Source organism: Periophthalmus magnuspinnatus, chromosome 1 (genome assembly GCF_009829125.3).
Source record: "Periophthalmus magnuspinnatus isolate fPerMag1 chromosome 1, fPerMag1.2.pri, whole genome shotgun sequence".
Lineage (NCBI taxonomy): Eukaryota > Metazoa > Chordata > Actinopteri > Gobiiformes > Gobiidae > Periophthalmus > Periophthalmus magnuspinnatus.
The window spans coordinates 25,701,082-26,275,026 of NC_047126.1; the positions used below are offsets into that span (position 1 = coordinate 25,701,082).

Genomic DNA, 573,945 nt, shown 5'->3' on the forward strand with positions numbered 1-573,945 from the left:
CTGTGAGGGTAACGGGTGAATGACACAATCTGCATATTGTTACTTCATGAATAGTATTATGGGCACCTTGGTGACATTTGTTCCCAGCTACAAATTCTAAAAGATCAGTGTCTGTGGTTACATGCACACTCAAAATCAAATTAAGATCAGATTTTATATAAGATTAAGATTATTTAAAGGAAATGTAAAAAGTAAAATCATCACATTTCTTTAAGATCATTGTCCCTCTGCGTACTGGTGGCAGGTTACATGTCATTCAGGGAAACTTAAAGGTCGAGGAATCAGACTCTAATCAGATTTTGTTGTGCATGTGAAAAAGGCCAATTGTTCAGTCGGTCTTCTCTGATACCATAATGGCACATAGGGAAATCAAACCATTAGCCTTCTGGTTATCAGGAAAAATCACTGTAAAACATAAAGTCCGTAAAACAAAAGGCACAGAGACAAAAAGAAAACAGGACAACGGTTATGGTCTCTGACGAGGAGCCGAGCGCGCACGAGATGGTCCAACAACTCTGAGGTGACGTCAGTGTGCCAATCTCAAACTGGAAATCGAAAACATAACAAAATAACTACACAACGACATGAAAGAAATTGTCATGGCATCACGAAAAAGCAAGAAGCTCTCACACAAGCTCCTATCGTTCATTGTATCTGAACATTGGGACGAGAGAAAAAAGAGACCACTTAGAGAAATTCTGACAAAATAACATTCAGATACATCAGGTGAAGGACACAGATATGGAGGGATTTGTAATGCGTCTTATAACTGAAACATTGAGGATTCCAGTTAAACTGATTGTGATGGCTGCACACCGTTCCCTGGGCAAAATCACCAGTGGCGACGCATCTCCTCACTTCCTTCAGTGGGACACATGGTAAAAAAAAAAAGTTGGACATAGAAGGATGTCAGACTTGGAGAAACACAGATCCACTTTGATCAAGGCTGTTCTGCAAAAGTCCAGCAGGAATGGACACTCTATGCACCACTAAGACGTCAGCTACATGACAAAAATATTAGATCCCACATCCTCAAGTCAGCAAAGTGTTCATGTGTTACCACCCAGCTTGTCCAGGGTCAGGGAAGTATCAAAAACAAATGGAAAAATTGTCAAATAAATAAGTAATTTAATGAACAGGAATGTAAAAGGTAAACTAAAGAAAAGGGATCAGAAATATTCAAACAAAAGGTAACATGCAAGGTTTAAACAAAATAATAACAAAGGTCAAGTTTAACTAAGAAACAAATGACACAATTTTGACAAACAGAGTCAGTAGTGACATAGTCAGTGTCTCGGAATCACAGAGTCACAGCAGTGACAGAAAACGAGAGATGCATTTATATAACTACAACTGAGTGTCTCAAACAGAACCACTTCCACATTAGTGACATGACAAACACATACAAAATGGCGCACTGGCCACACAGCAGCCCTGACCAGATGTGCTGTATCTCCTTAAATGGGGGAGGCAGCTGCAGGTGAGCCCCAGGATTGGTCAAGTGGAAAATGGCCCTCCAATCTGCAGTGAGGGCTCACACAGCCAGGATTACATGTGAGAAGGAGAGATTGAAACACACACACAAAACATAAGACTGATACTATAAAATGTAAAGAACATAAGGCTCGGGACTGTAACACATGGATGATCTCACAGCTACAGTTAAGGCACCTCAGGAGGCTATAGAGCAACTGAAGAAGCCCCTCTATCACCTGTAAAGAAAAGAGCATCAAAACCATCTCCCTTCACTCTGGAACACAAGTGGATTTTACCTTTTATGTTTATCTAGCGTCCTTGGACAAAAGTCAATGCCAGGTTTACCTCTGTTATTATTTACACAGCTTGCATTTATTTATACATGGGGATAACCTTGACTCCTGTATAATAACTTACAGGCTGTGGAACTTATTTTGATATTCCCTTTCGGAGTGATATATCGTATATAAAAATAAAAATAAAAACTTACTGGGTATTTTTTCCATGATTTTTTTCACAATATTCCGACCTAAAGATACGGCACCAGTCCTCAGGAATACAGGAGTCTGCCACCACTGGAAGTTTTAACAACAAATTTATTTAAAAACCTGGGCTTAAAATGATGTCATCGTTCTTATGTTTATTCTCTTTTATGTGAAAAAAGCGGAACGATACAAACTGTGCTGCACTTAATCAACTAAAACTAAAACAATGAATGTGAGTGTAATAACAAACAATGTGAATGGGCTGAATAAAGTAATTTTTAAAAAGTACTAAAACAAATTAATCTATTAAGAGACGAGATTGTGTTTCTCCAACAAGGCTATTCATCATCCAAAGACCATGAAAAACTTGAAAAACTTTTTAAATCGCAAATGTTCTACTCATCTTTTCATTCATCAAGAAGAGGAGTCATAAAAATGATTTCCCATTCAGAGGAGAACAGAGGACAGAAGATACAGAGGGAGATTTGTCCTAGTTATTGGACAAATTGAGGGAAATTATATAACACGAATTTATATATACAATCCATCTGAAGAGGGTACAAATGTTATTGAAAAAAGTAATTTATTTAACGATCGAACAAACCAAAGGTGTACTTGTCTCGGGAGGTGACTTTAAGTTTACTTCGGGAGTCGATTTTTTTTTATTCATCAGTAATTTAAACAGTAATCCTCAGAATGATGCTATTGTGATGCTATTTTGACATGATTTATGGGGAGCGTTTCATTTATCTGAAAAAAATTACACTTTTTTTTTTTCTTCTGTGATGGAAAACTACTCGAGACTGGATTACTTTTTATATTTTCAAAAGATATAACAAAATTCGACCGTTGCAGAAAGAACTAAGCCTGAGTAAGAAGAAAAGAGCTGGCATTTGTAGGTTTAATAATTCTCTACTCTTGAACTAAAAATAAGAGCAGTAGTAAAAGATTATACAGAGCTAAATAATACTGACAAAGTAAATCCTGTGATGCTTTGGGAAATGGAAAAACACAAAGAGAACAAGAGAGGCAAAAAGTTCATAACGAGATTGAACAAAGATCCTAAAAATGTCTCTTGAAAGAAAAATCTTGAAGAAGCTAAAAGAAAAATGAATGTAATTTTAAATCTTGCAGTACGAAATATGAGGCTTCACGGTGGTGTTTGTTATTGCGAGAAGCTACTTGGACTTATTCCACTGGAGGAACACGGTGCAGCGTTCTGGCGTAAGGAAACACAACAAATTACTTCTTGTTGTTTTATTTGCTGAACACAAAGGCTACTGTAGGCTGTAACCCACGTCAAAAACAAGAACAGAACAACAGCGGCGTCGACTCAGCAGAGACAGTCGCCAAAGTCACAAAACAGAACCTTTTACAGCAACTTGTCGGCATAGCAACCACAGTGTCACATACAATAATAGTCTGTATAAAGAAGTGGAGTAAGTGAGTGCGACGTCTGCCATAGCGTTCAGCTCCAGTCAAATTAAGCTCATTGAGGCTAACAGTTATAGAGATGAACTTGGATCGAAGTTTCATATTTGTAATTGCGCAAGTATCATAGCAACCAAAGAGCCAATCCGGAGTGAGGCTGTTGAAGGTAATGCGTGTTAACCCACTCTAATCATGGAGAGCAGGGTAAAAAGCGGGGTAAAGTGACCAAAATGATGAGGCTCACTGCAGCAGTTACAGAGAGACAATTTTTCAACGTGAAGTGAATTGGAGCCAGAGTCGATGGAGCCGAAAACGGGCCCATGATCACTTCCTATTTTGAACACACATATAATCGTTTATCTCATTGTTTCTTACAGGTTAGCTTGCATGTGTAGTGAAGTCAGGGCCGGTCCAGACTATAAGCAGACTAAACGGACTATAAGCAGACTATAAGCAGACTAAACAGACTATAAGCAGACTAAACGGACTATAAGCAGACTATAAGCAGACTAAATGGACTATAAGCAGACTAAATGGACTATAAGCAGACTATAAGCAAACTAAATGGACTATAAGCAGACTATAAGCAGACTAAACGGACTATAAGCAGACTATAAGCAGACTAAACGGACTATAAGCAGACTAAACAGACTATAAGCAGACTAAACGGACTATAAGCAGACTAAACGGACTATAAGCAGACTAAACAGACTATAAGCAGACTAAACGGACTATAAGCAGACTAAACGGACTATAAGCAGACTAAACGGACTATAAGCAGACTATAAGCAGACTAAACGGACTATAAGCAGACTATAAGCAAACTAAATGGACTATAAGCAGACTATAAGCAGACTAAACGGACTATAAGCAGACTATAAGCAGACTAAACGGACTATAAGCAGACTAAACAGACTATAAGCAGACTAAACGGACTATAAGCAGACTAAACGGACTATAAGCAGACTAAACAGACTATAAGCAGACTAAACGGACTATAAGCAGACTAAACGGACTATAAGCAGACTAAACGGACTATAAGCAGACTATAAGCAGACTAAACGGACTATAAGCAGACTAAGCCATTACATTTGTTTTATGTCTATATTAGCAAACTATCTACATTTGTTTTTGACCTGGGCAGAGGTGAGGGCAGCTATGTATTTACACTGATGCAAGAACCCTTTATAATGTAAATTTAAGCCCACTGTTGCCCACTGAAACACACTAAAATCCACCAGAAGCTTGTCTAGAACTCTTTGCCCCCCTTATATGTTTCTCTACTCTTCTTGTGACTATGGTAGTTGTGACATTCTGGATGTTTTCAGTCTGATGTTGGTCATATAAATACAAGGTGATGAGAGCAGAATCATAATGTTGCCAAATGTGAATCACCAGTAGCTGAGCCAGGATGCGTCTGCTGCCGGGGACCCCAGAGACAAATTCAGCTTAGGGCCCTCTGAAAGCTAGGGCCGGCCCTGAGTGAGGTGGACGTTGCAGGCCATATTTATGATAGCCTTTATAAATGAACACTAGTTAATACATTTAGTGTCTGTCCATCAGTCAACAAACCTGTGCGTTCCTTGAGTATAGCGCAGGATTATATTTGCCCCTGGGTTCAGCTAGACCTGGGGTGGTGTTGTTCTGGTCTGGAAATAGCTGCATTTGCCGCAGTTGTACCGAGTTGAGCGCCAGAGATGATAGTAGAGAGCAGAGACTCACAGTGGTGGGGCGCCAGGTGCACTTTTTACACTGCACCATTCATGAGTCTATATTGTGGGTGAAGCTCAGCAGTGACTTAAAAACGCCATGTACAAGGTCACAAGCCTCGTGACCTTCATCCACTCCACCTCCACCCCACAGCATCGTTAGCTCTGTCGGTGTTCAGACACACATACACTCAGTGATCAGAGTTCTGCTGTGCACACAGACTCGTTGATCCATAATGATGCCCGCTGGCTTAGTAAAGGAAAAGTTTTGGATTGCTTCTGAGAATTCTTCAATGAGGTAATCTCTTTCCTTCACACAAGCAAACATAAATGAGCTGCTCACATCTTGGAGCGCATGGAAGATTGTCCGGCAAGTCCAGAACGATATCTCTGTCATTTATATTACTCACTTCCTCAGCACCATGTACTGCCAACTGTGTGTTCAGTCGTATGGTTTTAGGCCTTTAGTCTTCCAAATGAGATTCTGCCATTTACAAGTACTTGGTGAATCATGACTGATCTAAGCAGGGCTGGAAAAGGATCTCGGAGGTGCTGGGCTAACAGCTTTAGATGAATGCCCCCTAATTTTTTGGTGTTTGGATGTGGTTTCTAGTTCCAGTTGTATCTTGACAGACAAATAAAAGTTTATTCTATTCTACCCCTGGTTGGGAAACACTGCTCTGGTCTGGTAGCCAAGTTGAAGTGAAACATGACATTCCACTGATACAATGCCAAAAATACCTCTAATGTTCTAAGGAGACTCTCTCTGCAGCAGTAGTACTTCGTGTCCTTGAACCCAGGCTTTGTCCCAGTGGAGAGTAGTCCCCTGTGCCCCTCTCCCCTGCCCTTCCCTCCCATGTGCCCCTCTCCTCTTCTCTGCAGCAGGGTCTGGGATAATGTGTTTTCTATTTGAACGTGTTTCCGTGAAGCGCTCCTGGGTCTCAGGAGTTTGGGATCGATTTGGGATTGGCCTCCTGCCCTTATCACTGCCACACATTACATTGACAAATTCCTGCAATAAGGTCCTCACTACTACTCAGCAGTGATGCACACAGAGCATTTACAGGGCTGTTGCTTTAACCTCAACAAATGGTCCGTTTGATAACCAAGTTTTCCCAGTTCTTTGCATATGCTACTGCTGAAGTATGCAAAAACCCAGTGTGTGTTGTGTGATTTTGGCCTCTGGAGTCTCTCGCTTCATCTCTTCTCCACACACTCAAAAAATCTTGTAACATGATTTCTTTTCTATAATTGGCTGAGTCACTCTGCTCAGCTTTCTGTCGTGTGTGCACAAAGAAAACGATGCAATTCCATAGGCTTTGACATTCAAACAGAGGCAAAAGATAAGACTTAAGTCACAGGGCTGTGTGAAGAAGTGTCTCTGACGTGAACACTGCATCAGGACATCATCACCAGTACTGAAAGGACTTGATTTTGTTACTTACTATTTTGTTCAGTAGAAACAATTTTTTCTTAGCTATTTTTATTTCTATATTTTTGTTTGGTCAAATTTTGAATGTGTTAAAAATAAACTCTCATCCTTTTCAGCAGGTCTCAAACAATAATAAAAAAAATACTTACTTTTCAGTCCTGTTTAAAAATGTAGTGGAATAGAAAGTACAGGTACCTAAAAATTAAGTACAGTACAGTACTTTACTACTTGTAGATGTATCTTTATTTTATCGATTGAACCAGGAAAGATAAACATAGTCTAATGTTAAACAGACATCACTTAATAAGGCGTGCAGAACACTCCAAAACTATATAAAACTACAGACCGGAGGCTCGACACTGTGCCCCAGGGCTCTGGACTACAGTGCTGTGCTATGCTATAGTGCTGTGCTATAGTGCTGTCTTGTAGTGCTGTGCTGTGGTATAGTGCTGTCCTGTAGAGCTGTGCTGTGTTATAGTGCTGTCCTGTATTTCTGTACTATAGTGCTGTGCTGTAGTGCTGTTTTGTAGTGCTGTGCTGTATTTCTGTGCTGTAGTGCTGTGCTGTAGTGCTGTGCTGTAGTGCTGTGCTGTAGTGCTGTGCTGTAGTGCTGTACCATCCCCTGCAAAGTTTTGGCTGGAGCAAAGACGTAGCATTGTTGGGATAACAAAATGTTATTGATTTTAATCATAAAAAGTTCAGATAGTTCTCTATAAATGAGGAACATTTCTATCACGAGTCCAACATAATTGTAGACTAACTTGTTTTTTTGTTTGAATTTTTGACTATAGGACGACTGTGATGCAAAAGACTCTTCACTGACTTCATTTCAGTGAGTCCACAATAATCCAACCCAGGTCAGTGTATCCTGTGTAATAGTAGTATGGTTGAAGACTGTATTTGTAGGCCACTGTGTACTGATCAGTGTATAATATTATTATAAGTAACATTAACTAAAAAGAAATGTCATTATATTATCTTTTCAAATGCCCACAAGTGTGTACCAAACGTGAACCAACACCATTGTTTCTGTAATGTATTTGAATGGTACAAGGTATTGATAATGTGACTGTGCTTATCAAAATGATGTTCTGTTTCAGATTACAAAACTGAAGAGGAACTTGTCTGAAAACATTCCTGTGCTTCCTGTACCCACGGTCTGCACTCACTGGATCATCAGCAGATCTTCTCGGCCGCTCCAGCTCTGGTCCAGGCCAAACGGACGTTGTGATAGTGATAATAGAGGCTCCGCTGACCGCCACTGGGCACCACACAAATGAGGGAAAAGCCATAATCCAAAGCAATTGCCCGCTCTGGTTCTAGCAGACTCCTGCTGTGGTCTGTGCCATGTTGGATAGTTTGACAGCTGTTAATCACAGGTCCAGAGCCTGCCCCACACACACTCAAAGCCCTGCTCCCTCAGTCCTCATTTGCTCCCACTTTGTTGCAGTTTTTTTTATTTGGTTGTGGGTGGAATAAGCTCTGACACAGGTGTTTATTTTGCCTTTAACTGAACAGACAGGAACAGTTTGTAGTTCGTGTAGTCCATTACATGGTGGTTACCAAATGGTTTTATGCAAATGTAGCATCCATTCATTGCACCTGCCGCACGGCCAAATGCCCCACAGCAACCCCCCGGCTGATGTGATGATGCGGCAGTAGCGCCGTTGGTAGTAGCTTAGTTAGTAGAGTGCTCGTAATCTCATCCGTAGGTTGGCAGTTCAAATCCCACTCCCACAGATGAATACTGTCGTGTCCTTTGACAAGACACAAAACCCACCTCACCCCCAGTGTCAGTGTGCACTGATGTATGAGTGGTCCCTTGATGTAAAGTGCTTTGAGCCTTGAAGGTGTATAGCACTATATAAAAATGTCACCATTTACCATGTATGAGGAAGTATATTTAGAGAATACAGTCTCACGTACAGGGGAACTCAATGAGACACACAAAACATACAATTTATGATGATGATCTTTTATGATTTGCTAAAAAGCTCATGTCAGTTCAGCAGAATATATGACCTTTTTAAAGCGTCTATAAACTGAGTCGCTGTCCCAGCTCATTCCTCCTCAACACATTCCTCAAATCCAGATTCTTTTGAGTCTTTAAAGCTCCTTCAGTCGTCTGCACGCAATACACTCATATTAGCAGTGGCCACTGCTGAGAATTCTCATAGAAACTAACCACATCAGCCGTAATTAACAAACTTTATCAGAGTTTCAGAGATTGTGGATTATTGTTGCGCAACGGGATGTACACATTATCAAGTGCAGAAGAAAGCCTGAGCCTTTTACCGGATTTACAAAGCTGACGGTAGAAGTGGATTTCTGCAACGGCTAAACGGTCTAGCAGCTAATCAAGTCATACATTAAATATGATATGAATATATTTTTATATCACTACAATGACAATGTTTCCAAAACAGTATGTTTGTGTATTGTCATTAGCATTATAGTCTGTTTAGTCTGACAGAGAGAGTAATTTAAAAGAGAAAAAACCCACAATACCTTTTGCTAAACCCTGTTAATTTGCTAAACATTAATTAACTGCTTAGAAATGCAGATCGTAGAAAATAAAATCAGAATCTTACGTTAAATCAGTGTTTTTTTGTTTTGTTTATTACATTGACAGGAGTGATTTAGCTCCTAATGGGCTACAACATCTGCTCATTAGTTAGAGCACCTTATGTTTTCTGTTTCATCTATTTCAAATTATTTAAACTGTCACTATCAGTATTCTCCTCTGCCAATATGGCGTCCCTGTCACATTTAGAAGAGCTCTATAAGCACTTTTTTGAGGCCAACTAAAATGGGCCAACATTCTGCGTCCAAAAGAGACTATTACCGTCAGCCGACAGGCCGAGGTGGGTGTAGTAGCTAAACATTTTACTCAAGTAAGTGTTACTTCAAACTAATATTACAAAGTACAACATAGTGCTCCAAGAAATTACCAAGTAAGTAAAAAAAATTGGGAAAAGTGCTACTCAAGTAAGAGTAACTATGGACATCTGATTAATAATTTGAAGTTACAGTAATTGGAAGAACAAAACATTAAATTATGCACACAATCTGATATTATCAAAGGACAGACACAAAAAGAGACAAACTAAATCATATCTGAAGGAGCGGTACAACAAAATGTTCAAATCATTTCATTTTGTCAACATAAAGCTTTTGTGACTTGTAGAATTACAGTGGGAAAAGGAACTACAACTTTTACTCAATTAAGAGTACTGTTACTTCAGTAAAAATAGTACTCAAGAAGGAAAAAAGGTAAAAGTATGCCTCTAGAAAAGAACAGTTTTTTTGAAAAAGTTATTCAAGTACATGTAACTGAGTAAATGTAAGTGAGTACTACCCACCTCTGCTGACAAGACATAAATCTAAAACATGCACAGGAGGCCAATCCCTGCGCAACAGTCTAAAAAAATCTGTAATTTCAGATAGAGGGCAGGGAAAAGTCATTTTTTGAAAGAAACACAGTTATTGAACATTATTCTTGGTCGGAGATTTGGGTCCAAAATTTGTCATATTAATTTTGTGGCAAGAAAATATTTCCAACAACAACCAGGCCTTTGCGATGGATTAATCCCACCACTGCACTTGGAGTAAAAATCCATTGTCCTAAATTCATTTCTGCTGACAAAGAAGACCTTGAACTTTGCCAGTTTTTATGTTTCATGTTGATAGACCCAGTAATTACAGAGATTAACTGTGTAGAGTGCATTACCTAAGCATACCCTGCATGTTTATATGGTCCACTGAATATGTATGGAGAGTGCCTGGGCTGCGCATTCAGCAAAACTCAGGGTATTATCATGGAAATGAAGCAGCCATTAGCACCCACTCTGCCTGATGGACCCACACCCGTCCTGGACAAGCAATACAAGCAGAACACACACAGAGTCATTTTATGACTCAGAGAGTGTCAATATTTTCCATTCAGAGGGTTTGAATACGAACATTGACTCAGTTGCATTTATTTTATGAATAAATACTTGTACTTATGTACTTACTTACTTGTTTTGAAGTAACAGTACTTACATTTGGGCCACCATTTTGGCTATTCATCCAACTAAGTGAATAAACGGTATTAAACAGTAATAAACGGTAACGGCATTTTTCTGCAAACTAGGTCAATTTGCAACTTTCTGGTCAAAGCGGACACTGCCAATTTCAGGTATTTGGTGGCATCATACAAAACTGCCCTGATGTTTCTGATGACAAACACCTGGCTGCAGGGGCGGAGTTTGAAGTGTGGACACCTGTTAGACCAATCACACTGTTTCTCATATGTGGCATAAAAAGATACTACAATCTGAACCTGGGTTGCCAGAGCCTTAACCTGCAGACAGAGGACAAGTACAAGTTTTTCTCATTGTCAGTATATGGACAGGCCTCATGTGAAAGCTCAGAACCTCCAGTATTCACTCACTGAGCTGTAGAGGCTGCAGGTGCTGGGATTTAGGGAGTGACATTTCAGATCAGAGTGATTTTTTTTTTTGTTTCTTTCTAAGAAACTTTTGTCATAGAAACTATAGCAACCAAACGTGGCTATAGGTATCCTGCTCTGGTTGAATAATTGAGAAGCAAATGATAACATCAACAACTTAAGAATTGTTATCAGTAAAAGCTGTACTTAATTTATCACGTTTACCATGTATTTCAAGACACACTTAGGCCATAGAACACTTTAAATACAAAATGTACATATCCTTTTGGCCACAATCTAAAACATGGCACTATGGTCTGTGTGTCCATTTTGAACTAAACCTAAAAGAAATATGCTAAATCTAGTAACTAGCAGAGATTTTCCCAGCTTCAGTGAGCCCAAGACCAAAGCATGTTTGTAGTCTGGTGGAGCAGGCTGCTGCAGCGGTTTTATCTCATGTTCTTTGAGGAAGTAGAAGATGGAGCTACAGGCGGCCATAGAGCTAATGGACAAACACAGTGATGAAATTCAGTTCAGAGGAGAATGTGACAGTGACATAAAGGAGAGAGGTATATGAATATGAGCTACCAGGACACACCACTGAGGAGCACTGACTACAGCTTAGATTCTATTATCAAGGCCTTTGTGTACTATGGAAATCATTCAAACGCAACAAAGCCTCACCTTTTACATGTTGAATGCACAGTCAAACTTTCAGTATCAACAGAGGAGACTAGCAAACGGTTCTACAATCACAAGTGAGACTCAGTTTGACAGTGAATTCAACTGCATATGAGGACACATGCCAGTTCTCACATTTATAATGTAAAGCCTCATGTGAAAGCTCAGAGCCTCCTGCTGCACCAGCACTGATTCATGATTGGGTGCAGGTGCTGGGGTTTAGGTAGTGATGATTCAGATCAGAGAGAGACATTTTAGATTAAACAAGCTGGAGTTCAGCACTGAAACTGGCAACTCAAATTGGGTAATTGTCTTGAGACCCAAAACACCAAATTATACAGCTTCCCTATCATGTCCAATGTTTATGTAATTAGAATAAATCAGCATTAGAATAGTGGGGGAAAAACGTGCCAAGCAACAGGTGAAAACAAAGTGTAATCACAAAATGTAACTATCCATACTAGACCAATCACCCTCTCCTTATACCTCTAGAGCAGTGGTTCTTAACCTTGTTGGAGGTACTGAACCCCACCAGTTCCATATGCACATTCACCGAACCCTTCTGTATTGAAACATTTTTTATTTTTTTTTTCAAATTCAAGACATATGTTTGTTTTACTGGTGCACAAAATGAACTGTGCATTAACATCACTGTGTTCAAAGAATAAAACCAATACAATGCATGAACTCACAACAAATTACATACATACCTTTTAACAAAGACATGACCTTTTTTAATACCACCACACTGAAATGATTTTAATTTTTAACCTTATGTATTCCAATAATTAACTTATTGTATTTATGCTATTTATACTTTTTAACATTTTAACACACACCCATCACCTAATTTCCATCAGGCTAGAAAAATAATGAATATTTACTGCAAATCAGTGACTTCTGCTGTTGCTTTTGAGAAACCAGTTCAGAAATGCAGGGCTTCACCTTGGCAAGTGCCACTCTCATGTCATTTTCACAGCAAAGTCTGTTCCTTTTCTTTGTTTTTATGTCGTTTTATGTTTTTATGCTGTTCGAACGGGTCGGGCGGATACTTCGATAGGCACAGCAAAGGGTGCATTTGTCGAATTGGGACATGGCTGACGTCTGGAGACGCTCGCAGTCCGCAAATCATGAGTCTGGTGCGTGTCTTGACCTTCGCCGAACCCCTGAGACTGACTCACCAAACCCCTAGGGTTCGATCTAACCCATGTTAAGAACCACTGCTCTAGACCACGCCCCTCCTCTTTCACGCTCATTTTTTTGTTCTCAGATGCGGTCTCATTTAGCAGCTCTATTTGAAATATCGTTGTGGCATTTCAGAGGTTAGTTTAGTCCCATTTAATTGTGGGGCAGTGCAGCTCCATATACGGTCACACCATGAATGTGGGTCATTTATGCACATGGCCTCATTATAAGGCAAAGGGAGGAGCGAGTGTTTAGCAGTGAAGAAATAAAAAATGAGAAATTATATATGGTGACAGTGAAAGAGCTCGTCACTATTTACCCAGCCCATGCTGAAATAGACGCTGTCTTTGGGGCTGGACATTGAGGGAAACATTTTCTGACTTCCTTTCCCATAAAGGAAATTGGTTAAATTAAACAGCTATCACTAACCTCCTAAGCTTAGTTCATTATCAGTGTCATGATCCTGGTCTGTCCTGCCTCGCTTGTTGTCCTTTTCCCCCCTCCCTCACGTGTCTGAGTCTGGAGCTGGGCAGAGATCTTGGCTCCTCCTGGGCACTCCTGGAAGCAATCACCATCAGCTGCACCTGCGGTGGATAAGAGGAGCCAGGACCCGACACTCGGCGCCAGATTGTCCGCGTGTTCAATTGAATATACCCTACTCGGCTTTGTTCATGTTTTTTCTCTGCTTTTTACGTGCTTACCGGATTACCTTTTGCTCCTCACCAGATCCCGCTCCTTGGACCAGCTCAGCACTCCCGCCTTCGACCCTGCTTCCCTGTCCCGGTACCATACTCCTCGTCTCAGACTCTGCTCCTCACGTTTTCCCCCGGACCACGGCTACTCCCCGCTCTCGACACACCATCCGACCTACCGTCATTGTCAACCCTCACCTTGTAAATAAACACTGTTGAAACTTGAGTTCTGTATTTTTGGTCCCTGGTGCCTAACGTTACGACAATCAGGTTCTAAGCCACATATTTTGAAGGCAACTATGGATCGTGGAGAAGCTGGTGGAGGAAAGTCAATGTGAGAGGCGACTGCATCATTTCTCCACACAGAGCCATAGGGCTGCAGTCAATCACAACCAGGACACCAAGGAACCTAAACCTATACTTTTTTGTTTGTTTGTTTTACGAGCTCGGGTAATAGTATGCCACAGGATTTCATCTCTGCTGTTTGCAGATGATGTTGTCCTGATGGCTTCATCGAGCCAGGACCTCCAGCAGACACTGGGGCGGTTTGCAGCCGAGTGTGAAGAGGCTGGGATGAGAATCAGCTCCTCCAAATCCGAGGTCATGGTTCTCGACCAGAAAAAGGTGGTTTGCTCTCTCCGGGTGGGTGGTGAGTCTCTGCCCCAAGTGGAGGAGTTCAAGTATCTCGGGGTCTTGTTCACAAGTGAGGGAAGGATGGAGCGTGAGATTGACAGGCGGATCGGTGCAGCGTCTGCAGTGATGCAGTCACTGTATCGGATTTTTGTGGTGAAGAAGCAAAAGGCAAAGCTCTCGATTTACCGGTCAATCTACTTTCCCACCCTCCTCTGTGGCCATGAGCTTTGGGTAATGACCAAAAGGACAAGATCACGGATACAACACACATAGCTGCTAAAATCATAGGACTCCCCACACCCAGTCTCACAGATTTAAATAATCGGGCTATTGGACGCTTTGCATAACACAGGACTCCACTCACCCCCTCCAGGACCATCTAATCCCTCTGCCCTCAGGACAGAGGTACAGGGCGATAAGGTGCAGGAGGGCACGGTTCGACAGAAGCCTGATCCCAGCAGCCATCGCTTTAATGTATCTTTATTTATACAGGGAGAGCCTGTGAGAACACTGACACTCTCCTTTTCATGGGCGCCCTGTTCAAATACAGAAAAATACAAACAATAAACAAACCAAAACAAGTCTGTTTAAAACACTACAAACAGATGCAGGTGTGAGTATAAACTTTTGTCACAAGATTATTAAACTGCTTCTGTAGCATCAGTGTATCCAGCTTTGGATGTCCTTAAATACATTCTATTTTTTGTTAGAGAAATAACCAAAAGTGTTTTTCTTCTGGTGCAGCCAGTTTTTAGTATTAGTGTATTAAACCTTCCCATATCAATGTTCATCAAGTGAGAGATGCATGCAGTCTATCAAGTCGTCCATTATACAGTGCTGTTCTCTTCTAATAGATAATTTTCAATGATGTGCAGTGATGGGTTTTAAATTCATCACCGGTTATGAAACGAAGGACTGAGTGAAAGAGAATTTAAGAGTATTGTATTTAAAGACTTCAAAGTAGAGGCTGAAATCTGCATGTAGATTATATCTACATAATCCAGAACAGAAAGAAAGGAACAGGAACAATTTCTTTTCTGTAATACAATACTTGTTTGTGGAAAAGACCTGTATCTGGCAGTCAAGCCACAGAGAAAGGAGAGGAGCTATCTCACAGACACACGTGGAGATGATTACAGCAGCAGTAAGAAAAAAGTAGCAGTTTTTCTTCTTTTCAATAATGTTGTTTTCACACATGTTAGTGTGCTCTGTGGACTCACTCCAGTGCACACTAGATTTAGTTCTGTTTACTTCACTTTGGGGTGAATGATGCACGGTGTATGTGAACAAGTCCGACCCAAAACATGCACTATAAGCCAACTGAGAGGCCATGAGCTGATCGACAAACTTATTTCTATGGCAACATGCTTCAAATGGACAGAGCCTCTATAAATGTGCATGTACTCGCTCACTTCCTGCTGATGTTAAACAGGCCCCCACAGTCTCTGTATTTAAGACCAGGCTTAAAACCTTCCTCTTCGGTATAGCGTATGACCAGGTTACTTAGTGAGGGAGTTAGGGACATTAAAACTTGGGATAAGACAAGCTGCAGTAGGAGATACCTAGCTGGGGGAAGTATGGCAACCTGAGCACTATCCTCTACTTTGTCCTATTTTCTCATTGGCAATGCTATTCACATGTTGTCCCCTGTCCCACTCCCCCTGTGGAGTGTATCTCTTTCAGATGCCCCGATGACAGCTGGACCCTCTCCTCCTCCCCGCCTGGCCCTCCTCCTTGCCTGGCTCTCCTCCTCCTTGCCTGGCTCTCCTCCTCCTCGCCTGGCCGATTTTTCTTGTTTTGTCTGATTTTCCTGTTGTGTCTGATTTTCCTGTTGTTTTGTTTTTGTGTCTTGGCGGCACGGTGGCTGAGTGGCAACACTCATGTCTCACAGCAAGAAGGTTTGGTTCGATCCCCGGGTCACCAGGCCTTTCTGTGTGGAGTTTTTCATGTTTCTCCCCGTGTCTGGATGGGTTTCCTCCGGGTACTCCGGTTTCCCCCATCAACCAAAACATGAACGCCCTTCGAGACAACTGTTGTTGTGATTTTGGGCGTTACAAAAATAAATGAATTGAACTTCCCTGGTGCTGTATGTGAGCATGGAGGTCTTTTCTTTCAAGCATTCTCTGAGAGGCTGTTTAACGTGAACCAGAATGTGTTTCTCTGCCTCCCCCTGGAGGCTGCTGTGATGCTACAGGGCACAGAGGCGGGACACTTTTGTCCTGATGGTCATTCCTCCCCTCAAACTGACCTGACACTGTAGCTGATGAGCTCCTTTTTTTCAAGCCCAGGTCCTCTACTAGAAAAACTAGGAACACTTGCAGAACATAGCCTCTTTTATCTTCCTAGTACTGCACTTTTCTGGACTGAGATGTATGATGTTTTTCCTGGGATCTGCTGTAGCCACTCCTCCAGTTTGGGGGTCATTGCCCCGAGTGCTCCGATGACCACGGGCACCACTGATGTCTTCACCTTCCAGGCCTTCTCCAGCTCTTCTTTGAGCTCCTGGTAGTTTCTCATTCTCCTTTTTCCTGGTGTTTCCTACGCACCAGAACCAAACATGTTCATGCAGTCAAACTTGTTTATTCTGGTGACGCATGAGAAACAGAGGAAATAACTGAGCATCTGTCATTTACAAAGTAAATCACATTTCACCTCAGATTTGTTTAGTTTAGTGCCTCACTCACTGTTTTTCTTTCGTAAGCAGTCCCTGACTGGCTAAACCCTGTCACTCACACTGTTCTGACTCAGGACCAGTGACCAGCCTCACATCTTTGTAAAGTAAGTGTGCATAAGAAAACTTCACTCTCTGAACACTGTGAAAGGCGCTCATCAACGCACTGCGGCAAAAATTGGAATGTTCGGAATACAAAAGGTAATAATAATAAAATGAACTAGTTCTGTTTTTCACATTTTTAAGACGGTAACAATCCAGTACAGCACCTTTAAGTTTTGCAGTGTTTTAGGTAAAGGCTGTACTTGCACAGTTTATATCAAACTCTACTAACTCTGTGGGGCCTTGGGGACATATTGTTATCCCCATAAATCGCCTGCTGTCTTGTCTTTGCAGCAGCAGTTTTCTCCTCGCTGCTTTCCATTCCTGCAATAACAATCCATTTTATTTATAAGCATCTTTCAGAACACCCAAGGACACTGTACAGAACATGTTAAAAACATAAAACAGGAGAATAAAAAGTCAATACAGTGAATGGTGATTGGTTATGTGGTGTTGAATCGTCTGAACAAGGAAGTTTGGAGTCTGGATTTGAAAAGAGGAAGGGAATCGATGTTGAGCGGATGAATGCTCTGTCCCCCTGTGATGAAGAGATGAGCGGAGGGCTCAAAGAGCTGGAGAGAGGAGGAGGAAGAGAGAGGGGACACAGAGCTGGAGAGAGGAAGAGGAGAAGTAGAGAGAGGGGAAGAAAATAGGGAAAGGAGGAGTAGAGAGAGAGGAGGAGGAGGCTAGGGGAAGGTGGAGCAGAGAGAGGGAGGAGGAGGAGAGGGGTCAAAGAGCTGGAGAGAGGAGGAGGAGAGAGAGAGGGGAAGAGAAGAGGGAAAGAAGGAGAAGAGAGAGAGGAGGAGGAGAGGGGGCAAAGAGCTGGAGAGAGGAGGAGAGAGGGGAAGAGAAGAGGGAAAGAAGGAGCAGAGAGAGAGGAGGAGGAGAGGGGACAGAGAGCTGGAGAGAGGAGGAGGAGGAGGAGGAGAGAGGGGAAGAGAAGAGGGAAAGAAGGAGCAGAGAGAGGGGGATGAGAGGGGTCAAACAGCTGGAGAGAGGAAGAGAAGGAGGAGAGAGGGGAAGAGAAGAGGGAAAGAAGGAGCAGAGAGAGGGAGGAGGAGGAGAGGGGACAGAGAGCTGGAGAAAGGAGGAGGAGGAGTGAGAGGGGAAGGAGGAGAGAGAGAGAGAGGAGGAGGGACAGAGAGCTGGAGAGAGAAGGAGGAGGAGAGAGGCGAGGAGGAGGAGAGGGGAGCTGGAGAGAGGGGAAGAGAAGAGGGGAAGGAGGAGTGGGGACAGAAAGCTGGAGAGAGGAAGAGGAGGAGAGGGGAAGAAGGAGCAGGGAGAGAGAGAGGGAGGAAAAGGAGAGGGGACAGAGAGCAGGAGAGAGAAAGAGGAGACAGAGGGGAGGAGGAGGAGGAGAGGGAACAAAGTGCTGGGGAGAGCTTGAGAGGGAAGGAGGAGTAGAGAGAGAGAGGAGGAGGAGAGGGGACAAAGCGCTAGGAGAGAGGGGGAGACCTGGAAAGAAGAGAGGGGGAGGAGGAGAAGGAGAGAGACGGAGGAGCGAAGAGAAAGAGAGGGAGAGTGGATATGTGGAGCCTGATTATAAATACCTTTGAATACCTTTGTTTTATGGGAAGTCAATGAAGTAGTTAGGGGGACGTGGTGAACGGGTGACCTGATTATGATCTGAAAAGAAAGTTGGAATGACCCAGAGCGCCATTATTCCGAGAAATGAAACCGGCACGTGCACGGGCGAGACCTGGCCAGCCTCTTTTGATCAGCGCCAACCCAGTCCCGCTATTCTACTGGGCACTGAGTCTCCCAAATAAACGAGTGACCCAATATTTGATCTGATTCAAAACTCGTACTCACAATTACCCCAACGCCAGACACTTTGGGGATCCAATTAGCGATGTGATGGCCATGACCAAATTGCTTCTTTTGAACAGCTCCTTAACGTGGCCGTTTTAAGTCACATCTCATTTTTGAAAAGAGACTAATCTTTTCTTTTTTTTTTTCTATTTTTACCGAAATTTACTCTGAAGGAACCCAAGAAACAGCCGAGGAGAAGCGGAGCAGACGGCACGTGTGAGTGTTTTCGCTCTCACTCACTTTGTAATCCACAGATGGAGGCTCGGGCGTTCTCTGAGGAAGGGGAGAAAGAGGTGCAGTCTGTACTTTGGTTGTAAGAATTTTAATGAATCAAGTTTTTTTTCAAGTCAACGTGTCTGCATGTCTGTAGAACAAAGAATGCACACCTTGTCGTTTAGGAGATCAACACAAACGCCTGATAGTGATAATGGATCCCCTTCGGTACTCAAAAAAAAAACCTACAGTCCTATTTACCGTGCCATCGGACCTCACATAAGACACACAACCACTTCACTGCACTATTCCAGGGACTGTATAAGCTCAGTTGTGCTCATGCAGTGACTCATGTCCTTTTCAAACTGAACCATCTGTCCTCACCTGAGACACGCAACACACGCTTCACTCCTGTATTTCTGCGAACATATAACATGTAACTGTTGCGCAAGCCGTAGCCGTGACGCATGTGCTTTTCAAAATCCTAGTAAAAGCCCACTCTTGAAATGTACCAGGACAAACAAGATGTGCACAGAAGTCTAAGCCACGTGCTGAGGAACACCGGGGGGCATGAGGAAGAAATAATAACTATGGAAAATCACTATATGGGGTAAAGTCAGGTTCAAAAGAAAAGTTGTATTTTTGCATTTGAATTATTACATTGAAATTCGATGTCGAAGGCCTGATGCTGCATCGATCCGACGCTCCATCCTTCCCGTATACTCTCCCCCGTACCCCCCATACTGCTACTCTCGGGACGTGATTGAAGTCGATGTGAGAACTCATTTCCTCTGAAATGAATGGATCCAAAAACATTTGGATCCCACACAAGAGACGAAAGTCCCATCACTATTTGCAGTTAGAAATGTCTTTTTATACACTTGTAAATACCATGCAGTAGTCTTAGTAATATTCCAAGACAAAATAAAGACGCCATATAATGTTCTACACTTTTTATTATTATTATTATTATTATTATTGAGCAGAGTCAGTGAAGGCATCGTCCCACTGCCCCATGTCTGGATAAATCTGTTAACTCGTTACTAATTGTTGCAATAGTTGCTAAATGCTGTTAAAGCACTTGGCATTGAAAACAACTTATTTGTTACACACAACTCCTGTACACATTCTCTTTGTGTTTTTTTGTCGCAGTAATAATTTTCCAACATCTGTGGCCAAGAAATGCATAAAAACTAACTCACACTGCCTGAAAAATACAGGGGCGCTGCCTTGGGTCATTTTGCGACAGTGCAGCTGCTCTAGTGGCCTCTAGAGCAGTGGTTCTTAACCTTGTTGGAGGTACTGAACCCCACCAGTTCCATATGCACGTTCACTGAACCCTTCTGTATTGAAAAATAAATTTATTTTTTTTTCAAATTCAAGACATATGTTTGTTTTACTGGTGCACAAAATGAACTGTGCATTAACATCACTGTGTTCAAAGAATAAAACCAATACAATGCATGAACTCACAACAAATTACATACATACCTTTTCACAAAGACATGACCTTTTTAATACCACCACACTGAAATGATTTTAATTTTTTACCTTATGTATTCCAATAATTAACTTATTGTATTTATGCTATTTATACTTTTTAACATTTTAACACACAGCCACCACCTAATTTCCATCAGGCTAGAATAATAATGAATATTTACTGCAAATCAGTGACTTCTGCTGTTGCCTTTTGAGAGACCAGTTCACCTTGGCAAGTGCCACTCTCATGTCATTTTCACAGCAAAGTCTGTTCCTTTACTTCGTTTTTATGTCGTTTTATGTTTTTATCGGATACTTCGATAGTCACAGCTAAGGGTGCATTTGTTAAATTGGGACATGGCCGACGTCTGGAGACGCTCGCAGTCCACAAATCATATGAGTCTGGTGCGTGTCTTGACCTCCGCCGAACCCCTGAGACTGACTCACCGAACCCCTAGGGTTCGATCGAACCCAGGTTACGAACCACTGCTCTAGAGGAAACTTTTTTACGACTAAACTGTGTGTATAGTGTTTTGTGTACTGTTCCTACTACTTTTTTTGTGTAATTTTAGCACAAACGAGGTACATTTGCAGCTTTCTGGTCAAAAACGGGTGTGTCCTGGCTTCAGTAAGGGTCATTTTTACTGCAATTTTCTCTTTTTACGTCCTCCAAGTACCACTTTAGCAGACACACTCAACCAAAAAAGTTACATAGTGCATCTTTAATTCATATCGCTTGAGTTAATGTGTTATTTTTTACACTTTATAGGCCCCGTAGGGAAATCTGCCCTCTGCATTTGACCCATCCTTCAATGCCACTGGGACACCTCATTTTACTAAATATTCAGTTCTGTGGTGAAAAGGTCAGAACTATTCAGAGGAGACGACGACATGCAAAGTTCATCCCCCGGCGGCCATGTTGATTTAGTCCATTGAGTTTGAATTTGGATTGATTTGAGTGATATTTTCATTCAGGCTCCAGGGCCCAATCACAGCCCTGGGGTTAAAGCCACACTCACCCACACTGAGCCAGGACTCACAGCTCTGAGACGCAAGGGGAAAAGAAAAGAGAGGAGGAGGGGGAGGGAGAAAGGAAGAGAGTGAGGAGAGGAGAGAGGGAATGGGAGACAGAATGGGAGAGGAGAGAAAGATTGAAGGAGAAAAGAGAGAGGGAGTGGGGAGAGGAAGCGAGAGGAGAGAGGGAATGGGGAGAGGAAGAGAGAGGAGAGGAGAGGAGAGAGGGAATGGGGAGAGGAAGAGAGAGGAGAGGAGAGAGGGAGTGGGAGACAGAAAGAGAGAGGACAGAAAGAGGGAGGGAGAAAAAAGAAGAGGAGGGAGAGGCAGGAGAGGGAGCGGGAGAGAGGAAGCGAGAGGAGAGGAGAGAGGGAGCGGGGAGAGGAAGAGAGAGGAGAGACAGAGGGAGGGAGAAAAGAGAAGAGGAGGGAGAGGAAAGAGAGGGAGTGGGAGAGAGGAATAGAGAGGAGAGTAAGAGAGAGGAGAGGGAGCTGGGAGAGGAGAAGAGGAGAGAGGGAGTGGGAGACAAAAAGAGAGGAGAGAAAGAGGGAGGGAGAAAAGAGAAGAGGAGGGAGAGGCGAGAGAGGGAGTGGGAGAGACGAAGCAAGAGGAGCGGAAAGGGAGCGGGGAGAGGAGAAGAGGAGAGAGGGAGTGGGAGACAAAAAGAGAGGAGAGAAAGAGGGAGGGAGAAAAGAGAAGAGGAGGGAGAAGCGAGAGACGGAGAGAGGGAGCGGGAGAGAGGAAGAGAGAGGAGAGAGGGAGCGGGGAGAGGAAGAGAGAGGAGAGAGGGAGACAGAAAGAGAGGAGAGAAAGAGGGAGGGAGAAAAGAGAAGAGGAGGGAGAGGCAAGAGAGGGAGTGGGAGAGAGGAAGAGAGAGGAGAGGAAGAGAGAGGAGAGAGGGAGTGGGAGACAGAAAGAGAGGAGAGGAAGAGGAGGGAGAGAGGAAGAGAGAGGGAGAAAAGAGAATAAGAGAGAGGGAGCAGGAGAGACGGAGAAGAGAGAGAGAGGGAGTGGGAAAAAAGAGAAGAGGAGGGGGAGGCGAGAGAAAGTGTGAGAAAGGAAGGGACAGGAGAAAGAAAGAGTGTGAGAAAAGAGAAGAGGGAGAAACGAGACAGAATGGGAGGAAAGAGAAGAGGAGGGAGAGGCGAGAGAGGGAGTGGGAGAGAGGAAGAGGGAGGGAGAGGCGCGAGAGGGAGTGGGAGAGAGGAAGAGAGAGGAGACAGAGAGGGAGTGAGAGAAAAGAGAAGAGAGGCAGAGTCGAGAGAGGGAGTTGGAGAGAGGAGAGAGAGAGTGGGAGAAAAGAGAAGAGGAGGGAGAGGCAAGAGGGAATGGGACAGAGAGAGAGAGAGAGGAAAGAGGGAGAGTGGGAGAAAAGAAGAGGAAGGAGAGGCGAGAGCGAAAGAGAGAGGAGAGAGGGAGTGAGAAAAGAGTAGAGAGAGGCAAGACGGGGAGTGGGAGAGAGGATAGAGAGAGAGAGAAAAAAAGAAGAGGAGGGATTCAGGGGATTTCGAAGGAGGTAAGAGGATAGAAGGAGAGCCAGGAGAGGAGGGAAGGAAAAAGAGAATGGGACAGGGTGTGTAGAGAGGGAGGGGATAGAGGCAAGTGAAAGGTAGGAGAGAGAGGAGGGAGAGAGGAGATAGGGAATGAGAGCGAGAGACAAGGCAGGAAGCAGAGAGGAGAGAAGGAGTGGGTGAAGGAGAAAAGGAAAGAGGAGAAGAAAAGGAGAAGAAAATGGAGAGGGAGAGAGAGATAGGAGGGAGAGAACAGGGAGGGGAGAGTTAGATGAGCAACAGGACAAAAGAGAGGGGTAGAGTGAAAGAAGGAAATGATTTGATTGGGAAAAAAAAGAGATAGGTAGCGAGACAAAGAAAAGAGAAGGAGAGGAAGAAAAGGGCAGAGAGAGAGGGGAGAGAAAGTGTTTGAGAGTTCAGTCTCCAACAGTGAAACAACTAACCTGGGGGCACACACAGTTAGTGCTGCTCTGTCACTACACTCCATCTGTGTAAAATAAAGAGAAAAAAGTGGTACGTCGTACGCTTTTTATGACTTCAAACTTAACTGATCTATTCACAAGTTTAGTCATCCCATTTAGGACAGCGTTTTATTTTAACAGCAGCTCATTTTAAGTGGACCTTTTAAATCTTTTAAACATGTTTTAGTTCTTTCCCTTCCTATTTACCCTCTCAACGTTGTATTTAGAGTGATTCATACACGTTTGAATCATTTTTAATCTCCTGTGTTCAAGACGTCATTGCTCCAATTGACCCCCGTTTTCACCACCACTGGTACCTGCCCACTGTTCTGTTTTTACTACTTTTATTCTCTTAATCCATGTCCGCAGAGCCAGTCTCCATGTCCAGAGATCCGGTCATTGAGGCCCTCGCCTTCAGCTGCCGCACAGATCTCTCTGCACCGGCTCCTTATGGATCCTCTCGTGGGTGGTCCGTGTAAGGACGGCCCCATGCTGCTTCTTTGGGCTGAGCCCGGCCCTGGTGACGCCGGTCTGGGCCCCGTAGTGAACCTTCCTCTTGCATTCATCATAAGGGGCTTCTGAACTGCTTTTAGTCCAACCCATCCTCCTGGACTTGTTTGCCATGGGTGACCCTACCAGGGGCATGAAGCCCCCGACAGCATAGCTCCCAGGATCATTCGGGCACTCAAACCCCTCCACCATGTTATGGTAGCGGTTCAGGGAGGGGAGGAGCAGGGCTGTATCAGTTGTGGTAAAGAACTGAAAGAACTGTGGTAAGGAACTGAAAGACGAGAACTGAGCAAATTTACATATGTATTGATCTATGGGACCAAGGAGACGCCACACAAAAGCAACTGTGCAAAACTAGACCACAGAGACACATCAGCCTGGTACATCAAGGCTCATTTTAAATCAAGTAAAGTCAAATTTATTAGTAAAGCAAATTTTAAAACAGATCACAGATGCCCAAAGTCCTGTACAAATGCAAGATAAAGTGCAATCTTATGAAACAAAACATGCAAAAAGACGATAAAAACAATACAAATACAATGCAACACAAGAGTCCCACTCAGCTCGTGTTAAAAGTCAGTGAAAATAAATGAGTTTTCAACAAAGATTTGAAGATATCTAAAGACTGGGTTTGTTCTAATATCCAGAGGAGGATTGTTCCAGAGTCTGGGACCAGCTACAGCTAAAGCTCGGGCCCCTCTAGTCCTCAGCCGGGACCTTGGAACATCCAAAATAATCTGGTCTGCTGACCTTAACGTTCTACTGGGAACATGGACAGACAGAATCTTAGAGAGAGAAAGAGAAGGAGAGGCCAACAAAAAGAGACATTTAAAAACCATCATCGGAATCTTAAAGTCAATCCTGAAGCTGAAGCTGACAGGGAGCCAGTGAATACAGTTAATGTTCTTCTCGTGTAGTCTGTGTGCAGAATTATCGTGTAAGGATTAGTAAGTAAGGTGGTATCTGGTTGTGGTGGTCAAGGTGCAATGATGTCAGTGTAATCCCTCAGTGGTCCAGGTAGGATCTGTAGAAAAGATTGACAGATTTGATTATTAAGCAACGATGAGAAGATATGAAGAGCCCTGGTGAAAACAATAATGCAAAAAAATATGCAGTGTAGGTAGTGGAATATTTTTGGATAGAAGATAACAGAGCTTAAAAAAAGGCAACACAAAAGACAAAAATATCCCCACAGGCAGCGGAAATAAATGCTAGACTGATTGCTGCAACTGGGGACTGGGGTCACATGACAGATTACTTCCGAGCAACAAAATGAATATTTACAACAATAAAAACAGTGAAGTGTAACGTTTAACACTAAAAGTCCAAAGTGCAAAGTGCTACACAATTAAAAACAGTGTGCATTTTATTTCATTTAAGTTGCTAAAGGATAAAAAATTGACTGCTAGAGTTAAGAACCTTTGTGTGGAGTGGTACCTCATTATACCAAACATGCTCTGTGCTTGTGTGTGTGCTCGTAAAAGTAAAAAGTGTTTACACTCAACTCAAGTGGACAGATTTCTTACAGGTTCTTGGCAGAGCTGCATCAAATGAATTAACTCAAAAAGGGGCTGAAGGAGAGTGACATCTGGCAACTCCTCATCTTTCGGCCAGACACTTCTTCAGCTCTTAGCCTTTTTTTATCAACTATGAACCAGGGAGTAACGTCGGTGTGCTGGTCATATGCTAGTTGTTGTTAACAGTGGTTTAGTGACGTGATGTTCGGGAGCGAGGCGAGTTTTTTTGAACAGTTTCTTAACGTGAATGGTTGGATCCGGATCTCATTTTTTAAAGAGTTTCTAATTTGTCTGCGTTTTTATCACTAAGTCGACAGAAGAATCAGCACAGAAGCAGAGCAGGTGACAGGAGTGAGAGCTTTGTGCACAAAAACAGATTTTAAAGGATTATTATTATTGTTGTAGTGCAAAGTTTTATTTGGATTATGCATAATTTGAAAGGGTAAACACTTCCACTCTCAGTTTGAAGCATTTAAAACAGATCTGAGCCTTGATCGTTTCTCTTTGTGATTAGTTTGTTGTTAAAATGAGTGCTCACATTGGCTTCTGTCATAGAAATAAATAATAAAAGAGACAGTGTTTTGAACGACTCCTGGAATACAAAAGAATCAGATCTGATTAAAAAGTCCCATCACTAGTGGCATAATGGCAAAAATCTGATACCAGTCTGTTCAAAATAGACTGTTAATTAATTGCCCTTTTTGTTCAACCAGCAAAAATGTACTTTTGTAAAATGTAACATTGAAATCCACTGTTCCAGTCAATGTGGATGTAAATGCACACTGATGTAACACAACACACCTTTACACCAATGAACATATCTGAATCCATTTCTCTTTTTTTTTGCACTCTCAAACCACTTGCAGCACTACTAAAATTGTAGATTGTTTGTGGGGACTTGTTTGCTTGTTCTTCTCTTGACATGGAGGAGCAGCGGCTCTTCTCCGAGCTCCTCCCGTGTGACTGAGCTCCTCACTCTATCTCTGAGGGTGCGCCCGGCCACCCTGCGGAGGAAACCCATTCGGCCGCTTGTATCTGTGATCTTGTCCTTTTGGTCATTACCCAGAGCTCATGACCATAGGTGAGGACAGGAACGCAGATTGACCGGTAAATCGAGAGCTTCGCCTTTCGACTACAGAGACCACATCACTGCAGAAGCTGCACCGATTCGCCTGTCAATCTCACGCTCCATCCTTCCCTCACTCAGATACTTGAACTCCTCCACTTGAGGCAGAGACTATTCACCCACCCGGAGAGGGCAAACCACCTTTTTCCTGTCGAGAACAATGGCCTCTTATTTGGAGGAGCTGATTCTCATCGCAGCCAGTGCCTGCTGCAGGTCCTGGCTCGAAGCCATCATCAACATCAAGTATTTGTTTTGCATATTCCCAATCATTACTGAAGTCAAACGGCTTCAAAAGCACACCTCATAGCTTGTTTGCAATCTGTTGAGAGTGGATTGAAAGTTGTGTCTTGATTTCAAATTGTGCTACAAATGTGTTTGTTTTTTTCTGACTGGACACGGGCAGCAGACATGACATATGGCACGATAGTTTTGGTTAGACTAATAAAACTTTATGGCTCCCCTTTCTTTTGTTAAATAAATGATTTTGTTAAATTGTTAAATTAATTTTGTTGTCTGCAGATGCATTGGTTTTCTAATTCTTAGGCAAATCTGAAACATATTTGAGTGTTGTCAACACTATGTCCACACCATTTGATTCTGATGGCTGCAGAGGGTCAGTGTAGATATGAAACCCACCAAGGCAAGGCCCCCACCAAGGCAAGGCACCCGACAGCTGAGCAGTGAGTGGGCTCTCCAGTTATGGTACTTAGCCCCCAGTCTGTCTGTCTCAGTGAGGGCTGCATTTTCATCTCACTTAATGTCGGGGAAGTCTTTGAGTGGAGGAGTGAGCTCAATCCACTTTATTTATTTACAAGTGTTTACAAATGTAATCCAAATACCAAATGATTCATATTACCCACAGATTTGGAATGTAGTGTTGCATCTGTCCAACTGGCTTGTGCCATGCTTTACTCAGTCGTCAGGGGGTGATTGTCACATCCCTCATGGAATACACTGAGGCCTGCCTGGAGACGTGGCAGGAAAACATAATGGAGGCACAAGAGATGAAATCACATCAACAAAGGCATTGAAAAACATCCATATCCACATAATAGCAATCAATCAAAAATGAATATAAAAGACTATTTATGCCCAAGGGACAATTAAAAATAGAGTATCAAATATTTGATCCATTTTTATGCCTCAGATTGTCAACACATGGAAAAGTATTTCCAGAACAGTCAGCTAACACTGCCTCCAGTATTTACAGTATTTGTCTCAAAAAAAAAAAAAAAAAAAAAGATCCTCGGCAGACCACAGGTATTACATATTCATCTACAATGACAACATTTATTGTATTCACTTGACATTTGTGGCAGTTGGGCTGGTTGATATCACCGTATAGAGTAAAAATAGTGACATCATAATCCAGAGACATGTTGGGACAGGATTCTCCAAGGAGCAATGTATCTTGCCCTGGTCTCACTTTATCACACTTTGCTCTCCTGTCAGTCTGTCTCTGGGGCAGGTGAATTGGCATTACACTGCTGACACTCAACAGTATCTCTAAAGGTTATTTTGTAATGGCACCTGAAAATCCAAAATGTAGTTCCCTAAAAAGAGGTGTTTGGGATCCTGGGACCCAACAGGTCTGGGTTGGACCAAAACATTATGTACTTTAGGCTCTAGTACAGTTTGAACTGTAGTAGTGTGACGTCATAAGTGAATAACCACGTGTGATTACAGGCTGATTCCACATCATGCATCTTCGCTCTGCTGTGCCACACACTGTGTAGTAATTGGGCACCTGTTGTAGTGAATGATGCTGTTCCACATCCACAGATGTGCTGCACGGGGCTGTGCTCTACCACTCTTCTGTCCTCTGACAAAATTACAGACCAAGTCTACTTTCTTCTGCGCCAGTGTCCTGCCAGATCAATCTCCACAGTTCAGAACGCTCCAAACAGGAAGGAGAACGTGAACTACATCCAGACTTATAAAGTAAATACTCTCTGCACAAACTTTATTTTTCATCAGGTTACTTCTAATAGATGTTTTTACAGTTGTTGCCCTGAGAGATGGGTTCAGTGACTGTTAAGTTAAGTTAAGACTGGTTGAGTTTATGTCACTGAAACACAGTGATGTGAAAACTTTATTTGCCTCATTCATGCAACAGTTTAATGCCTAATGACCCTCGTAGTGGAAAAAACTGTGATATGAGCGAGTTATTTTGGTCTTAAATGGGGAGTTTTATTTCCCAAACTTGGGGGTTCTGTGCACGAGGTCCTTAGGGCCTCACAACCCTGTGCGGTGCAGCCGTGAGGAGATGAAATGTACCCAGTGAGCGAGGGGATGTGCCCTCTGATGGAGACGATACAGTGGTGTGGCACAGGGGAGTGGAGCTGCATGAAGTGGAATCAGCCCGTTAGCTTTCACAGGTCTCCCTACACAATGAATAAACAAGAAGGTTGCACACACAGGTTAGCACTTGAGCATTAACCGACTATATTTCCCATAGCACACAAAGGCAGCATCAGCAACTTCTGTAGCCACAGTGGCCCTGGGGCAGACTGACGGGAGCAAGGCTGCCAATCTGCGCGCATTAGCCCCATGCCACACCACCGACACTCACACACACCACCTTCAACCTAGACAATGTGGGTGAAATGCCTTAGTGTCTGTCACTAGCGCCCCACTGTGGCACCTGATAGTCATAGCTGTCTCCCATCCAAGTACTCACTACGTCCCTGCTTAGTATCTGCAAACTGACAGGATCAATTACAAGTACATGTAACTACTAAACTGTGTATGAACTTTAAATAGTAATATCTACCTTTTCTAGTCATTTTGGTCCCCCACCCCCTTCCACTCTCAGCTTTAGTCCCCCAGGTACATCCCAGTTGAGCAGCTCTATTTGAAATGTGATTGTGGTTGGAGTTTAGGTGTTTAGTCCCACTTTAAGTTATGTAAAAATGTACTTAATATAGCTGTTTAGCGCCTGTGGTTGATTGCGTGCTGTCGTGATGCCAGTGTAGACCGGGAGGCCAGTGTCAGGGAGCTTTGTCCTTGTGATGTCCCCAGCTCAGAGCAGTGACAGGCAGCTGCAGGGCCGGTCACACAGAGCCCGGAGCACGGTTATTACACTGCTCCTAACCTGTGAGCAATTAGCAAACATGTCATTTAGGATTTTTTTTTTTATAGACACAGCAATGGAGTGTTTACTTGTACGATCATAGTGTAGTATTATTAATATTTGTTGCTATCAAATCGACATCGCAGTTTGAATAGGAATATGCCTGGCAAGTACAGAATGACATCGCTGTATTTTTATATGGATATCAGTCTGGTCACTATGCCCCACAGCGAGTCTCGAGCCAGAATCAAACACAATCATGCAATCATGTTTTTGTCAGTAACACAAGTGAAACGAAGGAGCTCATCAGCCTCCTGTCCTTTACAAACAAAATTATTCTCTCACCTCAGATTAACAGTTGGATTCTGCAGAAATGTGCAATGATTTTCAGTCCCTTATGCTATTTTTCCCCCTTTGTTTTATCCTCATAAGCAGCTATTTTTGTTTTAATGCAGGTGGCGATGCGTGTCCCTGATTGGCTAATCCACCTGTCAATCACGTCCATCTGAACTTAGAAGAGATTCACCAGTAGCCAGACTCATATCTTCATAAAGTACTGGGCAACCGTGTGGCTGTTTCTCAATTTTTAATATGTAGACTCCATACTGGTGTACTCCCGGGTATATATTTGTGGATGCTTTTAATACAGAAAGTGCTCCATTGTGTTTTTAAACTTCATACACTTTCACTAGAATAATAACAATGGTTGCGTCATTCAAAAAAACCAAATAAAAAACCCAATATCGATGTAAAAATACATTTGTAGCTTAATCAGTGTATGGATTGATTAGGTGCAAGCCCAGTTCTTCTACACTCGATAATGTTTAACTCTGATAAAGTTTGCTAATTACGGCCAACACGTTTGCTTTCTATGGGAATTCTCTGCCGCTTTGCTGACAGTATAGGGTTTGGAGGTGCATACCAGGACTGCATGATGGCAACTGCAGAAGCTCTGTTGGTAAAAGGATGTTGTAATTGAAATGGGGCAGGGGTCTGGAAGGAAATATCAAGGCTAAAATGAATAATACAGGTCCGTCAATAGTCCTGGACATGTTTAAAATGTTAAAATGAATCTGACTGAAAATTCACAATTACGTAGTTTCCATTTTCCCAGACTGCTGCTGCTGCACTATAAAAATGATCAAATTCAAGACACCTTCATCTTCTCCGCTGAAACGTGCAGAGCCTTGTCCACAGCCTCATACTAAATGTGAGCGGTACTCCCCGGCGCAGTGCAGTTAGCGACTGACAATCATGCAGTGCCTCGGGCCATCCCTGCAGCCCAAGGCCTCACGGTTGCTCTGAGACAGTTGATTAAAACTACTCCAACAGAGCAGTGCTGCAGAGAACACAAGGGGAAGTGTTCGGAACAAGTTTGATAAATGGTATTCCTACATTTACAGTCTATAGGGGTTTGTCTGGGATGCAGAATGCACTCTCCTTCAATACTTCACGAAGACGTGAGTCTGGTCATTGGTGATGGTGATTGTCCCCAATGGCTGCTTACGAGGATGAAAGAAAGGAAAAAAATATCCTATGGGACTGAAAAAACATTGCCGATTTCTGCAGAATCAGTGAGTGAAGGACTAGACTCTGTTAAGTGTGTTCAAAATAATAGATGTGGCCCGTTTTACATGCATCATGAAGAAAATTAAAATAAAAATCTAACTGGATGATCATGTTTGGTTCTGGCTTGAGGCGCGATGGAAGGAGTGGAGACCAGATTGATAACCCTCTGTATAAAATTACAGAGAAATATCATTCTGGATTCACCAGGCAGCTGCCATCTTATTGTCTTCATGAAGATGTTATTTTTTTGCAGGTGTGGTGGTTAGCACTTCGGCTAGTTGGCCAATTGTGTTTTTACAGAGGTAATTTAGGGACAGTCACTTACCTGCATTTAAGAATACTCATGCTGTAATAAACAACGTACATTGTCATAGCTCATGTTGCTTCTTCCTTTAGTCCGTGTTATCTGCAGGTTTTAGAGTCCTGGTTTTGTAGTCCTGTATTCTACTTGGGTTAGTGGAGAATAATCCTTCTTCTCGGCTATCGCACATATTCCACAGTATGATATTTAATTTATCCCCGTCAAGACAAGCGGACGGTGCCAACAGACAAAGTTACAGATCCACAGGTGACGTGCCCCCCACCATAAAATTTATACAGTCCACTGTAAAGTCAAACTGTGTGAAACTGAAACTAGGAGAGCTTTAGCTTTAATAATGCAACAAATTCAATAGAGATACGATTAATGCCGTGCTGTGTAATATTTTAGAAGAGGAATAGGATCTCCAGTGAGACACAGGTGGATGACGCTACCATTTTCAGTTTCGCTCAGTTTAAATGCAGAAAAGTTACATAGTGTGTCGTTAATTTATGACCTCAGTGACCTTGTTAGAGTTGATGGCAGGATTTTTTTTAGCAATGAAAGAGTCAGTTCTATCAATCTTCACTTACCATATGCCCTTAGTCTGTTTAAGTGTCTCCTGATCTGTGGTACACACCTGTCCTCACTAAGTGCTGCATGTGTCCATTCATAAAAGAGGAAAGACTCAGGAGGAGGGGTATACTATTTCATCCTGAGTAGTACTGAAGGTGCATACAACAGGTTTTCATGTTTTTCTAATCACGTCTTGGTGGGATAGTACCTGATTAATATTTTCTGGCACTTTAAAAGGTAAATGCTCACATATATGACTTCCTTACCTTTAAAGCACTCAAAGCACTTTCCATCAACAAACAGTGAGTGAATCTGACTGTTCTTCCAACTTTGCAACTGACCTACTGTCGCCCTATGTCCCACACTACAGCATTAAACTACGGACACAAGCAGGCGACGCCACCAAGCTAAATTACAGGTCAGATCTGTGAAGAGGCAACCATTCACAGTAAGAATACATGTTTTGAAATAGGATTTTTTTCAGCGATAAAAACACCCAAAAAGAAAATAATGCTAGACTGATGTATTTCATAGCATACTGTGGAATATTCAAGGCAAAAGAGTGACATCTCCATGGATTGCAGACCATGACAGACCCTACATCTGAAAGGTTACATAGTGCACCTTTAATTTGACTTATAAATCATTCAGTACAATCCAACAGCATGGCAACAGGGCTTGGTTTGTCTCTGCATGCTTGAGTGGAAAGATGAGAAATGGGGTTTAGGTGGTTCCTCTTTAATGTCTGTTTAATAATGTGTTTTAACTGTCAGTAGAGGGCGCTATTGCTGCTATGAATGGACACGGTAAGAAGTGAACTGTCATGAGTCATGTGTTTTACTTCTGTGTGGTATTAACTGCTAACACATAACCACATTACCTAAGTACTATATCCTACATCCTGCTAATGAAGCTACTGCACATCGCATCAGGTTTGTCAAGTTGTAGTATACAGTTTTGTATATTTATGTAAAATTGTCATGTGGGAGCATGGGAGACATAGATTCGTGGGTGGAGCATTGCACAGAATCTAACAGCTAACGGGAGTGATGGTTAAATTACTCAAAAATGACATCTAAAACCACTTCAGGCATGTTTTTGATGCGGGAACGACATTATAACATGGTAGAACGCTCAAACAATCGATTTTCTGTACTACCACCTCTTTAATTAATCATGAGTGGAACAAACACATCGATTTATTACAACAAATGGATCATATTTAACTCAATGGAATATCTTTGCCTTGTTTTCTTCAGTTACCTTAATATTATATGATGGTTTATTTATTTAGCCTTTACTTCATTTGAATAAGCTAAGGTTTGTTATGCATGATTTTTGTTCTACGGATTTGCACTTAACTTAATCGTAGAATAGTAGAAATAATTCAGCTTTTTGTTAAATGTACATACCGCGCGCTGCCATCACACCATTCACGCTGATGAAGGCTGAACGCTGGTGTTTCAATAGTCTCAGTCAGAAATTAGAAGCCATTTATGCAGACAAGAGCAGAGCATTTTTACAGCGCTCCAAGGCTTTTTCAATGAATCAGTGATTTTAGTATTCAGATTAAACTAACTCTTAAATATGCTGTCCATTTTACATTCAGTTTGTAATTCTTGGAACACGGAAGTTGATGTTTGGTTCTTCAATCACCTTTACTAAAATGTGAGATATCCAACGCAGACACAGTGAGAACATGCAAAAACACACATAAAGGCCTCACACTGTAATCAGACCTGGGACCTTCTTGCTGTGAGGCTAACCACTCTGTCACTGTGCCATCAATAATAGAAACTGAGCATCTCTCCAATCTCCATCCTGCTTTCCAAGTGTTAATACTCGACTTTTAACCAACCAGAGCACATCCTGTTCACAGAGTTCCCCTTGATCCCCCCTGGGAGGCAGTATAATGTGCCTCGAGCCAAAACAAATAGTTATTTTCTTCTTCTTTTTTTTATCCTTCCACGATGAAGCTGCTAAACACAAATATGACCCATTCTTAAAGAGGCGCTGTTACATTTCTATGGAGGTATTCCCTGCTGACACATAACAATTTAATGAAATGTTAAATGTATTTCTGTTTTGTTTTTGACGATCTGTATTCCGCCAATGAAACTACTGCACATCGCATCAAGTTTGTGAAGTTGTAGTGTGCAGTTTTATATCATGCTCAGTGCAATATGAATCAGTGCAATATAGAGGTAAGTGCAATACATTGGGATAGTTAAATGTCTGTACTAACATGATACTGCAATCCACCTCTTGTCTAACTTTACATAGTCTGTGTAATTTGTCTTTATTTATACAGGGGAGTCTGTATAAATACATTTCATGCCACCAACACTGGTAGATGAAATTGGATCAGAAATCAGGCATCGCTTTCCCGACTTCAGCACCATGTCTATAAGCAATCTGCAGTCACTTTCCACCACCTCGGACTGTTGTAGTTTAATGTCATTGGAGCCGACGTGCACAACACAGTGGATATGTCCGCACGATTAGACAGTGTTTCTGTGAGTATGGTGTTCATGTGTGATACCTGAGCTCCAAGGACAGGACTCAGGTTCACCCCGTGGGATGGCTACATAGTGCGTCATAGACAAACCCGATGAGGAACCGGGGACAGGTCTTATCCAGTGAAGAACGCCGCTCCCTTACCTGATTGATGATTTTGTTGTCGTAATGCTGTGGGGGGCCGCTGTGATGTCTCATGAGGATCTAAGAGCAGCTGGCGTCTCCTCATGACTTGGTAAAAACGGGAACTTATCCAGGTCAAGAATATTAAATCTATTTGACAGCTCCAATGGCTGCTTCTTATTAGGACTTGCATAATTATGTGAGCACTTTCTTTTTCTTTTTTGTTCACTATTCGTAACAAGAGACCAGCTGTGTGAGGGAGTAGAAGATGGACCTTTTAGTTTAGCTGGACCACGACAACCCCATATATCATGCTGAACACAGGCAGAGGTGGGCTGACTGCATCCCACACCAGCAGGAGCAGAATTTACACTGGGAACAGCTACGGTCGCATCTAGTTCATTCATCATGGCGATGGAGATGGACTTGGATTTTCCTTCTGTCACTTAAAAAGCTCCCAGAACTTTCAAAACACACAAAAAGGAGCCCACTGTGTTGAGATGACTTGAGACACACACACAGCAGATCGACACACTCCACCCGTCACCAGCTGGTAGGTGTTACGGGTTAAAATGTTCAAATCTGGGCATCCAGTGGTTAAAAACAATAATCTAGATAAAAACAGTTAAGAACGGCAATGGTCTTTGTTGGATTTTAAAAGTACAGAAATAATAAACTTTTGGGAGGTCGATCTTGCTAGACTCCGATAGTGTGTGTTTAGGTTTTATTTTTTGTAACACCAACCTGCCAGGGACCTGCACATGGAAGTGACCCCAAGGCTAGAGTCCTGCATATTTACATTTATCAAACCAACAACCGTAAGAAGGGTTCAAATAGGACCCAGGAGAGATGCCAAGATAACTCAAACACACATGGATGACATCTAAAACCTCTCCAGGCATGTTTTTGATGAGGGGACAACGTTATAACATGGTAGAAAAAGCCGTCTTGGTTCTTTTTTTATTGATTTGTTCATTAAATTGTGTCTTCTATGTGTTTGATGATTGAATGCAGAGCTGTGGAGTTACAAATGAATTGCCTTTGGGGAGAAATACATTTTGAATCTGTTGTGTGTGCATCTGTTATACATTCTGAAAAATTAATCAACATTTACAAAAAAGGGAAAGCAGAGATGTTTTTTCATATCTCTGCAAATTCATATGCAATATTCTTGACTTGAATAAGTAATAAATACAGAAATGGTTAATTAGCAAGATTAAAAAATAGATTTACATTTACATTACATTATTTAGTTACATTTATACTGTCTTACATTTACATCTGGCCCTTTGACAGCAACCATTTTGCTGATGTGGCCCTCTGTCAAAATGAATCTGACACCCCTGCTGTGCCTGATTTAAATGTATTCTTGTCCAGTTAAATGCTTTTTACATCCTGCGGTTTATGGTAAAAGCTGCTGAAAAAAAATAATCTAACCTTTTGACAGAGCATTTTCTCAGGTAAGAACTAATACAGGAGCTACTGATTGGGTCACCTTTTTTAGTCCAATCAGGCAGATTGTTACTAAGGATTATAAGGTATTTTCTAGCAGCGCAGCACTACATCAAACTGGTGTCTTGATTTACTAATGCTAGAGTAATAACACACGCACGCCAGCGAGGTGCAGACTATGGAATGTGTGGGGACTCATGAAAGACACTGTGCAGACCAGGAGCTCACGAGGACGCAGTGCAGATCAGAAGAAGGACCCTCCTCATACTCACACACACATGCACATGCACACACACACATGCACACACACATGCACACACACCCCTGCACACACACATGCACACACACATACACACACACCCCTGCACACACACATGCACACACACATGCACACACACATGCACACACACCCCTGCACACACACATGCACACACACACGCACACACACCCCCACACACACCCCTGCACACACACATGCACACACACATGCACACACACACATGCACACACACATGCACATGCACACACATACACTGGGAGACACTATAAAAACTGTCAGCAGGCACATCTCAAGACTCGCTTCCAATCCTTTTCGAAGAGTCTGTTGCTTCATTGTTCACTTTACCTGTGGAACTCATTAAACCTTCAGACTTTATGTTTCAGTCTCTTGGTCTTTGACACTTACACCAGAAACAAACATTCTTACAGGATCATGGGAAACCAACTGCCTGACACTATCCCAGACACTTGATTATTTGTCTTGGTGCATGTCCAAGAGTCACAAATAAGAAAATAGTAGCAGAGATTGTAGAACTATAACCTGGAATTCACACCAGGAGCTGTGGTGACACACAACATGGGCCTATTTTTAAAAGTGTTAATTTACACCAGAGGCAACAGAGCTGCTCCTGCAACACTGGCCTCTGTATATTCTCACGGTTAAACACCAAACTGTTTAATATTGTTCCATATTCATTGTTATTTGGATGAATAACATTTAAAAACTACACAAAAGGTGAGGAGAGGGACAATGCTTTGCATAGCGATAACGCGTTGTGGCTGCGGTGCTCGCATTAATTAGGCAATTTACCTTTTTAAGTTCAGCAATGTGCCTTTTCCTTTCATAAACTGTCCTTGTAAAGTTGTTGTCTGACTTCGTAAAGTGTGTTATCTTTATCCTCCAGGACTATAAAGTTTTTGTAGTTCATCATGACTTCCCCGATTCCCTGAGCTCCTGGATGTGTTACGACCACGGCTCCAGAAAACGAGAATAAAACTTGAGTAATAAAACAACAGCAACCGCTCACTTCTCTAGTCTGTGGTTTAATGACAAATATTAATTGCTTATTTTAACAGCTTTGGTACATCTCTGATACACCAAAAACACACATTTACTTGAAAAGGGGAATACAACTTGAATAATAAAACAAGAGTGTCTCAAGTCAGTGGTTTAATGACCCAAGACACGACCGGAGCGCCCCCTGCTGTCTATTTGACCGGATATGCTTAACCAAAACAAAATCTTTTCACAATACCAGAAGATATGTAATAATAATAATCATGGATTAACAAAATGGAATGACTTTTGAAAATAAACCCTCTTATGAATTCCTATTTTAACCATTAGCAGTATTGTATAATAAATGTATACTTAAATTGTAGTACCATTTTTATAACCATTATACCAGCAACATATTTTAGAGAACTTATTTTGAAAGGGCACTGGAAGAGTGTTTTGACACCTCATGTTTATTTGTCTTTCCCTTGCTAAAAAGCCTGGAGTTGCTCCAGTGACAGTGAAAAATCAGAGCTCCAGCCTCACCAGAGTGACACATGGTGTAATTATGCCCATTGGACCCACATATGACATTGCTGATATAAACAGTCCAAATGGTTAATAATTAAAGCTGTTACTTTGGTGTAAATTGGGGGTGAATAAACATCTGCCTGACCCCACCCCAGACAGTTGTTTCTGTGTCATGGTGCAATATCACAGAGGCAGAAAGGACTAGGTAGGCGAGGCTAAAAGTTCAAACTAAAACATGTTTCTGACTCATGGTTGGACTTCTATTTCTTTTCATTTTACAACGACAATCCTGACCAATGTAATTACCACACACTGAGACTACATGCAGATTATGTAACACTAGAGCTCTGTGAGGCGTTTGCAGACTGTGGGAGAAACTGTTGCTCCTGGTCTATTCTGTTGGGCCACATACAGCACTTCTGAGGCTGTGTGTTCTCCACATACAGAGACAGGACAGGACAGCCGAGTGCATCAGAAGAGAGAGCAGTATTGATTTTACTTTGTGTTTTGACATTTATTACACAGTCTCTGATAGTGCAGAGACAAAAAAAAAATAATCGTATTTGTACTCTTTGATCCAGAATCCTGTAAAATCATTATTGACAGACCACATGAAGCCTTCCTTGTCCCCTGCAGACCTGTGTCTGAAAGACAGGATAACAGTATGTTTAAAGTAAATGTCTGTATATATATATATATATATATATATATATATATATATATATATATATATATATATATATATATATATATATATATATATATATATATATATATATATATATATATATATATATATGTTTACATATGTTTATATATACGTTTCTTCATTGTTTTGGTCTGCTGTGTTTAAGTGAAAGTAAAAACTACTGGAGCGTATGTATTAAAACGTAGGACGGACCTATACAATGATCTATGGGGGTGCCTTATTGACCTCTGACCTTTCAAATGTGCTAAGTAGGTCAAACTTCAGACCAGAAATCAAAGTACTAAAGTAATGATCATAACGGTTATTACTGTATAGACAATATAAACTGATAACAATTAATTATAATGAAAACTACTTTAACAGAAGCTTATAATGGAAGTAGAATGCATAAATAACATCAGACCTGGAGCTTCACTTTCAGATAGTATCAGTGATGACTCTACGGTGGAGAGGGGGCAGATGTGACTATCAGAGAACCATAGGAAAGATGCAAATTGATCATTTATTCTTTTTTTTCCCTCATCATTGTTATTTTTATTTTATTCTTTAATTAATTAATTTATTTATTCTATATTTATTTATTTTATTTTATTTTTTTTCATACTCTGTGTGGTTGGTGTTTTGTTTGCTGTTCAACTTCTGTGCCCGTACTATTGTTTTATTATTTTTTTTGTTTATATGTGTACATGTATATATGGGGATGTATGTGTGTATATATACTTTTTGTTTGTTTGTTTTTTTTCTGTTCCTGTGCTTACCCGGGGTGAGGGGTGGGAGGGCTGTACATTTTTAAAATGCAATAAAAAATATGAATAATAAAAATAAATAAAAAATAAAAATACCGGAGCTTCATTGTGTTTAATTTGTGCTGTATGTCTGAAAATCTGATGTTCAACGTAAATGAGATGTTGCTTATATATTTCTGACAGAAGTGTGGTTGTATGTATGACCCATTTTTTATCAGTAGTATAGTTTTAGTGCTAATGCCAAAGTTTTAGACACCCCTGAACGCTGCTGGAGCACATCAGATTATGCAAAATTGACCCTCTTTGTGGTTAGCAAGGACGTCATCGATGCCCCCACACAGCAATTCTCCATAAATATACAAAAACATGGTACAAACACATGCACAGCTTAACAAACCTGATGCAATATGCAGTAGTTTCCTTTTTCAAAACAATAAAAAGTACCAAAGGTGATCTAAATATGTAATGTTTTACCAGTTAATATCCCACAGAAGTAAAATACCCCCTCTTTTTCAAAAATTGGATAAATTGGATAAAAATGAACAAGACTTGGGCTCTTTTAACTTCCTCACTGATGCTTGTAATTTTCTTTGTAATGTCTGATGTGATGTCTGTTGTATGTGGCATAATGTCAACTAATTGTGTCTAATGTTTAAAGAGAGGGTATTTTACTTGTGCGCTGAATGAATAGACCAGACACCAGCAGCTCCAAAAAATAATGTAGGTCTTTTTATTTCCCGACTGTCCCCAGCAAGAGAACAGCATTCATTTTGGTTTGATTTGGCTTTCACAAAAACTTTCAAAAGCCCATAAATAAATGTCAGGAATCTAAGTATTCAACCTATTTCACGATTCACAGCCTTTTCCGGTCTCTTTGTAATAATCAAAAGTTTCTCTTTCGAAAAAAAATAGTAATAAGAAAAGATAAAAGGACTAAAGACAACAGTAGTGGGCTTATCCTATGACAAAACAGAGAATAAACACTATTTACTTTACATCCAAATTGCAAACGTACAATAAAAATGGAATTACATTTTTTAAAAGTGAACATCAACTCACTTCAAAATAGCGGATAGACTGCCCAGAGCAACCCAGCACACGGAAGGACCCTGGACAGCGCTATCTCCCCTCTGAAACAACCACAAATGTACAAAATTAAATAAATAAACATTACATTTTCAACAATTACACACTCAAGCCGTCATGTAGCTCAGTCTGGGCTAGGCAGAAAATTGCAACCACTTATTGTTAAAAGTTTTATATTTGAACTGTATATATATTTTAACTGTAACACATGACATATTTAGATCACTATGTTACCTTTTATTGTTTTGAAAATGCTATATTCACCACAAACATATTATTAACCTCCTGAGACCCGAGCCTGAACACAGCAACATTTTTTCTGAATGTAAAAAAAACAAAATCAGAAACAATTGTGCCTCATGGAACAACATGTCTGATTTGAAGCGCTGCAAACAGGCGCAGGAAGATATATGCCTTTAAATAAATAAATAAATAAATAAATAAATAAATAAATAAATAAATAATAATAATAATAATAATAATAATAATAATAATAATAATAATAATAATAATAATAATAATAATAATAATAATAATAATAATAATAATAATAATAATAATAATAATAATAATAATAATAATAATTTGCATTGTGGCCTAGACAACCCAAAATGTATTGTCCACAGAAGAGGACGCCAGGTCTCAGGAGGTTAAGTTCACTTTCAGGCTTGACGCTCTGTCCTCCATTTGCTCTCTGTGTTAAGTCACTCCCCCTTCATAGCGCTATCACAACACAGTCAAGAAACAACTGCACATTGCATCAGGTTTGTCATGTTGCTGTGCACAGTTGTGTATCATGTTTTTGTACATTTATGGAGAGTTGTCATGTGGGTGCATGGGGGACATAGGCTTGGGGGCGGAGCTTTGCACAGAAACTTACAGCTGATCAGTGGCGTGCGGTCAGGGCTGTCGAGGCATGCAGTACTTGTCCAATCAAAGAATCACCGTGGGTCAAAGGTATAATTAAATAGTCAAAATACATCCAAGTAATCCTGCTTTCCTTTCAAGTCTGCCTGTTTGAAGCATGGACGTGCGTTTCTGTACATCTTATTACATACAGACAGAATACAGACAGACATTTAATCAAACCGTGAGCTAGTCAGGGCTCGTTTGTGTGAATTGGAGGATCCAGGCGGAGCAGCAGAGTGACAGCAGCTGGAGAGGAGCCTATCTGTTACTGAAGCGACACGTGCGTGGAGGAAAAGGTGGCTGCTCTGAACCTACTTTGCGGCTGCGTTTAAGGTGACATTTGTGGCACATGAGGCCTTATTATAGCCTCCTGTGTGAGAAGTCACCAGCCTTGTTAGTATCTCTTCACGTAATTAAACGCATCACACATCTGTAAAGCTGTCACATGTCACTCATACGGTTTCTAGATGCATAACAATACCTGAAGTAGTGAACAATTGTGTATAGTGTAACAGTAGACCTCCTGCAGTTGTTGTGACGCCTTCCCAGCATGCACCTCCGAACCCGGCGCTAGCAGTGGCCGTGACTAAGGATTTCTCACAGGAACTAGCAGCGTCGGCCATAATTAACAGATTTCATCAAAGTTTCAAAGATTGTGGACTAGTGTAGCGTCCCGGGATGCACATAATATCAAGTTTAGAGGAAATCCTGAGTCTTTTTACTGAAGATCCAGACTGGTGGTAAATGCTTTTTGCTAAACGCTGTTAATTTGCTAAACATTAATGCTGCTTAGAATGTCAAATGTAGAAAATCAAATCAGAAACTAAAGTTAAATCGGTGTTTTTTGTGTGTGTTTAGACATAGACATGAGCGATTCAGCTGCTAATGGGCTACAACATCTGCTCATGAGTTAGAGCACCCGTATTTTCCATTTAATCAATTTCCCATCATTTAAACGTTTTAGTACATGGCTTTATAATATAGTATACCTTTCACAAGCATCTCCGTGGACCCTTTTTAATGATACAAGAAGGTAAAGAGGAAACCAGATGTCCAGATATTGCAGAGTTAAGGCAAAATCTACGCAATTTATACTCGTTAAAATAACACCCGTGCCAGGTAAGGGTCACTGATGTTTAATCTGATTAGTTTAAAGATAAATCATTCTCTACAGTTTAATTTAAAGACCAAAAAAGCGGACTTGTGCCATTGACTACTGCTCATTCATCACTGTTAATAAGCCGTCCCTGTCGAATGCAGTCACGTGGGTGCAGGAGGTTAGAATTAGTTAGCTATGGTCCTAGCTCCAGCATAATTTTGTTCTTTGACCTGCTGCAGACTATGACAGGAGTGGTCTCACAGGTTATGGGCAAAGATGATTTGAATTTGACTGGCACACGTCTTTGTGAATTCTTTGTGCGTGTAAACAGTGAGTCACAACATGATGTGCTGTTCCTTGACTTTTTTCTCCACAACAATTCTTTCAGGACCTCCAGATGGATAGACATTGGTCATTCTGTGTCGTTTCAGTGGATCACAGAAGACGTGGAACTGCCCCCTGCTGAGCCTCACATGACTCTTCACTGCTGTAAAGGTTTACTGTTCAAAGGAGTAAAACGTTATACAGCAAAAAGATGCTTCATTTAGAAAAAGTCGGTTCTTAAAGGCGTTGTACCTGATGTTTACTGTCTTAAAACCGTAGAAAACAGCTGGTTCATTTCCCCCAAATTGCCGCCAATGGGCCTGATTTACAACTTTTAGAGACCAGAGCAGAGTTTTGATGTGATGGTAAAGCTAATAACAACTAGCATGCTAAAGCTGAACGATATGATTTATGATTAAAAAGCACACAGCTAACTTATTTTGACCTCAAGAGCTGATTATACATTATATCTGTACTGGGGCAAGACACATATACATGGGAAACGATCCGGTATAGGGCCCTTAACTATATTTTGGAGTTTAAGTATGTAAGGTTTTATGTTGAGATTTCCTGTTGCGTATCTGTGGTTATTGACATGGATTCTGAACACTGTAATGCTTCAGTTTTCCGAGCAGAATTCCAAAGTCAGTGGAATCAAAGCTGCTGAAACATGAAGGAAGTTACCAATTCCACACTTGCTTTTATCAAAAGTGTTTGCAGGTGTTTCCCAGTTGCAAGGATCCTCAGTTTATGAAGCACTTCAGAGGAATCCACATCATCAGAGCTCCGCCGAGGTGTGTTCCAGTTCACCCAAAGCCCTCATCTTCCGCGCTTTGGCTAATTTACCAAAGATGCACGTGTGGATCCTTGGCTACCTCGGAGTGCTGCAAATTGTCCACAATGCACTGCAACTTTTATGATTTACGAATTTTAATAACAAATATAAATTCATTCTGCGAAATATTTAGTTTGTACCTGACATCTAAACCAAGAAAATCAAGTTAACAGGGACACTGCAGACTACACACACATTTATCTCTGATACAGACCCGAGGATCACACACAGTTGAACGGAACTTTTCTCTCTTTAAATACGATGTTTCTGAGTCTATGTGTTGAGGAAATAGTTATTGTGCACCGAAAACAATAGCTGCATGAACAAAAACGAGGCAATAAAAAGCGCTTATTAAAGCTGAGGGTCATTTTTCGAATAAAATAATGTCAATGGATAAATTCTCATAGAAATCACAATGTTCTGAACCTCTGGAGCGTGTTCTGACAGAATGACCCCCGCACTGGGACAGGACACTTGAGCATTCAACCATAAGAATCAGTGCATTTTCAGATCTACCAAAAGACATGTTCCACTTTCTATATATTTTAGATTTTGTACCAACAGTCACTATGTATATCAGTATGCACGTCTGACAATAGTATTGGTTTGGATTGTTAATGTTGAGAAATCAGATTGTTATAGCTGCAAGTTTCACTATATTAAAAACATAGAGCAGCTGTAGTGCGCCCTCGAGTGGCTTTAACGTACACTACACCGAAAAGTTAGTCTGGCCTCAAAACTGATTTTTCCACATAATTTTTGAATAATGAGGGCTGAAATCAGTGGTAACAATAGTTTTCTGCTACTTATGTTTTGTTTTGTTAGTTTAAATTCACTATTACCGATATAAGCGTTTATTTTGTTGTCTTAACTGGGTTTGACCAGCTGCTTGCTTTGATAATTTGGAGCAGTAAATTAGTGTGAGTGACTTATCCTTTTTCCTGTCTTTGTTGTTTACTGCATTAAAATGACCAAATAATGACACTCAAGTCTGTTTTCTGTGTCCGTCTTGGGATCACATCCACATCCTGTTGTGTAAGTCGCTCTTGACAAGCTTTTATGCAACTTCTGTGGTTTCTGTGATAACCTCTACTCATGATTATGGATGCACCGAGCCGATACTGATATCATGTACAGGCTGATTCTGAAAAATATGCAGGATCAATTATGGGCCTCCAAATATCAGTTCAGCCGATATCCTGTTTGGACATATACATTGATGTGATAAGATTATTTGGCTCAGAAAGTCTCATAATGTTTGAACTTTTATTTAAACAAGTTGTTTCTTGGTAAACAACATGGATCATGAATAACTGGATCAGTGTTTTCTTGTTTTATTTTTGTTTAATGGAAATAAATGCTGTTTTCAGTCTCTGCTCTGGTATCTGTTAATATCAGACATTAGCAGATAATTGTACCTTTAGTATGGCAGAACTGACGCCCCCTGTGCTGCATGGCTCCGTTCTAATTCTGTTTAAATGATGCAGGAGTGCGTTGCTATGTCAGAGCGCGCACACGGTCAAATGCAGGGTGTGTGTGAACTATTCTGGGAGTTTACTTAAAACTTATTTGGCTGTGTCTGCTAACGTGTGCATTCTGTCCCTTTGGTAACTGCTCAACATTCCGCCATAGACATAAATGCAGTACACCGTCAGAGTGATATCACTGCAAAGTAGCGATCGATCACCAGCCTGTATGTATCTATTAGAGTTCAGTTTAAATATGTTGACGTGTATTATGTAAAACACAGTAACGGCCAAGATAAAGGCAGACATCCATCTCAAACTATTATTCAGACACTAGTAAGAATGTTCGTTTAAAGTAGAGTAGCTGCACTGTTTTCTGTCCTGTACGGGGTTGGCCTCATCCTTTTGTTGTGTTTGGCCGGCTCATCAGGTCCACCTTTCTGTTGTTACTTTGTTTTGGGCACGGGAGGTGGTTTGGGCCATTTTAAAGTAAATTAAAATGAACTTAAAATAACCGATTTAACTTTTTGTAACCCGTTTCACTCCTGTGTCCTCTTTAATATGTTCGATCCACCCGGGTTGTAACAATAGATATCGCTGACAAAGAAAGTTGTGTATTTCTAATAAATTCTTTGTATCTCTCGAATCAGCAGACAGAGAGACAGACTTCCCCTTGGCTTATAATATAATGAGCAGAGTTTAGTATAGATTGTAGACTTATGTACTTGGATACGCGTAGCCGAGCCTAGTTTGTACACCGCAATGAAGTATATAAACTTTAGTGTGAGATGGTGTCGCGTACCGAGAGATCACATCAATATGATTCCATCCGACGACTGTGAGGTTGTGAGCTGGTGTGTGAGCAGATGGACAGATTCCACAGGTCAGCATCAGCAACAGGTCTGTACATGAAGGTATCCACAGACCACGTACGCTCAAAAATCGACAGTGTTTTGGAGACAATGAAATACCTGTGGGCTGACCCAGAGGAAAATTGTATGACATCTAGTTCCTTCGAGACCTTGGTTACGGCTCACGACGCGGAGAATGTGCCACTATTTATCTTAAAGAACACATATTATGCTAAATTGGGCATATTTTCAATTTTAAATCATGTATTTCCAAAGCAAAGGTCAAAAGCATGTTTAAATGCCAATAAGAATGCAAACAATGCTATATTTGTTCTTTAAAATTCTAGGCTTTTTACTGTTTTTGAAAGAAATCTCCAAACTTATGATCCACAAATGGTGAACCTTGTCAGACATTGGCTCCACAAACTGGTCATAATAATCTTATGTTTTAAAGTTCTTTTAACTGACAGCAATCATGTCTTTGGGTTTAATAATGGAACTTCTTAATGTTTTTATGAAGAAGAAAAAAAAAATAATAATAATTTACTTTTGTTTATTTATACTGACAGAGAAGATGCTGAATTTTGTCCCTTTTTACAGTGTGGGTCGGAGGAGTGTCCGTGTGAGACCACCTGTCAAAATAAAATCTAAATTACACCAGAAGGCAGTGTAGGACATGTAAAACTCCATTTTATCAACAGCAGAGACAGTGAAGGACAAAGAATGCACTGTGTTAGTCCAATATGATCTGTACCAAATAAATAAATGTATTAATTTGTTTAGTGGGATTTAGATTTTAATAAAATCACATACAAAAGGTGAGAACATAACCTAATAAATGGTTAGGATTAGCATATTAACTAAATATAACTTAACTATTTCTTTTTCTCCATCTAGTGCAGTACACCCAGTTCCATTAGAGTTCAGTTTCAATAGGTTGACGTAGATTATGTAAAACACGGTAACGGCCAAGATAGACACAGGCATCCATCTCAAATATTATTCAAACACTTAACCATGAATAAAGTTATCTGCTCTGTAGTTAAGTGTAAGAGAAACGTTTGCATGTGAGGTGTATATCTATAGACTATAGACTTGCACTAAATATACTGATAATGAAATACAGTTTGCAGAGAGAGAGGGAGGGAGAGAAAAGGAGGGAGAGACATGGGGCGAGGTTTGTAGATAAGGGTCCTCCCGGCTTAGAGAAGTTTGTGTCTATGTCAAATGAAAAGACACAGAGGAGGAAAGAGAAATAAAAGAATAAATGGACCAAGGTTGATCGAATGATAGCAAAAAGAGGGAGGGAGAGACAGAGAGGACGAGAAAAGGGGAGTGGGCTGGATGGAGGATTAAGAGTGTAAATGAGATTAGCAAGGGCAATGATGGAATGATCAGAGAGGAAGAGAGGGCAGAATTCTATAGTGAAATGTGCTGTTAACTGTCAGATTGCAGATTTGTTGACCTGGTTTATGGTTAATATCTCTCTACTTTTTTCCCAATAGCTCAACATTTGTGCAGCATACGTTTGGATATTTCTTTCCAAAACTGTGACTCTCCCATAGATTATAGGATTACAGGATTATTCAGTTTGTCGTGAGAATGCTTAACCATCAAACAGCAGTTCACAAACTTTTTTACACTCAAGTACTTAACAAAAGTCTCATTCATTCTCAGTCAGAGTGCCTCCACATGTATCTTATTATTATGAGAATAACATTCATTTATTATTATTTAGTTATTTCCATCTCTTGTCCCAAGGGCTGGGGTCACAAAAGGACCAAAATAAAAACTGCACACTACACTCATTTGTGGGAGCCAAGTTTAATATTGAGAGATTTAATATTTGATTTATATAAATAGGCTACATTCATTTTAGTGCATTAATGTTGATTTTATAAAATATCTTAGAATTGTTATTATTGAAGCTTTACGTAAATATATTATGTCACTTTAAGTAATACACAGTCAAATGGATTTCTTACCTGTGTGTTATTTATATTGAGAATGGCTTGGCTTTCATTACTTCTGTAAAAGGAATTTAGCAAAACTGTGAATACAAATTTTGTTAACTCATTTTACATCGTCCAGTGGAAGTTATTTTTTCTCTTCAATAAAAATACACGAGTGACACCAAAGGACCAGGCCTCAACCCACACACCATTATTGCACATTACACTCATTGCACAGTTCCCATTATTGCACATTACACTCATTGCACAGTTCCCATTATTGCACATTACAAAATATTGCACATTCCACTCTTCTCTTTTAAAGTTCATTTAAAGATGATTATATATGTTTTTATTTGCTTGTATTTTAATCTCTTTCTTATTCTGTAAAGCACAATTACTTCGTATATGAACTGTGTTATACAAATAAACTTGCCTTTCCTATTTTTGTGCTTTTCTTTCTTTCTTTTTGCACAAACTGCCACTTAACTGATGTAACACTTTGATAAATCATCACCACAGGCGCTACCCCACCAAACCAAGTCAGAATTAGAAAAACATGATTTCATATGCACTTTGCGTTTAAGAAAATGTTAATTCAAATTAGATCAGTTTAGAGTCGTTTTTCATTGTTAGTTCATGGAAATCCCGTCGTTTCCTTATCACGCACCAGTCCCGCACCCGACAGAGTGAATATAAGCAGCTGCAGAGATGCTCCTTCACTCCCTCCGTCTAAAGATGGCTGCTCTGTGGTGGAGCGTTGTGGTTGTGATCCTGATGGCACAAAACACCAGAGCTGTCAACAAGTTAAAACTGTTTCAACTCTTAGAGAAGGTCTGGGAGAAGTGAGTATACTTTTGTTTTTTGTATTGACTCTATGTAGTTATTCCTTGAAGGGCTAATGATCTCAGTTAAAACAAAAAAAATCATAGGGAGCCAAAATGTTATGTTGATTATTAATGGTGTTCAAAAGGGACGAAATGACTCAAGTAACAGTAAAGGAGTATTTGGCAAAAGTACTACTAAGAGTAACTATAATGGACTTTTCAGAACTTTGAACCGTGTTATAGTTCTTCACCCTCACCATTTACTCATAAAAGTTGTGTTTGGAGTCATTTGTGCATGTTTTATTCTTGCACAAATGAAGCCATTACTCCAAAATAAACATAAAAAAGACAGATTACAGTTTTCAAATACACACAGGGACAAAGACCTTCATTTTTGGAGACATGTCCTGCGGCTGGACGAAACTAAAATAATGAGCATTGTCCCGTTTGGAGGAAAAAGGAAAGAAGCTTGCAAACCTGAGAACACCATCCCAACTGTGGAATACGGGGGTGGCTGCATTATGTTGAGGGCTTGTTTTGCTGCAGGAGGGACTGGTGCACTTCACAAAATAGATGGAATCATGAGGAAAGAACATTTTGACTCAAGACATCAGCCAGGAAGTTAAAGCTTTGGCGCATATGGGTCTTCCAAATGGACAATGACCTGAAGCATACTGCCAAACTGGTTACAAAGTGGCTTAAGGATAACAAAGTCAATGTGTTGGAGTGGCCATCACAAAGCCCTGATCTCAGTCCTATTAAAAATGTATGGGCAGATAAAAAATCCTTCTGTCATTATTCTGGCATTTAACAAATAGAAATAATTAAGGTAACAGCATTTTTACATGTCTGACAGTGAGGGAAAAAAAAGCACTTGTGAATTTTTATATAGTGTATACAAACTTCTGGTTTCAACTGTACCTCCTCAAAAACAGACCTGGAGTTGTGTTTTGTTTCATTCACATGTTTGAGTAATCTTTTATTATTAGTCCCACTACAGCTCAAATGCTCTGTTCTACCTTGTGATGTCATGAAGAAGTAGTTTTCAAATTAACAGTTAACTTTTACTTTTAGTTCAGTGGAGATTGATTTTTCCAGGTCTGAAATCATCCAAATGATTCTAGTGAAGGTGTATGGACTTATATAGAGGTGTACGGGGCACTTCCTGTATCACCACATGACATCACAAGGTGGAGCAGACTGTTTTCTGTTTGAGAGAGAGAGAACTGAGCCTAAATATGCAGGGTTTGTGTGTTAAACATAATTTAGATTAGAAAATAGTGTAATATGGTCCTTTTAAAGCCTGATCCCAAATAATATGATGGTGAATAACTGATTTTATGCTCTTGTCTATTTGCAGGTACCAACCTCCTGATTCTAAAAGGCAAGTACCTCCCTATTTAATCTGAGAGTATAAGTAAAATATTATTCAAACATCACAGCAGGCCTACTGACTGAATCATTGTTGTCCTGTTTTATTAAAGATTATGTGGTGGAGTTACAGATAGGGTTTGTGTGTTAAACATAATTTAGATTAGAAAATAGTGTAATATGGTCCTTTTAAAGCCTGATCCCAAATAATATGATGGTGAATAACTGATTTTATGCTCTTGTCTATTTGCAGTTACCAACCTCCTGATTCTAAAAGGCAAGTACCTCCCTATTTAATCTGAGAGTATAAGTAAAATATTATTCAAACATCACAGCAGGCCTACTGACTAAATCATTGTTGTCCTGTTTTATTAAAGATTATGTGGTGGACAGTGAGTTACAGATAGGGTTTGTGTGTTAAATAAAAGTTACAACATTATAAGACAGAACAGAAAATAGTGAAATATATGCCCTGTCCCTAAATACAAGGTAGACAAATCAAATACAGCTTTTACTGATAACAATAGTAATAATGATTTATTGTTAATTACAAAAACATTGCAGATGATGTGTGTTCTACATGTATATCGATGGCAAAATGTTTAGCAGTTACCATGACGACACAATGCTCACATTAGCAAAAACAGACACAAGTTTTAATATATTCTGAAAACTCAAGAAAAAATACAAAATGGATTTAAACAACACATTTTCATGGTCCTGTTTAGGAGTTTGATTTTCAACAAAAAGGTGGTTTCTACCTGTTGGCTAATGCTAGCTAGCTTGTGACTGTAGTTTCATGTGAGAGGGACTTGTTTGACAGCACAAATCATCAGTTCTTTCTAGTCAGATTGGGTTTAAATAAAGCTCAGGTTAAGTCTAACAAAACCTCAGACAGAGCAGAGCCTGCGGATAGCGTCAAACCCACAGGGAATGTTGATGACATCAGCTGCAAAGTATCAATAATCTAATTTATTTATTAAATATGTATCACACATGCTCCATAAACAGAAAGTCGCTCTTTTATTCTCATTCCTGTGAAAACATTGATTTTTTTTTTCATATTTTTGTTCCAGTGGTCATCCTGTCATGTACAGTGTGGCCATAAGAGTGCCATTTGATAAACCAACAAAAGAATTTAAGATCGAAGATGTATTCAAGGTGGACCAGCCCAGCGCAGTGAAAGCTGCTTTTAAAGCATGTAAAGTTTACACTGGCACTCGTGTGGTGGCAGCAAGAACACTGAACTATGATAATGCTGTTGTGAACTGTGCAAATGAGGAGGTTCCAGATTACATAAAAACAGCTTGTCCGACAGCATCGACATGGAAAGATTTGAAAGACTGCGAAGATAAGACCATACTGAGAAAAACAGAGCACAGTGAATATCGTCTTTTTAAACACTTTGACTCAGTCTTTGGTGAGGCAGCCAGAGATCCAAACAAAAACGATTTTATGCTGTTTTTCTGTCCCAAAACCCCTTGTGTTCAATACTGTATGAGCGAGGACAGTCCTTATAGCATCCTCACAGATCTAGAAAAACTTAAGGCTTGGGAGCCTTTTTATGGCTATGCGTTTAGATATTTGTATAACGATCCTAGTAAAGGCCATGACACAACCTCACTGGAGGACGAGGTCCGGGACTCAATTATAAAACTTGGTGAGAAACTGGAATTAGACAAAATTTACCGCTGTGTTACTCAAAGTTGCATAGGCTGCTCTTCAGGTACAGCTGAATATGGAATTACACCCAAATGCCTGAAAGAAAATGTAAATGGGTGAAAGCATTTTGCTAACATATAAATGATACATTTTCATTGTGAAAATACATGTCTCTGAAGTAATAAAGGCATATACACAGAGAGAGTGGATATATGATACAGAGAGAGAGAGAGAGAGAGTGGATATATGATACAGAGAGAGAGAGAGAGAGAGAGTGGATATATGATACAGAGAGAGAGAGAGAGAGTGGATATATGATACAGAGAGAGAGAGAGAGTGGATATATGATACAGAGAGAGAGAGAGAGAGAGTGGATATATGATACAGAGAGAGAGAGAGAGAGAGTGGATATATGATACAGAGAGAGAGAGAGAGAGTGGATATATGATACAGAGAGAGAGAGAGTGGATATATGATACAGAGAGAGAGAGAGAGAGAGTGGATATATGATACAGAGAGAGAGAGAGAGAGTGGATATATGATACAGAGAGAGAGAGAGAGAGAGTGGATATATGATACAGAGAGAGAGAGAGAGAGTGGATATATGATACAGAGAGAGAGAGAGAGAGAGAGTGGATATATGATACAGAGAGAGAGAGAGAGAGTGGATATATGATACACAGAGAGAGAGAGAGAGAGAGAGAGTGGATATATGATACAGAGAGAGAGAGAGAGAGTGGATATATGATACAGAGAGAGAGAGAGAGTGGATATATGATACAGAGAGAGAGAGAGAGTGGATATATGATACAGAGAGAGAGAGAGAGAGAGAGAGAGGATATATGATACAGAGAGAGAGAGAGAGAGAGAGAGAGAGAGAGTGGATATATGATACAGAGAGAGAGAGAGAGAGAGAGAGTGGATATATGATACAGAGAGAGAGAGAGTGGATATATGATACAGAGAGAGAGAGAGAGAGAGAGAGGATATATGATACAGAGAGAGAGAGAGAGAGTGGATATATGATACACACAGAGAGAGAGAGAGTGGATATATGATACAGAGAGAGAGAGAGAGAGAGTGGATATATGATACAGAGAGAGAGAGAGAGAGAGTGGATATATGATACAGAGAGAGAGAGAGAGAGAGTGGATATATGATACAGAGAGAGAGAGAGAGTGGATATATGATACAGAGAGAGAGAGAGAGAGAGTGGATATATGATACAGAGAGAGAGAGAGAGAGAGAGTGGATATATGATACAGAGAGAGAGAGAGAGAGTGGATATATGATACAGAGAGAGAGAGAGTGGATATATGATACAGAGAGAGAGAGAGAGAGAGTGGATATATGATACAGAGAGAGAGAGAGAGAGAGTGGATATATGATACAGAGAGAGAGAGAGAGAGAGTGGATATATGATACAGAGAGAGAGAGAGAGAGTGGATATATGATACAGAGAGAGAGAGAGAGAGAGAGTGGATATATGATACAGAGAGAGAGAGAGAGAGTGGATATATGATACACAGAGAGAGAGAGAGAGAGAGAGAGTGGATATATGATACAGAGAGAGAGAGAGAGAGTGGATATATGATACAGAGAGAGAGAGAGAGAGTGGATATATGATACAGAGAGAGACAGAGAGTGGATATATGATACAGAGAGAGAGAGAGAGAGAGAGAGAGAGGATATATGATACAGAGAGAGAGAGAGAGAGAGAGAGAGAGAGAGTGGATATATGATACAGAGAGAGAGAGAGAGAGAGAGAGAGTGGATATATGATACAGAGAGAGAGAGAGTGGATATATGATACAGAGAGAGAGAGAGAGAGAGAGAGGATATATGATACAGAGAGAGAGAGAGAGAGTGGATATATGATACACACAGAGAGAGAGAGAGTGGATATATGATACAGAGAGAGAGAGAGAGAGAGAGAGTGGATATATGATACAGAGAGAGAGAGAGTGGATATATGATACAGAGAGAGAGAGGATATATGATACAGAGAGAGAGAGAGAGTGGATATATGATACAGAGAGAGAGAGAGTGGATATATGATACAGAGAGAGAGAGAGGATATATGATACAGAGAGAGAGAGAGGATATATGATACAGAGAGAGAGAGAGAGAGTGGATATATGATACAGAGAGAGAGACAGAGTGGATATATGATACAGAGAGAGAGAGAGAGAGTGGATATATGATACAGAGAGAGAGAGAGAGAGAGAGAGAGAGAGAGAGAGAGAGTGGATATATGATACAGAGAGAGAGACAGTGGATATATGATACAGAGAGAGAGAGAGAGTGGATATATGATACAGAGAGAGAGAGAGAGAGAGAGTGGATATATGATACAGAGAGAGAGAGAGAGAGAGAGAGTGGATATATGATACAGAGAGAGAGAGACAGTGGATATATGATACAGAGAGAGAGAGAGAGTGGATATATGATACAGAGAGAGAGAGAGAGTGGATATACGATACAGAGAGAGAGAGAGAGAGAGAGAGAGTGGATATATGATACAGAGAGAGAGACAGTGGATATATGATACAGAGAGAGAGAGTGGATATATGATACAGAGAGAGAGAGAGAGAGAGAGAGAGAGTGGATATATGATACAGAGAGAGAGAGAGTGGATATATGATACAGAGAGAGAGAGAGTGGATATATGATACAGAGAGAGAGAGAGAGAGAGAGAGAGAGTGGATATATGATACAGAGAGAGAGAGAGTGGATATATAATACAGAGAGAGAGAGAGAGAGAGAGAGAGAGAGAGAGGATATATGATACAGAGAGAGAGAGAGAGAGTGGATATATGATACAGAGAGAGAGAGAGAGAGAGAGAGAGAGAGAGAGGATATATGATACAGAGAGAGAGAGAGAGAGAGAGGATATATGATACAGAGAGAGAGAGAGAGTGGATATATGATACAGAGAGAGAGAGAGTGGATATATGATACAGAGAGAGAGAGAGGATATATGATACAGAGAGAGAGAGAGAGAGAGTGGATATATGATACAGAGAGAGAGACAGAGTGGATATATGATACAGAGAGAGAGAGAGAGAGTGGATATATGATACAGAGAGAGAGAGAGAGAGAGAGAGAGAGAGTGGATATATGATACAGAGAGAGAGACAGTGGATATATGATACAGAGAGAGAGAGAGAGTGGATATATGATACAGAGAGAGAGAGAGAGAGAGAGAGTGGATATATGATACAGAGAGAGAGAGAGAGAGAGAGTGGATATATGATACAGAGAGAGAGACAGTGGATATATGATACAGAGAGAGAGAGAGAGTGGATATATGATACAGAGAGAGAGACAGTGGATATATGATACAGAGAGAGAGAGAGAGAGAGTGGATATATGATACAGAGAGAGAGAGAGAGAGAGAGGATATATGATACAGAGAGAGAGAGAGAGAGAGAGGATATATGATACAGAGAGAGAGAGAGAGTGGATATATGATACATATATATATATATATATATATATATATATATATACATATACATATATATGTATGTTCATCTGACTCTCTCCTCTGCATCCTACGCTCCATTTGACCCTCTGCTCTCTTCGATTTTTTATGAATAATTTTCTGTAAAAAACAATGGTTTCACATATTCTGATATTACATCTCATTTAATACAATCTGTTTTGGTTGCAGTTGAATTAATGAATGATCTTGTGGCGTGAGCTCTTGTCCTCTCCTTAATATTCAACTCACTTTGGAGCATAGGTCGTACAGAGCGACACCAGGTATGTGTTGGTGAAGGAGAACAGCTCCTTCAGGGGAACGAAGGTGGCATTGTAACTGAACACAGTTCTTTACTGAGCTGAAAACAGGACAAAACATTACAATTAGCTAATGATACACAAGTGACGACGAGGTTATTTACATAATGTTAGAGTTTTACAAAGTGACCGATTGGGAGCCAGTCTAGTCTGCACATTATTAGGCTCCGTAGCTGGATTACAGTATTAATTAGGTAGTTACACCTGAATTATTCTTAACAAATTGTTAATTATGAATTAAGTTGCCTATTTGTTCATGTTTTATTAAAATGGGGGTGAAAATTGTTTGTTTTTGTTTTTGTTTTTAGCTTTCCACCAAAACATCCATGCATGTTTCCTCATAACCTTGTAACATCAGCACATTGTAGAGTCCCTCCAGTTTAAACTGGACAGGTCAGAGCTCTGTGGTGAAATGTGCTGTTTAACTGTCACATTGCAGATTTGTGCTGACCTGGTTTAAGATGAATATCTCTGTAATTAATTGATCCAGCCACATGAAACAAAAACAGGGACAACATTCAGCATCTTCTCTGTCAGTATAAATAAACAAAAGTTAATTATTTTTTTTCATAAAAGCTTCAAAATTATTCAACCCCAAAGACATGATTGACTTTGACTTTAAAACATAAGATTATTATGACCAGTTTGTGGAGCCAATGTCTGACAAGGTTCACCATTTGTGGATCATAAGTTTGGAGATTTCTTTCAAAAACAGTAAAAAGCCTAGAATTTTAAAGAAAATATAGCATTGTTTGCATTCTTATTGGCATTTAAACATGCTTTTGACCTTTGCTTTGGAAATACATGATTTAAAAATGAAGATATGCCCAATTTAGCATAATATGTGTTCTTTAAGATTTTCACAAATTGACCAAAACATTAACTGACTAAACTATGCCCCTAAAACTGGTATAAAGTGCAAAAGAAATAGCAAATGAATAAATAAATGAATAAATAAATAAACACAGTGTTCTGTGAGATTTGCTGCCTTCATGGTAAAAGATTTGCATTGTAGAGAAAAAAATTGTGTAAACTATTACATCCTTTTGAGCGTTTGTGTCAAAGTGAGCGATAATGAGTGAGCGCATGTGAAAAATAAAATCACCTGTCAAAATAAAATCAAACATGCACCACCAGGAGGCAGTGTGGGACAAGTAAAACTCCATTTTATCAACAGCAGAGACAGTGAAGGATGAAGAATGCACTGCAAGGAATGATTACCTACCTATGCATTTATTTTACATGTTTATATTTTAATAAAATCACATACAAAGGGTGAGAAACTAAATAGTAAAATATTGTAAAGTTGTATTAATTGGATAACCCTAATTAACTAAATATAACTGAAAAATAACTTTTTTTTTCCGTTAGGTAATTTCCGTAAACCCTTGGCTCCCCTCGGTTCTCCTCGGCTTTTTTCGGCCCTTCTCAACTCGACTCTGTTCTCTTCGGCTCTTTTCGGCTCTTCTCAGCTCTACTCGGTTCTCCTCGGCTCCCCTCGGCGCCCCTTGGCTCTCTTCGGGTATCTTCGACTATCCTCGGCTCTATTCGGTTCACTCGGCGCTCCTCGTTTCTTCTCGGCTGTCCTCGGTTCTCCTCCGTGGCTCGCAGTGCATGATGGGCCATGTACCGGTGGAGCTCTCCACTGCGGCCAATCGACTGATTTCCTCCCGGGTTTCACCGACATTCCTGGGATGTTGAGGACGGGAAAACACGGCTGCTGTACTCCAGAAAACAGGTCCGACCCCCGTTAATGCAAATCTGCTCTAAATGTTTGACCCACCGCGTAAAACATAACCAGCTAGCATTAGCATTTAGCCAGCATACGTGAAACCGCTTAGGATTTTAGCTTAGCATTAGCACTACGAATAAACATTGAATTTTAGAGATTGGCATGGGGGTTTATGGCTTAATCGTTTACAGTTTATGACTTCCAATCTTGTTTCCTTCATTTTTACTTTAGGTCATGTAATTTGGCCGTAAAAGGCGCTTAATAACTTATAGTTTTATTATGTTGTTTACTAGCGTCAAACTGTCTTTTCTCAGAATGACAGGAATTGCAATACATCGCAACGCCATTCAAATAACATAAGCAAACGAGTTTTTATCTTAAAACGCACTGGACGGGTTCGGCCAGTATAAACCTGTATTTGAACCGCAAACCAAGCTCCAATCCTGTGCATTTTACCGAAGAAAGTCTAGCATTAACTTGATATTCAGTGACAACAATGGAATGAACAAATGCCAAAGGAATGTGGTTTGTCAGTAGGAGAAATATAAAACATTTTTAAAGGAAGAATTTTTTGTTTTTGTTTTGTTTTTTGACTTTTTGATTCCTCATAAAGAATAAATAAAGTGTATAGTAGAGCTGTAGATTTTTTTGTTTTGTTTGAAACCCATGGGGGTCTATACCAAGATGAAACAAACAATTTCTTCATGATTTGAAGGACTTTGTGAGCACTGTATTTCCCAAAATTCCTTTGCTGAGTTTGCGTCAGTTATGATAGTCATTAGTTTGATTATATTCATTCTTTAGCTCACCAGAAACAGTTAAAAATGTTATGTCAGTTGAAACCTTAGTTTGTCATTTATTTAAGTTAAATAGACTTCACAAGGAAAGTTTCAAAACGTTTATTTTTAGAAAAACACTCATCTGTAATTAACAAAACACATTAAATATTACACTCAAATCAGTTCGCCTTGATGTTTCTCTGTACTCATCTGTTTGATTGAGCTATTTAGCAGTTAAATATGTTAACATAAATGTTGGACTTATATTTAACTTAAAATACACATATTTAAAGAATAATAAAATGGATAACGCATTACATGTAGTTTGTCCATGTAGGTGTTGCTGTAGTAAGTGACAAATATTTGTGTGGTTGCATAGTAGGATCTGGGCAATCGGTATCAGCTCATCTATATCGGCCCAACCCTACTTTTACTAACAAAAGATCGGCTGTGACCCTTTTATTTACAAATTCCTGAGCTCATCATGCCAACTGAATCTAAATCTCAAAAAAACAGACATTGGGGCTGTGCAATTAATCCATATGTTTTACGTCCAGACCAGTCTGCACCACACTTTGATTATTCACATTAGGGCTTTAGTCATTTATTCGTTTAATCAGTCGATGATGTCTTAGTCGACCAAAATTGTATTAGTCAACTAATCAGTTTATTTTGAATATAAGGATTTAGCGACTTGGGTTCTTTTTAAAGACAGTGCAGTAGGAGATGTATTTACCTTGTTGACATGTTTTGGCTGCTAGCTGTAAGCCGTCTGAACTGTCACCGGTGCTGGTAGTGACGTGTCGTATATCAGTTGTTGTGGTCAGCTCGACGGACCTGGTAGGTTGCTCAGACTGACCACGCCTCCTGTCGCGCAGCGGTCGCTGGAGGAGGCTGTCCCGGGTGTGTGAAAGGAGGAACGCTTCGTCATCACTGTTCATGCTGTCCATGTCCCCTTTTCTGATTTCAATCACTTCTCCGATCCAGCGCTTGTTGTTTTCTGATCCAGTGACCTGTGGCCCGTCCCAATCTATAATGTGGTTTTCTTTTGCAGTGATCTGATATGGCAAATTTTAGAGTTTCCTGCTCTGCCTTGTCTTTTTGAGTTCTTGTGAGACTTGTCCTTCTCACAGTCCTTTTGGTGTTCTTTTTTTTATGTAATGCCGGTTCTGTTTCCCCTCTGTGCAGTGCTTATGTTGTAGTTTTTCATGGAACTCTGGATGGGTTCTGTTATTTCTGTAATTGAAATTGGCACAATAAGCCTTCTTTAAACTTAAACAACTAGACTTACTTAGTTTTTAGAAGCTGACATTTTGCTACCGTCTGAGACGTTTTGGTGACATCACCAAAAAAGACTCGGGGCAGTCCCCTGTGTCTGCTTTTGGCCAGTCTCAAAATTTCATACATGAGCTCCTTCACCCATCCTTTCACTATATGCTTAAATTACACTTTAAAATGTGAAGTACCCATGCTAAGGTGTCCAAAATGTAGTTTGCAAAGCCTAAATGTTTCGGGTTTGATTTTAAAATCCACTGTCACAGCTGTTTCCTTCATTGTTCTAAACCTTTGTCTTCCCCCTTTTGTGCACAGCTAGCCTGAGGGCCCCGTGCCCAGGCCATGGCCTCCAGTCGCAGCTCTCCTTCAGGGCCTCGGCGCGGTGCAGGAATTTTCCACAAAGAGCGGGACGATCCGCGGCTCAGGGTCCGCTCTCTGCCTGATGTCTGCCCCAAGGAGCCCACAGGTATGATCTGTGTCTGCTTCATGGTGCCCACTGGTACAAGGTGGAGCTCATCTGGCACTACAAGACCCTCTCCAGCCGTTTTACTTTGCCAGTGAGAATGTATGATGCAATGAGGTCAGAGAGGCTGTTGCTGCCACAATTTAACCTGAGCATGATGAAAATAGTGTTTTAATCAGGATGCTACATGAATAGAGACATTATACTATTAATTGTAGAAATAGCACCTAGGTAATCCTCTGGTTAAGGTAGTCCTGACCAAGCTTGGCTCAAGATCTGGAGATAGGTTGTTTACTGCTCCTTATGAGGTGTCCCACCGATTGGATCTCTTGTAATAAGGTGTAATAAGGTAACTGTGTTTTGAGGAAATAAATTACATTTTCTGTCCCTACACTGTTATTGGTTAATATCAGGTATCAGCAGATTCTTAAAGCCAAAGTATCAATATCTGAACTGAAAATGCTGGATTGGTGCATATCTAGTCCCTAGAAAAGGCACTTCACTCACCTTGTCTAATATGAATGTGGTGTGTGTAAATAATTGGTTGTGGTCAGAGGACACCTGAAAAATGTGCATATGTGTGTATTCCTGATGGTAGTAATGATGGATTTGCTCCTTTTTCCCAGGTCAGGGTCGTGGCCTGTGTGGCGGTCCGTCTGTGGTAGCGGAGCATGAACCCTGGACAGTTTACAGTTCTAAGGTCAATCTCCCTGCTGCTCTGAACGACCCTCGACTCGCCAAACGAGAGTCTGACTTCTTCACTAAAACATGGGGCCTGGACTTCACTGAGACCGAGGTGGCTCAGTGCAGCCACCTGCCTTCCATCACCAGAGATGATTTCAGCCACTACCTGCAGGAGACCGCACAGGTAAATGAACTCTTTATAACCACACCTGACTTCTGCTTCATGTGTAAACTAGGGTTGTCAGAAATATTGAAAATCAGATACTAATCGATAGTAAACCTAGTATTGAAACTAGATACTCATTTTATCCAGTTTGTGATTTATTTTTATTTTTAATCTATACTTGTTAAGAGTTGACCTTTCCTGAATAGCTCTAACTTGAGTTTTCACTCGTGTAAGACCACATGGAAAAATAAAAAAATACTATTATTTAGTAATAAAAATGACAGTATTGTCTAAAAAGAGTTTTTAATATACTCATTCGGTTATCACAATCGATATTGAATCTATTATGCAGTATCAAAATCGAGTCAAAATTTTTGTATCATGACAACACTAGTCTAAACAAGTCTCCAACATATTTCTTCTTGGTAGGTCTGTGATGGTCCTTTACTGAAAAGATTATGCACATTTACAATTAATCTGTCTCCTCTCATATTTGTTGATTGTGCTTGTGATTCCCCAATTTGAAGGGTTAGATATTTTTTTAGAAGTTTTGGAAGTTTTCACGTCCAGATGTTGGTCACCTTCTACAGTAACAAACTACATTCAATACATTCAGTTTTACTCTGGATGGCCATCTGACTTCATTGTTTGGAGATTATAATGACTATATTTTAAGAATATTGTGGGGAATGACAGTGCAGTGAAAAATTATGTCTAAATTCTAGAGTTTCTAGACTACTAAAATGTTCACATGTAAAAATGTAAAAAGACTGGGGACTAAAGAAGTTTAAACCAATGCCACCGCTAAATTTGAGAAATTCAGTCTCTAGTCAAGCTATCAATATATGAAAAAGATTATGAACAGGAGAACAGTAAGAACATTGTTGATAGTAAATTGTGAGTCTGTATAGACAAAAGCTATACAGCTTAGAAGAACCCTTTGCTTTGTTTGTTATGATTGTGGGATGGGGACAATGCCTTTGAGGAGATCTGAGCTCTCTGTGTTATTTTTAGAGGGAGCGCATTCACGAACGCTGCAAGGCGATCTGCCCCAACAAAGACGTGGACTCGGTCTCCAGTGTCAACATCAACCACGGTATAACACGATGAATTATTAAAACGTTTAATGTCTTGCAGGGAGCATTTTTATTTCTGGTAAATTTAGAACCAGAAGCTGCTTCAGCTTCCAAACCTCAGGGCAGTGCTTTGTTTGTGAACCGTACTGAACCCTGGTTTCAGTACGGCACCAGTGCCAAGTATTGTACTCGAGACGTCATTGCTCTGATGTACCCCATTTTCACCGCCACCGGTACACGCCCACTTTAGTCTGTAGTTACTTCCTTCTAAAATTTAATTTTCTTAATCAGTGATTTGTGTGATTTGTTCAGCAGCATTGTGTAATCATTTTGGTACAAATAAAGAAAAAAACCTGCAGCTTGCTGGTGTGAATTGCAGCTATCCATCGGAAGTAGCGACAGCTGCACAGCTCTGTTTGGTGCTCAATGGGAGCTGACATTGCCATAAACCTGTTTTTTTATGTGGAAGTTAGTGGACTTGTTTCATTTATTAGGTAATTTTAGATGAATATTGCAATTTTAAATGTTCAAATTATAACTTAATGATCCACACATTGATTATAACTACTGTATATAGCAGACAAAAGCACAATGTGTCTTCTTTAAAGAATTATAGTAACCATTTCCACTGTTTTCCTTTTAGATAAAACTAGATCTGAGCTCGAACAAGTCCCAAAGGTAATGCAGTTTTTTAATTCTCTTTTTTTAATCAGAGGACATTTGTTGACATTATTTGTTATGTTTGGTATATATTCTTTGTTATAGATCTTCATGAAGCCTGATTTTGCCCTGGAGGACCCCAGCACATTTAACGCAGTTCTGCCCTGGTCTCATTTTAACAACGCTGGAGGAAAAAGTAGCAGAGATGTGGCTTCTTCAAAACTACTGCAGGAAAAAGTCAGTCCAATCACCAATGAGATTTAATTCAACTGTGTAAACCTGGCTGTGTTCATGTTCTAGTACCGGTATTTGATGATGCTATAATCTCATAGGAGGATGGAGGGCAGGGGCCCATGTAACTGCCTTGTGCATAAATTGTGGGGAGTGAGGAGTGTATTGATGACATAGATTGAGGTTTTGCTTTTTAGGACTTGGCTCTCCTTTCATTCCACATTTCAGTGCTAGTACAGCCAGTTTTTAGAGATAGACAATCATGAGATCTTGTATTAAAAGCTCCTGTATCCAAGTTCAACAAACAAGTGAGATATTCAGGCAGTCCATCAAGTAATCCCTTATAAATAAATACTTTTTATACAGTGTTTTATACACTCTCCTGACAGCTAGGGATGGCCAAACTACTTTTTCATAAAGTGTACTTGGATGAGTTTCATCATCTGTTGTAAAACTAAGGAATGAAAGAATGTATCTAAAGGTTTCAAAGTAGAGGCTGAGGTCTGTATGCATATTATATCTTCAAGCAACCTTTCTTTCTGCTCTAGATTATGAACAGTTCATTTTCTGTAAATGGAATACAAGATTCCTTTCTATAATAAAATCATTTTTTAAAAGGATAAGTTGTTGTCAAGCTAAAACCGAAGATATTTACAGGTGGTGAATGTACCATTTAGCGTACAAAGATTTGCAGCTTGCATATCACTTGAATTTTTTTTTTAGAAAAAATTGCATTGAATGATTAAGATTTTTGGATTTTATTAAAATTTTGTGCAGTTTTAAAATTGCCTGATCAGCAGAGGGAGCACTTGCATACAAAACGCTATCATCTGCATATAAATTTATGAGGCTTTTTTAAAAATTGCAAACAATAAAATAAAAAAATATATAGAGTAAAAATAGCGGGCCCAAAACTGAACCTTGAGGCACTCCTTTGCTTGAAGTAAAAACTGTTATTTAAACCCACTGGCTACTACTGGATTCTGTTTGAAAGATAAGCTATAATAGATTCCAAAATCAATTATGTGTAGCATTGTCAAACGCTTCAAGAGGATTTTATGATGTACTGAATCAAAAGCTTTAGTTAAATAAGTGCTACAGTGCTACACAATCTTTTTTGTCATCAAGGGCTGTGATTTAAAATAGTTTTGGTTCCATTGACAGTACTATGCTGATTAATTTGAAGACTTCAAAATGGAGCATTTATTTAGCTAAATTGCAACTAACTTTGCTAAAACCTTTCCAAGACAAGTCAATTTAAATATTGTCTGGAAATTATTTACATTCTTAGTAGTCCCGCCTATATGTAAAGGCAAAACATGTGTCGTTTTCCATAATTCTGGTATAACTGCCATTTGAATTGACAAATTAAAAATATGTAATAGAGGTTGAATTCAAAATGAGGCAGTTAGTAACAGAAATTTTGGATCAAGGACATCAGCTTGTTAAAGAACTTCATGTCACTGAAACTGAGAGGTGAAATTGGACCAGACCTTGTGTGTTGTTTTCCCGACTTTAGCACCGTGTCTATAAGCGATTTTGAAGTCACTTTCCAACTCCTCGTGCTGTTGTAGTATAATGTCATTGGAGCTATCACAGTGGATATGTCCGCACGATAGGACAGTGTGTCTGTGAGCAAGGTGTTGTGTGATACGTGAGCTGCAGGATGGCACATGATTTCACAGATGGCTACATAGCTTACCACAAACAAACAGATGAGGAGTTGGAGGCAGGTCTTATTCAGTGAAGGACACCAGTCCCTTACCAACTGAGGCCAAGTTGATGGATGATTAATCACTTGCTGTGAGGGAGACTTTTTGGCTCTTTTCCATGTTTCGTAGTACCTTTTATTAATTACTCAGATTTTGTTATCGTACTACAGTGGGTACTTCTGTGATGGTCATGGACATGGCAGATTTTCCCACATTCACCACAGAGTAAAGGAGCTGCTCACAAGGCTCTGGTTTGAGTCAGTAAGGAGATGCAGTTCTCTCGTTCTGTCATCCTCAATTCCAAGAGTAGACAGCTGTCACAGTGCGTCAAGCCGGCGGATAACGCCATACTGTAAAGGAAGTTAAATTCCACCAGTAATAAAATCAGCTCTAGGCATTGTTTTATGAACTTTAAACAGATGTGATCACATCTGTTTTAAACTCCGAAAAGGAACCCAGTGTGTTGAAATGACTTGAGATCAACTCAGGATCAGCACATTCCATACTCCGCCAGGGTGTATATGTTTGACATATAATGCAGAAATCCTTGCTTAAGATTGCAGTAGCATCATAAGCCTTGTTTCCATTGGTTTGCTTTATTATTAGTCTGTCAACATCTCCAAAGTGCAAAATGCTCTGTTCTACCTTGTGATATCGTATAGTTGTAGTTTTCAAGTTAACAGCTCCCTTTAACTTTTTGTTCAGTTGAGTTTGGCAATTCCAGGGCTGAAATTATTCAAATGATTCTAGTGAAGGTGTTTGGAGTTTAAAAACGAATTGGGGCACTTCCTGAATTACCACATGACATCATAAGGTAGAATAGAGTGATTTCTGTTTGAGAAAAGAACTCAGCCTAAATATTTAGGGTTTATGTGTGAAACTTGTGAATGAAACAAAAACAACCCCAGGTATGTTTTTGATGAGGAAATGACATTTTAACATGGATCAGAAAATGGCATAATATGGGCCCGTTAAAGTAATGTCTCCTTTTTTACCCCCTCAGCTGAGCCACTACCTGGATGTGGTGGAGGTGAGCATTGCGCGTCAGATCTCCCTCCGCTCCGATGCCTTTTTTCACGCCATGTCGTCTCAACACGAGCTGCAGGACCGGCTCCAGAACACACAGAGAGCCGTGTCCGTCCTGAGGCAGCGTACAGCAGACATCGACCGCGTCATGTGCCGGGGCCCACTGAGCGCTCTCCGATCTGCGCTCACACGGAACAACTGTGTCAAACTGCACAACAAACTCAAGCTGATGGCCGCAGTGCATCAGACCCAGCCCACTGTGCAGTTACTCCTGTCCACCTCTGAGTTTGTGGGGGCGCTAGAGCTCATCGCTACGACCAAAGAGGTGCTACAACAGGAGCTGCAGGGAATACACAGCTTCAGGTGAGCGGCAGTTATGATTGAAATGATTTTATTTTGTATAAAACAGTGTTGTCACGATACTAAAATTTCAAACTCGATTTCCGTACCAAGGAGCGTTTAGTCTATGTGGTCTTATATTGGTTCTGATACAGCTCAAGATCATTCTAAAGCTATTCAGGAAAAGTTCATCTTTGTCCTGCGAATGTGACTTTCTTTTAGTATTGATGCCTGCTCAAATGAATATCTAGTTTCAACACTAGTTTTAGTTTCATTTAGTATCTGATTTAATGTATTGTTTATAGTCTTTTTGATTAAAAATACAGTCCATAGACATTGTTCATCACTATTTAGCATGTTTGAATGTGGCTGTTTCAGACACCTGGGCTCTCAGCTGTGTGAGCTGGAGAAGCTCATTGACAAAATGATGGTGGAGGATTTCAGTATTTACGCTCGTAGTGATCTGAATCGAAACCTGAGGGATGAGCCACAGGTCCTTGAGAAGGTAACACACCAATGTAGTTTAAACGCATCTGAGCAGATTTGCATTGATAGGTAAATGTGCTTAAAGCTGGGGTAACTGATCTTTTCTAGTTGATTTAGTTTTTCCCTCAGTGTATTAATAACAAATAAATCAGTAATAATGCATTGTTAGCGCTTGTAAAGGCACCCAAACACCTTACATTGCCTTATTCTGCCACACCATACCCAGTGGTGGTAAACTACTACTACTACTACTACTACTAGACACAGCAGTCCAGGGGACGACGGAAGCAAGGCTGCCAATCTGTGCCATCAACACTCTCACACCACATTCATACTAGGCAAGGTGAGTGAAGTGTCTTGCCTAAGAACATAATGACAGAACCAAGCGAGAATCGATCCTGCGACCTTCAGGTTGGTGGGCTACTGCTCTAACCACTGAGGCACTGTCGCTCTTACTGCGTCTACACATGTATAACACATTTGATCAATCTCAACCAAGAAACTGGTAGGTTGTTGTATGTTCTGTTTTGGCTGGCTGGTTGTAGAAGGGATGTATTGTTCTTGTTATTGCCCCTCCAGGTCTGTTCCCATTGTATAGACACTTTAGGTTGCAGTCTACCCTGCCTTGCTTTGTTTTCTGACAGAGCAGAAAATGCACAAAAACATCATACTAGCAATGTGCCAAAGGGTTCGTGAGAGCTAGGAACGTGTTGGAGTTGTTGTTAATAGTTTAAATACTTCCTCCATTTAAGGTCTGAAAATCAGGAACTCCAGCTTTAAATATATATTAAGAGTTGCAAAACTGACAAAATGTAATGTGTTTTTTTTTCCCCTGAAATATTTATGATGCACATTGTTTGAATAGGTTGAAATAATAAATATTATACTCATCACAGGTTAAGACCTCAAATGCTGCCTCAGAGAAGGTGAAAGACCATTACAATTACAATATTTTTCAATGGCGGGAAATTGAAAATCATATTGGGTTTTTTTATTTTATTTTATTGTTCAATAATTGAAATATTTTGATGCCTGATGATAAATTAAGTAAATAATTTAATTAATTTAAAGGGCCCATATTACGCTTTTGTCTGATCCCTGTTGTATGTTATTTCCTCATCACAAACACATCTGGAGTTGTGTTTTGTTTCATTGACATGATTAACACAAACCCTGCATATTTAGGCTGAGTTCTTCTCTGAAACAGAAAACACCTTGTGATGTCATGTGGTAATACAGGAAGTGCTCCAGTATGTTTTTAAACTTCATACACTTTCACTAGAATAATTTAGATTATTTCAGACCTGGAAATGCTAATTTCTTCTGAACAAAAGGTAAAATGTAACTGTTAACTTAAACTACCACTACATGACATCACAAGGTGGAACAGCATTTTGAGGTTTGGAGATGTAGACAATAAACATTACTCAAAGATGTGAATGAAACAAAACACAACACCAGATATGTTTGTGTTGAGGAAACATTATAATCAAAGCAAAAATAGTGCAATGTCGGACCTTTGAGCTGTCTGTCTAGCTAATCTGTTTGATCCAATCACTACTTTGAAGTGAACAGTTATTATTTGGTATATATTTATTATTTTTTGTGTTTTGCTTTCAGGAGCGTCTGGAATCGCTGGTCTTTGGGTTGCTGCGTCAGAGGAAGCTGGACTTTCTGGACATTTACAATGAAGAGATGATTTCAGCAGCAAAAGCCATCGTCAACCAGGTAACTGCATTTTAGTAATCTCAAAAAGTACAATTCTAAGTTCTAAGTACAATTTCTATATGAACTTCAGTGCTTGCACCAAAGTATATGCCAAATCGGGTAACAGCACCCTCTATGTATGTCACATCTGCTGCCCATGTGCAGCAAAGAAGTAAAATTATATACTTATTCAAAATCTGGCCTACTTTCTAGGCTTTTCATTCTGATTAACATATATATATAATAACTATGTTTTAGTGAAAAAGTATTCTAACCAGTCATGTGCACTTTAATGTTCTTTACAGTGTGTGGCTGACTGTGTTTTACAAATAGAAGAAATTGACACTGAAGTTGTTACCAAGTAAGTCTTTTTCTCTATTGATACCTTACAGTGACATCTGTTGAACTTTGTGCTACATATATGTCTATGGTGTGATGTTCAGCAGTTTCCATGGTGACAAAATGCACACATTAGCAAACACTGTCAAAAATGTTTGATGATGATGATGAAAAAATCCAAAATAGATATAAACAACTCATTTTCAGGAGCCTGTGCTCCATACATTACCTTTTATTGTTTATAAAACTAACATGATGATATGTTATGTGTTAGCAGTTAATACCCCATTGAAAATACCTTTAAAAATAGTCACCCGCTGCTTTGAACCCTGGTTTGCATTTCTTGACCCTGACAGCTCTGAAGTGAAATTTCATTTTCATGAAGTGAGACTTCATAATGAAGTTAATTGAGAGAAGCTCAAGGGTTTGCAGCACTGTTGACAAAGCAAAGGGTGAATACTTTGAAGGATTTTAATATAAAATATAAATAAAATATAAACATTTTTAATAATAATAAAAAGGGCTTCTATTTATAATGCACTTTACCTTTGTGCTAGTTTGAGCTATTTAGTTGACTTATCTCACTTTTTTTCTTAAATAAAGAAAGAAAACTTGTGATCAAACATTTCACTGGTTGTGTAATTGATGAGTATAATTTCTCTCAGGCTGGCCGATCAGATGCGAGTGATGATGTTTCCTCAGTGGTTCGATTTGTTGAAGAACGTCTTTGAGTGTTTCCTTCTATTTCTACAAAGGATCAAGGTGAGTTCAGACACGCAGGATAGAGTGCAGGATCTAATAGTTTAGCACTCTCCAAGAAGGTCCGGTGTGGAATTTGCCTGTTTTATGATCTGTGGTGGTGGTTTGCCATATCCACTTAAACGTAGCAGGTAGTGTCGTTACGATACTAAAATTTCTAACTATTTTGATACTCAATATTTAATACTCATCACCATGTTATCGGAATCGGTATTAATTAAAATTACAGTTATTTAAACAATACAATATCAACATTAAATTGTAGTACTTTCTTTTATATTACCATGTGTCCTTATATCTGTAATCTCAGTCGTCCAGGTAGGTAACATAGTGGTCATAGTCTTATATTTGTTCTGATACAGCTCGAGATCAAGCTAAAGCTACAGTTTTACATCACTGGACAATTCTTGGAGCATTTTTCTAGTATTTTAATGTTCCACAGTGCGGTGGCGGATGTTCTCGCTTTGCCTTGAATATGACTTTAAACTTAGTTGGTAATGCCTCCAGCCCGACTTACAGAGAGGTGACCCAGACACTGTAAGAATGCCTTTTTTTTCAAGGTCATTTTGAGTGATTAAAATTAAACACCCATAGTGAAATAAATATGAGATGGATACATTTAATGCCATACTGTAGATCATTTCTGGTAAAGCAATTACATCTCAGTGGAGATGAGCATAAAAGTTACATGGTGGACATTTAAAAATCAAGCAAATGTATTTAGACTTTAAACTGGCACAATGAACACTAGCTCTGGACCAAATGTTTTCCTTCTTTAAAAATTATTTCTTTTTCTCCTTTAGTCGACTCTGAGCGTGATCCGCAAAGTGGTCCTGGAGGCGTTGGATTCTCATCAGAAGCACCAGGCTCTGGAAGTCACTGTGTCCAACCCCAGTGAAGTTTCCCAAAATGCTTTGCAGCTCCAGGGCGTGGCGGAGCTGGCCTACCTCACACATGAAGGCCTGTTTATCAGTGACGCTCTGAATGAGGCAAAACATACAGAGCAGAGCGCTGCACAGGAGAGAGAGAGCAGGCAGCAGGATGCAGCGCAGACTGCAGGGGGCGCTAACAACCTGTGAGTACTTTATTGAGCTTGTACCAACAATACTATCTCCACTAATATGTCCACTAATGCCAGGAAATCAGTACAGTGTGTATGCATGTGTAAAGCATGTGAATTTGTATTAATATTTATTGTAAATTACTTTTAAATTAAACCTTCTTATCTCAAGGGAGATGTTATAGCTTTGACTGGAATGTTCTATTGGTCCATCAGGTCAAGTTGCAGGTCAGATCTGTGGAGAGCCGAGCCAGCTCACAGCAAGAATGCATGTTATTTTTAAAAATAAAAACACCTGTAATGAAAATGTATGTTAGATATGCAACAAGTTTAATGCCATAAAGTAGAATATTCTATGAAAAGAAATGACTGCAGGGAGACAGACCGGTGGAGCACCCTCCACTAGAAAAGTGACATTGTGCATCTTTAAGATGATGATAAAAGCATTATTGATACTTTGCGACTGATGTCATCAATATTCTCTTGGAGTGTGAAGATAACTGAGGGCACTACTGTGTCTGAAGCTCTGTTACTCAAGTTAGACTTAGAGCATCATTTTAACACAATATAACCACACAAAACTGACTTAAATGAAACTATATATCACAAGATAACTAACATTAGCCAACAGTCACTCTGATCTTTTTTGTTAAAATTCAACCTCCTAAACAGGACCATGCACGCTCGTATTGATCATGGGCTTCTGAAAATGTGTTGTTTAAATCTATTTTGTATTTTGAGTTTTCATACTATTTTTGTGGCAGTGTTTGCTGATGTGTGCATTGTGTCACCATAACTGCTAAACATTCCCCCATAGACATACAGGTAGAACAACCCCAGCGTGATGGCACTGCAGCGTATAAATTCTATGTATTCCTTTGTGCAGATCTGCTGAGAACATGATGCCATCTGAGCTGGAGTTAAACAGAGTCCTGAACAACCTGCAGGAGGCGCTGTTTTCTGCATCTGACGTCAGCCATGACCGCTGCGTCAAACTGCTCACCGCCAGGGCCAAGGTCTGCAAACTTAAGTCAAAATTAAGTGATTTTAACTGATGGAAGAGGAGCATTCATCTCTCTATGTGTAGGCCTGTCACGATAATTACTAAACAGAGTTATTGTTCAATATATGCGACCAGTCAAAACTTTCTTCTTTATTTCCCTGATTATTTAAATTTTAGATTGTCACTGAAGGCATCAAAACTATGAAGGGCACATGTGGAGTGTCGTAAACATAAAAATAAATAAAAATAACTTAAAACTGGATTTAAATTTTAGATTTTTAAAAATGGGCACCCTTCACTTTGGGCACTGCTTTGCACTTTTGGCATTTTTTGACCCTGATGGGACAGAGCTTAGAAGTGAAAATCATTTCAGGAGACTTCATCAAGAAGCTCATTGGGAGAAGGCCAAGGGTTTGCATCGCTTTCAACAAAGGAAAGGGTGGATACTCTGAGGATTTGAATCTAAAATATATAAAAAAATATATTATATAGTTATTTAGCTGTTTTTCTTTACTCCAGAATTCCATATATCTTACATCTTACATTTGATGTCCTCTGTACGTATAAAATATAGAAAGTAGGAAACATAAAGGAAAAAAAAAACACGAACAAAGCGGTGTATCCAAACTTTTGACTGGTAGTGTATGTTAGATGGAACAAGAATTTTTGTCCAATACTTATGGTGGAGACTTTTGCTAATGCGGAACTTTTTGTTATCTTTCTATTCTATGATAAGATTTGAGCTGTAGAGGGTTGAATAAATAACTTCTATGACTCATTCTAGATTAGACTCACTGCCAAAGTGTTTCATTCTGCTATTTATTTTAGTTTTTTAACCATATTATACATATAGAATAGCATTGGGGGGATAATAATTAACATTGCTTATCACCTACATTTTCCTCAGCAATATATTGTACTTCAAAATGTGTTATCATGACTGGCCTGTGTGTGATGTCTTGTGAAATCACTCTTCTTCTCTTCTCTCTCCTCAGGACGGTTCACTGGAGCGTCTCTCCTCTGCAGAGTTTGTGTGTCTGTCTCGGGCCGTGGAGCAGTTTGTCAGAGACACAGAGGAGCTGAGCGGCAGGCGCAGTGTCAGCCTGAGGGGGGCGCTGCAGACCCAGGCCAACCGCTTCGTCCATCGCTTCCATGAAGAGCGCAAAACCAAACTTGGGTAAGTGTAACAGGGTTGAAAGGGCCTGTTTCTGATTTTATGTGTTCTTGTCACGATAAATGCTCTTTCCATCAGACATTGTATAGTAAGAGCTGCTAAATAAGGACATCTATTTATTTTTTTGGATCAAAACTAATACAGAAGCTACTGACGCCTTTTATTGTCCAATCAGGCACATTGTTACTAAAAATCATGGGAAATAACTGTCTGACACTATCCCGGAAGCTTCTCTAATAGTAGTAGAGATTGGAGAACTATAAGAAGACAACTCTCCCAGACAGTTGTTTTTGTGTCATTGTTTATAATCTACCTACTTGTCTCCATGGAGTTTTTATTACTTTGCCTGATATATACCACAGTACAGCATTAAACTTGTCTAATTCTGCGGAGACGAGCCAGTAAAGTTACAGGTTACATCTGCAGAGAGGCGACTCTGCTCACAGTAAGAATACCTGTAATTTAATGTTGTTAGCAATTAACTGTAATTGATTAAATGCAAAATGTAAGTTTAATGCCATACTGTGGAACATTCTAAGCAAAGCAGAATCCTCTTCATGGGGAAAAGCTTGCAGCGTTTATTGCTGTGATACTTAATGTTTTCTGTTTGTGCTCAGTTTGCTGCTGGACAACGAGCGGTGGAAACAGGCTGAAGTTCCGGCTGAATTTCAGGATCTGGTGAACTCCATCGGAGACGGACGCATCTCTCTCCCAGAGCGGAAACTCTCAGGTCAGACACTCTCTGCAGCAGGGGTGGCCACTGAGGCTCTTTGCCTCAGTATTTTGACTTGTGGCCACCTGCTTTCTCTTTCTCCCTTGCTCTTTTTCCCCCTCTCTCTCTGTGCCTGTCTGTCTCTCTGCCCCTCTCTCTGTCTCTCTCTTTCCCTGTCTCTTTGTCCCTCTCTCTGTCCCGCTCTCTCTCTGTATGTCCCTATGTCCCTATGTCCCTATGTCTCTCTCTCTCTCTCTCTCTCTCTCTCTCTCTCTCTCTCTCTGTCCCTCCATCTCTCTTTCTCTGTTACTCCCCCCCCTCTGCTGTTCCTCTCTATTTCTCTCTATCTCTCTCTGTCCCTCTCTATCTCTCTCTGTCCCGCTTTCTCTCTGTCCCTCTTTCTCTGTCTCTCTCTGTCCTTCTCTCTCTCTGTCTCTCTCTGTTCCTCTCTCTCTCTCTCTGTCCTTCTCTCTCTCTGTCTCACTCTCTTTGTCTCACTCTTCCTCTCTCTCTCTGTCCCTCTTTCTCTGTCCCTCTCTCTCTCTGTCCTGCTCTCTCTCTCTCTCCAGACCCACCCTTCTGTTGTATGTAACAAAACTATGTGAACTACTTATTAAGGTGACCAAATTATTATTATTTTTTAGGAATTAAAATCATTCAAATCAAACCCTAACAGGTGTCTTTTCTGGACAGGTCCAGATGACAAGAAACCCACTGAGTTCCTCCTGGTGAATGGACAGAAGTATGCTGTGGTTGGGTATGTCACTTACACTGGTTTGTTTGACAGTAATGGCACAGACAACACTTTATAATATTTACACTTAATATTTACAGAAACTCAATTCATGAGTAACAAATGGTTTATTAAGAATGATCCAGACCCTAACTAGTGTTGTCACAATACTAAAATGTCAAACTCTAACACCAATTCTGATACCACGATGATAATAAAAAGCCCATTATTTACACAATATGTGATTTTCAACATGAAGACAGTACTTTTATATCACCATAAGGCCTTATATCTGTGTAATATCAGCTTAACATCGTTCTAAAGCTATTCAAGCTTGTGAATGTGACATTTTTTAGGATCAACACTTGCTCAAATCTGGTTTTAGTACCGATTAGTATCTCATTTTCAGTACTTTAGTGCAGAGTGAGGAGGCTACAGACTCTACGGTTGTGTGTTTCAGGACTGTTCTGCTGCTGATCCGGATGTTCCTGGAGTACTGTCAGTGTGTGAACGACATCCCGTCCATCTCCACAGACATGCTCACCAGACTGTCCGACCTGCTCAAGGTCTGACCCTGCTCCTCTGTTCAGCACTGTGTTCAGTCTGGACCTAATCAACTCTAACTCCTCTCTTTATGTTTATCACGTACTCAAAATCTGATTATTGATACTTTGCAGCTGATGTCATCAACATTCCCTGTGGGTGTGATGCTAACTAGAGGCTCTGCTCTGTATGAGGTTCTGTTAGACTTTAATCTGAGCTTCACTTAAACACAATCTGACCAAAAAGAACTGACTTAGCTGTAACTACAACAGGTGAGCTGAATTGTGGTGTCAATAAAGTCCCTATCAAATAATATTTCAATCTCAAGCTAGCTTGAATTAGCCAACTGTTTTTCAGTTAGTCACTCTCACCATTTTGTTGAAAATCAAACACCTAAAAAGGACCATGAACGCTCATATTGATTACAGGCTGATAATGTGCTCTTTAAAACCATTTTCCATTTTTTCTTTAATGTTCAGATGATCTTTAAACTTTTGGCTGGGTTTTCCAATCTGTGCATTGTGTCTCCATGGTAACTGCTGAACATTTCCCCAGAGACACATGTAGAACACCCCCAGTGTGATGTCACTGCAAAGTATCAATTATCAGATTTTTGGACTTATAAGATTATTAATCAAAATAAATGTAAACAGCAAAATTATCTGATTTCTTTCTGATCATAGTCCCACTGATTATTCACACCAGATTGTGTAGTTTAAATGTCATTTAAATAATCTTAAATGTCCAGAAATCAGATTATAATCAGATTTTGGTGAGTGTGAACATCGATACTGTGTTTTGATTTGAATTGATGATTGTTCAGTTCATGATAGATGGAGCTTTTTTTTTTTTTTTAATTTGTGGATAATGTTGATTTAGGGTTATGGTGTCAGTGGGGTACATTTGCTTAAAGTGCATATGACAATTCACTAAAACATAGGGCAGATTTTCAAACAAATCTTAAATATAAGTTAGTTGCTATGTGCTTTGTAATTTTGGTGAAGTTTATCATTTTACTTTCTGGTTAGACGGGGCTGCAGATAGGAGATATGTAGAGGTATGTTACCTAGCAACCAAAATGTACCAAAACTTGTCTAAATGACTAGTTATGATTAGACAGATTATAATAAATGATAAAACCTTTGTTGAATGACGGTTCAAACGGTCTAATGCCTAATGCCGTAAACCTCATGTACTGTTAAGTAATAATTTCAACATACTTTGAATATATTAATCTGTCAAATGCACTTCAGATATGATTGTTTATCATCTATATCTTTTCTTCTTTAAAATGTGTTATAGTGACTCTCTCCTCTCTCTCCTGTCTCTGTATGTGCAGCACTTCAACTCTCGCAGCTGCCAGCTGGTCCTGGGAGCCGGGGCTTTGCAGGTCGTGGGCCTCAAAACCATCACTACAAAAAACCTAGGTCTGAAAACCTCTTATTTGAACAAAACCTACTGATTTAAAAGACAGAGATTTAGTTATGAGACTTAGATGCCTGACCATAATATCGTGATCAGGGCTGTGTATTGCCAAGTCCCTCACAATACAATACATATCCCAATACTCAGATCTTGATACATAGGATACATGTCCCAATGAATGGACACCAATTAAAACAGGTGTCCGTTTACTAAAATTATGTTTTGATCATGTAGATTAACAAAACACAGAGGAATGTTATGTCCACAATGACCTTAATGTCAAAATACAATTGTCCTTTGAAAAAGTCACCTCAGGAGATTCAGCCTTAACGCAGTAGTGAGCAGTGTATAACCTGGCATTGTATATAGAATTACCATTGTTTAAAAGTATCATGATACTTTCTGTATTGGTATGTGTATTGCCAAGAAGCCCGTACTGATATACTGATATACTGATACACTGATATACTGATATACTGATACACTGATATACTGATATACTGATATACTGATATACTGATATACTGATATACTGATATAATGATGTACTGATGTACTGATATACTGATATACTGATATACTGATATACTGATATACTGATATACTGATATACTGATGTACTGATGTACTGATGTACTGATGTACTGATGTACTGATGTACTGATATACTGATATACTGATGTACTGATGTACTGATATACTGATATACTGATATACTGATATAATGATATACTGATATACTGATATACTGATATACTGATATACTGATACACTGATACACTGATATACTGATATACTGATATACTGATATACTGATATACTGATATAATGATGTACTGATGTACTGATATACTGATATACTGATATACTGATGTACTGATGTACTGATGTACTGATGTACTGATGTACTGATGTACTGATGTACTGATGTACTGATGTACTGATGTACTGATGTACTGATGTACTGATATAATGATGTACTGATATACTGATATACTGATATACTGATATAATGATATACTGATATACTGATATACTGATATACTGATATGATATACTGATATAATGATATGATATACTGATATACTGATATACTGATATGATATACTGATATAATGATATGATATACTGATATACTGATATACTGATATACTGATATACTGATATACTGAGTGGAGCCCTAGTCACAAAACAGTTGAATACATGATTCATCTGAGTAAATAGTTCTAACTTGCGTCCCTTTTTGCTGTAGCGTTGGCGTCTCGGTGTCTGCAGCTGGTGGTACACTACATTCCTCTGATCAGAGCTCATTTCGAGACAAAACTTCAGCCCAAACAGTTCAGTGTCCTGCGCCACTTCGACCACATCACTAAGGTACTGCTCGTAATACTGCTAACTACTACTACTGCAGTCTGTCATACTATCAAGGCACTGCTCCCTACTGGAGTGGGACTCTAAAAGTTCTACCTACTGACTGCAAATATATATTTCTTTTCTGGCTTTTATAGCTAAACTAATAACACAATATCTACTACTGAAGACTGTCAAACCACCAAGTTAGTTGTGTTTTGTTTCACTCACACATGTTTGAGTAACACACTGTTATTGGTCTGTCTCCAAAAATCTCAAACCTCAAAATGCTCAGTTTCCCCTTGTGGTGGAACGGTGTGGTAGTTTTAAAGTTAAGGTATATTTATCCTCAACAACTTCTAGTTATTGTAGTGTGATTTTTTTAAAAGCAATTAAACTGTTTAACTCTACAACAATCAGTTATGTTCAGTATCTCTTCTGGTGCACCAAGGAGTGAAGAAGTCTGAAGCTACATCTATTGTTTTAGCATCTTTTAAAAGCTTTGCAATTCCAGCACTGCCAATCATACAAATGATCAGAGTGAAGGTGTATGGAGTTTTAAACCACAGTAGAGCACCACTCAATGACAACACAAGGTCTGTTTTCAAGAACAGAGAACTCAGCCTAAATTTGCCAGGTTTGTGTGTTAAATATGTGTGAATAAATCAAAACACAACTCCAGGTGTTTTTTTTTATCAGGAAGCATTATAACATAGATCAGAAATGTGCATAATGTAGAACATTAAATGTATTCCCCTGTTTTTCTCTTCAGGACTACAACGACCACATCGCTGAGATTTCTGCCAAACTCGTGGCCATCATGGACAGCCTGTTTGAGAAGGTTTTATCAAAGGTAAGGCAGGACCAGAAGGGGCAATAGAGAGCAGCTTCATGCTCTGACAGTCTGTTTTAATTTTGATAAGTATCTGATTTTCGATACTTTTGACAAACCCTAGTAAACAATTAGTGTTGATACCTGCTCAAATGAGAATCTAGTTTTTCTAAATTCAGTCACAGGAGATAAATGAACCTTTCCTGAAGAGATAAAAAAATGATCTTGAGCTGTATCTTTCACAAGTATAAGACACATAGACTAGTATACACCCATGGACCACTATGAACCTACTGGACGACTGAGGGATCACACAGATATAAGGCCACATGGTAATATAAAAGAAAGCACTACCATTTAATGTTGAAAATCTTTATGTTGAGTCAATTCCTTAGTATCGAAATCAAGTTTGAAATATTAGTATCGTGACAACACTACTGTTCAGTTGTCTGTTCAACTGCCTGTGTCCAGTATGAAGTGAAGGCCCCGATGCCCTCCGCCTGCTTCAGAAATGTGTGCAAACAAATGGCCAAGATGCATGAAGCCATCTCTGACCTTCTGCCAGAGGAGCAGACTCAGGTGGGAGCTAAACTGAGTTACACTTGTAATGTTTCTAACTGTATAAGCATACTCCATAAGTCACCTTATATTGGACTATTAAAATGAAAGAAATACCTTGTTGTGATTACTGGTGGAGTAGAAAAATAACTAAACATTTCCCACTAGTACACTCTCCCAAAAGTACACACGATAAATAAAAAAATAATAATGTGCCGTCTGTCGTTTATTAAACATTACGTTGATCTAGTGATTATATTATAATTATCATAGGGATGGGTTTAGTTAGTGCTGCAAGTTCACCATTCGGCCGCACCTGTTTACCAAATGTCTCTCCCCATTTAACACTAAATCTTGACAAGAATACACCTAACAGAATAGCCAATTTAATAAATGTTTATTTAAGAAATAAATAATAAAAGCACAAAATAACACTGAGGTGTCTAGTAATGCCTAATGTCAGGGATGTGGGTGTGTGTGTGTGTGTGTGTGTGTGTGTGTGTGTGTGTGTGTGTGTGTGTGTGTGTGTGTGTGTGTGTGTGTGTGTGTGTGTGTGTGTGTGTGTGTGTGCGCGATGCTGTTGGGTACAAGCTTAAAATGAAGAAATAAAGGGATGTTACTTTGACCCTTGAGCGCCATGAGCAGCCCAGTCTCTGAACATAGTTGTGGTGGTAACATGAGGTATTATTTTATCATCTTTATTTAGTTTTTGATTTCCCTGTTACAGATGCTGTTTCTGAGGATTAACGCAAGTTTTAAAATGCACTTGAAGCGTCAGCTGTCTCGACTCGGAGTCATCAACGACGGAGGACCTCAGCACGGGTAAAAGGACCTTAAGTAAACAGGTTGTAGTGGCGTTCTGCTAGGACTGCACCATTTATTGCAATGGAATTAAAATCACTCATTTGCATTGGTGCGATCATAAAATTGCAAAGACTGCAATTATTTTCCATAATAGAATGTCCTGTGCAAAGAACAAAATATCCTGTTTTATTGAAAAATCTTGTTGTACCTGTAGTTTAGACATCTACTTGTTCTGAAATGCATGGGATTCTTGTGTTTATCAGTTCATATCAGTCTTTTCTTAGATGTGAATGCCAGTGGAATTACAATCCCCTTTGTTTTTGTGTTTAAACTGTCAGAAAAATGCCTTCCTTGTGCATAATTTTGGATAGAATATTTGACGTTGATGACATGCGTAGAGGAAGTCTATTTAGAACTCCCTGTGGATTTTTGTATCTTTCTTTGCAACTTTTTTCTAACAAATTTGATAAATATTTGCCACAGGTTTGATCCCACCAAAACAAATCATAATTAGAAAAACTTTAAAACCTGCACTTTAAGAGGCCTATTCACTTACTGTGTATTCGTGTTATAATGTTTCCTCATCAAAAACCTACCCAGAGTTGTGTTTTGTTTCATTCACACATTTAACACACAAACCCTGCGTATTTAGGTCAAGTTCTTCTCTTAAACTGAAAACATTCTGTTTCATCTTGTGATGTCATGTGGTAATACAGGAAGTGCTCCGCTGCATTTTTTAAACTCGGTGCACTTTCACTAGTACTATTTGGATATTTTCAGTCATGGCATTTCCAATCTTCACTAAACAAAAGGTAAAACATAACCGTTAAACTACTGCTTCATGACTTCACAAAATGTAGACAGACTAATAATAAAGGGTTACTCCAACATGTGTGAATGAAACAAAACACGACTCCAGGTCTGTTTTTGATGAGGTAACATCATTATAACATGGCTTAAAGTTCACAAGTCAATATAACAAAATATAGGACCTTTAATGTTGTTCTTTAACTATTATTTGTCTGTCCCACATCAGGTTGGTGGTGGTGGACGTTGCGTTTTACACTGAAAACATCCAGGTTCTAAAAAGCCTAGAGCGACTTGACCTCAACATGGCTGAAATCTGGGAGCAGAAAAGGTGATGGCAGAGAAAGCTGTAAAGAGGGACGGGAACAGAAAGACTAAATTAAACGACAAACCAACGGGTGAAATGTGGCACCAGCGAGCCACTCAACGCTGCTAGATGTCCACTACGGCAAGCAAAAGGGACCAAAACTCAATGAAGAAATGCGTGTGGCTCCACCTTAAAAAACTCTCCACAAACAGCCTTCTCTCCTCACTGTGTGCAATCAACAGTACGTTATTTAAGGCGGTGCTGTGAAGATTATGTGCAAAAAATAGTAATGGTTATAATTTATTTTTCTCAAAAGTTGTCTTGCTTCAGGGTCGAGGCGCACAGGAATCAAACTATGGATGATAGCTAAAAACACTGTTTGGTTTTTAACGCCAAGATGATTTTTTTACTCTTTACATAAACCTGTGAGTAATGACATGGACAGACTGGGCTGAAATTAAAGATTTATGGGTAAAATGTTGAAATAAAACAAGACTGGAAATGTTCTGTTGTTACCAAAGTGGCGTCCTGTGTGGTCTTTGTTGATAGAGGGTGAATTAGTTTTTACATGTAATTAAAGAGCTTTACAGAATAAGAAAGACATTAAAATCACACAAATCAAAACATAAATAAACACAAATAATCATCATGACCATTAAAACAGAAGAGTGCAGCATAAAAACCTTTCAGTCATATGCACAGCTAAACAGAACTGTTTTGAGTCTGGATTCAAACATTGTCAATGTAGAGGCCTTGACAGTTTACCTTTGTTTTTTGCAATGTTTTTAGGTGGTAAAAAGCTGCAGATGTTATTGATTTGATGTGGCTGTTAAAGTTCGAGTCTGAGTCCATTATTAACCCTAGATTTCTAGCCTGATTTGAAGGTTTTTGAGAGAGAGACTGGAGGTGCCTGCTGACACTTTCTCTATGTTTCTGTGGGCCAAAGATGATGACTTCAGTCTTGTCTGAGTTTATCTGGAGAAAGTTGTTTTGCATCCACACACTGATCTGTTGATGCAGTGACAGAGTGAATCCACTGGTCCGTATTCACCTGCTGCAGTGAGACATAGATCTGAGTGTCATCTGCAGAGTTGTGGTAAGACACATTATTGCTGCGTATTAACTGGCCTAACGGCAGCATGTAGAGATTGAACAGCAGGGGTCCCAAGATTGACCCCTGGGGCACCCCACAGGTCAGGGACATTTTATCTGATATACATTCCAATTTCAACAAAGTACATCTAGATAGGACTTGAACCAGTTTAGTGCCGTACCAGAGATGCCCACCCAGTCCTCTAGTCTCTGTAAGAGGGTCCCATGATCCACAGTGTCAAAAGCAGCACTCAGGTCTAACAGGATCAAGACTGAGACTTTGCCTGCATCAGTGTTCAGGCGGATGTCATTTGTCACCTTGATAAGAGCAGTCTCAGTGCTGTGGTGGGGTCTAAAACCTGATTGGAAAACATCAAAGGAGTTGTTCATTTGGAGAAAGTTAATAAGCTGTTGGTAAACAACTTTTTCAAGGACTTTGCTTAAAAATGTCAGATTGGTTGATAATTGTTCAATATTGTGGCATCAAGACTGCTCTTCTTTAGGAGAGGCTTGATAATCGCAGTTTTCAAAGCTCTTGGGAATGTTCCAGATTGAAGTGACATGTTAACAATAGCAAACACAGACTTTATAAATCTAGTGGGTAACACATCGAGGCAGCATGTAGATGAACTCAGACTGGTGATGATCTCTTGGACAGTTTTGTCAGTTACAGGTGCAAAGTGAGTCTGCTCTAAGTGTCGAGGTGGCTGCAGGGGTGTATTACAGGGTGTTTCTCAATTCCCAGGATCTTTCCTCCAAAGAGCCCTTTGTAGCTCCTCCAGTCACCTCCTGTAAAGCAGCCAAATGTCCTACTCACATCACCTGGAGCACATGTGGAACAGGCTCCAGAGGGAGCGACTGTGCCATGTCATGTGACAAGATCAAGCGCAATAAAACATAGGGTTTTAATAAACATCAATGCTTCTACAAATAAAAAGTATTCAGTATTCTTTATGTGTCAACATTCATTAGAACAGGTGAATAATAAAGGCTAAGGGAATAAGCTGTCAGGTCTTCAGATGGTCATTTGATCCCCTTTTTTCTTTCTTAAAAAGATTTTGCTCAAATTGTTTCAATTGTCCTGATTTGATTTACTGTAATTCGATCTAATAGTTTTATCTGGAGCAAAGTAGGGTCCAACCAGAAACTTTGCTTTTTTTTGTTTGTTCCTTATTTATCAAAGAAGAGACAATTGCCTTTTAAAACTGTATGTTTAACCACAAACTGTATCAAATATATAAATAATGTAGTAATAATCTCCATAACAGGATTACCAGTGTGTATATGTCACTCACATCCCACATACACTTTCTGTTCCGGTTATAACCATAGATTCATGCTTATAACTTTGCACACTGAGCAGTTTTTAAAGTTTAAACTTTTGGGATTTTGTCCAACTAAGAAGTGCAGCTAGTGCAGTTCAAAGGTCGAGAGTTAAGGACTAGTGGATTGTGTGATTGTGAGAGTGAGTCTTGGGGGAACCAGGTGGACACACAACATGAAAGGCTCTGCTGAGGCTGCACCAAGGACAGAGGAGGAACACGACCTGATGACCATTTCTGTTGAGTTGCACTTTGAGCTTTTCTATTGTTGTATTTTACAGCTCAGTTTGTTTAAAATGTGCCCTTGGGGACAAATAGTTATTGTGATTGTTAGATTTAAATGACTGCAGCCTCCGTTTTAAAGTGAGAGGTGTTATCAAAAAAGAGGAAATTGTAAACATGTTTGTTTTCAATCAGCTGAAGGACCCAGAAGTGAAATCACACTTCATTTGGCTGAAATCCAGTTGGTTTAAACCTAAAAGGACAGAATTCTGGAGGTTCTGAGCTTTCACATGGGGCATGGCCTGTCGATACTGAGAATCTATCTTCAGGCTAAGGAACTGCCAACCCAGGTTCAGTTGTGATTGTAGTTTCTTTTCAAACTGTAAGAGCGCAGGCTACAGTCTAATGAAAATATTACATACAGTTCCTTTAAATGTACAAAAGAAAAACTAATGACAGTTCACAGGTTGGATTTGCCACAGTGTTTTATTGACAAAACAATGGCTCACAGCAGCAGCTCAGGCCTCCTCAGTAATGCATAGTTTTACAGATTTTTACCAACAGGAAACATTCAGGTTCTTTTGGTCTGAAAATAACATGAATCTAATGAGACCACTTCACAATGTACAAACATTGTACAAATAGAATACAATCCCTTCTGCGCCGAATGGGAGGATTTCATAAAATAAAATCAGTCATGTATTTATATATTATTCTACAATTAAATACTTTTCATATTTTGTATGAGTTTAACAGTCCCCTATTCTTTTAATCTTTCTCCATGGAGACAAGCAGGTGAGACCAACAGACCAAGTTGCAGGTCAGATCTGTGGAGAGGCAAGTAACGCAATTCTGGCAGAGTATTATAATTCTGACAATGGGGTGAATTGTTTATTCTGAAAACCACAGATCCACAGACATAAGCATGAACAGGACACAGTTTGACCTTTTACACAGACTGTAACAGCAGTTGCATATTGAATAGTTGAAATGTCATTGTTTGACTGGTTGGAAGTTCACAGTTTGTAGTGATTTCCCAGAATGCCTCAGTGGTCCAGGATCCTGAGGTTTCCAGACACAATCTTGTTTTCCAGCATAGCTCCAGCGGGAATATCGATCCGATCGCCGTGATTCGCAATAATAATCACCGTCCCCTGGAAAAATACAAAAATGAAAATCAGGACAATTACACAATCACAAAGATTTGAACAGCCTTTAAAGACGGAGTATTTTACTTCTATGGGGTATTAACTGTTTCAATAAAGTTTTAATTATACACAATATACATAAGATATTCAATGTACTGTAATGCCCATGAGTTTATGGGGATGTTCAACTGTCAGTTACAAGGCACCGCTGTCAATCAAAGTAAAGCTAAGCTAAACTAATGTTAGCGGGCACGACGTATGGGAAGAAGCACCTTCATATCACTGACAGCTCATGTCATGAAAATGTTTGAGAGACTTGTTCTGGCTCCGCCCCTGGTGGCCCCTGCCTTGGACGCTCCCTGGACCCTTTACCATTGGCAGTTCTATATTAGTGTGGATGATGCCGTCATATCTTCTGTGGCTTGTTCACTCTCACCTGGACAGTGTTAAGGGCTGTGTGAGGATATTGTTCTTCAATTTCTCCAGTGTCTTTAACACAGTTCTCTTTCTCTGTTCAGGATGGGTGTCAGCTCCTCTATTGTCTCTGCATTACTGACCACTTGTCAGGCAGGCCTCAGTATGTGCCACTTGAGGGCTCCCTGTCTGATACTGTGGTCAGTAAAGTAGGAGCTCTCCAGGGTACAGTCCTCTCTCCTTTCTTGTTCACTTTGTACACGTCTGATTTCCAGTACAGCTCCAAATCCTGCCACCTGCAGAAGTTCTCTGATGACTCTGTGGTGGTTAGGTGTATCACAGATGGACAGGAGCTGGACTGGAGGACACTGACTGCAAATTTTGTGAAGTTTTCCCAGGCAAAAAATCTGCTCCTGAATGTTGACAAGACTAAGGAATGGTGATAGACTTCAGGAGGAAGAGGACAAAATAAAAATCCAGGATCATGTAGAGCGGGTTAATACGAACATTTTAATACCAGAATGATGAGCCCGACAGCAGCCGTTACAGAAACAAGGGCAACATTTTGTCAATAGAAAGTGAACTGGAATAAGAGTCAATGCCGCTTTTGGACACACCCTCTGATTCGATGTTTCTTTTCTTTACGTTTACTACTTTATAAATTTTAAATACATGTAGGAGTTGTGTTTTGTTTACTACATTTCATACGTGTCAGTTGTTGTGATACTTCAATGAGAATCTACAATGTAAATAATAATTGAAATAAAGAATAAACATATGTGACAAAGTGCGTCTAAACCTTTGGCTGGTTGTGTATATAGGCCTTTGTAGTGTATACAGCGTTCTCCAAAACTGTTGTGATAGGATCCGTTTTTCCATACATCTCCCATCTTGATCATGTGACGCCAGGTGATTCTTGTTTCTTTACCTTGAGTGACACGTTTTTCCCGAAGGTGACGTCTCCGGACACAGTGAGGTGATCCAGCTCCAACATGTCGGGGATGTTGTCAAACCTCTTCAGATACTCCTGAACCTGCAAAGAAACCAAATAATTAAACCTCTGCTCCTCTGACCCTCTCCTCTGCTCCATCTGACCCTTGCTCTGCTGTTTATTTCACACATTAGTTATGATTTGGCAACTATGAGTATAAGACAACAACGGTATTTAGTTTGTTTATTTTGTTGTGCTAAATATGTATCATAGTTGTACATTATACATCAACCCAAGTCAGAATTAGACATAAAAATCTGTTCCCCCCTCTTGATCCATCTGCATAAAACCCTGTAGTTTATTTATACAAACATGTTTTGAAATGTGATTCTTGTATTAGTTTGTCATGTCAGATTTCAGTCTTTTTGTCAATTCTAATGGACGTGTTTAAAATGTGATTTTTGAACAGAATCCTAGCAATTTGATATTTTTTCCCAAATTATCCAGCCCCAACCGCTATTACCATAGATATCATACTTTAAAATAAGGGTGTCACAAGTATCAAATCAGATACTAATCAATACTAAAACTAGTATTGAAACTAAATACTCATTTGAGCAGGTATTGATACTAAAAAAGTCACATTCACAGGACAGAAATGAACCTTTACTGAATAGATTTAGAATAATCTTGAGCTGCATCAGAACAAATATTGGACCACTATTGAACCCACCTGGACGACTGAGGGACTACACACATGTACACAGAGTGTTTTTTAATCATTATCGTAGTATCAGTATCGGTACTGAGTATCAAGTCTATTCCTTAGTATCAAACCCCATTTTGAAACGTTAGTATCGTGGCAACAGTACATTAAAATGTTTCTTATGTGACAGGGCTTAGATGTCTTCAGTGTTGTACCTTGGTGAAGGAGCTGCCCAGTTTCACGTGTGGCGTGGTTTTGAACTCTCTCCTCTGACTCATGGTGAGCGAGCCCGCCTCCAGACTGTACAGGTTAGACATGACGAGGAGGAGGTCAGAGGTCGTCTTCACTGGGAGGAAGCGGCTCCGCGGGACATTCACTCCCAGCGCGTTTTTAAAGCTCTTTATGGCCGCGCCCACCGCAGTCTCCAGTTGGATCACGTTCAGGCCGCCGTCCAGAGTCTACGGACGAGGGGAAGGGAGGGGAATCATCTCCAAGTGAAGATTTTAAAAGCAACAAACTGATATAAGTGTGACAGGAGCCAAACCAAAGTCTAGTCACGTTTTCATTTTAGAAAATGTTTTTGATAAATTGAACACTTTTCTGACACATGGGGACTGATATAATGATGGAAGACTCAGGTTTTAAAGTCCGACTGCGTAACTTTTTATCAAAAAAAAAAATCGTATGTTATTTTTCTTATTTGTCCTTGTCCTGCTTGTTTCCATGGAAATGTTTTTCTTTTCGCTATAATATTCCACAGTATGGCATAAAACATATCCATCTCCATGGAGATGGATCCACTTTCCATTTCCATGGAATCATGCAGATAATGTGCCACCTCCAGGAAGTTACGCAGTGCAAGTCTAAGCTTGGACTAACAAAGACTAAACCAGATCTAAAACAGGACTAAGCCTTCTTAAATATGAAACTGGCCTTTTGCACTTGTGTTGATACTGGGGATGGACATCTACCGGTGTAAACCCGGTGTAAACCCAGTCTAAACCCAGTCTAAACCCGGTGTAAACCCGGTGTAAACCCGGTGTAAACCCGGTGTAAACCCGGTCTAAACCCGGTCTAAACCGTACCTTGGGGTTGACTATGATCTCCAGGTCCAGAGCATTGGCCTCGTACACTCTCTTTATGGCTGGGAGGGAGATCCAGAGGTTATTAGTGTTGAAGATCTTAAACTTGGTCACAGATTTGAACTCATCGACGTGAGCCTTTGGGACCTGAGCGATCTCCAAAAGACGTAAACGCTCCTCATATTCGATCAGTGTCCCGCCCTGGGAGATACAGGAGCATTTTTTAATGGTCTATTGAATGAAATCATTTATTACAATTCATGGCTACATTCAGGAGGCTGATAATTAGCAGTAATCATCAAGGTAGTGCATCTGGGACATATTAGACATATTATGCTTTTGTGGTCTTTTTGTGGTCATTTTTGTAATTCTGTAATTTTGAGGTAATTTTCAATCAGAAATCAGTCTGGGTTGCCAGGACTAGATTGTAATAAACCCAAAGGCGCCTTCTACTCTACACATTTCACATTTCATAAAAGTAATAAATGTGTTTTTGGACTGAAAATCACAGTGTTATGGACATTAGTTAGCCCATAGCTGGTTAGCCGTTGTCGTGTATTTAAACTCTCAATTTTTGCATTTTTCCTAATTGTCTGTGGGAAAGATTAACAGGAAATTTAATTCTGAAACCACAGCAGGCTTCATCGTAGGCAGGACTGTTGAGCTCCTATACACATCGCAGATATTAGCCATCTACTAAATATACTTTTTAACAAAGGGCCTATATTATGCCATTTTCTGATCTATGTTATAATGTTGTTTCCTCATCAAAAACATCTGAAGTTGTGGAATTCTTCTCTTAAACATAAAAAACGGTTCCAACTTGTGCTCCACTGTGTTTTTAAACTCCAAACACCTTCACTAGAATCATTTGGATCAGTTCAGCCCTGGAATTGCTAAGCTCTACTGACCTAAAGGCAAAAGGTAACCATTAAAGTGAAAGCTACCCCTAAATGACATTATAAGGGATGTTTATGTTTAGGTAACAACATTACAGCTCACAAGAGTCTTTTTTTTGTAATATGGGACCTTTAAGACAGTAGTCCCTGGTACCTTGACGTCGGCTCTGGTCTTGTCCGTGACTTCCATGATGAACTCGCAGCGTTTGTCCTGGGGTTGGCTCATCAGGTGCTGCAGAATGTACAGATCCACGGTGGCTCCTAAATTATCGATGTTGGACACAAAGATGTACTCCTTTCCCTCGGACAGGAGTTTGTCCAGGAGACCGGAGTTTGAGAAGCTAGCGTAGATATCACCATGACCCGGAGGATACCAAGCCTCACTGTCCCCATCAGGGCCCATGCTCTTAGCGATCGGCAGCAGGGACTCTTTATTGATGCGTGGATATCTGCAGAGAAGAAGACATGGAGGATCGAACAAGACAGTAACGACAAAGAAAAAATAATAATAATTTAGATTTTTTTTTTTTTTTTTAAAGAGGAATATTAAGCTAAATCAACTTTTTGGAGTTTTCTAACGTGTCTGAAGAGCCTTTAGATGTCATCCATGCATGTTTGAGTGTTTTAGTGATGTCTTTCGGGCCCTATTCGAACCCTCCTTAAGGTTAGCTGTGAGATTCTGTGCAATGCTCAAACACACAAGCCTTTTTAAACTTGCAATATAGACCTAAAATGACATAATAAAAGAAACATGTTACAACTTATACGTTAGAAAACAGCAGTGATGTCAAGCCCAATGGGGCCCGACATCACTGTGAACGTCGGCCCCTCCAATGAATAGCTGCACATCAGACTAGAGAACAGCAGAAAATCACTGTGTATCACCAATTAAAAAACTAAAATCGGAGAAGGAAATAAGTACGTCAAAGAGGGCTTGTACCGGTGGCAGTGAAAACAAGGACGTCTTGAAAACAGGATTACTCAGAGATTACTCAAACCTGCATGAATCACTCAAAATACAATACAGAGGGTGAACATGAACTGACCGGCTCTGGTTGAATGTGTGGATCTTGACTCGGTGGTGAGAATACTTCTGCAGGATTTTCTTTGTGTCTTCGTCAGTGTTGAAGGAGTTCATGAGCACCAGAGGCACGTCTGCGTTGTACGTCTTATTCAAGTGCTGAAAACAGACAGTGTGTCATACAAGAACTGAACCAGGTCTGAACCAGGTCTGAACCAGGACTGAACCTGGACTGAACCTGGACTGAACCTGGACTAAACCTGGACTAAACCTGGACTAAACCTGGACTAAACCAGCACTAAACCAGCACTAAACCAGCACTAAACCAGCACTAAACTAGGACTAAACCAGGACCGAACCAGGACTAAACCAGGACCGAACCAGGACTAAACCAGGACTAAACCAGGACCAAACCAGGCCTAAACCAGATGTAAACCAGAACCGAACCAGGACTAAACCAGATGTAAACCAGAACTGAGCCAGGACTAAACCAGGACTAAACTAGGACTAAACCAGATGTAAACCAGAACCGAACCAAGACTAAACCTGGACTAAACCTGGACTAAACCAGGCCTAAACCAGATGTAAACCAGAACCGAACCAGGACTAAAACAGGACTAAACCAGGACCAACCTAGGACCAACCCAGTACCAAGCCAGGTCTAAATCAGGTCTAAACCAGATGTATACCAGGACCAACCCAGGACCAACCCATGACCAACCCAGGACCAACCCATGACCAACCCAGGACCAACCCAGGACCAACCCAGGACCAACCCATGACCAACCCAGGACCAACCCAGGACCAACCCAGGTCTAAATCAGGTCTAAACCAGATGTATACCAGGACCAACCCATGACCAACCCATGACCAACCCAGGACCAACCCAGGACCAACCCAGGACCAACCCAGGACCAACCCAGGACCAACCCAGGACCAACCCAGGACCAACCCAGGACCAACTCAGGTCTAAATCAGGTCAAAACCAGATGTAAACCAGTACGGAACTAGGACGGAACCAGGGCCAAACCAGGACTTACCTCTATCTGCTGCACAGTTAGGTCCAGAAAGGTGTTCTCGCTGCGCACACTGATTAGGCTCTTGGGGCCCTTACAGCCCATGCTGGTGCCCAGACCTCCGTTCAGCTTCACCACCACCAGCTTGTTCAGAGCGGCTGCGATGTCTCCAGGGAGGCCCTTAGCACGGATACGCTCGTACGGCTGTATCTACAGAGAGAGGAGAGCGACACAGGAGATCAGAGGAGAACAACATAAATAATACATGCTCCTTACTTAAAGAGGGGGTATTTTACTTCAATGAGGTACTAACACACGGAGATCACCATGTTATCTTTTATTGTTTTGAAAATGCTATACCAAAAAACGTGTTACGCTTTTGACTTCAGCAACATTTTGGAACTAGACAAGATTTTTAGTAAATGCATAAATATAATGACGTTAACCGTGTTCTAGTGAAATGAGGAGTGTAAAATGTCATGGGAACTTTAAGTAAGTAAGTGACATTCATATCAGGGGGTGGCGTGGTTTTAAACAGAGACCCGTGATTGAAAGAGGATCCCGGGTCAAACAGGAAACGCCATGTGACATTTCTGTGACACAAACTGAGCCAGAAATAAACTGCACTGAAGGTCAGGCTAAAAGTAACATACCGAATATTCAGGCACAGGACACAGAGAGATGAGAGAGAGGAGGACAGAGGGGAGGAGGGAGGGGAGGAGGGAGGGGAGGACAGAGGGGGAGGAGGGAGGGGAGGAGGGAGGGGAGGACAGAGGGGGAGGAGGGAGAGGGGAGGACAGAGGGGGAGGAGGGAGAGGGGAGGACAGAGGGGGAGGAGGGAGAGGGGAGGAAGAGAAGAGAGAGAGGAAGAGAAGAGAGGGGGGAAGAGGAGATGAGGGGGGGGCAAAGCAAGGGAGGGAGAGGAGAAAGGGGGGAAGAGGAGAGAGAGGGGGAGAGGGGAAGAGGAGAGAGAGGAGAAAGAGGGGGAAGAGGAGAAGGAGAAAGAGGGGCAAAAGGAGAAAGATGGGCAAGAGGAGAGAGACAGGGAGAGGGGAAGAGGAGAAATGGTAAATGGTCACATTTTTCTCTAGCGCTTTTCCACCTTCAAGGCACTCAAAGCGCTTTACAACAAGGAACCACTCACCCATTCACACACACATTCACACACACATCATACACCAGTGTACGCAGACACTGAGGGCGAGGTGGGTTAAGTGTCTTGCCCAAGGACACAACGACAGCATTCATCTGTGTGAGCTAGAATCGCAACGCCAACCTATGGATCAGTGGACAAACACTGAGCTACCGTCGCAAGGAGCGGGCAAGAGGAGAGGAGAAAGAGGGAGAGGAAAGAGAGGGGGGAAGAGGAGATAAAGGGGGAGAGAAAAGAGGACAGGGGGAGGGAGGGAGAAGGGAGAGGAGAGAGAGAGAAAGGGGGACAGATGGGGAGGAAAGTTAATACTCATAATACTACTTTGACAGTTTCTCTGTACTTCTGCTACCACTATATTTAGCTACAACCTGGAGGGTTAGGTGGTTAGGTAAAAAGTAATCTCTCCAACGCTAACTTTCCAATGACAATTCAAACAATATTCAAAAATATACTCCTGGTTTAGATATGGTGGTACTCGGAAGTATTAGGTGGCACTTGTGTGAAAACAGATCTAGCTTGTACAAGAACTGAGAGATATGGAGCTAAACATCGAAATGTGCTTTCCATATAATACTGTACTTCTGTGCACAATTTAGTTTTGTCACAATGTAAAAATTTTAAACACAATTTTGCTACTAAGGAATTGACTCAACACTGATTACGATGCCACAATTAAGATAAAATTGTTTTGTTTTTTTTGCAATAATAGAATGTCATTTTCAACACAAAATAATAGTACTTTCTTATATTTCTTATATTTGTTCTTAAATAACTTTAGTGTCATTTTGAGCCGTATCAGAAGACATTGGTCTGCTATACAGTTATAATCTGTGACACTAGTGGATCATGATATTATAATTTGGACATTTAAAATCACAATATTCATCTAAAATGACTTAATAAAAGAAACAAGTCACCTGACATCCACGTTAGGAAACTGCGGAGCCCAATGGGAACTGTCGTCACCGTAAACGTCATATCAATAAAACGCCACTTGCTCTTGGCCCCTACTACAATAGCTGCATCACACTAGTGGGTAGAGGATTTTTTTTTTTTAATTTGTACCAAAACAACTGTGTGATGCTGCTGAATCTGATGTGTAGAGAACAGAGTAAGTACAGAGCAGTGAGTGTGTACTGGAGGCAAAACAGTGTCTTGAAAATCTTGATTAAAGACTGACTCCAAATACAGCTTCAGGTGAGGAAATATTGAACAAGTATAACATGGTTAAAAGCTCTGAAAAGTCCATTTGGCAGAATTGGTTTGCTTTAAGGAAGGCTCAGATTTTGTCCAGTTAATGTGACTTTTTTTATAGAATGAGTATCTAAGGCGTTCTCACCGAGTCCTCTGGAGGTCGGCTGATCTTGGCCCAGTCGATCGCCGGACCTTTGACCTGAAGGAACCGGTGGAACAACTTCTTAAAGCCATCAAAGTCCTTCCTTGAAATCTGCAAATAAAAAATAAAAAAAACTACATTCAGTGAGGAGGTTGTGGGTTAGACTCCTGATCTCTGAGTGGAGTGTGCATGTTCTCCCTGTGAAGCTATGGCAGAGTGGTTATCCTGTCACTAAAGAGGTTGTGGGTTAGACTTCTGATCTCTCAAAACACTTGCTTGAAAGATAAAGTGTTTCAAAATGGCTCAACTTTGGCAATACCTTTTTTTTTTTAAATCCAGATAACCAGTAGTCCATGTTACTTTCCCCAAGTTCATTCACCTGTTGCATAACTGCTCAAACACTGATAGAACAAAGAGCAGAGACCACAAATATTAAACCAGCCAGGGAAGAAAAGGCTTTTTTATGTTAAAATAATTAGAATTTATACAGCATATTGGCAGTTTTCAGATTCTAGCATGCAATGATGTGATACTCTCAGATGAGGGCAAGTTTTTTATAGGTCACATCGCACTTTCCAATAAAATATCCAAAAGGTAAACACACAAATGTTGAACCTGATCATTTATATAGTGATTACAATCTATACTATGCTACTTTACAACAGAAATCTGCATTTTAACACATTAGTTTTAGCTTCCCTCATCTGTATTAAATATGACTGGTCTATAGAATACTGTGCAACTTATGGGTTTCAACTTCCTGCTACTTGCATCATTTTGAGGACTATATATTTTGTCTTAAACGTAGCCTGTGTGATAGTTATTAATGTTCATACCTTGATTTACAGGCAAAATAGCTAAATCAAAAAAGAGCAGGTTAATATGAATATTTTAAGAGCAAAATGACAGGCCTGACAGCAGCAGTTACAAAGAGAGGGACGAGCACTTTTCAACAGAAGTCAAGTGCAACCAGAGCTCAAAGGAACCACTTTGCGCTCCTGCTCGTTTCCTATTTGAACCACAACAGTTAGCGCATTAGCTGTGATCGTTTATGTGTAGTCTAGTTTTTCATCACTCTGTTGTATGTCTTTTATCCATTCATATGCATTTCAATTAACTAACCACTAGCTTGACATCAGTGTAAATACATTTTATATCAAGCAAAAAAAAAAAAAAAAAAAAAAAAAAAAAGTGTACTACTAAAGTATGTCACCTGCTTGAGATGTTATAGCCAAAGCTGGAATGCCACCTCTCCATAGATCTGACCTATAACTTTGCTAATGCTTGTCTAGATTTTGTTTGGTTTAGTTAAGGGTTTAGATAAGATGAGGGTTAAGGTTAGGGTTTACGTTAAGGTTAACCCCAACCCTGATAACTTTTGTCCCTCCGGACCCGAACTCTAAACCCCCCTGATCCCTCTCTGACCGCTCCGTGACCTCTGACCTCCTGTTCTTTGAGGTCAGCGCTGGATAACAGTGTCTCCAACTCGCGGTGCATCGACTCCTCATGCTGCTGCCGAAGCTTCTCCTGAAACTCAGTCATGGCTCCGCGCGTCAAATCTGAAAGAAAAATTTATGAATACAAAATCAATATCGAATCATGTTTGAAGTAGGGTCGTCAAAGGTATCAAAAAACAGATACTACTCGATCAGAAACTAGTATCGAAAAAACTAGATACTCATTTGAACGGGACAGAAATGAACCTTTGCTTAGAATGATCTTGAGCTGTATCAGAACAAGTATAAGACACATGGACTAGTATTACACAGATCACACAGATTTAAGGCCACAGGTTCAAAATAAACCAAAAATATACAAAGTAAAAGTTACAGTTTATGACCACAAAATTTATATTATCGTTGGAATAATATAAAAACAAAACAGACAGATATCAAATTATTAACTGGAGAGATTAAATAGGGAGAAAACAGGTTATGTTATCTGAGGCCAGCAGAGGGCGCACTGACAGCTTAAATTGGGCTCAAAATAGTCATTAAGGTAAAAAATGGAAATCTGTGTAGTAAAGGACAAGTCAGTCTAAGAAAACAGGATATGACCTTTAAATATACAGCACCAACAGACAAAGACAGACACAGAATATGTGATACAGTTATACACAATAGGTTTAAGTTACAATTTGTAGAACAAAAATATGAAAAAAATTTATTATGAGGTAGTTATTCACCCTTTTGTCTGTGCCAACACTGATTGCAGCAATAGTGGTGGTAAAATGTTAAGAGTAGTAGCAGTAGTAGTAGTAGCAGCAATAGTTGTTGTAAGAAGTGGTAGCAGTAAGTAGTGATAGTAATAAGTAGTAAAAGTAGTTGTGTAGTTTATCAAATTTAATTATTACTTTTAATTATTACAATTTCCAACATATCAAACAAGTAGTAGTAATAATAATAATAGTGTAAAGGTAGTGGTAGTAGTGGCAATAAGTAATAGTAGTATTAGTGGTAGTAAGCACTAGTAGTAATTTTAATTTACTACTATTACTAATACCACTACTATTACGTATTTTCAATCAAACCTTTGCAATAAAGATATAGAATAAAGGCCCTAATATGAAAGACAGCTATGAAGCCCAACACTATTTATGATTATTTTATTATTAAAGTCATGTCTGTGTAATCCCTCACTCGTTCAGGTCTGATCTATAGCAAAAGACAAAATATAAATTTGTCAACGTTCACTCCTACAACGATTTGTCCAGTTAAGTGATTTAAATTTCATCTTTTGCTCTAAATCGTGAATACGGTTGTTATAAATGAGTTTAAATCCTGTCCTTACCTGCCACCGTGAGAGACATTGTGAATGTTTGAGGTTTGTAGTTCTATGTGTCTTGTGTCTCTGAGCTCCAGCACCAGAAGGACAGAGCCGCTCCAAAAGTGAAAAAGACAAAGCCTCTGCCCACAGTGTCCAACCAATGGGATCGGACCGGGGAGGGGCCAGAACAATAACATACACAGTCTATATATGAGCCCTGCAACCCTGTGATCAGAGGGCAAACACTCAACCAACTGAGTCACTGAGAAAGAAACCAACGGGACCGGACCAGAGAGGGGCCAGAACAAATATAAGCCTTGCAACCCTGTGATTAGACGGCAAATACTTAACTTACTAAGCTACAATGTCCAACCAAACCGAGGAGGGGGCAGAACAATATATATGAGCCCTGCAACCCTGTGATCGGAGGGCAAATACTCAACCCATTAAGTCACTGAACAAACCAAAGGGACCAGACGAGGGAGGCGCCATAACAACAACAACACAATAAACGACAGTCGCTCAGTTGCTAGAGTGTTCAACCGATCCAAAGTTTGGGGTTTCGAATCTCGCTTTCGACATCATTTCAGTTCCCGCAGGTGAACACTGTCATTGTGTCCTTGGGCAACACACTTAGCCCCCCTCGCCCCCAGTGTCTGTGCACACTGGTGTATATATGTGTATGTGTGTGTGTGATTGGATGGTGATTCCTTGATATATAGTGCTTTTCCACCTTCAAGGAACTCAAACCGCTTTACAAAAATGCGACCATTTACCATTCACCGTAGATCCCAGCCCTGCAACCCTATGGTCAGAGGGCAAACTACCAACCAAGTGTCCAAACAATGGGACCTGACTAGGGAGGGGCCATAACAATAAGATATACCGTGAGTAAAGCGTGCATTTTTTTTATTATCTTCATGGTATCAGAATTAGTATGGAGTCTATTTCTTAGTATCGATATAAAGTTTGACGTTTTAGCACCGTGACAACACTACTAGTGATACAAACAGCTCTGTCTTGGCGAGTCGGGCAATCACATACAAGTTTAGCACATGTATAAAGTTCCACTACATGTGTTTGAGTGTGAGATCATTAAAGGTCATCACCGCTAGTAGAGAGGGAATATAATCTGTGAATGAACAAGATATGACTTGACAAAGAGGACAAAATGTGTCAATCTTTATCTGGGATCATGAGAACAAAAAAGAGAGATTACTGCAAAAAGTCATTTATAGATGCCCAAATATGAAAGATTTAACATCGCATCTCCTCCTTAGATTGGAATGCCACAGAACAGTTCCCAAAAGGACTGAATTTGACTGAAAATTTGGGTCCTGGGGGCTCATTTATAAAGGAGTGCGTCAAAATGTAGAAGAAAGATTTCGTACAGACAAAATGCAAATGTATGTGAAAAAATACTGGGATTTAGAAAACCCTCCGTATGCTCTCCTTGGCGCGCTTTCCTATCAAAGTATCATAGGACAATGCAAAGTGATTTCTGAATGAGATTTACCTAAACATGAGCCGACGACGGGGTTTGATTGACACCTGGGGCAAAGAGTTTGGGGCTCAGGGGGAGACACTACAGCAGACGGTCCGGGGGCATGGAAAAAAAGTGTTCTTTATTTCTCTAAAACAACATTAACACACCAACTTAAACTTTGTCAATGTTTAAATGACAGGATAAATGCTTAATTGAAATGACTGATGTTTTGGAGCATCTATAAGACCATGATACTGTTTAATTCTCAAGTCTTCTTTAAATTATTTTCATATGCAATGCTTCAGAAACTGAGCCGTCATGAGAAATCACAGATGCAGAATATATTGTGAAACTCTCTTCTATGTGAGGCATGTCAATTGGGAAACACATTTATGAGCAATCCCTAAAAGGCAGCCTATTCCAAGCACTGGTAATACAACTAGAGGTAGTAGTACTCAATTACATGTACTCAGTGACATTTACCTGAGTACTTCTCAAGTTTTGGATACTCTTCCCAATGTGTTGTCCTTCTTATTATGTTCACTTCAAATTATAAATCAGATGTTACTTTCTTTGTGTATTGGTGTGATTTTAATGTCTTTCTTATTCTGTAAAGCACTTTGAATTACTTTGTGTACAAATTGTGCTATACAAATAAACTTGCCTTGCCTTCTTTTCTATTCCCATGTGTCCTTATATCTGTGTAATCCCTCATTGGTCCAGTAGGTCCCACAGTAGTCCATATGTGTATAACAGTCTATGTGTCTTATACTTGTTCTGATGCAGCTCAAAATCACAAAACAATATTCAGGAAAGGTTCATTTCTGTCCTGTGAATGTGCCTAGGATTGCCATAATACACATTTTAGGAATAACATACTATAAATGTCCACGTGTATGTCTAAAATGTCCTGTTTCTTGTTTGGAGTTTAGAAGTAGAACATTTATCAACTACTATCAATTTAATCCCAGCCATTTTGGATTATCTAACACTATCAGGAAAAGGTTCATCTTATTGTATATTCTATTTTGATCATTCGTTGTAGATTATATTTGCAGTATAACGCTTCATTTTAATGTATTTTGTCATTCTACAGGAGAAAAGTGCAGATCCACCTGTTGTTTTGGTCATGAGTGCAGCATGTGTGATGGGGTGGAGCGCGTACTGACCGGTCAAAAGGTCCGAATCTGGCCCAAAATCGGCGCTGACAGCTCGGGTAGCTCACACCGCCGGGCCCCGGGAGGTTCCGCGGCTTCCCCCAGGCAGGACTTTCGATCCCGGAGCTCACGGGGCTTAAATACCCGCTCACGGACGCGCTCGTCTCATCTTTCCCGTGTTAGCTTCACGGTTAGCCGCCTAGCATGCACGTAAGGCTCCTCAAGGCGATGACGTAAGACGCAAGACGCAAGAAATACATACAAGTTTTATTTTTACCCTTTGTAAAAATAAAAATAAAATAGAACTACAAAGGGACTCTACAATAGGCCGTTTGTGTGCAGTATTGTAGTATAATAAATTGACTGAATTTATTGCACACTCATTATTATTGAGACTTGTTCAGTTATTGTGGGGCAAAGTGGGTGGCAGAACATCCTAAACAGGCAAGACAGTAACAATAAAACCTGCTTGTTATTGTCTTGCCTGGACTATTCCCCAATATGGCATTAAATGTATCTATTTTGCATTTATTCATTTACATAAACCTATGTGTTTTTTTTATTGATGGAAAATACATTGAAAGCAAATGCAAATCTGTATCTGGGCCTGGTGCTGCAAACTGCTTGTCTCCATGGTGATAAATGCCACTGTCAAACATCCTCTGTAAAGCTGCATGGAGATCTGCAGGTGGCGGACTCTTCCTTACTTCAAAATAATATTACTCAGGTAGAAGTACAAAGTAGTGGTCCAAGAAATTACTCAAGTAAGAGTAAAAAAAAAAAAATAAATAAAAAAAAAAAAAAAAAAAAAAAAAAAAAAAAAAAAAAAATAATAATAATAATAATAATAATAATAATAATAATAATAATAATAATAATAATTTTGGGAAAAGTACTAGCCAAATCAAGTAAGAGTAAATTACCAACATAAAACATTAAAAAGTTGGTTTGAAGTGAAGTCGTTTTCCCAAATCCTTTTTTTTTTTTTTACTTGAGTTTTACTTGAGTAATTTCTTGGACTACTACTTCTACTTGAGTAATATTATTTTGAAGTACTTGAGTACAACTTTTGGCTACTGTACCACCTCTGCCAAAGAGTCTTTTTTGTGGAGGATAAAAAGAGGCTGAGGTGTGAGAGTGAGCAGCAGGGGGCAGTGCAGGATTGTCAGTTATTCATCTGTTTTGTAACCTGTTAGAGTCCCTTTATTTCCTTTCCTGTTATGATTATTTCCAAGATATTGATTTTTTTTTTCTCCTTTAGATCTAAATTTCATTCACTTTACATTCATTTTATTAATAATATAGAAACTTTTAAAACTTTTATCACTGAGATTATCTTAAATCAAAATTGTGTTTTTATTTTTCAATCAATACATTATGTAATATACAATAGGATTCAAAAGAAAACTAGTGTCAAAATTAGAAACTCATTTGAGCAGGTATCGATACTAAAAACGTCACATTTACAGGACAGAAATGAACCTTTTCTGAATAGATTTAGAATGATCACAAGACACATAGACTAGTATACACCCATGGACCACTATGAACCTACTGGACAAATGAGGGATTACACAGATATAAGGCCACATGGGAATATAAAAGAAAAGACAATACTATAGAAGTTATGCAAATGATATCACAACCTTTGGAACTTTATTAATGAGTGACAAGTGTATATGAGCGTCAAAGGTGCGTACTGACATTTTCTCCTGTAAAAGCTCAAAACGCTAAATCTAAAAGGTGAAAGAGCTGCTGCAGTTTAGTAACAAATAGAAAAGTCTACAATTCTGCTAAATATTTAGTTTGTCCCTGACATCTAAAACAAGAAAATCAAGTAAACAGTAGATAAGCTTTAAACAGGTAAACAACAGGGACACTGCAGAGACACATTTATCACTGACACAGACGTTTGAGATCAGACACAGGTGACTCAAACGATTTATTTTTAAAGGGCCCATATTATGCTATTTTCTGATCTAGGTTATAATGGTGTTTCCTCATCAAAAACAGGAGGAAATAATTATTGTGGAGCGAAAACAACTACTCCACTGGACAAAAATTAGGCGAAAAAGCAACACAAGTAACACATTTTGTCTCAGTGCCAGTGTTGAAAATCAATGTCTAAATAAAAACTGTTTATTATCATCACGGTATCAGAATCAGTATTGAGTATCGAGTCTACCCCTTAGTATCGAAATCGAGTTTGAAATTTCAGCATCGTGACATCACTGCCTCCAGAAAGTTACACACTCTAGCTTTTGTCACATTTTTCTTCCTGCTTTTGACGAATGCCTCCTCAAAGCTCTGCACATCCATCACACACGCTCAGACACGACGCACGCTCCATCACTCTACATAAAGAGGTTATATTTTCCCATTTACCTCGAACGCACCACACTGTTTACACGCCAGCGCACTTCCTGCTCCACACATCACCCCATCCAGCGCTAATGGATTATGGGTAAAGAGCCAGGGCATGTGGGAGGCATGTATCAAATATGAGTGGTTGTCCTGTCTCCTCCTCTCTGTAAGGAGGTTGTGGGTTAGACTCCTGATCTCTCTGAGTGGAGTGTGCGTGTTCTCCCTGTGTCACTGTGGCAGAGTGGTTATCCTGCCTCCGAAATAAATAAATAAATAAACTTTAACTGATCAAAACACTCAACACGGTGCATTATGTAACCGTACCATTGCGTGGGATCAGACATTGTGTAGATTCCATGAAGCTGTTGGGACTGGGAACGGGCTGGAGGAAGTGTCTGGGGTGATGGAAGTCTGGGAGTCCCTGCTTAGACTTCTGCCTCCGAAAAAGTGGAAAAAAAATGGATGGATGGATGGATGGATGAAGTTGATATTGCTTCGCCAAGAATGTTCCACAGTTTGGCATTAAATATTTTCATCTCCTTGAGGACAAGCAGGTCACGTTACAGGTCAGGTCTGTGGAGAGGTGATCCAGCTCCCAGTAAGAATGCTTTAAAGGAATTTCGGAGCAATAACACACTTTAAATAAACATTAGTAGATATAATGTTAAAGCAGTAAACAGGTAGCTAACTCCTCAGCAACAAGAAAAGTTACCTAGTGGACCTTTAAAGCGCCTATATTACACTATGGTCTGATCTATGTCTTTAACACACAAACCCTGCATATTTAGGCTTTGTTTTGTTCGCTCTGTTCCACCTTGTGATGTCATGTGGTGATACAGGAAGTGCTCCACTGTGTTTTTAAACTCCACACAACTTCACTAGAATCATTTGGATAATTTCAGTCCTAGAATTGCTGATCTCTACTGAACTGTAACATAAAAGGAGCTGTTAACATGGAAACTACCACCTCATGACATCACAAGGTGGAACAGAGCATTTTGAGCTGTGGAGATGTAGACAGACTAATAATAAAAGGTTACTCAAACATGTGTGAATGAAACAAAACACAACTCCAGGTGTGTTTTTTAAAGAGGTAACTACATTCTAACATGGCTTAAGCTCACAAGAATCCATTTTGTGTAATATAGGGCTGTTAATATTCCCAATTCCACTTAAACTCATACATCATATTATATACATTATTGATTGCACTGTACACGTGTTGCTTATTGCGTTGCCCGTGTCCTGGTTTTTGCTCAAATGTGGGACAAATTAACCCGAATCTTGAAAATGATGAAGAGGAGGAGTAATTAAGAACGGCGGCTCAGGTTTGACATATGGACGCATTTGTAAAGTGGGTTAGAAATGTGCTGAGTACAAGAAATACAAGACTTATTTTAACAGTGCAATGAATCAATATACAGTATCATGTAAAGTGTACAGTGGAAAACATGTATACTTGAGTGTAGACCTGGTTTAGACTTGATTTAGTCCTGGTTCAGTCCTGGTTTAGTTCTGGTTTAGTCCTGGTTTAGTCCTGGTTTAGTCCTGGTTTAGTCCTGGTTTAGTCCTGGTTTAGTCCTGGTTTAGTCCTGGTTTAGTCCTTGTTCAGTCCTAGTTCAGTCCCCATTTACCCCTGGTTTAGTCCTGGTTCAACTGTGGTTTATTCCTGGTTAGTTCTGGTTTAATCCTGGTTTAGTCCTGGTTTATTTCTCATTTAGACCTTCTTCAGTCCTGGTTTAGTCCTGACGTCTACGATCACAACTGAACCTGTGTTGCCAGAGCCTTAACCTGCAGATAGAGGACACATCCAAGTTTTTATCATCCTCAGTTTATGGACAGGCCTCATGTGAAGCTCAGAACCTCCAGAATTCACTCACTGAGCTGCAGAGGCTGCACTAGCACTGATTAATGATTGGCTGCAAGTGCTAGGGTTTAGGGAGTGACAATTCAAACACAAGAAAGTTTCAATTGCAGTGTTGAAACTGGCAGCCCAAATGAGAGCCTAATGGGATTCTATCTAAATCTGACATTTCCTTTAAGATCAAGTGTAGTCTTTTTTTGTTTGCATAATTTGTCCTGAATGTTTAAATAAGTCCTGGTTTAGTTTTAATGTAGACCCGGTTTTGTATTTATTCAACACAACGTACAGCTGTGAAAGTCATTATTATGTAAATTAAGCCAGTCCATTGTACACAGACCTGACCTTTGAACCCAATTCTGCTCCTCCAATCACAGAGCTGCAGATTTATGCATTTGGCCTTTACAATAACTACTCTATCAGACCAAACAGGACTAAACCAGGACTAAACCAGGACTAAACCAGGTCTCAACCAGGACTAAACCAGGATTAAATCAGAACAAAACCAGGACTAAACTAAGAGTAAACCAGGACTAAACCAGAATCAAACCAAACTATATTAAACCAGGACTAGACAAAACCAGAATGAAACCAAAACCTAATCCGGGACCCAAACCCCCTGAACACCTTGGAGATGATGGTGGACTTTTTTTAACCTTCATTTAACCAGGACAGTTCCCTTGACTAACAACACTGCATCGTTTAGTTTTCATATTTTTCAGACATCATTTCTTCATATTATTGTAGCACTTCTTTTTGGCAGCTTCTCAAGAAGAGTTACTCAGCAAAGATAACCTTCTTTTTATCCAAGATAAAGTAGTCGGCTAAAGACATTCTTGGTGTCCTGCCGATCAAATGGTCGACTACAAAGAGGACATGGCAAAAGCTTTCAAAACTATTACGTACCTCTGTGTATCTGATCCAAACTGCACTCACAAAGACTACACCTGCACGGGAATTCATGGGAAAAACTACTATTTATGCAGAAAAAGAACTAGAAAACAAAGTATTTATATAAACTTGTGAATCATGTTTAATCTGCTTAGTCTCATCTTGTTGTCGTAGTCTAGTCCTGGTTTAGTCCTGGTCTCATCCTGGTTTATTCCTGCTCTAGCACTGGTCTAGTCCTGGTTGTGTCTTTGTTTAGTCCTGATTTTTACTGGTTTAGTCCTGGCCAAGTCCTGGTTCAGTCCTGCTTTAGCCCTGGTCTAGTCATGGTGCAGTACTCCTGGTCTATAGTCCTGGTTTATTCCTGGTTTAGTCCTGATCTAGTCCTGGTCTAGTCCTGGTTTATTCCTGGTTTAATCCTGGTTTAGTCCTGGTTTAGACGTAGTTGAATCCTAGTTTAGTGCTCACTCTTTTCTCCTTTCCGCTGTTGTCCCATATAAATCCTTGCACTCTAAAGTCTGGGTCGACTAAGACGTTATCGACTGATTAATCAACTAAACGATTAAAGAATTGCAAAAAGAACTTGAAGGAATCACTTGTGCCCATATCCACTTCCTATCTGGAACGTGGCAGATAGCGCGTTAGCTATGTCCATTTATATATAATAACACAATCAACGTGTTTGTGGGCGGAGCATTGCACATAATCTCACAGTTAAACCGTAAAGAGGGTTCAAATAGGGCCCAGGAGAGATCGCTCAAACACTCAAACGTGCATGGATGACATTTAAAAACCCTTTACTGAAGAGTCTTCAGGCAGGTTTTTGCTGAGGGTACAACGTCATAACATGGTACAAAGCTAAATACCCCCTCTTTAAATGAGCTTTGGTTGAGTTATGAGCCAAACTCTATATTAGGAGCGATCATCACACAGTTTACACTCACACCTCCTCTGGACTCACTCATCTCTCATAAATAACAGCTTTATCAATTCAAACTGAAACAGATTACACTGGGGTCCAAATGCCAGAGTGTATTTCATTTACAGTGTGTGTCCTGTGCTGTGGGTGAGAGGGAGCAGTGTCATTAGACCTTCTATATTCTATTAGTCTGTTTACGACGTCTTCATTATTCACATGCAATTAAAGACCATCCTGTAATATAAGAAGTGATCAGCATTTTGACCTCAACAGTCTCTCCTGAAGGGCTCTCTCAGAATCCCCTCCTTTTCTGCTCCTCTGACTCTGCTCCTGTCTACTCCTCTGTCTCTGCTCCTCTGTCTCTGCTCCTCTGACTGTGCTCCTGTCTGCTCCTCTGACTCTGCTCCTCTGGCTCTGCTCCTCTGATTCTGCTCCTCTGACTCTGCTCCTCTGGCTCTGCTCCTCTGACTCTGCTCCTCTGACTCTGTTCCTCTGACTCTGCTCCTCTGGCTCTGCTCCTCCTGTCTGCTCCTCCTGTCTGCTCCTGTCTGTTCCTAATGAGGATGTCTTGTAGCTGAGACATCAGAGAGGCAGATGAAAGAGGACAGAGACAGGAGCTGGAATAAATCAGATGATCCAAATCAAATGAATTTCAAGCTCAAGTATTTGCCTGAGAAAAAACTGTGGACCTACTTCTGCCATTGGTATTTACTCTCACACACTTGACTATTTCGAGACAACTTTCTTTTAACGGGTCACGCAAAAAAAGTTAAGGAATGTACAGGTCTTGAATATTCATGATGCTATGTGCAGTAGTGTCCTTGGCGGAGCATCAACAATGAAAGAGTTTTTGGTGAATAACAATTAACTGTAACATAGTGATCTGAATATTATTTAGATCACCATGGCTACCACCATCCCCCTTTAAAGAACATGTTCATGATGTTTAGCAGTGTTTCAGTCAGGGTAAGATGTAGAGAAATGAAATATCATATTTTCAGATCTAAGTGTTCAGTCTGCTCACTCAAATTCAGCCATAGACCCTTTCAGTCCTGGTTTAGCCCTGGTTTTGTCCTGTCTAGTCCTGGTTTAGTCCTGGTCTAGTCCTGGCTTAGTTCTGATTTAGTCCTGTTTTAGTCCTGGTTTAGTACTCGTTTACTTCTGATTTACTACTGCTTTAGTCCTGGTCTAGTTTTGGTTTAATTTTGGTTTACTCCTGGTCCAGTCCTGATTTAGTCTTGTCTTGTCCTGGTCCAGTGCTGGTCCAGTCGTGGTTTAGTCCTGGTCTAGTCCAAGCCTAGTCTTAGTCTTGTTCTAGTCCTGTCCTTGTTTAGTTCTGGTCTAATCTTGGTTTAGTCCTGGTCCAGTCCTTGTTCAGACCTGGTTTAGTCCTGGTCTAGTCCTGGTCCAGTCCTTATTTAGACCTGGTTTAGTCCTGGTCTAGTCCTGGTCCAGTCCTTGTTTAGACCTGGTCTAGTCCTGGTCCAGTCCTTGTTTAGACCTGGTTTAGTCCTGGTCTAGTCCTTGTTTAGACCTGGTTTAGTCCTGGTCTAGTCCTTGTTTAGACCTGGTCCAGTCCTTGTTTAGACCTGGTTTAGTCCTGGTCTAGTCCTTGTTTAGACCTGGTCCAGTCCTTGTTTAGACCTGGTTTAGTCCTGGTCTAGTCCTTGTTTAGACCTGGTCCAGTCCTTGTTTAGACCTGGTTTAGTCCTGGTCTAGTCCTGGTCCAGTCCTTGTTTAGTCCTGGTCTAGTCCTGGTCCAGTCCTTGTTTAGTCCTGGTCCAGTCCTTGTTTAGACCTGGTTTAGTCCTGGTCTAGTCCTGGTCCAGTCCTTGTTTAGTCCTGGTCTAGTCCTGGTCTAGTCCTTGTTTAGACCTGGTCCAGTCCTTGTTTAGACCTGGTTTAGTCCTGGTCTAGTCCTGGTCCAGTCCTTGTTTAGTCCTGGTCTAGTCCTGGTCCAGTCCTTGTTTAGTCCTGGTCCAGTCCTTGTTTAGACCTGGTTTAGTCCTGGTCTAGTCCTGGTCCAGTCCTTGTTTAGTCCTGGTCTAGTCCTGGTCCAGTCCTTGTTTAGTCCTGGTCCAGTCCTTGTTTAGACCTGGTTTAGTCCTGGTCTAGTCCTGGTCCAGTCCTTGTTTAGTCCTGGTCTAGTCCTGGTCTAGTCCTTGTTTAGACCTGGTCCAGTCCTTGTTTAGACCTGGTTTAGTCCTGGTCTAGTCCTGGTCCAGTCCTTGTTTAGTCCTGGTCTAGTCCTGGTCCAGTCCTTGTTTAGTCCTGGTCCAGTCCTTGTTTAGACCTGGTTTAGTCCTTGTTTAGACCTGGTTTAGTCCTGGTCTAGTCCTGGTCCAGTCCTTGTTTAGTCCTGGTCTAGTCCTGGTCCAGTCCTTGTTTAGTCCTGGTCCAGTCCTTGTTTAGACCTGGTTTAGTCCTTGTTTAGACCTGGTCCAGTCCTTGTTTAGTCCTGGTCCAGTCCTTGTTTAGTCCTGGTCCAGTCCTTGTTTAGACCTGGTTTAGTCCTTGTTTAGACCTGGTTTAGTCCTGGTCTAGTCCTGGTCCAGTCCTTGTTTAGTCCTGGTCTAGTCCTGGTCCAGTCCTTGTTTAGTCCTGGTCCAGTCCTTGTTTAGACCTGGTTTAGTCCTTGTTTAGACCTGGTCCAGTCCTTGTTTAGTCCTGGTCCAGTCCTTGTTTAGACCTGGTCCAGTCCTTGTTTAGTCCTGGTCCAGTCCTTGTTTAGACCTGGTTTACTCCAGCCCTCCATTGCCTCATATCTCTCTTCTGCAGCTCTGCGGATGCTCAAATTAAAATAATAAAATGAAATAAGCACCAGAGGCGTTTGTTGAAAATGTGACTTTTATATGACACAGAGATGACATTTGGAACAGAAATCGGTCCCATGCTTCTGACCCCTCTGTGACCTTTAACCCCGTTTCATAACTCCATAAATATAGTCTGCTCTGTGCACACAGCCTGTACGAGGCGTGTACTTTACATAGGATGCATATCTCAAATGCACTGGAAGAGATCATGGTTTTCAATTGGAGAAAAGGAGGTCATTGTTTTAAATGGGGAGTGGGTTATAATACAGCAATGAGCCACAACAATACGACCACACACACTGCAGATATAAAGCCTCATAAAATTACTCAAGCGGGCCGCGATGGACTAGTGCGACCGAGATGTTTGTCAATGCACGAGTGAACACTTTGCAAGCTCTACTAAGAACTTAAATGTACAGTTTTATTTGCAATCAGATAATTAAATAATAATGTCACTCACAAACATAAGATTCAGTGCAATTCGCTTCAGTCCAAGATGTAGAGACACTGCTGTGGTTCTTTTTAAAACGTAAATGTTACTGTTTGTGTTGACATGAGTCTGGACTAAAGATGAATTGAGTAACTTGAAGATTAACTGCCGGAGAATAACGTCTGATTTATAATTTGAAGTTGATGTAATTTGACTGACAAAATATTAAATAATCATATCTGCAGGAGCGGTGCAAGAAACACAAATGTTCAAATCAGTTCATATTGTCGACATAAAGGTTTTGTCACTTGTAGAGTTACTCACAGAGAGAAGAGGATTTAAGAGTACTGTTACTTCAATAAAAATATTACTCAAGTAGGAGTAAAATTATGCGGCTAGAAAAGTACTCTGAAAAGTACAATTTCTTTAAAAAGTTACTCAAGTAAATGTCACTGAGTAAATGTACGTCCCACCTCTGCACTAAACATATAGATTTAATGTGACTTGTTAGAATATATTCTATAATGCTGTAATAGAAATTTAACCTTAAAGCCACACTTCAGAACATTCTCCACAGAGATAGATACGTTTTATGCCATACTGTGGAACATTATAGCTAAAGGAACAACATTTCCACGGAAAGAAGCTTTAGTCTATTGGTCTATTGGGTTAAACAGTTACATCCTGTGGCTTTAATAACGATCTGTCAGTCATTAATCAAGATTCTATATCAAAATGTCTTTACTGGTTAAATCTGGTTAAAATTTTATCAATAAATTTAATTGTAAGTACAGGTAATAATAAAAAAAAAAACGCTACGGTAAAATACATTTATAATAACTCTTATAATGCATAGATCAAACTTATACCACCATTATGAATATTCTGAATTTTAAAAAGAAATCTCAAAATTACAATATTTTTTAAAGAATAAAAAATCACTGTCACTGTCTAATTCCATGATCATATTTCAAGCTTAATCTATTAAAAGAAAGTTTGTTTAAGATCATTCAGGCTGATGTTTTTAATAAAAAAAAAGGAAAACAAAACATACCAATACAAATAAAAAGTCCCATATTACACAAAGTTAACTCTTGTGAACTTTAAGACATTTTAGAATCTTGTTACTCCATAAAAAACACACCTGGAGTTGTGTTTTGTTCATTGTGTTAAAGCAAATCCGGGTATGTTTTTGATGGGGTAACATGGGGGAATCAAAAAAATGATGTACCATGGGCCGTTTAATGTGAGTCTTAAAATTGTTAAAAACTTCTACCTTTATAAATGGCACAGGGCTGTTTTGCAGTGTGGTCGTAATGTTATGGCTGATCAGTGCAACATTTTAGGGAACAAATGTCATGCAGATTTCTCACTTTTTTTGGGAAACATTTGGAATTTCAATTTTCTATTTCAGACAATCCAGTGCAGTAAGTAAATACTGGTCATAATACATAAAATAAATAATCCTTTATGAATGTGCTACACTTCAGCAGACCTGAGTCAAATAAATGCACAAAAACATATGAGATCATTTGGCATTTTTACATAAGAGGTCTCCAGCATTACAAGTCCTATTGTATCTCATGCATTCTTCAGGGGTTTTGAAGAACTGTGCGTTTAAAGACGGGGTATTTTACTTCTGTGGAGCATTAACTGCTACCACATAACATATTTAGGTCAGAATGTATTAACATGTTTTATAAGTTTCACTTTCATTTTTGACACTGTGTCCTTCTTCCATTTGCTCCCCAGTCACTCCCCCTTCACTGTATCTACTGCACATCCATCAGGTTTGTCCCGCTGTTGTCCACAGTGTTGTCCACAGTGTTGTCCACAGTGTTGTATCATGTTTTTGTATCTATGGAGAAGTGTCGTGTGGGAGCGTGGGTGATGTAGACTTGTGGGCGGAGCATTGCACAGAATCTTACAGCCAACTGTAAGGAAGGTTCAAATAGGGAGAGAGCACTAAAATACTCAGGAATGTTTTGGATGAGAGAACATTATAACATGGTAGAAAGCTAAAAAAAAAAAAAAAAAAAAAAAAAAAGAAAAAAAGAAATTGCACAATACCCCGTCTTTAAACACTTGTGAGTGACACAAAATACTGCAGTTGTTGTTTTTATGAAGAACCGACATTGTAACATGGGTAAAAGCTGAAACAGGGTTGGATTTACCACTAACTTGGAAATACTTACACTATTGTGCTTAGTTTTGTAAATCCCCCCAAAAATAAACTTATATTTTTGCTTTATTATGATCTGAACTTGTAGATTTTTACAGACTAAATACAAAACCCTGCGAATTTTAAATCTTGTACTGAGACCAGAACGGACGATTCTGCCAGTCAAAGTCAAGTTGTATTTTTAGTTAAATATTGGTTATAGTCCCTGTTATAATGTTGTTATCTCATCAAAAACACACCTGGAGTTGTGTTTTGTTTCATTCACACATGTTTGACTAACACTTTATTATTAGTCTGTTACATCTCCAAAGCTCAAAATGCTCTGTTCCACCTTTTTACCTTTTGTTCGATAGATATTGGCAATTCCAGGGCTGAAATCATCCAAATGACTCTACTAAAGATGTATGAAGCACTTCCTGTATCACCACATGACATCACAAGGTGGAACAGAGTGTTTTCTGTTTGAGAGAAGAACTTTAACATGTAGGATTTGTGTGTTAAACATGTGTGAATGAAACAAAACACAACCCTGGGTATGTTTTTGATGAGGAAACATAATATAGATCAAAAAATAGTGTATTATGGCCCCTTTAAAGGTAAACCAGGGAACTTTTCTGGTAGAGGGTGCACCATTTACTTTCCTCCAAGCGTTATTACTTTGGAATATGAATTGTTCCACAGTACAGCATTAAACCTGTCTGCATGGTGACAAGCAGATGAAGCCACCAGACCAAGTTACAGGTTAGTTCTGTGGAGAGGCATCCCATGGTCTCAGGAAAAATGTAAGGTACTTTAGAGCAATAGAAATACTTACAATTGAATATGTGTATGATGAATTTTATGCCATCCTCTGGAACATTCTAGGCAGCAATACCCCCCAGCAGGAAAGTTACACAATGCACCTTTATGTGTGACCTTTACAAACAACTCTTATAGCTTTAGCATACTCATAATCTATAGTTATTTAAGGTTTTAAAAATGTCACTCATTTCCATAGACTGTATAAAGAAAAGGACCCACAGTGTTCGGCTCCAGTCAAATGAAGCTCATCGAGGCTAGCAGTTATAGCGGCTAATCTGGAGTTCAGTTCCATGTTTGGAATTCCGAGTGCCATGGCAACCAAAGAGCCAATCAGGAGCGAGGCTGTTGAAGGTAACTGCTGGTTTGGAAGGGAACGAACACTTAGCAACCCTGTCAATCAAAAACGTTGCTAACGCTACCAAGCACAACCTCGGGTAAAAAAGGCAACTGATTGGTCTGTTATTAATGCTCATATCTTGATTTACGGACAAAATAGTGAAATAAAAACCCCAGGATCATGTAGAGCGAGTTACAATGAACATTTGAAGACCAAAATAACGAGCCTGACAGCAGCAGTTACAGAGAAAGGGGCAAAGTTTTTTCTATAGAAAGTGAACTGGAGCCAGAGCCGACAAAGCCATTAACGTGTCCATGCAACGAGGCGGCTAGCGGGTTAGCTATGTCCATTTATAAATACAGTCTATGCTCACTTCATATATATTCATTATTACGATCTATTTAAAAGTCTAAAACATTTTTCCATTACCTGAAACACTAAACATCTGGAGCATTAGTGCACAATCCTCTAGCACTACTCTACAAAGGTCATTTCACAAACACATGCGAACGCCAGAGAAACCTATCACATTTCATTATCGACATTTCTTTACATTTTAAATATTTGGCCCAGGTCTGCGTTCTTTTTAGCCCTTTTCATGGGATTTTCCGAAGCCAAAAGACATTTTCAACTCCTCAGTTAAAAAAAAAATCCCACTTTTTCTCAGCAGCAGTCACCATTTTCAATACAAATGCCCTTAAGCGATCCTATTACCTGCTTATCCATACAAACGGCTATACAGGTCCCATATTATGCCATGCTCTGATTTTGTGAAATAGTTTTGAGGCTTTAATAGTGGCATTTTGTAACTTAAAATAAATAAAATGCAAATGAACTGCGGTTTCTGGGCAGTGGAGTATTTTAAATGAGGCAAAAACTATAGCTGCTAACATGATAGTCGTAGCATTATAGGTTAAATTGTTCTTAGATGTTTTGCAGTAGACGCTAGCTAATATAGGACCGTTACCATATTTAACATAGTATATCTTTTGCATGGTCAAAATTCCTCAAAATGGCGCCAACCCTGAACATAGTGTTAATGAAACAAAACATAACTAAATTTTTGTATTTTTGAACATTATAACACGGCTAAAAGCTAAAATAGTTCCTTTTTTTAGCATAATATGGGACCTTTAACATAAAACAGAAGAGGAGATTGTTGGATGCTACCTGGGAATATTACAAAATAAATTCCGACATCTGTACAAAGTTTAAGTGGTTTATCGACAACACATTTTTGCACAAAAGTTGAGGGCACAAAAGGTCTTGTGAGCCCTAATCGTTTTCAGTCTTGTGTTTGTGTGCAGTCCCTGTAAAAGGTTGAAGAAGTGGAGTCCAGGAATGCCCGTTGTTTAGCATTTCACCTCGCTAATCGTGCCAAATTTGTTGCAAAAAACATCCAAAGACAAGACGCGACAAATCTAAAACAGCCAGATCTGAGTACGGAGGCCCGTAGCATTGACGCTAGTTTGCAGTTTGTAACATCCCCGTGTTGTAGCAAAAAGGAAAAACTAGCCTAGCCTCAGTTAGCGTTTCATCTCTTCTTTCTGGAGTTAGAATCTGTGATTTCGCAACTATCGTCCTGCTCCTCTGGTTGTCTCTGGGACCACAGGTTTGTTAACAGAGCGTCTTTGGCCCGGGCCTTGTCCAGTGAGCCTGTGCTGTTGCATTTCTTGATGAGCGGGGGCGCTATGGAGCAAGGAGTGAGCAGAGAGGAGAGGGACAGACTGTTGGGAGCATCAGGTGAAAGGTCGCTTTTGGTGACCTGTGACCTCTCTTCTTCTGACGGCTCCACCGAGTCCTGCTGGCCTCCACCGCTGCTCTGGCTGCGCTGGTGACCCCTGGTGGCCTGATGAGAGACGGAATAAAAACAGTTGATAAAGAAGACACCTGTTTTGTGTCTGCTATATAGTTATGATCTATGACACCCGTAAATCATTATCTTATAATTTAGACATTTTAAATCACATTGATCTAAAACAAACCAATAAAAGAAACAAGTTAGCTGACTTCCACAAAAACGGTGGTGCCCACTGAGAGATGACGTCGCTGCATCACAACAAAGAGTTGTGGACTTGTTGGCACTTCCAGTGGAATTTTTTTTCATTTGTATCAAACTAACAATGCAACGCTGCTGAATCCTGCTGAAGAAGTAAGTACAGAGCAGTGGGCGTTTACCTGTGGCTTTGAGATCGGGGTGGATTGGAGCATGATAGGTCCACTTTACTATCAAGAATATACAGTGTTTTGTACAGACTTTTTTAAGTGTGTAAGTGTCACTGATCAGGGCAGTGATAAGAAGGAGGCATTCAGCAAACTGTAAGAGCCAGAAATCAATCATCCTGCGATTCACAAACTCATGAGAATCCATTTTTAGTCTATTTTAGCAGAAACACTGACTATTTAGTTTGTGACAAACGTGCAGAGGGAAGCAATTTGTGCATTAGTGGAGAGAAAGATGTCGGTGCTTTTCTCTCAATTGAATTTAACTCAAGTTTCATCTCTTGACTTCTGCTGTTGTAGCATTTTGACCAATCAAATTCAAATATTCATCTGGACGTTCTTCCATTTCCCAGATTGATAAATGTGTAACACTCAATTTAGAGTGCTGCACATATCAATCTGGCATTAGCCAGTTTGGAGAATCAGTCTCTCACACTAAGTGTCTAGGATGTGCAGCTGCATCCATTCACTGGGTTCACAGCAGCCCTACGGCCATTTTACCAATATAATTATTTCAGCTCATTCAGCCAAACAGCTCCATATTAGAGCCTGTCAACATGTGATGTACCTGTAGTGTGGTGCGTCTCTTCAGCAGAGGGGGGCCCTGGTGCTCCCTCATGCCCAAACTCGGGTGCTGGTCCTGGGGCAGGTCTATGGGAGGTGTGGGGTCTGAACCGCCCATGTCCAGAGACGACGCAGTCTGACACGGACAATGGACAAACAAGAGATTGATTTATCAGGCTTTACAAGTAAAATTCAACCAGGTCCAATCAATGAATAAAACACAGAAACAATTTATGTCTGTGTAATCCCTCACTTCAGGTATGATCCTTAGCAAACAAAAAATTCAAATGTGTCAACTGTTTTAAAGTGAAGATGTTTCGCCACTGATCAAGCTGCTGCTTCACTTCTGGTCAGATTGCTGAGGTGAGGAGCTAACTACACTGAAACTAACATGCCTATTAGTTTATTGTTTCTGTTTTTAGCTAGGTCTATTGAACTTAGAGCTGGGTGATATGGGGAAAAAATAATCAGTTCGATTTTTGATTTAATGTTATTGAAAACAGACAGGTTGACTTCAGGCATAAAAAGCAGGGTGTCAGGATCACTACAGTTTTTATTTCATGTTGATAGGACCAGTAATTCCGTTAAGTTTGGAAAGAGTTTGTGAGCCTAAAAATCACGTGTTACAGCAATCAGCAGAAACACGTGCGATGTCCGTGCATTAAATTAGGTCCTAAGTTAAGATAAGTAAGTCGTTTATTTTCCACAGCTTGGATTATAATGATGAGAAGCACCGGAGGAGAAAGATGAGAAAAGGTGAGGAGCTGGATCAGAGAGATGGAGGGGGAGGACACGTGAGGAGACATAAAGAGACGCGCTGTGACCCTGATTCAGAGCTTTCACCTAAACGAGAGAGCGATGAGTCCTCTTCAGCACCACACACTCTTACTACCACAGAAACCTTTTCATCGAGATCGACCAAAGTTTAAATCGCCATCTAACTGTCTTTTGTGTTTTGGCACAGCCCTGATTGAACTACAGCAGGAGTAAACTGTCCCTGATCATATTTAGTATAATGGTTTAGGCCCCTAATGGCGGACTTCATAACCACACGGAGTTATAAATGAGAGATAAATGGTTTTGTGACAATTTAGAAACAAATTACAGTCTTGTACTGGTAAAAGAAATCATCTGTCACAGGCACATTTCGCAAACAAATCTATCAGTCACTCTTTATGTTTAATGTTTGTAGGCAATACATTCTGTCACTGAAGTACATTTTAAAGGTGCACTATGGAGGTTTTCTGGTGTGTGTGTGTGGGCGGGGGTCCATCACCTGCTTGTCTCCATGGAGATGTTATTGCTTTCAGTCAGACATTAAGATTTCTTCAAAGACAATCAATGCAGGAACCTCCACCTTCACTAGAAAAGTTACATAGTGCATCCTTAAATGTGTCTATTTTCAGCTTAGCGTTGTGTCATTTGAGCAGGTATTGATACTCAAAAAGACACATTCACAGGACAGAAATGAACCTTTCCTGAATAGCTTTGTATCGAAATCGAGTTTGAAACTTCAGTATCGTGACTCTGTTCCAGCATCACGTCTTGCAGGTTTGAAAGAATCAGATTGAGATACAGTGAAGACATTGCACTGACACATTTCACCTGAAAACTGCACTTTACAAAATGATAAACAAAGTCTGAAAATAAAAGGACCAAACAGGACGATCTGCGTTGAGGAGGAGGTGGAGGAGGAGGAGGAGGAGGAGGAGGAGGAGGCTACAGTGGCTGTGCAGTTCTGAGCTAATTATCCAGAGCAGGATCAGAGAAGCAGCCAGCCGAACAAGAAACAAAAGACAGGTAGAGAATACAGTCTCCATGGAAACGCATAGTGAAAATAAAGCAGGATCCTCTCAAAGTGACGGCAAAGACTTTATTAGAGCTGTATAAATATTAGCTGAGAGGGAAGGACAGCGGAGGAGGGAGATACACAGGGAAATCAACTTAGTTACCCTAATAATATACGACAATGGCTATATAAGACACTTTTCAACAGCTGCATTATCTAGGATTTTCACACTTCCTGTTGAGATTCTTGGTATTTCAGTTTATTGTGTCTCTGGGTTAAGCGTGCACTTGACCCATCCTCTAGTGTCTCTGGGTTAAACCAGGAGCAGTGGGCAAACATCTTCACATCTTGAGCTAGTCTTGATCAGGACTATTTTAGTTGGAGGATTTGACCTATGATCCATGTTTGGGGTTGATGGGGAAATTGAAGTGTCTGGAGGAAACCCACCCAGACACAGGCAGAACATGCAAACTCCACATAGAAAAGCCAGGAGACGACCCATTTTTTTATACATGTAACATTCAAAAAAACAAAGTCAATATATTTTCACACAATCTGCTACGGTTGTCAAAAGTACCAAAAATCACATACTAATCGATACTAAAACTAGTATTGAAACTAGATACTCATTTAAGCAGGTATCAATACTAAAAAAGTCACATCAATGGAACAAAAAATGAACCTCAGTAACTTTAGAGTGATTATGAGCTGTATCAGAAGTGTAGGACCACATATTGTATTTTCTGGACTATAAGTGGCTCTGGAGTATAAGTCACACAAGCCAAACATGCATAATAATGAACAAAATACATAAATATATATATAAGTCGCATGTTTTAGGGAAATTTATGTTACAAAATACGAGAGCAAGACCAATCATTTTATCTTTAAAAGCAAGTTATATTAATAATAAAACAGAGAACAACAGGCTGAATGTCAGTACAGCACGCTAATGTAACACATTTATATTTATTCAGCCACATGAAGCACAGACAGAACTGAACATGTCTGGTATGTTAACGTAAGATATTAACAGTTAATCAGAAAAACTAAAGCCTAAAAAAACAAGCTCACAAGTTTACTGTGGATCTTACTCCAAATCACTAAGTCCATTGAATTCTTCATCCTCTGTGTCACTTCTGAACAACTCCACCAACTCCAGAGGAAGATGAAGCACTGCTTGTCGTGGCTTCATCAGACTCAGTAGAATGGGATTTTCTTTTAGGGGCAGTGCGCGGTTGTCAGTTTGACAATAACAAAGATGTGAAATTAAATATTTTAATAATTTCACATATAAGTTGCATCTGTGTATAAGTCCCACCCCGGGCAAACTATGAAAAAAGTGTGAATTATAATCCGGAAAATACGGTAGTATCCGCCCATGAACCACTATGTATCCTACCTGGACGACTGAGGGATCACACAGATATAAGTCCACATGGGAATATAAAAGAAAGATCTGAAGCTACCTGTTGAAAATCACATTTTGTTGTCTAAAGAAGAGTTTTCTTTTTTTCTCTTATCATTGTGGTATGGGAATTGGTATTGAATATTGAGTATATTTAGTTTAGATATTTTACTAACATGACAACACTAATTACCTGTGATCCTAATGTTCTGTCGTTAGCCCCTGGAGACCGGAGCGAGGCCCAGGACGCTGGAGAGTGTGGCCCACAGAGAGCTCTGGATCCTGGGCTGAGGGAGGAGCGAGGGCTGGGGCCAGAGCCTGGAGCTGAGGCCGGGTGGAAGAAGTCTGCAGGGAGAGAGAAGAGACCCCCCGAAGAACCACTGCAGATGACTTTAGGATCTGAGAGAGGGAGGTGGAGGGGACAGAGGGAAGAGGAGAGGAGGAGATGAAGGAGTACGGGGTGAGGAGGAGGAGAGGGAGGAAGGGAGAGAAAGAGAGGGAGAGGAGGGAGGGAAAGAGAGAGAGGTTGGATGGTGTAGAGAGGAATAGGAAAAAGGGAGGGACAGGGGAAAAAAATGCCATTTTGTTGAAAAATCACCAAGATCACGCCCAACCTTCTGTTTAAAATCTAATTGATGATCTTTTATTGCTCATGGGTTTTGTTTGATCCAATATGGCCGACTTCCTGTGGGGCGGGGCTATAATATGGTTTTGTCCTGACATGATCTATTTTTGATCTCTTTCTTTTCCTCTCTCCCCCCTCCTTCTCATCTCTCTCTCCCTTTCCATCCTCTCTTCCTGTCTCTCTCACACCCCCTCTCTTCCTCTCCTCCTTCTCCCCCCCCCCTCTCTCCATCTGACAGTGATCACATTAGGTTTGTTCCTGTCTTTTCTAATGAACTCTTTTAATTGCTTCAAACTCGCTGGAGCTTCGGACGCGTCACTCGTCCTTGTGTCAAAGTCGATCAAACCGAAGCTCTGATGAAGTCAATGGTAACGTCAATGTCACATTAAGTCAAATTTTAAACCAGATGCTCCGCAGACAGAGGAGGTCACAGGGATAATATGCAGCAGAGCCACAGGGAGCCACATGCATATCATAGAGGAGCTTAAGCTGCAGAGCAAGTAATGATCACAATTATGTAAACACCTGTGGTTCATTGATCCATGTTTAAAGGTCCTATATTACACAGAACTGACTCTTGTGAGCTATGAGCCATGTTATAATGCTGTTACCTTCTCAAAAACATACATAAGTAACAATTTATTATTCGTCTGTTTACATCTCCAAAGCTCAAAATGCTCTGTTCCACCTTGTGATGTCATGAAGTGGTAGTTTTCAAGTTAACAGCTACTTCTTACTTAATACGTGATTAAGATATGGCATTTTATGGGCCCCTAATTTATAAATGAGCCTTTGTTAATTTGATTTGACTTTGTTGATTAGATGCTGGGATGAGTCTCTCGAGCACACGCCACTGGTATTATAACATAGATCAGAAAACAGCACAATGTGGGCCCTTTAAATTTATTATTCTTTTATTTGATACATGCATAAGTTCTGATTGATTTTGATTGACTGATAAAACAAATTGTGCGTATGTCTTAATTGAGGATAATAAAGACAGTTTACCTCTGCATGTTTCTGGACTCTGGTCAGGACATCTGCCCCTCTCAGAGCCCTCCAAGACCCCCCTCTGGACCCGGGTCTGGACCAAGTCTCTGGTCTGGTCTCTGGTCTGGTCTCTGGTCTGGTCTCTGGTCTGGATTCTGGTCTGGTCTCTGGTCTGGATCAGGACTCCCTCGTCGGAGCTGCCAGAGTTAGACCGTAGACCACAGAACACCCTCTGCACTGGACGCTCCTCTGAACTCTGTGAATCGCTGCTGCCTCTCTGTCATAAACAAACAAAACATTATATTAAAGAGGGAGCATTTTATTATATGGGGTATCAACTGCTAACACATAACATATTTAGATCACCATATTACCTTTTATTGTTTTGAAAATGTTTAATAAGTTTATCTTTCGTTTTCCCTCTCTTTGCTCCCCATGCTAAGTCGCTCCCCATTCAGAGTAACATCACAACTAAACCTGTGTGCATCCCACTAATGAACATCGCATCAGGTTTGTCAAGTTGTTGCGTACAGTTTTGTATCACACTTTTATATATTTTTGGAGAATTGTTGTGTGGGATCATGGGTTATGTAGACTCGGGGGCGGAGCCTTGTACAACCTCGTACTGCTAACCATAAGGAGGGTTCCCAAGCCCAGGGGAGATCAGGAAATCAACCTCTTCAAGCATGTTTTGATGACAGAACGTTATAACATGGAAGAAAGATAAAAAAAAGACCTTTTTTAACTGCACTATATAAGTTTTCTGGTGGAGGGCCTGTCACCTGCTAGTTTCCATGGAGACAAGTACGTGACAGCACCAGGTTAAGTTACACGCCAAATCTCTGGAGAGGTGACACTGACTCGCAGTAAGAATGTGTGTTTTTCAAGAGCATTTACACATTTAGGTTTGATGAACATGTTTAAAGCCAAAACAGACAATTACATCTCAGGGAAGACAAGCAGGTGTCTGACCCCCCGCCCGAAATGTTACACAGTGCACTTTAATGTAAAAATGTTTTCAGTATATGAGAGAGTGGAGTATCCATAAACTGTACTCAACAAACTAAATTCCTCAAGTAGCCAGAGGTGGGCGGTACTAGTAGGTACATTTACTTGAGTACTTTTCTAGTAGCATATATTTACTCCTACTTCAGAAATACTTTTACTGAAGTTATTGTACTCTTACTTGAGTAAAACTTGTGAGTAAGTCTACAAGTGATTTGTGCTGTCAAACAAGTCTCTCTCAAACAGTTCTTCACTCTCACCACAAACACCTAAACAGGCCCATGACCACACGCTCCTCAAAATGTGTTTAAATACATTTTTGTTCAGTTTATAGACAATCTTAAAAACTTATCCTACAACTTATTTGACAATGCTTTGCTAATGTGTCTCCATGATAGAGCCATATGAGAGGAAAAGGACAATAGTACGTTCATGTAGAGCTGATGTGGCTGGATAAATATAACAGCAGATTGGACATCGCCACTAATACATTTCTACAGGGTAAAACAGCTGTGGATTTTTCTTCATGAAAATACAACTTGACACAGGAATATCGGCTCCTCCTGGAAACTTGATTAGGCAAAAAAAAAATCTAAAATAGTAAAAAAATCAAATCAAATTCAGTTCATTTTAAGTGTTGTACACATATGTTTTTGCAGTGTTGTTTTGTACTAAATAAATGAGTGAGCAGGTCCCAGATGGAGCTGAGGGAGTGCGTTTCCCCGAGCGCCTGTGGAGGAGGCAGGTGTTGTAATCAGCCTTAAGCGTGTAAACAGTGATTAATACAGATTAGCAGAGATGGAGGAGGAGGCGGAGGAGTCAGACTTTTAATGGGCCTAATATGTATAATAAGATCTGGAAGATGAACGGCAGCATCAGGTTGTTTTCAATGGCCTGGGCTCATTGACACAAAGTATAAAACAAAAAAAAAAATCTTTTTGCATTACTTTCTGAATAAGGGCTAGCTCCTCCCACCTGCATGTTGACAAAAACATGCACCACGTGATCACTTCTGACCAATCAGAGCGAAGCTAGGGTGTGTTAGGCTCAAAGCTAACTTTTAGGCGGTTTGAGAATTTGAGTTTATGTTGTGAAAATACAAGAAAAAATCTGTTCAAAATCTGCCCTTTATGAAAGAACAGGGCAGTTTGAAATCCCCAAAAATGCATTGTGCTCTATGGATGAATTAGGCCCAAGCTCCGGGGGGTTGCAGTACCTGGAGCAGCTACTAGTCGATCTCAAACGGGGACAGAGGGGGACTGTCCAGGTCTTATTATAGATCCATGGCCTAATGCCACACTATTAGACTAATGTCATGCATTTGTGCAGCTGCAGCACTGTCACAGGAGGTGGAGAAATTCTCATTTAAACAGGGAGCAATGTGCAAAAGTGACTTTTTGGAGCTTTCTATGTTATAATGTTCCCTCAACAAAAGTATGTCTGAAGAGGTTTTAGATGTCATCTGTGCATGTTTGTGTAATCTACAGATCTCTCTCAGGTCCTATTCAAACTCTACTTACAGTTAGCAGTACAATCCCATCCAAACCTCAGCCCGCAAACCTCGATATTTTTACATAAAATACTGACAGCCAGATTGACCAGAAGCCAAAAAATGGGAAAATCATTTCTAGGTTAAAACTGCATTTGACCCATCCTTTAGAGTCTCTGGGTTAAGCCTACATTTGACTCTGGCCTAAACCCGTCAAGAGCAGTGGGACCCATATCCAGATCTTGTTGTTGGGGGAGACCAGACTGCCCGGAGGAAACCCGCACAGACACAGGGAGAACATGCAAACTCCACATTAAACCTTTTGTAAAGTTCTTGCTGTGAGGTAAGTTGTACAACAAAATATGTGTATCTGCAGTACCTTGTTGTGCCTGTGGTGGAGCTGCAGGCTGGTGTTGTCGTCCAGGCTGAGGTCGTCGGGTAGAGCAGGAGAAGAAGACTTGTCTGAGAGCTGTTCCGACGTTAGCGACGCCTGCTCCACTTCAGCTAACCGGATCTGATCACAAATACACACACACACACACACACACACAATGCAGCTGGATCACACGAAGTACGCGACCAGTTTTTCTTTATGTTTACTACTTTCTACATTTCAAGTACATACAGAAGCCATCAAATATATGAAGCAAGATGTATGAAATTATGTAATAAAAAAATGTTCAATAACTCTTTGCTTTATCGACAGCTTTGCAAACCCTTGGCCTTCTCTCAGTGAGCTTCATGATGAAGTCTCCTGAAATGGTTTTCACTTCACATCTGTGCCATGTCAGGGTCAAGAAATGACAAAAGTGCAAAGCAGTGATCAAAGTAAAGGGTGGCTATTTTTTAAATGTTGTAGGAGTAAAGATGTTTCGCTGCTTAATGGAGCTTTCACACCTATTCCTGTTCATGGAAACATTAAATCCTTCCGTCAAGAGGAATGAGGGCCTTAAACATCATCGATACCCCACAATAACTCCATCCTCAGACCCAAAGCAAACAAAGGAAAGGAAGAAAACAATAGGGTTATCCAGGATGCTAATAGGTGTGAAAGCACCATTAAGAGCTGAATGAATATGCTATGACTCAGGCAGAGTCCACACTTAGTGTAGCTCAATAGACCTACAAACCTCAATAGGCCTACAAACAGAAACTGTAAACAAACGCTGTTTCCAGTTTCAGTGTAGTTAGCTCCTCCCTTCAGTTAGATATAAGGCAGTGTCCACCAGCAATCTGACCAGACCTGAAGAAGTGGCTTGAATTAGCAGCAAAATGTCTTCTCTCCTACTGCTTTTTTTTTCCCAGGTGACAGATTTAACTTTGGCTTTTACTATAGTTAACAGCTCCTTTTACCTTTAGGTCAATAGAGGGAATTCCATAGCTGAAATGATCCAAATGATTGTCATGAAGGTGTATGGAGTTTAAAAATGCAGTGCAGCACTTCGTGTATTACCACATGACATCACAAGATGGAGTGTTGTGTGTCTGAGTCTCGCCCTCTCCTCTGTTGCCTATTGACCCGGTGCCCTGTGTTATTTTTAGCGCTGCTCAGAGATTGTCTAAGGAGACGTGAGTCCCACTTGTCTCTCACCTCGGGGGGGTGGCCTCTGGAGTCTGCGCTCACAGGGGCAGAGCTGTAGCTGTGGAACACGGAGCCCGAGAGGTTGTCAATCAGATCGCCCTCCAAAGAGTCCTTTATGAGCAGAGACACGCTGTCCAACCACTGGCTCTCCTGAAGACACAGCAGAGTCAGGCAGGACTTAAAGGATTTTAGGCCTGTCATAATAATACAGTTTGAAGTGCCATATATTGCTGAAGTAAATATAGACAATAAACGTACAAAACTGTTAAAAATATGAACTCCTATGAGCTCTTTCCTCTTTTTTTTTTAGTTTTTCCTTTATATTCTCCTCTTATTAAATTTATTTATTTCTTTTATTCATTTTTTTCTTATCATTTTAGCATGTTCGTCCAATGCGTGGGAGGGGCGTTGGCATTATCATTGTGTTATCAAAGTTAGAAAAAATAAATAAATAAATAACAATAAATAACAAAATACAACACTTAGTTAATTTGTGTCTATAATTAAATATTTAGTTAATTAGTACAGAAAGAACCAAAATGTACCCATGAAAAATATCTGTATCAAACAATGAGTCGAGTGTTGTGACCACTCTACAGGTTTTCATGTTTTTTCTAATTCTGACTTGGTTTGGTGGGAAAGTATCAGAGCGAAATAAGTTAAATAGCAGTTTTAGAAAATTTTGGAAAAAAAGTACAAAAATACAGGAAGAAGAAGGGCTGAGTTCTTACAAAGAGTCTCTCCAAACTCTGTGTAAAAACTTCCATCTTCCATCCAAACTGAGACAATTTATGCACAAGGAAGGCATTTTACAGCAGACGGATTAAATATAAATTCAGCTAAATAAAGGTGTTGTGAGCATTAGCATCTGGGTTTGCTTTAAACACAATACTGTACGAGATCTTTTTATGTTTGACCATAAATACCAGTGACAGTTGTGAAGAACAGTGAAGATGCCGAAGCATGTCACAAGATAAATACATGTCCTAACGTATAAAAGAGACGTTTTTGGATTAGAAAGGAGTTGTCATCTATTTTTATTTATCTATTTATAACTACTGTGCGATTAAGACACGTTTTGGTCCTTGTTTACATTGTGGTTGCTAGGTAACAGTTGCGGATTTACCTCTACGTCTTTTAGTGAAATGAGCCAAACCTGCAAAAAACTGTCATACGCACTTTTATTAAACATGATCAAGTCAGGAATAAAAAGACGTTGAAGATGTTCATATTTCCAGGTAAAATGTACAGATTGTTTTGGCATTTTATTTCTATATAAATGTGTCCTTTGGTTTTCCATTAAAAACTGCATTTCTCATGTGGTTTCCCTTCTTTCTTTCCAGGTTTTCCAGAGCGCGCACGAACGTTAAAAGCTCCTTAAGTGCAATTAATCATATTTAAGTTGAGATTCATTCATTTTTATGGGTCAGTGACCAGCTTGGTGGAGAGGTCAGCAGCTAATCCTCTGCCATTAAAAGAAAGAAATCTGTTAAAGACTATTTTTTGTTCAATGGCACTGATTAATATGCTCGTATTAACCTGCTCCACATGATCCTGATGTTTTTTTCACTATTTTGTTCAAATCAAGACATGAGAATTAATTACAGACCAATAAGCTGCTTTGTTTCCCTGGGATCACTTCCACTAGCATTAGCAACAGGTTTGATTGACAGCGTTGCTAAGCGGCTGCTCCCTGTCAAACCAGCGGTGCGGGAGGCAAGGGGCGTTACTTTGAACTTCCTGGCTCATGATTGGTTATTTGGTTGCTCTGATACTCGCGGTTGTAATTCCACATAAAGAACTCGACTCCAAATTCACTATAACCGACTCGACTGGCTTCATTTGGCTGGAGCAAAACGCTATGGGTGACGTCACACTCCTTCAGTCCCTTTCCTTATACAGTTTATGACAGAACTCCACCCACATGTGTTTACTATGAAGGTTTAATATTTTAAAATTCAATAATGCATTTACGACCTTTAATCCTACTTGTGTTTACAACTGCATGCCTAGAATATGTTTGTCCCTTTATGTAAATCACATAAAGCTCTATAACCCTGTGTTAAAGCGATAAAGGAGCTGTTTTGAGCGTGTATGTTTGTGGCAAAGTCGTCAGATGTTTCTGCTGATGCTTCCTTCTTTTTGTTCTCTGTGGAGCTCAGGTCTTCAGGGCAGTGGAGCTCTGAAAAGGCTCCACAGTATACACCAGTGTCTGCGTTCATGTGGGTGGTTGCATCAGCAAAAATGTGTTTCTTTGGTGAAAAAAAAATTAAAAATGAATTCACATTTTAATGACAACAGGCCTGCATGTGATTAGGTATTTTTCTTCTGTGCTAACACATAACATATTTAGATCACCATGTTTCCTTTTATTGTTTGAAAATGCTGTATTTACTGAAAACAACATATTAACATGTTTCATAAGTTTGACTTTCATTTTTGACGCTCTGAGTCCCTCCTCCCCTTGCTCCCCACACTCCTCTTTATCACATCAGCACTCCAAATACTAATTGAAATATTTACATATACTCATTATTCCTACAGACAGCAGCGTATTATTGGCTACAGCCCTGACTCTCTTTAAGTCACTTCTTAAGGTTAAACTTAAAAAGTCCCAGAATGCTCCACTCCCTCACACATACAGGGGAGCGGTTCCTGCCCCCTGCTGCTTTGACAGAGAAGCACTTCTGTCCAAACAGTCTCCTCTGCTCGTCCTGACTCCTGCTTCTTCACACGATCTCACAAAAACGTTTCAAGGTGTGAGGTAAATCTACAGTAGACTACGACTGGCTAACAGGATGCCATCCTCAAAGTTTAACATTTTATATTTCTTTATAATATCACAATAATGATGTGAATGTGTTTTTTGTAATATTGTGAGTACTTGTTTGTACAAGGATTGAGGAGGTTGCGTTGCAGCGTGTGTTGTCAGTGACCATGTTGTAATGCAATACGTAAAATGAATATTATTGAATGCATAAAAATCTTGGTGACATCTGTACTCTTTTGGTGACAAATACATTTAAACTGAGACAGATTCAATTTCACAGTTTTAATCATTTTGGATATGTGCTTTTTAAATGACTCTGTTCTGTTTAACGCTTAAATATTTAACCAAATCCAGACTGCACTACTTTTTCTCCCTTGACAACAATTTTAGCGGCAGAAGGAAGATTATTTGGACAGTGGACAGCTGCAGGTGGACGTCACTGACATGTTAAACACTTCTGTGTTTACAAAGGGGTGTCTGTGTGTCAATGCTAATGCTAACTTCTATTAAAACATTTAATGTTTTAATAGACGTTGTAGTAAAGATGACCTGATTATTTCAGGTGTAAATTATATATATATATATATATATATATATATATATATATATATATATATATATATATATATATATATATATATATATATATATATATATATATATATATATATAAAATATTTATTTTATTTATTTATTTAGGCTCGAAAATTAGCATTAGCATTAGCATCGACACACACAGATGTAGGTGCATGTGTGTGTAGAGTCATGAGCACAGGCCTGTCCACATTTTGAATTCTGCACCTCGCATAAGAACATGTTTGAACTGCCTGTGCACAAAGTGGAAAATACAAACCATAAGAAATGAAACACTGTCTGAAACACACATTTGAAATGAGGATTAGTGAGTGCGGAGAGCGAGACAAAAGAGACAAAGCCCTTGTACCGCGATGGTGGAGGGTCTGCCACCCACATGACTCTACACCCACTACTACTGGGGTGTCAAAAGTATATAAGTAAGTAATATAAGTTACTAAGACCAGATACTAATCCATAGTAAAACTAGTATTGAAACTAAAACGTCACATTCACAGGACAGAAATGAACCTTTCCTGAACAGCTTTAGTATTGTGACAACACTAACTACTACAAATCATTTCTTTAAACTTTACAGACAAAGTCCAGTTTTGCACCTAATTAGTGATTTGCAGTAAAGCTACTTAAACCTCACATGTCTGAAAAGTGCTGAGCTAAACACAACGATCCAATTATCCTGAAAAAGTTAAACTGCTCATACACACACATCTGCTTTTGGTCACGTTTCTATAGTGTCCTACGAGAACCACCCTGCCACCAATTATACAACTAAAGGTTATTCCCACCGCTTCATTACGACACCAAGAGCACACCTCCCCACACCAAATGTACCCTCAAACTATTCTTTATTCAACTTCAACTTTGGTCATTTTCACTATTCAAGGATCAATTATTCTCATTATAAATATAAATACATGAAGGGAGGGCATCTGACACATGGGGATATAGGAGGATGGGCGGGCATCTGACACAGGACAGAGATATAGGAGGGTGGGAGGGCATCTGACACACAGGGTTATAGGAGGGTGGGAGGGCATCTGACACACAGGGTTATAGGAGGGTGGCAGGGCATCTGACACATGGGGATACAGGAGGATGGGAGGACATGACCCGATTATTTCAGGTGTAAATTATTCCAGTCTGTGGCGTTCGATATTTCAATATTTATTTAAGCTCTAAAATTAGCATTAGCATTAGCATGGACACACAAAGACGTCCCTATGTGGGCACTCGTGTGTGCAGAGTTGGGAGCACCGGCCTGTCCACATTTTGAATTCTGCTACTGCACCTCGCATAAGAACATGTTTGAACTGCCTGTGCACAAAGTGGAAAATCCAAACCATAACGTGGGAAGAAATTAAACACTGTCTGAAACACACATCTGAAATGAGGATTAGTGAGTGCGGAGAGCCAGAAAAGAGAGACAAAGCCCTTGTCCCGCGATGGTGGAGGGTCTGCCACCCACATGACTCTGCACCACTACTACTGGGGTGTCAAAAGTATCGAAAATGGGAGGGCGTCTGACACACAGGGATAGGAAGTTGTAACGTCATCTGATTTTACAGCATGAATACAATCTTTGCCAACCGATTTTACACATGCATTAAAACAAGACCGAGCACCATTTGAAGTTTCTGGTTTCTTCCAACTTTCCCTCTGTTTCTTGGAAAAAGCAAACTGAGCAGAACTGCACTTTTAGTTTCGTAGCCTCCAGTTAGGAAGGGAATATAAAGCGTGGTTTCCTAATTGGAGAAAGGAGCCGATGAAAAATACGGGAATCATGTTTGAAGAATGAAAGTTTGAAACGACAGCAGTGAGTGGCAGTCAAGTTTTGTGAGGCTTTGAACAGTTATGTTTCAGTTAAAATGTAAAAGTAATAGCATTGTCAAAAGTATCCAAAGTCAGATACTCACTGATACTAAACATAGACTGTATAAAGAAGTGGACTGAGCGAGTGCGACGTCACCCGTAGCGTTCAGCTCCAGTTAAATGAAGCTCGTCGAGGCTAGAGCGGTTATAGAAGCCAATTTGGAGCTGACTTCCATATTTGCTTCTGATTTGTCTGTTATTACGGTTCATATCTCGACAGACACGGACACAAGAGCAAAATAAAAATACCAGGGTTAGGTAGAGCGGGTTAATACGAACATTTTAAGACCAAAATGATGAGCCTGACAGCAGCAGTCATAGGGAGAGGGCTGACGGTTTTTCAATACAAAGTGAATTGGAGCTGATGGAGCCGGAAGCACACGCATGCTCACTTCCTGTTTGGAACATGGCGGGGTTAGTCGGGTTAGCTATGTCCAGAGATATACAGTCTATGATACTACACAGAATATTGCATGATAATCTCCCAAACTAAAGAGTAAAGTCATATTTTCGGCTATAGTATATTTATTTAATCATATGAAATCTCAAATGTTGTACTCGTAGAAACAACATTTGAGATTTGGACCATCCCACCATCGAAAAGTCAGCTTTAAAGTGAGTGTGAGTGAGTGTTTCTACTTAAGATGGTGGGATAAAGCAAACAAGCAAAAATAATACTCGTTGTACATATAACTAAAGCAGTTTGTGAAAAAAGTTGAAAAGTATCTTGAAAATTACAGGCATTTTATTTAAGTATATTAAATAGAACAATCTTAACTGTATTTTGGTGTTTTGGACATGGGTTTTATGCATTATTTCATTGCTATTGGGCTTCAAACAGTACCTTTGCTTTACCATCTCATGTTTTGAACTTAATAATAGATTTACAGACAACAGATGGCATGTTGTCTGGACTTTCTCTATTGTAGGACAAATAAAATCGACCTGATCTCATGCTCCTACAGGTGCACTCCCCGTGCTGGGATCTGGGGTTATGTTGTCATCTCCTGGCAGCAGTGAGAATTACCATTGAAAAAAAAATATTGCTAGGGTTAGGGGTTTTTTTTATGTTTACTTCTTTCTACATTTTCAATACATACAGAAGACATCAAATATATTAAGTAAATCCTCATAGTATTCACTTTGTTGACAGCGCTGCAAACCCCTGGCCTTCTCTCAATGAGCTTCTTGATGAAGTCTCTTGAAATGGTGTGTGTGTTTGTGTGTGTGTGAAACTGTGTCATATCAGGGTCAAGAAATGACAAAAGTGCAAAGCAGGGATCAAAGTAAAATAAAGACGAAACATAAATGAAAAAGTGTGTCCAAACTTTTGACTGGTTGTGTGTGTTTTTGAAAAGGGAAGAGCGCTAGAACATGGCCAAAAGCTTACTTGCTCCTCATTCAGTACGATATGAGTTTGCTGGGGTCTGGTGCTTCCAAGTGGTAGACCCCTGCCGTTTCAGTGGCATGTGTGGATGTTCTGTGTTTAAAATACCAGGATCAGTCTGATGTTCAGTGTTTAAAATACCAGGATCAGTCTGACAGTGACAGGAGCAGAATAGACTCAAGATGGCCGCCCACGCACCTCCCGTTTCCCCCCTGGCTCCACGCGGAACTACTGAGGAGCCAACCACATTCACACATAAGAGCAGACACAAGCATCTCACAGACTGCTGCCATTAAAGAGACTACTGCTGAACTGTCTTTGTTGAGCTTTGAACCACGTTACACTGAAGTACATGCAGTACCTGTTTCACCCTGCCTCACCCCCAAGAGTGGGCAACTATTTATTTCCGAGGGCCATATTAGAGGCAAGGTCGGATCAGTGGGATCATCAGTGCAGCACATTATGTTATGCAAGTATAGGCTAATGTAATCTACTACATTCTGGTTGCCATGGTTGTGGGTGGATGCTCTTACGGGTCACTGGCTGACACACTGACCACTTTTTAAACTGTAAAAAATATAGGTTACATTTCTAACTTACTACTACTACTACTACTACTACTACTACTACTACTACTACTACTACTACTACTAATAATAATAATTAATAGTATAATAATAATAATGAAAGCCGCAAACTGCAGTGATTGCACTTGCCACCATGCACATGTCCCTCCCATCCACCCTCCATGGACTTGACCTTTGAATCACAAATGCCCCTGAATTAGGGCCCTCTCCTGAATCATGACAGCTCCTGAATCTTGACCGCCTTTGGATGTGACATTGAACCATAGTAACATACGTAATCATACGGTGCTAGCTTTGTCTCATCTCCAATATTACAGACAACTCACTTTTTTAACAAGCCAAAACGTCAAAATGCAGTTCATTTGTTCATCGTATTAAATGTACTGACAGAGAGGACATTCTCTGACAATGTGACATTAGGTCTAAACACAGGTCACCCGCTTTAGGCTAACGGCCTCATGTGAATGAGCAGCTCTTGTACAAGTTACTATAGATCAGTGTCAGATTGAGCCGATACACGGAGCGAACGAGGGGAAGGCTGAACTCTGATGTAAAGTCAGGGAGCAAGTGTGTGGGAGGGAATCCGTCAGACTTAGCGTTGTAGCATTGTAAACAGCCTTGTGTGAATGAGCAGCTTCTGCACCAATCCAGATCTGTTCCAAACAGTAGCAGAGTCAGACTGACCAGATACAGGGCGCAGGCGACAGAAGGGGAGGGCTACTCTGGAGCAGGGAGTGAGCGCATGGGAGGACATCCGGGCGGCATGGCTACAGTGGCAGGTGCTGCTGTGACTTGAGTCAGAATGAATGAACATTCTGGTGTGACACATGTATAAAAACAAGCTTGGATAAATAAAATGACCTTTTATATGGTTTACGATTGAGTAAGAGCTTCACTGGCATTTTATTTTGGCATTTCTGAATACTTATACTCTCATACTGTGTGTGCTCCAGTAAAGTTTTGACCCTGTGTCAAAATCTGATTTACAAATTACAAACTGTGCACTTTTCTAGCAGGGAATCTGATCTGAAGTTTAATGCCATACAGTGAAACATTCCTTTAATTTTGCATCTGAATAACCAAGTAAAATACATTTCATTGTGTAAAAAAGAGTTGACGAAAATATCCCATAATGTTCCAGTTCCTAATCATACGCATTGTTCTGCCGTGACAGTGAATACTTCCATCTTCTCTCATTCTCACCCACTGGCCCCCTCCCTCCTCCTCTCTGTATCTCTCCCATTGTTTTTCCATCATTTGTTGGTTTCTTTCCTTTGGCCCGAGTAAAGCCTTTCTAAAAATACCCTGATTTGCCATTATTCTTCGAGCGCGTGATTGGGACCGGCGCGTTGGAGAAGCGTCCCCCGCGCTGCTATATTTTTAGCTCCTCTGATATCTCTGTGCATATGGTGGATCGCACACAAGTCGTGACCCTGCAGAGGAAGTAAAGAAGTGTACATTATCCAGACATATGGTTGGTCTAATAATGGTTTGTAATAATTAGTAACATAATGGAAGTTGACTGTTATTGCCATTGACTGTTACTGCAGTGGAAAAACAAACAAAAAAACACAATGTATCCTCATATTGCTATGCACCTGACAGAGAGTCTTAAGTTAAAAGCGCGCTAAGATACATGTCTAACAGGTCAGGTCGAAGGTACACCACCTGCTTGGCTCCATGGAGATCATTTCTTTGCCTTGAATGTTCCACAGTATGGTATTAACCTCCAACATCTCCCACTCCAGTAGTTTTAAAGTGAGACTAAACACCTATACTCTCAAAATGCGCAGGTAGCCACACTTGAAACTTCACTTATGCAGCCAGGTGTTTGTAATCAGAAACACCTGGCTGTAATCAGGACAGTCTTAAGTGATGTCACATAGTACTTGAAATTGCAGAGCCCACTGAAGGCTGCGCAAACTTAGATTTCTGACAGATAGCAGATGCAAAGTTACCTAGTTTTCTCTAACTTACAGACAGATAAAGCTATTCAAACATCATATACACAGTTAAGTAGCAAAAACAGTGGATTTATTGTTTAGCTCTACTTTGACAAGCTTCTCAAAATAGTCCTACTTTGTCCATTATCTATTAGCTTTTCTCTTCACTTAAAGAAGATTTATTGTGCTTGTGTCTGCTATATATTTATCTATGACGCCCGTGGATCATTATGTTATAATTTGCACATTTTAAATCACAATATTAATCTAAAACAACTTAGTAAAAGAAACAAAGTCGCTCATAGCAACGCTGCATACTGTTGGCTCTTCATGTTATAGAGTGGTAGTGTTTTATTTTTCATTTGTACTAACGTGACTCTGCGGTGCTCACAGACTAACAAAATACAATTGGAGAAGGAAGTTAGTACAGAACAATGGGCATGTACCAGTGGCGGTGAAATCAAGAGTTAATTGTCAAAATGGCGTCTTGAAAATAAGCGATTAAAGAAGTCGTCCAGGTAGGTTCAATTGTGATCCATGGACGTATACTGTGATCTGATACAGCACAAGACCATTCTAAAGCTGTTCAGGAAAGGTTCATTTCTGTCCTGTGGGTGTTACTTTTTTAGTATCGGTACTTGCTCAAATTAATATCCAGGTTCAATAGTTTTAGTATCAATAACATCTGATTTTTGATACTTTTGACAACCCTAACGCTACACAACCTGAGGAATCTAAATCTAAGCTCTGTGTGGTAAAGTCACCGTAGCTGTACCCATTAGCTGAGGCTAGTGCTACATGCTAGCTTGAAAATGAAAAGGAAATAAGGGTTACTTTTAGTCACATGCAAGTAGTTTCATTAGTGATGTCACTCTGAAGGTGGGGTGATTTAGCACAGAGAGCAAACAGAGGGGTTTAATACATCTTTTTCAGCAAATATAGCATTTTTAAAACAATAAAAGGATAACATGGTGATCTAAATATGTTATGTGTTAGCAGTTAATACCCCATGGATGTAATACCCCTCTTCAAATGTACAGTATCACACAGTTAGCATTAGCATAGCCTTACCTGTGCAGGTGAGTACAGTCGACAGCGATGGTGGTGATGCGTGACTCCTTCATGTCCTCCTCCTGCGTCCCTTATCACAGCTCCCCCCGGTGGTCCCACAGTCGCAGCTACAGGCACTGCTCCGGTGGCTCCGCCCAGCCCCCCCAAAGGCCCGCCCACGACCGCCCCTCCCGCTGCGGCTGTGGCCCCGGCGATCGCCCCGATATTTCCCATCATGCAACAGAGCCCCCCCTGTGCCAGCTCCAGTTCGATCTCGGCGTCCATCTCTGCGTCCTCCTGCGCCTCTTTGTTCGAGTCGTCCAGATGTTTCATGAGAACCGCCACCACCACGTTTATCAGGACAAACTGCGCCGTGAGCACGAACGACACGAAGTACAGAGGAGAGATGAACTGTAGACCTGCGTGGCACCCGTAGTCTGAGCCCGGGCCGTCAAGCGGGCACTCCCTCAAGGTGTCCTGGAGGAGAGGAGGAGGAGAGGAGGAGGAAGAGTGGAGGAGGACAGGAGGAGGAGAGGAAGAGAGGAGAGGAAGAGAGGAGGAGGGCAGGAGGAGGAGAGGAAGAGAGGAGGAGAGGAGAAGGAGAGGAGAAGAGGAGGAGGAAGAGAGGAGGAGGAGAGGAGAAGGAGAGGACAGGGAGAGGACAAGGAGAGGGGAAGAGGAGGAGAAGGAGAGGAGGAGAAGGAGAGGAGGAGAAGGGGAGGAGAGTAAAAAGGAAGGGGGAGGAGAGGAGGGGGAGAGGAGGAGGAGGGGGGAGATGAAGGGAAGGAAGAGGATTGGATACAGGTGGGACAAGTGTGAAATCAATATCAATCATTCAGTGTTCTTGGTCAGTGTTGTTTTTTTTTCCTCTTTAAAAACATTTCCTACAGACTGTAGAGGTGTATTGAGAAACACTTAATTCCATTTGAGTCAAAAATAGCTTCTTGATGAAAAGTTATCCAATTATTTATTGGTATTTGGTATAATATAACTCCTAAACTCAACATTGGATGTTGTAGTTGTTTAACAGTGGGGTATAGAGCAGACTATCGTTGATATTAAGTTGATCCAAATGGCCTCATCAGATGAATGTGTCAAATAGCAGCTCTGCAGCGCTCAGCCATACAAATATAAGTGATCCGAGTGCTTCTTCCCCAATTCCAAGCACTTTTCCTGTCACAGTGGACTGTGTAGGTCGTGCCGAGGTCGGGCGCTCGCCCCGCTCCAGAGAGTGAGTGGAGCCGCTCTGAGACCTCTTGTTTAAGGTGTGATTGTTGGGGTCACACTGGCTTAAGCGCATGGTTCTCAGAGCAAATGCTCTTTTATGTCGACCTAACTAGTGGCAGAGTGAAAACAAACTTAGCGAGCATTACCTCGGATAACAACTGTGTCTAGTTTTTGCTGTTAAAATAATCACTGGGTATAAACCTGACTGTGTTAATTGAAGGTCATATTTTCTCTGTGTTCTTCCATTTTGGTTTAAATGAACCTAAGGCAACAAGTGTATTCTTTGTCATAGGCAATGTCAGCCAATCACAGCCATCACACCTGAGTTATTTGTCTCCTGTATCTGTTTAAGCACTTCATACAAGTCATACCTTCTTGATCACGTTTCAATATTCTTTTCAACATTCTTGGACAATGTAGATGTTTCTCTCCTTTAAGACATTTTCCTGACAAAGTGCGCTGCATAAATAATAATGAAAGTTGTGTCAAAATTGCTTCTTAACAGATGTTGTTGACACAGCTTTACCTCTGAAAAATAAGCTGATTGGTTTGTTGACGCTAAAATGAAACAGGTGGCACTCTTGGTCACATATTAGCCCATCAGCAATTCTTGGATATTTATACAGATTTGCTGTGTTTGCTTTATAGTTGTTTAAGAGTGAGTGATGGAGCAACTCCATTAAAATGCAGGGTTTGTTTACCCAGTGGAGGAGTAAACCTTCCGTTAGTGGGTGTTCCCTTGGATGCAGACTGTATAATTGTTTGCTGAGTAATGAAAACGTTAAAATGTTAAAATAAGCGTAGGTGCTATCCTAACTGAGGAACACTAAACTGAAACTCAGACTGCACTAACACTGGGTCTGATCTGCTGAACCTACCTGTTGAGACTTTTGTTTGAGCTTTTCTATTATTATTGTATTTTACTGTTCATGAGGTTAAATTGCCCCTCAGGGATGAATAAAGTGATTTTGATTGATTGTCCTTCCTGGTGTAAACAGCCTTTGACATTATACATACCTTCATTATGCCGTTCCAGTTGTCTCCTGTAGAAACCTGGAACAGAGTGAGGAAGGCCATGCCGAAGTTCTCAAAGGTGGCGTGTCGACTCATGCCCTCGCACGGGTAGTCTGCGTTACACACTGCACAACACAACAACACAGTATGTATATATGTATGCATATGTGTGTGTACATATATCTATAGATCAATAGATCGATCGATAGATAAACTGTGGGTATATATATATATTAAATATAGACACACACATCCATTTGTTTGTGTGTTAATAAATTTGAAGTTGTTACCGAGCTCTCCAAACAGCTCGACTCCCAGAGCGGCGTAGATGAAGAACAGAAGCATGAAGAGCAGGCCCAGATTCCCCACCTGAAAACAACACAATAACACAATAACACTCTCAGTATACAGGGAGTATACACCTGTGAGCAGGTCAGGGCTGTGGATACATACAGGACACCTGTTGCATTATGGGCAGATAAGCTGCTTTATCAGGATTGTAAGTATTGATCAGGTATATTGAAATGTATACATGTATTACCCTGGCTCTCACCAGGTTCATATGTGTAACTATCTGAACTGAGTTCTACACTTCACACTGAGATCATATCCACTGATCGGATCGTTCAAATACTTCACGCCGACGGTGGAAGTGTCACAACAGCAGAACAAGTCGAAAAAAACAAAAGACAAACTTGAGTTAAATCCAGCTGAGAGAAAAGCACAGACATATTTCCCTCCACAAATGCACAGAGAGCTTCAGATGGAGCCTAAATAGATGGAACTCACAAAATCTCGACAATATAAGAATAACTCTTTTAAAGGTGTGCTGTGTAACTTTTCTGGTGCAGGGTTTGTCATCATATCCATGTTGCTCTTATTCACTTACAGGCAGGTGTTTTTAATGCCCCAAAATCTCTTGCAGTCCTACTTTTAGCATGGTTGCTTCTCCACAGATCTGACCTGTAACTTGACCAGGTGGTACCAGTTTGTCTCCACACAGGTGGATACGTTTAAAGAAACTGTATGTACGATTTAGATTTTATACTCCATAAGCACAAACTAACTGCGTCCCCAGATATGAGCTAAACATGTTCAAACAAACCTAGCTTTTTCTGGAGGTTCTGAGTTTTCACATGAGACAAAGCCTGTCCTTATTCTGACAAAAAACATGTGCGTCTCTATCTGCAGGTTAAGGCTCAGGTTTAGTTGTGACTGTAGCACCTTTGTGCAGTGGGGGCTACATACAGTTCCTTTAATGCCATACTATCTCGATGGTGGTGAACCTTCGCCAAGAAAAGTTACACATTGCATTGTGAATTAAATGAGAAAATGAACAGAACATTTGAATCAAAGTTGGAGTAGTACTGTCTCTAATCAGTAAGTATTTATCTGTCAAATGCCACACTCATGTCTCAGAGCTGCAGTGCATCACATGTGGACTGTTCTTTGTATGCACACGGCTCTGACTCACGGTTCCTCTGTGAATCAGATTTAGTTTGGTGTAAATTTCACTCGATTATGAAACCTGAGGCTGTGGCACCGCAAAGGTCACTCATCTGAAAATTGCCACGGTAACAGACAACAGAATGTGCCCAGTGCGAGTGAGCGATTTAGACACACAACAGGGAAAATCAGAAAGTCCACTTCTAATGAGGCTATTTATGAGTACGGTTGAATGTAACGATGGAGCAGCAGCCACTATTCCGTGTCCTACAAAACGAAAAACCATGTATAACGTAACTTCAATAAAAAATACCACTCAAGCAGGAGTAAAACTATGTTGTTATACAAGTTTTAGTTTTTAAAAGTTGCTCAAATAAATGTAATTGAGTAAATGTGACTGAGTACTACCCAACTCTGATTTCAGATTACAGATACGGATGAGGGTAGATAAAATGAATATGGTTAAATGCACAATGTTTTTTTTTTTAAACAGTGAGTTCACTAATAGAAATGATCGGGTTCAACATTTGTGCATTTGCGTTTTGGATATTTTATAACAAAGTACAGTGTAAACAATAGGGAAATCTGGCTCTTGCCCCCATCTGGGAGTATGACATAATTACATTTATCAAGGTGCATTTTTCTGCTGTGTTTACCTAACCACACAAAATCAATAGGTGGCCAAAGTAGAGGTAGTACTTTCAGACTTCACAATGCAATATCTCAAGACAACACTCAAATATTCAACCTGATTAAGACTCTAAGGACAAGGTTCAGTTCATGGACTTCAGCTTCCTGTTACTGTTGAGTCTTTGAGGACTTTTTTTTACCATTCAAAAGATCATATTTTTGTGTGTGAACGGTCACAATTTTTCATCATTCTGAAATCCATGGATAGCGATGGATGGATGGATTTAAATATTCTCAGATAGTAGAATGCAATTTCAATACAAATGGGTAAAAATAATTGCGCCGTCGCTATAATAAAATGTTACATGTTATGAATGGTCAAAGTGCTCAAAATGGGGCCTAAAAACAGGAAACAGAAAACCAAATCATCATAATAGTACGGTGTCATAAGGGCACAGGGACCAAACAAATGGCTTTAAGAAGAGCAGTTTGCAGAGCAGCCTCTTCTCCTGCATCACTGAGTATCTAGAGCCCCGCTCAGACCAACGCCTCGCCCGGACTGCCCCCGGCCCAGCTGCTGTCGGAGCGCTTTAGTTGTGGTGCTCTCTGTGCTGTGGTGTCACCGCCTCTGAAGCTGCAGTGCCAGACAAAGTGTTCACGCCATAACTATTCATTTCTTATGGGAAAACTCTGAGGTCGGCTCCCAGCACCAGTGCGGTGCAGGGCGTGAGGTCGGAACACGAATATGTGGAAACATATGATGTCACACTAGGGAGAGTTTGAGCCAAAAGTTTGATTAAGTTTACACCAGAGCCACATTTTTCTGAAACTTTAAACATTCTTTCAAGAAAATAAAGGTGTTTTTTTTAATCCAGATGTCTGTGTAATCCCTCAGCTGTCCAGGTATGATCCATAATAAAAGAAAAACTCAGTTCTGTTAACTGGACAAAACCCTAACATTTTGTCCAGTTAACAGAACTGAAATTTTCTTGTACTGTGTTTTTTTAATAATATAATATATTAATATATTTTCAATTGTCAAACTATAATCTCTATGTTCTTTATAAGTTTTAGAGTTTTGGCCCTGTGTACAACATGGTTGCTAGGTAACAGGTATGAAATTCCTTCATGTGGTGTCATGATTTCCAACCAGGAAGTACAATTTGAAGCAAAAACAAAAAAAAGGCCAAACATGGAAAAATAATTAAAAAACAAACAAACTAAATTAAATAAAACAAAACAAAACATTTGTTTTTGTAAAATCTAAAATATAATGACCTCAAGTGTGTTTTATTAAAATAAGTATTCCCACCCTCCTACGTAATACTTGCAGCCACCAGTCAGAAGCTGCACAGCAGAGTCTGGGGGCACAGACAGACAGAGCAGTGCCACAAGTTAGCTTCACCCCCCAGGAAATTTTGATGACATCAGCTGCAAAGTGTCAATGGTTGCATTCAAATATAAATGGTTTATTTCATTCATGCAGTTTTAGTAATTCCTCATATGAAGTCTGTCTGCCTCTCCAGAGCTTTAACACAGTCCACAGTCGTTTTAAAAGCCTGAATAATACGTAAAATCTAGAACCTGCAAATGAACATGACTTTAGCAAAGAGCAGGTCCCTGAGCAGCAGAGACCCTCTTCTGTCTGATCCTCCACACTGGGATTTCCCTCTTCTCTTTTGGCTCTTTAAACTTTAGAACAGATTCAAACGGAGCAGAAGTTTGTGAACATTTGTGGAGCAGAAGAGCTGGAAGAGACAATTTATCTCTCTGTAAATGTTAACGAAGCTTAAATGTGCACTATTCTCGCATAGGGCCTGGCATCTGCTTGTTGCCATGGTGATGTTATAACTATGACATGAATGTTGCACAGCATGGCATTAAACTTGTCTCGGAGTCAGACCTGTGAAGAGGCGAGCACTCGTCAGTATAAGAATCCATATTTTACAAGGTATTTTTGAACAATGAAAAGCTATACCTACTACTACTATTACTACTACTACTGCTGCTGCTACTACTACTACAGCTTACATCAATTAAACAACAGTGCTGCTACTGAAATAACAAAATAAACTAGTACTACTACACCCATGGACCACTGTGGAACCTACCTGGACGACTGAGGGATTACACAAGGCCACATGGGAATATAAAAGAAAGTACTACAATTTAAATTTTAGTATCACAGCAACACTGATTTCTATCTCCACTACTACAGCAACAATGGAAATGCGCTTTCATTCACTACTTAGACCACAAATAGAGCCTTTATTTTACTAGAACTTCACTAAATAGTACTTTTTCACTCCACTTCACTCTAAAGGTCACTCCTCATTCAGTGGAGCTTGTATTGACAGAGCCCATTCATCACCACTGTAAATGTTAATGAAGAACTGTCCTTGTGATAAGAAGATCTAACCTGGGTGGACGTACTGTGTGTGATCAGGGTAAAATGTTACTACTGCTGCTGCTACTCTTACTGATGCTACTGCTATTACGAGAACTACTACTTCAGCGACTACTGTGGCTACTACAACTATTACTGTGCCTACTACTACTTTGGGGCAACAGTAGCTCAGTTGGTTGGGAGTGTTTGTCCACGGACTAGAGGGCTGGCAGTTCAAATCCCGCAACATAAACATCCCTGGTCAGATCCACATTGTCATTGTGTCCTTGGGCAAGACACTTAACCCCCTACGCCCTCAATGTCTGTGTATACTGGTGTATAAATGTATACGAGAATGATTTAGTGGTTTTGTTAGAGAAATTCCATTGCTGTTCCATATTTAGGACACTTAGTTCCCTATACTGTTATCTTGGCCTACGTCATCAAAGGTATAATACTCCCTACAACAGAAGGATAACCAGACTGGACTGTACTAGACTAGAATGGACAGCACTATTATAATGTCTTGGGGGTTCATGTCTCCAGGTACTGGGTCCTGTACTGATGCTAAACTTCTCCTGTGTTAGAGCTCCAGTCTCATGCCTCTTCCCTTTAACTCTCGAGCTACTACAGTTCATTCTACAACAGGGTCCTTGATGTAAAGTACTTTGAGTGTAGAAGGTAGAAAAACGCTATATAAATATGACCATTTAGTCACCATTTTATGAGGAAAACAACCACTTCTGCTATTGCAACTACATGGTTGTGCCTTGAAATGTACTGCAATAGTTTAGACTAGGTTTATTACTACTACTACTATGTCTACAAGACTGCTACTATTGTAACTAATACAACTACTGTTATAACTACTATAGCAACTACAACTACTAGTACAACTACTGCTACGGTGACCACTGCTGTAACTACAACTAGAACTACGACAACAGCGAGTACAACTACAGCTACTACTAATACTACTACCATGATTAGTATGTCTGTGTGGATGTTTGGTTTGGTTCCGACCTGAGGCAGGGCCTGCACCACCGTGTCCAGGAGAGCTCTCATCCCTGTGGCCATCTTCAGCAGCTTCAGCACTGGAGACACAGGAACAAAAAACACTCACTATTGATACACTGCAGTGACAGGCATATGTAGAGTGGAGGGATATATGTGTGGGGTGGGGTGTCCCGTTTAATTTTGCTGTTTGAGTGGGGTTGTTCGCAGCATAAATGACCTCACCTGTTTATTTTGGTAGTATTGGGAAGTAAACCTCAGATTAAAGTCTAAATTGAGTGACAAAGCAGTGTCTACAGTTAGCACTACACACCCCCAGAGAATGTTGTGGGCATCAGTTGCAAAGTATCGACAAATAAAGTGATATTCTTGGGTTTCATGGGGAGTTTATTGTAGAAGAGGAACCAGAGGACCCAATAGAAACTTAAGCCAGGGCTCTGCTCCGGGAGACATCAACAGAACTCATGTGCCTGTGACGGGTTGGGCTACTCATTTTACTAAAACGCAGTTAAGAACCTCTCTTTATGTGATGCACTGGGTTTGGCTCAAGTTGGATGCATTATGCACTGGAAATAGAACCTCCCAGGATCTGCTTCAGACGGGCTGGTACAGTTCACACCACACCAGTCTGCCCCAAAGTAAGCCAATGGAAACAAGGCTTTATTATGACCTGACTGCAAACTACTCAACCACACAGAACCTCTATGTTAAAGATGAAATAAACCCCTAAACTTCCCCGAAAGCCACATTTCAAATACAGCTGCTAAACCGGGCAGCAGCTGGAGGACTAAAGGGTCTAACAGGTATCCACACTTCAAAACCTGCAGCGACCTGGCTCTAATCAGGGCAGTCCTGCGTGATGTCACCAAGCACTTGAAATTGCAGAGTCCACTGGAGCCAGGACACACTCATATATATATATTTTTTTGTTTATTTATTTTTTTACATTTTTGCCTAGAATACTGCAAATGTACCTAGTTTGCTTTGCTTTCCCATAGACTTTTCCTTAGAATTTTTTTCCCTAGGATTTTCCCACAGAGTTTTCCTCAGAGATTCCCCTTAGAGCCTGTAGTATTGTGTGTGCTTAGTTCAAATGGAGCAGAGCTTAAGCCCAGTAAGAGGAGAGACAGAGGAGAAATGATGCTCAATCGATACAAGAGGTCCCTATTGTCCATTAGACCTGTCCGGAACAGAAAGACAAGAGGATAGAGAGAGAGAGGGAGGGAGAAAGAGAGAGGGAGAGCACCAGAGACAGAGAGACTGAAGGACAAAGAGAGAGAGGAGGGAGGAAGAGAACACACGGCCTTTATAACAAGGGCATGTCACCAGGGGATTAGAAAAATGAGAGAGAATGAAAGAGGTAAGGAAGGGGAAGAGAGAGAGAAAGAGAAAGGACCAAACACGGCCTTCTTTAACAAGGGTAACAAGTCACCGGGGAATTAGAGAAAAACAAAAGAGGGACAAAGAGAGGACAAGGAAAGAAGAAAAGAGACGGGGAGAGAGAAAGAGAGAGCTCTATCTTCGCTAAAGGGCAGTAACAACATCCATCGGTCTTCTGTCTATGAGAAGAGTGGATCCAGGTACAGGAGATAAGGCTGAAGATCGTCATTGAAAGGAGAGAGCACGTTTCAGTCGAGTCATTATTTCCTGGTGATAGTGGGGTTTTAATTGTATAGAAAGTATATAAAGTGGGATATATAAAAATGTCTTACCTCTGGCGATGCGTAGGACCCTCATGATCCTGATGATAGTGGGGTTGATGGGCAGAGACGCATTGATCTCAATCTCCTCCAGAGTGATGCCCATCACCGACAGCAGCACGATGGCCAGGTCCAACTGGTTCCACCTCCACACAAAATAAAAACACACAATTACACACACGTGACGAGCCTGCAGCCCCGTTCACACACACACACACACACACACACACGAACAGTCAAAAGCGTGGACACTTTCTCATTCGTGTTTCTTCTTCTTTATTTCCATGATTATTTACATTGCAGACTCTAACTGAAGGCGTCAAAACTATGAATGACACGTGGGATGGAGGAAACAAAAGATAATCCAAAATCTCAAGGTTTAAGTTGTTTTTGAGTTTGAAAACAGCCACGGCCTTTGCTTTGATCACTTTTGACATTTCTTGATGGGGCACAGCTGTGAAGTGAAAAACGTTTCAGAGGAATTCACGATGAAGCTCGTTGAGAAAAGGCCGAGAGTTTGTAGCTGTCGACAAAGCAAAGGGTGGATACTTTGAAGGTTTAAATATAACACAGAAACAAATATTTAGTTGAGTTATTTAACTTTTTTCCATTGCTGCGTAATTCCATATATCTTGGATGTCTTCCCTATGTATTTGAAATGTAGAAAGTAGTAAACAAAGAAAAAAATAAAAAGAAACACGGAATGAGAAGGTGTGTGTAGTGTAGATCCCAGAAAACGGCCAGGTACAAAATGCCAGAACAGCCGGAAGATTTTTTTTTGTTTTGTTTATCTATTATTTTAGGGTCAAAATGAGATCACTGTGTACTGTCTGGTCTAATTATAAAGCATTATTATCCTCAGTGAACCAGGAAGTAAGGCTGGTGCGCTGTCTGCATGCTAGTTGTTATGAGCTTTACTTTTTACTGACAGCAAAACTCCGCTCTGGCTTATCAAAAGCATTTAGAAACTCATCGCGGTGAATAATTAGGATGCTCAGACTGTGCATGGTAAGTGAGGAACAACGTTTGAACACCGCAAACTGTGTAAAATAAAATAGGTTTGCCACTGTTAAGACGGTAAAAATCATGTACAGTGCCTTGAAATGTACTGCAATAGTTTAGACTTGGTTTAGTCTTATTTTAATACTCGTGCAGAATGCTTAGAAAACCTGGTTTAGTTACGTTTTCATTTAGTCTGACATTATACTTAAAAGTGCACTCTGTAACTTTTGTGGAGGAGGGTCCGCTACCTATATGCTTGTCTCGATGGAGATTTATTGCTTTGCCTGAAATACAGAACAGCATTAAACTACAATTTTTTACGCTCAAAAACACCTTCAAAAATAAGCGTAACTGTGAGCTGGGTCACCTCTCCCTCATAGACTGTATATAAATGGACAGAGCTAACCCGCTAGCCGACATGTTACAAATAGAAAGGCACCATTTGACTCCATTGACCGCTCCAATTCACTTTCTACTGAAAAAACTCTACATGATTTTGTTTTTTATTTCACTAATTTGTCCATAAATCAAGATATGAACATTAATAACAGACCTACAGGCTCCTTCTTTACTCAAGGTCACTCCCGCTAGCGTTAGCAGCAGGTTTGATTGACAGCATTACTTAGCGCCTGCCCCCTGCCAAACCAGCAACGTGGGTGTTATTTTCAACAGCCTCGCTTCTGATTGGCTCTTTGGTTGCTATGATACTCGCGGTCAGAATTCCAAATATGAAATACACTTTATCCTCTCCACAGATCTGATTTCTGACTTCACCTCGAGGCGTCACCTGCTTATCTCAATAGAGACAGATACGTTTAATGCCATACTGTCGATCATTCCAGGCAAACCAATTATATCACCATGGAGACAGCAGAAAAGCTACATCGTGCGCCTTTAGACTGATGGTTGTTAATGAGGAAATCTCGCACACACGTCTTGATCATTTAGTTATTTTTGGCGACTTTAAAATCTAACTTCCACAGAACTACAGCCCGGAGCTTTCCCTGTGTCCCAGTTCAACACGAAAAGAATCCGACTGTTTCTAAAGAGACACATAATTAACTGTACAAAAAAAACCACACACACACAGGAGGAAAACATCAGCTAAAAGTGTTGAGGACAGACAGGAAACAACACAAGAGCTGTAAATGGGTTTTTCTTTGTAAGCGGTTCGAGATGCTAAATAGATGTTTTGTTTTGCCATTAGAAACACTAAAGTTCACATTTGGTAAGAATAAACTGTGGTATCATGACTTACAATGTCTTTATAGACTAATTTCAGTCTCTTTTACCAGACAGTATTGTGGATTTAATAATCTTAAAGAGGGGGTATGACGTAAAATAGAGTTTTTTGTGCTTTCTACCATGTCATAATGTTGTGTTCTCATCTGATCTCCCCTGGGCCTTATTCGAACCCTCCTTATGGTTAGCTGTAAGTTTCTATGCAATGCTCCGCCCACAAGCTTTTGCCATCCACGCCCCCACGCCACAATGCTCCATAAATATAAAAAGCATTACACAAAACCATACACAGCAACTTGTCAAAACTAATGTGATGTGCAGTAGTTTCATTAACAGGATGCACACTGATTGTGTTATGATGTCACTCTGAAGGGGGAGTAACTTAACACGGAGAGCAACGGAAGCATTTTCAAAACAATAAAAGGTATCATGGTGATTTAAATATGTTATGTGTTAGCAGTTAATACTCACTACACTTGTTTTTCAGTGAGTACTGGATATATTGAGAAATAAAAAGTAACTACTAGCTGACAATCACCTCTGTTGAGAGGAGTTCATGCCATGTCATCAAGACCACAGGGAATTGATACTCTGCAGTGACAGCATCATGGTGGGGGTCTTCTACATGTATCTCTATTGGCTGAATGTTCAGGAGTTACCATGGAGACACATTAGCAAACACTGTCCAAAAAGTTTTTAAACTGAAGAAAAAATACAAAATGGATTTATACAACACATTTTCAGGAGCCTGTGATTAATACGAGGCCCTGTCCATGGTCCTGTTTAGCTTTAGACAGAGCTGTGCCTACAGTTAGCATCAAACCCCCAGGGAACTCTAAAATCTTACAGCACTGATTCATGATTGGGTACAGGTGCTGGAGTTTTGAGTGTTCAGATCATAGACAGTCGTTTAAAGTTTATCAACAACTGGTTTCAGGAGCTAGTCTCATGTGAAGCTCATTCTACTTTCTCATTGAATGTTTGGGGAACAGCTTTTTCAACTGTACAATCTGTCTCAAAGTGCAGCTTTTACAGTATATTCTACAGGGGGATAACAGAATGTAGTAATTCACATGAAAAAAAGTTGGGTACCCCAGTTTTAACTCCAACATTAAACCTTTCAGCCTAAAAAGTGTCAGACTAAGTACCCGACTCTTTGCCTGTGCAGATTTGGTGCAGCTGCTCTCATGATCATAAATATTCATTATGTGAGCCTTGAGGGGGAGTGAAGTGAAGTAATATGTAACTCTAATATTCACACAAGCATTAATATAACAAGGCCTAGATCTGCCAGAGACCAGAGACCAGACCAGAGACCAGACCAGAGACCAGACCAGAGACTAGAGACCAGACCAGAGACCAGACCAGAGACCAGACCAGAGACCAGACAAGAGTCTAGAGACCAGAGTCTAGAGACCAGAGACTAGAGACCAGAGACTAGAGACCAGAGACTAGAGACCAGACCAGAGACCAGAGACCAGAGACCAGAGACCAGACCAGAGACCAGAGACCAGAGACCAGACCAGAGACCAGACCAGAGACCAGACCAGAGACTAGAGACTAGACCAGAGACCAGACCAGAGACCAGAGACCAGAGACCAGAGACCAGAGACCAGACCAGAGACCAGACCAGACTAGAGACCAGACCAGAGACCAGACCAGAGACTAGAGACCAGACCAGAGACCAGACCAGAGACCAGGCCAGAGACCAGACCAGAGACCAGACCATAGACTAGAGACCAAACCAGAGACCAGAGGCCAGACCAGAGACCAGACCAGAGACCAGACCAGAGACTAGAGACCAGACCAGAGACCAGACCAGAGACCAGAGACCAGAGACCAGACCAGAGACTAGAGACTAGACCAGAGACCAGACCAGAGACCAGACCAGAGACCAGACCAGAGATCAGACTAGAGACTAGAGACCAGACCAGAGACTAGAGACTAGACCAGAGACCAGAGACCAGACCAGAGACCAGAGACCAGAGACCAGAGACCAGAGACCAGAGACCAGAGACCAGAGACCAGAGACCAGACCAGAGACCAGACCAGAGACCAGACCAGAGACCAGAGACCAGAGACCAGACCAGAGACCAGAAACTAGAGACCAGAGACCAGAGACTAGAGACCAGACCAGAGACCAAAGAAATGCATTGGATTATTCTATTAGTTTAGCAGTGCATATTTCAGTCTCCTCCCTCACTAAAAAGATGTCTTTCAGTCATCCAACGTTTTCCTTAAATACCTTCTGCATTCCGAACATCCTAATTATTCACCGCAGTGAGTTTATAAGCATTTCTCACAACTCTCACCAAAGCAACTAGCAGTTTTAAATAATAAAACGCTTTATAATTAGATGCAGACAGTACACAAAGGACTTATTTTGACCTTAAGAGCAGCAATTACATGGAAAAAATTAGTACAGGACCTTTAAGACCATTAAGGTATTGCACTGAATTGGAGCAATGTCAAGATTGAACAATTTTAATAAAGATGTACCGCTAATTCCACCAGGAAATTAAAATGTTAATGTAAGAGTAAGTTATATAGAAGAAAGAACCCAATCCAATATGTTTAATATAAGATTAAACATATAAATTTTATGAGGAGGTATTCTGCAAAATTGACAGAAGGGGGAGCAAAAGGAGGGGGGACTCAAATTGTCAAAAACTAAACTAAAATACGTTGTTTTTGGCAAATATAGCATTTTCAAAACAATAAAAGGCAACATGGTGATCTAAATATGTTATGTGTTAGCAGTTAATACCCCCTAAAAGTGTAATACCACCTTTAAAAAAAACTACTTACCTGTCTTTGAAGAATCGTCTGAACCCAAAGGCCACCAGTTTGAGCGACGCCTCGATCACAAACGTGGAGGTGAAGAAGTAGTTACAGTATTTCAGAGCTGTCTCCAGGGACTGAGAAGGACAAAGACAAGGATCGGGGTAAGTCAGCCATTTTAGCATCATTAAAGGGATTAGATCAGGCTAAATGTAACATACTATTGGACAGCGGCGTGTTAAAATACAGGACTATACAAACAAAAACTAAATAATAACAATAACTACATAGGTCCATTTAAAACATTAAAAACAGGAGCAAGTGTGATTATAAATGTTTATCACCAGTTTATTAAAATATATTAAAGGCATGGATGTTTTTTTAAAGGATAGGTTTCCGTAAAGCCAAAAATAAAAAAAAATAAAAAATATTTATAGGTGGTGACTGTTTCCATCACTGTACTATTTAGCGTGTAAAAGATTTGTAGCTTAAATGTAACGTAAATGTGTTAGTATATAAAAAAATAAAAAAATTAATAAAAAAAAAATATATATATACTTAGTTTTACTTGCATTCAATTATAATTTAAGATTTTTGAGAGGAATTTGGATGTCAATAAAATGATTAAAAACCGACTGATCAGCAAAGGGAGCATTTGCATACAAAACAGCATCACCTGCATATAAATGTATGAGGTTTTCTCTTAAATTGCAACCACTGGAATTAATAAATAAAATAAAAAGTAGCGAGCCCAAAATTGAGTCTTGGGGCACACCTTTATTTAAAGTAAAAAAATCTGATTTAAAACCATCGGCTACTACTGCCTGAGTTCTGTTTGAAAGATAATTTTGAAACCAATTATATGTAGCATTGTCAAATCCAGATGCTTCAAGACGATTTTATGATCTACTGAAACATGCATGGATGACACCTCTTCAGGCAGGTTTTTGATGAGGAAAGAGCGAAAAAAAAATGATGAGGAAAGAGCTAAAAAAAACATAATAAATACATAATATTACCTCTTTTAAAACCCAGAGCAGTTTTGAAACAGACTAATTACGCAGTATCACTCAAACTGAAATAATGGAAACAAAACACAACTCCAGGTGTGTTTTTGATGACGACACAATCTTATAATTTGTTTAAAAGCTTAGAAAACCAGTCTGACATAATTTAGTCCCTTTAATCAGTCTAGTTTACTTTAAAATTTTTCCAGTTAATGCCGAGTTATGTGAAATTAGGGCTGTGCTGGGTTGCATCTGTTAGTGAAACTGACAAATCGCCGGAGGAGGATTTCTAATAAAAATGAGCTTAATTGGAGCAGACGCCGAGAAAATGTGCGACTCTGGGGACGACGAACAAAACACAATCGGAAAATGGAAGAGGAATCATCACACACTCCATTTGGACCGGATTAAGTCTCTCGTGTGGTGCTCAACAGGCTTCCATCATGACTTCCTAGGATTTGATGATATCATAATTTCAGATGGAGGCAGGGGCGTCGATTACTCTAGAGACGGATCAGCTGAGGTGGATATTCAAAACCGGAAATGGAAATAGAAAAGCTTTATATGGCTGTATGTTTGCACAAATATAACAACAAATGATTTTATATCTCAGTAAAAAATGTTATTATTTAAAAAAAAATCAATATCCGGTCAAAAAATCAGCTCATCCCAGTATAAATCTATAGGAAAGTCACTGTTTTTGAAGGAAATCTTGAACATTATCATTATTTATTTGAAACCGGCTCCACAAACTTGTCATATTCATTTTACCAATTTTTTTTTTCTCCATGTATTTGGTCAAACTTTATCTTGCAGTACAGATATAACTTGAGGTCAAAATAAGTCCACTACATGCTGTACGTTTTAAGTTTTTTATTGTTCGATAATGAGGAAGTGCGCGTTTGCATGCTAGTTGTTGTTAGCTTTACAGTCACCGCAAAACTCCGCTCCGTCTCCGAAAGCTGTGAAAACTGCTTGAAAACTCATCCTGGTGAATAATTAGGATGCTCAGAATGCAGAAGGAAGTGAGCAATAACTAACTGTTTTTCCATGTTTTTAAGACAATAAAACCAGGTACAATACTTAAAAAAAATGATAATAATCTCTTGATAGAAGTCTGACCTGCGTTCCCGCTCAATGTTAAACTTTGGACATTCAAGAATATTCAAATACCATATGGACCACTGTGTTAACCCACATGACGCTATGCTAATGTTTGGGCCGAATACAGTTAATGTATGAGCAGCCATGTTCATCAGAATTACAATGTATTGAAGGGATTTTAAGTGTACGCTTGGGCACATCTGACCTTGAGGTAGTAGTTGGAGCGATTTAAAGACTGAATAGGTGGAGCTCAACACGTAAAAAGCTGAAATTGTCATGTCTGTGTAAAATCGCTGTACCTGATTTTTCTTTTGTTTTATTCTTATAAAGGTGAAAAACAGAACTGGTTCATTTTAAAGGTTTTGCAGTGGTCCAAAGTTACTCCTCACTTTTACCTTGTGCATTCAGAGCATCGTAATTATTCACAGTGAGGAGTACGCACTTCTCTGAAAGACCAGAGTTTTGCCGTAACGGTGAAGCTAACAACAATTAGTAAGCTAACACACACTTCCTGATTATTATTAAAAGCTTTATAATTAGTATAAATTTAGCATTAGCTGCATAGATTCCTCAAATATACTGTATGTATAGTTTTGTATGTATTTTCATATTTACCAGGGGTTGGCTGTAGTGGTATGGATTTCTCTTATACTATTTTATATCTCATATTTTTAGGGTTATTTATCAGAGGTTGGCTGTAGATTTCTCACATAATTTATTCATTATTTTGTATATATATATATTAATATTGTATTACCAGAGGTTGGCTGTAGTACCATAGATTACTCAAATATTTATTCATATAGTTTGGTATATAGTTTGCCGTGAAATCATGCTTTACCCAACACATTTTCAGAAGTCTGTGATCAGTACAAGCATTCACGGTAAAGATTAGGAGTTTGATATTCAAATAAAAATGTGAGAGTGACTACATGAAAAACTCCTGGCTAATGCACAAATCATCTCATCTGCTGTAATTCCACCTAAGTCAGTTCTTTAGGGTCAGATTGTGTTAGAAAAAAACTAAGATTAAAGTCTAACTTGAGTAACAGAGCTTCAGACAGAGCAGTGCTTACAGTTAGCATCCCACTCCCACGGAATATTGATGAAATCTGCTGCAAAATATCATTTTTTTAGCGTTATATATTTACCAGAGGTTGGCTGTAGTGCTCCAGGGACATTGTGATGACATTGATGCAGATGATGAAGGTGATGACCAGGTCGAGGTAGTGGCTGGTGCACAGGGAATGGATGGAGAGCCGGGCTGGGCCATAGGACGCGTAGTATGGGGTTTTCTGGGCTTCTGCAGAGACAAAAACAAATAGCATATGACAGGTTAGACCAGAGGTGTCAAACTAAATTCCACCGAGGGCCACATCAGCAAAATGGTTCGTCTCAAATTTGCAAAGATATAAAAAATATGTCAGTGTAAATGCAGAACTCTGATAAACTTATATTTTAAGACAGTCATACAGGTAAATTTACCTTGTTGCGGGCCACATAAAATGACTTGGCGGGCCGCATTTGGCCCCCAGGCCTTGAGTTTGACACATGTGGGTTAGACTATTTATTTCACTAAAACATAGTTAAAGAGGGGGCAAAATTGACTTTTTTTTTGTTTGTTATAATGTTGTGTTCACATAAAAAACATGCCTGAAGTGGTTTTAGATGTCATCCATGCATGTTTGCATAATTTAGCAATCTCTCCCGAGCCCTATTCGAACATTCCTTATGGTTGGCAGTAAGATTCTGAGGCAGTGATTCTGTAAAACAATAACACTCACGCACTCACAGACATTCCAGATGACTTAATGATGCCTTTGTTTTGGACAGGGACAATGGGACAATGGTTCGCTGACATTTTCAAAAGTGAAAAATGAGAGAGGAGTTTTTGAGCTTAGAGGCAGTTACAGGAAAATACTGGTCTGAGCCTCAACCCAGTGGGACCAGTTAGAGAGAATGGAAAAACAATGAGTAAAGCTACACTGCGGGACATTGACAAACGACTGTAAGTGGACTATAGACTATAGTTTAAACTGAGCTGGAGGACCGGTCAGAACTCTGCGGTTTAGGGTTAATAAATCTGTAAAAACTGGAAATTCAACATCTTTTCTGTCAGTATAAATGTTTTTTTCCCCAATAGCTTCAGAAAGAGGAGCCATTATTCAACCCTAAAGACGTGATTGTTGCCAGATTGTTGTCAGTTGACTTTAAACCATAAGATTAATATGACAAATTTGTGGAGCCAAACTCAAACAAATAATGATAAGGTTGTTTTTCAAGGTATTTTTGAGCAATAGCATCACCTGCAATTGAATAAATGTAAGATTGATACGTTTAATGCCAATACAGGAAAAGCAATAACATCTCCATGGAGAGAGGCAGTTGGCAGACCCTCCACCAGAAAGGTTACAAAGTGCACCTTTAAAATAAACAAACAACACATTTAAAAACCTGAATAATGTTCAAGAGGATGCGTTCTGGTTCTACAATTGGATTATGATGATGACTGATGTCTGTGTAATCCCTCAGTCGCTCAGGTCTGATCCACAGCAAAAAACAAAACAAAAAGAAACAAAAGAGAACAATAGGAGGGCCATTAAAGGTTGAATAGGGTTGTTAAGACTGAAATCAGAGACAGTAGCTTTTTACAGCTTCAGTGTAGTTAGCCCCTCCCTTCAGATAGATATAAGGCAGTTTCCACATTTTGCATGATACCCCCTCTTTAATAAACTGCTCATTTAATTACAGTGCTGGACACGACATAGACTAATGCTTCTTTGAATAACTGAAGCAGTAATGATGTGAATGAATGGGCCGATTAAACCTCTCCCTAACACGCAGCAGCAGATAGTGTAGTGCACATTCAGAATGTTCTTCTTGGCCGTGTTCCATTGGCTCTGCTCCAGCTCCTCATTCAGAATTTAAAGTGGACCTATTCTGCAAAATCGACTTTTCAGAGCTTTTAACCATGTTATAGTTGTTTCCACTCACCATTTACTCATCTAAAGTTGTATTTGGAGTGATCTGTGCTTGTTTGAGTGACCTTTAATCGTTTATTTGTATGACACCATTTTTTACGATCAATTCCCGTTTTCACCTCCGCTGGTACTTTGTTGTGATGATATTTACAGCACCGCAGTAAACGACACAGAAGTCAGCGAACGTGTGCGATTTAAAATGTCCAAATTATAAAACAATGATCCATGGGTGTCATAGATTATAAGTATATAGCAAATACAAGCATGATGGGTCTTTTTTAATGAGGGCTCTGTGAAGAAGGGCTGTACATCAGTTATTATCTGAATGATTTAAAAACTACTTCACATCATATCACATTATATTGTACATTGGTTAAAGGTGTCCTGTGTAACTTTTCTGGTGGAGGAGAAGCCACCTGCTTGTCTCCATGGAGGTGTTATTGCTTCAACTGTATTTTCCACAGTATGACATTTATTTCATTTTTTACTCACTGTTACTTAGAGATATTATGCAAAATACTTTTTTTTTGTTGTTTTTTCTTCTTTACCTTCTCCCATGTTATAATGTTCGTCACTCATCAAATCATCCATGTATGTTTCTATTGGCTGAATGTTCAGTTGTACACATTAGCAAACGCTGCCAAAGATGTAAGTTAATTTGAAAACTCAGGAAAAAATACATAAAAATGTGTTTAAACGTCACATTTTCAGTAGTCTATGATCAATATTAGAGTTCATGGTCCTGTTTAAGTGTTTGATTTTTAACAAAAAGGTGAGAGTGACAACTTGAAAAACTGTTGGCAAAGGCTAGCGACCTTGTGATTGTAATTACAGCCTAACGTGAGCGTGAACAGAGCTTCTTTCCGTTAGCTTTACACCCTCAGGAAATGTCGATGACGTCAAAGTATCAATAGTTCCGCTTTAAACTGAATCCTAATCATGTCTGTTGCACGTTTTCATACTTCGTCTCTTCTTCTCGAGCCTCTTCTGTCTCTTTTCCTCTCTCCTCCGGGCCTCCTCCACCTCCTGATGCTGTCTGCACTTATGGAAGTTCTCCACCACCACACCCACAAACATGTTGAGCACGAAGAAGCTGACGATGAGCAGGAAGGAGATGAAGTACAGCAGCATCCACGGGTTATGGTTGGTGACCGGCTGCAGAGGGCACAGGCAGGGCATAGGTTACAATGACTACAGGACTTATAAAGCAAAACTGACTCTTTAAACCATTTTAGAATGTTGTTACCTCATCGAAAACATTCCCGGAGTTGTGTTTTGTTTCATTCACACGTTTGAGTAACTCTTTATTATTAGTCTGTCTATATCGCCAAACTCAAAATGCCAATCAATCAATCAATGTCAATCAAAGCTCTCTAACTGCTGCATGCTGTATTTTCCCTGGAGAATGACTTCATTTCATGTAATTACAGCAAATATTCTGTGATCTGATCTGTTAAATACAGTTAACTAATGTCTTTATTTATAATTTTCTTTAGTCTAAAAAAATACAGCTCAATTTTCCAGCAAACCTATCACAAAAACTTACTTATTCCTAAACCTAATCCAAACCCTGATCCTAAACCTAACCTTAACCTGTCAAAAAATATATGGTCATAAATAAACGTTTGTGAGAATAACCATTAATACAAATTGGCAACTGTTTAGCAAAAGTGTGTTTAGTTTGAAATAGTGCCGCCCTGATGCTTCAACAGAAAGTAAAAGAAAAACTGTGTGTGTTTTTAGTATAATTTTAGGTCTAAATTTGCTTTTACTTGTCAAAAAAAATCTGGCCTGGCAGCAGCAGCACAGGTGAACAGGAAAACACTGCTCAAAACTGGGTTACCATGGTTACAATAGAATGTTAAGTCCCACCCCCGGACGAAATGCCCAGTTCCAGGACAGTAAAGTGTACCCTAACCTTAGTGAGAGGTGCTGTCCTTGTGTGCGCAGTGTTACCTGTTGGTCGATGCCCACTGCGTCCAGGCCGTGGTACATGATGTTGACCCATCCGTCTTTAGAGGCTAAAACGAACAGGGACATCAGAGCCTGAGACACAGAGAAAAATATATTATACAATTATATTATGTAGCTCTGTGATGATTTTAGTGAACTCCTTAAACAAAAGGAACACACATACTGGGTTTGCGTTTTGGGAATATTACATGGACTTACAATGATTTCCTTTAGGCGGATCCTAACCTTAACTTGAACTTTAAAGGGCCCGTTATGGCATTTTCTGTTCTATTTTATAATGTTGTTTCCTCATTAAAAACATACCCAGAGTTGTGTTTTGTCATTCACACGTTTAACACACAATCTCTGCATATTTACGCTATTTTTTTCCCCTTCAAACAGAAAACACTCTGCTCCACTTTGTGATGTCATGTGATAATACAGGAAATGCTCCACTTTGTTTTTAAACTCCATACACCTTCACCTGGATATGTCAATCTCCTCTGAACGAAAGGCAAAAGGTAATTGCTAACTTCAAAATGAGCACTTCGTGACATCACAAGGTGGAACAGAGCATTTTTGAGCTTTAGAGATGTAGACAGACTAATAATAAAGGGTCACTCAAAGATGCGTGAATGAAATAAAACACAAGTGCATGTTTTTGATAGGTAACAGCATTATAACACGACAAGAGACAATTTTACGTAATATAGGACCTTTAAACCAACTCACTCTGTCCATTTCTTTACACAATCTGTGGTTTAAACTCATGATTCACAAGTTTAATCTGACTTTACATAAATACATTGTCTCTTAGCACTTTTTTTTTTCTGCGTAAATAGTAGTTTTTTGCAAGAGCTCCTGTGCAGGTGTAGTCTTGTGAGTGCAGTTTGGTTAAGATACATAGGCTAATGCTGGCTAATGCTAGCTAGCTCGTGACTGTAAATTTAAGTGTGAGACTTGTTTAACAGAACAAATCAGCTCATCTAGTTTAGCTGTAGTTCCAACTAAAGCATCTCTTTTAGATTGTGTTGAAATAAAACTACAACAAAGCCTCAGACGGAGCAGTGCCTACAGTTAGCATCACACTCCCAAGGAATATTGATGACATCAGCTGCAAGGTATCAATCGTTCCTACTTAGCTCACATTATATAAGCTCAGAACAAAAATATGTGATGTTCCTTTCACTCTTTTATTAAATGGCTCTGTGTCTGCCCCCTGCTGTTCTCCTCTGTCATCTGCATCTTCTTAATTATGTTTACCACAACTTTTCTTTCATCAGTGCCGCTCTTTGCACACTCACCTGCCCAAGATTGTCAAAATTATACTTGTGGTGCACCCATCGGTAATTCGCAGCCAGGCAGTCGGATTTATTTGTGATGTTTTTGACGTCGAGGCCCACGCAGTAGTAGAACTTTCCTTTGAAAAGCTTCGAAGCAGAAAAAAAAACAAGGAGATGAATGGCAGCACGTGATAATTAGTCAAATCTGTGAAAAAACCTGACGCTAGAAAACATGTCTCCATTTCACGCACAGATGCTAATTTTCCAACAAAAGATGATTTCAAAACCAGGGCTGGAGACGGGAGGAATAATAACATGACAGATTGAGCAGGATTGGAGTAATGAAACTGGGACGTTGAGGAAAACAAGATGGTTTACAAATTAATGGAATAGTAATGAAGATGCAAGCGTTTGACTTTTTTGTATCGCTTCTTTTTTGCGCAGGAATGAAGCAGGAACTAGAGACTGGGGTCGTCAAAAGTAATGAAAATCAGATACTAAAACTAGATACTCATTTGAGCAGCTATCGATACTAAAAAAGTCACATTCACAGGACAGAAAAAAAACCTTTAGAATGATTTAGAACGATTTAGAGCTGAAAATCACATTCTGTTGTTTAAAGAAAGAGTGTTTAGCGAGTTTAGTGCTTTATATCGAAATCGAGTTTGCAATTTTAGTACCGTTCCTACTTTTAGTATCGATCTGTATCTGATTTTAAACTATTCTGACCACCTTAATGGAGACACGTAGGACACAGGGACCACGATGGACATACTGAGTCTGTACCTGGACTCCGAGGATGCCGAAGATGATGAAGAAGGCGCAGCAGATCAGCACAATGTTTCCGATGGGTTTGAGAGACGTGATCAGAGTCTCAACGACCAACTTCAGACCTGGAGCACGACTGATGACCCTGGAAATATACAAATATATAACACATTTTACTTCCTGGTTGGAAATTATGACATCATGCTAGGGAATTCCATTACTGCAACCACATTGTATACTGGGCCAAAAGTACTGTAATGTCGCAGAAATTATTATATGACAAAAAAAAAAATTTATTTTGATGAGTATCAAAAAAAAAAAAAGTGTGTCTCTTGTGTAAATTGTGTAGAGCTATTGCCATCTAATTGTTTGTTTTCTCTGGACACCTGAAGGGCAATCTCACCTGAGCGGGCGGAGCTGTTGTCTCACCTGAGTGGGAGGAGCTGTTGTCTCACCTGAGTGGGAGGAGCTGTTGTCTCACCTGAGTGGGAGGAGCTGTTGTGTCACCTGAGTGTATAGAGCTGTTGTCTCACCTGAGTGGGCGGAGCTGTTGTCTCACCTGAGTGGGCGGAGCTGTTGTCTCACCTGAGTGTATAGAGCTATTGTCTCACCTGAGTGGGCGGAGCTGTTGTCTCACCTGAGTGGGCGGAGCTGTTGTCTCACCTGAGTGGGCGGAGCTGTTGTCTCACCTGAGTGTATAGAGCTATTGTCTCACCTGAGTGGGCGGAGCTGTTGTGTCATCTGAGTGGGAGGAGCTGTTGTCTCACCTGAGTGGGCGGAGCTGTTGTCTCACCTGAGTGTATAGAGATATTGTCTCACCTGAGTGGGCGGAGCTGTTGTCTCACCTGAGTGTATAGAGCTATTGTCTCACCTGAGTGGGCGGAGCTTTTGTCTCACCTGAGTGGGCGGAGCGTCCGGAGCAGCCTGAGCACACGCAGGACTCCCAGGATCTTGGCTCCTCCGGCCATGGACACAACAATATCGATGAGAGACACAAAGACCAGAAACCCGTCCAGAATGTTCCAGCTGCTGCGGAGGTACGCCTTCTCCCCCAGGTACAGGCCCAAGGACACCACCTGCAGGCCGCCAAGAGAACAGCAACAACACTTTGACCTATTCTGCAAAATCCACTTTTCAGAGGTTTTAACACTTTTAATACTTGCTTCCATTCACCATTTACTCACCCGAAGTTGTATTTGGAGTGATCCTCGCCAAACTTTTCAAAGGTTTAAAAATGTTCGCCCTCTGTAACTGTGTGGTCATTATGGGATGTTTTCTCAAATATGACAAATTTCTGTAACGCACAATCTCCCTCCTCCTCCTCCTCCTCCTCCTCTAAGTTATAGTTCCCTCCATTAAAAACAGTAAAATGCAATTCTTTCATATAAGCAGAGTTGTGGAGGTTAAACAGAGACTTAAACAGCATGGAAGACGAGTGGGAGGAGAGGAAGAGGAGAGAAGGGAGAGGTAGAACAGAGGTAGAAGAAAGGGTGAAGTGGAGAGAGGAAGGAGACGAGACAGGTGGAGAGGAATACAGGAGAAGAAGGCGGAAAGGCAGAGGAGAGGGGGGACAAGAGAGAGAAAAGAGGGAGGAGCAGAAGGGGAAGACGAGTGGGAGGAGAGACCATCGTCTCTTTTTGGGCTCTGAGTGACAGATCCGGTGGGCGGAAAAGAAACCAAGAGTGTGAGGAATGAAAGGATGAAAACTTCAAATAGAAAGTTTAAAGGAGAACTGTTGAGGCACAGGGGAAGAGAGAGAGAGGGGAGGAGGGGGAGAGGGAAGGAGGGGGAGGAAGGGGAGGAAAGGAGGAGGGAGACAGAGTAGGAGGGGGAGGAATGGATGAGGGAGATAGAGGAGGGAAAGAGGGAGGAGGGGGAGGAAAGGAGGAGGGAAAGAGAGGAAGAGTGGGAGGAAAGGAGGAGGGAGAGAGAGGAGGGGGAGGAAAGGAGGAGAGAGAAAGAGGAGGAGGGGGAGAGGGGAGGAGGGATAGAGAGGGAAGGAGGGGAAAGAGAGAAGGAGGGTGAAATTGGAGGTGGGAGAGGGTTGGAGAGGAGGATGGAGAGAGTGACGGAGGGGGTAGGAGGAAGAGATAAGAGCGGGGAGGAGAGAGCAGAAGGAGGAGGAAGAAAAAGAGAGTGCAGAGAAGGGGAGGAGAGGAGGAGGGAGAGAGCGGAAGATGGGGAGGAGAAGGAGGAGGAGGAAAAAAATGGAAAGGGGAGGAGAGGGAGGAGGAGGTAGAGAGAGAGGGAGAGAGAGGGGAGGGGGAAGAGGACAAGATGGAGAAAGGGAAAGGGGGAGGAGGAAGAGAGAGAGAGAGAGGAGGATGAGACAGTATGAAATAGAGAGGTATAAAGATTGATAGAGAAGACAGAGATATAACTCTGTGGGAGTTTCACTGTTTTTAAGAGAAATATCTAAACTTCTGATCTACAAATGTTCAGCTGTGTCATTATTTGTGCTGTCTTTACTCTTTAGCACATGTGGGTAGTACTCAGTTACAATCACAGTTACATTTACTTGAGTCACTTTTAAATAAATTGTACTTTTCTAGCAGCATACTTTTACTCCTACTTGAGGAATGTTTTGATTGAAGTATCAGTACTCTGACTTAGGTACATTACTTTAAATTATAAATGAGATGTTTCGTTTCCTCAGTTACTCTTTAAGTTACTTTTACATGAGTAGTGTTTGAACAAGCTCCTGTCTCTGTCCTGGGTTTGAACAGGCTGTGTGCTGTTTGACGTGTCTTTTATTAGCGCTCCTGTCTGTGCCACACGCAGCCCCCCGAGGGATTCTGGGTAATTATCCTGATCAAACCTGCTCTGATCAAACATGATGCATGATGGGAGATCCCTACGAGGACACAGGAAACAAAGATGGTGACCGTGTCAGAGCAGCTGCTAGCAGGATCACACAGCATGGACTCAAACCAGGACTAAACCAGGACTAAACCAGGACTAAACCAGGACTAAACCAGGACTAAACCAGGACTAAACCAGGACTAAACTAGGACTAAACCAGGACTAAACCAGGACTAAACCAGGACTAAACTAGGACTAAACCAGGACTAAATCAGGACTAAACCTGGACTAAACCAGGACTAAGCCAGGACCAAACAAGGACTAAACCAGGACTAAATCAGGACTAGACTAGGACTAAACCAGGACTAAACCAGGACTAAACCAGGACCAAACAAGGACTAAACCAGGACTAAACCAGGACTAAACCAGGACTAAACCAGGACTAAGCCAGGACTAAACCAGGACTCAAACCAGGACTAAACCAGGACTAAACCAGGACTCAAACCAGGACTAAACCAGGAATCAAACCAGGACTAAACCAGGACTAAACCAGGACTAAACTAGTACTAAACCAGGACTAAACCAGGACTAAACTAGTACTAAACCAGGACTAAACCAGGACTAAACTAGGATTAAACCAGTACTAAACCAGGACTAAACCAGGACTAAACCAGTACTAAACCAGGACTAAACCAGTACTAAACCAGGACTAAGCCAGGACTAAACCAGGACTAAACCAGGACCAAACAAGAACTAAACCAGGACTAAATCAGGACTAGACTAGGGCTAAAGTAGGACTAAACCAGTACTAAACCAGGACTAAGAGGGAGAGGGAGTGGATCAAAAAAGAGAGAGATAGAAGAGAGAGAGATAGGGGAAAGCTTGGAGGGACAGAGAGGAGAGAGTGCAGAAAAAGAGAGGGGGAGAGAGGGGGTAGAAAGAGAGCAAGACAGAGAGAGATGGAAGAGAAAGAGGGAGGTGGTGGGTGATAAACAGAAAGAGAGGAGAGAGAGAGGAGAGAGAAGGAGACAGAGAGAGAAAGAAACAGAGAGAGACACCAAGCAACAGAGTGAGAAAAAGAGACAGATAGCTAGACAACGAAAGAGAAAAAGACAGCGTGAGAAGAGAGAGAATAAGAGATAGACACACACACACACAGAGTGACAGAGAGAGACAGAGAGAGAGAGAGGGAGCGATAGAGCAGCAGAGGAGGGAGAGGGCAGATTCCAGCACAGGCGCAGGTATAATTAATGAGAATATCACAGGGACATAACTTGATTAAAGTCTGAGGGAGATGAGACGATCAGACCTTTTGTAATGGAGTCGCTCAGAGATGATCACCTGACCACACACTCATGCATCACAGGCTCACACACGGGCTTTAGATCGACTCTGCTGCTCAAAAGAGGTGTATTTATGTCAGATGCCCTTCCTCAGACATATACAAACTGTACTGATCCACAAAGGCAAACTACTTGGACACAGTAGTACAGACATTATACTATATAACGGAGAGGAAATGCTAATACAGTTCAAATTACAAATGAATTGATGCACTCTCTCTTCACCTCTCCCTGTCTCTCTCAATCTCCCTCTCTCTACAGCTGTGTCCCTCAATCTTCACCTTTCCCTCTGTCTCTTGCTGTCCCTCTCTCTTCACTTCTCTCACACTCTCTCTCCCTCTTCAACTTTCTCTTTTCATCTTTCTCTTTTCATCTCTCCCTCCCTCTCCACCTTTCTCTCCCTCTCTCCCTCTTCACCTCTCTTCATATCTCCCTCTCTCTCTTCACCTTTCTCTCCCTCCCTCTCCTCGTCTCCCTCTTCACCTCTCTCCCTTCATCTCTCCCTCTCTGTCTTCACCTTTCTCTCTTTCACCATCTCCCTCTTCACCTCTCTATTCATCTCTTCCTCTCTCTCTCTTCACCTTTCTCTCCCTCCCTCTCCCGTCTCCCTCTTCACCTCTATCCCTTCATCTCTCCCTCTCTCTCTTCACCTTTCTCTCCCTCGCTCTCTGTTTCCCTCTTCACCTCTCCCTCTCTTCACCTTTCTCTCCCTCCCTCTCCATCTTCACCTCTCTCTCTTCATCGCTCCCTCTCTCTTCACCTTTCTCTCTCTCACTTTCTCCCTCTTCACCTCCCCCTCTCTCCTCATCTCTCTTCACCTCTCTCTCTCTTCACCGTCCCCTCTCTCCTCACCCCACTTCACCTTTGTCCCTCCCTCTTCACCTCTCCCTCTCTCTATGTCTCTCTTCACCTCTCCCTCTCTCCTCACCCCACCCCCTCTCTCTCCCCCTCCTCTCACACTCCTCTCCTGGCTCTGTTCCTTCTCTCTCTCGTGTGTCTCTCTGTGGAGCGAGTTATATTGATTTATTTACCAGAGCAGATAATGGAAATAAACCTTCAGTTGAATATAGATCTGATCCTGCTCTAGTCCTGCTCTAGTCCTGCTCTAGTCCTGTTCTAGTCCTGCTCTAGTCCTGCTCTGGTCCTGCTCTGGTCCTGCTCTGGTCCTGCTCTGGTCCTGCTCTGGTCCTGGTCCTGCTCTGGTCCTGCTCTAGTCCTGCTCTGGTCCTGCTCTAGTCCTGCTCTAGTCCTACTCTGGTCCTGCTCTGATCCTGCTCTGGTCCTGCTCTGGTCCTCTTTATCGCCCCCTGTGGACCTGCAGGACTGTGGATATAGTAACACAGACGCCTCATCCCAGTACAGATATATCGTATAAGCAGCTCTTGAGATCAAAATAAGTCCGCTGTTTACTGTCTGCATCTAATTATAAAGCATTTTAATGCCTAATAATCAGGAAGTGTGTTGTTAACATGCTATTAGCTTCACTGTCATGGTAAAACTCCGCTCTGGTCTCTGCGAGTTGTGAAAAGTGCTGTTTTTAAGAACAGGGACAGACATATGTTATATTCTGCAAACTGCACCTTTGTGGACTATTACTGTTATTATAGTATTTTCATGTAAATGTTACAGATTAGTCAGAAATGTTCAGTGGTGTGGCATTAAAGATAATGAGTCAGCTCTTTCAGCAGTTTCTTAATGTGAACAGCTGTAACCGGATCACATTTTATACAAACGATTTGTTTTGTGTCTAATTTGTATTATTATTATTTTTTTAATAAAGCTGAACCAAAACAAGACTCAGCACAGAAACAGAACTTTCAGCTCACCTGCTCTCTCTTTTCAACCCTCCCTCTCTCCCTCCCTCCCTCTTTCTCTCCATCTCTCTCTTCACACTCCCTCTCTCTCTTCACCCCTCCCTCCCTTTCTCTCCATCTCTCTCTCCACCCCTGCCTCTCTTCCTCCCGCCCTCTTTCTCTCCATCTCTCTCTTCACACTCCCTCACTCTCTTCACCCCTCCCTCCCTCTTTCTCTCCATCTCTCTCTCTTCACCCCTGCCTCTCTTCCTTCCTCCCTCTTTCTCTCCATCTCTCTCTTCACCCCTCCCTCTCTCTCATCACCCCTCCCTCTCTCCCTCCATCTCTCTCTTCACCCTCCCTCTCTCTCTTCACCCCTCCTTCTCTCTCTCTTCACCCTCCCTCTCTCTCCTCACCCCTCCCTCTCTCTTTCTCTCAATCTCTCTCTTCACCCTCGCTCCCTCTTTCTCCCCATCTCTCTCTCTTCACCCCTGCCTCCCTCCCCCCCTCCCTCTTTCTCTCCATCTCTCTCTCTTCACCCCTCCCTCTCTCCCTCCCTCCCTTTTCCTCTCCCTCTTCACCCTCCCTCTCTCTCTTCACCCCTCCCTCTCTCCCTCTTTCTCTCCATCTCTCCCTTTTCCTCTCCCTCTTCAACCTCCCTCTCTCTCTTCACCCCCTCTCTCTTTTCACATCACCCTCTCTCTCCACCTCCCCCCTCTCTCTCTTCCCTCTCTTTCTCTTCACCCCCCCTCTCTCTTCACCCTCCCTCTCTCTTTTCACATCAACCTCTCTCTTTCCACCCTCGCTCTCTGTCTTCACATCTCCCTCTCTCTCTTCACCCCCCCTCTCTCTCTTCATCCTCCCCCCCTCTCTCTTCATCCTACCTGTCTTTCTCCACCTCTCTCTCCTCCCCCTCTCTTACCCTCCCCACTCTCTCTCCCTTTAGCTTCACCTCTCCGTCTCTGTCCTTTCTTTCTCTCCCGCCTTTCTGCTCCATCTCTCCAACTCTCTTCACCCCCCTCTCTTTATCTCTCCCTCCCTCTCTTTTCACAGCCCCCTCTCTCTATACACTGCACTCTCTTCGTCTCTCCCTCTTCACCTCCTCTGTCCTCTTCACACCCCCCTCTCTTCATCTCTCCATCTCTTTCTTCAACCCTCTCTCTTCACAGCCCACTCTCTTCATCTTTCCCCCTCTCTGCACCTCTCCTTCCTTTCTCTCCCCCTTTCTGTCCCCTCTCTCTTCACCTTTTCCCTCTCTATCATCGTTTGATTTAAATTATGTATCATTTCAATGGGTAAACCAACTCTCTCTCTCTCTCTCTCTCCTCCACCTGCTGTAGTTCAAACTAGGTCAGCTCTTTATGGTCAGATTGTGTGAAAACTCAACTCTCTAACAGAGCTTCAGACAGAGTTACAGTTAACGTCACACAGGTAATGTTGATGACATCAGCTGCAGAGTATCTATAGTTTCATAAACAAAACGTTGTAAAAAGTTCAAATTGCACTACGTGATCTTGAACAGAGAGGATTTTATCTGAGCAGCAAAACAAATGCAATACAGATGCAGTGAAACCAGAGGAGCAGAGCTGTGCACAAATCAATGAGGTTTAAAAACAGCAAAAAGTCACATCCAAGGTCGAGAAGGAACGAGAGGCGGTGGAATCCAAACAGTGGAAGTGGAACTAAACACTAAAGCCCTTTTTTCATGACTAAACTCTGTATATGATGTTTGAAAAGCACTGTCTGTTGTTCTTTTGGCCATTTTAGTGTAAACTAGCACTAAAGGCCCATCATCCTGGGGTAAAAATTGAGGTGGGGACTATCAGAGCTTTTCACGGGGACGGTCTGGGGACGGTCTCGGGATGGTCTGGGGACGGTCACCCTCCCCGTCTTATGCAGGTGTTGGAAAGACATCAATCAATCAAATCTCTCTACAGAGAATCAGCATCAATCAATTCTCTCTACAGACGACTGATTGATGTTGTGTGCCTCTGCCTGTCAGCACGTCTCTCTGTCCCTTCACCACCTCCCTCCTCCTCTCTCTGTCCCTCCTCCTCCCTCTGTACCTCCTCTCTCTGTCCTGGGAGCAGAGGGCCACACAGGGCAAGCTGCTGCTGCGTCTGCTTGCCCTGCCTGTTCTCTGCACTAGAGCTGTTCACTGTTCACCTCGGCGGCCTACGGGAATATTCATTTATCCTGGACTCAAAAACTCACTCACTTTTTCTGAGTCCTCTGCAGACTGTTTACTCATCTGAAAAGACGTTTCAGTGCAAAATGGTCTAAGATCCTTCTAAATTAAGTCCACGCTGTAACCACACAGAGAACAGAAGCGTGGGGCTTTTTTCCTCCTATTAAGTTTGTTCAGAGGCTAACAGCAGGCTAAGCTGGACCGGAGCTGCTATTATGTCCCACCTGCCACAGTCTCACAGAAAAGTAAAGCACAAATAAAAAGCCTTTGTTCAAATAATTAAGAATACAAGAAATGAAAGTATAAGTGGGTGAAACTAAAAATGAAATAATAACAAACTAATAGGGCTTTAAATACTAAAGTTTAGATTGTTTTCATTCCTGGCAGTGAGCAGTCCAAACTGTCAGGGATGAAAACAAAGACCAGCTGAACCTCACTGGACATAATGTGTATTTGTAGTACAACATGAGCAGAAATGCACTGGAAATACTTCATCAAAATATTAATATTACCACAAAACCACAGTTAAACTTTTAACTTCATTATCCCCAAAAATGTCTGTCTGGAGATCCTGAAACTAGCTAAATTTGCAGCTTTCTGGTCAAAAACGGCTAAATCTAAGTTTGTGCTGCCTTCAGTGGCCTCTGCAATTTCAAGTACTACGTAACATCACACATGACTGCTCTGATTGCAAACACCTGGCTGCAGAGTTTGAAGTGCGGACGTCCAGACCCCGCCTCCTCGCATTCTCACGCTCCCCTTTTTGGTCCTCCAAGATCTGCCCAGTTTAGAAGCTCGATTTGAAATGTGGTTATGGGCGGAGTTTAGGTGTTAAGCTTTTTTTACACTTCTGAAAAATAAAATAAAGATCCAAACCTTGAGGGTCATCTCGGCAACAAAGATGGCGGTGAAGATGTAGTTGGAGATGGTCAGAAACAGGCGCTCCTGAAAAACATTAATAATATTATTTAACTCTCACTACAATCAATAAACGGATCATTTTCTAAAGAAACAAGATATTCAAGTCCCACTTTTACACAGTTCAATATAATTTCCCCAGTAAAAGTCACAACTAGTATCACACTTTAGGGTTACAGCACGACAATGTAACATAAACTTTATAAATGATAAAGCAAAGTTATGACTGGATGATGAAGCTCATATTAATCGAGCATTATTATTATTATTTTTTTTATTTCTTTAGAATTTTAATCATTATCATTTAACACAAACATTGTCAGATTTCGTCCTCCATCAGTCTTGTGTCTGCTCCAAACCATTTTATTAACAGAATACACACTTATTCAATCCTTTATGAAGATATGAGTTTTCAAATGGGCGTGATTGACAGGTGAATTAGCCAATCAGGGACATGCATGGTCTGTTGTATCAAAAAATAAATAAATAAAGGAATGAAAATAAAATATGACAGAGGCAATTTTGCATAATGGACCAGATATTCTCCAGCTACAACCATACCAGCTTATATCTACACCATAAGAACCAGTTACACCCGCAAGCAGCAATAAAGGGCCTTCAAACCCACTAAACCTGCTGTTTGGTCATGTGCATTAACTCAGAACATGTAGTCACACAAATTCATTATGAAATACAGCAGTCCCTCGTTTATCGTGGGGGTTACGTTCCAAAAATAACCCACAATAAGCGAAATCCGCGATGTAGTCAGCTTTATTTTTTACAAATATATATGTTTTGCAGCTGTAAAACCCCTCACCACACATTTTATACACTTTTCTCAGACAGGGATTAACATTTTCTCACATTTCTCTCTTGTTTAATTGATTAATAGTGTATTTCACAGTTCCTCTGACTGTGCCTCTTCATCCTGGTGCCTCTTCGCTGCAGTGTCGAGCAACATTTAGGTTAATTTGGCAGGCTGAACGCATTCTGTGCTGTGCAGGAGAGGCGGCACGGAGGAGACCGATTGACAATGGTCTGCAGTCCCTTAGCCAATCAGGATGCAGAACACAATGCACATTCATACACTGTTACAAAGTGTGAAGAATTGCACTGGAAAAATCCACAAAACAGCGAGACCGCGAAAGGTGAACTGCGTTATAGCGACCACTGTACATACATTTTTTAGACTTAAATTATAACCAGCTGGGCTCTCAAATTATTAATTTGTGATTGATATGATTGTGAAGTGATTAATAAGACAAGTTTCTTTAAATACCATCTGAACTATAAGGAAACGTTTCTGTGGGTGGGGTCAAACTGTGGGACAGTCTTGGGAAGCATCACAAGAAATGCAATTCACAGATTGAGAAAATGCATAAAAACATCATGTTTTCAGAGTACTGAAGTGAGCTGCTATAAGGGGCTTTACACTTTATTTATTGATATCATCCAGTGCTGTAACTGCTTTGTTTCGGGTATGTACATTTGCATCTTTGTGAATATTATGAGATTTGTGTGACTTTATAATGCATGGACAGGGAGCATACTAGAAATGTATTTTACAGCAGAACACGGAGATGGGAATAAATAAGTATTAATCCATCCCACCCTGTTTTGAGCAAACAGACTTTCATCTAAAGACATTTTGCACATGTCTTGCATATACATAAGTCTATTCATGCATTTTTTCCGCTTTCTTGGACAAGTATCATCAAAAATGTTTCAAATTTGAAAGTTACATGACAACATTAAGCAACACAATGTGAATAAACATATTTTCGAAGTGTGATTCATCAGATTCATTGTTTACTCATTGAACAGCACTAATTAGAGTCAATTAATCTCACAGCTCTAATTGAAGTGATTACTTTCCTGAAAATAAATAATGCTGTTATCATTTTAATTTCTTAGGATTATATTGTGACTAAGGGCGGATTCACACCTGAAAGTCCACACCAAGGTCTGGAGTGTTTTATTTTTTCATTTGTTCCTTGGCCTTTTGCTTTCACACTACCTCCCTCAAATCTGTCTCTACTGTCGACTTGACAACAGGAGCATGCCTTGAGAACGCGGCGCAAGTTTTTTCCTTGTTTTGAGTAAAGAGAGGCAAAACGAGGCTTGGGCTTGACGTTGATTAGCTTGAATGCAAATCCACAGGAAAAAAGACCAATCAGGAGCAGTGCTAGGTGAGTGTAAAGAGTGTAACATTTCCTTGGTTTAGCGCTGGCACGAGGTTTCGTATGAGCAAATGTACCGATACAAGTAGATTATATGGATATAGAACATTTTTTGGCTCCTTGCTGTAGAAGCAGCAGTGGAAGTGCTGTGTGTGTGGAGTTTGAGATGCTAAAAAGGCGTCCACAGAAGATATCTGCCTCCTTCTCCTCTTAAGTGAACAACAGCTGTCATTTAGAGTGCATGTGTTTGACATGTTCTCATCTCAGTGTGTTTCACATGTTCTAATCTCAGTGTGTGTTTGTTAAATGGGTCATTTTGGATTAGTATACGGTGCATTGTTGAGGTTGTGTACAGAGTGCATTCCTCAGTTTTGGTGGCTCTGGGAAGAAGAACACCTTAACTGACACAGACTGCAGATGCATTTGATAGTTGTAGGCCAAATAAGCCTTATATTGTATTCAAACAAGCACCAGGCTGTATTTTGGCAGAGTGGTTTGCAGTTATTTTATGTGGAAGCCTAATTTAGCTAATTTGACACTTGATGAAGCCTAGAGTTCTGTGCAGCTCAATGTTGTGCCAAATACTCCACTTTACTGTAATTTATAAACACTGTAGGCTCGTCTCTCCCTTTTCTCTACACACTTGAGCTCCGTCTTCCTCGTGTTTGCTCAGCTGTGTGTGAATGAACATATGTCACTTTCTGAATTTGATCCAAAAGTTCGACCCTTTGCATTCACCAGATCTCAGTCCAGACCGAGACGCCACTTTTTTCCTGGACCAAAGGGCCAGCTGTTTGGTTCGGACATTGTCCGCGGGAGCAGTCACACCTGGACTTTGGACCAATCAAAACAGGAAGTCAGAAAGTAAAGACCAAATGTTGAGAACACCATAAATAATCTCCATGTGGTGCCGTGGGGAACTTTGCATTTTAGTTTTGGGACTTTCTGACCCCCAAACCCAGACAAACTTCTGTCCTGATTACAAAGAAACTGAAAGCCATTGTTTTGTTTTGTTTGAAAAGAAAAAAAACTCAACCTGAAAAGTGAGATGGTTGTGTTCACGTGACGTCACAACAGTCCAGAGAGCAGAGTTTATTCTGAGCTGCAGGACAGGTCAGAATTCTATGGTAGAATTTGACCTGGTTTAGGGTTAATATCTGTGTAAATACTGGGCCTATCCACATGAAACAAAAACTGTCAAAAAGTTCAACGTCTTCTCTGTCAGTGTAAATAAACATGAAAAGATTTTCTTTCACAATAACTTCAGAAAGTGGTGCCATTATTTAACCATTAAGACGTGAATGTTGTCAGTTGAAAGGAATTCAGATTAAAAACCATAAGATTATTATGACAAGTTTGAGGAGCCAATCCCAAACAAATAACCATAAGGTTCAACAATTGTGGATCAGAAGTTTGGAGATTTCTTTAAAAATAGTGAATCTCCCATAGAGTTATATTTATGAGTTTCAGCTTTCCGTTAAAGGTGACAATTTGAGGACTTTTCACTGTTCAAGGATATAATGGTTGGTTTAAAATGTCAATTGCTATGGCAACAGTCCTAATTTTTCATCATTCTGAAACCCCTGAGCTCAACCTGAGATTATGGCATCATCAAATTTTAGAATAAGACACAACCTACATATTCCATACAGTGAACATCGGCACACAGGCAGAATGACGGACTGACCAGACTTCCCTGCAGAATCCGGGGCCTCTCCAGAGCCACAGTGATGCAGTTTAAGAAGATGAACACCAGCACCACGTAATCGAAGAGTTTGTGAGCGATGATGGACTGACACAGCAGACGGAACCTGAGGCAAAACACAACAACAGGTGAGAACAAACCGATAGAGCTTATGCCACCTGCAGCCACTAGGGGGCAGGACAACAGCAGTTAGCAGTAAAAATACAGCGGAATGGAAGCAAGGTGTGCGTTTACATGCGCTCGAGTGTGCCGGTTATGATCGGGTTTTGAGTATCCTGGTTATATGTGTGCCCATCTCTACGGATTATCCTGGTTTCAGTAACCAGGATAAGCCAATATCCAGGTTATGACAAAGCAGGATAGTAAAAGACGAAGTTTAAATCTGTCAACTGGACAGAATGTTGTAGGAGTGAAGATGTTTCGTTGCTCATCCTCTTCTATTGCTATGGATCAGACCTGGACGATTGAGAGATTTCACAGACACAAATCAAGATACTCTCACACTGGGGTATTCTGGTATTGCGTCTACATGCCACATTGTCCTGATTTTGTCAAACTGGTGCTGTACTGAGCATGTGTGAAACTGATGTCACAAATACAGTAGGAGCAGCAACTTCCCCAAAACAACTCAAACTTCAACCAGGAAATTTAATAGTGTATTATTATATACCCATAAAGAAAAGTTAGCAAACTTTCTGACATGTTTTTGGACCTTGCCCCATCTGTGACATAGTTGCCATAGTTACCATTGTAAATATCCAGGATATTCTGACCCCACATGTACACAGAGATAGGAGTATCATGTAAACATCATAAGCGGGATACTCAGAGCATGTAAACACACTCATTGACTCAAACCTGTTCCTAAACTGTTCGAGCTTTTCGTCATGTTATTTACCCCATTTTTGCCTCTTAATGTGTCTAAACTGTGCTTTCTTTCTGTACTTCCAGTTAAGGGAGAATCACATTCATTTCAATGCAGAATTTGAGAACATTTTCACAGCTAAAATATGATGAAAGTTTTGTGTAAAATGTTCAATATTCATGAGCTCCACTGCTTCTCTGGAGCCTTTAAAACAGCTTTGTGATCCATTTACTGTGAGACTGGCCCAGTGCAAAATAACACAACCACAACGACCCTGAAGCCCCATGACAAACTCTGGAATAAGGTGGATAATCCTCATGTTGTTCCTAGAGTTTTCAGATTAGGATCATTTGTTCTTATTAATGATTTTGGTATTGATACAGCTGACAATCCCTGGGGGTGTGATGCTAACTGAAGGTACTACTCTATCTGAAGCTCTGTTACTCAAGTTAGAGTTTCATCTGAGCTTTATTATAACACAATCTGACCATCAGTTTTAATTTTCCCAGGATTGTGACATCACAGATCAAAGACCTGAAAATCTCCTGCTGGTTTTAAAGTCCATAAAGCATTACCATACTCTTTCTGAGCATTTATAAAGTTAAACTGTGTTCGTAACAAATGCATAATCAGGTGGTCAGGTGGTCCGGCCCTCTTACACTTTGTTGTGATGATGTGATATGGTTAAAATTTCTACTATTCATCGTTTTTGATTAATATTGAGGTTTAAGGTAAAATAAGATTGATAAGGTGAGATAAAACTTTATTTGTCGCCAAACTTAGCAATTACAAAGCTGCATTGCAAAGTTCAACAGCAGTAGGAAAGTAAGAACATATAATCAAAATTAGGATAAATAGCTACTAAGTTCTTAAAGAGCATCCAAAACAAAATGGAACTTATTAAACATGTTAATATGTTGTTTTCAGTGAATATAGCATTTTCAAATCAAAAAGGTAACATGGTGATCTTAATATGTTAGGTGTTATCAGTTAATATCTCATGGAAGTAAAACACTGGCTCTTCAATAATAGACATAAAATCTAACACAACACTGTGCAGCAGAGTAAAGCTATAAAGCTACAAACTTTTGCACAATAAGTGTCTGACTGTGGTTATGTTCAGTGCAGCATATGGACAGAGTAAATAAACAGAAGGTTGAGTGAATTACACTGTTGCAACACATAAAATTATGTGTTGCATATTGTGCAGCCCCCCAAGAAGTGCAGGGCCGATTTACATAGTCGCCAAATGTTTAAAACAATCAAGCCTAAAATCAGTGTCCGCACATCACATCAGTCTGCGTGTCTTTCCCGTCATGAGTGAGGCTTGAGCCCTGGGCTGGGCTGGACAGAAAAAGGGATACAGAGAGGTTCTGTGTGTGTGTGTGTGTGTGAGCAGGTGGACTTTACAGCGAGTCTCTCTCCACCCAAATGTGGGATCAGGCAGGACTGACGTGTCCTCAGGCGGGAGCGGGTGGTCAGGCCTTAACAACTTCTGCTTATGCCCCATCTGACAAAGCAGTGGGCCCACACAGAGCCATCAGAGAGAGGTGAAACACAGAGCAATGCGCGCTGTGTGTGTATGTGCATGTGTGTGTGTGCGCACAAGCTCATGTCATGGAGGACGACAGGTGAGGAGAGAGCCCTGAGCAGCATCAGGTGGAGGTGGGCTACACACGGATCCTTCTCTGTGTGTGCAAAGTCACTGTGATCCTTTCAAAAGTCTAAAAGGTTCTGTTTGCCCCATAGGCTCATGGCAAAGTAAAACTATGGTAAAGTCTTGAGAAAACAGTTTAAAGCTTTATGATTTATTAAAAAATTCCAGGGGGAGGTCTCCCCTGACCCTCCTCATTTTGGTTCATTTTACATTGTAGATTTAGTTTGGTGTGTTTCCCTTAGACTGGTCACATTTGTATTCAAAACCTTATAGTCTGGAGTGTAATTGTTAAAAAAAAACAAACAATAAAAATAGCTTAAGGGCCTCTGAGATCCTTAATATGACCCCATGATACCCTCTCTTTAATAAAGTGATCTCTTATATTTAGTCTAATAATAGTAGTAGCCACAAACATCAAAGTAGCTGAAACTGAATACACTATCACCACTGTAACTGAGTGACACAATACTTACACAGGTATCAACTATAAAAAAGATCAAACCTTTACATTTACTAAGTTTCTTATGACAAAACTGCCTTATACCAAAGTTCAAAGTCCATTCTCCACGTAAAAAGACCTTTAAATGAGCTGTGAAGGCAGAAAAGGAGAGAAATGAGTGGTTCTGGTGTAAAAGGCCAATCTGAGCAGTTTAAACTCTGAGAAGAGCCCATTTCACATGTGAATGAAAGGTCAGAGAGTTATACAGAGGAAATGTCACTATCTCTAACACGCCGCTGCAGCGAAGAACCTGCTGTAATGAAGTACACAGCTAGATATCAATACTTTGAAGCTTATGTCATCAACATATCAACATTCCCTATTAAAAATAACTAAATTTTCATATTATCTTATAAAGGTTTTGACTGTGTTTGCTGATGTCACCATGGTAACTGCTGAACATTCCTCCATGGACATAGAGCCAGAACACCCCCAATGTGATGTCACTGCAAAGTATCAATATGAAGAGATAAAGATATTTGAGTTAAACTAATGTACATAGAAATGCCAAACAGGTGGAGGAGAAGTTACCAAACCACACACTTTGACAAAACGCTACAAAGACGAGTGGGTCTGGAGCATGAATCTATCAAAATAACTGGATAGTGTATTCGTAGCTTAGAGCTGTCTCCAGTTGGATTAGTGGCCACTCATTGGTACTACAATGAAAAAATCCCTCCAGTCCAGAAAGGATTTGTCACAAGTGCAATAAAATCACAAACTTCTTGTGTTCGGCTGACAGGGACCTACAGTCTTCACAAAGGTTAAATCTTGTGCAGGCGGATTAACCAATCAGAGAGACACATGCTCCATTAATGTCAAAACGAACGGAGCGGTTTACAAGTATTACTTATTTATCTGAGGTAAAAGAACTTATATATTTTGTTTGGGAGTTTTGGAGAGGTGATGTTTTCCACATTTAAGAGGCATATAATACAAATTAGTGGCTGTGGTTGGACCGTCCCACGTTAGGATGGAGGTTTGTCATGCTCTATGGTCTCTACTCAAAGCTCCATCCAAGTGACTGCTGTCTGACACTTTTTTATTCTGTTTGATCCTATAGCTGTTGATCAAAACACTAAAAAGATGTATTATTTCTATTAATGGGTTTCGGGCCTAAAAATTCCTTTCTGATTTGAAGGATCTGACTTGGCAATGGTCCTCTGTTGTCATAGTAATATTGCATTTCAAATAAAAAATATTATACCTTGCGAATGGGGAAAGGTCCTCATAAAATCCTTCAAATCAGGAAGGAATTACTTGCCTGAAACCCTGGTACAGAAAGGGAAAAGTGAGTAGTCTTGTCTGATCAGGTGAAAATGTGTTGAGCTCACAGAAAGAAAAAAACCAACAGGACAGAAATGTAATTGTTCCAGGATTTGAAAAGTTGAAATCCTCCCACATCTGACCTTATCTTTGGTGTTATAAGTCTCCTTGTCACTCTCTGAAGCTCTCAAACATAAATCTGCTTTGTCCCTGAGCTGTCCTCCTCTCTGTCACTGTCTCAACTGCATCAAACTCCCCGCTCCCGGAGAACAAATCAATGTGCTAATCTGAGCGCTTTTCTCCCGACCTGGCAACCTCGTCCCTTTATCTGGCAACCCTGGCGTCTGCTATCGACTGGCTCCCACGGCGACTCTCGGCTTTTGTTTGGGAGAATACTGTTTCCCGGGAGACACTATTCCATCAAACGTAGAGCGGTATTTAAAGCCGCTGTGACACAGTTTGGGGCGTGAGGCTGGAGTCGTTTTTGCTGCCACGGAGGAAGCCAGAGGTGCCCAAAACAACTGTGGTGTCACAAATACTGGAAATACAATTGATATTTTGCAGCCGATGTCATTAACGTTCTCTGGGGGTGTGACGCTAACTGGAGGCATGCTCTGTCTGAGGCTGTTAGACTTTAATCCGAGCTTTAGTTTAACACAATTTGACCAAAAAGAACTTATTTGTGAGCTGATTTGTGATGTTAAACAAGTCTCTCTACAATAACATCACAGTCACAAGCTAGCTAGCATTAGCCAACAGTTTTTAAGTTAAAGAAAAAATACAAAATGGATTTAAAAAAAACATTTTCCGGAGTCTGTAATCAATACGAGGGTTCACTGTCCTGTTTTGTTGTACGATTTTCAACAAAAAGGTGAAAGAGACTAACTGAAAAAGTAGTCGTAGTTGCATTAAATTAACAGAGCTTCAGACAGAGCAGTGCCTACAGTTAGCATCACACCCCCAGGCCACGCTCAGTTAGAAAAATCAGGTAATGACAAATGTTAATGTTCTGACTTTACCTTTGCGGTTGACACAAGTGTTTCAGTCACTCTCCACCTGACCCCACCTGACCTCACCTGACCCCTGACCCCAAACACTCTTAGGCCTGGTACAAAATGCCAAACTGAACCTCACTTTGAAATAAACCGAGTGGAGCCAAGCTAAAAGAAAAAGGTCAATGCATTCCACTTTCACAGCTTTACAAACAGCTCTGAGTCTGGACCAGGAGGGAACATCGGTCAAGTCTTTATTCTGATACCAAAGGGTTTCTAAGGAGCTTTCATAACACACTTTGGAGAAAAGGTAAAAATAGCATCCAAGTAAAAGACAGAAACCAAAACGAATCTCTAAGCAAAAATGTAACACATGATTCATCCTAAACAACATCGTAAAAGCTATAATCCTATTGTTATTAGTGTCACAATACTAATATTTAAATCTCAATTTCCATACTAATGTGACTTTTTTAGTGTCGATACTGAGCTTAAATGAGTATCTAGTTTTGATACTACTTTTAATCTCGCTTAGCATCTGATTTTCAATACTTTTGACAACCCTAGTCTAAGTACAACTTTGAAAGGGTAAATAAGAAGAGAAACTTGTCTGTAGATTTGAATCATTTTACGAGCAATTACTAGAAAAAGTACATTTCAGATAATCAAACGTGTCCACACCAGTCTAGCTAATTTGTAATGTTCTGTCTCACTGTAAAAACCTGCACATGATTGATTTTTTAAATTGGTTTGGACTGTGGGAAACATACTGTATTGGATGTACTGTATGGGGCAATTTATTGTATTTTACTGCTAGTGTCAATGATGTTAGTCTTATCATGTAATCCTATTGAAATTAGTATTTTAATGTGTGTTCACCTGCTCAGGGGCTACAGATGGAAAGTAGCAGTACCTCAATCTGCTACAAATCAACTTTTCTTTAGTTAGATTAATGAATTTGTATATGGTTCCTGTCAAGTAAAGAATAAAGAAAGAAAGAAGAGCAACTATAACATGGTTAAAAGCTCTTAAATGTTGCTTTAGCTTTAATTCTAGGTGGATGTAGGATTGTCACAGTCGTATATAACAGTACTGACTTGTTCTGGGGGGAGAAGAGGTACACAGACCAGTCCTCTCGACTCTCACACCACTCGGGTTTGTATGCCTCCATCATCTTCTGCACCCGGAAACAGATGCTCTGCACAGACACAACAACAACAACAATATAAACATGTGAAATAATGCTTGCTAATAATTGCTACTATAGCCGCAGCTGCTCTGGGGTAGGATAAAAGAAGCACTCAAGCCACCGCTGCCCCGCTGTGACACCTGGTATTCCCGTCGGTCGGTCTCCAAGTCATCCAAGTACTAACCACGGTCATCCCAGTTTAGCTTCTGAGATCAGACGAGATGGGGCATTCTCAAGGTGAAGGTGGTTTTGGCTGTGTGAATAAATGATTGGAGGGGAAATGGTCACGTTTACATAGCACTTTTCTATCTCCTAGGCTCTCGAAGCGCCAGTCACGAATTCACACACACACACACCAATACACACAGACGAGGAGGTTTAAGTGTCTTGCACAAGGACACAATGGCAGTATTGGAATTGCAACCTGTGGACCAGTGTATCTGCCCGCTCTGCCAATGATGTTTATGCTGAACAGCCAACCCTGGCATCTGAAGACGAGCACTTTACCAACGAGCTACTGTTGTCCAGGGGCAGATGGTGCAGTTTGGCAAAAATATATTGGTGCTGGTTGTTAAACATTTGATTCATTTCTGTTTTACATTTTGTTACTTTATCATAAGCTTTAAAACTCATTAAAGAATATTTGGAAATACTGTGTTTCCATTATTTTCATTACTCATACTATGTAAAAGTATATATATAGTATTTCTTACATAGTCGGTCTCTTCGTCCAGGTCGGCTCTGTCTTTCTTGGCGTTGACTTGGGGATACACTTCCGTCATTAGCGTTGTGTGCGGCGCTTTCCCGTTACAATCCCTGTGATCCGTCCCAAACCCTCCGCTTCCCAACACGGATGCCCCGGCGACCGACCCGGCCCCCGACCCGCCGCTCCTCCGCCCGGAATCCTGGAGGCCGTGGGCGAGGCTAGCTGGAGGAGCGTTAGCCACATTAGCCACATTAGCCACATTAGTGACGTTAGCCACATTAGAGGTTCTTAGCAGGTTCTCGGGCAGCTCCAGAGATTGTGCCCGTCTGTCCCGCCTGGTGCCGTAGTTGCGGGACAGCAGAGGGGGTGGAGGAAGGTTGTGGGGGTGGTGGGGGTGGTGCGGGTTGTGGTGGGGTAACGCGGGGTGGGACAGGAGGGACTCTTGCTCCGGAGCGAAGGGGAATGGGTGAGGCGAGCGGCTGCTGTGGATGCGCAGGCTGCCCCCCACTAGACCATAACTCCTCCTGCCCAGACTGTTAGAGCTGGACCTACACAGACAGAGGGAAATGACAGAGTTTACAATATGGATGAACGATTTAGGTAAATATTCAAAGGGCCTACATTACACAAAATTAACTCTTGTGAGCTTTAAACCATCTTATAATGTTGTTACCTCATCAAAAACAGACCTAGAGTTGTGTTTTGTTTCATTCATACATGTTGAAGTTACCCTTTGTCATCAGTTTGTCTACATCTCCTAAGCTCAGAATGCTCTGTTCCACCTTGTGATGTCATGAAGTGGTAGTTTTACAGCTCGTTTTACCTTTAGTTCAGTAGAGATTGGCAATTCCAGGGCTGAAGTTATCCAAATTAACAGAGTGTTTTCTGTTTGAGAGAAAAACCCAGCCTACAAGCGCAGGATCTGTGTTAAAGATGTGTGAATGAAACAAATCACAACTCTATGTCTGTGATGAGGAACATAGATAAGAAAATTAATAAGAGTTACATGGGCCTTTTAAAGAGGGGGTATTATGCTACACCAGCTTTTTTTTGTTTAAGCTTTCTACCATGTTATAACGTTCTCTCACCAAAAACATGTCTGAAGTGCTTTTCTCAATCATTCGTGCATGTTCAAGTAATCTTGCGGTTTCTCCCGGGCACTATTCAAACCCTTCTCTTTGTCTAAGGCTCCACCCACTAGCCTACATAACCAGGAAGCTCCACATACAGCCCACTCGTGCTTTTCCACCTTCTGATGTCATGTGGTAATACTGGAAGTGATTTGCTGTGTTTTTAAACTCCAAACACCTTCACTAGAATCATTTGGATAATTTCAGCTCTGGAATTTCCTATCTGTACTAAGCAAAAGGTAAAAAGGTAGTTGTTAAGTTGAAACCTACCACTAAATGACATCACAAGGTGGAACAAAGCAATTGACATTTCATTCTTCTTTCAAAGGTCCTGGACACAGCCACATTGCATCCCCTGTTTCCTGATATTTGATTTGGTGGAGGCCCGTGCGTTTTTGGTTCAGGAACAGGAAAAACATTTACCTTCGGCTCCACCCAGCATGTGGAGGTAAAGGGCGCCCCCAGTTGTGGTAGTTGGAACTGCGGCCATGGCGCTGTAAAAGAAATACAAACAATTTGAAGAAACTTTGGTTTCACAAAGACAGTGCCAGAGGAGCAGAGCCAGAGGAGCAGAGCCAGAGGAGAAGACCCAGAGGAGCAGAGCCAGAGGAGCAGAGTCAGAGGAGCAGAGTCAGAGGAGCAGAGCCAGAGGAGCAGAGCTAGAGGAGAAGACCCAGAGGAGCAGAGCCAGAGGAGCAGAGTCAGAGGAGCAGAGTCAGAGGAGCAGAGTCAGAGGAGCAGAGTCAGAGGAGCAGAGTCAGAGGAGAAGACCCAGAGGAGCAGAGCCAGAGGAGCAGAGCCAGAGGAGCAGAGCCAGAGGAGCAGAGCCAGAGGAGCAGAGCCAGAGGAGCAGAGTCAGAGGAGCAGAGCCAGAGGAGCAGAGTCAGAGGAGCAGAGTCAGAGGAGAAGACCCAGAGGAGCAGAGTCAGAGGAGCAGAGTCAGAGGAGAAGACCCAGAGGAGCAGAGCCAGAGGAGCAGAGCCAGAGGAGCAGAGCCAGAGGAGCAGAGCCAGAGGAGCAGAGTCAGAGGAGCAGAGCCAGAGGAGCAGAGTCAGAGGAGCAGAGTCAGAGGAGCAGAGCCAGAGGAGCAGAGTCAGAGGAGCAGAGTCAGAGGAGCAGAGCCAGAGGAGCAGAGTCAGAGGAGCAGAGTCAGAGGAGCAGAGTCAGAGGAGCAGAGCCAGAGGAGCAGAGTCAGAGGAGCAGAGAAGAGCTAGAGGAGCAGAGCCAGAGAAGAGCCAGAGAAGAGCTAGAGAAGACCCAGAGGAGCAGACCCAGAGGAGTAGAGTCAGAGGAGCAGACAGGAGCAGAGCCAGAGGAGCAGAGTCAGAGGAGCAGAGACAGAGGAGCAGACAGGAGCAGAGCCAGAGGAGCAGAGCCAGAGGAGCAGAGCCAGAGGAGCAGAGCCAGAGGAGCAGAGCCAGAGGAGCAGAGCCAGAGGAGCAGACAGGAGCAGACAGGAGCAGAGCCAGAGGAGCAGAGCCAGAGGAGCAGAGCCAGAGGAGCAGAGTCAGAGGAGCAGACAGGAGCAGACAGGAGCAGAGCCAGAGGAGCAGAGCCAGAGGAGCAGAGCCAGAGGAGCAGACACACTGGCTCTGCTCCTCCACATTTCCTCCAATATCCTAGTTCCACATAAAACTGCAGCTCTAACTCCCGTTCCCTCTCCTCGTTCTCATATTTTCTCACACATTCACACATAAATGACTATAAAAGTATCTCGTATTGGCTGTGCTCGTGTGGCCCTGCTTCTTTCTCAGAACCATAACCAGTCTGTTTGTTGCTGCTCTTTGATGCTCTCAGTGTGGAGGGACTAATTATATGTTTTACTCGGGCAAACGTATGCCGCACAGCGAGAGCCCGAGCCGCTGCCAAACTGAAACCTATGCACCACGCGTCGCCATGGAAACGAAGCGGAGGCGAGCGGGCGGTGTGAAAAGTGTGTACCGGGATCAGTCGGTATCACAGGAAAACTATTATAATGGGTTTACAGACATAAGCAGGTCCAGAGACAACATGAGATGCTGTGATCCGAGAATGGCTTATGTGGATTATGGTCAATGCTCAAATGTAAAGCGACAACAACAACAATGAATATGTGGAAATGTTGAGGCGCTTATGCTTGCTTTAAAGACGCACTATGTAACTTTTCTAGGGAGGGGTCTGCCACCTGCTTGTCTCCATGTTGATATTTCTTTGCCTTAAGTCTTACACAGTGTACATTATAATAATAACAACTATTTTATTGGTAGAAGGTCTGCCATATGCTTTTCTCCAAGGAGATGCTGTAAATATTCCACAGTATGGCATTAAACCTTTCTATTTTCAGCAATAAATCAGTGTATCAGAGTATGCAAAAAATTCACTCAAGTAAGAGTAATGTTACTTTATAATAGTATTACTCAAGTAGAAATACAAGTGGGCCAAGAAATTAGTAAGAGTAACTTAAAGAGACATCAAGACATCAGCCAGGTTAAAGCTTTGGCGCATATGGGTTTTCCAAATGGACAATGACCTGAAGCATACTGCCAAACTGGTTACAAAGTGGCTTAAGGATAACAAAGTCAATGTTTTGGAGTGACCATAACAAAGTCCTGATCTCAGTCCTATTGAAAATGTATGGGCAGACCTGAAAAGGCATGTGCGAGCAAGGAGGCTTGACTCTGTTACATCAGTTCTGTCTGGAGGTATGGGCCAAAATTCCTGCCAACTATTGAGAAGCGTGTGGAAGGAAATCCACAAGATTTGACCCAAGTCATACAGTTTAAAGGCAATGGTACCAAATACTAATGAAATATATTTAAACTTCTGACTTTGAAAAAAATTACAAAAAATGTCTTTAAAATCCTTCTTTCATTGTTCAGGCATTTAGCAAAAATCTAAACTAATTTTGGTAATCCTAATTGACCTACAACAGGAAAGGTTCAGTCTGATTTCATGTCAGCATGTGTCTTTTTATATATTGTATGTAAACTTCTGGTTTCAACTGTAAATGCAGTGATGGGAAGAATACTTTAAAAATGTATTCAGTTACAGAATACTTAACTGTATTAAAATGTATTTTGTAACATATTCTGTTACATGGCCCAATCAGAGTACTGCAATCTGAATACTTAGAATACTTTTACACCAAGTTTCATTGTAATTATAGTGTAAAAACACAACATAGGATTAAAAACAGCTTTATGTTTGTTTGACTGATGGATTTGCATTTCCTTTATCTCTGATTGGAGATGGAAAAATCTCACTTGTACTGACCACAAGAGCAGCGTCTGTGACCAAATACTGCAAGGACTTTGATTTTATAAAATAACAGTGAATATCACCAAATGAAAGAATAACTGTACCAGAATACGGTTACTCAAAATGTGTATTCTCAATACGTATACTTTGTACATGTGTTCCATTACTTCCCAATACTGAGTAAATGTAACTACCCACATTTTTAACTGAATACAAAATAAGTTTAACGCCATATTGTGGAAAATCCGGGCAAAGCAAAATCTTCATGTACGCCCTCGACAGAAAAGTTACCTTGTGCAGCTTTAAACAAACTAGATCAAATGTGCAGTGACTAGAGTCTTGGGCTCAGAAAGTCTCTGAAACAACACTATAGTTTCACACTTTGACAGTTACACAGGCACAATATGTGTAAGTCTGCACAACACAAACAGAAAAGGCCTTTATAGCTCTCCTCTTCTCCTTTGTTCCTCTCCTCTCTCCTTTCCTTCTCTTCCTTCTTCTCTTACCTCCCCTTCCTCCTCTTGTCCTCCTTTCGTTCTCTTGTCCTCCTCCTCTCCTTCTCCTCCTTTCTCCTTGCCTTCCTCAACTCCTCCTCTCCCCCTCCTCCTCTCCTTGCCTTCCTCCTGTCCTCCCCCCTCATCTTTCCTCCCCTTCCTCCTCCTCTCTTCCTCTCCCAATTTCCACCTCTACTCCCCTCCTCTCATCTCTCCTCATCTCTCCTCCTCCTCTTCCTCCACCATGTATTTCCTGTTACTATCTGCATTTCAAACACAGTATTTCCTGGCCCCTCTCCAGCTGACCCAAACATTGACTCTGTTATCTCCAGTCTAATTAGCTGTGTTTCTGTCAGCTCTTAATGTGAAAGGGCCTCAGTACTGTCTACTGTCAGCTCTTAATGTGAAAGGGCCTCTGTACTGTCTACTGTCAGCTTTTATTTGAAGAGCACTGTTTGAATTGTCAGCACCACCATCCAGAGCTGCTTTGGATAACTTTATTTAACCGTCTGTGCAGAGTTTGTGGCCCAATAATTAGACCTGTGAGACCTTCCAGTGTTGTCCAGGCAAGTTTTGAATTCATTTTGTACAGTGCTTTCAAACTGGAGTAGTGTGTAACCAAGAGTAACGGTGGGAAAGTCTAAAATGGATGTGTTAGCTGCAGGTCAAACTGCTAACGATGGACTCATTTTGTGTGTATTATAGTTGGTTAAGGTGGATCGCAATGGTCTAAACTTAAGATAGGTCTGGTGCACTGTTCCCTCTAAGCTACGCGCGTGCGCAATTGCACACTGCTGACACAGTCTCCGCGCTGCGCACAAAAAAATCAAACCGGAATTGAAAATAAAATAAACACACAACAATTCATTCTGCGCTATTTTTCAATGTGAGTCAGTGAGTGTGACCGGGGATGAGCTGCTCCAGACAATTATGTGACTCACATACGTATCTGCGCAGTTTATCAACATCATTGACAGGCCCCTCATGTCCCGCTCCCAGAGGTTTAGCTTAGTCGATGGCCGTGTCCCAATTCGCCAAATGCACCTTTTGAAGGGTCCCTTCGAAGTACTCTTCAAAGTGCAGTTTTAAGGTTCCGGTCGAGAGTGTGTCCTCCTCAGTGTAGCTGCCATCTTGCTGAAGTGGGACAGGCCCACACCACGGGCCTCACTTCCACCGCTGTCTTTGAGTGTACGATACGTACATTATGTACGTTATTTTTAATGATTTATTATTTAATAGAAGAAAAGTCAAGATGTCGTCGTCGCAGCCGTTTCTTTTTTTTTAGATTGAATATCAATAGGCAAATATAACGTTCAAGGTGATTTTTTTCTCAACTGTAGCTACTTCATTACTTAAACAAAATATACCTTGTGAAAACGTAATAACAGAGACAGAGGTAACAATATCATTTTTACATTCATAGTCTATAAACCAGAGAACACTGATTAGTTGTACATAAAGTGGGATATTGCAGTTTAACGATTCGGTATTTTGTCCAGTGGCTACACCACTTTAATAACAGTAGAGGGCGCTGTTTCTCTTCTATGCCGTGCCAGTTCTTTCCATCTTATTATTGTAAAGTATTTTCTAGCAGTGCAGCGCTACATCAAGCTAGTGTCTTGATTTACTAAAACGAAAGTAAATGACACGTGCCCACGAGGGGCGCAGACCTATGGAATGTACCGGAACACATGAAGATTTTGTGCACGTCTCAGGACTCTCTTCTGTCCTTTCTGGAGAGTCCGTTGCTTCATTGTTCACATTACCTGTGTGAAACTCATTAAACCGTTCTGACTTTATGTTTCAGTCTCTTGGTCTTTGACGTTTACAATAGAAACGAACATTCTTACATTATTCTTATTGCAGTAATAATTTCTAATGATAATAATGCCTTCTTATTGTCTAGCAATAACTGCACATTCCTTTATTCCATGTAACTCCTTTTTAATCATCACACACACAGCCTGTACAGATCTTTATTCAGATTTAACAGTTTCATGTCGCATTGTTGTAGATGAGGTAAATCAGTACGAACATTTGAACGTATACTGCGCAACGGACTCCATTTTCTTCTGTTTCTTGCGTAGCCGCGGTGCATGATGGGATACAGCAGTGCGTTAAGTGTTCATGGATACACGCTTCGGTTACGTCTGATCTCCATGGAAACGGTGGAAAGGGAAGGGCAGGTTTGTCGGGCGCATTCAGTAGGGTGCGTTGAAATGGGACAGCCCTTGTCGCACCGGAAATTACGTAACTGCCCTTCAGTGCACACTTCCAGTGGTGATTCTAAGGCCAGTTTGGCGAATTGGGACACGGCTGATGTGGAGTGAAGACTCGCTCATGATGCTAATGATGCTAAGTGTTTAACCCCTTAACGCTCCGACGGCCCGCCCTCGGGTGCACTGTTACGCACTGTTTTGTAGCAGTTTTGCGTTTTAAACATGATGAAACGGACAAAACAAAGGAAGTACGCGACCGAGGACACTGTGGATGTTTGTACAAGTTAAACTAGAGGCATCTCAGACCCGGAGCGGTTCATGGAACCGAGTGAAGATCTCATGATGGACTCAGGAGTAGAGGTGCTGAGAGAGAGAGACTAGAGATGCTGTTCCTGATCGGTAAGCGTGGTTTATTCTGCTATTAACTTAATTGTGGGTCAAATATATCATGTGTAATCATTAGCATTAGCTAATGCCAATCTGCGCCCAGCGGGTCCGAGTTGGTCCGAGCGGGACTCGATCCTCCAACCTCTAACCACTGAGCCACTGTCACAGAATGACTGTCCCACTGTACAATCATGTACAGTGTGTTCTTAGTTTCCAGTGTGTGTTTGTTTATATTTTGAAGTGTGTGTGTTTGTTCACTGTTTGCAGTGTGTGGTTTGTAAATATATATTTATTTTGACCCATACCACTCGTTTTGAATATATGTTATATACAAATATACATTATATATTGTGTTTTGATATGATGTACAGTATAAATGTACAGTAATAGAGCAGCAGGGTGTGCAGATACAGATTCCTCTCAGTGTGTATTGGTCATTGACTGTCACTAGTTTATGAGTTGTAAAAATCAAATGATCGTGTCATATATTGAAAAAGAGTTACCGGACTGTCTCCCAGACACAGTAGGACAATCTCACTCAGTCCACAGCAAAAGCTTCACACAATGGATTATACTCATAAAACAAGTCAGAGCTTTATCATAAAAATGTTAAGTGTGTTTTCAACATTGGAGTTTACAGTTGTCTTGGTTTGGTTGGAAGCTCATGTTTTTCCATAGTTAAAATAAAATATTTATACTTCCAATAGCATTAACATACTACACAGGTCATGAGCAAGATTTTTGTCATTTTCATTGTATAAGTGGCTAAAGCACTTAATTAAAAGTCTTATAACACAAATGTAAATGCGGTAATTTGATTCTTTTAATAAACCATTTAACTTGGATGGATGTGATGCAGCATGACCACAGTGCGCACGTCTGATGTTGCTCACAGTGGCCCATGGGACGCTCAGGGGGTTTGTGTGTTTGCTCAGACTCGTGAAAAATTAGAGGGAACATTGGTCTGGTGTTAAAGAGCCTGTACCTGACTTTTGCCATGTATTTGTCTACCTCATAGACTGTATAAACCTGTGGACTAAGTGAGTGTGACGGTGTGACGGCTCTAGCAAATGAAGCCACTCGAGGCTAGCAGTTATTCATACTTTGCAGCTGACGTCATCAACATTCTGACTTTAATCTGGCCCTGAAAAAGGACTTAGCTGAAAAACAACAGGTGAGCTGATTTGTGCTGTTAAACTCCTCTCAAATAACATTACCATCACAGACACTCTGACCTTTTAGTTGAAAATTAAACACCTAAAAATCAAATACCTAAACAGGACCATGATCACAGGCTCCTAAGAATGTGTTGTTTAAATCAATTTTGTATTTTTCTGGACTTTTCTGACAATCGTGAAACTTTTTTGACAGTATTTGCTAATGTGTTCATTGTGTCACCATGGTAACTGCTGAACATTCCCATTCCCATTACTTGTCACTGCAAAGTATGAATAGAGGTGAATTTGGAGTCACGATCCATATTTGGAATTCCAACTGTGAGTATCATAGCAACCAAAAAACAATCCAGAGCGAGGCTGTTGAAGGTAAAGCCCCTTAGAGGCCCCCCTACACTGCTGCTTTAGCAGGGAGTGGGCATTTAGCGATGCTGTCTATCAAACCTGTTGCTAACAGTAGCGGGAATGACCTTGGGGAAAGAATGTTCCTGATTTGTCTGTTAATAATGTTCACATCTTCATTTAGGAACAAAAACAGGGTCATGTAGAGTAGGTTAACATAAACATTTTAAGACCGAGCCTGACAGCAACAGTTAGAGAGAGAGGGCTGACATTTTTTCAATAAAAAGTGAATTGGAGCCAGAGTCGATGGATCCGGAAGCGTGTCCATGCTCACTCCTTATTTGGGATGTGGCAGGTAGCTGTTATCTATGTCCATTTATACTTATTTTCACTGAGGGCCACACCAGCAAAATGGCCGCCATCAAGGGCCAGATGTAACTGTAAGTCAGTGTAAATGTCACTAAATGTAACCAAATGTCATGTTAAAATAAATGCAACTACTTTTTAACTTGTTAAATAAATGTTTCTGTATTTATTACTTATTCAAGTTGCAAATATTACATGTCTGTGTAACTGTGTATCCCCTAATACACTGGCATTTTTAAAAGTGTGTATCGGGGCACATCTGCTCACAGACCTTCAGCTCTGCTTCAGAAACAGCCTTTTACAGCCTTTTAATTATTGGACAATTTGTTGTTTTTCTTGAAGGCACACTCAAAATTGACCCCGCCGCATAACACAAAAAACACACAGGCTTTTCTCCTTGAAGCACAAACTTGTATTCACCTTCACCTTTCTTGAAACTGCCCTCCATGACAAAAAATGTTCCTCTTCCTGAACATTTTAGGATCATTATTTGCAAATATTTCTCAGTTCCACTTGTTGGGAAAATGTCATTAGTTTATGGTCAGTGCACACATTAAAGCAGCATAGACTTATTTTAAAATGACAGTCATGCCGTTTAATTGACCTTCTCCTCGTGGCAAAGCTCTGCTCTGGTCTAATACAGAGACTTAGTTTAAGTTTAGTTAACGACATTGTACATTTAGAAAAGTTTCCGTGGGATTATCCTGATCAGCCCATTTGTCCGTTACACCTCTGGAGAGTCGTGTTCACACCTGAGGAGATTATCTGTTGGAGCTTCATTGTTTGAGTTAGACTTGTTAAACCTAAGCTCAAGCCCCAGAGACTCAGGGGGCAGTGGTTTTCTGTCTGGCTTTTTATTCCTTTAGCTTCTGGTTTCAGACATTTGAAATCCGCCTTTCACACACCTTGCACTGAGCAGTCATCACAAATACTTTAGCAGTGGGCCAGAATATTACAAGACACGGTGATACTGCATGAAACTTTAATTTAGTAAATCCTCACCAGAGACAGAGACCTCCTCTCCAAACTGCCTTTGCTCATGATGCTGGACTTCCTGGACTCTCCGAAGCTCCGCCTCTCAGAACTGTACGACCCCCGAGACCCCAGCTCCAGGTGACCGTTCGGGGTCAAAGTGCAAATCCTTGGGTCTGAAAACAAAGAGGGACAAAAGATAACCACTCTGCTACAATAACACAGAGAGGACATACATACTGCAGTTGGTTTGGTGTGTTTGACGTGGTTGTTTTTAGCAGCGGCACATTTCGTCTCTGCCAGACACATGAATGAAAGTATAAATTCGTTTGTGTGAATAAATGTAAATGCTTCTGTCTGTGGAGCGTTTAGTGATGAATGTCCCTTTGGCAAATCCACAAAGCAAAATGTAATCAAAAAAGAGCCAGGTTTACACAATGTGCGTTTGGTGTAAGGTTTGGACTTGTGTAATTAATCTACATGTCCTCCCTTTGTTACTGTGGCAGAGTGGTTATCCTGTCTCCTCTCAGTAAGGAGGCTGTGGGTTACACTCTTGATTTCTGTACTGTGGCTACTACTACAACTGCTACTTCTGCTACTACTACTACTACTACTACTACTACTACTACTACTACTACTACTACTACTACTACTACTACTACTACTACTACTACTACTACTACTACTACTACTACTTATCCAACCTCAACTGCAACTACTCCAACTAGCACTGCTACTGCTGCTACTACTAAAGCAAGTGACACTACTAACTACTATTAACACTAACACAACTGAAATTACTACTACAACACTACGACCACTACTGCTACTGCTACTCCTACGAATACTACTATTACTACTGCTACTACTACTACTGCTACTGCTACTGCTACTGCTACTGCTACTACTACTACTACTACTACTACTACTACTACTACTAAAGCAACTGCAACTGTTAACACTAATGCAACTGCAGCTACTACTACAACTATTACTGCTACTACTACTACTATTACCAAAGCAACTGCAGCTACTACTACAACTATTACTGCTACTACTACTACTACTACCAAAGCAACTGCAACTACTACTACAACTATTACGGCTACTACTACTACTATTACCAAACTAACTGCAGCTACTACTACAACTATTACTGCTACTACTATTACTACTACTACCAAAGCAACTGCAACTACTACTACAACTATTACTGCTACTACTATTACTACTACTACCAAAGCAACTGCAACTACTACTACAACTATTACTGCTACTACTACTATTACCAAAGCAACTGCAACTACTACTACAACTATTACTGCTACTACTACTACTACTATTACCAAAGCAACTGCAACTGTTAACACTAATGCAACTGCAATTAGTACTACAACTATTACTGCTACTACTACTATTACCAAAGCAACTGCAACTACTACTCCTGCTACTGCAACTACTACTACTACTATTTCTACACAACTACTACCACCACTAGTACTACTAATCCAACTGCTACTACCTAAACTGCAACTACTCCAGCTACTACTGCTGCTGCTACTACTACTACTACTGAAATGCCACCAGTCTATGGTAGAATGAAACTGGAAGTACTTTTTCTTCTGATGACTGATAGGATTTACAAAAGGCTCCAATTTCAATAAAAATCAACCAGAGCAGATACAATCCCATTTTGTGAAAACCATTTTGAATTCACCTGAACCGTGAGAGGAAAGACAGATCTCAAACTCAGGCCTAGTTCATTTTAAAAAAAAAAATCATTTTCCTCTATTTTGTTTTAAAGAGGGACTATTTTACTGCTACGGAGTATTAACCGCTACCACGTAACATGTTTAATCACTAAGTTTCCTTTTATTATTTTGAAAATGCTATATTCGCCCAAAACAACATATTAACATGTTTTATAAGTTTCAGTTTCATTTTGGATGCTCCGAGTCTTCCATCCCTTTGCTCTTTATGCTAAGTCACTCCCCCTTCAGAGCGCTATCAGGACACAATCAACGTGCATCCCCGCTAATGGAACTACCGCACACTACTTAGATCAGGTTTGTTAAGTTGTTGTGTACAGTTGTGTATCATGTTTTTGCATATTTGTGAAGAATTGTCGTGTAGGAGCATGGATGACATAGGCTTGTGGGCGGAGTCTTGTACAGGTTCGTACAGGCTAACCGCAAGGAGGGTTCGAATAAGGCTCAGAAGAGATCGCTACATTACTCAAACATATGTGTACATGTTTTTGTCCTGTTCGCAAAGGCTAACCAAAAGCAGGGTTCGAATAAGGCCCAGAAGAGATCACTAAATGACTCAAACATACACGGTCGACATTTAAAACCTCTTCAGGCGTGTTTTTGATGAAGGAACAACATTATGACATAGTAGAAAACAAAACAAAAAAAAAGTTTGTGAGCCTGTCTGCGTGTATGTTGTTCAGTCTGATTTTACCCAATTCATTTTTACGAAGTTTGAACAAAATCTACAAAGTTCAAGAAAGTTTCACTGAACTTAAATATTTATAAGAAAAGTCTTGGAGGAGAGAATCTACAACAGTTGTATGCATTTTGTCCTCAGGCAATTTCACCTCTGAGTTTTGACCTCTGAAAGTAAAAGAAAAGATAAAAAGCTGACAGGTGGTAGTTTGGGGCTGTGGTTCTCAAAGGATTTACCTTTTACTCATGTCGTGTATTATTTAGAATGAGACGTTCACTGTTTACACACAGTTAATTTAAATGTGTTGTGTATTAAATCTTCCACAACTTGACAAAACAAGATGCAAAGGGAGGGGAGACTCAGAGCTTCAAAAACGAACGTATTAAACAATGTCAATACACTGTTTTGGGTGAATATAGCATGATCTAAAACTAGCGATTAGCTCTAAAAATGTTTCTGTGTATTGTCTCTTCAAATAAATACAACAAAAATACACTGTTACCCTGTTATAATGTTGTTTCCTCATCACAAACGTATCTAGAGTTGTGTTTTGTTTCATTCACACATGTGTAACACAAAAAAAAACCCTGCATATTTACGCTGAGTTCTTTGCTCACACAGAAAACACTCTGTTCCACCTTGTGATGTCATCAAGTGGTAATACAGGAAGTGCTCCACTGTGTTGTTAAACTCTGTACACTTTCTTAAATTCTTAAATAATAAAGTGTTGCTCAAACATGTGTGAATGAAACAAAACACAACTCCAGATATGTTTTTGATGACGTAACAACATTATAAGCTCACGAGAGTAAATGGTGTGTAATATAGGACCTTTAATACCTCCTCTTTAAATATTTGATCCTCAATGTTTTTCAGTCCAGTCGTTTTATTTCTTTTCTCCTCATAAGCAGCCATGTTTGTTTTGTTACGGCTGCACCCTGCATTTCTGTGATTGGCTAATCCACCTGTCAATCACGCCCATCTGAACTCGGGGAGATAAGACCAGGGCCCAAATTGCTCATCTTTGTGAAGAATTGAAAAGCCTGTGTTTTTGACTGCTTTAAATGACAGCAGCAGGTCTTTAAAATATTTACTTTTTTGTGTATTTTTGCGGTTTTCTATTAATTTGACGACTAAACTTTAAAAACAGGAACACTATGACTGTGTATTTTTACTGTGCCACTGTTCAAATATCCAGTTTCATTCAGTAACTGACCTGATAGCTTTATAGAGTCGTGTTTCTCGCTCTCGTCGAAGTTGGAGGAGGAGTGGTCGTCGTCAGAGTAGGATCGATTTGCATCTCCCTGTGGAAAAATAAAAAACACAATATTTTATTTAAACACTGATCACAGTTACAGTTAGAATCTGTTTAGTAAAACCACAGTATCAGACCCAACCACACAGAGCCGAGAGGACATGTCTGCAATGAAAGAAGGAACTGATGATGTGAAAATCTCTCTTTCTGAATGGATTTCGAATGATCTTGAGCTACATCAGAACAAGTATAAGACACATAGACTAGTACACACCATGGACCACTATGAACCTACTGGACGACTGAGGGATCACACAGATATAAGGCAACATGGGAATATAAAAGAAAGTACTACCATGTAATGTTGAAAATCACATTCTATTGTCTAAATAACGAGTGTTTTTTGTCATCGTGGTATCAGAAACAGTATTGCGAATCAAGTCTATTCCTTAGTATCGAAATCGAGTTTGAAATTGTAGTATCATGACAATCTATAATAATACTTTTGAACATCTCCACCATTATCGCCCATTACATTCTACTGTGTTGTATTTTATCATTATAATAACAAAATCAGTATCAGTCCTTTTCTTAAGTATCAAAATCAAGTTTGAAATTTGGGAACAATGGCAACACTACCGTACACACAAATATATGTTTTTAATTAGAGGGTGTTTTACTTCTATGAGGTATTAACTGTTAACACATAACATATTTATATCACCATGTTACCTTTTATTGTTTTGAAAATGCTATATTCACCGAAAAACAACTTATTAACATGTTTTGTAAGTTTCACTGTCATTTTTGATTCTTCACTCTCTGTGTTAAGTCACTCCCCCTTCAGAGCGCTATCACAACACAATCACCGTGCATCCCGCTAACGAAACTACCGCACATCGCATCAGATTTGTGAAGTTGTAGTTTGTAGTTGTTTTGTATCATGCCTTTGTATATTTATAAAAATGACCAATGACGTAGGCTTGTGGGCGGAGCCTCGTACACGATCATACTGCTAACCGTAACGAGGGTTTGAATAGGGCCCGGGAGAGACATGTATGATAGAAAAAATCTTCAGGCACGTTTTTGATGAGGGAAAGTTTTAACATAGTGGAAAACTTGATTGCATAAAATGTTATTACTGCAAAAAAAAAAAGAAGAAGCAAACCTCTGGCTAGTTTTCCAGTTTTTCAAGTATTTTAGCATTTTGGTCTCCTAAAATCTGATACATTTTTCTGTCAATATCCTCTGAAAGTGTAATCACAGTGTTTTATTGGCTGATGTCACGGGAGTAGATATTAATACTTCAGAAATGGATTCATTATAAGACCCATATCTCCTGCATGAGTCTGGTACACTGCAATAAACACAGTAATTACATTATCGATCAATCCTAACATATTTTCTGCATTCGGTCAATACACAATCCTCCGTTTATTTTGGTTTAGCTCTATCTAATTCATATGAGAATTACAGGAGCATTTTAAAAATAACTATGGATAACTGGACATTGCGTAACTTTTAGTGTTGTCACGATACTAAATTTTCAAACTTGATTTCGATAACGAGGAATAGATTTGATACTTATTACTGATTCTGGCACCGCAACAATAATAAAAACACTCTTTCTTTAGGAAATAGAATGTCAATGTCAGTATTAAATAACAGTACTTTCTGTCATATTCCCACGTGGCCTTATATCTGTGTAATTCCTCAGTCGTCCAGTAGGTTCATAGTGGTCCATGGGTGAATACAAGTCTATGTGTCTAGCGTCAATACCTGCTCCAATGACTATCTAGTTTCGATCCTATTTTTAGTATCGACAAGTATCTGTCTTTTGATACTGATAGGATGGTGGATCATTCAGATTTGGTGACTTAACGTAGCTTTCATAGAGCCGCCGCACCTTCAAAAAGGATTGGGACATTCATTTTAGGTCTTTATCACGATGCAATGTGACACTATTGAGGTATTAGTGGTACAATTACATATATTTACAGTAAAAAGTTCAGCCTTTAATTTTGGCCAATTCAGCAGGGGGTCTGACGGCCGACTAAAATTGGTCTGAGGTGCAGCATTTGGCCCCTGGACCATAGTTTGGACACCACTGGACTAGGGTGTCACCTGCTTATTTTCATGAAGTTTAATGTCCAGTCAAAGCAACGGCATCTCTGTTAAATCTGTCTAATGGCCTGTGATCAGCTTGGATCTTTTTAACAAAGAAGTCTACAGCCAAATCATCATTGAGACGTAAATAAAAAAACAAAAAAATATGAGGGAAAAAACTGGGATACATCTATTTTGTCATATCTCCCTCCATCAAAAAAGTTACACATTGCACCTTTAAATATGTCTGATTTTCCCTTTGAGGCAGTGAGCCCAGTGCCTTCATGGAGTCTTTTTATATCTGGGTCAAAGGTCACAGACAGCAGATGGGAGTCAGATGTCGACCAGACTGAACGCTGAGCAAATGTTATCACAAAACTGTCCACTCGTTGTTTATTTGTCACAGAATCAATAATGAATCACAACCAATAATATCTGATGCCTGATGTCATGTCGGGTCAGGTATGATTTAAAATTACAAGGTTCAGCTTTAAAGACGGGGTGTTTTACGTCTATGGGGTATTATCTGCTAAATGCTAACATATTTAGATCACCGTGTTAGCGTTTATTGTTTTGAAATGTCTAAATTTGCTGAAAAAAACATATCAATATATTTCAGTTTCATTTTTGAAGCTACGGTCACTTTGCTCTCCATGCTAAGTCACTCCCCCTTCAGAGCGCCATCACAGAATTTTACAGCTAACCGTAAGGAGGCATGTTTTTGATGAGGGAACAATGTTATAACATGGTAGAAAGCAAAAAAATACCCCCTTTTAAATCTATAGAGCAGGGGTGTCAAACTCAATTTCACCAAGGGCCACATCAGCAAAATGGTTCCTCTCAAATTTGCAAAGATATAAAAAAAATATGTCTGTGTAAATGCGTAACTCCTGATAAACAGACATTTTAAGACAGTCATACATTTAAATTTACCTTGTCGTGGGCCACATAAAATGACATGGCGGGCCGCATTTGGCCCCCGGGCCTTGAGTTTGACGCATGTGCCATAGAGGAAAAAACTATAACCGAACATAGTGATGGTCGAGCAGAATACTTACATTTAAAAACAATGGCAAGCTACTAATGCCCTGGGACAGACTGACGAAAGTGAGGCTGCCAATCTGCACCGTCGGCTCCTCCCACCACCAACACTCACACACCACTTTCATACGAGGCAAATGTGGGTGAAGCGTCTCGACTAAGGACCCAGCTTACATATTGGAACATCCCGATCCAGTAAGTACAGAGCAGAGGGCGGGGACAGGGGGTACGTCAAAACGCTCAAATGAAGGACACCTCACCTCCGCCTGGAAGCCCTCCACCAGGATGGCCACCAACAGATTGAACAAGACGTAGTTCCCAAAGGTCATGAGAGCCACGAAGTACAGCGCGGCCAGAGGAGAGGTAGCCGCCATCCCGTTATATAAGACCACGTTCCAGTCCTCCTGAGTCAAGATCTGTGGACACAACAAATACACAACAAATACACTTAAAGTACTAAGCTGTGTATATGGTCTACTGCCGGGGTGTTCATTACGTCGATCGCGATCTACCAGTCGATCGTGAAGGCATTTTGGGTAGATCACATCCCGTCATCCATCCAGTCACATGACTAATATACAGGACAACAGTCAGATTACACCTGACCCTAGGTCACATCATGGGCGCTGCATAAACAAGCGCGAGTTAGTTTAACCCTATAGTGTCGGATCCTATCGTCGCTGATAGAGCGGGTTGCGGACTTTCCAGCAGCGTAACTCCGCAACCAGTCGTGCTCTCATGTAAATTCAAACGGCATCTCAAAGCGGAGACATGGGGCTATCTAAATATTTGACCATCATTACGGTAATCTGCCTCTGTTGTCCCTCGAAGGTGACGAATGAGAGCGCGGGTGCTGCGGGGATTTTCTCACTCATTTATTCGATAAAAGAAAAAAATACGGATGGATGTGTAAAATAGAAGTAGTTGTGTGAAAAATGCAGCAAATTCTGATACTTCGTTTAACATGATTTTTATGGCTATAAAAAAAAGACAAAACCGTAATCAACATGATTAGCTCTGTTATCGCTTTCAAACGAAAAATGAAATTTTACTCCTGGCTGTCAGAAGCTACTGCCCGAACTATGCATCCCTCACTGATTCCATTCAGTGTCAGAGCAGTAATCATCATTCAAGTAATTATGAACATGTAAGAAGTTCAGTTGTGTTGTGCAGTATTATCTCATGACGTTGTGCAAGGTACATCAAAATGCACTGTACATGTAAGAATTCATAATACATTTACAAATAAATATGTGTTTAACATGTTTGTATTAGGTGGTAGATCTTTCAGACATGATCATTTTAAAAGTAGCTCACATACTGAAAAAGTCTGAGCACCCCTGCTGTACATATTGCACAATAAAGTAAAACAAACTGTGTCACTGTGTAGTAGTGTTTTTTTTTTTTTTTCTGAATGCTGTGGCAGAAAATAATACTTCATGACACTATCATACATTTTCACATGACAGATTAGACTACACGTTTCACTAAAACATAGTAGACATGATTATATATAAGATTTTATTTAGAATCTTGCCTTATCTTTTTTTAATTTTTGACATCCTGGTTGGACACATCTGCAGCAGCCCGAGGTGTCCGTCACAGCGACAGGGACGGGTACAACTCAACAACAGAAGACGGTGATGGTACGTGGATAATTACAATATATTTGTTCATCTGATTGTGTTTAGATCCAGGTTTACCGCTGTCCCAGCTACAAGTGCACAAGCACGTATCCATGGAAAGTCAAGTTCAGCTTTTGTGCTTTATAAGTTTGAATATTTCATGTATATTCAGACTTATTTCAAACTTATAAAGCACAAAAACTGAACTTTTCTTTAGAACTGACTTCAAAACAGACTTAATCATATGGTGTGGACATGGACAACATTCATGTCTTTGAATAATGGCATAAACGCCTCAATGATGATAATAATAATAAAAATAATAATAATAATTTCACTTTTGTTTATTTACAGAAAAGATGTTGAACTTTGTGCCAGTTTTTGTTTCATGTGGATGGGTTGGTTAAGGAGAAAATTCCACCATATAATTGTGGCCGATCGACCAGAATCTATGGTTGAATTTTCCATAGAACAGACCACAGAGATGTTCTAGAATGTTACGTAAAGGCAACTTATTCTGTTCTGTCGTCATGGCTCCATCGTCATGGCTCCATCGTCATGGCTCCATCGTCATGGCTCCATCGTCATGACGACGAGAATGTTGCTTTGTGATGTCACACTGACTTTCCACTGAATTTTAGTAAGTGTGACCCAGCGGTAGATTTTAGTCATTTAATAGAAAGCACTTGTGGACAAGAGCAAACAGAGAATCACAGATCTCAAACTTCAAACTCACAAATCTTAAGTGAACAAATCTATCACATTTATTGATAATACTATCAACATGGGAAAAAGGAAAGGAAAGAACCAGAAACCTTCCAACGTTACAGTGGGGTGGGCGTGCCATGTAACGAGACAGCCTTTTGAGGCTTCTGAAGTGGTCACTGAACCTGACAACAGACCAAATGGATATGCCAACCGACGCCGTAACAACCACCGCAGAACAGACTCATCAAAGGCTCCTAGAACCTGGGTCCAACATGAGACAAGACCTGGGAATCAAGGAACCAATGATGAGACCCAAATTCAGGCTCCATGTTCTTCACTGGACAAGACAATGAAAGAGGACAGGAAAGAGAGTCCAACTTCAGAAAAACACCAAGGTCATGTTCAGATGCCTCAACCAACCCAGGCCCCAACAGCAGAGCCTGAGACGATGGAGCTGAGAAGAGAGAAGACCAGGAAACCAAAGCGTGCTGGTTCAAAGGCTGGAGAGAACTTTGTGTTGGACTTCCCAGGACAAAAACCACAGTTCAATGTCTGCTTTGGACAAGTGGACAAGTCCCTGTTCAAGTTTCCTTTGAACAAGTCTTCAACGGGCAACACAAATACTGATAAGACCCCAACAGTGCAAGCTAAATCTAACAAAGCAAAGTACAATGCGAAAAAGGGTGGAGATCACGTATTGTTTGAGATCCCGGGCGAAGAACCAGAATTTAAGGTCCATTTTGGAGAAGTCGATGAGACCCTGTTCAAACTTGCTTTGAACAAGTCCGAGGACAGAGGACAGTCTGTGCAACCGGAAACAAGGAGACCAAAGAGAGATGCTAAAAAGGGCAAAGAACGCTTTTTGTTCCCAGCCGGCAAACCGGAATTCACAGTCTGCTTTGGACAAGTCGATGAGTCCCTCTTCAAGCTTTCTTTGAACAACACAGAGGACAGCAAAGAGACTCATGAGCCAGTGGACATAAGTGAACCTGCTGTGCCACCGAAAGTGAGGAGACCAAAGAAAGATGAGAAAAAGGCTGGAGAATGCTTTTCGTTTCCAGACGGCAAACCGGAATTCAAGGTCTGCTTTGGACAAGTTGATGAGTCCCTCTTCCAGCTTTCTAGGAACAACTCTTCAACTGAAAATACAAAAATTAGAGACAAGACCCCAACAGGTGACAGCAGGAGCAATCAAGTTCCTGAAATTGACAAAGTTCAGATCCCTCCAGCAGCTGTGGGGCCCACACCAGAGCCCGAGCCAGAGGAGGAGAAACTGACGTCAAAACAGAGGAGAAATCGTAACCGGAGGAGCAAGCAGACATTAAGGTTACAAGCTCTCCTGATCAATTTCCAGTCACAACAAAATGAAGCTCTCCAAGGATCATCAGCGGCGACATTTGAGTCAGAAGACCCTCCACCAAGTGCCCGGTTTTATTGCAATATTCCAGATGAACCGGAGGCTAATGGCCCTTCCACTGGCCAGAGGGTATCCCAACGAAAGAAGAAAAAACGAAAACGACCAAAAGCGGGATTTCAGTTCTGCTTTGACATGCCAGATGACAGCTCAGATGACGAAATCTACTTTGGGCAACTGCACTAAAGAGACCTTGACTATCAACTGTACTATCTGACATCTAGGACAGGAACAACTGGTTAACACATCAAAAATACTCCAAAAAATAAATAAAAAAAATTAAAATCATAATCTGTCATGTTGTTTTTAAGTGTGTGTTTATTACATAAGTGCATTGTTTATGTTACTTTCCAGGGTAGAGAAAGAAAAAGGATTTATCAATATTTATCTAAAATGACTTAATAGAAAGGGGTCTATTGACTTCCAGTTCAAATCTGCAGAGCTGAGAAGCCCGTCCTCTTCACAGTGGACTCTTAGTAATATAAAAAAGTGGGTGGGGACAGGGGGTAGGTGAACATTTTCTGAGCGTCAAACCCCAAATGCAGGACAATACAGGATTACTCAAACATGCATTAATCAATCAAAATACAACTTTTAGTAAACTAATGATGAGGAAGCACCATTACAACATGGTTCAAAGTGCATAAAAGTTTTACATAATACTTCTCCTTTAAAAACTGCATTACTCTGCCTCTTCTGTGTATATGTGTTTTGTTCCAGAAAGTTCCATTGCACCGGGAACTACATCCACATGAACCTGTTTGTGTCGCTCGTCTTGAGGGCCGTTTTTGTACAAAGCACGATGCTAAACCCAGTGTTAATTTTGTCCAATAATATGTTTTGTTTTTTATATTAAAGGGCCATATTACACTATTTTGTGATTTATGTTTTAATGTTGTCTTCTCATCAAAAACATACCTGGACTTGTGTTTTGTTTCATTCACACATTGTTTTTGATGAGGCAACAACATTCTAACATGACTCAAACCTCACAAAAGTCAATTTTGTGTATGTAGAACAAGTAAAGCTTCACTATGTAACTTTTCAAGTGGTAGAAGTGGTGGTTAAGATAAATGAATAGATCCAACTGGTAGTGCTCTAGTCTGTACATGTAACAGAAGGTTCACAAAGCAGTGTAAATATGATTAAATAATGTATATTCAGATAAGAATTTATGACAAAAAGAAATATGTGTTGTCAGGGTGAAATGTTTATGTGGACAAACCTATATTTTTGTATGTATTGCTTCTGTGTTTGAGTTTTCAGATGCGCCTTCATAGGTGAGCACTATCTGTACATCCGGGGTGTTCATTACGTCGATCGTGATCTACCTGTCGATCGTGAAGGCATTTTGGGTAGATCACGTCCCGTCATCCATCCAGTCACATGACTAATATACAGGACAACAGTCAGATTACACCTGACCCTAGGTCACATCATGGGTGCTGCATAAACAAGCGCGAGTTAGTTTAACCCTATAGCGTCGGATCCTATCGTCGCTGATAGAGCGGGTTGCGGACTTTCCAGCAGCGTAACTCCGCAACCAGTCGTGCTCTCATGTAAATTCAAACGGCGTCTCAAAGCGGAGACATGGGGCTATCTAAATATTTTACCATCATTACGGTAATCTGCCTCTGTTGTCCCTTGAAGGTGACGAATGAGAGCGCGGGGCTGCAGGGATTTTCTCACTCATTTATTCGATAAAAGAAAAAAATACGGATGGATGTGTAAAATAGAAGTAGTTGTGTGAAAAATGCAGTAAATTCTGATACTTTGTTTAACATGATTTTTATGGCTATAAAAAAAAGACAAAACCGTAATCAACATGATTAGCTCTGTTATCGCTTTCAAACGAAAAATGCAATTTTACTCCTGGCTGTCAGAAGCTACTGCCCGAACTATGCATCCCTCACTCATCCCATTCAGTGTCAGAGCAGTAATCATCATTCAAGTAATTATGAACATGTAAGAAGTTCAGTTGTGTTGTGCAGTATTATCTCATGACAAGGTACATCAAAATGCACTGTACATGTAAGAATTCATAATACATTTACAAATAAATATGTGTTTAACATGTTTGTATTAGGTGGTAGATCTTTCAGACATGATCATTTTAAAAGTAGCTCACATACTGAAAAAGTCTGAGCACCCCTGGTCTACTGCTACTACTTTCTAGTCCTTTTTGGGCAACTTTTACTTTCCATTTGCAGCTTTCTGGTCAAAATGCATAAATCTAAGTTCGTGCTGCCTTCAGTGGCCTCTGCGATTTGACGTACTACATGACATCACACAGAACTGCCCTGATTACAGCCATGTGTTTTGATTAAAAAAGCCAGCGGTGGAGTTTGAAGTGTGGATATCTGTTAAACCTACTCCCCCCTCACTCTCCCCTCCAAGTACTGCCCAGTTTAGTCCCACTTCAACACCAGGATTTATCGTTTAAAGGAGCACTATGTCACTTTTCTGGTCGAGGGTCTACCACCTGCCTCATTTTGTTGGATAAAATATTTCTTCATAGATTTTGGCACTGTCATAATACCATAAACGTCCCAGTTTGGCAGGTTTTTAGGACTGAATTTTACTTCCTGGTTAGAAATGATGACATCACACTAGGGACTAATAGCAACCGTATTATAGACTGGGCCAGGTATTTTGTTGAAATAATGTTTAAATGCTTTTCTCACATGTAAACTGTGGACAGAATTATGGACAGAATCATCTTTATTGTGATGACGTCAGTGCGTTTTCTCTCTACTTCCTGTAATTTTCCGTAATATTTTTCAACTTTTCTTCACAAATTGTTTCTTGATTGGTGTAAAACAATAGTGTAAAGTAAAATCAAAACACATAACCTCAAAAAACAGAAATATATATATATACTTTTAAGCCTTTTGTATGATGCAATAAGCTGTCACCACTGCATCGACAACACAATGACACATCATCACTGTATTAAAACAAAACCACTTTTTTGTAGATTTTAATTAATTTCTATTCAATTTTAGCATCTAGTTAAGTAGTTTAAAAAGTACAAAAATATGCTATGTTATTGTTTGTTTAATTGATTAATCGGTCCATGGAGTATTGGGCAGCTAATTTTAACATGATTATAAAACATTAACAGAGAGTGAGTTTGGTGCACTTTGGGTCAAATATGGTTCATTTGGACTTGCGTAAAAGGAGCTTTTGCTAATGCCACGACCCCTTTTAGTCCACAACAGGTGTTATCCAACCTAACTAAGTCAAAATCACAAAAACCTGTCATGCTCAAAAAAAAATTGATTGACTAAAACTATGATCCATTTAGTGAGGCATTACATTTTCCTCTAACTAAAATCTGAATAAAAGTAAAAAGAAATCTTTTTAGGCTAAAGCTAAACAAAAATCTCTTGTCAAAGTTATTATTATTATTATTATTATTTCTTACTGCGAGGGGATGGCCATATTTTCAAGTTTTCTGTACAAATAAAAACACCAGTAACTGAATAAAAGCAGGTTAGATAAGCTTAATGCCATTTTGTGGAGACAAACAGGTGCAGACCTTCCATCAGTAAGTTACACAGTGCAGCTCTAAATATCTAGATTATAGAAAGTAAATGAATATACAGATGTTTTAATCAACTTTCAAGAATATTCCATCAAAGTGGCAAGAAGTTCAGGCTTATTCTGAAATCTCAAGTTTAAGCCTCAACTTATTCAACGAACAACGTAACACTGAGTCTGACTCTGGGAAGGCAACGACATCACTGAAAAGGTTTAAACATGCTTGAGTCGTGATGTTTTTAAGGATCTGACTAAACGAGAGGGGAGTTAGAGTGTGTTCCTAGTTTGATTTGGAACACGGAACTTTTCAGCTCATCCCCCCGTTCACTCCTGCCTCCTCTTTCCTTCACTCTCCCTCTCTCCCTCCTCTGTTCAGAGACAAAAGTTTGTCCTTTGTCATGAGCGCAGCAGAAACGTGTGCCCAGTGTGTGGGAGCATGGGACTGCTCATTAAATCTTGGGTGACACGCGTCTCAATAGTCATTTTTTAACTGTATTCAGACAGATAAATGATCTTATGCAGGTGTGTGACACATGCTTTAACTTTGCATTATATTTCTTTTGACATTCTTGGAGACAAAGCTAAAATAAAGTTGACAGTTATCCCTGTCCTGACCATGTTTGTGCCCGGGGGGGTTGTTATTATGGCGCCAACTCTGGTGAGACACTTTGGCAGAACAGGGGTGGGACTTAATAAGTTTTCCTCTACCCACTCCTTTTCACGCTTAAATAAGAAAAAAAGTGAAATGTGCATTAAGTGTACTTGATACATGTGCTCAAAATAAATACATGAAAATAAAACAGAGGATTTGATGAGCCTGGATTGCCCATGTGAGCCAGGCTTTGGCTTTAGCGCGCTTCATGGATTACACCCATTATGTTGGTATTATAACAGTTAACTCATTATAAAAGTTTTGGTAGTACTTTTCTGTTTTACCTGAAACACCGTGACGATGGCCCAGAGCAGAGAGTCAAAGTTTTTGCGGTCAGGAACAGTGTCTCCGGTCTCAGTCTTCAAACTGAACTTACAGCCAAAGATGTGCATTCCCAGGATACTGTAAATACATAAAAAACATGTTTAAAGAGTATTACACTTTATGAGGTATTAACTGTGAACACATAACATATTTAGATCACCATGTTACCTTTTATTATTTAAAATTAGTCAGAGTCCCTCCTCCCTTTTCTCCGTCTTCAGGCACGTTTTTGATGAGGGAACAACATTATAACAAGAAAGATCGATTTTGCATAATACCCCGTCTTTAAAGTCATAACTCAGGTTTTAGTATTGGGTTATTGACAATAGCTAGCGTACGTTTATTACACTGTCCATAACAGTTTGGCTCAGTGAGAACATTTGGCAGAGGTTGAGACCATAAACGACTGGAAGGGAGTCAAAAGCAATGCATCAGGAATCTGAATTACTCCATTAACACCGGAAAATGAGGAAACGCATTTGAAAATCTCGAACAAAAGACAGATATCGCTGGGTTTCAGATGACATCACACCGTTCTGTAAGCCGAGAATATTTAATACAGATGGAGGCAGCTAAAAATAATGTGTAATCCACTGCTCCGTTGTGTTTTTAAAAATGATACGCCTTCACTAGAATCTTTTGGATCATTTCAGCCTTAAAATTGATGATCTTTACATACCACTGCATGACATCACAAGGTGGAACGGAGCATTTTGAGCTTTAGACAATGTAGACAGATTAATAAAGAGTTACTCAAACATATGTGAATGAAACAAGTTTTCAGGTGAAGCTGTTATTACGCCTAATTGGTCTCAAATGCCATAACCTCCCTCACACGTTTTACACAGGTTCATCGTGAATCTCTGAGCCGATTTTTTACATTTTCGCTCATTATTTGTAGAAAGTTTCGAGGCCGAGCGCTAACAGTTTGACCCGCGTCCCTATGGCTGCTGCAGCACGAGACAAATTACTTTAAAAACACTCAAACGTGAACTTGAGAGCCGACTTACGCACCTCTCCGCCCTGTGAAATTATGATCTAAAATGTGACGTACAGTTTGTGGTAAATGCAGTGATTATGAAGCTGGGACAAAACTTCTGAAATCACCTTTTTAACTTTCTGAGCAAACAACTTCAACACACCCACAGCGAACAGCGGAGATAAAGGTCAAAGCTAAACTGTGTGGTTGGATTTGCAATGCTGAATCCAAATTGTGTGCCTCAGTTACATTTACGCAGTTATATTTACTCGAGTATGTGTGTAATCCCTCAGTCGTCCAGGTCTGATCCATAGTAAAAGAGAAGTTCAAATCTGTCAACTGGGGGAAAAAAAATAAAAAATTGTACCAGTTGAACAGTTTACTTGAAAGAAATTATACTTTTCAGAGTACTTTTACAGCAGCGTACTTTTACTCCTCATTAAGTAATATTTTTACTGAAGTAACAGTACTCTTAAATCAGGGGTGTCCAAACTTTTTGCAATGAGGGCCAGATTTGGTGAGGTGAAAATGTGCGGGGGCCGACCATTCACCCTCATCATTCTTTGAACCATTAATATTAAATGCACATGAACTATTTAATTATTTTTTTTACTTTTTATTGCAACTGGCTTTCACCTTTCAAAAACAAAATGAATCATACACAGATTGTAAATATGAAAAAGTGAACATTTAATCTGTGGCTTTGATTATCATAATAAAATTGATTCACTGAGGATTTTCAAATTTATTCACCAAACAAACTGAGACTGGACTGAAACTGAGATCTGGACTGTAGTAAATCGGCCTGGTCTGGCTCAAAGATGGTGCTTTGGATGCGCCAAACGTCACGCAGGTGAGAGTCAGTCTTGTCCTCGCACGGTACTTGTTAAAGTTCATAACCGAGAACTAAATAAACTCAGCATTTTCTTAGCAAATGTTCAAATTTCTTTAAACCTGTCGTCTTTATCCAATTGCTGTTAAAGGTCAGCGAGAGCGCGACCTCGGAGCACGGCCCGGATCTGCTGCCATCTTTGGTGAAATATAATATTGCTTGTACATGTGTATTTTACATTGATCAACAGTGCAACGGGCCACACATAATTATTTTTAATTTGGGTATGCCTGTCTTAAGTAAAGGTTTTGGTGACTGTTCCCACTGTGAATAAGGACTAGACCAGGACTAAACCAGGACTAAAACAGGGCCTGACCAGGAGTAAACTAGGACTAGACCAGGACTTAACAAGGACTAGACCAGGACTCAACTAAGACTAGACCAGGACTAAACAAGGACTAGACCAGGACTAATCTAGGACTAGACCAGGATTTAACTTGGATTAGACCAGGACTAATCTAGGACTAGACCAGGACTAATCTAGGACTAGACCAGGATTTAACTAGGATTAGACCAGGACTAATCTAGGACTAGACCAGGACTAATCTAGGACTAGACCAGGACTAAACTAGGACTAGACCAGGACTAAACTAGGACTAGACCAGGATTTAACTAGGACTAGACCAGGACTAAACTAGGACTAGACCAGGATTTAACTAGGACTAGACCAGGACTAATCTAGGACTAGACCAGGACTCAACTAAGACTAGACCAGGACTTAACTAGGACTAGACCAGGACTCAACTAAGACTAGACCAGGACTCAACTAAGATTAGACCAGGACTTAACTAGGACTAGACCAGGACTTAACTAGGACTAGACCAGGACTCAACTAAGACTAGACCAGGACTTAACTAGGACTAGACCAGGACTCAACTAAGACTAGACCAGGACTTAACTAGGACTCAACTAAGACTAGACCAGGACTTAACTAGGACTAGACCAGGACTCAACTAAGACTAGACCAGGACTTAACTAGGACTCAACTAAGACTAGACCAGGACTTAACTAGGACTAGACCAGGACTCAACTAAGACTAGACCAGGACTTAACTAGGACTCAACTAAGACTAGACCAGGACTTAACTAGGATTAAACCAGGACTAAACAAGGACTAGACCAGGACTAAACTAGGACTAGACCAGGATTTAACTAGGACTAGACCAGGACTAAACTAGGACTAAACCAGGACTAAACTAGGACTAGACCAAACCAGGTGCTCATAAAGCAGGGTGACCAGGCGTTCTCTTTTTCCTGGACATGTCCTCCTTTAGGACCCCAAAAAATCTAAATTAACCCAAAATGTATAAGTCTAGACACAAACCATCTCTTAAGCCACTTACTATAATTGATTTCTGGGTCTGGCTCTGTGCTATTTGATATTTAATGTGCCGTACCCTGGACTTGGAGCACTCACACAGATTTGAGCTCACTCTTTTGGATGTGACTCACTCCTCTCTGTGAGATGCACGGGGCTAACTCAACATTGGGTTAGTATGATCGACTCCTGCTCAAATTTGAATCGCCGTAGAGGAAAAGTGAAGGGGCGAATGCAAAACAATAAATACGGAAAAATATCTACATCCCAACATTGATCAGGACCAGATAATAGTTTTTGCACTTTAAAAACATATACATAAACACGTTTCTTCTAAAAAACTCACATGTGGAGCTTTAGTGACTTTTTCGTATTGATTTAGAGAGATCCAGGACAAATTGAAGTTTCTAGGCCCTAATTAAATAAAATAAATAGAGATGAGTGCGTCTGTAGAATAAAGGGGGAAAACAGACGATAATATAAAGGGTCCCAAACTCACTGGACAAGGACTGAACTGGGACTAAAGGAGACCAGGGGTGTGCAAAAATATCAAAACAATGATATATCGTATTGTTTCATTTAATGATACAGTATCAATATTATGAGCTGCTGTATCGATATATCGCCAAGAGTATTTTTTTGTATATTTTACCAAATTATTCTGTCACAGTGCTACATTTGTGTGGCTTGTTGAGAGGAAAGAAACTTGTTTATGCAGACCATTTGACATTTGATTCACTGTTTTGATGATTAAAATAGGTTTATTTCATATTAACTTTGGTTTAACAAAGACTTTTAGTATCACAGTTGTGATTTAGTGAATATGTCAATGTAACAGTCTGATGTGTTTTTCTAGTTGGTCAAATGCACAAAACAAAATGCACTTTATGTTCATTCATCTTCAATAAATGGAAACTAACTAAATAAATGGGGTTGACCATTAAGTGTCTCAAAAGCCTTTATTTTTCACTGAATCGTATCAGATCGATTTGAAATATATCGTATCGTATTGTATCGAATCGACAGTGCACTGTATCGAGATATGTATTGTATCGCGGCCTATGTATCAAGGTATGTATCATATTGGCTTTTTAATGATACCCAGCCCTACAGGAAACTGAAGTCCACATGCAGTTTGGTCTGATTTTAGTCCTGGTTGAGTCTTAGGTTTAGGTCAGGACCCAGACTCCATTTTGATGTTGTTTGTCTTTGTCTCCTCACCCATCCCCCCGTGTGCACTGACCTGAAGATGAAGATGAAGAGCATGAGCAGCATACAGAAGGTGGCCACGTTGTCCATGGTCTTCATCAGTACCACGAGCTGCCTCCGGAGGGCAGGCATGAACCGGACCAGCTTGAGGACACGTAGGAGCCGGAACGTGCGAAGAACAGAGAGACCTCCATCGGACTGTCCGACGATCTCACAAACACTAAAGAAGAGGAGGAAACATGAGTTTAAAGGGAAATAACGACAGTCTAAGATGACTTAAAGCGCATAGGAATCTATTTTGCAATTTTACGATTGAAATGTGTTTTTAAGACAACGGAAGGATTTGGACTGAAAAAAAGTTTATGATCTGAAAAAATGAAAAAAAAAAAAAAAAACCTGACACAAAATCCAACCTTTGTGAAAGCTGTAGGCCCCGTCAGTCCCTGGCAGTTTGTGATTACATTGTTCACTAGAGGAAAAATGCTTTCTGGGCGGGAGGGGACTTTATTATTTTGGCGAGTGGCCACTAGTCTAACTGGAGACAGGTCTAAGGTAGCAATACTCTCCATATATATTTTAATATATGTTTAGTCCTATTTTTTTATATTGTTCTGGCTTAAACTATGGTATTTTTTCTCTTTTAATCTGCTATTTGAAACAACTGTTCCACTAATGGAGGTGGCTATCAAAAGGTCGCTACATCAAAATCCTCTCCTCCTTCCTCTCCCTCTCTCTCTCCCCCTCTCTCTCTCTCCCTCTCCTCTCTTCTCTGATCTCTCCCTCACTCCTCCTCTCCTCTTAAATCCACCTGACAAAAGAGAAACCGCTTTATTTGAAACACTGAGGGCATTCGGCAAATTAAAAGCCTGGTTCAAACCTGCTTCCTGTTGCTTTGAGGAGCATTTGATCTGAGCTTAAAACAGGAGCGGGAACAATAAATGAAAGAAGAAAAACATGTTCGGATGTAATATGTGAGGCTGAAGATACAACACCATTCAAAATAAATAAATAAATAAATAAACAACCTGTGCAGAGATACAGAGCTACAAGAGACCAGAGGATAAAATGAGCAAAGCAGACTGTGGCTGATTTAGTTTTTAAACAGCCTGTTCCTCATGTTTTCACAAACATCTGAGTAAAATGTGTCTTGCCCCAGTACAGATATATTGTATTATTTCATTTCTTTATTTATTCAACAGTGACATATCTGTAAATGTACCAAAGGCAAAATTTAATCTGTAGTTCCTGGAGAAATATTACAATGTGGTGACAGATTAATAACTATTTACAATTATTTACATACAGAGCCATTAAAACACATGCAACAGACAGACAGATTAAAGGTCCCATATTACACAAAATTGACTCTTGTGAACTTTAAGCCATGTTATAATGTTGTTACCTCATCAAAAACATACCTGAAGTTGTGTTTTGTGTCATTCACATATGTCACAGTGATGCTGGATTATTATTATTATTTAGATGTATTTATTTAAAAGGACATTGCACATTAATGAACAGTGTAAATATGTCAGAATTACCCAGTGGCCACTTTCCATCTGTGGACCCCGGCAGGTCATGACAACAGAAAACATTTAGCACCGAACAGACAAACAAACGCTAAACACATCACAGCCAAACTTAGGCTTAGTGGTCACAGACCTGGTTCGTCTTGAGACAAAGTTTGAGTCTCATTTAAATGTGATTAATGTGAGTAGCTGAGCAGCTGGGACGCTGTTCCAGACCTCTGTGCCTCTGACTGCACCTGTGAGTGAAGGCTGTGTGTCTCAGAGGACCTACACACCTCGAGGAGAGGCTCTGGTTACTCCAGCACTACTCCAGCAATTCCAAATCTGAATTTAATAAACTCATCAGAGGTGGCAGACAAAGTCCATGTAAACTTTTAGAAAGCTAATTTGATTTTTTGTTTTATTTTTTATTATCAGCACATAATCGTTATAGTTTTATAATACCGTTTCTTATCTTTTTTTTTTTTTTTGTAAAATGATTCAACTGTTTTAAAAGTATCCAGGTTTGTCATTGACCAATTTACAAAGAAATATTCAACGTGTGAGAAAATCATGCAGTAAAGAAACATTTTAGCAGCATTTCCAGGCAATGTCCAGGCAAATTTGGCCAATCCCCAAAGCTCAAAATGCTCTGCTCCACCTTGTGATGTCATTAAGAGGAAGTTTTCAAGTTAACACCTCCTTTTACCTTTGTTCAAGAGAGATTCACAATTCAAAGGCTGAAATGATCCAAATGATTCAAGTGAAGTTGTGTGGAGTTTAAAAACACAGTGGAGCACTTCCTGTATCACCACCTGACATCACAAGGTGGAACAGAGTGTTTTCAGTTTGAGAGAAGAACTCAAACTCCAGGTCTGTTTGTGATGAGGAAACAAAGCCCATGTTTTTATTGTTGTTTTGTATAAAGCATCAAGTGGTTAGCAGCCGTTTGAGGTCAAAATAAGTCTACTATGTTCTGTCTCCATCTAATTATAAAGTGTTAAAGGTAGTGCACTGTTAGCATGCCAGTCATTGTTACATGTACATTGTTGCCATGACAACAAAACTCCACTCTGGTCTCTGGGCGTTTGTAAAAGCACTTATAAACTCATTGCAGTGAATAATTATGAGGTTATGATAATTATGAGGAAGAACTTTGGACCACTGCAAACTGTTTAAAATGAAATAGTCCTGTTTTTCACATTTTAAGACAGGAAATATATGTCCAGGAGCATTAACATCTGACAGAGCCTGAAATCTGAACTGCTAATCCTATAATCTCATGTATTTCAGAACATAGTTTGTTGAGATGGAAAATGATAGGGTTAGCAGCTTTTACACAGAATAAGACCCCATGGAGAGACAGGGAGGGCATCTGACACACAGGAAGGGCATCTGACACACAGGGAGGGCATCTGACACACACACACACACATTTGAGAACATATTTGTAAAGGTCTAAACTCCAGGCTTAGCAGAGTTACACAGTTTAATACAGAGCTGTCATTGATACTTTGGAGTAATGCTAACTGTATGCACTGCTCTGTCTGAAGCCTGTCACTCAAATTAGACTTTAATCTGAGCTTTATTTTAGCACAATCTGATCAGAAAGAGCTGGCTTCTGTTCAAACTACAACAGGTGACATGATTTTATGCCGCTAAACAAGCCTCTAAAAAAACCTTACAGCCATACGCTAACTAGCATTAGCCAGCAGTTTTTTTAGTTTGTCACATAAACACACACAGGCTCCTGAAAATGCGTTGTTTAAATCCATTTTGTGTATTTTCTTAAAGCTGTTGGAACTGCTGAACATTCTGCCATAGAGATACCTGTAGAACACCCCCACTGTGATGTCACTGCACAGGATCAATAGCCCTGTTGTCGTCCCGGTTTTAGGCATTAGTTAGCTGAGTTCAGAGGACACAGGGCAGAGGACAGTGTGAATGACTGGAGTGAAAAATGGCGGCTCCTCACACACCTGCATGTGATTATTAGTTCCATCTGGAGCCGAGGTCGAGTCAGGACACAACACGGTTTTATTACCCCCACAAGAGGCTAAAGGCCCAATACCATAAATAATGCAGGACAAATTAAACATCATGGAAAAGAATAACTACACACTACAGGGTCAGATAAAAAATGGTTTAGTCCAGTTGTGGTTCTTGCTCAGACCTGGTTTGGACCTGGTTTAGTTCTGGCTTAGACATTGTGAGGTGAGGTCTTGAAAACTCTCAAAAAGTGCTCTGAAAACTGTGGTTATCAAGCCTCTCCTAAAGAAAAGCAGTCCTGATGCAACAATACTGAACAATTATCGACCCATCTCAAATTAGCTGTTTTTAAACAAAGCTTACTGTATTAACTTTCTCCAAATGAACAACTCCTTTGATGTCTTCCAGTCAGGTTTTAGACTCCACCACAGCACTGAGACTGCTCTTATCAAGGTGACAAATGACATCCGCCTGAACACTGATGCAGGCAAAGTCTCAGTCTTGATCCTGTTAGATCTGAGTGCTGCTTTTGACACTGTGGATCATGGGACCCTCTTACAGAGACTGGAGGACTGGGTGGGCATCTCTGGTATGGCACTAAACTGGTTGGCAATAAAAGTCTTCTGATTCTGATTCTGATTCAAGTCCTATTTAGAAAACAGGGAGTACTTTGTTGAAATTGGAAGAAGTATTTTACATAAAATGTCCCTGACCTGTGGGGTGCCCCAGGGGTCAATCTTGGGACCCCTGTTGTTCAATCTCTACATGCTGCTGTTAGGTCATTTGATACACAACAGTAATGTGTCCTACCACAACTCTGCAGATGACACTCAGATCTATGTCTCACTGCAGCAGGTGAATATGGACCAGTGGATTCACTCTGTCACTGTATCAACAGATCAGTGTGTGGAGGCAAAACAACTTTCTTCTGCTAAACTCAGACAAGACTGAAGTCATCATCTTTGATCCACAGAAACATAGAGAAAGTGTCAGCAGGCACCTCCAGTCTCTCTCTCTAAAACCTTCAAATCAGGCTAGAAATCTAGGGGTAATAATGGACTCAGACTTGAACATTAACAGCCACATCAAATCAATGACAGCTCCAGCTTTTTACCATCTAAAAACATTGCAAAAATCAAAGTTATACTGTCAAAACCAGACTTAGAGAGACTTATCCATGCATGTATCTCCAGTAGGTTAGACTACTGTAACACCCTGCTCACTGACCTCTCCAAACGAGCCTTAAGACAACTGCAGTACATCCAGAACACTGCTGCTCGGGTCCTGATTAGAACCAGGAATTACAAGCACATAAGTTCTGTGCTCAGGTCTCTGGCTCCTGTGGCTCAGAGAATAGACAGAGAGCGGTCACTAGGGCTTACAACTCAAGCATAAATGGTCAAATACGTTGTCTTAAGATGGTGAATAAATCATTTTAAAAGTCACAAGAAAGAATGTTATTCCTGCAGTGTATTCTGGTACCTGATGATGACGATGATGCCGTCAAAGACATTGTAAGGGTTCCTCAGGTAGTTGAAGGAGCCAAAGGCTGTGAGCTTTAGGATCATCTCCAGAGAGAACATACTGGTGAAGACGATGTTACAGATCTCCAACACATTCGTCAACTCGTCCGGCTGCAAAACCAAGACAAACACACAGATAAAAACAGGTATTCAGTCATGTCATTATTTGACAGAGCTGTCAAAAGTATAAAAAATCAGATACTAACTGATACTAAAACAAGTAATAATAATAATAATAATAATAATAATAATAATAATAATAATACATTTTATTTGAAAGCGCCTTTCAGGACACTCAAGGACACTGTACAAGACAAAGTTAAAAACACATATTTACAGATAAAACAGAGATACAAAACTGGAAGATGGTGAGAGTGACTGATTATGTGGTGTAAGTATCAAAACTAGATACTCATTTGAGCAGCTATCAATACTAAAAAACAGTCACATTAACAGGACAGAAAAGAACCTTTCCTGAATTGCCTTAGAATCAGAATCTTGAGCTGTGTCAGATCGAGTATACGCCCATGGACCACTATGGAACCTCCCTGGACAATTGAGGGATTACACAGATGTACATCTCAAGACAGACCAAAAATCATAGTATTGGCCGTGCAGGGCAAACCATATTGGTTCAAACTTGAGGTGTCCAAATTGTAAAATCCCTTGTACTTTAACAAACTTGTCCTAGGGTTTTGATCTGACAGACTCCAAACTGAGGCAGCAGTTTGGAGTCAAGTTGTTAAAATAATGTATCTAAGTGTCAGGGTGTGGTCATTGAGCTTAACAAAGCAGGCACTTTGAGAGTATAAAAAGCATTGTAATTTTTGCAAAAATGATCTAATCTGGACAGATCCTAAAGAGCATTTGTGTATTTGATGACCTGAACATAATGATATGCGAATTGACTTTCTATCTTTAAAATTCGCTCTTCATCGTCCCTTGAAAAGTTAAAACAGATGGAAACATTATTTCCAGTGTGACAGTGGCAATTTTGAATTAAATGTCAAGCCAGGTTTGATAAACAGCCCTCCCACTGGAGCGTGCCCTCTGTGGTTATAAAGGTTGTGATGGCCCTTTATCACAGTTTAACTCACTGTCTGTTTAATTTAACCTTTTAACCCACAGAATCTGATGTATTAATAATGTAACTGCATTAATGTAAATGTATTTATTTACACACATCCTCCATATATTCATTAAAAAGAGGATATTTACTGTATGAAAGACTTCTAGTAAATGAAAGTTTAGATTAGTCAAATTTTTCATGGGCCAAGCACAGTTGAAATAGTCACTAACATGAATGGTCAAAAGTCCTCAAGATGTCACCTATAAACAAGAAGTGGCAAATGTCTCTATGTGTTTGAGTTAGAGATTTGATGTTTAAAATGTGTCCAAACTTTCATTTAACAGAAAAGCCAAAGTAAATAAAGTAAAAGTATGATTTTAGCATTCACTTTCACAGAGTGGGATGACATGAGCCTTCACACCTGCAGCATTAGTCACTGCTCAGAGTTTGGCACCAACAATTGTCCTGTTAAAATTATCCACTGAGTGACAAGCTACAGTTTGGGACTTTATTATTATTTTGATACTCACAGAGAAAAGTAAAAAAAAAAAAAAAAAAAAAAAAAAAAAAAAAAAAAAAAAATATATATATATATATATATATATATATATATATATATATATATATATATATATATTTTTAATTTTTTTATTTATTTTTTTTTTGAGTAGTTTTTAAAATAACTGTACAACAATACAATAACACAAACATCCATGAATAAAAAATACAGCTCTGAGTGAACCATTATAAAGTCGATTTCACACAATATGTCTCCTTTAAATGGCCAATATTATGTTATTTTCTAATCTGTTATAAAGTTTCCTCATCACAAACAAACCTGGAGTTGTGTTTTGTTTCATTCACACATGTTTAACACACAAACAGAACATTTTGAGTTGTGTAGATGTGGACAGACTAATAATAAAGTGTTACTCAAACATGTGTGAATGAAACAAAACACAACTCCAGGTGTGTTTTTGATGAGGTAACAACATTATAACATGGCGTAAAACTCACAAGAATCTATTTTGTGTAATATTGGCCCTTTAACGACTTCTCCAAAACCATGACGGTGAATCTCGGTCTAGTTTTCAAAAGTCGGAGTGTACAAACAGCAGTGAGTCTATGCAAATCTATTATGGATTTTCAGATAGAATCATGCTCACACTCCCTCATCACTGACTCATTAGACTGTTCAGACCAGGTTTGGCACTGAAATATTGGCTGCATCTTCTCAATCTCTATATTTGATCCAGTGTAGACTCCTCCTCTTCCTCCTCTTCCTCCTCTTCCCTTTGTCCAAATCAGACATGTACTGTTCAATTGTACGGTGCCGGTTCTTTAGACACAATATTTCATAGGCATTTAGTATTTAAAAGGCCCATATTACACTATTTATAATGTTGTTTCCTCATCAAAAGCCCCTCCCTCTTCAGAGCACTAATGAAAACTACTACTGCATCAGGTTTGTGAAGTTGTAGTGTATTGTTTTGTATCATGTTTTTTGTGTATTTATAGAGAACTGTTGTGTGGGAGCGTAGGTGATGAAGGCTTGTGGGAGGAGCATTGGACAAATCTTACAGCTAACCCTAAAAGAGAGATTGCTAGATTACTCAAACATGCATGGATGACATCTAAAACTTCTTCAGGCATGTTTTTGATGAGAGAACAATGTTATAACATGGTAGAAAACTGCAAAAAGTTGTGGTGGGAGTGGGAATCTCAAACTGAACACGGTCTGTCGTTAGTGTTACTGCTCCGTCAAGACATAGATAACATAAAGCAGATACAGTGTATTATGGGTCTTTTAACTTTGTCCTAGTGCATTTATAAAAAGAGGACCTGTGGAAGCACAGATTTTTCGATGTTGTTTTGAAAACCACAAATCTCTGATGTGGTCTCACTCTGTTTCTCACAAACTTGTCTGACATTTCGCAGCAGAGAAATCAGATCGATGCTCGCCGCGTTTAGCATTAGCGCTCGGTCTCGCTCCGCTAACCATCATGCACTCTGGGATGTGTAGTGTTTTGTGGACACTAACGAGTGCTGAGCTCAGTGAAAACACAGCTAATGATGCGTCAACGGTTTTAGCCGCGGCGCTAACAGTCCGAGGGCCGCTAGCAGCCCGGGCCCCAGTCATTAGAGCCATAGACACATCTGAAAGTCTGCCACAGAACAGAGCGAGCAGCAGATGCAACAGAAATCCCATCACTTACTGCACTGCGTTCCAAATTATTATGCAAATGATATTTTTTCTCTGATTTTGCCAAATTGTGAATATAAATGACAGTCATCATAATTTTCAAGTTTAGAGAACAGTTTGAATGTTATTGAACAAACCTCCCAATGATAACAGGATTTTTTTCAAAAACTTAAAATGCACTGTTCCAAATTATTATGCACAACAGAGTTTCAAACCATGTTATTGATGTAAAGACCTGAAAATGTTCATTAGTTTATTTTTCCATTAGAGACATTAGCATATTACTGAAATCAAAAGCTTTTTCAATCAAAACATCTTAACAGGTCAAGTTTTAACACATTTGAGAGGAGCTTCACACTTGCATCCATTGAACTTGTCAGTTTGTGAAGAGTTTCTGCTTGAATTTCTTTGTAGGATGTGAGAACAGCCTCCCAGAGCTCGTGTTTGAACTGCCTCCCGCCCTCATAGATCTTTCACTTGAGGATGCTTCAAAGGTTCTCAATAGGGTTGGAGTCAGTGGACGACGGGCCACACCATGAGTTTCTCTTCTTTTATGCCCATAGCAGCTGATGATGCAGAGGTATTTCTTGCAGCGTGAGATGGTGCATTGTTCTGCATGAAGATGATTTTGCTACAGAAAGCACAGTTCTTCTTTTTGTACCATGGAAGAACGTGGTCAGTCAGAAACTCCACATACTTTACAGAGGTCATTTTCGCACCTTCAGGGACCCTAAAGGGGCCGACCAGCTCTTTCCCTGTGATTCCGGCCCAAAACATGACTCTGATGTATTTGTCCTCATTGTGCCTTAATCTGTACAAATCCATGTGTGCACTGAATCAGCTACAGATCTCTTAGTACGATAGTACAATGGTCACGCTTAGGTTTTCGTGAAATATATAAGGTTTTCATACCTTGTCCAAAGTATTCAACTATTTCACACTTTTCAGCTCTAGAGTGATTTTTTTTCTTTCTCATATTACTTGAAAATGCTGGTCTGCTTAATGTCCTTCTTAAGTAGTTTTTCATTTAATTGGAGTTACCTGTCAAACTAATTGTCTGTGTCTAAGATTGATTTCACTGACCCAAAGAGCCCTGAGATACACTACTGTTTATGAGTTTCACTGGAAAACAAAACAATTTGCCTTCATGACACTTAAACACGATCTGCATAATAATTTGGAACACAGTACAGAGTAATCGCATAATCTAACAATTAGACCCTTTTTTGCATAATATTCATTGCCCAAACCTGCAGAAAGAAACCAGATAACTCACATCAGCTGTTTACATGACGTTTACATAATCAGATAACTCCAGAAATGAGATCAGGATCACGTATTTGGGGCTGAATAAGGGTATTGTGAAAAAAATTATTTCACTTTTGTTTATTTATACAGCCAGAGAAGATCAACACCTGCTCAAATGAGTATCTAGTTTCGATATCCGCTTTAGAACATTCATTTTAACTTTGTGCAGACATCAAGCTATATATAATTTATCCAGAGTCCAGAGATTCAGAGCTGGACTCACTCCTCCTCTGCCATCCTCTCCCCTCCTGTTTTCTTCTTATATTCGTATTATAATGACTTTGCCGTTGCCATAGAGAAGCTCGATCATGTTTAGATCAAACTGACGAAAACAGCTGCTGCCTCTGGGAAACATTAGACGTTTTTGCACCGTGACGTAGCAGGGCTTTGTTTGGTGATAAAACAGATTCTCCCAAATGGTGGGTGGACTGATGCAACCTGCTCCCAGGCCTTATTATATTTGATCACATATCTCATGACAGTTATTCTAGCTAATGGGGGAGGAGCGAACACTGGACACAGAATGATTTTACCATACCAGAAGCCAGCAATATGATGTCAGAGTCTTTATTATTAGCTTGTAAACGCAGGGTAAGTTTGATTTTGTTCCAGTTGCACCATAAAAAAGGCTAAATTAATTAATTAAAGGGCTCGTATTACGCTACTTTTGGTCTATGTTATAATGTTTTTTCCCCATCACAAACAGACCTGGAGTTGTATTTTGCTTCATTCACATGTTTAAAACACAAATCCTGCATATTTAGGCTCAGTTCTTCTCTCAAACAGAAAACACTCTGTTCCACCTTGTGATGTCATCATGTGGTAATACAGGAAGTGCTCCACTGTGCTTTTAAACTCTTTACACCCTCATTAGAATCATTTGGATAATTTCAGCCCTTGAATTGCCAATCTCTTCTGGACAAAAGGAAAAAAGGAGCTGTTACCTTGAAAACTACCACTTCATGACATCACAAGGTGGAACAGATCATTATGACCTTTGGAGCTAATAATAAAAGATTACTTAAACATGTGTGAGTGAAACAAAACACAACTCCAGCTGTGTTTTTGATGATATAACAACATTCAAACATGGCTTAAAGCTCATAAAAATCGATTTAGGATATAGGACTTTTAATTATATGGGTCGACAGTGGCTCAGTGGTTAGAGCAGTGACTCCCCGACCCGAAGGTACATATTCGGATTATTATTATTAACGACAGAAATTAAGATAGTGCCCATATTTAATTGATATTGAAGCGCCACTTACGACACTCGTGGTACTTGCAAGCGTTAGCCGAGTTAGCCATTAGCTCAATGCAGTCCTTAACGGTTTATATAGATTTGAATACTTGTTTGTTTTTCTGCTTGTAATGTATTTTAAACAAGCTGCCCATGACAAAGCGAGCCCAAGTGTGCTCATTGGGTTCCCCTGTATAAATAAAGTTAAAGAAAGAAAAAAGAAAAGAATGATAACTTTACAAAGCACTAAAACGGTGCTTCGAACTCAAAAGGCAGCGGTTTACAACAACAGGACACGTCACGACTGAGCGGAGGACTGAAAGCTTTGTATGGAAGTAGAGTAGAAACGGATTTAACCGAGTGTTTGGGGCCGCTCCAGGTAATATCATTGGTAGATAGTATCAACATTTAATTGATTACACAGATATAAGGCCATGTGGTAATATAAAAGAAAGTACTACCAAATAACAATGAAAATCTACTGTCTAAATAAAGAGTGTTTTTATTATTAACATGGTATCAGAATCTGTATCGAGTGTATTCCTTTCATATTCAAGTTTGAAATGTGAGTATCGTGACAACATTATAGTATCCAAGTATCAATATCGGCTATAAGACTCCAGCATTCCCATAGAAACAAAGCGGAGCAGTGCATGTTGGGATACCACCGCTCAGTCTCCACACAGGGGCTCTGATGAACACGTCTCCAGTCATGTCTCTCCTTTAAACATCTCCATAGCTGCCAGTATTTTTAGCCTCGCCCACCACGGCAGCAACGGGCTACTTAAAGGAGGGGAGGGGGGCAAAGAGAGAGCGAAAGAGAAGGGAGGTGAAACAAAAGACCACCGCGTATAACACCAGGGAAGTGAGCGCGTATGTGCGAATTCACGGGTCTTTGTTCGCTTTAAGTACGTTGTCATGGCAATAAATTGAGCGATCAGCTGATGGACTCTCTGGATTTTACCTGGAACGGCTCTCGAAACTCGCTCGGAACCAGTGACGTAAACGTAAAGTTAAAATAAATATCCACGCAACACCAGAACAAGTTGGAAAATCAAAGTTCCTCTAAATTATGCAGAACTATGTCTGTCGCGCCATCGTGTTTGATTCGGTTCGTTTGGCGCCGACTTCCGCACAAACCCCCGCGCTGCTCTGCGATTGGTCCGTTGAGTGCAGCGTAAATCACCAGTACTTTCAAGCTCCTCCCAAACCCGCCCTACCTGCTGGTGGTGCTCGATGCCCATGCTGATGGTGTTAATCAAAATGGCGATCATGATTCCTCGGTTGAAGTATTTGCTCTCCACGATGGCCCACAGCTTCATCCTGGTGTTGAACCACAGATCCGTGCTACACTTCCCGTTTTGCCGCGCTCCGTCCGACTCCTCCCCCTCCTTCTCTTCCTGCTTAGGCCCCGCCCCGTCGCACTGGGCCTTGGAGCACTGAGGGCAGGGGTCCGACTCGGAGCTGTCTGCTTTGGGGTGGTGAGGGCAAGGGAGAGCTGCAGGGGGGACACAGCAGAACACGATATTTTACTTCTGCGGGGTATTAATTGCTAACACATAACGTATTTAGATCATCATGTTACCTTTTATTTTTGTCAAACGCTATATTCACAAGGTTACAAGGTCTTAACTCCCTTTGCTCCTCATATTTCCAATTCAAATGGGGCCTGGGACAGATCACTAAAATACTCAAACTTACTTGGAGGACCAATTCAAACATACTAATGATGAGGGAAAAACGTTATAACATTGCAGAAAGCTAAAAAATATTGATTTGGCAGTATCAGTATTTCATAATTTAAATCTGGAGATGGCCTTATGCTGTATAGACACAGTGTACAGTTATATAAATATCAGTTTTATTTAAGAAGTATTTTGTGGAGCTGATTGTGTGACAGATGGACTGACGTGGGCAGAGTTGTGTTTTAGTTCGATTTTTTTTTCCTGCAGAAAAGAGGAAGCCACTGTCTGCGTGAGTGACCATATATGAAAAGTTCCCCAACGCATCTTTAAAGTAATCCTCCTCACCGTGTCTGTTCCTGGGCCTCTTATCTCTCCGTCCTCTCCCATTCACCCTCCTCTCCCGCGGGTCCTCCACTCTGCCCCTCCCGACCCCTCTGAATCCGCGTGGTTTTCCTCGGAGAGCGTAGAAGAAGTTGACCGTCTGCCTCCTGAACTTCCGGAACATGTGGCACACGAGCTGGAAGAGTTCCTCGTAGCAGTCTCCCGGCTCGGACGCCAGCGTGGACATGGACGAGCACTGCGCCCGCTGCTCCTGCATCAGCTGGTGCTCGCGCTGCTTCGTCTCCGAGAACTGAGTCGCTATGACGACCAGGCACAGGTTTATCATGAAGAACGAGCCCACCTGAGCAACACAAAGGAGAGGCGTGGGTTAGGTAGCACTGATACTTTGGAGTGACATCACGCTGGGGGAGACTGCATGTATGTATTGATCCTATTTCCTGGGGGGTGAAGTTAACTAGAGGCACTGCTCTGTGTGAGGCTTTGTTTTGTGAAGTGCATTAGCTCAACATACAAGTCCCATCACCGGAATACATTGGTTTATCACAAGATCAAGTCAGTGTTTGGTGAAAAATTATTATGTTTTTACTGTCTTGTTTTTGCCTGAGTCTGCATTCTCTCTTGTCCTCTTGTCTAAGCATCTTTGTTTGTTTTAACCCCGCCTGGAGCTGTACCGACCCCTGGACCGATTCACTTAAGACAGTGGAGGCAATTTGGGAGAATATCAATCCACTCCAAAGCAAAAAAGTGGAAACAAGGCTCATGAAACCTACCTGGACGACTGAGGGATTACACAGATATAAGACCACATGGGAATATAAAAGAAAGTACTATGAATTACTACTAATTACATTCTATTGTCTAAATCAGGCGTGTCCAAATGTTTCTCATTAAGGGCCACATATAAAAACACAAATAAAGCTGAGGGCCGATTGAGGGCCATAGGCTGGTCACCAATACAGTACTTCAAATCTGCATTTTTATTACAAGTTAGACTGAACCACGAGACCTTTATTCATGCTTACATCCTCAATGGGACACATTAAATATTTGATACGGGCTTGTTAAAGTAGATTTTCAGAAATGTGCAGTAAAAAGTACTGTTTAAAGTAATATGGGCCAATCCACATGGAAGCTTCAGGGCCAAGAAAAAATGGTCTGTGGGCCGCATTTGGCCGCAGGTCCACAGTTTGGGCAGGCCTGGTCTAAATAAAGAGAGTTTTTTCTTATCATGGTATCAGAATCAATATAGATATAACGTAGGCTGGCCTTAGTGGTAGGAGGTGGGACAGAAGACAGCAGCATGGGTGTGGTCCTCAATTTCTATTTCCTTTTTTCAATTGATAAAATTAAATTATTAGTTAAGAGCATTGTGCAATGGAGGTTTGAGGAGCAGTGTCTCCTCCAGCAGCAGAACATGGTGCGTTGTATCAGGCGCCTTTTATACTGCCCCACTAACTTGATAAAACTATTGTTATTTAAAAGGGTGTTTTAAAATAACAATTGCTCTTTAAAACTTGTAAACCTCCATAAAACCAAATAAACCCATAAATCTAATTAATTTTATACATATACATCTAAACACACATAAACCCTAAAAACAAACACCAAATACATTAAAATCCATAAATCCTTTAAAATGCCCGACATTCCTCCCCTACACATTCCCCGCCTTAGTCCTGCACCAGAACCTTTTTAAGGGAACTCGTTTGGGGACCTCTCTGACACCTGGACACAAGGACAGAGGAGGAAAGTACACATTCTTAAAACACTATTCACTAAAAACACTTCAAAACATTCTTAAACAAGCTTTGCACTAATATTACAGAGATCCAATTTAATTCATTATTATCAGTTAACTGTGTCCTCTTTTCCCTCCAGGACACGCAGCTTCAATCAAAGTACCACTGTGCCTCCAGATCTAAAACTGGGTAAAAGAACAGACAAGTTAAATCAACATTTTAAAATCCTTTGTGTGCAATTGTCTTTTTTAAAGTGCAAATAATGTTCAAAGTGCTGTGTGCTATTAAAGTGTGTATAGTGAAATTTGCTGTACTTTTCTAACAAATGGGCTGTTTGTTACAATAGAGTATCGAGTCCATTCCATTTAATAACAAAATAAAGTTTGAAATGTTTGGTTTGGGGCTCTGGAAATGAAAAGTAGTACATGGAGTCTCTACTTGTTGCTTTAATTCATTCTTTTTTTGTTTTATTTGACAACAATATCTGCTTTTAGCCATAGTTTTAGTCATCATAGTTACTTTTTATTACATTTTAACCAGTAAATATATAACATTGGCCAAAACTATTAAATAATTTAGCCAAAAAAGTCAAAATGTTTGAAAAACCCGAGGCACATGCGTTACAGCGTCCCCACATGTGCACCGTCACTATCAGACACAACCCAACTGCCTACGGTGGCCCTGCAGGGACATTTTAAGTGACACCACAGAAGATTCAACTGCGTAAAAAAAAAAGTCAAAGTGAATAAATAAACTTCATGTTGCATTTTCGTGACAAAAGTGTGTTCTTGGGCAGAGTTTGAACTGGAGGAAACATGCTATCTTCTCTGCTCCAGGGCCATGTTTTTAAATAAGTCATTCAAACTTCAACTTTCAAATTCAGGCGGAAATGTGAGAGTGGAGCCTGTGACCTGGGCGTCGAGTGATGTGATGTGAAAACCGGAGGGAAATCTGTACTTTTTCACCTCTGTCAGGAATATTTTAGGTTGATTTTAGTTTGTGTAGAATCGTATCTTTTTTAAATCAGGTCCAATCAAAAAGCTCTGAAATGTCGATTTTGCAGAACTGGGTTGAAAGAAGATTTTTTTTTTTTTTTCATTACAATATATTCAGGATGACAGGAACGCAGTTATTAATTAAGAAAGGGAAATTTGATCCTTGCTTTAACCAGCAATGGGACTCTCATCTCTTTTATAAGATCCAGACCTTTTGGATCGGTTCATTTCAAAGAGCCGTTCAAAACACTGGCTCTTTTTATATGTATTTGTGCCAGAAACCCACGTGAGAACTCATTTTATCTACAAACTGAGAGTGGGAGAGTGTTTAACGTTTGAAATTATCCATAATCTAAATAAATCTTTGCACTACAACAATAATAATTCAAAATCAAACTGTTTTTTTGATGCCAAATGTGTTTTTTGTGTTATTTCCTCGAGCAAGACTCTACACCTACAATGTACTCTACTCTATGCAACGTTTCCTGTGGATGGTTTGCCACTTTCTTGTCGCTATGGTGATGTTAGTTCTTCGCCTGAAATGTCCCGCGGTGTGAAATTAAACTTATGTCAAAATAAAGTTCAAAATATACACTCTGATCGTGTTTGTGTGTGTCTGTTATAATGTTGTTTCCTCCTCAAAAACAGACCTGGAGTTGTGTTTTGTTTCATTTACACATGTTTAACACACAAATCCTGCATATTTAGGCTGAGTTCTTCTCTCAAACACTCTGTTCCACCTTGTGATGTCATGTGGTGATCCAGGAAGTGCTCCACTGTGTTTTTAAACTCCACTCACAAGTATAAATTTTGCGTATTATAGGACCTTTAAGTGCAGTATTGGTTCAAACGGCCTGTAAGTACTTCTCTTTCTCTCTTTTCCCATCGCTCCTTCTTTTTCTCTCTAGGATCAATACTGATTGTAAAGCCTCTCTTTCTCCTACTCTCACTCTCCTCATCTCTCTTCATCCCTCAAATTAATCCTGACCATTATGAGTCCGTCTCTCCTTCTCCTCTACCTCTCCTCTTTCTCCATTCCTCTCTCTCTTTCTCCCTCTGTCAGGTTAATACTGAAATGCCCTATGATCCCAGTGTTACAGTCCTCTGCCCCCTTCCCCCTTTTCTCTCTCCGCGCCTCCTCCCTCTGTCTATTTCTGATAGTAAAGCCCTATGACCCTCACTCCTTCACTCTCTCTCTCCCACCTTCTCTCTCCTATCTCTCCCTCTACCCCCATCTCCTTCCTTCTCTTTCAAATCCATACTGTTGGTAAAACCATATGACCCTCGCTCCTTCTCTCTCTCGCTTCCCTTTACTTTCTCTCCTCTCTTCATCTTTCTCTCTTTCCTTCCTCTCTCCCTCTCCACCTAATCTCTTCTCCACTGCACTTTTCTTTTTCTTAGATCAATATTGATTATAGGGCCTTATGACCCTCACTCCTTCTCTCTCCCACTTCGCACAACACTCTCTCTCCGTCTCTCCTTCTCCCCAGCTCCGTCGCTCTCCCTCTCTCTCTGCTGCCTCTCCTCTCTCCCATTTTCTCTCTCTCAGATCCATACTCGTAGTAAATCCTCATGACCTCCTCTGTCTCTCTCTCTCCCTCTCTCCTCCTCTCCTTCTTTCTCTCTCAGATCCATACACATAGTAAATCCTCATGACCCTCTCCTCTCTCTCCCTCTCTCCTCTTCCTCTCTTTCTCTCTCTCAGATCCATACTCATAGTAAATCCTCATGACCCTCTCCTCTCTCTCCCCCTCTCTCCTCCTCTCCTTCTGTCTTCTCTCCCTCTCTCTCCCTCTCTCTTCCTCTCCTTCTATCTTCTCTCCCTCTCTCCTCCTCTCCTTCTCTTCTCTCTCTCAGATCCATACTCATAGTAAATCCTCCTGACCCTCTCCTCTCTTACTCCTTCTCTCCCCCTCTTCTTCTGTCCAATCTCTCTCTCCCTCTCTCTCCTCCTCTCCTTCTCTTTCTCTCTCTCAGATCCATACTCATAGTAAATCCTCCTGACCCTCTCCTCTCTTACTCCTTCTCTCCCCCTCTTCTTCTGTCCAATCTCTCTCTCCCTCTCTCTCCTCCTCTTTCTCTCTCTCAGATCCATACTCATAGTAAATCCTCATGACCCTCTCCTCTCTCTCTCTCCCTCTCTCCTCCTCTCTCTCTCTCTCTCTCTCTCTCTCAGATCCATACTCATAGTAAATCCTCCTGACCCTCTCCTCTCTCTCTCTCTCTCCTCCTCTCTCTCTCTCTCTCTCTCTCTCTCAGATCCATACTCATAGTAAATCCTTCTGACCCTCTCCTCTCTTCCTCTCTCTCTCCCTCTCTCCTTCTCTTTCTTTCTCTCAGATCCATACTCATAGTAAATCCTCATGACCCTTGAGCCTGAGCCATGAACCAGAGAACTACAGAGCCCAGTGGACCTAATGCTCTGTGAGATATAACTGTGTGTGTGTGTGGGGGGGTGTGTGTGTGTGTGTGTGTGTGTGTGTGTGAAACCACTCTAAATAAGAAAGATTAAATACAGTGTTGTTTATCATCCCTCCTTCGTTCCTCATCTCCAAACATCTTGTGCATCATTGACTTCAAGCACATACGACAGATCTTAACGTTTTTCTAATTTGAGCTTGGCGGGATAGCACCTGTGCTAAATATTTATCACAGCACGGATCTGAGAGAGGGAGCAGTGCGGAACAGAGAGAGAGAAGGAAAAAGAAGCGATTAACGATGGCTCAAACATGCACGAATCACTCTAAAAAGTTGATTTTGCATAACAGTTCTGCTTCAAGTGGAAGTTTGTGGGGAAAAAGTTGTAAAGAAAAAAAAAAAACATCCTTATTTTAACTAAACAAGTCATTTATTATAATCAGTCTAATCGTAAGTATTAGGCTTATTATAATAATTCAGTGAGGGGTAAAACTTGAAATTTAGACAAGTTTTACCCCTTATAAACATGATGGTTGCTAGGTAACAATTAAGAAATGACCTCAATAGTCTCATAGTGACCATATGTCCATATTTACCCGGGACAGTCCCAGTTTTGAGCCCTCTTTCCCATGTCCCAGCAGATTTATATAAGAAAAATATATCAGGTTTCCCTATTTTTGACCAATCTGATCCCTGTCAACAGTATAACAGTATAAGGGGCGTATATTATCATTTGTTTAGTTAAAATACAGAGAAAATGTTCTTCTCATCTGCTCTGACTGAAGTCTCTCAGATTATGTACTGAGTCAAAAGTGAGTTGTGAATAAGTCATGAAGGGGCTGACTGCATAACAATTTTCTTTAATTACACGCTTTTACTATTTTATTATCACCAAACCGGGGTGTCCCAGTTTTTGATTTTGAAAATCTGGTCACCCGACTCTCTAGCCATATTCACACAGGATTATTTTCACCTGGGGCGTCCGTGCGATCGTATTGCTTATAAAACAGCCGCGGCTTATCTCTGTTAAACTGTTCACGCTGATACAGTTCATACTCCAAACTTTGTATCAAAAGGACTCAAAGTTTTTCAAAGAGGCTCCTGCTGCTGGTGCTCGGCTGCCGCAACAACGGGGAGGTACTTCCAGGTCACGTCTTTACCGCAGTTTGTTTATGTTTTTTCTTTTTAATTGTAGTAAAAACAATAATTGGATTAGAGTATGGTCCGTTTGTCGTAAAATCTTAACTCTAATGATGTTAACTCTGTTTAAATGAAAGCAGTAGTCTAACCTTTAAAGAGAGAGTCACGGTCGGAGCTTGTCTTGTTCTGATCAAATATTCATGTCTTCACTATAGTAGCGGTTGTATTACAGTGGGTTTGTGGGTACGTTGTGGTGCAGTGTGCAGACGGCTACTGAGACATCACGCTGCGGGTGTTTAACATGTATGTCCGTGGTGGAATGTTCAGCAGTTACCGTGGTGACACAATGCACATATTGGCAAACAAAATGGACTTAACAACACATTTTCTTGAGCTGTATAAGTCACACAGACCAGGGTACGTCAATGAACCATAAAAGTACCATTTAAAGTTGAAAATCATATTCTATTGTCTAAAGAAAGAGTGTTTTTTGTTATCACCGTGGCATCAGAATCAGCATCGAAAAATCAAAATCAGGTCAGAAATTTTAGTATCGTGACAAACGCCTCTTCCGTCCTACGTCACCAAAACCACATCTGATCAATAGAGGCTAAGAACTGCACACAGATACAATCACACCGTCCTGTTTGTAACACAGAGAGCTCAAGGCTGAGATGAGGGAGCAGACAGGGGCAGATGGAGGCACAGATGCGAGCGGCTCTGTTCTGCTCTTTCCCTCAGCTCAGAACAGGCTCAGAGGTGAAACTGTCACACGGCGGCGGCCATGTTGGATCCGCCTGTTTGGATTTACTCAGAGGGAAAAAAAATATGTTCCGATTAAACTGATAGAACAGAGAGCCACGGGGATAAACCGGGACTTATCTCAGAACGCAGTGGTAAACAAGTAGAGAGCAGACACCGTAACAGAATGAGATGGTGTACTACTTCCAAGTTGTTTCATTTGCAATGTATTGGCCTGGTTTATGGTCTATCCACATGAAACAAAAACTGGCACGAAGTTCAAAGTGTTCTGTGTCAGTATAAATAAATAAAGTGAAATGATTTTTTTTCCCTATAGCTTCAGACAGTGGAGCCTTTGTTTAACCCCAAAGACGTGATTGTTGTCAGTTAAATGGACTTAAAATTAATATGATAAGTTTGTGGAGCCAGTCCCAAACAAATAATTTTGAGCTTCAGCCACTCAACTACTGCACCACTGATTGAAGTTTCACAGCACAGTATCTGCAAGTCTCAATCATTTATCTTACCTGCTTTTAAAGAAGACATAATGTGCCTGGTTCTGCTATATAATTATAACCTACGACACCCAAATTTGGAGATTTTAAAATGCAATATTCAACAAAAATTACTTAATACAAGAAACACATCATCTTCATGTATCATTGAAAAAGGTCGTCTTGAAAAGAGAAGAATAAGGATTACTCAAATGTGCATTAATCACTTTAAAGAGGGGTTTTTATTTTACTTCCATGGGGTATTAACAGCTTACACATAACATATTTACATCGCTGTGTTACCTTTAATTGTATAGTATTTAAGTATATGAAAATCCTATATTCGCCAAATACAACATTATTAACATGTTTTATAAGTTTCACTTTTGTTTTTGAAATGACTCCCCCCACAATCTGCTTGCATCCTGCTAATGAAACTACAATACATATCATCAGGTTTGTGAAGTTGTAGTATATCATGCTTTTGTATATTTATGGAAAATTGTCTTTGATCGTGCTGCTAACCGTAAGGAGGGTTCAAATACTGACTCAAACATGCGTGGATGAGATCTAAAACCTCTTCAGGCATGTGTTTTTGATGAGGGAACAATGTTATCACACGGTAGAAAGCTCCATAACGTTGATTTTGCATGTTACTCTGTCTTTAAACACAACGTCGAGTGGTAAATGAGAAGGGAAACAATTATAACACGGTTAAAAGTCGATGTTACACAATAGATCCGTTGTAACTCCATTGCAGTGTCTCCCTCTCCCCTTTTCTCCCTCTGTCCTCATCTCGTCTTCTGCATTATTAAAATCATAATTAAACCTCACTTCTCCCGTCTGTCTGTGAGATCTGGAGCGCATATGAACTCTCCACATGAGGAAACCAGCGGGGACTATTTTCTGTCTCAAAGAGAAACTTCAAACTCTCGGAAAATACGGCCACAATCACAGCCTGGATAATTGAGACTTCCACTTAACGAAAAACTGCATGGTTTTACAGCCTCCTCTCACATTAAAGCGACAGGCCATGAAAAGCATCTCTTATGTCCAATGCTTCGACTGAAACAAACAGTAGTGGGAGCTCATGTTGTTTTGTAGTTTCGCAGTAAAGACACATTAAAAACCAAGTGGAGACTATTTTGTTTTAACGCAGACCTATTATGCAAAACCAGCTTTTCAGAGCTTTTAACCACATTGTAGTTGTTTCCCCTCACCATTTACTCACCCAAAGTTCTATTTAGAGTGATTTGTGTATATTTGAGCAATCTTTAATCATTTATTTTCAAGATGCTATTCGACTGAAGAATGACAGTAAAGATTTTCTTAAAAAACACAACTCACCTGAGAAGCACAAGACTCGAGCACATGACCTGAGAGACAGTCAGGACCAAGACTTTTATTGATTTTGTCTGTTTTTCACCTCAGCACATTCAGTGTTAAAGGAAGAACTGTCTTTTACTCGCACCCATAAATTTGCAGTTTTATCACAGACATAATTTGGTTCGGATACAAAATATTCAATTAATTTACCAATTCTAAGTTACAATTGAAGCCATCTAATAAAATGTGTTTTCTTCTTTCCACTGTCTTAGATTTCATCCCTTTCCACAGATTTGAAGTCAGCCAGACTGAATTTGGACTACATTTTTCATTTATACTCTATTTTTGCTTTTTTTTTTTTTTTTTAATCTCAGCACAGATACTTGTTGTTATTCATCTGTTTTAAAGGTGGGTTGCTTCTCCCTTAACAGTTGGCTGATGATTTCTCAAAAACAGACCAGTCTGTAGAATCAAAGTGTCCTCAGAGAGCCAGAACACAGTCCTCATCCCACACTTGGATCGCACGCCTCTGCACCTTTTCCCTGCAGTACGGTCTGACAGGAGGGCAGCAGGTACTCCGCATTAGGCCCGATAATACAAGCAGGGGACTGTCTCAGATATGTAAGCCCCTTCAACTGAGCCGTAACATAGATCCAATGTTTTATTACCCCGAGTGGGACCGGTAATAAATTGGGTAAAGCTGCTAAACATCTTTTAACAGGTGGATATACACTGCAGTGATGAATATTTGCAGGAACTCTCTTGACTAAAGCAAAAAGTAGGAGGAGCTTGTGTTGTTTTGCAGCTTCACAGTAAAGACACATTAAAAACCAAGTGAAGACTACTCTCTTTTAAAGCAGACCTATTCTGTAAAATTGGCTTTTCAGAGATTTTAACCATGTTACAGTTGTTTTTCCCTACTTTTTAGTCCAATTTTATTGTTTTGATTGCTAATACACGTAGGATTCTGCAGCATCTCGCAGTCATTTTGGTACAAATGAAAACAAATTTGCTGCTCGCTAGGATGATTATCATGTCTTTTAGCACGTCTCTGTACTCGTGCATAAAGGATAAACATGCCTGCAGTCCATCTGTCACACTTAGACTGGACATTTACAAGGACCATTGATGCTAAGGGAAGACGTTCTTTTTAGTTGTCTGTGTAATCCCTCAGTCCTCCAGGTCTGATCCATAGCAAAAGATGAAATTTAAATCTGTCAACTGTCAAATCGTTGCAGGAGTTAAGGCTGAAACTGTAAACAATAGATGTTTACAGTTTCAGTGTCGTTAGCCCCTCCCTTTAGACAGATAAAGGCAGTGTCCACCAGCAATCTGACCAGAACTGAAGAAGCAGGTTGGATGAGCAGCCAAACATCTTCACTCCTACAACGATTTGTCCAGGTGACAGATTTAAAACTCGTCTTTTGCTATGTTCTTTTTAGCTGTTCCTCTCCTTGAATGCTGTCAAACCCCATCCCTCCTTCCCATTCTCCTCTTAACATTGCTGTCTTCAGCTTTTCAGGGCTTAAATCTTGGTAAAGCTTGCACAAAGCCCAAAGCGTCATCCTTCCCGACATTAGCGAACACGTTGACAAACAGTTGATTCTGGTGTTGAAATTCAAAAAGAAAGTCCCAAGAGTATTTAATCCTATTTGTGCTCGGTGTGTCAAACAATCCCACTGCGAGGTTCAGTGAAGTTCCCAGCAGTAGTAGAAATACTTACATCATCAATCAGGCGCAGTGGAACAACAAGTTTAACTTATAACTTACGTCGACTGTAAGCACAGTAACACTTTCATTCATTCACACTGCTGCTGGTCTCCACACGAGCACGGCCTCCAGTGAGCAGTCCTCACTGCAACTTTACAGGGTAAACTAAAGAACATTAAAGCTGCATGATGTAACTTTTCTGATAGAATACCTGCCTCCTTCCAAGGAGATGTTATGGCTTTACTTGAAATATTGCTCAGTATAGCATTAAAGGAAGGCTATTATACCACGTTATAATGCTGTTCTCTCAGCCCTAGTCGAACCCTCCTTATACAGTATACGAGTCTGTACAAGGCTCGTATACTGTATAAGCCGACAACTTGACAATCCTGATGATACATGTAGTAGTTTCATTAGCGGCATGCACGGGGATTGTGTTGTGATAGAGCTCTGAAGGGGGAGGGACTAAACAAAACTGAAACTTATTAAACATCTTAATACGTTGTTTTAAGTGAATATAGCATTTTCTGAACATTAAAAGGCACCAGGGTGATGTAAATATGTTATATGGTGCCAGTTAATAACACATAGAAGTAAAATACAAAGTAAGAACCCCCTCTTTAAAGATGCAACTTTTCTGTTATGATGTTATGTTATGGCTTTACCTGGAACGTTCCACAGTATAGCATTATGCTTATACATCTCCATGGAGACTAGCAGATGACGTCACTTGGTCTAGGAGTTATTATTTATTGATTGATTTTGCAATAGAAGTACTATACACGTGAGATAGATGGGTTTGATATCATACAGTAGAACATTTAACCAAACATCTCCATGGGGACAAGCAAGTAGCAGAAAAAATACATAATGCAGAAATGTCCTGAAAAAGGAACTTTTTACCATGTTATATTTGTTTCTCTTCTCATTTACCCTCTGGAGTTGTGTTTTCTTTCTTTTATTAAGTCGTTTTAGATCAATATTGCTATTTAAAATGTCCAAAATTATAATGTTTCTGATAATGATCCACTAGTGTCATCGATTATAACCATTGAACAGACATAAGCACAATATGTTTGCTTTAACTAAAATAAAATGCATGTAAAGTCCAACTCAGATGTAAGTGAGACATCAGTGATATGCTGTGGGCTTATATAAGACCCTGATTTATTCTGTAACATACATGTCACCGCCCACACTCTGAGCTCAGCCAATCACAGGAGCAGGTGAACAGCTGCAGGGGCTCCTTTAGTTTGACAGTACACATAACACCTATAACAGCATATTTTATTGTATTTATAGACTTTACTGCCCTCATAAGAAGATGCGTCCTCTCTGTCTGTTACCTGTTAGCAACATTTTCACACTAGATTTCAACACTAAGTACTAATAGACTCTTTCTTTAGACGGTAGAATGGGATTTCCAGCTTTAAATTGTAGTACTTTCTTTTATATTACCATGTTCCCTGCAGCCTTTAAAACAGCCAAAGTAAATCCAATCCATAAAAGTGTGGACAAAAATGAGGTTAACAACTACAGGCCTATAAGCGTTTGGCCCGCTGCCTCTAAAGTCATTGAAAAAAAGCAGAACAACTTGTGGCACATTTGAATAGTGCAGATCTACTCAAACACAAGTAGCTGTAGCTGTATTCTTGGGACTTAAAAAGCATTGGATATTGTGAACCATGCCTGGATATGTCTGGAAATGTATTAAAATAGATACATTTATATGTTTCAGATCGACTGCAGAGTGTTCATATTAATGAGGCCTGTACGATCGGAATCCCACAGGGCTCTATTTTGGGGCCATTGTTGTTTTCTCTATATATCAATGACTTACCGGGTGTTTGTACAGATGTGAAAGTACAAATATACATGGATGATATGGGTACGATCGTATATACCCTTGGGAGAAATGTGACTGAGGGGGCTGATAATCTTGCGCTAGCACTAGATAATATAACCAAACGGCTACAAGCTTTATGCCTCGCTCTTAATACCAAAAAAGCTTGTTACAATGTACTTTAACAAAAAACAAATCTGTGGTCCGCAGCTTAGTGTTCAAGGACAAACCATTAATAATGTAAAAGATGTGAAATATTTAGGCCTGTGTTTGATTTGGCTCCATCCTTTGATAAGCAAATTAAACATCTAAGTAAAGTTATGAAATTTAATATGGAAAACTTCAGACATATTCAAAACTCCCTAAACGCTCAGGCATCAAAGGCTTTTCTTCTCGCCAGCATTTTTTCTTGTCTCGCTTACATTACTGCTTAACCTGTTGGTCGCAGGCAGGGAAGACCTCAAAAAAAATCTAATGAGACAGTTTTTAAGCAAGTTTTTAACATATTATTATCGTAACATATTGACGAGATACAACCTCGCCTTCCTTTAAGAGGCTTCTTTCAGCTAAGATCAGAGCAGATGAGTAGAACATCTCACTCATCTGTAACTTCTGATCTAACCATTCCCTTTAATCTCACTGTGATGACACAATCAATTTTCTCATGCACAGCAGCTGACCATAAAACTTGCACAAACTACCACGCTTTCTCTCACGGACTAAAACTAAGGCTTCTGAGGAGGCCGGCGTGCCAACATGAGGCTTCTTCTAAGGTTTAAACATTCTTAATACCTGCACATTTTAGACAATATTTTTTTAAGAATGAATAGGATTTTGAGTATTTCTAGAAGATTATGAACTTGAAACTTTGTATTTATAGGAGTCTTAGTTCATTAAGACTGTTTTAAATGTTTAATGATGAATAGGATGGTGGTTATTTTAACGACACAATGTTATTAATTAGATATTGTTGTCAGAGGTGTTTTTATGTACCGTAAACCGCAAAATTTTCCCACGCTTTGAACCCTGTGGCTTATACAACGGTGCGGCTAATTTATGATTTTTACTGACTAACTGGGGGGCACTCTCTACCAGTAAAAGTGAGAAAGACATGGGGAAAGATTATGCACTGAAGAATACACTAGCTTTGATTTTGAACTGTCATTTTGCGCATCATGCACACGCCCTCATCATGGAAAACACACGAAGAAATGTAAATGATGGAGCTTTTAAGTTAAAGGCAGTGGATCTGGCACCAAAGAAGGAAATAGAGCCGCTGCACGTAAGTTTGGTATTGATGAATCGATGGTGCGACGCTGGAGGCTGCAGTGAGAAAAACTTTAACGACAAAAGATTTCAGAGTAAATAAAAGCAGATGGCCATTTTATTTTCTAAACATGCAGGTATGTTCATCCCTTTTTAGTGTCATGTTGGTGCTATGTTGATGCACCAACACGACTTTCATTGTCGATTTTCAGGCACAGTTAAAAAAAAAAAAACAACAACTTCTGTGTGCCTCTCTGTGTAAATATCCCATTGATACAACATGAAAACCTGCGGCTTATATTCAGGTGCGCTCTATAGTCCGACATTTACAGTAAATAGGCTCTTTAATGTCTTCTGTAGCTGCCCAAAGACTGTAGATGAAAACGAAGAACATCTTTTGTCTTTGGCATTAAAGCTTTCTGTGCACTGTCCTTGCTTTAAATAAATGAATAAATTGCCTTAATAAAATAAAAATGTGGCCTTTTATCTGTGTAATCCTTCAGTCATCCACAATCTAACAAAAAGATAATGACAAAGGACACCAGAGTAAGGCCCCTGCCCCGTAATAATACTCGTTTAATATTGGAAACTTTTGCCAAGACCTTTCATTTGTCCATTAATTAAGAGCCCCTGAACTTTGGAGGTAATTTCAAAAGCAGAAACTCAGAACAAAACACGTAATTTAGTGCAAATTAGTTCCACAAATCCAACTTTTTCAGTAGTACATTTTTGTCCATAGATACTTTGCGGTGACATCACGCTGGGGGTGTTATACATGTGTATGTGTGGGTGAATGTTCAGCATGGTGACACAATGCACACATTAGCAAACACTGCCAAGATAATGTGAAAACTCAAGGAAATATACAAAATAGATTTAAGCAACACATGAGCGTCCATGGTGCTGTTCAGGTTTGAGGTGAGAGTGACAAAACTCAGATTTAAGTCTAACAGAGGTTCAGACAGAGCAGGGCCTACAGTTAGCATCACACCCCCAGGGAATGTTGATGACATCAGCCGCAAAGTATCAATAATCAATGGTCAGACATCGATTACTGGCGACTTGTCTCTAATTGGGTTATTACTTTTTCTAAGGAGACTTGTGGCACAGTTGAGGTTAACCTGTATTTTTGTTGCTTCTAAAGGAATTCAACTGAAATGTAGAGAAACAAGCCACGCTACTGACCACTTTTGCCTCTGAAGTCTTTTAAACTACATTTTCTTTGGGAGTACAGCTGACGTAGGCTTGTGGGCGGAGCTTTGTACAGGCTCATACAGCTAACTTGCATGGATGACATATAAAGCATCTTCGGGCATGTTTTAGATGGGGAAACCACATTATAACATAGTAGAAGTAGTCAATGTGTGGCCCCTCCCATCACCGTGCCCTCTCAACATTTGCTTAAGCTGCCTATGCCACACACTGACTCTGAGAAAATGCAAAAATCTACACAAAAATATGCCTCTATACAGAATGGTCACGAGTGAGGGATAAAAATCTCTTCATCTCTTCTGAAATGGGTATCTGTTATTGCATGGATGACATCTAAAACCTATTCATGCATTTTTTTGATGAGGGAATAAGGTTATAACATGATCAAAAGCTCAAAAAAGTCTATTTTGCATAATACCGTCCCTTTGATTTAAACAGAAATTCTGCCAGAGACCATTTATTTGTGCATTTGAGTTGCGTTTGACCCTGTTCAGATGTGCTATTTGATATTTATCTATGATGTTGAAGAGTCCTTGAACAGAGGAACATATGGTGTAATCTGCACACTCCACACAAAAATACATTTATACATAAATATATACACATTTCCCTTATCTTCTTTAAAGATGTAACAGGGATTCAGAATCACATCTGAACACCCCAAAGGAATGATGAAAGGGCCTGTATTACACTATTTTCTCATGTTTTAATGTTGTTTCCTCATCACAAACAAGCAGAGTTGTGTTTTGTTTCATTCACACATGTTTAACACACAAACACTGCATATTTAGGCTGAATTCTTCTCTCAAATAGAAAATGCTCTATTCTTTGTGAATTGAACACTTGAAAAACTCTTAAGTCTATACCATAGACTGTATATATACGTCTACATAGCTGACCTCTAGCCCCCGTGCTCCAAACAGAAAGTGAGCGTAGTTTCATCGTCTTAAAATGTTAGTTTTAACTGTACGTGATCCTAGGATTTTTATTTCACAGTTTTGTCCCTAAATCAAGATATGAACATTAATAACAGACCAATGAGGTGCCTGTTTTCCTCATGGTCGCTCCTGCTAGCGTTAGCAACAGGTTTGATTGACAGCGTTGCTAAGCAGCTGCTAAACCAGCGGTGCAGGAGGCAAGGGGCAGGAGTGAGTAACAGTCTCACTCCTGATTGGCTCTTTGGTTGCTATGATACTTGAGGTTGGAATTCCAAACAGGGAACGCAGCTCCAAATTCACCCTATAACTGCTCCAGCCTCAATGAGCCTCATTTGACTGGAGCTGAACGCTGTGGGTGACATCACAGGTTCTTAGTCCACTTCTTTATACAGTCTGTGGTCTAAACTGAACATGTACTGTAAGAAAACTGGCCGTGTAGTGTAATAGAATCCACAATGACATCTGAACGTCTGAAGGATCTGAAAGTCCATGGGTTTTAGAATGATGAACCAGGACTGTTACCATAGAGATTAACACACACACATACACACACACACACACACACACACACACACACACACATCACAAAAACATGATATCATTTGAATGTGGAAAATGTTGCATATAAAGCTGAAACCCATGACATGTTCTGTAATAGGGATTTACATTGACATCTGGATGTCTGAAAGAGCTACACAACTTCAAGCTAAGTCTATACTATGTACTGTGAGGATTTAGTCACATCTGAACGCCTGAAAGGCTGTTTAGGTTTAGTCTAACTGAAGTCACGCAGAGGAGAGGGGCTTACAGTAAAGATGGGACTTTACGCTAAGGCACTTCTTTCCTTCTCTGTATAAGTCCTTCCCTGAGGTACTGGATGTAGGGTCGTCAGTCGTCAGTAGTATTGTAAGTATTGAAAATCAGACACTAATCAAAACTCAAACAAGTATTGAAACTAGATACTCATTTGAGCAGGTATCAATTCTAAAAACACATTCACAGGACAGAAATACGCCTTTCCTGGGTAGCTTTCTGCTGGTTTCAGTCCTATTTATTGATTAGGTGCCAGTTTGTTAATGTAAACCAGAGCTCCTTTGGTGTACCACAGGGTTCTGTACTTGGTCCTGTCCTGTTCACACTTCCACTGCAGTTCTGATGACACACAGCTGTACTTATCAGTGAAACCAGATCAGACTGATCAAGTAGATCAAAGACACTTAAGTATCTGCTTCTTAACCCTGAAAAACGCTGTTAAACCCAAAGACGTTTTATTGACACTAAAATGGCAGAACTCCAACCTAATCTGATGGCAGCATAATTACACCTGTTGAAAGTATTTGTATAAGTATGTATAAGTATGTCACACTCATGTTCATATCTTGATTTAAATATAAATCTTGATGAAAATGACAAAATAAAAACCCCAGGATCATGTAGAGTGGGTTAATATGAATATTTCAAGACCAAAATGACGAGAAAGTGAGTGGGAGCCAGAGTTGATGGAAGCAGAAGCCCATGCTCACTTCCTCTTTAGAATAGCGCGGCTAGCAGGTTAGCCGTGTCCATTTAAATATACAGTCTATGATTAAAACCTGCTCCAAATCAAAGCTACGGTCCGTGTTCAGATGTCCAGGAACACATTTCACTTCTGCACTTTTCCAATTCAAAAGCAGCTGTTTCATCATCATATTTCCAATTTATCCTGACATTTACCCTCCGCTCTCCTTCCCCTCCTCTCTCCTCTTCCTCTCATCCACCGCTGCTCCATCTCCCTCTTCCCTCACTTCGCTCTCTTCCCTCCTTCCCTCCCCCTCCTATCCTCTCCTCTATCCTCCATTCTCTCCCTTCATCCCCTCTTTCTCTCTCTGGTCAGTCGTGGCTCATGGTCTGTAATGTAAAGTGTGATTGGCTTAAACAGGCGTAGCGAGTTAAACCTGTGCATAAAACGTGAGCACATTCAAAAAAGGATCTGAACTCACCGATTTATACAAATACTTCACACATCAGGACCAAAGTCAGCTTTTCAAAATGGACACTTATTCTGTACGATGGTTTCGTTCTTTGGCGAGGTGACGTAGATTGGATCAAAAAGGATGAAAATGAATCTTTTATGTAAGCGAATGGCAGAGGTGGACATACTTTTACTGCTACTTGAGTAATACATATATAATAAATAAACAAAATGAACTTGCAAAACAATATATGCCAGATATTATAAGTTACACGTGTACTTTTTGTCTTCTTGTCATGTATTTTATTTATTTATTTATTTTTACAGATGGGGCAGCTCCTGAAAATGTGTTGTTTAAATCCATTTTCATTTCAGAGTGTTCAAACGGCTCAGGTTGTGTTTGCTAACGTGCCCGTTGTGGCATCACTGTAACTGCTGAACATTCTGCCATAGACATACATGTAGAACTGTCACCGCACAGTCCAGTCTAACCTCGGGGGAGTGGTGGAGTGATGATGGAGGCGACGTGTGGAGGAATTTGAGCTGTGAGGCCGGTCCACTGAGTGTCATAAATGTGTGAGAGTGTGTGTGTGAACGTGACTGAGAATAATGAGGAGAGAGAGAGAGAGAGGGAGGGAGAGAGGGAGGAGGGGAAAAGGAGGGAGAGGAGGAGAGGTGAGGTGAGAGAGGGAGAACAGAGAGAGGGATTAAGTAAGTGGAGGCTGGAGAGAGAAAAAGATAGAGGGGAGAGGAAAGATGAGAAGGGAGAGAGAAGAGAGGGAGAAGGAGGAAAAGATGAGAGAATGAAAAAGAAAGAGAGAGGAGACAGAGGGAGAGAGTGAGAGAGGACAGAGAAAAAGATAGAGGGGAGAAGGAAAGAGAAAAGAGGGGAGAGAGAGAAGAAAGGGGGAAGGAGGGAGAGGTGAGAATGAGAGAGAGGAAGAGAGAGAGGAGAAGGAGGAAGAGAGTGAGAGGAAAGAGAAAAAGATAGAGGAGAGAGGGAGGGAGAAAAGATGAGGAGGGAGAGAGAAGAGAGGGAGAAGGAGGGAAAGGTGAGAGGACGTGACAAAGAGAGGAAGCGAGAGAGGAGAAGGAGGGAGAAAGTGAGAGAGAGGAGAGCGAAAAAGATAGAGGGGAGAGGGAGAGAGAAAAGATGAGGAGGGAGAGAGAAGAGAGGGACAAGGAGGGAAAGGTGAGAGGATGTGACAAAGAGAGGACGTGAGAGAGGAGACGGAGGGAGAGAGTGAGAGGAAAGAGAAAAAGATAGAGGAGAGAGGGAGAGAGAAAAGATGGGGAGGGAGAGAGAAGAGAGGGAGAAGGAGGAAAAGATGAGAGAATGAAAAAGAAAGAGAGAGGAGACGGAGGGCGAGAGTGAGAGAGGACAGAGAAAAAGATAGAGGGGAGAGGGAAAGAGAAAGAGGGGGGAGAGAGAGAAGAAAGGGGGAAGGAGGGAGAGGTGAGAATGAGAGAGAGGAAGCGAGAGAGGAGAAGGAGGGAGAAAGTGAGAGAGAGGAGAGCGAAAAAGATAGAGGGGAGAGGGAGAGAGAAAAGGAGGGAGGAGGGGAAAAGGAGGGAGAGGAGAGGTGAAGTGAGGGGGGGGAGAGGGAGGAGGGAGAGAGGGATTAAGTAAGTGGAGGTTGGAGAGAGAAAAAGATAGAGGGGAGAGGGAGAGAAAAGATGAGGAGGGAGAGAGAAGAGAGGGGGAATAAGGGAAAGGTGAGAGAACGAGAGTGAGAAAGAGAGAGAGGAGAAGAAGGGAGAGAGAGGTAAGAGACAGAAAGAGGAGAGGGAAGAGAGGGAGAGAAGGAGAAAAAGAGGGATGGAGTCTGTGCAAAGAGAGAGGGAGGAGAGAGAGTGAGAGAGAGACAACTGCACAGGTGAGAGAGGGGAGTGAGAGTGAAAGAGAGAGAGAGCAAAAGAGAGAGAGAGAGAGGGACGAGAGCAAGAAATAGGAGAGAAGGAAGAGAGTGATGGAGTCTGATTAAAAATAAGTACATGTTCAAGTCTGGACACCAACAGCGTCTGGGTCAAATCCAAAATGATCTCGTCTTTAGACAGAAAATCCATTTTGTGTAATGGGCAGAGAAGTATCTGACAGGAGAGATGATACATCAACAGACACAGAGCAAAGTGGGACTAACGTGAGCACGGCAGCTTTTCAGGTCTAAGTCTGAACTGATTTGGAGGGATAGAACTGGGCCTGTCATGATAATACAGAAATATACTGCGATAAACGATAATATTGAAACTACTTTAAGCCACTGACACAATAACAGTAATGCAAAATGATCCCAGTAGAACATTTTTACATAGACAGAATGAACCAATAATAAACCACAGACGTTTTTTATTCTATCCTCTACAGCTCAAGTCTTACCTTATTACATAAAAACAGCAAAAATCTCCCCATCTTTGCACAAATATTGTACACACATTAAATATTGAGCCCCAAAGAAGGTGCACTGTGTAACTTTTCTGCAGTGTTGGGAAATAACTGAGAGAATACTAATTCAGATAACAATTTTTGAGTAAAACTGCTACAGTTAGTTTTCATTTGGATACAGTTCACAGTTCAGAATATAGCTACTTTCCTAAAAATCAGAGCGACACTTTGAAGTATTTGATGGCACAATTTAGGCTTCAAACTGCACAGAATCAGTTAAATAAAACACCGGTCTGGTGAGCACATGTGTGATTTTTCCTTCGCTAATCAGTGATAGGACTAAAGGACAGTGAAACAAACATGAAGCTGTTTTCAATACTATGATGCATTTCTGCACTGTACTTTAAATGTCAGGATGCAGTGCTCTGATTGGACCGTGTATCAGAATGTGTTACAAAACACATTTTAATGCAGTATTTTAATGAGTATTTTGTAACTAAACACATATTCAAAATATTCTTCCCGTCACTGCTTTTCTGGTAGAGGGTATGCCACCCTGGATTGTTCCACAGTATGGCATTAAACTCATGTCCCTTACTCCAACACAGAAACACTTTGGAACATCTGCATTCTTATTGAGAGCAGGGTCACCTCTCCACAGAGCTGACCTTTGACTTGACCTGGTTACGTCACCAGCTCCACAGAGATAGTAAGGCAGTAAAGTTTACCCACTTGCCTCCTGTGTTATTGTATTTCTGGAATGCTCTTCAGTGTGGCATTACACTCATCTATCAGCATGGAGATAAACAGGTGACACCATCAGGGAAAGTTACAGGTCTGTGGAGAGGTGACTGCCTAATGCATGTTTTTCAGAATATTTGTGCAATAAATATACCTCCCAATGAATGAATGTAAGGCGGATTAATGCCATACTGTTCTAGGCAAAGCAGCAATATCTCCATGGAGACAAGCAGGCATTCATAGTGCACCTTAAAGAGGCAGTTTGATGAGAAGAAAAGCATAGAAAGTAGAGCTGAGTTCCCTCTGCCTATGTCATTAACACAGAAAACTCCATCAAAAATGCACAACTTACATGAAAAGAACCTGTGTTCATTATGGTTGCTAGGCAACAGTTATGGAATTACGTCTATGTAAGTCATACAGAGAAATAACTATGTATGACTTTAACCATGGATGGGCTTGTATATATTTGTATGTGTGAAGAGCTCTGTGCCATAAGCCTTCATTGAAACTGCTTTAGTCTGTATTTAATGTCTTTTAGTCTGTATTTAATGTCTTTTAGTCTGTATTTAAAGTCTTTTAGTTTGTATTGAAAGTCTTTTAGTTTGTATTTAATGTCTTTTAGTCTGTATTTAAAGTCTTTTAGTTTGTATTGAAAGTCGTTTAGTCTGTATTTAAAGGTTTAAAAGAGTTACTCACGATGATGAGGAGGATGAAGTAGATGAAGTTGTAGAAGGAGTGAGCGTCCATCACGTAGTACATGATCTCCACCCATCCCTCCAGAGTGATGACCTGAGGACACAGGGACAAAAACATGTTTACTTACCCCCACAGACTGTTTACAGAAGTGGACTACGTGTGTATGTCACCCATCCGAGCACATGTATCATAGCAACCAAAGAGCCAATCAGGAGAGAGGATTTTAAAGGTAACACCCTGCCACTCGCTCCGCTGGTTTGGTACCAATAGTTCTTAACTTCCGTCCTTTGAACTGCACCAGCTGCATTTCTTAGTTGATCAAAATCTCCCAACGTTTGGTAAAATTTGTTGCTCAGTGTGCCAGCCAGTCAGCTACAAGAGCACCCAACCACAAACAGTGCAACCCCATGAGAAAAAAGAGGAAACTGAAACATGTTCATTGTTTTATATCAGCTGATCGACCCAGAGGGAACATTACACTTAACAATGCTATAATATGTGTATTAATTGAATGTAAACCTGAACAATTTGTGGAAAATATCTACCATAACTGCAATTTTTATTTAGATTTGTGATTTATGTTTTAATAATAGGATCCAGTTCAAAGTTCACATTTTAAACACGTCCAGAATAATTTCCCAAAACACTGAAATATGAACAAACTAATACATGAATCACATGTTTGTACAGATCTAAACTCCAGGGTGAGGCAGCTTTTTATTTAAGACATTTTGTTAAGATATTTTGTTGTTTATGGAGGAAATAACGGCACTTAAATAACTGCAGACTTTGTGATTTCATAATTGCGCCCATTCAAATTGCGATTTACTTTTTTTTTTTTTATTTCTTTGCGAGTAATCTTGCAGCCCTAAGTGTGTGTAACCATATTTTATATTAGGAAGTCCTTACAGGGATCCCACAGCTAATCGTCTCCTCACTTCGATTTGCTTTGGGTCATTACATCAGACAGCCAAGGTTGCAGCAAGTGTCAAATTTAATGAGAGGTAAATAGCTGCACATCTTGGATTTTTCCCCCAAAATCCTGCATCCCTATGATTTCAATTATCAATGATCAGATCAAGATTCGCTATTTGTGTTTAAAAAGTTGGATTCTGAGAGGCACAATATCAGAGCGGCAGAAAGGACTAAGCAGACGAGGCTAAAAGTTCAAACTAAAACATGCTCCGGACACACGGGCTGGGTCCGAATGTCTCCCCTAGCCCCCCAGTCACTAAATAGGCCCACACTCTTTTACGCACTGCAAGTTTTATCAAGATGGATCTCATGTAAACGGACTGGATTATTCAGTTGTTTTTGTTTTTTTTTAAAGATGTGGCTCTTTTAACAGCTCAAGATAAGGTAAGCGGCTAATGCTAGCAACTTTATACAACAACAGTTTGTGGTTTATAGATAATCCCAGGTCATTCAAGGTTTCAAAGTGCATTGTGGGGAATTTTGAGTGCGCTACTTTTTCCTGTTTCACTCACTGGACATTTGGCCGTTTCATTGTCACGGAAACGGTGCTAAATTTTGACAGTCTGACCTGGAATATGACGATCCACGCGTAGGCGATGTTGTCGAAGTTGATGGCTCCTTTGTGCGGATTCCTGTGTCCCGTCCCACAGCGGGTGTAGTACTGGTTCCAGTTCACGCACAGCCCGGCCACGCTCAGGGTGCCGTTGGTCAGAGGCTCCACGGCCAACCCCAGACTCTGCCTGTAGAGGGCGTCGTCCTTGTCCAGGCAGCAGGTCCGGCCTCCCTCCCTCCGCGCCGGCACGTCCCTGCACGACATGATGCCGTTGTCCCAGGGCAAAGAGCAGATGAAGGGCCGCTCGTCATCCTCATCCGCCATGTAGTACGGCTTCGGCAGAGAGAGGCCCGAGGAGCTGCAGGAGAGAGACGGGATAGGGTCAGAACGCACAACGGCTTTTGAGTTTTTACCATGTTATAGTTGTTTCTCCGCAGTATTACTTGTATTTGGAGTGATTCGTGCATTTTTGAGGGGGGTGATTAGCAATATGTCCAATCAAATCCCTCAAAATGATTTTTTACTAACAGAACTTGTTCATTTTAAACTGTTTGCAGTGGTCCAAAGTTATTCCTCACTTACCTTATGCATTCTGAGCATCCTCGCACGCTCACTCAGTCTAACCCACAGCCTCCGTATTGAGAGGAGGAGACAGGATAACCACTCTGCTACAGTCCCTTGTCTCTGGTCCCATACTTAGAGTAAATGACTGTAGTTAAACGGCTAAGCGCTCGTTAAAAGGGCATTTGCGGCCTTGTAAACACAGCCACACACTAAATAAACCCAGTAATTTGTCTAAAGTCGACACTCTATCTGTCGCCGAGAGGGAGGAGAGAGAGAGTCCGGCTTTTTATATCCAGACACGACAAGAATTCAGACAGGACAGAGAGGGGGCGCTCTTTGTCACTACTGTCTGCACATATTCTAATAAACGTAACAGAATTAACCTCTGACAAATAACATAACATATTTAGATCACTGTGTTACCTTTTATTGTTTTGAAAATGCTATATTCCCAGAGAACAACATATTAACATGTTTTACAAATTTCACTTTTGTTTTTGATGCTCTGAGTCTCCCCTCCCTTTGCTCTCAGGGCTAAGTCACTACTTCTTCAGAGCACAGAACATGACACTATCAGAGTGCATCCCGCTAATGAAACTACTGCACATCGCATCTGATTTGTGAAGTTGTAGTGTACAGTTTTGTATCACGCTTTTGTTTATTTATGGAGAATTGTGGTATGGGAGCATGGGTGATGTAAGCTTGTGGGCGGAGCCTTGTACCATGAGGAGAGTTCAAATAAGGCGTTGGAAGAAATCATTAAAATATTCAAACATGCATGGATGACTAAAACCTCTTAAAGTATTTTTTCATGAGGGAATATTATAACATGGTCAGCAAAAAAAAAAAAAAAAAAAAAAAAAAAGATTTAACAATGGTTCAGACACTACACACATTTTGAATGGCTGAAGGTTATCAAGATAATTATATAGTATACTGTATTTTCTGGAGTATAAGTCGCACCAGCCAAAAAAAAAAAAAGCATAATAACGAAGAAAAAAAACACATATTTCACATATAAGTCGCATCTGATTATAAGCTGCACCCCCGGAAAAGCTGTGAAAAAAAGTGTAACTTATAGTCCGGAAAATACAGTAATCTGCTTTTATACAAATACTTTACTTTGTAGTACTTTTTTATGCATAAATAGGAGTTTTTTGAATGAACTGTGATCTTGAGTGCAAATACATACAGATAGTTTAGTCGACTTACTACAGCTCTACTGAGTAATATTATTTTAGTAGTGTAGTAAATGTGAGCATTAGCCTGGAATATCCAAGGTTTTCAGAATTATGACAAAATAGGACTGTTGCCTGGGTGATTAACAATTTAAAAGAAAGTTTTCTTATTGTTTGAATGTGGAAAAGTCCTCAAAATGTCACATATAACAGGAAGCTGGAAGCAATAAATGGTCCACACTATGCAACCGCTTGACTCCATAGAGGAGTTACTGGTAGGCCTGTTATGTTCCACAATATGGCATTAAACATATTTAGCACTGACACAAGCAGGAGACACAATCTGGTAAGTCATAGGTCAGATCTGTGGAGAGACGAGTCCACTCATAAAAATGCATGTAGACATTTAAAAGGTACAAGTAGAAAGATATATTTATTGGCATACTGTGGAACATTCCAAGCTAAGCAACATGTCCATGGAGACAAGCAGCTAACCAGAAAAGTTATACAGTGCACTTTAAATCAGTAAACTGCCCATTCAGAAGTTCACGGAATATATTTTTACTTGAAAGATTTTTGCGTCATTGCTTTTTCTGTATATGAACAATTTTTGGAACCTTAATACTCACTGCTGCTTACTTTAGTATAGATACTTTACAGCTGATGTCTTCATTTCATGGGGTGTGATGCTAATCAGAGGCACAGCTTTGTCTGGAGCTCTGTCCAACTTTAATCTGAGTTTTACTTTATCACAATCTGACCACAAAGAACTTGAAATTACAAGCGGTGAGCTGATTTGTGCTCTTAAAAAAGTCCCTGAAATTGGGTTGTTTGTCTCAGGCTGTTTGCTCATGTGTGCATTGTGTCACCATGGAAAATGCTGAACCTTCCACCATAGAAATACACGCAGGACACCCCCCAGCGAGATGTCACTGCAAAGCATCAATAAGCAATGGAACTTTACTAAATGTTACACTGTAATGTTGTTGTATTTATTTAGTTGTAATGTGTCTGATGCCATTACTGAATTCCCCGTCGCTAACGTGCACTCTCCATCTTGCTGACGTGTGGAGCCTGGGGAACTTAATTACAAATGGCCTAATGAACCGTGGCTACGCTAATGGCTAAACTAAGTCCCTGAGGTGTGTTAGGCGGACATTAGACCTCGGGTACCTTAGGATGTCTCACTCAAAAGGATAGAGCTAATCTTGTGCTCCAACTGACCAACCAGGACACACTGGCTTGCTGATTGTTTAGATTATAAATGCTGGGGGTGTTCTACATGTATTTCTATGGCTTAGTGTTGAGCAGTTACCATGGTGACACAATGCACACATTAGCAAATATTTTATTGAAAAAATTGATTTAAACAACACATTTTCAGGAGCCTGTGATTAAATCCGAGCGTTCATGGTCCTGTTTAAGAGTTTGGTTTTCAACTAAAAGGTCAGAGCGACTAACTGAAAAACTGTTGGCTAATGCTAGCTAGGTTGGTACTGTAATTTTGTTTAACAGTACAAGTCAGATCATCTGTGGTAGCGCCAACTAAGCCAGCTCTTTCTGGTCAGATTGTGCTAAACTAACTCTCGGATAAAAGTCTAACAAGCCTCAAACAGAGCAGTGCCTACAGTTAGCGTCACACTCCCAGGGAATGTTGATGACATCAGCTGCAAAGTACCAATATGGTCCAATATTTAAAATGTGGTGTGACAAATGGATCCTGGTTTATATTACCATGTTTTCCGGAGTATACGTCACACTTTTTTTCATAAATGTGACCTATATGTAAATTATATGTTTGTTTTTTTTTCATTATTGTGCATTTTTTGGCTGGTTTACTCGGGTAAATACTGTAAACCTGTGAATCATGAGTTTAATCTGACTTTTTATGTATGAAAACCAAATATTAAATTGACTCACTTGCTGTTGTCCTGCTTTATAGTTATAAAATCTGACACCTGTGGATCATTATGTTATAAAATGCACATCTTAAATCGCAATATTCACCTAAAACGACTTAGATGAAAGAAACAAGCTGCTGACTTCTGCTGTGGCCACTGGGAGCTGACGTCCCCGTAAACGTCATCACAACAAAGAGTATCACCGATTAAGAAAGTAAAATTGGAGAACAAAGTAAGTACAGAGCAGTGGGCGTGTACAGGAGAGGTGAAAACGGGGGTAGATCGGGGGTGGCGATGCAGCGTTTTGAAAATAAGTGATTAAAGATTGTTCAAACGTGCACAAATCACTTCGGGTGAGTAAATGGTGAGAGGAAACAATTATAACATGATCAAAAGCTCTTACAAGTTGATTTTGCAGAAAAGGACTGCTTTAATAATAATAATAAAAAAAAGAAGTATGGAGTAAAGAAAGAAGTTTTAATAGCACAATTGCTTCAGAAAGTTAGGCCTGCTACCAAACTCTGATTTTCACTTCAGAGTCAAAAGAGGAAGTTGTTCATGTTGGCGCAGGTTAGCAATTAGCCCTGATCCTCTGTTTGGCCTTTCTTTATTCTGCAGCACTGGGATTGTCCTGTCTATTCATTCCATTGTTGAAGTGTGAATGAGCAGTTTGTCGAAAGAGGCTTTAATACCATCACACACTGTTAGGGATAATCACGAGAGCACAGTCTAGACGGGAGATGAGACATGGAAAATAGAAAAACTAAAGTGGAGCCTAATGTTTGCAAGTAGCATGTATAGCTAATAGACTGTATGAAGAAGTGGACTACGAGCAGTTACAGGTGTGAATTTGGAGCCGATTTCCATATTTGGAATTCTGCCTGTGGGTTTCATAGCAACCGAAGAGCCGGGTAACGCCCCTTCCCGCCCACACCGCTGGTTTAGCAGGTCAATCTAACCTGTTGCTAGCTAGCAGGTCTGACCTCTGGAAAAGAAAGCACTTGATTTGTCTGGTATTATTGTTCTTATCCTGAAGCGCACCTGTGCTCACTTCCTATTTAGCAGCTAACGCATTAGCTATGTCCAATTATATATATACATAGTCTTTGCATAAATAAGGTAAGGGCTAATTTGCTATTTTTAGACTTTTTTTTAAATTTTTGTTTATACTGCGATTGTGATTACAGTTGCCCTAAATCAGAACTAAACCAGAAAGCACTTGAAACATACCATCACCGTGACCATTGCAGACCAGAACACCACAAAAGATCTCTACCAAACCAGGACTAAACCAGAACTTAACCAAGACTAAACCGGGTCAAACAAGTGCTCCTTCTACTGGCAGCGGAGGAAATTATCACCAACTAGTCATAAGCATGCCCGGACATGTTAATATGTCAGCACGCAGATGTAATGAATGCGATTTAGCGACTGAAATGCGACTGGTTATGGACTTGCATTGCAGGGCTTCTACCTGTGACGCAACAATCTTGGGAAAATTCAAACCAATATTTTTGTGATAGCTCAAGGGGAGCAGATTTACTACACAAGAAGATTAGGCCTGTCATCATAACCACTGTATCGATCGTTCAGTGTATGAAAGCTGCAACAATATTTTTGGGGCTCAGTATTTATAGTGTGTTTCTTTCCAATAGTGGTGAGACTTTTGAATATTTTATGAATACGGTAAAATTTGAGCTGTAGAGGGTAGAATAAGCAACTTCTATGGCTCATTATTAGTTCATTCTGATATGTATTTATTGCAGCTCATGTCAGTATATTTTTAAAAAAATCGATTTACTGCAGACTGGGAACATACACTTCAATGCATCACAAATTGCTACATTCAAATTTTAACATTATCATTCCAAAAAGGTAAGCAAGTTACATAAAAAATAAATAAATAAATAAAAGTAAAAAAAAAAAAAAGACCATTTATTGTAATATATATTGGTCTAAGTTATGTCAGCTAAAGAAAACCATATTATCTAGTGTTTAGATAATACCTTCTAAGCAGCTGTAGGAGCATTAAAGACGGGGTATTTTACTTCTATGGGGTATTAACTACTAATACTAACACAATACAACAAATTCAGATCAACATGTTACTTTTAACCTCCCTTTGCTCTCCGCATTAAGTCACCCCTCCTTCAGAGCACTATCACAAAACAGTCAGCGTGCATCTATCACAACTACTGCACATCACATCAGGTTTGTTAAGTTGCTGTGCACCATTTTGCATCATGCTTTTGTATATTTATGTTGAGTTTATGGACAGAATCTTGCAGCTAACAGTAAGGAGGGGTCGATAAGGCCCAGGAGAGATCGATAACGTATTCAAACAGGCACGGACGACATCTAAAACATCTTCAGACAGGTTTTTGATGTGGGAACAGCATTATAACATGGTAGAAAGCTCCAAAAAAATCGATTAGCATAATACCCTCTCTTTAATTAGCTTGGTTTTATGTAACTAAAATAAATATACTCCCCAAACATGCAGCTGCGATGATACTAATGATGAGATTCCTCGCAATCGGCCTAGTTACGACTGTGGATAAGAACAAGGCATCCTAAACTGCATGAGCGTCCACTGTATGAGCCGATCTCAATATCTCCTCCACACACTGCAGCGGAAAAGTTCACGTTTGTTTTCACTCAGCACAAATTAAATGTCATGAACTTCATAGACTTCTTCACCTCCTCGTTCACCTCAATCCTGCAAAGCCACAGTTCGTTAAGAAAGAATTAGACACGCAAAGCTTCAACCATTTTTTTTTTTTGGTCTTTGATTATGGTTAAGTTCACGTCGTCAACATTCCCTGTGTGAGGTGTGATGCTAACTGTAGGCACTGCTCCGTCTGAAGCTCTGTTATATTTTAATCTTTAGTTTGCTTTTGTTTAAACACAATCTGAATATAAAGAACTGACGTAGCTGGAAGTACAACCGGTGAGCTGATTCGTGCAGTCAAACAAGTCTCTGTCAAAGAACATTAGTCACAAGCTAGCTAGCATTAGCCAACAGTTTTTCAGTTAGTCACTCTCACCTTTTTGTTGAAAATCACACCTAAACAGGACCATGAATGCTCGTATTAGTCACAGGCTTCTTTTGTAATTTTTCTTGAGTTTTCTGACAATCTTTTTTTTTTTGGCTGTGAATTGTGTCACCACGGTAACTGCTGTGTAATTCGTCATAGAGTTACATGTAGAACTTCCCCAGTGTGATGTCACTGCAAAGTATCAACCTGAGCTGGAGGACGGGGCAGAATTCTATGGTGGAATTTGCTGTTTAACTGTCAGATTGCAGATTTGTTGACCTGGTTTGTGGTTAAAGTAAGTACAATGGTCCCTTGCTGCTGGTCACTGCTTTCCAAAGTGAGCATGGGTGAAATTTGTCTCCATTGACTCTGCCTCCAATTCACTTTCTATTGAAAAACTGTCAACTCTCTCTGTAACTGCTGCTCTCAGACTCTTCTTTTGGGTCTTAAAATGTTCTAACCCGCGCTCCATGATCCTGAGGTTTATTATTTCACTATTTTGTGCGTAAATCAAGATATGGACCATAATAACAGACAAATCAGGCGCCTTCTTTCCCCGAGGTCACTCCCGCTAGAGTTAGCAACAGGTTTGATTGACAGCCTTTCTAAGCACCTGCCTCCTGCTAAACCAGAAGTGTGGGCAGGAAGGAGCGTTACCTTTAACTAACTTGCTCTTTATTAGCTCTTTGGTTGCTATGATACTCATGGTCGTTTTTCAAATATAGGCCCAGGTTGCAGATTAGCTGTTATAACTGCTAGCCGCGATGAGCTTCATTTGGCTGGAGCCGAGCGCTACTGGTGACATCACACTCCCTCTGTACACTTCTGTACAGTCTGTGGTTAGGCTTAACCTTTCCAGCTCAGCGCTTGGTCCCATCTCAAATAAAGCATATTTTCTTTGTGCACTTGACCTTTCTCTCTCTTTCTCTCTATATTATCGTCACATATGTTTTCCTCGTGCATCTCTGCCTCTTCTGCCCGCTCACTGTTTATTGACTTGTAAGGACATGGTTCCTGTCCTCCCTCTTTACATCTCTATAGCGCTCCCCTTTAGCGTGTTCAAGTTTTTTCATATTTTCTCCTCCGCTCTGAAGGATAAAAGCCGTCCGTCACTCGTCATGTTGAAGTGAGATGTCTTCATGAAGAAAGTCCCTGGACACTCGTAGAGCGGAGATAAGTGTGCCCTCCATATAAAACCATATTACAAGTGACAAGGACGTATTCAAGAACACAATATGACACTAGTGATAAACCAGCGCATTGCAATATTGACGTTTTTACGCATAAAAAAGTCTGATCTTTGCCTTGAAACTGAAATACATACTACAGGAGAATTAAAAGGGCAGTACACATTTTTTTAACCACTTGGGACAGTAGTGAACACAGCTCGATAATGGAAACTAAAGTGACTATAACAAACTGCAAAACAAATAAATGCTCCTCTCGCCTCGTTTTCTTGGGTTCTTTCCAGGAAAGGCGATCTAAAAACTGCCGTGGGCGCCTCCATGTTTGTTTATTTGTTGCTCTATTTTGTCTGTTTTGGTCATTTGCCAAACTGGCTTCAAGCCCCCTCCGGTGGTTATTTAAAAGAACAGAGTTTTGACATTACAAACATTTGGAAGTGTAAATGCTGTGATGGATACTACGCTGGCATTTCATGATAAAGTTGTCCACGACCCAGGAAGTAACACTGGTGCCCTGTTGGCATGCTAGATGTTCTTAGTTTTACCAGGATGGCAGAACTCCAAACAAAAGTGCTTATAAATTCAGCGCCATGAATAATTAGGATGTTCTGGATGCATAAGGCACATATGTCAAACTCAGGCCTGGGGACCAAATCTGGCCCAAACTGTAATTAGATTTGGCCCATGAGATTATATAAAATGTGCCGTATATAGAGCGTGCACCACTAATACTACAAATCCCAGAATGCTTTGCTAGTACGCTGGCATGCTGTCAAGACTGGCAGACACCCCTCCTTTTCTGTTGACACTCATTAGCAACCAAGCTACTAGTCACCTCGGCCAAATTAATCACTACAGAGAGAAACATCATTTATTTTACCTATTTAAATAATTATACTGATGTGTCTTTTATTTCTCATATGTTTGTAATATTAAGCTTTATGTTCCAGATTTTGTGTTTAAGCTAAATTAAAGTTTTTTTCCATATGAAAAGTTTAAACATGTCAGGTGCAGTCAATTTTTTCTATAAATATTGAGTTTTGGCTCCTGAATTTGTCTCAGTTTGAAATTTTGGCCTAATGTGATTTTGAGTTTGACAGACCTGGTATAAGATGTTTCTGTTTTTCACTTTTTGAAGACAGTAAAAAACATATACAGCAGAAGTCATAAACGGAGATGCAATATGTACCTTTTCTGGTGTAGGGTAATTGTGTCTCCATGGAGATTGCTTTGCCTGTAATGTTCCACAGTATGGACATAAATTTATATACACTTTTTTAATCTCAAAAAATAACTGGAGAGGGGTCAACTTTCTTCAGATCTGACTTGTAATTAGGCCTGGCAGCATCTACTTGTTTTTGCAGAATAAGATAGCTAGATAGTTTAATGCCATACTGTGGAACAATCTATGTAAAGCAATAACATTTCTATGGAAACAAGCAACTTGGAGACATGCCACTAGTGCACATTTAAACTATACAATGTGATAGACCCAGGATAAGGTGTTCAAAAGTATTAAAACAAGAACAATGCATTAAATTAATACTTTGCAGCTGACCCCATCAACATTCCCTGGGTGAGGCTAACTGGAGGCATTACTCTGTCTGAAGCTCTGTTAGAATTAACCAGAGTTTTGTTTTAACACAGTCTGACCAAAAAGAGCTGGCTTAGTTGGAACTACAACAGATAAAACGATTTAATCTGAAATTTGTTATCAGTGTTTGCTAACATGTGCATTGTGTCACCATGGTAACTGCTGAACATTCCACCATAGAGATACATGTAGAACGACTCCAGCGCGGTGTCAATGCAAAGTATCAATGGGAGCTTTAAAATAGAGGCTTTACGGACTAATCAGAGTTGAAAGTGTTCCAATCACACGACACAAGACCAGCTGAAAATCACAGCCTCCTTCAGTCAGTCTGGTACAACAGAAATCAGAGGTCCACACTCGTGTATTCATGTCTCTAATGTTTCATCAGTGTGTCTGTGCCTGGGCCATAGACTGTGATGAGACCGGGACCAAGAGAGGGACATGACTCTGGACTATGTTAGACCAAAGAAATACCACCCAAAAATACACCTGAACAGTGTACAACCTGATATACAGCCATGTAATAAACACTTCTTAACTTTAACATTATATCGCACAAAACACATAGCGGGCCACAACAATCTGACAGTTTCATTTTAGTTTTATTTCATTAAGCTCCATAAATCCTTAAATCTTTAGTGAACTTTAAAAATTGGAGCTGGAAGTTAGATATTGACTCTGTGGGAAATGTGACAAACATGTAAACAACCACCATTTGTCTGTGCGATCTACAAACCTCAAAATGAATGTTATTTTTCTTATTAATACCCTGCAGCTGATGTCATCATGGAAGGGATTCTAACCGTAAGCACTGCTCTGTCTGAAGCTCTGATAGTCAAATTAGACTTTAATCTGAGCTTTAGTTTAACACAATCTGCCCAGAAATAACTGATTTAGCTGGAACTACAATAGGTGAGCTGCTATGTGCTGTTAAACAAGTCTCTCACACATAAAATTATAGTCCCAAGCTAGCATTACGCAACAGTTAGTCACTCACCATTTCAAACACCAAACACCTAAACTGGACCATGAACACTCGTACTGATCACAGGTTATACATACAGAGTACAGTACAGTATACAGTGCAGTACATGTAGAGTACAGTACAGTATACAGTGCAGTACATGTAGAGTACAGTACAGTATACAGTGCAGTATACAGTGCAGTACATGGCCTAGAGGGCAGTGTATTTGTACTTACAGGGTGAAGTTGTGCTCGGGGTAGCACCTGTTCCTCAGAAGCCCCGCCCACAGCTGCACACCGATGATGCCGAAGATGAAGAAGACGAAGAAGCAGAGAAGAAGAACGTTTCCCAACATGGGGAGAGTGTCCAGGAGCAGGTTCACCAGGATACGCATGCCTACGGGAACACAACAGGGACAATATTCAACCACCATGTAGCCTTGATAAATAAGTAAGATAAATAGATACTATGTACTGCATCTATTAGATCTATAAACCCCTCTCTCTTCTCCCTCCCTCATTTCTCTCTCTTTCATTCTCTCCATAATAAGCTCTCTCTCTTCCTCCTCCCCTCTCTCCTCCATCATTTCCCCCTTCATCTCCCTCTCTCTCCCCCTTTTCCAGTATTATCATAAAGCGCTCTCTCACCCTTTATTTCTCTCTCCCCATTATCATAACAAATTCTATTCCTCTCTCCTTTCACTGTCTGTCCTTTCTTTTCTCTTCATCTCTCTACATTATCATAACAAGCGCTCCCCCTGACCTCCCCTCTTTTCTCCTCACGCTCTTCCCCCTCTCTCTCTCTTTCTCACCATTATCATAGCAAGCTCTATCCCTCTCCTCTGTCTCTTCTCCCCCTCTCTCTGCATTATCATGACGAGCTCTGTCCCTTTCGCTCCCTCTCTCTTTCTCTCTCCCTCTCCTCTTCACCTCTCTCTACTTATCCCCCCATGCTCTCCTCCGTTTCCTCCCTCTCCCATCTCTGAGTATTATCATGAAGAGCTAATCAGTGCTAATCTTTGCCCTAATTGCCTCCACAGAGTGTTACGTGACTGTGCTGTCTCAGTGAGGATCCGTATGACAATCCGCGTACTGTCTGGGAAGCTTTTTATTCTCCGGGAATCAGGATGTGCACTGTTATCATGCTAGTTGTTGTCAGCGGTACTGTCATAGCGAAACTTTGAATAACTTTGGACCAGTGCAAACCCTTTAACATGCACTCGTTCTGTTTTTCATGTGTTTAGACAGTAAAAAGTATTTGAACATTTGTGTTTCTTGCACCAGCAACAACAACAGGCAACATAGGTGAAGTGTCTTGCCCAAGGACACAACAACAGTTTTCACTAGAGCCACTGCTGCTCCACTGTGGCACCTGACATTCCCAGTAGTCTCCCATCCAAGTACTAACCAGACACAAAAGGAGCCACTAAGTTCTGTATACTTTATAAAACTAATAAAACACTAATTGCTATTTTTGCAAACTTTTCACATTTTAGATCAAACTTTAATCTACAAATAATTCCATTCCAAAAAAGGGCCCGCAGCACAGACCAGCCTTTAAGAGTTTAAAGCCACAGGACAAAATTATTTTCGAAAATGTAAAAAGAAATTTGAAAAAGAGAAAAGGTTTAATTAAGCAGGTTTATACAAGTGTGAGATGTGACCAGGAAAAAGAGACTAAGGACAAAGTAATACACAAAGTAATTCAGTGCTTTACAGAGTAAGAAAGACATTAATATCACAATACAGCAGATCAAAACATAAATAATCACAAATAATAATCATAAAATTAACATTAAAAAGAGAAAAGTGCAGTGTAAAAACCTTTCAGTCATATGCACAGCTAAAAAGAACCATTTTGAGCCTGGATTTAAACATTGTCAAAGTAGAGGCCTGTCTCACATCTTCAGGAAGTTGCATAAAACTGAAACGCTGATTCTCCATGTTAAATCCTGACTCTGGGCACCAGCAGGAGGCCGGTCCCTGAAGTCCTCAGAGTGTGAGATGGTTCATATGTCGGAGATGTTCTTTGGTGCTGGTCCATGGAGAGACTTGTACACAAAAAGAGTCTATTCTCCAACCAAAAACAAAGATGGAGGACTGATAAGAGGTTTGATCGGTCAGAAAAACTGCTTCATTCTGAATTTGTTGCTTTATTTGGTATTTAACTATAACATACATAGATCATTATTTTATATTTTATCATTCTAAACACCAATATTGCTCTAAAAAACGTAATAACAGGTCCATTGGCGTTAAAGAGAGGGTATTATGCAATTTTAATTTTTAATTTTTTTGCTTTTACCATATTATAAAGTTGTTCCTTCATCAAAAACATGCCTGAAGAGATTTTAGATGTGATCCATGCATGTTTGAGTAATTTAGCGATCTCTCCCGGGCCGTATTCAAACCTCCTTCCAGTTAGTTGTAAGATCCTGTGCAATGTTCAACCCACAAGCCGACGTCCTCCATGCTCCTGCACGACAATTCTCCATAAATATGATAGATAGATACTTTTTTGACCCAGAAGGAAATTCAAAGTTCATCCTCTTGCACTCATCAGCTACAGGGACATATGGCACGTGGGACAAACAACTTCCAGAGCCTGTCGGTGGAGCGGGACATTGACAACAGCCTCTCCCCAAATGTGCGTTCCTGTCCAGTGATAGTGCCGTCCAGGGGGTGCTGGGGTGCTCATCTCAGCCACAGATGTGAGTCAAGTTGTACGCACCCACTACAGAGCCTTCCTCACCAGCTTATCCATCTGCAGGACGACTTCTTTCTTTCTGAGACGTCCCCAGCAGACCACAGCACTAGAGGACACTGGAGATGACATAAATGAGCACTCACTAGCTGCCCCGAACATGGGCGTGATCCCGGCTCCATCAACTCTGGCTTTAATTCACTTTTGTATTGAAAAATCGTCGCCCCTTTCTCTGTAAATGCTGCTGTCCGACTCGTTGCTCTGGTCTTAAAATGTTCGTATTAACCCGCTCTACATGATCCCGGGGTTGTTATTTCACTGATTTGTCCGTAAATCACGACATGAACGTTAATATCCGACCATCCAGGTGCCTTATTTCCCAAAGGTCGCTCCGGTTAGCATTAGCAACAGATTTGATTGACAGCGAGGCTAATAAAATTTATTGGCTCGCTTCAGGTGGATTTTGACTTAAGCGTAAAACGGTTAAAACGCATTCTGGAAAGTGGAAACGCATTTAGCTGCACCGGACCAGAGTGGACACAGGTGATGAAGTTTATGATCGTCCAACGCTGTGGACAAGTAGCAGGACTTCAGCGGTCGTTCATGCCCATAGCATTATGTCAAGATCGCAGTCTGTCTGTGTTTTCTTTGCTGTCTTCCCCTCTGTTCTGTGCCTGGAGCTGGGCGGAGACTCTAGCACCAACCACTACACACCTGCAGCCAATCAACAATCAAGCCTCCACCTCTCTGGAGTACAAAGGGACCAAGGATCCTCCACACGCCGCCAGATCGTCAGTGTATCCTCCGTGGTACAGTTCTGCTTGGCTTACTCTGTTTTTTTGTTTTTTTGTGTGTGGTTATGGTCATAGTACCCACTTGGCGTTTCTTGTTTTTCACCAGATCCCGTTTCTTGGACCCACCTTGCACCTCCGCCTCCGACCCAGCTACCTACGACCGCTTCGAACACCTCAGCCTCCGACCCAGCTTCCAATTACCTGCTCCTCCAGGCAGCATTCACATCCTCTTGTCTGTATCTTTGATTCCTCAGACGCTGTGACACATTATTACAGTTTGGACAATATGCTAAGTTTTGGAAACAAGACAAAAAAGTGTGTAGTAAATGGCAAAATAACAGAGAAAGTGCATTTTTAGCAAACAAGACAAACAAAACAGATAGTGCACGGTGCTCCTTCTGCAGGTGTGCCCTTCCGTAACCAGGTAACCAACACCCAACAACGGGGATAATCACATTTCTCGTGTTTTTCTGATGCAAATTTCGGAAATAAACACATTTTATATGGATGGAAACACAATTAATGAGAATCTACAATGAACCATAATTGAAAAAGTGTGTCCAAACTTGTGACTGGTCATGTACGTGCTGCAGAGGCGGCTCCAGCTCAGCGGCACAGGTCTTCTTTTCTTCTTCGACATGTTCCATCTGGCCCTGCTGTTTTACTGGCACAGATCCTTCTCGTCTGCTCGGTCACCTGAGCTGCTCTGACGCTCTCTGCAGTGTCACTGTTGCTGTGCGGTGACATTGAAGTGACAGGTGAGCACGTGGCAGCACCGGTGGAGGAAGTGGTACCACAGTCGCGTCTATTGAAGCGGTTTGACTGGTTTAACTGGCTGGTCTGGTCAACACCTCCCTCTGCAGCACTCGCCCCTCTTTGAGCTGCAGTCAGTAATGGTCTTCATACCATCCCACACCTCCCTGATGTTATTTCGCTCCAACGTCTGACATCGCTTGTGATCTAGGGCTAGTTGTGGGGGAAGCAGCATACTGTTCTTTCTACAAAACAACTTGACAAACCTGCTAACACATAACATAGTTGGATCACAGTGTTACCGTTTATTGGTTTAAAAATGCTATTTTCGCCCACAAAAATGTACAGTATTAACAGAATCGTACAGCTAATCATAAAGAGGGTCTGAGTAGGTCTGGGACAGATCTTTGGGCATGTTTTTGATGAGGGAACAATGTTATAACATGGCAGAAAGCTCCAAAACAATCGATTTTGCGTAACGTTTTAAAAAAAAGTTAAAATCTTACATAGCATCCATTTTGTAACCAGGATATCGACTGAACCGATACCAAGGCACTGATACCTGATCCCACTCCCCACCTGCCTCGGACTCCGCAGCCTAATGCATTTTATTGCAGACCAGAATAGCTTTTTTTTCTATTTGTCCAAACTAATAAACCTGAGTGAAATGAGAGATCAGAGCAGGAGCCGCAGCGGTGAACCTGAACACGTCTTTGTAATGAAAACGGGATCTCACAACAACGCAATGATGTCCATGGACTTCCACTGGTTTAGTCCACCAAAGGATCTGTTTAAAGTGCACACGTGATGCACACTTTTTGGACCTTTTACCCAAAGGTGGTTTTCAACATTAAACGGCCCATATTACACAATTTTCTGATCCATGTTTTAATGTTTTTTCCACATCACGATCATACCTGGAGTTGTGTTTTGTTTTATTCATACATTTAACACACAAACCCTGCATATTTAGGCTGAGTTCTTCTCACAAACAGAAAAAGCTCTGTACCACTTTGTGATGTCATGTGGTAATACAGGAAGTGCTCCACTGTGTTTTTAACCTCCATACATTTCACTAGAATCATTTGAATGATTTCAGCCCTGGAATTACTCATCTCTGTTAAACAAAAGGTAAAAGAAGCTGTTAATTTGAAAACTACCACTTCATGACATCACAAGGTGGAATAGAGCATTTTGAGCTTTGTAGATTTAGACAGATAAATAATAAAGTGGTACTCAGATATGTGTGAATGAAACAAAACACAACTCCAGGTATGTTTTTGATGAGGTAACAATATTATAACGTATTTTCCGGACTATAAGCCGCACTTTTTTCATAGTTTGTCCGAGGGTGTGACTTATGCTCAGATGCGACTTATATGTGAAATGATTAAAATATATGATTTCACATCTTCACTCTAGGCTTGTGTACCAGCATCTACTACTCCTGTACCACTGAATATTTAAAATTTCAACATTACAATAATTTCAAAAACATCTGAGAAAAACTGAACCAAAAATGCCCCCTAAAATAAAATCATTTTCTGAGTCTGATGAAGCCACACAGAGGCGGCACTGCATCTACCTCTGCAGTTGGCAGAATTGTTCAGAAGTGACAAAGAGGATGAAGAATTCAATGGATTTGGAGTGAGATCCAGAGTAAAATTGTGAGCTTGTTTTTTATGGTTAGTTATCTGATTAACTGTTAATATCTTACGTTAAAATACCAGACGTGTTCAGTTCTGTCTGTGCTTCATGTGGCTGAATAAATATAAATGTTACATTAGCGTGCTGTACTGATATTCAGCCTGTTCTCTGTTTAATTGTTATTATAACTTGCCTTTAAAGATAAAATGTCTGTTCTTGGTCTCAGATTTTGTAAAATAAATGTCTCAAAAAAATGCGACTCATAGTCCAGTGCGACTAACATATGTTTTATTCTTCATAATTATGCATTTTTTGCCTGGTGCGACTTATACTCCAGAGCCACTTATAGTCCGGAATATGGCTTAAAGCTCCCAAGAGTTAAGTTTGTGTAATATAGAACCTGTAAATCATAGTACTCTTATATTCCCATGTGTCTTATATCTGTGTAATCCCTCAGTCGTCCAGTAGGTTCATAGTGTCCATGGTGTATACTAGTCTGTGTCTTATACTTGTTCAGCTCAAGATCATTCTAAAGGTTCGTTTCTGTCCTGTGAATGTGACTTTTTTAGTATCAATACTTGCTCAAATACCTAGTTTTTATTTGTGATACTTTGGGCAGACTTACCACAGAAATATGGACTATAAAACACAGCACCATCTTTCACAAAGTTACCCAGGACAAACAAATGAGGCATATTAAAAAAAATAAACTAATTAAAAATGAAATTAACAGAAGATCTAATTAAGAAGCCATTGTGATTAAAAATAAACACATTAAAATGAACTGAACATAAAAGAGGTCTGGTACGGCTGATAGCTCATTCTGTCTCTCTCTGGACTGTACTCCTCCGCCTGGTTCTATCCATCATCGTAATGGACCCCTCATCTGACACCCCTTTTCTCTTTTCCCCAAACATATTTTTATCTTTTTCTCTCCCTCTCTCTACCAAACACTTTCACACTCTCTTCTTCCTTCTTATTTTTTTTCTCTCTTTCTTCTCTCGTTCCATACTCCTGTGCTCTATCCTCTTCTCTCTCCCCTGTTCTCTCTCTCTCTCTCACTCTTTCTCTGAGACCGTTCCACTCTCTCTCTTTTCCTCTATCTTCCCTCCTTCTCTACCTCCTTGGTCACTCATTCCCTTTCTCTTCCCCTCAATAATTTCTGCCCTCTCTCCTCCCCCTCTCATCATACCAAACTCTTCCCTCTTTTTTCCCTCTCTCTCTCCTCCCTCCTGGCCTTGCTCTATCCCTCTTTCTCTCTCCCCTACTCCTCTTCTCTCTCGCCTCATCTCAACCAAACTCATCCCCTTCTCTCTCTCTCTCCTTTATATCTCTATCAAACTTTTCCACTCTTTCCCCACTACTCTTCTTATTTTTTCTCTCTTTTTCCTCTCTCTCTCCTCCTTCATTTCCCCCCTCTCTATTCTCCCTCTCCTCTATATTTCTTTCTTTCTCCTTCCTCCTTCCTATCTCACTCTTTGTCCCTGTCTCGCTATCCTCCTCTCTATCTTCCTTCTCTCCCTTTCTTCTGTACCTCTTCTCACGTTCCCAATCTCTCTTTCCCTCCTCTTTTTTTCACCCATCCCCCTTCTCTCTCCTCCTCTTCCATCTCGTCACCTCATCCATCCTTATTTCCTCTCCCCTCTTCTCCCTTCTTTCTTTCTCTCCCTCCTCTCTCTCTTCCATCTCTCCACCTCATCCATCCTTATTTCCTCTCCTCCACAGCATCTCTCCCTCTTTCACCTTTTCTCCCTTCTCTCCCACCCCTCTCTCTTCTATCTTTCCACCTCATCCATCCTTATTTCCTCTCCTCCACAGCATCTCTCCCTCTCTTCCACCCTCTCTCTCTTTCTTCTCTCCCACCACTCTCTCTCTTCCATCTCTCCACCTCATCCATCCTTATTTCCTCTTCTCTGTGGCGTTTCTCCCCCTTTCCCACTTCTCTCTCCCTCTCCTCTCCTCTCTCTTCCTCCCCTCCCTCTCTTCCATCTCTCCACCTCATCCATCCTTATTTCCGCAGCGTCTCTCTCGCTCATTTCATTTCATTACGAGTGCGTTCTTTGAGTAGATTCGTTCAGTGTTTTGTCTCGTGTCCATCTCCCATCGAACAAAAGCACTTCTGATGAGGAGAGGTGGAGAGAGGAGGAGAGGAGAGATCTCCCATTGAACAAAAGTACTACTGATGAGGAGGAGAGGAAAGGAGGAGAGGAGGAGAGGAGGGGGAGGTGACAGATCTCCCATTGAACAAAAGCAAATCTGATTTATAAGTCCACATGCACTCTATGATTCATTATGTAACAGAGGAGAGGAGGAAGAGGAGGAGAGAGAAAGGAGGAGAGGAGACTAGTGGAGGGAGAGGAGGAAAGGGAGAGAGGAGAGATCTCCCATTAAAGAAAAGCACTTCTGATTTATAACTCCACATGCACTCTACGATTCATTATGCAACAGAGGAGAGAAGGAGGAGGAGGAGGAGAAAGGAGGAGAGCTGGAGGAGGAAGAGAGAGAAGGAGAGGAGGAGGGGGGAGAGAAGAAGAGAGGGAGAGAATAGGAGAGCAGAGGAAAGGAGGAGAGCGTAGGAAAAGGAGGAGGAGAGGAGGAAGAGGAGAGGAGGAGAGTGGAAGAAGAGGAGGAGAGTGGAGGAAAAGGAGGAGAGGAGGAAGAGATGGAGGAGGAGAGGAGGTAGAGAAGGAGGAGAAGGCGAGAAGGAGAGTGGAGGAAAAGGAGGAAAGAGGAGGAAAAGAGGAGATGGGGAAAAAGAGGAGGAGGAGAGGAGAAGGAGGAAAGGAGGAGAGGAGGAGAGGACAAGAGCGGAGGAACAGGAGGAGGAGAGGAGGTGGAAGAGACGAAAATACAGCACCTAATGAGCAACAAACTGGAAACTAGAGAAGTGCCACCTACTTGTCTCCATGGAGATATTATTGCTTTGCCTGCGATGTTCCAGTATGGCATTATTTAATTACAGTCGTCTTTATTGCTGCAGATCTGTAACTTTACTTGTCCCCATGGAGATAAACACATTTAACGCCATACATTCACAGAGAACAAAGTGTGAGTGTTCAGAACAGCTTATGAACTTAAAAACTGAACAGCAGTCTGGAGTTCTATCTGTGACCCAGACAACCCAGACTGAGGCGTCCCGTGGTCATTTGAAAAAAATCCTGGATAAAACTTACTTGGGACTCTGTTGATGGCTTTGAGGGGCCGCAGTACCCGCACTGTCCTGATGGAGGTGAAGTTGATGTTCTGTAGGTCCAGGGAGTATTCCACCATCCTGCAACACAAACAATAACAATAATATAACTGCAAGCGGCAATGATGGGCCCTCGCTCGAGTAGACTGCTATTAAATGTGCAAAAGGTGAATTCACAAATGTTGAACCTGATTATTTTGATTAGCGACTAGACTCAAGATCAACTCAGTGGATTACAACAACATTCATTTTATCTGTCCCCGTCTGTTTTAAATATCACTGGGCTGTTGTCAGGTCGTTTCCATCTGCAGTTCCTTGTGTACAGAATTTTAACTTCGACGAATATCTCTCCAAGTTCCTCGTCGTCAGAGCTTCCCGATTATTCTGCGCGTTTGAACTCCTCTTTTGAGTCTGACACGGAGCACAGTCAAAGTCCCTGTGGCAGCTGCTCACAGGGAGCTGAATAACCAAGGATCAACATGAATAAATCAAGCAAATGTACCGCAATGAGGCTTTATTTTGGCGACTAGATCTGTGAGAAATCTTATAATTAGTTGATAAAAATAAACCACGGCTTTACACGTTGAAAATACTACTACTTTTATATCAAACTAAGAAGCAAACCATGCATATTTAGCTCTTCTTTCAAACGGAAAATGCTCTGTTCCACCTTGTGATGTCACGTGGTAATACAGGAAGTGCTTCACTGTGTTTTTAAACTTTTTTTTAAACTAAACACAGCTTCACTTGAATCATTTAGATAATTCCAATCCTAGAATTGCCCGTCTCTACTGAACAAAAGGTAAAAGTTTAGCTCTTAACTTGAAAACTACCACTTCATGACATCACAAGGTGGAACTGAGCATTTTGAGGGTTGGAGATGTAGACAGACTAATGATAAAAGGTTACTCAAACGTGTGTAAATGAAACAAAACACAACTCCAGGTATGTTTTTGAGAAGGTAACAACTTCCTAACATGACTTAAAGCTCAAAGAGTCAATTTAGCACAAAACACTGGTTCCCCGAGTATTTCTGACAATAACTTTAAAAGAAGCTGTTTTCCATGACTAACCCAATCAAGGAGATTTTTCTAATAAAAAATATGTACGTTTCTGGATTGAACGTGATGTCTCAAATGTCTGGAGGTGCTGCAGTAAACAATCTCCAAGTGCCACTCGAAAACAGAAGCTATTTCACTCAGACTATAAATGATGACATGAAAAAAAGACACTTAGCTGTAGAAAATCTGATTGTGTGGTAGCAAAAACAAAAAAACATGAGAATAATGGCAGACAGCGCTGGAGTAAGGGGAGACATTCAAAACACAATTTGCACTCGCTAATCAGAAGAGAGGGAAACACAGCCTGGAGCTTTTATCAAGAGCTGCAGATAATTAGTGTTACCAGAGAAGAAAAGAGACAGAGGGATATGTATGTACCTGTGTGCTCCTGTGTGCTCCTGTGTGCTCCTGTGTGCAACTGTCTCCTCCTGTGTGCTCCTGTGTGCAACTGTCTCCTCCTGTCTGCTCCTGTGTGCTCCTGTGTGCAACTGTCTCCTCCTGTCTCCTCCTGTCTGCTCCTGTGTGCAACTGTCTCCTCCTGTCTCCTCCTGTCTCCTCCTGTCTCCTCCTGTCTCCTCCTGTGTGCTCCTGTGTGCAACTGTCTCCTCCTGTCTCCTCCTGTCTCCTCCTATCTCCTCCTGTCTCCTCCCGTGTGCTCCTGTCTGCTCCTGTGTGCTCCTGTCTGCTCCTGTGCGCTCCTCTGGCTCTGCTCCTGTCTGCTCCTCTTACTCTGCTCCTGTCTGCTTCTGTATCTTTGCCCCTGTCTGAATAAAGACTGTAAGATGAATGTCAGAAAAAATATTTAAAAAGTGCTTTTGTGAGAGACGTTCTTAAAGAGGGAGATTTTAAAAAGCTACAGCCGGTTACCCCCTGACCTCATATAAGCTACGACTACTGCCTTTGAAACTGCAATTACTACTACCACTACTACTATTGCTGCAACTGGTGCTACTTTTACACCTCTACTTCAACTACTATTGCAACTACTACTACTATTGTAACTACTAAACTACTAATAATAATACTGCTGCTGCTAGTACTATTACTACTACTACTGCAATTACGTCTACTTTTGAACTGCAACTACAACTGCAACTCAAAAGCAGCAGAACTTTTAACTGACAGCGCTGATATAACTGCTCCAAACACACCTGCCTGGAAAAAGGAGAGACTGTCCAAACCAGGAACTAAAACAGAGCTTCTTAGAAATCCAGAGCCAATTATGTGCCGTGGCCCCCTGACCCTGTAACAGTAGATAACAGTATAAGAGAGTATAAGAGAGTATAAGAGAGGAGCGGCAGCCTGTCTCACATGGGTGGGCTTTGAACGCAGACGGAGCTGTGTAGATATGAGGGAGGAGTCCAGCATGAAGACCACTTAGAGACGAGAAACTCCAATAACTGCGACGTCCATTTTGTGCCAAAGGAGAGAACAATGTATGAAAGTTTTAAAGCAAAGATTTATTACAGGATCATGCTCGGGGTGTATAGATTTAAAATGAACCTGCAAAATCGACTTTTCAGAGCTTTCCCTTCTCATTTACTCACTCAAAGTTGGATTAGGAGTGATTTGTGCATGTTTGAGCAACCTTTAATTGCTTTTTTTTCCCAAGACATAATTTTGCTGATCTACTCGTCACCCCCAGAGGTACACGCCCACCGCTCTGTAGTTACTTGCTTCTCCAGTTTTATTTTCTTAAACTGTGATACGCGTAGGATTCGGCAGTGTCGTGTAGTCATTTTGGTACAAATGTGAAAATAAATGTGCTACTCTCGAGTGTGGTGTGCAGCTGTTCATAGGAGGAGCTGTCAGTATGCGGCGCTTTGTTGTTACAGCGTTTGCGGCAACATCAGCTCCCATTGTGTAGTTTTTATACGTGGAAATCAGCGGACTTGTTTTGTTTATTAAAGGTCCTATATAAAATGACTCTTGTGAGCTTTAAACCATGTTATAATGCTGTTACCTCATCAAAAACACTTCCTGTATTACCACATGACATCACAAGGTGGAACAGGGTGTTTTTTGTTTGAGAGAAAACCTCAGCCAAAATATCCAGGTGTTAAACATGAGTGAATGAAAAAAGCAATGATTATTAGAATGATGAGAAAACAAGATTATAACATAGATCAGACAATAGTGTAACACGGGCCCTTTAAGCCGTTTTAGTTGAATATTGTGATTTAAAATGTCCAAATGATAACATAGTGATCCACATGTGTCACAGAATGTAACTATACTAGACACAAGCTTTAATGCACTTCTTTAATGCATTTTTCACACATACATTTGTCGCTCCAGCAGACATCTTTATTCACGGCCCTGGTTACATTTCAAATGGCTGACTGGCTTCACACAGTCCGTGTAATAACTCCAGACACAGTTTTCTCAGATCAAAGGTCACCCGTGTTACTGTGTGTGGGATTGAGTCACACAGCAGCCCGTGAAACTAGAGCTTTACATCGGAGGTGCTAGCATTAGCCCGTGAGCTATGCTACGTCTCAGCACTCCTCTGCATTTGAACAGGGTCAAAGGTCACACGCGGGCTGCAAAATCCCAAATTCGTTTTTCATGGCACAAATACACATGCAATCTTTTTTTTTTTTTTTTTTTTTTTTACGAAAACAACTAAACTATTTTGCGCTTTGTAAACTTTAACAGCTAATTTAACAGCTTGACACAATGCTACAGTAGGTTGTATCACTCATTCATGGAGGTAATGTTTTATAGCTACAACTACAATAATTGGTCATATGAAATAGACAGAGATCTGGGCGGCAGTCGAAGGTGAAGGCCTCGACAACCGGATCCCCGGACATGGAGACTGGCTCTGAGGACATGGAATGTCACCTCACTGGGGGAAGGAGCCTGACCTTGTTCAGGAGGTTGTGCGATACCGACTAGATATAGTCGGCCTCACCTCCACGCACAGCTTGGGCTCTGGAACCCAACTCCTTCAGAGGGGCTGGACTCTCCATTTCTCTGGCGTTGCCCACGGGGAGCGGCGGCGGGCTGGTGTGGGCTTGCTCATTGCCCCACAGCTCAGCTGCCACGTGTTGGAGTTCACCCTGGTGAACGAGAGGGTCGCGTCCCTGTGCCTTCGGGTAGGGGACACGTCTCTCACTGTGTACAGTGTGTGACAGTGCACCGACCAGGGACTCCATTGTTCTACTGTGGGACTTCAACACCCACGTGGGTAAAGACACAGCCTTTGAATCCGAGTTTGAGAACAAGGGTGTCCATCAGTGCACGTGGCACCAGGACACCCTATGTTGGAGGTTGATGATCAAATTTGTTGTTGTGTCATTTGACCTATGGCCGCGTGTCTTGGACATTCAGGTGAAGAGAGGGGCTGAGCAATCAACAGATCACCACCTGGTGGTGAGTTGGTTCCGCTGGAGGAAGGAGGAAACTGAACGGACTTGGCAGGCCCGAGCGTATCGTGAGGGTCTGTTGGGAATGTCTGGCAGAGCCCTCTGTCAGAGGGGTCTTCAACTTGCTTCGCCCAGATCCCGGGGGAGGTTGGGGACATGGATTCCGAGTGGGTCATATTCTCCACCTCTATTGTAGATGTGGTTGCTCGTAGCTGTGGTCGTAAGGTCTGCGGTGCAGCGGCAACCCCTGAACCCGGTGGTGGACACTGGAAGTAGGGGGTAGGTTGAAGGAGTCCTATCGAGCTATTGTTATTATTATAACTTGCCTTTAAAGATAAAATGTCTGTTCTTGGTCTTAGATTTTGTTAAATAAATTTCCCCATACAAAGCCATATATGAGAAGGTCCAGTGCGACTTATGTTTTATTCTTCATTATCTTCTTCACATTTTTTCACTGATGCCATTTTGTTTGGCACTTATAGACCTATAGTCCATCACTGTCTTTATGACTCTGCCTCTTCAAGTGAGTTTGCACCTTCTCTTTCGCTTTATCTCTCTGCTTTTCTTTCTCTCTCCCTCTCTCTTATTCCCTCTCTTTGTCTGTCTTCTCACCTTCCCTCCTTCCATCTCTCTCACCCCCTCCTCTGCTTTTATCTTTCTAGGATTCGTCATCTCTCCTCTTTCTCTCTGGTTTTCTCTCTCCCTCTCTTCACGTCTGTACTTGGTTTCATCCCTCTATCAGAACCACACTAAATGAAAACCTACAGATCACACTTTGACTGGTTTTACAGACCATTTATCCAGGTTTTCTGCAAAAAAGCCCAAAATTAACTAATGTGATGCTAACTGGAGGCACTGCTCTGTTCACATTCTAGATTTAGAAATCTCCAAATGATCCACAAATGTTGAACCTCATCATTACTTTTTTGGGACAGGCTCCACAAACTTGCCACATTCATCTTATGGTTTAAAGTCCTTCCGACTGACAAAATTGACGACTTTGGGGTTCAAAATGGCGGCACTCGTCTCCTAAAGCTTAAAGTTGTTTTGCACCTTGAGTTTTTATGTGATGTTAAGCGTTAGTGTTTTTAGAGCTTCGTCTAGAGATTACAGGAAGTAGAGACATTTTAAACATATTGATGACATCACTCTAGGGAGAAATTTATCCAAAAGTCTGGCACAATTTAGTTTTGGAAGATGTACCTCTGACAAAATAATAATAATAATAATAATAATAATAACAATGGATAAAGTGGAAGGAAATGGATGGAATAATAATAATTTTGTTATTTTTTGTCATAAAATGTGTTGTTTTTTTAATTTAATTTAATTTTCTTATTTTTTTATTTGCTTTTCTCATTATTTTGTTGCTTCAAGTTTTCTTGTTTTTTATCTGTCGAGTTTTTAGCTCTGTCTGCCTCTCTATTTGTTTTTTACATTTTTAAGTTAGGGTTAATTTTCACAAGAAACTTTAAACATTATTTCATCAAAAATAAAAGTGTTTTCTAATATTTTTATTTGTCAAATAATAATTTGTGTATGTTAGAGGAGTGTTGGCCCAGTGAACAATATGGTTGCTAGGTAACAATTATGGAATTCCCTAGTGTGATGTCATGATTTCCAACCAGGAGGTAACATTTAAATGTAAAAAAAATTGTCAAACTGGGGGAAAAAAGTGAACAATTTTAGTAAAACCTTAAATATAATGATCTTAATAGTGTTTTAGTTAAATTAGTAGTCTAACCTGTCGAAATATCTCTTTACCACATGTATCGCTCTCTCTCTTTCTTCTCCTCTCTCTCTGTCACACCCTCCATTTATGTCTTTCTCTCCCCCTCCTTCTGTCTCTCCCCTTTTCCCTCTTTGTCTTTCTCTGTCTACCCCCTCTTTCTCTCCTCTGTAAATGCTCTCTCTATGCTGTTTATCTTATCATTTTCTCTCTTCCACCCTCTCTCCTCCTTCTCATTCTCTCTTTTCCATCTCTTTCTTTCTCTCCCTCTCCAGTGCTTCCTTCTCCCTCCCTCCCGCTCTCTCTGCTCCCACTCCCTCCTTCCATCTCTCGATTCTCTCTGTCTTTCACATGTCATTTTTCCTCCTCCTCTCCCTATCTCTTCCTCTCTTTCATGCTTCGTCTCTTTCTGCTTGAGACTTAATCCAAACTCCTTCATAAAATATTCAAAATGACAAATGACCATAGAGACTGTGGAGGCTCAGAGTTAAGATGGCCGCGTACAGCCACAGGGAGGAGGGCAGTAAAGGAGACGTTCAGATTAGGGTTATAAAACGTATGGAAAATCTGATACTAATCGATACTAAAACTGTTACTGATATTTAAAGTGTCACATTCACAGGACAGAAATGAACCATTCCTGAATATCTTTAGAATGATTTTGAGCTGTATCTTTCACAAGTATAAGACACATAGACTAGTATACACCCATGGACCATTATGAACCTACTGAACCACTGAGGGATTACACAGATATAAGGACACATGGTAATATAAGAGAAAGTACATTTTTTTCCAGACTATAAGTCGCACTCGCCGGGGGTTACGTTAGCGTGCTGTACTGCTATTCAGCCTGTTGTTGTATATTTTATTGTTATTATTATAACTTGTCTTTAAAGATAAAATGGCTGTTCTTGGTCTCGTATTTTGTAAAATAAATTTCCCCCAAAAATGTGACTTATATATGGTTTTTTTGTTTTTTTCATTATTATGCATTTTTTGGCTGGTGCGACTTATACTCCAAAATCACATTCTATTGTGTAAATAAAGAGTGTTTTTACATTATCCTCATGGTATAGTAAACGGAATTTGTATCAAGTCTGTTGCTTAGTAGTCGAGTAGTCGAAATTGAGAAGTTGAGAGGTTTTTGGATTGCCATGACACTATTCTGATTGTTTTGTTTTTTATGCTGTTTCCTCATGAGCAGCGTTTGTATGGTTCTTAATCCACTCTCAGTGTTTTTAAAGTACATATACTTTGACCAGACTTGCTGAGCTAAATACCATAAATAAGGTATTTAAAGATCCACAGTATGGCACGAACCATATCTATCCCCATGGAGACAAGTAAGTCTCCATGGAGGCAGGTCCTGATTCTTTGACAGTAAAACTCTTTATAATTAGACGCAGACAGTACACACAGAGCTGCTTATGTGACATATCTGCACTGGGGTGAGACACATTTTTCTCAAATACTTGGGAAACACTTAGTACAGGGCGTTTAATATAAGGATAAAAGTTAAACAGTTTAACTCTCTGCTCTATCTCCTCTGAAGCCATGGATCATTAAAATCACAAACTCCACGGTGCGTTTAGGGAAAGCTCGGAATCTCAGCTGCAGCTCAGACGGACACAAATAAGCTCTTTTACATTTATGAGGCTGTAATGAGACATCAGGGACACACGAACAAACTGAGACGCCACTATTTTAGCTTTCTCTTCAAATGCCATCAATTTTCAATCTTTCTTTAGTTTTATAATTGATACTTTGCAGTGACATCACAATGGGGGGGTTCTGCATGTATGTCATAGAGTAAGAAATACTAGGAAAGTGCTCAAACGCTGTATTCTGATGACGGAGCAACGTTATAACAGGGTAGAAAGCTTTAATAAGTGAATTTTGCACATTATATACTGTCTTTAGACTGAAGCGCTCCATCCCTGGGCCTTACAGTAGCATGTTAGTAAGTACAACGACATTACAAAGCAGACATGAAGCAATAAATGTGTGAATAAATGTCCCGTGCTCCATGTGGCTTCAGTGTAAAAACGGTCCATTCACTGTTCTTTCACATGTCACAGTCCCATACAGTTAATCTGATGGGTTTAAAGAGGAGGTGCAAGCTGGACCTACAGATAGCTAACCCAGGCTTATGCTAACCTCATATGAGAAATTATACAACTGAAGAAATGTGTAAGCATATTCAAACAGACCATGATTTACAGCGTCAAAAAAGGAAGAAATGCCAAATTGTTAAAGGTCCTAAACAGTATAGATCTTATATTACACAATTAAATTTAATCTGAGCTTCATTTTAACACAATCTGACCATAAAAACTGACTTTCTTGGAACTACAACAGGTCAATTGTGCTGTTAAACAAGTCTCTCTCAAATAACATTACATTCACAAGCTAGCTAACGTTCTTCAGTTAGCCACTCTCACTTTTTTGTTAAAATTCATTAAAACTCACATTGATCATAGTCTCCTGAAAATGTGTTGTTTAAATCCATTATCTACTTTTTTCATGAGTTTTCAGACTATCTAAAAACTTTCCCGGGCTGTGTTTGCTAATGTGTGCATCGTGTCACCGTGGTAACTGCTGAACATTCCGACATAGACGTACATGCAGAACACACCTCCAGTGTGATGTTACTGCAAAGTATCAGTATAAGTGTTTCAAAATATTATTTCTTCACTAAAACATATGTTGAGTTTTTTCCCTTCCCCTACTTATTGTCTCGGTCTCCCTTTTTTCTATAGCTCTAAACACTTGGTTCTACCTTGTGACATCATCAGGTGGTAATCATCCATGTGTTTTTAGAGTCCATTCACCTTCCCCAAATGTAAACCAAATCATTTAACTGCTAAAATCACATCTTTGTAGTGAGTTTAGTGCTTTGTTCATTGATACCGCAGAAATCTACAATGTTTTTTAGTCCTCTGTGTTGTTTTTTTGCTTGTGTGTTTTAGCTAATGTCAGTCACGCCCATCTAAACTCGGGGAGATGTGTATTCTCGATCCCAGGCAAATATTTCCTTCTATTTTTTAAAACCCCTGCTCCTTTTACATGCAATCCTCATACTGTATACCATGAATGAAAAGATAGCTCAGCATACTCAGCTGTCAGTGGTCATAATGTTATGGCTGTCTCTGTGCAGTCCATCGAGTGGCATTATACCAACCGTAGGGCGAAAGTGAATGAAAATGAGCAGAGACACAGGCACAGGTGGATAGTATTCAGTTACATTTACTTTGAGTTAATTGTACTTTTCTAGCAGCATTTTTTTAATTAAAGTGACAGTACTCTATGTTGTGGTTCCTCTTCCCTCTGTGAGTAAATCTACAAGTGACAAAGCCTTCATGTCGACAGTATGAAATGATTTGAACGTTTGTGTTTCTTGCTCTGCTCCTTCAGATATGATTTAGTTTGTCTCATTTTTGTGTCTATCCTTTGAAAATACCAGTATATTCCGACATAGACGTACATGCAGAACAAATAATACACTTTTTTCTTCGTTAACACATAAGTTGAGTTTTGGTTCATCCTTGCGTTGAAGTATTTCTGCTCATTTTCTCCGTCTCCCTTTTGTAGAGGTCTAAACACTTGGTTCTACTTTGTGACATCATCAGGTGGTAATCTATGTCTTTTTAGGGTTCATCCATGATTTAACGCTTTGTCCTTCCAATTCCACTCACTTCAAGTTAAAAATCAGATATCAAGTCCCAACAGTTACTCTTTAAGTTATTATTAAACCACTACTTTGTACTTCTATTTGAGTAATATTATTTTAAAATAACGTTGCGTACACTTTTTGGCTGCTCTGGATATAGGTCACTGGGCAGATGTTCAGAGGAGGTACCCAGACATCTGCAGATCGGGGCCAAAGCCACAAGGAACACATGTGTTGTTCTAATTCAGAGTTGGTTTTGTGGGAAAATACCTGTGCTGAATATTTATCATAGTGCTACTTCAGAACTGTCTGTTTTGTTGTTTACAAAAAAGATGCAAAAATCAATAGAATGGACATGACCCAGAGGAGCTAGCATCCCGCTCCATCTATACATTTGCATTGCATTAATATTCATTTAGTCTTTAGCTTAGCACAGACCACAGACTGCATAAAGAAGAGGACTGAAGGAGCGTATCACCCACTGTGTTCAGCTCCAGGAAAAGGAAGATCAAGGCTAGCAGTTATAGCGGCTAATCTGCAACTGGGGAGCATATTTGGAAATCCGAGCATCATAGTGTATCATAGCAACCAAAGAGCCAATCCAGAGCGAGGTTGTTTCAAGCTAACTGCCCTCCCCGCCCGCACCGTTGGTTTGACAGCGACCACTTAGCAACCCTGTCAATCAAATCTGTTGCGAACGCTAACGGGAGCAACCTCTGGGAAAGATCGGTTTGTTATTAATGTTCATATCTTGACTTGTGGATAAAATTATGGAATAAAAACACCAGGATCATGTAAAGGGGGTTAATACGAACATTGTAAGACAAAAAATGTTGAGCCTGACAGCAGCAGTTACAGAAACGGGCTACAGTTTAGTTTTTTTGTTGTTTTTTTTTACCATGGATAGCTGGTAGTTACTGGTCTAACCCTAAACCATTTGTTTCGGGTCAGCATCTGTTCAGTGTTTTCAAATGTTATTCAGATTCTCACTGCTCTTCATGTAAGTAACCACATCCAAACCACACTCCGCATTCATTCACTCGGTTTGTTAGCGTGTCCACTCTGCTCCAGGCGACGTGCACACAGAGAGTTGCAAATCAGCGTAACACTGTATGAAAAAACTGTTAAAATACGGTAAAGAGCTGGCAGCAAAATGTACTAGCACAAAGCTGTATATTCACCAGTTATCCACTTATTTTAATAGATCCATGGGTAATCTAGAGTTTTTAATCTAAGTACTGTGGGTATTTTTTCCACTGCACTGTCACTCAAGGGAAAAAAGCGACATTATTAGAGTAACTGGAGTGGCTCTGTGTTTACTATGAGTATGTGAATATAAAGGAGTGATGTCCCGCGGCATACACAGAGCTGCAGCAGCACAAATGGACTGTCGAGATGGTTTAAAGTCCAATAACAAGAGGTAAGATTCACTAGAGAAAAAACTATTATTTAGCCAAGAGCAGCCAAGAGATCATTGTAGAGCTTAAAGGTCCTGTAGCAGATTGTTTTTACCGTGTATGTGCGCAAAATAGGCCTTGCCCCAGTACAGATATATACTGTAAAGGGAGCGCTCCTCTTCATCCCTCACTCCATTTGACCCACTCCTCTGCTCCACCTGACCCACTCCTCTGCTCCTCCGACCCTCTCCTCTGCTCCACCTGACCCACTCCTCTGCTCCTCTGACCCTCTCCTCTGCTCCACCTGACCCACTCCTCTGCTCTTCTGACCCACTCCTCTGCTCTTCTGACCCTCTCCTCTGCTCCACCTGACCCTCTCCTCTGTATCTTCTGCTGCATCTGACTCTGTCCTCTGCATCCTCTGACCCTCTCCTCTTTATCCTCTGCTCCACCTGACCCTCTTCTCTGCTCCTCTGACCCTCTCCTCTGCTCCTCTGACCCTCTCCTCTGCTCCACCTGACCCTCTCCTCTGCTCCACCTGACCCTCTCCTCTGCTCCACCTGACCCTCTCCTCTTTATCCTCTGCTCCACCTGACCCTCTCCTCTGGTCCTCTGACCCTCTCCTCTGCTCCTCTGACCCTCTCCTCTTCATCCTCTGTTCCATCTGACCCTCTCCTCTGCTCCACCTGACCCTCTCCTCTGCTCCACCTGACCCTCTCCTCTGCTCCACCTGACCCTCTCCTCTGCTCCACCTGACCCACTCCTCTGACCCTCTCCTCTGCTCCACCTGACCCTCTCCTCTGCTCCACCTGACCCTCTCCTCTGCTCCTCTGACCCTCTCCTCTGCTCCACCTGACCCTCTCCTCTACACACTCTGCTCCATCTGACCACAACCACTCCCTCGTCGCGCTGCTCCCCAGGATCCCCCCTCTCATTTCTGGGCAGACTCCCATCTTCAGCCCCTGCATTCTGACGGAGCTCTAATCTCATTTCAGTGGATGGCCTTGTGTTAGCGTGATAGCGTTAGCAGCTTAGCACCCTCCTGGGGTTAGTGTGACATTTGGAGACCACCCATCACAGACCCCCACCCCCCACACACACACCCCTGCTGTAGATGTGCTATCCTGTTAAAACAAGTGGTTGGCATGGCGCCTTCTCCTCAGAGCTTAAAGGTCTTGGGTTCAATTCCCGGGGTTTATGGAGTTTGCATGTTCTCACTGTGTCTTCCCCATCAACACAAAACATGCACCATAAATACACATTCAGAATACTATATCACTTTGGGTAACTGTTTTCTGGTGTAATTACTATTTCATTTAGTATTCAAAACAGATGTACTTTAATAAACAGCAGGACAGTAGTTGTTTTGTCGTTTATTTGATTAATCGATTAATAGAGTCTTAGTCTAATCATTTTATTTACATTATAAGGATTTACATGGGACAACAGCAGAAAGGAGAACAGAGTGAGTTCGCTGAAGATTTGGTACTGGTTGGTATTTGTGTGTAAAAAGGCAGATTAAACTTATAATTCGCAAGTTAAAAGGTTCTATACTACGCAAAATACCTTAATACTGCTACCTTTTACCTTTAGTTCAGTAGAGATGGGTAATTCCAGGTCAGAAATCAGCCAAATGATTTTAGTGAAGTTTTACGGAGTTTAAAAACACAATGAAGCACTTCCTGTATTGCATAAATAGTTGGTTTAGTATGAACTTCTGTGCGGTGGTTCAGTTTGGGTCAGATACACAGGGACACGTAATAGTTTAGTCTTCAAACGGCGTGCTTTTTAAATCCTATGTTCCATTTTGTACAGTATAATGTGAATATATGTGAAGCATTTAGAATAAAGTACTCTGAGTTGTCTAGGAGATGTATTGCAGTTTACATATCAAGTACAATAGACGTTGTTTACTATTGAGAGCGCAGAGCTAAGTCAGTCCTGTATTTTACTAGAAAAACAACGAGCCATGGGGGCAGTGGAGCGTGACGAGAAGGAGAGAGGAGAGAGAGTAAATGAGAAATGTGCTACACCCCAGAGGCAGCAAGGAGGCGCGGGAAGGAAGCAAAAGAGGAGACGAGGGAAGGAGTCACGAGCCAAGGACGCAGGGCAAAGTGTAAAAATGCGCTATGCCCCAGAGGCAGCAAGGAGGCACGGGAAGGAGGTAAAAGAGGAGGCAAGGAAAGGAGACAAGGGAGCAGTGCGAAGTATGTGAATGTGCTACGACCCAGAGGCAGCAAGGAGGCATATTAGGGAAACGACAGGACGCAAGGAAAGGAGACAAGGAGACAAGGAACCAGGGCAGTGTGAAAATGTGCTACGGCCCAGAGGTAGCAAGAAGGTACGGAAAGGACGCAAAAGAGGATGCAAGGAAAGGAAACAAGGAACCAAAGAACTATGTGAAAATGTGCTACGTCCCATGGCACAAGGCACGGGGAAGGAAGATACAGAAGATCTAAGGAAAGGAAACAAGGAACCAGGGGTCCAGGGAAAAGTATACAAATGTGCTATGGCCCATAGGCAGCAGGCATGGGAGGAAGTAAAAAAGGAGGCAAGGAAAGCAGACAAGGAACCAAGGAACAATGAGAAAATGTGCTACACCCCAGAAGCAGCAAGAAGACATGGAGAAGGAGGGTGAAGAAGATGTAAGGAAAGGAAACAAGGAACCAGAGAGAAGTATCCAAGTGTGCTACGACCCAGAGGCACCAAGGAGGCATAGGAAAGGAACGCAAGGAAAGGAGACAAGTGAGCAGGGCAAAAATATATACATGTGCAATGGTCAAGAGGCAGCAAGGAGACAGGGAAAAAGAAGCAAAAAAGGACATGAACAAAGGAGCCCAGGAACCAAGGAACAATGGAAAAATGTGCTACACTCCAGAGGCAGCAAGGAGGCACGGGAAGGAAGCAACAGAGGATGCAAGGAAAGGAGACAGGGACCCAAGAGACCAGGGCGAAATGTAAAAATGCTAATGTGTTTGACAATTACAAGAGAGCTACAAGCACAATTACAGAGACACAGAGACATGAGACTCAGAGCTGGAGGGAGGAGGGGCTTCAGACGCTTCATTATGGAGCAATTAAATGAGTTTGGCAAATAAATAAAATGGTACGTTTGTAAAACACTACTTACTCTTCCTGCTTTAAAGAGGGGGTATTATGCAAAGTTGATTTTGTTTGGAGCTTTGTAACATGTTCGACGGTTCCCTGCTTCAAAAACACGCCTGAGCAGGTTTTATATTTGAAAAGGATCCAGAATACACACTTCTACAATACTTTATGAAGGTGTGGGTCTGATCAGTGGTGAATCTACTCGATTTCAGATGGGTTTGATTGTCAGGTGGATTAGCCAATCAGAGCCATGCATGGTCTGTCCATATCAAAACAAATATGCCTCTTTACGACAAAGAAAGGAAAAAATATCACAGATGACAGAAAAACATGGCAGATTTCTGGAGAATCAATGAGAAAAGCACTAAACTCCATTAATCTGAGGTGAGAGAAATGTCATTTTGTTTGTAAACGATGGGTGACCAATGAGCTCCTTTGTTTCACATGTGTCACGACAAAAACAAATGTGATTGGACGATCATGTTTGGCCTGGAACGTCCCACAGCACGACATTAAACTTGTATATTTCCAGTGAGAAAAGCATGACTCAAGCAAGACTGTGGACCAAATATTTATCACACGCCCACTCCACTCAGATCAGGAGTCTAACCCGTAACCTCCTAACTGAGAGGAGGAGACAGGCCCACCACAAATGAAGCGTCTTCGATACAGTTTATCATGTATTACCGCACTAATTGCCTTGTATCTTGAGTAATTATGTCTCTAATGGTCAGTCTATAATTTAGCACTCAGATGGTTAAAGCTCCTCATTAGACGCTCTTGTGTGTGAAAATGTTGCTGTTTGGAGGATGTTGATGAACTCTTAAAAGAGACAGTAACACGTGTGAAATTACACGATCAGCCGTGTGTTTTCACTCCTCGTATTACTCTAATAACAGGGAAAACATCACGTCAAATACTACCACAGATTTTACATCAAGATATAGCGGAAGAGTAAGAGCAACTGACAAATACAAAAGTAAATTTAACAATATTCATTTACTGAACATAAAATATACACGTTTTAATGTTACTGACAAACATGACTCAATCTTGACTTAAAATTTGATAGTTTTGATCACAGGAAACAGGAATATACCGGGATTGAAACAAGACTAAACAAGATCTACCAGGACAAGAGGACGACAGGCATAAAGCAGGTCTAAAGTAGGACTAAAGCAAAGTCTAAACCAAAGCTAACTCTAGATCTAGAGTAGGTCCAAACTCAGATTATATCAGGCTTAGACGCATAGACTGTACACATAAATGGACATAGCTAACACACTAGCTGCCACATTCTAATTAGGAACTGAGCGTGGAAGAAGAGGTTCCTTCAAGCTCCCGTTGCAACTGAATGTTAGTATTAACCTGCTCCACATGATCCTGGTGTTTTTATTTACCTATTTTGTCTATAAATCAACATATGAACATTAATAACAGACCAATCAGGCGCCTTCTTTTCCCAAGGATGCTCCCGTTAGCTTTACCAACAGGTTTTATTGAACTTCAACCACCTCACTCCCGATTGGCTCTTTGGTCCGTGCTTGGATTTCCAAATATGTTCCCTGGATGCAGATTAGCCCGTATAACTGTTAGCCTCGATGAACTTCATTTGGCTGCAGCCGAAAGCTATGGGTGACATTACACTTGTTTTATCCAGTCTATGCTTGGACCACATGTTAAACAGGAGACAGGACGGAAGCACTGAAGCAGGGCTACTGTGGTCTACTGTCCATAACAAAAGACAAAGTTTAAATCTGTCAACTGGACAAATCGTTGTAGGAGTGAAGACGTTTCGCTGCTCATCCAATTTCTATATTAATATCTGTCTGAAGGGAGGAGCTAACTACACTGAAACCGTAAACAACTATTGTCTCCAGTTTCAGCCTTAATAACCCTATTCAACCTTTAATGACGCTAATATTGTCCTCTTTTGTTTCTGTTTGCTTTGGTCTGAGGATGGAATCATAGATCTGTGAGAGATTATATCTCAGGTCCCCATTCCTGTTTAAGGAATGTTTGTCTTTCCTAACAAAAATAACTCCCCTCTCCCCCATAGTACAGTAGACACCAGGCAAATGACCCAGTGTCCCATATGACCCCCGTGTCCCATGTCCCAGCAGATTTATCCAAAACCATTAATTTGTCCCAATGTCCCAGGTGTCCATATATTTTTGACCAATTTGATCCCTGCCAAAGGTAAAGAGAGCCATATATTGTCATTTATTTAGCTAAAATACAGAACACTGCTCTTGAAAATGACCACAAGGCAACAAAAAAGCGCTCCATTACGCCAAAAGAAGACCCACGAGTGAGTCGAGAATGGACAATTTTATTTATACCAATCATCCCAACCTAAGGGTGTCCCAGTTTTGAATTCTGAAGATCTGGTTCCTCTGGCCAATCACTGTTTAATTGTGAAAGATTTAATTGAATGCATTGCAGAATAAAGCTGTGCATCATTAAAATGTGTTTGGGATGAGAGCGTGTCGTCAGTCTGCTCATTAACAGAACCTCCCACTATCCAAGTGTCTTCAGACTGAGTCAAACACAAAGATAACTTTAACCTTCCCCATCTATATTAAACACTGAGGTTCAGACCTATAGGAGGTCGTGGTGTCATCTGAATCTTATTCATTAAAAGTCATTTAAATGTAGCAGGTGGAAGTCTAATGTATTATTTATATCCATTCTTCCAACAGTCCTCCGCACTGGGACTCAGTGCAGTCACTTCATAATTGTGTTACCGTGACGATAATCCACATGAAATACACAGACTCAACACGTGAATATTAGATGAGCTACAAATGAATGGTTCAGATCACAGCAAGAGATAGGAGGTCGAATACTACTACTACTACTACTACTACTACTACTACTACTACTACTACTACTACTACTACTACTACTACTACTACTACTACTACTACTACTACTACTACTACTACTACTACTACTACTACTACTATTATTTTCTAAGCTCAAAGAACATCAGAGAAACTAAACCGACTTCAGGCCACACTCACCCGGCCATGACAATGAAGAAGTCCAGTCGGTTCCACGTGTCGCCAAGGTAACAGCGTTGTCCAAAAATCCCCAAGGCGAGCATTTTGACCACCATCTCCAACGCGAAGAACATGTAGATGAATGCATCAAAGGCCTAAAATACAACAATACAACAGAATAAAGATTACATGTATGAATCACTCTAAATACAAGTTCAGAGGGTAAATGAGAAGGAAACAACTATAACATGTTTAAAAGCTCACAATAGGTCTCCTTTGGCAAATAATAATAAACCGCATAAAAAAACATATAAAGTTCTCTTTTGTCCCATCTGGGAGCTGTCCAGAACTGAAATGGACAGTCAATCTTAGACGTCTCAATTAGGGGAATTTATTTATTTATTTACTAGAAGAGAGCAGTAACTACGGTGGCCCTGCAGGGACAGCTCTCACTTGTCTGTCCATCTCTCATTTAGTTCCCGCACTCTCTCTGTCAGATCTCTATTCTCTTAAACAAAGTCTACAGAAAAATAATTAGTCTGAGCAATAATCGTGGTTAAGCCTCGTATCGACCTCCTGACTGAGCCCCTCTTTAATCAAGCGTCTAATTAAAACTGCAGCAGAGCAAAAAGACCACAGGAAATCAAAGATGGCGGCACGCTAATGCCCGCTAGTGCTGTTGGAGCAAAAAGCCAGATTAGCCTTGTTCCCTTTGTGTGTGGGGGGGTAAGCTACGATGCTACGACGATGCTACGACGATGCTACGACGATGCTACGACGATGCTACGACGATGCTACGACGATGCTACGACAATGCTACGACAATGCTACATGCTAAGAAAGTAAAGTTATTTAAATCGTGAATGTAACTTCCAGTAGTGTAATCCCTCAATCGTCCAGGTAGGTTCTATTTTGATCTTTTTAGTACAGATACTTGCTCAAACTATTTCAATATATGATTTTCATTACTTTTGCGACCCTAATTTCTATTTCTATGCGAGTACTAGTATTTTGAAGTAACGTTCCTCTTGCATGAAAACCACTGATTTAGCTGAGAATTTTATATATTTCCCATTCCCTCTCTTCCTCTCTCCCTCTCCTCCCCTCTCCCTCTCCTCCTTCTCTCCCTCTTTCCCTCACTCCCCCCTCCTCTCTCCCTCTCTCCCGCTCCCTCTCCCCATCTCTCCCTCTCCTCCTTCTCTCCCTCTCTTCCTCTCCTCCTCTCTCCCGCTCCCTCACTCCCTCTCCTCCCTCTCACCCTCTCTCCCTCACTCCCTCTCCTCCCTTTCTCCTCCTCTCCCTCTCTCCTCCTCTCTCCTCTCCCTCTCCTCCTCTCTCCCTTTTCTCCTTCTCTCCATCTACTCCTCTCCCTCTCCTCCCCTCTCCTCCTTCTCTCCCTCTTTCCCTCACTCCCCCTCCCTCTCTCCCGCTCTCTCTCCCCCTCTCTCCTTCTCTCCCTCTTCCTCTCCTCCTTCTCTTCCTCTCCTCCTTCTCTCCCTCTCTTCCTCTCCTCCTCTCTCCCGCTCCCTCACTCCCTCTCACCCTCTCTCCTTCTCTCCCTCTCACCCTCACTCCCTATCCTCCCTTTCTCCTCCTCTCCCTCTCCTCCTCTCTCCCTTTCCTCCTTCTCTCCATCTACTCCTCTCCCTCTCCTCCCCTCTCCTCCTTCTCTCCCTCTTTCCCTCACTCCCCCCTCCCCTCTCCCTCTCTCCCGCTCCCTCTCCCCCTCTCTCCTTCTTCCTCTCCTCCTTCTCTCCCTCTCTTCCTCTCCTCCTCTCTCTCTCTTCCTCTCCTCCTCTCTCCCGCTCCCTCACTCCCTCTCCTCCCTCTCTCTCTCACCCCCTCACCCTCACTCCCTCTCCTCCCTTTCTCCTTCTCTCCCTCTCTCCTCTCCCTCTCCTCCTCTCTCCCTTTCCTCCTTCTCTCCCTCTCTTCCTCTCCTCCCCTCTCTCCTCTCCCCCTCTCTCCTTCTTCCTCTCCTCCTTCTCTCCCTCTCTTCCTCTCCTCCTCTCTCTCTCTTCCTCTCCTCCTCTCCCTCACTCCCTCTCCTCCCTCTCTCTCTCACCCCCTCACCCTCACTCCCTCTCCTCCCTTTCTCCTTCTCTCCCTCTCTCCTCTCCCTCTCCTCCTCTCTCCCTTTCCTCCTTCTCTCCCTCTCTTCCTCTCCTCCCCTCTCTCCTCTCCTCCTTCTCTCCCTCACTCCCCCTCCTCTCTCCCTCTCTTCCTTATCTCCCTCTTTCCCTCACTCCCCCCCTCCTCTCTCCCTCTCCTCCTTCTCTCCCTCTTTCCCTCACTCCCCCCTCCTCTCTCCCTCTCTCCTTCTCTTCCTCTCCTCCTTCTCTACCTCTCTTCCTCTCCTTCTCTCTCTCCCTCCTCCTCTCTCCTGCTCCCTCACTCCCTCTCTCCTTCTCTCGCCTCTCCTCCTCTCTCCCTTTCCTCCTTCTCTCCCTCTAATCCTCTCCCTGTTCCCCTCTCCCTCTCCTCCCCTCTCCTCCTTCTCTCCCTCTTTCCCACACTCCCCCCCTCCTCTCTCCCTCTCTCCCGCTCCCCCTCTCTCCCTCTCTTCCTCTCCTCCTCTCTCTCGCTCTCCCTCCTCCTCTCTCCCGCTCCCTCACTCCCTCTCCTCCCTCTCTCTCATTCCCTCACATCCTCCCCCATCTCTCTCCCTCTCACCCTCACTCCCTCTCCTCCCTTTCTTCTTCTCTCCCTCTCCTCCTCTCTCCCTTTCCTCCTTCTCTCCCTCTCCTCCTTCTCTCCCTCTCTTCCTCTCCTCCTCTCCCTCGCTCCCCCTCCTCCTCTCTCCCGCTACCTCACTCACTCTCCTCTGTCTCTCCTTCCCTCCCTCTCCTCCTCTCCCTCACCTCCTCCCCTCTCTCTCCCTCTCACCCTCACTCCCTCTCCTCCTTCTCTCCCGCTCTCCCTCTCTCCCTCGCTCTCCCTCCTCCTCTCTCCAGCTCCCTCACTCCCTCTCCTTCCTCTCACCCTCTCTCCTTCTCTTCCTCTCTCTCACCCCCTCACCTCCTCCCCTCTCTCACTCCCTCTCACCCTCTGCCTCACCTCCTCCCCTCCCTCACTCCCTCTCCTCCTCCCCTCCCTCACTCCCTCTCCTCCTCCCCTCTCTCACTCCCTCTCCTCCTCCCCTCTCTCACTCCCTCACCTCCTCCCCTCTCTCACTCCCTCTCCTCCTCCCCTCTCTCACTCCCTCACCTCCTCCCCTCTCTCACTCCCTCTCCCTCTCCTCCTCTCTCCCTTATTCCTTGTATCTTCTTTATACAAGTGCGAGGCTCCGTTTGTGGATAAAACGTCTTAAACAAAAACGTGGGCGACTCTTTGAAGCTCTAAGTGGCTTAAGTTAAAAATAATTCTCTGCTGAGTGCTGCGAGCGCCGCCATGTTTTTTCTCTTTAAATACAACGTCACTTCAAAGCACCGAGGCTTGTTAGACACTCTTATTCTGACGGGGTTAATGAAAGCTGTGCTCTTATTGTGAAAGGGTTAATCATCACATCATGACTGTACTTTGGTCGGTTTATGACAGAGAATATATTGTTATATTTAAGTTTTTAAGTGTTTTTAGGTCAAGAATTGTTAGCTGTTAACGACATCCATACATGATCATGTTGTGATAGAGCTCTGAAGGGGAAGTGACTTAGCGTGGAGAGCAAAGAGAGCGATGAGCGTCAAAAACACAAATAAAACTAATAAAACGTGTCATTATGTTGTTTTCTGCGAATATAGCATTTTCAAAACAATCTGATGTTACGTGTTAGCAATTAATAACCCATAATGCAACACAGAAGATAGTATAGACAGTAGTAGTTTCTGGTGCCATAGTAGTAAAGCTCCTTCTCCCCACTGCAAGGTCCCCGGTCCGAGTCTCAGCCCATATGAGGACTTTATATCTGGAGTTTGCATGTTTATAGAGTACTGCACAGATGACGGACATTTATATCCCTGTCGCTCCTCTCCGCCTGACTTAAGTCCCACATGTGCTGTATATGTTTGGGATTAGCATTAGCATCCCACACATGTCAGAGGAGCTGCTCCTTTCTGCTCCTCTGACTCTGCTCCTCTGACTCTGCTCCTCTGACTCTGCTCCTCTGACTCTGCTCCTCTGACTCTGCTCCTCTGACTCTGCTCCTCTGGCTCTGCTCCTCTGACTCTGCTCCTCTGACTCTGCTCCTCTGACTCTGCTCCTCTGACTCTGCTCCTCTGACTCTGCTCCTCTGACTCTGCTCCTCTGGCTCTGCTCCTCTGGCTCTGCTCCTCTGGCTCTGCTCCTCTGGCTCTGCTCCTCTGACTCTGCTCCTCTGACTCTGCTCCTCTGGCTCTGCTCCTCTGGCTCTGCTCCTCTGACTCTGCTCCTCTGACTCTGCTCCTCTGACTCTGCTCCTCTGGCTCTGCTCCTCTGGCTCTGCTCCTGTCTGCTCCTCTGGCTCTGCTCCTCTGGCTCTGCTCCTCTGGCTCTGCTCCTGTCTGCTCCTCTGACTCTGCTCCTCTGACTCTGCTCCTCTGACTCTGCTCCTCTGGCTCTGCTCCTCTGGCTCTGCTCCTGTCTGCTCCTCTGGCTCTGCTCCTCTGGCTCTGCTCCTCTGACTCTGCTCCTCTGACTCTGCTCCTCTGACTCTGCTCCTCTGGTTCTGCTCCCGTCTGCTTCTAAATTCTAACAGAATGATCCACAGGTGTCAGATTGTACAGCAGACACAAGCAGAACACATCTGTTTAAAGTGTCATCATTCTCTCTGTGTTTGTGAGGATCCATCATGGCGGACTGGTCCGAGGGTTCGTTGCTGTGAAAAGTCCCGATCGAGCGAAGGATTCTTAGAAGAGCGATCGAGAAGCTAAAACCAGAGAGATCGAATGTGGTCATACAGAGATGGTCAAGTATAACCACAGGAAGGAGAGAGAGAGAGGGAGTGGAGAGAGCGAGGAGATACAGAGAGAGGGAGGAGAGAAAAGAGGGAGGAGAGAGGAGGGAGAGACAGATGGAGGAAGGAGACAGAGAAGACAGCGGTGAGAGGGAGAAGAGAATGAGGGTGTCAGCACAGAGAGGGTTAAGTATAACCACAGGAGGGAGAGAGAGAGAGAGAGAGAGAGAGAGAGAGAGGGGAGTGGAGAGAGTGAAGAGATAGAGAGGGAGGAGAGAGAAGAGGAAGGAGAAAGGAGAGAGGAGAGAAAAGAGGGAGTAGATAGGAGAGGAAAGAAAAGAGGGAGGAGAGAGGAGGGAGAGATAGAGGGAGGAAAGAGATAGAGAAGAGAGAGGAGAGAGAGTCTGCACAGAGAGGGTCAAGTATAACGGCATGAGAGAGAGGGAGGAGAGAAAAGATGAAGGAGAGAGAAGAGAAGGCAGGAGACAGGAAAGAGACAGAAGAAAGAGGACAGAGGGAGGGTTTCCACACAGAGATGGTAAAGTATAACCAGAGGAAGGACAGAGGGAGGAGAGAAAGAGGGAGGTAGCAGAAAGGAGTCAGAGACAGAGGGAGAAGAGAGGGAGGGAGGAAAGAGAGAATAGAAAGGGGAGACGAGAGAAGCAGGAGGCTGAAACAAGACATAGCGAGGGAGGAGATGGGGGAGGGAGAGACTAGAGGGAAGAGAGAGGGAGGAGGCAGAGAGGAGAGAGGGATGAGAGGGTGAGAGATAGGGATAGGAGTGAGAGAGGGAGGGAGGAGAATATTTGCGCAGTATTTGTGTGTATATTTGTGCAGTGTTTTGCGTAGTACCTGCAGTATTTGTATGTATATTTGTGCAGTGTTTTGCGTAGTACCTGCAGTATTTGTATGTATATTTGTGCAGTGTTTTGCGTAGTACCTGCAGTATTTGTGTGCATATTTGTGCAGTGTTTTGCGTAGTACCTGCAGTATTCGTGTGTATATTTGTGCAGTGTTTTGCGTAGTACCTGCAGTATTCGTGTGTATGTTTGTGCAGTGTTTTGCGTAGTACCTGCAGTATTTGTATGTATATTTGTGCAGTGTTTTGCGTAGTACCTGCAGTATTTGTATGTATATTTGTGCAGTGTTTTGCGTAGTACCTGCAGTATTTGTATGTATATTTGTGCAGTGTTTTGCGTAGTACCTGCAGTATTTGTGTGCATATTTGTGCAGTGTTTTGCGTAGTACCTGCAGTATTCGTGTGTATATTTGTGCAGTGTTTTGCGTAGTACCTGCAGTATTCGTGTGTATGTTTGTGCAGTGTTTTGCGTAGTACCTGCAGTATTTGTATGTATATTTGTGCAGTGTTTTGCGTAGTACCTGCAGTATTTGTATGTATATTTGTGCAGTGTTTTGCGTAGTACCTGCAGTATTTGTATGTATATTTGTGCAGTGTTTTGCGTAGTACCTGCAGTATTTGTGTGCATATTTGTGCAGTGTTTTGCGTAGTACCTGCAGTATTTGGCAGCGGTCCGAGGAGCAGTCGATGTTCTCACAGGGCTGGTACATTCCCAGAGTCACACAGTTGAGGAGGATCACCATCATGCTGATGCGCTCGAACCACGTGCAGCACAGGGTTAAGGAAAAATCACTTTAAAATTACACACAGAATATTTGATTTACATTTTCAAAACACACCAAACTTAACATATGAAGAGATCCCTCGATGATAGTAAAAAAAATAAAAAAACACTGATACAGCCCGAGCTCATTCTAAAGTTCTTCAGGAAAGGTTCATTTCTGTCCTGTGAATGTGACTGTTTTAGTATCGATACTTGCTCAAATGAGTGTCGATACTAGTAGTTGCAATACTAGTTTTAGCAACGATTAGTATCTGATTTGCGCTGCTTTTGACAACGCTCCTCTAGAGTAAAGATAGACACAAGTTTGAGTGGGAAAAACACATGCACAAAAGCACAAGCAGACAGGACCTTAACACCTACTCCCACTCACAACACTCACACCATACTGTATCTACATGTGAGAGAGGGAGAGGGGGAAGGAGGGACAGAAAGAGGAAGTACTGCGCTTTTCTGGACTGAGATGTCTGATGTTTTTCCTGAGATCTGCTGTAACCACTGTAGCCGATCATTCTCCACTACCTTTGGAGGTGTTTACCACCTTGACCTGGGGGTTTCCAGTCCGTATTCTGTACAGATGTTTCTGTACACTACAGCTCCACTTGGTTATGCCGCTCCATGTTTGCTTTTCCTGCAGCATCTTACACCCTGCAGTTATGTGCTGGGTTGTCTCAGGGGCCTCTTTGCACAGCCTCCACCTTGGCTCTTGTTTGGTGTGGTAGATCTGGGCCTCTGTCGCTCTGGTGCTCAAGGCCTGCTCCTGTGCAGCCAGGATGAGCCTCTGTGCTGTCCTTCAGACCAGCTCTCTCAAGCCATTGGTAGGATTTCTTAATATCAGCCACTTCAGTCAGGGGCTTGTCCTTCCATGATGGTTCCTCCAGCACCTCTTCCTCTGCGCTCCACTGTCTGAGACATTTGCTGAGAACGTCATCTGTTGGGGCCTTGTCCTTGATGTACTTATGGATTTTGGATGTTTCATCCTGGACTGTGGCTCTCACACTCACTAGTCCTCGGCCTCCTTCCTTAAGGCTCTCGTACAGTCTCAGGGTGCTGGATTTGGGGTGGTATCCTCCATGCATGTTCAGGAACATTCGGGTCTTAACATCTGTAGTCTGTATTTCCTCCTCTCCCTGGGCCACTCTGCTGTGTGCTGTGCAGTCCCACACAGAGGGCGACATCTGGTCAACCTGAACATGGGCGTGTGTCCAACTCCTTTGACTCTGGCTCCAATTCACTTTCTACTGAAAAACTGTCACATCTCTCTGTCACTCCTGCTGTCAGACTCTGCATTTTAGTTTTTAAATGTTCGTATTAACCAGTTCTACATGATCCTGGAATTTTAATCCACTATTTTGTCCCTAAATCAAGATATGAAAATTAATCACAGACAAATCAAGTGCCTTCTGTCCCCGAGGTCACTCCCAGTATTAGCAACAGGTTTGATGGAGACCGTTGCTAAGCACCTGCTCCATGCTAAACCAGCGGAGTGAGGGGCGTCACCTTCAACAGCCTCGCTCCCGGTTGGCTTTTCAGTTTCATGCTCAGATTCCCAAATAATGTCCGTGGTTGCAGATTAGCCGCTGTAAATGCTACAGCTGAACACAGAGTCACACTCACTCCTTTATACAGTCCATGATTCACACAAGTTTTATGGCAGTTTTTGGAATGCGGTGTTAAAGGCACATTCTGTAACTTTTCTGGTGGAAAGTCTGCCACCTGCTTGTATCCATGGAGATGTTATTGCTTTGCCTGAAATGTTTCACAGCACCAGGTCAGGTCAGATCTGTGGAAAGGCAGGACTGTTTACAGTAAGTTTATCAAGGTTTTTTGAGCAATAAAATCGGCTGTAGCCTGATACAAGACAGTAATCAGGCAAAGCAATAACATCTCCATGGAGACAAGCAGGTGTCAGACCAGGAAATGTTACACAGTGTACCTTTAAATCCTCAGTTTACCTTCAGTACAGCGTTCTCAGAGCAGTGGGGGTCTGCAACAGAGACACAGCTGTAGTCATTTCTCTGAGCCCCTCTCCCTCGCCTCCTCTCCTATCTCCTTCTCTTCTCTCTCTTTCCTTCTCCCATCTCTCCTCCTCTCCTTCCTCTCTCCTATCCTTCTCTCCTTCTTTCCTCCCTCTCTCCTCCTCTCCTTCACTCCTTTTCTCAGCTCTCCTCTTCTCCTGTCCCTCTCCTCCTCTCTCCTCCCGTTCTTCACTCGTCTCTCCCTCCCTCATTCTCTCCTCTCTTCTTCTCTCCTCTGCCTCTCTCTTCCCCTCCTTTTCACATCTTTCTCTGCCTCCCCCCTCTCCTTCTCCCCTCCTCTCCTCTCTCCTTCTCTCTTCTCCCCCTCTCTCCTCTTCCCCTCTCTCCTCCTCGCCCTCCCCCCTCTTTCATCTCTCCTCTCTCCCTCTTTCGTCTCTCCTTCTCCCCTCCTCTGCTTCTCTTGGCTCTCCTCTCCTTCTCTCCTCCTCTCCTCTCCCCCTCGTTCATCTCTCCTCCTCTCTTCTCTCCCTCGTTCGTCTCTCCTTCTTTCCTCCTCTCCTCTCCCCCTCGTTCGTCTCTCCTTCTCTCCCCCTCTCCTCTCCCCCTCGTTCGTCTCTCCTCCTCTCCTCTCCCCCTCGTTCGTCTCTCCTTTTTTCCTCCTCTCCCCCTCGTTCGTCTCTCCTTCTCTCCTCCTCTCCTCTCCCTCCCTCCTCTTCTCCCCCTCTTCCGTCTCTCCTCCTTCTCCTCTCCCCCTCGTTCGTCTCTCCTTGCCTCCTCCTCTCCTCTCCCCCTCGTTCGTCTCTCCTCCTCTCCTCTCCCCCTCGTTCGTCTCTCCTCCTCTCCTCTCCCCCTCGTTCGTCTCTCCTTTTTTCCTCCTCTCCTCTCCCCCTCGTTCGTCTCTCCTTCTCTCCTCCTCTCCTCTCCTCTCTCCTCCTCTCCCTCCCTCCTCTTCTCCCCCTCTTCCTTCTCTCCTCCTTCTCCTCTGTGGGGTGTAGTCATAATTGGTGTTTTGCCTTTTTTAATAACTCAGAGAGGAAATAAAATGCAAATTGTTCTGGAGTGATTTATGCAAACACAAGTCTAAATGTGATGAATTATTAAGATGAAATAAGTGAGTTTATGTAAACACGACACAATTATTTATTCAAATGAACTCAACACTTTAGGACCAACCACGACTGAAGCAACGTGTCACTTCTGTCCTAAAAAATGAAACACGAGAGGACGGGAGGGCATCTGACGCACAGGGAGACGGCAGGATGGGATCGGGATACTCGTGCATGATGGGAGGATGAGAGGAGGGAGTGGAGGAGGGATAGAGGGAGGAGAGGAGATAATGAGAGGAAGAGCTAAAGAGTATGGAGAGAAAAAGAGGATGGAGGGAAAGAGCTAGGGAGAGAGGCAAATAGAGGAAATTCATAGAGAGGAGAGAAAGAAAGAGAAAGAAGAGGGAGATAGAGGAGGGAAAAAAGAGAAAAGATGAGGGACAGGAAGAGAGAGTGAAATACATGACAGCAGAGGGGAAGATAGAAAGAGAAAAGAGAGAGATAGAGGAGGGAAATGAGACAAGAGGAGAGAGTGGAGAGGAGATAGGGGAAGAGAGAAAGAAAGACGGAGAAAAAAGGGAGATAGGAGGGAAAAGAGTCAGGGGGAGAGAGGAGGGACAGGAAGAGAGAGAAAGACATGAGGGCAGAGAGGAAGAGAGAAAGAGAAAAAAGGGAGATAGAGGAAGGAAAAAGACAAGAGGGCAAAGGGTGGAGGGCAAAGGGTGGAGGGGAGAAGAGGGAGAAAAAAGGGAGATAGAGGAGGGGAAAAAAGAGAAAAGCAGGCAGAGAGGAGGGACAGGAAGAGAGCCAGAAAGACACAATGGCAGAGGGGAAGAGAGAAAGAGAAAAGAGGGAGATAGAGGAGGGAACAAAGAGAAGTGGGCAGAGAGTGGAGAGGAGAAGAGAGAAAGAAAGAGAGGGAGAAAAAGGGAGATAAAAGAGGGAAAAAGAGACATTGGGGAGAGAGGAGGGACAGGAAGAGAAAGAGAAAGACATGAGGGCAGAGAGGAAGAGAGAAAGAGAAAAGGGGGAGATAGAGGAGAGAAAAAGATAAGAGGGCAGTGAGTGGGGATTAGAAGAAGAAAGAAAGAGGGAGAAAAAAGCAAGATAGAGGGGGAAAATAGTCAATGGGGAGAGAGGAGAGAGAGAAAGTGGAGAGAGAGGGGGGAGGAGAGAGGAGATGGGGTAGACAGTGTGGACATAGAGAAAGGAGAGAGGTGTGTGAGAGAGAGAGGGGGGGAGAGGGATGAAAGGGAAAGAAATAGGGATAGAGAGAATGTGGGAAGGCAGAAATAGAGGAAATACATAGAGAGGAGTGAAAGAGAGGGAGAAAAGAGGGACAGAGGATGGAAAAAAGAAAGGGAGAGAGCGAGAGAGAGAGAAATGTTCTAATAGGAAAAGAGGGAGCAGAGTAATAGCCCTTCATCAGGAGCAGCTGAGGCGTTCGGACACATCTCAAATGCAACGAATATTTTAAGAGGATCCAGACTCGCGGTGTGTTCAGGGAGTCACGGAAAAAACAGAACTGCACATCACAGGGTTATTCCTCACTGTATGCAGTCAGAGCATCATGATTACTCACCACGATGACTTTACAAGCACTTTACACAACTCTCAGAGGCCAGAGCAAATACAGCCATCCCTGTCACACTAACAACAGCTAGCATGCTAACACGCACTTCTTGATTATCAGACAATAAAACGTCCTGGAGACAGCAAGTGCCCCACTCATAACTATACATTTAATATCACACATAAACAGTATTCAATATATTTTATGACAATATCTGTCTTTCTCTCTCTGTCTGTCTCTCTCTCTCACTGTGTCTCTCTCTGTCTCTCTCTCTCATTGTCCCTCTCTCCGTCTCTCTCTCCGTCTTTCTCTCACTGTCTCTCTCTCTTTCACTGTCTCTTACTCTCTCTCTGTCTCTCACTCTCTCTCACTGTCCCTCTCTCCGTCTTTCTCTCACTGTCTCTCTTGCTCTCTCTCACTGTCTCTCTCTCTCTCACTGTCTCTTACTCTCTCACTGTCCCTCTCTCTGTCTTTCTCTCACTGTCTCTCTCTCACATTGTCCCTCTCTGTCTCTCTCTCACACTGTCCCTCTCCTGTCTCTCTCTCTCTCACACTGTCCCTCTCTCTCTCACACTGTCTGTCTCTCTCACACTGTCCCTCTCTCTGTCTCTCTCTCTCACACTGTCCCTCTCTCTGTCTCTCTCTCACACACTGTCCCTCTCTCTCTCTCTCGCTCTCTCTCTCACTGTCGATCTCCCTGTCTTTCTTACTCTCTCTCACTGTCGCTCTCTCACTCTCCTTCTCTCTCCTCTGTCAATCATCTCTTTCTCTCTCTCCTTTTCATATTGTTTCCATCGAGACACACAGTATAGACAGATAGACAGATAGATGATAGACAGATAGAAAGATAGAAAGACAGACAGATAGACGCGGTGCTCAGTGCTGTGGCAGTAACAATCTGATGTAAAATGAAGTTGTCAGCAGTAAAATGACCTCCGAGGACAGACTGATTTCCACCTTTCACAGGACGCCCAAAGTTTGAAATTAGATTTAAAAAAACGTCAGAATTATATAAAAAATGTATAAATCTTTGCTTAACGGCACAGAGGAGTTTTTCTTCAAATGTTTCACAGATCTCAGAGCGAGTGAATGAAACGCAGCAGGCGCTCAATGATTTTTTAATACTTCTCTCTCCCTCTCTTCTCTCTTGCTATCTCTCTCTCTCTCCCCCCTTTTCATATTGTTTCCATTGAGACAGAAATGACCCCCGGTTTCCACGGCAACACCATCAAATGAAATAAATGTTCCCAATGAGACGGGATACAAGGGCAGACGAGGAGAAGTAATCAAGTTTAGATTCTGCATCCTCTCCATCCTCTGCCCCTCTTCTCTCCATCCTCTGCTCCATCTGACCCTTTCCTCTGCTCCTCTGCCCCTCTCCTCTGCCCCTCTCCTCTGCCCCTCTCCTCTGACCCTTCCCTCTGACCCTTCCCTCTGACCCTCTCCTCTGCTTCTCTGCTCCTCTGCCCCTCTCCTCTGCTCCTCTGCCCCTCTCCTCTGCTCCTCTGACCCTCTCCTCTGCTCCTCTGACCCTCTCCTCTGCCCCTCTCCTCCTCTGCCCCTGTCCTCTGCTCCTCTGCCCCTCTCCTCTGCTCCTCTGACCCTCTCCTCTGCTCCTCTGACCCTCTCCTCTGCTCCTCTGACCCTCTCCTCTGCTCCTCTGACCCTTTCCTCTGATCCTCTGCCCATCTCCTCTGACCCTCTCCTCTGACCCTCAGCTCCATCTGACCCTCTCCTCTGACCCTCTGCTCCATCTGACCCTCTCCTCTGACCCTCTCCTCTGCTGCTCTGCTCCTCTCCTCTGACCCTCTTCTCTGCTCCTCTGACCCTCTCCTCTGACCCTCTGCTCCATCTGACCCTCTCCTCTGACCCTTTACTCCTCTGACCCTCTACTCTGCTCCATCTGACCCTCTCCTCTGACCCTCTGCTCCCAGTTGTTCCCAAACTCTTAAAAACAACTAGACCATCATAAATTACATGTCCAATGTTGTTCTAACTCAGACTAAATCAACATTATAATTGTTATCAGTAAAAGTTATATTTAATTTGAACATTTGTGCCTCGTATGTGGAAACACAGTTGGGTCATGTTTAAGGAAATTTCACATCAGATCTTACACACACAGTCCTTTAAGTGATTCTACGGCTCTTTCACTTTTGCAGACTGTACATTTAAAGCGTAGAATCCCAAAACCTGGTAAAAACATTATAATGAGACCAGAGGCACCTGCTCCTCGGGTGTTTTACTGTTGTTTTGAAAAAGTACAGCACTTACTGTCCCACATTGTTATTCTGCTGTCAGAGCTAAAGTCTGGTGTAAAAGGGCCACTGCAAAAACGCTCTCACTGCTCAAAATACTAGTTTCTTGAGGAAAATGTGGGTTGAATTCATTGGTTTTCAGGTATGAAATTTTCAGAAAAGACAGAAATCCAGTTATGTTTTTCCTGATTGTTTCTAAAAGAGGGAATATTATGCAAAATCGATGTTTTGTTTGAGTTTTTTAGCCATCTCTCTCAAGCTCTATTCAAATCCTTCTTAAGATTCTGTACAATGCTCCGCCCACACGACAGTTCTCCATAAAAATACAAAAACATGATCCAAAACTGTACACAGCAACATGACAAACACAATGTGATGATGTGACAATGTGCAGTAGTTTCATGAGCTGGATGCACGCTGATTGTGTTGTGACAGCGCTCTGAAGGGGGAGTGACTTAACACGGAGAGCAAAGGGAGGACGGACGCCGGCGACAGCTCCAGAGCAGAGTTAGTTTTGTAACGACATGAATAATAATGTGAACTTAATGAGGGTAAACAATTAAGACGAGACCTTTGTTCGTAATGAGCTCGGTCAGAAAAGAACAGAGGAACTTTTCAGATCTGACCCAGTTTGGACGATTTAAAGGTAGAACAAGATATTGGTCTGTTTTTAGTAATCCCTTGAGAGTGATTTTCTGCATTTGACCCATTCTTTAACACTGCCACTGGAGCAAACTTTGTGTTTTTCTTTCCCTTAACATTTCACTCCTGCTTAAAAAGGGGTATTGTGCAAAATGGTAGAAAAAAAAAGTGTGTTGTACCATGTTATACTGTTCCTTCGTCAAAAAACATGCCTGAAGTGCTTTTATATGTCATTCATGCATGTTTGAGTAATCTAGCGATCTCTCCCGGGAACTATTCAAACCGTTCTTGCAGTTACCTGTACAAGACTCCACCCACAAGTACATCGTGAGAATGGGGAGCGAGCGCAAAGGGAGGGGAGACTCAGAGCACCAAAAATGAAAGTGAAACTTATAAAACATCGGCTCCAATTCACTTTCTATTGAAAAACTGTCGACTTTCTCTCCTAATTCCTAATCCCTGTGATATTTGACTTCTATGTTGTATTAACTGTAACACATAACACATTTAGATCACCATGTTACCTTTTATTGCTTTAAAAATGCTATATTCACCAAAAACCAACGCGTTAACATGTTTCATTTTTGATGCATTTGTCTATTTGATTTGATCTTCACTATCCCCTTCTCATCCTCCATTTTGGATAGTCAAATATTAGTTTATCCGTGTCCATATGTTTGGAGGTTTTAAATAACTTTATCGTGTGATCCGCTCGCATCTGTGAGCTGTGGACACAAAGATTTGGATTTCCTGTGCTCAAAGTGTAGCCAAAAGTCTCAGTTAGGAAAGGGTAGATTAAGCATAGATTTACAGGCACAATGTAGCTTTTTGTTTCCATGGTGATGTCATTTTTTTGAGTTTTTAATGAACTTTTCCTGAATAGATTTAAAATGATTTTGCGCTGTATTAGAACGAGTATAAGAGACTAGAATATACACCCATGGACCACTATGGAACCTACCTGAACGATTGAGGGATTACACAGATATAAGGCCACATGGTGATCAAAAAGGATGTTGGTATCGTTATTGAGTATCGAGTGTGTTCCTTGGTATTGAAATCGAGTTTGAAATATTAGTATCGGGACAACACTAGTTAGAAGCAGATTTGGAGAGATTTGACAGTTGTTGGGCCTCTTCTCTCCTCTCTGCTGCTGCTCTTTTCATGTCTTTCTCTCAGTGTTTCAGACGGAGCAGGGCCTATAGCTGTCTGCTCTCAGTGTGTGTGTGTGTGTGTGTGTGTGTGAACAGTGTGTGTGACTAAGGTTTGTACACACACACGCTTCATCGAGATCTGTCTGTCGTATTGGGACAAAACCCAGGTACTCGTGATGTACCGATTATTAGATCACCAACTGAGTTCAGATAGGTTAGGGTGAGTGCTTAGGTTAAATTATGCAAAATAGTATATGTATTTTTTTGGCCGTTGTTGTTTTTTTTCTGTCTACCGTGTCAAAAATATGTCTGAAGAGGTTTTAGGTGTCATCTGTTCATGTTTCAGTATTTTAGCGATCTTTCCTAAGCCCTTTTTGAACTCTTCTTACAGTTAGCAATACGATTCTGTCCAAAGCTCCGCCCACAATGCTACATCACCCACGCTCCCACACGACAACTCTCCATAAATATACAAAAACATGATACAAAACTGTACAAACGTCTGTGTTGACTCTGCACACCTGACAGGGCGACTTCGCTGAAAGGTTTTAAGAAGACTCCCTCACACGGTCTCACTCTTAGTTCACTTTTATTTGTACAGTGTTTACGAGGAAGATCAGAGGGACTGAAATTTACTAATAAAACTGAACTACGAGTGAGACCAAAGGAAGTCCCCAAAAAGCATTAAAACTCAATAAGTGTGTGTTAGTCTGTATATGTAACTGTGTATGTATGTGTGTGTGTGGTAGACTGTATATGTAGCTGTGTGTGTTAGTCTGTATATGTAGCTGTGTGTGTATGTGTGTGTGTGTTAGTCTGTATATGTAGCTGTGTATGTATGTGTGTGTGTGTTAGTCTGTATATGTAGCTGTGTATGTATGTGTGTGTGTGGTAGACTGTATATGTAGCTGTGTGTGTTAGTCTGTATATGTAGCTGTGTGTGTATGTGTGTGTGTGTTAGTCTGTATATGTAGCTGTGTGTGTATGTGTGTGTGTGTTAGTCTGTATATGTAGCTGTGTATGTATGTGTGTGTGTGGTAGACTGTATATGTAACTGTGTATGTATGTGTGTGTGTGGTAGACTGTATATGTAGCTGTGTGTGTTAGTCTGTATATGTAGCTGTGTGTGTATGTGTGTGTGTGTTAGTCTGTATATGTAGGGGTGTGTGTGTGTGTGTGTGTGTGTGTGTGTTAGACTGTATATGTAGGGGTGCGTGTGTGTGTGTTAGACTGTATATGTAGGGGTGTGTGTGTGTGTGTGTTAGACTGTATATGTAGGTGTGTGTGTGTGTGTGTGTGTTAGTCTGTATATGTAACGGGGTGTGTATGTGTGTGTGTGTTAGTCTGTATATGTAGCGGGGTGTGTATGTGTGTGTGTTAGTCTGTATATGTAGCTGTGTGTGTATGTGTGTGTGTGGTAGACTGTATATGTAACTGTGTGTGTGTGTGTGTGTGTGGTAGACTGTATATGTAGCTGTGTGTGTATGTGTGTGTGTTAGTCTGTATATGTAGCTGTGTGTTTTACAGTACAGTGCATGTCACATATCAGACACAGTACTGCTCCTGCTTGTCGTCGGCTCGTCTGTCCCTCAGGGCTCACACACACAGGAGGAGGACATGCACATTCACATACACATGCACGTGCACACAGCTCTGAGATGGAGACAGGCCTCTTGTAAAACCCACACAAACGTCATGGATTTAGGACAACACAAGTATTTCTCATAATAAAGACAAGGAGAGTTTCTGTTAGCTCTCAGATGGAAAATACTACTACTAAAAATACTAAAAATAAATAAATAAATGGAAAATACTAAAACTACTACTCAAATAAGACATTCCACAACACCCAGAGCTAGTCAAGGCCCCCGCCTTCGACTGCCCCCCAGATCTGTATGCACTACCGAAAAGTACAAATACTTTAAGTCTTATATTACACAGAATTGACTGTTGTGAGTTAAAACCATGTTATAATATTGTTACCTCATTAAAAACAGACCTGGAGTTGTGTTTTGTTTCATTCACACATGTTTGGATAACCTGCCTTATTACTCTGTCTACATCTTCAAAGCTCAAAATGCTCTGTTCCACCTTGTGACGTCATGAAGAGTTTTCATGTTCACAGCTCCTTTTACCTTTAGTTCAACAGAGATTAGAAATTCCAGGGTTGAAATTATTCAAATGATTCTAGTGAAGGTGTGTGGAGTTTAAAAACACAGTGGAGCACTTCCTGTATCCACATGACATCACAAGGTGGAACAGAGCATTTTTAGTTGGTTTAGTGAGAGCCTAAATATGCAGGATTTGTGCGTTAAACATGTGTGAATGAAACAAAACACAACTCCAGGTCTGTTTGTGATGAGGAAACAATATTATAACATAGATCAGAAAATAGGCTAATATGAGCCGTTTCAGCTAAAACTAACTGAATGAATGGAAAAAAGTAAAAACAAAAAAAACCTATAAAAACAATAATTAAGCAAAACATAAGACTTTGACTCCACAGGCCTCTGTACTCGATAAAGTGTCAGTGGACATGCTCCTGTCTGTTCACATGTACAGTGTGAGTTACAGTAAACACCAGGGGACATCACACTTTAATGCTTCAGAGCTACATGTCAGGCCTCTCCCGCTCAGCTGTCACACACCTTCCCCTCATGCACTCCCCTCGTGCACCAGCAGCAGCCCTGTCACAGTGTGGCAGGTCATGGAGCTGCTATGGATAATTGAGGTTGGCTGTGTATGTTTGTGTGTGTATGTTTAAAGACACAACGCACACATCAGCAAACACACCCCCGTAAGTGTGTGTAAACTGAAAAAAACACAAAATGAATTTCAACAACACATTTTCAGGAGTCTGTGATCAATGTTCATGGTCCTGTTTAGCTCAGATTTATGTCGAACTTAACTGAAAGTAATAAGAGTCTCAGACAGAGCAGTGCCTCTAATTAGAATCACACCCAGTGAATAATGATGACATCAGCTGTAAAGTATCTTGAAAACATGTTCTCACTGTCAGCAGGGTCTTCTCTCCACAGATCTGACCTGTAAATTGAGTATCAAGTCTATTCCTTAGATTCGAAATGGAGTTGGAAATGTTATTACCGTGACAACACAAAGCATGGAGACCCAACGTGTGTGTATGTGTATGTGTGTGTGTGGGTGTGTGTGAGTGTGTGTATGTGTGTGAGGGTGTGTACATGTGTGTGTGTCTGCGTGTGTGTGTGCTGTCTTACACGATGCTCTGGGGTCGTGCTGATTAAAGGTGAGAGAGACGGGGTCTGAGGACATCAATCACGCACAGCTAATGCTAACGCTAACGCTAAATCCGGGATTACACAGCCACTCAAAGACGCGGCGCTGCTATAGATCATGGCGCACATTCAAATGCTAATGCTCTTCTGATTTACAACACGGGGAATTATGGGAGGAAAAGGAATCAGCCATCTGACAGCTCTGTGAAGAGGACGAGCCAACGGAGGACATTCAAATGCAAAAGTTGTAGTACTTGTAGCTCACACTGCATAGACTACTACTGTTGTGTACTTGGGCAAGGCGCTTATTTGGATTTTATTACTGGTATTTGATGGGATTGTATAGAGGCACTGATAACACTACCTGGCCAAAAAAAAGTCGCCACCTGGATTTAACTAAGCAAATACATTGGTGTTGCTGCAGTTGGTCAGGTCTAGGTTCAGCAGAATGAGGTCAGCTGATACCTGAATATACTGAATGACCAGGTTATTCCATCAGTGGATTTTTTCTTCCCTGATGGCATGGACATATTCCAAGATGACAATGCCAGGATTCATCAGGCTCAAATTGTGACAGAGCGGTTCAGGAGCATGAGACATCATTTTCACACATGGATTGTCCACCACAGAGTCCAGACCTTAACCCCATTGAGAATCTTTGGGATGTTCTGGAGAAGACTTTGTGCAGCGTCAGACTCGACCATCATCAATGCAACATGTAAGTGAAAAATTAATGCAACACTGGATGGAAATAAATCTTGTGACATTGGAGAAGCGAACTCGAAACAATGTCACAGAGAATGTGTGACGTAAACAAAGATAAAGGCAGAACAACCAAATATTAGAGTGTGTGACCTTTTTTTTGGCCAGTAGTAGTAGTAGTAGCAGCAGCAGCAGCAGCAGCAGTAGTAGTAGTAGTCATAGTAGTAGTCGTAGCAGTAGTAGCCTAGTAGTATTAGCGGCAGTAGCAGTAGAAGCAGAAGTAGTGTAGTAGTAGTAGTAGTAGTCGTAGTAGTAGTAGTCGTAGTAGTAGTAGTCATAGTAGTAGTAGTCATAGTAGTAGTAGTAGCAGTAGTAGTCTAGTAGTAGGAGAGGCAGTAGCAGGAGAAGCAGAAGCAAGTAGTAGTAGCCTAGTAGTAGTAGTAGTAGCAGCAGAAGCAGTAGCAGTAGTAGCCTAGTAGTAGTAGTCATAGTAATAGTAATAGTAGTAGTAGTCATAGCAGTAGTAGTAGTAGTAATAGTCCTAGTAGTAGTAGCACCAGTAGCAGTAGAAACAGCAGCAGTAGTGGTAGTAGTAGTAGTAGTAGTCTAGTAGTAGACGTGGCAGTAACAGTAGAAGCAGAAGCAAGCAGCAGTAGCCTAGTAGTAGTAGTAGCAGTAGTAGTAGTAGCAGTAGAAGCAGCAGTAGTAACCTAGTAGCAGTAGCCTTGTAGTAGTATTAGTGGTAGTAGTAGTTGCTGTAGTTAACAGTAGTAGTAGTCTTCTCGTAATAGTTGCAGAAGTAGAATTAATAGTGGCTGAAACAGATCTAACCTTGATATTAGCAGCATGTGTTTGACCTGATATAAACTGCATGGTTCTTTAGTCCGGCAGTAAAATGAGTCCTTGTACTTTTAGCTAACATTCTGTTGGCCATATCCAAGTAAAAGGCCTTAGATAAATCAACTTCCATCATTTATTTACGTAAAACAACTACAGTCAGGCTAAACAAAAGCAGTTAAGATGCAAGGAGTGAGTGAGGAATAACTTTGGACCACTGCAAACTGTTTAAAATTTAACATGAACTACTTTTGTTTTTTAGGTTTTTAAGACAGTAAAGATCCAAATAGTCCATGACAAATCTGTGTTTCTCTCCTGATCTCCGCAGCGCTAATAGTCTCGGGTCTGACAGCTGTCTTCTTCTTCTTCTCTTGTTAGATTTGTTGCACAGCCGAGAGCCCGTTCAACACAAACCGCAGTGTTTTTCCATTGTTACCGAGACATGATTTGAGTTTAACACCACCACCACCACACGCAGCACTTTCTGAGAACAGCCGCAATTTAAGCCCCAAAGTTTGGAAAAGTTTCACCCAGAGCCAAACTCATACAAGCTCAGTGAAAAAAAAACAGTCCGTCTTATGATTACCACACACAGAGGCGGGTTACATTTACTGGAGTACTTTCTTTTCTTTAATATGTATTGTTTAAATCCCCGTTGTATTTTTCCTTGCGTTTTCAGACTATCCTAAAACACGTTTGTCAGAGTTTGCTTATGCGTCTCCATGGTAACCGCTGAACATCCCGCCGTAGACATCCCCGCAGCAGGATGTCACCGCGAAGTCAGCCAGAGCTCAAAGTCTGTCTGTACTTTGTGAAATGATCAAACAACAAACGAACAAAAATAAGTTTCTTTTAACGCCCAAAATGCTGTGTCAGGAAAAATAACTCTTCTGCCTCCAATCACCAAACACAGATAAACTCCACTGTCAGAGCTCAGCCTCCAGCTCAGAGCGGCCTGACTGCACACAAGAGATAAACTGTTTCAAACGTCTGAGATTGCATTTTTACTGACACCAAAAAGTACCATATTGTTAAGTTGAAAGCCTAAAATGCAGTCATCATGATACGGTTTGTTCACATAACATCACAACATTATAGACTCCCTCAGTTTAAAGGGCCTGTACGACACGGTTTTCTATGTTATAATGTTGTTTCCTCATCACAAACAGACCTGGAGTTACCCACGTTTAACACACAAACCCTGAATAAAGAGTCATTTGGATGATTTCATGTTTGGAATTACCTCTGCTCTCCACTGAACTAAAGGTAAAAGGAGCTGTTAACCTGAAAACAACAGCTTCATCATATCATAAGGTTCTTGTCGTTGTGCTCTTAGGCAAAACACTTCACCCACATTGTCTAGTATGAATGTAGTGTGTGTGTGTGTGTGTGAGGGTTGGTGGAAGTCAGAGGGGCTGAGGGGGCAGATTGGCAGCCTCGCTTCAGTCAGTCTGCCCCAGGACAGCTGTGGCTATAAGATTAGCTATAAGACATTTTATTTTATTGTATTTTATTGTATTTTATTATATTGTATTTTATTATATTGTATTTTATTGTATTTTATTGTATTTTATTATATTGTATTTTATTGTATTTTATTATATTGTATTTTATTGTATTTTATTTTATTGTATTGTATTTTATTGTATTTTATTGTATTGTATTTTATTGTATTTTATTGTATTTTATTATATTGTATTTTATTGTATTGTATTTTATTGTATTTTATTGTATTTTATTATATTGTATTTTATTGTATTTTATTTTATTGTATTTTATTATATTGTATTTTATTGTATTTTATTGTATTTTATTGTATTTTATTTTATTGTATTGTATTTTATTTTATTGTTACCTTTGGCTAAAACTATAGACAGTACATATAAATAACTAGCCTCTGCTACCGACCGTGTTGCTGGGCTTGTTTTTATTTGATCTATTTTATCCATAAATCAACATATGAACATTAATAACAGACCAATAAAGTTCCTTCTTTCCCCGAGGTGTCTCTTTCTAGACTTAACAATAGCTTCGATAGACAGCGTTGCTAAGCGCTGTAAAAGTATAAGTAGGTATAAATAAGTCAAAGTAAAAGTGACGTCATGTCCCGTTCCTCCGTCTCTCTGCTCTGTATTTACCCCGAGCAGAGACCGGGGACATTTGGACCTAACTAAATAAATGATCTGGAGTTTGTCTTGCTGACGACCTAACTCTCCTTCTGCCGCTAAACCGCCCCGTTGCTATGGAGACCAGCACCAGCTCAAATACAGGGAAACCTCTGGCTCTGACGCAGCTCAACTTTCTCCCAAAACCAATCAACTTCTGGGCTCTGGGTTTATAAATGCACAGAGGAAGATATTAGACAGAGAAACATGCACAGGAAGTAACACTGTGTCCCGCCAAAGGACATGGCCACTAATTTAGAATAAATGATCATCCTGAACGGCATGGTGGCTGATTGGTTAGCACTCTTGCCTCGCAGCAAGACGGTTCTGGGTTCAAAAAACACCAGGCTCTCTGGTTTCCCCCATTCCTGCATCCACATGCACAACAGGTCAAATCCTCCAGCTAATGTATCCAAGACTAGCTCAAGATCTTTAAGACCCAAAGAACCAATTGGACCTGGTTTCCATGGAAAAGAAAATGCTGGGAGCCGCAAATACTGCATATATTGTTTTTTGTTTTTTTTTACCTTTGCACTTTGTATAAACAACTACTGTACAGTATTTGCAAAATATCTGCATAAGTATTTATTTTAGCTGTTTAATGGGACTTCTGCTCCTGAATCTCTGCACACAGCATCTGCAAATCAAATCAGGGCAGTACAAAGTCATTTTCTTCGTCTGAGGCGTGAGCAGTGTTTGTTTTTAACATAGTTCATGGTGGAGAATAGTTGTTCACATACATATGTGGATCCAAAGATCAACAGGACTCCAAATGCATATTTCTTCATGTTTATGTAGGTGTTGGGGACAGCTGGTTGAAAGTCTTGATAAATGCACAGTGTGTTGGCGGGTATGACGGCTTCAGCGAGTGTGACACTTATTTTGAGCGATGAAAAATAATAAAATATCATTTTATTTTAATATTTCAAGTTCACAATAATCTTCCAGTTTAAACAAAACAAAAAAAACTAAAACAAATAAAATACACTTCAGTTAATACTTATAATTTATTTTCCCAATCCGCAGTATAAGGATGAACGAGCCACATGCGACTCCGGAGCCGCGGGTTGCCGACCCCTGAAACAGACCAATATCTTGTTCTAAATTTAAATCGTCCAAACTGGGTCAGATCTGAAAAGTTCCTCTGTTCTTTTCTGACCGAGCTCATTACGAACAAAGGGAGGCCATTTTGCCTCGTCTTAATTGTTTACCCTCATTAAGTTCACATTATTATTCATGTCATTACAAAACTAACTCTGCTCTGGAGCTGTTGCCGGGGACGACCGCAGACACCTTACAAAACATCAGCAGAATCGCCCGCTCTCTGTGTTCCCCGATTTACACTGTGCTAGCTAATGACGAGCTAATGACAAGCTAATGAGTGTGATCCACCAAACATGGAGCTATCTGCCGCGGCGCTGCTGTCTGTCTCTGCTGTAAAAATAGACTGTTTCTGAATGGGTTTGACTTGAGGCTGCGTTCAAACCACAGAGAGGGAGGTTTTGAGTGAACATTTGCATCTGTTAATCAGATCAAACCAAACTTTGCTCCATTTCCTGATGATGGAGAGAAAACTGAATTTAAGCAATACAAAAGTCACTCGGGAAGTAGTTTTTTTGTTTTTGTTTTTTGTTTTCCAAAGTGTGTTTCGATTTTTCTTTCTTCCAAAGATTTGACAAGTTTGTGAAGGATTGATTGGTGTATATGAGGTGAAGTGTGTTGCTAAACGACACAACAACAGTATAGTCTTAGGTGAGATTTTAACTGGCTTTAATTCAAAGTAAATGTTATGTTGTTTCCTGATGAAAAACATACCTAGTTTTGTTTCATTCATCCATGTTTGATACAGGCTATGCTCATGAGTATCTAGCTTTAATACGAGTTTTAGCACCGATTAGTATCAGGTTTTCGACTTTTTACAACCCTAATGCTTATAAAGAATGTATGTAAAGTTAAGGTTTTATGCTATAGTAAATCTGTATTCTGCATTTGACCCGTCCGTATCCCACTGGGGTTAAACCTGTCAAGAGCAGTGGAGCGGAGAGCACATATAGCTACTGTGTGAGTTTTAAAACGCTTAGGACAAGTACATTTACATAATAATATAATTGTACATCTTTACCAACTTCACCCCAAGACATTGAGCTGTTTTAGTGGTTTCAAATGGTACTTTTACTTCTTGATTGAAAACTTCACAGACATCACACTATATCCATAAAAACTATTACCAAAAAGAAGTATTGGGCACCAGGGAGCATTTGTTTCATTTAGGTCATAATTGATATAAAATGTATGAAATGAATGAGCAAAAAATGTGTTTCTTCCTTGGATTAAACCACAAGTGAACCAGGACTAAAACAGGACTGAACCAGGACTAAACCAGGACTAAAAGAAGGACTGAACCAGGACTAAACCAGGACTGAACCGGGACTAAACCAGGACTAAAAGAAGGACTGAACCGGGACTAAACCAGGACTAAAAGAAGGACCGAACCGGGACTAAACCAGGACTAAAAGAAGGACTGAACCAGGACTAAAAGAAGGACTGAACCAGGACTAAACCAGGACTAAAAGAAGGACTGAACCAGGACTAAACCAGGACTAAAAGAAGGACTGAACCAGGACTAAAAGAAGGACTGAACCGGGACTAAACCAGGACTAAAAGAAGGACTGAACTGGGACTAAACCAGGACTAAAAGAAGGACTGAACCAGGACTAAACCAGGACTAAGAGAAGGACTGAACCAGGACTAAAAGAAGGACTGAACCGGGACTAAACCAGGACTAAAAGAAGGACTAAAAGAAGGACTGAACCAGGACTAAACCAGGACTGAACCGGGACTAAACCAGGACTAAAAGAAGGACTGAACCGGGACTAAACCAGGACTAAAAGAAGGACTGAACTGGGACTAAACCAGGACTAAAAGAAGGACTGAACCGGGACTAAACCAGGACTAAAAGAAGGACTGAACCGGGACTAAACCAGGACTAAAAGAAGGACTGAACCAGGACGAAAACAGGACTAAAATAAAACTTGACAAATCTGAATCTATGATAAAAATCCTAAAACAGATCTATTGTACAAAATTAACTTTCCAGAGCTTTTAAACATTATAATTGTTTAAGCAGCATCTCAGACATTTTGGTACAAATTTTTATAATTTTATATATGTGTAGATAAACTAAAATATATGCAATGTCCTTCAGAAATGCACAAAAAATGCAAATGATAAACGGTCACATTTATACAGCGCTTTTCCATCTTCAAGTCACTCAAAGCGCTTTACGTCAAGGAAACACTCACACATTCATACACACATTCACACACCAGTGTACAGAGGGTGAGGGGGGTTAAGTGTCTTGCTTAAGAACACAACAACAGCATTCACCTGACAGCGTTGCCTCTCTGTCGCCCCATGTAAAACAAAAACAAAACAAACACAATATTTGGTTTGTTAACATTACCACAACAGCAAAACTCTGATATGATCTCTGATAGAAAAGTGCTTATAAAATCATCATGGTGAATAATTAGGATGCTCTGAATGCAGAAGGTAAGTGAGGAATAACTTTGGACCTCTCTGCAAAACCTTTAAAACGTCCCGGTTCTGTTTTTTTTCAGTAAAAGTCAGGTACAGCGGCTTTAATCTGCAGATGTTGTGTTGTGGCTGGACAAACACAAAGGAGGAATGACCCTTGTCCCCAATAAAAAAAAAAAAACATCTGTGGAGTCTGAAAATAGTCCCATATAAAAGCATTAGGTCTGAATAGTGTTGTATTGTATTTTGGTCCAGAGCTCCCCAGGCCTCCTCCTCCTCCCCGTGCCCAGCGGAGGTGCACTGTGGCTGGGCTACGTCTCTTTTGCCCCCCCCCCTCCTCTCTCCCCGCTGCAGGTGCTGGAGTTTGGACAATAACTGGAATCGACAGCTCACCGCGGGAAACCTGCTCACAGCCAGTTTATACAGAGCCGCACCGGGAGTCATGTGACCACGCCTCGGCCAATCAGGACAGAGCATGGATCGGAGGACGCATGCTGAGTTTGATCCATAGAAAGCAACATGGCCGACTTTTAACATGGCGAGAGGTTTATTTTTCAGTCACGTCTCTCTCTCAGATGAAGTACGAGACAGTAATCTGACAGCATACTGTACTTTCTTAAAGAGTGAAATTTACTTAAAGAGGACATTTTGAGTGCACTACTTTTTTCACTCAGACAGCACTAACAATTTTGTGATCCCAAAATAGTCCCCTAAGTACGGAACAGTGTGGACATTTGGACACAGCCTTAGTGTAGTTCAACAGACGCAGCCACAAACAGAAACTGTAAATAAAAGGTGTGTCAGTGTGAGTGTAGCTCCTCCCTCTGTGTCCAGCAGCAGCACTCTGACCAGAGCTGAAGATGCACCTGGGATGAGCTGCAAAATATCTTCACTCTAAATGTTTTGTCTGGTTGACAGAACTGAATATTTCTTTTGCTACCCCAAGCAAAGTAATAAAATCTCCATGGAGACAAGCAGATGGTGGACCTCCTACTACTCCTACTAAGTTACAGTGTGCACCTTTTATTAATAACCACTATTACCATTTCATTTGACATTTGTGTTTTTTCTTTTTAGACATTACTTATAAAAAAAAAAAAATCTACTCGCACCTGCTCCATCCGAGAGAAGGGACAACAAAATATGATAAAATCCTAAAATGTCTTGTGACATCCATTAAAACTCAGGTTTAGAGTGTGTCCCTCTGGAGCCACAAATAACAAGTACATCTAAAATCAATACACACACACACATGCACACACACACACACCCGCACACATGCACCCTCACACACACCACACATGTTCATACACACAAGTACAGACACACACACAGACAGACATGCACCCTCGCGCACACACACGTACACCCACACACATGCAGACACACGCACACACATATGCACATGCACTCCCCCCCCACACACACACATACAGCCACACACACACACACACACACATATGCACATGCACTCCCCCCCCCACACACACACACACACACCCACGTGCACCCCCACATGCAGACACACACACACACATGCAGACACACACACATATGCACACCTACACGCACGCACACACACATGCAGACACACACATATGCACACCCACACGCACGCACACACACACACATGCAGACAGGCAGGTACACACAAACACACACAATACAGTAATACAATATACAGTGTCGTCAGTGCACACATGGACACAGCAGTTTTCACATGTGGAAGTCAGAGGACTTGTCTCTGTTATTAAGTCATTTTAGATGAATATTGTGATCTAAAATGTCCAAATTATAATGATCCACAGGTGTCATAGATTTTTACTATGTCTGCTTTAATATACAAGATCTTTGAGTTTAGCAGTGTTATGTTTTGGGGTTTTTTTTCAGTATATAGTAAAGAGGGTTAATATGCAGAAATGTTTTTTTAAGGTTTCTACGATGTTATAACATAGACATGATATCACCAAAAATATGCCTGAAGAGGTTTTAGCCCCGGTTTAGCCCCGGTTTAGCCCCGGTTTAGCCCCGGTTTAGCCCCGGTTTAGCCTCGGTTTAGCCCCGGTTTAGCCCCGGTTTAGTCCCGGTTTAGTCCCGGTTTAGTCCCGGTTTAGCCCCGGTTTAGTCCCGGTTTAGTCCCGGTTTAGTCCCGGTTTAGTCCCGGTTTAGTCCTGGTTTAGCCCTGGTTTAGTCCTGGTTTAGCCCTGGTTTAGCCCTGGTTTAGCCCTGGTTTAGCCCTGGTTTACGTGGTTACGTGGTCTTGGTTTAGTCCTGGTTTAGACCTGGTCTAGCCCTGGTTTAGTCCTGGTTTACTCCTCCTGACTCATTGGATCTGCTTTGGCATCACATACACAGTGCTTCTATGGGGACAGTGTTTTTTATTCACAGTTTTAAAGCGCCCGGAGCACTGCTGTTTTCAATGAGACACACAGAACAGGGATTTACCACTGAGACCCTGCTCCTGAACACATCACGCTGTCAAACAGGAGACAGGAGGAGAGAGAAAAGAGAGGAGAGAGGACAGAGAGAGGAGAAGAGACAGGACATATATAGAGAGAGGGGCCTCACTTCCTGGTGAGTGTATTCTGTTTGTCAGTTGTTTTCAGACCGTCTCTTCTGCTATTGTTAATCCATGGATAAATCAAATAACTTTCTAACTTCTTCTTGCAGACAGTGGCTCTTGGTTACTTTCTTAAACCCTCAGAGCCTTATAAAGCTCCTATTGCTTAGTATTTTGTGGATTTATGCCCTTCTCACTAACTTCACCCTGTACTAGCCTAGCATCATGGCTGGACCTTCCTCCGCTTTGTTCTCTCTATCTGCTCAGGTTCATGTGCGGAGTCAGAACCTGCTCCTTTACAGACGACGGGGATAGTTGCCTCAAGTGTAGTGTAGTGGCAGTTTTGGAGGTCAGAGTCACAGAGTTACAAACGCGGATCTGGTAATTGGAAGCACTGAAGCCTGAAGCCCGAAACCAAAAAGCTGCATTATTCATAATAATCTCACGACCTCCTTGTCCCTGTTCAGAGTTTTTGATTGAGTTCGCCTGGGAAAGTGCTGGAATAGTTAACGTACGTGTTGACAATAGCAGCGCCTGAGATTTTACCCAGAATGTGAGTAAAGCAACCCACAGTCCTGCAGCACACCATGGACCTTCTAACATATGATCAGTGATTTAAATGTCCTCCCTCAAAGCCCAGTATTATCAGACCATTTACTAATTAGATTTCAGTTTATCCTTAAAGATTATTCTGCCGCAAAATAAAACTATAATGACAGAATTTAGGACATGTCATGTGACCCTGTTAGTGATTAAATTTTCTTGACAGATCTATGCACTCCCTGAAAATCGCTCTTGATATCATAGCTCCCATAAAACAAGAGACTGTTAGGCCCAGAGCTCCAGCCCCATGGTACAACGAAGAACTGCGCTCACTCAAACAAAAGGTCAGAAAATTAGAGAGGTCATAGCGCTCGCTCCCACACTGAGAAATCCCTAAAGGCCATGGAAAATCTGCTTTTGACTTATAAGACTCTACAGGCCCAAACCAGACGGTATTAGAATTTAAGAGAAGCATTAGAGAAACATTAAATTACATTACTCCAACTTTAAGTACTCAGCAGGTCCAGGATGTAAAACCGATGTCCCGCATTGTCATGATGCACGCATTTCTGTCTCCTTTGTTGTTTCCCTGTGTGCTTTTCCCCTCCCTCACCTGCTTGAACCTGGAGCTGGGCGGAGTTCCTGGCTCCTCCCACGCGCACCTGCATTCCGTCAGCGTAATCATCGCCACCTGCCGCGGATAAGAGGAGCCAGGACCAGACACTCGGGGCCAGATCGTCCGCGTGTCAAACATTCCTGCTCCCTGGACCGTCCCAGCTCCTCTGGCTCTGTTCCTGACCCCGTGCTTCTACTCCGGTATTGTCTGTTTTGTCTCCACTACCTTGTCTCGTCTTGGACCTAACCTGTACTTGTCTGATATTTCACAAACTGTAAATAAACATTGTAAACTTGCCCCGAGTTCTGCACTTTTTGGTCCCACCTGCAGCAGTATTACGACATGCATAAATCCACCAGTGACACTAGACAAGTTTACAGCTGTCCACCAACTTTAGCCTTTATGTCCCCAAAAACATCAACTTGTATGTTAGACCCTGTCCCAAGCAGACTCCTCCAAGAAATACTCCCTCTAATTATAGATCATGTCCTTAATATAATAAACACCTCATTAGAGAATGGCTATGTCCCCCAGTCCTTCAAATATGCAGCGATTAAACCACAACAAACAAAAAAGTGTCAAAAAATGATGTGAGCAGACATTTAACAAACTATTTTTTTAACTGTTAATCTGATGACTGATCTACTTGGAGCTTTCTGCCATGTTATAATGTTCCTGAAGAGGCTGTAGACGTCATTCGTGCTTGTTTGAGTATTTTAGCGATCTCTCCTTACAGTTAGCAGTACGATCATGTACAAGGCCCCACCCACAAGCTTACATCAGCAGTTTTCCATACGAAAACAAGATACAAAATTGTAAACATTTAACTTGACTAACCTAATGTGATGTGCAGTAGTTTCATAGAGATGCGTGCTGAGTGGGTTATGATGTCACTCTGAAGGGGGGGGTGACTTAGCGATGAGAGCGAAGGAAGAGGTGGCTCACAGTGTCAAAAACAGAAGAAAAAAAACTTTACAAAACATAATATATAGCATTTTTAATACAATAAAAGGTAACGCGGTGATCTAATTATGTAATGTGTTACAGTTAAAACCCCTGAGAAGTAAAATCCTCCCTCTTTAAGTTCTCTTCTCTATCCTGCTGCTACCTCCAGGACAGTTCACAGTGAATTGTTAAACTAACACTGGTTTAATATGAAGCTTAAACAGAGAAGGAGCAGGCTCTGCGTTCACTCCTCACATATTTGCATATGTGATTAACAGGAGCCTCAGCTGAGATTAATATAGACATTAGCATACAGCATGAGAGGAGGGCCAGGACAGAGAGGAGAGAGGAGACGATTTAGACCTGGTTTAGACCTGGTTTAGACCTGATTTAGTCCAGGTTTAGTCCTGGTTTAGTCCTGGTTTAGTCCTGGTTTAGTCCTGGTTTAGTCCTGGTTTAGTCCTGGTTTAGTCCTGGTTTAGTCCTGGTTTAGTCCTGGTTTAGTCCTAGTTTATTAATCCTGATGTAATCTTGGTTTACTCTTGGTTTAGTCCTGATATAATCCAGATTTAGTCCCGGTTTAGTTCTGGTTCAGTCCTGGTTTAGTCCTGCTTTAGTCCTGCTTTAGTCCTGGTTTCGTCCCGGTTTAGTCCCAGTTTAGTCCCCGTTCAGTCCTGGTTTAGTCCTGGTTTAGTCCTGGTTTAGTCCTGGTTTAGTCCTGGTTTAGTCCTGGTTTAGTCCTGGTTCAGTCCCGGTGCAGTCCTGGTTTAGTCCCGGTTTAGTCCCGGTTTAGTCCCGGTTCAGTCCTGGTTCCGTCCTGGTTCCGTCCCGGTGCAGTCCCGGTTTAGTCCTGGTTCCGTCCTGGTTCAGTCCTGGTTTAGTCCTGGTTTAGTCCTGGTTTAGTCCTGGTTCAGTCCCGGTGCAGTCCCGGTTTAGTCCTGGTTTAGTCCCGGTGCAGTCCCGGTTTAGTCCTGGTTCCGTCCTGGTTTAGTCCTGGTTTAATCCTGGTTTAATCCTGGTTTAGCCCAGTTGTGTTGCCTTTTAATACAAATTCAGAATAAACTTAAACTAACCCTGAAGAGGATCTCTCCAGGCTCTGCTCATCAAGATTCAACCAACAACACCTGGGACCAGCTACAAGCCAGACTCAACCAGGATCAGAAGAAAACCACGAGTAACTCAGGACTAAACCAGGACTAAACTGGGACTACATCAGGATTAATAAACCAGGACTAAACCAGAACTACATTAGCCCACTCTACATGATCCAGTTTTTTTATTTCTATATTATTACAGTTACTTTTAAAAGCCTTGATCCCTGGTTCCCGATTAGCCGCTATAACTACGGGCGACGTCACACTCCCTCAGTCCACATACAGTCTGTGCTCTGAAGGGGGAGTGACTTAGCGCAGAGAGTAAAGAGAGGTATAGCATTTTCAAAACAATAAAGCAGTTAATTAGCAGATAATACCCCATAGAAGTAAAACACTCCCTCTTTAATCACGCAATTATAATAAAAAAAAAAAAAGCCCTCAGTCCCAGATAAAATAACCGTACCTCAAATCTCACAACCAGAGGACCCCCAGGAGCCGGAGCGTGTACGTGAGGGGGGGGCAGACCTCCTCCGGTCCCAAAAATGAACGCTCTGAATGGGCTGAGTAATGGATTTCAATTCACTTTCAATTTCCTCTGCTCCACATGAACCACTGAGCCTACAGCGTTACACTAACTGCACAGGAGCAGCACGGAGACAAGCTCTACCTGTGTTTTTTTTTTTTTTTTACCGTCTCAAAAACCTGAAAAAACTACTTAATTTTAAACTGCGCCCTCGTTTTGACCCGATGATTGTGCGATATGTCCGTCGGGCAAAAGAATCTAGTTTAAAAAGCCCGTATTACGCTATTTTATCATCTATTTTATAATGTTGTTTCCTCATCATGAACATCCCTGGGGTTGTTTTTTTCTTTCATTCACACACGTTTAACGCACAAACTCCGCAGAAAAAACACAAAACGCTCTGTTCCACTTTGTGATGTCATGCGGTGATACAGGAAGTGCTCCATACACCTTCACTTTTCAGTCAAATTCTACCGAACTGAAGGTAAAAGTTGTTCTGTTAACACCGCACGCTTCACCTTTGAACTAAATTTACATCATAGTCAAAGAAAATCATGACGGTCCGTTTGTTCTGACAGACTTCTGAGTCATAATGAGGAAGCGCCGGGTTTGTACAGAGCCTTTAAAGACACCCATGGGTGCTTTACACGGGTTTATCTATGTAGTACTGAACCCACAGCTGCTTTCAGAGGTGGATAGTACTCAGTTACATTTACCCGAGTCACTTTTCAGAGCACGTTTTTTGCGTTTCTTGCAGCGCTCCTTCAGATATGATTTAGTTTCATTTTTGATCTCTTCTTTGAAAATACTTCGCTTTTGTGTGTGCTTTCGTTGTGTCGAGGAACGAGAGGTGCATTTGGACACGTCAGATTAAAAGTCAGCGAAGTCCAGTCTGTCTTAAGTACTGGACGATACATGAAAAACTCCAGAGGAAGTTGTTTTTGATGAAGAGAGTCCACTTTACACATTCGAACAAACAGGATAAAACAATGAATCTGGAGGTGTATAATTGCGCACGCAGGACACGTCAGAGCGACATGCAGACAGCGGGTTATTACACTGTCTGTTCCTAGTTGTGGATTTTTATCTAAACTCTCAGACGCCGTGAGTGTCGTCTACAGCGGGGTACTGCTCCTGTTGTCACGTTAATAACACTGATTATGACGGAAACCTCTTTGTCGCATCTGCAGGACGAGTGAACGACCTGTGAACGACTCCTCGGAGCATCATATTAACGCTCATTAATATGCACGTTTACACCAAATCTCAGCGCATTTTAACTCACTTCCGCATCCAAAGCCAACGGTAAACATCAAAATAACACGGTCCTGAAGTGAAATGAGGCTCTTTTTGTGTCATTATATCATTTAATGTTCTGTCCGTTACTTTAACTTCACCTTATTTGACGATTATACTGTAAGTCTGATCGCGTTCTCTTGTGGTACTCTGACTTGGATAACTACTTTGTACTTCTTGTGTGATATAATTTTGAAGTAAAATGAGTAGAATTGTTTGATCTTGTTGATTTGAGCACAGCCGTAATGATGTATAAGGCGTATAATCATCAGTCAGAGTCAATATCATCTCAAACGAACAGGTATATTCAAAAAAAATAAGACTAGAACCGGTAAAAAGCGTCATTGTATTTCAGTTCGAGGGGTTAATGTGTGGAACAACCGTGATAATACATTTAAAAGCTCCTACACAATAGAAGCGTTTAAAATAGGTATAAAACATGACTTTTTGAACATTACAGGACTCAGGAATGGTTTGTAGTTTTTCTTTTGTTACATATTGAGTCATATGTTAAACGGATGCTGCTTTTCTTTGAATTCTTGTGTGTTATTATTAAATATATTCGTTATAAGTACATTTTGCTCCAGCCTAAACACTTTTGGTCATGTTAGAGATGTTATGTACAACCGTATACAAGTTGAATAATTGATTTTTAATGTAATGGCCAAATAAAAATACTTAAAAAAAAAAAAAAAAAGTAGAGTGTAGTAAGAGTATGTCTTTTGGCTACTCTACCCAGATCTTTTATATCAAAGAACTGATAAATGTACGCCCACTTCAGCAAAATGGAACGTTTGGCTAAAAGTTCATTCAAAGTTCAACATTCATGCAGAAAAAATCTGAAAAAAATGTCTATAATTTAAAAATGTCTCTGTGGAGGGGCAGGACATGCGTGGACATTGTTCTTGTATCTATTGTTGTTGTGAGCCTGTAGAGTTTTCAGTCTGATTTTTACAGCTGCTTGACATGATGACATTATTGTCTTAATTTCGTCAAACATGAATACGTGGCACTGAAGTGGTGAGAGCCCCAATGACAAATTCTTCTTGGGGCCTCATCATTCCAGTGCCATCTATTCATGTTCGACAAAATTAAGACAATGTCATCATGTCAACCAGCTGTAAAAATCAGACTGAAAACTCTACAGGCGCCTGAAGCCTCCGGCCGGCCCTGATTCTGAAGTAACGTTACGATTATTGAGCACAGTTTTTGGCTCCTGTACCACCTGTGGATGCTCTGGGGGAGACTGAAGTAAAACTGAAGTAACACTGAAGTAAGACTGAAGTAAGACTGAAGTACAACTGAAGTAAAACTGAAGTAAGACTGAAGTAAGACTGAAGTACAACTGAAGTAAGACTGAAGTAAGACTGAAGTAAGACTGAAGTACAACTGAAGTAAAACTGAAGTAAGACTGAAGTAAGACTGAAGTAAAACTGAAGTAAGACTGAAGTAAGACTGAAGTAAGACTGAAGTACAACTGAAGTAAAACTGAAGTAAGACTGAAGTAAGACTGAAGTACAACTGAAGTAAAACTGAAGTAAGACTGAAGTAAGACTGAAGTACAACTGAAGTAAGACTGAAGTAAGACTGAAGTAAGACTGAAGTACAACTGAAGTAAAACTGAAGTAAGACTGAAGTAAGACTGAAGTAAAACTGAAGTAAAACTGAAGTAAGACTGAAGTAAGACTGAAGTAAAACTGAAGTACGACTCAAGTACAACTGAAGTAAGACTGAAGTAAGACTGAAGTACAACTGAGGTAAGACTGAAGTAAGACTGAAGTACAACTGAAGTAAGACTGAAGTAAGACAGACTGAAGTAAGACTGAAGTACAACTGAAGTAAGACTGAAGTAAGACTGAAGTAAAACTGAAGTAAAACTGAAGTACGACTGAAGTACAACTGAAGTACGACTGAAGTACAACTGAAGTAAGACTGAAGTAAGACTGAAGTAAAACTGAAGTAAAACTGAAGTACGACTGAAGTAAAACTGAAGTACGACTGAAGTAAGACTGAAGTAAGACTGAAGTAAGACTGAAGTACAACTGAAGTAAGACTGAAGTAAGACAGACTGAAGTAAGACTGAAGTAAAACTGAAGTAAGACTGAAGTAAGACTGAAGTAAAACTGAAGTAAAACTGAAGTACGACTGAAGTAAAACTGAAGTACGACTGAAGTACAACTGAAGTAAGACTGAAGTAAGACTGAAGTACAACTGAAGTAAGACTGAAGTAAGACAGACTGAAGTAAGACTGAAGTAAAACTGAAGTAAGACTGAAGTAAGACTGAAGTACGACTGAAGTACAACTGAAGTAAGACTGAAGTAAGACTGAAGTACAACTGAGGTAAGACTGAAGTAAGACTGAAGTACAACTGAAGTAAGACTGAAGTAAGACTGAAGTACAACTGAAGTAAGACTGAAGTACAACTGAAGTAAGACAGACTGAAGTAAGACTGAAGTAAAACTGAAGTACAACTGAAGTAAGACTGAAGTAAGACTGAAGTACAACTGAAGTAAGACTGAAGTACAACTGAAGTAAGACTGAAGTAAGACAGACTGAAGTAAGACTGAAGTAAAACTGAAGTACGACTGAAGTACAACTGAAGTAAGACTGAAGTAAGACTGAAGTATGACTTAAGTACAGCTGAAGTAAGACTGAAGTAAGACTGAAGTACGACTGAAGTAAAACTGAAGTAAGACTGAAGTAAGACTGAAGTAAAACTGAAGTAAGACTGAAGTAAGACTGAAGTAAAACTGAAGTAAAACTGAAGTACGACTGAAGTAAAACTGAAGTACGACTGAAGTACAACTGAAGTAAGACTGAAGTACAACTGAGGTAAGACTGAAGTAAGACTGAAGTACAACTGAAGTAAGACTGAAGTAAGACTGAAGTACAACTGAAGTAAGACTGAAGTACAACTGAAGTAAGACTGAAGTAAAACTGAAGTACAACTGAAGTAAGACTGAAGTAAGACTGAAGTACAACTGAAGTAAGACTGAAGTACAACTGAAGTAAGACTGAAGTAAGACAGACTGAAGTAAGACTGAAGTAAAACTGAAGTACGACTGAAGTACAACTGAAGTAAGACTGAAGTAAGACTGAAGTATGACTTAAGTACAGCTGAAGTAAGACTGAAGTAAGACTGAAGTACGACTGAAGTAAAACTGAAGTACGACTGAAGTACAACTGAAGTAAGACTGAAGTAAGACTGAAGTATGACTTAAGTACAGCTGAAGTAAGACTGAAGTAAGACTGAAGTACGACTGAAGTAAAACTGAAGTAAGACTGAAGTAAGACTGAAGTAAAACTGAAGTAAGACTGAAGTAAGACTGAAGTAAAACTGAAGTAAAACTGAAGTACGACTGAAGTAAAACTGAAGTACGACTGAAGTACAACTGAAGTAAGACTGAAGTAAGACTGAAGTACAACTGAGGTAAGACTGAAGTAAGACTGAAGTACAACTGAAGTAAGACTGAAGTAAGACTGAAGTAAGACTGAAGTACAACTGAAGTAAGACTGAAGTACAACTGAAGTAAGACTGAAGTAAGACTGAAGTATGACTTAAGTACAGCTGAAGTAAGACTGAAGTAAGACTGAAGTACGACTGAAGTAAAACTGAAGTACGACTGAAGTACAACTGAAGTAAGACTGAAGTAAGACTGAAGTATGACTTAAGTACAGCTGAAGTAAGACTGAAGTAAGACTGAAGTACGACTGAAGTAAAACTGAAGTAAGACTGAAGTAAGACTGAAGTAAAACTGAAGTAAGACTGAAGTAAGACTGAAGTAAAACTGAAGTAAAACTGAAGTACGACTGAAGTAAAACTGAAGTACGACTGAAGTACAACTGAAGTAAGACTGAAGTAAGACTGAAGTACAACTGAGGTAAGACTGAAGTAAGACTGAAGTACAACTGAAGTAAGACTGAAGTAAGACTGAAGTAAGACTGAAGTACAACTGAAGTAAGACTGAAGTACAACTGAAGTAAGACAGACTGAAGTAAGACTGAAGTAAAACTGAAGTACAACTGAAGTAAGACTGAAGTAAGACTGAAGTACAACTGAAGTAAGACTGAAGTACAACTGAAGTAAGACTGAAGTAAGACAGACTGAAGTAAGACTGAAGTAAAACTGAAGTACGACTGAAGTACAACTGAAGTAAGACTGAAGTAAGACTGAAGTATGACTTAAGTACAGCTGAAGTAAGACTGAAGTAAGACTGAAGTACGACTGAAGTAAAACTGAAGTAAGACTGAAGTAAGACTGAAGTAAAACTGAAGTAAAACTGAAGTAAGACTGAAGTAACACTGAAGTAAAACTGAAGTAATACAGCCAATCTGCACCACTGACCCGCACCAGTCACTCGACCCTGCTCTTCATTCATATTAAACAAGGTGGGTGAAGTGTTTTGCCAAAGGACACGACAACAGTTTGCACTGAAGTCACTACTGCTCCACTCTCATCGAAGCTCTGACCAGCCCCGGCTCAGCTTCAGATGAAACTCTGTGTGGCTGATTCATCAGTACATGATAAGCTTCTTCTGTAGCCACATCTGCCCTGAACAACCACACGCACCTCCAGCGCCCATTCTGTTTGTCATTCATTAGAACAAACTACTCCTCTTTCTCTCCTTTTTTCTCTCCCCCTCCTCTCTCTTGCTCGCTCTCTTTCCTCCTCGTTTTCTTTCTGCTCAAACCCTGAGCTCTGAGTGAAGCCGATGCAGCACAAATGTAACACTTACAGATTAAACAAACAGGCTTTTACACAGCCCCATGGAGAGAGAGAAAATCACTCCTCCACTTATGAAGAGAGCGAGGGAGGGAGAGAGGGAAAGAGAGAAAGAGACGGAGGCAGGGAGAGAGAACGAGAGAGAGAGAGACGGAGGGTGAGGGAGGGATGGAAGGAGGGATGAAGGAAGAGACAAGAGGGTGGGATGGAGAAAGGGAGGGAGGGATGGAGGGAGAGAGAGAGACCGAGGGTGAGGGAATGAGGGAGGGAGAGAGAAACAGAGGGAGGGAAAGAATAAGAGAGGAAAGGAGGGAGAGAGATAGAAAGAGAGGGAGGGTGGGACGGAGATGCGGAGGGTGAGGGAGGGAGAGGATACGAGAGGGTGGAAGGGAGGGAGAGATAGAAAGGAGGGAAGGAGGGAGAGAAAAATGGCAAGTGAGGGAGGGAGATAGAAAGAAATGGAGGCTGGGAGGGAGAGAGGGGGATAGAAAGAGAGGGAGGGTGGGATGGAGGGAGAGAGAGAGAGAGAAACGGAAGGTGAGGGAGGGAGGCAGGGAGGGAGAGAGAATAAGAGAGTTAGGGAGGGATAGAGAGAAGGGGATAGACTTTTACGTTCATTGTGTTTGTCAAAAACATTTTTATTACTTCCATTCACACCTGGTATTTACAGAAAACAAACTGAAATATTTGCATATATTTACATAATATTTACAAAACATATCACAGCGACAAGGAGAAAAACAGATGGAGAGAAGGAGAGAGAAAAGGATGAGAGGAGGAGGAGAAGGAGGGAGAGAGAGAGAGAGGGGGGAGCAGCTAATCCTTCAGGGAAAACAAGAAACTGTAAACCACCAACATGTTGTCAATGGACCAGGCTAACATGAAAAAAAATAAATAAATAAACGAGTGCCGGTGGTGTTTGAGAGAGAGAGAAAGAGGGGGAGTGTGTGTGAGAGAGAGAGAGAGAGACCCAGTTGTGTTATGTCATGGAGACGGTGTACGAGTGAGACAGGAACACAAAAGCCAATTAGCTCTGACGATTTGCACAAAAATGTGAAACTAACACAAATACAATCCTCCTTATGAGAGGCAGGCTAACCACTCTGCCACAGTAACACAGAGAGGACAGGCGCACTGCACTTAGAGGGATCAGGAGTCTAACCCACAACCATAGACTATATATACACTTCTGGACATGGATAACCTGCTAGGAAGTGAACATCCATCAACTCTGGCTCCAATTCACTTTCTATTGAAAAACTGTCACCCCTCTCTCTGTAACTGCTGCTGTCAGCCTGTTCCTGTTAGCGTTAGCAACAGGTTTGATTGGCAACGCTGCTAAACCAGAGGGAAGGGGCGTTACCTTCAATAGCCTCGCTCCTGATTGGCCCTTTGGTTGCTAAGAGATCCAGATTCGCCCTTGTACTTCGTTTGACTCGAGGCGACGGGTGACATCACACTCACTTAGTCCACTTTTTTCTACAGCCTCCTCCCTGGGGAAAGAAAACAGGCTAACAACTCTGCCGCCAACCAAACCATTAGTGAAATCCTCCTAAAAATGATGCTCGTCTTGGCGAATATATATTTTCATCCAAAACATCTGTTAGAGTGCAGAATGATGCCTGAGAGCGAGTTGGACACAGGAGGGACTTTGATCGCTCTATCACTGAACATGCCACTGGGCGTTAACCACTCTGCCAACTCTACAAATGAGCTCTCTCTTCTCCAAAGCTGACCGGGCATTTCAACAACTATGAATCATCAGCTTTAGCCTGCAAGTTCACAAACTGTGTCTGGAGTATCCTGAAGAGTAACGTTACTTCACAATTTGCACCTCACAAGTAGAAGTATAAAGGAGTGATCCAAGAAAGTGAGAGTGAAAAAGTGTTTGGGAAAAGTACTGCTGGGGTCTGATACATAATTTGAAGTTAATGGACAAAACATGAAATAATGCACAAACACAAATGTTCAACTCATTTCATATTGTCGACATACAGCTGTTGTCACTTGATTTACAGTGGGAAGAGGAACCAAAACCTTTACTCAAGTTAGAGTACTGTTACTTCAATCTAAATATTTCTTAAGTAGGAGTAAATGAATGCTGCTGAGAAGTACAATTTCTTCAAAAAGTTACTCTGCTCCATCTAACCCTCTCCTCTTCATCCTCTGCTCCTCTGACCCTCTCCTCTTCATCCTCTGCTCCTCTGACCCTCTCCTCTTCATCCTCTGCTCCTCTGACCCTCTCCTCTGCTCCTCTGACCCTCTCCTCTTCTCCTCTTCATCCTCTGCTCCTCTGACCCTCTCCTCTGCTCCATCTAACCCTCTCCTCTTCATCCTCTGCTCCTCTGACCCTCTCCTCTTCATCCTCTGCTCCTCTGACCCTCTCCTCTGCTCCATCTAACCCTCTCCTCTTCATCCTCTGCTCCTCTGACCCTCTCCTCTTCATCCTCTGCTCCTCTCCTCTTCATCCTCTGCTCCTCTGACCCTCTCCTCTTCATCCTCTGCTCCTCTGACCCTCTCCTCTGCTCCTCTGACCCTCTCCTCTTCATCCTCTGACCCTCTCCTCTTCTCCTCTTCTCCTCTTCATCCTCTGACCCTCTCCTCTTCTGAATGAATCATTTCTTACTTATTTGGTGTCTAAAATCCCATTGTAAAAGTAAACCCTGGTGCATTCAAGCACAAAAGAATTTCCAAAAATACCAGCGCTCCAGAGTGAGTCATAGGTCACACACAGAGCAAACGTGAGCACTGAGTCCATGTCCAGACGCTCGGATATCCCCTTGTCTTTGGCTCCAGCTGCGGTCTAAGTAAAGTCCACTCACACAGATGCATTGACTGTTTGGAGTAGATCGACCAAGGCTCTCAGAGAAGCAGAGAAAGAGTCGGATCAATGCGGCTTAAACCAGCCAACAGCCCCGGGTTTGTACAGAGAGCCCCTGTCGGCGCTCTTACATGGGATTAAAGCAGCTGTGACTTAAGGCTGGGCTCAGACAAATGAACCAGGCTCAACCATCACTTTAATGGCCTCTGCAAAAGGACAACGCCAAGTCACATTTTGGAGTTGATTGAAAAATGACACTTCAAGGAAACTGAGAGGTGTTTTTTTTACAAAGGCCAAATCAACCTGTGTGGTTAAAGTGAGCAAGGATCTCACCTATGCATGTTCTTACCAACACATTTGTACTTACATCAATGTTTTAGAGCTTTTAAACGTCTTATAAATGTTTCCCTTCTAATGTATCCTCGTGACGTTTACGGTGACATCAGCTCCCACTGGACACTGCAGTTTTGTAAAGCAGAAGTCAGCGCGTATATATATATATATATATATATATATATATATATATATATATATATATATATATATATATATATATATATAATTTTATTTATTTTTTTATTTAAAATGTCCACATTATAACATAATTATCCAGAGTGCCACAGAGTATAACTGTAGAGCAGACATAGCATAATCTGTCTTCTTTAAAGGAACTGTATGTAAGATTTAAAGTCACAAACTTGACGTGTTTGTGTCCAGATATGAGATAAAAATGCTTAAATCAAATATAGCTTTTATTCACATGCTTCTCTCATTTGGGTTGCCAGTTTCAATATTGAAATCCAGTTGGTTTAAACCTAAAAGGACTCTCTCTGATCTGAATCATCACCGACTAAACCCCAGCACCTGCAGCCAATCATGAATCAGTGCTAGTGCAGCCTCTGCAGCTCAGTATGACATGTAACATATAACACATTAACATATAAAGACCAATATGTTTCCTGTTACATATTAACTATAGGTTTGTGGTGTTTTTGATGCTCTGAGTCTCCTCTCCCTTTTCCTATCGCCACAGCATCAGCGTGCATTAGAAACTACTGGACATCAGGTTTGTCAAGTTGCCGTGTACAGTTTTGCATTATACTTTTGTATATTTATGGGGAATTGTCCTGTGGCACCATGGGTGATGTAGGCTTATGGGCAGAACCTTGTACAGGCTCATACAGCTAACTGTGAGGAGGGTTCAAAAAGAGCTCAGGAGAGATCAATGAAATACTCAAACATGCATGATGATATCTAACCTCTTCAGGCATGTTTCTGTTGAGGGAGCATCATTATATCATGGTAGAAAGTACCAAAAGTCTATTTTTCGTACTACCCCCTCTTTAAGAAGAACTTGTTTGTAAAAAAGTCATGAATGTGGCCAATGTTTCCTCTTTGTTCTGTGCATTCAGAGCAAATAGGTTGTTTTCCCACATAGATAAAGAGATCTGACCACAGAGCGCTCCAGCTACACGGCTAACGCTAAAACCACAGGCTGCATGACACTAGCACGTCCCCATAGACTTAAACAGGAGACAGGCCATTCACTGCATGTGTGTGTGTGTGTGTGTGTGTGTGTGTGTGTGTGTGTGTGTGTGTTTGTACTTTGAGCTGTTTGTGTCCCTGGGGTAATACAGACCCTTCTATCCACAAATGAAAGGATCTAATCTTTATATGATGCAGCAGGATTTCATGTCATTTGTGATGAAGGGGCTCTGTGACAGCAACACGAGCAAACAGCAGAGAACAGAGGAGCAAAACTGAGAAACACAGACCACTCAGCACGAATGACAGGTTTGTAAATGTGTCCACAACATTCATCATGTTTCTACTAAAACAGACGAGCAGCGGAGGAAGAGGAGAGAGTCAGAAGAGCAGGGGATGAAGAGGAGAGGGTCAGAGGAGCAGAGGATGAAGAGGATGAAGAGGAGAGGGTCAGATGAGCAGAGGATGAAGAGGAGAGGGTCAGAGGAGCAGAGGATGAAGAGGAGAGGGTCAGAGGAGCAGAGGATGAAGAGGAGAGGGTCAGAGGAGCAGAGGATGAAGAGGAGAGGAGCAGAGGATGTACAGGAAAGGAAAACTAAATGAGAGAGGAGAGAGAGTGGAGGAGAAAGAAACGTAATATATAGGAAGAAGGGGAGGGGGGTAAGAAGAGAGAGAGGATGGGAAAGAAGGGGTGAGATGAGGAAAAAGAGGGAGAGGAGGGGAGACATGGAAGATATAAGGAGAGATGAGGAAGAGAAAAAGTGATAAAAATAAAAAGGGGAGAGGGAGGGTGGAGAAAGAGTGACAGAAGAGGAAACGCGGGAGAATACGGAGGAAAGAAAGACAAAGACAAAAACAGTTCCAATGTCTGTTCCTCACTCTCCTCTTCTCTCCTCTCTTTCCCCATTTCCCTCTTCACTCTCCTCCAGTCTTCTCCTCTCCTCCTATCTCCTATCCTTTCTCTGAGTATTATCGCTCTTTTCCCTCTTCCAACCCTCCCCTCTCTCCTTCTCTCTTCTTTCCTCCTCCTCTCTCCTCCTCTCTCTTTCTCCAAGTATTATCAAAGACACATTGAAAGACTCCTCTCTGTCCTCCTATCCTTCTTTCTCTCTTTCTCTCAGTTTGATCAAAGACACAATGAAAGACTCCTCTCTGTCCTCTCCTCGTTTCCTCCTCTCTTTCTCTCCTCCTCTCTCCTTCTTTCTCTCTTTCTCTCAGCTTGATCAAAGACACACTGAAAGACTCCTCTCTGTCCTCCTCTCCTCTCCTTCTCTCCTCTCTTCTTTCTCTCTTTCTCTCAGTTTGATCAAAGACACACTGAAAGACTCCTCTCTGTCCTCCTCTCCTTCTCTCCTCTCTCCTCCTTTCTCTCTTTTTCTCTCAGTTTGATCAAAGACACACTGAAAGACTCCTCTCTGTCCTCCTCTCCTCTCCTCCTTTCTCTCTTTCTCTCAGTTTGATCAGACACACTGAAAGACTCCTCTCTGTCCTCCTCTCCTTCTCTCCTCTCTCCTCCTTTCTCTCTTTCTCTCAGTTTGATCAAAGACACACTGAAAGACTCCTCTCTGTCCTCCTCTCCTTCTCTCCTCTCTCCTCCTTTCTCTCTTTCTCTCAGTTTGATCAAAGACACATTGAAAGACTCCTCTCTGTCCTCCTCTCCTCTCCTTCTCTCCTCTCTTCTTTCTCTCTTTCTCTCAGTTCAATCAAAGACACACTGAAAGACTCCTCTCTGTCCTCCTCTCCTTCTCTCCTCTCTCCTCCTTTCTCTCTTTCTCTCAGTTTGATCAAAGACACATTGAAAGACTCCTCTCTGTCCTCCTCTCCTCTCCTTCTCTCCTCTCTTCTTTCTCTCTTTCTCTCAGTTCAATCAAAGACACACTGAAAGACTCCTCTCTGTCTTCCTCTCCTTCTCTCCTCTCCCCTCCTTTCTCTCTTTCTCTCAGTTTGATCAAAGACACATTGAAAGACTTTAACTGAATAGCGTCTGTTCTGAGCTGCTCTCCTGCTGATTTTTGACTTTAGCTTTTTATTCACAGCCTGCCCTCCAAAAATGTTTCAGAATCCTAAAGTTCACTCTGTTAAATATTAGAAAATAGATTTTTCATTTTAAATAAAGCCATTTACATTATAATTACTCTGAGCATCTTACTGTAGAGAGAGAGAGAAAGAGAGGGGAGGAGAAAGAGAGAGCGGGGAGGAGAAGTTAGAGAGGAGAGAGAGAGGCCCCCCATACTGCAGAGAGAGAGAGAGAGAAAGAGAGAGAAGTTAGAGCAGAGAGAGAGAGAGGCCCCCCATACTGCAGAGAGAGAGAGACAGAGAGAAAGAGAGAGAGAAGTTAGAGCAGAGAGAGAGAGAAAGGCCCCCCGTACTGCAGAGAGAGGGGGAGAGGAGAAGTCAGAGAGGAGAGAAGAGAAAGAGAGGCCCCCCATACTGCAGAGAGAGAGAGAGAGAGAAAGAGAGAGAGAGAGAGAGAACACCATACTGCAGAAAAAAGGGAGAGGAGAGAGAGAAAGGCCACTATACTGCAGAAAGAGGAGAGAGAGAGAAGCAGAAGTGAGAGAGGAAAGAACAAGAGAGAGAAAGAGGGAGACAGAGGAAAGAGACTGCAGAAAGAGAGAGGACAGAGAGGGGGAGAAAGACCTGAGAGAGAAGAGAACAAAAGAGAGAGGCCCTGATACTGCAGAGAGAGAGAAAGGGCACTGTATAGCAGAAAGAGAGGGAGAGAGGGGGGAGAGAAAAAGAGAGAGGAGAAGTGGCACAAAAGAAAGAAAGAGAGAGGCCCTAATACTGCAGAGAAAGAGAGAGAAAGAGGTTGGTGAAAGAAAGAGTGAGAGAGGAGAGAAGGAAAGAGAGGGAGAGGCAGCTTGGATAGCAGAAAGAGAGGGCGAGAGAGGGAAGAGAGAAAGGGAGCGAGGAGAAGTGGCAGGAAAGAAAGATAGAGGCTCTAATACTGCAGAGAAAGAGAGAGAGAGAGGTTGTCAAAAAGAAAGAGCGTAAGATAGGAGAGAAGGAAAGAGAGGGAGAGAGAGCCTGGCCAGTGTACGGAAGAAAGAGAGAAAATTCTAATAATTCCTGGTGGAGGGTCTGCAATGGCTTGTCTCCATGGAGATGTTATTGGTTGTTATTGGTTGTTATATGGAGACAGACGAGCATACTAAGTTACAGGTCAGATCCGTGGAGATGACCTCACTAAGAGTAAGAGTGCATGTTGATTGTACTTTCTTTTATACTTCCATGTGTCTTATATCTGTGTAATCCAGGTAGGTTCCAGGAAAGGTTCATTTCTGTCTGTGAATGGGACTTTTTAGTATCGATACCTGCTCAAATAAGAATATAGTTTCAATACAAGTTTTAGTATCGATTTGTATCTGATTTTCCCCTAACCAATATTTTGTACCATGTTTCTGACCCACAATTTGCCTAGAGCCTTAGAATCTAACAATGACATAACCATTTCCTCTGCACCAGTGTAGTATTGTGGAAATGAAAAGTCGCAGCAGAAAAAGCAAAAGAATGGAGTGAATAAGTGTTGTTTCTCTGCAGACGAAGAGTTTGTGGAGTAAAACATGACTCATTTCTCCATCTGTCGGAGTCTGACACTGAGAAACCACAAAGCACAACCCTCCAGGCCACCGTACTGCAGAGAGAGAGAGCAGGAGAGAGGGGGAGGAGAGAGAGAGAAGGAGAGGACAAAGAGGCCACACACTGCAGATAGAGAAAGAGGGAGAGAGAGGAGGAGGAGGGAGAGAAGAAGAGGAGAGAGAGGCCACAGTACCGCAGAAAGAGAGAGAGAGAGGGAGAGAGGCTATCATATTGCAGCTAGAGAGAGAGAGAGAGAGAGAGGGAGGGAGAAGGAGGGAGAGATAGAGAGGACAGAGGCCACCAGACTGCAGAACGGGAGAGATAGAGAGAAGAGAGACCGTACTGCAGAAAGAGGGAAAGAGAGAGAGAGAGAGAGGGAGAAGGAGGGAGAGATAGAGAGGAGAGAGACCATACTGCAGAAAGAGGGAAAGAGAGATAGAGAAGGCGAGGAAGGGGGGGGGAGATGGGAAGAGTCTACCGTAATACAGAAAGAAAGATGGAAAGAGAGGGAGAGAAAAAAGAGGGGAGAGAAGGAGAGAGAGAGGTCACGGTACTGCAGAAAGAGGGAAAGAGTGAAGGGAGGGAAGAGAGGAAGAGAAAGAAGAGAGTAGAAAGGGAGAAGGATAGATAGATAGAAAGAGATAGAAAGAGAGAGAGAGAGACAGAGATGAAGGCCACCATATTGCAGAAAGAGTCTTTGTCTATGTACGGTGCGACAGACTGTATATCATAGACTGTGTTACACAGTCTATGTTACATGGTCTTTGTTACACAGTCTATGTTACATGGTCTTTGTTACACCGTCTATGTTACATGGTCTTTGTTACACAGTCTGTGTTACATGGTCTGTGTTACATGGTCTGTGTTACATGGTCTGTGTTACACAACAGCAGAGAGGCTCTGTACATTTTCCACTGTAACAATTACAATACATCACATTGTGCTTTGCTAATACATATACAACAAAAAATTATCCCAAGCTTGACTTAGGAATTTACCTGCAATTTTCCAGAGGAGGATCATGTGTGAACAAAGCCAGACTGGATCACTCTGCATAATATAACAAAATATGACTTCTCTTCCCTGGGATGAATACGAGTTTAACAGTGACGACTGAGAGCAGCTCTCACATGAAGCGTTTGGGAACTATCGGGATGTTCAGATGAATACTCCAGTCTGATTGGGCCAAATGATTAAACTTTGACCAAATCCATTTGAGAGCAAAGCACAGACATCTCTGCACGTTTGTCACAAACTAAATAGTCAGTTTTAGCTAGACTAGGCCATCTGTTGCACTTTGTTTTATTTTATTTGGGCGCCCAATCCGCACTGCTGCTCTCTGATTGGTCCAGTCTATGAACCACCGGTGGTCCAGGTGCAATCACAGCAGGAGTCAGGCCTGATGGATTCTCATGAGTTTATGAAGTCATAAATGAATTCATCTTGCTGTGTAATGTTGCATTCAAACCACAACATCAAAATCACACCTGTAGTTGGATGTCTTTGCAATTAGGAGCAGACTCAGTGACAGATTTTTTTTTTTTACAATCAAACGTGCTGCGGGCCAGCCGGGGAGCACGTCCCTGATACACTGCATGTAAACCTGACACCCCTGATGCCAGGTGTGAGAACAGAAAATCAGCTCCCTCTCTCCTCTCTGCCCCCCTCTCTCCTCTCGGTCAGACCTGTTTTAGTAAAAGGATATGGACTGCACACCATCTTGATGCAGATGCTCCTCGGACACGTGGTCTGCTTCATACAGAAGAAGACCACCGGGACCAGCTCTGGGTACGGCACCACCAACACACTAGTGTCACTGGAGTCATCGTCGCTGCTGCTGCTGTTGTCATCCGCGTCGCACCCCGTCGGATCCACGTCAACTTCCTGTATGCGTAAGTCCACTTCCTGTATCGGTCCGTCCTCAAGACCTGTCATGATAACACAGTTGTTAAGTTTGATGTCACTTTCAGATCCACAAACAACTCACGTTAAAAAGAGATGACTTTCGTTTAAACCAAAGTGCTTCACATAAAAGTCAACTAAAAACAAATTACTAGACAGCACTTAGGAAAAGAACAATAAAACAACAAGATATCCTGTGTAGCTTGTATTAAATGCCAGGGAGAAGAAGCGAGTTTTCAGTCTAGTCTTAAACTGTGTTAAAGACTCAGAGGATTAAATAAAGAGGACCCATAGTGTGCACACAACACAACTAATAACATTTTGAATTGCACCTGGTATGAAATAGGATGAGCTGCAGTGTTCTGGACATTCTGTGAGTGCTGCAGGGAGTCCTGGACCAGCCCCACATACAAAGACTTACAATAATCCAGGTACGGAGTTAAAAATGTGTGGATTACTTTTCAAAATCTGCCTGTAGAAAGTTGGGTTTTACTTTAGCCAGGAGCTTCAACTGAAAGGAGCTGATTTTATGACAGAGATAATGTGCCTGTCCAGTTTGAACATGGAATACACAGTCACCCCAGGATTCCTCACCGCAGGTCGACAATAACAGGACAGAGGACCAGTCACACTGTCAGGCCCGAGCAGTGGGTTAGCTTGGCCAAACACCACAATGTCAGTTTTATTTTGATTTAAATTCAGAAAGTTTGTGCTCAGCCAAATCTGCACATCCCTTCTTCTTTCGTCAGTGGCGGTCACTGGCAGATGTATTTGAATGTCATCTGCAAAACAATGAAATGCGACATTGTGCTTTCTAAAACCATCACCTAAGGGAAGTATGCACAGAGCAAAGAGGACTGGCACTAATGTAGAACCCTGGGGCACACCGTATGAGGGGCACAAAGAGGAGGAGTACTGTCCTAGGCTCACAGAAATACTCCTGTGTGACTGATGGGATCGAAACCAATAGAGTGCAGTACCCTTAATGACCACATGGGTCCCCAAGCGGGACAGAGGGATAATGTGATGCACGGTGTGAAAGGCAGCTGACAAGTCTAAAAGCAGCAGAACTGTGGATTTTCCAGAGTCCCACAGTGAAAAGCAGGTCATTCAAAACATTTAAAAGAGCTGTTTCAGTACTGTGCTGGGATTTAAAACCAGATTGGAATTTTTCCACAAATTTCGTTAAGATTAAGATAAGCCTGCAGTTGGTCATATGCAACCTTCACTAAAACCTTAGACAAAAAAGGCAACTTTGAGATGGTCTAAAGTTAGAAAGAATATGTGGGTCAGGATTAGGTTTTTTGATGAGTGGCTGGACCACAGGATATTTCAGGGCAGTAAGAAAACAACCAGACATCAAAGGGGATGATATCCAGTGGACACACAGAAGCCTTTAGCTGTTGAACCATTTTTTTCAAGTCCGAGACTTGAAAAAAAAAGTCTCACTGGCTCAAAACACTCAAAGACTGAGCTACAAGGTCTACAACAGAAGGCAGTGGCAGTCTCGGAGCAGAGACTTTATCCCTAAAGAATGATAAGAAGAAAGGAGAGAGAGGGGGATAGGAAAAAAGTGAAAGAGCAGAGAAAGAAGAGCGTAGATGAGGGCACATCAACATTTGTCTTACATGGATTTACAAAAGACTTCAAAGCACTAAAAAGCATCTGAGGTTTGTGTCACTTTGTTGACACCAGGTTTGATATAAAACTACACGTCCCTTCAGCGTGTCTACATGTACGCCTACTGTTTTGATACAGTTTGATGTCAAACATTTGTTTTTGAAAGGTAAGGGCCTCTTGTCTGAATGAATAAAGATAAAAAAAACAAAGGTAGAAATCAGCTGTGAAGTCTGATTGGAGAGACATTATCACTTCAAAATCACATAAAGTTAGAAAATATTATGATTTTAAAGTTGTTGATGTTTTCAAACTACTGTAAGGTATTTTCTAGCAGTGCAGCACTGTATCTGGTATCAACTGGTATCTTGATTTACTAAGTCTAAGGTAAATGACACGTGCCCACCAGGGGGCGCAGACCTAAGGAATGTGTAGGAGCTCATGAGGACGTTGTGCAGACCAGCGTGGGCCTTATGAAGACACCGTGCAGATCAGAAGAAGGACCCTCCTCATATGCATACGCACGCGCGCGCGCACACACACACACACACACACACACCCTATAAAAGCTGTCACAGGCACATCTCAGACTCTCTTCTGTCCTTTCCTGAGAGTCTGTTGCTTCATTATTCACTTTACCTGTGGAACTCATTAAACCTTCTGACTTTATGTTTCAGTCTCCTGGTCCTCTTTGACGCTTACACCAGGACCGAACATTCGTACACTACTCAACTTTAAAGGTTCACTATGTAACTTTTCCATCTCTTTGTTTCCATGGAAATGTTATGGTGTGACATTATTAAGATCTATTTTGCATTTAGTCTATTACAAATGTTTTCAATTGCTAAAAACCTTTAACTACAACTTATAACCTGCCTCTCCACAGATCTGACCTGTAACTTGGCCTGCTGGTGCAACATGCTTTTCTGCATCGAGATAGAAGCTTAATGCAACACTATGGAACACTCTAGGAAATTACACAACACAACAAACAACATTAAAGTCCCATATTACACAAAATTGACTCTTTTGAGCTTTAAACCATGTTAGAATGTCATTACCTCATCAAAAACACACCCAGAGTTGTATGTTAAAACATGTGTGAATGAAACAAAACACAACTCCAGGTCCATTTGTGATGAGGAAACAATATCACATAAATCAGAAAAGAAAATCAGAAAATACTGCATGTATCTGTGACCTTTAGTCTAACAAAATGCAGTTGTCCAGGTAGTACTTGTGTTACCACTGGTACCTTGAGCGTCCTGGATCCTCCCCTCCTCCTCTTCCTCCTCTTCCTCCTCCTCTGCAGGCGTCCGTCTCTTGTGCGTGTTTCGGGAGGAGGAAGTGACGCGTGTGCCGCAGTCGCCCTGGGGCAGCTGTGAGACCCGGGCGCACGGTGATGATGCTGTGGGCGTGGCAACGACAGGCCCCTCCTCCTCCTCGCTCGTCATGGCCACCGCAAAGTCTGCAAGAAGCGAGAGGAACGCGTTAATGAAGACATATTGCACTTGTGTCTGCTATAGTTAGAATTTATGACACCCGTGGATCATTGTGGATCATTTGGAAACTGAAAATCGCAATATTCATGTAAAACGAAAAAAATAGCATCTTGAAAATAAGCGATTAAAGATTGCACAAACACGCACAAATCACTCCAAACGCAACTTTGAGCCTATAAATGGCGAAAAGTTGATTTCTTTACGACCAAGTATGCTACATTTTTCACGGGGGAGCAGTCAGAGTTATGTAAGACACTATTTTGAGGTGAAAAAGCCCTCTAGCGTATTGAGGTAAACTGCAGCCTGAGAATACAGTTTCCAACGTAAAGTCATTTGTCAGTGACTGTGTTTATCTAATGCAGTTTGTGGCAGAGCGGAGAGGACAAAAGAACGAAGTGGGAGTCTGACACTCAGTGCATGAGTGTACCGCTGCACTCTCCTCCTCCGCCGTTCTGATTGGTTGGCTGCCGTTGACCCCGCCCCCTTTTTGAGTCAAAGCCGAATTCGCGTCAATCATGCTAGTCGTTAGTTTGACTTTAGTTTGATTATTTATATTCGCGAGAAACGGTTAAAAATGTGATGTCAGTTGAAGCTTTAGTTCGTCGTTTAAGTTAAATTGTTTTTTTGCATTGAAACGTACTGTAACACATTAAATAGTACACTCAAATCAGTTGACCTTGATGTTTCTCTGCATCGATGTGTTTGCTCGAGCTTTTTGGCAGCCAAATGTGGTGCTAACACAAACATTGGGCTTATATTTAATGTAAAATAAACATTTAGAGATGAATAAAAATAGATAGCATGTTACATGTAGTTTGTCCATGTATGTGTTGCCGTAGTGACAGGTGTCTTCGCAGTAGACTCTGGGCATGTGATTTGGCTCTGACTCAAATTGGGAATGACGTCCTCTGTTCTGTGACACGGCTTCATTCAGAAAATACAGAGTCGTTAGAGCAAGTTCTGAACGCACTTCCTGGTATCGCTTATCCAGAGAAAATCACGTCAGGTTAAGAGAAACTTATCCAGGATGAGTTCAGCCAGATTCATACAGGCCTCACATAGATCATTGTTAGTTAATGGGATGGGACAAGACTGTGCACACATGTGGACAATGATGTTGTGACATTTTACCACCTGAATTTACCATTGGTTTGGACAAAAACAGGAAAGGCAACTTTATTTGTATAGCAATTGGTACACAAAGTAATTCAAAATAAGTAATAAAGTAATTAAAATCACAATACAACAAATCAAAACATAAATAATCATCAGCATAAAATTACCATTAAAATAGAAGAGCACAAATAAAAACCTTTCAGTCGTATGCACAGCTAAACAGAACTGTTTTGAGTCTGGATTTAAACATTGTCAAAGTAGAGGCCTGTCTCACATCTTCAGGAAGACTGTTCCAGGTTTTAGCTGCATAAAACTGAAACGCTGATTCCTCATGTTAAGTCCTGACTCTGGGCACCAGCAGGAGGCCGGTCCCTGAAGTCCTCAGAGTGTGAGATGGTTCATATGGCACTAACAGATGATGATGAGATGTAAAAACAAACTTAATAGCTGCTGAGTTACACAATTTGTGAAGCTGCAGTTCCAAAAAGCAGTACTACAATGACAGCTTGTATTACATAATAAATAAAATGGTGCAGAGTGAACTTGATCTAACTATTTATTATAAATTATGTAAAAATCTCATTTTGTCTCATTCTCATTGATCCAATCTCATGGCTTCTCTTGTCAGGTGGAAATCGTGTCTTGTCCCGTCCCTATGTCTCAACTGAAATAAAGCCATTTCCACATCAAACATGAAGCTGTGATGTTTTTACACATTGTAAAAACCCCAGGACCAGCAGAGTCCTGGGATTTTTGGGATTGAGTTTAGGTATATTTAGGTATATTTCTTTTAGAGTTTGCACTTGTTTGAGTGAACTAGACCAAGCCATCCCAAGTGAACAAGGCAGTGCAGTGCTATTGGTGGAACTGGGTCATTAGACTTCCAGCTGATCTTGTGTCTTCAGGTAGATTGTATAATTACTTTTCTCTTTCTCTTGTTCGTCCTCAGCTTCTGTCCTTCATCACATCCACTGTCTCTCTCATTCCTCTCTGATCCAAACCATAGACGGACAAAATATTGAAATAAAAACACCAGAATCATGTAAGACGGGTTAATACAAACATTTTAAGCACAAAATGACAAGGCTCACAGCAGCAGTTATAGAGAGAGGGGTGATGATTTTTTCAATAGAAAGTGAATTGGAGCCAGAGCTGATGGAGCCAGAAGTGCACCCATGCTATACATACAGTCTATGGGCCAAACATAAACCCTCAGCTGATCCTGATCCACTCTTTTGTCCCTAAAAAAAACTCATATTACAGATGTCCCTCGCTATATCACGGTTCACCTTTCATGGCTTTGCTGTTTTGCGGGGTTTTTTTTTGGGGGGGGGGTTGCGCAATTTTACATGCTTGTATGAAATTTACATAAATGTTGGATCTCAGTGTGACTCTGAAGTGCTGTATGTTTGCAAGTTTTCTCCCTGACAAAACCCACAATGTCGATGAAACGTTCTGCACGGACAAAGGCGCCTACGAAGGTTTGAACTTTGAGAGAGTTTAAACGAGAGAGAAATGTGAGAAAATGTTAACGCCTGTGTGAGAAAAGTGTATAAAGTGTGTGGTGAGGGGTTTTACGGCTGCATAACATATAGAATAATTGTAAAAAAAATATAAAGCTGACAACTTTGCGGATTTCGCCTAATGTGGGTTATTTTTAGAACGTAAACGATGGACCACTGTATTATAAAAATCAGATCAATCAATGTTTGTGTCGAGGTGAAGAGATTTTCTGTCCTCTGTGTCACTGTCCCTCTCTGATGAGGTCACTGCAAGTCCAGTTACACTCACACAAATATTGACCTCAATGTCTGACCTTTAACCTTACCCTGAGACTCTGCCCTGTCTGTGAAGATGGAGGAGACCAGGAGACATCATTTACAAGAAAAAACAAACAAACCTGCAAATCTACAAATGACCGTGATCCTAACAAGGTTCATACACGTCTCGGTTTGGCCTCATTTCGTCCTGATGTAGATCTGGTTTGGTTCTCTTCTCATCTTTGTTGAGTTTGATGTGTGAACGTACTAATTCCCAGGACTTCAATTGATTCTACAATAAATCTTCATTAAAGCGAGCGTTTAACCATGTTATACTTGTTTCCTTCTCATTTCCCCTCTGAGGTTGTATTTAAAGTGATTCATGCATGTTTGAGTGATCTTTATTCGCCTGGATTCAGATCTACCCACGTTTTCTCCGCCATCGCTACACCATCTCTTATGTTATTTTCTTAATCACACGTAGGATTCGGCAGCGTTGCATAGTCATTTTGGTACAAATTAAAGAGGGGGGGGGTCAACAGCAACGGCGCTTTGTTGTGATGACGTTTACGCCGACGTCAGCTCCCATTGGACACCACGGTTTTCTAACGCAGAAATCAGCGGACTCGTTTCTTTTATGGTAATTTTAAGTAATTGCAATGTGTGACTGACCCATTACCTTTCGTCTCATTGATCATAACGCTTAACATTTTGAGGTCGTTGTTGTTGTTATTCTGAAGGGCACCGAAGCTCTGCCCTATGTGAGGCCTGATCTCCCTAAAAGGTAATCCACATTATCGATCTGTCGTCAATACTTCAGTCACACACAAGGAATCATGAGATAGTGTTTACTCTTCATTGACCTGTCCTGTCGTTAAGTCAGGACAGATCGATCATGTTCATTTGGGATCAGGACTAAACCACTTGTACAACCACTAAGGAATAGGCTCGATACTCAATACCAATTCTAATACCAAGATGATAAAAAACTAGCACTTTCTTTTATATTGCCATGTGGCCTTAATGTGTAATCCCTCAGTGGTCCACGAGCATATACTAGTCTATGTGGTCTGATACGTTCTAAATCTATTCAGGAAAGGTCCCAATTACTTAAATCAGAACTCTTTAGCTCCGATTTAATTATATACTTCTACTTATATAACAGTACTCTTACTTGAGTAAAGGTTTTGGTTACTCTTCCCACTGTGACTAAGTAGCAAAAGCTTTATGTCGACAATATGAAATGATTTGAACATTTGTGTTTCTTGCAGTGGTCCTTTAGACATGATTTAGTTTGTCTCATTTTTGTGTCCGTCATTTGAAAATACAAAATATTTTGTGCATTATTTCATGTTTTGTCCATTAACTTCAAATTATATATCAGATATTACGTCCCGAGTAGTACTTTTCCCAAATAGTTTGTCACTTTCACTTGAGTAATTTCTTGGATCACTCCTTTATACTTCTACTTGTAAAGTGCAAATTGTGAAGTAACGTTACTCTTTAGGATACTCCAGACACAGTTTTGTTTTGTTCTTTTTTTTTTCTTTTCCAGTTTGCTGTTAACTTGCAGGCTAAAGATATGATTTTTATATGATTTTTGTTTCTATAATTTGAAAATACCAGATTTATTCTATGTTTTGTCTGATTAAGAAAATAAAATTGGAGAAGAAAGTACGTACAGACCATTGAGTGTATAAAGAAGTGGACAAAGTGAGTGTGACGTCACCCATAGCGTCAGATAAAGCTCATTGAAGCTATAGCAGTTTATACTTGGAATTAGCACTGGAGTATCATAGCAACCAAAGAGCCAATCAGGAGCTGCTGCTAACACTAGTGGGAGTGACTTGAGGGAAAGAAGGCATCTGATTTGTCTGTTATTACTGTTCATAGTAATAACAGACAAGATATCTTGGGTTATGGACACAATAGCGAAATAAAAAATACCGGGATCATGTAGAGCAAGTAAATTCGAACATTTTAAGACTAGAATGATGAGTCTGACAGCAGCAGTTACAGAGAGAGGGGTGACAGTTTAACAATATAAAGTGAATCGGAGCTCACTCTTTATTTGGAACGCAACGGCTAACAGATCAGCTATGTCCAAACGGGGGAAAATCGGAGCAATGACGTCTTGAATACAGGAGAATAAAGATTACTCAAACATGTATGAATCACTCAGAGTGGAAATGTGAAGGGAAAGCCTATTTTGCAGAATAGATCCGCTTTAATTTTCTTCAGTTTTTTGTGAATTTGAGATAATGTGGCCTATTGTATTGTGTGATATCTTCGTCTACATCGTAGTTTTATCATAAAAACATCGACTTTCTTTGTTATTAAATAATATTCCACATAACATCTTTGTGTAATTGAACTCTGATGAGTCTCTGGTGTTTAATATCCATTAGCTACGGTAAAGACTTCACATTATAAACCAGATGTAGATTAGACCAATAAAAATCACATTTATGACCATAGAGACTGATGGAATCTCAAGGGAAAAGTAGTTATGGTAATTAAATTTTTATCTGGGGCCGTAAAAGGATTAAAATACAAAGGAGGGGTTGGAGGTTAATGGCGAAGAGTGAACTTTGATCCCGAGGTGTGAAGCAAAGGATCATGGGCCAGGATTTCTATTAATGAAACAAAAATATGATATTATGATAAGATAAAGGGGGTGATGTGAAACGGCGTGTTACTGACCCTGTTTAACCTGAAGTGTTCCAGAAAGGAGCAGCCTGAGTTACATTCACAGTAAAAAATGCACGTTTTGAGCGATAAAAAACAGTTATTATTTAAGTTTGAATTGGATTTATTCTGTAAAATTGACTTTCCAGACCTATTAAACACATTACAGTTATTTCCAAGTTGTATTTGGAGTGATTCGTGCATGTTTGAGCATCTTTAGTCGCTTATTTTCAAGACGCCATTTTGCCGTACCCCTGTTTACACGGCCACCAGTACACGCCCACTGTGACGTACTTATTCATTCTCCATATTTTTTTTGTCTTAATTCAGTGATACACGTAGGAATCGACAGCATCACGTAGTCATTTTGGTACAAATTAAACATAAATCCCATTGGATACAGCAGTTTTTCAATGTGAAAGTCAGCGGATTTGTTACTTTTATTAAATCGTTTTAGATAAATATTGGCATTTACGTCTGCTTGTGGAACATTTTAGGCAAAGCAGTAACATCTCCTTAGAAGCAGTATCGGAGTAATTAGTATATTTCTCAGTTTAGACTTTCGTTGGCATTGAATCAAGTCCTGATTTTGGCATCTGATTTCAGCGTGTTATTCATTTATTATAGAGAGAGAGCCCGATGAGAGCGGCACACTCTCTATTTCACGATCCCCGTTAAAATACACAACAATACAAACAAAAACAAACAAAACAAATCATTAACATTAAACACAGGAGCAGGTGTGATTATACATGCTTATCACCAGATTATTAAAATGGATTTGTGGCACGAATCTATCAGTTTTGCATGTCCTTGTGGTGTGTTACATTTTATGGAAGCGAAATAATTAAAAGCTTTTATTCCCGTTTCAGTTGTAGTGCGGCCAGTTTTTAGACATAGACAATCATGAGGTCTTGTATTAAAAGTTCCTGTTCATTGATATAAACGCCTTTGTATTTACGACACTACATGATTCTGCTTGACCTTCTTACTGGACGGGCTGATAATCTGCATAACTTTATACTAAGAAAACACCTGAGCGATTTTCTATTCAGTATCATCCAAAATCCTGGAACGCAAAATTTAATCACACAATATCTGAGTGTCGTATTTGACTTTATTAAAGCGATAATGTAATGTGTAAAAAGAACATGCTGTAAATTGTCTTGTTACTTTTTTATCTTTGATCAGGACGTGTGATGAAACATGTTTTCTCCCGAGAGCCACGTCTTCAAAAGCCTTTTTGTTTGGCTGTCAAACCTGTTTCTATTAACTCATTTCCATCACTAAACGGAGATGAAAAAAATCACACTTGCCTCGCCACAAGAGCAGCGTTTTCTATTTTTCTCATTGATTATGCACAGTTTGAAGCCGAAAAATGTGTGATCAAGTAACGGCATGTGATTTTAGGAAAGGAACTGAATACCAGCACGTGAAAGAGTAACTGTACAGAAGAGTGACTGAGCAACACTGAGCATGGATGACATCTAAACCTCTTCAGGCACGTGTTTGACGAGGGAACAACATTTTAACAGGGCAGAAAGCAGAATACCTCCTCTTCAACAAAGGATCTATCTATATATATACATCTATCTAACTAATTCTGCTAATTTGACACTTGATGAAACCCAGAGTTGTGCCACACTCTGTGCAAAAGGGAGCTTGGGGCGTGGCAAAAGCTCTCAAAACGATGACGTATCTCTATGTATCTGACCCAAACTGCACTCACAAGACTACACCTGCACAGGAGTTCATGCAAAAACTACTATTTATGCAGAAAAAAACTTGTGAATCATGAGTTTAATCTGACTTTTTACAAAATATACCAAATCTTCAACTCACTCACTAACTTCTCATTTCTGATGTTGTCCCATATAAATCCTTATCATCTGAATGAAATGATTAATCGATTAATAATAATAATAATAATACAAATAATACTTAATACAGATAAGGAGGAGTGAAAATGAATATTGTTAAAATACAGTTTGTGTTGTGATACAGTGAGTTCTAGGGTCTGTCACTATCAGAAATGATCAGGGTCAACATGTGTGAATTTACCTTTGGGATATTTCACAAAGTACAATGTAATCACAATAGGAAAACTGTCTTCCGCCTCCATCTGACAGTATGACGTCATCACAGTCTACAAAACCACCAAAAGAAGCAGCACTGGCAACATTATGAATTACAAGGTTCTCGTCTCGTTTCGGTGCATCTATCAGTCCGAGAAAATGTAATCACTCATTATTCAATACCGATTCCAACGCCACAAGGAAGATAAAAATGCTCCTGTTTTAGTGATAGAATGTAATTATCATACACAAAATGATAGTACTTTCTTTACCATGACATCTTATATTTGTTCTGTTAAAGCTCAAAATCAAACAAAAACTGTTCAGGTAAGCTCAAATTTCTGTCAGATTTTAGTATCAATCATTTAGTCCTGGTCTCTTGGTCCACACTGATGATGTAATGTCCACTCTCTGTTTGACCTTTTGACCTGTGAGAGCCTCCACTCACATGATCAACTCTGCACCTCGGCTCACAATGGTTTTTATTGATGCAGTTTTCAGACTAATCAGACTGAGGCACAGGGCATAAACAGGACACACTGAAACTGCAGCCACAGGAGCGGAGGGACAGAGGACAGAGGACTGTACGCACTCACACACGGGACAGGACTGTACACACTCACATACGGGACAGGATTGTACGCACTCACACACGGGACAGGACTATACACACTCACACACAGGACAGAGACTGTACGGATAAAAGTACTGTATGTGAGAGAGAGGAGGAGGGAGGGAGGGAGGGAGAGGGAGAGAGAGGAGAGCAAGAGAGAGAAAGAAGGAGAGCGAAGGAGAGGGGGGAGAGAGACAGAGAGAGGGAGGGAGAAGGAGAGAGAGAAAGAAGGAGAGAGGAGGAGGAAGGAGAGAGAGAAAGGAGAGAGAAAGAGGGAGGAAAGCAAGAGAGAGGAGATAGAAGGAGAGATGGAGAGAAGAAAGGAGAGCAAGAGAGAAAGGCGAGAGAAAGAAGGAGAGCAAGAGAGAGGAGAGACAGAAAGAAGGAGAGCAAAAGAGACAGGAGAGAGAGAAAGAGGGAAAAGGGGAGAGAGAAAGAACGAGCAAGAGAGAGGAACGAGAGAGAGGGAGCGAGAGAAGGCGAGCAAGCAAGAGGAACGAGAGAGGGAGAGAGAAGGAGAACAAGAGATAGGAGAGTAAGAGAGGAATGAGAGAGGGAGAGAGAGAAGGAGAGAGAGAAAGGAGAGCAAGATTACAGAAGAGAGCACGAGAGAGAAAGAGAGAGAGGAGAGGGGGAGAGAGAAAGAAGGAGAGGGAAAGGAGAGAGAGAGAAAGCAAGAGAGTGAGAGAGGAGAGAGAAAGAGAAGGGGAGAGAGGGGAGAGAGAAAGAGAGAGGGAGAGAGAGAAGGAGAGAGAAAGAGAAGGGGAGAGAGAAAGAGAGAGGGGAGAGCAAGAGAGAGGGAGAGAGAAAGAGAAGGGGAGAGAGGGGAGAGAGAAAGAGAGAGGGGAGAGAGAAAGAGAGAGGGGAGAAAAAGAGTGAGGGAGAGAGAAGGAGAGAGGAAGAGTACACAAAGAGGAGCCAAAACCAATCAAACCTACAGAATCACACATCAGTGAATCTAATGCACAGGGTTCTCTGTCAGGGGACGGGCTTTAGGAGCGAACGGCCTCGTGTCTTGGACGATCACACTTCTCTTGCTTTTGTAAAGTTCAGCTGTAAATGTGAGTCAAAAGTGAGTCAAAGTGAATAAAAGTGGTTATGATTAAAATGATGAGGTTTGTCACAAAAGGCTGGAGCTCGGTCCTTTTGAACAGGTTTGTCGAGGAGCAGAGTTTAATCAGAAGTGGAACATGCATTTTAGAAAGAGCTGAGGTTTCTTCACTGCATATACTGTATAACACTGCTCACCTGATAGTGTCTGTGTTACAAATAGGAAGGCAGTAGGCGCGCTTCGGCTCCTTTGACTTCTATACACAAGGCTCTAAAGGAGATACATTGACTTTTTGATTGACTGGAAAACTAGGTTCGATTTTTAGTAAATATTTGTTAACTATATTTAGTGAAAAGCGTCTATCCTGCTTGCGTTTACCATGAGCACCGTGAGTCTTGTCTTCTTGTTTTTTGCAGATACTTAGCTTCACAAGGATTATCCGGGTCAGCTTTCTCTGGTACAAGGCTTTTAAACTGTCAGGACCGTAACTCCAACTATGGGCGGGGGGGATATGCGTCTTTATCAATAAATCCTGGTGTAACAACTATTCAGCGAAGGTTAGTATCTGTAAACCAGACGTGGAGCTCTTATGTTTAAGCTTTAGGGAATTCAATTTGCCGAGAGATTTTGGGAACGTTTTCATTTGTGCTGTATATATTCCTTTTAGACGGAAAGCACCTAAAGCCACTTGCCTCATTGCCGATTGTGTCCATCAGAAAGTGAGCATTAAGCTAGATGCTCCTATTTTAATTTAAGGAGACTTCAACCACTGTTTCCTTGAAAATTGTGTGTTTTTATGCGAAAAGTTCCTTGTATTGTTTTCAAAATGCTATACTCCCACCACAGACTGTACGACTCCAGTCAAATGAAGCTCGTCGAGGCTAATGGTTGTATATTTGGGGTTGAGTTGAGACCGTGAGACTCATAGCAACCAAAGAGCCAATCCGGAGCGAGGCTGTTTAAGGTAACGCCCCTTCGCCCACCCCACACCGCCAGTTTAGAAGGGAGCAGGCCCTTAGCAACGCTGTCAATCAAACCTGTTGCTAACGTCAGCGGGAGCGACCTCAGCGAAAGAAGGCGCCTAATTTGTCTGTTATTAAGGTTCATATCTTGATTTACGGACACAATCGCGAAATAAAAACAGCAGGATCACGTAGAGCGGGTCAATACGGACATTTTAGGAATGTTAATGGCGTGTCTGGCAGTAACAGCTACAGAGAGACGAGCGACAGGTTTCCGATGTAAAGTGCGCTGGAGCCAGAGTCGATTGAGACGGAAGCGCGCCCATGATCGCTTTCTATTTGGGAAGCGGCGGCTCGCAGGTTAGCTGTCCATTTATAAATACAGTCTATGGCTCCCACCTGGGTTGTAATGCTATCAGCTGCAGTGTATCTATATTTGCACTAGTGGCCTTTCCGTGCACCATTTGGGTTTATTAGCCCGTGTTAAGTGTGCCTGTTGTAGACGCAGAATCATCGTTGGAAACAGTTGATCTTCCTGTTCTGTATTTGTGTGTGAAACTGTGGCTGAATGACTCTGGGTAATTCTGTTAATTATCTCTATTCTCTCTGATAAATACTCCCTCATCTCTCTAGAGGAGTTTATCGTTCTGAATGGATTTAAACAGCTCCAACACAATCACCACGGCAACTACTCATCTGATTCATTTTGACTAATCAGTTACTGACAGAATCATTCAGAACATGATAAGATGTCATTTTATGGACTATAAACAAGACTCGGGAAATTGTTAAATACTAGGGTTGTCACAATAGTAAAATCTCAAACTTGATGCTACGGAATAGACTTGATACTCAATACCCTATTTTCCGGACTATAAATTGCACTTTTTCATAGTTTGGCTGAGGGTGCGACTTATACTCAGATGCGATTTATAGGTGAAATATATGTTTTTTCTTCATTATTATGCATTATTTAGCTGGTGCGACTTATACTCCAGTGCGACTTATACTCCAGAAAATACAATAGCTGTCATCCATGTATGTTTTAGTATTTTGGTGATCTCTCCAGGGTCCTATTCAAACCCTCCTTATGGTCAGCTGTAAGATTCTGTGCAACGCTACGCCCACAAGTCTACGTCACCCATGCTCCCACGAGACAATTCTTCATAAATATACAAAAACATAAACCAAAAGTGTACACAGCAACTTTACAAAACATGATGCGATGTGCAGTAGTTTCATTAGCGGATTGTAATGTGATAAAACATGTTAATACGCAGTTTATGGGCGAATTCAGGATTTTCAAAACAATAAAAGGTAACACGGTAATCTTCATATGTTACGTGTTAACAGATAAAACCCCATCGAAGTAAAATACCCACTTCTTTAACCTCCTAAGACCCGAGCTATTGCAGGACTTTATTTGCAAAAACTATTAAGAGCCTGAACACATACATTTTGTGTAAAAAACAAAATGAGAAACAATTGTGCCTCTAGGAACAATGTGTCTCGTTGGTGCTGTTGACAGGTGCAGGAAGACATATGCCTTTAAATAAAAAAAATTAATTAATTAAAAAATAAATTAAAATACAATAAAAATAATACATAAATAAATAAAAATAAATAAAAATAAATAAATATTCTAAACTCTTAGAAATATTCAAACTTGAACATATTCTTGTTGCTGTTCTTCTAAAAATTTGCACTGTGGCCTAAACAACCCAAAATGTGTGTCCACAGATGAGGACGCCAGGTCTCAGGAGGTTAATGAAACAACTTGTGTGATTTTTGACTGCTTCATCTGGATTTCCTTTTTAGATATTTCCCACAAATGCACTAACAATCCCCTGAGAGAAGGACAGCAATGAAAGAAACAAAACAAATTATTAGAAGAACCAATTTATGGATTTAATCCTCTTAGCTGTGGTAACTCAGTCAGACAGGTCCCACAGCACTACATAAAGGCCAGGTTCAATCCATCCAACTTAAATTTAATTATAGACCACTTCTCCACATAACTCCCCGTGCGCTTATGTCATTAACTCAACAGCCTCTGAGAAGACATGGGCTAACTGAATTAAAGGATAACCACTGTGGCACAGTAACACAGGGAGAACATGCACACTGCACTCAGAGAGATCAGGAGTCTAACCCACAAACTCCTTATAGCGAGGGGATGTGATAACCACTCTGCAACACTCACTTGTAGTTTAATCTGAATTTAGTCCTGGTTTTGAGATCTTTTTAAGTGTTTCTTGGTGACAAAACTTTACTCATCTCTACATTACGCATAAAAGTTGATGAAGACGCCCTTGTTCATGAGTAATCCACCTTAGCATTAGCATTAGTATTAGCGTGACTAATGGGAGGCGAAACCTTGTGGGCTGTCTCATCTGCATTTCAAGAGTTTCCTGTATCTAAATAGAACAGTTTTTATCATGGTACCTGCCCCTAGGTCTAAACATATTTACATTTATGCTAACGAACAAAACACAAGCTTCCAGGTGGAACAGAGGAGCAGAGGAGGAGCAGCGGAGCACAGAAAACAGGGAGCCGAGTATCAAAGACAAACTTTTTTTGAGTTTTCTGCCATGTTATCACGCTGTTCCCTCATTAAAAACATGCCTGAAGAGGTTTTAGATGTCATCCATGTGTGTTTCAGTAATTTAGCGATCTCTCCCAGGTCCTAATCGCAAGCTCCTTATGGTTCGCTGTGAGATTCTGTCACCCCTGCTCCATAAATATACAAAACTGTACACAACAAACCTGATGCGATCTGCAGTAGTTTCATTAATGAGATACACGCTGATTCGTGCTGTGTTGTGATAGCGCTCTGAAGAGGGAGTGACTTAGCCCGGGGAGCAAAGTGAGGGAAGACTTTGTGCGTCAAAAATGAAAGTGGATACGTTGTTTTCTGCAAATATATGGCATTTTTAAAACAATAAAAGGTAAAACAGTGATCTAAATATGCGTTACCAATTAATATCGAGTAAAATACGTCGCCTGCGTGATTCCATGGAAATAGAAAGTTAAAGCCATACTTCAGAACATTGTCCATGGAGATAGATACGTTTTATGGCGTGTTGCGGAATATTATAGCCAAAGGAACAGCGGGTAGGAGGACAAATAAGAGTCAGGTTTGTGGAGTAAGGACACATGACACATTTTGGCAAAAAAGTTGCGTGGTGGGCTTTTTAAAGAAGACATGCTTTCGTCCGCTATGACCATCGTTTTGGACATTTTAAATCTTAATATAAATCTAAAATAACTTAAGCCGACTGATTTATGCTTGAAAACTGTGGCACCGATTTCCGCCCGCAGCGTACGGTACGGCACAGTTTTGAGCAGTGGATTTTTTTATTTTTTTTTTCATTTGGATACGCTCCTGAATCCTACGTGTATCAGTGGTTATGAAAAACTGAGAACAAAGCAGAAGTACAGAGCAGTGGGCGTGTTTGGGCGTTGAGCAATGGCGTCTTGAATGCAGGAGAGTACAGATTACTCAAACATGCCTGACTCACTCTAAACACACTTCCAGAGGGTGAATGAGGAGGGGAAAAAAACATTATTGTGGTTAAACTCTTAAAGGCAATTTTGCAGAATGCCTTTTATATATGACAAAGCATGACAACGAAGAAGACACTATATGAGACTCTTCTATACTCTCCCAGACGTTTGTGAAGGAGCAGATGGTCTATAGCTGAAGAGTTACAGTGGAAGTGCTGCACCAGCTGTGAGACGGAGTAAAAGTCTGAGAGCAAATGCAATTATCCAAAACTACGGATCTATGAAAATAACTGGATAAGGAATTAGACCTGAGTTGGACTAGTGGTCACTCATTAGTACTGCAGTGCAAAAAAAACAACTCCTGCCTAGAAAGCATTTTTTTTCCTGTGTGTGTGTCAATTTTTACCTATTTTCAGATAATGAACATTTTCTCATCTTTTGAAGGTGGTGAGAGGGACTGGTGGCGCAGATTGGCAGCCTCGCTTCTGTCACTGTGTCCCAGGGCAGCTGTGGCAATAATAGTATGAATGAATAATAAAGCATGAATTGTAAAGCGATTTGAGCTAGAAAACATTTACAGTTACATCATTTGAATGTCTTATTGTGCTGTTTGGTTTAAAGAGGAACTAAACACTAAATCCACTTTTTAGTTACTAAACTGTGTATATAGGGTTTTAATACCATTATGTACAGTTCCTAGAAATTTCTTTGGCAATTTTAGTCCAAACTAGATAAAATTGTAGCTTTCTTAGCAAAAAAGCCTAAATGTGTGCTCGCTCTAGTGGTCTCTGCAATTTTAAGTGCTTGGTGACATCACACAGCACTGATCTGACTACAGTCAGGTGTTTCTGATGACAAGGATAACACCTTGCAGCAGGGGCGGAGTTTGAAGTGTTAGACCTATCACACTGTTTCTCATATGTCCAGACTCTACCCCCCCTCCGTCGCCTCTTTAGTCCTCCAGACCCCGCCCCTCCTCACTCTCTTTTTTACTCCTCCAGACCCCGCCCCTCCTCCCCCCTCACTCTCCCCTTTAGTCCTCCAGAGCCAGCCCCTCCTCCAATGTTCCCTCTAATTTTTCACGAGTCTGAGCAAACACACAAACCCCCTGAGTGTCCCATGGACCACTGTGAGCCACATCAGACATGCGCACTGTGGTCATGCTGCATCACATCCATCCAAGTTAAATGGTTTATTAAAAGAATCAAATTACTGCATTTACATTTCTGTTATGAGACTTTTAATTAAGTGCTTTAGCCACTTATACAATGAAAATGACAAAAATCTTGCTCATGACCTGTGTAGTATGTTAATGCTATTGGAAGTATAAATATTTTATTTTAACTATGGAAAAACATGAGCTTCCAACCAAACCAAGACAACTGTAAACTCCAATGTTGAAAACACACTTAACATTTTTATGATAAAGCTCTGACTTGTATTATGAGTAAAAGCCATTGTGTGAAGCTTTTGCTTGATTTTTACAACTCATAAACTAGTGACAATTTCAATGACCAATACACACTGAGAGGAATCTGCACACCCTGCTGCTCTATTACTGTACATTTACATATCATATCAAAACACAATATATAATGTATATTTGTATATAACATATATTCAAAACGAGTGGCATGGGTCAAAATAAATATATATTTACAAACCACACACTGCAAACAGTGAACAAACACACACTGGAAACTCAGAACACACTGTACATGTGACAGTGGGACAGTCATTCTGTGACAGTGGCTCAGTGTTTAGAGGATCGAGTCCCGCTCGGACCAAATATATCATGATTACGCATGATATATTTGACCCACAATTAAGTTAATAGCAGAATAAACCACGCTTACCGATGAGGAACAGCATCCAGTCCATCAAATCATAAGGTCCTCTGCTCCTGAGTCCACCATGAGATCTTCACTCGGTTCCACGAACCGCTCCAGGTCCGAGATGCCTCTAGTTTAACTTGTACAAACATCCACAGTGTCCTCGGTCGCGTACTTCCTTTGTTTTGTCCATTTCGTCATGTTTAAAACGCAAAACTGCTGCAAAACAGTGCGTAACAGTGCACCCGAGGGCGGGCCGTCGGAACGTTAAGGGGATAAACACTTAGCATCATTAGCATCATTAGCATCATTAGCGAGTTTTCACTCTGCGTCGGCCACGTTGGCTAAACCTCTGGTAGCGGCCTATGAACGCCTGTCAATGACGTGGATAAACTGCGCAAATACGTATGTGAATCACATAATTGTCTGGAGCAGCTCGTCCCCGGTCACACTCACTGACTCACACTGAAAAATAGCGCAGAATGAATTGTTGTGTGTTTATTTTATTTTCAATTCCGGTTCGATTATTTGGTGCGCAGCACAGATTTTCTGTGCGCGGAGACCGTGTCAGCAGTGCGCACGCGCGCAGCTTAGAGGGAACAGTCCCCTCCTCCCCTCCTCACTCTCCCCTTTAGTCCTCCAGACCAAGCCCCTCCTCCCCTCCTCACTCCCTCCTTTAGTCCCACTTTAAATTGAAGTACGACCAATCTAAAAGCGTATCTTGTGAATTGTAAAGTGATTTTTCAGAATGACAGTGTCTCACTTCTTCATCTTTTTACAACTTCTATTTAGCAACATCCTCCACAGCGGATTCAAGTTGTTTTGCATTTATTAGTTTCTTTTCAGAGTTAAAGTTTGCACCTCTTCTTCTCTAACAGCTATAATTTACCTGGTTTTGAGTATTCCATCTTTTCTATTCTCTGTTTCAGCGGCTGCGACCTCAACACATAATGACAAGAGCGAAATGGCTGAGGAAATAGCACAAAAATGAGGTGTGATGGGTCAAAAGCATTATTTTAGTCAAAGTAATTTAAAGCGCGCCATAAAACGTCCTAAATATGTACGAGCACACGGAGCTATGTGTTAAACAGAAGCTAACAGGAGGAACTCTCCGCTCCAAATGGACATCTCAACAAACGCATTTCTGTTTAATATTCAAACTGAGATATGTCTATAAAAGGCTACAGTGTTGTGTTTCCAAGTGTGCGATCATTCAAGAAGTGGTATTTTACATCTATGAGGTATAAACTGCTCACACATAACACATTTATATCACCATGTTACCTTTTATTGTTTTGAAAGTGCTATATTCACCCAAAACAACTTATGTATGATATTGTTTTTGGATGCTAAAATGTATAAACGGTGAAGTTTAGACAGAAGTGGGTAGACTATCTAAAAATTTTACTCAAGAGTACAAGCAACGTTACTTCAAAACAATATCAGTCAAGTAGAAATATAAAGTAGTGGTTCAAGAAATTACTTAAGAGGAAAAAAAAGAACAACCAAATATTAGCATGATTAGCAAGATCTTTTTTTTTTTTTTTTTTTTTTTTTTTTGGTGTAGGAGTAAAAGTACGCTGCTAGAAAAAGTACTCTGAAAAGTAGAATTTCTTATTAAAAAAATAAATAAATAAATAAATGTAAATGTAATTGAGCACTACCCACCCCTGAGTCTGTTTTCCATTTCACCAAATTTCAAGTTGTAAAAGAACTGGTGCGTTGTAAAAATCAGAATCAGAAGAATTTTACTGCCATTGTCAGTGAATATAGCTCACAAACTAGGAACTTACTTCGGTGAGAAAGTGCAACTTAAAAACACCGAATAAATACAAATAAGGGCATGCACAAAGTTTAAAAAGATATGCTAAAAATAAAATGAAATAAAATATTTAGAGGTAGAAAATATATACAACAGCAGCATCAGAACAACAGTGCAAACATGACTTATTAATGTGACCGGTGTTATAAAGTGTCCAGTTTAGTGCAGATATTATAAAGTGTCAATGGTGCAGATATTATAAAGTGTTATGAGACAAACGGCAGAGGGGAAGAAACTGTTCTTATGATGAGAGGTTCTGGTCCCAATGGACTGTAGCCTCCACTTTATATCTTTACCAACAGTTTAATGGTGGCCAAGCTTTTATCGGCTAAAGATTCCTATCCAATCCTGAGAGAGGTCCACCAGCTCATTCTATAATCTTAAAACAGTTCACTTCAATCTGATGTTTTCTGTAAAGCCCAAAATCACAACAGCACTGCTTAACAAGATCACAGATTTAACCAACAGAGAGTCAGAAAATCAAAGAGTGAAACAGACATCAGTCGATAAGACACCACCAGATTAAGCAACATTCACAGGGCACAGACGAATGGAGGACTGTCCCAGAGGAAAAAACCACAGAGAAGCAGAGATCCACTCTCACGGACGGGCAGGTTACAGATGTGTCTTCTCCTGTTAGCCTGTTAGCTCATAAGCTTGTTAGCGTTCTTCTGATAAGTCTGATTGAGCGTCTCCACTTGTGCAGCAGAAGCCCTGACAGTACCAGAACAGCTGGATCTATGGCTCGGGTAAAAATAACTCCACAGTCGCAGGTGTGGTGAGAGAGCGGTGGCGACGGCTAACGCTCTGGGACAAAAAGAAGTCCATAAATTCTATGTCTCCAGTTAAACCATGTTGGGGAGGAGAGCGGGAGTTAGCGGTGGATTATAGTAACCTAGTTAGTGAGTGATCCGTCATGCTAGCACAGAGGACTGAGGTAATGTATTATGTAAGCCCTATTTGTGAACAGGCTTTTATCCCGAGTTCAGTCCAGAAAGCAGGGAGTATTCGCCAAGTTTGGAGGAACGTAGAAGGAATCAGCAGAAAGTGAAACTAAACTTAAAGAGCGGGTATTACACTGCGATGGGGTACTAACTGCCAACTCTGGTATTACCTTGTATTGTTTTGAAAATGCTATATTCCCTGAAAACAATGTATTAACACGTTTGATAAATTTCCCTTTGCTCCCAGCGCTAAGTCACTCCCCCTTCAGTGCACTATCGCAACAGAAAATGAAACTAATGAAACTACTTCATCATATTTGTCCAGTTCTCATGTACAGTTTCGTATCTTGCATTTGTATATTTATAGAGAGTTGCCGTGTGGGCGCGTGGGTGGGCGGAGCCTTGTACCAAATCTTACAATTAAAGAGGGTTCGAATAGGGCCCGGGACAGATTGCAAAATGACTTAAATATGCACGGATGACAGCTAAAACCATGTATTTTGATGAGGGAACAACGAACAACGGAAATCAATTTTGCGTAATACTCCATCTTTAAAGATATCAGGGACATGCAGACGTGTGTAATCATAACCTACACAATAGAACACATTCATCACTATTATGTTGATTGTGTAATAAAGCTGTCAACATTTCAGTGATTAAATTGGTTTTCAAAATGAACAAATTCTCCAACTTTAATTGAAAACCACTACTAATACAAATTCTTATTGATTGCTTATTAAGGCATCGAGCACATTAGCCGCACATACATCGCTCCTGTGGCTGGGATTAGCTCATCTATCATGTTGTATCAGCTGTCTGCTAATTACAACATTCATTATAAAACATATGGGGCTCAATGACAAGGCAGCCTTCATTCTGTCCGCCGCACTAATTGTTTTCCTAATTCCAGATTTGCATTGTACCGTCTGGAATTATTAATGAACGGAGCGCGCGGGAAGACTGATCAACACTGTGAATGCGATGGGAGGTATTATAATTATGCAGAATACATCACGCGACGGTTTGAATGTTACTGTGGCGTTAGTGCTGCGAATGTGAAAGTAAGGTCCGCTAATGAAGACACAACAAAAGTCATGGTTACTTCAGACTATAATCTATGACACCCGTGGATCAGGATGTTATAATTTAGATGCTGCATGCTGTGAATGAATATGAGAAGGCCAGTGAACTTAATCTTTTTTATAAAGGTTTTGAATGCCCATCAGGTCAATTAGAGCTGAATCTTGAATCTCAGAAATCATGAAATCATTTGAGCGTGTTATGGTGGGGTTTAAGAGGGGCGAGAAGGGTCAGTTTGCTTATACTGATGCAATAGAAACAACAGATGTGTCCCTCATCATATGCCAGAAAATTGTTCATGGACTTTAGCTCGCCATTTAATAGAGTATTCCCAGGCACCTTGATGAAGACGCTGTCAAGAGTTGGGTGTCAACAACTTTATTATCAAGTGATACTGGGATTTTTTCACAGCAACAATTTAACGTTAACTCAGCATTGTCAGACATTCAGGTTGTTAGCGCTGGGGTATCACAAGGCTGTGTTTGCTCACCTCTTCTTTTCACTTTGTCGTCATTTTGGTCTTAAAATGTTCGTATTAACCTGCTCTACAAGATCCAGGTGTTTATATTTTGCCATTTTATCCATATAGTAAGATATAAACGTTAATAACAGAGAATAACAGAGAGAATAACATAATATCAGGTGAATTCTTTCCGTGATGTTGCTCTCACTGGCATTAGCAACAGGTTGGATTAACAGCGGTGCTAAGTGTACGCGCCTTGCTAAACCAGGGGTGTTGGTGGGAAGGAGCGTGCATCTTCAACAGCCTCGTGCCGGATTGGCTCTTTGGTTGCTATGATACTTGTGGCCAGAATTCCAAATATGGAACTGGGCTCCAAATTGGCCCCTATAACTACTGGCCTTGATGAACTTCATTTGACTGGAGCTGAACGCTATGGGTGACGTCAGACTGACTTATTCCTTACTTCTTAAACAGTCTGTGTCTGATTGATTTGGTGCATGCCCAGATACTTTGCTGGAAGCGCTGAAGTTGCTGTAGTAAACATACTTTGGAAAAAACTAATTTTGAGATTTGTTCGGTCAAATTGACTCTTGGAATACTTGGAAACTGTTTTACTGATAAATATTTGCTCAAAGTGTGTTTTTTAATGTTCATCAACAGATTAAATACAGAATTTTCACAGAGTAGAGCTGAGTAATGTCTGAAATGGCCAATTTTGATGGTTATGTTGAGGGGAGAGACTGTTGTGACACGATGTGTATTGATTTGCTTGACCTTTATTTAACCAGGACAGTTCTGCTACAACTAACACTCAATTATGTCATGACTCCATTCAAACAGGAGGACGAAGTAGTGTTGATACAAACGTTAAAACTCGATTTTGATACTAAGGAATAGACTTGATGCTCAATTCTGATACCACGATAATAAAAACACTCTTCATTTGGACAATAGAATGTAATTTTCAACATTAAATCATAGTACTTTCTTTTATATGTGGTCTTATATCTGTGTACTTTCTGTCCTGTGAACGTGACTTTTTTAGTATCAGTACCTGCTCAGATGAGAATTTAGTTTTGATAGCAGTATTAGCATTGATTAGCAAACTTCTGACAGCTCTAGGAGGAAGAACATGCAATCTCCACAGAGGTTATCGATCACTATGGCGACAAGCTGTTTACTCCACCAAGTTACAGATCAATGGAGAGGCAAGCCCGCTGAGAATTAGGAACTTTTTCAAGGTGAGCAATAAAAATACTTGTTAAAAAAATATAATATATAACCAAACCAATTACATCGCCATGGAGACAAGCAGGTGACAGACCCTCTGAGAAACATACATAGAGCAGCTTTAAAGTGGAGCTAAACACTAAATCCACTTTTTTTTGCTACTAAATTGTTTAGTAGCCAGGTAATGATTTTATAAAAGTGAAAGTTGGTCTGCTCGCTTTAAGATAAATGTGTGGGTCTTTCCGTGGATTTTAAAAGCTAAATATCAGTATACATATCGGCCCATCCCGAGTGTTTTAATTGCATTATCTACTGCTCCTAGTCTTTTTTTTTTTCCTTTTCGCTTTGGCAACTTTAGGCGTTTTTGATTAAGAAGCTGCAAATTCATCTTGTTTGCACTCAATTTAAATTTGCGCTGCCTCCAGTGGCCTCTGCAATTTCCAGTAGCTGTTGACATCACGCTCCTGTTTAGTCCTCCAGGTACGGCTCAGTTTAGCAGCTCTATTTGAAATGCGGTCGTGCTGTGCGGCTTTTAGGTGTTTTGTCTCGCTTTAAAATCCATGCACCTGTAGACTTAATGTGATCATTGTAGAGCTCAGATTGTCTTCACAAAGCTGCAGGTGAACACTGGAGCAGCTTTTAGCCTCGAGCTGTCTGTGGAACCCTTCGGCAGAACAGTTTTTAGCCGTGAGCTCGCCTGGGTCCGGTTTGGCAAAAGAGAAACTACCAGCCTCAATGACGGGGAAAGAGCAAAAACAGCACATACAAATGAGAACAACTGAGTACTTTGATGTATGGTTATAGTCGTTTTGTCAATGGAGCGTTAGTCGACCAAAATGTGTATTAGAAAACAAACCGTTTCATTCAGAATATAAGAATTTATATGGGACAACAGCAGGAAGGAGTATTTTTTGGTATTTATTTTGCTGTCATGATAATTACTATGTCAATTTAGCTTTAAAAATGCTTTCTGGAACAATAATTTTAGAAGTCAATATGTCTCATGGGGACTTTTTCTTTGTACTAGTGGGGAACGTTTTGTTATTTTTCTATTCTTAGATAAGATTTGAGCTGTCGAGAGTTGGATAAATAACTTCTATGACTCATTATAGACACGAACTCACTACCCAAGTCTTTCATTCTGCCTTTTTTTAGGGGGATAATTGTATTTTAGGGTTATTGTGTCAGTGGCATAAATGAGTTTCAATATTATCGTTTCAAAATTCTCGTTGTGTTTTCTTCGTCATACTTCAAGCGTTATCGTGACAGGCCTGGCTATTCATATATAAAAATTCAGGTTAAACTCATCATTCACTCAAGGTTAATCTGTTTTTGTATATACTTTGTTTCTTAGTACTTTTTTGCTGCATAAATAGTAGTTTTTGCTTGAATTCCCGCGCAGGTGTAGCCTTCTGAGTGCAGTTTGAGTCAGATACACAGAGATACGCAATAGTTTTGAGAGCTTTTGCCACACCCCGATGAATCGACGACGAATCGATTGGCAGGACGTGTCTTTAGTGGACTCGTGTTCTGCTGACACGTTTAGGCTCAGACCGGTGTAAAGTAGCGTTAGTGGCTGTGTTTGGCCCCTCTCTGTCACTCTCTACCCCCACACTCAGAGCTGTCAGTCAGTCTACAGCCTCCAGCTCTCCTCCTCAAACCTCAAACCAATAACACCACACAGAATGATTATAATGACTCCAAATGAGACACACATGACTCACTGCTCACTCACTCGTGTGGGGTAGTGAAGGGATGTTTGGCTTTTTTAGGTATTTAATATTAACGCTCTTGTGAGAACGCTGTTACCTCCTCAAAAACATACCTGGAGTTGTGTTTTGTTTCATTCACACATGTTTGAATAATCCTTTCCTATTAGTCTGTACATCTCCACAGCTCAAAATGCTCTGTTCCACCTTGTGATGTCATGAAGCGGGGGTTTTCAAGTTAACACCTACATTTTACGTTTTATTCTGTAGAGTTTGGAAATTCCAGAGCTGAGACTATCCAAATGATTCTAGTGAAGGTGTCTGGGGTTTAAAAACACAGTAGAGCACTTCTTGTATTACCACATGACATCACAAAGTGGAACAGTGTGTTTTCTGTCTGAGAGAAGAAACTAAATGCAACTCCAGGTAACATTAAGAATTTGCCTTTTCTTCATGTTAAAACAGAATGAGTCAGTGGTCTATAAGTTTCACAAAAAGCTATTAAATAAATATCTGCTTCAAACTAGTAAGAGTGAGAGTTCTGTGCTTTTAAGAATCTGGAGTGCAGAGTGAGACCTCTTTCTTTTAATTTCAGTAGTTGATCTTTGTTGTCTTTAGGGGGCTCGTAAGTGTGTTTTATATTATCTAATCCGCAATTGAGGACAGAGGACACAGAAGAAGAATGTGATGAGGAGCTAAACTGGCTGCCCTCTGGAGCCTGAAGAAGGTATTACACTTTTACCAGGTATTAATTATCAAATAAATGGTAACATGGTGATTGAAATGTGTTATGTGTTACTCTCTCTCTTTAAACATAATGTTAACTGTATTTCAGTGAAAAAGTACTCGTCACATGGATCATATGCCAAAAAATCCTGCCTTGTGAACACTGGGGCAGTGGCAGAGTATTAGTGAGACGATGAGATGGTGAGAGGCGTTAGATCAGTTTAACTTCCTCAGTTTAACTTCACTTCCTCTTCTGACAGGTTGAAAACCAGGTGCGGCTGTAGCAGTGACTGTGATGGTGTCAGTCTCAGTCTCTGGGCTTGTATCTGTCTGCAGCTCTGTGTTTCCCCGTCTCCTGTTTCACTAATGGACTTCACTATGTCCTATGTCTGCTCTCTCCTTGTCTTCTCCTCTCCTTATCTCCTTCTTTCCTCTCTGCTGCTCTCCTGTCTCTCTGCTCTCTATTTGTCTCCTCACATCTCTCCCCTCTCTCCTCATCTCTCCTCCCTCTCTTCTCTCCTCCCTCTCTCCTCATCTCCTCACAACTCTCCTCTTTCTCCTCTCATCTTGACTCCTCTCTCTCCCCTCTCCTTGTCTCCTCCACTCTCCCTTAATGTCTTCTCTTCTGTCGCTTGTCTCCACACATCTCTCTCTCCTCTCTCCTTGTCTCCTCTCTCTCCCCTCTCTCATTGTCTCTTCTCTCTCCTCGTCTCCCCTCTCTCATTGTCTCCTCTCCTCTCTCTCCTTGTCTCCTCTCTCTCCCTCTCTACCCTCTCACCTTGTCTCCTCTCTCTCCCCTCTCTCCTTGTCTCCTCCCCCCCACCTTGTCTCCTCTCTCTCCCCTCTCTCCTTGTCTCCTCTCTCTCCCCTCTCTCCTTGTCTCCTCTCTCTCCCCTCTCTTCTTGTCTCCTCCCCCCCCACCTTGTCTCCTCTCTCTCCCCTCTCTCCTTGTCTCCTCTCTCTCCCCTGTCATTGTCTCCTCTCTCTCCTTGTCTCCTCTCCCCCCCTCTCCTTGTCTCCTCTCTCTCCCCTCTCATTGTCTCCTCTCTCTCCTTGTCTCCTCTCTCCCTCTCCCTCTCTAGCCTCTCACCTTGTCTCCTCTCTCTCCCCTCTCTCCTTGTCTCCTCTCTCTCCCCTCTCATTGTCTCCTCTCTCCCCTCTCTCCTTGTCCCCCCCCCACCTTGTCTCCTCTCTCCCCTCTCTCCTTGTCTCCTCTCTCTTGTCTCCTCTCCCCCCCCCTCCTTGTCTCCTCTCTCTCCCCTCTCATTGTCTCCTCTCTGCTCTCCCCCATCTTGTCTCCTCTTTCTTCTCTCTTCTCTCTCATTGTCTCCTCTCTCTCTCTCCTCTCTCTCCCCTCTCACCTTGTCTCTCCTCTCTTCTTGTCCCCTCTCTCCCCCTCACTCCTTGTCTCCTCTCTCCCCTCTCTCCTTGTCTCCTCTCTCTTGTCTCCTCTCTCCCCTCTCTCCTTGTCTCCTCTCTCTCCTCTCTCATTGTCTCCTCTCTGCTCTCCCCCACCTTGTCTCCTCTTTCTTCTCTCTTCTCTCTCATTGTCTCCTCTCTCTCTCTCTCCTCTCTCTCCCCTCTCACCTTGTCTCTCCTCTCTTCTTGTCCCCTCTCTCCCCCTCACTCCTTGTCTCCTCTCTCTCCTCTCTCTCCTCTCTCGTTGTCTCCTCTCTCTCTCCTCTTCCATGTCTTAAGCTTCTGTTTTGTCAGCATTAAAAATGACATCTGCTCCATGGGGATTTTCCACTCTGCTAGAGACAGATGTATGGAGGACAACTGGATGAGACGATATGACAGAATCGATATTATGCGAGCATGCACTGTCCTGTTTAGGAGTGGGATTTTTAACAAAAGTGAGAGGTGAGAGTGTCTAACTGAATAAAGTGTTGGCTAATGCTCGCTACCTTGTGACTGTAATGTGATTTGAGGGACTCGTTTAACAGCACAAATCAGCTCACCTGTTGTAGCTCCTAAGTGTAGCTCTTTACTGATTGTGTTAAATTATTAGGCTGAGTTATTTTCTCTGTTCACCTCATGATGTAAAACAGGAAGTGCTCCACTGTGTTTTTAAACTCCACACAGTCACTAGAATCATTTGGATAAATTCAGCCCTGGAATTTCCCATCTCAACTGAACTAAAGGTAAAAGGAGCTGTTAACTGGAAAACTACCACTACATGACATCACAAGGTGGAACAGAGCATTTCAAGCTCTGGAGATGTAGACAGACTAATATTAAAGTGTTACTCAAACATGTGTGAACGAAACAAAACACAACTCCAGGTGTGTTTTTGATGAGATAACATTAACATGGCTTAAATCTCACAAGAGTCAATGGTGTGTAGTATAGGACGTTTAAGTTATTAAACAGGACATTCAAATGCAGTGTGCTTTAATTAAAAGACGTAACGATTCTTAATGTGAACAGGCTTGGCTAAATGAGAGCAGAGAGTGCACAAAGGAGCGTCCTGCTGTGAAATAATTACATAACAAACCCGAACCTTAAACAGAGACAAAGAAATAATCGCTTATTTTACACATGTGATTAAAGACTATGCACTGCAGTAATGTAAATGTACGCGGGGGGTCCCGTCCTTTTTCCACACTCGGGTCCTCTACCACAGGCCTGGGAGCTTGAGGGTTCTGCGCAGTATCTTTGCTGTTCCTAGTACTGCACTTTTCTGGACTGAGATGTCTGATGTTTTTCCTGGGATCTGCTGTACCCACTCCTCCAATTTGGGGGTCACTGCCCCGAGTGCTCCGATGACCACGGGCACCACTGATGCCTTCAAATTCCAGGGCTTGTGTTCACTATTGTTTATTTATACTGATACAGAAGTTGTTGAACTTTGTGTCAGTTTATAGTTTCATGTGGATAAGACCAGTATTTACAGAGATATTAATCATAAACCAGGTCAGCACAAATCTGCAATCTGACAGTTAAACAGCACATTTCACCACAGAGCTCTGACCTGTCCTCCAGCTCAGCTTAACACTCCTTACAGTTAGCTGTAAGGAAGTGCAATGCTCAGCCCACAAACCAGGCTCCCACACGACAATTCTCCATAAATATCCAAAAACATGAAACAAATATGTGCACAACTTGACAAACTTGTGTGATGTGCAGCAGTTTCATTAGCAGGATGCACGCTGAGAGTGTTAATACGTTGTTTCTGGCGAGTATATCATTTTCAAAACAATAAAAGGTAACATGATGATTAAATATGTTATGTGTTACAGTTAATACCACACGTAAAATAACCCCTCTTTAAAGCAGACATATTTAGGGCTGGTGCTGTTTTGTGTTTTTTTTTTCCTAAAACCTGTACCTTAATGATCCTTACTCTTCAGTAACTGTTTTTCTGGTGCCTGCACTTCTTTTGTAAATTGTAACATTTTGTAAATTGTAATTTAATGGCCATTATTAAAAATACTTTCCGATCCTTAAAATATGTTGTAACTGTTCTTCCTGTTCTTACTTCTGCCTACTTGGAGCTGAGTTTTGGTGCCCAGCCGTTGATGTATTGTACTCGTGTGTACATTAGAGTAATAATCTACGGCATTATGTTATAATTTGGACATTTTAAATCACAATATTCATCTAAAACTTCACAAAAGAAACAAGTCTTCCCTCTCCTATGGATCACACTAGTGAGCAGCAGATTTTTTTTTGTGTTTTTTTTTTGCCTAATCTTACGTGTATCAGTGATTAAGGAAATAAAAAAGACGATTTTGCAGAATAAATCCACTTTAAACTATGGGGTTTCTAAAATATTGTGACGTCACCTGGTTGCATCTTAGTCGACTTTTCCGTTCTATTTGTGGTGCCACTGGCCAAATCGTATTAGAAGATAATATATAAAGTCTCATTTATATACATTTCATTTCATTTAATAATAACAACATTAGCATATTTCTCATTTATGGATATGGCAAGTAAAGCATTTTGGAAATCAGACGCTTGTCACCACATTTGCAACAGAAGCCAAAGTGACAGCTGATAATAAACCCAAGCATGCAAATATGAACAAAATAATAACCCAAAGAAGCACAACGTGGATCTTACAAATACCTTAAAGTGCATTTGACGGGAGGGCGGTTTTAGTCAGACACATTTCACTAAAACAGCCAAAAATCTTTTCTAGTTTTGCCTAATTTTCCAGTTTTGGTGGAGTTTATCATTTTACTTTCTGGTTGCACAGGGGCCGCAGATATGACACACAAGTAGACCGACAAGTAGCAGACGTGGCGTTCAGTACTAAAGCTATCATCCAGTTTAGTTAGTCTGAGAACACCAAAGCCAGTCCCATGTGTTTTTTCCTACAGCCATTAGCATTAGCCTGGAAAAATGGCTAATTATGACTAATCCAGAGTGTGTGGGCTGGTACCAACTCATCGACCGCATTTACGCGAGGACAAAGAATCGTTTAAAGTCACTGTCGAGCGTCTAAATCAGGGGTGTCCAAACTTTTCTCATTAAGGGCCACATATAAAAACACAGACGAAGCTATGGGTCGAAGGCCAAACACTGATCGCGAATACAATGAATACTTCAAATCTGCGTTATTTTTACAAGTTAGACTGAACCACTAGACCTTTATTCATGCTTAAATACTCAATGGGACACATTAAATATTTGATACAGGCTTGTTAATGTAGATTTTCAGAAATGTGCAGTCAAAAGTAATATGGGCCAATTCACCTTCACCAAAAATTGATCATTTGGTCCCTGGGCCACAGTTTGGACAGGCCTTTTTAGATCATAATTAACAAAAGTGGCATCTGAGCTAACAGCTAACCCACTTTCAGTTGAGATTTTTGAGCTAATGTGGTTCTGGTTAAACATCTAGTGACCACAAAACCTCCTCTTTTACATGTGAGTCATGAGGAGACCAGATAAATGACATAAATATCTTGAAATATGCATGTTATATACTTTAATACAGGGACTGACTTCAGCATTCATTTGTATGTGAGGTAGCCTTCGATTTGACGTAACTCCAGAAGCATCGGTGCCAAGTGATGGAGTTGTAGCCAGGAGCAGGGGAAGAGAATTTCACGTCTATGAATGTCTGTGGTATGGCATACGTAAAGGTGACTGTTACCTAGCAACCGTGATATAAAAATAAGGGTGTTTTCATATATATTTAACTGTCTAATGGTGAAAGCGTACCATTAAACAGATCAAAAATATACCAAAACACTTCTATTTTGTTAAATTAATGTTTAAACTGTCAGAAATATGCCTTCCTCCCACATAAATAGTTTGTTTCTCGCTGCTATTTTCTGTATTTTTTCAGCTTAAAAATTTCTTCACTAACTGCTACTTAACGGATGTAATACTGTGACAAATCTGTACTAGAGGCAATATTACTCAAGCAGAAGTACAATGTAGTGGTCCGAGAAAGTAAGAGTAAAACAAGTATTTGGGAAAAGTACTACTGAAGTAACTTGAAGAGTAACTGTTGGGACGTAACATCTGATTTATGATTTGAAGGACACAATACATACACACAAAAATGAGACAAACTAAATGATATCTGAAGGAGCGGTGCAAGAAACACAAATGTTCAAATCAGTTCATATTGTCGACATAAAGCTTTTGTCACTTGTACTTACAGTGAGAAGAGGAACCACACTTTTAAGTAAGAGTATTATTAAAAAAAAGTGTTGTGAAAAGTACAATTACTGCAGAGAAAAACTCCACAGCCCACAGTGTATTTTCTCTATGTTTATCAGTTTGAAATCTTGTTTTTTAGTGTCATAGGAGGTCAAACGAATGTACATTTAGTTGGTTTTAAAGGTACAGTATGTAACTTTCTAGCAGTAGCACATCACCTGCATGATTCCATCGAAATAGAAAGTTAAAACCATAATTTTCTTCATGAAGATAGATATGTTTTATGCCATATTGTGGAATATTATAGCAAAATGAACATTTACATGACAACAACCAAAAAGAAACCCTCCTGCAGCCCAGATAAGAGTTAGGTTTGTGGAGATGCAAGCAAGTTTTTCAGTGTAATAAAAACATCCAAAATGAAGGGTAAAAAAAAAAAAAAAAAAAAAAAAAAAGCTTATATCTATTTATTTATTTATTCATTTATTTATTCATTTGTTTATTTATTAATTTATTCATTCATTTATTAAATTTTTTGGCTGAAAAGTTACATACAGTGGCTTTGAATAATTGTTGGTAAAGCAACGTTATGCCTCAACTTAGCCACAAATATGAGCAGAATTGATGTATTTTGTGAGGAAAATGAACAGATGATGGAGAAAAAAATGACCTAAAGAAAGATGCAAACCTGACACGTTCACTGTCATATCAGAAATGTGCAGTGCTGTGTGCGTCCTGTGTATTTCCCGCCCTCAGAATCGCTCCTTAAACGCACCACACGCTTGTTTATCAGTGTCCATTCACAGAAAAGCTCTAAGCCATGTTCAACTGTGCGGACTATTCTGACAGAAAAGAACATTTACTGAGATTACATCATTGGTTTATACAGAGGAGGAAGAGGAGCGGGAGAGGAAGAGGAGGAGAGAAAGAGGAGGAGGAGGAGAAAAAGAGGAGAAGAAGAGGAGAAAAGGAGGAGGTGGAAGAGTAGAGGAGGAAGATGGATAGATTACAGGTATTCCACTGGTGCTAAGACTTATTGTTTGATTAGATTTTTACACATACATTCAAATCAATAAGAGTGCAGTTTATAATATTAGATCAGGGGAATTTTGTTGTAGCAAAACTGTGATTTTTATTCTAAGATATGACAGTAAGTACTGCAATATTGATCTGATACAGACACCAGGCAGCACTAGATTCAAATACACCACCAGTCAAAAGTTTGAACACAGTTTTTTTATTTTTATTTCCATGATTATTTACACTTTAGATTCTCACTGAAGGCATCAAAACTTAATGACACATGTGGGATGTAGCGAACAAAAAATACACTGAAACTTGGATTTGATTTTTGATTCTTCAAACTATCCAGCCTTTGATTTGGTCACTGCTTTGCTCTTTTGGTATTTCTTGACCCTGACATGGCACATTTCAGAAGGCTTCATCATAAAGTTCACCGAGAGAAGGCCAAGGGTTTGCAGCGCTGTTGATAAAGCGAAGGGTGAATACTGTGAGGAGTTTCAGTATAAAAAACAAAACATTTTGTTGAAATACAGAAGTGTTTTCCTTTGCTACATAATCCCATATCTCTTGCTTCATATATTTGATGTCTTCTGTATGTATCATAGACTGTATAAAGAAGAGGACTGAGTGAGTGTGACGTCACCCACAGCGTTCAGCTCCAGTCAAATGAAGCTCATCGAGGCTGGAGCAGTTATAGGGCGAATTTGTAGCAGACTTCCATATTTGGAATTCCAACCGGGAGTATCATAGCAACCAAAGAGCCAATCAGGATCGAGGCTGTTGAAGGTAACGTCCCTTCCCGCCCGCACCACTGGTTTAGCAGGGAGCATGCACTTATCGCCGTCAGTCAAACCTCTTGCTAACACTAGAGGAAAAGAAGACACCTGATTTGTTTGTTATTAACTCTGATATCTTGATTTACAGACATAATAGCAGAATAAAAACACCAGGACCATGAAGAGCAGGTTAATATGAACATTTTAAGACCGAAATAGCGAGGCTCACCGCAGCAGTTACAGAGAGAGAGGTGACAGTTTTTCAATGTAAAGTGAATTGTGAGTCGCTGGAGCCTGAAGTGCGCCCGTGATCACTCTGTATTTGGAGCGCGGCGGCTAGCAGGTTAGCTACGTCCTTTGACTGACCACACTGAAACTCCTCAACTACAAATTATCTTAGCTTCCACCTCGACTTGAAGAGAGCTAAAAATGGAGGAGAAAGAGAGAAAAAGTTGGGGGAAGATGCGGGAGAGAGGAAAAAGGAGAGCGAGAAAGTGGGAAGGGAAGGAGAGAGAGGTATTGAGTCATTCATGTGAAGTGTATTGTGAAGGTTTTATTGAAAAGTTCAAAATGAATTGACTATTGTTGCCTCCCCAGTGAACAGACAGGAGAGATAAAGGAAGGAACGGGGAGAAAGAGTGACAGAGAGGGGGAGGATAAAAAGAGAGAGCGATATTGTGGGGGAAGAGAGAGAGGGGAATGAGAGAGGAGAGAGAAAAAGTGATTGATAGATAGAACAGAGGAGTAAGACAGTGCGTCGTGGGAGAGCGACAGAAAGGGAGTAGAGAAGGAAAGGTGTAAAAGAGTGAGAAAAAGAAAAGAGAAAAGAAAGCAGAAGGAGGGAGAGGGATGAGATAGGCGAGAGACATAAGAGGATGAAAGAGGTGAGCGAGAGGGGGAGAGAAGGTTTAAATGGGATTTCCTAAAGACATGTGGGGATAGACGGGGGATCGCTCTAACAAGATTTGAAGCTAACAGGAAAATCCAACTAGGAAGAGGAGTGTTTGACCTGTCTGTCAGTGTCAGCCAATCACAGGCCTCTACCTTTACCTCTCATCCAATCAGCTCTCAGGATATTCATCTAAACACACACCTACTGGACGACTGAGGGATTACACTGATAGAGGGCCACATGGGAATATCAAAGAAAATACTACGATTTAATGTTGAAAATCACATTCTATTGTCTAAATAAAGAGTGTTTTATGTTACCACAGTGGTATCAGAATCAGTATTGAGTACAGAGTCTTTCCTGTATCAACACTGAGTTTGAAATTTTAATATCGTGACAGTACGGTCATCTAAATCCCAGCAAGATTCATGACGCGACAGGTGCATGTGTGGACAGTGGTTGTGGATAGGTCTTTTCTCTCTCCTCTCTCTCCTTTTTCCTCCCTCTACTTTCTCTCTCCCCTGTCCTCACTTTCTCCTCTCCGCCCTCTCTCATCACTCTCCTGTCTCTCTTCGCTTTCTACTTTCTCTCTCCCCTCTCCTCTCTCTGTCTCCTCCCCTTGCTCTCTCCTCTCTTTCTCGCTTCCCCTCTCTCCTCTTGCTCTTTCTCCCCCTCTCTCCTCTCTCTCTGTCTCCTCTCCTCACTCTCTCCTCTTTCTCTCTTTCCCCTCTATCCTCACTCCCCTCTCTCCTCATGCTCTCCTCACTCTCCCCTCTCTCTCTCTCCCCACTTTCCTCTCGCTCTTCAGGCTCTCATCACTCTGCTCTCTCTCTTCACTCTTTCTGCTCTCTCTCTCCATTCTCATCACTATTCTTTCTCTCGATGGGCTCTCTCCCCTCTCTTCCCTCTCTCTCCCGCCACCCTCTCTCCTCGCTCTCCCCTCTCTCTCCCTCCACCCTCTCTCCCCTCGCTCTCCCCTCCCCTCTCTTCTCTCTCTCTCTCCTCTCTCCCTTCTCTCCCTCCCTCTCGCGTGGGAGGAGGACTCATTGATTTACATGTAGGTGTGGAACTATTGCAGCTTTAAGTAAATACTCACCACAGACAGTATACAGATATATAAAAGATATATAAACATATACAGAGATGTGCAGAGAGGAGGGAGAAAGATGATGAAGGGAGCAAATCAGGACTCACACAAGACTAAACCAGGACTAAAAGAAGACTAAACCAGGACTAAAAGAAGACTAAACCAGGACTAAACCAAGACATAACTAAACCAGGGAAGAACCAGAACTGAACTAGGAGTCAACAGGAGTAAAACCAGGACAGGACCCGGACTAAACCAGGACTGAACCAGGACTGAACCTGGACTAAAACAGGATTAAACCAGGACAGAATCAGGACTAAACCAGGACCAGGACTAAGACTGAACCAGGACTAAAACAGGACAGAATCAGGACTAAACCAGGACCAGGACTAAGACTGAACCAGGACTAAAACAGGACAGAATCAGGACTAAACCAGGACCAGGACTAAGACTGAACCAGGACTAAAACAGGACAGAATCAGGACTAAACCAGGACCAGGACTAAGACTGAACCAGGACTAAAACAGGACAGAATCAGGACTAAACCGGGACCAGGACTAAACCAAGACAGAACTAGGACTGAACTAAGAATAAACCAAAGCCACATGCATCACTAAATTATGCTGTTTCATTGTGAGAGTATAAAACAACAATGTGGAAGTAGTAGTAGTAGTAGCAGCAATAATAATAACAATAGTAGTAGTAGTAGTAGTAGTAGTAGTAGTATCCAGTTGACCTGAGTTTTAACTCCTCATGTCTTCATGTTGTTTTCCTATTTCTGCTCAGACAGTGAACTACAGCCACATTACACTAAAACCACACATGCACTATACATCCATACATTAAATCCATACATTAAGTCCGTATACAGTGATATTCCCTCAGGTACATTCCCAACAGGCAGCTCCGGGATCGTTTTAATGAATGAGGAAAATAAACACAGTGTGGGAGTGGAGCTTCCATACGACAAAGCTTATAGATGTCAGTTAATACATTTATGGTGACTTAAGAGACATGTTTCCCTTTATGTTTGGGCTCATGTTTTTGCGGGACATTTTCAGAACGAGTCACTTTGAGAGACCCTGAGTGCAGCAAAGTCCTATTCCTCAAGCTCTAGAGTATCAGCTGTTTGTGTCTCTGATTTGAACAGTGGATTTATTTACAATATTTACCTGTTGTCACATAGGTTCACATCACAGCAGTCACAAGGTCATAGAAGGACAGGACACTGGACTTTAGTGATCTCTCTTGCGCCTTATTCCAACCCTCCTTATGGTAAGCTGCATGATGTTGTACAAGGCTCCGCCCACAAGGTAAGGTAAGGTGGTGATGTTATGTGTTGATTAATACCCATGACAAGTTAGACTACTCATTTCAACGTATCTTGCCAAGGCTTTGTTTTTGTTTTTCTTATTTGGTTAAGTTTATCATTTTACTTCCTGGTTGGACACGGACAGTAGATATGACACGCACATAGAGGTAGTTCCACAACTGTTACCTAGCAACCATAATGTTACCGAGCCAAAACTAAATTATACAATAGTTATGATTAGATTAATACCCAAACTGTGGCCCAGGGGCAAAATGCGGCTCTCAGACATTTTTTTCTTGGCCCTCAAGCTTTGGGGTGAATTGGTCCATATTACTTTAAACAGTACTTTTTACTGCACATCTCTGAAAATCTACTTTAACAAGCCCGTATCAAGTATTTAATGTGTCCCATTGAGGATGAGCATGAATGAAGGTCTAGTGTTTCAGTCTAACTTGTGATAATAACACAGATTTGAAGTATTCACTGTATTGGCGACAAGTCTATGGCCCTCAGTCGGCCCTTAGCTTTGTCTGTTTTTTTTATATGTGGCCCTTAGTCAGAAAAGTTTGGACACTCTTGCTTTAAACTGTAAGAAAAATCCTCCTTGTGCTTAAATGTTGGATTTAGAGTTTTGTGTTAATGACAGAGGGATTCTATTAAAGAACTTAGCCCTACATCCTGTATATATTTTCCACAAACTGACACTTAACTGATGTAAAACTATGATAAATATTTAGCACAGATATTATTTCATCAAACTAATTATAAAAACATGAAAACCTGTCATACCCACTTTTAAATCAATGAATAACTGAAGAGGAGGAGGAGAGTCTATGCTGCCTGAGATACTGACTCATTATTGTGGGTGATCATGGCAATAATCTCAAATGAAATGTCTTGGAAAATTTTTTATTTCTCTTGATTTGAGTCGTTTTGACCATACCACTGGCCCAGACTGTATACATAAATGGACATAGCTAGCCCGCACCACTGGTTTAGGAGGGATAGGGCACTTAGCGACATGCTACCGTCAACAGCATCACTCTGGATTGGTTCTTTGTTTGTTATGATACTCGCGTTTAGATTTCCAAATATGGTCCCTGGTTGCAGATTAGAATATAACCAGGGATCACACCTGCTAGCCTCTATCTAGCTAACCGCAAATCTATTGGTAATACAGTAGATGTCTTTGTGTCGTAATTCCTGTCTTGTTAACGTCTTTAATCTGAACAGCGCTCCACATCACCACAGAGAGGCGCTGTAAACTCCTGTGGGTTCATAAGTTACTCATTAGGACTTTATAAAGCTCCCAATAAATGAGAAGAGTCTGTGTTATGGTGTTTCTCCTCTCGTCTCGGCACGGCTCTGATTTAACGCTGAGAATCAAATCAAATCTGAAATGAGAAATAATTGCACTCAGTGGGAAAGAGAGAGAGGTTTATTGCTGCTCGAAAAAATTATAAGGAAGAGGGTTTAATAATAATAATAACAACCTTTGAACATGTTTTATAAGTTTTACTTTCGTTTCTGACTCTGAATTTGCTCTCCACTTGGTTTCTGCGCTACCCCTTCAGAGCACTGTCACAGCACAATCAGTGTGCATGTCAATAATGAAACTACTGCACATCGCGTCAGGTTTGTGAAGTTGTAGTGCAGTTTTGTATCATGCTTTTGTATATTTATGGAGAATTTTGTGTGGAGCATCGTGATGTTGGCTTATGGGCGGAGCATTGGACAGAATCTTACGGGTAACCATAAGGAGGGTTCGAACAGGGCCTGAGAGATCACAAAGTTACTGAGATACGCATGGATGAGATCTAAAACCTGTTCAGGGATGTCTGTGTAATCCCGCGGTCGTCCAGGTCTGATCCACAGCAAAAGAAAAATATAAAATGTGTCAACTGGACAAAATGTTGTAGGAGTGAAGATGTTTCGCTGCTCATCCAAAATGCTTCTTCAGTTCTGGTCAGATTACTGATGGACACTGCCTTGTATCTATTTGAAGGGAGGGGCTAACTACACTGAAACTCAAAACACCTGTTGTTTACAGTTTGTGTTTGTAGACTGGGACTATTGTGCTGCCCTAAGTCTGCACTGTGCCTGAGTCCCACTTAGCATTGTCATTCAAGCCCCTAACGAGTGATTCTTTGTTTTCTTTGTTTGAGAATGGGGTTATAGATGGGGGATTGAAATACAAAAATAGCTTCTTTAACTCTCCTCTAAAACCATTTCGGGTTAGGGTTAGTGTCTTTGAGATGGAGATGTTTGTCGGACTGGGGTCCAGAGGAGCTCTCACGCCGGTGTTGGTGCATCCTCTTATGGAGTAGCTGTTTAGTTTCTCCAATGTACTCTTCACTACATTGCTTTGTTTATGGCTCAGAGTTTTGTCCTTTGGGTGAACAAATGTGTGTCTTAAAGTGTTTGTAGGTTTGAAATAGACCAAAATCTCAAAATGTCTGAAATTCTCTGAAGCTTTTCAAACACACAAAGCTGTGTACGGAATAGTTACACCTTTCCTTCTGGGTTCAGATTCCCTGTTGTCCTGTTTTTTAGTTCTCCTAGTTCTACTGAAGGCCCATATTGGACAACCACAAGCAGAGAGGACTTTCTCCACCTGTTATTGCTGTTCCTCCTTCACTTTTCGCTGTGTTTGTGGGCTCTGTGTTGTAGAGTACAGATAACTCAGAGTTTGTGCCGCAGCGGTTGGTGTGAATCAAAACAGCAGGTATTGGTCAGTGTGTGTGGGCTTCCTCCTCTTCAGGCATGTTTTTGTTGAGGGAACAACATTATAACATTGTAAAAACCTCTTGCTATCTCTTCTGTCCATCACCCTGTCTTTCCTGTAGCTCTCTCTCTCTTTTTGTTCCCTTTGCCTCCCATTTCTTTCTCTCACACTCTTCCCCCTGTCTATTACCCCTTCCTCTCACTCTCTCACTCTCTCTGGTGTACTTTCTCACTACTACTCCCATGTGTCTCTCCCACCCCCAACTATTCATCCCTCGTCCCCTTCTTCCTCCCATTCGCTTTCTCCACCACCCCCTCTTTCTCTCTTCTCTCATCCCTCTGTCTGTCTCTTCTCCTCCTGTCTCTCCCTCTCTCGCTCTCTGTACATTAAAGGCTTGCTCCTGTCTGTTTTCTTTCAGCTTTAATTAAGAGTGCAACATTGCTCCTGTCCTCGTACTGCAACTGACAGACAGGTGCTGTACACAAACTAAACCAGGACTAAACCAGGCCTAAACCAGGTCCAAACCAGGACTAAATCAGGACTAAATCATGTCTAAACCAGGTCTATACCAGGACTAAACCAGGGAGAGGTGGACACTGAAAAGACAGGAGAGAAAAAAGAGATGGAGAGAAGGAAATAGTAGAAAGAGATATAGAAATTGTGATAGGAGACTGAAGAGAGAGACATGGAGAGAAGAGGAGGGTGTGGGTAGTGAACGAAAGAGAGAGAGCAAGGGAAGAGAGTGAGGAAGCAAAGCACAAATATGAACAATGAGGAGTAGATTAACGTGGCAGATTTGGCAGCTGTGTTCGAATATCACTGTTATGGATCAGTCTGTTACTGTCACTTTAATTTAATTAGGAGCAGGGCATTCCTACTCACGCTAACTGCAGCCGACAGGTACTGTACACACACTAAACCAGGACTGAACCAAGACTAAACCAGGAATAAACCAGGACTGAACCAAGACTAAACCAGGACTAAACCAGAGCTAAACAATGGCTAAACTAGGACTAAATGAGGACTAAACCAGGGATAAACCAGAGCTAAACCAGAGCTAACCCAATACTAAACCAGGTCTAAATCAGGACTAAATCAGGACTAAACCAGAGCTAAACAATGGCTAAACCAGGACTAAACGAGGACTAAACAAGGGATAAACCAGAGCTAAACAACTGCTAAACCAGGACTAAACCAGGTCTAAACCAGAGCTAAACAACTGCTAAACCAGAACTAACCCAGGACTAAACCAGGTCTAAATCAGGACTAAATCAGGACTGAATCAGGGCTAAACCAGAGCTAAACAATGGCTAAACCAGGACTAAACGAGGACTAAACAAGGGATAAACCAGAGCTAAACAACTGCTAAACCAGGACTAAACCAGGTCTAAACCAGAGCTAAACAACTGCTAAACCAGAACTAACCCAGGACTAAACCAGGTCTAAATCAGGACTAAATCAGGACTGAATCAGGGCTAAACCAGAGCTAAACAATGGCTAAACCAGGACTAAACCAAAGCTAAACAACTGCTAAACCTGGACTAAACCAGGGCTAAACCAGGACTGGACCAGAGCTAAACAGAGGCTAAACCAGGACTAAATCAGGACTAAACCAGGACTTCATTGTCCCTGTAGGGAAATTTGTCCTCTGCATTTGACCCTTCCTTCAGTGTCCCGTCAAGGGGAGTGTGACCCATCTCCAGATCTTGAGCTAGTCTTGGTCAGCACTACCTTCACTGGAGGATTTGACGTGATGCGCATGTTTTGGGATGAGGCGGAAACTCACCCAGGCACAGGCACAGAGAGAACATCCAAACTTCTCACCGAAACCCGAAACCAGGACTCGACCAGATCTTACACAACATATCACAAATAAAATGCAACTTAACATGACACCATATTGTCTTACAGTTTCTTGTGAATTGATTGGGACTTTGACTTGAATTAATAATGGTGAATTCTTAATCTCTCCATTTTGCAAACTCAAGGTGCCAAAAAAAAAAAAAGAAAAAAAAGAAATACCGAGAATAAAAATCTGAATCTGAATCTTGTTTGGTCCTGAGGTGGAGTTTTTGTGATTGACAGGTGCTTGTGTATTGTAGTGTTTTTGTGACTGACAGCTGCCTCTGTCCCCTGTGTTCATTAGGCGCTTGTGTTCGGATGTTTTATAGTTCTAAACCTGCTGCAGTCGCTGTGCATTCTCCTGGGAGGACCTCAGAACTCTGCTAAAGAACTGGGGCAGATTCAATATATTTTTACCTCCTCACTGATCATCCCGATATCAGGAAATATAAGAATCTAACATATGACTGCAGACATGTAAGGAAGGAACGTTAGGAATGTGTTTTTGATATGAATTAATATTTAATGGACCTATATTGCATTATTTTCTGATCAAAAACACACCCAGAGTCGTGATTTGTTTCATTCACACATGTTTAACACACAAATCCTGTATATTTAGGCTGAGTTCTCTCTTGTGTTGCCATTAACCCATGAATGTGCAAATTTTTCCCAAAGATGAAATTAGACAATATATGTGCCATTTGTAGTACTTTGGCATGATCAAGTATTATTTTACATGAAAACTGTCAAAAAGTGAGTTTTATCATGACAGATGGCTTAATAAGTCATCAGTAATCAATCAATTTTATGTAAAAGTACAGTCTATTTTGACTTTAGTCCCTGAAATAGTAGACACATTTGGTTTTGAAAAGTATTGTTTTCAGCTTGACAGATTTTGCAATTTAAATAATAGTTTTCCTACAAAAATCCTGAGAAAGATGCTGTTCTCACTTGTATCTGAGGGGCAGATATGGCATAATCACTTCTGAGAGAGCCATGGATGTTCTACAGACTTGCCCCAATAGCAGCTAGAGGTCTTTAGATGTTCTTCAAATTGTCCCACAAGTAGCTAAAGGACCCTAGATGTTCTTCAGATTTCTCTCCATGTGTTATAGAGGGCTTCAGATGTTTCTCAGACATGTCTAAAGAGCAGGCAGAGGACTTTTGATGTTCCTCAGACTTGTTTCTATAGCAGCTAGAGAACCTTGGATAGTCTTAACTCGTCCCAGTGGACCCTAGGTGTTCTTCAGATTTCTCTCTATAGGTCCCAGAAGACTTTGGGTGTTCCTCAGACTTGTCTCTCGTGCAGTTACATGATCTTAGCTGCTATTGGGACATACCTGAAGAACATCTAAGTGACCTTTGCTTTTCAATAATTGGAGGTAATGGAGAAGGAGAGGGTCTAGTGGTGGACAGTATCAGTGTCCTCATCTGACTCCACCAGGTCAGTGTGGTGTTTTCAACAACCTGCTGGACATCTCCCTCTCACACCAACATGTTTTTCATCCTAATCAGGTCCATTCAGACCAAACTAAAGTGAAGTAATTGCAAATGCATTTATCATTACTAGAGACTCTTAACATGAGGAGTACCAAAAAAACATAGTCCTGGGTTAAACTTTACTTTTTTTTTTTTTTTTTTTTTTTTGAGAATTCTGGGTGTCATCTTCTCCTCAGAGTGTTACTTCAAGGTGTAAGTTTTACGTGACTTTCTTCAATCTTGTGACAATTATCACAATGTGATATTGCACACATTTCATCCTAATGCTTTATTCATTCAGAAATACTGAAAATATATTGAAAATACACACAGCAAATTTAGTTTCAAATGTACACCATTTTTGGTGGTCACAATTATGACCAGTGGGTTGAAATGGAAACAGGAAAGATGCATTATGTAACTTTTTAAGTGAAACGCTTTCCACCTGCTTTTTTATTTCCTTGCCCCTCAGATACTTTGGCATTACTTTATAAAAACAGTCTGGAATTGGATCCTGTCTTCCCGATTTCCAATGGAAACCAACACCAACAGATGTACTTCACCCTATTGATGCTTTGCTGATATCATCAACATTCTCTGGGAACGTGATGCTAACTAAAGGAACTACTCTGTCTGATGCTCAAATTAGACTTTAATTTGACCTTTGTTTTACAATTTGACCATAAAGACTTAGTTGGAACTGCAACAGGTGAGCTGATTTGTGCTGTTAAATTAGTTTCTCTCAAATAACATTAAAGTCATAAGCTAGCTAGCATTAGCCAACAGTTGGTCAGTTAGTCTCTCTCACCTGTGTTGAAAATCAAACTCCTAAACAGGACCATGAACACTTGATCGCAGGCTCCCTTTTTCACTTTCACTTTTCACTCTTAAAAGTCGTGAAAATTTTTGTTATTGTCACCATGGTAACAGCTGAAAATGTATCCATATACATACATGCAGTGCTCCCCAAAGTGATGTCACTGCAAAGAATCAATAAATAGAGATTTAGTGCAGAAATAAAAACAGATTCAAACATCATGTCATCATGTTCTGACTTTTCCAGATCCCTTTCAGCGAGAGCCGGTCCAGATCAGTTCAGAGGGACATATATTAGTCTGGCATGAGCAGTTTAAAAGTTTACAGTCTCCTTATCTGACCTCAGCATCATAGACCCTGATTTGTATAGAGACCCCCTCCTCTCCTCTCTCCCCCTTTCCTCCTTCTTCCCCCTCTCCTCTCTACTTCCTGTCCCCTGTCCCTCTTTCCCTTCCCTCTCCCCTCCTCTCTCCCTCCTCTCTTCCTCTTCTCCTCTTTCTCTCCCTCTCCCCCTCTCCTCTCTCCCTCTATCTCTCTTCTCTCCCTCCCCTCTGCCTCTGCCTCTCCCCCTCTCCCCCTCTCCTCTGTCTCCTCCATCTACTCTGAGCTGTTCTGTGGTTTGGGCGACACATTTCCAGAGTCGCTGTGGAGTTGCATCAGATGGAAACTCCTCACTCCAAAGATAATGAGACAGAGGGGATTACACCAAGGCTAAAGCAGGACTAAACCAGGGTTAAACCAGAACTACACCAGGACTGCACCAAGGCTAAACCAGGACTAAAATAGGACTACACCAGGACTAAACCAGGACTATACCAGGATTAAACGACGACTCAAAGTTCCCACAATAAATACCCCCCAAAAATGATTGTTCCATCTCTCATGTATTGAACTATCAGTCAATATAGTGGTGTAGTTAGGTTGTGACAGACATAACTACACCACAACTAAACCAGAACTAAACCAAGACTAATCCGGGACTAAAGTAGGACTACACCTTGATTAAACAAGGGCTAAACAAAGACTAAACCAGGACTAAACCAGGACTAAACTAGAACCATGCCAGGACAACACCAAGACTAAACCAGGGCTAAACCAGGATTAAACCAGGATTAAACCAGGACTAAACCAGGACCACGCCAGGACTACACCAGGACTAAGAAATAACCTGAGGAGGACAGATTCCTCTGGGGGCAGCCTGCAGCATGACAGGTTAAGGATACATATGGTATCATCCCTACAGTGGGTAATCACTGATCTTGGGTAAAGAGCTCACCTATGTGTACTTCTACTTGAGTATTTTGAAGTAACTTTACTATTACTTGACTGCCTGGAAAATCCAGACTGATATCTCTCAGTACATTTTATACAGAGGAATATGAGTCTGGTCATCTGCAACTAAGGAGTAGTTGTCTCACTTCAGACTAACAGAGGCATATTTTTCAGACCCCGGTGATATATTTTTTTCATTTCTTTCAAATTACTTATTATTTTTGATCTACTCTGCCACATGACAGTATGGGAATGGAGATAACAGACTTCTCTACATAATTCAACCCTCACACAGCTGTTGTCTCCATGTTTGTTGGTTCTGTTTTGGCCCAAATGCAGAAACTTAAACAGTGAACATTAGTGTAGACCAGGCTCCTCCTCTGTCCTCATTCAGAGCAGAACACATCGGTGTAGGTCATGACCTCGTTTGAAGCAGACCTATTGTGCCCGTGTCTGTTATATAGTTATAACCTATGACAACCGTCGATCATTGTTATAATTTGGAAAATGGGAGCTGACGTCGGCATAAACGTCATCATAAAGCACAAAGCACGTTGCTGAATTCCACGTGTATAATCCATTAAGAAAAAAATAAAATTGGAGAACAAAGTAAGAGGGCCGTAACTACACTGTTCACTTTTGTCTAGTTATGCTGTAGCTTTACCTGTGTGAGACTCAGTAAATCCTTCTGACTTAACATTTCAGATTCATGCTCCTCTTTGACACTCTTTGACACAACGTCCTAACAACGGCTGAAAATATGAAGTCGATTTTGCAGAACAGGTCTGCTTTAAACTAACTTTTATCTTTGTTAGATTTAGCACTTTTCAAACAAGAATGTGGATGTTCAATGATCTATCAAAACTTTATGAGACAGCTCAAAGATTTTTGGATATTAAGTTCTCAGAGTTTCTGAGTTTTAAGCAAGAAAAATGGGAACAAATTCGAACAAATTATGACGTCTAGACAAGGTTATAGTATCTACAAAACGACAGCTTTTGTGTAGCTGGTTTAGTAGACCTGGTTTAGACCTGGCTTAGTCCTGGTTTAGACCTAGTTCAGTCCTCGTTTAGACCTGGTTCAGTCCTCGTTTAGACCTGGTTCAGTCCTCGTTTAGACCTGGTTCAGTCCTGGGTTAGACCTGGTTCAGTCCTGGGTTAGTTACTTGTGCTCATTATGTTATAATTTATAGTTTTATTTATAGTTTATAATTTTCACATTCATCTAAATCTAAATTCATCTAAACAGACTTAATAATTAATAAAAGAAAACTGTGGTGCCCAAAGGGAGCTGTCGTCACTGTAAACATCCTCACAACAGAGCGCATCATGCTCGGCCCCTCCTATGGAGAGCTGCACATCACATGAGCGAGTAGAGGATTTTTTTTTTTTATCATTTGTACCAAAATGGTTATGTGACACTGCTGAATCCCACACTATCACCAATTTAAAAAATAAAATATGAGAAAGAATTATGTACGTCACAGTGGGCGTGTACAGGAGCAGTGAAAACGATCGATCGAGGTAATGACGTCTTCAATACAGCAGAATAAAGATTACTCAAACCTGCATGAATCACTGCAAATACAACTTCAGAGGGTAAATGAAAAAGGAGCAACATGATTAAAAGCAACAACAATGCACAAAATATTTCCAATGTATCCTACACACCTGTGTTCCTCGTCCCTCAGGGCCTTAAACACACACAGAGCAACAGACTCATCAGAGCTTGTTTGTCTGAGTAATTAAAACTCTTCATTATCTACACCTACCTACACAGAATGTATTTTCCTGCTTCCCACACAAACTAAATCATGCATTATAATTCCATATCTGTTTTATCACTCAGATGTGCAGGTTGAAGCTGTTTTAACACATTGGAGCTTTGTAAATAAGCAAAAACAAGAATAGGTACAGTGAAAGAGCCTGTACTTTATGTTAACGTATTAACTGTCTAGACAAATGCTCTTTACATGAGGCATTGTTTGGTAAAAGAGAACATTACAGAAAATAAGAGAAAATGAGACTGTAAAGTATATAATAATAATAATAATCATAGCCTTTTCTCAGGTAATAACTGATACAACAGCTACTGACAGGGTCTCCTTTTATCATCCAATCAGGCGCATTGTTACTAAGAATCATGTGAAACAACTGCCTGACACTATCCCAGAAGCTTCTCTATCATGATGCTCTGAAGGGAGAGTGACTTAGCGCCAGGAGCAAAGGGAGGAGAGACTCAGAGCGTCAAAAATTAAAGTGAAATTTGTTAATACATTGTTTTCAGTAAAAGGTGACATAGTGATTTAAATATGTTATGCATTAGCGGTTTATGCTAAGTGGGCGGGGCTAAAAGTTCAAACTAAAACATGTTACTGACTCACGGTTAAATCAGATACAGGCCTGAAGTGCTGAACGGCTCTGTGTTTTACCACATGGGCAGAATTTTCTCTTTTCGATGACAAATGGAGGGTCTGTCAGTTTGAGTTACTGTTGTGTGTTTGACCAAAGGCCGACAGTGTGGACCTGAGCTTATGAAGTGTGAGGAGAGAAAGAGAAAGAGGGAGAGATAAAGAGGTAGAGGGAGAGAGAGAGACCGAGGGCTGATAGTGTGGACCTGAGCTTATGAAGTGTGAGGAGAGAAAGAGGGAGAGATAAAGAGATGGAGGGAGAGAGAGAGACCAAGGGCTGATACTGTGGACCTGAGCTTATGAAGTGTGAGGAGAGAAAGAGAAAGAGGGAGAGATAAAGAGGTAGAGGGAGAGAGAGAGACCGAGGGCTGATAGTGTGGACCTGAGCTTATGAAGTGTGAGGAGAGAAAGAGGGAGAGATAAAGAGATGGAGGGAGAGAGAGAGACCAAGGGCTGATACTGTGGACCTGAGCTTATGAAGTGTGAGGAGAGAAAGAGAAAGAGGGAGAGATAAAGAAGTGGAGGGAGAGAGAGAGAGAGACCGAGGGCTGATAGTGTGGACCTGAGCTTATGAAGTGTGAGGAGAGAAAGAGAAAGAGGGAGAGATAAAGAAGTGGAGGGAGAGAGAGAGAGAGACCGAGGGCTGATAGTGTGGACCTGAGCTTATGAAGTGTGAGGAGAGAAAGAGAAAGAGGGAGAGATAAAGAGGTGGAGGGAGAGAGAGAGACCAAGGGCTGATACTGTGGACCTGAGCTTATGAAGTGTGAGGAGAGAAAGAGGGAGAGATAAAGAGATGGAGGGAGAGAGAGGAAGGGAGAGAGGGGGAGAGAGAGAGACCAAGGGCTGATAGTGTGGACCTGAGCTTATGAAGTGAGAGAGAGATAAAGAGAAGAGGGAGAGAGAGGAAGGGGTGAGAGAGAGGAAGGGAGAGAGGGGGAGAGAGAGAGACCAAGGGCTGATAGTGTGGACCTGAGCTTATGAAGTGAGAGAGAGATAAAGAGAAGAGGGAGAGAGAGGAAGGGGTGAGAGAGAGACCAAGGGCTGACAGTGTGGACCTGAGCTTATGAAGTGTGACGAGAAAGGGAGACGAGGGCGCCAAGAGAGAAGAGGGGAGAGACAGAGAGAAAGAGAGAGAAAGGAGAGAGGGAGAGAGAGGGAGAGAAGAGACGGAGGGAGGGAGGAGGAGGGGTTACAAAGTGAGACCAAGGCCTGACGGTGTAGACATAAGCCTTTGAAGTGTACATGAGGAATGAACAGAGAAGAGAGAGAGGGTGAGGGAGTAAAACAGACAGGAGGAGGAGGAGAAGGAGACAGAAGGAAGGAGGGGGTATGGATGAGTGGAAAGAGAGGGAGACCAAGGCTTGACGAACCTGAGCTTGTTAATGTGTGCAAGAGAAATGAACAGAGCACAGCAGACAGATAAATAAAGAGAGCAGAAAATGGGGGGGAGAAATAACTTTGCAGAAGGGTAAATAAGGAAAGGAGACAGAAAGAAAGAGAGAGGGAAAGAGAGAGAGAGAGAAACATAGAAAGAGAGAGAGACAGAGGAAAAGAGAGAGTGAAAGTGCAAGAGCGAAAGAAAGAGACAAATGGAAAGAGAGAGAGAGGCAAATAGAGAGGGAAAGAGAGAGAGAGGCAAAGACAAAAAGAGAGAGAAACAGGGAAAGAGAGAGTGGACAGATGTGAGGGTGCACAGACTGGGATTCTCTCAAACGTGTGAATCTCCTCAATGACAAATTTGTCAGTCACCAGGGTTGTCAAAGTCTAAAATCAGATATCGATACTAAAAAAGTCATGTTCACAGGACAGACCGTCTGTTTTATTTGCTGTTGCCGTGGTGATGTTTTGTGGCAACAGTATGACAGAGCAGAACACTGACACCACACACGAGGAGCACCATAGATTACAAATCACACACGAGGTTCCATAGTCGGGTCATGCCTCTCCAGAGTCGGGGAGGAGTAAATCAGCACCTAAATCGGGTAAATGATCCTGTGGTGTGCGGCGGGATTTAGACTTTAGCTCAAGATGGATCTGGAGATTTGCACAAATAGTAGCGGTGGTGCTGCTTTGTTTGTATGACTCGTTGAATTGTCCCATTGGGGATAAATAAAGTTGAATTGTATTGAGTAGGTTCCCAGGTGCTGCAAAGCGGTCGTCCACTGCTCCTGGTTTAACCCAGAGACAGTGAAGGATGGGTCAAATGTGCATTAAGCTTGACAAGTTATTCAACGTCTAACACGGACTCATTATTCACTCCATCTGTACTTAGTGGTTATATTCTTTATTAATGAGGAAAATTCATCCTCTGCATTTGACCTATGCTTCAGTGTGTCTGGATTAAATCTGCATTTGACCCATGCTTCAGTGTGTCTGGATTAAACCTGCATTTGACCCATCCTTCAGGGTCTCTGGGTTAAACCTGTCAGGAGCAGTGGGCACACATCTCCAGATCTTCTGTTAGCCTTGGTCAGGTCTATCTCAGCTGGAGGATTTGATCGACTGCAAGTTTTGTGTTGAAGCAAATTTTATAGCCACAGCTGCCCTGGGCCAGACTGACAGAAGTGAGGCTGCCAAACTGCACCATTGGCCCCTCCAACTGTCACTGATTAAATATAAAAATAAATACATTTTTTAAAATGCCACCAATGAATCATACTCATGTTTAAGCAATGTGGGCGAATAGTCAAACAGAACAAGTTAGGAGCAGGAGGAGGAGAGAGGGAGAGAGGTGTGTGTGGGGGGGGGCAAAGCAAGGGCGAAGAGGAGAGAGGGAGAGGGAGGTGGGGGAAGAGGAGAAAAGAGGAGAAAGAGGAGAGGGGGAGAGAAAGAAGGGGGCAAGAGAAGGAGGATACAGGGAGAGAAGAGAGGGGAGACAGAGGAGGAGAAAGAGAAGATGAGAGAGGGGTAAGAGAGAGGAGAGAAGGAGGAGACAGAGAAAGGGAGAAGAGAAGGGGCACAGGAAAGAGAGGAAGGAGAGCAGGAGGAGACAGAGGGAGACAAGGGTGGAGACAGAGGGAGGGAGAGAGAGAGGGAGACAGAGCGAGGCAAAGGCAGAGAGAGAGGGAGAGGAGGAGAGAGGGAGAATCTTAGGTCATTACATGCAGAGTCCATCAGAGCAGAGCAGGTCAGGAGCAGAGATATAAATCAGGGAAATCTCCTCTAACAGTATAGAGAAGGAGAGAACGAGGAGAGAAAATAGGAGAGAGACAGGGAGGGCAGAGGAGAGGGAGGAAGACCGGAGAGAGAAAGAGAGAGAAATAGAAAGAGAAGGGATCGCTAGATTACTCAAACATTCATGGATCTTCAGGCATGTTTATGATGAGGGAACGTTATAACCTGGTATAAAGCTCCAAAAATAAGTACATTTTGCATAACACCTCCTGTTTAAACTCTTTTGAAAGTAGTTAAAGTGATATAGATGTTGTATGACAGTGATATAAGTCTGTTACTGCAGTCCAGACCTGCAGCTCTGAGGAGAAGTGATTCAGACGATAAAACATGTGCAGCTCAACAGGCTCAAATCAGCTGCACCGGGTTAGTGACATAAGAGGCACCAGTGATACTTCACACTTAGTACATGACCCATTACTGCAAATTTAAATAGAGTGTTTTTATTATTATTATTATTATTATTATTATTATTATTATTATTATTATTATTATTATCATCATGGTAACAGAATTGGAGTATCAAGTCTTTTCCTTAGTATCGAAATTGAGTTTGAATATGTTATAAAACCGCTCTTGTCCATTGTTTGTCCCAAGTCTTACAAGTCCCTGCAGTACGTACCTTTCGACCTCTTTGTAATAAACGCATAACACTGAACATTATCTGAAGTGAAAAGGCAATTAAAGGGCTACACCACGGACAGAAAAACCCAATTAGATTCTGCGAGCACGACATTTGCTCAGATCATTTCTGCGACAGAAAAGTGACTGCTCATGTTTCTCCGCTCTGAGGCCGCCCTTTAAACAAATGTCCAGTCTCCTGACAGTGCTGTCTGCTCCCTGAACCTAAACCAATGAATTCATCCAATTTACCGTGACCTCAGCTGACAGCGGGGGTGAGGAGACGCTGCGCTCTGATTGGTGGATGCACAAGCAGCAGGTGATGATAACACAGCCCCCCTAAAAGCTCGGTATTCCATCCAGGGGTGATGCTTCACATTAGAGCTACAACGATTCGACGACAAATCAGCAACATCAACTACTCATTAATTAATGTAGCAGATATCACCTATATTAAGTACAGGCGCTCTCAACATCCACAATGTATTTCCACACAAAGCACAGCAATGTACGTGCACTACACAAACAGAAGACCATCATCAGAGAGTTTGCAGATCAGGAGAGAAAAAACGTGTGGGTGAATAGAAAGTAAAACGAGGGTTCCTCATGAAGTAAAATTTTCACAGCACTGCATCTGCTCTAATGTATCCAAAACTTTTGTCCAAACATAACACTGTTCTTCACGGAGACTCCATTTCTCAGCAGAGCTACACATCCGGTCCGGCCCGAGCCTTCAGGAGGACCTAAACAGAATTTGCTGTTGGGGCCCTCACCCCTTCAGTGTCATCGTGTCAACCAGCTGTAAAAATCAGACTGAAAACTCTAGAGGCTCACAACAGCAATAGCCACATGAACAATGTTCACACATGTCCTGTACACCAGGGGTCTGGGCCGTCCACAGAGACATTTTTAAGTTTTAGACATAGGTGAGCAAGGCTGCCGTGAGCAACTGAGACTGACTCCTTGTAGTCCCAGTTTATGTTGTCATTTACAATAAAAGTGCTCTATTGTAAAGTCATTTTTGCCGAAGGACCTCCACATTGGTGAAAAATAGGTGATAAAATGCATGGTGCTCTATTTTGAGAAGAAAAAACGCTGAGGTGGGAACCATTGTTAGCAACTATAAGAGGGAATCCAAACACTTCCATGAGCAACTGTCCTCATGAGGCTGAAGAACAAGCTACATTTGCCCCTGCAGACAGTAAGATGCTGCATGATGTGGCTGAACAACTTAAAAAACTGGACATTTAGGACGAACTAAAGACTGACGTTGAGGAGCTGAAAAAGTCAGTGGAACACAATAATGGGCAAATACAGGAGAAGGAAAAGGAGCAGGATATATTAAAAGAGCAAGTGGCTAGTCTGACACTTTCAACGACTAGCCTGACAAATGAAGATGAAAAGTTAAAATCAGCCCTGCTGGAGCTCTGCTGCAGGAGTATATGAGACAACCTGCTGATCATGTGGATAGACGAGGCGAGAGGAGAGACTTACAGTACGACAGAGGGCCTCATCAGGAGGACTCTCCTGCAGGAGCAACAGATTCACAAAGGAAGCTGCAAAGATCCTACTGGAGCGGGCGCACAGACTGGGTCAGGAAAAGGAGCAAGGTAAAGATGTAAAGATGAAGCGCTTGTCGTGTCTAAAAACATAAAAGGCACCAGGTTCTTCATGACCAGCCAATATCACGCCAAGGTGATTGAAAGGCGACGTAAGCAAGTTCCTTTAGGCAAAAAGGGCAGAAAGTCTGTTTTATGGTCAAGAAACTGTATATGATGAACCTTGATGAACAATAACTAAGATGAGCAGTTATTACGTCATCGCGGCATCGCTATGGTAATGACTACACAAACCTGACTCGATGACTGGAGCCTCTGTTTAATCTGGGACTGGACAATGAAAGAAATATGTTTGTGTCTATGTTATACGTTTGTGAGTCTTTATTAGATGCGGTGGTGCAGCAGATTTCAGTTATGACCAAGTTTATTCTAGGGCTGGTGATAATGAGACAACTAATAAAATGTGCAGTGAACACTTTCAGGCCTCGTGGTTCATAGGACTAATGACTGTGAAATAGGGATAATTAGTTATAAGTGCAACAGCCTTGCAGACAACAGAAAAGGGAAACTTATATTTATGTGGCAGAAGGACAAACCACAAGACACTTTTTTTTGCCTTGAAGAGACCAGCTCGATGAATACAGATGAAGAAGAATGGAAAAAACACTGGCATGGCCCTATTTTCTTTTCACATGGCCACAATAACTCAAAAGGTGTTTCGATAAAGTCCCATTTTAGTTATGTTCAGTGGGAAAGGGCCTGCAAGGACACCGGTCTATTATTAATGGTTAGTCTTCAATCCTGCAACTTTTTGTCCAGTTGACAGATTTGAATTTTTTGTTTTACTATAAATTAATGAGGTGCACGTAGAAAAGACAGAATCACGCAATTCATTGATTTTTATGTAACTTTCCATGTGATAAACAAAGTATGAATTGAACACAAACTATGTTCAGACCAAAATTATATAGGGTTACATTTTGTAGTAGAAGAAAACACGTGGATCTTGATATTGCATAGTTAATCGAATGCTAACGGGGTAATTAATTTATTGAAAAAGCATAACTTTTCATTAGTGATGTTGTTATATATAATGGAAGTTCTTCAAACCCCCTGATAGTTTGGGAAGCTCTCAAATGTAGCTTTAGGGGACATGATATTGCTATTATTCTACAAAGAAAAGAAAACTAATTGAAAGTAAAAGAATTAGATTTAAAAAAAAAAAAAAAAAAAAAAAAAAAAAGGAAAAGAATTACAACAAATAACTGATGGAAACAGATTCAATGAGCAAATGAGCAACTTAATATTCCAACAGCTAAGAAAGAGTAGTTCACTGATTTTTGAGAAAATAGTTTACTGAAAAGCTACGATTTCGAAAAGGCAACATGGATTTAAAAAAAACTGAAGTTCAATTTTGTCAAGATATGAACATTAATAACAGACACATCAGGTGATTTCTAGCGCCCCCATAGCAACAGGTTTGATTGACAGCGTTGCCCACCTCCATTTGGCTGAAGCTGAACACTCTGGGTGACTTCGCACTCCTTTAGTCCACTTCTTTATGGCTCCACTGCACAAACCCTTCACACTCAGATGTACGTTCATTCATACGTGTGATCCTATTCTACTTTGACCTGCTGCTTTTGAGGTGCAGGGACAAACGGCAGCTGTTATTATAGTCCATATGTCCCATTCACCTGCTAAGTGAATGGGCCATACTGCTTTAGTTTGTTCGGATTCTTTCGTCTGTTTAATTTGATTTAATACAGTTTCCATTATGACCACAGCTGGTTTAATCTGAGGAGGGAAATTGCCGGTTAAGTTGAGAATAGGTGAATCTGAATACATTTACCAAACCTCGTTCTATGCACATTGTGAAGAGTGACAAGAACTCATTTAGTTGGAGTAATGTGGGTTCAGCCTGATCTCAACAGGCAGTGACCATAGTGACATAATGACGCATTAGAAACAATTACTAATAAAGTTTTAAGATGTCATTGTGGACTCTTTTCAGTATTAAATGGCATGTATTTGTGCTCAAAATAATAGTTCTGAGTTTGTGTCAGTGGAAAAAAACACAAGTTCCTTTAGGAGTTTTGATCCTAAAAGAAAAAGCGAGGCAGACAGTCAAGACACAGTAGTTTGTTAGTAGCTTTGTAGCTTTGCTGAGACACAGGGACAAAATGATACTCAGAAAAGTTCCACAAATTCATCAAAAATAAAGTCCAGTCCAGGCTAAAAGATTTCAGAAGTACACTGCCCTACAACAGCACAAGGCCTGCTGCAAAACACACAGCCCAATGATTCACGTATGGTTTCTGATGTGGACTGGAACCTAAACTTTACTGCAGTTTTATTTATTGGGCAGACAAGAGAAGTTTGTTTGAGCACAACACAAAGTAGGGCCTTATTCAAAGTGCTTTACAGAACAAAGTGTTAAATCTATACAATTGTAATGTAATTAGTTTTGTTTGAACATTCTTTTTACTTCACCTGCTGTTTGTTCTCATTTTGTACTTAAGAAAAACTCACTGAAAAATTAAGACATGACACCATGAGGTTCATACCGAAATAATATCGTACCATGAGGTTTGGATATCATTACATCCCTATCAACAGCACAAATCAGATCATCTCTTGTAGCTCCCGCCAAATCAGCTCTTTATGGTCAGATTGTGTTAAAATACAACTCAGATTACAGTCTAACTTGAGTAAAAGAGCTTCTGATAGAACAGTGCCCACAGTTAGCATCACACACCCCGGGAATATTGATGACAACAGCTGCAAAGTATCAAGTGTTTTACCACCACTGAATTCATGAAGTGCATGTGTAAAGTGTTTTTGAGTGTGTTGTAAACAGTTGGGCAAGTAATTGTGTTAGTCACTGCATTACTCGGTTATGAAACTAAATAATTACCAGATAAAGTAAATATTAAATTCCAAAAATCCTAAAACGATAAAAAAAAAAAATCCTCAAATACACCTCAGCAGCTTTTTCCAAGTAAAAACGAAATTCAGCCTGATTTGACCTGCACCAAATTCACCCAGAGCCACCGTTATAAGCCATTTTCACCCACAAAAGCACCAAAGTCACAACAAGTCACAACAACACAGAGCAAACTAGTGTCCCCTTTACACGACTGGGGCCATCAGAAAATAACAAACAGGAGCACGCCACATAAAAGAGCCAATACAAAACCACAGATGAACCACCTCACTCTGATATTAAATGTGCTGTGTCCACTATTGCTCTTTAGCTGACGTCTTTATAGTGTCACTCCTGCTGTAGTCATGTTTCTTTTCCCATTACAAAAGAATATATATCCATAGAATCCACAAGAATCGGCATATTTCCTCATGTGTGTTGAAAACAGCATGTATCGGAGAGTGTGCCAGTCACTTTATGCCATTTCTCATTGGTCACCTTATCTCTGTTTTAGCCAATAACAGTCTCTAATCCCTTGTCTCGCTCTTGTTTACTTCCCAAAACAAAGGAAAAGACTTTGCAGCTCCTCTGAATGAGATGAGAGAGCGCAGTCTGTCACCGCTGTCATGACTCACAGTAAAATAACCAGCCCCGTTACATTGACAGTAACTATAACGGCGTTACTACAACAGAGGAAAGAGTAATACTGAAACTGTCATTGCCAACATTATAAAACATTATATACATTAAATGACACAAGTTTCACACAAGTTTAACACACAAATCCTGCATATTTAGGCTATGTTCTTCTCTCAAACAGAAAACACTGTGTTTTTAAACTGCACACACCTTCACTAGAATCATTTGGATGATTTCAGACCTGGAATTGTCAACCTCTGCCAAACAAAAGGTAAAAGGAGCTGTGAACTTGAAAACAACCGCTTCATGACATCACAAGGTGGAACAGAGCATTTTGAGCTTTGGAGATGTAAACAGAACATTAAAAAATTACTCAAACATGTGAACAAAACAAAACACAACTCTGGGTATGTTTTTGATGGGGTAATAACATTCTAACAGGGCTTAAAGCTCACAATCTATGTTGTGTAATATAGGAATTTAAATAGATTGTTGTGCAAAGCTTACACTATAAGTTTCCCACTGTCTAAAAATGAAATAAATGTGACTTGCTCTTAAACCTGAGTTAGCTCCAAATCCTGTTTACATGTGATTATGTAACAGACAGAAGCCTCCTGTATAAATATACAGACCAATGAGTAATACTGATAATGTATTCAACCACAGCTATGACATTTTAATATCAAGCAGGAGACACCAACACAAATGCTTTACTTTATGAAGGTCCAGACTTAGACTTAAAGACGTAGGTGATAACTAATAATTAGCAAAATAGTTTTATTTTATTTGGCTGCAGCGCACTTGGCCTGCTGCTGCCTGTCCGCTGTCTGAGGAGCCCAGGAGTCCCTTGCTGTCCTGTGGGACTCCTGTGGGCAGAGACAATGGAAGCGGAGAACATGGTCCACTCGGACACTGTGTCTCCAGCCTTCCCTGGGGTCTGGGCGAAGCTCTCCCGGAGGTGATAGTTGAAGTCTTCCTGACAGAGAGCTTTGCTAGATGTTCTTAAAAACCCTTATGACCTGCTTGGGTCTGCTAGGTTTTTCTGGTCTCCTCCTCCATCAGTGGACCCAATTCACCACCAGGTGTTGAGTGGTGGACAGATCTGCCCCTCCCTTCACCCAGATTACGTCAACATCAGACCTGGGATGGGTGCTCCATGGTGGGTATCTGGTAGCCAGGCCTTTTCCCAGGGGGCCTAGATGGGCACAGCCTAAAGGAGTGACGTGGGGCTGTTCTCCCGTACACGCACCACCTGCAGTAGGGGCTGGTGCAGAGAGATCTGGGCGGCCCGGCCTTCTACTGCCAGATATCCAAACACAGAAACTGGCTCTGGCCGTTACCACCAAGATATAGTCGGCCTCTATGCCACACAGAGCTTGTTCTCTGCAACACAACTCTTTGAGAGGAGCTGGACTCTCCATTTCTCTGGTGTTGCCCAGAGGGAGAGATGGAGAGCTGGTGTAGGTTTTTGCTTATTGCCCCACAGCTCAGCCTCCACGTGTTGGAGTCATCTCAGTGAACGAGAGTCTTATCCCTGCACCTTCAGGTCAAGGACAGGTCTCTTATTGTTGTGTCGGTCTATGGGCCAAACAGCAGCGTAGAGAACCCGGCCTTCTTGGAGTCCCTCAGACGGGTACTGGACAGTGCACTGACCGGACAGACTCTGTTGTTCTACTGGGGGATTTCAACGACAACGGGCAACAACACTAACACCTGGAGAGGGGTGACTGGGTGAGAATGCCCTCCTTGATCTGAACCCGTGTTGTGTTCTGTAATTTAGCTTGTTACATTAGTAGTAACATTGCACAATAGTTTAATTTGGCTTCTTCTTTTGTTTAACGTTTGAACACTTGTCCAATACTTTATGAAGATTTGAGTCTGGTCACAGAGGAATCCCCCCATTTTCAGATGGGCCTGACTGATGGTTAGATTAACCAGTCAGGGACATGCATCATCCATCCAGATGAAAACAAATGTGGCTACTTATGAGGAAAAAAGAAAAAAAATATCACTGGGGACTGAAAAACATGGCGCATTTCTGCAGAATCAATGAGTGAAGCACTGAACTTAAAGCAGAGCTATTCTGCAAAAAGCCTTTAACCATGTTATAGTTGTTTTCCATCATCATTTATTCACTCAAAGTTGTAATCGGAGTGACTGATTTTCTTATTTTCAAGATTATTGCCGATCAATCCCAGTTTTTAGACCCACTGGTACATGCCCACTGCTCTGTACTTTGTTCTCCAATTTTATTTTCTTAACTGATCAGACATGAAGGATTTGGCAGCATCACATAATTATTTTGGCACAAATGAAAATAAATCTGCAGCTCGCCGACATGATGTGCAGCTATCTACTGTACAGCAGGGTACCATACCTTCACAGCTTTTTGTTGTGATGTTTATATCGATTGTTCCTACTGACCACTGCAGTTTTCTAACATGGAAGACAGCGGACTTGTTTCTTTTATTAAGTCATTTTAATAAAATGTCCAATTTATATGATGATCATGATTTATATGATCCACAGGTGTCATAGATTATTACTATAGTAGACACAAGCACAATGTGTTTTTTTTATCTGATTTGAGACAAATGTCATTTAGTTTGTAAATGATGAGTTCAGCAACTGAAACAAATCTGACTGGATGATCATGGTTCTGGTTTCAGCAGCAAATTGCCTAGAAACTAAAACCAGTGTTGTCACTAAAACTTCAAATTGATTTTGATACTAATGAATAGAGTTGATACTCAATATCGATTTCAACAATAAAAAACACTATTTAGATAAAAGAATGTAATTTTCAGATAGTACGTTCTTTTATATTTCTATGTCTGTGTAATCCCTCAGTCGTCCAGTAGGTTCATAGTGGTCCATGGGTGTATACTAGTCTGTGTATATTTGTTCTGATACAGCTCAAGATCATTCTAAGAAAGATTGATTTCTGTCCCATGAATGTGACTTTTTAAATATCCAAACCTGCTCAACTGAGTATCTATTTTCCATTCTAGTTTTAGTATCAATTAGTATCTGATTTTCGATACTTCTGACAGCCTTATGAAACACAGTGTTCTTGGTGTCTGTGCCAAACGATTTGATTTCACATTTGATGACAGGTTTAAACAGAACAGAATCTGCACAATACTCTCTGATTTAACTGCTGCTCCATCATGAGTGAGATCATGCACCGAGGGTCAGAGCACAATGAGAGTCTGACTGAGCCATTTCAGGAAATATCTCATTTTTCAGACAGATTTAAAAATGTTGTTACAATGTGGGGATTGAAAATATATGAAAACACATTCATTTATTGTTAAATTACAGAGGGGGCATTTTATTTCTATGGGGTATGAACTGTTAACACATAACATGTTTTTGTGTATTTATTTTCGTGTGGGAGCGTGGATGGTGCAGGCTTGTGGGCTGAGCAGAATCAGCTAACTGTAAGGAAGGTTCAAATAGGAAGAGATTGCTAAAATACTCAAATGTATTGGAAAAACCTCTTCAGACATGTTTTTGATGAGGGAACAACATTATAACACAGTAGAACACTCCAAAACCATTGATTTTACATAATGTTTAAAGAAAAATGCTTTTATGTATGGATGATATAGATGGAGGAATCCCTTTTTAATAAAACTACTGTACTTGGTGTATTTTTCAACTTTTATTTTTCCTCTTTTCTTCACAAACTTGACTGGTGTAAAGGCACCTGGGCTTCTGGCACACAGGGACATTTCAGAACATATTTGTGGAGGTCTGGTCTCCAGGGTGAGCAGCGTTTACACAGAATAAGCCCCCATGGAGACACAGGGACATTTGGTTCTGTGCAGAGGTCATTATCTCGGCCTTTGGGATTTGCTGATTGCTCCATTCAAATAGTGATTACATTGTGATTAATTGCTAAAGCCCATTTGTACAGGGGAGAGGCTGAGGTCGAACTCACTGCGGCCCAAAGGGAGGCATCGTTTCTGGGAGAGGTTTGAGGGGCAGAAGGGGTGGTGTGGAGCATGGAGAATGACCTTTCACCTGTGTGCTCTAATGGTTTGAAAAATAAACATTGTATTCCTGTAGTATTAAGGCATAATCAACTACCGTACCAACTTTTAACCATATTATAGTTGTTTCCCTCAAGGACACCGTGAATAGAAGAGAAGGGAACATGGGATTATTTGGATACATTTCAAACTATTTATACTTTTTAGATTTTCTTGGACAAATACTGCTCGCCTTGATCACCCTGATGTGCCACTGGTAAAATTAGTCCTTTGTAGTGGAGTAAATAATGTAATCCTGTGGTAGTAGTAGTAATAATAGTAGTAACAGAAGTACTAGCATATTGCAGCATATGAATCCTGTAGTGAACTGACAGTAGTAGTAGTAGAAGTAGTAGTATAGTAATAGAAGTAAATGCGGTAGTGGTAGTATGAGTAGTAGTAATGTTAGTTGTAGTAGCAGTTGTATTAGCAGCAGAAGTAGTTGTTGGAGCAGTAGTAGCAGTAGCAGTTGTAGTACCAGTTGTAGTAGTAGTAGTAGCAGTTGTAGTAGTAGTAGCAGTAGTGGCATGTGCAGTGAAATTCATCCTTTGTAGTGGGGTAAATAATCCTGGAGCTTGGGAGGTTTAAGGAGTCCTCTTTGGTTCTGACCCCAGGGACCGAGGCTCTTCTCTTGGGAGATCATGGCCTGTGTTTGGGCTCTATGTCTAAACCTGGAGCTTCAGAGCTGTGGAGATTAACATGAGGTCACCTTTAATCTGTCCTCTCTCATTATGTTCAACATAAATCTACTACTACTACTACTAGTACTGCTCATCTGGAGTCTGGCTTTACAGAAAGTGGGAACGGTCCAAAATAGAGTTGTCAAAAGTATCAAAAATCAGATACTATTTACAGGACAGAAATGAATGTTTTTTTAATAGTATACAGCCATGGACCACTGTGGAACATCCCTGGACGACTGAGGGATTACACAGATATAAGGCCACATGCGAATAGAAAACTCACCTGTCACATACATTTGATCAAACAGTGCAATAAAAACAACTAGAATGAAAAAAACTAAAACATGCTTTCATTTTAGTCTGTTTTTTGGCTGAAAACAAAACACGACCACTGCTCTGTCCTTACTTCCTTCTCTAGTTTTATATTCTTAATCTGTGTTACGTGTAGGATTCAACAGCGTCACAGTCATTCTGGTACAAATTAAACAAAATCTACATCTCTCTAGTGTGATGTGCAGCTATCTATAGGAGCGGCCAACAGGGCTGCAGCGGCTTTGTTGTGATGACATTTACGGCAATGTCAGCTCCCACTGGACACCACAGCGCTCTAAAGCAGAGGTCAGCGGACTTGTTTCTATAACTAATTACGATTTAAAATGTACAAATTACAGCATAATGATCAACGGGTGTCATAGATTATAACTATAGAGCAGACACGAGCACAATATGTCTGCTTTGATTAAAATTGAGGTGAGATTCTGCTTTTGTCAGCTCACATTTCCATTGTTCCATTGTTTCTTTAGGCAAGACACTTTCCTCATTTTGCCTGTGTGAATATACGAGAGTTGAACTACACATTTTAGATACGCGTCTGTCTTGAATATGAGATTTTGACTCCATGAAAACTTCCACGAATCCACCGAGTGACGCTGTGACTCGTCTGGTGATGGTGAAGTCTGTTTAAATGTGTTACGATGGTGAAGATGCTAAAAAACGGTGCTAACGCTAACACCGACTTAGAGCAGCAGCTGTCCCTCCATCAGCAGCAGACTTTGTGATGGGCTCATTATGAAATACTGACTGCACTCATGATAATGCAGTCTAATGCTGAGTTTTAGCTGCTGTTTCTATGTGAAACCTCAGAGATTTATGATTTATTCAACATGGCCAAGACTACAGTTACAGTTATACAACAAGAAACTAAGAATTACTCTGTATTTATGGTAGAAGAACAACTCAGTCCACCTGCTGAATGTATAGAAGCTGAATCTATATGAGCAGTGAGACCTTGCGCCCTCTGCTGGGAACAGTAGTGCTGTCAGGTCTGAGTCTCTTCTACTTCTTTTCCATATATATGCATTTAAAGAGGGGGTATTTTACTTCTATGGGGTATTAACTGCTAACACATAACTTATTTGCATCACCATCTTACTTTTAATGGTTTTGAAACATGTTTTATAAGTTTCACTCCCCACTCTATGTCACTCCCCCTTCAGAGCGCCATCACGACACAATCAGCCTGCATCCCGATAATGAAAGTACTGCACATCGCATCAGGTTTGTCAAGTTGCTGTGTACAGTTTTGCATATTTATGGAGAATTGTTGTCCAGGAGCATGGGCGACTTAGGCTTGTGGGCGGAGCCTTGTACTGGATCATACAGCTAACCGTAAAGAGGGTTTGAGTAGAGTTCGGGAGACATCATTAGATTACTCAGACATGCATGGATGACATCTTAAACCTCTTCAGGCATGTTTTTTGATGAGGGAACAGTGTTATAACATAGTAGAAAGCTCTAAAAAGTCCATTTTGCAGAATAGTGCTGTACAGTGACAAGGAAACAGACTTATAACATGGCGGAAAGTCTGTACAGTCGGATTAGGGTTAGAAAAGAGCACGTTCTTTCATGTTTCCTGTAGAGTTTGTGGGTGTGCCGTGTTGTTCATTAGACCAGAGTATGCTCCTTATAACAGCGCTAATGCAGCCAGCGTTTAACTGCTCTGAGCTAAATGAGAACAGTGTCATTAAAGAACAGGGGAAGAGAGGAGAGGAGGGAGGGAGAGAGAGGGAGGAGAGGAGAGGGGTGAGAGGACAGAGAGAGAGAGAGGGAAAGAGAGGAGAGAGACAAAGACAAGAGGAGAGAGAACAGGGAGAGAAAGAGACAACAGAGAAGGGAGAAAGAACAAGGGGAGAGAGGAGAGGAAGCAAGAGAGATGGGGAGGAAAGAGAAAGAGAGGAGACACTAGTAAGAGAACAGAGAGAGAGAGATAGAGGAGATAAAGGCGGTGGGAGGAGAAGGAGTAACAGAGAGAGGGAGGAGAGGGGTGAGAGGACAGAGAGAGAGGGAGGAGACAGAAAGAAAGGCAAGAGGAGAGAGAAAAAGAGAATGGTGAGAGGACAGGGAAAGAAAGAGACAAGAGAGAAAGGAGAAAGAACAAGGGGAGAGAGGAGAGGAAGTAAGAGAGATGGGGAGGAAAGAGAAAGAGAGGAGACACTAGTAAGAGGACAGAGAGGGAGAGATAGAGGAGAAGGAGTAACAGAGAGAGGGAGGAGAGGGGTGAGAGGACAGAGAGAGGGAGGAGAGGAGTGAGAGGACAGAGAGAGGGAGGAGAGGGGAAGAGAGGAGAGGGGTGAGAGGACAGAGAGAAAGAGAGGAGACAGAAAGAAAGGCAAGAGGAGAGAGAAAAAGAAAATGGTGAGAGGACAGGGAAAGAAAGAGACAAGAGAGAAAGGAGAAAGAACAAGGGGAGAGAGGAGAGGAAGTAAGAGAGATAAGGAGGAAAGAGAAAGAGAGGAGAGTAGTAAGAGGACAGGGATTGAGAGTGAGAGGGGAAAGAGGGGGTGGGGGAGAAGGAGCAAGAGAGGGAGGGAGGAAAGGGGTGAGAGGACAGAGAGAGGGAGGAGAGGGGAAGAAAGGAGAAGGGTGAGAGGACAGAGACAGAGAGGAGAAGGAGCAAGAGAGAAAGAGGACAGAGAAAGAGAGGCCAGAGTCGAAAGAGGACAGAGAGATAGAGAAAGATAGAAGAGAGAGGGTAAAAGGACAGGGAGAAAGCGAGAAGACCAGATGAGAGAGAAAGAGAGGGGGATAAAGAGGGGAGGAAAAAAAATGACCAAACTGATTTCAACCAACCTTCAAAAGTCAAATGTGCCCAGATTTAATCATCTGGACACATACCAGGCAGGAATAACATATGGTACAGAGGAAGGACAGTGAATATATGGCACAGAGGAGGAAGAAGTCAAATGTTCTTTCCCCACACCTCACAAACCGTCCGCTAGAGGGCACTGAAACACGGCGCCTTGTTTAACGCGTCTCGTCTCACGGGTCTCTCATCCACGCGAACCTTCGACCACAGAGAGAGGAAGACGCTGCCCACACGTATCTCCAACTATGGTTACAAATATGACCGTGATAAACACTGACAGACTGCAAAGATTTACGCAAACACAAACATCACAACTTCTGGGTTCAAAATAATGCGCATCAATCAATTAGCGACGTGCGTAATTGAAATCCACCATTCATTTTCATTGTCAGCACGAGAACATAACCACCATTACAGTTAGACTCAGGCATAAGAGTTTATATTCAAGTGTTGAACGTGACTTGTTGATTTGATTTGGCGATACTTTGAGTTGCGTGGGTTTTTCCAAAGTCTATGGCTAAGGGGTTATTTTTAGTTGTTGCGCGTTTGTGCCAAAAATAGCAACAGGATTTTAGATAACGCTCCTACTCGTGCGTGGCGTTTGCTTTGATATCGATGGCCCCGGTATTTCTGGAGAGATGTTACGCGTAAAAGGTCGTAAAACAGATAAAAAATGTATAGTTTTTGTCTTACCTTTTGGGACATCAAAGAAGACAGCGTCTCCAAACGCGCTGCAGAAGAATACAAGTCAAATATATCCCCAAAAGAGAAAGCACTTTGGATCAAATCTTCATAAACTCCACCGCTTTTGAATCTTTAAATTTCCACGTTTTCTTGGCTCCTTCTTCAAACCAAAATCCACACACGGAAATCCCCAAAACAATCCTCGTGGACATCACATTATCTCACGTAAAGGTTCTCTTCAGACACGAGCTGAGGAGACGGAGGAACGCATTTGGCACCTGCGCGCTCCCATGCACTGGTGATCCACGTGCCTTCACTTTACACGTCTCCAAAGCGCACGACTGTTCCAAACATTTCCATAAAAGTGCTCTCGTGGGTTCGGTGCTGATGCTGTGATCCGAGATGCGAGCCCTCGTGGATGCCGTGGCTCCGTGGATGCTGTGGCTCCGTGCGCGCTGGCTGCAGAGCGGAGCGGAGAGGAGGAGGAGGAGGTGACTCGGTGGATCTCCGGAGGTGGCAGGTCGATTTTTCCCCCCGTGTTCAAAGCGTGAACAATCGGACCACAATTCGCTCTAGGCACGCCCTTTGGTGCTGTCATTCAGTCCATGCCCCCACGGGTTTAGTCCTGGTTTACTGCTGATTAAGACTTGGTTCAGTCCTAGTTTAGTCCTGGTTTAGTCCTGGTTCAGATCTGGTTTAGTCCTTGTTCAGCAATGATTTTGTTTCTGTTTATAGTCCTGGTTAATCCTGCTTCAGTTCTGTCTTAGTTCTCGTTTAATCCTGGTTTAGACCTTGGTCAGTCCTTGCTTAGTCCTTGTTCAGCAATGATTTGGTTCCTGTTTATAGTCCTGATTTTGTCCTGGTGCAGTTCTGATTTAATCCTAGTTCAGCCCTGGTTTAGTCCTGGTTTAGTCCTGGTTTAGTCCTGGTTTAGTCCTGGTTTATACCTGGTTTATACCTGGTTTAATCCTGGTTTAGACCTTGTCTTTGTTTAGTCCTTATTTAGCAATCATTTGGTTCCTGTTTCTACCCTAGTTTAGCCTAATTTAGTCCTGAATACTGCTTTAGTCCTGGGTTAGTCCTACTGGTTTAATTCTCATCTGATTCCACGACCTCCTCTTCATCTGCGCAATATCAACATTCACCAACACGACCCAAACCGTGAAATAAAACCCTCAAACGTGTCCACTCCACAAACTCCGACGTCCTGGCGCATGAGAGCTAAAGAAGGCACACCTGCTGCCCGCGCGCGCGCTGCTCTGCCTGAGGTGCGCGCGCAGCCTCAGGTAGAGCGAGGCGCGCGCGGTAATTGAATGAATGAAGTGATAAAGTGATTCAAATGGCTCGTTGGGTTTGAAGCGCGCGGGTCAGAGGCCAGATTAGATACATAAAAGATTGGTCTATAATTGTATTAACATGATGGAGTGCAGGCTTTGTTAAGACCCTGGCCTGAGCATCAAAAAGACAATTATGGAGGAAATATTAAAGGTGTAGCATAAAACTTTTCTAGAGATGGTACTGATGTGCCTGGAATGTTTTCTATTTGGCCAATTTAGGCTACAGATCTGACCCCTCTTATGGAAAAGTTACACAGTGCAGCTTTAAAGAAGGGGTATTTTACTTCTATGGGGTATTGACTGCTGACACATACAATATTTAGATCACCATTTTACCTTTTATTGTTTTGAAAATGCTGTATTCGCTGAAAACAACATATTGACATGTTTTCACTTTCATTTTTGAGGCTCTGAGTTTCCTCTCTTTGCTCTCCACGCTAAGTCACTCCCCCTTCAGAGTGACATCACAACACAATCAAACTACTGCATATCGTATCAAGTTTGTCAAGTTGCTGCTTACAGTTTTGAATCATATTGTTGTATATTTATTTTGTATATTAAGGCTTGTGAGCTCAACATCGTTCTGAAACATACTTCTCACCATAAGAAGGGTTCACAAAGGGTCTGGAAGAGTTCACTAGATTACTTAAACATGGGTGGATGGCAGCTAAAGATGGGAGAAACTTCAAAAAAAAAGAATTGATTTTGATTAATAACTCTTCTTTAATGTATCTTTGGTAATTGTGAAGTGTCTGCTGCTTTCTGCTTATCAGGAAAAATCACTTCATAATATATTTTCTTGGCAAGAAACAACAAGGCAGGAAAGACTGATCTACCCAGAATATTCAAATACCTTTAATTAAACACATTTACATTTACATGTGTCAACATGCCTGGCATGTTCCACTGTTAGGCATTAATAAAGTATATCTTGCATTTATTCTAATATAAAAAATACCTTTCTTTCATTCTTACTGTGAGCGGGGTCATCTCTCCACAGGTGAGACCCGTGGAATATTACAGGCAAAACAATAACATCTCCAGGGAGACAAGTAGATGGCAGACTCTCCACCAGAAAAGTTACATAGTGCACCTTTAAAGCGGGACTAAACACCTAAACTCCGCCCAGGACCACATTTCATATAGAGGGGCTTAAGGATCTGGAGGACTAAAGGGGAGAGTGAGGGGGGAGGAGGGGTGGAGCCTGGAGGATTGAAGGGGGGAGTGAGGGGGCCTCTGCAGTCAGGTGTTTGTAATCAGAAACGCCTGGTTGTAATCAGGGCAGCCCTGCGTGATGTCACCAACTACTGGAAATTGCAGCAGCCACTGGAGGCGGCTCAAACTTAGACTTAGGCATTTTTAAAAGAAAGCTGCAAATTTACCTGGTTTGTATTAAAGTTGCAAAAAAGACTAGGAATAGTAGATAGAAGAATAGAATAACAGGATTCTCTCTAATCTAATGTTGTTTCCTCACCACAAACAGCCGGAGTTGTGTTTTGTTTCATTCACACATGTTCAACACACAGACCCTGCATATTTAGGCTGAATTATTGGCTTTTTTCCAAAACAGGTTCTTCTTTTCCTCCTCTCTCCCCTGTGCCTTTACCTGTGCAGAGGTTTCTTCTTTAAAGCGCTCGGAGCTGTAGCTTTGGCACGCGCTCCTTTGTCTCGTGCGTAAGAGACGCGCCTCTTTACCGTGCCAGCACCGCGCACAGTCCCCAGTATCAAAGTTTCATGTTAACTTCATCATTTTAACACCACAGGGGAACTTGAGCAGTGGTTGGTTTATTAATATATATCATTTTGTGCATAATAGTCACGTGGCCGCTGGTGTCTGTAACATGGGTGAAAAAAGTCAGAGCCATTTTTCTTTAATTTGCAGAGTCCACATGGCACTGTCTGGCTCCTCTCCGCAGCAGCTCATGGATCTATCGAGTCATTACTTTCACTGTCACAGAGAAAAGGGATAATAAACGGGTGCGTAACAGGAGCATGTTCACTTGCGCATAGAGGCTCGTACAAATGTGAGCCAAACGTTCATTTTGCAGTAACAGCAACATCGAGCGCCAATAAAAGCCAATAAAAGCAGACTTGATCCCAGCGCTGTTTCCCTTTTCACCTCTAACGGTCCGCGATGCAGAATTAAACGTCTAAACTCCTACGGCGCGTGTTGTTGCGCGCACCTGTTTAGTCACTGCTCGCTCGTTTGGAACAGCACCTAATGTGGCGGCTCCTTCTCCTGAACGCACGAAATGAGGATTAGTGCGCAGGAAAAGGGCCATTCTCTCAAACTGAAAACACCCTGATCCACTTTGTGACGTCATGCGGTAATACAGGAAGTGCTCCTCTGCGTTTTTAAACTCCACACAGCTTAATTAAAATCATTTGGATAATTTCAGATGTGGAATTGTCAGTCTCTACTGAACTAAAGGTAAAAGGAGATGTTAACTTGAAAACTACCACTTCATGACATCACAAGGTGGAACAGAGCATTTTGAGTTTTGGAGATGTAGACAGACTAATAATAAAGTGTTAGTCAAACATGTGTGAATGAAACAAAACACAACTCTAGGTCTGTTTTTGATGAAGTAAGAGCGTTATAACGTGGCTTAAAGCTCACAATTCTGCGAAAAATATAGGACATTTAGGAGTGGCACAAACTGAAATCACCACAAATACTTACCCAAAACTACAGTCACACCGTTCTAATAACTGACTCTAGCTCAATGATTATTTCATGAATGCCACAGCAGCAGCGGCGGCGGCAGCAGTGGCCCCTTATAACAACAGAATATGTGCTTTTTAAAAACGCAGCGTTACGTTTGAGAAAGTGAAATGTTTGTGTAGCTGTGGCTCTGGTGTCAGACTGAGAGCGAAGCTTTGGAGGTGAGAGCATTAATATTTGAACATGTTGTGAACGCGAGGGGGAAGTTAAGAAAAGGAGGGAGAGAGAGGGGGAGGGAAGGAGGGAGATAGAAGAGAGAGGAGAGAGAGAGGGAGGGGAAGAAAGAGAATGTGGAGGAAGAAGGCAGAGAGAGGAGGAGTAGGGAAGAGAGATGGAAAGAGATGGGAGGAAAAGGAGGGGGAGGAGGGGGTGGACTAAAGAAGAAGAGTGGGGGGACGTAAAGATGGGGAGACAGAGAAGAGGGAGGGAGGAGGAGAGAGGGGGGAGAGGTGAAGAGAGAGCAGGGAGGAAGAGAGGGAAAGAGGGAGGGTAGGAGTGAAGTTGGAAGAGGGGGGAAGGGAGGGAGTAAGGAGGGGAAGAGAGGTAAGGAGGGAGAGGAGGGGGTGGACTAAAGAAGGAGAGAGAGGGGACTTAAAGAAAAATAGGGAGGAAGAGAGAGGGGAGGAGAGATGAAGAGAGAGCATGGAGGAAAGAGGGAAAGAGGGGTAAGAGTGAGGGAGGAACAGGGGGGAAGGGAAGGAGTGAAAGAGGGGGAGAGGGTAAGAAGGGAGAAGAGGAGGGATGGAGGCAATAAGACGGCGGGAAAGAAATAGATGGGAGAGGTAGATAGAAAAGGGGATAAGAGAAAGATTGATGGGGAGGATGGAGAGCAAGAGGGCGGTGGAAAGAGAGATAAGGAGATGGAGGAGGGGAAGTAAAGAAAAGGAGGGAGAGAGAGAAAGGAAGGGAGAGACAGAACGGGGAGGCAATGAGACAGTGGTAAGAGAAAGAAATGGGAGAGGTAGAGAGTGAAGGAAGGGAAGTAAAGAAAGAGGAAGGCAGAGAGCGAAAGAGTGGAGGACAGAAGAGGGTTAAAGAGAAAATAGGTAGGGAGAAAAATAGGGATAAGAAGAGGGAGGATGGAGGAGAGAGAAAAAGAGAGGAGATGGGTGGAGGGAGGCAGGCAGAGAGAGAAGGAGGAACAGAGATAGATGGCATGAGTGAGACATGAAAACAGAATGAGAGAGAAGAGAGGAAGGGAGAGTGAGAGGCTAGAGACAGAGCGGGGGAAAGAGAGAGATGATGGGTAGAGGCAGGAAAAGAGTGACAGGGACATAGAAGGAAGATATGAGCAGAGAGAGGAAAGAGTTGTAGAGTGAGAGGAGGAGGGAGATCAGATATATTTACGGTTTAGATTTTTTTGATAGCCACAAATCAAATATTGTCGTCAGAAGAGAGAGAAAGAGAAAGAGAGAGAGAAAGAGAGAGAGAAAGGAGAGACAGAGAGAGAGAGAGAGAGATGGGGAGGAATGACATAACCTGGCTCATCCCAGATTGATATGTGTCGCACTCTTGAGTTCTCCACATTATTAGTCCGGGCTGGCTCTGGGACGGCTCTCGCTCAAAGTGATCGGAAAACGCGGAGGGTCGTGACAATTATTTGAATCTCATCCAAGCATCACAACATCAGAACAAGCCAAAAAAAACAGACTTTAATTAAATCCAGTTGAGAGAAAATCATAAACATGTTTCCCTCCAAACTAAATATTCTGTATTGACTCTGAAATAGACGTGCCCGATGTGCCTGGTAGTCTTATTCTGGTTTGAGTCATTTCACTTTAAAAAGCCTGAACCTGAGTTTTTCATGTGTATTTGAGCAAAATGTGTCTTGCCCCAGAACAGATGTATTGTATAAGCAGCTCTTGAGATCAAAATAAATCCACTGTGTGCTGTCGGCATCTAATTATAAATCATTTTTTCATCTGTGAACCAGGAAGTAGGCTGGTGTTTGCTAGTTGAAGAGAGCGGCCAAAAACTGTACTCAAGTAAGAACAACGTTACTCCAGAATCATCTTACTGAAATAGAAGTACAAAGTAGTGGTCCAAGAAATTACTAAAGCAAGACTAAAAAGTAACTGTCAGAATGTAACGTCTGATTTATAATTTGAAATGAATCTAACTTGAAGGACAAAATATTAAATAATGCACAAAATCTGGTATTTTCAAGAGTAGACACAAAAATGAGATAAACTACATCATATCTGAAGGAGCGGTGCAAGAGGAACCACAACTTTTACTCAAGTAAGAGTACTGTTACTTCAATAAAAATATGACTCCACTATGAGTAAAAGTGTGCTGCTGCAAAAGTACTCATAAAAGTGCAGTTTCTTTTAAAAAGTACTAAAGTAAATGTAACTGAGTACTACCCACCTCAGGCTGGTTGCTGTTCGCATCAGTCGTGACAGCAAATCTCTGCTCTGGTCTCTGAGAGTTGAGAAAAGTGCTTATAAATAATTAGGACGTTCTGAATGCATAAAGTAAGTGAGGAATAACTTTGGACCACTGCAAACAGTTTGAAATGAACTGGTTCTGTTTTTCACGTTTTTTTATATTAGCGCCTTTATTTTTATTTTGATATTTACCTTTAATGTTCAGTAATCAATATGAGATTATTAGACTGGTGCAGATGAAGGGTCTCAGTGTTTGTAATAACTCCCCTGCCATCTGCTCCTGTCTCTCTCTCTCTCTACCTCACTGCACATTTTTTTTCTCTCTTCCCTCTCTCCACTGTCTTGTTCTACTCACCCATTCTCTTCTTTCTCACCTTTTCTCTCCCTACCTCTCTTTCTGTCTGTTTTATACCCTTTCTCTCCCTCTCCTCCTCTTTCTTTCTTTCTTTCTTTCTTTCTTGTTCTCCTCCTTGTACCCCCTCACCTTCTCTCTCTCTTTCTCTAAGTATTATCAAAAACACTTTGAAAGGTTCATCTCCTCTCTCTCTCCTCCTCATCTCTCTCCTTCTCTCTCCACTTTTCTATCCGTCTCCTCCTCCATACATCGTTCCTTTTTCCTCTCTCTCCCCTCACTTGCCCTCTGAATATCTTTCTGTCTCTCTCCCTCTCTCCCCCTCTCTCTACCTACCCCTCTCTCTCCTATCCTTTCTCTCTCTTCTATTTTCCACCTTTTCCTCACTTTATCCGTTCCTCTTCTCTCTCCCTCTTTCCACTCTCTTCCTCTCTCTTTTCCCTCTCTCTCTTCTCCTCCTCTTGCCCTCCTCTTTCCCTCCATCCCTCCACTGTCTTTCTCTCTTCTTCCATTCCCTTTCTCTACCCTCCCTTTCCCTGTTCCCAGTTCTCTTTGTTTTTTTTCTTCCTCCCCCACTTGTGTTTTCCTTTCTCCACTCTCTTATCTTATCCCTACCTCTCTCTCTTCTGTCTTTCCCCTCCCCTTCTTACTCTCTTTCCTCCCTATTTTCTCCTCTCTTATCCCTCTCTCATTTTTTCAGGCCTCCACTCTCCTCCTCTCCTTTGTTAACCCTGTCTCTTCCTCCAACTCTAACCCCCTCCCCCCTTCTCCCTCTCTCCCATCTCTTATTGCTTTCTCTCTCCTTTTATTCATCCCTCTCTCTCTCCTTCCACTCTCCACTCTTGTCTCTCTCCCTGATTTTCAGTTTTCTCCCTCTCTTCACTCTCCATCTCTTAACCCTGTCCCTCCTATTTTTCTCCCTCTCTCCTCCTTCCTCTCCTCTTCTCCCTCGCTCCTCTCTCTTATTACTCTCCTTTTCCTCCTCCCTCCATCCTTCCATCCCTCCCTCTCTTCCCTCTCTCCTTCTCTCCCTCTCTCTCTTTGCACAGGTCCATTTATCAAGATCTTATTGGATTTCACCTTGTCGCGTGTCGCCGCAGACAGAACCAGGAAGGTCACCAGAGGCTGAGATGTGGGAGAGTTTAGCCCCAGCACGGAGCCTCGATCTGGGGTTAAACGACAGGTACAGGCCCCTCTTCAGGTGGTCTGGGCCGATGGATCAAGTGACTAAAGACTTACATGTTTGGACTGGAATAAACACAGGACAAGTTTAAAGCCATACTGTGAAACATTCCAAGCAAAGCAACAGCAGCTCCATGGAGGCAAGCAGATGGCTGACCTAAAGAAATGACCTCTTTAATGTCCCTCTCCCTCCTACAGCTCCTTAAAGAGGGGGTGTTACACTTCTATGGGGTATTAATTAACACATAACATATTTAGATCATCATGTTTCCTTTTATTGTTTTGAAAATGCTACATTCACCCAAAACAACATTTTAACAGTTTCACTTTTTAATGTTCCCACTCCTCCTTCAGATCACTATCACAACACAATCAGAGTGCATCTCACAAAAAAAATACTGCACATTACATCAAGTTTGGGCAGAGCCTTATGGGCAGAGCCTTATGGGCGGAGCCTTATGGGCGGAGCCTTGTACAGACTCGCTTCTAACCCTCCTCAGGGGGAACAGCGTCATAACAACAAAGCTCCAAAAAGTACATTTTGCATAATACCCCCTTTTTAATTTTATTTTTTTAAGACACACTGTGTATCTTTTCTGGTGTGAAGTTCACCACCTGCTTGACTTCATCAGATGTTATTGTTTTTCCAGGGATGTTCCACAGTAAAGCATTAAATATTTTACGTTTACAGGATTAAGGGCTATATTGCTAAAAAATATGCACCTAAAAATGCCATGCTGTGGAACACAATCACATCTCCATGGAGACAAGCATGTTGCAAAAAACATCCGTAGTGCAGCTTTAATCAGCGTCACTTTATTGCACTGTGAAAAACATACGTGTTGTGGTGTTGTGTTTCATTCATGGTTGTGTAAACCAATATAATGAGACCATCTGCTTCTCTTGAACTAAATAAATTAATAAAAGCACTTTCAACACAAACACTTTCAATCTCATTACACTAAAAATGCTGCGTTAAAAATAACTCAACCTGTGCAAATAAATAACCCAGCACTGGGTCAGTATCGGATCAACATACTCTGGGTTATTCTGACCCAGCAGTGTGGGTGATTACTTTAATACAACTTTTTGGGTTACTTTTTCTACCCAGTTCTGGGTAGAAAAACTGACTACTGTGTTTGACTTCTGTGCTGGGTTATTCTACTCAGTATATGTGTTTAATGCTTATAATGAGCACCACAGTGTGATTTAAGACATTTTTTTATTTTTTATTTAACATGCCACACAATGAACAGCAGCACATTATAAATTCAACAGTCGGATGCTCATTTAAATGATCCATTTTGTAGATGTACTTGCCCTTGGTGAAGTGAGCAGTGAGTTGGTTTATCTCAGACTCCAGAGCTTCAGTCGCAGCAGATTCCACTGTGTAAACAGAGAGGTCAGATATATGTGCTGACACTTCTACAAGGACTTCAGAAAACATAATATAATATTGTTTAACGTAAGTTACATTTGTGACTCAACAGAAGCTTTATGGTTGAGTTCTCAGTCCAGAGCTCAGTGGACACTGCAGTCTGCAGAGGAACAGAGACAGAAGTCAAATATACAGTTACAATGTCTTCTAACTCTCATTCAGTGGGTTTATGTAAGACACATTCAGATCCTGAATAAAAACACAATGTTCATTTACAATTACAGTACAGACAATTCTTCAGTACTTTCTCCAAAGTGAGAGTTTTACACACAGGAAGATTACTATGCATTTAAACAAAAAACCCAGAGGATGATGCCATGTCTTTGGAAGCTTCTGATTGGTTTATTGACAACATTTGAGTTAACTCGAGACTCACCTGTGTATTTGAAGGCACATCTGAAACACATTGCTTCTTTGTGGAACATACTGGGAAAGTCATTTTTAGGGTGCAAACTTACAATGACAGAAAAAATGTGCTGGATTTGTGTAAAAATAATACACACTGGTTTAGCAGAGAGCACTTAGCAACGAGGCTGTCAATCAACCTGTTGGTCAACGGTAGCTGGAGCTATGTCGGGGAAACTAGGCACTTGGATTGGTTTGTTATTAATGGTCATATCTTGATTTAGGGACAAAATAGTGAAATAAAACTTTTTTCAATAGAAAGTGAATTGGAGACAGAGTCGATGGAGTCAAAACGCGCCCAGGCTCATCTCCTATTTGGAACAGCAGGGTAGCTAAGTTCATTTATACATGCAGTCTATAGAATGACTTAATTATTTTCTGATTTGAACTTTTGTGTTTAAATGAGTCGTTGTGGACATGTTTACTTCATAAATATTCACACTCTGTGCCGTACTTCAGATCCTGTCCTCTGTGACACTTAAAACAACACTACAGACCAAAAACTCATCTCACTATTCTCCACTGTGTTCTGAAAGGGCAGAGCCAAAAGGTGTCATGCCCAAGGACTCTGCTGGGATTGAACCACCAACTGTCTGATAAGAAGAACTAAACAGGACTAAATCATGACTCACTTGTCATGTCAGTCATAAAAAGGCCTATAATATCTAAATGACAAAATGTACTTTTCCCCAAATAGCCCACAGTCTCCAGTCCTCCATGGAGCTTTTAGACATACACACATTTAACCTCCATTACTGTATTTCCTTGGGGCTGTCCTTTTATATTTATTCATTTGGTGACAGATGTAGACATCACAGAGCTAATGGTGCGATGTTCGACCACAGCGGGGCTCCTCTTTGGACACGCTTGGCGGCCATTTTGTGCCAAGCGCCGCTGTTGCCCGGTTCAGAATGAGCTTGAGTGAAACCGAGGCGCTGGAATGGATCCGCTCAGATCGACACAGCACGGCCCATTAGGAAAGAGGACTTAATGTTTAATGGCAGAAATGACGCGGCTTAAACACTAAACGCTTTGGTTATGGATGAGAGAGTACAGTGTTTGTGATAGAGATGAGGGCCTGCTAATGGTTAGAAATTGGCGGACAAACAGTGCTTAGTGATTAAAATGGCTCATTTGGCCTGGGGTAAATTTATTCAATACAAAATTCTCAATTACTAAACCCCGTCAAGGCTCCATAAAATTTGGATAAACAGTGTTACACTTTATAAGAGGGGTGTCCAAACTATAGCCCCTGCAGATTTGGCCAAACTGATAATAGGCAGAAATTTTTAGGACAAACTACCACTAATACCTCATTAGCATCACATTGCTTTGTGATACAGACTGTCGGTTTATGTTCTGCTGCATGAAGAACAGACGCAGAGGCACAGGGGTCATTTTGTACAACTTTATTGTCGGTTACAGCAAAACAGTCGGGTTAAAGGCAAAATTCAAAACAGAGTCAAGTGAGTCATGGTGTCTTATGCAGTCGAGTAGAGTCTGATGCAGTCGAGTAGAGTCTGATGCAGTTTAGCAGAGTCTTAAGCAGTGTCCAAAACAGAGTCTGACAGGGTGAGATTGTACCAGGGTTTTTATACTACTAGAAGAGTCGGGGTTAAACATTCTAAGAGTTTCAATGCAAAGTCGAACAAGGTGCGTGTTTCATAACCCTCCCACCGTGGGGGGTCTCAGAGTGAGGAGCTACAGATATCCAAAGAGATAAACGAGAAGAGATAACCAAACAGACAACCAAACAGATAACCAAAATGACCAGAACAGAGCTGTTATCTTCCCTTAGTGTGATATACGGCCACAGAGGCATGGGAAACAGAACGTTTTGCAAAGAAAGTAAGCAATGTTTTACACTTGTATATTGTCCACAAGACCTAAAATTACTGTTCCAATCTTTATTAAAGGTACAAGGGCTCTGTCAAACCTATGTAAAATGCACCAGTGTGAATGACTCTCTGTATCGACACTAGACTGTGGCCCTATGCTTCAAAAATATTACAATATGCGTCCACTGTCCATTAACCACTGTGCTGTCTGCATCATTTTTGTCTAATAAACAGGAAGTGTGAGTTAGCATCCTAGTTGTTAGCTTTACCGTAACAACAAAACTCATCACTGTCAATAATTAGGATGTTCTGAATGCATAAGGTAAGTGAGGAAGAACTTTGGACCACTACAAAGCGTGCAAAATGAACTTGTTGTTTTTCTCTTTTTAAAGACAGTAAAATTGACTCACTTCACACGGAGACGTTTTAAACCTGATCCACTCTCCCTCCCTGTTCTCCCTCTCAGTGCTTTGTCATTACCACAGCATCACAGTATGTCAGAGTTTGAACGCAAGTTTTAGCCCAGTCTGAGCCAAAGGTCGGCTGTCAATCATAAACGCTAATATTTCACTGTATCAGAACGCTCAGTACATACAGATGAGAGGATTCAACACTGGAGGGAAAAACATTGTCCTGGTTTTGTCCTGGTTTTGTCCTGATTTAGTCCTGGTTTTGTTCTGGTTTAGTCCTGGTTTAGTCCTGGTTTAGTCCTGGTTTAGTCCTGGTTTAGTCCTGGTTTTGTCCTGGTTTAGTCCTGGTTTAGTCCTGGTTTTGTCCTGGTTTAGTCCTGGTTTAGTCCTGGCTTAGTCCTGGTTTAGTCCTGGTTTAGTTCACTGTCATTTCACTATCTCAGAACCATAGACTAGGACTAGGATGTGATCATGGCCACAATTCAGTTCCATCGACTGAAGCTTCATTTGGCTGGAGCTGAACACCAGGAGTTAAACAGGTAAAAGTAAAAGCAAATAATATAAGTTTTACTTTTAAAAATACATTGCCTGGCCAAAAGAAAAGTCACCACCTGGATTTAGCTAAACAAATAGGTGGGGGTTGCTGCAGTTGGTCAGGTCTAGGTTCAGCAGAATGAGGTCAGCTGACACCTGAATATACTGAATGACCAGGTGACCATGATCAGTGGATTTTTTCTTCCCTGATGCATGGGCATATTCCAAGATGACAATGCCAGGATTCATCGGGCTCAAATTGTGACAGAGTGGTTCAAGGAGCATGAGACATCATTTTCACACATGGATTGTCCACCACAGAGTCCAGACCTTAACCCCATTGAGAATCTTTGGGATGTTCTGGAGAAGACTTTGTGCAGCGTCAGACTCGACCATCATCAATGCAACATCTAAGTGAAAAATTAATGCAACACTGGATGGAAATAAATCTTGTGACATTGGAGAAGCGAAATCGAAACAATGTCACAGAGAATGTGTGACGTAAACAAAGATAAAGACAGAACAACCAAATATTAGAGTGTGTGACCTTTTTTTGGTAGCGACTTTTTTTTGGCCAAGCAGTGTATAAACACTCGCAGCAGATCCTACAGTCTCAATCCATTTTGTATTTTTTGATGAGTTTTCAGACAATTGGAAAACTTTTTTGACAGTGTTTGTGTGCATTGTGTGTCCATGGTAACTGAACATTCCACCGTAGAGACGCTCGTCCAGTGTGATCTCACTGCACAGGATCAGCTGCTCCACCAGTTGCATTCATGTGGTCCTCGTGGACTCGGGATTCTGAGATGAGATATCGGGGTTACAACTTGTTTGTGTTCATGTGCTTTTATGTCGGAAAGTCAGGATTTTCAACAACTAAACATTATCTGCTTACTTTGCTAATTAAAGTTACATTACATCCGTTACATAATTGTTTAAACAGTTGTAGTCTCTGTTTTTTTCTAGTGCAGATCTATTGCTCTCATTATACGAATAACTTACAGTTAACCTCTAAATGCAATCACTTTTAGTCAAAGAGCTCAAATGTGTTTGATCAAATGACAAATCTGCTGATTTTTGCCTGCACAGAGCACGTCACGTCAGGTGTGGAAGTCAGGCAGAAGGTTTTGGCCCAAGTTCCTGAGTTGTTTTTCTGACTTGCACGAGTGTTCATGTGCATTATTCCAAGAATATTTTCCCAAGTTCCCGAGGACCACATGAACACAGCAGTTCTACACATGCATTTTTAAAATTGGCTGTCAAACCTGTTTCTATCAACTGTACTTTTTAACAAGTACTAAATAAGAAACATAAATAAATAAAACTGTGATCGTCCAGAGCAACAATGCTGCGTCTTCTGTTTCATTTCTGTAAACCAAATACTACTGTAAAAAAAGATAATAAAATAAGAAATGACAGAGCGGCTGTGGTAACCCTGATTCAATAAAAGGAATCCACTGAAATCTGTACTACACAGTGTTTCCTGCTCCAGTTGTGGTACTTTCTCCACTTTGCATGTGTCCTGTCATGTCCTCTGTTCATTAGCACTGCAGCAGACACGTGCACAGTGAAGAGCATGCACGTGAAAGAGTGTGCATGTGAAGGTGTCCGTGCACATCTGTCGCATTAACCAGAGAGATTTGATACATACATGCATGCATGAGCGTGCACGAGAATACATCTGCTGTCGTGCACGTTATGCAAACACACATGTTCATTAGAGCTGTGTTTCTCAATCAGAGGTACATGGGCCAGGTCCATCATTTCTAGAGCATTTAAAGCAGACTTATCCTGCAAAGTCAACTCTTCAAAGCTTTTAACCAGGTTATAGTTATCTCCCCTCACCATTTACTCACCTGAAGCTGTATTTGGAGTGATTTGTGCATCTTTGAGCAATCTGTAATTGCTCATTTTCAGGACTTTTTGCTTCCTTCTCCAGTTTTATTTTCTTCTGCTACTCTCTAATGTTGTGGGCTGAGAGTAAGTGACATTTTGCTGTGATTACATTTACGATGACATCAGCTCACATTATTATAACATAATGATCCACAGGTGCCATATATTATAACTATAAGGCAGACACAAGCACAATGTCTGCTTTAAAATGCATCTGACAGGTTGGACAACTCACTCACAAAAACATGCTTATTAATATTATACTTAACATTTTACTACAAATTCATTTTGCAAAATGTTTTTTTCCATTTATGTATTTTTATTTTATTTTCTAGCAAACAAAAATGTATTTCTGTCAGTTTTTGGCTGTACATAGAGTTCATTCCATAACTGTTACTTAGCAACGATAATGTTAATAAGAGCCAAAACTAAATTACACAATCTTTATTATTAGACTAATACAAATTATTTTCTTAAATGAAGGTTTAAACTGTCAGAAAATGCCTTCCCTACGCAGTGCATAAATTGTCTCTGGATTACAGATGGAGTTTTCCTTGTTGATGACATAGGTAGAGAGATTCTGTTTTGCAGCTCAGCACGTCCTGTATTTTTCTGTTTTTATTTACAACTCTTTTTTTTCCCCACAAACTGCCATTTAACTGATGTAAAACTATGATGCATATTTACCACCCCACTAAACCAAGTCAGAAGTAAAAAACAAACATTAAAACCTGTCATTTTAAGGCATTTTAAGTCCATGTTTTTTCTGGTTTAGTCCTTGTTTAGACCTGGTTTAGTTGTAGTGTGGTTCAGACAAGGTTTTGTTTTTGGTCGGTTTATACCTTGAGTTTTTGCTCTTTTTTTAGTCCTGATTAAGTCCTAATAAAATCCTGAAATAATTTAAAGATATACTGATTTAGTCCTGATCATGGTTCAATCTCGATTCAGTCCTGGTCCAGCCCTGCTTTAGTCCTGGTTTAGTCTTTGTTTAGTCCTGGTTTAGACCCTGGTTTGCAAACACATAATAATTCATTCCACACACAGCGATGTCAGATGATGGGAGGGCACCTGACACACAGGGATAAAAGGGATGGGAGTGCATCTAAAACCCATAAATACATACAAAGCTTTGTAAATAGTAAATCCACTGAAAACTGCATTACACATTTTTATACAGCACTTTTCCACGTTTTAGTCACTCAAAGGACATCAAGGAACCATTCGCCTCTTTACGCACACACACATTCATACAGCAGTGTACACACTAGTGGTGAGGGGGGTTAAGTGTCTTGCTTAAGGACACAACAAACACTTTACCAACTGAGCCACTGTCGCCACAAGCTTAAATTAAAACTATAGGCAATGAAACTGGAAACAATTAAAGTCTAGTGTCCTCCCAGTGTGGCAGAGTGGTTGTCCTGCCTCTTCCTCTCAAAATGAGGTTGAGGGTTAGACTCCTGATCTCTCTGAGTGGTGTAAAATATCAGGTCGCTAGTTTTGACCCGTCTCAAACACTTGAGATTGGAGCTCTCACTGCGGAGAGGAGGAGAGGAGATGACAAAAATTACACAGACAAGTGCGAGCCACTAAATGTCAAGAGGAAAAAGAGAGGGAGAGAGAAGAGGGGGTAGAGAAAATGAGGGAGAGAGGAGAGGGAGGGAGTAAGAGCAAGGGAGAGAATGAGGGAGTAGAGAGAGCGCGAGAGGAGAAGAGGGAGAAAGGAGAGGAAGAAAGAGCACCGAAGGGGAAAGAGGGGGGATGAGAGAAAGAGGAGGGAGAGAGAAACAGGGAGGAGAGAGCGGAGGGAAAGAGAAAGAGGGAGCAGAGAGAGAGAGAGAGGTAAGAGAGGAGGAGGGGTGGACAGACAGGGCAAGAGAGGGTGAGAGGAGAAAGAGAGGGTGAGAGGAGAGCACTTCAGAGTTTAGAAGACAAAGTTTTATCTGTTTGTAATGCAGAGAAGTAACTTTGAGATAACACATGTTTAATATCAAACAGATATTGGACAGATTAAAGCCAGATACGCTCCTAAAGAACTTGATCTGGTCCCTGAATTGAAATACCTTGGAATTATCCTCGCTCCAACATTGTCCTTGAAAAGTCACTTAAATAACAGTCCTAGATAATCCAATTCAATGATCGGAATGTTTTTTTACATCCAAAATAACTTAAACATGAGCGCTGCTAAAACTTATTTCTATTCTATTGTCATCTGTCACACTGTTGTTTAACCACTTGGTCTCCCACCTGTGGCACAGCACTTAAAACCATTGAAAACCTTCAGAAAAGAGGTCTAAAAATACTTGAAAACCCCATTTCCCACCATCACTTTCATGTTCTAAAATAGCCTATTGGACGTTAACAACATGGTCAACCTTAAAAGAACTTGTCTGATGTATAAGGTCCTACACTCGCACCACCACCGTTACAAGTAAAGACAATTCAGCCACCAGAGGCAACCTGCTGATCCCCCTCAGACGTAACACCTTTGGTCAGAATGTATTATCTGTCCAAGGTGGGAAACTGTGGAATAGTCTCCAGATAGTCCTGAGAGAATGTCTCATGTGAAGCTCAAATGAAAAACCGGTTATGGTCAAACCAAACATGCTCTAACATGTAAATGTCATGTACATGTCTTGAATGTGTTAAATAATGGGGATTTTGCACTGAATGGATTGTGCAATATTTTGGACTGTGCAGTGATGTAATTTGTCTCTCATTCTTTGTCCCTTTTGTGACTGTTGTATCATGACTGTCCATTAACATGCACTGTCCCAATCAAACAAATTAATAAATTAATCTGTCAAAATGATGCGCAAAAAGTATCTGTTTCCAAGTTAGGCATTTTGAGCACTCAAATGACTGAAAAGAGTCTGGTTAAAGGTGCACTATGTACTTTTCTGGTGATGGGTAAGACTGCTTGTCTCCGTGGAGATGTTATTAATTTGTTTGGGATGCTCTGCTACTACACAAAAATTACTCGTGAGCTTTTAACCATGGTAGAATATTTTTTACCTCCTCAAAAACATACTCATAGGTGTGTTTTATTTCATTTATGTTTGAGTAACCCTTTATTATTAGTCTACATCTCCAAAGCTCAAAACATTTAACATATCCTGCACCTGCACCTCCCTGTCCAATGTCTTACCTTTAAATCTGTATTCATTTCAGTGCTAGTAGTGATGCCAAATGGTTGCCAGTTGCTCAGTTGTAGACAGAGCTAATTAGGACTAAACTAGAGCCAAATGAGACGTAAACCAGGACTAAACCAAGATTAAACCAGAACTAAACCAAAAACCTAACCTATTTAAACATTCTGTATTCAAATCATTGTCACGCATCAAGAAATAACTAATTTCACTGCATCATATCTGTCGTCTACACTACTGACTGATCTGTCCGTTCAGATCTGGCCTGGAGCCCCCCTGGTTCTGCCGGATGATCACCCCAGTCAGGAGGCTCTAATCTGGGCCGCGCACCCGGGAGAGAGTCCTGGCTCCTCTCCAGGACCTCCGGAGCCACGCTATTTTTCTCAAGAATAGCTATGATCCTGTTTAACTGAGATGGGGCAAGTCAAATGTCTCCAGTTAACCTACAGATGTTGTGATGTGTCAGATGCCCTCCCGTCCTCCTGTTCCCCTGTAGTGTTAGACTGAGGTGGGGCAGGTCAAATGTCTCCAGTTAATCTGCAGATGTTGTGGTGTGGTTGGATAAATATAGTGGGACAGTGGTAATTCTGGCTTTTGCTCCTGTTTGAATTATAAACCAATCAATTGCTAAGTAGCTCAACAGCAGAGGTTGTAGTGTGTCCAAGTTTCTGAATAACATTACTTCAAAATGACTCAAGTAGAAGTACAAAGTAATGCTCCAAGAAATTACTCAAGTAAGAGTAACTTAAAGAGCAACTATCAGGACGTAACATCTGATTTACAATTTGAAGTGAATGTAATTTGAGGGACAAAACATGAAATAATGCATAAAATCTGGTATTTTCAAAAGATTGACAAAAAAAAAATATTTGGAGTGCTGCCAGAAAACAAATGTTCAAATCATTTCATAGTATTAAGATAAAGCTTTTGTCACTTGTAGACTTTAGACTTAGACTTTAGACCAAAACCTTTACTCAAGTTGAGTACTGCTACTTCAATAAAAGTATTGCGCAAGTAAGAGTCAAAGTATGGTGATAGAGAAACATAAATTTTTTTGTTGGGAGGGGCCGATGGCGCAGATTTGCAGCCTCACTTCAGTCTGGTGACAACCATCTACTGTGGAGGGCTTGGGTGTCTTGAAAGATGCTATGTAAATTCAGAGCTTGCTTTATTTATTTATTTATTTATTTATTTATTTATTTATTTATTTATTTATTTATTTATTTATTTATTTATTTATTTATTTATTTATTTATTTATTTATTTATTTATTTATTTATTTATTTATTTATTTATTTATTTATTTATTTATTATTGCTATTGTTGTTATTGCTATTGCATACACATTCTTATTCATGACTTGTCTCTTGCCCTTGTGGTCTCTGGCTCTGGAGCTCCGGAGGGAGGAGGGGGAGGTCGGAGCGGAGTATCCCAGTGTGAGGCTCTCTCCTGTGGACTGCACCATCTGGACCTGAGGCTGACCAGGGCACCAACCACCAGCACTGCAGAGACAAAGCGAAAGGAAGAGAGGAAAGAGAGAGGGAGAGGCAGGGGTATAGGGGAGGCAGAGAGAGGGAAAAAGGAGGGTAGGAGAGAGAGGGAGGAAAGAGAGAGAAGAGAGGGGGAGAGAAAGAATGAAGAAACAGAGGAGAGAGGGAGGAAGAGTGAAGGTAGGTGGTTGGAGAGAGAGAGAGAGTGAGGGTGGACTAAAAGGAAAAAGAGGAGGGGGTAGAGAGAGAGGGAGAAACAGATGATGAGGGAGAGGAGAAGAGAGATAGGGAGGAATTATTGTATAGTTTTTGAACAGCACTGATAGACACTGGACACTGGTGTCATATTAGTTTTCCTTTGGTCTTGGTTTATTTCATTTGCACGAAACTCTCCAAATACAATTCGAGAGGTTAATGAGAAGGGAAACAACTGTGACACGGTTAAAACCTCTGAAGAGTCCATTTTGTCGACTTGGTCTGCCTTAATCATTGTCTTTCCAGATTTTGTTGTAATTAAACCATTGCATCTTAATTAATATCTCATCACTGTCCCACCTGCTGCTCTTTTATCCTCTGCGTCTGTCAGAGTGATACAGACTTCTGTGTTTTGGACCCATGTGCTTTTCCATTTGGACATTCCTGCTGCGAGTGAGAGACTGGCCTGTAGGGGGTGCTGTGCTGCAGGCAGGCCGCACTGTTCAGACAGACGAGTGCATCCCGGGACAAAGATTATAAACAAAATGTGCTTCAAACATAAGAAATGACATTCATAATAGACTGTGAACGCAGCAGGACTTTAGGAAACTACAAGTGCTGGAGTTTAACACACAGCCATTAACCAACGGGGGTTCACAGAATGAGCCTAAAACAAAAAACAAAAAACTGTCCAACTTTATATTGCTTTAAAAGGTGCATTGTGTAACCTTTCTAGTGGGGGAACCAGCTTTCTGCTTGTTTCCATGGAGATGTGCAAAGTCTGGTTCCTGTCCCACTTCAAGTATTTGTTAAAGAAGACGTATTGTGCTTGTGTGTATGACATCCATGGATCATTATATTATGATTTGCACATTTTAAATCTCAACATTCATCTAAAACGACTTAATAAAAGAAACAAGTCCTCTGAATTCTGCAACTGGAAACTGTGGTGGGAGCTGTAGTTGCCGTAAACGTCATCACAACAGAGTCCACTGAGTTCATTAGCAAGCAGCGGATTTTTTTTCATTTGTACCAAAATGATTGCACAACACTGCCTGAAAATGAAAATGAAACTGTAGAACAAAGTAAGTAGAGGGCATTAGGCGTATGTCGGTGGAGGTGAAAACAGAGATTGATCTGTAATATGGCGTCTTGAAAATAACGTGATTAAAGATCGCTCAAACAGGCACAAATCACTCCAAAGACAACTTAAGGTGAGGAAATGGTGAGGAGGAAAAACTATACCATGGGTTAAAAGCTCTGAAAAGTTGATTTTGCAGAATCAGTCCTCTCAAACCTCCTGCTCCTTCTCTGATCAACTTAAAGCAGACATATTCTGCAAAACTGACTTTTCTGATCTATGTTATAATGTTGTTTCCTCATCGCAAACAGACCTGCAGTTGTGTTTTGTTTTATTCACACATGTTAAACAAATCCTGCATATTTAGGCTGAGTTCTTCTCTCAAACTGAAAACACGCTGTTCCACCTTGTGATGTCATGTCGTAATACAGGAAGTACTCCACAGTGTTTTTAAACACCTTGGAACACGTCACCAGAATCATTTGGATAATTTCAGCTCAAGAATTGCCTATCTCTATTGAACTAAATGTAGCTGGTAAAAGGTAGCTGTTAACTATCACTTCATGAAGTCACAAGGTGGAACAGAGCATTTTGAGCTTTGGAGATGTCGCCAGTCTAATGATAAAGTGTTATTCAAACATGTGTGAATGAAACAAAACACAACTCAAGGTATGTTTTTTGATGAGGTAACAACATCCTAACATGGCTTAAATCTCACAAGAGTCTAATATATGACCTTTAATACTAAAGTGATAAGTGTGTGTGTCTGTGTTGTAGCAGGGGGTGAAAGATGGAAATTAGCTATGGCTACAATCCTGCATATTTACAGGTACGTGTTTTTTTTGTTTTTTGTTTTTTTTTCTTTTTTTTTGCATTATCTTGTTTTTAATGTGTATTGTCCCTTTAATGCATAAATACAATGCCATACTAGTCATTGCTTCCCCAAAAGAGCATTTATTCCAGTACGAGAGTTTTTATTGCAAAACCTTGAAAAGCTACGTGTATTGTTACTGTGAGCAGGGTCGCCTCTCCACAGAGCTGACCTTCATCTTAGCCTGGTGAAGACTTAGACTTGTCTCCACAGAGACAGAGCATCAATGCATATTTATCAAGGTCATTTTTCAACAAGATTTTAACAAGATTTGTTTAAGGCCACCAGAAAAGTTACACACTGCCTCTTTAATACTCTGAATCTTTTACACATTTCCTTCTGAGTTTGACCTCATAAATGTTACAGTAGTATTTAATGATCAGCTCCACCGTCTGTCAAATGCCCCTAAATTTGAAATAGCTAAAAATACCATACTACTACAACTATTACTACTAAAACTACTACTATATTTCTTTTGTTGTTATCCAAACTCTCATGGTGTTGGAGTTAGACTCAAATCTGCTCTAATCTGCCTGGTTTAGAGGATTAAACCTGGATCAGACCTGATTTAGACCTGGATTAGAGACCTGTTTTTTATCTGATTTTGATCTGTTCTTTTCATATATTTTAACTCACTTAACTACTACTAACTGCTACTACTACTATTGTAACAAATATACTACTACTACTGCTATTAGTACTACTACATTTCTTTAGTTTCTTATCTGAATTTCCGGCTCTGTGTTTACTTGGACTCAAATCTGTTCCAATCTGCAGACACCAAACTGCTCCTGCTCCTTATCTCTCATCTTGATAAAGTGGCTGGCACGAGGAGGCTGGGGGTTCAATTCCTCTAATGTTGTGTGATCAGTCAGAGGAGCGATATGATGTTTATCTTTGAGTTTGATAAAGTAGAAAATGTATGAATGAAATGATTCTTGTGCCTGAGCAGAGGCAACGTGTGTAACTGTTTTTGTACCACTTCTGTTTCAAGACTTTTGGAGAGTTTTCATCAGGGTTTACACATTTGTCTCTGTTCTGCTCACAGTCTAGTCTTGCCAGCAAGATGAATTCTTGTGATTTTTGTGAGTTCACAAACTCTTGAGAATCCATTTTGTTCAGCTCCGGCTGAATGTTTAGTGTGTAACAGGTGACTGACCAGTCACAGGCAGCACTGTGGTTTGGGCAGAAGCCAGCGCTGAACAAACCAAAACAAAAATGCCAACGCCGACAGATGTACTTCTGCCTAATTTAGAGGAAATACAGACTGTTTCTTTTGTGACAAGCATGCAAAGAAGCACTTTTGTGCCTTTGTGGAGGGAAAGATGTGTCTGCTTTTCTCTCAACTGCATTTAACTAAACTTAAGTTTGATTTTTCGGCTTCTTCTGTTCTTCTGTGATGCTCTGATCATTGATTCTGATCACTTTAAATGAGAGCTCTCCCAGATTAATGTGCAGAGCTCTGTTCAAAGGGCTACACACATCAGTCTGGAGAGAACCAGGTCACACATAGACACATAGACAGTACACTGTATATAGATGGTATGAGTTCCACATATGAAGTGAATCAGATTCATCGATTCACTTTCTGTTGAAAAGTTTTTATTTCACTATTTTGTCCCTAAATCAAGATATAACAGACCGATCAGGTGCTTTATTTCCCCAAGCATTAGCAACAGGTTTGATTGACAGCGTTGCTAAATGCCCACTCCCTGCCAAACCAGTAGTGCAGATGGGAAGGGCTTTACCTTCAACACCTGGGCTCCTGATTGGCTCTTTGGTTGCTATGATACTCATGGTCAGATTTCCAAATATGGTGCCTGGTTGCAGATTAGCCGATACAACTGCTAGCCTTGATTGACTTTATTTGGCTGGAGCCGAACGCTATGTGTGATGTCACACTCCCTCCATCTTTATGCAATTTATGCATCTTCTGCACCAAGAAATACACTAGTCCTGACTGATTGGACTGAAGAGTTTGAAGTGAGTTGTTGGCATTTCAGTGACATTTCATTTCTGCTATCACAACACAATCAACGTGCATCCTGCTAATGAAATCACTGCATGTCACATCAGGTTTGTGAAGTTATTGTGTACAGTTTTGTTTGTTGTTATGTTTTTGTATATTTATGGAGAATTGTCATGTGGGAGCATGGGTGCACAGAATCTCACAGTTAACTGTAAGGAGGGTTCAAATATGGCCGGGAGAGATTACTAGATAACTCAAATATTCATGGATGACATCTAAAACCTCTTTAGGTATGTTTTTGATGAGGGAACAAGATTATAACCAAAAAAAGTAGATGTAGCATAATACCACTTTCAAATGCCCCTCAGTTTCCAGATATTATCATCAGCTAAAAACAACATTTATTTTGTACATTATATTTTCACTCTTTGCAATAACAAGGCTGTTTCTCTCTTTCTCATACTACTGTTCTTTCTTTCTTTCTTTCATTGGGCTTCCCTCTCTTCCTATCTCCTCTCCTATTTCCTCCTCTCCCCTCCTCCTCTCTCCTCCTCTTCTCCCCTTTCTCTCTCCCATCCACCTCCACCCCCCTCCTCTTCTCCTCCTCTTCTCCTCTCTTCCTCTCCACCTCCTCTCCTCCTCCTCTCCTCCTGTCCTACTGCAGGTCACTCAAACCAACAGCCCATTAACTTTAGAAAGCACAAAAACAGGAACTGTCAATCAAAGCCTCACTGGAGTCACGCTCTGTGACTTAAAGCGTTGGTCCAAAGATACACGAGGGAATTTATACTAAAACCTCATATTTAAAAGTACCATTGAAGAAGATATAATGATCCAAGAAAGTGGAATTTATTTGGGAATAACTAAAGTAAGAGTAACTTAAAGAGTAACTGCCGGAGGTAACATCTGTTTTATATTTTAAAGAGGGGGTATTATTAATAGCTTTCTACCATGTTATAACATTGTTCCCTCATCAAAAACATGCCTGAAGAGGTTTAGATGTCATCCATGAATGTTTGAGTAATTTAGCGATCTCTCCCGGGCCCAATTCAAACCCTCCAAGCCAACGTCATTCATGCTCCCACACGACAATTCTCCATAGATATACAAAGGCATTAGACAAAACTGTACACAACAACTTGACAAACTGGATATGATGTGCAGTAGTTTCATTAGCGGGATGCACGTTGACTGTGTTGTAACAGCGCTCTGAGGGGGGTGTGGTTTAGCACGTGGAGCAAAGAGAGGAGGACTCAGAGCATCACAAATGAAAGTGAAACCTATTAAAAATGTTGTTTACGACAAGGTAACATGGTGATCTAAATATGTAATGTGTTAGCAGTTAATACCCGATAGCAGTATAATACTCCCTCTTTAATGTTAATGTACTTTGAAAAAGAAAAAATGAGACAAACTAAATCGTACCTGAAGGAGTGGTGCAAGAAACACACATGTTCAAATCTTTTCATATTGTCGACATAAAGCCGTATACCACATATACCTGTTTGCTCCCTGCCTAATCTCCATCTCCCATTCTCTCTCTCATCCCCCTTTCCCTCCTCCCCTTTTTACCTATCCCCCTCTCTCCATCTGTTCTACCCATTTCTCTCCCCACTCTCTCTCCTCTCCCTTTCTCTCTGCTCTGTCCCTCTCATTCCCTTCAAATCTGCTCTTCCTCTCTCCTAAGTCTCTCTCTCGTCAACTTTTCTCCCACCCCTCTCCCTCTCTCCCTCCTCTCTTTTCCTCTCTGATCTCTCTCTCTGTTCTCTTTCTCTTCCTCCCCCTCTCGCCTCTCCCTCCTTATTTCTCTCCATGTCTCCCTCTCTCCCTTCCTCTCCTCAAACACATGTCTAATGAGAGCTGGGACTATCAAAGGTCGTTTGATCCACTGTCTCTTCCCTTTCATTTCTCTGCACCGCTCCTCCATTATGCTCCCACCTGTTTAGCACCTGCTTTAGACCTGGTTTAGACCTGCCTTAGACCAGGTTTTGGATGGGTCGTGACAGAATTGGACGGGTCTGACACTGTTTCTAAACTGGATGGTCCTGTCCATGCATGCGCACTCCAGTCGGCCCATGCACGTGAGCAGGGATAAAACCACTATCACACAGGGCGGGGGGCGTCATGACCGTTTGCTCCACACTGGACTGTGAGAGAGGAGGGGGAGACATTACCTTTACTGTGAGCGCGCGCTGGGTTAAATACAGGAGTTATGACATCGGAGAAATTCATGTGGGTGCTTTCCCCACTCATAGGATCAGTTCCTGTGACTGAGTGTGGGGTGTGGGGTGTGCGCTTATGGCAGGAGGTGCCAGGTGCAGGGCAGGAGGTGCCGTGTCTGCACTGTAGCATTGCCGCAGACAAACACTGTTCTGTCACTGCCCCGCGGGAGAAAACAGCAGGACAGGTCCAAATACACATTTGACTCTCATATTGTGTTTCATGTAAGTCGTCTGACTGGCTGAGCCTGGCACAAAACGCTGCCCAGATCCCCTCACCTGCCCGTGGCTTTTGGCTTTGCCCCTGCGGAGCCACGGGGGGCCGCTCCGTGAGGAAAACATGGGCAAAAAGCAAATTATTTTGGCTGACTAAACGAAAATCAAACCTATAATAATGTATTTACTTTATTTATTTTTAGACAAAAAAAAAAAAAAAAAAAAAAAAAAAAAGCAAAGAATGAAAAGAAACTACTTGTCTGGGTTTGAACCGAGGTCCATGGCACCAATGTCCAAAACCTTGTATTCAACAGTAGAAGTGCGCTCTGTGATACAGAGCTGCAGTAATTCCTCCTCTTCAGGTCTGTGCGCGGTGACGTCATATGGACAGTTTAATCACAGCTGTTATTTTTGCACAGTCCCCTGGCTGTGTCCAGATTCTATTATCTGTCCATCGAAAGTGTCTAAAAATACTCATCATTTATATCCAGCGGTCACATTTGGAGCTGACCACACAAATGTCCATATATTACCACAACTGTGGCCTATTAGGCCTATTACAAGTCAACTCTGAGAAACATGAGGCTGCAAAAGACTCACACAGACCACATCACATGAGACTAAACTGGGACTAAACCAGGACTATAACAGGATTAAACCTGGACTATAACAGGACTAAACCAGGACTATAACAGGACTAAACCAGGACTATAACAGGACTAAACCTGGACTATAACAGGACTAAACCTGGACTATAACAGGACTAAACCAGGACTATAACAGGACTAAACCAGGACTATAACAGGACTAAACCTGGACTATAACAGGACTAAACCAGGACTATAACAGGACTAAACCAGGACTATAACAGGACTAAACCTGGACTATAACAGGACTAAACCAGGACTATAACAGGACTAAACCAGGACTATAACAGGACTATAACAGGACTAAACCTGGACTATAACAGGACTAAACCTGGACTATAACAGGACTAAACCAGGACTATAACAGGACTAAACCTGGACTATAACAGGACTAAACCAGGACTATAACAGGACTAAACCAGGACTATAACAGGACTAAACCAGGACTATAACAGGACTAAACCTGGACTATAACAGGACTAAACCAGGACTATAACAGGACTAAACCAGGACTATAACAGGACTAAACCTGGACTATAACAGGACTAAACCTGGACTATAACAGGACTAAACCAGGACTATAACAGGACTAAACCAGGACTATAACAGGACTAAACCAGGACTATAACAGGACTAAACCTGGACTATAACAGGACTAAACCAGGACTATAACAGGACTAAACCTGGACTATAACAGGACTAAACCTGGACTATAACAGGACTAAACCTGGACTATAAAAGACTAAACCTGGACTATAATAGGACTAAACCTGGACTATAACAGGACTAAACCAGGACTATAACAGGACTAAACCTGGACTATAACAGGACTAAACCTGGACTATAACAGGACTAAACCTGGACTATAAAAGACTAAACCTGGACTATAATAGGACTAAACCAGGACTAAACCTGGACTATAACGGGACTAAACCAGGACTATAACAGGACTAAACCTGGACTATAACAGGACTAAACCAGGACTATAACAGGACTAAACCAGGACTATAACAGGACTAAACCAGGACTATAACAGGACTAAACCTGGACTATAACAGGACTAAACCAGGACTATAACAGGACTAAACCTGGACTATAACAGGACTAAACCTGGACTATAACAGGACTAAACCTGGACTATAAAAGACTAAACCTGGACTATAATAGGACTAAACCTGGACTATAACAGGACTAAACCAGGACTATAACAGGACTAAACCTGGACTATAACAGGACTAAACCTGGACTATAACAGGACTAAACCTGGACTATAAAAGACTAAACCTGGACTATAATAGGACTAAACCAGGACTAAACCTGGACTATAACGGGACTAAACCAGGACTATAACAGGACTAAACCTGGACTATAACAGGCCTAAACCAGGACTAAACCTGGACTATAACGGGACTAAACCAGGACTATAACAGATATAAACCTGGACAATAACAGGGCTAAACCAGGACTATAACAGGACTAAACTAGGACTAAACCTGGACTATAACAGGACTAAACCTGGACTATAACAGATCTAAACCTGGACTATAACAGGACTAAACCAGGACTATAACAGATCTAAATCTGGATTATAACAGGACTAAACCTGGAATTTAACAGGACTAAACCAGGACTAAACCTAAAGTATAACAGGACTAAACCTGGACTATAACAGGACTAAACCTGGACTATAACAGGACTAAACCAGGACTGTAACAGTACAGACTTATTTGGCTAAAACAGGTTTTTTATTAATTGGTCTCAAATGAAGGCGCAAAACTGGAAAGCGCATGGTGATATGGCGCCACCTATTGACAGAACACACAACTACAATGAAGCTTTTAAAAATAATCGACCTTCATTTCCTAAACTGTTCTCGAGGCTGCTTTTAGAAATGATACTTTTCAGAGTAATTTTTAGCATAATACTTTTACTCCTGCTTGAGTAACATTATTTTTGAAGTAAGGTTGCTTTTATTGACTTAAACCTTTGGCTACCCATCTTTTTCAACAGGTTTTATTCATTATTTATTCTCATTTCTGCAAACGTGACTTTTAGACGTTTCTATGATGGTCGTTGTTGTTGTTGTTGTTGTTGTTGTTGTTGTTGTTGTTGTTGTTGTTGTTGTTGTTTTTAACTTCCTATTGCATTCACGGAACCTTCACTCGACACTTTACTGACTCGTGCGCTCGGATTACTGGACATCCCGTAACTCACATTTCTCAGCCATTTCCTTGAGCGTAAAATAATTGTAACAGTGGATGCGCGCTTACTGTCAGGATGTAACATCGTATTTATAATTTAAAGTGAATTAAACATATTACTGTAATAGGAGTAAAAGTATGCTTCTAGAAAATTACTCTGGAAAGTTTTTAAAGAGTTACACAAGCAATAACATGTAACTGAGTACAACCCACATCTGCAGGTAAGTACAGTAGTTATATCAGATGTAGTAGTGATGTAGTAGTAGAAGTAACAGCTATAGAAGTAGTAGAGGGTAGGCTGGCTGAAGAAGTAGAACTAGTTTAGTCCTGGATTAGTTTGAAATTTAGTCCCACTTAGTGACAATTGTAATGTGGTCTAGTGCAAGTGTGTACGCCCCCCTTGTGTAGTTGCAGTCCTTGTAGTAGTAGTAGTAGTAGTAGTAGTAGTAGTAGTAATTAAATAATTTTTTTTGTCTTGGTTATTGTGTATTCAGTCATTATGAATCATTTACCAGTATATAGTAGTTTTAGTAGTATTAGTAGTAATAGTAGTAGTCTTAACAGTAGTAGTTGTTGCAGTATTAGTAGTAGTATTAGTAGTAGGAGTAGTAGTTGTAGTAGTCTTAACAGTAGTAGTTGTTGCAGTATTAGTAGTAGTCTTAACAGTAGTAGTTGTTGCAGTATTAGTAGTAGTATTAGTAGTAGTAGTCGTTGCAGTATTAGTAGTAGTATTAGTAGTAGTCTTAACAGTAGTAGTTGTTGCAGTATTAGTAGTAGTATTAGTAGTAGTAGTCGTTGCAGTATTAGTAGTAGTATTAGTAGTAGTCTTTGCAGTAGTAGTTGTTGCAGTATTAGTATTGGTAGTAGTAGTATCCTTCCTATAGCGAAATACTTTTATGACATGCTTTAGTCCTTTGCTGTGCTCGTGCTAATGCATGTTATGCGCGTGCCGTGAGGGAGGAGAGAAAACGCGAAGGTGGGCTCGCGCAGACGTGTTTGGACCTGCCCTCTTCCCGTCCTGGGCGTTCTGACGGGACACGCCTTTGCCCCTCTGTACCTGCGTCTTTTCACTTATAAAAAGCGGCACATTAAAACACTCCGACAGTACAATGTCTACGGACTCCAGATCCACGCGAGTTTTGAAAGAGATCCTGCTCAAAGCGGGCAACGACGTGTGCGCGGATTGTGGAGCACCAGGTAAGACGTCGCCAAATCTGTGCGTAAAAGTGTTTGAAGCGAAGGGCGGATGGGTTTGCGGGTGGAGTGACGTATAAACCTGGTCATTTGTTCACAAACTAAACGCTTAAATGTCGATAAATGCGTAATATCGCTTGCTCTTCGGCTATTACTGTGTTATAACCTTAAATGGATTATTGCGATGTTTTGGCCGGTGGGAGGGGCCTGCAGGTTACACTATTTACCTTGAATAAACAAAGCGTGAATTGTTTTTGATGGAGCGAATCTCGGGCCCTTAGGAGACAGGAAATCACATGAAAACGACCGAAGCGTTTGATCCAGAGAGAAGGAAAGGCTTGACCTCAGGCTAACTAGAAAAGCAAGGAACTTTGACATGGAATCTAATGGTAGAAATAATAATGGTTTAGTTCAGGTATAGCCTTGGTGTAATCCAGGTTTAGGCCTGATTTAGACCTGGTTTAGTCACTGTTTAGACACAGTTTAGTCCTGGTTCAGACCTGGCTTAGTCTTGGTTTAGAACTGGTTTAGGCATGGTTTAGTTACAGTTTAAACCTGGTTTAGTCACGGTTTAAGCACAGTTTTGTCCTTGTTTAGACCTGGTTTTGTCACAGTTTAAACCTGACTTACTCCTGGTTTAGTCCTTGTTTAGACTTGGGTTAGTCACAGTTTAAACCTGGTTTAGTCCTGATTTAGACGTGGCTTAGCCCTGCCTTAGACCTGGGTTAGACTTGATTTATTCATGATGTAGTACTGGTTTATTTCTGCTTTAGACTTGGTTTACATTTAGTATAGTCACAGATTTCTCCTGGTTTAGACCTAAAAAGTATTTGGTTTAGGTTTAGTATTTAGTCGAGCACTTCTTTGTTTTGTTCCCAGCTATTTTTTATACCCAGTTACAATTTTAGCAACTTTTTAATGAAAAAAAGTAGTCATTTTGAGTTTTTTTTAAATAAATAAATATATATATATATATATATATATATATATATATATATATATATATATATATATATATATATATATATATATATATATATAAAAGTAACAGTACTCTTACTTGAGTAAAAGTTTTAGTTACTCTTCTCATCGTTCATATTGTCAACATGAAACTTTATGTTGACAATATGAAATGATTTGAACATTTGTGTTTGTTGTTTGGGATACTCTACCACCTCTGATATAGACTGAACCATGTTTACTCCTACTCAGTGTGGAATATGGACGCAACTCGGACTAAACCAAGTCTAAACCAGAATGTAATAGTTCACTAAAAATAGAACAATGAAACCACTTCCTGTAACTTTCATTTAAATAATTATACAGGTTGTTTATTGTCCAAAAAGAAGGATATAGCACTTTGAATAACTTGATTTCAACACAGGCTCGATACTCAATGCCAACACTTTATTTAGACAATAGAATGTGATTTTCAACATTAAATAGTAGTGCTTTCTTCTATTTTCCCATGTGGCCTTAAATCTGTGCAATACCTCAGTCGTCCAGGTAGGTTCTACGGTGGTCCATGGCCATACCACAGACTACATACTAGTCTATATGATTTTCAATTCATTTTGACAACCCTAATTCCTAAGCACAGCCTCTCTGTAGCTTCAGTCTCTGAAGTCAAAGCAAAAATTCAACATGTTTTAGCTTGTTTCTGTCTTTCACTGTGTCCAACCCACTGCTCCATCTGCCCCAATACTTTTAAGAACATTCAACTGATTGGTTTAGACCTGATTTAGTCCTGGTTGAGATCTGATTTAGACCTGGTTTAGAATGGATTCAGCCCTGGTTTAGTCCTGGGTTAGTCTTGGGTTAGTCCTGGTTTAGTCACAGTTTAGTGTCGGTTTAGTCCTGGGTTAGTCACAGTTTAGTCCTGGTTTAGACCTGCTTTAGTCCTGGTTTAGTCCTGGTTTAGTCCTGGTTTAGACCTGGTTTAGACCTGGTTTAGACCTGGTTTAGACCTGGTTTAGACCTGGTTTAGTCCTGGTTTAGACCTGGGTTAGTCCTGGTTTAGACTTGGTTTAGACCTGGTTTAGTCCAGGTTTAGACCTGGTTTAGTCCAGGTTTAGACCTGGTTTAGACCTGGTTTAGACCTGGTTTAGACCTGGTTTAGACCTGGTTTAGACCTGGTTTAGAGCTGGGTTGTCATTGCCTGATTTGTCACATGGTCACGCCCCTTTTTAATTGAACTTGTTTAACTCTTTAAACTCATTTATTATGTGTTCTGTCTGATATAGCAACATGTTTGGTGGAGCCTTAAAAGTTGGCAATTTCACAGAGCTGTTATGGCTTATTCTTAGAAACTGAAAGAAAAACAGTCTTCTTTGTCCATAAACATCAACCATTTGATCATAACCTGTTTATATTCCAAGAATCAATTTGATTGAATGAGTCTCATGTTGAGATTTGTCCAAAGTATGGTTACTATAGCAACTTCAGCGCTTGTGCTCAAGTATCTGGGCATGCTCAGTTTGATCAAATCAGCCCATGACATTTTTAATTTTCCACAAAAGAGGTGAGAGTGACTAACTGAAAAAACACTGTTGGCTGATGATAGTGTGTGACTGTAATTTTAAGTGTGAGAGACTTGTTTAAGAGCACAAATCAGCTCACCTGCTGTAGTTCCAGCTAAGTGAGCTCTTTATTGCCAGATTGTGTCAAAATAAACTAACATGAGTAAGAGAGCTTCAAAAAGAGCAGTGCGTCCAGTTAGCTTCACGGCCAGAGAATTTTAATGACATCGCCTGCAAAGTATCAACTAGGACATGGAGTATACAAATACAAAATCACACTGTTTATCTATGTGTGTTGTGTTTCAGACCCAAACTGGGGCTCGTGTTCCCTGGGCGTCTTCATCTGTCTGGACTGTTCGGGAGTCCACAGAAACCTCCCCAACACAAGCAAAGTTAAATCACTCAGTCTGTCGCACTGGGATGACCACGAGATACAGGTAGGACTAAACAGAACTGAACCAGGACAGAACCAGGCCTGAACAAGGACTAAATCAGGACTAAGCAAGGGCTAAAACAGCACTAAACCAGGTCTAAACCAGGTCTGAACCAGGACTAAACAAGGACTAATCCAGGACTGAACCAGGCCTAAACCAGGACTGAACCAGGTCTGAACCAGTACTAAACAACATCTACACCAGGACCAAATCAGGACTGAACCAGGACTAAACCAGGTTTAAGCCAGGACTAAACTAGCAAAAAACCAGGGCCAAAATATGACTGAACCAGGACTAAACCAGGATTAAACCAGGACTGAACGATGACTGAACCAGGGCTAAACCAAGACTAAACCTGGACTATACCAGAGCTAAACCAGGGGTAACCCAGGATTGACCCAGAACTAAAGCGGGACTAAAGCAAGCCTGACCTGGACTGATCAGGACTGACTGGGACTAAACCGTGACTAAACCGGGACTAAATTGTTGTATTTTTTTATTTCAGTTCATGGCGGAGAACGGGAATGAGAAGTTGAAGAGTATATATGAGGCCGAGGTTCCTGTGTACTATTACAAACCCACTCACAAAGACTGTCAGTGAGTCACATCCCATAATACCCACAGGTCATAGGTCAAAGTTAGGCCTGGCACGATCACAGGATAACTGGCCTGGTCCAATTTAAACTGCTTTTTGAAAATACATGTAAACCCGGGACCTACAATTGAGAAGCCAGTACATACTCGGACACATGTAACCGCACAGTCTGATTTACATTAGGCGCAGACTAGGAGAGGCATTCAACTATACGAGGTAAGAAACGGCCATGAAATAAGCAGACACGTGTTTGGACGCTTGCTCGCTTATTTTAGAACAAAAGCAATGACAAACTACACCGAGAACAATCCAAGCACGCATGTTGTTTTGGTTTGCTATGTTAAAGTGAAAATGCAACATACCAGCAACTTATATTTGTGCTGCGTCCGTGCTCACTTGCTATTTGGAACGCGGCGGCTAGCAGGTTAGCGATGGGGATGTATACCATGTGCCTGAACGCCCTGTAGCCTCTGTTTGCTCCTATTTGTTTTTTTGATCTGCTGTAGACAGGGACACGAGAGGTTTTGTGGTAAAAAATGGCATGGTGTGTACATATAGTTCTAAAGCAAGAAAATTAGGGCTCGATTGGATTAGATTTGCAATTATGGTTTTAATGATACGATTATGTTTAGAGTTTACATTTTAAACACATCCAGAAGAATTTGCTGTTTTTATGCAGAATTTGATATTTTGTTGTCTGTGGACGAAATTATGGCACTTCAAAATAGCAGCCTTTGTGATTTGCTAATTGTGTCCATTGAAAAAGTAATTTACATTTGATTTTACAGCCCTAAAGAATAAATTAAAATTTAAAAAACAGCATCTTAATGAGTCGTCCTCACTCACTACTACTCAAATGAAATTGTATTGTAATTAGGTTTTCAAAAGTATTGACAATCAGATGCTAATTGATACTTAAACTATTATCGAAACAAGATACTCATTTGAGCAGGTATTGATTATCGTGACAGGCCTATGCACAGAGATTTGTCTAATATTTCTATTTTAATACAGTATCTCTGGACCATTTTGTTGTTTTGTGTTTTAAGGGTTCTCAGGGAGCAGTGGATCAGAGCCAAATATGAGAGGAGGGAGTTTTCAGAACCAGGAAAACCCTTCATCTACGAGGAAGGTATGATCCATAAAATCCAGTTTGTTTTTCTGGGAATATCTGGGACATGAGACAGTTTTCCCTTTAACACCAGAAACCTGATAATAATCAATGTAGAGTGCAAATGTCACCACAGCCACATTAAACTAAAAGTGACTTATGCATTTAAACAGCTATTGTACACTGTTAGTCCTGGTTTAGACCTGGTTTAGTCCTGGGTTAGACCTGGTTTAGTCTTGGGTTAGTCCTGGGTTAGACCTGGTTTAGTCCTGGGTTAGACTTGGTTTAGTCTTGGGTTAGTCCTGGGTCACACAGTTAGGGGGTGACAGTAGCTCAGTTGGTAGAGTGTTTGTCCACTGATCTGAAGTTGGTGGTTCGAATAGAGAGTCAGATCCTCTGACCCACAGGTTGGTGGTGCAGTTTCTTTTACAGATGAATACTGTCACTTTCCTAGTTTGCTTATTTCCTTGTTCCCTTCAGGATTGAAAGAGGGGACAATGTTGTTTCCTTGGTTTCTTCGGGAGTGTGCGAGGGGACGCTGATGTTTCCTTGTTTCCTTCAGGAGTGTGAGAGGGGACGCTGATGTTTCCTTGTTTCCTTCAGGAGTGTGAGAGGGGATGCTGATGTTTCCTTGTTTCCTTTAGGAGTGTGAGAGGGGACGCTGATGTTTCCTTGTTTCCTTCAGGAGTGAGCGAGGGGACACTGATGTTTCCTTGTTTCCTTTAGGAGTGTGAGAGGGGACGCTGATGTTTCCTTGTTTCCTTTAGGAGTGTGAGAGGGGACGCTGATGTTTCCTTGTTTCCTTCAGGAGTGAGCGAGGGGACGCTGATGTTTCCTTGTTTCCTTCAGGAGTGTGCGAGGGGACACTGATGTTTCCTTGTTTCCTTCAGGAGTGAGGGAGGGGACACTGATGTTTCCTTGTTTCCTTTAGGAGTGTGAGAGGGGACACTTATGTTTCCTTGTTTCCTTTAGGAGTGTGAGAGGGGACGCTGATGTTTCCTTGTTTCCTTCAGGAGTGAGCGAGGAGCGAGGGGACAATGATGTTTCCTTGTTTCCTTCAGGAGTGTGCGAGGGGATGCTGATGTTTCCTTGTTTCCTTCAGGAGTGTGAGAGGGGACGCTGATGTTTCCTTGTTTCCTTCAGGAGTGTGAGAGGGGACGCTGATGTTTCCTTGTTTCCTTCAGGAGTGTGAGAGGGGACGCTGATGTTTCGTTGTTTCCTTCTGGAGTGAGCGAGGGGACACTGATGTTTCCTTGTTTCCTTTAGGAGTGTGAGAGTGGACGCTGATGTTTCCTTGTTTCCTTGTTTCCTTCAGGAGCGAGGGAGGGGATGCTGATGAAGCGAGGGCGGGATAACGGACAGTTCCTAAGTCGGCGGTTTGTTCTGTCGGAGCGAGAGGGCACTCTGAAATATTTTACCAAACACGATGTAAGCAGCACCTTTGAAGCACAGTGTTTCACCTGTAGGAGTTCATTACATAGTACATACTATTTCACATGTTAAAGAGACTTAAAGGGCAGATAACAGTTTAGATTACTCATGTGGACTGGTGTGAAGTACCAAAATAAAAGCACAGAATACAAATTAAATGTATCTGCCTTTAAATTAACTGGAAAACACCAAACATGTCAGATACATAGAGATACGTAATAGTTTTCAGAGCTTTTGCCACGCCCCCTTTTAGTCGACAACTCAATCGGCAGCATGTGTTTAGTCCACCAACAGTTGACCACAGTACTTATTAACTTGATTCAGTGTTTTTAAGTCAGTTCTTCTCACCCAAACACATTTAAGTGCATGGTGGACCTTTATCCCTGTATGTCTCTATGCTGCAGGCCAAAGAGCCCAAAGCTGTGATCAAAGTGGACACCATCAATGCCACATTTCAGCCCGAGAAAATGGGAAACCCCAACGGCCTCCAGATCACATACCTTAAGGACTACAGCACCAGGAACATCTTTGTGTACCATGACAACGGAAAGGTACAGATCTATGCTTTTACTGAGAACATATTCTTTTTAAGATTGTGTTGGGAGGTAAGAGGAGGGGCCCCACTGCTATCTCACCAAGTATAAAATAAAGTCGACATATTATGTAAATTAACTTTTATGAACTTTTAACTGTCATCATTTGCTTACTCAAAGTTGTTTTTAAATTGATTCAAGCATGTTTGAGTAATCCCGTACATATATTCAGGGGTGGGTAGTACTCAGTTACATTTACTTAAGAAATTGTAACTTTAGTAACTTTATAAAGAACAGTACTTTTCTTGCAGCATACTTTTACTCCTACTTGAATAATATTTGTATGAAGTGACAGCACTCATACTTGAGTAAAAGTTGGTACTCTTGCCACTGTGAGTAAGTCTACAGGTGACCAAAGCTTTAAATCGACAATATGAGATGATTTGAACAGTTTCTTGCACAGATATGTAGTCTCATTTTCTTATTTTTTAGTTTGTCTCATTTTTGTGTCTAAAAATTAATATACCAGATTTAATGCATTATTTAATTTCCAAATACATTCACTTCAAATTATAAATCAGATGTTATGTCCCGATAGTTCCTGTTTAAGTTGCTCTTACTTGACTTGTACTTTTCCCAAATACTTTTTTACTCTTATTTGAGTAATTTCTTGGACTACTGCTTTGTACTTCTACTTGAGTACTATTATTCTCAAGTAATGTTACTCTTACCTAAGTACAATTTTTGAATATTCTACCACTTCTGGAGTAGGAGGTGTGAACAGTTACCACTGTGTGTTCAGTTCAGTTTTGTTTTCACTTACCTCCTGTCTCCGCCCACTTCTCTGTTTTAACTTATAATTATTCAAAATGTACTTATTCTTACTGTGGGTCAAACATGTAGGTTTCAAAATGTCACATAACACAGAAAGACTTATTCTGTGTTCCGGTTGTCCTCGAAGGTCGGATTTTCCAAGTTCCGACACTGGAAAAAACAATCAATTTCAGAATTCCTACACAGAAATTCAGATAACATTTCAAAATCCCAAACTGTTTCCAACTCCGAGTTAGAAAATCCAACAGGCCGCACCCTGTGTATTGATAAAGTTTGATATGCGACAGTTCAAATATTGATTGTACTTGTGTTAGTTTCCCTGTCGCTGCTCCTCCCTGTCCACGTGCTGTATGTGGCCCTGCTCCTGTGCAGCCTCTGAGCCTCTGCACTTATAAATGCTCTTATGCTAATGTCGCTAACCTGTACATGAGCTAATGTCAACAAAAGCACAAATTCACTCTGTAACGTTAATTTGACAGTAACAAATGTGATATCAATATCCGGGTTAATAAATGGACTCAAATTGGCCAGCATTTTGGCAGATTTGAGCACTTTCTAGTTTTTATTGCTACTTTTAAGTCATTGCTGGTCATTGTTTTCCGACTTGAGCGCTGGAACACAGAAGCTCCAACCTCTGAGTTCTGAATTCTGAGCATAAATGAAAAGCAGCATTAGTCCATGGCTTTAAAGGTAAAGGAAAGATGGCGGTTCAATTCCAGCGCTAACCAAGAATCATTGGCAGTTTGAATTCAACTTTAGCCGGATTGTACAATCTGTCTATTACTGCTAGCCCCAAGGCAGCTATGGCAACAATCGTACAACTACCAAGTGGGGCTGCTAGGTTAATCACAATCAAATCAAAATCACTATTTAAATACAGTTACCAAATGATGATTTTTAGCACAATAATTTCCTTCTTTGTTCTTATTCTGCGTAAAAGCTGCAAACCCTGTAGTTTAGATCTGTACAGACATGTAACTGAAATGTGATTCCTGTGTTACTTGATCAGTTTATATTTCCGTCTTTTTGTCAGTTCTTTTGGACGTGAACTTTGAACAGATTGACATGTGTGTAATTGTAAAGCATTATATTTGTCCAAGAATCAGGAAGTTGAAAGATAGTTGTTGTTAGCTTAACTGTGACAGCAAAACTCTGATCTGGTCTCTGAAAGTTGTGAAAAATACTTATAAACTCATCCTGGTGAATAATTAGGATTCCCAGAATGCATAAGATAAGTGAGGAATAACTTTAGACCAGTGCAAACCATTTAAAGTGTACTAGTTCTGTTTCATGTTTTTAAATGAGTAAAAATCAGGTATGGAGTCATTAATTACCCTTGAGTGTCCAGAAAGCACTCTATCAAACTAATGCATTGACTTATTATGAATCTGCAGGCTCAGTTGAAGTGATGGGGTCAGTTTTGCAGTGCTCCGGTCTCAGGGCATCTTCTGTCATTAGTTTTCATTTTTCAGAACAATCCAATGAACCATGACATTTTAACTCCTCGTTTATCAAAATCTGTCATAAACAAAGTGAATATGAAAAATTGATAATGATCTGTGCTCATAGGAGGATGACAAATCGAAGCAATTTGACCTGGAAATGTGTGACGAAAACAAAACTTTGTCACTTGAAAAAACTTGAAAAACGTAATATTTTTGAATTATTTTTAAATATGATTATTACTGTGATAATGTGAAATTGCAGTATTAGCTATTGTTACATCTGTGAACTACATAGACCATGATCCTTTGCTCAGAATTCATATTAAGGCTGTTTTCAACTAAATAATATTCTTGAAAACATACTAGGAAACAAAGTATTTATATAAAGACAGATTTAACTTGTGAATCATGAGTTTAAACTGACTTTTTACATATAAATGCCAAACAATATGAAATCTTCTCTTTTTTCATAATTTTTCTATTTTTGAGGCAATTTTTTTGTTTTGTTTTTCAGGAAATCGTGGACTGGTACAATTCGATCAGGGCTGTGCAGCTCCATTATCTGAAAGTGGCCTTTCCTGGAGCCACAGACGCAGAGGTGAGAATCTGCTTGTTTCCTGTGTGGCATCTAACACTGTGTAACTTTCTGGAGGTGTCACCTGCATGATTCCATGGAAATAGAAAGTTAAAACCATACTTTGGAACATTCTCTGTAGAGATAGATACGTTTTATACCATACTGTGGAATATTACAGCCAAAGAAACAACATTTACATTGAAACAAACAGACAAAGGCCAAATAAGAGTCAGGCTTGTGGAGATGCAAGCCCGCTCACAGTAAGGACACATGTTATTCATTGTTTTTTTAGGCATGCTTTTAATGTAGTGACACAGTTGAGCTTTTAAGGATGAATATTATGCAAAATATGATGTTTGTATTGTTTTCATGTATTTTCAGCTGGTGCCAAAACTGACACGGAACTTCCTAAAGGAGGGATATATGGAGAAGACTGGGCCCAGAGTGAGTGCTTTGTACCTGCTCTTAGAACTACTCCCATGGGACTGAAGTGGGATTCTTGTATCATCCAGTCCACTTCATTTAAACAGCTCTGTTACAACTCAGCTCGCTAGGGTCAGGGTGGTAGCAAAAAACAAGATGTAACATGCTTAAAGAAAGTGATGATTTAATTTAAGAGGATTGAAAAATTAACAAAAACAATCAAAAGTGTTACATTTACAAGGGCATATTTTCAAGAATCAGATAAAGTAAACCTAAACCTTGAGTTAGTCACCATGGTAACTCATTCTGTGAACCCTTCTAAATTAGTTAAATTGGCCACAAAACCCCTAGCTCCTTAAGACAAAACTGTATGCCTCTTTGTCTGCCGTAAGCACTGTCCGAATACTACACTGAGTTAGAAAGGAGTTAGGAAAAGGAGTCTGTATGCTTCCTTTCATAGCTCCTTTAGCAATGGAACCTCAGGAGCTTCCTAACCAGCGGTAAGGAGCTATGAGGCATCCCACAATACAGTGCGCTTTCTCCCAAAGGTTTCTGAACATGATCAATCTCTGCACAAAGAGTTTGTAATGCATTGAAAGTGTAATTGCCTCAGACATTATACAATATCTGGATAAACCAAACTGTATATAAGAGTGAAAATGAAAACTTTTAGGGCCTTCACTGCTTCACATGCTTTTTTTGTAGACCACATAATGACATAAGGGAAGATCTACGCACATTGTTTAAACTTATGAAACTTAAAGCCACATGGTTCATTTACATAACCTGATGGAGGTTACTGCACCGCTCTCTGCTCCGCTGCAGACTAAAGGACAGGATTTGATGGAATATTTGATGGGGCAGAGGACAGAGCAGAGGCTGTGCTGGTGCTGAGTCTGGAGAATATTTCCTTCTGTGCATGGGTGCATATTGTGTTGGAGGAGGTTCATTTTTAAACTTTTCAGAGTCACAGATTGTACAGTCTGAGGTTTATTGCAAACGTGCAAACACAATTAAGTACACTGTCATGCTGAAATCCTCATTAAAATTTGTGCAGTAGAGGGGAATGTTGAGACTTATTCTAGACCATTTGGGGGTGTTGTAGTTTTTAGTTTTTTTATTAAACAGCTGTAATGTCACATGACTGCTCCATTGTTCCTGCATCATTCCTGCTCTGGTTAGGATGGTTGGATTCCCCAAACGCAGCTGAAGCTCCTTCTTTTATCTGCCTAAGGTCGTATTCACACTAGCACTGGTTAGTACGCTTTAATCGAACTCTAGTTCTTTTGGCCACAAAGTCCGGTTCGTTTGGTCAGGTGTGAATGCGCAATCAAACTCTGATACGGTCCAAAAAAGCGAACTCTGGTCCTCCAAAAAACCTAGGTCTCGGTCCGGTTGAAGTGAACTCTGGTACGGTTCGAATGCATATGTGAACGCCAAGCGGACCACAGGCCGCTCCAAAGACAGGAAGCGGATTACATGCAGAGCATTCTGGGTAAATAAAACCAAAACAAACACGGGTACAAAGCTAGCGGAGCGGAGAAATGGCTCGTGGTCAGACGTGTAGTGAAGAGGAGGTAAAGCCCTCATAGAAATATGGTCTGACCAAAATATATGTCAGTTACTCATGACCACGCCTAAAAACAACGAGGTTTATAAATTAATAAGTGAAAAAATGAAAGCAGTAGGATTCCCCCGCACTGTAGCGCAATGTCGGACAAAAGTAAAAAAAACTTCGTCAACAATACATAAAAATATGTGACCAATAGACGAGCGGTGTTTCTTCTTCATGGTTTTTTGTCTCCTTTCCTTCCATGGTTTTTGGTACAGCGCCACCACATGTGAAGGATTAGACAAGCTTCTCAAAAGGTTTGGTTCGTTTGACAAAAAGCAGTGTGAAAGCAAACCGCTCCAGTTGAAAATGTTAACAATGTTTCAATTTTGGTCCCGAATCGAACCGAGTCTACTGCACTATTAGGTGTGAAAACGACCTAAGACTCTTATGGTGACGTAGCTCCAAAGGTAAAGGAGTTAGGGGGCTTGGACCTAAGAATGGGCCTAAGTTTAATGGTGAGGATTTAATTTTAAGTGACATTATGTGAAATTTATAATAATAATATAACACAACTCACTGCCTATGACTACCTAAACTAGTTTGGTCACATTTATCAGCTTGATGTCAAGGAAATGGATCAAATAATTTAGTTAATTGTTGTCAATAAATGTATTTAACATCACATATAAAAGTACAGTTTATGTTACTAAACTCCAAATACTCAAATATATATCAGACCTCTAAGAGCAACATGTGCAAAGTGACAGTGTGTAAAATAATTTTAAGTTTTAAAATAGTACTTAGTGAGCTACAAAGGTGCAAGTGTAAAAAATAAATAAATAAGTATTGTAATGCATCATACTAATTATGTATTATGAAATATTATGTAACGTCCCATTTTAATATCAAACTTGAATTTCATCTATCCACAGTCACATGACTTCCTGCCCCTCCAAAATGGAGGCCTCCTCTTTTTCATTGTTGCCATGGTGAATTCTCTTTTCTGGGATCTGTTGACTGTGGCTGCTCTCCTCAGCTAAACTCAAAGTGAACAAACTCTGATGCTGCGTTCAGACTGCAGTGTTAGGGACGTTAGGTTGAGTGGTCTAAGGCCCAAACTCAATTCCACCCCTTAGCCCTTTGCCTTAGCTCTTCCCCTTCATTTTTCTGTTCAATGCTCAGGACACAAGTCCACGTCATCCATGCTCCCACACGACAATTCTCCATAAATATACAAAATCAGATTGTGCTTTGAACGGGGAGTGACTTACCACATAGAGCAAGGGAAGGGGAGACTCAGAGCGTCAGCAACGAAAGTGAAACGTATTAAACATGTTAATACATTGTTTTCAGCAAATAAAGCATTTTCAAAACAATAAAAAGCAACATGGTGATCTAAATATATTATGTGTAAGCAGTTAATACCCCATAGAAGAAAATTACCCCCTCTTAAGACATTGGCAACTTCTTCACAAAGTTCTGGTACCTCTGTTTAAACTGAGCGATTGGCTGATAAAACTTTAACATGTATTGACTGAAGTGCAGTCTTGTTTTTAAAGACTATGAGGTCCCAAAGCAGTGAAACTCTGCACTGTCAGTACTTTGAGTTTACTTTGAGTTTACTTTGAGTTTATATTGGATCTTCATGGGGGTATTCAAGAGGGCAGCAGATTGACATGGCACAGCTTCCCCACCCCAGACACTTCTCTCTCTGAATCACCTCAATTAACTACTGCTACGCAAAAAAGACTGTGAAAAATCTTTCATCTTTTATCTGGGAACTTGTGTCCATTTTGTTACAATCCAGTGTCAGGAGAGTGGTCTGAAGTCCTGGCTTAGTTCTTGTTAACTCCAGGTTTAGTTCTGGCTGAGTCCTGGTTTAATCCTGGTTTTGTCTTGGTTTAGTCTGGGTTTAGTCTTGGTTTAATCTTGGATTAATCCTGGTTTAGTCCTAAGTATCAGGTCTCTCTTCTGTAACTGCTCCTGTTGTGTTTGTGTTTACAGCAAACTGAAGGCTTTAAGAAGCGCTGGTTCACTCTGGACCAGAGACGCCTCATGTACTTCAAAGATCCTCTGGTAAGTCTTGGTGTCCTCTTCACTTTATAAAACTGTAGACGTGAGGTGGATCAAACATTCACAATAGCACAGTTATACAAAATTAGAATGTAGAGGACATTTATTTTAAAAACTATTGAGTGCACTGTGCACTAAATATCTAATGACATGTTTTTGAATAGCACATCATGCCTCGCTCAGACTCGGTCCAGCTGTGTCTGCAGTGTGGGAGCTGTTTAGTGACACTCACACAGAGCTGTGCCGTTGTGTCATGACAGAACTATTCATTTATTGCTGTGTTTCAGATGACATCACAACATTCTGTAGGTCAATCATATTTAATACAGACAAAATGAATGTTGTTCAAATGCAGATTTTTGTTACTATACAGTGAGCTCTTGAGTCTAATCACTAATAGAAATGATCAGATATACCTTTTAGATATTTCATGATAAAGTATAATGTAATCAAGAGGGAAGTTTGGCTCTTGGCCCCAGTATAACATCATCGTGGTCTAGAATCTGAAAACCAATTAATGGCAAAGGCTGTGGTCGGCTCCCAATGGAAATAATCTGAATGGCCACAGCCCCTCTGTGGACACCACAGGGGGCTGCACAGGGTGCGGTGTGAGCCCGCGTGGGACAGATTCCAACGTTTTGCACAAAATATTAAAAACAATATGTAACAAAATAAAATAAAACAAAAACAATAAAACACAATGCATTTAGTTTAATTAATTTACTTCACACTCAAGTTATGACTATGTTTTGTGCTAAAAGACACTGGGGTGAAAGGTATTCACTTCTGGTTTAAGTTTTATTTCAAATTGGTCATGTACATTTTCGTAGACATTAATATTAAAATATTATATCACTGTCATTGGTTAAACCCTGTTGTTGCTGTATCTACCAGAGCTCTTAGCTTGGAGTGGAAATGGTATCTCCTAATCTCTTCATTTATAAACACCCACATCATAATTTCACTAAACATATTATCGACTTTCTTCCTCCTTAAATGTGAACAAATCTTGTACATCTGCGACCTCCTGAACTGTTCTCTGAAAATCCAGCCTGATATTCACTGTGAGATGTGGAGGAGTTTCCCATTGGTGAAATCACATTACGGTTATGGCACTGAGAATATGAACTCATCCTTCTGTGGAAATGCCATATCCAGCGTCATTTTACACCTCTATAATGGGCTTTATATACGGCCTGTCACTCTATGGATTTAAATGGTATTTAAGTTAAGATCTGTGTGTACGCACTGCAGAAGAGGCAGATGAGACAAGTGCATTTTACACATCAAAATAAATTCTTAAAGGAAATGTGTGTATCCTGTGCTCTTACAGTTTAAAAATAAAGGTATTACAATCACAACTGAACCTGTGTTGCCAGAGCCTTAACATGCATATAAAGGACACATGCAAGTTTTTCTCATTCTCATTATATGGACAGGCTATACCAGAGGCTCAGAACTCCCAGAGTTCACTCACTGAGCTGCACAGGCTGCACTAGCACTGAGTAGTGATTGGCTACAGGTGCTGGGGTTTAGGTAGTGACGATTCCCTCAAAGTGTTTTCTGTGGGACGTCTTCTGCCATATTTGGAGTAGAAAGCCTGATGGTTGGCTGATGATGGCTAGATGGTTAGCATAACTATCCCCAAGCAGGCTTTCCATGGATACATGAAAAACAAACAAAACAAACTGCTCATCGTCTTTTGAACTGCACATGCTGTACTTAGTCAAAATCCCCAAATGTTAAGTTAACATTTTAAGATAAAAATTTAAAAAGTTTAAAAAGTGCTTTGTGCCGTCCGTTCGGCCACAACAGCAGGGAATTTGTGGGGGTCATATGAGGCCAGTGTCGCGACTTGGCTTTCCAAGCTCAGAGGACTCGTCGTCGGGTGAGCTGCTCGGGTAAGACTGGGTCACACAGACCTGATGTAAGAGATCAGAGCCACAGTGCAACACCCTCTGCTCCCAGGGGTTAGACCAGGACACAGGGACCAGAGGCTCCAGCTAATGAACCTCAGTTAGCACCACTGACAACAGCTGCTCAAGCTGACTTTTTTTCTTAGTTAAAGGTTCGATATTGAGCAAAACTGACTCTTGTGAACTTTTAGACACAAAACACAACTCCAGGTATGTTTTTGATGTGGAAACAACATTATAACATAGATTTTTTTTTAAAACAACAGTGTAATATGAGCCTTTTAAAGTGCCTATGACAGGTTGGACTACTCATTTAACTAAAACACACTTAAGATCATTATATTTAAGATTTTACTAAAGAACTAAAAAACATATATTATTTTTCCGAGTTTGGCCATTTTTTAGGATTGAATTGTTACTTCCTGGCTGGAGATCATGGGGCACTCCATCACTAGCACTCTGAGATTTCTCTGAAATGTAAAGTGCAATACAAATAAAATGTATTATTATTATTATTATTATTATTATTATTATTATTATTATTATTATTGTTACCTAGCAACCATTTTGTTCACTGGGCCAAAACTCCTCTAATATACACATTATTAGATTATAATTGTACAAATAAAAATATAAGAAAACAAATGTATTTTTCTTACAGTATTATAAAATGTGTTTCTTGTGTAAACTGAATAGAATTATCCCTATTGTAATGTCATAAATACAGAACTCTCTTACATATTTTCTTTATATAATAACATAATTTATATTTACAACAGGTGTTATCCCACCAAATTAAGTCAAAATTAGGGAATCCTCAAAGTCTGTAATACATGTTTTAATAGTGACAGTGTCGTTTTCTCTGCAGGATGCGTTTGCCAAAGGAGAGGTATTTTTGGGGAATAAGGATCACGGCTACAGTGCGACCGCGGGGCTACCGTCCGGCACACACTGCAATGGCTCCTGGTCACACGGCATCACTATAGAAACGCCTGACCGCTGCTTCCTGTTTACCTGCGAGACAGAGACGGAGCAACAGGAGTGGGTGCAAAAATTCAAAGAGGTCATGAGCGCACCAATGTCCCCCCAGGAGTACACAAGTAAGAGGAATATTTACTTAAACTATGCAAAATTGACTTTTTGGATATTTCTACCATGTTATAACATTATTCCCACATCCAAACATTGCTGAGGAGGTTTTAGATGTCATCCATGCATGTTTGAGTATTTTAGCAATCTCTCGGGCACTACTCAAACCCTCCTTATGGTTAGCTGTAAGATTCTGCCCAAAGCTCCGCCCACAAGCCTACATCACTCACGCTCCCACACAACAATTTTGCTATACAAAAGCATGATACAAAATACACTACAACTTCACAAACCAGATGCGATGTGCAGCAGTTTCATTAGCGAGATGCACGCTGATTGTGTTGTGATAGCGCTCTGAAGGAGGAGTGAGGAAAGTAAGTGGAGCATCAAAAATGAAGGTGAAATTTATAAAACATGTTAATAGGTTGTTATGGGCGAATATAGCATAGGTTCAGCAACAGTCTGTCATTTTCACACATGGATTGTCCACCACAGAGTCCAGACCTTAACCCCATTGAGAATCTTTGGGATGTGCTGGAGAAGCTTTGTGCAGCGTCAGATTCGACCATCATCAATGCAACATCTAAGTGAAAAATTAATGCAACACTGGATGGAAGTAAATCTTGTGACATTGCAGAAGTTTATCAAAACAATGCCACAGCGAATGTGTGACGTAAACAAAGCTAAAGGTGCTCGAACTTAATATTAGAATGTGTTATTGGTGGCGACTTTTTTTTGGCTGAGATTGACTGAAGAGAAAAGCACGTCAGTCTTTTTGTCAATTCTTCTGGACTTATTTAAAATGTGAACACTAACCTGGATCCTATTATTAAAATATAAATCGGAAATCTAATCACAATCGCAGTTGCATGTCAGAAAAATCACAATTCGATATTTTCCTCATATCGTTCGGTCCCTAAACAAACTGTAAAATTATCGAGATTAAAGTATCTTACTTCTATGGAGTATTAACTTCTAACATATATTTATATCACAATGTTACGTTTTATTGTTTTGAAAACGCTATATTTGCTGAAAACAATGTATTAATGTTTATAAGTTTCATGTATGGCACTTATTGACGAAACATTTACTCAAACATGCATGAATGACATCAAAAACCTCTTCAGGCATATTTCTGATGAGGAAATAATGTTATAGCATGGTAGAAAGCCCCCAAAAATATAATACCATATCATATCATATCTTGCATAATACCCTTTCTTTGATTCATGAACAAACACAATAGCCTCACTGGTCTGTTTCTAACCTGTACATCCTGTTGTTTCTTTTGTTTCAGTGGAAGCCTTGTTGAAACACAGACATAGATGAGACAGCGGCTTGCGTGACCTCTCACCTCTGACCTCTCAGAGTTCTGCAGTAAAGATGCACTCGGGTCACATCCATTTTCTCCTTGATTCCTCTGATTTTTGTACCAGCCTCAAGAGAAAAACGGTGAACCCAATGCGTAACAGACACACTATTAGTTCAAATGATATTACTGAAGTATTAATATTACTGAAATAATTAAAAAAAACATTCCAACCACATAATCAGTCATGTTAAAGGTGCACTGTGCATCTTTCTTTGGTGGGGGGTCCGTTACCCGCTAGACTCCATGGAGATGTTACTGCTGTGCCTGGAATGTTTCACAGTATGGCATTATTCCTGTTCCATTTATTCAAATACATTGGTTTCTGTGTTTTGGGCGTGGGGATGACCAAGGACACGCTGGAGGGAGTATGTCTTTTTGTGGGCCTGGGACGGCTCTTTCATGTTAGACTTTAATTTAATACAATTTGACCTTAAAAAACTTCCTGTTGAAAATCACACACCTAAACGGGACCATGAACACCATGAATTGACACAGGCTCTTGAGTTTTCAGACAATCTTAAAACTTATCAGGCTGTGTTTGCTAATGTGTTCATTGTGTCACCATAGAGACACATGTATAATATCCCCAGTGTGATGTCACTGTAATGTACTAATATCATACTGTGGGATATTCCAGGCAAAGCAATAACATCTTCACTGAGAGAAGATAGAAAAGACAGAAATCAAAAAAGTTACACAGTGTTTCTTTAAAAGTAAAACATGTGACTGTGGTTCATACCAAACTATTAAACATCTGGTTTTCATGTTTATGTTTTAGTATTTTTGTGTAGTCAGGGAGAAGTGTCTTACCTTGTAAAACACTGACTCACAGTGTAATTTTGTAATATGTTTCTATTCTAAAAAGAAAGTTTAATATTTTAATTGTACAGACACTGTTGTAAAATCTCTTCAGATGTTACATGGTTAAACACTGCCCTCAGGTGGTAGAGTGTCAGAACACATGTCCATAGAAAATGCCAAGTTTTTTAAATTTTAATAAATATATAAACAGTGAAATATTTTTATGATGTGATTATTTAACTAAAATCAATAAGTCCCAACTCCTGCATTACATTAGATTTAATTTAAATGACTTAATTTGTATCTAAACTCCTCACAATAATCAGCAGTCCAAACCTTCTGACGCTACTTAGATGGGAGACTGTTGGGAATATCAGGTGCCACAGTCGGGCAGTAGTGGCTCAAGTGCCAACTGTTGTTGTGTGAGTGTTGGTCAGAGTGGCCGATAGTGCGGATTGGCACCCTGACTTCCGTGGGTCTGTCTCAGGGCAGCTGTGGCTAGGACAGTAGTTTACCATCACTGAGTGTGGAGTGAATGAATAATACACTGTAAAGCGTCTCTGGGTGTTATATAAATCCAAAGCATTATCATTATGCTCTTCCAATTATTTTGTGACCTGAATAATCACAATTATCAATTATAGGGCGTATATACACAGCATTGACTCCTGTGAGATTTTATCTGTTATAATATTGTTCCATCCACACACACACAAAAAAAATGGAATTTTGTTTCATTCGCACACTCTGAGTAACCCTTTATGATTAGTCTGTCTCCATCCCAAGCTCAAAATGCTCCATTTTCACCTTGTAGCGGTGATGTCATGTAGTGGTAGTTTTAAGGTTAACAGCTATTTATTTTTAGCCTCAACTGGAGCTTTTCATTTTGAGAAAAGAACACAGCCTAAATATGTAAAATTTATGAATGAAACACAACACATTGTGTTGCTTTTGATGAGGAAACAACATTATAACACAGATCAAAAATAGTGCAGCTTAGGCCCTTTAACCAAACACTGTTGGTATTTCTATTTCAACTCTTGCTTTAGTGACTGTTAATACGGCATTGACCCATATAGTGTTGTCACAATACTAAAATGTCAAACTTGATTTTGATACTAAGGAATAGACTTGTTACTCAAAACCGATTTTGATACCATGATGATAATAAAAAACATTATTTAGACAATAGAATGTGATTTTCAACATTACACTGAAGTATTTTCTTTTATATTACCACGTGGTAATAATAATTATTGTGTAATCCCTCAGTGGTCTACTAGGTTCCTTAGTGGTCCATGGGCGTATACTAGTCTATGTGTCTTATACTTGAATTTGACTTTTTTAGTATTGATACCTGCTTAAATGAGTATTTAGTTTTGATATTAGTTTTAGTATCAATCTGATTTTCAATACTTTTGACAATCCTAGACCCATATAATTTACATTTTTCATAGCTCACAGTAATATATTTCCAACAGTCCCTCTCACTTGCCATGCCCATGTCAGGAGCTCTCTGGTGGGTGCGTAAAGCCACACTGCTGTGCTTTGAGGTCGGGGTAATAAATCTACAGCTGTGAACCAGTTTTCACCTCAATGTTAAAGAGCGCACACATATTCGACAAAAAGGGGTTGTGCAAAGGATAGACAAACCCAAAATGCAAAATCTGTACACTCAAGCTCACAGTTAGTTATCAGACCCCAAAGCAGCAGCAATGATCTGAGGACATTTTCAACATGGCGGAGTGTAAAGTAATTAAATAAGTTCTTAGAGATTGACATATTGCTTAAGTTTGTGAAAGAATTTTTCAAGACAAATCTGCAAATTGAATGGATAACCCAGGAGCACCATGGAGACATTCGAAATAGCTTTCAGAATAATTGGAAATATTTTGTATCAGAAATTGTGCCAGCAATACAGAAGTGAGCGGCCAACTTGTTTTGATTTAATAAGTTTGAAGAGTCCGAAGAGATAAAGGGAGAAAAACGCATTTTTACCACTTTTCTAATGCCCAAGGTCAGTTTATCTTTTGTTTTATTGGAATTTGTTGAATTTTGATGCACAGGACTTTAAATGTTTAAATGATATTTTTATTTATTTATGAGACAGACTTTTGTGAACTCTTAGCAGTCAAATTAAAAGAACTGTATGTCATTTTTATTTTAAATTATATAACCATGACCATTCCCAGATACAAGATAGCTTTGACTATTATTATTATTTCTATTATTATTATTATAATTAATAATAATAATAAGTTGCAGTTTCCCCCAAATACGCTACCTTTATTTGAGTAATGTTAAGAAATACTCTTTACTTTTACTTGAGTAATATTACTTTTAAAGGAACTGTATGTAGTCTGCACTCTTACTGTTTTGAAAGGTACTACAACCACACCTGAACCTGTGTTGCCAGAGCCTTAACCTGCAGACAGAGACACATACAAGTTTTTTCTCATACTCAGTTTATGGACAGGCCTCAAGTGAAAGCTCAGAACTCCCAGAATTCATTCAATGAGCTGCAGAGGCTGCACTAGCACTGATTGATGATTAGCTGCAGATGCTGGGGCTTAGGGAGATTCAGAACAGAGAGAGTCCTTTTAGGTTTAAATCAAGTAGATTTCAGGATGAAACTGGCAAGCCAAATAAGAAATGTGAGGTTCATTCTCCTTTCTGATTGGATAATAGTCTTGAGAACCAAAGTGCCAAACAACTTGATCATCATGTCCAATATTGAAGAGTAAATCAGCATTAGAACTGTTATCAGTAAAAGCTACATTTGATTTAAACATGTTTACCTTGTATCTGGGAACACTGACCGGTTTGTGAAATTTACACTCACATTCTTCCATACAGTTCCTTTAAGTAGTATTAGTCATGAGTCCACTACCCACCACTGGATCACTTATCTTAGCACATCTGTTTTCTTATATAGCTGGAGTTGTGTTTTGTTTCATTCACACATGTTTGCGTAGCCCTTTATTATTAGCCTGTCTACATCTCTGAAGCTCAAAATGCTCTGTTTGACATTGTGATGTCATGAAGCGATAGTTTTCAGGTTAACAGCTACTTTTACCTTTGGTTGAGGAGAGATTGGCAATTCCATTGCTGAAATAATCCAAATGATTCTAGTGAAGGTGTATGGAGTTTAAAAACACAGTGGAGCACTTCCTGTGTTACCACATGACATCACAACATGGAACAGTGTTTTCCATCCATCCATTTTCTTCCACTTATCCGGGGGTGCGTTGCGGGGGCAGCAGTCTAAGCAAGGACTCCCAGACTCTCACCCCAGACACTTCCTCCAACTCCTCTGGCCTCCTCCCAGTAGGACATGCCCGGAACACCTCCCCAGGGAGGCGTCCATGAGCCATCCTGAATAGATGCCCGAGCAACCTCAGCTGGCTCCTCTCAACCTGGAGGAGCAGTGGCTCTAATTCAACCTCTTCCCGTGTATCGGAGCGTACAGCCACTCTGCAGAGGAAACTCATTTCGACCACTTGTATCAAGTAAATGCAAGTGCAAGTAAATTGAAAGCTTTGTCTTTTGACTCCTTCTTTACCACGACAGACCGATGCACCTGTCAATCTCATGCTCCATCCTTCCCTCACTCGTGAACAAGACCCCGAGATACTTGAACGCCTCCACTTGAGGCAGGGACTCACCACCCACACGGAGAGGGCAAACCATCTTTTTCCAGTTGAGAACCATGGGCTCAGATTTGAAGGAGCTGATTATCATGCCAGCTGCTTCACTCGTAGCTACAAACCGCCCCAGTGCCTGCTGCAGGTCCTGACTCGATGAAGCCATCAGGACAACATCGTCCTCAAACAGCAGAGATGGAGAGGAACAGGTCTGACTTACTGCCGGCAATGCGAACACAGCTCCTGCTCCAGTCATACAGGGACCGGACAGCCCTTAGCAAAGAGCCCCGGACCCCATACTCCTGGAGCACCCCCCAAAGGACACCACGAGGGACACAGTCGAATGCCTTCTCCAGATCCACAAAACACATGTGGACTGGTTGGGCAAATTCCCATGAGCCCTCGAGGACCCGATGAAGAGTATAGAGCTGGTCCAGTGTTCCACGACTGGGACGAAAACCACACTGCTCCTCCTGAATCTGAGGTTCAACTACCAGCCGGATTCTCCTCTCCAGTACCCTGGAATAGACCTTACCAGGAAGGCTGAGGAGTGTGATTCCCCTGTAGTTGAAACACACTCTCCGGTGTGTTTTCCATATGAGAAAATAACTCAGCCTAAATATGCAGGGTTGAATTAAGCATGTGTGAATGAAACAAAACACAACTCCAGGTGTGTTTATGATGAGAAAACAACATTATAACTAAAATATGTTGACGCCTGCTTGAAATGTCATGAAATTAGTTTATGATTACTATTTATTTATGTGAACACCGTGAAGTAACTGTATAAATTTGGATTGTAGATGGTGCCTTTTTGCTGATGAACCAATGAACTGCACTCCTAATGCCACTCTCCACGGTCCACAGCTCGGACTAGCCCTGAGCCCCGAGTCGGGAACGGGATCGGGGTCAAACCAGGACACCACTGGGAGCCAGGGCGGAGGGACGGGTGGAGGTGGACTTTGGGTCACCTCTCTGCTCGGCATCACTCTGAGCGTCATGTGTGCTATTGGAGTGCTGGGAAACCTCTACACTCTACTAATAACGCGATCCGCTGCTTTACGACGCACCGGATCCATGTATGTTTATATTATCAACCTAGCGTTAGCCGACCTCCTGTATCTCTCCACCATACCGTTTGTGGTCTGCACCTACTTCGCTCACGACTGGCTGTTCGGAGAGGCTGGATGTAGGATTCTTCTAAGTCTTGACCTACTCACGATGCATTCGAGTGTTTTTATTTTAGTTGCAATGAGCGCCGAACGGTACCGCGCAGTCGCTAAACCGTTCGTTGCACATAGATCATCCTCCAGAAATCGCAAAATGGTCGCCGGTTTCATATGGGGCATATCCCTAATCTTGACGCTACCAATGATGATTATGATCCGGCTACGCGAAGGGAAACCCAACGTCGCAGGACTGGTTAAACGGATGTGTTACCCAACTTGGACTGCAGATGCTTTCAAAGTTTACATCACAATATTATTTATAACCAGCGTCCTACTTCCTGGATTGGTTATCGTTGCGTTGTACGTGGGTCTCGCTCAGAGATATTGGGTGGTTCAAGCACGATTAGGAGCAACTAACCGCTCTGCACGAAGACGAGGACTTAAACAGAAAGTTGTAACAATGATTTTTAGCATTGTGGTTGCGTATTGGGCGTGCTTTTTACCGTTTTGGGGTTGGCAGCTAGCTAAACTGTTCTCTCCAGAGCTGTTAAGAGCCCTGTCACCGGCCGCACACAATTACATCAACTTTTTTGTGACTTGTTTAACATACGGGAATAGCTGTATCAACCCTTTCCTCTACACTCTCCTAACCAGGAATTATAAAGATTATTTGGCCCAGAAAAGCCAGTCCAATGGTTCGAGTAGAGCAGATCCAGGGTCAAATGTCACACCCCTGCACGACCTGTAAAGAGGGAATAGTATGGACCAAAATTATCAGTTTAATATGGAGTTCTGTCAACTGGACATAAGCAGAGATGGGTAGAGTAGCCAAAAAGTTACTCAAATAACAGTAACGTTACTTCAAAATAGAAAGTGCAAAGAAGTGGTCCAAGAAATGACTCAATTAAGAGTATTTGGAAAAACTACTACCCAAGTAAGAGTGTAACTATCGAGACAATAGAGTGTATATAAAAATGGACATAGCTAACATGCTCCATATTCACCTCTATAACCGCTCACCTTGATGAGCTTCATTTGACTGGAGCCGTACGCTGTGGGTGACGTCACACTCAACTTACTCCACTTAACACGTAACATCTGATTTATAATTTGAAGATAATGTAATCTGAAGTACAAAACATGAATTAATGTAAAAAATCAGGTATGTTCGAACATAAAAAATAACAAAGTACTATTTCTTTAAAAAGTTACTTAAGTAAATGTAACTGAGTACTACCCACCTCTGAATTTTGCACTTGTTTTGTTATGTAAAAATGATTTCAAAATATTGTCATCTGTTATTAGTTGTCAGTGTAATAAAATGTCCATTCTCATCTCTCTAATTCTCTTATTCTACTCGTTTTAAAATGATTATTTTTTTACTTGGACTTGCACTCAAACTTGCATTGGGAGATTTACAAACTGGAGATGGATTAGTTCTAAGTAGGGTTGCATCGAAAGAATTGAAAATCAGATACGAATCAATACTAAAACTAGTATTGAAACTAGATATCCACTTGAGCAAGTATCCATACTAAAAAAGCCACATTCACAGGACAGAAATTAATCTTTGTTGAACAGCTTTATAATGATCTTGAGCTGTATCAGAACAAGTACAAGACACATGTATACACCCATGGACCACTATGAACCTACCTTTTTAAAACTAGGTGGTGTTGCTTTTAAATTGGTTTTACTTCCACACGGGCACACTACTACTCGAAATAAGCTCTCCTTTCCAGGCTATCAGTATTACTACTCCTCCTACTACTACTCCTCTCACTCCTCTCACTCCTTCCCCTGTACTCTCCTGTCAGTAGAGAGTAAATTGTCTTTGGAGAATGTATGTTGTAACTGTGAGATTCCTCGGGCCTCAGACGCTGCACTTTCAAGTCCTCTTCATAATTACTGCTTCTACGTCACCATGGCAACCCATGTCACGGAGACCAGGTCCTATAAGAGCTGTATGTGGCTAATGGTGAAATGTAGGGTCTTATATCCCTCAGTGTCCAAGTAGGTTCCATAGTGTTTCTAGGTGTATACTACTCTGTGTGTCTTTCTATGTGTCTTATACTTTTTCTGATACAGCTCAAGATCATTATAAAGCTGTTCAACAAAGGTTCATTTCTGTCCTGTGAATGTGACTTTTTTAGTATCAGTACCTGCTCAAATGAGTATCTAGTTTCGATACATGTTTTAGTATCGATTATTGTCTGATTTTCAACACTTTTGACAGCCTTCGATGACATAACAACATTCTATCAGGCGGTAATCTTCAATAGAGACACGGAGCAGCTAAAATTAATGCTATTAAAATCCAGATTTGAGTTGTAATGCAGTGAGTTCTTGTTTTTAGTCAATGATAGAAATGATCAGGTTCAACGTTTGTGAATTTACCTTTTGGATATTTCATGACAAAGTAACATTCTAAGTATGTCTTTTCCCTTCTGGTCTGCTACTACTACTGCTACTATATAGTTGAAATAAGCTCTAAATATGTCTCTCCCTTCTGGACTACTACTACTATTATTACTGCTACTACTACAACAACTGTCTTATTGAAATTACCTCTAAGTATGGTTCTTTAGACTACTAATAATATGACTACTACTACTATTACTACTACGATGATGACTACTACTACAACTACTGCTACTACTATTGCTACTAATACTATTACTACCACTACTACTACTACTACTACAACTAGTTTCTCTAAGTATATCTCTCCCTTCTGAACTAGACTGCTGCTAATACTACTATTACTACTATATTATGGATGCACCGATCTGATTTTGGTATTGGATATTGGATACTGAAAAACTTGCTGGATTAGATCTCGGTTTCCAAGTTGCTCTGTAGGTACTTGAGGAATAAATAACAGCTACGAAACACATTTGGATCAGTTTTGTTTTAGTTTATTTTTGTTTACAGGAAATAAAATCCTGCTTTCAGTCTCTGCACTGATATCGGGTATTGACAGATAGTTAAAGTAATAGTATCGAAATCGGTATCGGAACTGAAAGAGCTGGATCAGTGCATCCCTGTAGCTGAAAAAAGTTGTATGTGTGTCCTAGGAAATGTGATGACCTGTAAAATAATCTGAGACTGGCTTTAACAAACTTTATTATTTATGAAAAAGTGTTGCAGATGTTTCTTGTCTGGACTATTTGATTTTCAAGCCAATGATGCGAGCGTCTCCGGACACATCAAAGTACTTGTATTTCACATCTCCAAGTCGGTTTGGGAAGTCCATCATGGACCCGTCACAGAGTCTGATGTAGAAACTCTCCATGTTAAAGTTTATGTAGAACTGGGGAAAAAAAACAAAGAAATAAAGTAAATTATTCAATGAGGATAAACACTCAGTACTGCAGTAACACAGGGAGGACACGCACACTGCACTCAGGGAGATCAGGAGTCTAACCCTCAGCCTCCACTCAGAGAGGAGGAGACAGAGAGGCCACAGTAACGACATATTTGCAGTCCTGTCTTATCTTAAAGCGGATGCACAGGGACAGACTATGTACCCACCATCACTTTTACAATATAATAAAGTCCTTTTATTACACAATGCCATAGTAAAACATTACAGCTCCATTATCAGTTTGGACTCAGGACAATGTAATCACTGCTTTATGTCACCAGGTTAAACTCAGAGGACAAGCCCAGCCTTTAACATTTATATGAGCTACTGAATGTTCATCAGCATTACATAAAGAACTTCAGTAAAATGTATAGGACAGTGTGTGTGAGGAGTCTTAAAAGGTTAGTACAGAGGTGATATGAGCGTGAACTGTGTGTGTGTGTGTGTGTGTGTCCATATTGTAACAAGTAATATGGGGATAGATTCCCGGCCAATCAGCTGATGGGCCATTAAGTGACATCACACTTAACAACTTAATAAAAGGTTACACTCTGTACATATTTATATCTTCACAACCTAATGATAAAATTGTGATTTTGAGGACCAACCGTTTAGTGAAATTGCCACTTTAAATCCATGTTGTATTTTTTCTTGACATTTCAGACCATCTTGAATTGTATCAGGCTGTGTTTGCTAATGTGTGCATTGTGTCACCATGGTAACTGCTGAACATTCCACCATAGACATCCATGTAGAACACCCCATAGTGTTATGTGATGTTACCTTGCACTCCTCGCCTCTGCAGAAGGGGAAGACCATGTTGCGGTGCTCCTCCCCCCAGCAGCCCCCAGACTTGGAGTTAAAGACGATGATGTTGGTGTCTCCACCGACCTCGAAGCGCGGGTTAAAGTGCAACGCGATGTTCTCTGGGTCGTGACCGATGTTTATGGAAAAACTGTGGTGGAGAGGGAAAAAAAATAAAATGAAAATAGTACACACCTCCTGGCAAAGGTTTGGACACACCCTCTTCCTATGTTTGCTCTTTGATGTCTTCTGTGTGTATGTACAATGAGACAAATATATGATGCATATATTTGCATATATATGGAGTTATGAAGTTAAATAACTCAACTAAGTATTTTTTATATCTTATATTCAAATCCTCAAAGTATTCATCCTTTGTTTTATGGACGCACTGCAAACCCTTGGCCTTCTCTCAGTGAACGTCACAATGAATTCTACTGAAACGGTTTTTACTTCACAGTTCAGAGTGTCAAAACATTTGACTGGTAGTGTGTAAATCTTTGAACAAGATTAATGTTATCTGAGAATATTTTCTTTTAAATTTAGTTGGATTTTTTCATATATTTAAAGGGCCTGGACACATGTTTTATGTATTTGAGTAAAATGTGTCTTGCCCCAGTACAGATATACTGTATAAGCTGTGCTTGAGGTTAAAATAAGTCAACTGTGTTCTGTCTGCACCTAATTATAAAGCATTTTATTGTCCAAGCATCAGTAAGTGTGCTGTTAGCATTGTTTGCAGTGGTTTGACGTAAACTCCACTCTGTGTGACACATACTGCAATACTTTTACTTTCCACCTCTGATGTACGACGCATTAGTAGTTTTAAAGGTGTTATTGAAAACAAGTAAAAACATTTGTCAAGTAATTAAAGGTCCTATATTACGCAAAACTGACTCTAGTCAGCTTTAAGCCATGTTGGAACATGTTACCTCATCAAAAATATTTGAGTAATGCTGCATTATTAGTCTGTCTATACATCACCAAAACTCAAAATGCTCTGTTCCACCTTGTGATGTCATGAAGCGGTAGTTTTCAAGTTAACAGCTCCTTTACCTTTAGTTCAGTAGAGATTGGCAAAGGGAGTAAAGGTGTATGGAGTTTAAAAACACAGTGTGCCATTTCGTGTATTACCACATGACATCACAAGGTGGAACAGAGTTTTTCAGTTTGAGAGAAGAATTCAGACTAAATATGCAGGATTTGTGTGTTAAACATGTGAATGAAACAAAACACAACTCCAGGCACAACTCCAAGTCAAAATGGCCAAGTAATTTAAGTACAACAAGCAAATACAACTTAACGAGTCAAAGACCATAGTCAGTCTATGAACTCACGAGCAGCAGTCGTCACTGGGTTTGACGCGGATCTTTAACTCCTGCCCCTCCTTAAACGCCATGTCCTTGACTTTCTGTGAGAGGAGAAACAAGTGAGAGCATGTGAGAGAGGAGAAACAAATGTATTATTCCAGGATTCATTAAGACAAAAGGTGTAGACAGATGTGGCTTTGAAGTGACATCAAATTATCAATAAACATAACAATTTAAAGTAGAACTAGTGTGCTTGGTTCAAATTATTTTGGTCCAAATTATTGTAGATTATGTTTGAACCTCTTTATTTGGTTGGTGTAGATTTATGCAAACCTGACAAAACGGGATTAGAAAACATGCAAAAACTACTGCTCAGCCTGCTCAACACCACAGCACACACAGCCCCATCACCTCCCTGTAAACAGCCTCGTGCACACTGTGCACACACAGAGAGCTCAAAGTGCTCTAGCTTCTATGAGCAACATCTTGTGTCTAACAGCATTAAATGCCACATAAAGTGCTCTTGAGTTAAACAGGGAGTAACAATGACTTCTCTGAACTGAAAATATTCATGTCCTCAGAACTGGTGCTGATGACTTAGTGCCGTTTAACTAAACTTTATCCATAGAATTCTGCTTTTCTTATCATTAAAGTGAATGAATAACCAGCTCAATAGTGTCCAAGTGCAATAAAGTCATAAACAAGAGGAAGAAAAAGAGAAGGAGAGAGGGAAGTGCATTAGGGATCATTATCTTCTATAGAAACTAAACAGATAAGACTTCTGCCCTCACACATTTACCCAGGGAGGTGGTGGTGGAGGAGGAGGAGGCGGAGGAGGAGGAGGCGGAGGAGGAGGAGGCGGAGGACAATGGTCAGCTCATTTAGTCTTATCCACTATTGTCGACTATTTACCATAAGTTGATCCAAATGTTAAACTATGGTAACAATACTAAAACTAGTATCAAAACTAGATACTCATTTGAGCAGTTATTGATACTAACATAGTCACGTTCACAGGACAGAAATGAACCTTTCCTGAATATCTGATCTAGAGCTGCATCAGAACAAGTATAAGGCGAGCAGGTGGTGAACCCCCCACCTGAAAAGTGACACTTTTACACCAGCAATCAGAGGTGGTAGAGTAAGGTTACTTCAGAATAATATTACTCAAGTAGAAGTACAAAGTAGTGGTTCAAGAAATGACTCAAGTAAGAGTAAAATGTATTTGGTAAAAGTACTTGCCATGTTGGGACAGAATCTGTAGTGAATGTAATTTGAAGGACTAAACTTTAAATAATCCACAAAATCTGGTATTTTCAAAGGACTGACACAAAAATGTCACAAACTAAATCGTATCTGAAGGAGCGGTCACTTCATAGTGTTAACATAAAGTCACTTGTAGACTTCGATAAAAATATGGCTCAAGTAGAAGTAAAAGTAAGGTGAAAAAAGGAAAGTACTCTAAAAACTAAACTAAATGTAAGTGAGTACTACCCACCTCTGACAGTGATTACTAGTAGATGCTTTTGTGATAAAGTAGGTGTTACCACATATTCAGTCACTTATTTATTGTCCTGATTATTGTATTGGCTCTACATGTGACGTCGATCTAATCTTTACAGCAGTGAATACCAGGAATACCAGGAATTATGAGAACGCTTTCAATATTAATTTCCATGTAAAATATTAGTCATTGCAGGTTAACAGAAAAAATCCTCAAAAGTCTGCTCCAAACCATAAAGATTGCCTGTAGACCCAAACTCATCACTGAACGTTAGACATTAAAATTATTCAAATTAAATTATAACTGCACAGTACTGCCTGAACGTTTTATATTTAATACATAAACATGGAACTAGCTCATTGTTTTTGTTTCCTTCTTACAAATCGTAGTTGTGAAAGGTGATCTATTCACAAGCCAAATCATAGGTTACCAGGACTAAAGGTCTATACCAGGACTGAACCAGGACTAAACCAGGTCTAAACCAGGACTGAACCAGGACTAAACCAGGTCTAAACCAGGACTGATCTAGGACTAAACCAGAACTAAAACGGCAGTAAATGGCTTATATAATCAGATCTATGCCAAATATGGACAAAACCAAGTTGAACCCAGGTCTAAAACAGGACTGAACCAGGTCCAAACCAAGACTGAACCAAGAATAAACCAAGACTAAACCAGGTATAAAGCAGGACTTAACCAGGATTAAAGCAGAACTAAACCAGGTATGAACCCGGCCTGAACTAGGACCAAATCAAGTCTAAACCAGACCTGAACCAGGACTAAATGGCTTAAATAATTAAGTCTAAACCAAATCTGGACAAAGCCAAGTTAAACCCAGGTCTGAAACAGGACTAAACCAGGACTAAACTAGAACTGATCCAGGACTAAATGGCTTAAATAATCAAACCAAATCCAGATAAACCCAAATTGAACCCATGTCTAGACCAGGACTAATCTTATATTAAAGTATTAAAATTAAATTATAACTGCACAGTACTACCCTGCGTTTTTAAATTTAACACATAAACATGGAAATAACTCATTGTTGTTTTTTTTTCATACAAAGTGTAATTGTGAAGAGTGAAATGGGATGAAATTAAAGTATTACAGTAACTGTTATATTGATTCATATGCACTGCCCTAGTTCAAATAAATAAAATTACAATATTTTATCTTGAATCTAATCAGTTTGAATTGTTTCTCACCATGTTGGCTTCAGTCCGTGTGGTTTTCGCTGCAGAGACAGAGACTGGACTCAGGCCTCAGCCTTTATAACTGCAGCAGGTCACATGACTTCAGTCTAGGAAGTCATAAACTTTCTACAAAATAAAAAAGTGGTTTTAAAGAAATAGAAACAAGAAATGAAGGACAGATATTTTTCATTTGGCATTAATGTGATATAATGGGTTCCATTCCAAGACCTCCAGGGCTAAACTAGGACTGAATCAAGGAGTAAATCAGGGCCACACAAGGACTAATCCTGGACTAAACTAGGACTACATCAGGACTAAACCAGGACTAAACCGGGACTACACCAGGACTACATGGACTGACTACAAGCCAGGGCAAACCAGGACTAAATCAGGGCTAAACAAAGATTAAACTTGGTCAAACCAGGACTGAACCAGGACTACACGAGGACTAAATCAGGACTGAACAAAGACTAAACGGCTTAAATAACCAGGTCTAAGCCAAATCCGAACAAAACCAAGTTGAACCCAGGTTTAAAACAGGACTAAACTAGGACTAAACTAGGTCTAAACCAGGTTATGGATTAGTGAATGAGTAAAGTTATGGCATCATCACAACTGTATAGAATATAAATGGATGGAAGTCTGATTTATATGGTAAAAAATAAAGAAGAGATTTAACTTTAAGCCCTTTTTTGTTTCTTTATTAGCTCAAATTAACTGAGGTGAAAACTGTAAAATATATTTCCAGAATGTTTAAATGTTTTCTATAAGGCAACAAAAACACCACATACAGTTCTATTATAACTCTTTATTTGCACTGGAATGAGATGATTTTATATTTCATTGCGTCCATTTTGTTCCTAGAGTAAATTGCACACAGCCCACATCTGATTGCTTCGTAAGTATTTGTGGCTCAGAGGCCAAAGTTAAAAAAGAAAATGTACAGTAAGACATGTGAAAGAAGAACACATATTATACAGAAGTTGAGAGGTCATTTCTGGAATGGTTTGAAAAGTTACAGCAGAGCAACAAAGAGATTGCATTATTACACTATGGCCAAACTTTTAACTGGTCTTGGGTAAATGAGATGGTCTTTTAGGAATGCTTGAGAAAAATATATGAATCAATTAATTATAACAAATTTATTATTGAAATAAACCACCTGCTTGTTGCCATGGAGATGAAAGAGCTTTGCCAGGAAAGTTCTACAATATAGAATTAAAACTATGGAAATACACTAAAACACTAAATCCACTTTTTTCACTACTGTAATAGCATTATCTCTACTGTTCCTCATCATTTTTTGGCAACTTTAGCCCAAACCAGGTAAATTTGCAGATGGTCAAAAATGACTAAAGGTTTGTGCTGCCATCGATGGCCTCTGCAATTTCAAGTAGTACATGACATCACGCAGGACTGCCCTGATTACTACTGTTCCTTATACCTAGACCTCATTCTCCCTTTTAGTCCACCAGGTACTGCCCAGTTCAGCAGCTCCATTTAAAATGTGGTTGTGGGCAGAGTTTAGGTGTTTAGTCCCACTTTACACTTCTCTATAATGGAGAAAACCAGCTGGAGTGACCAAGACAAGTTACAGATCTCCTGGAAAGGACATCCCACTCACTGTAAGAATGTTGTTTTTTTTCCAATTTTGAGAACTAAAAGCAACAGACAAATTTAATGGCATGCTGTGGAACATTGTTGGAAAGCAATAACATCTCTATGGCGACTAGAAGGTTACGGATATCCCATATGAAAAGTACAGCACTTTTAAATACAATTACAAAACAATTTTCATTTAAAAACACATCAAATGAAACCTTGGTTTCATAATAATTCAAAAATGGTTTCAATTCACCTTCACATCAGCCAAAATGGCCTGTCCACTACCACTTTACATTACAATAGTGTTGTCACGATACTAAAATTTCAAATTCGATTTTGTTACCACAACGATAAAAAACACTCTTTCTTTAGACAACAGAATGAGATTTTCAACATTAAATCGTAGTACTTTCTTTTATATTCCCACATGGCCTTATATCTGTGTAATCCCTCGTCGTCCAGTAGGTTCATAGTGGTCCATGGGTGTATATTAGTCTATGTGTCTTATACTTGTTCTGATCCAGCTCAACATCATTCTAAAGCTATTCAGGAAAGGTTCATTTATGTAATGTGAATGTGAGTTTATTAGTATTGATACCTGCTCAAATGAGTACCTAGTTTCAATACTAGTTTTAGTATCAATAAGTATCATTCATCAAGCATATATTTCGATACTTTTGACAACCATACTTTACAAAAAAGAGTTCATCATCTTTTCTTTGATGAGTCATGCCCTCAGTTTAGAAAATCATTTACAATAATTACAAATTACTTTAAGAATTAAAATCTCCCACTGTGGGATAAACAAGTTTACATTTCTTCCAAACAGATGTCTTAAATCAGACCCTTAAAAACATTCACAAGTTTCACATTCATTCACAGGTCCTTAGACGGAGTGTCCCCTGCAGTATAACCCGTGAATTGCAGGGCTGACACAGAAAAATTAAAGGCCCTGTACCCGATTGTTCCCATATATTTGAGTGAAATGTGTCTTGCCCCAGTACAGATATATTGTCTAATCATCTCTTGAAGCCAAAATACTGTCTGCATCTAATTATAAGGTGTTTTATTGTCTGATAATCAGGAAATGCACGATTAGCACGCTAGTTGTGGTCAGCTTTAATGAGACAGCAAAACTTTCTAGGAGAATTATGAAACACTCTTATAAACTCATTGCTGTAAATAATTAGGATGCTAAGAATGCATAAGATAAGAGAGGAACAACTCTGGACCACTGCAAACCGTTTGAAATGTTTTTTCACATTTTTTAAAACTGTAAAAATCAGGTACAGCGCCTTTAATCTATATTTACATAGAAATCTTGCATGTTTTAAAACTCATTTGGTCAGTGGCACAAAGTGAGATTGTTCCCTTTTTAAATCTTCAGTCTTCACATGATTTCCGCTCTCGGCTCAAAGTTCAAAATTGAGCAGATTGTAAAGTCCAGTGGCTTCTTAGTGTTTAAATGGTCCACAGTAGAAAATATAAATAGAGTCTGGTTGAGTCTGTAAACATCTCGACTGGTTCACAGCGGTCTAAGTCCCGGTCTTAGTCCTTGTTAAATTAATTCCATTTCTGTGGTATACAGAGCTGGCAGTGAGTACCCTCAGTATACCACAGAAATGGAATTTCAGTTCCGCTCTTCGTCTCAGTCACAGGGGAGTGCGCTCGGTCCCGGTCTTGGTCCCGGTCTTGGTCCCGGTCTTGGTCCCGGTCTTGGTCCCGGTCTTGGTCCCGGTCTTGGTCCCGGTCTTGGTCCCGGTCTTGGTCCCGGTCTTGGTCCCGGTCTTGGTCCCGGTCTTGGTCCCGGTCTTGGTCCCGGTCTTGGTCCCGGTCTTGGTCCCGGTCTTGGTCCCGGTCTTGGTCCCGGTCTTGGTCCCGGGGCAGTAGGACTTCCCTCTACTCCACCCACAACAGGTTTAACACTTTGTTTTGTCTCTACTCTCTCTGGTGGACCCCTGGTCTTGGTCCTGGTCATAGTCTTGGTTTTTGTCCCGGTCTTGGTCTCAAGGCAGTAGGGCCTCACCCTCCTCTGCCCACAGCAGGTTTAACACTTCGTTTTGTCTTTGTTCTCTCTGGTGAATCCTGCGCAGCCTCAGCACATAGAGCAGGATGGACAGCGCCACCACCAGGATGCAAACTGACAACACATGGTGGTTATAGACGAAGGACGAGCGCAGCCAACTTGAGTTCGGGTTCGGACGCAAAGACTCCTGCTGTAAATCCCTGAGAAGACAACAGGACACAGGTCATTATGATTAGGATTATTTAGATTGTTTAGTAGACTCCCTTATTTATGTGACCTGACTCCAGAGGAATATTTGAATCTGATTGGTTGAAATGTCAAAACAGTAGAACACCACGAAAAATCAAAACTTTAGTAAGTCCATATGTGACTAAAGAAATTCTCAACTGATTTAAGACATGTGCTGCCGATCAATTAGTCGACTAAAATGGGAGCGAGGCCAAAGCTCTCAAAACTATTATTACGTATCTCTATGTATCTGTCCCAACCTGCATTCACAAGACTACCCCACAACGCATACAAAAACAACTATTTTATGCAGAAAAAAAGTACTAGGAAACAATGTATTTATATAAAGACAGATTAAACTTCATGAGTTTAATCTGACTTTTTCAATACTAGTAGCAAAAATCTGTGCCAGTACTGAAAATTTAGCAATATCGGGTATCGGTCCCTTGTTATTGGTTAAACCAAGACCGTGGCTGAACCTTTAATTGGGTGTATTGAGTTGCATAACACAACTTGAATCTCTTGTGTAACAAGGTAACTGTGTTTTAACTCTATAGCGTCGGATGCTATTGCCCCCGATAGTTTTGCGGTTGCGGACTTTCCATTACTCTGCAACAACTTGTGCAATCATGTAAATTCAAACAGCATCTCAAAGCAGAGGCATGGGGGTCTTTAAATATGTTACTGTCATTACGGTTATGTGCTTATGTTGTCTCTCGAAGATGACCAATCAGAGCGCAGGTGCCGCCGAGATTCTCCCAGTCAGTTATTTGATGCATCAAAGGAAAAAAAAGGATGGATATGTAAAATAGAGGTAGCTGTGTGAAAAAAGGCAAAAGTGCATGCTGATACTTCCTTTAAAGTGATTTTTATGGCAAAAAATTCTAAGCAAGCTATTATGGTCTATAATGTGCTCAGTCCTGTTATGGAATTGTTATGGCTTTCTTTATCTCAGTGTTGGCATGCGCTGCCTGTTTGCAAATTTCCTTAAAGAGCCCCGTGCCTCTGCTTTGAGATGCCACTGAATTTATATGATTGTACAATTGGTTGTGGAGTTAAGATAATGGAAAGTTCCCTCTGTGGCCTTATATCTGTGTAATCCCTCAGTCGTCCAGGTAGGTTCCATAGTGGTCCATGGGTGTATACTAGTCTGTGTGTCTTATACTTGTTCTAATTCAGCTCAAGTTCATTCTAAAGCTATTCAGCAAAGGTTAATTTCTGTCCTGTAAATAGGTGTTTTTAGGATCAATACCTGCTATATGTATCTAGTTTCGATACTAGAATTTAATTAGATACTAGTTTTTATTTTAAATTAGTATCTGATTTTCATTTCTTTTGATATCACCAGTCCACAGCCTTAAGAACTAGGATATAACTTGCCTAAAGAATAAGAGAATACACATTTGCTGTTTGATTCTTAACAGAAGCATGATGACTTCCTTTCTGGACTTTTTCAGAGTGTTCACCTGAGAGGGAAGAACCGCGTTTTGAAGAGGATGGCTCCCAGAGTCCATTGCACCTCTTTGTCCTGTACGAGCTGTGCTGTTTTAAGACTGGAGTAAATTAAAGGGAACCGAAACCCTGAGTGAAGCACTTCAAACATCCACGCCGACTTAAAACACTGGTACCTGCATCACAAAGGCAGAAATTATCAGCAAAAATCATATATTTACCATCTATGTTTACACAAAAAAAAAGATCTGATCATATTCAGACTTGTGGAGTTATCAGTTTACTGAAATGTAATGTGAATAGTTTTATCTGATGTGAGGAATCTGATCTCTCTGATTGTTCACACTTGAACAGGTTTTGACAAGGAAAATTAGGTAACTTCCAAATTGATACTTTACAGGGACATCACACATTAACATCACACATAATTAGCAATAACTACTAAAAAGGTTATAAGATTACAAAAACAAAAAATAATAATAAAAAAACACACAAAATGAATTTAAGCAGCACATTTTCAGGAGTCTGTGATCAATACGGGCGTTCATTTAGGTCTGATTTTCAACCAAAAAGGTGACATTGACTAACTGAAAAACTGTGACAGTAATTTTATGTGTGAGAGACTTGTCTAACAGCACAAATCAGCTCACCTGTTGTAATTTGAACTAAACCAGCCATTTCTATTGATATCGATTGTGTTAAGCGCTGATTAACTGATCTAACAGACCTTAAACAGAGCAGTGCTTACAGTTAGAATCACACCCCCAGGGAGTGTTGAGGACATCAGCTGCAAAGTAGCAATAGTCTAAAACTAGACTGAGTAACTGACAAATTATTGGAGCAAAGGCAAAAAAAAAAAAAAAAAGAATGCAGATGAATAAAGATTAGTCAAATGTGCATCAAAAACTTTAAATATGGGGATACATAATTTAATGATGTGGGGAAACCTGTACAACATGGTTAAAAGTTCTTAAAGGTCATATATTATGCAAAATTGACTCATGTGAGCTTTAAGCCATGTTATAATCCTGTTACCTCATCAAAATCATACCTACAGTATGTTTTGCTTCATTCACACATGTTTGAATAACCATTTATTATTAATCTGTTTACATCTCCACGGCTCAAAATGCTCTGTTCCACCTTATGATGTAATGAAGTGGTAGTTTAAGTTAACAGCTACCTTTTACCTTTTGTTGAGAACAGATTGGAAATTTCAGGGCTGAAATTATCACAGTGGAGCACTTGACATGACATTACAAGGTGGAACAGAGTATTTTCAGTTTGAGGAAAAAAAAAGGTTAACAATATGGTATAAATATGCAAAATATGTGTGTTAAACATCTGTGAATAGAGCAAAACAACCTTACAACATAGATCAGAAAACAGCGTAATATGGGCCCTCTAAAAAATTATGCTGCATAGTGTGTCTCCTTTTAATAAAGTATAAAACTGTTCTCACTTGAGTCTGTTGAGGTCAGCCTGTTGTGAGAAGAGCTTGTTGTCCAGTCGGTGTTTGAGAATAGACCACTGGGTGGCGCAGTAATCCTGGAGCGCAAAACACAAATGATTTCCATAATCTGGACTCTGTTTTTGCAATCAAGACGTTTCGGCTCCTTCCAAAAGTCATTTTATATATAATGGTACTGGTTTGAGGATAAGTATGTAAGGATACCCAGGGGTTGGTCTTAATCATCTCAGAGTAGGATAAATCCATAGACTGTATTCACCTTATTCTGGAAGTTGACATCGATCTTGACAGCAAATAAGTTCTATGGAGACTACAAAGCCATTTTAAAGGACTCCCAGAGAATTGGTGCTGTGTTGACTCGGTCACATGAAAATAGAAAATTTTACACAAATCAGCGTACTATATATCATATATGTCATAACTGGAAGTGCCACCACAACGAAAGTGCAGTTTATTATAGCCTTTAGAGACAAAAGTGGGCAAGGCGAAATAAAGTCAATATATAAATAGACATAGCAAACCTGCTAGCTGCCCCGTTCCTAATATGAAGCGAGCATGGGCATAATTTGGCTCCATCAACACTGGTAGCCTCGATGAGATACATTTAGCATGAGCTGAATGCCATGAAAGACGTCACACTCACTTAGTCCACTTCTTTATACAGTCTATGGATGGGAGCCAAAACCTCTTGATCGCAAAAACAAAAACAGTGTGCAGATGCCCACCAATGAAATCTTGTCTACATTTAACTATATGTTTTACCGATGCGGCACGTGAGTATTTGTGGCTGTCGTAGGTCCCTCGTATCCGCAGCACATCCTCCATACAGTAATAAAACTCAGAGAAGCCGTAGAATTCACTGTTACTGAAGTTTATCGGAGCCTGAAAAAGAACTAGAATTATTAAAAGTATTGAAAATAAAATGCTAATCAATATTAAAACTCGTATCGTACTAGTACTAGATACTCATTTGAACAGGTATTGATATTAAAAAGTCACATTCACAAGACAGAAATTACATTTTACTGAAAAGCTTTAGAATGATCTAAATGATGATATAAGACCACATGGACCACTATGGAACCTGCCTGGATGACTGATTAAACAGATATAAGGCCACGTGGTAATATAAAAGATAGTAATACAACTTAATATTGAAAATCATCTTCAGTCCTGCTTCAGTTCTTGCATTGTCTCACCTGGTAGACTCCTCCAGGTGACATTGTGCCATTGTGCAAACCCAGAAAAGGTCGGACTGCCTCCTGACAGCGGGACCACTCGCCCTGGCCGCGGAGGTGGAGGGTTTGATTCCCTCTCACCACAGAGTCTGACAAACCCACAGGCAAGCAGGGGTCGAACAGGGGCTGGTCTGAAGTCCGGCCCAAAGCGAACTGGGAATGACTGAGATGGAAAAATAACATTACAATTACAATTACCAGTAAATATATTGCTTTGTTTTTAAAGAATACATATTGTGCTTGTCTGCTATATAGATATACTATTTGACACCTGTAGATCATTATTAAAATTGCAATATTGATCTAAAACCCCCTAATAAAAGAAACAAGCCCGCTGACTTCCACAGTAGAAACTGTGGCACCCAGAGGGAGTTGAAGTCTCCATAAACGTTATCACAGTAGTGAGTAGGACACTACGAGATGCTGCCAGTTCTGTGTATCAACGATTCAGAAAATAAAATTGGAGAAGGAGGTACAGAGCAGAATGAGCTGGAATGACCTTTGGGCTATACCTTTTGTTGATAGTGTTGTTGAAAAGATGGTCCTCGTATCTCTGTCGGGCCATGTTTCCTCCAAACCCCAGAAATGTGGTGACGTAGACTCTGTAAACATGTTCCGTATGCTCCACATCACAGCCCAGGTTAAACTCAGCCAGGACACCCTTAGCTGCATCCTCCTGGGACAGAAACAAGAAGGTTAGGCCTGGTTTAGTCTTCCTGGTTCAGTCCTGGTTCTGTCCTCCTGGTTCTGTCCTAGTTCAGTCCCTGGTTTCAGTCCCTGGTTTCAGTCCCTGATCAAATTTTCCCTTTTTAGCAAATGCTGTTTTAAATATTACATCATACAGCTTTCACTATGCTTCAGTGTCTCAGTGCTGACCTCTTGTGGTGAGTTGAAGTGAATGACTCCAGGCACCTCGTAGGCAATCTGCAGTGAAGCTCCGCCCATGTCCATGATGCCCACTGTGCGTCGCCTGCTGATTGGCTGACGGCTCTGTGAACTTGTTGTGACCTCTACTGTGGCGTCGTCTGAACAAATAACAATAATCAAGTTTACATAACGACATGACAAAAAAAAGGATAAAAACTGAAGGAAAACAAAACAAGAGAGTAATACAGGAAGTGCTTCACTGTATTTTTAAACTCCATACACCTTCACTAGTAGAATGATATAAGCCGTGGATTTGCCTAACTTTGAAGCTCCAGGTGATGTTTAGCCTCATTGAAACTACTTTGCTTCATGGTACACCAGCAGATATTAAGACTTTCTGTGACAATCTCAACTGAACAACAAAAATATTTTTACCAAGGGCAATAATTTATGGTTCTTTTAGTATTGTCTAGTAGTTCAATTTAGGCTACAAATAGCTGTTAACCTTAAAATTACTTCACAAGATGGAACAGAGCATTTTGAGTTTTGGGAATGCAGACAGCCTAATAATCCAGGGTTACTCAAACATGTGTGAATGAAACAAAACACAACTCCAGGTATGTTTTTGATGAGGTAACAACATTATAACATGGCTAAAAGCTCACGGGAGTCAATTTTGTGTAATGTAGCACCATTAAAGACAAATTTGACATTTTATTGACTAAATCTTGATTAAAAATAATAGAAATTACATAAGTACATTGTGGCTGATGCGTGATAATTGTTTAAAAAAAAGCACATATCACTCACCCACTTCAGCGTGATCAAATCGACCCAAAACAAAGTTGATACCAATCCACGCATACACTCCTGATAAGAAAAAGGAACACTCAAACCTAAGTACTGCTCTAGTAGTACTAAGGTGTAAAAACAGTGTAAATATGTCTGTTAGTGTAGTTATTTGTGCGACCTTCTTGCTTTCCAGAGATGACCTCGGCATGAGACTCGGAAAACAGGAAGTCAAACTCCAGGGGAATGTCGCTCACAATGTCCTCCAAGATGGCCACCTGTTCACTGAAGAAGAAACAGGACAAATTTCACTAATGCAACAAATAGAAATATGTAAAGACTGTTCACATAAAGCACTAATATGTCAGATCAAAATGTGATTAGTCTTATTACATCATATAGAATCAATGCAGATCAGGAGTCTTACACAAATACGTTCCAATTCATTGTTCTACTTTTTGGGCAATTACATTAACCTTGCGCAGCAAAATAGATTCTCTCGAAATTTGTGAGTTCACAAAACCCATGAGACTCCATCTTGGCATACTCCCAATGGTACGAGAGGGCCCGCCTGCTGATGGCCAAATCAAAGACAGGGCACCACTGAGGTATGTGCAGAGCCAAAGGTAAAGAACCCAAATACGTACTTCAGCCTATATTAGCAAAAATACTATTTAGTTTGTGAAAAACGTATAGAGGAAAGCACTTTGTGCATTTGTTGAGGGAAACATGGGAAAGTTAGATTTTTTGGCTTGTTACATTTTGTCCGATTGAAATATTTCTTATGATGTTCTGCCAATCGCTTTCAGTGACAGCCGTTAAAAACCTTTTGCCACTTTAATTATTTTGAAATTTGAATTTGTTCTTTGTTACATATTGTAATGTGTGAGTTATCGTGTCCAAGTCCTTGTGGATCAGTACAGTTTGTCAAGGTCCCAGTCCAATATATTGATGACATTGATATTGATGAACATATTATATACAGTGGCTTGCAAAAGTATTTATCACCCTGGAACTTTTTCAAATTTTAATATTTTTTTATTTGCATTTTATTTGAATAAGTAACACAAAATGGTACATAATTGTGAAGTAGAAAGAAAATTATACATCATTTCCAGAAAAAAAAAAAAAAAAAAAAAGAGTGCAGCGTGCAAAAGCATTCCTCCCCCTAAGTCAATACTTTGTGGAACTGCTTTTTGCTACAGTTACAGCTACAAATGTGAATAAAACCATGCTTACATTTTTATCATTAATTAACTATATGCTTATATTGTGAGTATGGGACTCATATGGTGTGGTAGGAACAGAGGCCTTGTGTAAACAGGAGTAACCAGGAGATGTCTCTGGACAGAGATATTTTGTTTAACATGTTGGGGGGGCCCTTGGAAAGAAGAATGTTACCTTAAAAGGAAGAAGTTTGTGTTATGGAATGTATGTTATCTGTTGTAGAATTGTACGTCACATGTTGAATAAAACCCCACACTGAACAAAGGAGGGTGGAGAGGTACTTGGACAGAGGTCTGTGTCTGTGCTTGTTCCTCCCCCTCTGATCAGAGTTGGAATAAAACACACTTGTATTGAGTCTTTTTGGTAAAACAGCGCATCGAGAATGGAGTTTTCTTGACAACAAGTCTTTTGGGGTATGTCTCCACCAGCTTTGCACTCCTACAGACAGAAAATTTTGCCCATTCTTCCTGGCAAAATAGTACAAGCTCTGTCAGATTTGATGGAGAATGTTTGTGAACTGCAGTTTTCAGATCTTGCCAGAGATTCTCAATTGGATTTAGGTTCGGACTTTGACTGGGCCATTTTAACACATGAATATGTTTTGCTTTAAACCATTGCATTGTCACTTTGGCTTTATGTTTAGGATCGTTGTCCTGCTGGAAGGTGAACCTCTGCCCCAGTCTCAGGTCTTCTGCCGACTCCAACAGGTTTTCTTCCAAGATTACCCTGTATTTAGCTCCATCCATCTTCCCATCAACTCTGACCAGCTTCCCTTCTCCAGCTGAAGAAAAGCCCCCCCACAGCATGATGCTGCCACCACCGTGTTTGACTGTGGGGATGGGGTGTTCAAAGTGATTGTGAGTGCAGTGTTAGTTTTCCTTCACACATAGTGTTAGGCCAAAAAGTTTAATTTTGGTCTCATCAGACCAGAGCACCTTCTCCCACATGTTTGCTGTGTCCTCCGAATGGTTTTCTTCTTGCCATTCTTCCGTAAAGACCAGATTTGTGTAGTGCACGACTAATATTTCTGCTGTGAACAGATTCTGCCACCTGAGCTGTGGATCTCTGCAGCTCTTCCAGACTCATCATGGGCCTCCTAGCTGCATCTCTGATGAGTGCTCTTCTTATTCGTTCTGTAAGTTTTGGTGGACAGCCATGTCTGGGTAGATTTGCAGTTGTGCCATACTCTTTCCATTTCCGGATGATGGATTGAACAGTGCTCCTTGAGATGTTAAACACTTGGGAAATCTTTTTAGATCCAAGTCCTGCTTTAAAGTTCACCACAACCTTTTCTCTGACCTGTTTGGTGTCCTCCTTTGACTTCATTTTGTGGTTTGCTCCCCAACACTCTCTTAACAAACTTCTGTGGCCTTCACAGCACAGCTGCATTTATATTGAGACAAGATTACACACAGGTGGACTCTTTTTAGTCATAGGTCAAAATTTCATCTTTCCAAAATCATCAGGCAACTTCTAAAACTTCTTTGGCATGTCTGTGTGCACTTTTGTCTCATCTGTGTGTTTCTTTAAATGTTCTGTTTTTGACCTGCCTTAGGACAACGGATGTAAACTAGGTATTGTGCTAATTCTGGCATATTTACATTGATGCTGTTTGTTGACATGTTGATTAATATGCACTGTCCTAATTAAAATAAATAAAATAAAAGCAACTGGGTTGCATTAAAGAAAAAGGGGGCTGAATACTTTTGCACACTGCACTTTTAAGTTTTTTTTATTTAAAAAAAATTGGGAAATCTTGTAAAATATTTCTTTACACTTTACACTTGTGTGCCATTTTGTGTAGCTCATTCACATAAAATGCTAAGAAAATGCATTTAAATTTGTGGTTGTGATGTGACAATATGTGAAAAAGTTCCAGGGGGATGAATACTTTTGCAAGTCATTGTATATAAAAAACGTGATTATTGTGTTGTGTTGCATTTTGTTAGTGGTTCCACGCTGCTACACATTTCTATTGTGAATAAACCAATTGTCAGTATCTAACAACCTTTTCCCTTAACCTTTCCCTCAAGTGATTGACATTTAACTCTCAACCACATGCAAGCAGCCATCCAAGGCCTCCTTCTATTTTCGTACAACTTGAGCACACAAGGCACTGGAAAACACTGAGATGGAAAACATAAATAAAAAGGTACAAACTAAACACAGAATGACAATTTAAACTACCAGTTGTGGAAGCAATAAATTATATCTTGCATATTTATTGTTGAAAACAGAGGGCAAAACAGTACAATTGTTTTTGCCCTATGCACTTTTAGTTGTAGACAAGCGAGGCTGGATGGCGGTGTCATTTTGAGCTCAGGCCATTTCTTATAAGGACTTTGCAGACTATACACACATTTTTAGGAAGCAGACTTGGGATGAGGTATAGTCATCCCATGTTTTGTGATTGAAACCACCGGTTGTTACTATGAAGTACTGGTACCAAAGATTAAGTAAATAAAATTCTGTACAAATTCTTTAAGTAGTCAAACCATCTGATCCAAATAATTTTAGAGTACAGTTGGAGTACATTTTGGTTTAAATTAATTTTCCTACTGTAACACGTAGTGTTTCATTGTGTTGTATTGTATTGTATTGTGTTGCATTGTGTTTTACTGTGTCCCTGTGTCAGTGTACCTGTCTGGCAGCAGCCTCATGCCCGCGGTGCAGAGGATATACAGAGGAGTTTCTTTATGCTTGTTTTTGGGGACATGAGCTGCAGCAAAGCTCAGAAGAGGCTGCAGGTAGTCACTGGCTGCAGTTGGTGTTTTAGCCAGAGTCGAGATCCCTGTCAACAGAAAAAGGCAATTCAGTTACACTAAACAACATTTCAATAAAGAAAGAAGTGACCTTAAAAAAAGAGAACATGTATGTTCAAAATCTCTGTCCTGTTCTTACATAATGATTAATTCAAAATAACAACTCCTCCCCTTATAAGAGTATAATCTGATTGCCTGAGAAACCTCCGTCCTAACTTGGATTGGCCCAACCACAGACGCTAATGTGTCCCTTAAACGCAGAAGACATCTCCTCTCTAAAAAAATAAGAAATCAGAAATCTGCTGTTTCTCTGTCCTTTGCATATTTTTTTTCTTTTTACTCCTAAATTTCCATGTTTGTTTTTACTGGAATAGAGCATGCATGTTTCTGATTGGTTAATCCACCTGTCAATCACACCCACTGCAATCGGGGAGACACGATACAGGTCCAAACCCATGAGTCTCTCTCTCTCTCCACTCAGGACATACACACACGCTTTTCACCTTCAAGGCACTCAAAGAGTCACATCAAGGAACCACTCACACACACATAAACTCAAAATAACTCAAATTATGTTTTAGATTTAAAAAAAATATCCACCCTTTGCTTTGATCACCGCTTTGCACTTTTTTGGCATTTCTTGACCCTGATATGTCACAGCTGTGAAGTGAAAACCATTTCAGGAGACTTTGTCGAAAGCAATACAAACCCTTGGCTTTCTCTCAGTGAGCTTCATAATAAGGCAAAGTGTTGGATACTTTAGGGCTGCAACTATTTTTTGAATTAATCTACTAATCACCTGTACAGTCTGTGCTGCTTTGCCACGTGCCTGTACAGTCTCAAATGTTAAAATGTAGAAAGTAGTAAATATAAAGAAAAAGGTTTCTGTGTGAGAGGGTTTATTCAAATGTTTAACTGGTTGTGTACTTTTTGGTGTTTTCTTCCAGGTTTACCTGGTTTGATCTTGAGCACAACGGGCTTCCTCTCCTTGTCTCTCATCTGTCGTATGTCGAGGAGTGTGTGAGGGTTTCCATTGTGAGGAGGCCAATAGTAAACAAACACTCTGGACCCGCTGCTGCCACAGTCCACCACAACGCCGTAGTTTAGAGTCGGGTTTTCAACATCTGTCACCTCCAGCGACTCAGCTATAGACAGATATCTGAGCCAGAGATGGAGAGGGAGTAGGGAAGAAGGAGGAAGAGAGAGAAGGGAGAGAGTGGAAGAGAGGGAAAGAGTGGGTGATAGAAGTAGAGAGGGAGGGGTGAGAGCAAGAGAGAGGAGTGAGAGGGGGAGGGATGGAGGGACAGAGAGGGGCAAAGAGAGAGGGAGAGAAGATAAGAGATAAAGGGGAGAGAGAACAGAATGGGGGGAAAGAGTGGGAGAGAGAAAGAGAGGCGAGAGAGAAAGAGCCAGAGAGAGAGAGTGACTTTGACTTTATTAACATGTAGGCTATTCAAGTAAAGCAAGTTCAGTTGCAGAAAACCACCTCAAATGTTCACCTAACATATGGCTTTTAAGGACTGGTACCTGGCAATGTCACAAAAAATTCAAACTCAATTTCGATACTAAGGAATAGAATCGATACTCAGTACAGATGTCATGATGATAATATAAAACACTCTTTAAATAGACAATATGTGATATTGAACATTAAATGGTAATACTTTCTTTTACCATCTGGCCTTATATCTGTGTAATCCCTCAATCGTTCAGGTAGGTTCCATAGTGGTCCATACTAGTCTATGTGTCTTATACTTGTTCTAATATAGCTCAAGATCATTCTAAAGCTATTCAGGAAAGGTTCATTTCTGTTCTATGAATGTGACTTTTTTGTGTAGATACTTGGTCAAAAGAATATCTAGTTTCAATACTTTTGACCATCCTAGTACCTATTAAAGTGTGTATCTCTCTTCCACGCAGTTTATGCAGTGTTATGTTCAAGGTTATATTAAGCAGCTGGGATAATTCTCATTCTGTGTGACCTCTTATCAGTTCTGTTCATATTTTTAGCTGAGGTAGATCTGTGTGGGCTGCGCATCTAATGTTGCATAACAGCTCACATACACTGCGCACTTCATACTCATATACACACTAAGGGAGCTGTGCAATGTAATGATCAAGATGCATATGTTTCTAGCCATGAGAATCACAATCAACTTTTGTAGCATATGTGCCATTCTGCAAAACTGGTGCCTTTTGTGTTACAAAGAAATCGAAAGTCATAACATTTCAGTTAAAGTAAATTTTTAAATGTGAATTATTCTATAATATTGTCTACGCTGCTCTGTGTTATATTCACTCATTTGAAACTAATACATATTTAAGCAATTAAAATAAAATAAAATTCCAAATTTCAATTTAATTTTCAAAGTTGAAATGGCAGATTTTGTGGAATGACCCATATAAATATCAAAGGAAAATGCACAAATCCTTTCCCTGATTAGTTATATTCTTCCACTATATTCTCCAACCACAAAATTGTAACTAGAGACATTTGACTTGCACAGGAAAGAAAATGTTGACAAATGCTTTGTTGGGGCTGGGTACCATTAATATATGCATGTGAATACTAGTGAAAAAATCTAATACCAAGTGACACTAAAACTAGTATTTAAACTAGCAGATACTCATTTGAAGTATCAATACCAAAAAAGTCACATTCACAGGACAGAAATTAACCTTCATTGAATAGCTTTAGAATGAACTTGAGCTGTATCAGAACAAGTACACATAGACTAGTATACCCCCAGGGACCACTATGGAACCTACCTGGATGATTGAGGGATTACACAGATATAAGGACACATGGGAATATAAAAGAAAGTACTACGATTTAATGTTGAATCACATTGTATTGTCTAAATAAAGAGTGTACATAGTCTCTCACTTGTTTTGCTGTGTGTTGGGTCTCCTCGTAGGGTTCCACATCAGCAGTAGCAGCAGAGCGGAGCAGAGGAGCAGCAGCAGAAGCACCAATCTTTGTCGGGGCACACAACCCAGAGAGAGCAGGGACACAGAGCAGTACCAGGAGGCTGGCACGCACGACAGCGTAATCCTACACACATCAAATACATGGTGTCCAGGTTAGCTCTAAATAATGTTCATTTAGAACTGTGATTGAGATTATATATGCTTTTTTGTATTACTATTTTTTTCATATTCAGTTTACAATGTAAACTGTGGAGATGCAAACCCACACAGTGTAAGGATGCATGTTTACGTTTTCCAGTATTAAAAACACAACCAAAATGAAAAAAACATGCTTTTATTTTTGGCTATTGTTTAGCTAAAAAGTTACATAATGTGGCTTTAAATGCAAGTTTATTTCCACCTGCAGTGGCTAAATTTAAATGCACACCGACATTTGATTATTATCCGTTTTCTAGACCTTTAAAAGTATTTAAATGACACAGAAACAAAATCTGATGTGAGTGATCAGATTTTGCTGTCTACATTTTATTTCAATAATCTTATAATAATAATATTATAAAATAATAATCTCTTTTAAAGAGTGCATGCCAGTCCTTCGCCTTAAAGGTGTACTGAGTTTCTGGTGGTGGGTCCCCAACTAGTTTGTCTTTATGGAGATGTTATTCCTTTGTCTGGAATGTTCTAGTATGCCACCAGACTTATCTAGCTCCACAGAGACACGCACATGACGCCAACAGGTTACGTTACTGATAGTTTGCAGCTGATGTCATCAGCATTCCCTGGGGGTGTGATGCTAAGTGGGGGCACTGCTCTGTTTGAAGCTCTGTTAGTTAAGTTAGACTTTAATCTATGCTTTTTTTGTCCAGCAAGAGCTGATTTAGCTGGATATACAACAGGTGAGCTTTTTGTGCTGTTAAACAAGTCCCTCTAAATTAACATTAGTCACAAGCTATCTACCATTGCCTACCATTACCATTTTATTTAGTCAGTCTCACCTTTTCTGATGAAAATCAAACACCCAAACATGACAATGAACGCTCGTATTGATCACAGGTTCCTGAAGATGTGTTGTTTTGTATTTTTTCTTTTTTTGAGTTTCAGACTGGTTTAAGACTTTTGACAATGTTTGCTAATGTCTGCATTGTGTCACCATGGTAATTGCTGAACATTCCACCACAGAGATAAATGTAGAACACTCCAGCGTGATATATATCTGCAAAATATCAACAGGTCAGATCTGTGGAGAGGCAACCCATACTCATAGTGCGAACGCCTGATTTTCGAGGTATTTTTGAGCTATAAAACTCCTCCAATTAAATAAATGCAAGATAGATCATTTTAACATTATGCTTTTAAAAGTGATTGCTTCATCTAGATTGTTTCAGTTAGTTTGTTATGCAACCGTTGATAGCTTTTGTACCAGATTATAACAAAAATCGTGTAATGTGTCTAATTTTTTTACCTTGCCATAAGTCCACACAGCACAACGTGTCACCTCATTTTGGCCGTAAAACTTCCAATTATTCACTTCCAGGAAAACTTTAGCTCACTGTAGGGAAAGAGGCAAATCACATGTTACACAGTTTATACTCAGAGTTTCAACTACCAACGTCTTTTCACAACAGCTGCTAAATCCAGGCTCAAGTTTAACTCTTTGTTACATAAGGTAATTTCGTTATCAAATTAAGTTATAAATCAACACATTTAAACACGTCAGGATAGTGTTATTTCATATATTTTTTCCGTTAATGTCTGATTTCTCTGTTTTCTTGATGTATATGAAAGAAGATTTAGTACCACGTAGTTACAACAAGCCGGCCGGTCCCGTTGTGTTTACAAGCTCAAACTTACCAAAAACTCGTATTTTTTTCGCCATCACTGCTAAATCCGCGAGGGAAATAAACGTGTAATTCTACGTTAATCTAAAAAATATTCGTTTATCGTCAAATCCACGGATAACAGAACCGAAAGGCGAATGCAGCAGAGAGGAAAGAGGCAAGACCAAAACCAGAAAATACTTCCGGTCTCTTTACGTACGTCGCATGCGTCATCTCTACGTAGCTGCGTAGGCCTGCGCCATCTTAAAGGGGTCTCATTAAAAAAAAAAAAACAAAAAAAAAACAGCAGATAAAAAAACTCCCAGAACATAACCCTTCAAATTATTGATACTCGACTGGGAGAAGAGAATCAAAAGTATTTACACGAGTGCAAAACAATTGTAATATTACATTATTACTGCCTATAGGAAGGATTCAGTTCACAATTTTGGCCTCACCATTTTGGATTTATTGAATTTAATATTTTTTTTCCTGTAAGTGCAGTCATGCCTTTTGGATCTACACTTTCTCAAGAGGTGTAACTCATAGTTGAACCTTTTTGTCCAGGCCAAATGTTAACTAGGGAAAACAATCAAGATAATGTTCCACATGTGGTACAATGGCAATTTTGTGTCACGTGATCTTGTGGCACAAGATCTTCATCCATCCCTAAAGGGCATATTATGCAAACACAAGAGCATTTTAAACTTCCCATCCCCCAATGCAAAAAAACGTGAATTAGTATAATCACTACCAATTAAAGGTTTGGACACACTTTTTCATTATGTTTCTTCTTTATTTCCATGACTATTTGCACTGTAGATTTTCACTGAAGGCATCAAAACCATGAATGAGACGTATGGTTTGTAGCAAATAAAAATAAACTCTACAACAATTCAAAAACTTGTTTTAGATTTCAATCTAAAACTGAAGTGAATACCATTTCAGATACTTCATCATAAAGCTCATTAAGAGAAGCATTCACAGCTGAATATTTAATTGACTTAAGTAATTTATTTTTGTCTTTGGTGCATAATTCCACATATCTTTCTTCATATGTTTTATGTCTTCAGTATGTACACTACCAGTGAAATGTTTGGACACACACTGCCTTTCAAAGTTGTTGTTTGTTTGTTTTTTTTAAATGTAGTTTCTACATTTTAAATGCACACAGACGACAAAAAAATACATTCCTAATCAAAATTTTAAGGCCAGTTGAAAAATTGCAAGAAAACTAAAAACTAAAATAGTCTTGTTAATCACCTGAAAAATTCGTTTCAGCATGTTTGATGCTAGTGTTTCTAGGAGGTTCGTGGGAATGTTGCTCCATGTGGTGAAGATGGATTCATGGAGGGCATCCACTGTCTGGAACTGGTGTCCATTTTTGTAAACTTCCCTTGCCATCCAACCCCAAATGTTCTCAATTGGATTTAGATCAGGGGAACATGCAGGATGGTTCAAAAGAGTGATGTTATTTCTCTGGAAGAAGTCCTTTGTCAGGGGGTGTTGTGAACTGCAGCATTGTCCTGTTGAAAAACCCAGTGATTACCACACAGACGATGGCCTTCAGTCATGAGGGATTCCCCCTGCAACATCTCCACAGCCAGCTGCCGTTTGACGCCTCTGCACAACCTGAAGCTCCATTGTTCCACTGAAGCAAAAAGAGCCCCAGATCATGATGGCGTCCCCTCCACTGTGCCATGTAGAAAACGTCTCAGGTGGGATCTCCTTGTCATGCCAGTAACATTGGACATTTTTTCTCTTCAAAGAATAAAACTTTCTTCCACCTTTCAAAGTCCCATGTTTGGTGTTCTCGTGCAAACTCCAAGGGGGGAATTTTGTGCCGTTGAAGGAGATGAGGTCTTTGGAGACATTTTTTGAGACAGCCAATCAGATCCTCGGCTAAGGACTGGTGGCATTTTTTTTGGATCTACCACTTGACTCTTTTTTCCCAAAACCCTCAGGATCTTCAAGTTTAAAATGATTGTCTTACTGTGTCTAACCTCAGCAGCAATGGCACGCTGCGAGGGGCCTTACTAATGCAGCTAAACAATCTGACCACATTCAAAGAGAGAAAGCTTTTTTGCCTTTGCCATCAGGACGCCATGACAATGTGGATACCTGACAGAAAAATCGCAATCTTTTGCAGAGATCTGGACTTTTAAAGGCTGTGGCCTTAAACCTTTGACCAGCTGATGGACAGCCTATGACAAGCCTCTTCTTCCTTTGTAATGAGAAGTGTCTGTATGCCACTCTGAAGCAGCCTCTCCAATGAAGGAAAGGCCAGAGTGCACTAAAAGTCATTCTTAAGTGTGCCACTGATGATCCAAAGTTGTTCTGGCGAGGGGGAATCGGTAGCCATATGTTTAGCACTGATACATATTTCAAGTGCAGTGTACACAGATCAACCTATTGTCAATGGTAGAATACTAATGTCATCATTTAGTTCCATTCTTGCCATCATTTTTTTCTCCAAGGATATATTATTACTTTACCGAGAATGCTTCATGGTTTTGTTTGTTTTTTCACATTAAGCCAGTTTACACACACACACACACACACACACATATATATGTGAGTGTGTGTCTGTTAACTGGCTAAATGTGAAAAAACAAACAAAAACGTCACGCAAGAGAGGTGATGACATCTCAACATTCGTCACTAGATGTGATGTCACACAAAGCTATGACATTCAGACATTTGCAACAATAAAATAGTGGTACTACTTGGGGGAAAAAAAAAAAAAAATTTAAATCCCCGTTTAATTGAAGTCTTGCGTCAGAGATGTATTAGATTGTGATCAAAATGAAGCTACAGCCTACACAGACAGGACCAGCAAAAAATGTTCACTGTTTAATCTATACATTTATTCCTCTCTTCTAGACAAATAAAAGGCTAATTTTGAGCATAAAAACTGTGTCAACAAATTTACCAAGTATTGTGCAGCTTTGGCCACACGATGCCAGCACAGAACCAACAAATCCTCCAAAATGCAGTCTGTCTGTCTTCTTTTTTTCACCCACTTTGATTCAAATTCAATAGTTCAGTTTAGACCACTTAGTTCTTGAAGAATTTGATCATTTCATTTATACCGGTCTCCAATCTTTGCTCTACTTATTGTTAAACCAATAGTATTAATGCTATTTATATTAATTCTTTCAATCTAAGGTAACGTCCTGCGTTGTCATGGCAATCAAGAAAATCAAATTCATATTTCTGGTAAAGGGTGCACCACCTGCTTGTTTCTTTGGACACATTATTGCTTTGATTAGAATGCTCCCCAGTATGACAGCAAACCTAACTATCTCCATAGAGACAAACAGTTGATGCCTCCAAGTTACAAGTCACATCTGTGGAGAGGCAGCCCTGCTCAGTTTTTAACTGAATTTTTTAGCACTTTAAAAAAAGCCATAATTTATAATGTTAAGATAGCTGAGTTTTTATACTATGTAGCTTTCCAGGAGACAAGCATGTAGCGGACTTCCCACCAGAAAAGTTACATAATGCCCTTTTAAGTAAACTGTATAAAAAATATTTACATTTGTATAACCCTTAAAAAACATAATTCCAAATCACAGTTCTTCTCTTTATTGACAGATTTCCAGACATTTTTTCAAGGTACTCTTCTGATCAGCTCCATGTTGTTTTTCATCTTCATCTTCTGGAGACACAGTTCCTCTCGTCAGCTTCAATATGTCACTTCTGATCATCACCTCACATCACTTCTTCATTCTTCATTGCAGGACGAAATCTTGCCCCTCCAAACCAGTCACCATGGAAAAAGAAAGAGACAGTGTTAAGACATTGAGTAAATATTCAAAAGCAGCTTCTATATAATTATTATCTTCTTACCTAATGTTTGTGATCAGCTCTCATGCGTCATCTTCTGGAAACACGCCTTTTCTCATCAGCTTCATTAGGTCGCAGGACGAAATCTTGCCCCTCCAAACCAGTCACCATGGGAACAGAAAGGGAGAGTGTTAAGACATTAAGTAAACATTTAAAAGAAGTTTCTATGGAGTTATTATTTTCTTACCTAATGTTTGTGATCAGTTCTTGCACGTGGAGGCACGTTTTTCTCGTCAGCTTCATTAGATCACAGGACCACAGCTGGCCCCTCCAAACCAGTCACCATGGAAAAAGAAAGAGAAACAGTGGTAAGACACTGAGTAAATATTCAAAACGCAGCTTCTATGGAATTATTATTATCTTCTTACCTAATTTTTGTGATCAGTTCTTGCACTTCATCTTCTGGAGACGTGTTTTTTTTTTCCTCGTCACCCTCATAAGATCACAGGACCACAGCTGGCCCCTCCAAACCAGTCGCCATGTAAGGACAGAAAGAGAGACAGTGGTAAGACACTGAGTGCACATTCAAAAGCAGCTTCAGTAGAATGATTTTTATTTTCTTACCTAATGTTTGTGATCAGTTCTTGCACATCATCTTCTGGAGACACATTTTTTCTCGTCAGCTTCATTAAATCACAGGACCACAGCTGGCCCCTCCAAACCCGTCACCATGGAAAAAGAAAGAGAAACAGTGGTAAGACACTGAGTAAATATTCAAAAGCAGCTTCTATGGAATTATTATTATCTTCTTACCTAATTTTTGTGATCAGTTCTTGCACTTCATCTTCTGGAGACGTGTTTTTTTTCCTCGTCACCCTCATAAGATCACAGGACCACAGCTGGCCCCTCCAAACCAGTCGCCATGTAAGGACAGAAAGAGAGACAGTGGTAAGACACTGAGAGCACATCCAAAAGCAGCTTTAGTAGAATGATTTTTATTTTCTTACCTAATGTTTGTGATCAGTTCTTGCACATCATCTTCTGGAGACACATTTTTTCTCGTCAGCTTCATTAGATCACAGGACCACAGCTGGCCCCTCCAAACCAGTCACCATGGAAAAAGAAAGAGAAACAGTGGTAAGACACTGAGTAAATATTCAAAAGCAGCTTCTATGGAATTATTATTATCTTCTTACCTAATTTTTGTGATCAGTTCTTGCACTTCATCTTCTGGAGACGTGTTTTTTTTTCCTCGTCACCCTCATAAGATCACAGGACCACAGCTGGCCCCTCCAAACCAGTCGCCATGTAAGGACAGAAAGAGAGACAGTGGTAAGACACTGAGAGCACATCCAAAAGCAGCTTTAGCAGAATGATTTTTATTTTCTTACCTAATGTTTGTGATCAGTTCTTGCACATCATCTTCTGGAGACACATTTTTTCTCGTCAGCTTCATTAGATCACAGGACCACAGCTGGCCCCTCCAAACCAGTCACCATGTAAAAATAGAAACAGAGACAGTGTTAAGACATTAAGTACACAAAAGCAGCTTCAATGGAATCATCATTTTCCTACCTTATGTTTGATTATTATTATCAAAGTCAAATACTTTTTAAGTTCACATGAATTAGAATAAAACCCCTAAATCTAATTATAGATACAAACACAGTACTTAATTAACCAAAAAACAAAACAAAAACATGTACATAATGTCTCAAGCAAAACAACAAAAAGGGAGAAACAGGGACTGTCCCACCGACCCACGAGTCAGTGAACACACCCAGACCTCGAGATACAATCATTTGGAACAGTCAAAGTCATTATTTCTGAACAGCCTCCAATCAGACTGTTTACAAAGGCTTAGAATTAATAATAATAAAAAAACTACAACAAAAAGGGGAGAAGCAGGGACTGTCCCACCGACCCACGAGTCAGTGAACACACCCAGACCTCGAGATACAATCATTTAGAACAGTGAGAATCACTATTTCTGAACAGCCTCCAATCAGACTGTTTACAAAGATTTAGAATTAACTAGAAAAAACAAACAAAAACAAAAACAAAAAACAAAACAAAAACAACAAAAAGAGGAGAAACATGGACTGTCCCACTGACCGGTGAGTTAGTGAACAAACCCACATCTCCAGATACAATCATTCACATTCACAGTACAAGTCAGTATACGTACAGTCTCCAAAGAGACTGTTTACAAATGCTTACAGTAAAATTGCTATTGGATTTGAAATGGTGCATTACCATCAGACAGTACAGTTTGTGTCCATGTATTTTTATTATTCATCCACAATTATTATGTGTGGAGTCAACATTTCCTCTGTATTTTAACTCACCACGGTGTATTAGGTATTAATTATCTGCACAATATTTGCGCTTACACTTTGTATAAAGGCTAATATTGTGTGTGGATTACTACCTGCTCAAAGAACAATAGACTGTTAGAATACACCAAAGTCACATTGGTAATACAATGTAATATGACTACAACTACTACTGTCACTACAAAAACAACTTTTTTTTTTGTTTGTTTGTTTGTTTGTTTTTTTGGGGGGGTATTTTTTGTATTTTTTGTATCACACAAATACTAATTAGTCCTTAGTAGTTGTACTACTAAGTACTATAAAGCACACTGTCACCTCTAACCCTCCTATGCCCAGAAAAGCACACATTTAAAGTAAATGCAAGGTGTACTATGCAGGACATTCTGTCAAACTTTAATACTTAAATTTTGTGAATCAATTAGTACCCACTTTTTCAATACAAAATAACCTGAGGCCCAATCACATAATACATGTTATGTGTGGCCATGGGCTCTGTCCCTATGTTTAAGAATCGCTCAATGAGATCACAGCCAATCACAAAATGTTATATTTTGTCATCAGGGTTTCTTAAGTTTTTATGAAATCCTATATAATAATCCTTGCATTTCTTTATTACTTAAAAACTATAACGTTTCACCTCTGACCCTCCTATGCCCAGAAAGTACAAGGTGTACTATGCAGGAATTTCGGTAAAACTGCAATACTCAGATTCAATTCAGAATAGTAGTTACACAACTCAATAATTTAAGGTGTTTGTTGTTTTATGAAATCCTACATAATATTCCTTAACTTCAATCTACTTCTTTTAAAAATCAGTCAATCAAGAAATCAAGAAATAAATGGGATGGTGGGCCTGGTGGAAAGTGGTAAATGTCGCTGCATAGAGTCAAGCTCTGAGTCTCAGGGGCTGAGTTCAGTCCTCATCTGACTCAGAGTCTTGGAGTCTTGAAGCGAAACCAAACCCACTCTCACCTCTGACCCTCCTATGCCCAGAAAGTACAAGGTGTACTATGCAGGAATTTCGGTAAAACTGCAATACTCAGATTCAATTCAGAATAGTAGTTACACAACTCAATAATTTAAGGTGCTTGTTGTTTTATGAAATCCTACATAATATTCCTTAACTTCAATCTACTTTGTTTTAAAATCAGTCAATCAAGAAATCAATCAAGAAATAAATGGGATGGTGGGCCTGGTGGAAAGTGGTAAATCTGCTGCATTGAGCCAAGCTCTGAGTCTCAGGGGCTGAGTTCAGTCCTCGTCTGACTCAGAGTCTTGGAGTCTTGAAGCTAAAACAAAACCACTCTCACCTCTGACCCTCCTATGCCCAGAAAGTACAAGAAGTGCTATGCAGGAATTTCGGTAAAACTGCAATACTAAGATTCAATTCAGAATAGTAATTACACTAAACTCAACAAGAAAAGGTTATGTTTTTATCATAAATGTTTGTTGTTTAATGAAATCCTACATAGCATTTCTTAAATTCAAACTACTCCTTTTTAAAATCAATTTTTTTTTTTTTTTTTTATCAATTAATCAAGAAATAAATCAAGAAATAAATTGGATTGTGGGCGTGGCTGAAGGTGGTAAATGCCGCCGCAGTGAGCCAAGCTCTGAGTCTCAGAGGCTGAGTTCAGTCCTCGTCCGACTCGGAGTCTTGGTGGAGGTGCCGGTAGAACCTGAAGCCTCCGGAGGTGGAGGGGCGAGGCTCGGGGGAGGAACCTGGGTCGGAGGAGGAGAGGTGTGGCCGCTTGGAGCAGGGGACTTCACTGTCTTCATCTCTGCTGCGCTTGCGTCCGCCGAGGGGAGCAAAGTCCAGAGCGGGACCCGCAGAAGGAGAGCAGGAGGAGAAGCGCAGCCGCTTGGAGCAGGGGTCTTCTTCGTCTTCATCCCTGTCGCGCTTGCGTCTGCTGGGATGAATGACGTCCAGAGCAGAAACCACAGGAGGAGGGCAAGGAGCAGGAGGAGAGCAGGGTGCTCGCTGCTGAGGAGAGGGGGTCGGGGCACGACCCTCTGGCTCCACAGCTTGAGCAGGAAGCCCCCTCCAGTTCACAGGCCACAACTCCAAGGCTCTGACGAGGAGACGCTCCTCTTCGGTCTCTTCTTCCTCTTCTTCCTCCTCTTCCTCTTCCTCTTCAGAGACACTCTCGAAGCCAGAGTCGCTCCAGTCCTCTTCATCAGACGACCCAGAGTCGTCACTGAAGTCCTCTTCATCAGACGACCCAAGTGCAAGCCTGTAACCACCTACAGCTAACTCACCTAGGTCGTCCTCGTCCGAGGAGTAGAGGTCTGGACGCTCCTCCTCCAGAAGGTCTGGATGGTCCTGAGGGTCCTCAGGCTATGCAACAGGTTTGACAATGTTAAACACCCTTTAAATTGTAGCTAGAGTAAGTCTACCACAGGACTACTACCATAGGCTCTAATGACTACGACTACTACTACTACTACTACTACTCACGGCTATACTGCTGGTGTAATGCGTAACAAATGTAGTCTATATGTGCAATGTTTCATTTTTTTCAGATAATAATAATTTTACATTTAATCCAATTACATAATTATCATGATCTTATATTGCAATAACTTCTTTGCACAGTGGGAGAAAGGAGGGAGCTCAGAACCAGTCTTTATAACCTCCCTATACCACCTAATGACCTGCGCTTCCTAACACGCCGCTGTCTACGTCTATGGCTACTATGCACATTTTGCACATCAGGAGTGGCAAGATTGGGCCCCTTGTCTTAATATGATAAGATTTTGGATTATTTGGATCTCCTAGGCCAGCCCAAAAGATTTAAAAATGGTGCACATCTTTTGATATAATTACAAAAATTCCAAATATTATATAATAGCCCGTGTCTTCAGAGTCAACAGACATTAAGTATGTGGCAGTAACAAAACTCTCAGGGGGTTCAAGACTACAGAAAGTTTGGGACTCATAATCTCTTTGGTCGGTGCTATGTGTTTTCTTAAAGTGCTTAGAGTCTGGCCTTTCCTCCTTTGCACAGTCAGCTACATAGACATTCATACTAATTAGCCTAACTATATGGTATGTTAAAGTCATCTAAAACAAACAAACCCCACAGAGAAGGCTCAAATTAAAACAAAACAACAGCGTTGCTATGGAGATAAAACAAGCATTTTTTAAACATTCTATTTTAGAACGGCTGACCGGCGCCATTTTGTTTCACAAAAATTCACTCCCGCCCTGATGAATTTCGACGCCCACAAAATAAAACACACCTGATTTCCCATAAATGTGGCAATAACTCTTGATTTAGTACTCGTGCTGATATATTTAGACCAGTTTCACCAACTATTCATCATTATCCAAACTGAAATCTTCCAGTAAAAGTCTCAACTTATCAAATGTAGCTGTCAATTTTCATAAACTTTGAAAACTACATTATGTTAGCAGCTATGTAGCATGTGGATACAACTGTTCTTAACTCATTAAGTATTTGGGCTATTTTGTTAATAGTTACCATAATGGATCAAAATTGATCATAACTGATCATAATTTAATTATATTTGATTGATTTTACCTCCAGGGAGGAGATCCAAGACTCCATGGTGTGGCGGGCGTACCGGTGTGCCAGGGCGGAGTAGCGAGCCATAGCAATGAGCGTTTTCACACTTTCAAAAGAAAAAAAGTGATAGAGAGTTAGTAAGTGTTGTGACTATGTTTTACATCCCGCGAAGTAACCCTTCGCGGGATGTAAAACATAAGAGATGAATACCAAAGTCACGTACAGTTGTCCGCTGAGTGTTCAAGTAAGAATGAGCGCGTTCAAGTGAAAGGGAGCGAATGAGCGGAGCGCAGCCCTTTATATAGTGTGCTGGGTTACTATGGCACCGACGCACCGCCTGAACGTGCGTCAGTATTTGTTTTTATCCCAAATGTAAACCAACTTTACATTACATTACGCTTTCACTTAAGTTAGCCCTGAAAGTAGCTCACTATTTATAGTAAAAGCCAAAAGTAAAATCTGTCAACTGGACAAAAAAGTTGTAGGAGTGAAAACGTTTTGCCGCTCATCCAAGCCTGCCTTATATCTATCTGAAGGGAGGAGCTAATTACACTGAGTGTCCACCAGCGGCTTGAATGAGCTACACATTTCTTGTAGCATGCATTCTTACAGTGAGCAGGCTCACTTCTTCATAGATTTGAGGTGTAACTTGGCCTGGTGCCACCAGATGCTTGTCTCCATGGAGATAGCCAAGCTTATGGCGATATTGTGAAAGTCCGACCCATCGGGCTGCACCTAGAATTTCTGAAAAATAAACAGAACCAATGCCAAAGAATCAATGCACTGGGCTGATATTCTTAATTCCTTTATTCATTTAAAAATATTTTGTAGAAATCATTTCTCAATTTTTTGTCAGTGCAAAATGTGTTTCAGTTATGTAGAGAAGAGCGACCTCCAGAGGACCAACGGAGAAGTGCGGCTGGTGATGGAGAGTCAAATGGACCTGTGCTTCTCAAAGGTGGACACTGTCCTCGTCCCCTTGATCAGTCTCAGCGCTGTAAACATAAAACCTCACTGGAAAATACCAAAGGCATTGTTTATTTGGAGATAAGTTAATAAGCTGTTAATAAAGAACTTTTTCAAGAACTAAAAGAGATGGGTATTGTGGCATCAAGACTGCTCTTCTTTAGGAGAGGCTTGATTACCGCAGTTTTCAAAGCTCTCGGGAATGTTCCAGATTGAAGTGACATGTTAATTGTAGTGTAGTGTTGGGCACACTTTAAATATCTAGTGGGTAAGACATCGAGGCAGCATGTAGGAGTGAAAATGATGGCATTTTTAATGTTTTAATGCCCTGAACCTTGTCATATATATATATATATATATATATATATATATATATATATATATATATATATATATATATATATATATATATATATATATATATATATATATATATATATATATATATATATATATATATATATATATATATATATATATATATGACAAAGTCTTCATCTGCTTAAAATTAAAATTATAAAATTATAACCTTCTTCAAAATTAATCGGGTCAAAGTGGTGTCCCATCGTTTTGTCAACTCCTTTAGAGATTTTCAAAACGCTCTTTAAATCAGGCAGTACTACTATTATTAAAATCTCTGAGGGCCCTATTTGTTCTTCTCTCTTATTCTGCTGAATGCAACACTGCCACACAAAGTCTGGTCATTTACATTTTTGGATATATAGTCAGTCCATTCTGATCCATTTATTTAAACCACATCTCTAAAATGAGATGAAGCATCAACCATTATCTCCAAAATAAAGAAGACACCAAAAGATTGTTCTCATTGAAGGAACCAGTTTTATCCCTTTAACCAATTAAGCAGACCATTAATTGAGGTGTGAGGAGCAGTTTACTGAGTAGATGTTTGGTGCTTTGGTTTCTACAAGTAGAGACGTCAGTGTCGTGAGGGAGGCAGAGAATACATGACTTGAGCTTCATAAACAGCAGAAAGTGATCTAAATCTGTTATTAATTCACTCTAAAATAATATCAGTGGTTGTAAAAAAAAAAAAAAGTTATTGTACTACCCACCTCCAATAGTTATTATTTGCAGACGCATACGAGTGACACCAGCAGATGGCGCTAGCGCTTTAAACCTCCTCCTCCCTAAACGTATTTAGTTCCGGGTTTTACGTCTCTTCTCCGGGACAGAAAAGGCAGCGAGTCTGCGCTATAATAACTCTCTAAATCAATGATGATGTCTGCGAAAAGCCACGCGCCGAAGGACCTGGTGGTGGAGAGGCTCGTTGTTGCGGCAGATGAGATTTTTGCGCTATTTGAACGCACATTTGCGGAATATGAAGAGGAGGTTCTGCGGTCCAGATTTGTGCAACAACCTCGAGATGTTTTTCACAAAGAAGGTAAGAATATGGAGTGGATTATCAATCTAGAGACATATTGGCTTTGTAGAGATCCTGGGTTATGGTTTATCTTATATTTACGTGCAGACAGTGTTAAATAAGCTAGGCTACAGTGTTGGCCTATGGCAGCCAGGCCTGCTGGAGATGTCTCTATTATCAGCTTGATCCTACCCTAAAATGAGCCATCAGACTTCAGATTTAGTCATTATTCTAAGTCTTCATGAATAACTAGGACCACACTTCACTGCAGGAGCATTTTTGATACTTTTCAGTTACGTCACTGTGGGGGGATGGGGGGTAGTTACAGTTGCCATGGTGACACAATGCACACATCAGGAAACATACACAAGATTAAAATGGGCTGAAAAGTAATGAAAAATATGCAACATGGAATAAAAATTGATACCAAAACTAGTTTGTAGTTGCAGTATCTAGTTTCAATACAAGTATTGATACTAAAAGATATTACTTAAACAAGACAACTAGCCTTATACAAGATATCAAAAATAATACAAGATTTATTATTTTGTGTTGAAAATTACATTCTTTGATCTAAATAATGAGCATTATTATTATCATTGTGGTATCAAAATTGATATTGAATATCAAGCCACTTCCCTAGTAAAATGGAGTTTGAAACACTACAGTGAATTGAAAATCCCTCCTCAAAATCATTCAGACCTACACCTTGGCCCTACTTTTTGGTTCTTAGATCATATTTTTTATGCAAAAGTGTAATTTTATTATTTATTTCCCCTTTTCTCTACAGATTTCCATCTCCTTTCATCGCAGGTACAGGAAGCTAAAGGCAGTGAGTCGTTTATAAATAAATCAATGATGATGTCTGTGAAAACCCAAGCACTGAAGGATTTGGTGGTGGAGAGGCTTGTTGTCGCTGCAGATGAGATTTTTGAACTTTTTGAACGAACGTTTGCTCAGTATGAAGAGGAGGTTCTGCGGTCAAGATATCTGCCACAACCTCCAGAAGTTATTCACAAACCAGGTAAGAATAAGGACTGGATCATTACCCAGAAACATACAGGGACATAGAGGATTACATTGTTATGTTTTATATGACACTGTGAATGTGAATGTAGGCTATGTAGTTGTAGACCAATGGTAGGTGGTGTCGTGGGAGTAGAACGGAGTAGAACGGAGTAGAACGGAGTAGAACGGAGTAGAACGGAGTAGAACGGAGTAGAACGGAGTAGAACGGAGTAGAACGGAGTAGAACGGAGTAGAACGGAGTAGAACGGAGTAGAACGGAGTAGAACGGAGTAGAACGGAGTAAGGGATGCACCGATCTGATACTGGTATTGGATATCTGTGCTGATACTATAAAATAAGCTTCCAAATATTGGTTCAACAGATACCCTGATTGGGCATATAAATGAATGATTTTATGGGCCAGAAAGTGTCATATTTCATAATACAAAGTTATTCTGTAGTTACTGGGGAGATAAATAAGAGCTACAATTGATACCAGATGTTTACATACACTATATAAAAAGATACATGTGCTTTTTTTCTCACTGTCTGACATGAAATCAGACAAAACCTTTCCTGTTTTAGGTCAGCTAGGATTAGCAAAATTATTTCTATTTGCTACATGCCAGAATAATGAGAGAAGGATTGCTTTAGACATTTTTCATTACTTTCTTCAAACATAGAAGTGTACATACAGTTTACTATGCATTTAAACAATTTGGAAAAACCCAGATGATGATGTCATGTCTTTGGATCTTCTGATAAATTTATTAACAACATTTGAGTTAATTAGAGACACTCCTGTGGATGTATTTGAAGGCACACCTGAAAAACACTGCTTCTTTGTGTAACATCATGGGAAAGTCAAAAGAAATCAGCCAAGATATCAGAAAGAGAATTGCCACATTCATCTGTTCAAACAATTATGCACAAGTATAAACACTGCTTTGGTCAAAATGTGCATATCAACCCAAGAACAAAAGCAAAACGCCTTGTGAAAATGCTGGCTGAAGCTGGTGAGAGTGTGTCATTATTCATAGGGAAACGAGTACTGTACCAGCATGGGCTGGAAGGCCAGTCTGCAGGAAGAAGCCATTACTCCAAAAGAAACTTGGAAAAAGAGAGATTACAGATTGCAAATGCACACAGGGACAAAGACCTTAATTTCTGGAGACTTTTTCTGTGGTTTGACAAACCAAAAATTTTATTGTTTGGCCATAATGAGCATCATTACTTTTCGAGAAAAAACAGGGAAGCTTGCAAGCCTGAGAACACCATCCCAACTGTGGAATAAGGAGGTTGCAGGGTTGTTTTGCTGCTGGAGGGACTGGTGCACTTCACAAAATAGCTGGCATCATGAGTATGACTTTGAGACTCTGAGTATGAAAAATTCTCTACAAAAATCTTTCTCTTATTATTCTGACATTTTGCAAATAAAAATAATTTTCCTGTTTTAGGTAATCCTAATTGACCTAAAACAGGAAAGGTTTAGTCTGATTTCAAGTGAGACAGTGAGTGTCTCTTTATATGGTGTATGTAAACATCTGGTTTCAAATGTACATGGCAGTAGTAGCAGTAGTAGTAGCAGCAGTAGCAGTAGTAGTAGCAGTAGTAGTAGCAGTAGTAGTAGCAGTACTAGCAGTCTTGGATCCTAATTCTTATGCAAATATCTATTTTTATTATCTCCCTGTTTCTCTTTGGCAGATTTCCAGACAGTTATTGTGGGTTTGAATGTGGGCACTGACCAAGCCATCAAGAAGGAATCAATCAAAATCAAGCAGGAAGTAGATCCACCAATGGAACTCCAGTATTCATCTGTAACTGTGAAATCTGAGGAACAAGACCCTGAGGAGGAGACCAGACCAGACCTGAGCGGAGAGCAGTGCGATGGAGAGGAGCCAGGTTGCAGCACGGATTTGAGTTTGGACAATAATAGACGACCCTACAGCTGTTCGGACAATGATTCAGATGAGGAAACCACCAAAAGTAATGGAGAAGAACCTAGCACAAGTCCTGTGAAAGATACTGCAGAAAACCATGTAAATAATGCAAATAACAATTTTAGTAGCAGCACAATTATAGTGAGTAACGGTGCAGAAAAGAGAGATAAACAGCCCAAATGCAACCTGTGTTATAAGACCTTTAAAAGTGTAAAAGCTCTTGAGAGACACCTGGAGTTTCACCCAGGACCATTCACCTGTGAAATCTGTAACAAAGTCCACAGCGACAGGTCCAATTACAAAAAACATCTGCGCATTCACGCTGAACAGAAACCTTTCAGGTGTTCAGTTTGCGAACGTGGCTTTACACAGAAGCGCCATATGAATGAACATATGAGGATTCACACAGGAGAGAAACCCCTCAGCTGTTCAGACTGTGGGATGACATTCAGACAGAAGAATTCACTTATGAGACATGTTCTATCGAAGCACAGTGAACACAAACCCTACTCCTGTCCCATCTGTATGAAAGGTTTTGTGCAGAAGTGGCACTTAGTAGTTCACATGAGGGGGCACACAGGAGAGCGACCTTTCAGCTGTTCAGTCTGTGATAGAAGTTTTGAATCTAAATGTTATCTCAAAAAACACATGGATCGCAATCACAAAGCAGACGGTGAGATCCCCAATGAGGTGTTAGACAGTGGGTTGTGTCCCACTCTCGACTGGGAGCAGGAGACATTAGATGAAAGCTTAATACAAAATAATAATACATTTTAAGTAAAGGGACATTATTGTGGTATTTTCTGATCTATGTTATACTGTTATCTCCTCATCACAAACAGACCTGGAGTTGCATTTTGTTTCATTCACACACGTTTAAGGCATAAACCCTGCATATTTAGGCTGAGTTCTTCTCTCAAAACAAAAACACTAGGATGTCATGGGGTAATACAGAAAGTGCTCCACTGTTTTTTAAACTCCCTAAACCTTCACTAGAATCATTTGAATAATTTCTCAACTAAACAAAAGGTAAAGGGTAGCTGTTAACTTCATAACTACCACTTCATGACATCACAAGGTGGAGTAGAGTATTTTGAGCTTTGAAGATGTCGACAGACTAATAATAAAGTGTTACTCAAACATGTGTGAATGAAACAAAACACAACTCCATGTATGTTTTTGATGTGATAACAAATGTTTTAACAAGAATTAAAGCTCTATATAGGAGCTTTTTAAAGAAGTCTTTCTGGGCACTCAAGGACACAATTTAAACAACAATTAATAAACAACTAAAACATAAATATATTTAAACACAAACTTACAAATTAGAAAACGTTGCAAGTTTCAGGTTTCCAATCTAATTACAAAGACCAAGAAATTATTGCGCTCCAAACATAGAGTTTGAGAAGGAGCATCAAAAAACAGCAGTTACAGTGGAAGTCTGCCATGTTTATGGCAGTAGTCCAGAACTCTCATAGAGTTATATTAGTCAAAACAATATTAAAAAGTAAACAAAAACGCAGTGGAACAATCAAAGTGCTGGGTCATTGCTGGTAAATACATCCCAGGCAAGTTTATTTGTATAGCACAGTTCGTACACAAAGTAATTCTAAGTGCTTTACAGAATAAGAAAGGCATTAAAATTACAATGCAAACAAATCAAAACATAAATAATTACAAATATTCATAAAATGAACACTTGAATGAATGCCAAGGTTAGTATTTAGCATCTTAAATTTTGATTGGTTTAATTTTGGGCTCATATGTTGTGTTCTGTCACAGTCCTGAGCTCTATAGGATTGTTAAGTGTGATGTCACTTCCCAGTCCATCAGCTGATTGAAAATAATGTTTACTTTTTTGGTTTTTTTATGTTTTTGTTTTTTTGTGATGTGATAGAAAGTGTATGAGGGAGTTTGAGATAAGAAGCTAGGCTAGGCTAAGCTAGCATTAGCAGTGACCGGCAGTGAGTGAGATATACCCACTGGAAATCCTACTGGTAATTGTCTCTTGTTTGATGAATAAGAAACAAAAACAAGGCTAGAAATCAGCTGTGAAATGTCCGGTTGGCCCCAGAAGTGACTCACTTAACAACCTCATACAGATCATAAAACTTTTAAAAGTATGTGCAAGGTGTAACAATTATTCACCTTAGAAACATTTGAATAATATAATGCCTTTTTTGTTACTTTTTAAATATACAAAATGTTTTAATTAAAACAGGACAGTTAAGATTGAACTGTTGCTTTCTTAAACGTTGCAGAAGTGTGCCGTATAAACCACTGACATGTTTTGGTAATAACAAAATGTATGACTGGAAAAACTGTTATCGTGCCAATTTTTAAAATGGGAAGCCAGGATTCTGTGCAACTACAGACCTATTGATGTTTTTCTGTGACGTCATACTCCCAGATGGGGGCAAGAATCAATTTTTTTCTCATTGATTACATTGTACTTTGCCATGAAATATCCAAAAGGTAAATTCACAAATGTTGAAGCTGATAAATTCTGTTAGTGACTGAACTCGAGAACAGAAAACAACAGAAATCAGATTTTTAACTATATTAATTTTAGCAGTCCCAAGTCTGTATTAAATATTGGTCTATAGAATGACATGATGCCATCTGAAAAATGTCAGGTCATCTCTCCTGAGGCAGTTGGCTGTTTCTATTTTCATCTCCAGGATAGAGAACAGTGTGAAAACTCTTTAGGACAAATCCTCTGTTGTAATCTTCTGTTGTCCCTTAGGGGTCTGACCTGGACCCATTGCTGTTTAGTATGAATTATAAATGATTTGCCTTAGATCTGCTGTAGCTTTACATCAGAGTAGGCTGCAGATGTGAGTCAGAATTCAGTACCTCATTCAAAATGTGTTTGAACGACGCATTAAAGCAACTATGTAATTTTTATGTTAAATTTCATAACCATGACCTATCTGTATCCCCAGGTATGAGTTAAACGTGTTCAAATCAAATATAGCTTTTACTGATAATAATTGCAATGCTGATTTATTCAATGCTGAAATCCTGTTGTTTTAAAACTAAAAGGCCTCTCTGTGACCTTAATTGTCGCCATCTTTAAACCCCAGCACTTACAGCGATTAATCGGTGCTAGTGCAGCTCATTGAGTCAAAGAGATTCTTACATCTTACACATGAGGCATGACCTGTCCATATACAGAGAATGACAAAACTTGGTTCACGTGTGATTGTAGTAAGATTTTAACTCTGTAATAGCTCGGGCTTCATAGAGTTCCTTAAAATAAACATCCAAAGCAGTAAAAGCAGTCCATATAGTTTCAAATGAAGCCATGCTGAAGGTTCACAGTGACTTGTAACAGCCTGTAAATATTAATTTGAATTTTGAGAATGTTTTAAAGTATTTGAAACTGTCCTGTTGTAAATATTTTTTTTATAATATTTTTAACTGTTTTGTAATTTAGTGAAAAGCCCAAACAGGAACAGTTTGCTCTACGCTCTATGTGCATCAGCTGTGGCCAAAAATGACACAATTATTTGTGTGTGTGCTCATTTTCATTTAGTGGTTGAAAATTTTAGTTGTTTGAGCAGTTTGTGCATTTAGTCAAGAAACTTTTAAATAAACTTTACAGAGACTCTACTTTTACTTTGGAATAATATATTTTAGCCTACAGTTTAAAACGGCACTCTTCCTTTTTTTTGTTTCTTGCACTGCTCCTGCAGACACAATTACATTTTTGTCCTTTTTGTGTCCATCCTTGCTTTTGTGCATTATGTAATGTTTTGTCCTTTCAATTACTTAAAATTATAAATCAGATATTACATCCTGACAGTGAGTTACTTACTTGAATAGTAGTTTTCCCAAATGCCTTTTCTACTGACCACTACTTTGTGCTTCTACTTGAATATTACTGGAGTTATTACTACCAGAGTCCTATGAAGTGGCATTAAAATATAAACTTGCAAGAAATTACTTTGCTGCAACTGGGATATAGCATTCCCAGCGTGTCGGATCCTGTTTATCTGCACAAAAACTGTTCATTAGTTCTAATTGGGTTCATAGATTGGATAATAGCCTCTTAATTGATGTTTAGATGACACAGTTTCAAGTATTTAGGTTACCTCATTATCAGACTGAGTCATGGACTGTGTGGACAAGGTGAGTACATGCATTTAAACACCGGGGGGCGCTATTGCTCCACAAACACAGACAACGTCTAAGTTTTTGTTCCGGTTTTTCCGTCTGAGGGCGATGGAAACGACTCATTTGTAAATAAATAAATCAGTTTGTTGAAAATGTCCCTTAAAGGCCATCCTCTGAGGGGTCTGGTGATGGAGAGACTCGCTGTTGCCGCAGATGAGATTTTTGCGCTTTTTGAACGAACATTTGCGCAATACGAAGAAGAGGTTCTGCGGTCTAAATTACAGCAGCAACCTCGAGATGTGTTCTACAAAGAAGGTGAGTGCTGCATGATTTCAGTCTTCATTTAAATCCTCCTGTCTAATTTGATAAATAAAGCAGAGCCATTCTGCAGCAGCACGCGCTTCTGTCCTGGGACATGACGCTGTTTGGCCACATCGTTTCACAGTAAATGTTTCTTTCTGCACTTGCTCTGATTAATGATTGTCTACAGGTGCTGGGGTTTAGGTATTGACCATTCAGATCAGACAGAGTCATTTTAGGTTTAAACCAACAAATCCAACTTTGAAACTGGAAACTCAAATGAGAAACTCGTGTCAGGCTCATGCTGCTTTCTGATTGGATAATTGTTTTGAGAACCAATTTAAAAAAAACAAAAAAATCAAAGAAAACATATAATAACATAAATGAATAGGACATCATGTTTTTGTAATTTGCAATTGTATTGTTGATTTATTCTTACCAGTAATGGCTATACAGTATTTGATTTGAACGTGTTTACGTCTGCAGACACAGGTCATGTTTGTGAAATTTTAAATCAAAGTTTTACATCCTTTAATAACATGCAGAGGTGGGTAAAGTAGCAAGTTTGAATTTAATGTAATCGAAAAAATCAGGAAAATTTCAAACAAATTTCATATTGTCAACATAAAATTGTTGACCTACTCATACTATTTTACACTTTACACTTTACACTTTACACTGTTAAATAAATCAAAAATAGGAGTGAAAATATGGGGTCTGAAAATTATTCAGGGAAGTCAAATAAAAAAGTTACCCAAATAAATGTGAGCAATACCCACCTCTGATAACATGTCCAGAAATCAGGAGACAAAGCCTATATGGGAGTTGTACTTGTCAATATTTAACCTCCCATATTTTAATGTGTGGCCCTCCATGAAGGAACTTTGGAGACTCCTGAGTAGTACAGGATGTCCATAAAAGCTCTTTACAGTTAAAACCATTTATTAAAGGCCATCGATCTTAATCACACTTGTCCTGTTGTATTTAGTGGTTTCCAAAGTGTTTTACTTCCATTTAATACACCTCTATATGGGCTCCCTTAGCCGCATGAAGCACATCAAGATGGCACTACATTTCTTGCTATGTTCACTGTAGCAAAGCCTCATCAAGGGTTGCAATCGCCTCTGTTATCTTTTGTTTTAGTTGACTAATGTCCCTTATCTTTGTTCGATACACAATGTCTTTAACGTAACCCCATAAAAAGAAATCCAGAGGTGTGATGTCTGGTGAACGTGGTGGCCACAGAATTTGGTTTCCTTCAAAAGGATGCCCTTTTAATCAACAGGATGCCTGAAATGCAAAATTCAATGTGATTAAAAAAATGTGTAACCACTCTGCACAATAGAACAATTCTAATTAATATATCTTATCAGTTGCCTTTGTAATTAAATTTAGACTTTATGGACACCCTGTACATCAGATGGTTGTCAAAAGTATTGAAAATACTAAATCAGACTAAAATTAGCACTGTGATGGAAAGTTAAGTACATTCATGTTGTGTCTTTAAATGCATTTGCTCTGTGTCAGTCTGTCAGACCCAGACCAGATATTAACATGTGTGAAGGCTCTGTCTCCATCCCACAGGAAACTCATTGTTGTTCTACCTGACTAAGTGTAAAAGTTCACTATCTCATGGGTGTGAAATAAAAGTCACTCTGCTTTGAAATGTATGTAACTTTGTCATTCTGGTATGAAATAGTCAGAGCTCAGATGCTCAGGGGAATTAGACTGAGAACAGAGTAGGGGACTTCGACTGGGGACTCAGAGACTTGGGGGGCCGGGAGGCTACCAGTCTGTGGACAGGGCAGGTCTGGGCCCTGTCCTGTCTGTATCTGCTATAACAAAGAACAAACCTTTTTTCTGTATTTCAAAACTCACCGAGCTTCGCAAATGGATTACCTTTCATCAACAATTGTATTTTTTTCCACAACAGTATTAAAACTACATACTCATCTGAGCATGTATCGATACTAAAAATGTCACATTCAGAAATGAACATTTCCTGAATAGCACTATAGAACGACTGAGGGATTACACAGATATAAGACCATATGGTCATATAAAAGAAAGTACTATGATTTAATGTTGAAATTTAGACTCTGTTGTCTAAATAGTGTTTCTATTGTCATTATGGTATTGGAATCATTGAGTATCGAGTCTATTCTTCAGTATTGAAATGGAGTTTTGTGACAACACTAAACTGTTTTTCCCCTTTTCCCTCCTGCAGATATCCAGACAGTAACTGTGGGTGTGGACGTTTACTGTGACCAAGTTAACACAGAGGAAGCAATCAAAATCAAGCGCCAAGTGAACCCACCAATCAAACTCCAACGCCCTTCAGTAACTTTAAAATCTAAAGAACCAGACCCACAGGAGAAAATGGAGGACCTGACGAGGGAACAGTGTGATGAAGAGGAGCCTGGCTGCAGCTTGGATTTCATCTTGGACAAAAACGGACAACCTTACAGCTGTTCAGATGCTGATGATTCAATTGACTGGGTCATTTTGGATGAGAAAACCACCAAATGTAATGAACAAAAGCATGTAATGAACAAAAGAGATTTACCCAAACATGGAGATCAATTATATAAGTGTAACCAGTGTTCAAAGTCATTTAAAAGTAAAAGATCTCTAGAAAAACACCTTCAAATTCACACAAGGCAGGTTACCAGCTCCAAATCAAAGCCTAAAGAACATTTGGTCAAACAGAAACCTCACAGGTGTTCAGTGTGCAAACGTGGGTTTTCACAGAAACGTCACTTGGTGGACCACATGAGGATTCACACAGGAGAGAAACCATTCAGCTGTTCACATTGTGAGATGAAATTTCGACAGCAGTATTCACTCATGAGGCACATTTTTTCAAAGCACAGTGAATACAAGCCTCACTCATGTCCAGTCTGTCTGAAAGGCTTTGTTGAAAAGGGAAGTTTAGTGCTTCACATGAGGAAGCACACAGGTGAATGACCTTTTAGGTCTTCAGTCTGTGATAAAAGTTGCAAATATAAAAGTTGCACTGACAAGCATTGCAACTGTGATAGATTTGCTATTTATTTTAATTATCAGATTCTGTTAAAAGTTCATATTTAAACATGTCCAGAAGAATTGACAAAAGACCAAGTTGGTCAGTTCATATAATATAAGAATCACATTCAGAACATGTTTGTACAGATCTAAACTACAGGAGAGTTTTCATGCAGAATAAGACAGGAGATTATGTTTGTGGAGGAAATTATGTTATTTTTAAAATGGCAGTCATTGAGATTTGCTATTTATGTCCATTCAAATTGCAATTTTTATTTCACAGATCATTCTGTGATCGCCTGCTCTTGTGGCTGACTGGCTGGCACACTGAGCAGTTTTACATTTTTTTAAACGTTGTTTTAAATGTTGAAATTAATTTAGGGATCTTGACCAACTGAGAAGTACAGTATGTGTAGTTCAAAGGAGAGCTGTTTGTTTTTCCTGTATTTATGGCTACACTACATGGAGCTAGCTATGCTAGCCAGCTCGCTCTGCTACACGCTCTTTACAACAACACAACAGACTTTCTATTCCAATATGGCAATAGATATTCCAGAGGAAAAACTTCAAGGAAATGGCCCGTCTGATGATGGAACATAACCGAGCAGAGTGAGTGAGACTTAGGAGAGACCTTCCTGCTATGTCAGAGTTCACTTGGTTCCCCTTGGAGGCTGCAGGACACGGAGGCGACACAGGAGGATTAGATCTGCCAACTCTACTTGTTTGAGCTGCACTGAGACTTCCGGTAGAGCAGTAAAATCACAGTAGAAAGCTCAATGTGCTTAAATTACCTCTTGAGAAAAAAAGAGGATGGTCATCGTTTAAAACAGCACTAATACTTGACCTGAAAATCTTTTGAACCACTGATTTAGATGATTGTGTTCAGACAATATAATCACAATGTGATGATGTGGGGTAGAAGACAGTGTAATAGAGATTATATTTCTAACACATTTCAAACGGAAAACTTATACATGTTTTAACACAAATACAAATCTATCACAATAACACATTTTTAAGTATATGATAATGCTGTGTTTTGTTGTAATACAGTGAGGTCTTGGGTTTAGGCAGTAATAATAGGAAATGATCATTTTCAACATTTGTGCATTTATCCTTTGAATATTTCATAGCAAAGTACATGAAATTGAGCTTGTGATGAGCATTCATGGTCCTGTTTATGTGTTTGATTTTCAACAGAAAAGGTGAACTAAAAAACTGCTTACTAACGCTAGCTAACTTGTGACAGTAGTTTTATGTGCAAGAAATGTCTTAAACATCATCTCACCTTTTGTAGCTCTGTGTCAAATCAAAGCTTAAATTTTTTTTATTTTTTTTGAGTGCCAGAGCTTCAGACAGAGCAGTGCCTCTAGTTAGCCTCTCATCCTCAGGAAATGTTGACGACATCATCTACAAAGTATCAATTGAAGACTACTTTATGCCAGTAATATTTTAAATACAACATGGAAAATCAAAGTAAACTCTTCTAAGAAAAGAACTCAGCTATAAAACATGACCTGCAAAAAATAAAGTGTATAATTAAAGACAATGCACAATGTGTAGAGCAGCATAAATAAACAAAAGTGAAATTGTTTTTTCATTTCATTTTATTGGAATTATAATTATTTATATGGACCACAGCAGAAAAGAGAAGGCATGGAGTGAGTTAGCTGCAGTTTGTGGAGTGACCGCACAGTTTAATTTGCTGTTCACTAGTACATCTTTATAAACATGCAAGCCTGATAATGAGTTTAAAGTGCATATGACACTTTTTCATGTTTTTCTAATTATTACTGGATTTGGTGGGATAATACCTGTGGTAAATATATATCATAGTTTTACATCAGTTAAGTGGCAGTTTGTGGAAAAATGACAGTAAAAGGACAAAAATACAGGAAGTAGTGCTGAGTTCTAACACAGAATCCCTCTATGTGTGTCATCAACATGGAAAACTCAAAAAGGAAAACTGAAAAGACTTACGCACAAGTAAGACATTTTTTCTTACAGATTAAACTTTCATTTAACAAAATAAAGGTGTAATTTATTTTTATTAGTCTAATAAATATCACGGATACAAGCGACTAAAATGGGTTTCCTCCGTAGGGTGGCCGGGCACACCCTCAGGGTGCAGTAGAGCTGCTGCTCCTACACGTCAAGAGGAGCCAACTGAGGTGGCTCGGGCATCTGTGCTGGAGGGACTATGTCTCGACTGGCCTGGGAACGCCTTGGGATCCCACCGGAGGGGAGTCTGGGTGTCCTTGCTTAGACTGCTGCCCCCTTGTTTTTTACATTATGGTTGCTAGGTAACAGCTATGGTATGGCTCTTTCTATTTGTGGTATGTGATATCTGCTATTCTCCAACCAGGAAGTCAATTTATAAAGTTCACCTAAATTAAAAACCTAAAAAATAGGTAAGAGTTCATGTTAACTATGTTTTAGTGAAATGAGTACCTAATCTAAGAAAAAAAATAGTACCAAGTACAAGTAGTTCTCTCTCCCAGCATTAGGAGGCGCTACTGCTCCACAGCCGTGCTCCACACACACTTCCATACGTAGAGAGAGGGACCACGTGACACTACTGTTTCCATCTGAGGGCAAGGACTTCTATGTAAACAAAAATGTCCCTCAAAGTGCACGCTCTGAGGGGTCTGGTGATGGAGAGGCTCGCTGCTGCCGCAGATGAGATTTTTGCGCTTTTTGAACGAACATTTGCGCAATATGAAGAGGAGGTTCTGCGCAAATTACTGCAACAACCGCATGTGGTGCTTTACAAAGAAGGTAAGGACCGGATGATAGTAGCAGTGGTAGAAGCAGTAACAGCAGTTGAAGTCGCATTAGTAGCAATACCAGCAAGTAACAGCAGTTGAAGTAGTAGTAGTAGTAGTAGTAGTAGTAGTAGTAGTAGTAGTAGTAGCAGCAGCAGCAGCAGCAGCAGCAGCAGCAGCAGCAGCAGCAGTTGTTGTTGTTGTTGTTGTTTTCTGCAGATATTGTGTAAATTCTTGCACCATAATAGCACCTGCTATCAATACTGGACAATTCATTGAACTCTCTTAGTCTTCAAGTTAAACCTTCTTTTCTTTGAGCTTTAAAGAGACAGTAGCCTGTGTAAGGTTTTAAGTGTGAATTTCATTAACATAACCTGTCTTTGTCCCCAGATACATGTTTACATCAAATAAAGCTTTCACTGATAACAGTTGTAATGCTGATTTATTATTAATTAAAACAAAAACAAAAAACTGGACATAATGGGCAAGTTGTTAATTTTATTTTATTTGTGGTTCTCACGAAAGCTATCAAGATATCAGAAAGTGGAATGGGTTGCCAGTTTCAATGCTGAAGTCCAGTTGTTTTAAACCTAAAAGGACTTTCTCTGATCTGAATTGTCACTACCTAAATTTAAACCTGTAGCCAATCATTAATCAGTGCTAGTGCAGCCTCTGCAGCTCAGTGAGTGCATTCTGGAGGTTTTGAGCTTTCACATATACTGACAACGGGAAAAACTTGTACGTGTCCTCTATCTGCAGGTTCAGGCTCTGGCAACCCAGGTTCCGTTGTGATTGTAGTACTTTATATCTTTATACAGTCCCATTGTTTATTCTCATGGAAAATTTTCAATATTTTGAAACCCTAATTCATAGCAAATTATTAAGTAAAGTAGTACATCAAACTGTGTGCTAGTGTTTTTGTCTTTTTTTTTCTTGCAGATATCCAGGCAGTAACTGTAGGTGAAGACCAAGTTATCAAAGAGGAACTAATCAAAATCAAGCAGGAAGTGGATCCACCAAGCAAACTCCAAGATCCTTCTGTAACTGTAAAATCTGAAGAACCAGATCCAGAGAAGGAGACCAGACTGAATGCGAGCGGAGAGCAGTGCGATGGAGAGGAGCCAGGCTGCAGCACAGATTTGAGTTTGGACAATAACAGGCGACCCTACAGCTGTTCAGACACAGATGATTCAGACAAGTGGGAAACTACCAACAGCAATGGAAAAGAACAAAATGCAAATCTTATGAAAGATGCAACAGAAAATGGTGTAATTTGTGGTAATAGTTTAAGTAGTGACACAGTAATGTCTAATGAATATAGAGCGATAATCCACAGATGTAGTCAGTGTAACATGTCATTTGAAAAGGTGAGCGCTCTAGAGGTACATCTCCGGTTGCACCCAGGACCATTCACCTGTGAAATCTGTCACAAAAACATCAGCCAGAAAAGGGCTTACCAACAACACCTGCGCATGCACACTCAAAAGAAACCTTACAAGTGTTCCGTTTGTAAACGTAGCTTTAAACAGAGTTGTCATCTAAAACAACACATGTTCATCCACACTGGAGAGAAACCATTCAGCTGCTCATATTGTGGGAGGGGTTTCAGACAGCAGAATTCACTCATGAGGCACGTCTTATCCAGGCACAGTGAATACAAGCCTTTCAAGTGTTCAGTTTGTCAAAAGGGGTTTGTTCAAAAATATAATTTTGAAGTTCACTTGAGGAAGCACACAGGCAAACATCGATTTAGGTGTTCTGTGTGTGATAAAGGTATCGATTCACTATCTCATTTCAAAAGGCACCTGAGCCGTCATAAAGCAGCAGGTGAAGTCATGAGTGAAGAGCTGCAATAATTTTCTGAACTGTTGCCTGTCCAGACTGATATATCTCAGTATTTTTATACAGATTGATATCAGCCTGGTGGCTACTCCTCCCGTTGTGTCCCAAGCCCGGCTAAATGAGAGCATGCAATCAGATAAGCTTTTTTCAGTGACGCATGTGAAACGAAGGTTATTGGTCACCATATCATTTACAAATAAATTAGAATTTATCTCACCTCAGATGAACAGTTTAGTGGCTCTGCAGAAATCTGCAATGTTTTTTTTCGTCCTCTGTGACATTTTTTTTTTCATTATTTTTTGCCTTTACTGGACCATGCATTCCCCCGATTGGCTAATCCACCTGTTAATTACCTCCATTTGGAAACAGGGAGATTAACTGGTGACCGTACTCCCATTTTCGTAAAGTACTGAAGAAGTGTGTATTCTGGATCCCAGACAACTCAAACTGTGGTTCCCTCTACGGTGGAACTTGCTGATCCGATTCTAGGTTTGTTGTCCTGTATGGTTAACCTCCTAGGACCAGGCGTCCTCATATGTGGACACCACGTTATGGGTCATCTAGGCCACAATGCAAATTTGTAGAAGAAGAAGAACAGCATACAAGAAGAGCAACAATACAAATATATTCAATTTAGATTTTTTAAGAGTTTAGAATATATTTTTTATTATTATTTTTATTTTTATTTTTATGAAGGTACATGTCTTCCTGCTCCTGTCAGCAGCTCTTCACATAACTCACATTGTTCCAAGAGGCACAATTGTTGTTTCTCATTTTGTTTTTACATTCAGGAAAAATTTTGCTGTGTTCAGAGTCTTAATAAATATTTTTTACAAATCATTATTCAAATTTTTATCAAAATGATTAAAATGTCCACATATGAAGATGTTTGTTTTACATCACTTTTCTCAGAAACCACATAATGTAAAAAGATAATTCTTTGTATTTACACTCATCAGGTCCCAATCAGCCCAAATAAAAGAGAAATTAATAAAGCATCTCATGCAAGAGCTCGGTCTCAGGTTAAAGGGGCTCAGTTTTACCATCTTAAAAATGTGAAAACCAGAACTAGTTAACTTTCAACAGTTTGTAACAGTTCAAGTTACCTTATACATTCTGAGCGTCCTAATTATTCACCACAATGAGTTTATAGGCACTGAGTTTATAGTTTTCAGAGGCCAGAGCCTTGGTCATGACAGTAAAGCTAATAACAACTAGCACAATAACATACACTTCCTGATTATCTGACAATAAAAAGCTTTATAATTGAATGCAGACAATAAACTGAAATTATTTTGACCTCAAGAGCTGCTTATACAATATAAATGTACTGAGACAAGACACATTTTGCTCAAATATATACGAGAACAAAATCCAGCAAAGGACCTTTTAATGTGTGTTTTGTTTTTTTTTTAAATCAAAATTAATTAACAACTATCACAAAGTTCAATGTCTTCTTGTCAGCACCAATGTACAAAAGTAAAACTTTTTTTTTTTTTCAAAATAGCTTCAGAAAGTGGTGCCATTATTCAACCCCAAAGATGTGATTGAAGTTGAAAGGACTTTAAGCCATAAGATTAAAATGACAGGTTTGTGGAGCCAATCCCAAACAAATAATGATACACTCTTTGTATATGAGAAGTTTAGTTATTTCTTTAAAAAAAAAAAAAAACTAAAAAAACTTAAATCTATAAGTTTGTATAAAGGCCCCAACTGTCCATCTGGAATAATGATGTATTCAGACCCTAGAATGTGTAAAAGTACAGTATACTTCTGTGACCATGACCGGCCGAGTGAGGGATGGTGGCTTTCAGATTCTTCAATTCAATGTCATACAGCCAAACGGGCAGAGTTCTTAAAAGTAGTGAAAATCAGACATTAATAAATACTAAAACTAGTATTGAAAGTAGATACTCATTTGAGCAGGTATTGATGCTAAAAAAGGCACATTCATAGATCAAAAATTAACCTTTCCCAAATAGCTTTAGAATGTTCTTGGGCTGTATAAGAACAAGAAGTATAAGACCACATACCCTTGTATACACCCATGGACCACTTTGAACCCTACCTGGACGGCTGAGGGATTACACAGATATAAGGACACATGGGAACATAAAAGAAGGTATTAGGACTTAATGTTGAACATCACATTTCTTATTTTTCTTAGTATTTCTTAGTAACACAATCAAGTTTAAAATTTTTGTATCATGACAACACTAAAATGTGAACAGCTGCAGGTACTGTGGTTTACAGAGGATACTTTCTGAGAAGGCTTTGGTCCTTTGACATCTGCAGGACAATGCCCAGGATGTTCAAGAGTCAGTGGCCAGTGCCATCATGTACACGGTGGTCTGCAGGGGCAGCAGTCTGTGCGTGAGGGACATGAATGGACTCAATAAGATTATGAAGAAAGCTGGTTATGTGGGGGAGGAGCTGGACTCTCTGAATGTAGTGCCAAACAGGAGGATGTTGTACAAAATCAGGACTAGTCTGGACTCTCTCCCACCCACTCCACAATGTACTGGCCAGTTACAAGAGCTTGTTCAACCATAGACTGTTACTGTTACACTGCTCTGCTGAGAGTCAGCCACAGCCCTATACACAACACCAAACTCATTAACCTAACTAGGGCTGGGCAATATGCTCAAGAAATAAAATGTAGATTTTTTATTTATTTTTTACATACATTTCTTCTTTCCAATGGCGGAGGCTCTTTATGTTTCATTTTCATACATAGTGTTAATTGTAAATTGCCTTAAACTACATTGTATAGATATTTAATTGTAATTGCACAATAACATAATTGCTTTGCAAGTAACAAAGTTAGAAGTAAACCTGTTTCATAATAATCCTTGATTTCACAAATTTGCAGTTTTTCAAAGTCTCAATTAAAAACACAAATTAATCAAGTTAATTTGATTAATTGCTCAGCCCTAACCCTAATCATAGACTGTTACTGTAGGGATACAATAGACTGTTGGTGCCCTGCTGCTCCACTGGGAGACACAAGACATCATCATATAAGGCAGAGAAACTCAAAAACTTTTATCCAGTTGACAGTTGAATTTTTCTTTTACTTTGATAACTATTCTTCTGCTGGTCGGCTTCATGTCTGTAACAAAAATAATTTCCCCTTGTGGATGAATAAAAGTGTGACTCTGGTCAGAGATAGTCCTTTCAGAATTGTTGATTTTGGCACTAAAACTATTAACCCCACCAAGAGACTCCTGTGAGACTCATTGTGTTTTCTGATTGGATAATTGCGTTGAGAATCAAAACAGCAAATTATAACACACAGCTCAGCTATCATCTCCAGTGATTTGGTGATTAAGCGTTTTAGCATTGCAATTATTCACAGTAAAATTGATTTCAATAAATATGTTTAGCTCGTATCTGGGGACACATGTCATGTTTATGGATGAATAACGTTACCAAATAGTTCTCTCTCTCACCACTAAGAGGCGCTACTGCTCCACAAACACTAAACCTCCACAAAAGAAAAGCGCATTTACTGTTTTTGTTCCGGGTTTTTCAGCACAGGAGGTAACGACTCATTTGTAAATACATCTGTGAAAAATGTCCCTCAAAGTGCACGCTCTGAGGGGTCTGGTGATGGAGAGGCTCACTGCTGCCGCAGATGAGATTTTTGCACTTTTTGAACGAACATTTGCGCAATATGAAGAGGAGGTTCTGGGCAAATTACTGCAACAACCGCGTGTGGTTCTCTACAAAGAAGGTAAGGACTGCACGACTGTAGGAGCAGTGCTAGTGCTGGTACTACTACTACTACTACTACTACTACTGCTAGTAGTAGTAGTAGTAGTACTAGTAGTAGCAGTAGTAGTAGTACTGGCAGTGTATTTATTTATTTATTTATTTATTTATTTTTAGCTTATTTTTGCATAAACAGAGCACAAAGATTTGCACAATCTGACCAGGCAAAAACACTCCTTTTTAGAATAGCAAAAAACTGTTCATGGATCATATATTTTTAAAGCTTTTCTATTCTTGTTGGAGACCATTTTCAATTATTTAAAATATCAACAAAATCATTCAGGAGGTAGGTTTGGTGTATTTCCATGTAATGAAATGTTGCTGTCCAGATTGTCCATGAAATAAATGACATCTCAATGTGAAAATGCACATTCAGAATTTTCAAGCATATCCAGTTATGCACATTGAACCAAAATACATTAGAAAAAGCACAATTATAAAATAAGTGTGTATTCTGTAGAACAAAAAGTGGAAGGTTCTGAATCAGAAAAGCAATGTTTGAGAAACACAGCTGCTCTTGTCGCCGTCTAATGTTACAGAAATTAGACCCAAACACAAATGTTTCCATAGTCCCTACTCAACAGATTTATTTTAGAAATAATTTGGACCTGTTGCTGTTTCCTCATCCCAACAATTGACTTTCCCTATTGATTTAAACATTACATTTAATTCATTCCCATTCAGACATTTCTTTTACTTCAACAGTTAGTGCCTTAATTCTTTTACAGAAGTGTTTGATTTTTGGAGATTACTATTGAATTTCCAGTGAAATACTCTTGCCTCTTGAATTATGTTGTCTGATATAACATTAAGCGTAGTGGCACAGTGGTCAGTAAAAGGGGAAGGTAGAATCTCTCAGCTTGAGGCTGCTTGAACTCTGTTACTAGTAACCAGCCAATAATTAATCCTGGGCCAGCACAAACGTTATGAATTATTGCTCTATGTGTACTTTTGTTTGGATTAAAAGTTCTCAAAATATCGATAAGATCGAGAGAGTTGGCAAAGTCTGTAGTAGTATAAAAATATCACCACTGCCCCATTGTGTTTTCCAAAATCTTATATCGTCATCAGTAGAATGTTTCTCTTGGAGGAAAAAACAGGTCACTTTTGCTTGTTCCTTGCATTTCTTAAACCTTGAGCTTTTAAGGAAAATAAGAATAATACCATAATAAATAGCCTCAATGCATTGAATTATTTAAAGTAAAGCTTAAAAATATATAACCTACATAAAAAACTGCATATTATCTTGAACTTTTAAAAATATATTTGTTTACACAAACTAGCTTTAACCAATCATTTCTTTACCCTCCTTTTTTGCATTGGGCTTGGAAGCTCTGTTGATTCCGGACGTCATTATCCTGTTTCCACACAAACAGTTCTCATGGCAAATTTCATGATGATTTGCCTGAGTTTGTCGGACTTCGGCTTTGACCACTACACCCACACTGTTGTGAAGATGCTTGCAGGAACAACTTCCTTCAAAATCTTGGTCACTTATTTCCTCATGTTTCACCATCTTTCCCTGGCACCCCACTGAGCTTGTATCTTACATGTTCGAGACATATCTCCTGGAGAACAGCATATTCTTTCTGGAGAGCGGTCATCTGTGTTTCAAGGCAGGATACATCTGCTGCTACATCTTTCACAGCCTTTGTGTTGGGCTCAATTTATTCCTTCACTTTCAACACAGCAACAGTGTTCTCTTGAAAAAGCCGGTCCATCCGGTGTAATTGCTCACCCTGGGAATAAAACTTGCAGGTCAGTTCTAGGATCGTCGCATCGAGAGCTGTGCTGGAAATATCACCTCCCCAAAGTGACTCCAATGTCTTGATGATTATTGATTGACTGTAGAGGAAATTATGGCACTTCAGAAACAGCATCCTTTGCGAATTGCATCCCTTTTAAATTGTGAGTTCAATTCGATAACAATTAATTGTGTAGCCATACTTCTCTCCATGGAGATATTACTGCTTTGCCTGGAATGTTACACAGTACGGCATTTAACTCCTCCATCTTACATTTATTCAGTTACAGATGTTTTATTGCATCAGGTTTGTTTGTGTATGTTTGAGTAATCTTTAATTGCTTGTTTTCACCGCCACCAGTACATGCTGACTGCTCTGTACTTACTTTGTTCTCCAATTTTATTTTTGTAACTGGTGATACATGTGGGAATCGGCAGTTTCGCTTAGTCATTTTGGTCAAAATGAAGCCAACAGCTGTGGGGCTGTGTTGTAATGTTTACGGCGACGTCAGCCCCCATTGGGCACCACAGTTTTGTAACACAGACATCTGTGGACTTGTTTCTTTTATTATGTTTATTATGTTTTTTTAGATGAATATATTTAAAATGTCCAAATTATAGCATAATGATCCATAGGTGTTGTAGATTATAACTATATACCAGACTCGAGCACAATTTGTTTTCTTTAATACAAGAGCTAGAAAATTTTGTAATCGAAAAGTAGACTGTCATTTCTACCTTAGAAATGAAAACTGTAGCTTTTTTTTGTTATAAAGACATCAAATAACAACAAAATGCTGATGGTTTAATGTCAGTTAGTCATGGAAAATGTGCTGTGGTTGATTTAATTTTGTCTCCAGTTTTTCTCATTCTGATGAAGCAGCATTTTAAAGGGTCTAATCATAGGAAATTCCATATTATTTTTCTTGTATAATACCTCAGTCATCCAGGTATGATCCATAGTATATTTTATTACCTTTTCCGTGCAGATATCCAGACTGTAACTGTGGGTGAGGACATCAGGTCTGACCAAATTATCAAAGAGGAGGAACAAATCAACAATGAGCAGGAAGTCGATCCACCAATCAAAGTCCAGTATCCGATCTCAGCCGATGAGAACAGACAGGACCCGAGTGGAGAGCAGTGTGATGGAGAGGAGCCTGGCTGTAGTGCAGATGGACAAACTTACAGCTGTTCAGATGGTGATGATTCAATTGACTGGAGATTTCTGGTCGACACAACACCCATATGTAATGAACAAGTAGATAATGCAAGTCCCATGGAATATTTGTCAGAACACAGAGATGACTTGCATAGATGTACGCAGTGTTTCAAGTCATTTAAAAGTAAAAAATCTTTAGCAAAACATCTTAAGATCCATGTGAGGCAAGTTTTCAAATCAAAATCTAAAGAAGGTAAACCAAAAAGACACATGTGTCCTGTTTGTAAGCGGCGGTTTTCTCGGAAGCGTCATATGAATGAACACATGAGGTCCCACACAGGAGAAACACCATTCAGCTGTTCATATTGTGATACGAGATTCCGATATCGATATTCACTTGTGAGGCACATTCTAACGAAGCACAGTGAAGACAAGCCTTACAGCTGTTCAGTTTGCCAGAAGGGGTTTGTTGAAAGGGGGCTTTATGAATATCACATGTGGAGGCACACTGAACAACAAACTTTCAGGTGTTCAATGTGCGAACAAAGTTATGATTCACAATCTCTTCTGGAAAAACACATGTGTATTCACAAAGAAGATGGGGAGTTCACAAGTTAAAGTCTCTGTGCATAATTTTTACTGTCTTAAAAATTGGGAAAAACTATTTCATTTTAAAAGGTTTGCAGGGGTCCAAAGTTATTCCTCACTTACTTTATGCATTCTGAGTATCTTAATTATTCACCGGGATGAATACCTTATTTTCAATAGTGAAATGAGGAAGTGTGTTATTAAATCCATTTAACTAGTTTGTCAATCTGATCTCTGAAGCTAAGCAGGGCTGGGCCTAGTTAGTAATACCAGTAATACCATACGCCAATACCAGGCGTCACAGTGAGGCACAACCTTGTGCCCTTGGGCAAGACACTTCACCCACATTGCCTAGTCAAATGTGGTGAGTGTTGGTGGTGGTCGGAGGGGCTGAGTGCAGACGGAGTATCTGAGAAAGCGATTTATAAGACCATAGACTAATGCATTATTATTACTATGTTCTATGAATAAATACCTAATAAACGTCTGTGCTGTGAGGTTTAACTATGTGACTGTCACCTTATTATGAGGCTGTGTGCACAAGGGTAAATCATGGGGTAAATACGTACGATTACACAAAAGCACGTCTAGCACGTTTTATAATAATTTTTTCAAAAATTCTGAGTTTGACCATGGATGAGCCCATGAGATCGATGCGTCCCACTCAGCAGCAGGGGGCGCCACTGCTCCACACTCTCCCGCACAATGTGGGACCCCCAAGGAGGGACCACGTGAGTTTTTGTTCCGGGTTTTTCATTTAGGGGGTGACGCATGGATTTATGAAAGTAACGACCATAGGGCAACGACTCATTTTTAAATAAGTCTGTGCAAAATGTCCCTCATTGTGCACGAGCTGAGGGGTTTGGTGATGGAGAGGCTCGCTGTTGCTGCAGATGAGATTTTTGCGCTTTTTGAACGAATGTGTGCACGATATGAAGAGGAGTTACTGCGGTCCAAGTTACTGCAACAACCTCGAGATGTGATTTACAGAGAAGGTTAGGACTGAAGGATCAAACAGTGACAAACAGGATTTATGAATGGTTTAACGCGTCTCTGTTAACTATAATGTATTACTACTACTACTACTACTACTATTAAGTTTATTTAGGATATTTTATGTGCATTGTCTTATTGTACTGCATATTCATCTCAATGTAGGACGAAAATGTAGAGGCAGATTAACTTGATCTGAAAACTCCTGTGCTGGTCAGGATGGGCTTGACCCCCCCCCCCCCCACCCCCACCCCCCCCCCCCCCCCCCCACACACACACACACACACACACACAACAGAAGAAAAATAAAAAAACATTAATAAGCAGTGACTAGTACTCAATCACCTTTACTTGAGTAACTTCTTGGAGTATCGGCACCTACCACTCTTTCTATACCTTTCTAAACAAGACACCGTTAATTTTTGTTCTCTTTTCTCTCCTCCAGAGATCCAGTCCCTAAATGTGATTGTGGGTGTGGACGTCTGCTCTGACCAAGTTATCAAGGAGGAACTAATGAACGTAAAGCAGGAAGTGGATCCACCAAGCAACCTCGATTGTCCTTCTCCCACTTTGAAATCTGAAAAATCAGACCCTGCCAAGGAGCAGGAAAGAGAGGTGGCAAATGTAACCAGAGAGCAATGTGATGGAGAGGGACTGGGCTGCAGCGCAAATTTGAGTTTGGACAATAACAGACGATTTTACAATAGTTCAGACACGGATGATTCTGCCGACTGGGCCGAAGGAACAAGCAAACGTAATGGAGAAGAACCTAATGCAAGTCTTAAAAAAAAAACCTGCAGAAAAGCATATAAATATGTTCAATGGTGTGAACAGTTTCTGTCGCAATGTAGTAATGAGAAATGTAGATATTCCTTTGGACCAAACCCTGAGATGTCCCAAATGTTACAGGTCATTTAAAAGCATGGAAACTCTAGCGAGACATGCTCAGATGCACACAAGGAAAAAACAGATCATTTGTCAAATCTGCAACAAAGGTTACTCCAGCAGATCGAATTTCAGCAAGCATTTCCGCATTCACAGTGCGAAAAATAATTTCAGGTGTTCATTATGCAACCATGTGTTTGCAGAGAGGTGGCATTTCGAAGAGCACATGACGATTCACACAGGAGAGAGACCATTCAGCTGTTCACACTGCGGCCAGAGGTTCAGGCACAGGAACTCGATCAAGAGACACGTGTTATCTTGGCACAGCAAAGAGAAGCCTTACTCATGTCCCATCTGTCAGAAAGGCTTTGTCGAAAAGAAGCATTTTAATACACACATAAGGAAGTACCATTCAGAGCCCATTTAGGAGTCCAACCTTTCCTGAATAGCTTTAGAATGATCTTGAGCTGTATCAGAACAAGTATAAGACACAGACCATACACCCATGGACCTACAGGACAACTGAGGGATTACACAGATATAAGGCCACATGGGAATATAAAAAAGTATTGTTTTAATCTTGAAAATGACATTCTATTGTCTAAATAAAGAGTTGTTGATAGATGAGATTTATACCATACTGTGGAATATTATAGCCAAAGGAACAACATTTCCAAGTAAACGGGGAAGGTCTATTTTTTGTCAAAAAAAAAAAAAAAAAAAGGTTACATTCTGGAGCTTTAAAGATGCACATCTTCAAAGCAAACAATGAAAATCTTTCAGTTGGATGTTTTCAGACAGAATGAACTGATCTATATTTCTGGGTTTCAGACTAGTTAATTTAATTTTAAATTTTAAAAGTTTATTTAATTATTCAATGTTTATTTAGTCAGGGGGTTTAATTTGCATAAATAGGTTAAGGTGGGAGGGTGCAGTGGACATTGAGGGCACTTTTTTTTCTTTTCTTTTTTTTTAACCAACATGGATCTAGAGGCTGTAGTTTTTCTTGTATGATTGCTGTTGCAGCTGTAGAATTTAACCACCTTAAATGTATTTTTGTTTGTAGATTTGATTATTTTGCTGCATAAATCCTCACCCTGGTCAGTGGCCTTTTGATTTGGTTTGGTTTAGGTTAGTTTAAGGACAAATCTTTACATAATAATAATAATAAACTTGTCATTACAAAATCTTAATCTTATAATTATAACGTTTAATAATTATTTTAAAAAGCTTTGGATGATTTATAATCCTACAAATTGAACCCAATAACCCTGATTTACATAACTCAGCGGCAGGAGGCGCTACTGCCTCACCAACGCTTTCTGCAGACACGTGACCCACACGTGACCCACACGTGACCTACAGTGCTGTTTTGGGTTTTGTTCCGGGTTTTAGGTTAGGAGGAAGCGATTTGTTTTTTGAAAAGATTATTGAAAAATGTCCATCAAAGTGCACGCTCTGAGGGGTCTGGTGCTGGAGAGGCTCGCTGTTGCAGCAGATGAGATTTTTGCGCTTTTTGAACGCACCTTTGCGCAATATGAAGAGGAGGTTCTGCGGTCTAAATTACTACAACAATGTGGAGATGTACTGTACAAAGAAGGTAAGGAAGGACTGCATGACATCTAGAGACTAAACAGTCTTTAGACTTTTATATTCTTTATTATAGTAGTTGTAGAAGTAGTAGAAGTACAGTAGTTGTAGTAACAGTAGTAGTAGTACATTGGTAGTAGTGCAGTGGTAGTAGTAGTACAGTGGAAGTACAGTACTAGTAGTGATACTGGTACAGTAGTAGTAGTAGTAGTAGTAGTAGTAGTAGTAGTAGTAGTAGTAGCAGCGAGAAGTGACGTAAAAAGACGTAGTAGTGAAAGGAGGTTAGTTATGTTAGTTTTAGCAAGAATACATGACTGATACAGCAACAAAGAGAAGTAGCTATAGTAGTAGGCTAGTATTGGAACTATCAAACAGATATTTAAAACAGGACGATCAAAATTGTGTCACATTAAATGTTCATGTCTACAAGTAAATCTGAGTGAATGGAACTGAGTACTACAGCTCTTCTAGAACTGTGTAACATTTCTGGCTTGGACACTGCTATCTACTTGTTTCCCAGGAGATGTATGTTCTTGCTTTGTTTAATGTTCTTGTCTATTTTTTTAAGTGATTCAAGTGATTTTGTTTCTCAAAATAACTTAAAATCATATACTTACTACAACCCCAATTTCAATGAAGTTGGGACGCTGTGTAAAACTTAAAAAAAAATACAGAATACAATGATTTGCAAATCCTTTTCAACCTATATTGAACTGAATAAACTACAAATACATTATATTTAATATTCAAACTGATTTTATGCAGATATTCACTCATTTTTAATTTGATGCCTGCAACACGTTCCAATAAAGCTGGGACAGGAGCAACAAAAGAATGGGAAAGTTGAGGAATGCTTAAAATCCACCTGTTTGGAACATTCCACAGATGAACAGGTTCATTGGAAACATGTGAGTGTCATGATTGGGTATAAAAGGAGCATCCCCGAAGGGCTCAGTCATTCACAAGCAAGGATGGGGCGAGGTTCACCACATTGTGAACAACTGCGTGAGCAAATAGTCCAACAGATGATTTCATCATCTACGGTCCATAAGATCACCAAAAGATTCAGAGAATCTGGAGAAATCTTGAACCAAAACCAACATTAAATGCCCGTGACCTTGGTATTAACAGACATGAATGTGTAAAGGATATTACCACATGGGCTCAGGAAAACTTCAGGAAACCATTGTCAGTTAACACAGTTTGTTGCTACAAGTGCAGGTTAAAACTGTACCATGCAAAGCAAAAGTCATATCAACAACACCCAGAAACGCCGCCGGCTTTTCTGGGCCCGAGCTCAGCTGAGATGGACTGATACAAAGTGGAAAAGTGTGGTCTGACGAGTCCACATTTCAAATTGTTTTTAGAAATCATGGACGTCGTGTCCTGTGGGCCAAAGAGGAGAAGGACCATCCAGATTATTATCAGCACAAAGTTCAAAAGCCTCTGTGATGGTCTGGGGGTGTGTTAGTGCCTATATGCAACTTGCACATCTGTGAAGACTCCATTAATGCTGAAAGGTACATACAGGTTTTGGAGTAACATCTGCTGCCATCCAAGCAACGTCTTTTTCAGGGACATCACTGCTTATTTCAGCAAAACAATGCCAAGCCACTTTCTGCACATGTTACAACAGCATGGATTCGTAGTAAGACTGGCCTGCCTGCAGTCCGGTCTCCCATTGAAAAATGTGTGGCACAAAATACGACAACAGAGACCCTGGACTGCTGAGCAACTGAAGTTGTACGTTCAGGAAGAATGGGAAAGGATTCCTCCTGCAAAGCTTCAACAATTAGTGTCCTCAGTTCCAAAACGCTTATTGATTGTTTTTAAAAGGAAAGGTGATGTAACGCAGTGGTAAACATGCTCCTGTCCCAGGTTTATTGGAACGTGTTGCAGACATCAAATGAAAAATGAAAAAAAAAACAACAATAAAGTTTATCAGTTTGAACATTAAATATCATGTCTTTGTAGTTTTTTCAGTTCAATATAGCTTGAAAAGGATTTGGAAATCATTGTATTCTGTATTTTTTTTTTTTTTTTAAGTTTTACACAACGTCCCAACTTCATTGGAATTGGTTGTATAAGCAGACTCAGGGTCATTGGGTTCAATTTGTAGCTTCTCCTCAGATCTGACCTGTAACGTAGCCTGGAAGCATCACCTCCTTGTCCCCATGGAAATGGTTGGAGCCAAAATGTTAATCTTAATCGCAAAAACAGTGTCCAGATGACTGCACTTGAAACTGTCTCTGTACAGGGTTAACAGTTTTTATGCAGAATAAGACAGGAGATTTAGATGTTTGCGGAGGAAATTATGGTACTAAAAAAATGGCAACTTTTGCTAATTGCATCCATTCAAATTGCGACTTCAATACAATTAATTCTGCAGCCGTACTGAAATAATTATCACTTTTAATAATCAGCTCCGTGCTGGGACCTGCTGGACTGTTTGGAGGAGGAGGATGAGAGGAGACATATTGGATGATGATAATAATAATGATGATGATAATAATAATAATAATAATAATAATAATAATAATAATAAGGAAAAGGTGAGAGCTGTTTTTGAACTTATTTAGTGAGTCTGAGTCTCTGATGTGGAGGGGGAGGGAGTTTCAGAGGGTTGGAGTAAAAAATCTAATTAGGATTACATTTGCACTATATGTTTAAAATGTAGGATTATGTTAGACTGTACATTGTAAACAAATAAAACCACTAACCTTTGAGAGTAGTGTTGTCACAATACTAACGTTTCAAACTCGATTTCGATACAAAGGAATAGACTCGACACTCGATACTGATTCCGATACCCCGATGATAATTTAAAAAACACTCTTTATTTAGACAATAAAGTGTGATTTTTGACATTATATCATAGTACTTTCTTTTATATATCATGTGGTCTTATATCTGTGTAATCCCTCAGTCGTTCCATAGTGGTCCATGGGTGTATACTAGTCTGTGTCTTATACTTGTTCTGATACAGCTCAAGATCATTTTAAAGCTATTCAGGAAAGGTTAATTTCTGTCCTGTGAATGTGACTTTTTTAGAATCGATACCTGGTCAAATGAGTATCTAGTTTCAGTACTAGTTTTAGTATGGATTAGAATCTGATTTTCAATACTTTTGACAATGTTATTTGAGAGAAGACTGAAATCTGAATGATAAACTAACACAAGAATCCAGTGCATTTCAGAAACATGTTTGTACAGATCTAAACTACAGGTGCAAGTTTTCTGTATAAAAAGACAGGATTCATATATTCATTGAGTATTATTAGAGTAAGATAATTAAGGCAGTAATCCTTTAGTCCTTTAGTTTAGAGAGTTTAGATTAATCGGGTGATGGAGTCTTAGTCGACCAAAACTTGTAATCGTTGACTAATTATTTTTACGTAGATTATAAGGATTTATATGGGACAACAGCAGAAAGGAGAAGTGAATGAGTGAGTTAGCTGAAGGTTTGGTATTTTTTGGTGTTTATATGTAAAAAATGCTAATAAAGCTCATGATTCACAAGTCTTTATATAAAAACATCATTTTCTAGTGCTTTTTTCTGCATAAATACTTATTTTTGTATGAGCTCCCGTGCAGATGCAGTGTTGCGAGTTGGGTCAGTTACACAAAGACTTGTAATAGGTTTTAGAGCTTTTGCCATGCCCCCTTTTTAGCTGACTACAGCCCTAAAGCTAGTACCTATTATAGGCTTCACTCAGGCCCTACAGTTCTCTTAGTTTATATGTTAGTGTTCATAAATACATTAAATTCACCCTTCTCTTCTGCAGATATCCAGACAGTAACAGTGGGTGTTGACGTCGGCTCTGACCAAGTTATCAAGGAGGAACCAGTCAAAATCAAGCAGGAAGTGAACGCACCAATCAAACGCCAGTATCCAACACCAGCCGAGAAGGCCAGACAGGACCAGAGTGGAGAACAGTGTGATGGAGAGGAGCCTGGCTGCAGCACGGCTTTGAGTTTGGGTCAAAGCAAACGACCTTACAGCTGTTCAGACACTGACGATTCAGATGAGTGGGTTGAGGAAACTGCCAACAGCAATGGAAAAGAACCTAACGCAGGTTTTATGAAAGATTCTGCAGAAAATAGTGTAAATTGTGATAACAGTTTAAGTAGCAACACCGTAATGAGTAATGATGAAACTAGGGATCAACTACCTAAATGTACCCTGTGTTATAAGACATTTAAAAACATGGACACTCTCGAAAAACATCTCGAGTTCCACCCAGGACCATTCACTTGTCAAATCTGTACCAAAGTTTTCAGCTCCAAATCGAATTACAAAACGCATTTACTCTCCCACACAGGACAGAGAGAGAAACCTCACAAATGTCCAGTGTGTGGGCGTGGTTTCCTCCAGAGGGGCCATGTCAAAGAGCACATGAGAATCCACACAGGAGAGAAACCTTACAGCTGTACAGACTGTGGCAAGAGCTTCCGACAGCAGAATTCTCTCATGAGGCACGTTCTATCGATGCACAGTGAGGACAAGCCTTACCGGTGTGCACTCTGTCAGAAGGGGTTTGTGCAGAAGCCCTATTTCGAGGCACACATGAGGAAGCACACAGGAGAGAAGCCGTTTGTGTGTTTAGTGTGTGGGAAACGGTACAAAGAAAAATACTGTCTGAAGAAACACATGAGCCTTCACTTAGAGGAAGGCGACATCACCAGTCAAGTTGTACAATAAGATCAAAGGTCCTATATTACGCAGAATTTACTCTTGTGATCTTTAAGCCATGTTACAATTACCGTAAGTTTTCTCCTCAAAAACATACCTGGAGTTGTGTTTTGTTTCATTCACACATGTTTGAATAAGCCTTTTTTAATCTGTCTACATCCAGTCATACAAATGATTCTAGTGAAGGTGAGCAGAGTTTAAAAACACAGTGGAGCACTTCCTGTATCGCCACATGACATCACCAGGTGGAGTTTTTTCTGTTTGAGAGAAAAACTCAGCCTAAATATGCAGGATTTGTGTGTTAAACATGTGTGAATGAAACAAACACAACTCCAAATATATTTTTGATGAGGAAAAAACATAACATTTTAAGTGCATATGACAGGTTTTCATGTTTTTTTACTACTGACTTGGTTTGGTGGGATAGTACCTGTGGTAAATATTCATATATCATGGTTTTACATCAGTTGAGTGGCAGTTTGTGGAAAAAAGTTGAGAAGAAAAGTACCAAAATACAGGAAGTAGTGGTGAGTTTAAAAACCTCTATTGCCTACTTATTAAATTAACGCGGGAAATTGTTTCTGCATCTGTAATGCAGAAACAATTTACGCACAAGGGAGTCATTTTTCTGACAGTTTGAACCTTCATTCAGTTTAAGAAGAAGAAGAATACAAAACTAGGAAAAGAGTGGGATTTTTTTTGTAAAATCTTAAATATAATGATGTGAACTATGTTTTAGTGAAATGAGTCATCTAACCTGTCATATGCACTTTAAAGGTGCGCTATGTAACATTACTGGTAAAGGGTACGTCACCTGCTTGTTTCTGTGGATATTGGTTCAAATGGAATGTCTCACAATATTGCATTAAATGTATCTATCCCCACGGGAACAGGCAGGTCAGATCTATAGAGAAAGATGAGTTTAATGTCATACACTGGAACATTCTAGGCAAGGCAGTAAGAGCTCCATTGAGACAAGCAGGTGAGACACCTTTAAAAAGCATTTCTTTAGTTTAAGTTTTTAAATAATTTATTTGTGGTGGCCTGTGTAGACTCATGTTACATTACAGAGTGCTTTCTGTCTCTACCTGAAGGGGAGATAATACAAATCATAGACCCAATGACAATCAATAAAATTAACATTATAAAAGCTTAAAATGCTTAAATGTCTTGAGTATCCCTTAAGACTCAGGGAGTACTTGGAGTGTACATCTAATTAATTTGTATATTGTCACTTATGTTTTTTGCTTTAATTATACTTGTGTCTAAAATTCCCCAAGCTATTAAACATTAAGGTAGTAAATTTATTTATTAAGTATTCAAATACTAATGTTCACACCCTTTTTAAAGAAACTGATATCTCTCTGTATTTTTGATACAGATTAATATCACTCTGGTCCCCACTCCCTCTCTTGTCTTTCAAGTCTGGCCAAACATGACCGTCCAATCAGATTAGCTTTTTTTCAGTGACGCATGTGACATGAAGGAGCTCATTGGTCACTTATCATTTACAAATAAAATAAAATTTATCTCACCTCGGATTAAGATTTTTGTGCTTCACTCATTGATTTAGCAGAAAGCTTCAATCTTTTTCAGTTCCCTGTGACTTTTTTTTTCCTTTATTTTTTCCAATACGGACGGACCATGCGTGTCTAATTGGCTAATTCACCTGTCAAGTATTGAAGAAGTGTGTATTCCAGATAATTACATTTCTATGGGGTATTACTTCACTTTTCACTTTTGAAGCTGAAGGTTTATCAAGTTCTTATTTATTGTTTTGTGTCATGCTTTTGTGTAAAATTGATGTGTGGGAGCATGAGTAATGTTGGCTTGTGGTTTGATCATTAGACAGAATACTGCTAACGGTAAGGAGGGTTTGAGGGGTCCAGGAGAGATTGATAGATTATTCCAACATGTATGGATGACATCTAAAACCTCTGCAGATGTGTTTTTGATGAGGGAATAACATTAAAGAAATTGCATAATGCCCCTTCTTTAAACTTGAATGTCGTGGACTTTGCTGAAGAGGAAGAGGTCACAGTTTCATTTCATCAAACATACAGCAAACCTCCATATGCACATTCACTTTTCTGTTCAGTTTTACTTAATAGTTAGTGCACTTTGTCTGGTTGATCGCAGATATATAAACAGTCAGACTTTACAGTTTACGTTTCAGAATTGGACGTCATCATCTCATATGGAAGGCAGGGGCCAATATAACCTGTGAGAGATTCACTGTTTTGTTAGTAAGTGGCTCACTTTCACTTTTGTGTATTCATACTGACAGAGAAGACAGTGAACCAGTTTTTGTTTCATGTGAATAGGTCCAGTAATTAAAGAGACCTTAGCCATAAACCAGGTCAACAAATCTGCAATCTGAATTTAAACAGCAATTTTTGAGAACCAGAAGTGTGTAGTACTCATAACTAATAACTTTTTTAAAGAAATTGCACTTGTAGTGGCATACTTTCACTCCTGCTGATAATAAGAGTAGGAGTAAAGAGTAATATATATATTGAAGTAACAGTATTCTTACTTGAGTAAAAACTTTGGTTCCTTGTCTGAAAAACTTTGTGTTGACAATATGAGATGATTTGAACATTTGTGCTTCTTGCACAGAAGCACAAATGTTGATATGATTTAGTTTAGTCTGTCCTTTGAAAATACCAGATTTGTGTGCATTATTTAATGTTTTGTCCTTAAAATTTCATTCACTTCAAATTATATATCAGATGTTACATCACAACAGTTACTCTTTAAGTTACTATTACTGATGTAGTACTTTTCCCTGATACTTTTACTCTCACTTGAGTCATTTCTTGGACCAGTACTTTGTACTTCTACTTGAGTAACACTATTTTGAAGAAACGTTACTCTTACTTGAGTAGACTTTTTGACTACTAAATTGTTATAAAATGTTTGAGTACATGTTTAATGTTTGTAAATGTCCATGTTTGTTGGTGCATTCTCCTCATCAAACAGCAGGTGTCGCTCGGGTGCGCGCGCCGCCTTCTCTCTGCCGCCTCGGCTCTCACAGAAACACCGGAGCTTGCTGCGTGTCTTCCGGTAATTGTTATGTAGCAAAGTCGCTCCAAATTCCACAAAAACCTGTAAATCTGCGCACAAACCGGGCAAAAATGTCTAAAGGCCTGGCGCTGTTGGAACAATCTTTATTAAAATACGATGAGGAGAGACTACGGGCGAGATTGCCGCTGGATTCACGCGCGATGCTGCAAAAACGAGGTACTAAATGACACTTTATCGGCCTCGGTGACTCATTATAACGTGATAAGTAGGTTTACGGGTATTTTAACGCAATATATTAGCTACCAGTAAGTATTGGAATAAATGTTTTACAAAGAGAGTGGATCATTTTGAAGATAAAGTCAGATATGGCAATAGTTTGAACAATAAAAGAGGTGGGAGTGTATATGTGTATATATGGTACAGAGGAGGGAGAGTGAATACATGGCACAGAGGAGGAGGAGGACAGGGAATATATGGGACAGAGGAGGAGGACAGGGAATATATGGGACAGATCAGAGAGAGTGAATACATGGTACAGAGGAGGAGGACAGGGAATATATGGGACAGAGGAGGAGGACAGGGAATATATGGGACAGAGGAGGAGGACAGGGAATATATGGGACAGAGGAGGAGGACAGGGAATATATGGGACAGATCAGAGAGAGTGAATACATGGTACAGAGGAGGAGGACAGGGAATATATGGTACAGAGGAGGAGGTGGACAGGGAGTATATGATACAGAGGAGGAGGACAGGGAATATATGGGACAGAGGAGGAGGACAGGGAATATATGGGACAGATCAGAGAGAGTGAATACATGATACAGAGGAGGAGGACAGGGAATATATGGTACAAAATTTGATCACAAATACAAGCGGCCAAAATGAGTTTCCTCTACAGGGTGGCTAGGCATTCCCTTAGAGATAGGGTGATGTGCTCAGTCACACAAGAGGAGCTCAGAGTAGAGCCGCTGCTCCTCCACATGAAGAGGAGCCAGCTGAGGTGGCTTGGGCATCTATTCCAGAAGCAGACCCCTAGGGTGACCCAGGATACACTGGGGGACGATGTCTCTTGGCTGTCCTGGAAACGTCTTTGGTTTCCCCCAGAGGAGCTGGAGGGGGTGAGGGAAGTCTGGGAGTCCCTTAGAGTGCAGAATTGTTTTTTTTTTATTTGTGATTTGTATAACCAGATTCTGCTCAAAGGTCACATTTTAATAGAAATGACATAAAGACTGAAACATGAACTGACAATCAAGAATCACATTTCAGAACATCTTTGTACAGATCTAATGTAGAGTAAGCACTTTTTATGCAGAATAAGGTTTTATTGTTTGTGGAAGAAATCATGGCAAAATTGCAGCCTTTTGTTCATTGCCTCTATTCAGATTGCAGTATTGATAAAAGTCAGATTCACAGGACTGAAATGAACCTTTCCTGAATAACTTTAGAATGATCTTGAGCTGTATCAGAATACGTGTAAGACCTCCTAGACTAGTATACACCCATGGACCACTATGGAACCTACAGTTGAAGACAGAAATTTACATAAACTATATAAAAAGACACATAAACTTTTTTTTTTCTCACTGTCTTATGTAAAATCAGACTAAACATGTTTTAGATTAATTAGGATTACCAAAATTATTTCTATTTGCTAAATGCCAAATTAATGAGAGAAGGATTTTTTCAGAATTTTACATTTTAAGATTACTTTACATTTAAACAATTTGGGAAAGCCCAGATGATGATGTCATCTCTTTGGAAGCTTCTGACAAGTTTATTTGTAGCCACACCTGAAAACACTGCTTCTTTGTGTAACATCATGGGAAAGTCAAAAGAAATCGGCTAAGATAACAGGAAGAGAATTGTGGACTTGCACAAGTCCTGGTTCATCCAATTTCCAGATGCCTGAAGGTACCACGTTCATCTGTTCAAACAGTTATACTCAAGTATAAACACCATGAGAATGTCCAACCATCACACCGCTCAGGAAGGAGAAGGATTTTTTTGTGCCAGACATGAACATACTTTGGTCTGAAATGTGCATATCGACCCAAGAACAAAAGCAAAAGACCTTGTGAAGATGCTGGCTGAAGCTGGTTATTATTCACAGTGAAACGAGTACTGTACCAACATGGGCTGAAAGGCCACTCTACCAGAAAGAATTCATTACTCCAAAAGAAACTTTTAAAAGACAGATTACAGTTTGCAAATGCATATAGGGGCAAAGACCTTATTTTTTGGGCACATGTACTGTGGTTTGAAAAAAAATTGAACTGTTTGGCCATAATGAACATTTTTAAGTTTGGAGGAAAAAGGAGGAAGCGTGTAAGCCTGAGAACACCATCCGAACTGGGAAATACAGGGTTTTTTTGCTGCAGGAGGGACTGGTGCACATCACAAAATAGATGGCATCATGAGGAAAGATCATTAAGTGAAAATACTGAAGCAACATCTCAAGACATCAGCCAGGAATTTAAAGCTTGGGCACAAATGGGTCTTCTGAATGGACAATAACTCGAAGCATACCGCCAAACTGGTTACAAAGTGGCTTAAAGATAACAATGTTGATTTTTTTAGAGTGGCCATCACCAAGTCATGATCTCAGTCCTATTGAGAATTCATGCGCAGACCTAAAAAGGCATGTACAAGCAAGGCAGCCTACAGACTTGGCTCAGTTACACCAGCTCTGTCAGGAGGAATGGGCCCAAACTCCTGCCAGTTATTGTGAGAAGCTTGTGGAAGGATATCCTAAACGTTTGACCCAAGCCATACAGATTAGAAGGCAATGGTACCAAATACTAATGAAATGTAACTTCTGGCTTTGAAGAAAGTCATGAAAAATTGTCTAATTAAAAAATCTTCTCTCATTATTCTGGCATTTGGCAAATAGACATCATTTTGGTAATCCTAATTGACCAAAAATAGGTAAGTTTAGTCTGATTTTATGTCGGACAGTGAGAAAAAAAATGTGTATGTTAACTTCGGGTTTCAACTGTACCTAGATGACTGGTAGATTACACATATAAGAGAAGTAATATTATTTCATGTTGAAAATTACATTCTATTGACTGAATAAAGAGTTTTTTAATATCATGCAATCAGAATCGGTATTGAGTCTATTCCTTAGTGGATGGTAGTTAACAAGAACCAAAGACACAGTGGAATCGACAGCTTGGATTGTGCTTGTCTGACCCTCAACAGCTGTCACCATAGACCAACCACTGAGTCTGGAGACTGAAACATGCATGAAATTGTGAGACAATTGGGATACATAGGAGAGAGACAGATGGAGCAGAGGAGAGGGTCAGATGGAGCAGGGGATGCGGAGGAGAGGGTCAGATGGAGCAGAGGATGCAGAGGAGAGCACTGTAATTATTCACCTCGATGAATTTATAAGCAATTTTCCCAACTGTTTTGCTGTCACAGTAAAGCTAGCAACAACAAGCATGCTAGTACGCACTCCTGATTATCGGACAATAAAATGCTTTAGATGCAGACAGTACACAGCAGACTTATTTTGACCTTAAGAGTTCCTTATACAATAAATATGTACCGAGGGAAGGCACATTATAAATGGGAAAAATGAAGTACAGAGTCTTTATTAATGTATTAAAAGTCCATTTGTTTGGCATTCTTGGTAAAAAAAAAAAAACTATTGTTGTCATGATACAAAAATTTCTAACTGTATTTTTTATGCTAAGGAATAGACTTGATACTCAATACCATTTCCGATACTACATTGATGATTAAAAAACACACTTCTTTAGACAGCAGAATGTGATTTTCAACATTATTCCCATGTGATCTTATATCTGTGTAATCCCTCAGTCGTCCAGGTAGGTTCCATTGTGGTCCATATACTTGTCTATGTGGTCTTAGTCTTCCTATCCTAGTAAAAACTTAACTATTTATTGTATTTCTTGCTTTCATTTTCTGTCTTACAGACGTCAACACTCTTTCAATGAGCCCAAAAAGCGACAGCAGCCCTGAAATGGTTAAAAAGGAGGACGACCAAGTCCCAATGGAACTGCCGTTTAATACTGTCATAGTGAAAAACGAATGTGATGCAAAGGAGAGGAGAGGAGAAGATGAAGGAGAAGAGAGTGAGGATGAGGAGGAGGAGGAGGAGAGCGAGGATGAGGAGGAGGAGAGTGAGGAAGAGGAGCCTGGCTGCAGCTCAGAGACTAAAGGACTTGTGTTCAGTTCATTTGACTCCGATTCGGAAGAGTGGGAGCCTGCAGCCAAAAGACAGACTGAGGAGACTAGAGAAGCAGCTGATGGGAATGATACAAAACAAAAAGGTAACTACTTGTTTAACTGTAGGAGAAATACCACAATGAAAATATCCACTACAGACTGGTGTTGTCAATAGTATTGCAAAACAGATACTAATCGATACCACTGTGAAAACTACCTGGACGACTGAGGGATTACACAGATATGAGGCCACATAGTAATATGAACGAAAGTACTATGATTTAATGTGGAAAATTGCATTTTACTGTTTTTTTATTATCATAGGGAGAATTGGTATTGAGTATGAAGTCTATTCCATAGTATCGAAATTGACTTTGAAATTTTTGTATTGTGACAACACTTTTTATAACTATTGTCATAGGCCTAGCTGTGTTATAGTAGATGTCTTGAGTACACCAGATGTCTCTTTAAACAGTACTATTTACATTTTCAAAAAATGTGCCTTGCAGGTATCCAGCCCTTTGTGATCAAGCGAGACATTGGCTCTTTTGTTTTCCACAACTGTACGCTAAAAGAAAACAGGAACTCCAGATTGAATGAACCGCACAGAGAAAGAACCAGAGAAAAAGACAAACCAGGCTGTAGCACTGAGACAACCACTCCACAAACTAACACAACCAACCTGCAACCAGCTCCCCAAAATGCCCCTAAAACCCCCCAAAACAACAACAGCAGCTCCAACCCAACCACAATACAATCCAAGACCGCCTCTCAAAATATAATCAACACGGAAGCATCAGAAGTCCATAAATCACCAGCAAAGCGCAAAAAAACTCAACCTAACCCGGATGGAGAAGTCGTCAAAACCACCAAACATAAATGCGCTGAGTGCGGCAAGTATTTCCAATGTGAGGCACATTTACAGAGACACATGCTTATCCACTATGGACTGAAGCCTTTCGAATGCCCGGTCTGCGACAAAGCGTTCAGGTACAAGTCGAGTTATAAGGCCCACTTGAATATGCATACAGAAGAGAAGCCGCTTAGCTGTTCTATATGTGACAAAGGCTTCACCCAATCACGTGATCTAAAGAGACACATGCTTTCCCACACCGATGAGAAGAACTTTGACTGTCCAGAATGTGGTGGCAAATTTAAACATAAGCACAATTTGATTCGTCACATTTCGGTGATCCACAAGGCAGAAAAACCGTATCCGTGTCCGATGTGCGATAAGGCGTTCGCTCAAAAACACGATTTCATGACGCACATGAGGACTCACTCAGGAGAGAAACCGTTCACCTGTAACGTTTGCACCCGCAGCTTTGGCGCGAAAGGCACTCTAAGGACCCACATGAAGGTGCACAAGAAAACAGGGTCCAAGGATCAGGAAGAACTCTCATTTGAAACTGGAGATGAAAGCGTGTCGGATTTGTAAATGTTTCTTGGACTATTAAGGTGCCATATTTATAATGGCAATGAAAGAAATGAACTGGAAAGGGTGTGTGGTGTTAAAAACTACTAAATAATCAATCATAAAATGTTGTTATACATGTCTTTAGTCGTACCAGCTGACCCTCATCCAACATGGTGGTATGCTAGTTAAAGGACCCATATTCTGATATGTTATAATGTTTCCTCATCAAAACGTACCTGGAGTTTTGTTCTTTGTTTCATTCACACATGTTAAACACACCAATCCTGCATATTTAAGCTGAGGTCTTGTCACAGAAACACTGTTCCACCTTGTGATGTCATTTGGTAATGCAGGAAGTGCACCACTGTGTTTTTAAACTCCGTACACCTTCACTAGAATAATTTCAGCCCTGGATTTGCCAATTTCTACTTAACTCTACTTAACAAAAGGTAAAAGGTTGTTAATTTGAAAACTACCTCTACATGACATCACAAGGTGGAACAGAGCATTTTGAACTTTGGAGGTATAGACAGACTAATAGTAAAAGGTTACTATGTGTGAATGAAACAAAACACAACTTCAGGTATGTTTTTGATGAGGTAACCACGTTACAACATGACTTCAAAGTTCATATGAGTCAATTTTACATAATATAGGACCTTTAATGTGTTGTTTAGGGCTAAAAAGTAAATCACAATTTCTTCCTCCAAAGTTTTGTGTCTGCGCCAAACCACATGTTTTTTTGGCTGTAGACGTCTCCATTAAAAAGGCCCAAGCTGATCAATGACCATTAGAATCTCAATTACAATTTGATTAATTGCACAGCCCTTGGTTTAACCCAGAGACTATGTTGGATCAAATGCAGAAGACAATTTATACTATAGAGACAATAGTGCACCTTAACCTAACTAATTATGAATTGTATTGTTTGAAACTCTACTATGTAACTTTTCCTATCTGCCATTTTCTCGTCTCCTTAGAGATGTTTTTGTGTTGCCTGAAATGTTCCACAGTGGGGTATTAAACATCTCTATCTTGCATTTATTTTATTATAGGTGCTTTTATTGCTCAAAAACACACGTTCATACTGTGAATGGACTTGCCTTTCCACAGATCTAACCTGTAATTTGGCCTTCATGTCACCATCTCTATGGAGATAAGTTAGTCGGTAGATAAGTAATGACAGTGTGGAACACTGAAGTCAAAGCACTAACCTCTCCTTGGAGACAAGTAGTCGACAGGCCATGAACTAGAAAAGCTACACAGTGCACCTTTAAAACTGAAGTTGTTAAGGGTTAGTTTATATTGTTAATCAAGTTGATCAGTTTTCAAGTTAGCAAAATTATTTCTTTAAAAAGTAATGCAACTGGCATAATGGTGGGAGATATTTTTTTTAAAATGTATAAAATTGCATTGGTGTTCAACAGTCCCGCTCAGTCTGTCCACTCTGGTCCTGGAAGTAAATGTCCCATTCATTTTTCCCATAGACTTTTTGAAAAATTCAAATATTAAGAGTTAGACTTTAGCGCTTTATAACGTTTCAGAAACAGATTTTAAATAAAATCGTAAGTCTTGTGGTCATAGTTATCAGAGAGCTTAACCCTGAGCTTTAAACTTTTAAAATGTGAATGGGAAATGTACTTGTAGAACCAGGGGGTGGGCTGTCACTGTTGAGCTCCACTGTTCTGGGGCTATGCATATTTAGAAGAATCTAAACTTGTTGTGTAATCTTTCAAAACAGGGTATAATCTCACTGTACTAATTTCAAAACATAGAATTTTTCTCTTTTTTTTTTGTCAGTTGATACACAGTGACATCACGCTGGGGGTGTGCTGCATGTATATGTGTGGTGGAATGTTCAGCAGTTACCGTGGTTACATCAATTCATACATCAGCAATAGCTACCAAAATAGTTTTAAGATAAACTGAAAGCTCAAGTAAAAACATAAAATTGATTTAAACACATTTTTAGGAGCATGTGACCAATACAAGAAACATGAGCGTGACTAACTGAAAACAGCACAGATCAGCTCAGCTGTTGTAGTTCCAACTAAGTCAGTTCTATATGGTCACATTGTGTTAAATTAAAGCTCTGATTAAAGTCTAACAAAGCCTCAGACAGAGCATGCCTACAGTTAGCATCACACCCCCAGGAAATGTTGATGACATCAGCTGCAAAGTATCAATATCACCCACTCTACACTGGCAACGCTCTACATTAAATAATGTTAAAGTTTAAGATGAATCTGTTTAATTTATTACTGTGTATGAGCCACAAAAAGGATCATCATATTCATAAAGTTTCGTTTTTATAAATGATTCCTTTTATCTGACTCTATAGCAGTGGCATTTCTAGTATATAGGGCCGTCAAGCCAAGAATTCCTACATTTTATAGATGTTCTTTAGGCTAATTGATAAAATGCAATAAGTTAGTTAGTTAATTGTTAAACCAACTGTACAAGTATTATTATGCACCTTTAAAGGTCCTATATTACCCAAAATTTACTCTTGTACGCAACATACACAGAGTTGCATTTTACTTCATTCACACGTACATCTCCAAATCTCTAAATTCTCTGTTCCACCTTGTGTTGTCATGTTGTAAAGGTTAAAGGAGCTGTTAACTTGAATAGATTTCTAGTTAACAGCTACATTTTATCTTTTGGTTAGTAGAGATTGCAAATTCCGTGGCTGAAATAATCCAGTTGATTTTAGCGAAAGTGTGTGGTGCTTAAAAACACAGTGTATTACCACATGACATCACAAGGTGGAACAGGCTGTTTTCAGTTTGAGAGAAGAACTCCGCCTAAATATTCAGGATTAGTGTCTTAAACGTGTGAATGAAGCAAAACAATTCCAGGCATGTTTGTGATGAGGAAACAACATAACATCAGAAAGTAGTGTAATATGGGCCCTTTAAACTGAGCAGCCCCATACAGTGATCCAATTGTTTATGAATTTAAATTAATATATATTTTCCATAAATATCTTTTAATTTCTCCATTTGTCTCTTACTGTTTCCAAAATGAAACTAAAAGTGCTCTTTTTCGTGTTAATATGTTGTTGCTGAAATTATTTAATTTGATTAATTTCACGTAGCATTTGTTCATTTTCTGTTGTTTATACTTCATGTTGATGTGGAGGACCAGATAACATGTTAAGTTTCCAATCAGAAAACCTGTTTGTCTGCAATAATCCATAATAAAACTTTAAATACAAATCATTTTGACACTGTTTTTAATTAATTCTATTAATTGGCCCAATGTTTTGGTAAAGAAGACATATTATGCTTGTGTCTGCTATAGTTAGAATTTACAGTGTGTCCAAAAAGTCTCTTTACAATTTTAAAATGTAATAACAAAGGTGATTGATAAGATATATTACCCTCTCCAGATTAACAACAAGCTCCATTGCCGTTAGAGCTAATTTCCACATCTATGTGCAATGAGTGTGCAGTATTTTTTAATGAAAAGGTTCAGACCATTAAACATTTCATCAATTCCACAACGCAAATAACACCCCAGCAGCCACCTCGACACTTAGAGCAGACTCACTTTGCACCTGTAACTGACAAAACTGTCCAAGAGATCATCACCAGTCTGAGTTCATCTACATGCTGCCTCGATGTGTTACCCACTAGATTTATAAAGTCTGTGTTTGCTATTGTTAACATGTCACTTCAATCTGGAACATTCCCAAGAACTTTGAAAACTGCGATTATCAAGCCTCTCCTAAAGAAGAGCAGTCTTGATGCCACAATATTGAACAATTATCGACCAATCTGCCGTTTTTAGGCACAGTCCTTGAAAATGTTGTTTACCAACAGCTTATTAACTTTCTCCAAATGAACAACTCCTTTGATGTTTTCCAATCAGGTTTTAGACCCCACCACAGCACTGAGACTGCTCTTATCAAGGTGACAAATGACATCCGCCTGAACACTGATGCAGGCAAAGTCTCAGTCTTGATCCTGTTAGATCTGAGTGCTGCTTTTGACACTGTGGATCATGGGACCCTCTTACAGAGACTAGAGGACTGGGTGGTGTGAGGTAAATGTCTGATTTAATATTTCATATCACATAATTGTATGATTACTTGTTTTGCCTCCTGTGAGCTCCACTGTGGTATGTTTGCTATAAGTACTTTGAACTGCTATGTGTATGTCTGAACTCAGAGAACCAGCTAAGCACACATGCTATGTCCGTGTTGACCCTATGTAAACTCAGAGGGACCTGTTTATGTCGAGACAAACCTAGCTAATCATTAAGAAGATGCGATGTGTCATACCAGTATAAGAGCTGACGTAAGAGAGGTAACCTTTGGGAGATTGTGTCGAATCAGTGTGGATTATTGCCTGTGCCGAAATAAACATCTGGATTGGAATATACACGCGCCTTCTGGATTTTATTCTAGGTGTACCACCAGGGGAAGCTGACAGTGGGCATCTCTGGTACTGCACTAAACTGGTTCAAGTCCGATCTAGAAGAAAAGAAGTACTTCGTTGAAATTGGAAAATGTGTCTCAGATAAAATGTCCCTGCCCTGGGGGGCACAAGGGGTCAATCTTGGGACCCCTATTGTTCAATCCTTACATGCTGCCATTAGGTCAGTTGATACACAGCAGTAATGTGTCCTACCACAACTCTGCAGATGACACTCAGATCTATGTCTCACTGCAGCAGGTGAATATGGACCAGTGGATTCACTCTGTCACTGCATCAACAGATCAGTGTGTGGAAGCAAAACAATTTCTCCAGATAAACTCAGACAAGACTGAAGTCATAGTCTTTGGCCCACAGAAACATAGAGAACGTGTCAGCAGTGTTGGGGTAATCATGGACTCACACTTGAACTTTAACAGCCACATCAAATTAGTAACATCTGCAGCTTTTTACCATCAAGAAATCATTGCAAAAATCAAAGTTAACCTGTCAAAACTAGACTTAGAGAGACTTATCCATGCATTTGTCTCCAGTAGGTTAGGCTACTGTAACGTCCTGCTCACTGGCCTCTCCAAACGAGCGATAAGACAACTGATGCTGGGATAGGTAGGCCAATCCACTTTTCCAGATTTTTAATAACATCAGTCCAGAATGGAGACACCACAGGACATTCCCAGAAGGCATGAAGATATGTATCGCTATTGGTTTTACATTTCCAGCAGTTATTGTTCTGCAACAGGCCCATTTTGTGTAGCTTTGATGGAGTAAAATAAAATCAATGAATAATTTTATAATGAATAAGCTTACTTCTAGCATCTCTTCACTCATCTTAATATTTAGATCTTTCTGCCAACTTAATCTCAAGCCTTCACATATTGCACCCTGGTTATTTAAAAGCATCTTATAATACAATGATGCAGTTTGCATATTCACTGGAAAATTCAGCCTGACCTGTAGAGCATTCTCGTTCTACAGGTGGTTCAAACTAAAGACCGAGTTCAAACAGCTTCTGATCTGTAAATGTTTCCAGAAATCCCCTTTGTCTGTCAACTTCAATGTATCTCTCAACATGTCAAATGACAAGAAATTGTCATCCCTGTATAGATGCTCTATCTTTTGAACTCCTTGTATCAACCATTTTCACCACAAAAAGGGAGACTTGCCTATGTGTATTGCTGGGTTATTTCAAACCGAGGAGGAGTACTGTTTATATGGAGAAATTCCCAGTCTTTGATGCGCCCTGGTCCACGCCCATTGAGAGTGCTGTATGATCGGGTTTTGCTGTAATTCACTTTTAGAATTCTGTGAAAGCAGTTGGATGATATTAAATGGAGCCACCAATGACCTTTCAACTCCAACCCACCTCTTATCCGTTTCCTGATTCTTCCAATGTTTGGATAATTTGTTAATTTCAAAAGCAATATTATATAATCCCTCCCGTGTTCTTCAATTACGAAAGCTTTCTTAAACCTATTCTCGGGTTCTTGCCATTCCAAAGAAATGTTTTAATTAATGCATTATATTGTTTATAAAAGGTATTACTAATAGTTATAGGTACCATCATTGAAATATAATTGAACTGTGGGGCAACCAGCATCTTAATAGTTTTGACTTTACCCCACAGGGTAAGGTTCAGTAGCTTCCACTTATCTATATTGTTTTTTATTTTTATTTTGAAGCAGTGGTTCTATATTAATTGGGATTATATTAGTCAACTCTGGGCAATGTTTAATACCAAGGTATTTCATACCAACCAGGATCCACCTAAAATGGAATGGAGAAAGGTGAGCTGGAAAACAATTCCTTGAGACTAGCATAGCCTCTGACTTTTGCCAATTGATTGTATAGCCTGATAATTTTGAAAAAGTCTCAATTGTAAACAGAATATTTGGAATCGAAGAGGAAGGGTCCCTAATAAGAAGCAATATATCATCAGCATACAAGAACATTTTGTGTTCTTCCGATCCCTGCACCACTCCTTTAAACCACAGCAACCACAGGGGTAAGATTATTCCGATTTTGCCACATAAGGTGTGGGATTCTTCTAACATTATCTGCTGATGTCCTTCCCTTCACAAATCCCACCTGATCTGTGTGAATCAAGTGAGGTAATACTTTTTCCATTCTGAGGGCAAGAACTTTTGTAAGGATTTTGCAATCCACATTGATTAGGCTCACTGGTCTATAGCTGCCTGGATCTGTAGGGTCCTTTTCTTTTTTGTAGATTAATGACATTAGAGCTTCATTAAAGGTCCCTGGCATCTTTCCCAGATCAAACGATTCTTTAAACACCTCAGTCAAAATAGGGGCCAATTTATCTGCAATTTTTTATAACACTCTGATGGAAACCCATCTAATCCTGGCGCTTTTCCAATTTTCATAAGGGCCTTTTTCACCTCTTCAGTTGTTATGGGACTATCCAGATCTGTCTGTTGGTCCATTGTTAACTTTGGCAAGTCAAATTTGGAGAAAAAAATGTCACATTCCTGCACCTCATGTTTGACCTGTGACCCATAAAGTTTGTTATAAAATGTTAAGAAAACCTCACATTCTATTGTTTAAAAAAGAGTGTGTTTTTTATTATCATGGTATCAGACTCGGTATTGAGTATTAGGTGTATTTGAAATCGAGTATCATGACAACCCAGCAGTAGAGTAAAATTACAACGTGCAGCTTTAATTGACACCACAGACTGTATATATAAATACATACACTTTTTATACAGTCTTTGACTGGAACACAAGATAAAGTGCTTTTCCTTCTTTCTACCACGTGGGGTCGCTGCTGCTTTAAATCTGGGCTGGACTGCGCTTCCGGTGCGGTGTCTCTGATGTAGCATTGTGAGGCTAATGAATGAGCTAACTCTGCAGGCTCCAGAGCAAACCCGTGCCATCAAACATGTCGAAAGCCCAGGCGCTACGGGATCTGGTGATGGAGCGGCTGGTGCTGGCCGCGGACGAGATCTTTGCGCTGTTTGAGCGCACATTTGCGGAATATGAGGAGGAGGTTTTGCGCTCCAAACATCTGCAGCCGCGGATGGAGCTACACAAAGAAGGTACGCGCTGTTTAACGGGACACTGGAAGACAATGTGCTGATAAAAACAGGCCTACGAAAGCACAAATATCTTTATAATAATTTAATAACGCTGTATTTATAATCAGGGCGGATAATTGGAGGTTTAGAGCGGGTTAAACGCGTGGAGATGTCAAATGATTAGCCTACATTATTAAATTATTAAAATACTCAATGTCATTGTCCACAAATCAGGCTGATTGTATAATTCATTTGCATTATCAGGGAAAACTACAAAGCTAAATTGGCTATAACTACATTTAAATGATTGGTTTGAGGCAGTAAGGTGATCCTGTCTCGATTTGACTACATTTATAAGCGATCTCTGAAAGTAAAATCTACAAATGGTGTCCCTGATCATTTCTATTAGTGACAATGTCTATTCTCCCACTATATTTAAACGACTACACCTCAACATCTGCAGATTGACCAGACTGCGCCCCTTAATTAAGCCCTACAAGCCAATGATGTCATCTGTAGTGGTTATATTAAAGGAGGGTAGTTTATTCACCCATGGACTTAATAAATCGCGTGTATTTTTCTGTATATTTAAATTCTATATAATTAATACCACGATACTGTACTGTTAAATGAGCCCTGCCCCACGTGTGACCCCTCACATCCGTCGAACAGGATCAATAGCATGTATTTGGGCTGTCAAGATCCATCAAGCTCTTTTGTCCCAGAGCTGAGGTTTCCAATAACCTCAAGTCCCTGTTTCTAGAAGTTCCAACTCCATTTTGTCCTTGAAAAAGTAATGTACATTTAAACAATCATTATATAATTTTGTAATTCTATAATTTAAACCGAGCATAAAACCTTTATAATATGATATAAAGCTGATATGGAACACTGTGGCCAACCCAGTGTGTCATCCATACACCTTTATAACCAGGGAGGTTGGAGGTTGTATTCCAGTTTGCCAGTCCACATTCCTAGTTTTGTGAATAAAGGCTTTATCTTGTATATACTTTGCAGTGACATCACACTGGGGGTGTACTGCATGAATTTATATGGCAGAATGTTCAGCTTATTCAGTAATGCATATTGAAAACACTGACAAGAAGTTTTAAAATGGTCTGAAAACTCAAATAAAAACACACACACAAAAAAGATTTAAACAACACATTTTCCGGAGCCTGTGATCTATGAGCGTTCATGGTCCAGTTTAGGCGTTTAAATTTCAATTAATTTCAACAAAAGTGGCTACTGTTAAGTGCACAGGTAACTTGAAATGCACTATAAAAAACAAGGGGATCCTTTCCATCATTTTCAGTTCAGATATATAATGTAGTGATAAAAAATAATAAAATATTCTATGACAAAATGTGTTATGTAGTTGTTATTTCTCTCTGAAGTAACTACAGAACAACTTTGTTTTAAAAGTTCAAACGTTATGAGACTTTCTGAACAGCTATGACTGTCTTCTTACAGTCATAGCTGTTATTAAAATGTGAATTTTGATCAGAATAATTTTTATAAATTGCAAATGTCACAACGTGGTGATGCCATACACTGTGCAGGTTGGTCACGTGAGTGCAGTTTGGATCTGACACATAAGGATACATAATTTGAGAGCTTTTGTCACACCTCCTTTTTAGTCGACCAATCAATTGACAATCTTTTTAGTAGACAAAGAATTTCTTAAGTCTACTGCAGCTCTGATTTATTTTATTTTATTTTTTATTCTTTGTTTTTTGTTTCCTCCAGATGCCCCGGCTCTAATCTTGCATCCCGAAGTGCAGCACAGCCCCGAACAGATGGAGGAGGAGCAACAAACCGTACAGGTCAAACAAGAGGAAGACCATTCCTTTGAATTCTCCGCTGCGTATTCTGTCAAATCTGAAGCAAACATTGGAATTCTCATCCCCGAACCAGCTGACGAGGAAGCGGAATGCCCTACGGAAGAGCAGTGCGCAGTGGAGGAGGAGCCGGGCTGCAGTTTGAATCTACCACCGGACAATAACGAGCAAAACTATGAGACTGATGACTCTGAGGACTGGCAACCTTCTGATAAAAATAAGAAATCGCCCAAAAGTGTAGGGATAAAAAAGGACACTAAACGAGGTAGACCTGCCCGGAATGCCAATGTGTTGTTGGATAAAAACACGGCAAGCGAAAGGAATTGTGATAGTGTAGCAAATGGGGGTAAAAAGAAAGGGAAACAGCCAAAATGTTCAGTTTGTGGGAAGACGTTTCAAAGCGAGGGTCATTTTAAGAAGCACTGGTTAGCTCACTGCGGTCAGAGGCCTTTCAAATGTCAAGTCTGTGACAAGGCATTCAGAAACAAGGCGAATTATAGAAAACATATGATCATACACGAAGATGACAAGCCTTTTATCTGTCCAGCTTGCAACAGAGGGTTTAGTCAGAAATGCCACTTACAGGCACACATGAGAATCCACACAGGAGAGAAACCATTCAGCTGTCCAGACTGTGGCGTTAGATTCAGGTATCAGCGTAACATTTATCGGCACATCACCGCGGTGCATAAGGGGGAAAAACCTTTCAGCTGTCCATTCTGTGACAAGGCGTTTTCGCAGAAGAGTCCTTTTATCGTTCACATGAGGACGCACACGGGAGAGAAACCGTTCAGCTGTTCAGTGTGTAAGAAAGGCTTTATTGATAATTGTCACCTTAAAAAGCATGCCAAGACTCATGAAGTGCAGAATAGGTGAAGACTGAAGTAGCTGGACCACAAGGAAAAACATTTTATTTACAAATATTTCAACATATCCAATTTTGAGTTTATTTTTTAAAACAATAATAGTTATCCTAGAACAACATTGCATGTTTTACAATCTTAAAAATAAAAGTTGACCATTAGTTGAAACTGGGTTAAATCCAACAGGTGGCAGTAATAAAAACGGTGAAAAATGCCCCTAAACGTTTTTTATGGAAGTGTTTTTATTACAAAATTAGAAATCGCTGTAGGAACAGAAAACCTTTTTGGGAATAACTTTTTGAATATACCATTAAAGCCATAGTATGTAACTTTTGTGCCAAAAAATAGACTAAAATAAAAGCATGTTTTTTTTTTCATTATGGATGTTTTTATTACACCGAAAAACATAGAGAAACATGTGTTTCTGTGAGCAGGCTTGCATCTCCACAAACCTGACTCTTATTTGGCCTGGAGGTGGGTCTTTGCTTGTTTCTATGGAAATGTTGTTCCTTTGGCTATAATGACAGAGATGGAGAAATTCTTCGATGTTCTGAGTTTGGTTTTAATTTACTATCTCCGTGGAATCATGCAGTCGCCTTTCTACCTCCAGAAAGTTACATACTATCAATTTAATAGCAGAGTGGATGAGGGCAGTTTTGATTGGTCAGTGCTTCTTGCGCATAAATATTTCTTTCCAAACCTTATGTGAATATCTCTTGTATTTATCACTGTTGTTAGCGTCTATGTTACTACTGTAGTTGTGATAAAACGTTGTCTTTATTGTAGGTGTAAATACTAGTACACAGACTAATACATGATACAACTGTATAGAGCTTAAGTTGTGTTTCTCTACATCCAAATTACACTTTCTGTTTAAACTAAATAAACATTTATGTGTCAATAATTCAGTGAAAGTCCATTGCTTTAAGATAAAAGCTGTAACATATCTCTAGCTGATTTAAAAATGTCAATCTATACAATCTAGTGTTGTCACGATACTAAAGTGTCAAACCATGATGATAAAAACGCTCTTTATTTAGACGATAGAATGTGATTTTCAACATTGAGTCATAGTAGTTTATTATATTATCACGTGGCCTTATATCTCTGTAATCCTTGTGTCGTCCAGGTAGGTTCCATAGTGGTCCATGGGCGTATACTAGTCTAATCATTCTAAAGCTAATCAGGAAAGGTTCATTTCTATCCTGTGAATGTGACTTTTTTAATATTGATACCTGCTCAAATGAGTATCTAGTTTCAATGCTAGTTTTAGTATTGATGATTATCTGATTTTCGATACTTTTGTCTACCCTAGATAAATTCGCTCATTTAGAAGCCACTCTGATCCCAATAACATGGTAATACTTTAATTTAAAAATGAGTCAATCCTGCAGTGTGCCCCTCTGAACAGTAGGCGGCGCTGTTCTACTCCTCTCTTCTTCTCTCTCCCTAATGATGTTGATGTTCCGGTGTTTTTGTTCCGGTGTCTTTCCCTTTTCATGGAGTAAACTTCACAAATCCAACCCGTAAAAATGTCTAAAAAACAGGCCCTGCGCGACCTGGTGGCGCAGCGACTGGAGGCAGCGGCGGTGGAGATCTTTGTGCTCATTGAACACGCCTTTGTGGAGTACGAGGAGGAGATTGTGCGCTTAAAATGCGCCAAACAGCAAAAGAATGTGCAGCAAAAACAAGGTAAAGATTGAAGATCGGTCAAGTGCAAACTAATGAGTTAATTTGGAGAAAAACACTATAATTTTCTGACCAAAAAATGTAATTCAACCTTTTGCCTTTTCTATTATTTATCTTATAGATGGTTTGTGTTACTAATTTAAAGACTAATGAATCATTATTGACTAACCTGGACTTTTTAATCAGCTCTCCAATTAAAAGGTCTGGACTTTTTATAATGACATACAAATGTATAATAAACTCATCATTTACCAGCACTACACAGTCTAATCTGCCATTTGAATTTACAGTTCAAATGACAGAGTAGACTACATATCCTACTGTCTATAGTGAAATGTGATTTTCAACATTAAATCATAGTACTTTCTTTTATATTGCCATGTGGCCTTATATCTGCGTGTCCATGGGTGTTTACTAGTCTATGTTATACTGGTTCTGATACAGCTCAAAATTATTTTAAATCTATTCAGGAGAAGTTCATTTATGTCCTGTGAATGAGACTTGTTTTAGTATCATTACCTTCTCAGTGCATATCTAGTTTTAATACTAGTTTTAATATTGATTAGTATCTGATTTTGACAAAATTGGTAAAATTGGACCTAACTGAAATAAATTAAGAACTGCAATTTGCAGAGTACAATCTGTGTTGGTTGGCAAATATCTGACTGATCCCTCTGGATTTTTAAACAGAGGGATATCAGTCTGGCCCCCACACAATCCATTGCATCTGAAGCCAGAGCCAAACATGGCCTTCCAATCAATTTGTTTATTTCAAGTACGTGAAACTAAGGCACTCATTGGTCACCCACCATTTACAAACAAAATTACATTTAGTTTAGTGCTTAATTGATTCTGCAGAAATCTGCCATGTTATTCAGTCAACCGTGATATTTTTTTTTTCTTTATAAGCAGCCATATTTGTTTTGATACAGACAGATCATGCATGGTCTTAATTTTCTTATCCACATCTCAGTCATCTGAACTCTGGGAGATTCACCGGTGATCAGCTCACATCATCACAAACTGAATAGACTATTCTCTGTATTCTGACAATTATAGTGAAATGTAGTATAATCTCACTGATCATATTCATTTCTGTGTTGGATATAACTTGATTAGTACTATTTTAAAGAGAAGGACAATGGACTTTTTGTTTCTTTCTACCATATTATAAGATTCCCTCATCAACAACAAACCTGAAGAGGTTTTAGATGCCATTCAGACATATTTTGAGTAATCTAGCCATCTCTCCCAGACCCTATTCAAACTCTCCTTACAAGATTGTGCTCCTCCCACAAGCCTACGTCACCCATGCTCCCACACAGCCATTTTTCATAGGATTTCAAGGATATACAAAAGCATGATACAAAGCAATGCACTACAACCTGATGTGATTTGCAGTAGTTTCATTAGCAGGATGCTTGCTGATTGTGAAACGAAACTAAAATGTATTAAACATTTTAATATGTTGTTTTCGGCGAATAAAGCATTTTTCAAAACAATAAAGGTTTACATGGAAATATGTTATGTGTTAGAAGATAATACCTCATAGAAGTGCAATACCCCCTTTAATCATTGTCTTTTCTCCCTGCAGATGTTCAGACTCCTTTCGGGCACCCAGAAGGGATTCCTAAACACATGGAGGAAGAGCAAACCCTAGCTACCACTCTGGAGTACACATTCACAACTCCAACTCTGAAATCTGAAGACGATATTGACAAATCTACTTTCCTTCAACAACAACCAGCCAAAGAGATGAGACACAACACAACTGAACAGCTGTATGGTGTAGAGCCAGGCTGCAGCTTGGAATTACCCCAAAACAATAATGAAAAAACAGACTGTTATTCAGATACGGACGATTCGGTGGAGTGGGAGAATTCTGCACAAAAATCAACCCAAAATATTACTCCTGACTTGATTCAAAATAAAGACTCACAAAAAGTTAACCCGAATGGGAAAAGTAAAAAAAGAACGAAAAGGCAACAAGGACTGACTGAGAGTGGAGTGGCCATCAAAAAGGAGAGAGATTTGCTCACATTTAGTCAAAGTGGTGCAGTAGAAACACCATACAGCTATTCAGTTTCAAACAATCAGTTACCTACACAAACTCACTCATCGAACAAACCTGTGAATTGTCCAGAATGTGGTGTGAGATTGCACAGGCAGCACAGTTTAGACCGGCACATTTCGGCTGTTCACAGGAGAGAGAAACCTTTCAGGTGTCCAGTTTGTCAGAAAGGGTTTGCCCGGAAAACAGACTGCGTGATTCACATGAGGGTTCACACTGGGGAGAGACCTTACAGCTGTCCAGTTTGTGATAAGACTTTTAATGTAAAAAATTCTCTACGCAGACACTTGAGGCTTCACAAAGAGCAGGCAGCTGTCCAGGGAAATTAACAAAATGGTCCTGAGACTGAATAATTTGTGGAAGGGATGGGTCAGTAACTGTAAATGTTGCTTTGCCTTGAACGTTCCAGAGTATGACAATAAATGTATCTGTAACCATCGAGACAAGCATGTGATATCACCTGGCCATGTTACAGGACAGATCTGTGGAGAGGTAAGCCCCTAACAGCCAGAAAGCAAGGGAACACCTGTAATTTAAAAAACAATGCAAGAGAGTTTAATGCCATACTAGGAAACTTGCCAAACAAAGCAACAACATCTCCATGGAGACGAGCAGACAGCAGATCCCCAGACAGAAAAAGTTACAGGGATACTGCAGTATAGCTTAAAGGCATAATGCCTTTAAACTATACTGCAGTATCCCTACCGAACAGACTTCGACGTTTTAAACATATACACGACCAGCCAAAAGTTTGGATACACTTTTAATTTTTTTGTTTGACCAAAAACAAATTATTTCAGATTTTTTTTAAATAGTCAGTCTTTGCTTTGGTCACTGCTTCACACTTTTGGCATTTCTTGACCCTGACAGATGTGAAGTGGAAACCATTTCAGGAGCCTTCATCATGAAAGGTTTGCAGTGCTGTCGAGAAAGCAAAGGGTGGATACTTTTTTGAACTTTTTTGCTACATAATTCCATACACCTTGCTTCATATATTTGATGTCTTCTGTAAGCATATAAAATGTAGAAAGTAGTAAACCTAAAGAAAAATATTGAATGAGAGGTTGTGTTCAAACTTTTGACAGGTAGTATACATACAAATCTAATCGTGATGCTTGCTAGAATCAATGTAATGTTTTGGGTTTTTTAAATCAAAATTTGGCAGCCTTAATATACAAAGACACTATAGGTCTGTAAACTAATAGCCATAGGTTTTATACATTATAAGACCGCACCCACAGGGATAACATATCTTTTGTTCTCTGAAAAGGGCATTAGATTACATTACATTGCCTGAATAATTAAAGCCTTTGTGATTTGCCAACAATGGCTGCTCAAATTGCAAATTCAGTTCCATATTTCTTAATGTGACTTTTCTGGTGGAGGGTCTGCCACCTGCTTGTCTCCATGGAAATATATTGCATTGCCTATTCAATTACAGGTGTTTTATTGCTAAAAACAGATAAACAAAAACATGCATTCTCACTGAATGGGGTCGTGTCTCCACAGATCTCATTTGTAACTTGGCATCACCTGGTTGCCTCCATGGAGATTAATGGCGTGTGGAATATTCCAAGCAAAGCAATATATTCTTCATCAACACGAACAGGCAGCAGATCTTCCACCAGAAAAGTTATGTAGTGACCCTTTAATTACACAAAATTGAGTCTTGTGACCTTTAAGTCATGTTGTAGTGCTGTTACCTCATCAAAACAGACCTGGACGTGTGTTTTGTTTGATTCACACATGTTTGAATAATCCTTTACTGTCTGTCTATAGCTCTAAAGCTTCAAATGCTCTGTTCCACCTTGTGATGTCATGTAGTGGTAGTTTACAAGTTAACAGCTCCTTTTACCTTTTTTTTTTTAATTTGGAACTATGTTTTTGATGAGATAACATGACTTAAATCTCACAAGAATCTATTTTGTGTAATATAGGACCTTTAATGATTAAAAACGTAATGGTACACTGCTATTTTTCCTGTGAAAAAGAATGTAAGAAATCTACATTTTTAGGACAGATTCTTCTAATGGAAATTAATACACTATACTGTACACTTTATCTTATTCAATAAAGTTTTACATATAAAAAGTAATTGGTTGGTTCACTTCTGCAGTATTCCCAACCGTGACAAGTTCCCTGTTTTCTGTCAGATCCCCTCGACACAGGGCACCCGGCATACACGCCACAACTTTACAGTGAGTTCATTTGTTTTGTATTTAATTGAAATATTCTAAAATATCAGAGCTGGAATTAACAAAAACTAAGGACATATGTTTTTAAACTTACGGCCCTATTGAACAACAGACCTCAAGCAACAGATACTTTATACTCACATGCTCCTGTTTTTAATGTTTTAATTGGACCAATATAGTTATTTGATTTGTTCATTTTTGTTTGGATTGTTCTGTATTTTCACAGAACACTCATGAAAACGAGAGTCTGGTGTTCTCATAGAGCTCTTTGTGTATAAATAAAGATAAATGAAAGATGAAAAATACAGTAACAGCTGAGACAATAAAGAGCACACTGCCATGGTGATACATTGAACTGTAGCTTCTAGTTCAGTGAATATGCAAACTAATCAGGAAAGATTAGTATTGACATTTAAATTTTTGAATTTCAAATTAATTTGTGAGTTTGAACATATTGTGGAAAAAATTGTTCAGATTTGTCAATAAAAGACTGTGATCATCACCAATTAAATAAATCATAAAATAAATAGAGGAAAAGAGGAAAAGAAAGGGATTCATGTAAGTTATATTCTGTAGTTGTTTTTTTTGTCAAAATAAAACAAAACCATTTTAATTTATCCTCAGATTAAACACCTGAGTTTGATCAGAGGGATGGACACTCGAGACACAGTTTTCAAGACAATGAAAAGAGTCATTGGAAATGGCCTGGCAATGAAGATAAACTGGAGAGGAATTAATGAAAGTGTCTATTCGCTTCTCTGCAGCTTAAAGAAGTCATCATTGGTAAGTCTGTCCCCCTCCTCTGCTCCATCTGACCCTCTCCTCTGCATCCTCTGACCCTCTCCTCTGCATCCTCTGACCCTCTCCTCTTCATCCTCTGCTCCATCTGACCCTCTCCTCTGCTCCTCTGACCCTGTCCTCTGCATCCTCTGCTCCTCTGACCCTCTCCTCTGCTCCTCTGACCCTCTCCTCTGCATCCTCTGCTCCTCTGACCCTCTCCTCTGCTCCTCTGACCCTCTCCTCTGCATCCTCTGCTCCTCTGACCCTCTCCTCTGCTCCTCTGACCCTCTCCTCTGCTTCTCTGACCCTGTCCTCTGCATCCTCTGCTCCTCTGACCCTCTCCTCTGCTCCTCTGACCCTCTCCTCTGCATCCTCTGCTCCCCTGACCCTCTCCTCTGCTCCTCTGACCCTCTCCTCTGCATCCTCTGCTCCATCTGACCTTAATTAGTGATAAACTTAGGATTCAGCAGCATCATATTGTCATATTGATACAAATGAAAATCTGCTAAATCTGCTTCTAGCCAGAGTGATGTGATGTTTGTTGTGATGATGTTTACAGTGACGTCAACTCCCATTATTTCTTTTATTATGTCCTTTTAGATGAATATTGTGATTTAAAATGTTCAACTTATAACTATAAATGATTCCTTTATTTTGCCTTTTTATGTCCATAAATTGTTATTTTGCTTTTAAACACAGTTTTCTCAATCTGGTTTATTAATCAAACTGGCCTTTTTGTATTCATAATTTTTTAATTCTGTAAAATAGTTGAATGTGGAGTTGTAACTAAAGTGGTATATCTACAATATACCTCTATTGTTGCAAGATAAAACTACAACAACAACAAAAAAAGTGTACAGACACTAAAAGAAGCAGGTTTTTACGCCAAAAAACCCTCTCTATTTGTCCAGACTGGGGACTAGCACAAAGGCCCTCTGTGGCTGGATTAGACCCACTCCTCATGCATCATCTTGTTACCTGGAATGTTCTTTGTCACCTCTGAGGACTAGTTTAAAAAGTTATGTAGAGCAGATAGATTGGGTCTGTAAGGAGAAGACATTTTACACGAGTTAGGTTTAATTGACCATGACATTGTATGAGATTTAATGTTTAAGGGAAAGGACCAGAGCCATCACACTCTATAAACCATCCAAAATCTGCCCCATAGTTTTTAGACCTGGTTTGAACACCAACTAAGAAATAAAACCAATTTAGCCTGTGGAAAAGTCAGATTAGGTTTGAAAAGGAGAAGACATTTCAAAGGAGTTAGTAATAGAACCACCATATTCCACATGACAATTAAAATCCAGCCCACATTTGAACTACTTCAAACCCTAAACCACAACACTGGTATGATTCAATCTAATCTTCAATCAGGTTCAAATTTTTGAAGGATCAACAACAGACCAATAGACCAATCTAACCTGTGGAAAAGTTACATTAAAGTTAGGACCAGAGCCAGCACAGTCTATAAACCAGTCCAAATATGTCCCACATTTAGAGCTGTTCAGAACAAACCAACTATAAAACATCTCCAAAAACCCCAAGACTGTCAGTTCTCATACCTGGTTTAAAATTAAAAAAAAGTTTAACCTGTGGAACAGTTAGATCAGCAAAGAGAAGACATTTCGTAAGAGTTAGGAGTAGAATCATCAACTCACATTAGTTTGATATTTAACCTTGTGTAAAGTTCAGAATCAGAATCAGAAGACTTTTATTGCCATAGTCTGTGAACACAGTTCACAAACTAGGAACTTGATACGGTGAAAAAGTGAAAAAGTGCAACATAAACACACTGAATAAATACAAATACAAATAAGAGCATGCACAAAGTTAAAAAGATATGCTTAAAAAAATCAAATGAAATACTTAAAGGGAAAAAATATGTACAATAGCAGCATCAGAACAACAGTGCAAAGTGGCTTATTAAAGTGACCGGTGTTATAAAGTGTCCAGTTTAGTGCAGATATTATAGAGTGTTCATGAGACAAACAGCAGAGGGGAAGAAACTGTTCTTATGGCGAGAGGTTCTGGTCCCAATGGACCGTAGCCTCCTGCCAGAGGGAAGTGGCTCAAATAGTCCATGTCCAGGGTGAGAGGTGTCAGCTGCTATATGGCCTGCTCGCCCCCGAGTCCTGGAGACGTACAGGTCCTGTATAGATGGAAGGCTGCAGCCAATCACCTTCTCAGCAGAGCGCACAATGCGCTGCAGTCTCTGTCTGTCCCTGGCAGTGGCCCCAGTGAACCACACAGTGATGGAGGAGGTGAGGATGGACTCAATGATGGCCGTGTAAAACTGCACCATCATCTGGACTGGCAGCTTGCGTTTCCTCAGCTGCCGCAGGTGGAACATCCTCTGCTGGGCTTTCTTGATGAGGGAGCTGATGGTCGGCTCCCACTTGAGATCCTGGGTGATGCAGGTGCCCAGGAAGCGGAAAGAGTCCACAGTGGTGATGGGGGAGTCCGTCAGGGTGAGGGGAGGCAGGGGGGCTGTGACTTTCCTGAAGTCCACGATCATCTCCACTGTCTTCTGGGCGTTGAGCTCCAGGTTGTTGCTGCTGCACCAGGACACCAGCCGGTCCACCTCCCTCCTGTAGGCAGACTCATCGCTGTCCGAGATGAGTCCGATGAGGGTGGTGTCATCCGCAAACTTAACCAGTTTGACGGAGTCGTGGCTGGAGGTGCAGCAGTTGGTGTACAGGGAGAAGAGCAGGGGAGAAAGTACACAGCCCTGTGGAGATCCTGTGCTGATAGTCCGAGTGTCCGAGGCATTCTTCCCCAGCCGCACGCGCTGTCTCCTGTCTGTCAGGAAGTCAGTGATCCACCTGCAGGTGGAGTCAGGCACGTTGAGCTGAGCGAGCTTGTCCTGGAGCAGAGCAGGGAGGATGGTGTTGAATGCAGAGCTGAAGTCCACAAACAGGATCCTGGCGTAGGTTCCCGGGGAGTCCAGATGCTGGAGGATGAAGTGAAGGGCCAGGTTAATGGCATCGTCCACAGACCGATTGGCTCTGTAGGCAAACTGCAGAGGGTCCAGGAGGGGGGAGGTGAATGAGGTGGTGCAGGACCAGGCGCTCAAATGACTTCATGACTACAGACGTCAGCGCCACAGGTCTGTAGTCATTAAGTCCAGTGATCCTGGGCTTCTTGGGGACGGGGACAATGGTGGACAGCTTGAAGCAGGCTGGGACATGACATGACTCCAGGGAGGTGTTAAAAATGTCCGTGAAGACAGGAGCCAGTTCCTCAGCACAGTGTCTAAGGGTGGAAGGAGAGACACCGTCTGGGCCCGCGGCCTTACGGGGATTCTGCTTCCTGAAAAGCTTAGTCACGTCCTGCTCCACAACTGTGAGGGCAGTGGGGGAGGAGGGGGGGTCCGAGGTGGGTTTGGAGGTAATGTCCATGATGGTGGGGGAGGAGGGGGAGGGGTGTGAAACTTCAAACCTCGCATAAAAGCCGTTTAACTTTTCTGCTAGTTGTTTGTTGTCCACGGCGGGAGGGGCTTTGGGCCTGTAGTTGGTGATTTGCCTAAGCCCTCTCCAAACAGAAGCAGAGTCGTTGGTGGAGAAATGCTGCTCCAGACGTGTATTGTATTTCGCTTTAGCCTTTTCCACCTCTTTGCTAAACACATACTTGCAACGCCTGTAGCCTTCACGATCTCCTGCCCTGAAAGCCATCTCCTTTTCCCTCCTCAAATGTCTAAGTCTGGGTGTGAACCAGGGTTTGTCGTTGTTAAAAGTCACCCTGGTGCATGATGGAATGATGCTGTCCTCACAGAACTGAATGTATGACGTCACAGTATCTGTGTACTCATCCAAACTGTCTGTGGCAGCCTTGAACACATCCCAGTCTGTAGTGTCCAAACACGTGCGAAGCTCCTCCACAGCCTCACTGGTCCACTTCTTAGAAGTCCTCACAGCAGGTTTGGAGAGTTTCAGCCGTTGTTTGTAAGCAGGGATGAGGTGAACCATGACGTGATCAGAGTATCCTAGAGCAGCGCGGGGCACGGCTCTGTAGGCTCCACTGACCGTTGTGTAACAGTGATCCAGCGTCTTCTGCTCTCTCGTCGGGCAATTAATAAACTGTTTATATTTGGGTAGTTCCTGGCTCAGATTTCCCTTATTAAAATCCCCCAGGATGATCAGTAAAGAGTCCGGGAAGGTTCGCTCCACATCCAGAATCTGCTCCGCGAGCACGCGCTGGGCCTCGTGCGTGTCCGCGCACGGAGGGATGTAAACAGCGGCCAGAATGAATGAAGTGAACTCACGTGGAGAATAGAAAGGCCTACAGTTAATGAAAAGATATTCCACGGCGGGAGAGCAGTGTTGGGAGATCACAGTCACATCCGTACACCAGGCGTTGTTGATGAAGAAACAGACACCTCCACCTTTCGTCTTTCCCCCGGAGAGTCCCCGTTGTCTGTCCGCGCGGAGGAGTTGGAATCCCTCCAGTTGAAGCGCACAGTCCGGGATACGCTCATTGAGCCATGTCTCCGTGAAGCATAAGACGCAAGAGGAAGAGAAGTCTTTGTTTCTCCTCATCAGCAGCGCCAGTTCGTCCGTCTTGTTGCTGAGTGAGCGAACGTTAGACAGGAAAATTCCAGGTAGGGGCGTGCGAGCGCCGCGTCTCCGGAGGCGCACCAAGGCCCCTGCCCGCTTTCCTCGTCTTCGGCGTCTCACTCTTTTGGCCAAAGAGTGAACAAAATCTACTGCAGGAACTAAAAAGACCGGCAGTAGATCGACAGGAGTGGTAGTTCATCTTCAATGTGAATTTTCAAATTTACTTTTCACACGTGATAATTTTATATTTTACTGGACAAGTACTGCTTGTGTTAACTGCCCTGACCACACGCCACGGGTAGAGGGCGCTCTTCCAGAACACACCCGGAAGTAGACTTTTGTTGTTAGCTCCGTGAGGCTAATGTTGGAGCTAACGCATGGGAGCTAACGCCACACTGAGCGTAAACAGTCTGTAAAAATGTCCTATAAACACCAGGCTTTGCGCAATCTGGTGGTGGAGAGGCTCGCTGTTGCCGCAGATGAGATTTTTGCGCTTTTTGAACGAACATTTGCGGAATATGAAGAGGAGGTTCTGCGGTCTAAATTACTACAGGAGACTCGAGTGGAGCTAACCGGGTCTGGTACGAGCTGCTCGATCAAAGGAGCTTTGTGTCAATGTTATTTTACCAACGCGTTTAAAGTTTGAATTAATGCAGTGTTGGTTTATTAAGAATATATCACACAATGCTCGTCCTCATATTGTCTGCTATTGTAGCATCTTTAAAGGATCATATTGTTTCAGAATGAAGCTAAAGTATGTTGAAAGGCTTTGACAATGATTTACAAGACGTAAACTGAAAATAAAACCAGTACTAAACCAGGAATGAGACATAGACAAAACCTGAACTTAATCAGGTCCAATGCACTATACTAAACCAGTACTAACTGATAGAATAGAAAACCACCTGTCTAGTCTCATAATCGTTTTGTTGCTTATCTCCATTGGAATAAAATGACTAAGGAGTAACATTGTCCTTAACATTGATATGATACAGTGTTTCCCATTAATGCAGGAGACTATGGTGACCCACAGCCTAAAATAAACTTGACTCTATATTGGCTTAACAAAATTCAACTTTGTTGCTCATTGAACTTGCATAAGCTTATATAAGAGACTACACCAATCAAAAATGACTGCTTTAATATTAAATATAGGCAGTAAACGACATTTATACTCCACAAATTGAATGAGTTTAAATTACTCAGATAAAAATAATTTGTCCCATCATAAAATCTATGGGAACCACTATGATATACATAAAAAATACAAGAGAATCTTTCTTTGTCCCTCAATGGGGACATTTCAATGACTATGTTTATATGCATGCCAAAATCAGTTTATTATCTGATTGCTGGACCTTTATAATTATTTAAATGACTTGCAAACTGCATAACGTGATGTGAGTAACCAGATGGACCATAGTACGAAGGAAATCTGATTATTTTGCTTTTTAATAGGTGTATAACTTCAAAAATCTGATAATTTGATTTAGAGTTGTGCATGTAACCATAGCCAGTGTTGCATTTGGCAAAGTACATCAAACACAGTAGAATGAAAAGTTTCTAAAAATGTAAATAGACCTTTAGACCTTTAATCTACTAAATATACTTTGATTGAAATAAATCTTATGTAACCCCCGTCAAAGATTTTTTAGATTTTTCTGACAAAGATTTGCTATTTTTGTTTTGATAATAGGATTCTGTTTAAAGTTCACATTTTAAATGTGCTATATTATACAACAGTGAGTTTTACACTATGTTATAATATTGTTACCTTCTCAAAAACATACCTGGAGTTGTGTTTTGTTTCATTCACGCGTTTGAGTAATCTTTTATTATTAGTCTGTCCACATCCCCAAAGCTCAAAATGCTCATTTCCTCCTTGTGAGGTCACATAATGTTAGTTTTCAGGTTAACAGCTACCTCTTACTTTAAGATCAGTAGAGATAAATTCCACCTTTTAAACCTGCTGTTAACCCTTTTGGTCTCGGTTGTGTTCTCACAGTTGCCCAGCTTTCGTCTGCGTCTCCAGATGTGCGCCAAAGTCCCGAACAAGCTGAAAAAGAAGCAACTCTGTGCATCAAAAAAGAGGAAGAGCCATCTGTCGAGTTCCCATTCACTCCTCCACCTCTGAAATCGGAAGAACATATTGACAAATCTGCATTCCTACAAGAAGAACAATTAGGAGAGGAGAAGAGACACAAGCCTATTGAAGAGCAGTACGAAGGAGAGGAGCCCGGCTGCAGCTTGGATTTAAAATCACAAAACAACGAAAAATCTTACAGCTGTTCAGACACAGACGATTCTGAGAACTGGGAGCCTTCAACCAAGAGATCAACCAAAAGTGATGGTCAGGATTCTGATTTAGTTCTTATAGAGGACTCAAATACAGGTAGAGATGATGATGACAATGAACTGCTGTCTTTCTCAGACTTTTCTGGCAACGCAAACAATATTCATTTACAGAACCAGGGATATTTTAATCTGTCTGATTCTCATATGGCAACAAACGAAGAGCCTTACACGTGCTCAGTTTGTAGTAAATATTTTAGTCAGAAAAATCATTTGAAGCGACACATGCGATCTCATTACACAGAGCCATTTAGGTGTTCAGTCTGTAGCAAAGAATTCACTCAGAAAGCTCATTTAAAGCGACACATGCATTCTCACTCAGAGGAGAAGTCTTTCAGCTGTCCAGAGTGCGGTTTGAGGCTAAAACAACAGCACAACATGCACCGGCACATTTCGGCTGTTCATAGAAGGGAGAAACCTTTCAGCTGTTTGTTCTGTCAGAAAGCCTTTGCCCAAAAGAGTGATTTTATTATCCACATGAGGACTCACACAGGAGAGAAGCCTTTTGTCTGTACTTACTGTAGAAAAGGGTTTCGTGTCAGGGCATCTCTCAATAAACACATACAGAAGAGCCATGCAGGTGCTCAGAACAGATGAAGTTAAATGTAGGGAAGTTGGAGGAATAATGGTTTGTTAGGTTAGAATCCCGTTATGGTAATTTTACACTATGTAATCTTTCTGGTGGTCACCTGCTTGTCTCCATGGAGATGTTATTGCTTCGCCTGGAATGTTCCACAGTAGTGATGCACGGATCAGCTTTTTTTTCAGACCCAAATTAAAATCCAACCCGACCCACAGGCCTGCAGAAATGGGTTCAAATGTTGTCATCGACCCAACCCTAACTCAGGCATATTAAAACTGTCTGGCATGCCACTGTAGCTGGCTGTTGTTTCTGCGAGACGTATCCTCCAAACACATGACTTTGCATGTGTAATGTGTTAAAATCATGCTTAATTTTACTGTTTAGATTCAAATGCACTATTTAGGATCCATTTGAAATGCCTTTATTCACACAATACAGTGCAGAAAGTGAAACCCACCCGGACCCGCTTTACATATTCTCATTGAGCTAACCGACCTGTGACATGGGTTGACCCGTGCACCACTATTCCACAGTATGGCATTCAACTTGACTATCGTGCATTTATTCAATACAGTTGTTTTTATTGTAAAATAAGTCCCTAAACACCTACATTCTTACTGTGAACAGGGATGCTTCTCCACAGACCAGACCTGTAACTTGACCCTAATGGCCTTATTGAAATAAATCTGTTTAAAGCCATACTGCAGAAAATTACAGGCAATGCAACAAGCCAAAAATGAAATTACATTTAACAAATATGTGGTGTATTAGTTATGGACAAAAGTATTGTTTAAATTAAATATCTACATATATCAAGGGTTCAGAATTATTAGGGCACACATTTTTTTCTTTTTTTTTTTTTTTTTTTTTGCTAAAATTGAGTATAAAGTAAACCCAATGTCATAAAAATATATATATATAAAAAAAAAGACAGTTCACGATTCATGGTTTAGAGTAATGTGGACACCATTTTGAGGACTTTTGACCGCTCAAAAGGCCAAATATTATGTTTTGAATTTTTACGGCAACTATCTCAATTTTCCCCTCTTTTGAAACTCATTAATATCCAAAGATGTGAGTTGTCGCCTCTGTGTCCTGCAGATGTCTCATTGGTGAAACGCGAAGAGGAGACACCAGGCTGTGGCTCTGATTTGATGAATCTACAACCAAAAAGTGGGACAAAAACTTCAGACGGCTCTTCTGACTCCTCCTCTGAACTGGAATCATCTGATCCAAAAAAGACTGAAACCAAAACAAAAGTTCAGAAATCAAAGCGAGACCGTAAAAAACTCGACCCAAAACAACTCAAATGTTCAGAATGTGGGAAGCAATTTAAGCGACCGGCCTATTTACGCAAACACATGTTATACCATAGTGATCCATTCTCCTGTGACATCTGTAGCAAAACGTTCAGGTTCAAGTCGCAACTAAACACTCATTTAAGAATTCACACTCAAGAGAAACCCTTCAGCTGTTCAGTTTGTAAGCAAAGGTTCAGTCAAAAGTATTTCCTAACCAGACACATGAAAAACCACAGTGATGAGAAACCATTCAGCTGTCCAGAATGTGGTTTGCAGTTCAGGCAGCAGTACAATGTGTCCCGTCATATTGCGGCGGTGCACAGGGGCGAGAAACCATTCAGTTGTCCAGTTTGTAAAAAGGCTTTCGCACAGAAACAAGATTGTACCACTCACGTTAGTCTTCATTCAAAGGAGAAACCTTTCATCTGTTCAGTCTGTGGTAAAGGCTTTGGGGATAATGGTTATTTGAGAAGGCACGAACACAAGCACAAGACTCGGGAGAAAAAGCAAAACTTAATTTATTGTAATATTAGTAATTAAAGATGCACTGTGTAACATTTCTGGTTGACAGTCAACTACGTGCTTGTCTCCATGACAATATTGCTTTGTCTGGAATGCTTCACTGTATTGTATGGAATTATTCCCCATCGAGACAAGGAGGTGATGCCACTAAAGGCCAATTCAGATCTGTGCAGAGGCAACCCCACTCAGTTTTTTTAATAATAATTGTTTTTGCAATAAAAATGACTGTAATGAAAAAAATGCTGTTTTACATTCCAGTCAAAGTAATAACCATGGCAGTTACGCAGTGCACCTTTAAAAAGCAGAAAATACATTAAATGAATACAGCTTGTTTTGGAAGTATGCTAATATTAGGCATTTTGGGGAAAACATTGCAACAATAATGGAAGAATTATTAAGCTATACAATAACTTAAGATGCACCCACTATGTGCTTATGTCTGTTGCTTATGAACGATGCTTAATGGAGGACTTTTATCTGTTTAAAGTGATGCTGATGGCAAGCAAGAAATTAGAAGATGATTAAATCTAGAGATGGGTAGTACTCACATTTACTTGAGTACCTTTAAAGAAATTGTACTTTTCAGAGTACTTTTCTAGCCACATACTTTTACTTGTACTTGAGTGATATTATTATCGAAGTAACAGTGCTCTTACTTGAGTAAAAGTTGTGGTTACTCTTCCCACTGTGAGTCTACAAGTGAAAAAAGCTTTGTTGACAATATGAAATGATTTGAAAGTTTGTACTTCTTGCACCGCTCCTTCTGATATGATTAATTTTGTCTCATTTTTGTGTTTATCCTTTGAAAATGCCAGCTTTTGGACAATATGGTTTTGTCGTTCCAATTACATTAAATTTAAAAAAACAGTTGTTACATCCCAACAGTTACTCTTTAAGTTACTCTTACTTGAGGAGTTTTCTGAAATACCATTTGCTGGAGTAATTTCCTGGACCACTACTTTATGCTTCTACATGAGTAATATTATTCTGAAGTAATATTATTTTACTTTTACTTTAGTACAATTTTCTCTACCCACCTTTGACTAAAACATGACCCATAAAGATTGAAAGAATGAATGGACATAATGTTGGAATCTCATGATGGAAAAATGATCTATTATTTGAGAGGGATACATTTAGTTTGCTGATAAACTGGAGAAACAATAATAAACTGAAATGGACTACAAAATTACAAAGCTCACTCCAATGTTTAGGCTGACACTGTTGTAAATTTCCTATGATTGTGTGTTTTGTTTTTGTAAAATAAATGAAAAATAAAGTCAATTTGTAAACAATTGTCCTGGTTTGAAAGCACTTTAGTCCTGATGTAGACTTATTTTGGTCCTGTCCTAGTCCTTGTCAAGTCTTGGTTTAGTTCTAGGGTTTTCAAGTGGTGTCCGTGCAGGGGAAGAATACTATCTGTTTAATTAAATCTTTGTTTATTTTGCAGACATTCCACCAGAAAAGTTACACAGTGCAACTTTAATAAGAAGTACCAGTATTTGAGTACTATCATTAACAAGAGTCTCTTTTTTTTCTTCAGTTGGATACTAGCAACATCTGTCTCATGTTGAATTGTGTGGTCCATGGGTGTATACTAGTCCATGTCTTATACTTGTTCTGATACAGCTCCAGATCATTCTAAAGTTATTCAGGAAAGGTTCATTTCTGTCCTGTGAATACGATTTTTTTTTTTTTTTAAGTCTCATTCACTGTACACAGATTTTTTAAAGTCTCATTCACTGTACACAGGTATATACTTTGCCTTTTTAGTATCAATACCTGCTCAAATGAGTATCTAGTTCCTGGTATCGATTAGTATCCGATTTTTAATACTTTTGACAAACCTTATCATGTAGCCTACTTTCTCTTCAAAACCAACTATCACAGTAATATTTGTCTGAGGTGAAATAAGGTTTCTTTACTCCCCTTTCTTCCCTCCACAGTCTCTTTCTTCTGAGGCCTGTCCCTCGTTAAAGTGGCACCATTGGTCAGTTTCAAAGGAGGCCTCTGCTGTGAAGAATAACACGGGTGGTAGAGTAGCCAATAATTGTACTCAAGTAAAAGTAACAATACTTCAAAATTATATTATTCAAGTTGAAGTACAAAGTAGTGGTCCAAGAAATTACTCAAGTAAGAGTAACTTAAAGAGTAACTGTTGAGAGGCAACATCTAATTTATAATTTTAAGTGAATGTAATTTGAAGGACAAAACGTTAAATAATGCATAAAAGCTGGTATTTTCAAAGGATAGACACAAAAATGAGACAAACTAAATCAGATCTGAAGGAGCGATGCAATGCAAATGTTCAAATAATTTCATATTGTTAACATAAAGCTTTTTGCTTATTTATACTGATAGAAATGTTGAACTTTGCCAGTTTTTGTTTCATGTGGATAGGCCCAGTAATTACAGAGCTATTAATCATAAACCAATTCTACATCTCTACAATCTGACAGTTAAACAGCAAATTCCACTATAGCATCCTGTTCTGTCCAGCTCAGTTTAAACTATAAGGATTCTTAGGATTCTTGCATTGTCATAATATAAAGCGTATTTTTGAACCCTAATTAACATACTTTTGTCATTTAAGCCTTACACAGACAAACTTTGCTTCTAGTTCAGTATTTTTGGTGAATAAACCGCTGCCACGTCTGCAGAGATAACACAGTAAACACTTAAAAAGTGACGAGAGTTCGCGGGAAAAATAAATCCGCCAAAAACCACAACTCGACCTGACGTCACTTCCGCCTCACGCTCAACCAATCAGCGCTCAGATCTAGGGAACGTGACGACACTGGGGACCAATCAGAGCGCGGCCGCGGGAAACACTGCTGATACGAGAGCGTTTGTTCGGGAGGTTTTCGGCCATTCCGCAGCGAAAACTGGAGCAACGAAGCCCCGAGAAGAGATCAGGGACGTGATCAACTTCTTCCACAGACGTATAGAAACGCACAGCAATTTTACAATAAGGTAAATACGTTTAATTTATAGATTTCTGATGTTTTACCACAACTTTGTATCATTTTGCAGCCCGGAATCATACCCTCCCACGAACTTATGTTGTTTCTAGCTCTAATTATTTCAGGTTAACTTTAATATGTTTATTGAAAAACTTTGTAACATAAACGCACAACAGTTTTACAAGTAAATCATTATGTGAAAAACGATAGATTTCTTAAGTTTTTGAAAGATTTTGTAGCACTTGCAGCCGGAAGTTGGTTTCTTCATTAAATTGTCTCAAACTTTTAAAAAAGATTACAAATTGTTTCATATTTTACTTTCTTTGTAATGGATGAACACCCCTTAACATTGTAATAAGTCTAGAGATTTATATCAAAGCAGATCACTGATAATTTGTTGTTGAAAAAAAAAAAATGCTACATTGCTAAGTTGTCGCTTGGCGCCATTGCATTGTTCGATTGTCCCGATTACGACTTTCTATGCGGTATCGTCTTATTGTCGTGGTTTGTTTGCTAAATTATAATGTTTAAATGTATAATCTTTGAGGGCACATGCAGTTTAAGTGAGTCATTTAAGTTTTTAATGCGAAAGGTCTCGATGGGGACACGTTTTTCCTCGGGTTGTTCATGTACATATTAAAGGGGGTTAACAGCTGTTTAACATAGGACCATTAAAACACAATCTGAATGAAAATACTCTCGTCTTTGTCCATTCAAGCGTTTTAAGATTTACAGAGGAGGAGGGGACGTTATTTTGTAATTATAATTTGGAGGACCGAGCCTCAAAATAGCCCTTGTAACATGTTTAAGCAGGGAAGATACTTACAATTTGGATTTTATTTTATTATTCCCTATAAACTACTAGAGTAGTTGAAGCAAATGTTTACTCTTATGCAGATGAAAATTAACTATTAGCTAAATCTGATCTGTGCACCCTGTCCTGTCAAATAGAAAATGTATAGTAATAAAGGCTAAAATATAATTTGTTGATGAGCACACAAAAGTCAGTGCGGGAGATCCTGTAGTCTGCAAATTTCTTCCATCGTTGTATTGGAATCGGCATATAGTATCAAGTCTAAGTTAGAAATTTTAGTATTATGACAACACTGGTTCCATCTGTCATTTATTGAACTGAGTTGATATAGCAATTATCGTGACTGGCCTTGATGGGGGTTTAACGTTTTTCTCTCCCCCCCCCCCCCCCCCCCCCCTCTTCTAGAATGCCCAGCACTCGCTCCGGGGGCCGTGCTCAGCCTCAGCTCCAGTTTCCTCGTCGTAAATCCTGCCGCACTTCCACTCGCTCAAAGAAGACAAACCTGGACAAATGTCCTGCTCCGTCTCCAGTGAAATACCTGCCCAAAGATGAGAATGTCCCACTGTCTCCACAGCAGCCTGAGGCCAAACCTGTTCTCCTCTCCCCAAGACGACCGGTTGAGCTTCGCTTGTCTCCACGTCGACCAGTTTCCCTAACGCCTCTGTCTCCACGGAGATCGGTTCCAGTAAAACTTTCGCCTTCGTCTCCCAGTCTACAGCCCAGGATCCCATTGAGCCCCAGGAAACGCACAGGTGAGGCCCAAGGCAGCTGTGGCTACTGACAGGTTTCACACTACATATTGAGTGAGGTGTTTTGAGGTGTCAAGCACTTTATATTTTTGGTGACCTTGTCAATTGTATTTACCCAAAGATCATAGCTTAGAACCTTTGGATCAGTGAACGAACACTCTACCAACTGACGTGTCGCCCAGTAACTTAAGTTGGTGTATTTTGTGATTCAGGCATGTTTTTAATGAGGGAACAGCATTCTAACATGGTAGAAAGCTGAATTTTGCACAATACCCGCTCTTTAATTTATAAAGATATAGATGGACAAAATTAAGCACTGTACGTTTTTATTTCAATTGGTTTAGGGCTACATACGTTTTTTAAAAATCTCTAAGTAACTCTTGTATTTCCAGGAGATGAAAACGGTTGTAACCTGTCGACACCGGGCTCTCCTCCGAAACAGAGCAGACCTTCCCCTCTGTCCTCTCCACGCCGTCTGGCTTTTACAGAAAACTCGGAGAATTCGCCTTCTCTCGCACGACGTCAGCTGATTGTGTCTCCACGGAAATCACCGACCAGCCCAGTTCCCAAGACATCGCCACGGAGGCAGGAAACGCCCACAGGAAGTCCACAAAACTCCAAAATTGGGTCTGATAAGAAACCACCGGTGGTGCGGCTATTTGCTGACAGTAAGAACAGTTCATTATATTTATACCCAAATAACTACGTGTCTTAGTTTTAATTTTTAGTATTGTGACAACACTATTTCAATACAAAGGAATAGACTCAATACCAATTCCAGATACCACAGTGATAATAAAAAAAATATTTAGATAATAGAATGTGATTTTCAATGTTCATTTATATTACCATGTGGCTTTATATCTGTGTAATCTGTCGTCCAGGCAGACAAACCTAATTCATATTGATCTGCCCAAAACTTGAACATTTTGATATTTTTCCTTTAGTATCTCTCACATATGTTGCTCTTATTGTTTCTTCCCCAGAGGCTAGATTCCTGAGTGTGAAACAGGCTCTCCACACTGCAGTCCCCGAACGTCTATTGTCCCGCGAAACCGAACGCACTGCCATCCGACAGTTTTTGGAGGAAAATGTTTTACAGAAGAAACCTAGAAGTCTTTACATCTCTGGAGCACCGGGAACAGGGAAAACTGCCTGTCTCAACTGTGTACTACACGAGATGAAAGTGAGTAATTGGGATAAACTGGTGGTGGTGGTGAATCGTGAAGTAATTAATTGGGTAGTTCTACAGGTGGAGGACGGGAGGGCATCTGACATAGGGATGTAGATAGACGGGAGGGCATCTGATACATGGGAATATTGAATTATGGAAGGGCATCTGATACATTTTAACCCCTTGTTTTCCTTTGTAGTCGCAGTTGTCCTCGGTGCAGACAGTGGTGATAAACTGTATGACACTACGCAGTTCACACTCGATATTTTCACTTCTGTCTGAGAAACTGAAGTCCTCCGGAGGTCAGAGTGGAGTACAGAGATTCCTCACTTCTCCTGGACGTGCTGTGTATGTTTAACTCATTACACTTGTACTAGAGCTCTTTTCTTTTCAAAAATAAAATGTCTTAAACAATTTTCATGAAAATAAACAAGATATACATCTCTGAACATGGCTAACCTGATAACCACAGCATTCCAAATAGGAAATGAGCATGGGCATTCTTACGGCTCCATTGACCCTTGTTCAGTTCACTTTCTCTCTAACTGTTGCTGTCAGGAAGAGGCTGTTGACCTGGCTTCTTTCTCTTTTCATTTTTTTTAGTAATTAGGAAGGGTGACTTTATTGTTAAATTTGTAAAATCTGTTTTTCAGGTTGTTGGTGTTGGATGAGATGGATCAGCTGGACAGTAAAGCTCAGGACGTACTTTACACAATATTTGAATGGCCTCATCTCCCCAAGTCCCGTCTCTGCCTCATTGGTGAGTCACTATTAGTCAAGATGACAACCCCAAACTGTCAATCATATTTCACCTGACTCTCCTCTGTATCCTCTTCTCTATGTGACTCTCTGTTCAAGTTCATTGTTCCTCTTCTGTACCGTATATTCACTCCTGTACCATATATTTTCAGGTATTGCCAATGCTCTGGACCTCACAGACCGGATCCTTCCTCGTCTCCAGGCTCGCCCTGAGTGTCGTCCCCTGCTGTTGAACTTCCCACCCTACAGCCGCCAGGAGCTTACAGCCATTGTACAAGACAGACTGACCCAGGTAACCGGGCTAATTTTGATATTTCATTCAGTAATTGGGTTTTGGGCAGGATTAGGCTATTATTCATTTGCAAAGTAGCAGAATTTTGTTCACAAAAAATATTCCAAACATACCTATGTAACTAGGTTCTAAGTTTAAGTGAGTGTTCTGCATGTGTAACTTTTTAAAAACCTTGCACTCTGAGTGGGATTGCCTCTCCACAAACCTGACTCTTATTTGAAAGAGTGTCTTCAGCTTGTTTCCATGGACGTGTTGTTTTTGGCTACAATCATCCAAGGCGTTGACATTCTACTTCTAGAAAGTGACATAGTGCTTCTTTAATTATCAAAAGAACACTGTATAAAATGTATTTATATAAAAACTAACTGCATTAGGACTGAGGGGGAAAAAGCTTTTGGTTATTTTGCTTTCCAAAAATGGAATACATTTCAAGGATATGAAAACTATAAATTGGTGCCCCTAATGCATTTAGAATAATCTGATGATAAACATTCATAATCTCACCTGCACCTGTTTTTAATGTTTTAAATGCACCTATGCAGTAATTTGTTTTTCATGAGTTCCCAGTTTAGACAATAGAAACAAAACAGTCTGGTGCCATCATTCTGCTCTCCCTGTATTAATAAAGATAAAACGAAATGGGCAAAAAATGTTTTAAGAGAATTTGTGATTGTTTTTCCAGGCGTCTGCTGAGAGCCTCCTCGATGCTTCAGCTGTTCAGTTTTGTGCTCGTAAAGTCTCTGCGGTTTCTGGAGATGCCCGAAAGGCTCTGGACATCTGCAGGTACAACTCTAAAACTGATACTTAAACTGTACTAATCATACTGATAAAGGAACATGGGCGTTTTCTACTGACTTAGTGTGCAGTATCTAAATGAATCAATTGATGGAGTCTTGGTCGAACAAAATGTGTATTAGTAGTCTAATCATTTTATTTAGATAATGATATATATGGGGCAACGGCAGAAAGAAGTTAGTGAGTTAGCTGAAGATTTATTTATATGTAAAGACGGATTGAATGTACAGACCCTTGCAGGTGTAGGCTTGTGCAGTTTGGGTCAGATACATGGAGATGCATAAGGTTTGGGAACTTTGCCACATCCCCTCCCTCTTTACTACATTGATCAATTGGTCGACTAAACTACAGCTCTACCAGTATCTCTTACCTTATGGATGTGTTTTTCAGGAGGGCCGTGGAGATGGTAGAGTCAGACGAGAGGAAGCGGGCGACCGAGGCAACGGCAGAAGCAAAAGGTGAGAGCTTTGTCTACTTGATTTGGTTTTTCATTAGTTAGTAAAAATATCAGTATTTTAATAATTTGGTTTAGCTTTATTTTTTATTTTCTTTATTTGTAACTTAGGGTCACTATATAGCTTATTGTGGTCTGCCCCCTGCTTGTTTCCATGGAGTTGATTTTGCCTGTAATGTTCCATAGTATGGCATTCAGTCTTGTATTTATTTATTGCTAGTGCTCAAAAATACAAAAATGCCTGGTTAAGTGAGTGTCTAGTTTAGATCATTTTTGGTCATTGAGTTTTCCTATACACAAATGTCTTTTTTTTTTTTTTTTTTCCCTGTCAGCGTCCCGTGTGAGTGTCCCTCAGGTGGCCCGGGTCTTGTCTGAAGTCTATGGAGACCGAATGGCAGCTCAGACTGAAGGAGAGACGTTCCCTCTTCAACAGAAGCTTTTAGTCTGCTGCCTCCTGCTGGTCATTAGGAACGGGAAGAGCAAAGAGATCCCCCTGGGCAAGGTACCGCTGGACACCTGTTAGTCGGCCCATCACGTTAACACATTGTGAAATCATATATTGCTGATGAAAATCTATACTATAAACCATAATACATTCTACCCCTAATACAATAACTCTAAAGTAGTAAGTAGTATCCCCAAAAACTCCTCTAAATGAGCAACACTGTTAAAAACATGGACTAAATGAATAGCAGAATGAAACACTTTAGCAGTTAGTCTAGTTATAATAAGCCATAAAGCTATTTTTCTATACTGTGATAGAAATTTAAGTATAGTCATGTTGTGTATTTAAATGCATTTGATCACATGAGTGAGATCACATCAGTCTGTCAGACCCAGACTAAACATTAACATGTGTGAAGGCTCTGTCTCCATCCCACAGGAAACTCGTTGTTGTAATACCTGGCTAACTTCATTATCTCATGGGTGTGAAACAAAAGTAACTCTGCTTTGAAATGTGTCATTCTGGTATAAAATAGTCAGAGCTCAGATGCTCAGGGTTGGTTGGGTTGTTGAGACTTGGACTTAGAGTGAGAGGGGAACTGGGGAGAGGCCGGGAGACTACCAGTCTGTGGCCAGGGCAGGCCTGGGCCCTGTCCTGTCTGTATCTGCTATAACAAACAATAAACTTTTTTTCCTGTATTGCAAAACTCACCGAGCTTTGTAAATGGATTACTTTTCATCTAGAACTGGAATTTTTTTTCCACAACAATACCATGATAGGAATTGAGATGTAAAGGGTTGAATAAATGACTAAAACTACCCACAATAAATATCGTTCCATCAATAATGAACAAGAAGTGAATGTGGAACTCAAAATTTTTTTGGGTTAAGACTCTAAGAAGCTTTTAACTGGTATGTATTTACAGTGCAGTATTATGGACTAAAATAATTGCAGTTGGAGAGAACTTTAACCATTTTAAGGCAAACTAAATTGGTTGGTACTGGGGACTGTTCCCTCCTGACCTGACACTCGAGCACTAAACTAAATTATACCTTCCCGGTACCTTTCCATCATTAAGTCGATTTAATCTTGTTTTTGTCTCTCCTCCAGCTCCATGAGGTGTACAGTCGGCTGTGTGCCCAGAGACAAGTGGGGGCAGTGGGGCAGAGCGAGTGTTTGTCCCTGTGCAGTCTGCTGGAGAGTCGAGGGATCTTTGCTCTGAAGAAGGCCAAGGAGGCGAGGCTCACCAAGGTTTGTAAGATTTGCAATTTATGTTTTAGTAAAGATTGTTCAAATGTCACATTTTAAAGAAATGACCGATGAACTTACACAAGAATCACATTTCAGAACATGTTTGTACAGATTTAAACTACAGGGTTAGCAGTTTTGATGCAGAATAAGAAATTTTGCTTCTTCAAAAATGACGATGTACAAAAAAAACAAAAAACTAGTACCGTGTGGTTTGTAGTGGTCCAAAGTTATTGCCTTATGCATTCTGAGCATCCCCGTTATTCACGTCAATGAGTTTATCATAACTCCCAGAGACCAGAGTGGTGTTTTGCTGTCATGGTACTAGCATGCTAACCATGCACTTCCTGGTTATTGGACACTAAAACTTGTTTAGCATGTCTTGCTAACACTTAGATTTTGAGGTTTTATCCCAAGCTCTAGGCCTCAATTGATCTTGCGGTTATGATTGCAAAATATTAAAACTAAATTGTCAGAAAGAGGTTTGAGACAAACATTTGAGCAGATGGGACCAGATTGGATTAGAGATTCAGAGGAGGAGGGGGTCGGATGGGTCAGAGGAGGAGGGGGTCGGATGGGTCAGAGGAGGAGGGGGTCGGATGGGTCAGAGGAGGAGGGGGTCGGATGGGTCAGAGGAGGAGGGGGTCGGATGGGTCAGAGGAGGAGGGGGTCGGATGGGTCAGAGGAGGAGGGGGTCGGATGGGTCAGAGGAGGAGGGGGTCGGATGGGTCAGAGGAGGAGGGGGTCGGATGGGTCAGAGGAGGAGGGGGTCAGATGGAGAGGGGACATTAAACAAAAGTAGAAATTTATTAAATGTTTTTTTCCAATTTAGATTTTCCTGAAGATTGAAGAAAAAGACGTGGAGAACGCTCTCAAGGACCGCACTCTTGTCGGGAGCATTTTAGCCAATGGACTCCCGTGAAATATTTTTTAAATTGTATTTTGAAAATCTGCTTATTGTGTTGAGCTTTTTTAACATTTTTATCAATCTCATTTTTGCTGAGAATCTGTACTGTTTATTTTTATGAATTTTTATTTTTGTCTTTTTATTTTGCTCTCATTTTAAACATGTAACATTTTTACTGTAAATAAATGTACAGATGTTTTGAAAGTTACATTTTTTCTGTAATGTTGTTTATTTAAAACGCTGGATAATTTCTATATTTAGGTGAGGACTAGAGCTGCATCCTCATCCCTAGTGTTGGTTTTATTGGATAAATGTTTTTTATTTGATCTATCTAATATTTGACATTAATAATTTCATGCATCTGATTTGACTCATGAGTAAAAATGGAAGAAATCTAGCTAAAGATGTTTACCAATATGTGAGTCTAAGGAATAAAGTATTGGAGAAATGTGTATTTTAGATACTGAGCTAAAATGGGCATGATTGTATATAAATATGGCTGTTTGTAGTGGGAAAAAAATCACATGGGATTGAAAAACATTGCCTCTCTCATTGTTTCTGCATAAACCCACACTCAACTGTTAATCTGAGATGAGAGAAATGTCATTTTGTTTCTAAATGATGGATGACCAATAATTAAACAAATCTGAATGGGCCATGATGTTTGGTTCTGTCTCAAGATGCGACGGAGGGTGATGACCAGACTGATATCTCTGTATAAAAATACAGGGAAATCAGTCTGGACTTGCCAGTCAAACATGATGAGCATTTGACATATTTCACACTAATGATGCTCTAAACTTCCCTCGTCTTCCTGAATGATGATTAAATGAGCTGTTTGTTAGCACATGCAACACGCTAGTTTATATCCCAGATATTTTCTTGTTTTTACAATACAAATTTTGACAAATGAACAGCCTTTTTATGGATTTAACTATTAACAGATATTTTCCAATACAGATTTTATCCACCACAGCAGCTCATTCAGCCTGGAGGTTGGCCAAAAATTATACTCAAGAGTAATGGTACTTCAAAATAATATTCAATTACAAAATAGTGGTACAAGAAAATACTCAAGAGTAAAAAAGTATTTCGGAAAAGTACTACTCTAAGTGTAACTCTGGGGATGTAACATCTGATTTATAATTTAAAGTTTATGTAATTTGAAGGACAAAACACCAAATGCACATGATCTGGTCATTTTTGTGTCTATGAAGCCACGAAAGAAACACAAGTATTACATTTGTTTTCATATTGTCATCATAAAGCTTTTGTCTCTTATAAACTTACTCACAGAGAGATGAGAAGCCACAATTAATGTTCAATTAGGAGTAAAAATGTGCTGCTAAAAAAGTACTAAGTGCTCCTCACCTCTGTACACAGGATACACTCACACATTCAGGGTTTTTGTCCCAGAGGAACCCCAAATGGAAATTATGAGACGTCCGTGGAATAGAATAGTTTATTTTTTATATAACTATAGTGAATAACAACATGTTTTTCATCAAAACTTAAACAACTCAAATCAGAAGCTTAACTCCTGCGTCAGTCCTTCATAAGAAATAAACATTAGTATTTTAACATGTCCAGGAACGGTTACTTCACATAATTAATAAATTATGGTATGATTTGTACAGATGAGCCATGGAAATGTTCAAAATTTACAGTTCATTCAATCTCTGACCACAAATCTTAACACCTGGATGACTTTTGTTTTAAAATTATAGTATTTAAACATTTGATTTCAAAGTAAAAAAATCTAAATAAAACACAAAATCATGCTTATAAAAATGCATAACTCCATTTACAATATTGCATGTAATGATACAGACTTTACAATAACTATGATACACCTGTCCACATTTTGGCCAACAATACTTATTTTAATTTTAGCACATATTTAAAATCTCATGAAAATATATTTTGCTTAAATCCACGGTCTACTTACAGCAACACTAGTCTTTGAGGATCAACTTTGTGTGTACATGCGTTTGTGGTCATTGGTTAAAAGAAATCTACTTAAAAGAAAATGTCACGGTGAACAGCAGTCTACGGTCCCCTGCAGTTTGAAATAATGAAGAAGTTTAAATACTCCTGTTTTATGATAAATCACATCATTACAGGCTCAAACTGAAGTCAAAATGTCAAACTTGTATTCGTCGGTTATCTGTAAATACTTCCATTTTGGGACTGAAATCTCCCTCTTCATTTCTTTGTTTTTTCTAATGTACAACAGTTTTAAAAAGTCCTATATTACACAAAATTTACTCATGTGAGATTCAAACTATGTTATAATGCTGTTACATCAAAAATAAACCTGGACTTGTGTTTTGTTTCATTCACACATATTTGAATAATCCTTTTTTTTTTTTTTAACCTTTTGTTCAGTAAAGACTGGCAATTCCTGGCTGAAATTAAACATCTTCACTAGAATCATTTGGATAAACACAGTGCAGCGCCTGTATTACCACATGACATCACAAGGTGGAACAGTGTTTTCGGTTTGAGAGAAAACCTGACCCTAAATATGCACGGTTTATCTGTTAAACGTGTGTGAATAAAAAAAATAAAAAATACACAACTCCAGGTATGTTTGTAATGAGGAAACAACATTATAACACAGATGAGAAAACAGTGTAATATGAGCACATTAAAATCTTCTCCCTCCATCTCTGTTCTCCTCTGTTTAGTTCATATTGAGTCGTGCAGCTCGTCCTGTGCTCCGGCCTGGTCTCCGTGTGTTTTGATGTGTCTCTTTAGATGACACTTATCCCTGAATCTTTTCTTACAAACTGCACAGCTGAAAGGTTTCTCTCCTGTGTGGGTCCTCATGTGGATTATAAACACCGTCTTCTGCGCAAAGGCCTTATCACAAACTGGACAGCTGTAAGGTTTCTCCCCCCTGTGCACTGCGGAGATGTGCCTCAACAGGTTGTGCTGCTGTTTCAACCTCAATCCGCACTCTGGACAGCTGAAAGACTTCTCCTCTGTGTGTGTCTGCATGTGTCGCTTCAGATTACATTTCTGATTAAACCCTTTCATACAAACTGAACACCTGAACGGTCTTTCCTCTGTGTGAATGTTCAAATGCTTCTTGAAACTGGAATTGTTTCGACACGGTTTGTTGCAAATCGGACACCTTATTGGGCTTTGGTTGTTGTGGATAACTACATGTTTGTCCAAAAGTTCCTCGCTTTCAAACGCCTTAGTACAAACTGGACAACTGAAAGGTTTACGTGCATCTGAATCACTTCTTTTCGCTTTCTTACCCCCCATTTCAGGAAAGAACAAGCTTTTATATAGAGCTGGAATGTTGCCATCGCCTGTGTCCTTCATTGGATCCTCATTTGAGCCCTGTCCATCACACTGGCTGGAGATTTCAGAAGTAGTCCCCCATCCTTCATCGGATTCATCAGAGTCTGAACAGCTGAACGGTTGGTCCTCCTGTACGTGATCGGCTCGTAAGTCCACACTGCACCCGGGCTCCTCCTCTCCCGCTGCCTCCGCTCGGATCACAGCTTCGGCTCTGGTCTCCGGGGCAGAGGAGGGATTAGGAGGAGGTTGATGAAGGAAAGATGGATTATTGGTATCCTCATCCTCAGTTTTGACTGGGACCGGAGGAAACAGGAAGTGATCATCTTGGTCTTCCTGTGGTTGTTGGTTTCGGTTATCTGCAAAAAAGAAAATGTAATATTAGAGGCAAAATATACACATTCATTTTTTATTTAACCAGGAAGGTGACTAGTGCTGAGCTGTAGTTGTGATTATACCGACAAACACTGTGTTTCCATTTGTATTGTATTTGTATTCCAACAGTATTTGAAATTCAAGTCATTCTGAAAAATTGACAAAACACTGAAATATAAACTGACAAACTAATACAAGAATCACATTCAGAACATGTTTGTACAGATCTAAACTACAGGGTTAGCAGTTTTTATGCAGAATAAGACAGGAGAGTTTGTTGTTTGTGGAGGAAATGATGGTACTTCAAAATGAAATGGTAAATATGTAAATAAAAATGGTTTTGTTTTTTTCACACTCAATCAGGATGTCCTTAAGTCCTTAAGCAGCTTCACTTTAACTTTATTAGTGTAAAGTGTGTATTTATTTATTTTTTATTATTTATGTATGTATTTATTTATTTATTTGAAGGACAGTGTGCAGATACATTAAAAAGATGGCTGCACCAGATTTAGCAAAATGCTAATTTCCATCTGTAGTCCTTGGTGTCACAAACATTAAAAACAAAACAATTCACATATAAAATGTACATATAAAAAGTGCAATACAAAAGACAATGTACAAGTGTGCAAAATTTTCAATACATAGTGCAAACTACAAGTTATTAAAGTGCGAGACATGCAACAAATATCAAAATAAATACAGTGTAGTCGCTATCAGATGATACCCACGAGGGTAGCATCTGATAGCTCTGTACCTTATTGGTATTATAAATGTAAACAAGACAGTAATATGACACTAAGACAGTACAATAACACTCATGATTTGGTCATCTAGTGGCCATCAGATGGTACCCACGAGGGTAACATCTGATGGCCGAATACCCATCTGGTATAGTTAGTGTGGGCAGGACTGATGGTCAAGAAGCCAGTTTTTGACAGCCTCTGAAAAGCTGTGATAATCTGCTATGTTCTTAAGATTTTCTGGAAGCCCGTTCCATTCCTTGATGGCTTTAAAAGAGAAGGCAGATTGAGAGAAAGCGGACTTTCTTGTAGGAACATTGCAGACACCCCTAGACACGGACCTTAACACTCTGCTTGTTAGTTGAGAGCGAGGCTGTACATAGGTCTTTAGTGGGGGTGGGGCAGCATCATGCAAGATTTTATGTACCAGGCGAATATCAGAGTACCTGATCAAGTTGTCAAAGCTTAATATTTTAAATTTGTCCAATATGTAGCAATGATGGTAACGTCTGGGCTTTTTATCGAGGATTTTCAACGCCTGATTATGCAATGATCTAAGAGGATTTAGTACTGTTATTTTGGCTTGAGACCATGAGGAAACACAATACAAAATGTGAGATATAATCATAGCATTGAGATAAGATTTTGCTGCTTTTAATGATAATGAGCTTCTAATGTGTTAGAAATTAGCGATGTTGAATTTCAAGACATTACAAACCTTTTTAATGTTTTTTAAAATTAAAGGTAGGGTCTAATATGATTCCCAGGTATTTAACTTCGACATTTTTAATCATGCAACTATTCACATAAATATTTGGACATACACTTTGACTTTGTTTGTTTGAGAAGTACATTGTAACAGTTTTCTCAGTATTCAGAGTAAGGAAAGATTTGTTAAACCACTCTATTGCTTTTACCATTGCCACAGAAAGCTTAGCTGCGGCAGAATTTGCGTCAGGACCGTGTGTAAGGAATACTGTGTCGTCAGCGTACATCACAATTTCTACATCGTCACAAATAGAAGGTAGGTCGTTGATGTACAAGCTGAAGAGCAACAGCCCCATAATGGACCCTTGGGGCACACCTGCTAAGCAAGTAGTAAATGGAGATGTTTTGTCATTTATCCTTACACACTGGTGACGATCTGCCAAGTACGACTGAAACCAACTGACAGTGTTTCTTGAGAGTTTGAAATTTTGCATTTTTGCCAACAGCACTGAATGGTTAACGGTGTCAAATGCCTTATGGAGATCCAAAAAAATAGCCCCAACCACCCCTCCCTTGTCCAGACTAGACTTGATCACCTCAAGCAAATAGCAACATGCTGTATCCGTGGAATGTTTTGACCGGAAACCAAATTGCATTGGATGCAACATATTTCTGGTCGAGGTGGTCAATAAGTTGTTCCGCAACAATTTTTTCTATGACTTTGGAGGCCACAGGAAGCACACTAATAGGTCTATAGTTCTTGATATCTATACGATTTCCTGATTTAAAAATAGGTGTTACAATAGCTGTTTTAAAGGAGTCTGGAAACACACATTCACGTAACGACTGATTAATGATGATTAATTATGTGCATAATTGGTGCTGCCAAAATAGTCTTATGCTTCTTTAAGAAAAGCGTGTCAAGTCCCCAAGAGTCTTTTGCTCTGGAGTTTGAAAGTGATTAAATTATGTTAATGACTTTGTCTTCTCGGTCACACGGGAGGAGCTCGGAGTAGAGCCGCTGCTCCTACACGTTGAGAGGAACCAGCTGAGGTGGCTCGGGCATCTGCTCAGGATGCCTCCTGGACGCCTCCCTAGGGAGGTGTTCTGGGCATGTCCCACCGGGAGGAGGCCCCGGGGAAGACCCAGGACACGCTGGAGGGACTATGTCTCTCGGCTGGCCTGGGAACGCCTTGGGGTCCCACCGGAGGAGCTGGAGGACGTGTCCGGGGTGAGGGAAGTCTGGGAGTCCCTGCTTAGACTGCTGCCCCCGCGACCCGGCCCCGGATGAGCGGAAGAAAATGGATGGATGGATGGACTTTGTCTTCACTCACTCACTCCGCTCTTTCCCCGAAAGTTTATCGATACACTTCCATAGCATTTTGCTGTTGCCTTTAGCCTGTTTTATTATTTCTAAGAAAAAGTCAGCTTTTGCCTTTCTCAGCAGCCCTATAACTTTGTTTCTAAGACTTTTAAAAATCAGCTGATCCGTGGTCAGCCTTGACTTGAGATACTTTTTTAAGGCAGCATCTGGTTCCTTCATTAAAAGCCACACCCGCTCACTGAGCCAGGGTAAAGTTTTTTTACTTTTAAATTTTCGTGGGGCAGTGTTTTTGTAAATTTAGAAAGAATTTGAACAATAGCATTTTTAAGAGTGCTGCAAGCCTGCTCAGTGTCCTGACCATACACTAAATCAATTTGGACAGTGTTTTTTATTTCATCGTCCAAGAGCTCCATGTCACGCTTTGGGATAATAGATATATATGATTTTTCTCGATTTTGATTTTTATAACGAGATTTATTAAGCTTCCTTGAAGCCAGGGTTAAGTTATGATCCGACGAATCAGTAATTAATTAATTAAATTTGTTAGTAAATATCAGATCTAGCAATGTTTTTGTGGAGCTGGTTATTCTAGTTGGATTCTTCATCATTTGAGTAAGATTAAATTGTTTGGCTAAGTCCCTTAACTTGTTAGAGCGCGTTATCGAACCATTTCAAATTAAAATCACCCATTAAAATGGTCTCCTTATTGTTACAGATTTTAAGTACCTCTTTCAACCTAGCAAAAAATAAATAAATAAAATAAAATTATGGGTCTTTTATGCCATGATCTACTCACTACATACTCACTGTTTGCGGCTCTGATCAATTCAATATCAAGATTGAATTTTTTTTTATATTTGTGAGATTTTAGACTAGAAAACAAGGATTCTAGAGGCAAGACATTTTTCTTTTGTCCAATGTGGCGTTCAGAGACAGAAACAGCCTGAACAGAAGTGTGAGTGGGAGGAGGTCAAAGGTCAGAGAGGAGGATGGTGGTGAATGATGATATCCTTTCTCCCTGTGGTGGAGAGATTGTCCTGTCTCCTCCTTTCTGTGAGGCGGTTGTGGGTTAGACTCCTGATCTCTCTGAGTGTGCATGTCCTCCCTGTGTGACTGCGACTGAGTGGTTATCTTTGTGGGTCGGTCGATGGAAATACTAAATAAATCATTATGATGATTCCACAAACCAAAACGTAACCAGGACTGAACCTGTTTTTAACGTTTTAAAAACCTGTATTTCGTCTTTACTAAAGCCAAAATCGTCCTAAAAATCCGATTAGTGCTGGATTCTAGCATACCCTCTTTGTGCTGGACTCGCGGCTGCTGCAGATTCTTGCGCAAAAACTCTTCTTCATATTCCGCAAATGTTCGTTCAAAAAGCGCAAAAATCTCATCTGCCGCAACGACGAGCCGCTCTACCACCAGATCCCGCAGCGCTTGGCCTTTCAAGGACATGTTTGCGCAGATTTTCGGTAGAACCAGGACCAAGAAGATCCACGACGGTAGCCTCTGCAGGACCCCGGAAAAACACAACCGGACCCGGGTCTACGGCGAAGACGGTGGCGCCCCCTGTCGAGGGGAAGGACACGTGCACTGGAAGGTTTGTTAAGAATGAATCTATGAAAATAATAATACTAATAATAATACTGATAATAATAATAATAATAAATACACGTTTGTTCCAATTATGTAATAAACATCATCAGTTCTATAGTGTATTCTCTGAATTGGAAGGTATGTTCAGAATGAATGAATACATGAAATAAAATGTGTATAAAATGAGTATTCTCTGGATGGGAAGGTATACAATGAATAAATTCCACACAGGTTTGTTCCACATATTTAATAGAAATTATAAGTTGTACATTTTGAAATGTTAGTTTTGATAACAGATAAGTTATTCTGACATTACAAAATTATTTAGGCAAAGTTGAATAGAATGTAACTTTTCTGTTGGAGGGTCCTTGACCTGCTTGTCTCCATTGAGATGCTCCATAGTATGCCACTAAACCCGTTTACCTTGCATTTATTCAACTATGTGTTTTTATTTCTCAAAAACACCTGGAAAACATGCATTCTTACTGTGAGTTGGCTCGTCTCTTCACAGAAATTGGGCTGGTGGCAGCACCTGCTTATCTGCCATATGAAGATTGCAGGCAAAGTATATTATATTTCCATAAAGACAAGCAGGTTGTGGACCCTCTAACAGAAAAATTACATAGTGCATCATTAAAATCTAAAACATGAGTTTCTAGGTCCTATATTACACAAAATTGACTTAAATTATGAGCTTATTATGAGCTTTATGCCATGTTATAATGCTGTTAACCTCAACATAAACATAAATGCAGTTATGTTTTGTTTCATTCACACATGTTTGAGTAACCCCATTACCTTTTATGTTTTGTTGAGTATAGACTGGAAATTCCAGGGCTGAAATTTTGCAAATGAATCTAGTGAAGGTGTATGGAGTTTAAAAACAGCTGAGCATTTCCTGTATTACCATATGACATCACAAGGTAGAACAAAGTGTTTTCTGTTTAAGAGAAGAATTCAGCCTAAATATGCAGGAGTTATGTGTTAAACATGTGTGAATGAAATAAAACTTAACCCCGGGTATATTTGTGGAAACAACATTACAACATAGATCAGAAAAAAGCATCATATGGGCTCTTTAAATAACATAACATCACCCTCTTGCTTTTAATTTACGTGTTGCTTTTCTTACTGGGACATCTCTCCAAATGCCTCCTCAGATACTTCTTACAGTTAAAAACTTTATCACACATGGAACAGCTGAAGGAGGAGTCATGCGTGCTCCTGTGCGCGATCATTTCACTTTTATCCACAAAATCTTTCTTACAAACCCGACACCTGAATGGTTTGTCTTTGCGGTGGACCGTCAGATCATGCTGGTTGTAGTTTTGCTGAAATTTGAAGCTTAGACCGCAAGGAATACAGTGATACGGTCTCTCACCCGTGTGAACTCTCATATGCGACTTTAGATTTCGTTTCTGAGGAAATGTCTTCTTACAAACTGAACAGGTGAATGGCTTATCCTGTTTATCTTTTGCTCCTTTGCTAATAGATGTTGGGGATTGTTCGTTTCCTTGTTTCCCTATGGATAACTCACTCTCACTCCATCCATATTGCATATTTTCAGGATTTTGATAATTGCTGTTTAAAATATCTTTGTGTAATTCCTCATGAAATCGATTTAAAGTTTGCCCATTTGATTTTGTTTTCCGCTTGGATGCAGGTTGCCAGTCCTCTGAATTGTCTGTGTCTGAACAGCTGTAAGGTTCCAATTCATTCATATCTGAGACCATGCTGCAGCCTGGCTCCTCTGCACCATACAGCTGTCCAGTAGTGTCTTGGCTATGCTCTTCCGTTGGTTCTTCTTGGTAGAAACATGACTTGTTGATATTTTCTTCAGATTTAAAATTGAATGGGAGTTCCAATGGTGTTTCTCTGTCTTCATATTTAACTTCAGAAGGCACCAACATAGCCTCGACACCTGCAAGGCACAATGTACTATGTGGTTAGGTTCTGGTGTTGTCATAGTACTAAAATTTTAAACTCAAGTTTGATACTAAGTAATAGACTTGATATTCACTACAGATTTCGGTACCACAATGATAATGAAAAAACACTCTTTATTTAGACAACAGAATGTGAATTTTTAACATTAAATTGTAGTACTTTCTTTTATATTACCATGCAGTCTTATATCTGTGTAATCCAGGTCATGTAAGGTGTAATCATTCAGGTAGGTGCCATGCTAGTTCATGGGCATATACTAATCTATGTGGTCTTTTACTTGATACAGCTCAAGAAAATTTTAAATGAAAGGCTCATTTCTGTCCAGTGAATGTTTTTTTAATATTGATACAAAGGCACAAAATGAAAAGGCCTTTATACAATACATACAATAGTAAATATCTCTGTAATGACTCCTGGGCTTATACAGTCTATGATCCATCCAAATGACTGACACAAAGTTGAATGTCTTCTCTATCAAAAATCAACTAAGGTGAAATATTAGGATTTCTTTTACTTTTCACTGTAACCTTGCTACAATTCTGACTGTAGCAGAAGAGAGAAGTTAGTGAGTTAGCTGAAAATACAGAGTAGTAGTAGAATAGTTTTGACAGCTTTTGCCACAGCCCCTTTTTAGTCGACTAATCGATCAGCAGGACACAACTAATGATTGTTTTAGTCGACAATATTCAATAACCTATAATATAATTTCTGGTGCAAATCTTACAAAAACGTGATTCCAGGTGTTTTTGGCAGAGCCTTGATAATAAAAACAAGAGAAATATGCCCCTAAACTCCCGTATTAACTCTAAAACAGTAATACCTAGCTCTGAGGGCAGTCGTTGTTGTGTTTGCAGCTCTCCTCGGGTCTCTTGGTGTAATTTTATGCGCAAATCCTCCTCATATTCCGCAAAGGTTCTTTCAAAAAGTGCAAAAATCTCATCTGCCGCAACGACGAGCCGCTCCACCACCAGATCCCGCAGTATCTGACTTTTCAGGGACATTTTAGGGACCGTTCTACTGTTTTAGCAAATGTAGCTCAAGCGTTAGCTTCTCAAGGCTAAAACAAACCGGAACAACAATACAACAGAGGAGTGGAGAAATGAAGGAGCAGTGTCGCCCTCTACTGGTCACAGGTCAAATAAATGCACATCATTCTGCGCTGATGCAATCTTTTTATGAAATCCTCAGTCATCTCTGGGCAAAATTTAACAAAAAAAAAACCACAAACACAAACATTGTTTTTTTTTTTAAATCAACTTTACACGTATAATTTACATTTACATTTTATATTATTTGTGTGGCCCTACCATGTGTCCAAGTCCAAGTTACATTTACTTGTGTCAGTTTTTAAAGAAAAGAAAACCAGTTTCTAACCAGTATACCAGCATACCAGTGACATTTTCATTGAAGTAACAGTACTATTACACGAGTAATACATTGTATAGTGAAGGGCTGATCAATTATTTAAATTAATACAGTTCACCTCTAATTATTAAAATACAGTTGATTTAAAACTGTAATAAATGTCTTAATACATGTATTATAAAACAAAAAATGCTGCTTTATATGAGGCATTCCCTATACATGACATAGATTCATAGAGTGAACAGTGAACTGGTTTCTAATGGGATTAAAGCATTAGTCACTTCAGCACCAACCAAAGATTAAACTGGACCACAAGGAAAAGAGTAGCAAGTAGGAGCATAAACCAGGACTAAAACCAGCTCTAAATATGGTCTAAACCAGGAGTGAACCAGAACTAAACCAGGACTACACCAAGTCTAAACATAAACCAGTACAACACATATAAACCAGTACAAACCAAAAAAGGTTTGGTATCGAAATCCACTTTATTCACAGCAAACAGTGGTGAGATTAGACAGTGCATGTTCATTCATAATCTCCTGTGATTGTCTCAACATTCAAATCCACCTCAAGACTCAACATTACAGTTTATTGTTCACTGTCAGTATGTTTACAATAAAGAGAGGAGGAGAAGGTTTGAAAAAGTAGGTTTTCTGTAGAGATACTAGTGTTGTCACGCTATTAAATTTTCAAATACTATTTTGATACTAAGGAGTAGACTTGATACTCAATACTGATTCCAATACCGTGATGATAATAAAAGACACTCTTTATTTAGACAATAGAATGTGATTTTCAGCAGTAAATCATAGTACTTTCTTTTATGTTACCATGCGTTTGTCCAGGTAGGTTCTTTGTCTTATACTTGTTCTGATACAACTCAAGATCATTCTAAAGCTATTCACGAAAGGTTAATTACTGTCCCGTGAATGTGAGTTTTTAGTATCGATACCTGTTCAAATGTTTATCTAGTTTTAGTAATGATTAATATATGATTTTTGATACTTTTTGACCCTAAGAGATAGACTGATATGATATTTGAATGCAAAGAGATAACTGCATAAAATGTGACTACACCGCTTTATTTTTTGTGGTAAAAAAAAGTCTGTGGGTGAGTTTGTAATAAACACAAATTATTTCATTTGGGAATAATGATCAAAATCGGTCAAAAAATATCGGCAGAAATGATTGGCGATTGGTCTAACTAGATTTTAAATAATTGGTGTCGGCATCGGACGTGAAAGAAAAACAAAACATGAGTTGATGAGTGCTTCGGGTGGGTATCTCCTCCACCTGCTCGTAAACATACTGACTGTTGACCTCATCTCAAAATACAAATCATTTTTTTAAACATTCAGTGAAAGTGTAATTGTTCATTCATTCTTTACAATGATCTGCAGCTGTTACAGAGAAATTACCCTTAATAACACAACAGTCAGAATCTTTATGAAAAACCCACACCGCATTTGAATTAAATACATTAAATACATTACAATATCACAATTTAAAAGCTTGTAAACTTGTTCATTCATATTGCCCATTGTAAACTTGATGTTAAAGGTTTTAAGATTTCTAACACAGCACAAACAAAAAGCCTCATTGACTTTTAAAGACACAGTACGCAACTTTTTGGAGGTGCCACATCATCTGCATGATACCATAGAAAATAAAAAGTTGAAGCCATACTTCAGAACATTCTCCATTGAGATAGACAACTTTTATGCCATGCTGTGGAGGTTTATAGACAAAGGAACAACATTTCCATGGAAACAAGCAGGAGGAGGCGAATTTAGAGACAGGTTTGTGGAGGTGTAAGTAAAGATGAATGTTTTCAAACATTTTTCATTGCAAAAAAGACAATCATAAGGATAATAATAGTAATAATAATAATAATAATAATAATAATAATAATAATAATAATAATAATAAGTATTATTATTATTAGTAGTAGTAGTAGTAATATTATGACAAAAAAGTTACATACTGTGACTTTAAATTCTATTCCATTTGATCATGTTTTAATAGAACCAGTGGTATACTGTCCTATAAGTGACCAAGAATAACGTTACCATTTAAATGTTCACATAAACTTATTCTTTAAAATGTAAAAATATCTGCAATCCATAATAAATTATATATTATGTGTAGTCGTTTATCGTTTGAGGGCTTACATTTGACTTGCAACTGTCCGTTGCTGTCTAGGTGATGTGTTCTCCTAATGGTGTCGTCACGATGCACATTGACATAGTCCAGCATCTTTCAGTTGAGACTCCTTGCTAAACAATCCATGCATGTGTAACATCACGTCTGGAATATTGTAATTCTTTGTATGTGGGGCTGGACCAGGCCTCCTTGCAGCGCTTACAGAATGTCCAGAACGCTACTAGCTTTAGTATGGATTAATATCAGGTTTCTGTTTGGCCCTCAGCTTGTCCACACACTTCTATTTTGCCTGCTAAGAGTTTTGCCTCTCCTGTTACAGACAATATAGTTTTGTAATATAGTTTTGAGTGTGTTAAAATAGTAGCATATTTTATAGATTGAGTTGAGTTTTAAAAATCTGAAATATCAAAAATAGCTTTGCTTGTTTGGTCCTCTTGGTTAAACCACAGCTGCCTTTGTGAAACTTAAATGTGTGAATCACAGACTGCATATATTTAATAATAATAATATATAATATAAACAGTCTATGGTGTGAAGTGCATTTAGAGACATTCATGCATAAAAATTATTCAAAGTTC

General features: G+C 40.4%; 19 protein-coding genes across 24 annotated transcripts; 13 read left to right on the forward strand and 6 right to left on the reverse strand.

Annotated features, from left to right (window-relative positions):
* Positions 1 to 57,231: 57,231 nt before the first annotated feature.
* On the forward strand, positions 57,232 to 80,875 carry vps54 (VPS54 subunit of GARP complex). Its single transcript, XM_055223729.1, has 23 exons — positions 57,232 to 57,369; positions 59,733 to 59,883; positions 60,507 to 60,748; positions 61,745 to 61,826; positions 62,450 to 62,484; positions 62,572 to 62,703; positions 65,413 to 65,798; positions 66,153 to 66,279; positions 67,881 to 67,988; positions 68,273 to 68,328; positions 68,972 to 69,068; positions 69,869 to 70,140; positions 71,012 to 71,141; positions 72,124 to 72,305; positions 72,920 to 73,032; positions 73,708 to 73,771; positions 74,208 to 74,313; positions 75,630 to 75,717; positions 76,968 to 77,089; positions 77,838 to 77,918; positions 78,369 to 78,476; positions 79,183 to 79,277; positions 80,296 to 80,875. The coding sequence occupies exons 2-23, from the start codon at positions 59,760 to 59,762 to the stop codon at positions 80,399 to 80,401; spliced, it is 2,856 nt and encodes a 951-aa protein (XP_055079704.1). The 5' UTR covers positions 57,232 to 57,369; positions 59,733 to 59,759; the 3' UTR covers positions 80,402 to 80,875.
* A 2,601-nt stretch (positions 80,876 to 83,476) lies between these two features.
* On the reverse strand, positions 83,477 to 98,317 carry LOC117383092 (UTP--glucose-1-phosphate uridylyltransferase-like). 3 transcript variants are annotated; one of them, XM_033980295.2, is made up of 10 exons: positions 95,506 to 95,586; positions 94,159 to 94,274; positions 92,719 to 92,826; positions 90,251 to 90,436; positions 89,236 to 89,369; positions 88,344 to 88,638; positions 87,294 to 87,491; positions 86,424 to 86,666; positions 85,500 to 85,604; positions 83,477 to 84,163 (listed from the first exon to the last, which is right to left on the reverse strand). In XM_033980295.2, the coding sequence occupies exons 1-10, from the start codon at positions 95,522 to 95,524 to the stop codon at positions 84,056 to 84,058; spliced, it is 1,512 nt and encodes a 503-aa protein (XP_033836186.1). In that variant the 5' UTR covers positions 95,525 to 95,586; the 3' UTR covers positions 83,477 to 84,055. The 3 variants fall into 3 exon arrangements, with proteins under 3 accessions (XP_033836186.1, XP_055080841.1, XP_055080839.1); XM_055224866.1 differs by lacking the exon at positions 95,506 to 95,586 and adding an exon at positions 96,998 to 97,018 and having other exon boundaries at positions 83,640 to 84,163; XM_055224864.1 differs by lacking the exon at positions 95,506 to 95,586 and adding an exon at positions 98,137 to 98,317 and having other exon boundaries at positions 83,645 to 84,163.
* Positions 98,318 to 112,235: 13,918 nt separating this feature from the next.
* LOC117370010 (voltage-dependent T-type calcium channel subunit alpha-1I-like) lies at positions 112,236 to 326,531 on the reverse strand. Its single transcript, XM_055221662.1, has 38 exons — positions 326,464 to 326,531; positions 285,295 to 285,406; positions 278,937 to 279,070; positions 261,555 to 261,652; positions 252,721 to 252,880; positions 242,077 to 242,419; positions 240,534 to 240,626; positions 218,941 to 219,277; positions 218,131 to 218,408; positions 211,050 to 211,201; positions 206,105 to 206,290; positions 201,634 to 201,751; positions 193,668 to 193,823; positions 190,222 to 190,309; positions 186,588 to 186,733; positions 177,789 to 177,859; positions 176,243 to 176,783; positions 175,438 to 175,538; positions 169,044 to 169,167; positions 165,135 to 165,203; positions 157,030 to 157,208; positions 156,151 to 156,277; positions 155,386 to 155,511; positions 154,085 to 154,174; positions 153,091 to 153,283; positions 150,299 to 150,450; positions 147,064 to 147,173; positions 142,024 to 142,157; positions 140,321 to 140,391; positions 135,126 to 135,204; positions 134,839 to 134,960; positions 132,616 to 133,071; positions 122,404 to 122,544; positions 121,192 to 121,326; positions 118,337 to 118,595; positions 116,897 to 117,102; positions 113,511 to 113,642; positions 112,236 to 112,568 (listed from the first exon to the last, which is right to left on the reverse strand). The coding sequence occupies exons 1-38, from the start codon at positions 326,514 to 326,516 to the stop codon at positions 112,254 to 112,256; spliced, it is 6,387 nt and encodes a 2,128-aa protein (XP_055077637.1). The 5' UTR covers positions 326,517 to 326,531; the 3' UTR covers positions 112,236 to 112,253.
* Positions 326,532 to 421,666: 95,135 nt separating this feature from the next.
* On the forward strand, positions 421,667 to 440,706 carry zgc:92360 (uncharacterized protein LOC436988 homolog). The gene is made up of 11 exons (XM_033967874.2): positions 421,667 to 421,823; positions 424,646 to 424,776; positions 425,279 to 425,370; positions 426,418 to 426,500; positions 427,795 to 427,907; positions 428,315 to 428,461; positions 431,237 to 431,320; positions 431,681 to 431,743; positions 435,282 to 435,353; positions 438,135 to 438,366; positions 439,656 to 440,706. Exons 1-11 carry the CDS (start codon positions 421,736 to 421,738, stop codon positions 439,685 to 439,687), a joined length of 1,137 nt encoding a protein of 378 aa, XP_033823765.1. The 5' UTR covers positions 421,667 to 421,735; the 3' UTR covers positions 439,688 to 440,706.
* A 4,297-nt stretch (positions 440,707 to 445,003) lies between these two features.
* uts2r4 (urotensin-2 receptor 4) lies at positions 445,004 to 446,094 on the forward strand. Its single transcript, XM_033975556.2, has one exon. The coding sequence runs from the start codon at positions 445,004 to 445,006 to the stop codon at positions 446,090 to 446,092; it is 1,089 nt and encodes a 362-aa protein (XP_033831447.1). The 3' UTR covers positions 446,093 to 446,094.
* Positions 446,095 to 448,453: 2,359 nt separating this feature from the next.
* On the reverse strand, positions 448,454 to 453,673 carry lgals2b (lectin, galactoside-binding, soluble, 2b). Its single transcript, XM_033975567.2, has 4 exons — positions 453,535 to 453,673; positions 450,853 to 450,926; positions 449,495 to 449,666; positions 448,454 to 448,657 (listed from the first exon to the last, which is right to left on the reverse strand). The coding sequence occupies exons 1-4, from the start codon at positions 453,535 to 453,537 to the stop codon at positions 448,511 to 448,513; spliced, it is 396 nt and encodes a 131-aa protein (XP_033831458.1). The 5' UTR covers positions 453,538 to 453,673; the 3' UTR covers positions 448,454 to 448,510.
* Positions 453,674 to 454,315: 642 nt separating this feature from the next.
* LOC117377415 (ectonucleoside triphosphate diphosphohydrolase 7-like) lies at positions 454,316 to 472,134 on the reverse strand. Its single transcript, XM_033973815.2, has 14 exons — positions 471,970 to 472,134; positions 471,581 to 471,667; positions 470,075 to 470,242; positions 468,141 to 468,346; positions 467,066 to 467,216; positions 463,380 to 463,483; positions 463,220 to 463,279; positions 462,419 to 462,567; positions 462,055 to 462,218; positions 461,504 to 461,705; positions 461,067 to 461,186; positions 460,296 to 460,381; positions 458,848 to 459,009; positions 454,316 to 457,353 (listed from the first exon to the last, which is right to left on the reverse strand). Exons 2-14 carry the CDS (start codon positions 471,586 to 471,588, stop codon positions 457,134 to 457,136), a joined length of 1,800 nt encoding a protein of 599 aa, XP_033829706.1. The 5' UTR covers positions 471,589 to 471,667; positions 471,970 to 472,134; the 3' UTR covers positions 454,316 to 457,133.
* An 11,582-nt stretch (positions 472,135 to 483,716) lies between these two features.
* Positions 483,717 to 523,204, forward strand: LOC129456269 (zinc finger protein 28-like). Of its 2 annotated transcripts, XM_055222082.1 has the most exons (4): positions 483,737 to 483,958; positions 484,728 to 484,961; positions 486,650 to 487,662; positions 523,194 to 523,204. In XM_055222082.1, the coding sequence occupies exons 1-3, from the start codon at positions 483,790 to 483,792 to the stop codon at positions 487,660 to 487,662; spliced, it is 1,416 nt and encodes a 471-aa protein (XP_055078057.1). In that variant the 5' UTR covers positions 483,737 to 483,789; the 3' UTR covers positions 523,194 to 523,204. The 2 variants fall into 2 exon arrangements, with proteins under 2 accessions (XP_055078062.1, XP_055078057.1); XM_055222087.1 differs by lacking the exon at positions 523,194 to 523,204 and having other exon boundaries at positions 483,717 to 483,958; positions 486,650 to 490,688.
* LOC129456275 (zinc finger protein 184-like) lies at positions 491,061 to 495,922 on the forward strand. The gene is made up of 2 exons (XM_055222105.1): positions 491,061 to 491,319; positions 493,532 to 495,922. Exons 1-2 carry the CDS (start codon positions 491,157 to 491,159, stop codon positions 494,269 to 494,271), a joined length of 903 nt encoding a protein of 300 aa, XP_055078080.1. The 5' UTR covers positions 491,061 to 491,156; the 3' UTR covers positions 494,272 to 495,922.
* On the forward strand, positions 496,930 to 499,105 carry LOC129456274 (zinc finger protein 32-like). Its single transcript, XM_055222103.1, has 2 exons — positions 496,930 to 497,106; positions 498,033 to 499,105. Exons 1-2 carry the CDS (start codon positions 496,947 to 496,949, stop codon positions 498,947 to 498,949), a joined length of 1,077 nt encoding a protein of 358 aa, XP_055078078.1. The 5' UTR covers positions 496,930 to 496,946; the 3' UTR covers positions 498,950 to 499,105.
* Positions 502,455 to 508,785, forward strand: LOC129456276 (uncharacterized). The gene is made up of 3 exons (XM_055222107.1): positions 502,455 to 502,671; positions 505,443 to 505,655; positions 507,642 to 508,785. Exons 1-3 carry the CDS (start codon positions 502,512 to 502,514, stop codon positions 508,112 to 508,114), a joined length of 846 nt encoding a protein of 281 aa, XP_055078082.1. The 5' UTR covers positions 502,455 to 502,511; the 3' UTR covers positions 508,115 to 508,785.
* On the forward strand, positions 509,463 to 516,361 carry LOC129456272 (zinc finger protein 239-like). The gene is made up of 2 exons (XM_055222099.1): positions 509,463 to 509,681; positions 513,457 to 516,361. The coding sequence occupies exons 1-2, from the start codon at positions 509,519 to 509,521 to the stop codon at positions 514,371 to 514,373; spliced, it is 1,080 nt and encodes a 359-aa protein (XP_055078074.1). The 5' UTR covers positions 509,463 to 509,518; the 3' UTR covers positions 514,374 to 516,361.
* On the forward strand, positions 517,342 to 526,230 carry LOC117379123 (zinc finger protein 69 homolog). Its single transcript, XM_033975842.2, has 3 exons — positions 517,342 to 517,607; positions 521,339 to 521,695; positions 522,101 to 526,230. The coding sequence occupies exons 1-3, from the start codon at positions 517,502 to 517,504 to the stop codon at positions 523,027 to 523,029; spliced, it is 1,392 nt and encodes a 463-aa protein (XP_033831733.2). The 5' UTR covers positions 517,342 to 517,501; the 3' UTR covers positions 523,030 to 526,230.
* Positions 526,231 to 530,268: 4,038 nt separating this feature from the next.
* On the forward strand, positions 530,269 to 534,087 carry LOC129456277 (zinc finger protein 570-like). The gene is made up of 2 exons (XM_055222117.1): positions 530,269 to 530,505; positions 532,234 to 534,087. The coding sequence occupies exons 1-2, from the start codon at positions 530,349 to 530,351 to the stop codon at positions 533,199 to 533,201; spliced, it is 1,125 nt and encodes a 374-aa protein (XP_055078092.1). The 5' UTR covers positions 530,269 to 530,348; the 3' UTR covers positions 533,202 to 534,087.
* A 600-nt stretch (positions 534,088 to 534,687) lies between these two features.
* Positions 534,688 to 537,681, forward strand: LOC129456496 (zinc finger protein 425-like). Its single transcript, XM_055223975.1, has 2 exons — positions 534,688 to 534,880; positions 536,472 to 537,681. Exons 1-2 carry the CDS (start codon positions 534,721 to 534,723, stop codon positions 537,275 to 537,277), a joined length of 966 nt encoding a protein of 321 aa, XP_055079950.1. The 5' UTR covers positions 534,688 to 534,720; the 3' UTR covers positions 537,278 to 537,681.
* Positions 537,682 to 544,779: 7,098 nt separating this feature from the next.
* On the forward strand, positions 544,780 to 550,544 carry LOC117370020 (zinc finger and SCAN domain-containing protein 26-like). 2 transcript variants are annotated; one of them, XM_055223968.1, is made up of 3 exons: positions 544,780 to 545,060; positions 546,485 to 546,871; positions 548,516 to 550,530. In XM_055223968.1, the coding sequence occupies exons 1-3, from the start codon at positions 544,898 to 544,900 to the stop codon at positions 549,253 to 549,255; spliced, it is 1,290 nt and encodes a 429-aa protein (XP_055079943.1). In that variant the 5' UTR covers positions 544,780 to 544,897; the 3' UTR covers positions 549,256 to 550,530. The 2 variants fall into 2 exon arrangements, with proteins under 2 accessions (XP_055079943.1, XP_055079948.1); XM_055223973.1 differs by having other exon boundaries at positions 544,826 to 545,060; positions 546,485 to 546,829; positions 548,516 to 550,544.
* A 1,565-nt stretch (positions 550,545 to 552,109) lies between these two features.
* Positions 552,110 to 560,493, forward strand: cdc6 (cell division cycle 6 homolog (S. cerevisiae)). Of its 2 annotated transcripts, none has more exons than XM_055223964.1 (12): positions 552,110 to 552,210; positions 553,420 to 553,766; positions 554,156 to 554,431; positions 554,750 to 554,949; positions 555,137 to 555,285; positions 555,591 to 555,697; positions 555,849 to 555,988; positions 556,671 to 556,771; positions 557,174 to 557,241; positions 557,570 to 557,739; positions 558,793 to 558,933; positions 559,763 to 560,493. In XM_055223964.1, exons 2-12 carry the CDS (start codon positions 553,421 to 553,423, stop codon positions 559,850 to 559,852), a joined length of 1,788 nt encoding a protein of 595 aa, XP_055079939.1. In that variant the 5' UTR covers positions 552,110 to 552,210; position 553,420; the 3' UTR covers positions 559,853 to 560,493. The 2 variants fall into 2 exon arrangements, with proteins under 2 accessions (XP_055079939.1, XP_033824925.2); XM_033969034.2 differs by lacking the exon at positions 552,110 to 552,210 and adding an exon at positions 552,666 to 552,685 and having other exon boundaries at positions 559,763 to 559,856.
* Positions 560,494 to 561,285: 792 nt separating this feature from the next.
* LOC129456514 (zinc finger protein 786-like) lies at positions 561,286 to 567,848 on the reverse strand. Its single transcript, XM_055224061.1, has 2 exons — positions 567,595 to 567,848; positions 561,286 to 563,508 (listed from the first exon to the last, which is right to left on the reverse strand). Exons 1-2 carry the CDS (start codon positions 567,749 to 567,751, stop codon positions 562,529 to 562,531), a joined length of 1,137 nt encoding a protein of 378 aa, XP_055080036.1. The 5' UTR covers positions 567,752 to 567,848; the 3' UTR covers positions 561,286 to 562,528.
* A 282-nt stretch (positions 567,849 to 568,130) lies between these two features.
* Positions 568,131 to 570,927, reverse strand: LOC129456515 (zinc finger and SCAN domain-containing protein 21-like). The gene is made up of 2 exons (XM_055224064.1): positions 570,660 to 570,927; positions 568,131 to 569,813 (listed from the first exon to the last, which is right to left on the reverse strand). Exons 1-2 carry the CDS (start codon positions 570,838 to 570,840, stop codon positions 569,005 to 569,007), a joined length of 990 nt encoding a protein of 329 aa, XP_055080039.1. The 5' UTR covers positions 570,841 to 570,927; the 3' UTR covers positions 568,131 to 569,004.
* Positions 570,928 to 573,945: the final 3,018 nt, after the last annotated feature.

Excerpts from the sequence above, each read along its gene's own strand:
- vps54 (XM_055223729.1), top strand. The coding sequence starts at position 59,760 with ATGGCCTCCAGTCGCAGCTCTCCTTCAGGGCCTCGGCGCGGTGCAGGA. Across the intron at positions 62,485-62,571 it reads AGCTCGAACAAGTCCCAAAG|ATCTTCATGAAGCCTGATTT; the intron begins GTAATGCAGTTT and ends TCTTTGTTATAG. Across the intron at positions 65,799-66,152 it reads CAGGGAATACACAGCTTCAG|ACACCTGGGCTCTCAGCTGT; the intron begins GTGAGCGGCAGT and ends TGGCTGTTTCAG.
- LOC117383092 (XM_033980295.2), bottom strand. Across the intron at positions 90,437-92,718 it reads GCCGACCTCCAGAGGACTCG|ATACAGCCGTACGAGCGTAT; the intron begins GTGAGAACGCCT and ends CTCTCTCTGTAG. Across the intron at positions 89,370-90,250 it reads TAACTGTGCAGCAGATAGAG|CACTTGAATAAGACGTACAA; the intron begins GTAAGTCCTGGT and ends GTCTGTTTTCAG.
- LOC117370010 (XM_055221662.1), bottom strand. The coding sequence starts at position 326,516 with ATGAAGCAGACCACGTGTCCGAGGAGCATCTGCATCAAGATGGTGTGC. Across the intron at positions 206,291-211,049 it reads GGCATCATCGTCATCATCAG|TGTTTGTGAGATCGTCGGAC; the intron begins GTACCAGAATAC and ends CCTCTTCTTTAG. Across the intron at positions 186,734-190,221 it reads CGACTCTATAAAGCTATCAG|ACCCAAGGATTTGCACTTTG; the intron begins GTCAGTTACTGA and ends CTTTGTTTTCAG.
- zgc:92360 (XM_033967874.2), top strand. The coding sequence starts at position 421,736 with ATGTCTACGGACTCCAGATCCACGCGAGTTTTGAAAGAGATCCTGCTC. Across the intron at positions 424,777-425,278 it reads GGGATGACCACGAGATACAG|TTCATGGCGGAGAACGGGAA; the intron begins GTAGGACTAAAC and ends TTTTTATTTCAG. Across the intron at positions 425,371-426,417 it reads CCCACTCACAAAGACTGTCA|GGTTCTCAGGGAGCAGTGGA; the intron begins GTGAGTCACATC and ends TTGTGTTTTAAG.
- uts2r4 (XM_033975556.2), top strand. The coding sequence starts at position 445,004 with ATGAACTGCACTCCTAATGCCACTCTCCACGGTCCACAGCTCGGACTA.
- lgals2b (XM_033975567.2), bottom strand. Across the intron at positions 449,667-450,852 it reads CCCAGTGACGACTGCTGCTC|TTTTTCCATAAACATCGGTC; the intron begins GTGAGTTCATAG and ends TCTCCACCACAG. Across the intron at positions 448,658-449,494 it reads GCAGAGGCGAGGAGTGCAAG|TTCTACATAAACTTTAACAT; the intron begins GTAACATCACAT and ends TTTTTTCCCCAG.
- LOC117377415 (XM_033973815.2), bottom strand. Across the intron at positions 462,568-463,219 it reads ATTTGATCACGCTGAAGTGG|ACGACGCCACAGTAGAGGTC; the intron begins GTGAGTGATATG and ends TTATTTGTTCAG. Across the intron at positions 460,382-461,066 it reads AATACTCACGTGCCGCATCG|GATTACTGCGCCACCCAGTG; the intron begins GTAAAACATATA and ends TTTGCGCTCCAG.
- LOC129456269 (XM_055222087.1), top strand. The coding sequence starts at position 483,790 with ATGATGATGTCTGCGAAAAGCCACGCGCCGAAGGACCTGGTGGTGGAG. Across the intron at positions 483,959-484,727 it reads AGATGTTTTTCACAAAGAAG|ATTTCCATCTCCTTTCATCG; the intron begins GTAAGAATATGG and ends TTTTCTCTACAG. Across the intron at positions 484,962-486,649 it reads AGAAGTTATTCACAAACCAG|ATTTCCAGACAGTTATTGTG; the intron begins GTAAGAATAAGG and ends TCTCTTTGGCAG.
- LOC129456275 (XM_055222105.1), top strand. The coding sequence starts at position 491,157 with ATGTCCCTTAAAGGCCATCCTCTGAGGGGTCTGGTGATGGAGAGACTC. Across the intron at positions 491,320-493,531 it reads AGATGTGTTCTACAAAGAAG|ATATCCAGACAGTAACTGTG; the intron begins GTGAGTGCTGCA and ends TCCCTCCTGCAG.
- LOC129456274 (XM_055222103.1), top strand. The coding sequence starts at position 496,947 with ATGTCCCTCAAAGTGCACGCTCTGAGGGGTCTGGTGATGGAGAGGCTC. Across the intron at positions 497,107-498,032 it reads TGTGGTGCTTTACAAAGAAG|ATATCCAGGCAGTAACTGTA; the intron begins GTAAGGACCGGA and ends TTTTTCTTGCAG.
- LOC129456276 (XM_055222107.1), top strand. The coding sequence starts at position 502,512 with ATGTCCCTCAAAGTGCACGCTCTGAGGGGTCTGGTGATGGAGAGGCTC. Across the intron at positions 502,672-505,442 it reads TGTGGTTCTCTACAAAGAAG|ATATCCAGACTGTAACTGTG; the intron begins GTAAGGACTGCA and ends TTTTCCGTGCAG. Across the intron at positions 505,656-507,641 it reads AACTTACAGCTGTTCAGATG|AGATCCAGTCCCTAAATGTG; the intron begins GTGATGATTCAA and ends TCTCTCCTCCAG.
- LOC129456272 (XM_055222099.1), top strand. The coding sequence starts at position 509,519 with ATGTCCATCAAAGTGCACGCTCTGAGGGGTCTGGTGCTGGAGAGGCTC. Across the intron at positions 509,682-513,456 it reads AGATGTACTGTACAAAGAAG|ATATCCAGACAGTAACAGTG; the intron begins GTAAGGAAGGAC and ends TCTCTTCTGCAG.
- LOC117379123 (XM_033975842.2), top strand. The coding sequence starts at position 517,502 with ATGTCTAAAGGCCTGGCGCTGTTGGAACAATCTTTATTAAAATACGAT. Across the intron at positions 517,608-521,338 it reads CGCGATGCTGCAAAAACGAG|ACGTCAACACTCTTTCAATG; the intron begins GTACTAAATGAC and ends TCTGTCTTACAG. Across the intron at positions 521,696-522,100 it reads GAATGATACAAAACAAAAAG|GTATCCAGCCCTTTGTGATC; the intron begins GTAACTACTTGT and ends TGTGCCTTGCAG.
- LOC129456277 (XM_055222117.1), top strand. The coding sequence starts at position 530,349 with ATGTCGAAAGCCCAGGCGCTACGGGATCTGGTGATGGAGCGGCTGGTG. Across the intron at positions 530,506-532,233 it reads GATGGAGCTACACAAAGAAG|ATGCCCCGGCTCTAATCTTG; the intron begins GTACGCGCTGTT and ends TGTTTCCTCCAG.
- LOC129456496 (XM_055223975.1), top strand. The coding sequence starts at position 534,721 with ATGTCTAAAAAACAGGCCCTGCGCGACCTGGTGGCGCAGCGACTGGAG. Across the intron at positions 534,881-536,471 it reads GAATGTGCAGCAAAAACAAG|ATGTTCAGACTCCTTTCGGG; the intron begins GTAAAGATTGAA and ends TTCTCCCTGCAG.
- LOC117370020 (XM_055223968.1), top strand. The coding sequence starts at position 544,898 with ATGTCCTATAAACACCAGGCTTTGCGCAATCTGGTGGTGGAGAGGCTC. Across the intron at positions 545,061-546,484 it reads AGTGGAGCTAACCGGGTCTG|TTGCCCAGCTTTCGTCTGCG; the intron begins GTACGAGCTGCT and ends GTGTTCTCACAG. Across the intron at positions 546,872-548,515 it reads TATAGAGGACTCAAATACAG|ATGTCTCATTGGTGAAACGC; the intron begins GTAGAGATGATG and ends TGTGTCCTGCAG.
- cdc6 (XM_033969034.2), top strand. Across the intron at positions 553,767-554,155 it reads GAGCCCCAGGAAACGCACAG|GAGATGAAAACGGTTGTAAC; the intron begins GTGAGGCCCAAG and ends TTGTATTTCCAG. Across the intron at positions 554,950-555,136 it reads GTGTACTACACGAGATGAAA|TCGCAGTTGTCCTCGGTGCA; the intron begins GTGAGTAATTGG and ends TTTCCTTTGTAG.
- LOC129456514 (XM_055224061.1), bottom strand. The coding sequence starts at position 567,751 with ATGTCCTTGAAAGGCCAAGCGCTGCGGGATCTGGTGGTAGAGCGGCTC. Across the intron at positions 563,509-567,594 it reads GCGAGTCCAGCACAAAGAGG|ATAACCGAAACCAACAACCA; the intron begins GTATGCTAGAAT and ends TCTTTTTTGCAG.
- LOC129456515 (XM_055224064.1), bottom strand. The coding sequence starts at position 570,840 with ATGTCCCTGAAAAGTCAGATACTGCGGGATCTGGTGGTGGAGCGGCTC. Across the intron at positions 569,814-570,659 it reads ACGACTGCCCTCAGAGCTAG|GTGTCGAGGCTATGTTGGTG; the intron begins GTATTACTGTTT and ends TGTGCCTTGCAG.